Raw genomic sequence first — 570,202 nt, 5'->3', positions numbered from 1 at the left:
TGCCGGTCTCCTCCCTTCCCTGCCTGATTTTCTACATACAGGGACTGAGCGCTCTTGCACTCTATGGAAAGCATCCTTGAATACTTTCCAGGTCTATTCTGCTTCCTTGTCTCAGAGGACCTCATCCCAGGGGATCCTACTGAGTAATTCCTTGAAGAGCTGGAAGTCTGATTTCCTGAAATTTAGGGTCCTGACTACACGCCTCACCTGTCCAATATCCCTCTGGACTTTGAACTCCACCAGTGCATGATCACTGCAGTCCAGGCTGCCTCTGATCCTAATATCACCAATGAGTTCACTTGTATTGGTGACCATCGGGTCCAGTATTGCACTTCCTCGGGTTGGGGTCTGTATCAGCTGGACTAAGAAATTGTCTTCACTGCACTCCAGGAGTCTCCTGGATTGCCTACAGCTACGGTGCTACTTTTTCAGCATATGTCGGGGTGGTTGAATTCCCCAAGTAGGATGAAAGCTTGCGATCATGAAGCATCCTGCAGCTGGAGGAAGAAGACTTTATTGGTCGGTTCCCCTTCATCTGGTGGTCTGTAGTATACAGCAACCACAAGGTTGTCATTGGTTCTTCTGTCCTTAATTTTAACCCACAAGCTCTCAACCTGTTTATGCCTATTCTTCAACAAAAGCTCTTCACAATCTATCCCCTTCCTGATATAGAGGGCAATGCCTCCACCCCTCCTTCCCAGTCTGACCCTTCTAAACAGCCTGTAGAAGTTGATAGCCACAAGCATCCCTGCTCAGGTCTGAGAAGACAAAAGGCTCCTGAAATCCTCTTGGAGACCAACAGGTCAATCACTTTTTCCTGCTTAAACTCCAAACAAACCCAAACATCATGCCCCTGTGGCTGAGGAGGATGCAATTCCAGCTCTCCTGCTGCACAACATGAAAAGAGTGGCAACTATTACGCAAACATCTTGGTTATTCACCACGTTACAGAAGACAACCCCTGTGAAAGCAATGGGATAAATCCAATGGATACAATAAAGAAAAGAGGTCTGGAACAAGGAAAGGAGACCACACTATGGCAGTCATTTAAAAGGCATTGCTTAGCCTGGGGGGTTGTGTGTTGTACTTGGAAGAAATTCAGAGGCGCCTAGCATGCAGAAACCAATACTAAACCAGAGAAACGGTAGCTCTAACAGTAAAACTCTTTAGATTCAGAGCAGTGGAGAAAGTGAATCCTCATCCACAAGAGCGTGGGAATAATAAAGTACCACAACAAATAAAGGCAAGCAGAAACATACCCTGCTAACACTGAAACGTATGGATTATCCTGAAATGCAGATAGTCAACTGCCTCATGCGTAAACTATTGCTAAGGCTTTTCACCTAAAGGACTGAAGATCACCCAAGCAAAATTTTTATTTTTCAGACCAAACAGAATATGCAGACTTGTAAAGAAGTTTCTCTCATGTCTCTTATCACATCCATACCTGGATTTCAATTGCTAAAATTGCCTTTTCCTGCTCCTGTAAGTATTTCAGCTTTAGTGTACAGATCAACACCAAAGCGCTTGCCCCACAAGATGCAGGAGAACTCTTACCAGATCAGCACCAGCCTGAAGCAACACATCTGCAACATCAGTGTGTCCATTTTCACAGGCATAGGTCAGAGCCGTGTCTCCTGTCGCTGTGGTGGCATGAACGTTGGCTCCTACAAACATAATAGTTCTGTGTTATTGGACATCTTGTTAAGTATGGCATCAGAGCAACACAAACATCAAGGAGCATGATCTGTGACAATACGTCCATCCTGCTGACCAGCAGCTCCCACAGCCCAAGAGCATTGCTCTGGGGTGGTGGCAGGAGGAATACTCTGAGGGCATCAGCCAAGGCTAGGAAGGCAGGACTGGCAACATCAGCACTTAAACCTATCTGTCTACTTGCTTATTCCTATGCTCCCTCAACAGCACTGAAGGTTTCAGTTGTTTCAATAAACAGAAGTGAAACTAGACAGTTGGCTGGGCCATCCCTTTGACAAGGAGCCGCATGCCAAGGAAAAGCTGACAAAAGGCACTGAAAAAGGATTAATACTTAAAAAGTCCATCCACTTCTACAAATTTTATTTCTTCCCTGCTCCTTAAAATAACTTGCTTTAAAACAGTTTTGTTGGGAGTGATGTGACCAGCTTCCTATGTGTCAGCTACATGGAAACTGTGCATGGCTCCTACTGCGCAATGCACCTTCCCTCAACCAAAACTGCCAGTGTTTAGTCAGTTTCTCATTGTCCCGCTCTGCTCCACACTGGGGCGGCCCCACCACAGTTATTGTGTGCAGTTTTGGGCGCCACAGTGTTAAAAGGATCTAAAGCTACTGGAGAGTGTCCAGAGGAGGACACAGAGTTGGTGGAGGGTTTAGAGTGGAAGCGTGTGAGGAGAGGCTGAAGTCGCTGGGTCTGTTCAGCCTGGAGGAGAAGAGACTGAGGGGAGACCTCATCACTTGTTACAGCTTCCTCATAAGGGGAGGAGGAGGAGAAGCTTAGCTCTCCTCACTGGTGACCAATGACAGGACCTGAGGAATGGCAGGAAGATGCCAGGGGAGGGTTTAGGTTGAACATTAGGAGAAGGTTCTTCCTCCAGAGGGTGGTGGGGCACTGGAACAGCTTCCCAGGGAAGCAGTCACAGCACCAAGCCTGATTACGTTCCAGAAGCCTTTGGCCAGCACTCTCAGACACATGGAGTGAATGTTGGGGTGTCCTGCGCAGGGACAGGAGTTGGACTCGATGATCCTTGTGGGTCCCTTCCAATTCAGGACATTTTACGATTCTGTGATTCATTTCAAGGAGCAGGATGTATTTACACTCCCTGATGCTAAACCACGGCTCCTCAATTCACATTCTACACTATCAGCAGCAAAGAGCTGGCGCTGGGTGTCCCACACTGGTGTCACCACACAGAGACACAGCTGTCCCTGTTCCTTGGTGCACAGGGAGCACTACTGTCTAGAATTACAAATCCAGACAATTTTATGCTTATTCTTAGTCAAGAGCATACAAATAAATCACCTCCTATAACAAGGAAGGTTTCTATAGCGCAGCTGCTTTTTGGTTATGTATTTAAGCAGTAACACTATACCTCAGTCCCTGCCAACCACAAGCAGACAGTGAGCGTGGAAGGGATGTTTCCTCTCAACTCCCACAAGATTTGATTTTTACAACTCTACCATGTAGCAGTAAAACTTGTTCAGCACAGGAATTCAGCACGTTCCAGAATCTGCCTTGCACACTCTTTCCCAGGACACAACTCCTAGGGTAGCAGTTACTCAGGGAGGCTGCCTGCAGGTCATCAGACTCAGTCAGAGCAGGAGCAGCACATAAAACCAAACATCATTTGTAGTAACATGCTGTCCTAAATGCAGTTACCTGGAAACAATGTTCGTAATGATGGCTGATATTTTTTAGATATGCAACAGAATCCATTGCTCCATGAGGTACTTTCCTCTGTTAATGGTATCACACAATATTAAGGTGTAATGTGCTTTTTCTCCTCATGTAAGGAATGCAGTTTCTTGTTACAACACTGCCACTACCAAGGCCTGGTATCTCCAAATTCATAAGAATATGGAGTATGTAATACTTGTGCACTTGATCATCCTCACTGCACACGTACCTGCTGCCAGCAAGTATTTCACTAACTCAAGATGACCCTCTTGAGCAGCTTCCATCAACGGTGTTGAGCAACCAAGCTCTATATCAGCTCCTGCCTTAATGAGGAAGTCAGCTACTTCAGAAAACCCTCCACAACATGCCAGGGTAAGAGCCGTTTCCTGTGTTTCTTCTGTCTGTGCGTTGATATTTGCCCCTGGGAAACAAAACAGCTGTTATTTAATGGACCAGACACGGGGTAGGAAGGTGAATGCTCACCACCTCTACAGGCACACTGTTTTAGCTTTGATCTGCAGTCACAACGATGAGTGGCAACAGCCATGTGGTACATCAGAGGAACTGGCACAGAATACCTAATGGCAAACAGCCAGCACCACTTTCCTCATAGCCAACATGCCAGTGACCTCACCTTGGGCCAGCAGCAAGGCCACCATCTCTTCATGGCCTTCCCGGGCAGCCTCCATCAGTGGAGTATAACCTTCATCGTTGACTTCCTCCAGGTTGGCTCCCCTTTCGATCAGGAGAGCTGCTAACTCCACGTGTCCACCGCAAGCAGCCAGCGTGAGCGGAGATTCAAAGGAGTCTGCTGGCATGTTTACTTGAGCACCACTGTCCAAGAGCAGGCGTGCCACTTCCACATGTCCATCCTACAGAACAACAAGGACACAAAGATCAGGAACAGCAGAAGTCATTTCATGCTGTAGGTGCAGCCACAATCATACCAAGTCTGAAAATGATCCTAAACAGACAGGGTCTGTTTACTGATGATGGTTCAATCCCTGTCATCATTATGGATTGAACGGACCTTTAAGTCTCTACCTCCATCCAACGTCGGTTTAAAGGCATGAAGAAATAAAGAAACTCCAACATGCATCTAGCTTTTACTTTCTTGGGGGAGCAGGGAAAGAGTTACGGGATAAGACTTTCTCAAACATCCAGCAAAATATCTGGGACATCAAAGCAAGAGAGAGCAAACAAGTAGTGACCAAACCCTACAAGAAGCATCATAAAAAGGACATTTTTCTGTATAGCTGATCCATGGCTTCTACAGACAAAGAAAAGCTCCACCTGGCCATTTCTAGATCCTGAAGAAGACACCTGCAGAGAAACGGAAGTGGGTTATAGTGAAGTAGGTAAGAGAAGGAGGGAAGGAGACTGAAAAGCGCTTTAGGGCAAAGCACTCTTTGCCACAGAGGCCAGAGATTGAGGACAGCCAGAGCAGTCTGTGTGAGCCCTTACAAATCAAAGCATGTAAACACAGCTGCAGCTTCTCCAGAAACCACTGCTGAGCTCCTCAGAGTGACCTGAAACAGACCAAGTACCAAAACTCCAAGTTTCACCTTAGGTGTGGTTTGCAGAGAGCCACAACACATCTGAGAGGGGAAAACCAAGCAATTTGAGCATTTTGAGAGAAGAAATACACACAAGACTTAAGAAACTGGGACTCAAATTTGTAGAATGATTTGGAAAAGAGATCTTGGAAAACTGAACCCAATGATCAAGTACCCCTAATGCAGGGGGAAGGTTCAGTCCATTCAGGGTGCTCAGTGAGGTACAGGTCTGAGGGCCTTACCAGAGGACATACTTGACCTGGCTTCACATACACAATTAACAGGATAACCCATACACACACTGCAACCACATCCCTCTGAAGTCCTTATCAGCACAAGGCTCTCACACAAGGAAGACTTTTCAAGGATACTACTACCATCTCACTATTAGAAGACTTCAATACAGCTCGAGATGTTAGAACCTGACCTTTGCCACTTGCACCATCATCTCACAACTGCACCAGAGGAACACTTGATCCACCAGCTCTTGGAAGACAGTAGGAACATTGCAGCCTCTCTTCTATGGATTATAAGTTACTAGGGGCAAATAAAATTTTCCTCTGTTCACTGTCCTTCCTGTGAAACCGAGGTCCACATTCTTACTTCAAAGGAGTTCCCAGTTTGAGAACAGAGAAAAGGTCACCTAAGGTCTGGACAGAAAAGGCTGTCAATCTGCTTTGACACAACAGCACATTCTTTATTAGATGAAGCACTTGGAAAGTGAAACTTTTCCTCAGTGGGTGCTTTGAAATTATGAGTTGCTTGAGAATTAAGAACTAATCTACTTTTGACCTACCACCTTATTTTCAAAAGAAAAACCTCACAGCACCATTTACAGAGACCTGGGAGAGAGTGTACTGCCCCTACATGCAAACACTTCCCGCAGCAGTAAGACGACAAGTGTAACACATTAGTCATCCAGCACAGGGCACTCCTGGAAGGCTCATCCCGTGACATCTGAGAGACCTTTTTTATAAAGACAAAGGTGGAAAGCTAATGCTTACGCTGCAAAAGAAACTGTGGCTTGGGCAAAATCTGCCACCTTACTGTGCTGCAGATTCGCTACCCCTGCGCGTCACACAGGGAGCATTTCACACACCACATTACACCTCCAAAAACTAGGATAATGTTCCCCTGTGACCAATTAGCTGAGAAGCTGCCCACTTGCAGTAGCTAAATTGAAGGCTTCCTTACGGTAAAAACTAGCACACATTCACTTGCGGACCCAAACCAGCCTGTTAGCAAAGGCTCACTTTACTTCATCATCTTTTTTACTCCTCTCTCACTGAAATGGGAGCTGTACAAATCAAGGCTACTCACCATGCAGGCCTCCATCAGCGCTGTGTGCATCTCATCGGTTTTATGCTCTTGATCAGCTCCAGCTTCCAGCAAAAACCGAACCATATCTAAATGGCCTTTACATGAAACAAACCAAAATAAACAAGTCTTTAATACTGTAAACTTCAATTAGTACAGACAAGACATTTGATGAAATCATTTAGATTTTCATAGCTATTACAAATTTTATGACTTATATTCGCAAACTTGCTCTTGTCAATGTAGTCTAAAAAATACCAGTGCAAACCAAGCAGCCAGGTTTGAGGCAGGTGTTCCCAAACAGTCTGCCCAGCATGGAGATGGATCTCTTCAATTCAAGTTTACACAACAGGAACCTTTCCTCATAAATACGGAATAAGTACAATCTCTTAACTGCCCAGTGACAGATCACTGAAGTGCGCCAAGGCAGCATACAAGTGGAGGAGATGATCTGTCAGAGACAGATCTGTGCGGATCTGAACTACACTTTTTAATGACAGCAGTCACAGCCATATGTCTGAGAAGTACGGCACACATATGTGATCGTATTTCACATGACACTATTTCTAAAAGCTTCTACTGATCTTTACCAATACTTGTTTTCAACTTCATTATGGCTTCTGGCATTTTAGAATGCACCCCTTACAAGCTGTGCACTTCATCTTTTCAGTGAGTACCCTCCTCCAGAACAAGACTGAGTTCTACACTGACTGACAGATTTAAACTGAAGGCCACTCAACCATCTGGCCAAAGATAACACAGGAAAACTCCAGTCAATGAAGATCTTGCATTACATCACTCTTAAGTTTTAGGTCACAAGAAACAAGAAGGCTTGTCTAACAAACACTGGAGTGCTACTACTGAAACATCTCCAAGTAGCTGCTGTGGGCTGCAGGAATCCATGACAAAGTCAGATGTGAATTCTCGGATGGGTTATGTGTGGTATGTATCCTCCAATTCCAACCACAGAGGTAAAACCTGGAGTTACTATGACAATAATCCACTTCCTAATCTTCTATTAGGAGAATAACAACTGTTGGAAACTTCATGGAGGTTTTTGGATGAAAACCTTGGAAGCATAGTGGGTCACAAGTGCACCAAGCTGCTGTACAGAGAAACTTGAAACAGCAAAAGAAATTACATCAACAATCCACAGAAGTTCAAGAGACATAATGATTCATAGGAATTCTCCAAAATTACTCTGAATGAAAAGCATCCAGCAATAATCCTCACATTCTCACACAACAGATATTCCTGGAACACCCATTCTAACATACGCTTTCCTAACAACTAACAGAGATTGTTTTCAGGACTCGCAGATTGCTGGTGAGGCGGATCTGAATGAAATAGAGAACGGGGCAGTGAGGGTCAAGGAGAGCTATGGTCAGGGCACAGGTCTGGATGCAGTCAGTCCCAAGTTTCATTTTCAATATGAATATGTGTCTGTCACATTAAGATAGCCTCAACACTGCCACTCCATGGATGAGCATTTCCTGCCATCGAGTGTCAAACCAAACCCCAGTACTCCACAACTCTTAACAAAACAGTCAGAGATGGCTGGCAGCTCTAGTGAGATGAATCCCAGCTTAAAGAGAACCACAAAGTCAGACAGAGACAATACCTTTATAGCACGCAAGTGTAAGGGCACTTTCTTTGAACTCGTTGGAGTGGGTGTTGATTCCCGCACCATATTCCAGCAATACTCTTGCCACCTCGACGTGCCCTGCACTGGCTGCTTCCATCAAGGGGGTGTGCCCGTTCTCGTTGTGGTCTTCTATGTTAGCACCGGCTTTCAGTAGCACCTTCACTATGTCAACAAAGCCCCCAGCGCAGGCATAAGTGAGCGCTGTGTTCCCTGCAGAGAAGCAGTTTACATGAACACCTTTTCCACCATCCACCCCTCATATAAGAAAAGTAATGAGTTTTTACAGCTCTGAACAAACCTAAGCACATCCCAAGCAGCTGATCACCCCACAGCAATGTTACTGCAGCAAATAATTCCAGGCTGGGTATAAAATCTCAACACAATGAAAGTGAAAGAGTTTTAATACTGAGCCAATATTCCAAATCAGCATTTTTTTTCTTTGATCATCATGCTTCCTACTTCGGGAAGAGATCAAATCCTCACACCAAAGATCAAAGAGGAATTTTCATGCTTACTGTAGAGTTTGGGTGGGAGGAGTGTGGAGTGGTTTTGCCTAAGACTGTACCCTGTAGTCCCCCGAAAAACTTTTACCAGTTGGCTGGAAGTAAAGTCTTAATTTCAGACTCTGGTACTGGAAGTGACAGATGATCATATATGGCACTGCAGGTCGGTTTTTACAGTAAGTTCTGCTCGATATGGTTAAATATCAAGATAAAACCCACATTTTTTTCAAAACTTTTCAAAAATTTGAACAAAGTTTAAATTCTACATTAATATCAGCAGAATCTAGCTGCAGGTTTGCACCCTCCATGAAGTGAGTGAAGCTGTGCTCAAGCATCAGCAATAGATAACAAACAATGCCCAAAGAATTGAACTGAAACAACCGGTCTGGACCAGACATGTCCCACTGCCACATTACTTTTCTCATACAGGTAGAAAAAAATAAAACTCCATGTGTTTTTCTGGTCATCCAACACCAGAATGATTTGTACAGGACCAGTGCCTTCCATTACCATTTATATTAAAAACACTCTTCAATAACAGCCAGGTAAGACTCCAACAAATCCAGCAGGCATAGTTCCTGTCCCATTTTCTTGTGAATGGAACTATCAGGCAGAACCTGATAGTTCAAAACTGCTGCACATCTTATGTGTCAGCCCAATTAACTTCTCTTGCTGCTGCTCCCCAGTTACCTGTTGAAGACTGTGCATTAACATCGGCACAGTGAACGAGGAGAAGTTTAACAATATCCACATAGCCTCCACTGGCAGCTGCCATCAAGGGAGTTATGTCTCCTTTGTTCCCTCGGTCTTCAACGTTTGCATGCATTGCTAGCAGCACCTAAAGAAAAAAGTTCACTTTAATGAATAAATGGGCACACTAACGTGTTGCTCTCAGCTCCATGTGGCTTCTGAGACCAGTTCCCCACCAGCTGTGACATCCCCTTGCAGCAACACACCTCAACAGGGAACACACGGGCACACCCCAGGACTGATTCTCATTCCAACCTGCACTCTGCTCTGTTGCAGGAAACACTGCTCTGCTACTTTTACTGAAATCTGCCAAAATCAGTGTTCTGTAAGGACAGTGACATTTTCAATGCCAGTGAAAATCCCAAGGCAATACCCTAACCAGAATGACAGCAGAGGAACCATGAACTCACAGCAATGCCCACAGCAAACTCCAGGTAAAGCTGACAGGTGAACAGTTTTCTCCCTGTGCTCCTGCCTGGCACCAAAAATGAAGCTGGTCCCTTGGAGAACAATCACCTAAATATCTCTGGAGCAGCATAACTTCTGCCCTTCCGTACACAAGTATAAGAGCCAAAAATTACCAGTAATTAATACACCATTGGTACAGATGTGATTTAAAAAGGGACTGCAAAGCTAAGACATACATTTTTTTAGGTAATCACTTGCAGTGTTTGATTTTGCTGCTGGTTTAGCTCCTCTGACAATGTCTGCTTAGAAGAAAAGCTTGACTGCATCGAGAACAATGCCAGACAAGCAAGTACATCATAAAACACAAGACAAATTCCTCAGACAAGTCTCTTAAACCTGAAAGCACACATGACAGCATTTTCCATTAAAAAAAGATAAACGGTAAGTGGAAGCCTCCAATAAAATGTACTGACTGATACTCTTTAGATTATAAGAAATTATTACTGTCTGAACAGCTAAAATGTTAACCTATCAAAGGAGCTCATTAGACAATGTTTCACAATGGTTTAGTTGACATTATATTTGTTACTTACTTGTGCCAATTCATAATATCCTGCTGAACAGGCCAAGCAGAGGAGACTCTCCCCCTCTTCAGTGTGTTCATTTACACTTCTTCCTTCATCCAACAGCTTCCGGACAGCATTCACATCCCCATCTGAGCATGCCTCCGCCAAACTGCGACTGGAAAATCAGGTACCACAGAATAAGCTCAGAAAAGCTCTGCAATAGATGGGGAGCTTTCCTATGTGAGGAAGAAGTCTTTACTCAAAGACACTTGTCCTAAGCCTCACTAGAAAATACATCTGACATGTCTTCAGGTATATCTACACACACATTATTTCCATCAGTGAAATGGAGATGAAGGCTTTGCTGATGTCTGAATTCCCTCCTGTCCCACCCTCCAGGCAAAAGAAGGCAAAAACAAATCCCCAGTTCTTGGCACCCCAGAGCTCAAGGCTCTCTACTCACAGCTGTAACCAGCAGTATCCTCTGAAGCAGAGAGCAAAGCCACTGCCTCAGGGGCCGGGGTAGCACACTGACCCGAGCCCAAACACGGGCAGCCAAGCTGCAAGTCATTTCAAACCAGAGCACCCATCCTTTACATCTTCCGCACAAACAAAAGTCTACCAGAAAAGACAACTGTGGAAGCACTGGTGAACACCACATATCAGCAAATCCAGTAACACTCAATGCCAATGCAGTTAAGGCTTCCCAGCTGATGAGAATGGTTTATTTAGGAAATACGTGCAAGGACTGACAGTCCCTCGGCCACGAAGAACCACCCTACAGTGAACACATGGGGGCAGGGGGCAGAAGGAATCATAGAATCACCTGGCTGGAAGAGAACTTAGAGATCAAGTCCAACCATACCTGTCCACTACTAAACAATCCCTGAGCACCTCATCTACCCATCTGTTAAACACCTCCAGGGATGGGGACTCCACCACCTCCCTGCACAGCCTCTGCCAGTGCCCAAGAACCCTTTTGGTGAACAAATTTTTCCTAATGTTCAGTCTGAACCTGTTCTTGTGCAGCTTGAGGCCATTCTCTCTCATCTATCACCTGTCACTTCGGAGAAGAGACCAACACCCACCTCACCACAACTTCCTTTCTGGCAGTTGTAGGCAGCGATGAGGTCTCCCCTCGGCCTCCCTTTCTCCAGGCTAAACAACCCCAAGTCCCACAGACACCTCTCATAAGACTTGTTCTCTAGCCCTGTCCCCAGCTCCATTCCCCTTCTGCGGACATGCTCAATGCCTTTCTTGTATTGAGGGGCTCAAAACTGAATCCAGGAGTCAAGATGCAGCCTCATCTTTTAGAGGTGACATAAAAAGAAGAGCCTTTTGTTATCAGCAGTGATTATGTGATGTACTCTTATCACTATCATTATATATATGCATTATTTGCAAGATACAGAAGCTTGTTTCTTAAAACAAACCCCAGTGCACTCAGCACCAGTACCCCTGTACCTCAAATTTCTGCTTTTCTTCAGTGAACTTGTCTGTTACAGAAGAGATGCACTCAATGAAAAAAACCAACATTTGAACACAAAGTTCCATCCAGAAAGCATACAAATTTCAGGACAACCGTATCCTGGGCTGCATAAAAAAAATAGTGTGACCAGCAGGTCAAGGAAGGGGATTCTGCCCCTCTGTTCCACTCTCGTGAGATGCTCCCTGGAGTCCTGTGACCAGTTTTCAAATCTTCAACATAAGGATACGGAACTGTTGGAAAGGGTCCAGAGGAGGCCACAAAGATGTTGTGACACCTGGAGCCTCTCTACTATGAGGACAGACTGAGAGAGTTGAGGTTGCTCAGCCTGAACAAGAGAAGGCCTGGAGAGACCTTAACAAGGGCCTGGAGTGACAGGACAAGGGGGAAATGGCTTTAAATTAGAGAAGGGAAGATTTAGATAAGATGTTAGGAGAGGATGGGGAGGTCCTGGCCCAGGCTGCCCAGAGCAGTGGTGGCTGCCCCAGCCCTGGAGGTGTTCAAGGCCAGGTTGAATGGGACTTGGAGCAACCTAGTTCAATGGAAGGTGTCCCTGCCCATGGCAGGAGGGTGGAAGTGCTTTGAGATCCCTTCCAACCCCAAAAATACCATGATTCTATGAACGGTCACACTATGTTTAGTCCCTACTTGAACAGGAACTCACGTTCCATATACTCCAAAGCAAAATAAACTCTGCCTGTAGCTGCTGGCTTAAAGTTGAGATCTGACCTCAAGAGAACACCCAGGACCTGAGCACTTATATTTGCAGAGTAGTCACTAAGTGTTTTAAAGCAAGATAACTGATGCTTCGGTACCGTTTATTATTTGGCTACCTAGTTGAGGAGCCCCCTAGAGGGCTGCAGGCTGTGATCAGCCCTTCGAGGCAGGAAGGGACGCGAACAGGCAGTCACCCAACCCTGCCCACCCCACCCCACTCCTAAGTGAGCATTTACTGCTTGGGCTCCACGTTTGGCTGCGACTCAGGCACTTTTGTGTACACATAGGCCAGCCCTTTGACATGGGAGCCAACCAACATCATAACCTGTGAGACAAATCCTGGAACAGACCCATTGCTCTCAGATGACTTTAAGCCACCTCATATAACACAGAACTGCTGTGAAACCAAATACAATCTAGAAAAAAGCTATTAAACCAATATCCATAGGTGATTCTTGCTGAGCCAGGCACCTCAAGAGGCCTCCCAGTTTGCTCCCTGCCAGGTTCCCTTCCAGGTATTTCCAAGACATCTTGTAGAAGTGACCAGAACAACACTGAGATGCTCTTCCAACCCAAGTGCAGGATGCTATTGGCCTTTGCTTGAAGTGCATTGCTGACTCACATTCCTTTTCTCGTCCACCACAAAACTCGTGTCTTTGTCTCCAAAGCTGATTTCCAGCCATTCAGTCATAGAATGGCTTTGAGTGGAAAAAAGACATTTAAGATCATTGAAACTAAGCATAGATCCAGCCCTGCTAAGTCCACCACTAGACCACGGCCCCAAGTATGACATCTACTCATCTTTTAAACATCTCCAGGGCTGGTCACTCAACAACTTCCCTGGGCAGCCTCTGCCCGTACTTGATAACCCTTTCATTAAAGAAATTCCTCCTAACATCTACTCTAAATATCCCCTGGTGCATCTTTAGGCCATTTCTCCTTGACCTGTCACTGGCTACCAGGGAGAAAAGACTGACCCCAAACTCACTACAACCTCCTTTTAGGTACTTGTACATCTCCCCTCAGTCTTTTCTCCAGACTAAACAACCCCAGCTACCTCAGCCACTCTTCATAAGACTTGTTGTACAGATCATCCCCCAGCTTTGTTGCTCTTCTGTGGATGCACTCTAGCATCTTGATGTCCTTTTTGTAGTGATGGGCCCAAAACTGAACACAGGATTCGAGCCTCACCAGCACCAAGTACAGGGGAAGGATCACTCTAGTCCAGCCGGCCACACCATGGCTGATCCAAGCCAGGAAGCCATTGGCCTTCTTGGCCAACTGGGCCACTGCTGGCTCATGTTCAGCCAACTATCAATCAACACCCCCAGCTCCTTCTCCTCCAGGCAGCTGCAAGGTGTTATAGTGAAGGACCCAGCACTTGGCCTTGTTGAACCTCATGCAACTGGCCTTGGCCCATGGATCCAGCCTGCCCAGGTCCCTCTGTAGTCTACCCTTAGGCAAATCAATACTTCCTCCCAACTTAGTATCATCTGCAAACTCACTGCGGGTACACTCTATTCCCTTACCTGTGTCATTGATAAAGATATTGAACACAACTGGCCCCAGCACTGAGCCCTGGCGACACTGCCTGTGACCTGCCACCAGCTGGATTGAACTCTATTCCCCACAACTCTCTGGGCCCAGGTATCCAGCCAGTGTTTTACCCAGAGAAGCATAAGCCCACCCAAGCCTTGAGATGCCAGCTTCTCTAGAAGAATGCTGTCGGGGACAGTGTCAAAGGCCTTGCTGAAGTCTAGGTAAACAGCGTCCATAGCCTGTCCATCATCCACTAATTGAGTTACTTGGTCATAGAAGGAGATCAGGTTAGTCAAGCAGGACCTGCCCTTCCTGAACCCATGCTCACTAGGCCCGATTGCTTGGTTGTCCTGCATGTGCCACGTGATGGCACTCAAAGATGATCTGCTCTATAACATTCCCTTGCACAGAGGTCAGACTGACAGGTCTGTAGTTCCCTGGGTCCTCCCCTCCAACCCTTCTAACCCTTCTGTTTGCTAACCCTTCCCTGATTAGCCAGGACTGCTGATAAATGACAGAAAGTGGCTTGATGAGCACCTCCGCCAGCTCCCTCAGGACCCTTGGGTGGATCCCATCTGGCCCACAGACTTGTGTATATCCAGATTATGTAACAGGTCGCTAACCATCTCCTCGTGGATTACAGGAGCTCCACCGTACTTCCCATCCCCATCTTACCTTCTTAGAGGGCTAGGTACTCACAGTACCACCGGTTTTCTTACTAAAGACTGAGGCAAAGCAGGCACTGAGTACCTCAGCCTTTTCCTCATCCCTGGACACTCCTTCCCCTCACATCCAATAAAGGCTGGAGATTCTCCTTGGCCTCCTTTTATTGTCAATGTATTTATACAAACATTTTTATTGTCTTTAACAGCAGCAGCCAGATTAACTTCTGGCTGGGCTTTGGCCTTTCCAGCTTTTTCCCTGCACAGCCTCACAGCAACCTCGCAGTACTCCTGAGTCACCTGCCCCTTCTTCCAAAGACTATAAACTCTCCTCTTTCCCTGAGCTCCACTCAAAGCTCTCTCTTCAACCTGGCTGGTTGTCTTCCCCACCAGGTCTTTTTTCAGAACACTGGGATGCCCTGCTCTTGTGCCATTAAGATTTCCTTCTCGAAGAGCAACCAGCCTTCCTGGACTCCTTTGCTCTTCAGGACTGCCTCCAAAGTAAACAGGCCAAAGCCTCCCTGATGGCAGTTCTGCTGACCCCCTTCCTTACTTCTCCAACAACTGAGAACTCAACCATTTCAGTCCTCCACAACCATACAAATATTCCTCCTCGGGGGCAAGATTCCACATTTTTGTTTGCGGAATTTCCCGAGGTTCCCTGCTAGCCCGTTTCTCCTGCTTGCCAAGGTCCCTCTGAAGGGCAGCACAACCATCTGGTCCATCAACCATTTCTTTCCATTTGGTACCCCCTGCAAACCTGCTGAGGATGTGCTCTGTATCATCACATGGGTCACTGATGGGGACAGTAAACAATACCAGCCCCAAAACCATCCCCTGGAGTTCACCACCAGCAACGTGTCTTCACTTGGACTTGGTGCTGCTAACAGCAGAGCCTCGCAGTTCCAACACTTTCCAGTCCACCTCAACACCTGCCTACCTGGTCTGCACTTCCTCAGCTTGTCCCTCAAGGAGTTGTGGGATGCAGCGTGAGAAGACAAACAGCATCCACTGCTCTCCTCTCACCCACCAACAGAACCATTGTAGAATGCACTCCAGTCAGGACTGATCTCCTCTTTGGAAAATCATGCTGACTGCTTCCCATCACCATTCCGTACTTACTGTGTTAGGCAATGGCTTCCAGGAACATTTGCTCCATCACCTTTACAGGGACTGAGGCAAGACTGACCTGCCTGTAAGTCCCTTGCACCCTCTTCCTTGGCCTTCTTGAGGACAGAGGTGACATTTGCTTTCTTTCAGTCCTTAGGACGTCCTCATTCCTCATGACCTTTCAAATAAATTGGGACTGGCCTTGCAGTGGCACCAGCCAGGTCCTCCAGTACTCATGGGTGCATCTGATCAGGTCACACGAACTTGTCCACTGTACTATGTCCAATCTGTGGACAGATGCTCCCTGACCTGATGCCAACCAAGAGCAACCTCTCCAGACCTTCCTGCTCATCTCAAGTGCTTAGGATACCTGAAAGTCAAGACTGCCAAAGGCAAAGGCAGCAGTCACTCGCTCTCCATCTTCTGTGCTCCTGCCGTGTCCTGAGGCAGGCCAGCATCATCTCTCATCTCCTTTTGCAGCTGACACACTCACACCAGCACAGCTTCTTGCCAGATTCAACTCCAGGTCAGCTTTGGCTTTCCTAATCACACCCCTGCATGCTTGGACATTGTCTCAGTAATCCTCTTGGGCCCTCTGGCCTGCTTCCACCTCTCGCATGTGTCATTTCAATGTTCAAGCATGCTTCCCAGCGTATCTTCATGTCCCCATGCTTTAGGCACAAGTAAATTCTCTAGTTTCAGGTAGGAAATCATAGAATTATGGAATGGTTTGGGTCAGAAGGGACCTCAAAACCCATCCAGTTCCAACTCCCTGCCATGGGCCCGGACACCTCCTACTGGATCAGGTCACTCAAAGCCCCATCCAAACCAGCCTTGAACACCTGCCCTCCCCGATCCAGAGCCCCTCCCCAGCTTTCCTGGAGCCCCTTTCCATACTGGAAGCTGCTCTAAGGTCTCCCCAGAGCCTTCTCCAGGCTAGAAAATCCCAGCTCTCTCAGTCTTTCCTCATACGGGAGGTGCTCCAGCCCTCAGATCACACCCATGGCCTTCTCTGGACCCCCTCCAACATCTTCATATCCTTCCTGTGCTCAGGGCTCCAGAGCTGGATGTAGGACTCCAGGTAAAAGGAAACAATAGTTGTTCTGTATTGGTATTTACATTCTGAGCACTGACTCCAGACCACTGCCCTTACGGTAAGCACTTTGCTTTTCCAATCCCAAGTCTGCATTTCAGGACATCCATATGAAAGGATGACTCTTGATTTTTTTATCCCAGATTTGAAATTCAACAGCACATGTAACTCTGCCATCCCAACAGTTTAGGAACTATTTGCATCCCTTGTCAGGGTAGAAAATATTTCAGGACCCCTTCTCAAGATGCTTTGAAATTACCAACGTCAAAGAAAGCTTTTGACAATGTAGGATGCATCCTCAGTTCCACCACCATGGGAGGTAAATGTTGCCCTCATTAATCAGCAGTTACAGCAAGTTATCAGATAACACAGTGCCTTTTTTCCCCTAGGTTCCTGAGTAAGATCCCAGGGCAAACCACTGCCCGGTAAACATCAGTATTCTCCTCCAACTCCTAATACAACAAACTAGATTCGTTAGTTTCCAACAAAGGAAAGTGATCACTGCCAAGGCAGTGATTAGAGAACTAACATGGACTCTTCTAGAGCTAAGAGTTTATTGTGTTTCTGAAATCACCTGTCCAGTACGCAGAAAGAACAGCAGATTAGAAAGGAACATTGCCTTTTACTTCTCTATTACACTTCAAAGACAACAACCTGAGGGGACAGCAGTTACACCTTTAGGTGCTAGCTTCTGCTAGCAGCTGAGCAGAGACATTACTAAGTACTAACGATAAAATTAACTCTATTTGAAATGAAAAACACAACCTTACATCCTACAGCTGGGAAACTGGAGGTGCGGAGCAAACAATACATACTTGTCCACTTGTCCTGCATTGTGATTGTTCTCTGCTCTCATCCGCGTCAATGCAGCAGCAGCTTCATCCAGTGCGCAGCTGACCGAGGACGTCAGTCTCCGGAGAACCTCAGGATCTGCGAAGGCTTTACCATCGGCAGTGGACAATTTACCAATTCCTTCAGTGCACGTTCGTTCATCAGTCGGGTTAGTAGGAAAGTCACACAAAAGAAATGCAGAGACACTGGTTTAGAGTTCAGCCACATGCACTATTAGTTAAAAACCATTTGCAAACATGCCAGAAATCAGCTTATTCACAGTACCTGGTAACATCTGCACTGATGTTAAGACCTGAATATTCAATTAAATATAATATGGCAGGAAGAATACTATTTTTTAACTGCCAGCTTTGTTCCCTGTCCCAGATTCCCAACTCAGACCTCTGGAGAATAAAAATAAATATGACAATAAAGATCTTGGGGCAACAAGGCCAAGACCAGGACCCAAGCCCAAACCCAAGAGTATGGGAAGCAGGTATTATTCCACAGGCTTGGACCAATATCTCATGAATGTGAATCACTCCCCAGTTTAAAATGTAAAGTTATGACCCCTTTCCCACCCAACTCCACCCAGAACCAAGCAGATTCGCTCTAATGTATCTTTTATTTTTAAGAGTGTGAGAAAACGTTAAAAAGTTATTAAATTCCCAGTAATTTCATATTCTCAGCATCCCAGCTCCAGGCACAGACACTGTGAAACAAAGGATACTTTGTGAAATTTAACATCAGTGACCCCTCTCTGCTAACATCCCACAGCAGGAATGGTTCCTCAAGGAGCTTTTGGAACAGCTTCTCTTAAACCCACTTCCTCTGCTGTCAGGTCAAAGCTCAGGCTGGTGCACAGCAGTGCCGCAAGCAGGTATTTCCCCGCTCGCTCACACAGCTGACAGAACAGCACAGTGTGGCTGCACAGTTTGACCCTGTGTGGGTTTCACTCCACACATCCCAGCCTTGAGCACCCCTGATTTTACACACGCAAACCCCACTGCCCAGGCTCCTCGGCAGGGCAGGAAAGGCTTACACTGGCACAGACACACGTGCAAGGAGATGATGCTACAAAAAGCAAACAGTTCCCAGTTCCAGACCAGCTGCCTTCACCAGTGACAGATCCATAACTCTGCAATTCCTGAGCCATTAAACAGGGCACATCCAGTACAAGTCTGTGACAATGAGAGCAGGTTTCCCGTTTGGTGCGTGCACATCTCTGCAGGGCTGATTTACACCATGCCTCCCACGGCCCAGCACGGAATGAGTACAGGAGAAACAACGAAATCACACTTTGAACGTTACAGACAGTGTCTTCTGACTAGGTATCTATCTAACTTGAGAGTAATTGATTTGCTTCTAATTGATGTACAATCAACGGTGCCCAAATCTCTCCACCCTGAATGCACCCCAGCCAGCACGTGCTGCACGTGGTTCCAGTACCCCGTGTCGCTGCTGCAGTACTTGAAGGGTTGACTGACGGCATTCAAACCTAGTGCTGCTGGAAATGCTGATGAGTCCCGGTTCTGTCATTGAGGTGGACACCGTGATGGGGGGGAGGAGTTGACCTGGCCAACAAAACAAGCACAACCTATGAAGGTTGAGGCGAGCTGCATATGACACCTCATCAGACCTGAGCATGTTGCCTTCCTGCCTCCCCCATCCTTCCCCAGCATCACTTCTGTGTGGGCAAGAGGCTACGAAAAACGATTTATAACAACCTACCCACTCTGTGATAAAATGAGAGCTTGCAGCCAGGCCTGTCCACTCCAGTCCAGCTGTTTTTCAGACTCCAAAGTGCTGCAGAGCAATCAGAGCAGAGAAATGGCAGGCCAGGGACTCCTGAGTCCACATACCAGAAGGCCACATGCACCTTCTACCCCTAAACTGGTAACTAAACTGGTGAGGCCACAACCCTCCCAACCACTGCTGTTCAACACAGCGAGGCTGTAAATAAGCAGCCTCAAACACCTCAGTTCACACCTCACACATTCATGTGAACTGGATCTGTGGCTGGTTGAAATCATTCACGCTGGCTCTGCAGCAGGGCAGGTGGGCCAGCAGTGAGCAGACCCTGAGGGACTGTGCAATCAGTTTGGTACCAGCCATGCAGAGAGCGATGGCTGTTCCACAGATGCGTCTGCCCAGCCCAGAGCGACTGCAGATGTTCGCACCAGCTATGTCACACCGTGGGAAACAAAGTGGAAAATCACGCAAGGGAAATCCACAAGATTGACAAAAATGATCCCTGAGCAAAGGCTGGAAGGAGTAGATGGAACTTAGAAGGAGCAGCACAGCAGCAGTTCCTCCAGAAAGGATCTCACTAAGAAACTGGCAAACTCAGCAGCTCTGCTGCTGCAAAAGGAGCAGGGAACAAAGAGTCCTGTCAAAAAAACTACCCAAACCCAAATGTCCTAGCTGTCAAACTCCACTGAATATTCCAATCACTCCAGATCACAAAGGCAGCAGATCAGACAACGCATCCAGAACAAGCAGAACCCACACCTGACTCTTAGAATCGCAGAACTGCTGGTTTGGAAGAGACCTTTGAGATCATTGAGTCCAACCATGCCTGTCCACTACTAAACCATCATTGAGCACCTCATCTACTACCTCTCTTTTAAATCCCTCCAGGGATGGAGACTCCATCACCTCCCTGGGCAGACCCTGACACCGCCTGAAAACCCTTTCGGTGAAGAATTTTCCCTGATGCCTAACCTGAACCTGCCCTCGCAAAACTTGAAGCCATTTGCTCTCATCCTATCACTATTGTCCTCTTCTCTCTCTGTTACAGTTTGCCTGTGGAAGGCGTCATACACAGACTTCTGGAGGCAAGAGGAGTCCTCCCACAGATCCAAGGCCTTCATCCTGTAAGAAGGACAAACCAACTGCAGGCCCTGCAGAGCTCCTTCTCCAGCCATTTCCATGGGTGAGTGCTGGCAGTCTCCTGGAGGTCCTTGGCTCTTCCTCCCAGCTGGTAGGAGCATGCTGGTGGCTCACTACACTTTCCTGCTTTGTTCCAAAAAGGTGCCAGAACCTCACCAAGGACTTGCAGAGAGGAAGCTGAGGATTTCTTTTATTGACCTCACCAGGTGCCATCCCCAGTGTTCATTTCATGTCGTTTATATTGCACAGGACAAAACAGCCAAGGAGGCGTCAGAGCAGACAATGGTTAGGCTGGATGGAGTAAAATGCACACAGACAACAAGATCACCACTGCAGACAATCATCCAAGTTATGTCCCTTTAGCAGGTTCACAGAACCACCTTAAACTACTCGGTTTTCAATTTACGATGGCACTGTCAGAATCTTGGACAGCGAGAACCTGATCCACATGCAGGGGTTGGACAAAAACTCTTCTAATCTCCTCCCACCCAAGGCATCCAAAGGACTACTCTTCACATTTGCTGGAACCAACCCTTCCTGCACCCAAGGGTCACCATTTCTCAAACTATTATAGCACGTGACTGATCAACAATTTGACGCTGCCTGAATTGACACCCAGCGTTGAATGTTCCAGGCTTCCTGCAAGTCAAGGACATGTTTTCAGGTTCACAAGCCACCACCCTAGAGGAAGTGTAACACTATCTTTTCACGGTGATGAGAACATGACAGCCCCTGCAGACTGGTCTGTATTGAGAACCACATGGAGCTGGTGCTGTTCTCAATGCACAGTTGCAGTTTATGACCAAAATTAAAAGCATGTTCAAAAGCAAACCCAAAGGAAGTGCTTCTGTACAACATGAACTGTCACACAAAGGCCAAAAAAATGAGTTTAAAAATAGATTAGGTAGGCTTATAGAAGGCAAACATTTGCAGAAATACTAAGACCAGTGGCCCTGGCAGTTGCTGCATGAGGACATTCCTGAACTCCTGGAAGGACAGAGAGAGAGGAGAGACTCTCACTTGTGCTGTGGTCTCACTGCTTTCCTCTCAAGTGCCCACAGCCAGCACGCTACAGGACACAAGGAGCTGGATACAAGCCCAGTTTGCCTTTAGCTGAGCGCCTTCTGCTGAAGACATGTGCTACAGTGTTCACAAACCCTGGCAGAGACAGCCAGCAGCAGTATCCAACAACTGAAAACAGAGCTCTTAACCATCCCTGTGAACAGGCTGTGGCTGTTCCATCCCCGGAGGTGTTCCAGGTCAGGCAAGATGGGTCTTTGAGCAACCTGATCCAGTGGAAGATGTCCCTGCCCATGGCGGTCAGGGCGGAGGGTGGCGGGCTAGAAGATTTTTAAAGGCGGCTTCTAGTCCAAAAAACATTTTACAACTCTGTTGTCCCCCTGATTGGACATAGATGGCTTTGCTCCTCCCTATCCAACACATCAACACACAGACTGTAGACCTCTAAATGGGAGAGAAACATATGCCAAGAAAATAGTTCTGAGCTCCAGGATCTGCAAGAAGCCTAGTCCTTCTGTTGGGTTACAAACCACCAATACAAACACATTTGAGAAGGATTTTTCCACCTGTTTATCAAGTGAGCAACTCCATGATTTTGAAATGCCTCACACAGCTGGTGTGAAGGTATGCTCTGAACATCAAAGGCGATTGTTCCAAAGAGATCAATCTAAGCACAAGAGGTAATGTCCAGCAATCCTCACAAACCCTGCACATCCCATGGTGATGACGTTACTTCCCAGCCATATCCAGCACAAAGCAGGTTCTAACACATGCCTGAGGCCATTCACCTGTGAACATGTCCAGTTTATGAGCTCATGTTCATCACTGTAACTCAGCTGCAGCTCACATGGAATCACCTCCTGGTCCTAGAAGTTTAAGGGCATCCTCTGTTCCCCTAAAGTCTTAACATCACTTGTCCCCCACAGGCAGGTTTTGGACATCTTCAAAAGCCCTAAAGCAGAATAAATGAGATTCGTGGTTCAGGAATGCATCCTTTTTAACATTATGTCAAAAACCTGCTTTAATCAGCATGGTGTGCAAAGAACACCTCAAATGAGGTGAAGGGGAGACAGGGAGGGAAGGAGAGACAGGACTTTGTTTTAGCTTGTTTATTAGAATCCTTATTCAGAGGAATTGGGAAGTTCTAGACTGTGAAAAGCAATCATTGCATTTTGTGCCAATAAGCAGTAACTCCACCAGAACGTATTTATTCCAGCACAGGATAGAAGTGCTGCCACAAGATGAGAAGCCAACAAGCAGGTCAGAGCCTCCTCTGTCTTGTAAGGTCTGCATCAACCTAACTCAAATCTCCATACAGGTTTGCCTCCCCTAATAGCAGAGCAGAGTAATTCAGCTCAGGCATGGTGACAGTAGAACCTAAGGAAAGACTCCTACAGAAAGGAGATGTCTCAAGACTTTTTAATTTACTTGTTAGCACTTTGTTCCTGAGAATATTCAGGCACAGAGCAGCAACTGCAGAACATCATCCCCTGCTATTTTCTGTCAATGCTAGCAGTGGTGGAAGCCACCAGACATGCTATCAGTGCCTCCCAAACAGCAGCTGCTGATCTCAGCGATGGCCTCGCTGCCTGCTTTGGGTACATCAACAGAATGTGATTTCCTAATTCCCCATAGAACTATCAAAAAAGTGGGCACTTCACTGTTAAAATAACTTCCCAAACACCAGGTTTGTATGACACCATGTTCAGAGCCAGTAAAGCAAAACACAGTGCTACCAGCACAATCATCAAGACATACCAGTCCTCTGGCAACTCCAGACCAGCTCTAAGCCCCTCCCAGAGTTTTAATGTCCAAGCAACGTAATGTCTTACACTGTGGCGCCCAAAACTGCACGTAATACCTGAGGTGGGGCCGCCCCAGTGCAGAGCAGAGTGGGACAGTCCCCTCCTTCACCTGGCTGGTGATGCTGTGCTGGATGCACCTCAGCATGCAGTTGACATTAAAGCAGTGAAGTCTTAAACCGCTCTGTACTCAGCTAAGCAGGCCAGACTGAAATTTCCACAGGATTCTGGTGAGCCTTGGAAGGATTTCCACAACATTTTCAGACCATGATCACATTTAACACAGTGTCAAGGACCTTCAGGAGCTTGTGATCCCAAGGATGCACAAAGAAGAGTGGTATGGGATTCTGCAGAGATTCTACAGCTGGAGTAGCCAGATTTCAAAACTCCAACTCCAGCAGACCCTGACCTAGGACACCAGGCTGCCCTGCCACAGCTCACTGCTAGCACTGTGGGTCTGATAAGAAAACGCAGCCTGGAACAGCCAGCCTCACTCTGCCTTTCAAACACCCATGCTTTGACACCAACTGCACACCACACCAGTCCTGTCACACCTGCCCTGAATAAACACACTGGAAGAAAACACCTCTTTACCACACTTTTTTTTTACCTCTTCCTTGGCTTCACTCAGCAGAAAGAGGCACTTTGAATACAAACGCTCTTCTGAAGGTTTGGGATTCTCACTCCTAACACTGAAAACACCATCTACTTCTGCGTTGCAGCACACTTGCTTATCACCTTCCCTGATCATTGCCATCCCAGAACACTTCGATTCTGGCTTTGCACATCCTCAACAAGACACCGAAGCCACTTGGCAATGCCATTTCCATCACTACACAACAGCATACCATACAGTGCTGTGCCACTAGGCATAAGATTGCCCACCAGTGCTTAAACAAGCATGCAATTCCATAGAGAATCTGAATCTTTTTTAAAACCAACAAGTATTTTGAACAAGAAAACACAAAGAACTGGACTGGTTGGGTCCCCCTTCCCACTCCAGATTCTTCATAAGCCAGCCTTTCTGCACTGTATAGCACTCAAACTCAAAGATAGGAAAAATTAATCCCTGTTTAACAGAAAGGGGTGTTCCCAAAAGGTGGATGTGAACGTACATATCAAAGGAGACAGAATTAGTGACACATACTGGCCATGTTTTCAAAGGCCTGATCCGTCCTTGTTCAGACTAAACGAGCTCCCTAGCATATTCACAGCACTGAAAAAACCCAGATCTGAATACCTGCTCTCTCTGATTACTTCCACACATTGCCCACGTGCTCACACAGTACCTCAGTGACCCAGCACTGAACTTCTGGCTAAAACTCACAGCACTCTCAATCCCAGCAGAGTCAGATCATTACAACTGATAAGATGGCAAACATGCTGAGTTTATAGATTCATCTTTGTGCTTACAGTACATTTTTACTACAGAAAAATAAGATATTTGATAGCTTTGCCTTATGGATAGCTGTATCCTAACTGGAAAATGTTTCCTTTCCAACAAATCCAGCCCTCTGGAGGCTCTACAACACCACCTTCCAATGGTTAAAACCAGCGTCACTCAGTAAGTAATACATGCCGAAGACTGGTATCATTCTTTATTACCGTGCCATTAAACAATCCACTTCTCCAAAGGCAGTGCCACTCCCTGGGAAGTGGGGCTTGAGATCCCTGCCCACCCCCGCTTCAAAGGGCTCCAGACCAAGCCTGCTGTCCTGGCTGCCGCAGCCAGCCCGCAGCTTCAGAGCTCCCTCAGCAGGTGAATGACCGCCTTGTAAAACCAAACAGAAGGCCTGGGACAGCAAAGTGTCCCTCCTAGTTGTGTTCTGCTGTATTTTACCAGATTTCAACTGTATGACATCCTCAGACCAAAACAGTGATCTTGACGGTTCTCGTTGCCCCAAAGACTCTTCTCCTTCGCTGTTTCCTGATGGGTTTAGTGGGAAAGCTACTGCAGTGTGGATGTTCAGGGCACTACATAGCCCATGTAACATATCAAAACCAGAGCTTGTCTGCTGCCTCAATGTCTGTAAGATAAAATCCAATGAATAAATATTTGCACTTTGATCCCATACATGTTACATGTAGTGAATATTGGAAGCATCACATTTACAGACATACTTTGTCATCAGCAAAGGGCTTTTTCACTTGCCACCTCGCTGCAGAGCTGCTCCTAGGAGGGAGCTACCTCTGGGACTCTCTTCTGCTTTACAGAACTATCTACAATTGTGACAAAAGCAGTAACACAGTAAAAAAACATTGCCAGTTGTGTCGTCATCACTGTTTGAACAGTAATTGGATGGCTGAACTGCTTTAAACAGAGCAAACTAAAGCTTAGGGGAGATGAGAGACCTGTAGTTCAACATAAAGCCTGAAGAAAGTACAAAGAAACTCTTCAGATTTCCTGTAGCAGTGAAGCAAAATTTTAATAGCTATGAACAGAACTGGCATGACTGCTGAACTTGAACGGGTTGGGTTTGGGTTTTGTTTTTTTTTTCAGAGCAGCCATTCAGCCAGTGCAGCTGAGAAGCAATGAGACAGAGCAGGACGAGAAGAGAGGGCAGAAAGGAGCAGCTTCCTCAGCCCCAGGAATTTGTACTGGAATAAAGAAGTTCCATTTCTTCAAGAAACCTAGCTTTTTAAAAGGAAGTGTAGGGCACTAGAGCTGAAGCCAAATGAAATCTGTTCGATGTGTGGCGACAGGGATTCCTACAAAGTGGTTCCTTCAAGCTGTCTGTGCTTTGGCCTGCAGGAGATATCAAACGCAAAGGCAGACATTTGGATTTGGCCTTGGAGGAGGAGAAAACTGCTGCTTGCTTATTATGAGTTAAGACCAAAGGCAGAAGATGCAGCCAGTAAAAAAAAAAAACAACCCCACATCCCCAGGGCTTGCTCAGTACAAGCTGCGATAGGGAAGAGTCAGACAAAACAAGTGTTCACCAAGGAACGGCTCCGACCCTGGCACAGCAGCAACCCAGTAACAACTGCCGTCAGGCACAGGTCAAGCCAGGGACAATGCCTGAAGCACAGACTGCTGTTTTTCTAGATTCCTCTCAGCCTGTAAAGATCTAACATCCACTAGGCATCCATAATGGAAGAGTTAGAAACAAATCCTGCCTCCTACAGGCAAGTCACAGCACCTTGCCTGCCTTCGCTCAGCACATGAGCCAGCTCTGGCGCAGTGTGGTACTCCAGGACTGTCTTTTTACTCCACAAAACACAGCATCAGCTCCAGCGTGGAGCTTGTTCCAGGTCCGGGTTTTGTATTTGGCTGGATTTGAGTGTTTTAATTACAACAAAAGCACTTTTACCCATAGCAACCACAGCCTCCTTTCTAACCAGTTCTGACTGTAAGAGAAGGTACAGTCATGAATACGAGAGGAATATGCAAAACACATTGCTAACTAATAGAAATTCCAGAGGACAAGTCAAGATTTCATAATAAATAACTCTTTATAAGTGTAAGTTTATAAACATGTACATCGTTCCTGACAGGCATTTGCACTGGAGCCTCTCTAGGATCAAGCAGGAGGTTCTGTGCTAAAGGCAAACAGGAGCTTAGCACTGCGGTTTTGAGTTCTTATGAGTGACAAAGTCAGGGGATTTGGGAAGGTTCCCCCCTGCTTCATCCCTGAACACAGAAAAAAGGCAGTGATACACACAAACACAGAAAGATCTCCTACAGCAGCACGATCACAGCAAGTCACTTGGGTGCCTGCTGCCTTATCCATCACCAGCCTTCTCTTCCCACCCTCGTTGCCGCCACAAGTAACGATCTTGCCATGCTTTCTCAGGGCCACAGCACCAGAACGATCCTAGAACATTTATGCACTTAAAAAATAAACACTCTGCTGGTTGTACCATGCTTGCCAGTAACACTCTGAATAGGGAAAACTCCAGCCACAGGCCGGATGGTTTGCCTGGCTTTGTTCAGCTCTGAAAGGGAGCTGGGTGGAAAGGGCAGACTCAGTAGCGCTCCGAGGCCAGGCAGTACCTGCTCCCACCCTGCCCGGAGGAGCGGGAGGCACATACAGACCAGCCCACTCAGCTGGGGCAAAACAGCAGCACATGAAGGAGCTGAATCAACAGGCAAGAACTGCTGCCATATACCAAGCACCCCAGCAGGAATCAGAGCAGCCAAGCTCCAAACTCAGCGCTCTGGATACCACCTCTGACACTCCAGTATTCCCCAGAAGCATCCAGGCTACAGACTGAGACAAAAACCTCAGACTGGGACTGATTGCTCACACACAGCATTAGTGCCCCACAGTACCTCTGGGGAACTCATTTTATTGAGACTGAGATTGCAGTGCTCACAATATTTACCCATAGAGCTACACAGGCAGCAACTATGCAGATGATCCAGAAGGAAAAAACATGACCTCTGAAAGGAAAGCCTCAAAATAAACTCTTTACTTTGTGCCATCAAATAGGGAGAAAAGTACAGAGTTTCACAGAATCATAAAACAGTTTGGGTTGGAAGGGACCTTAAAGATCATCCAGTTCCAAGCACCCTGCGATAGGCAGGGATGCCTCCCACTGGATCAGGCTGCCCAAGGCCCAACCAACCTGGCCTTGAACACCTCCAGGGATGGGGCAGCCACAACTTCCCTGGACAACCTGTTCCAGTGCCTCATCATTCTCACAGTGAAGAAATTCTTCCTTATATCTAGTCTAAATTTGCCCCTCTCCAGTTTATAGCCATTTCCCCCAGTCCTATCACTACACACCTTCCCAGCTTTCTTGTAGGCCCTTCAGGTACTGGAAGGCTGCTATAAGGTCTCTTCAGAACCTTCTCTTCTCCAGGCTGAACAACCCCAACCCTCTCAGCCTGTCTTCATATGGGAGGTGCCCCTGCCCTCTGGGGACCCGTTCCAACAGCTCCATCTCCTTCTTATGTTGAAGATTCCAGAACTGGAAGTGAGATCTCACACGAGAGGAACAGAAGGACAGAGTCACCTCCCTTACCCTGCTGGACATGCCTTTTTTGATGCAGCCCAGGACACGGTTGGCATTCTGGGCTGCAAGCACACACTGCCAGCTCATGTCAAGATTCTCAATCAGCATCCCAAGTCCTTCTCTGCAGGACTGCTCTCAATCACATCATCCCCCAGTCTGTACTGAAACCGTGGATTGCCCGACCCACATGTAGGACCTTACACTTGGCCTCGTTGAACTTCGTGAGGTTCACACAGGCCCACTTCTCCACTCTGTCCAGGTCCCTGTCCTTCCAGTGTGGCAACTGCACCACTTAGCTTGGTGTCATCTGCAAATTTGCTGAGTTTATTTAATTATTTTACAGACATATACAAAGCAAACAGCAGGCAATGACAATGATTCCTTAATTCCTGGTTCTTTCTTTCACACCTTACCAGAGAAACAAACTAACATTACTTCATTAGAAGTCTGACACTTGCATGCGTTCCAGAATCTGAAAGACACACTTCAGAGGGCTACTGGAACATGGAAAGAAGGAGCAGGGAAATGGTACCATCCACCAAGGGAGGGAGCACAGAGAAACCCCACAGAGCCCTGAAGAACATCACTAGAAGAAAACCATTAATTCATGCTAAACAAGGGAGGTGATTCTCCACCCTACTCCACTCTCATGAGACCACACCTGGAGTCCTGTGACCAGTTCTGGAATCTCCAACATAAGGAGGATATGGAACACTTGGAACGGGTCCAGAGGAGGCCATGAAGACAATCCAGGTTCTGGAACACCTCTGAGTGACAGAGGACAGGCTGAGAGAGTTGGGGTTGTTCAGCCAGGAGAACAGAAGGCTCTGGGGAGACCTTAGAGCAGCTTCCAGTACTGAAAGGGGCTGCGGGAAAGCTGGGGAGGGGCTTTTTACAAGGGCACACAGTGACAGGTTGAGGGGAGAAATGTTTTAAATTGGAAGCGGAAAGATTTAGATTAGTTGTTAGAAAGGAATTCTTCTCAATGACAGTGGTGAGACATTGGCCCAGGTTGCCCAGAGCAGTGGTGGCTGCCCCATCCCTGGAGGGGTTCCAGGCCAGGCTGGGTGGGGCCTTGAGCAATCTGATCCAGTGGGAGGTGTCCCTGCCCATGGCAGGGGTGAGACTGGATGGGCTTTAAGGTCCTTTCCATTAAATGATTCTACGATTCTATGAAGGTGCACAAAATTCCTATTCTTGGCTTCTAACTATGCCAAATATTTCAAGTCTCATCTGCTTTAGGCTTCTGACCTCTGGAAATCAGTCACTATCCAAGCACTCACACCTACTGGGTGGCGGAAGGAGAAAAGAGTGGAATCACTTTCTACTCTTCCAGTAACCTAAGCCTCACAGTGGAAAGATATCCTATCCATACGGAGACTGCCACAGACCCGGGAAGAAGTCAAATACCGTCGGAATGCTGTTGACAGGCAAACATCCCACTTGAACTCTTTCTCCAAAGTTTTAACATTCTGTGGGAAACTGAGTCCAAAGCGGCTGCAGTCGCCTTCCTGGACCAGAAACCAGCCTTGGCTCAATACAGGACTTTGTGCCTATCTGGGGGGGAAAAAAGACTTGAAAATACTTCTAGATTTTCAAGCAAAGAATGAAGAGTAAACTTTGAGGGCCAGCAAAATCATCAACTTCACCCAGAAGCCCATAAGACTTTTAGCCCCCAGTTTACGTCAATTATGTATGCCAAGGCAAGCCAAAACACTCGGATATTTACAGAGGCCGACCAAGTGCACCATTTCTGTACAAAACAAATCCCCACCACACAGGTGCACAGTACAGGCAGGTGCATAAACTCACGTGTCAAACTGAACACTGGAGAATCTATTCATGAAGTCTTGTCTTGACCGAAGAGCACCCACAGCCTTTCTGGGCAGTGTAATTACATACACACTATGTAACAAAACATCCTGAAAGTAAGAGCTCTGGGGCTGCCATGGCAGATTCACAAGTACAAAACAACCAAACATCAGGATGCTACAGTCCCTAGAAAGAAGACATGGACTTGATTTTACCTTGACCAAACCTGAAGGAAGAACACACCCATCTGCATTAGAGCGAAGCACCCCTCAGCAAGCACAGCCTCAGGACTCGCACCACCACAGCTTTCTGTGCCCTGCCACCCCTCCCACAGCTCAGCAACAAGGGCAGAGCACCAAGATGTGCTCTCACCGAGGGTCTGGTCTCTGAAGGTCTGCTTCTTCAGATGGAAATTTTGTCCCTTGGACTTCACAGAATCCAATATAGGGCACCAGAGAGTGCAGGCTTTAATGAGTGTCTCTGGAGCACAACGCAGGGAGGAATTCAAACAAGCATTAATCCAACGCACGGCTTCTGGATGGAGCTGCTTCAAACAGCGAGTATGGAAAAGTCTGGCCAATGAAGATGTTACTTAAACAAGCTTCTCCCCTTACTTCTCTCCAGGCCTTTGCTCTTATCTCCATAAAGACCAAAATAAAGTTTTTCTACCTCTCATTCTGTCTCTGCAGCTTTGGAGGACAAGGCACCAGGTGTGCTCACTAGGAGAGAAACTAACAGCCACACTGCACATTTCCATTTCCTCTATCTGTTTCCCACATGCTCCCTTCCCTGCAGAGACTTCCAAAACACGCTGCTGGCTTGATTCTGGCACACATAGCACAGCCCGTGGGAAATCAGGCCAGGCTGGTTAGCACATTCTTGCTCACTGCAGCCTTCCTCTGTTACTCAAACACCATGGAATTCTTTGAAAAGCGAAGACAGAATTTTAGCCTTTATAATGGAAGCTCTGCTTCCAGTATAATTGTGTTCCACCTTGCAGTGTCCTTCCCACAGACCCTACATGCCTGAGCACACGGGTTGGCTGTGGACCCGACTCACCAGGCTGGCTGGCGCAGAGTGAAGCGAAGCAGCCACACTGGGCCATTTCCTTACAGAACATCAGACCCCCAAAATCGGATCCAGACCCAATCCTCTGCACACTCTGGGGCATCTGCTTAACACCCAGACTCTGTTCTGAACACTCCTGAACTCTGGGTTTTTCATCACGCACCAAGGGAACTACATGGCTGGCAAATGCAGAAAACAATTAAAAAATGCAAATTTAAACCCCAAATCTGTGTAACCGAGGTTTTTTAATAAAACTACAAATAAAGCCTTCTTGCAAGAGACACAGGCAAGAGACATGGGTTTGTCTAGCACTTCACTCCTCCCTCACTCTCCTGACGTGCTTAGGGAGCAGAGTCACATCTTGATGAACTTGAAAGTTGCCAGTGCAGTAACCGGAACAGCTCCGCTACTCTTACACGAGCACCGCAAAGAGAGCAGCACACCAACAGCTGCCTGTTTATAGAGAGAAAGCATGCACAGCAACGACACAGGGGATCATGGAAAAACTACTGTACTGCAGTGAGCTAAAATACATCTGCGGTGCGACGCTGGGGCAGCGGCACTATTCACCAGACATCAGCTCTCACAGCCTGTGTTCTAAGGCAGTGGTCTGTTTCTTTCTGTACCTGACCAATATTCCAGACCCACAGAGCTGGCGTATCTGCAACACGGCTATGCAGAAGCTTCATTTAGAATTACAGAATCGTTAAGGGTGGAAAAGCCCTCTTAAGCTCATCCAGCCCAACTGTCAGCCCAACCCCATCATGCCGACTCAACCACGGCCCAAAGCGTCACAACTGTCCCAAGTGACAGGACAAGAGGGAATGGCCTCAAGCTCTGCCAGGGGAGGGTCAGGCTCGACATAAGGAAAAAATTCCTCACTGAAAGGGTCATTAGACAATGGAACAGGTCTGTCCAGGGAGGTGGTTGACTCGCCTTCCCTGGAGGTGTTTACGGTGCGGGTGGATGAGGTACTGAGGGGCATGGTTTAGAGATTAGTGGGAATGGTTGGACTCGATGATCCGGTGGGTCTCTTCCAACCTGGTGATTCTATGATTCTGTGATTCTAACCTCATGCTTTTTGAATCCCTCCAGGGTTGGAGGCTCCACCACTGCCCTGGGCAGCCCCTGCCGAGGCTTCACCACTTTTTCCATAAAGAATATTTTCCTGATATCCAGTCTAAACACCCCTAACACAATTTGAGGCCATTTCCTCTTGTCCTATCACTTGTCACCTGGGAGAAGAGACCAGCACCCACATCACCATAACCTCCCTTCCAGGAGCTATAGAGAGTGATGAGGTCTCCTCCCAGCCTCCTCTTCTCCAGGCTAAACAGCCTCAGGGCCCTCAGCTGCTCCCAGAACCCCTGGGCTTCAGACCTTTCCCCCAGCCTGTTGCCTTAACACTCGTATGCCTGCAAAGCAGTGGCATCCCCACCAGCTCCAACCCAAGAGCCTTCCCACCTCCATTCCCCTTCTCCAGACGTGCTCCAGCTCCTCAATGTCTTTCTTGTACTGCGGGGCCACCTAAAATTGAACCCAGGATTCAGGGCGCAGCCTCATCAGCACCAAATACAGGGGCACGATCTGCCCCCTGCTCCTGCTGACCACACTATGGCTGATCCAAGCCAGGATGCTGTTGGCCTTCGTGGCCACCTGAGCACATTGCTGCAAATTTACCAGCTTGAGCACAAATCTCAAGACAATCCAAACACCAGATTGTATCCATGCGCTGCCCACAAACAGGAGCCTTGCTAGCTGTGCCACAGCAGGTCCAGGTACACACTGCAGCACCACTTAGCCACAGCTCTCAGCTGACCGCAGCACAGCGCAAAGCCCAGCATCAGTTCACCACACCACCCACTGGGAGCCCTTGCCTTCCACTGCTGACGCCCCACCAGGGTTATTGTCACTGGCATGGAGGGACAAAGCTTACCTGTGAAATACAGGGCGAACTCCATTTCAGTGCAGGCGTTGTGCAGGCCTGTCAATAGTGATCTGCTGCTTCCCTCCTGCCCAAACCCTCCCGCCTTCCCTCTTTGGCTGAGGCTGTCCAAGCACCACTACAGCAACAAGTCCTGAACACAATTCTGAATGGAAGAGAGTTTTTAGCTAGGACTGATTCCCCTACTGGAACAGGAGCACAAACAGGTTTTTAATCTAGAAGAATCCAAATTGCATGAAAAATAAAACAAGACAGGAGCAAAACAGAAAGGGGGAGTAGAGTCAACAACAAATACATCCAGGTCTTTGAAAAAATCAAGTTAAAAGAAGAATTGCCCAATTTGTGTGGTCACACCAAATGGTGTGACCATAAAGGTACAGAGATACAGATCCCAGATACACATCCAGCTATGCATCGATATGTAAATACACTGACAACTTCAGAGACTGAGGAGCACCCTGGCCAATTTTAACACTTCCCAAGTTAAAACCTGTAACTTTGTCTCATCTCCTCGCCCCTCTCCATCCCCGCTGACTTACAATCTCAGAATCGTCTTTGGCAAAGAATCCCAAAAGCCTTGTGTTCAGATCTGACGAGATCTTAGCAGTGCGATACCTAAATGCATCAGTTTAAGTGTTACGACAACAAAATTGTTCTTCACAGCAAAATCCAACTCAAAATGAGCCAAAACACATGAATCTGGAACATGTAGCACACTTTCAAAGTATGGAAGTTAATGGGACTAAAAGCAGGATTAAACTGGATTTTTTGTAACCTAAAAGCCTGCTGGATTAGAAAAAAAATATTTAAACCATGCAAACTCTCAGAGAAACAGAATATTAATAATTCAAGTCCATGCACAGAAATCAGGCCGTTGATCCAGCTCACTCAAAAGCACACCACACCTGGACGTTTCACATACCATATACGCCTTCCCACTCTGAATCTTTGGATGGTGAAGAAAGAAAACGAGCAAGTCACTGGTGTGCCAGGATCTCCAAAGGCAAATGTTTCCCAGTTACAGGACAGTGGGGATTTCAGCAGCAGAACAGTTTTGGTTGCTAAAGAAATACCTACACTAAAAGCCTATTCAAACTTGAACGAAAACTCTTTCATTTGATCTGTAGCCCGCGTCCACGTAGCACTCAGCATTTCAAAGCTGATTAAGTTAGGGAGAAGGGCTTTTCTAGTTTAAAATAAAAAAAAAATACATCAGTCAAAATATCTGGACTACGGCAAGACTTGTGCCATGCTGAGGGTGGCTGAACACACTCCCAGTGTGGCATTGCTACATATTTACAACAAGGTTCTGGTTTTGCTCCAAGATTCCACAATTCTCTCCCAGATTCGCCCCAATGGAGACCCCGTTTTTATTCAAGAACACCAACACAGACCTAGCAATGTACTTGTGGCGCTCCACAAGCAGCGAGGGACAGCCACTAAACTGACAAATGTGAACCTTCCATGTGCTGCAGCCCTGAGCCTCTGCAGTTTGAGGTGCAGCTAGGACAACCCTTCCAAGGTTTCCTTCCTAATGGAGTAGATGTTCACCTTCAGTCAAATCATAAGTGACTCCTCAGCCCAAAGAAAAGAAACACCAGGTCCACACACGAATCTTATTGACCATAAATAACATTATCACAGAACGTGTCCAGGCTGGGCTCTGACACTTTACAAGAAGTCTCTGCTGCAGGATGCAAGCACGCTGCACAGGTTTTGGGCGATCCTTTCAGGCCGCAGCAGAATACTCAGCAGCGCTGGCCCACAGCTCTGTCCTGTCACACTCCAGCCCTCCAACATCAGGGAAAACAAATATAATGTACTTTATTTTAATCAAAAAAGAAAACAAACCTTGCTGCTAGCGAGTAACAAATGGTTTGGTCACATTACAAACAAAGCACCAGGTCTGGTGGACAGTGTGGCAGTAACTATGGAGAGAGACACACGCACACTGGGAAGCATTCAACCTTACAACTGCTGAATCGCACTGTACCCTTTCAGTTTATCCTAAGCAGGCAGATTTTATCTGGGCCCATTCATATTTTGACCTGTGTTCAGTATTTCCACTAAGCAGGTGATTACTTCCACTCTGTGCCTCCCCCAGTTACAGAGCACACCACCCTTCCCCTCCCACACCTCACCCTGCCAGCTGCCCAAGAGCAGCACCAGCCCTGGGGCCCAGATCAGCTGCTGAAACTCACCCAGTGTCACCAGACACTTGTTAGCAACACATTTCTCCTTCACCATAACCCCACAAAGTTGCAAACACAGCAAATCACACACGAAGTCTCCCAGTCACCTGGAATCCTGCATTTCAACAGAAATGAAGGATGTACAGAACTCTGCTCCTTGTCTGAACATGAGGATGGACACCTCGCATCCGTTTCACTAGGGAAAACCTTGGCTGAACGCGGGACCTCTCCAAAACACCCTGGTTTCTCTCACAGAAGCAGGACTTGTGAAAAGCTCACTGGCAAGCACACTCCTCCCTAGATACTCCAGAAGAACATCGCGTGCTCCAGTGCTGGACAAAGTTTCCTTACCACTTTCTTCTGCCATCTCTCTTTGAAGCTTCACTCTCACAGTGCTTCACCAGAGTGAGAATGGACGAGCTCACAGGACTTGCTGGTAAGGACACAGGCAGCCAAGCTGTTTCTTCCGCTTACAAATCAGTTCAGTAATGATCTACCTCATCTCTCAGAAAACACAGCAAAAGCATGCTGAACCCCTACAAACAGGAGACTAATGGCAGGGATTGACAGAGTGACTTTTTCCAGCTTCCTGGGGAATTCTGCATTTTGGGTGCAGAACACACCAAATGGGCATCTGGGGTTCTTATCCGACCAGATGCTTCACTCTCTCTGAAAAACAACCTGTGCTCCAGAACAAGGACTGCACTATGTAAGCAGGTAATTTTCCCTTCCCAAGGCCTGTGAAAGGCGGGACCAGAAAGTGAAAAGGCCTTAACTTGTCAAACTTTCCTCAGCTCTCTGGAGGAGAGTTTGTCTTTTTAGGAACCTGTGTGGAGGAACCCACAGAGGAACCTGCCAAGAGCAAGAGCTACAAATGCTCTAAGCATTCATTCACAGCTACAGAGCACTTGGCCTCCAGCAGCCAACCATCACCCTTTGTAAGGGAATTCAACAGCCAGCCTTAGTGAAGGTCTGCAAAGAACCAAGATTCTCCAGAGCTGGAATATTATCTTAAGAAATAAGCAGCACCCTCATTAACAGCAGAGCTGCGTGTTTCTAGTGCTGAACATGAATGCAGTGCCAGGGTGCTAAGACTGTTTGACTGTCAGTCAAACAAACAACTGCAAACAGGATGGTTCTCTTTCAACAGGTCATTTTACCTATAAATTCCTTCTTTGCTACTAAGGGTAAAACTGAACAAAAGTATGCAAAAGACTGGGTTTCTCTAGGACAACTTCCCAAAGAACAGGATCCAATTGTTTTAGTTTATCTTCAATTTCAGAAGATGAAAACAACTCATATTTATGATCTTCATAGATCAGCGAAGCCTCTGAGCCTTCGCAATGCAAAACTAGCTTTTTTGTGAAATAATAAAATCACTGACAGTGGTTTAACAATAGTTGTTCATTAATAAAGTGTCTGCGCTTTGCCTGAACAGGTTACAAAAGGCAGTATGGTTGTTCAGCCTACAGCTCACCAGCAAGGCTTTCAGAGTGCCCTTCACTTCAGGAATTCAACCGCTGTTTGTGTGCACTCAGAACCATGGGATGGTTGGGGTTGGAAGGGACCTCAAAGCCCATCCAGTTCCACCCCCTGCCACAGGCAGAGACACCTCCCACTGGATCAGGGGCTCCAGGCCCCATCCAACCTGGCCTTGAACACCTCCAGGGATGGGGCAGCCACCACTGCTCCAGGCAAATTGGGTCAGGGCCTCTCCACCCTCACAGGAAAACATTTCTCCCTAAGATCTCATCTCAATCTCCCCTCTTTCAGCTGAAAACCGTTCCCCTTGTCCTATCCCCTATTCCTGCACTCCCTGATCAAGGGCCCTTCTCCAGCTTTCCTCCAGGCCCCAGGTCTACAGACACACACATAGCCTTGCTGCCATATAGAGGGCATCAAGGCACAAACCTTTTGCTACAAATTCTACTTCAGGTCATCACACTCATCATTCAAAACCACAAAATATTTTAAATCTGCTTGGAAACAATAAAAAAAATGAACTGTTAAAAAAATACCCAACAGACTTACAATGGGTATAGAAACATTTTTAAGAAGTTCAACTGACTTCTCGCCTCTAGGCTTGCAGATGCAGCCAAACCGGCTCTCAGACAAGGACAGCTACCTAAAACCAAAACAAAACTCTCCCAGATCTTACAGAGTGCAACGGCTGTAAAGCACTTCTGTGTTATTTGAAGAGCATCCTGTCTGGCTGCAGTTGCTAGAACTTACCTTCCAGAATTAATAAACAGTGTGTCCAGGTGAGACCTGAACATAAAAGGATTCATGAGAAATGAGCAGAACTAGTTCTGCAAGTCATCCTCATTAAGATCCTAATGATACAGCCATGCACCCTGAAGAAACCCTAAGGAATCCAAGGCACGAAGTACAAGACCAGTTTTCCTCTAGGTTCTAAGCTAGGGTCAAGCCTCTCGCAGGAGAGGATCGCCACAACAAAGGCCAGGCTACTCTGGAAACAACACCAGACAAGGCCGCAGCTGAACTACTTGTTCAAGCAATAATCCTGCCATCTACTATTGCAAATTCTTCTTAAGGCTGGGGACTGAAATGTGACGAAGTAACAGGAGAAATCAGCTGCTTTTGCCCAACTGCAAAACAATACAAAGTCTCAAGACCAGACCACTTTGTTTGTTGCTGTAACAGAAACCCAGAAGCTCCCTTATGGTTAGGAAGGGTATTTGCAGCCAAACTAGCCACAGAAATTCAGGGAAGACATTATAAGACCTCCCAGGAACATCAGCTTCTTTTACAATCACTTTCAAATTACGGCTTTTACTACTAAACCTCCAGATTCACAGCATCTCCTTCAGGTCAGCCTCATACATCGTCAGTATTCCAATTCACAGTGGGAAAGACAAGAACAGCTGAACTAGAAGGCTTTCTTCAGAGTTTTTCAGTCTTTTGATCTCACATATACATCAGGTAGCACTAATTTTGTCCAGTCGTTTTAGAGGGAAATGGAGCCCCCAAACAAAAGCACAATTTTTTTTTAATTTGCTCTTATTCCCAGTTTCCTCCTGCTTCTACCCATTTTCTACATCCCTACTCCAAGCACTCATGGAATCAAAGCATGGAAAACTCAGATTAAAAAAAAAAAAATCATCTCATCCTGGGGACAAGCAGCCAACTACTGCTCAGAAATCTAAAGACAGCATTCTCAGGCATTACAGGGAGAAAGGGTACCTCCTTGAGTTGATAAATACTGTGGGATCATTTTGAACGCTGCAGCCATGGATGCAAGCATATCCCTCAGGACTGGCTGCCCTCATAACATGAGCCGTCAGACATCTCCATGCACAATTTATAAAGTCAGCAACAGGTTTCAGGACACACCAGTCATCAGGTAGGTGAGAGAAACTGAAACTGATCTATTTTCAGAAGTGCTTCAAAAGAGATCAGATGACTGGAATTCCCTTAGTGTCCCAAGTACCCTAGAAATCATCTATCCTCCCTACAAAGCCAAGTTTGGTCCCTAAAAGTCAGAACAGGTAAGAACAATCTTAGGGACCACCTTTATCCACGCAGCTGCAGCTTCCTGCTGACAGAAGCTGTGCGCTGCAGTACAGTGGAGTTTTCTCCAAATTCAAAATGCAAAAAGCACTCTGGCTGAACCCTTTCCCCTCTGCTTCCTCAGAAGGAAGTTCTCCTTTCAGACCATACAGAGCTTCACATCCTGCCATAAATGCTATCTTAGCCAGCTCTTAATGGCATTCAAAGCTGAAGTCCAGTTTCAGTGCACTCCTATCAGTCTGAGTGTGCTCCTGTAGCCATCACACAGGACTTGTTTCAAAGCAGGTTTTCTTACATCTTTTTGCCTCTGGAATTTTGAAACTGATGATTAATTTTCAAATCCATTGCAAACACCAGAATCATAAACTTGAGGAAGACTTAAACAAGCTTTCCCTACAACAGTTTCACACACAGCGGCCCTCACTGCACCCTGCCTGGCACCAAACCAGGAACATTAAAAGTGGATTTTCCAACAGTCACAACTACAGAATGGAAAAGTATTTTTGTGAAAAGCAAAACAGAAAACCAAGTGTTTCACCTTTAAATTAATGAATACCGACCAAAGCAGCAGGGAAAAAGAAAAGCCATTTGAGAATGGATTCTCTCCATTCTCTCCCCTTCAATCTTCCCACTGGTAACACAGGGAGACTCACCTGGGCAAAGAAATACCACAGAATTCTAATTAACTTTTCTAACTTTGTATATACAGACAGAGCAGACCAAGAAACTCTCCACACTTGTAGGAACTATGAGCTTGTTTTCTGTGTTCTGCTCCCCATCAACATGGTGAACCTCCAGCCTTGCGTACATTTCACTAGAGTCAAAACTTAAAGGTTGCCAAATCTGTTTACAAGTTTGATTCAGAAAAAAACCTGTTCAAAGTACATACCTGCTGCCTCCAGTAAGGCTTCCAGTCTCGCCTGTGTTTCTGGATCCACAGTCCTCAAGTCCGCACCTTCTGCAGCACTCGATAAGAACAACTCCGATGTGGTTTTAAGTATTGGGTTATCAAGATCTTCTTGGTCCAGAATAAATGATTCAACCTGTTTGCCAATTTAAAGAAATACTTTTACTATTTTTGAATTTTTACACTAAATCTAAAATATTAGAACACCACACAAAATATTTCAACTACACTACCATATCTATGTTTTAATTGCACAGATTATAGGACACAACCATAAAAATCACCTGGTCAACTCACTAAAAAGGTAGTTGAAATCACAATAGAAAACACTCCTCATCCAAACCCGTTTATTGTTAAAATTACAATTCACAAAATCTTAAACTATTAGCGCGGCCAACTCGGAGTAAATACTGAGCAAATGCCATGCATAATGGACAGGTAACCACCAAAACCAGCTACCATAAGAGGCTGCAGCACCTCCATCACCAGCAGCCTGTCTGCCTTGTTAAAAAAGCTGTCAGCAGTGACTGGGCAGCCAAACCTGTCTGAGAGTCGGCGAGGGATGAACAGAGAAGCCGTTCAGTTCCATTTTAAAAGAAATTTCAACTAAGGTAGCACAAGGAATTTGTTTGTTCAGAGCAGAAACACCAGAGCAGCCAGCCATTCAACCCCAAACACCTGCTCCTGAGCTGGCTCTTAGCGCTACCCCAGCCATTACCGATACGCAGAACAGTTCAGCGAGTCGGTGTTCCAACTGGCAGCAACAATGTCATCCCACCAGCGGCCCACATCGACTCCAAACACAAGCTCAAGGAATTACTCAACACAGCACACCGTGGGTTTCTGACAGCATGCCAGAGCAAACAAGGAGAAGACCTGACTCACACTCTAATGAGATCAGAGCTGCCTTTCAGAATCTGTCCCAAGCTCAGGCAGAATTCCCTCTATTTTCAGTAATTATTATTTTAAGATAAACACACCAATTCATAATTAGACATTCTGTTCAATGCTAGCAGTGCCTTAAATACACCACAGAAACGAGCCACGCTCATTACATACATTTCTGCCCTTCCCACTCCATGCCCCACTTTCCTCTACCTTTCCCCACTTTCCCCTAACACTTCCCTGCCAGCACTTTCCTTCTCCTTCCAACAGCAAGTTGCCATCAGATTCAGTCCTACCACACAGCACCCCACAACACCAGAACAAAGAGAGCTTACACTAAAAAAAAAAAAAAAAAAAAAATATCAGGCCATCCACCAATTCACTAAGTGCCCCACTGTCAGAAAAATGTTAACAAGAGTTTGGGGAGCCATACAGAGTGCTGCTATGGGAGAGAACTGCTGGCCACTGCTCCCCCTTTTTGACACATAAATGTCCTGTAACGCTGCTCCTGGTGTCCGAGCCCATCGGCAGCTGCCCAGCATTAACACAGGAATACAGTGGGCATAAGGGAGGAAGAGCGGCTTTGAGGAACGCAGACCAGTACTTCCCATCTCAGAGGGATGGGACTGGTACAACACCTTGCATGCCAAGACGCTGAGATCAAAGCTAACGCAGCAGGGTAAGGGCTTAGGGCTTGAAGAAGCAAGATTTCAAGATTATTGCAGACAATGGTCCTAACATAAGAGAACTGTCACTGTGAGAGAGCTGAACATTAAACAAGCAGAAAATTAGCGACCTAAGCCAGTGACCTGTGTTTTTCCTACAAAGCAAGAAGAGCTACTTAACGTAGTATCCTTGCAGACCCCACCCTCCAGGCTACGTCCAGCCAGCCTGAGGACTCCCCACCGGCACAGGCTCTGCTGCAAAACTGCCTTGTGGGAAAGCTCACCCTTACCTCCAGGAGCACTTGAGGGCTTTCAGTCTCCTCCAGAGACTCCAGAAGGCCCTTTCCTCGCCAATATGCTAGAAATATTATTCCTATTGCAATTCCTGTCTGTCTGACCCACTGCCCTGCAGAAAACCCCACCTTGTGCACTAGTGGCTTCTCATCACACACAGCTGAGAACTACACACAAGAAATTACTACGTGCTAACAGCCTTTTTTCCTCTTTCAAGGACATCACTAAACCTAACAGCAGCCCTCCCTTCTGGACAGGCCTAAAGGGGTCAAAACACTTCTTGTGCTGAAGCAGCTGCATTCAGGAACAACAAATTCTGCCGAACCATCACAAGGGGCTTTGGGCAAGCAGTAACCTTCAGGCTCTAGAAATGCCTCACAATCCCTAGACAGAGGCCAGCATGCCAGTCCAGCACTAACCTCCCACAAGCTGTCCCACCACAAGATTTAAACCTTCATTTTTTGACGCTGCGGGCCATTCTCTCCCCAACTGAGCCTAAACTAGTGTTAACTCATCATTTGCCAATATTCTATCAACTTGCAAGGAACTTCTCTCCCTCCCCTACATAGGAGCACCCTGCTTACTGGATCCCCTCAAAAACTCTTTTTAACGGGAATTATGCCAACATTACTTCAAGTGCATCACAGCCACTGCTGACACTGTGGGTGCAAGCTGGGTAGCACTGGTGCATGCTGTTCTTTCCACCACTCTCCAACTCCTAACAGCTTTCGGCTCTTCTTCAAGTTTGCACCCATACTTCCAGAGATCTTATTTACAGTCTCACACAAAAATCTTCCTTCATAGTATTTTCATCTTGGTTTTATAGCACAGCAAGAAAAGGCAGCTGTTTCCATTATTCCCGCACACGCTGGGCATCCGTTTTTAGGTTTTGGTTTGATTTTTAGTAAGAGTGTAATAACAAACCCCAACACAAATATAAGTGGGGTGGGAAAACATAGCAATCAATATGGCAAACAGCAAAGCAGCTGTACCCCCAGCAGCCCCCCAAACCAGTTCCAATGAATTTTCAAGTCAGAACATCTCACAGATCTGTAAATCAAGGCAGTTCCTGACACATTAAGACAAGGCTAGAGAGGATGAAGGGTTGGAGCCCTTACCAACTAACAGAAGATTAAGAAATCACCTCACCAAGCAGGCTGCTCTGTGAGCAGAGACCTGTGAGGGGCACACGGTCATAATCATTTGTTAAAAAAAAAAAGAAAAAGAAAAATCCAACAACCTCTCAAACAAATGTTACTTTTCAAACAACAAATAAACTTAGTAGAAAACAAAACCAACAAACAAAAAACCTAAGCCAATTTCACATTAGCATTCCTGGAAGACCTAACGCACTGCTCATGTGGCAAAATTTAGGTGCTCTGCTCTCCCCGATCAGATCCGCAGCAGCAACAGAGTTACCCGTCACGCTGCTATTTTTGGTTTATTTTGTGAGCTGCCATGGACAGTTAATAAGCATCATACTTGGAAAGGCTCACTAGGAACACATGGGTTCAAGACATTATTCTAACTGCCAAAACAACGGCAGCCAGGTACGATGTCCAATCACAAACCAAAGAAGTCACAAGCTTTGTGGGCGCTGAACACCAGCGTACCTCATTGCATCTTCGTGTTTCACACTCGTCCACAGCACCGATGGACCCTTCCTGAAGCGCTGCCAAGGGCTGTGGCAGCCTTGCAGCTCCGCAGATCCAGTTACCCACCGGTTCCTCCCCGCACAGAAGCCACACTCACAGCTATGGAGACTCTGTGACATCAGCATTTATGTGTTGCGACCATGGCTCAGTTCACCTCAGGTCAGGAGGCTGTGAAGACACCTCAGCAGGCACCAACATCACACCTGGGACCAGCGATTCTTGAAGGATGGGCAGTGACATACAGGGTCAGAAACACCGTTCTGATATCAAGCCTAACCCAATCTTTCCCACGCTGCTCTACAGAAGAGCAAGTCCTTTGCCCAGAACAGCCCAGACCCACCCACAGCCAGCTTGTTCCTGACACAGACACAGCTCCCTGCTGCAGCTGTGCCTGCACCATTCCCTCCTCCTCCATGCATGGGCAACAGTAGACACAGCGCCTTCTACCTTCTCCTTCCATATGCACCAAACCAGTACTCCTGGAAGGACCACCTTTACGAAAACCATTGATTGGAAAGAGAAAACCACTATCAAGTCATTCCCTTAAAGCACCATTTTCCAGATCCAGCCTGAGCTAGGAATGACAATCCTCTCAGCTCTGTGTTTGTGGTATCTACAAGTAACATGGACCTGAGCCCCGGACTGGGGCTCCCAAACTCCCACTAATTATGCCAATAAATTTCTACCTGATTTCCTCTTCTGTGTCAGGCAACCATTCCCAATTACGAGAATGCTATTCCAACACATCCAGGTACATCAGTATATCCACAGAGGGACCCTGGCTTCCTTAAAGCTCATACAGGCCTGGAGATCAGGCAGATAGTTCATGCCAGTGAAGTTGAAATCTATATTGGAACTATTTTTATTCCATAATTAACAAGATGTGCAATGCCAAGTTAGGAACACACCAGGAAGATACTGTGGGTTTGTCTGACAGCTCACACTGTCTGTCCCTTGTTGCGCTGAGTGCCAACATTCAACTGCTACTTGGAACACTGCTCTAAAGGTTTTAGGGAGTGCTAACAGGACATCAGACACCGTAACATTGAATTACAACTGAAAATGAGTTTGCATTTCAAAGCTGACATCACTTAATTTTTTAAATTCCACATACACAGAACATCACCATCAATACTATTAAACATACCCATCCCAAGGGGCGAGTGAAGAGAAGGACTTTCTCACTGCCCTCGCTCTCTTTGGAGCTCCCCCAGACAAGCACACAGCTCTGCCCCTGCTGCAGATTCCTCATCCTAGCAAAAGGCCTGGCTTTCCTTCACCTTAAAACGTCCTTTTCAGCACTGCCACCCCACCCCAGCCATGCCCCTCAAACATTTCTGCACCTATTTAAGGGATCTTCCTGGCATCACTATTTCAGTTTCAAGAGATGGTAGAAAAGAAGAGGAAAAAGTCCCGAGAAATGTGGGTGTTTGCACCAAGCCTTCAGCAGGACCTCAGCACCCTGCCCTGCCTGGGCAGAGTCAAGTTTGAGAGAGAAAAGACACATTTGAGAAGTACTTCAGAGCCAGTACACGGCAACAACATATAAACCGTGCAAACAACAATTCAAACATAATTAATGTTGTGAGATCACTCTGTTAGGCTGGAATTGTAATTTCTGAAGACAGTTTCTTCAATAAATACAGAGTTTCAGCACAAGAAGCCAGAAGCCACGAAGATCTGTGAACTGCCAAGAGATCATCTTTCAGTGCCAGCCCTAGGAACCCAGGGATTACAAACTATCCAAAAACCCAGGGGAGTGTCAGGGTGCCTGGGGTCACCACCACCTCCCTGGAGAAACCATCGAGGACCCGCAGCATCGTTTCCAGTCACTGCTCATCCTGTGAAATGTCGGGCAGCTACTAGACACTTTCATGGGCTGATTTAATACATCACAAAGGGAGAAAACTCAGAGAGAGTGTGAGAGTGTGTGTGTATGTGTATGTGTGTGTGTAATTTGCTACCACTTCATTGAATTTCACAGGCTTACGAAGAGCTGGAACATCATTCTTCTGGGAAGAGAAAGCCATTAGTTCAGCTAAGCTCTCAGTGATGCTACAAACCCAACCACCCCTACGCATGAGGGGAGCTGTTGGTACCTGCACGCTGCCCTAGCTGAGCAGTCTGCAACTGCAGCTCTGTAGGCAATAGATTAGACTGAGAGGGTGGGGGAGAGGAGGAGCGCAAAGCTATTTGGCTCCAATTACAATAGGAAGTTGAGTAACTTGTGGCAGGATTATCTAAAGGACAGTCTTTCTTCCAACATACATTAAGCAATTATCATAGTGACACAAGCAGCTATAGGACCTTTCATTTCAAAGCCCAGGTTCAGAGCCCTGCTATAGATACAACGTAAACAGGGATGGACACAACTCTGCTTTGTCACAGGAGCCAAGGAAAGCACGCTCCCACCCACATCCTGGTCTAGGAGCCTGACATTTCCAAACAAAGCTGCACCGCGAGTTCTTCAGGTGTGTTCTGGTTTAAGCTGAAGAGGAATCAGTTTCTAACTTCAGCTCAGCCTCCTCTGAGTAACTTCACTTTCTGGCAGTTAACTGCGTGTTTTCAGACAGGGTTTCTCCCTAGCAGTGACGAGATGGGGCACTGGGATGCAGAAAGGCTACTGCTAACACTTATTCCTATGGAAACCAAGGCCATCCTCGAGCTGGTGGAGCCATAAGGGAAAGGGGAGGAAAAGGGTGGCACCTGCAGGGAGGGGCAAACAGGAAAGATGACCCCAAACTGACCAACAGAGGATTCCATCCCATGTACTCATCCTGGAGATAAAACTGACGGATCATGACGGTCAAGCCCTCTTCTTTGATGGCTGAGGTCTAGTGAGGACATCGTCTATCTTTTTGTCCCTGGTCCCAGATCCGTGCATTCCCAAATCCAGTTCCTGAGCCCAAATTCCTCCTGTGCAGAGACCAGCCCAGGACCTTCCCCTGCACCTGCTCTTCAGCATCAGTGGTGAAGGGAGGAGTTGCGTATATTTGTATACATTTTATTATTTCCTTATTATTATTACTGTTTCATTAAAGCTGGTTTAGTTTTGGTTTCCAACCCACAGGTGGTCTTCTCTCATTTCACTTTCTTCTTCCCCGGGGGAGGAAGGGAATTGGGACTACCCCAACCACTCTCATTCAGCAGCTAATTCAGGCCAGGCTGGGGCCAAACCATGGTGATGTGGCAGCACAGACTCCAGACAAGTCAGCACCACCATCGGCAGCCCAGGGCAGCGAGCGAGACAGGCAGCAGTGAGAGAACCAACACCTACACGGCAGCTCTGCTCAGGCTGCCCCCGCTTGAAGGATCCTGAGGTGGCCCCTGAAGTCAGCAGTCAATGCTCAGAATCTCTGAAACATGACAGGGCTGCTCTTCCACCCCAGAGCCCGTTGGTGCGGGTTTTCAATTCTTATGCACTAATACTAACGCATAAGCAAGCATTCATGAACGAGCATCTGCTGAAAGGCTCACATCGACGTAACCACTTACCTAACCTCTCTCTTAAGCAACCAGCCAACACAAGATATCCTTATGCCAACTGAAGTAGCTTTGAATGCTACAGATTGTACCTCATCACCCACCTCTGGACAGAGCAGCGTTAGTTATGATTATTCCACCAACAGAAAATCTCCAATTCATTTTCACTAGGACACTGTTCCACCACAAAAAGCACAAGACAGACCTGCGCCCTCGGTTAACCCTCAGAACACACCCATTGAATCCTCTCACTACCAGAGCCTGGCAACACTGAGAAGTTTCTGTAGAGAGGAAAAGAAAGCATCGCTCATTTCAGTCACTACTGAAAAAAAACCCTGTTAAAAAGCAGCCTATGGCCATCACACCATCAATGTCTGATAAACAAAAATAATTATGCCTAGGTTTTCCTGACATACAAGAGAATCCTTTCCAGCAAGGAACTGCCGTCTGCACAAGTGGAACTGGAGTGCGTTCCAAATTCACATGGAGCCCCATAAATCATATGCCTGTCCTCGACACGTGCAGTCTTCATGCTGAAGGAAACCACTGAATGCAGACTAGTGAGCCTTACTCAAATAACTTAGGCTAAGCACTCCTTCTTTTCACACAATCTCTCTCAGTCTGCTCTAAATTATGTTTTCAGTTCTCCACCTTCTACTCAAGCTTTCAGATTCCTTCCTGCTCCCTGCTTTTGCTACCAAACAGCCCCTCTTCCTTCCTAACCTCCAACTCAGGAACTGCAGGTGTAACTCAGTAGCCTGATTTATTAGAATATAAGCCAGGAGTGTTGCATCAATTAAGCCAGGGCTTTCAGAGTGGGATCCTTGCTCAAGTATTAAATCCCAGGAATTAAAAAAAAGTGAAGGAAACTTCAAACCAGAAGACAAAAAAATGCATTGGCTTGTCTATGTAAAAGTTCAAACCCATCTGAGATGACAAGTACTCTATGCTACCTTCTTGGCAATAACATTTTAAGCTCTCTGGTCAATCCAAAGAGACACAGTGCTCAAAAAACCAAACCAAAACAAAACCAAAATCATCTAATTGGATCCAATGGAGACAGCCCAGTCACATCATTCAATTATCTGCTCCCAGGACAACCTATGCCTTCATACAGAGAGGAGGCTCAACATTTAAACCAACCAACTAATTTTATGTCATCTGGAGGCTGAAAAATCATACCAGGGTCTTTCCTGAGACTGTCGTTCACTGTTTTGTCAAGGCCTGTATAAACAGGTTTGTGCAAACTTCTGCTACCGCAAAACCAGCAAAACCCATACTGGAAATCCTGATCTACCAGCTCATCATGTACAAGAACCTGTCCTAAAGAGTAATGGGTCAGAAAGCCCTGTCCAAAACACAATCCACAGAAAAATCCAGATGTGGCAGTTTAAAGGGCTTCAAAATGTGACCATTTCAGAAGAACAATGAAAAAATGTACATTTCTATCGGGTACTGTGTTTGCTCTAACTACTCCTAGATGCAACACCTCCACTCCACAGAACCAACCCCCACCCCCCACTACCTTGTCCTCCTGTGGATGAACACACACTTCCAACAGGGGATGCTCAGAAGCCACCACCATCGAGAAATAATGAAGTAGAACATTCAGCCTTGAACGACTTTTTTCCCCTCAGTCTGAAACATCACTGACTTACTGCCTACCTGCCACATGACTCATTAGCTTTATACACGATTTTGGAAAGGGAAGAGTTCAACAGGGTTAGAGATTTTCCTAGAAGAAAATCTTAGTTAATTAGTCATTTCTATGTTACATTGAAGGCAAATGAGAATAACTGATGGACCCAGCTGAAACTCAGAACCTGTGAAACGTCAAAACACTCAGAAAGGTGCTTTTCAGTTGGTTCACTGTCCATCAGCCAGGAAAACATCCAGGTCTTCACTCAACATATGGTGAATTTTTTTTTCCAGCAGTATGGGTATACAGTGAGGTAACTTTCAAATGCTCCCTTGGTCAGAAGAGCCAGCCCCACACATTCCTCCTCACTCACCACCAGCACACTGACCAACACAACACAGCCACAAGTAGTCCCTCACAGCCCAGGATGCCTCTCCTTCAGATTCTGGGATGCTTTAGAACAACTGAAGATGAAAACAAGCTTGGAAAAAAATCTGCATGACTCTCTCTTAAAAGCAAGAGGCAAAAATGAGTAAGTGGTCTCATCTCATGAGAGACAATTAAGAAGTAACAGGACCCAGCACACGCCCAATTTTTACCTGTGTTTCAAGGTAAGAAGCATTTGCTGTCCACACTAGAACAGAAGATGCACAGCGCTGCAAACACTGAGAAAGCGTTCTAGTATTTTACAAAACTTTCAAATCATCAATAAGACCTAAGAAAATATTCTTAAGTACTTAGATGCAAGAGTAAAAGGAAGACGTTGTGATGTGATAGGATGCATTCCCATGAATGCTTGTTCAGCATTCCTCAAAAAAATATGCAAAATGAACACACCGTGCCTTCACAACGAACAGGGAGAGCAAGTTGTCAGGGAAAAAAAAAAAAACAAACACATAGAAACTATCCATTAGTGAGCTACACCAAAAGGTTGGAGTTCAGACAGGCACATCATCCTAACTAAATGAACCATTAAACCTGGACATGAATTCCTCTGTACCCACTTTTTCCTCATATTCAGGGGCAGCAGGGTTTCATAACGCAGGCTGCAGTAACAAGGCTCCTACAAAAGCCAGTACTGATACCATTTCAAAGCCAAGCTGCTCTTCACTTTACCAGAGAAGACCAAGGTCACATGAGGTTTTGGTGAGAAAGTTTTTATTGAAGACTGGCCCCGAGGCCAGGCACTTCTCAAAAACCTCCTAAATCTACAAAAGTACTTCAAAAAATCACCGACTTCTGTGGTGCTGCTCACAGTATCCCATTCTTCACAGACATTCCCATCAGTGAGACCAGTCTGATGGGAAGACTTCAGATGGTGTCTGGGCTGTATAGGGGCTACTATGGGGAAAGAAAGTATCCAGAGCAGGAACATGAAAACCTGACCCAGGAGGCCTCAGAGCTCAAAGCTCAAGTTAAACAGACCTCTGCAAACAGTCCTCAACCAAGACACAGAACTAGCTGTTCTTGCTTCATTAAGTTTTAAGCGGGAAGCAAATCTAAGAAAGGTTCATTTTTCCATTTAAGTCAGACTTGACTCAGTTTTAAAACTGGGAGTCGCTTTTACACCCCAACAACAGCTTAATACTTCTACACTATCTTCACAGGGGTTACAAGAACTCAGAATGACTCACTACACAGCCTCCTCACCTGCAGGGTCCAACCCCTGTTCTGAACTCCTCCAACAAGGCTGCCGATTCAGGAGTGTTGCTGCTCCCCCATTTTAAAGGCCAAGCCACACGTGTGCAGCGAAAGGAGTGCCTTTACTCTTTACACTTTGAGCTCCAAGAAAGGACAATGCTGCAGCAGCGTCATGGAGCTGTCCTCACTGCTGGATGTCAGGCTCCCCAAAGACCAGGAAAGGAGAGAGGACACAGCATCCCAATGCCAAGCCAACAACAGCTGGGCAGCCCCAGCTCAAACCCAAACACAAGACCTCCCAGTTCACCAGCTGTAGTCCTGCCTTGCATGAATGCTCAAAGGAACTCTTCCCCGCTCCAGACTGTAACTGCTCTACTGGCGAAACCTATGTGCAAATTTGTAACCCAAGTATAGCTGTTCTGCTAAATTGGGTGAATCCCTTCCCACCAAGGGGTTGCACTGTGTATTTATATAATTACACAGTAGTATTTCACATCTTTACTCTTTACACCTATCATTAGAAAACAGTTGCTGACATCTATTTTAGGTCATGGACTCAACTGGGTCAAGTTGCACTGAAGGGAGTTCTGCAAGGAATTTTAGCCATCAGTTCATTTCCAAGCGTTCCTGAACAGTAAGCACTAAGGGTAACCAGACAGATAGCTCCCACAGGCCAGGCTTTCAAAGTTACTGAGATACTTGCCAGGATTTTCCCAAGGACTGGACGCCAAATCAGGCTGCACAGGAATGAACACCCTACACAACAGCTCTCTGCATCCTTAAGCATCATCTCCACGCTTTTGGAAACCTGACCCCGTTATCCTTCAAAGTTTTCTAATCAGTGAATAATTCCTGGAAAAAATTTCCTCTTTTGTTCCACCCCTCACTCCCCCAGCTCTGAAAGAGCCGATTACAAGGAAAACAGCAACTGCTGAACTGAAACTTGAAAAGTTTCTTTTCAGAGAAAAGGCTTTTCTGTCTAACATTATCTACCTGAATTTGCATCAACTTTTTAAATTTCTATTCCTTACAGTCGAAAAAAAAAAATGCTGCTATTTACATTCTTTCAAAGATTAATACAGGAACCTAAAATGTATAAGCACTAAATCAACCTCAGGGGTCAGATAGGTCATGTATTCCATTTCAGAAGCAGTGCCATGTTAGGAAGGTTCACCGACACAGCAGCAACTTCAACAGACTACAATGCCAGTTTAAACCAAACTACCCAAGTACTTACTCTGAATTCAAAGCCCAGTTAAATATTTGGGGAGCAGGGCAAATAATGCCTCAGACAAGATCTCCAGGCCCTGATCTGGAGCGCATGCCATGCAACTATTAATTCTCCTCATTGCAGGAGGTAGGTTATGGCTGAGTTTTAATTATACTTTATGTAAATATCCCTAGAGGCTTATGCAATAGGTACAGGCTTAAGTAAGGCGAGCTGGTGGAGGCAGGCAGGCTGTGCCGGAGAGGGACGCAAGAGCCGAGTCAGCTCCACAGCCAAGGGGCAGGTGAGCTCCACTCACCACTGAGGGCCTCCAGACCCCAGGATTACAGAAGGGACTTGAACATCTACATGCTCACCGCCAAAAGCCTCTTACCGAGCTGAGCTTCAGGATCCTCAGGTACTTTTGTCAGCACAGATGGCTTCTCCTGCTTGATTTACAACTAACCAGCACACCACACAATTCTGCAGGCACCAACACAGCCAGATTTATCACTTGCCTCAACACTCTACTGCTACAGCCCCGTTTTCCACCACAATGACTGTTAGGAACCTGCGTGCTCCATGGACAGAACCCTCAACCACCAAGGCCTCTATGGCCCTCACACACACACCATTAATCACTGCCCTGCCACCAAGACTGCACCTTGACCTACGATATTCACAAGGAGTGGTACAATATACTGAAAATGACACCAGAACCTCACTCTACACCAGTTGCAGGCTGTGTCCAAACCCTGATCAGTCTTAGAAGGCAACCAAGCAATTCCCTACACTGAGTTCAAAGCCACCTCAGACTGCAGCCAACGGCCAAAGTGTCTCTGGACACCCCAGAGAATCATGGCTTCCCTCCCGTTTCACACAGAGATCCCACAAAGGCTCCTGGTCTCGTCCTCCCATGCCCAAAGGCATGCTTCGGCTTGCAGTTGTTTCTATTTGCATGGGATAATTTTAACTGGTAATTCTAGAAAATATTCTATACAGATGCATTTAAATTTCCCCTTGCAGCCCTGACACAGCTCATTCATACGGGATCCACTCCAGCCCCTGGTTTCCCAGCCAGCAGCTGGTGACTCCATAAGCAGGCACTGAGCTAAGAAACCAGAAAGCTTGGACTTTCCCCCCAAGTTCTGCAAGGCAGGATGAATGCAACACACACTCTTCACTGTCTTCCCTTGTCAAACAGGGCCAGCGCTACCACTGTGAAGCACCTGAAGATCCGATGCAAGAAATGCACTATATTTTAAAATAAGTTAAGCTAAAATATATTGCTCTTTTTTATTCTCTAGATAATACCTCATGACGCTCCTCATCTTGCGCTTCACTGATGATATTCTTTTCTATCAAATTTGTCTTTTTGACCAATCCAATTATTTTAGCATATTAAACTCAGACTAATACAATGATACAAAAACTAAATGCTGCTGCAGACACACATCAGAGCCTACAGAATATCGTACCATTATTTTTATAACTTCAAAATCAGGGGAAAAAACCCAAGTGTATAGACCAAGGCAGCATGGAAAACACTTTATTTGTTTTAATTCTCCCTCCTAGCTCCTACCAACCCCACTCGCTACAATAGCTGAAAGGCTTACACCCAGATCAGTGACTCATGGCGCAAGACCACAGCCCAGTCAGTCACTGGGGTTTAAAGCAGTGCTGTTCAAGAACTGCTGATGTCCAGCCCAGGAATTTACTTGCCATTGCTTTGTTCAAAAACAGAAAAACACCTAACTGACACCAGGTGCTTTTGTAGTTCTCACACAGGCAGAAGGAAAAAAAAGAATGAAAAGAAGAAACACTCTCAGTCCGCCCCATCCCCTGTGACCTCACCAGGCAGCACCAAAGGGAGGCACATCCTTCCCACCCATCTTCTTCCCTCAGTTACTCTCCACAACCAAAAACACCAGAGAAAAGAAGTCCCCAGGCAATTTCAGCTCCAAAATTAGCCCAAGTCCTCCATGCCTGTTCTGGAAATCTCCAAGTATTTTAATTCCAATTTTGTTTTTTATTATGTATTTTAAATAAGAAAGCTTTCCCTGGGTTTTTCAAATTCTACTCTAACAGATGTTTGGGAATCTTTATTTTTTTGACCTCAACGCTTATCTCCCAGAAACACTATTTATAACAGGCTCTCTTTCTTAATACTTGCTCTTAGTCAAAACATCAACAGAGCGCTTAGTAAACACCTTCTCCATCTTCACATCCTTTAAGCACCGGGGCCGGTTCGAAAGGGATCAGCTCTCACAGCAGAACTTGGCTCCCCTTGTGGAGAGCCACACGCGCTCCCACACAGCCCATTTCCCATAAGTTTCCAGGTTCTCTAACTATTGCTTTGTGTCTTCTAAGATTAGAACCTGACAGAAAAGACATTCTAGAGAGTGGAAACTCCCAAGTTACTTCTGTCCTTTTCTGCCCACAGCTGGCCTTCCAGCTCCCTGAGGCAGGAACGTACTAGAACACATAAACCCTTACCATCGGACATTTAGGATACCAATCGCGCCAAGAATATTGTCCCACAAGCACCCATCTGCCTGCTCAGTAGATTTTTTTGTGCAGTTAATCCTACTGTTAACACAGTTTTTAACTTGAGCTAGGTGGTCACGAGCAAAGTGCAAGCGTGGATGTGCATCAGTTTAATCACTTCTTTTATTCATTTCAGACCTCCTAGTTCAGATTTTGGGAGGGCTGGACAGAAGGATCACCAAGAGAAGGCTAAAAATAGAGACAGGGAAGGATGAATGCAGACTCCTCTCCTTCCATTTCTTCAGGAGAAATGTGGACGCACGCTAAAGTACCCACCCTGACCCCAAAGAAAGAACGGTGTGTATTGCTTTGGCCACCATCCTCATCCTCCTGCAGAAGCACGCAGGAGTACAAAGAATAGGAACCACAAGAAGCTGGTGAGTGCCAGCCACGTTCTCCTGCCTTCCACTAGGACAACTATGGCGGCTGGGATCGCACGTCTTCTTTCTCAAGGAGCCACCTAAGGAAATCAGATTCACCCTTTGGTGCAAGATGAGCGGGCAGAAGTGACAGGTAACAGCCTTCATTTGTCTTCTCTCCCTGAGATACCTAAAGCAGCATTAGATACAAGTTTACCGGCCCAACGATGCTCCGCTGGAGCCGGGATAAAGCTCCAACCTCTCTCCACACCCTCCCTTAAAACTCCCCGTCGGTTTGGCCGACCGAAGGCGGCACCTCCGCTGCCCGCTTCCATTTCGGTGGGTAAGGAACATTCCTGCCGCCTCAGGAGCGTGTACGCGTCCATCGAGAGCTCGGCCGCGGCCGGGAGCCCCGGGCCTCCCCGGCGAGCGCAGGGCGCTCGGGGCCCGAGGCTCCACTTTGTTCTCGGCGGGGCGGAGGATCTCGCCTCCCGCTCCGAGCGCGGCTGGGCCGGGGGCAGCAGCGCGGGGCCGCCGTCCCCGCCCCCCGCGACCGATCGGGCCCGGGGGTGCGGGGCGAGCCCGGGGGGGGGCGGGGCGGCGGGCGGGCAGGCCTAGGGTTGGGGGCGGGGGGCCCGCGGGGAGCGGGGCCCGGGGCAGGGGGGGGGGGCGGCGGCGGGGCTCGGGCGGGCGGGCCCGGGGGCACAGCCGAGGCGCGGCGGGGCCAGGGCCGCGCGGGGCCCGGCGGGGGGAAAAGGCCAGGCCCGGGGCGCTCACCTCGGACACCTCGTCCTCGTCGCTGCCGGAGCCGCCCCCGCCGCGCAGCACGGCGGCCGCCAGCTTGAAGTCGAGGCCGGGCTCGGGGCCCGCGCCGGGGCCGCCCGCGCCGCCGGGCCCGGCCTCCCCGAAGAGGCGCACGGCGCGCAGGCCCAGCGCGGGGGGCCCGGCCGGGGCGGGCGGCTCGGCGGACGGCGGCGCGCGCGGGGCCACCGAGTCGATCTCCTCGTCGCCGGCTGGGGGGGAAGCGGGGGCGGCGGCGGCGGCGCCGTCCGTGAGCATCGCGCGAGTGCGGGGCGGTCGCGTCCCTCGCGGCGCCGCGGCAGCGCCACCAACTTCGCGCACCCCACCCGGCGCGGCCCCGCCCCGCGCCCGCCGCGCATTGGCCGCGCCCGCCCCGCGGCGCCCCGCGATTGGCCGGCGCCGCCGCCGCTCCGCGCCGCGTCACGCGCTCCCAGCGCCCCGCGCGCGCGCGCCGCACGCCGAGGCGGTTGGAGCCCCGCGGCCGCGCCCCGCCGCCCCGCGCCCGCCGCCCCGCGCCCATTGGCCGCGCGCCGCGTCAGTCCCGCGCCGCGCCGGGGCCGCGCGCGCCCATCGGCCGAGCCGCCCGCCCGTCACGGCTCGTCACGGCCCCGCCCGGCCGCCGCGCGCGCCCATTGGCTCCGGCCCCGCCCCGCGCCGCCCCTCTCCTTCGGGCCCCCGCTGAAGGTCTTCGCCGGCGCCGGGGAGCGTCACGCGCCCGCCCGCCTCGAGCCGCGATTGGCGCCGGGCGCCGCCCGTCAGGGCGAAGGGCCCCGGCCCCGCCCCCCCCGCAGCGCGCGCGGCCGTTGGCCGAACGAGGCCTCGCTCCCGGCGCTCCCTACCCCCCCCCCCCGCCCCCGGCGGCGGCGGGTCGGCCACGTGGCCGCTGTCAGCGGGGAGGGAGGGAGGGAAGCGGGGGGCAAAGGGCGAGGGGAGCGGAGGGGGGGTGAAGGGGAGGCGAGGAGACAGGGTCGGGGACGAGGGAGGAGAGGAGAGCGGGAGCTGAGGCGAAGGGCGCGGGTGGAAGAGGGGAACAAGGCGAGAGGGGGAGCATGGGGTGAGGGTAAAGAGGGGCAACAGGAGAGAGGGGGGAGGGGCTTGCGGAGGGGGGAGCGGGAGCCAGGGTGAGGGGCGTGAGGGCGAGGGGAGCCAGGGTGATGCCTCGGCCGAGCTGTGGCCTGGCCGGCAGGAAAGGCCTGACGGGGCGAGGGTGGGAACGAGCCTGTGGGCGCCAGAGAACCAGGCTGACTGGGGCCTGGAGCAGCCGTGTCGCCGTAGGGTGTCCTTGCCCGTGTTGTGGCTCCCCAGCCCATGCTGGGGTCCAGGGGTGCCCTCGGCCTGGCTGTGATCCTAACTGACAGCGATGCTGATCTCTGGTCCCGGGCGGTGCATCAGCTTGGACTGGAGGGAGAAGGAAGCGGGGGTGACACTGGCAGCACTCCCAGGTGTTGCTTCTGCAGCCCCACAAGCGGATGGCTCTGAAGGAGTGTGGCACCCAGGACATCGCCTACCTCCTCGCCGTTGCTCTCTTCCTCCTCCCGCCGCCTGGGCTGTTGTCCCTCTGCCTCTGCTGCTGTCTCGGGCAGGAGGCTGTCCAGCCAGCTCAGGTCGTGCAGGGAGAAAATGTGCTCCAGCCCCTTCCGGATCCCCACCAGAGCCAGCAGCTGGTGCCACGGCAATGCGGGGTTCGGTACGGCAAGGTGCTTGGGGCTGGAGACCAGGCGCCAGGCACCCACTCTATCCCCACAGTAAACATCAAGGAGGTAACACATCACACCTCCCTGGACTAAGTCCCAGGAGATGATTCTTAAAATCATAGAATCATGGAATTGTTAAGGGTGGAAAAGCCCTCTAAGCTCATATAGTCCAACTGTCAGCCCAATACGATTATGCCCACTAAACCCTGTACACCCCGGTACCAAAGCCACACAGTTTATGAACCTCTCCAGGGATGGGGACTCCACCACTGCCCTTGGCAGCCTCTGCTAGGGCTTAACCCCTCTTTTGGTAAAGAAATTTTTGGTAAAGGTGTCCAATCTGAACCTCACTAGGTGCAGCTTGAGGCCGTTTCCTCTCATCCTATTGCTTGTCACTTGGGAGAAGAGACCAGCACCCACATCACCACAACCCCCTTTCAGGAGCTGCAGAGAGCAATGAGGTTTCCCTTCAGCTTCCACTTTCCCAGGCTAAACAGCCCCAGGGCCCTCAGCTGCTCCCAGAACCCCTGGGCTCCAGACCCTCTCCCAGCCTCATTGCCTTAATACTTGCACACCCGCAGAGAAGAGGCATCCCTGCCAGCTCCAACCCAAGGGGTGAAGGCTGGTGGCAAAGCCACATTGTGGCCCTGCAGGGATACCCCCAGCCCTCGGGGGGCTCAGCACATGGCATGCATTCCCACCCAGGACAGCACCCCTGTCCCTTGCCCAAGGTGAATGCAGGGGCTCCAGTGATGCTCAGGGCATATGTGGGCAGCACCTAAAGCATTGCCACAATTAAAAGGGAAGTCATACCATCACTGGGAACATAATAGCAGCTGCGGTGGACTTGATGACCCAGAGCAGGACCAGGCACAGCAGCTGGATGATGGTGAAGAGGTTCACCCGGCGCAGGGGCACGTGGCGGAGGTAGGGGAGGTCTGGCTGGTGCTTGGCTGGCATCAGAAGCAGCCGCACACGGTCTGTGAGCTGGAGCAAGAGGGCAGTAGTGGGGGTCACACAACTCCATCTTTCAGGCAGCTCTTACCCACCTGCCTTTGCTAGCACAGGACTCCGTTCTCCCTGGGCAGAGGGAGGGAGAGAGGGAGCTTGTCATCCCAAGCAGGATGACAGGTAATTGAATGGAAAATGTACCATGTAGAGGGAAAAAGGGGGCATGTATTTCTGAGGGGAGACTTTTTTTCTCCTCCATGGTTTTCTCAGGATAGGATCAGAAGGGGCACATCAATGGCAATGCCAGGACTAAAGGACCAGCAGGTTCCAGCTCTGCCTGCAGCTCCCAGGTGGGGACAGCCCTGCCACTGAGAACAAGGCAGGGTTACCCGCTGGTTCCACCACTTCTCCCAAACCACCTGATCCATCAGTGCAGAAGCCACTTGCGCTCATCAGCATCCCAGACATCTTTTCCCTCTCCTCTGTCTAGGAAGGTGTCCCTTCTTTTCCTGGGCCTGGCAAGGGACTGAACCATGCCAGGTGGCACATCCTGCAGAGCTTAAATCTAGGCTCTGCTGTGCAGTGAGAAGTGGTATCCAGCAAACCCCCACACCCCAAACAGCCCCCTCTAGCACCCCTGGAGCAGCCCCCACTCACCTGGATGCTATTCAGCGCTGCCACCCCCATGTGCAGAAAGACCCCGTACAACACCGGCATCGGGATGTGCTAGAAAAGAGTGGGATTAGGGATCAGCAAGGGGGGCTGCGCTCACTGAGCATGCTCTTCTGCACAAAAGCCTGTACACAGGGACACAGTATTTGCTCCCTTCTTTTCCAACAGCCCAGTTTAGTTTTGTGGCTTTTCACTTATCTTAAGGATTGAAGGCTTGAAAGCCTGGGCATGCTCCCAGCTACACTGCTCGAGTGGGGACGTCACAGTCTTCAGAGAAGAGGGGAAACACATCGAGTTCCTTGAGCTGCTTTCCAGAGCATGGTGGAAGCAATCCAGGCAGGAGATAGAAAATGCAACACCAAGCTACTTGCAGATATGGCTTAAGGGTCAGGACCTCTAAGTGCCAGGTGGTCCTGTCACCTTGGCACACCACTTTCCTTTTTACCTCCTTTGCAACTATAAACTGGCTTCTGCACTCTGTGTTGCTCAGTGTGGTTTGATTTTCTCCCAAGCCAGCAGGCAAGGAGGGAGACAGTAGTCACCTGCTGTTCCCCATGGATTCCACCAGGGCCACAGGCAGGGGCTGCCCAGGGCTGGGTCTGCTTCCCCGGCATTGCACGAGGGCCACATGAGAGGAAGCACTGATCTAGATACCCAAGGTGGGAGGTACTTGCCAGTCCTCGGGCTGTTGCAAGTATGGCAGGGGGGATGACGAGGAGAGATGAGTCCTTGTAGGAAGGACCAAGCCAGTCTCATCCTGGGGCTGGGGAAGCAAGAAGAGCTGCCCCAGGAGAGGCTCCCAAAGCCTATGGACACCCCTCACTGCCCTGTATCTTGCCACCTGCCACAAAGAGAGAGGGAGGACCAGTCTCCAGTTTCTCCACCACAGAATCGCAGAAGGGTTTGGGTGGGAAGGGACCCACACAGACCATCCAGTCCTACCCCCTGCCATGGGCAGGGACACCTCCCACTGGATTGGGTTACTCGACTTCTGGGCCAGCCTGGTCTTGAACATCTGCAGGGATGGGACAGCTATGACTTCCCTGGAGCCAGGGCCTCCCCACCCTCACAGCAAAACATTTCTCCCTTGTGTCCAATCTAACCCTGCCCTTGTTCAGTTTAAAACCATCACCCCTTGTCCCATCATGACAGACCCTGGGGAAAAGTCTCTCTTTCTTATCAGCCTCCTTGAGGTACTGAAGGGCCTCAGTGAGGCCTCCCCAGAGCCTCCTCTCCTCCCGGCTGAAGTGCCCCGATGCACGCAGCCTGTCCCAGCCCTCACACCGTTTCTGTGGCCACCTCTGCCCCCGCTCTCACAGGTCCCTGTCTGCCCTGGGCTGGGGACCCCAGAGCTGGACGCAGCCCCGGGGGTCTCAGCGGAGCAGAGCATCTCTTCCCCTGAGCCGCTGGCCATGCCGGGGGATGCAGCCCAGGATGCAATTGGCTTTCTTGGCTGGGAGTGCACCATGCCGGCTTGTGTCCCATCTGTCACCCACCAGTGTCCCCAGTCCTCTGCAGGGTGGCTCCCTACCCACCTGAGCCCAGGCTGTGTTGGGACTGGCATTGGCCCCCACCTTCCACTTGGACCTTGTATATGGCCTTTTTGAACCTCATAAGGTCCACATGGGTCCGTGTACTCCAAGGTCTGTCTGGAGGGCACCTGTCCCTTGTGCATGTCAACCGCACCACTCAGCTTAGCGTGATCTGCAAACATCCTGAGGGTGCGCTCAATCCCAATACGTCATTGATGGAGACATTAAATAATATTGATCCCAGTAGGGATCCTTGAGTTACACCACTCATTACTGGCTTCCACTTGGATCCTGAGTTGCTGACTGTATCTCTGGATGAGACCATCCAGCCCATTCCTGGTGCAGCTAACACTTCAGACATAAATCCCATATCTTTCCAATTTGGGGTAAGAATGTTGTGGGAGATCATATCAAAGGCTTCGCATGGCAGTTCTCAGAGGCAAAGGAACCTCCTACCTGCCCCTGCATAATCCAGATGGGATGGCTCTGCCTGATGTGGCAGCAGTGGCATGTGAGAGCCAACACCAGGCAGGCTCAGACCCTGTGCGGCAGCATGGAGAGCAGTGGTGGGGTGGGTTTCGGGACAGCACGGGACTCTGATGCCCACAGCTGTCATGGGGCAGCTGAGCACTGCTGTGCCAGCCCTCCTGCAGCCAGACCCTTTGCCCAGCCTCTTCCCACACTGTGCCCAGCCCCTTCCAGCCACGCTTCCCATGATGTGTCAATGAGCTGAGGGATGGCAGGGCTAGGACCCCCCTGCATTGCAGGATACAACCATCCAGCCACCTTGGACAAGAGGCCAAGCCCAGCAGCCAGGCTTCCTACCTTGAGAACGGGTGCCATGAAGACAGAGACCCCAGTGAGGATGAAGACAGCCAGCCCAGTCAGCCTCTGCTCCCTGTGGGTGCAGCGCAGGTGTCACCACTGCCCAGGGTGCCTTGGGAGCCCCCAGACACTCCTGTCTTCCCAGCCCCCAGTCTCCGCTCTTTTCAGCTTCACTGGCCTTGGGGACAAGTGGCATCCCCAGGGAGACATAAGCAGCCCCAAACCCAGCTCTACTGGCCAGCACGGGCACGTCCCTGTCCTCTGGCTCCACAGCCATGGGTGGGAGGGATCCCTGGAGTGGGACTCAGGCATCCCCCAGCGTGGGGCTTGGACTCCTTGTGTACCTGATGCCCAGGAACTGAGGGTGCTCGCCAGGGGATGAGATTGCGCTCTCTTTCCTCAGGCTCTCCATGTGCCCCAGGGAGATGACAGTGGCTGAGACATACCACGGGAGGCCAGTGACAGAGGTAAAAACCATCAGGAGGGAGATGCAGAGGAAATCCAGGTGAAAGCCTGCTCCTTTCTGCAATGGGAGATGCAACGAGGCTGGAGATGAGCCACCTCCCCAGCAGCATCAGAGAGGAGACAGTGGGGTCTGTCCACCTTGCTGGATGGTTTGGAGTCCCATTCTCCCCTGGCTGCCCATGGGGTTCGGCCGGGACCTGGGTCTTACCCGCTGGCTGGATCCTGCCTGTCTCCTGTCCCCCACTCACCTGCAGCTTGTATTCCCTGCGGTTAAGGATGACAGCTGTGATCTGCTGGTCCATGAAAATGAGGACAGTGACGAGGATGGCGGGCACCACAGATATCATGCAGACCCACCAAGGGTTGGCTCCAAAGGGAAAGATGATCCAGCCCCGTGCTGGGTTTGTGGGCTGCAGAGAGCAAAAGGGTCATGGCAGCCAGCACCCACCTGTGGGTCTGCAGCACAGCCGGGTGATGGAACCAGTCCCAAGGACCCAGGCTGGAGCCCTGTGGGCAGCCCAGAATGCTCCATGTGGGGAGAGGAAGAGCGTGCGTTCTCATCCGGGGGATGCTGCTGGGCAGCATGACCCACCATCCCCGCAGAAGGACACCCCAGTTGCTCCTGGGCACTGCAAGCCAGGAGTGAGGCACGTGCCTCCAGAAGCGGGTGGAAGAGGAGGCAGAGTGTGTTGATGATGGGAAGCCCAAGGAGGTGGCGGGGAGCACGGGCTTGCTCTGAGGTGCTGCCAGCCTTGCTCCACACCCAGGGCGAGGAGACCAAGCCCAGACTTGAGCCTATGGCTCTTGCTCCAGTGTGAGTTGTAGTGTGACGCAGTTAATCCAGGACCAAGCCAGGTTATTTACAGAGCATGAGATCGGCTGCGGTTCAACCCTCTCTTGTTTGCCGGGGCACAGCCCCCATCCCTGAAAGGCTGGGGTAGAGGTAAAGGTGGAGGAAAAGGGACCTCCTTCGTGGTGGGAAGGACAGTGGCAGCATGGCAGGATGGCCACTGTCGGGGGCACAGACCCACCCCGTGGCAGCATGTCCACCCCTCCAGCACCTTCAGCTCACTGGGGACAAGGAGCTTGGGGGTCTCCAGGCCCAGGGCGGCATCAACGGCGCAGGAGGCGAGGATGGCCAGGATGATGGCGAAGTCGCTCACCAGCTTCCGCACCTGCAGATGGAGAGGGCTTGGCGTGGGCTGGTGGGGCAGGGCACTGCCCCAGGAGCAGCCCCAGGCTGCAGCCCCCAGAGCCGTCCCCACGCTTCTGGGATGGGTGGCCGTGCTGCCTGGAGGGCCGGAGAAGGCTCACCCCTGTAGGGAAGTAGCGGCTACTCCTGAAGCGCTTGAGCGTCGTGCAGGAGAGGAAGGTGCCCCCAAAGAGCAGGAAGGACATGAGGGTGACATCTGGCACATACTGGCAGCTGGTCCCCAGGAGGTGCCCACCTTGGCCCAGGCACTGGGTCTTGCTCAGCCTGGCCGGGACAGTGGGAGGCTGCGGGACAGGGCAGGTGGCGAGGAGGGGGTCACACACAAACCCTCAGACCTAGTCCCAGCTCAGCCATCTGGGAGCAGGGGCTGTACCTGCCAGGGGGTCAGGGGCGAGGGGAGCCACGTGGTGTTCCCTGTGGAGCTGTGACCTGCAAGGGGATGGGGGGGTCAGGGTGCCAGCATGGTGGGGACACTCTGCTGCCACCAGGGAGGTTCCATGGACCCTCTCTAAGGGCTCAGGGTGCTGGATGGGCCCCATGGGACCCCTGAGGCCCTGGGAGCACCAAGTGGGAACACCCCTATGAAGGGCTTGGCTGAAGTACCAGCCACTCAGAGGCACCACCCAGACCCAGGCTGTGCCCGACACTGATGCTTTTGGTACACGGTGTGAGTCCCGATCACAGGATAAGAGTGGACTCTTCTTCAGGCCCATGGAAACTCTCTCTGATTTACAGAACAGGCCATAAAGAGCAGTGCAAACCCACCCAGGTGCCCACCACCAGCCCCGGCATCTCCCATCCTGGTGCTGCGGGAGCCAGACCAAGGCTCTCCTTGCCCCTGGAGCTGCCCCCACCCAGTGCTCAGCGGTACTGGGAGGCAGAGGCAGATGGACAGGCAACACTGAAGGGAGCTGAGGAAGGTGCCAGTGTAGCTGGAGAGGCAAAGATGGGATGGAGCAGCCACCTTCTCCTCTTCCAGTGCCTTCCCCCACGTAGCCCCCTGCTCCCCACCGGCCCTGCAGCTGCTTGGGCTCACCAGGGCCAGACAGGTTGCAGACACAGCTGTAGGAGGTGATGTTGTCCAGCCGGTACTGCCAGTTGATGGGGAAGGTGTCCACCAGGCTCATCATCTTCTTCAGGGAGTCATAGATGAATATCAAGCTGATGAGAGCGCAGAAGCCTTCCTCGGTGAAGCGGGTGAAGTACTGCACCAGGTGGCTGGCCTCGGTGGCCACCAACACCACCCCAAAAAAGGCCACCCAGAGCCCTATCCAGAGGCGAAACTCCAGGTAGTCCAGGTTGTAGTCCCTGGTGGGAAGGGTGACCCAAAGCCTCAACAATGACACTTGCTTGGCATGGTGGTGGCCCAGGCCTCAGCCAGGGGACAATGGCCCAAGGAACCGTCCTTGGCAAGGCGCTTACTGGCTGAAGGAGAAGAGGAGGCGCTCGAAGACCAGCATGGGGCCAGTGCTGCTCAGGATGGTCAGAGGCTGGCCAGAAAACAGGCAGAAGATGGAGCCAGCAAAGGCTGTGCCCAGGAAGCTCTCCAGCACACCCTGAAATGCAGGGGAGGAGTGCAAGGCACCGGGCATGAGTTGGGAATGGGGGTCCCAGAGCTCTCCCCCACAGCGGCATGGCTGCAGGGAGCTCCCACGCCTCCCCACGCTGCAGGGCCAGCATCAGTACTCAGGACCACAGAGGCCAGGGAAGGACGTAAGATTCAGGCGATGCTGAGGATGCCTTGGGAGCACCACTGGCTCACTGAGCACTGGTGGGAGGTGGGCGCTCAGGAGACCCGGGGGCTGGGCTGAGCCGGGCTGGAGCAGGCCACCCCATGGCACCAACCTGCATGTTAGCTGTGGCATCCCCCAGCATGCCGCCGAAGGTGATGGCATTAGTGACTGTCGCCAAGTAGATGTAGAGCACTGCTGAGAGACACTGGGGGTGCAGGGCGTCAGAGAAGTCACTGCTGTACCACCGTGCCTTCCTTCGGATGTCTCGGAGCAGCCCCCCAAAAAGCCTGAGCAGCGGAGGGAGATCTCAGAGCTGCCCCCACAGCTGGCCAGCACCTCCTGGGAGAGCTGCAAGACAGGAGACAATCCCTTCCCAGGAGGACCAGCCCAGAGCTGTTTGGACGTGGTGGCTCCATGTGCTGTGAAGCACATGCCGAATTCAGCATCCTGCTGTGCTTCCCACCACCTTCATCCTCCCAGGCACCCACCTGCCCGTCCTCTCCAGCTCCTCCCTGGAGCACGGGTGCCCCAGGCCAGGTCTATCCTCAGCTGCCACCATGTCCCCGTTGCCATGGGACTGCTGATCCGGCAGGTGGACAATGGTCCTGTGACAAACCAGAGCCTGAGACTACAGCCTTCAGATTGGAGCCCCCAGAACCCAGCTGCATCCAGGGAATGCTATGAGGACACAAGGAGGATGGAGATGGGACAGGGCCGCAAGCAGGGCTGAGAGGACCTTATGTGTCCCATGCTAATGAGGAGGAAGAGAAAGATCAGAAGGAGGAAAGATCAGAGGGGGTGTTGGAGTAAGCGATACTCAAAAAATCCCTTCCAACCCAACTATGTTCTCCTCCAGCAAGCCCTGGAGCCAGGCCTAGCAGGATTGGGTTTGGTGAAGGAGCTGGGTAGAGCTGGAGGTGACCTGCTTGGAGGATTTTTCACATCTGAGTGCTGAAACCTGGCAGCTCCTGCCTGAAGGGCCCACGGGGCACTTTTACCATCTCCTGCCAAGAGGAACAGCAGGACTCTCAGAAGCAGGGACCAGAGCTGGGGCCATTGGCTGGAGTTGCAGAAGGGCTTGGCTGGGAGGACCTCAATGGCAAAGACTGGCTTCTGGGTGGCTTCATCCCCATGGAGATGGAGATTTCAATGCCACGGGCAGAGGCTTCCACCTGGGATCTTGCAGAGGGGCTGGTTGGGGCTGCGAGTGTCCTCCTCCCAGCTTACCTCCGAAATGGCAGACAGCTTGGTGGAGGAATGCGGGCATTGGGGTCCCATTTCCCAGGAGGAAGCACAGTCAGCTCATCCAGGAACGCTTCCATCCCTGCAATGAGGTCCTCTTGGTGCTCAGCCTGCCGGGCAACCCTCTGAAAGAGCTGTGAGTGGATGCCATGGTTTAGACACCAGGTCCCTGCATTCAGCCTCTTGGATCCTTCCTCTCAGGCTGCAGCCATCACCAAGAAAGGCACTGACCACTTCAGTGCACCAGGTGTACCTACATCCCACAGACCCACCCCAAACCTTTGTTTTCTTGTCTTGGAGAAGGGAGGCCACCGCTCACCCCATCCTCTGCCTCCCCTGTTGCATCCTGCAGAGGAGAGGAGCCCCAGTGTCCTCAGGTCTCATCCCAGGCCCACCCCACCCACGACCTGCACCAGGCTCACCTCATCCGCCAGCAGGGTGGCCATGGCCCTGCCAACCTCCTGGTAGGCTTTTGCTTTGGCTCGGGGACCCAGCAGAATGAAGAGGAACCTATGGGTGAGAGAGCACGTGTCCTGAGCAGACCTCTCCTGGCTGGGGGTTGTTTCTCCTGGGGAGATGGTGGTGCTGTGGGGATACTGAGAGTGGTGGCTGGGCAGGCTTGAGGGGCTGCTGCCGCCCAGAGGGGTGGCCACCCCCAGCAGAGGAGCAGAAGACAAGGCGTGTGTCTGCTGCCCACTGCATGGAAACCCCATGGGCTGAGACCCCAGGATACTAGGACTCTGGGGGAATCAGAGTCTGCAGAAACCCAGGTGGGGTGTGGAGGGGACAGGTCTGGGGGCAGAGGAGGAGACACCCTCGCTGGGGGTGTCTGGGGCCACGCTTACGGGAATGTTGCTTCCAGGCAGGATGCGGGAGTGTTAGCATCAGGAAGGAGAGCCGGCCAGCTGTGTGGGCAGCAGGCTTGATAGGACTACGGGGACACAGGAGGGAAAGAGGACCCTGAGTGTTTGAAGAAACAGAGCTAAAATCCCACATCTCAGAGCGGACGGCAAAATAATAACTTCTCCAGAGAGACAGCCCCTCCACACCCTTAACCAAGCCCTCCACTCCTTTCCAAACTGGAAAAAGCAGTCACAGTGCTGGTACCCTGAGGCTGCAGAGCAGTCCCGGCGATCGTACCCCGAGCAAAGCTCCCGGGAGAGGGCAGGGACACTCCTCCGGCGGCGGGAGCGGGGCTGGGGGTGTCCGGGCTGAGCCCCCCGGGCGGCGCCGAGGGACCCGCAGGGGACGGCGCCGCCTCCGCTGCTTCCAGCCCGGCGACTTCTCAAGGTGATGGGGAAACTAAGGCCCTAGAGGCGGAGCTGGGTGGGAGACAGCCCCGAGACGGCGGCCGCGCTCCGTGGGCCGGCGGAGGAGATGCACCGCGGGCAAAGGGACGGGTGGGGACAAGCTCTCCTTCCCATCTTGTTTGGGGGAGGGAAATTCAGCTCAGAGGGTTGTTGTGAGCCCCCAGAGGCCTCGGGGGCTCCCCTGCGCCCTGCCTCTCTCCCGCGGATGGATGTTTTGCTCCACCCAGCTCCCGGAGGAAGGTGCTCTGGACAGAGCGGCCGGGAGGTGGCAATGTCCCCCCGGAGCCCCGGCAGCCTCCTCCGCGCTCCCCGAGGGAGTCCCCGAGACCGCTCCCCCTCCGGAGGATGCGCTCCTCAACCGAGGAGAAACCCCTCCTGCCCTGCCCGCTTCCCCCCGCGCCGCCCCACCGCCCAGGAGACCCTCGCAGGCAGCAGGACCAGGGGCTCCTGCAAACCCATGTCCCTTCTCAGCCTCGCCCGGAGCAAGTGCAGAGCATCCAGACCCTCCCGAGGAGGACAGCAAACACAGAACCCGGGTGGGGATAACCCAGGGGATGCCCTCCCTGGGCTGCCAAACAAATGCTCGACTCTTAGCCCATCCCAGGATGTTCCTAAGGAGCTGGAAAAAGCAGGAGTGAAAGCAGTGAGCCAGGGTTCTGAGACTGCACATAGCACTGGGTGCCATACCCTTGGCTTTCACTAAGCAAAGCCTCGTCCTGTGTGGAGGGGAGCGGGGAGACAGGGATGAAGGTGCTGCAGGGCCGTTGGCTGCGTTCTGGTTTACCTGCTGGGGAGAGCAACTTCGGCCAGAGAGCCAAGGGTCACCCCTTGCCTGAGGCGGATGAAGGTGGTGAAGGGCTTCTCCAGGAATTCAACTTCACCGACAGCAATGTGGGCTGCTTCGGCCCCCAGTGGGATCTTCTTCTTGAATCGGTTTCTTAGCTGAAAGGAAAGGAGTGCAGCAGATGGGCCCTTGGGATGCAGCAGCTGCTTTCAGCCCAACTCTGTCCTACCTTACCTGCTCCTTGTGAGGTGTTTCAGAGAGCTGGGCTCCAGGTTCAGACCAACATTTGGCCCTTCCTGCAAAGAAAGGGGGCAAGGAGCAAATTACATGTGCAAACAAATGGCCAGCCTGGGTATTGCCCCAGGCTGGTGGCAGTGGAGACACGCCTGGTGGGACAGCTGTGCGGCCACCCATGGCTGGGTGCTGAGCCCACCTCGGCAGGGAGACAGGCTGAGCTGAGCGAGGAGCTGCATTGGGGATTTGGTGAGTTGGTGCCATGGCTGTCGGAGCAGAAGGGCTGCCAGGTGCTCCCTCAGCTCAGCCTGCAGCTCTGCTTCCTCGGGCTGCCTGGAAAACACTTTGTCTGCAACAGAGATGGGGACAGTCCTGAGTCCTCCTGCTTCCCTGCCTGGTGTGGAGTGACAACCAGCCACCCCAGGCACCTGGCTGTCACACATCAGCGCTGTTATATAGGGACCTCCTTGTAGCTTGAACCCTCTCTGGTGACCAGCCAGTCCCAGGAGGTAACATTTTCATTCCCCACATACCAATAATTTCCTTGAAACTGGAGGCATCTAGATCCAGGAGTATTGTTCCGTTCTGCAGGTGAGTCCTCAGCTGGAAGATGCTGTGCAGGGTTAGAGCTGGGACATGGGGTGCACTCCAGCGCTCTCCGCCATCCTCCACCTTCTCCTCAAACTTTATCCACCTGCCCAGGGGATGAAGGCATTGAGTGCACCCTTAGCAAGTTTGCGGATGACACTAAGCTGGGTGGAAGTGTCGATCTGCTGGGGGGTCGGGAGGTTCCAAAGGGATCTGAACAGGCTGGACCGCTGGGCTGAGACCAATGGGATGAGGATTAACAAGACCAAATGCCGGGTCCTGCACTTGGGGCACAACAACCCTGAGCAGCTCCAGACTAGGAGAAGTCTGGCTGGAAACTGCCTGGAGGAGAGGGACCTGGGGGTGTTGGTTGACAGCGACTGAACAGGAGCCAGCAGTGGCCCAGGTGGCCAAGAAGGCCAATGGCATCTTGGCTTGGATCAGAAACGGTGTGACCAGCAGGTCCAGGGAGGTTCTTCTCCCTCTGGACTCGGCACTGGTGAGACCGCTCCTCGAATCCTGTGTTCAGTTCTGGGCCCCTCACCACAAGAAGGATGTTGAGGCTCTGGAGCGAGTCCAGAGAAGAGCCATGAAGCTGGTGAAGGGGCTGGAGAACAGGCCTTATGAGGAGCGGCTGAGAGAGCTGGGGGTGTTTAGCCTGGAGAAGAGGAGGCTGAGGGGAGACCTCATTGCTCTCTACAACTATCTGAGGGGAGGTTGTAGAGAGGAGGGAGCTGGGCTCTTCTCCCAAGTGACAGGACAGGACAAGAGGGAATGGCCTCAAGCTCCGCCAGGGGAGGTTTAGGCTGGACATTAGGAAAAAATTCTTCACAGAAAGGGTCATTGGGCACTGGCCGAGGCTGCCCAGGGAGGTGGTTGAGTCACCTTCCCTGGAGGTGTTTAAGGCATGGGTGGACGGGGTGCTGAGGGGCATGGTTTAGTGTTTGATAGGAATGGTTGGACTCGATGATCTGGTGGGTCTCTTCCAACCTGGTTATTCTATGATTCTATGATTCTATACGCAGGCTCAGCAGCAGGGTAGTCCCATGCCATGTGCCAGGCATCAGGAGCTGGAGCTTGGGTCCACCTCTCAGTTTGGCACAGGGCTGGCACAAGCAAGGAGGGGTTTAGGGGGCTCAGAGGCCGCAGCAGTGGGCTTGCAGAGCAGGGGCAGACGAGCAGCTTCAGCTGTCACTTCCCCATTCCTGCTGACCTAAATCTCATGCCAATCTCCTGATCAAGGAGTTTGCTCCAGTTATGGGATCACAGAAGGGTTTGGGTGGGAAGGGACTTGCACAGACCATCCAGTCCTACCCCCTGCTGTTGGCAGGGACACCTCCCACTGGATCAGGGTGTTCAAAGCCCCATCCAACCTGGCAGGGATGGGACAGCCTCCAGAGACGGAGCAGCCACCGCTGCTTTGGGGAACTTGGGCCAGGGCCTCCCCACCCTCAGAACAACACATTTCTCGCTAAGATCTAAACACCCCTCTTTCAGCTGAAAACCATTCCCCCTTGTCCTCTCCCTGCCCTCCCTGATCAAGAGCCCCTCCCCAGCTTTCCTGGAGCCCCTTTCAGTATGGGGAGGGTGTTCTAAGGCCTCCCCAGAGCCTCCTCTCCTCCCGGCTGAAGCACCCCAATGCACGCAGCCTGTCCCAGCCCTCACACCGTTTCTGTGGCCACCTCTGCCCCCGCTCTCACAGGTCCCTGTCTGCCCTGGGCTGGGGACCCCAGAGCTGGACGCAGCCCCGGGGGTCTCAGCAGAGCAGAGGAGCACCCCTTCCCCTGAGCCGCTGGCCACGCTGCCAGGGATGCAGCCCAGGATGCAATTGGCTTTCTTGGCTGGGAGTGCACCATGCCGGCTCGTGTTCCATCTGTCACCCACCGGTGTCCCCAGTCCTCTGCAGGGTGGCTCCCTACCCACCTGAGCCCAGGCTGTGCTGGGACTGGGAGTTGCGTTGCCGTTAGCAGCACTTGCTGGAATCAAACAGAAACGTCTTGAGCTGTTTGCCACACTCAAGTTGTGCCAAATATTTTAACGCCTGCCGTAGACAGAGCTTCCCTTTGTCCCCAAGGGTGGGCGTGCTGCACGGGGAAAGCGTGCCTAGTGCACCAGGCTCTTTGCCGATGTGAGCCGTGGTGGAGCAGAGGGACTGGGTGCTGGGGAGAACCGTCACAGACACAGCCCGGTGGCTTTCTACCCCCAGCAGTCCCTCCAGCCCCTGGGGCAGACCCACCACTACCCCTGGCCCCCTGTTCCTGTGCTTCTGACAAGCTCTGAAGGGAAAGTTTGAGGCCTGGGGACATTCCAGTCGTTCTCCTGGCCTACCCCAGAATCCAGCTGGCCCTGGCTCCTCTGTGTTGGGCCCTGACCCACTCTGCTGGTTGCCTCCTGAGACACACCAGGTGGCTGGGTCCACAGAGCACCAAAGAACCATTCCAGCATTGAAGCAACCACTGGAGCCCCAAGAGAGGCAGCAAAGACAGGAGCAGAAGCAGGGATGCTGTGCCCATGCAGGGTCACTGCCTATGCACTTCTTGACACCCTGCCCTCTCCCACGATACAAGCCACCCTAAGCCAGGCAGGAGCAGTGCCAGGGGCAGAGGCAAAGGGCAGCAAGCAGCCCTGCCTGGGGGATGAGGAATCACTAGCCTTGGGAGATGCTGTGGGCTCCATCAGAGTTGGGCTTTTGAAGGCTGGGCTTCCCAAAGCGTTGCAGGTGTGCCTACCTCGCCGTCTCTCTCCACTCCAGCCCTGCCGGTGTGCTGAGCAGCTGGTTGAGCTGGATGAAAAGCAGCGGGCAGGTTGCGTCCCCCAACACCTCCTGCTGCAGGGCAGCACCAGCTTGCTCAACCATGCTGGAGGGGAAGATGCTGCAGCCAAAAGCCTGGTAGGGAGCTTCGGTGTTGGTCCCCTCTGGTCTGGGCTGTGTGCAGGCGTCTGCTGTCCAAAGAACTGTGCCAGCTGCCCCAGGCACGTGGGCTTGCATGGACACCAGCACTGGCAGCCACAGCCGTGTCCTCCCCTCCAAAACTGCCGGCACTGACAGGATCCCCCTCATCCCATACTTTATAAAAGCTGTGAACCAGTTTAAACTGGCCATAAACCAGTACACAGGTGCCAAGCCCAAAACAATGATCTCAAAGCACTGGGGCCAGCTCCAGGGGTCCCAGCACAGCTGGCTCCTGCCCCTGCCCCACCTGCCTGGGCCAGAGAGCAGGGGAATCCCCTGCCTCCTTCTAGTGACCCACACGGACAAAGCTGCACCAGTGCTCTCAAGCGAGCAGCATGTCGTCATCCCCAGGTCCTCCCGCATCCCCCAAGGCTCTTGTGAAGGGGCAACAAGGCCACCCCCAGTGCGCTGGTGGCAGCACCTGCACCAGGGTGCCTGTGCCCCCTTCAGGAGGGGGTGGCATGGCCCCACGGTGGCTCTTCCTGAGAAATAGGATGTGAGGACGTGTGCTGGGAACAGATGTGTCACTGCGGAGGAAATCCAGAGTGGGGCAAGAGGGGCTGCCGGTGGCACGGCTCATGGCAAGGGCCAGGAGTACATTAAGGCTTCAGCTGTGGCAGCGTGCGGAGGGCGTCCGAGCAGAGGTTGCAGTGTGTGTGTGGAGGAAGGATGCGGGCAGAGCCGCAGTGCAGCCACAGCGCCTTGCTGGGCACAGGGAGATGGCACAACTAGCTCGGTGCTGAGCAGCAGCTGGGCTCTCTCTGCCTGCGGCATGCCTGCTGCCACCATCACCGGGCTCAGCTCCCTTGGCTCAGGGCAAACAAACAGCCCAGTTGTGTGCAGTGCAAACAGGGCGGCAGGGAACACAAACACCGCACCGGTACAGGCGGGTTGTGCTGGAACCCACTGGCCTCAGGCGGGATTTGTGCCAGGAGCAGCCGGGCACAGGGCCAGGCACCACCACAGCCAAAGGCACATTTTGGTGGGCTCCCACCAGTCCCTGGGGCACTGGTCCTTGCCTGGCACTGGAAGGACCAGGAGCTGAGGGGTTGCTGGTGCCGGATCCTGCCCCAGATGCAGCAGGGGGCACCCTCCCCATCAGCCCTGCTAGCCCAAAATACAACCACAGCTCCCCTGTCGGGGGCGTCACACAGTGTGTGTGGGGGAATCAGGTCTCACAGCATGAGGGTGTTCTCAGGGTCTGGGTGCTCTCACGGTGTAATGGAGGTTGATGAGGCATAATGGGAGTCCCTGGCACAGTGGTCATGAGGTGGGGGGCTCACTTGTCTGGGGGGGATTGTATGGCACGGCAAAGGGTTGAAAGGTGTGGTGGGGGTCATGCAGTGGCAGGTCACACTCTGGGGTCCCATGTGGCTATCCATCCCCTGGCTGGGCTATGCCTGCCCTCCCCCAACATCGGGGCTGCCACAGGGCCCCCCAGCCTGGCCCCCCTCACCTGGGGACTTGGGGTTCGCCTTGGTAGCTGCCCTGTGCCCCTTCCCTGCCCCGCACCCCATCCTGCTGTCCCCAAAATGCTGTTACAGTGCTCCCCAGAGCCACTGTCCCTAGGGACTGGCGCTGCCCATGGGGCCAGATCCTGACACCCGCCGCTCCCTTGGCCTTTGCCCCCCAGCCCCACTCCCTGTGCCCGGCTGGCTGTTTGCTCTGCAATACCCGTGTGTGCCCAAGGCGGGTGCCATGGTCTGGTTGCCTGCATACGCCTGGCCTCGAGGACACGATTGGGACCTAGAAAGGGGAAAAATCCCATCCCCACACGGGAACCCCTCAGGGATGCGCCCCCTTGGCCAGGCCACCTCTGACCTTCTTGCTTTGCTGCCAAAGGCTTTTGGCTGCCGGTGGCCAGAGGAGGCGGAAGGAAAAACATCCAGCAAACAATTGCAAAAGTCAAGTCTGAGCAAGAAAGAGGGCGTGAGCAGGGAGGTTGCCAAATCCGGTGGTATTCCTTGGAGACGCTGACAACAAAGGCAGGAATATTTAATCATGCCTTGCTAGACCCAAACTGGCAGCGGGACTGGGGGCTCAGGAGCTCGAGGGGCTGTGGCTGAGCTGAATGTGAGGTGGGACAAAGCTCTGTGCTTGCCCAGTGCTGGTGCCAGCAGCATTTTCTGGGCTGAAGATGAGGCCAAACACAAGAAGCGGTGACCAGCACAGTGAAGGGGACAGGGGAGTGCTGGCAGTCCTCAAAACCACTGGCACAGGCTGGGGTGGAGGAATCATAGAATCATAGAATCACCAGGTTGGAAGAGACCCACCGGATCATCGAGTCCAACCATTCCTATCAAACACTAAACCATGTCCCTCAGCACCTCGTCCACCCATGCCTTAAACACCTCCAGGGAAGGTGACTCAACCCCCTCCCTGGGCAGCCTCGGCCAGTGCCCAATGACCCTTTCTGTGAAGAATTTTTTCCTAATGTCCAGCCTAAACCTCCCCTGGCGGAGCTTGAGGCCATTCCCTCTTGTCCTGTCCCCTGTCACTTGGGAGAAGAGCCCAGCTCCCTCCTCTCCTTTCAGGTAGTTATAGAGAGCAATGAGGTCTCCCCTCAGCCTCCTCTTCTCCAGGCTAAACACCCCCAGCTCTCTCAGCCGCTCCTCATAAGGCCTGTTCTCCAGCCCCCTCACCAGCTTCGTTGCTCTTCTCTGGACTCGCTCCAGAGCCTCAACATCCTTCTTGTGGTGAGGGGCCCACAACTGAACACAGGATTCGAGGAGCGGTCTCACCAGTGCCGAGTCCAGAGGGAGAAGAACCTCCCTGGACCTGCTGGTCACACCGTGTCTGATCCAAGCCAAGATGCCATTGGCCTTCTTGGCCACCTGGGCCACTGCTGGCTCCTGTTCAGTCGCTGTCAACCAACACCCCCAGGTCCCTCTCCTCCAGGCAGCTTTCCAGCCAGACTTCTCCTAGTCTGGAGCTGCTCAGGGTTGTTGTGCCCCAAGTGCAGGACCCGGCATTTGGCCTTGTTAATCCTCATCCCATTGGTCTCAGCCCAGCGGTCCAGCCTGTTCAGATCCCTTTGGAGCCTCCCGACCCTCCATCAGATCGACACTTCCACCCAGCTTAGTGTCATCCACAAACTTGCTAAGGGTGCGCTCGATGCCTTCATCCAGGTCATTGATAAAGACATTGAACAGGGCTGGACGCAGCACTGAGCCCTGGGGACACCACTTGGAACTGGCCTCCAGCTGGATTTCACACCATTTACCACCAGATGAAGAGATGGGGATTGCAGGGAGAAGCCGTGACTGAGCTGTTCGGCCTCTATCAGGGCACGAAGGTGGCCCGGTAGCCACAAAGGCTCTGCCGCCGCCTCGGGACGCCAGCGCCGTCCTTGTCCCGCACAGCACAGAGCGGGGAGTCTGTCGCCTGCTGGGGTGCCACCTCACTGCCAGGGCCGGCAGGAAGGGTCAGCTCCGAACACGGAGCTCCTGCCTCTCGTGGGGCGCACCCGCTCCTCTCGAAGCCTCCCAGGCCACCTTCGGTGGGACCCCCGGCTGGTGGGGCCCCCGCCTTCCGCCCCCGCCCCACAAGCTCCCAGGCCGCTTTCCTCAGGCCGCCCGCCCGCTCCCCCCGCAGCCGCCAGGCGGCCGCTGCCCGCTCCGGGGCGGCCCGGCCCGGGCCCCGCTGACTCGCCCGGTCACCCCCCCCGCCCAGGGCGGCCCCGGGACTCCCCGCCCCCCGCGGGGAAGCCCTTCCCGGGGGCGGGCCGGCCCCTCCCCTCCCGCCTTGTCCCGGCGCGGGGGCCGCCCCGGCGCAGAGCGGCCGCGGGCCATGGACGGGCGGGCCGTGCTGCTGCACGCGCTGCTGGCGGCCGGTACGGGCGGGGCCGGGGCAGCGCCAATCCAGCCCCGGGCGGGAGGGCTCCCGGGGCGGCTGCGGGGCAGAGGGGGTCGCCCGGCGCCATCCAGCGCGGTCCCGGTGCCGGGCGGCGCGGTGCCGAGCGCGGGCAGAGGGAGCCCTGGGTCGCGGTCCCGCGGGGAGAGTCCCGGGAGCGGGCGCTGCAGCCCCGGTGCCGGGGAGAGGCGGTCCCGGTCCCGAGCGGGGCCATCCCGGTGCCCGGAGCCCCCGTCCGGGCGGGCAGGGTGTCCCGGTCGCGGTGCGGGGTGCGGGGGTGTCCCGGGGCCGGGGTCCCGGCTGGGCGGGCGGCGGTGCGGGCCCCGCGCTCACCGTGCCCGCTCCCGGCAGCGCTGGCGGCGGCGGCGGGGCCCGAGCTGCACAACGAGGTCCTGCACGAAACGGGGGGGCGCCCGGGCACGGCCCCGCTGCCCCGCGGCCCCGACAAGGACGGCGGAGCGGCCTCGGGGGACGAGCTCGGCGAGCTGCCCAGAGGTAACGGCGCTGGGGGGCGCGGGGGCACCGGGGGGCGGCGAGCGGCTCCTCCCGGGGCTCGGGGAGGGGGAACAGGGGCTGGGAGGGTGACCCGTACCTGAGCCTCGCACGTGTGGCGTCCTGGGCTCGGGAACCTGACACCAGGAGGAACGCGCTCTCCCTTTTCTCCGTGGTTGGGTTTTTTTATTATTATTTGCTTTCTGACTGTGGCAAAATAAACCCGCAAAACCGGGCTGCCCCCCGCGCATCCAAGGGGATGCGGCCCCTGGGAAGCGCCTCGGACGAGGAGGGCGACGCTCCTCTGCGCGTCCCCCCAGGAGACTGTCCTGGACAAGCGGCCGGGCGGGCGAAGGCTGCCCCTCCCCTGGGGGACAAGCGGAGAGGACGGGGGATATCGGGTTACTGAGGCTGCAGCCTCTCCGAGCACTTTCTCAATGCCTTGAGCTGAGCTACGGTCAGAAAAATCTGCCTTTTGCTTTGAGAGCCCCTTCCTCTGTGCCGCAGCCCCAGGGAAAGTGGCAGCATCCCTTTACCCACCTGGGCTGGGCCGGTTCTTCCTCCCAGCAAGATCTTCCTCGTGTTCTCTGGCCACCCTAAGGGGCAGAGCCCTGGGGAGGAGGGGTGGTGGCAGTGGAGGTGGTTGGGGGGGGTCAGCAGCGCTTTGGCCCCGCTGGCTGTGGCTGGCAGATAACCCACAGGGGAGGGACAGGCTCTGCTGCCAGCCTGCAACAGGGACCTGAGCCTCATCCCCCTCCGGGGGTTTCTCCAACCCACAGAGTTTCCTGGAGTATCAGTTTTCTCCAGGCGTAGCGTGAAGGGTGTTGAAATAGCAAAATAACTTTGCTAGGTGTGCAACTGGTGTGCCACAGCGCGGGAGGCACTTGCTGGGGCGGAGGGGATGGCTTGGTTACGTCAGGAAGCAGTGGAGAAGAGATTAGGCAGGTTACGGCTCGCCAGGTTAGACTGAGCTGTGCAGGGCTCAGTTCCCATTTCCCTGGACTCACTGGAGTTACTCCCATGGTTCTGGAGGAGCTGAAAAATCCATCCTGGAGCAGTGGACGCTTTCAAGCACCTCAGTACCATGTGAGATCAAGCTGGGAGCTGATATTTTGGGGCATCTGCACGTCTTGAGACTATTCCAGTAACATTCCTGGTTTTGATCTGTGTCCAGGCAAGGAGCTCAGTGCTCTGGCTCCCACCAAGCCAGCTGGCCTTGCACCAAAAAGCACTGGTCTCTGCACCGCAATTAACACATACCTTTGTAATTGATGGAAATGCCACCTTTGCCATCTCTTTGGCTCTGTAAAACCAGACTTTAAGCCAGGCTTGCTCTCTTAATCGTGTGCCGGGTGTGCAAGTCATCCTTGTACCCACAGGAAGGAAAGTCCATCATCTGAGCCATGAATAGAGTCTTACAAAAGACCACGCTCAGCAGGGAAATAAAAGGCAGATAAAGGGGCAATTTGCAATTTTCTGTGTTCAGTGGAAATTGGCATAAATAATGGCAACATTTGAGATGCATAAAGCTCTGTGTGTGCCCCTTCCCCACCCCCGATTCCTTTCTTTCCTTGAGAATTGTTCTTATGAATTGGAAAGGCCATGATATTTGTGAGAAGCTGAAAAGAAAATGGCAAAAGCCCTCTGTGCTCAGGGCAGATGAAGCTGCAAGTGCCAGGGTCAAGCTGGCTGCAGCAGCTGGGCTCTGCCTACTCCTTGCTGACACGCGGAGGAGATGTGACTGCTGTTCTCTCCTTCTCAAATTGTCTTCCAGTTGCTTTCCTGTCAAAGCCTCAAAGCCTGGTTACTCCCAAGAAAAAAGGGAATGGGAATAAAAGAAGAAAAGGCAAGGGGCTGGGGAAGAAGAGAGACCCGTGCCTGCGGAAATACAAGGATTTCTGTATTCACGGCGAATGCAAATACATCCGAGAGCTAGGAGCTCCGTCCTGCATGTGAGTTGCTTGTGTGTGCTGTGCCGATGGAGCCTTAGTCACAGTTCCTTCAATTCTCCGGGCTGGGCAGAGGAAGAGCAGAGGAGATATTTTTAGTGCTTGTTCTCCATTCGTGGCTCTGACTTGGCCTCTTCCTTGGGCTCCTGGAGCAGTGTCCATCAGTGCAGGGGGCTTTGTCTGAGCTGCTGCAGAGGCCTGTCGTGGTGGGGTTCAGAGCAGGGGCTGCGGGCTCACAGCCCAAGTCTGCGAGACCCCATCCTGATGGTGCAAACCTGTGTCCCCTCACTGCTGCCAGCCTGGGCTGAGACCATTGAGCTCCAGCAGCTGTTGGGATGTGCTGGTGCAGGCAGGAGGACATCTCTGCTGCGGCAGCAGCAAGGCACCTGTGGGGACAGCTGGCCAAAGCCATGCCCAGCCTGTCCCTTGGCCCTGATGGAGGGGGCTGTGTACCCCCCATCTCCCGCTCCCTGGGATGCAGGTAGAAAGCAAGGACTCAATGGGGCAAGAGGAGGAGAAAGTGTTTGCCTGCTGCCTAGGCACCTGGACCCAGCGCTTCTACCATGGGAAGTGCCCAGTGGTGCACATTTGATCCCTGCTGACGTGGGCAGGGACTGAACTGGCAGATATATTAAGAGGCTTTGTTCTTTGCTATCTATCCTCTGAGCCACCCAGCCCTGCGCCCAGAGCCTGGGGAAGATAATAGCTCCCTGGCTTATGGTGCCCACAAGATCTCGTGCCCTGCAATCCGCAGGGATCAGGCTCCACATGGCTCCTTGAACAGCTTAGTTTTTCCCTGCCTGGAAACTGTCGTGAAGTTGGTCCCTTGCACAGGGGGCTCAGGACTGCCAGCAAGAGGAGATCTTTGCTGGTGACCCAGTGTGATGTGGGGTACTGCAGCCTCTGCCTGGGACTGGGACAGCCAAGTGTCCCCTGCTCAGCCTCCAACTCTTCCCAGAACCCTGGGGCTGGGGAGAACCTGGGACATGGGCAAGCAGGAGAGGTCCGGGTACTCTCAGTCCTGTGGCCCATCCCTGGGTTACGTCTGCCCAGAGCCATCCTGACTTAGGATGAGGGGAATGGTTTTCAGCACAAAGAAGGGAGACTGAGATGAGATCTTAGCAAGAAGTGTTTTGCTGTGAGGGTGGGTAGGACTTGGCCCAGGTTGTCCAGAGCAGTGGTGGCTGCCCCATCCCTGGAGGGGTTCAAGGCCAGGTTGGATGGGGCTTGGAGCAACCTGATTCAGTGGGAGGTGTCCCTGCCCATGGCAGGGGGTTGGAACTAGATGGGCTTTGAGGTCCCTTCCAATGCAAACCATTCCATGAGTCTATGACTTTTAGGAACAGAGGCCAACTGCCACAGTTCCCCTCAATAATGAGGCCTCATGTTGGCTGGTGTTACTTGGTTGTGGCTGCTCTTGGTGGCTGGCTGAATTGTCGCTTCCTTGAGCTGGTCCCCAGGATGCAGGGTGGGGTGAAGTTGCTGCCAGGGCCTCCCCACTGTCACAGCAAAACATTTCTCCCTTAGATCTCATCTCAATCTCCCCTCTTTCAGCTGAAAATCATTCCTCCTCATCCTATCCCTGCAATCCCTGAGCAAGAGCCCCTCTGAAGCTTCCCTGAAGGCAGATATATCTATCTATATCTGGTCACATCAGTGTGCTTTGACTCATGGGGAGGGCTGGCACCCTTACAGCTCAGCCTGGGAGCGTTATTTCTGTTACATGAGTAACCTCCTGAGTTTGCAGGAAGGTGGCACCTCTCTGGCTGGTGGGGTGTGCAGGGATATCCAGCTTTGAGGGAAGTGCTGAGCTTTGGTCCAGCTGCCTCTGCTCCTTTGTATAGGGGTTCCCACATACAGGGGTGATCTGGGCAGCCTGGCTCTGCCCAGGGATGAGTGGGGAGAGCACAGACCCCGGTGCCTTCTTCTGAGGGGAGCTCAACCTTTATAGGAGTCTTCACTTGGTCCTTGGGCACAAGAAACTCAGTGTATCAGTACCAGGGAGGTGATGGTGACACCAGACCTCCCTGCTCAGGGGAAGGGGGACCAAGGGGACTAGGCAGGTTGGTCAGCTAAGGCTGAGCAAAGAGTTAGCTCCTTTCTGTGGGGATGTGAGGGACCGAATGAACTCTGTGCTTGATCACCATGAACCTAATGACCCAGTGACCTCTGCAGCTGGTCACCATGGACCCAATGACCTTCTGTGCTTGGTCACCACCCGTCTTTAAGACTTTTCTTCTTGCCCAGATGCCAGCCAGGATATCATGGAGAGAGATGCCACGGCCTCTCGCTGCCAGTAGAGCACCCCCCCAGCACATACGACCACACCACAGCACTGGCTGTTGTTGCTGTCGTCCTGTCCTCCCTGTGTCTTGTCATCATTGCAGCTCTGCTGATGCTCAGGTGAGTGGGATGGTGCTGAGCGGTCAGATCTGCATCCCTGGGAAGACCTCATGCAGGGAAGGGTGGCAGGACTTCTCTGTGCTCTGAGCATCTCCATTTGGCCTTGCAGGTGTCACAAGAGGGGTGTCTACGATGTAGAAAACGAAGAGAAAATCAAGCTGGGCATCACCGTGAATCACTGAGGATGCTGGGTGCTGGCAAGGTGGGCCCCTGGCTGGGCACGAGGCTGGTGGTCATCTGGGGGCTGTGCCTGTTTGCCTGGCCAGGATCACTACCTTGATGCTGTGCCAGAGCCAGACAGGAGCTGAAGGCAGTTTTAGCCTGGAGAAACAACTCACTGGATTTGGCCTGAGAGCCTGGGCTACCCCTCCAGCCCTCTTATGTCCCCTTCCTGCTCGAGTCCCTGTCCCGACACCCCCAGCCACCACCACCTCCTCCTTTCTAGTCTCTGCTTCACCCTGTTGTTGCACACTTTGGGAATGCTTGGCAGCGGGAAGCTGCTGCGGGTGGTTTTTTTTTTCCCACTGTCGCTGCTCCTTTGCTGACCCTCTGAGTCACTTCCCCTCTGTAGATATTGCCTCTATTTATACATCTGTATAAAACCCCCTTCCTTTTCACTCCAGGTCTGCTTATTACTTGGACTAGCATAAAGCCTTGCAGGCGGGCATGGAGCATCTCGCTGCCAACCCCAGGCGATGGGGTGCTGGCTGGGCTCTGCCCCAGGGCCATGGCTGGGTGCTGGAAACCTCCTGTGCTTCCTCCGCTCTGGTCCAAACCCTGGCGTTAGATGTGCTTTTCTTTTTTTAAAAGAACCTTTGTCCTATGCAAGGATTAAGCAATGCCCTCATCTGTAATGTTGGTAATGGTGTCTAGAGTGGGATTTTTAGCTGTTGATAGGAGTTGGATTTTGGGGAAGAGGATTCAGCACGAGGTTGTCGTCCCTGTCCCCTCTGCCCTGGGAATTATTGGAGTGGATGTGTCCAGCAGGGCAAGTACTGTGGACCCTGGAGGAGCAGCATGGTGGACATGGAGTGAGATGCTTTGTCACCGCTCCCCCTTCATCCTGGTTCCCATTCTTCTGGGTTCAGTCCCGCAAGGCAGCAAGCGGCTGCTGCTCGTGGGCTTTGGTGGCTGGGCTGTCCTGCCAGGCTGCGCAGGGTGGGTGCTGTGGCCACACTGTGCATGACAGGTAGAGTGGCCCAGGGCTGTGTTACAAGCTCTCCTGTGCTGTCTCGCAGGCGTCAGCACAAATGCACTTCTACCTCTTGGAAGAGGCGAGAGCCGTGGAGCCAGCACCGTCCCTGGAAGGCTGCACAGTGGCGACAACTCACTGGAGCAGCAAGACAACACCCACCCCGGGGTGGCTGGGCAGCAGTGTTACTGCAAGGAGCTTCGTGGCCATCTCTGGGACGGAGCGGGCTCGGGAGAGGCACTCGCCAGCCGAGCAGATGCGCGGGGACAAAAGGGCTTTCCAGCTGCTCTCTGCCCACTGCGGCGCATCCCAAGGAACAAACTGTGAAAGGCGAGGAGACCGGGCTTGGGGCTTTCTGAGGCACAGGAGGGGTGGGAGGGTAATGGCTATTTAACAAGATATTTTTCATTTTAAATTATATATTTATTTTAGATAAACTGTACATAGTATTTATATTTATTGTAGGTCTGGCCCTGCATCCTTCACATAGATCAAGATGACAGGGTCAGACCTCTCTTATTTTTTAAGTGCAATGTAATATTCTAATAAATAACACTTTGTTACAAACACTTGGGTTGTTAATTTATTGATGAAAGTGGAAAAGAGTCAGAGCCCTGAAGACTGCACATAGCAACGTGCCCTTGGTGGGGTATTGCAGACAGAGGCAGAGATCCCAAGTATGCAGCAGGGGTTACTTCAGCCATCCTTGGGGTGCCACAGAGCCAAGGTGCAAGAGGCTGGAGGAGCAGCTCACCACATTTGGCCTGAGAGCCTGGGCTGCCCTGGGGGGCTCCAGCCCTCTTTCCTCCACATCCTGCTCAAGCCCCTACCCTAAAACCTCTGGCCACCATCACCTCCTCCTTTCTAGTCACTGCTTTGCCCTGTCTGTGTTTCCTTGGAGGTTTGCGTGGCTGCCAGCTGATGCCCTGGGAAGGATGTGATGTTTGGGTGCCCGCTCATCAGACAAAGCTGCCTCTAGTATAAGTGAAGCCACTATCAACCCAAGCGGGACTGATTCCTTTTTTCAAGCCAGCATTTGGCTGAAGAAATCAAGAGGCACTTCCCTTACAGCTCCTGGGGCTGGGGTCACTCTGGCAAGAATCATTTCAGACAAAGGTTCAGGATGGATTCTGGACTTTGAGGCAAAAATAACGCCACCTTTTCTCTTCCCTGGTTTTCCGCAGAGGAACCAGTGATCAGGGTGAGATGCTGGCTCTAGCAGAAAGCCTGGAAGCAGGAGAAAGGGCTTCTTCCCCCCCTGCAGAAACTCTGCTCCCACCATTCCCTTCAGCAGGCGTCAAACTCCAGGGTCTGAAGGGGAGTGCTGAGCTACTGCTTTTGCCACTTCTCCTACAGTGGGTGCTAAAGCCAGGCAGCGAGTGGTCTACAGAGCTTTTTTGTCGAATTTAGTAAAAATTTAGCTCTGGCGAAGTATGAAACAAGCTTTATACTCACTGGGAGAGGGGTTGCTTAGGAAGGGAGTTCATAGGTTCATATGTCTTGTGCAGCTGGTAAGTTTTGCAGTAGCCAAGGCTAGGGCATGGGGAGGGGGAATGTAGCAATGCTTTGGTGTTCCAGTGCTTCCCAAAGGGCTAAAATACCCAGCTATGGCAGAGGAGGTGACAGCAGTCACCCCTGCTCTGTTGTCACCTGGAGAGCAAAAGCCCCAGCAACTGCAGTGGCTCGAGTCCAAGAGCCAGGTAAACATATTAATGGCCCTGCTTTGTGCAAACCTGAACCTTAAGGCTGTGTGAGTGCCAGTTTATTTGGAGATTCCAACTTTGGCCTTTTTTGATGCCTACTCAGGAGATAATCCCTTCAGCTGCTCTGCAGGAGGCCCTTCTACTCCGGCTTGCCTGGCTGTGCCCCTGCCTTGCTGTGCTGCTGCTGCTCCCTGTCCTGGAGGTGCTCACTGCTCCAGCCCTGCCGCCTTTCTGCCTGGCATGGTGAGCAGATCCACATGCCTGGGGCTCCCCAGCACCATGGCAAGCACTGGGAATAGCTCCACTGGAAGGATCTCCTGCAGGCAGTGGAATTTGTGTCTGGAGCCCAGCTGCCCCGTGCCCTGCAAGGATGTGTTCTGGTCCACTTTGCTCCTCTGCAGGTCAGCAGTGCTGGCTGGGCTGCCCACAGGCGGTAATTAAACAAGCCAAGACATGGGAAACACATTTTGCACATGTAGGGAGTGAGAAGCTGGCTGGATTTGTGGGCTGGCAACCTCCGCCCACTGGGCTGGGAAAAGCTGAGAGTCCTACACAGGCTCTGTTCCTGGCTGTGGCAGGGCTGAAGCTCTGGGGAAGCCCCCCAGTCCAGCTGTGCTTGTGGCCACCAACCAGGAGGTGCCCCAGAGCTCTGCCTTGCCCAGGATGCCTACGCAGTGTGGGGCAGGCTGGGCTGTTCCCCTAAGTAAGCCTGCAGGAAATGGGCACCAGGGGAGCAGTCTGCACACCCTGCTGTCCCCACCGACAGGAGTGGGTGGCTGTGGCAGGGGGCCAAGCTGAGCACTGGTGGGGTCCTGGTGAAGGCAGGCAGCGGCCTCCAGCAGCCCCAGGAGCTTGGCCTTACACCCGCTGCGGGCACAGGTCCTGGAGCACAAACATATCCCCAACTGCAGCATTTTCTGACTGCTATGGTGTAAAGCCTACTCACTGCCTCTGACATTGACTCCATACCGTGACCTCTGGCATCTCCCTTCAGATCCCTTTGACGCCTGTGCCTCGCTGGTCTGCAGGTGACAAAACGTGTGCCCCCCAGTGCCCAACCATTATCTCCCACTGTGTTCCTCAGTGCCCAAACACAACCCAGGACCCAGTCTGGGCTCGCTCAGTCCTGCTGTAGGACACCTGGAGGAAAGCCCTGCAACACCTTCTCTGTTTCTTCTCTGGAGTGAGGGTCAAAGCTATGGAGGCCTCCAAAATCCCAGATGTGGATTTAATAATTATACTACTACTAATAATAATTAAAAGCAATATATTGCATCAATCAATTTAATAACCAGTTGTCCCCTGCCCGCCCCAGCACTTTGCCAGCTGGGGCTCAGTGTGGCAGGGGTTGGGTGGGGAGGGCAGCAGTGCGCTGGAGCAGGACAAGGAAGCCAAAGAGACACATCCAGAGCAGTGGAACCACCCCTGCTGCCTCCCCTAGGGAGTGGGTGGCAGCCGCCCCACACAGTTCATTCAGCTGATTTTTTCCCCTTTCTGAGGTTGTTGGCTTTGCCTAACTCCTCATCCAGCTACCAAGAACCAAGCCTGGGACAGGCTCTGCCCCAGCGAGGCCTCTCCATGGGTTTGTTGCTGCTGCAGGTGTGACAGACATCTGGGCAGGTGTCTGCGGAGCTGGAGCACAGTGCGAGGCCTCACACAGCCCTGACAGGCTGGGGGACTGTGCCTGGCTCCGGCGCTGCCCTCGGTGAGCAGCGGGCAACAACACTGCGAGGCTCTGAAGGTCTGATCAGAGAATCATGGAATGGTTTGGGTTGGAGGGCACCGCAAAGCCCATCCAGTCCCACCTCCCACTGGATCAGGGGCTCCAAACCCCATCCAACCTGGCCCTGAACACCTCCAGGGATGGGGCAGCCTGGGCTAGGGCCTCCCCACCCTCACAGGAAAACATTTTTTGCAAAGGCATCATCTCAAACTCGACTCCTGCAGCTGAAAACCGTTCCCCTGCCCTATCCCTGCCCTCCCTGACCCAGAGTCCCTCCGCAGCTTTGCTGGAGCCCCTTTCAGCACTGGAAGCTGCTCTAAGGTCTCCCCGGACCCCTCTCTTCTCCAGGGTGAGCAGCCCCAGCTCGCCTCGCTGCTCCAGGCGCGGCCGCCCGAGGGGGTCCCCGCTCCCGGCCCCGCCCCGCCCCCGGCCCCGCCCCTCACGGGGAGCCCCGCCCCGCCCCTCCGGTGCCGCCCCGCGCACGCGCTGTTTGGAGCCAACATGGCGGCGCCCGTGGACCTGGAGCTGAAGAAGGTACCGGGCCCGCCGACTTGCCCTCCCCTGTCCTCTCCTCCCACCTTCCCCCTTCCCCTGTCCTCCCCTCCCCCCTCCCCCTTCTCGCATCCCCCTTCTCACTCGCATCTCCCCTCTCCCCCTCTCCTCTCTCCTCTCCCTTCCCCCTTCTTCCCTCTTCTTCCCTTCCCTCTGCTTCCTCAGCCCATCCCCATCTCCCCCCCGCCTCCCACTCTCCCCCCTTTTCCCCTCCCCTTTCCTCTCCCTCTCGTCCCCCTCCTCCCCCTCTTCTCTCCCCTCTCCTCCCCCTTCCCTCTCCTCTCCTTCTTCCTCTCCTCCTTCTCTCTTCCCCCTCCCCCTGTCCTCCCCCTTCCCCTCATGCTCCTCTCCTTCCCTTCTCCCCCTCCCTTCCCCTCCCTCCCCTTCTCCCTCAATCCCCTCTCCCCCTTTTCCTCCCTCCCTCTTCTCCCTCCTTTCCCCTTCTCCCTCCTTTCCCCTTCTCCCTCCTTTCCCCTTCTCCCTCCTTTCCCCTTCTCCCTCCTTTCCCCTTCTCCCTCCTTTCCCCTTCTCCCTCCTTTCCCCTTCTCCCTCCTCCCCCTCTCCCCCCTCTTCCCCTCTCCTTCCGCTCTCCCTCCCTCCCCCATCTTCCTCCTTCCCCTCTCCCCCCTTTTCCTCCCCCCCTCTTCTCCCTCCTCTCCCCCTCTTCTCCCTCCTCTCCCCCTCTTCTCCCTCCTCTCCTCCTCTCCCCCTCTTCTCCCTCCTCTCCCCCTCTTCTCCCTCCTCTCCCCCTCTTCTCCCTCCTCTCCCCCTCTTCTCCCTCCTCTCCCCCTCTTCTCCCTCCTCTCCCCCTCTTCTCCCTCCTCTCCCCCTCTTCTCCCTCCTCTCCCCCTCTTCTCCCTCCTCTCCCCCTCTTCTCCCTCCTCTCCCCCTCTTCTCCCTCCTCTCCCCCTCTTCTCCCTCCTCTCCCCCTCTTCTCCCTCCTCTCCCCCTCTTCTCCCTCCTCTCCCCCTTCTCCCTCGCCTCTCCCCCTCCCCCTTTTTCCCTCTCCTTCTCCCCTCTGCCCACACTGGCCCCTGTGCCCTGTCCGCTCCCCTGCTGCCCCCTGCAGCCATGCAGGGTGAGGCTTTGAGGTGGTCGTCGCTGTTCCCGCAGGCGTTCTCTGAGCTGCAGGCCAAGGCGATGGACACGCAGCAGAAGGTGAAGCTGGCCGACCTCCAGATCGAGCAGCTCAGCAAGAGCAAGAAGCATGCGCACCTCACCGACACCGAGGTGATGATGCTGGTGGACGAGACCCGCCTGTACGAGGGCGTGGGGCGGATGTGAGTAACAGGCACTGGGTACTGGGTAGCAGGCCCTGCATGTTGAGAGCCCGGCCCCTCGGCCCTCACGGTGACCCATGTTGCCGCTGCCCTGGGCAGAAAGCTGTGCCCATTAGAAAGAACATGTCTGTGTGTTCTCAAGCACATTCACGGGGCTTGTTCTCCTCGCTTCCTTTCCTTTGTCATTCCAGCAGCCTGCCCGGGCGTGCAGGTGGACTCCCTGGGTCTGACTCCTGGGGTCGGCTCCTGCGACCTGACAAAGCACTGCTGTGAAGATTATAGGCTCTGTGGTTTCGCTTGCTGGCTCTGCTCCTGGCATGATGGCACCTCTGGGAGTCTGTGATCTGGGCTGGCAGAGTAGCGTTGTAGTGGCAAAACCAGCAGCTGTGAGCATGCAGTCACGAATCTCTCCAGCTTCAACCATTTCCAGTGCAGTTTCCCTCAGACTCCTTGAAGAACCCATGTGCACAACTTACGTCCTCAGGGCTTTGTTTGCACAAATATTCTACGGAAATACACTATGTGGTTTTGTGCCAGGGAATAGATCTAACGCGTGTTGCCTAGATCTTCTAAACCCTTGAAAGTCAGCATAAAGCTCATATGGGCAGTGCTAGAATCCTCATAAAGATGTGCTGCTGTGTGCTGGGAGACTGTCACAAGCAACACCTGAAACCAGAAGGAAGCGTGTGTTGTTTAACTGCTGTATGCACTACTGTTCAACTTCAGCAGCCTCTGACAGAAGGACAGACACAATGGTTTCAAACCTGAAACACATGCTCCCTTGGTATCACACCAGCTTTCTGCATGGCTGCTCTGAGAGCAGTGATGTTTCTCTTCCTTGGGGGCTGGGTAACAGGGACGACTCTGCACGGCTCGGGATGTGGTTTTGTGAAACACTGGACCTGCTCTGACTGCTGCCAGAAAGTGTGATTGTATCGGCCTCTTCCCTAACCTGCATTTATCCCACCTTCTTACCCAGACTTGTGAGCTGAGCCTGCGTGAACCTCATGAAGTTCCACAAGGCCAAGTGCAAGGTCCTGTGTCGGGGCAATCCCAAGCACAAATCCAGCTTGGGTGGGGAATGCACTGGGAGCAGCACTGAAGGACTTGGGGTGCTGGGGGATGGGAAACCCAATGTTAAAGAGAAATGTGCACTTGCAGCTCAGAAAGCCAATGGTGTCCTGGCTGCATCCAAAGCAGTGGGACCAGCAGGGAGAGGAAGGGGATTCTGCCCCTCTGCTCTGCTGTGGTGAGACCCACCTGCAGCCCTGCATCCAGTTGTGGAGTCCTCAGCACAGGAAGGACATGGAGCTGTTGGAGCCGGTCCAGAGGAGGCTAGGGAGATGATCTGAGGTCTGGAGCACCTCCCATACAAGGCCAGGCTGAGAGAGTTGGAGTTGTCCAGCCTCGAGAAGAGAAGGCTGTGGGGAGTCCTTAGGGCAGTTTTCAGTACTGAAAGGGGCTCCAGGAAAGCTGGGGAGGGGCTCTGGATCAGGGAGTGTAGGGACAGGATGAGGGGAACAGTTTTCAGCTGAAAGAGGGGAGATTGAGATGAGCTCTTATGCTGTGAGGGTGGGGAGGACCTGGCCGAGGTTGCCCAGAGCAGTGGTGGCTGCCCCATCCCTGGAGGCGTTGAAGGCCAGGTTGGATGGGGCTTGGAGCCATCTGATCCAGTGGGAGGTGTCCGTGACCATAGCAGGGGGTTGGTTCTGGATAAGCTTTGAGGTCCCTTATAACCCAAACCAGTCTGTTATTCTTCTTGTCAAAGTGGATGATCAGAGGGGCAAGCTGTGAGCCAGGCCACACGACACGTGCTCTGACCCGTTAGATCTCCAGGGCGACTTGTAGGGAGGCGTCAGGGCTGGGAAGCCAGGAATGGCTGTAGTTTGCCCTTTGCTGGGAGTTTTCCAACGCACCCAGGCTAGTGGAGGTGTTCAGCATGACAGTGTCCCCGTGGCTCCTGGTAAATGAGCTTTTCGACATGGGTGAATTAAATGCTGGCTTTCTGTGGGGTGCTGGTGACTCGTACCTTAAAAGGAGACAGATTTTGTTCCCTTGCAAGAGGCGACTGATTTGCCTTTGGCAGGCTGTAGGCATAGCAAACACTTGTGTTTGGGGTAGTCATGGGTAAACTCATAAGGGTTGTTCTGTTTGGTTTTGTCGTGGAGCAGACAGGCGAAGAGTCAGACATAATTCTGGAGTGAGCAGTTTTTTAAAAGCCTGTTTAAGATTCAGAGGGACAGAATACTTCTCCCAGCTGGAGAATTCCCTCAAGATTCCTTACAGATTTGAGAGTACTGGTCTTTATCGTAAAGCAGTCCTGCTTGTGAATCACATGGGGAGAGCAGATGGCATTTCAACACTGGCTGAAATGCATTGTCCTGCTTTCTGCTTCTGCCTCTCCCTTAGGTGTCACAGAGACCTTTCTGGTGTCCTAAGCCATTGATGCTTTTTCCTTGTGCAGATGAGCGACAGCCCTGTGGGAAGCCACCTATTCCTTGCCTGGGTTTCCCAGGCAGGGTGGCTTCTGCATGGCAGGTAGCTGGGGCTCCTCAGGGATGGCTGAGATACCATTGGAACAATATTTGCATTATGATGGTATTTAAAAGCTGAACTCTTCATGACCTTTGTTGTACCTATCACTATGCAAATATAGATTAAGAGAGTGCTCTTCATCTGAATGCTACTCATTCATTCTTTTGTTTTCAGTTTTATCCCTCCTACCCTACCTGTACAGGGCTTCTGTGCAGCTTTTTCTGCGGCTGGAGGCTGTCCTGCTGATGGGCAGCAATGCTCTGGATGATCCGTCACTCCCTAGTGTGGAGAACAAGCACCACAGACATGAAGCTCTTCCTGCAACCCACTCCAGCCTAGGAAAGAATTGGGCTTTTAGCAGAGCAAGCTAGATGATCTTTAAGGTCCCTTCCAACCCAAGCTATTCTATGATTTAAAATCCAAGGACAGTCTGGTATTTTGTGTTCCACTAGAAACCAAAGGAGGTTGTCATGATTGTTCTGCTGGACATATAAACCATGTTCTGTGGAGATGTGAGTTTTTGTATTTGTTGACTGTACTGACTTGCACAGCTGTGGGAATTCAGCCGCCAACAGGATATTTATGATGTCTTGGTGTCTTTTGCATAGTCTAATGTGCAACTGTCAGAGCTCTGGTGGTCTTTGGTTATCCAGAAAGGGTGGAGGGCTGCATCAGCATTAGCTCTGATTGTCCATGCTCTTCTGACCACTTGCTGGAGTAGCTGAATTTGTTTTGTGCTTCTGTTCCTGTACTAAACTTTTCTTTTTTTTCCTGTTTTTCTTCTTTAACTCATTTAAGCTCCTCCTTAGAAGGTGGCTTGTGATAGAGTTTCTCTGCTTTTAATCCTTCTTTGGTGGTTTGGGGTGCGTGCAGGGCCAAGGAGGAGACACTCTGGGTCTTCCTGGAATTTGGAGACTTGAGGAAATGTGGTGACGTGCTGCAGCTTGGGAGGAAGTCTGCCTACTTGGTACTTGCGTCCGCACTAGCCGGAAGGCAGTTGTGCGGTTTTTCTTCTCTGAACCCCTATCTCAAAACACCTTCCTTTCTGTAAAGCTCTATGTCAAAGTCCATTTGTTGTTCTTTAGCTTGGTCTCTTGTTTATATAAATATCGCAGTGTATAGAGCCTCACTTGCCTCTACATGTGAGGCTCATTTTACTTTCACTATAGCTATTTTTGGTTCGACATGAGAAATGTCAGTGCCACATAGTAGGAGATGATGAATCGCCACGTACTGTACATATCCGTGAGGCTGGGACAGCATCCGAGCCCTGGTGTCTTGCCAAAGACATTTCAATTCTGTTACTTCATACTCTTCTGAGAGGCCTGTTACGTAGCCTGAGACAGCTACTGCTCTGCTGGGCTTCAGCTTAACCTATTTGTGATCTGATATCATCAGATTGCTTTGAGAACTATGCTGAAAGTTTAAGCTTTGGAATTCTGTCTGAATATTCCCTTTGCATTCTTTGGGCCCATAACCTGGATAAAGTCTTAATTTACAGCACAAAACTGCCCAGCTCTCATGCTGGGCACAGTGCGGACAGCACTGCAGGTCTGCATGCCGTGCCGAAAGAGTCAATTTGGGATTGATGTTGCCTTATCATCAGCTTTTATTTCTACAACAAATGGGGGAACATCTAGAAAAATAAAATATACTGCAACTTTATGTTTTGTGCTAGGATACTGTATCGTTACAGCTGTCCCTACAAAATGACTTTGTGCGAGCATGGTATTTCCTGGGAACAGCTGCAATAATGTGATTTTGGCTTTTTCTTTTAACAGTGGTTCAAATTTTTGGTGGCTGAACTGTACACAAGTGAAAACTGAGAGAGGATTAAATGTTCTTGATCGCTTCTGGGATCTAAATGCATTCATGCTTTTACTGGGATTCTTGGATTTGTTTAAAAATGAGATGTCACAAATCCTGGTGAGCTCTTTCCTGAGCCCCTGTGGACAGCAATCCCCATTGCACATTGTTCTGTGCCGCTGCAGTCGCTGCATTTTCCATTGTTGTGTATACAGGACTGGGGTTCGATTCTGCCAGCGCAGATCACTGCAGGACGTGGTTGCCGTGCTATGTCAAAAACTCATCAAGAACTGAAGGACACACAAGGCTTAGTCCTTATGGCTCAGTTTCTAACTATAGACTGGGCTGCGAAACCCGAGCGGCTTCTCTCAAGGCTTTGTGTGGGATTGGGTGCTGCAGCCCCGCTGAGGGGCTGGCAGGTGCTGCAACGTGCCCCAGAGTATGTGCAGCACATTAAGTGGGACAGGGGTGCTGGGAGATGGTGTGTGAGAAATCATGGAATGGTTTGAGTCAGAAGGGACCTCAAAACCCATCTATTCCATCCCCTTGCTGTGGGCAGGGACACACCTCCCATTGGACCAGAGGCTCCAAGCCCCATCCAACCTAGTCTTGAACACCTCCAGGTACCGGCAGCTGCCACTGCTCTGGGCAACCTGGGCCACGGCCTCCCCACCCTCACAGTAAAACGTTTCTCTCTAGGATCCCAATCTCCCTTCTTTGTGCTGAAAACCATTCCCCTTGTTCTATTCCTGCACTTTCTAATCAAGAGCCCCTCCCCAGCTTTCCTTTAGCCCCTGTCAGTACTGGAAGCTGCTCTAAAGTCTCCCCGGATCCTTCTCTTCTCCATGCTGGTCAGCCCCAACTCTCAGCCTGTCCTTGGATGGGAGGAATCACAGGCCATAGGCATGGCACCTGTGTGGAAGCAGTGAGATTTTCCATCTCCCTGTTGGTGTTTAACGATTTTCTCAATTTTGAGCTGCTGGCTTTTGCTGCAGCCTGAACAATGTTCTTCTGAGTGCTTTACGTGAGGGGGGCTATTAAAGTCTGCTTGATCTTTGTAGAGAGCTGTCACAGGGAGCAAAAACCAAAAATGGCTGCAGGCAGGGGCAGGACGGTAGTTGTCTGTACAGGTGGCTGTGACTTGAGCAGCGCAGCATGGGCAGCAGCTGGTTGTCATCCTCTTCCTGACCGTGACAGAGTGTGAGAGGAGCACAGAAGGTCAGGGGGCTGCGTGGTTAACTGCTGACAGCAGTGGGATCCTGGGAGTCTAGGCTTGAGATTCTGTTCCCGATTCAGGGAACTTGTTCTCTTGGGCACAGACTCCTCTTCCAACTTGCCCTTCCCCCCACCCTTAGTTCTTCATCCTATTCCTGTTGCCCTGGCCTGCTTCTTGGTAATCTCCTGGATATCTTGCTCCAGTTATAGCTCTCCTGCCCTGCTGCTCTATATAATTTCTCCATGCAATACTGAAACTTCAGAGATGAAAAGATCCCCATGGCTTGCACACAAGACGTGTGCCTGCCCAGCTCTAGGAAACAAGGTGTGTTTCTTTGAAAAACCCGCCTGTAGACAGAACTGGTGCAGAGCAGATGCTTCTGGTGAGTCAGTGTCAAATGTATAAGCAGCAGAACAAAGGGTCTTCCGATAAAAATAATAGCTAGTTTTGAAAAAAATATGTATCTTTTACTTAGTCCTGGTTGAAATAGCCCTGCTGGTTATAGTCCCCCACCTACTCCATGCGCATTGTGATAGGAGATCAGCCTACAGCTTTTACTCAATGCTGGAGGCATTTAACTCTTCAGGAATGTTATTCTTTTGGGATTAGGAATATGCCATTCAAACAAATCTGTTCCATTTGTATGTCCTTTATCCCTAACCTTTCCCGTGCATGTTATCAGGAGGGAGCTACCTGAGTAAAAGTAAAGGAGATGAAATCTAAGCTGAGCAGACAAGGGCCAGAACACAGACAAGCAACTCGTGCAGACAGTTTGATCAGCTGTAGTTCAGAGGTGATGTGCTGTCGCGCCAATGCCCAACCCTTCAGGAAGTCTTGTGCTTGCAGGGCAGTGTCTGGAGATCAGGCTGTTGTAGGGAGCAGGGGCCTGCAAAAGGCACCTTCATTTTGTCCCTGCCTCCCGAAAGACAACATCTGGGGTCTCTTGCAAATGCAACCTATCTGTTGCTTCAGAGGAACAGGGTTCTCTTTGGATACACACCAGACAAGGATTAAATGTCCTGGGGAACTTGAACTGCTTGTGTTTTTGTGGATTATTGTGCCCAATTACTTTGCAAAAAAAAAATTACAGAACACACTGACTTATTTTTTAAATTTTCCAGGCACTTAAAATGGCCCTCTAATACTCTGAGGCAACAAAGAATTTCCATTTGTTTTAATATTTAGTGGATTTATAGAATAACAGAATTACAGAATGGTTTGGGCTGGAAGGGACCTTAAAGCCCATTCAGTTCCACCCCCTGCCATGGGCAGAGACACCTCCCACTGGATCAGATGGCTCCAAGCCCCATCCAACCTGGCCTTGAACCCCTCCAGAAATGGGGCAGCAACCACTGCTCTGGGCAACCTGAGTCAGGGCCTTCGCACTAACATTTCTCCTTAAAATCTTATCTCAATTTCCCCTCTTTGTGCTGAAAACCATTCTCCCTCATCCTGTCCCTGCACTCCCTGATCAAGAGCCCCTCCCCAGCTTTCCTGGAGCCCCTTTCGGTATTGGAAGCTGCTCTAAGGTCTCCCTGCAGCCTTCTCCAGGTTGGCCAACCCCAACTCTTTCAGCCTGTCCTTGTACGGAAGGTGCTCCAGCTCTCGGATCATCTCCATGGCCTCCTCTGGACTGGCTCCAACAGCTTCATGTCCTTCCTGTGCTGAGGACTCCAGAACTGAAAGAAGTACTGTATTTAAAGTACTGGTTTTGAGTCTTTTCCCTCATTTCCGAAAAGAAATGTTGGACTTGAGGGTCAGAGTCCATGGGGAATCACTTGAATGGAAGAGCCCTTTGTTCAGAGTGTAGGGCTGGGTCTCTGGTTCAGCACGGGCACTTGTGTTTGGCTATCCTGTGGCAGAGGAAAACGGCAAAATCACTGGACCGGAGAATTACTGGGCAGTCCCTGTCCTATGTGTCCTGTGCTTGGGAATGCCCTTCCCAGTGTGGTGCTGAGGGGCAGCTCGACCGCGGGATGGGGTGTGAGCAGGCACAGCGCCCAGGGTCTGTCACTGCCAGGGAGATGCCCAGAGTTGGTCTCTGCCTGATATGTGTACAAGGACCAGCACAAAAACAAGAGGCTGTGCCTGTAGCACTTTTTATTTAATAAATTAAGAAAATCGGCTGTGCTTACCTTCACAGCAGCTCATGAGCTGACATGCAGCTGCGTGCAATGCACGATACGATCCCCCAGGTCAATTCTGAAGGGCTGGGGGGCGTCTCCATTGGTTTCATTTTCACATCTCCTGACGACAACAAAGGAGTTCTTTTGCACACTGACTGGATCTCTGGGATCTCCTCACCATCAGCCTCAGTCAATAACTGAAAACTTTCTGCTGCAGATTTCTGCAGTTTCACAGGAAGCTGCAGTTGTACTTGCTGTTGACTCTTGCACAGCAATGTTTTCTGACTGAAGGAAGAAAATGTCTCTATTCAAACACGTGTGCACTCGCTTCACTGAGTGAAGCGATTGAGTCGAGCTTTGACTCACTGTGATGTCTTAGAAAGTGGTCTTGAACATCTCTATGTCTCTTCACTCCTGCTCTTGATTCCCAAGCTGTAGGGTCAGTCTTAGTCCTTTTGTGTTGGACCTTCTATGCCAACAGGATAGATAAATTTTATGTGGAACAGCCTTAATATGAATGAGAAATCCAGGTCTGTGCGTCCTCTGACTGAACCACCTATTCAAAGCCTGGAAGATGGTGGATTCAATTCACAACCTCTACGTTTAGCTAGGGAGGTGCTTTTTACAAAAGCATGTAGTGTTAGGATGAGGGGCAATGGCTATAAACTAGAGAGGAGCAGATTTAGACTTGACATAAGGAGGAACTTCTTCATGATGAGAGTGGTGAGGCACTGGCCCAGGTTGCCCAGGGAAACTGTGGATGCTCCATCCCTGGAGGTGTTCAAGGCCAGATTGGATGGGGCCTTGGGCAGCCTGATCTAGTGGGACATGTCCCTGCCCATGACAGCAGGGTTGGAACTGGATGGGCTTTAAGGTCCCTTGCAACCCAAACTATTCTATGATTTAAAACAGTGCAGTAAAATTTGAGGACCCCAGTCCAGTTGGATGCAGTCACCGTTTTACACAAGTTCAATACAGAGACATGAGAACATTCCCATGCTGGACTCAGGAATGCAGCTGCTGTCTTCAGTTTTTAATTTTTTTTTCTCCAAAACTATTTGCTGAACTGACAGAACGGTTCAGCCAGTATAAAAAAACCATAAAGATAAATCAGGCTTTCTGAGAAGAAACAATTTTCCAAAGCATCATCCAGCCTTTTTGATCCACAAATGCTGATCCTAACAAGTTTGTTCTTTCTGCTTAGGAAACAATAGTGGGATTGTTTTAGTGCTAGCTAATTTAACCCCAGTAGCCAGAAATATCTCTGTATTGGTGTTATGCCTGAATTCTTTTGACTTTGTTATCTTCCCACACACTTCGGTGATGTTTGCTTTGTTGTAGCAGGATTGGGATGTGCGGAAGCTAAGGCTGACATATAAACCCTGGCTGTCAGTGGGGTCTCCCTCCTCGCACATTTCCCGGGTTTCTTCCTGAGCAAGGCACAAAGGGGGTTTTTTTTTGTTTGTTTTTCCTTTCATCTCTGGATGGCTTTGCTTTCAGGGCCACGTTGTATGGGGCTTGGAGCCCCCTGATCCAATGGGAGGTGTCCCTGCCCATGGCAGGGAGTTGGAACTGGATTGCTTTATGGTCCCTTCCAACCCAAACCATTCTGTGAGTCTATGAACATTGCATTAAAACAGATATTCTATTAGGCTTGGTTAACCAGGGTGTTCCTGCCAGATGCTGTTCATATATTGTTGTGGGTTTTTTGGGGGGGCTTGGGATTTTGGTTTGATTTTTTTTTTTCTTAGGAATTTTTTATGAATTCTAAATACAGGAGATTTTAGAGATGGATCTTGACTTCCCATTACTGGAAAAATTGTTTCTGTTTTCTGCTGCTCCCAAGTAGCCCAGTGTAGCCTGGATATTGGGAAATCTTGGAGTGTGCCTGCTCCCAGAGTGCTGCATTCACCAGGGTTTCCATAGCTGAAACAAGCAGCTTTGAACTAAAAAATTGCATTAAGGCTAAATTAGACAATAAAACCAGTAAACCAGGGATAAAGGAAAAACTATTCATGGAGATTTCGCCTCCATGAGCTGCAGCCGTGTTTGTGCTGGTTCCTCACACTGTGCAGCTCAAATGTCCATCCCTGTAGGGCAGGGAGGAGATGTTTGCTTTCTGTCAATTTTTTTTTTCATAAATTCCATTTATGTCAACTGAGCCTTCAAAAAGAGTCAATGATGTTCTATAAAAGCAGAGTTATTTCCTTATTTTGGCTTGTACTCTGTTTAACACACATTTAGGGGTATATTCCTACTTTCTTTTTTTAAAGCACCAAGCACCGACAATGGTATAAATCTACCCTCTTGTTAAGTGTCTGGCAATGCAGAAACTGTTGCTTGCAAGCAATGTTGCTATCTTGGCATGAGGTAATGTAATATGCCGTAACTATTGAGAGACAAAAAAAAAAAAAATCAATGTAAACACGGGCCAAAGTGCCACACAAAGCCCGTGGCCCCTCGGCAGGGCAGGGTGGATGGGCTGGGATAGTCCCGGCAAGGTCTGAGGAGGCAAACAGTAGGGCACTTTTTTTCCTCTTCCTTTAGCTCCTTACAGTAAATAGGTTTATGTCTTACAAACGTTCGTCTGAGTAAAAGTTGCCCTTGTTGTGGCCTACGTAAGATTCCCTTTGGATAGCTTCCAGCACCGCTAATCCTGGTCTCTGGGCATGCTGCTGTGCTGCCAGGTTCTGCTGCTCATCAGCAATGCTGCCAGCTTGCTTCGACCCACGTCTCTGACCAAGACAGCTCCTCGTGCATCTCCACCTCCTGGAGCACAGTAGTGAAACGACACGTGAACTGCTGCTACTCTAATGTGTTCATATATAACCCTCCCAATATAACCTGCAGGTTTTATTTTGCTTTAAGGTATGTGCTGCTTTGGCAGGGAGAAACGGGAATCGTTAGGCTTAGCTATATTGAGAGGGACCCGATGAGACAACTGACCATTAAAATAAAAGCACACTTAGGAAAATCTTCAACTTGTGTTCCAGCTCCATGTGTTTCTGAGCAAGCTCTGGTTAGGGTGTGTGAGCTGTTGAATGGGAAAGTCAAAATCAGACTGAAAAATGGGAAACCCTTTGACATGAAGGGTGGCAGCGCAGTCATACAGATCGTCCCCCTGGACTCAGCACTGGTGAGGCTGCACCTCAACTCCTGCGTTCAATTTTGGGTCCCTCAGTGCAGGAAAGACATTGAGGGGCTGGGGCACATCTGGAGAAGGGGAACGGAGGTGGGAATGGTCTGGAGCTCAGGGGTTCTGATAGCAGCTGAGGGACCTGGGGCTGTTTAGCCTGGAAAAGAGGAGGCCGAGGGAAGACCTCATCGCTCTCTGCAGCTCCTGGTGCTGGTATCTTCTCCCAAGGAACAAGTGATGGGATGAGAGGAAACGGCCTCAAGTTGTGCCAGGGGAGGTTTAGATTGGATAGTAGGAATAATTTCTTTATTGACAAGAGTGGTGAAGCCCTGTCAGAGGCTGCCCAGGGCAGTGGCGGAGTCCTCATCCCTGGAGGGGTTCAAAAGACATGTGGCTGTGGCACTCCAGGACATGGTTTAGTCGGCACAGTAGGGTTGGGCTGATGGCTGGACTGGATGAACCTGGAGATCTTTTCCAACCTTAATGATTCTGTGATGCTTTGAAGATCCATGCAAGAACCTGTGCAGGAAACCAGGGGAGCTGAGCTTTCCCCTGCCCCACACTGGTACACACCCCCCTTCACTGGCAAGAACGCTCCGGTGCTGTTCGGGCAGAACGATGATGAATGACAGATTGGAAAAGCCCACTCAGGCTGGCTCCCAGCTCACACCAAGGGTTACAGTTACTTCAGCTTTACTGTTCCCATTGCTTTTGGGAAAGCTTCAGATACTGATTAGAAAACTACAGAATCACTAGGTTGGAAAAGACCTCCAGAATCGAGTCCAGGCATTCCTATCAACCACTAAACCATGACCCTGAGCACCTCATCCACCCTTAAACTAAAACATTGTACAGCACTGTATCATCATTGTAACACGTTTATTGTGTTCCTAAAAGAAAGTGAATGCTGAGCACACATGCACAGGCAACTACATGGAATATTCTGCTCCTTGAAACCAAATGTTTTCATCAGCCTGCTGCATGGAAAAGTTGGGCTAAGGCTAAGCCCAGTCATGCCCTTATCTATTTAAAGACGCTTTTTAATTCTGAACTTGCACTGCTGTTCAAGCTTTGAGCATACTCAGTAGGGGATTACTGCATTTTAAGTCCTGTTCAAAGCCAATGGAAGAGAGGCTTCCGAGGAGCTGATCCCAAGCAATCTAGCTTGATTGAACAGGAGCCAGCTGGGTACAACTGCAAGCAGTCCTCTTCCACTCTCCTAGGGTCTGCTTAAGCTTCTGGCAACGATCCCCGATGCAGTTTGGAGCAGACACTGCTGATACCCCAGCAAACTCTAGTTTTATTCACCCAAGGGGAATTACCCTGTCCAGGAAGCAATAGTGAAAGGAAAAAAGAAGAATGACATAGAATCACGGATTGATTTGGGTTGGAGAGGACCTCAAAGCCCATCCAGTTGTAACCCCTCTGCCATGGGCAGGGACACCTCCCACTAGATCAGGGGGTCAAAGCCCCATCCAGCCTGGCCTCCAGGGATGGGGCAGCCACCACTGCTTTGGGCAGACTGGGCCAAGTCCTCCCCACCCTCACAGCAAAACATTTCTCCCTAAGATCTCATCTCAATCTCCTCTCTTTCAGCTCAAAACCCCTTCATCCTGTCACAGAATCATAGAATCAGAGACCCACCGGATCATCGAGTCCAACCATTCCCACCAATCTCTAAACCATGCCCCTCAGCACCTCATCCACCTGCACCTTAAACACCTCCAGGGAAGGCGAGTCAACCACTTCCCTGGGCAGACCCTTCCATTGCCTAATGACCCTTTCAGTGAAGAATTTTTTTCCTTATGTTGAGCCTGAACCTCCCCTGGCAGAGCTTGAGGCCATTCCCTCTTGTCCTGTCCCCTGTCACTTGGGAGAAGAGGCCAGCTCCCTCCTCTCCACAACCTCCTTTCAGGTAGTTGTAGAGAACAATAAGGTCTCCCCTCAGCCTCCTCTTCTCCAGGCTAAACAACCCCAGCTCTCTCAGTTGCTCCTTGTAAGACTTGTTCTCCAGCCCCTTCACCAGCTTTGTTGCTGCACTCTCTGATGAAGAGCCCCTCCTCAGCTTTCCTAGAGCCCCTTTGAGTACTGGAAGCTGCTCTAAGATCTCCTTGCTGCCTTCCCTTCTCCAGGCTGAACAAGCCCCGTTTCTACTAGCCACACCATGACTTATCCAAGTCAGGTGCTGCTGGTCTTCTTGGCTCCCTGGGCCACTGCTGGCTCATGTTCAGTTGCTGTTGACCAGCTGCCCCAGGTCCTTTTCCTCTGGGCAGATTTCCAGCCACTCTTCCCCAAGCCTGGAGCACTGCATGGGGTTGTTGTGACCCTTGTCCTTGTTGAACCTCATCCTGTTGGCCTTGCCTATGGAGCCAGCCTTCATGGCCCCAGGTGGGAAGAGCTGCTTTTCAGATGGGCAGGAGGCAGCCCTGTGGCCTCTGCTGTGTGACTTCTTCCCTCCTGGGTTTAATACCGTAATACAAGTAGCTTCTGGCAGCAGCAAGCCATCTGGGAGAAATGCTGGAGCCATTGTCTGAACCAGAATGGGAAGAGGAGAGCATGCCCATGTCTGGGACAGAGGCCTGCCACCAAAAGCCTCAGACGTAAAGGTTGACGTTGGCTGCAGTTGCAAGTAATTGAAAATAGGGGTTTTTAATGGAAAACCTTAACTGCAAGCATTACTGGTACTCCACCTTCAATAACTCTAATGACTTGTATGACTTGTATGCCCTAATGAAGATTGGCGTGTGCTGAACAAACATCTCCATAACCTCATTCATTAAGAGACAAATCTTTCAGTATCTAATATTACATCTGAAAGTCAAGTAAACAGACATTTTGGTGCAAACAGGCTGAGTTATGGAATTACTGACACTGCACATCACTTTGTGGGTGTGTGCGTGTGACACGCGGGAGCAGATGGATGATGGAGCTGACAGCATTGCTGACAGCCTGGCTCGAGCCTGGAGCCTGTTTTTGAGCAGGGTGTAAAGAGTACTGCCTGAACTCTGAACCATATGCAGGAATTTAGAGGATCCCATCAGATGGAAACTAGCAATGAGCCTCAGAGAGAGTATAGAAACCAACATTCCTGCCTTAGGGAAACAAAAGATCCCGATGTGGAGCTGGCAGAGGGGGGGAAATAGAAACCGGTGGGAATATTTAGAGTGAGGTTTCTCTTTCAGTTCCCTTGTGCTGTACTTTTGTTCCTTGGATTGTGCTGGAGAAGCAGCCATCACTGGGAGACTGCAGCGGTGAGGTGCACTTCGCTTTGTCACGGAGCTGCTCATGTTGGCAGCCCGGGTCTGGCTGAGCATCACAGTCCTTGGGCACCTCACTTCTCTGCAGCTTGCCTGTCTAGTGTTCTTTGGTTTGGTTTGAGATTTTACTTTTTATCTGTAGACACTGGGAAAATTGCTCAAAATCTGGAGTAGGGCAAATCCTACTCAGTTTTCACTAGCCATTCTTTTTGGAGTGAGTGGGCAGCTGTGAGGTGGTGAACTTGTCAATTCCAACCCAGGTATTTCTGGTGTTACTTAACAACAGAGAAAAAGTTTCTGTGGAAGAGGTGATTGTTGCTGAGCTGTGGAGTTGCCACTGTAGCACTGAACGTTCTTCTGAGCCATCATTTCATGTCTGACAGTGTAGGTGTCGTTTGACAGAATTGTTGGAGTGTTCTGTGACACCACACATAGAGAAGGCGGGCAGAGGGCACTCACTTGCCTGGAAGAGGACTTGCTTTGTTGCTTGTCTGCTGGTTTGTCAATACTGAAAAGCCATCCCAGTTCAGTGTACCATCTCTAGGAGACTCCTGTGCTGGATGCAGCCAGAGTGGGCTGGGAAGGAGCTCTTTGGCCCTCATCTGTGCCCAGGAGCTGGTGCTGGCTATGTCATCTGCCAGGCTTGGTGTTGTGGAGCAGAAAATAGCTCCTGGCTCTGTGATGTGGCAACTCCAAGTTTAGAGTGAGATGAGATCTTAGGAAGAAACATTTTGCTGTGAGGTTGGGGAGGCCCTGGCCGAGGTTGCCCAGATTAGTGGTGGCTGCCCCATCCCTGGAGGTGTTGAAGGCCAGGTTGGATGGGGCTTGGAGCCCCTGATCCAGTGGGAGGTGCCCCTGCCATGGCAGGGGTTGGAAGGGACTTCCAAACCATTCCCTAGCCAGGTCTCAGTTGGTGGCAGTAAATGAAGTTCATGTGTTTGAAAAGCTTGTTGACAGACTCACTCACAGGAGAGCTGCATCCTCAGACCCTCCCGTTGTTCTTTCTTGAGCTTAATAATCCATAAATAAACTGACCATGTGTTTCTGTAGCTGGGCAGCAGAATCACACTGCCCAGTTTCTCCAGCTTCGTGAGAAAAAGTATCATCAGGTTGTGTTTTACTCAGGGTAACTGGAAGAATGAAATCCAGATTAACTTTAAACTCCACCTTATTACAGGTGCCCTGCAACGCCTCTTACCCAATGCACAGAACAAGCTTCTGCTTTTTCCAGATGCTGCCATAAACCACATTATTTTCTTAGGTAAAAACTTTGGTCGTACCCCAAGCTAGAAGGTAAAACACTGATGATTTTTTTTGAGTCGTCCTTATGTTGGAAAGTGAAGCCGCAGGTGTAAATAGTTAACTGTGGATGTGGATTTATAGCTTCAGCTTTCAGAAAACCTTGCCTCTGAGAGCAGACACGGACGGCAGCACCCGTGTGCTTCTGGCTGAGGGTTTGCTGGGTTTGTGTCAGGGAATTGACATGGGTGGCATGGAGCCGGTGATGGTGAAGTCCACCTGAAGGATGCTGCCAGCCAAGTCAGGGACAGTTGATCCAGTTCCGAGCCAGCGTAGGAATGGCCACAGGTTCCAGCCCACAGTTTTATGGCAAATAAAATTGGGGTGGTTGTATTTGTGCCCAGCTGCCTGCATGAGTCTCGTCAGTGCTAACTCAGTCCATCCAATCTTAATTTGCTGTTGCATGTCTGCCAGAGCATTGCAGGAGGGCAGGAGGGAGGATATTTTCCCCGATGACTGCTGTTGACATTTGCAGAATAGCAGTGAAGTCAGCTGCCTGTTTGTTCAAACGTAGTGGTGCTCAGCCATCTGGGATTGGCTGGAGCCCAGCAGGGATCTTCCCAGCTTCAGCTTGGGGAAAATGGATCGAGCTATGTGTTTAACTTCATTTTTTAGACCTAGGGTGTCTGTGAAACCAAAATGATCGATCTTGCTACACAGTCTGGGGAAGCAAATGAACCATAGAGTCATGGAATGGTTTGGGTCAGGAGAGACCTCAAAGCCCATCCAGTTCCACCTCCCACTAGATCAGGTCACTCAAAGCCCCATCCAACCTGGCCTTGAACCCCTCCAGGGATGAGGCAGCCACCCCTGCTCTGGGCAACCTCGGCCAGGGCCTCCCCACCCTCACAACAAAACATTTATCTGTAAGATCTCATCTCAGTTTCTCCTCTTTCAGCTGAAAACCGTTCCCCTCATCCTGTCCCTGCATTCCCTGATCAAGAGCCCCTCCCCAGCTATTCTGGAGCCCCTCTCAGTACTGGAAGCTGGTGTAAGGTCTCTCTGGATCCTTCTCTTCTCTAGGCTGAACAATCCCAATTCTAGCCCCACAAAAGCAGGAATTAATTAAGGAAATGTTCTTGTACACACGCAGGCTCTGGGAAGCTGTGACGTGTGAAAGGACTGATGACTTTGTTTACTAAGGGTATCCTGCAGCTTTGATTTTTCACTGATGGCAGCTACTGCCAAAATAAGGCAGAATTTTAGTTTTCACCCAGGGAGTGTGAAGGCCAGTGTTCGTTTCTGCTGGTGTTGTAGGCTTCAGATAAGAGCGCCAGGATGACAGGGTTGGTGGTGGACCTGAAAGGTAGCTCCTCTCGGGCTGGATCCAGGCTTTGCATCTAATAGCAAATGTCAGCAACTTCTCTTTCATGGAATGGTGCTCATGGATTTGATTTGCATAACCCTCAGCAAAACCCACAGTTTATTTCAGCTGGCTGTTGTGTGATCTGAAAACATTACCCTGGTATGAAAGTGGGTGGTGGAGGCACCTGATGGAAAGGGATTGAGAGGACAGGGAGTGCAAGTGAGCTGGGCTGTAAGGAACAGGAACAGATACAGCACAAAGATCACACCAGGAATAAAAGCCTGAGCTGAGACTGGGAAGAAACGAGGAAGGTTTGAGAAAATTGCAATGTAAAAGGTATAGTGGAAATTACTGTCAAAAAGAGGAGGTGAAGCAGAACGAGGGAGAGGAACTGGAGAAGGAGGAGGAGGCAATTGCTAAGTGCATTAATATCAGTGCCAGGAGAGTTCTAATTGGAGAGCTGTTGGAGTGAACTGTGGTTCTGCTCCTATGCGTTTCAGGAATGCATGTGGCAGGTAGTTTTCCTTTTGGCAGTTGTGTTGCTGATGCCAAGTGCATTGGGCTTCAAGCCAAGTGGCAGATCCGCATTTGTATTTACCAGGCCCTGAGCAAACATGTTAATAATGTCATTTGTCACGGGAGACGGCACTGCGAGCTGACTTCAGATTTTTCTGTAGCAGATGGAGAATGCGCTCCGATTCTGCCCTGTCTAAAGTTAAACTGAGAGTTTAACTGTTCGAGCATGAGCTCCTGTCACCTGGCAGGAGGACATTGACCCTAGTTGGTGCTGGAGGGAGACCTTGACCTCATTGGTATGACCCGTGCAGGCTCCTTCTAAATCCCCTAGGGGACTTTCTAAGTAGGGAAGGGGCAAATCTGTAGCTTGAACATTCTTTATGTCTGGAAGGATGAAAAACAAGCATGGAGGGTTCTTAAAATTCATTTGAACTTAGTTGTCCTTTACCTCTTTGTGGGATGCCAGTGCCACGTGCTGGAGAGCTGCTTTGGATACTGGTGCTCCTTCAGAGGCTCTTCTGAGCCAGTCCAGCAGCTTTTTGCATGCTGGTGAGCGGGATTGTTTTAACTGAGATGTTATGGATGCATCTTTCAGATCCCTTTGGCAATTAGAAAAACATAACAAGTGCAAACCAGTGGCTGCAATATCAGTTGAAGTGGCCACTTCCCACCCACTGAAAAACCTGCTGAATGTAGAAAGCTTGGGAATTGAGAGGACAGTGAGGGTGTGTGCTAAAGCCAAGCCCTGAGCAGTGGAAGCTGCGAAAACTCAACTAAGGCAGGTGGACCATGGCTCTGGGTCACCAAATCTCAGAAGGGTTTGGGTTGGAAGGGACCTGCACAGACCATCCAGTTCCAACCCCCTGCCGTGGGCAAGGACACCACCCACTGGATCAGTTTTCTCAAAGCCTCATTCAACCTGGCTTTCAACACCTCCAGGGAGGGGGCAGCCACCACTTCTCTGGGCGACTTGGGCAAGGGCCTCCCCACCCTCACAGCAGAACATTTCTCCCTGTGTCCATCCTAACCCTGCCCTTGGTCAGTTTAAAACCATTGCCCCTTGTCCCATCATGACAGGCCCTGGAGAAAAGTCTCTCTCCATCTTTCTTATCGGCCCCCTTAAAGTACTGAAGGGCCTCAGTGAGGTATCCCCAGAGCCTCTTCTCCAGGCTGAAGCACCCCGACTCACTCAGCCTCTATCAGTAGCAAAGCTTTGTTTTATTGTACGTTTGTTTAGCTTGTGAGTCCTAAACCAGTAATGAATGGCTTTTACCCATTGAAAGAGGCTTCCTTGACTGTATGTCCTCAGCTGATTTAGATCCCTTTGAAGGGGGTGGGATGACAGACTTCCCTTGCTAGCCCTGTGCAAGAACTGCTTTTAAATCATTCAAGGATGCTGAATGATAGAGGGGGATCTCTGTGCATCCATTTTTTAACTCCCAGATTGTGGGTAAGATCAGTGAGCAAGACCTTGAGGCTAGCCTGGTGGTTTGTGTGAGCTGTCACAGTGGTTCCTTCTGCCTGGGTCCAGAATGTGTGGGCTGAGGATGAATACTTTGCAGAGGTCACTGCAGTTTAACTCAATGTGCAACAGATGTTGAAAACACCCAACAGCTTCTATCTATTCCTTTTCACTTGCAGGTTTATTCTTCAATCTAAAGGAGTGATTCACAACCAGCTCTTGGAAAAACAGAGAATAGCTGAAGAGAAAATCAAGGAATTAGAGGTAAGTTTTTGGCAGGTATTGATGCTGAAAGCAGAACATTGAAGGTCAGGAAGATGCTGTTTGCTGTATCCCTTGTTTTTAGCTGGTACTTCGTATTCTGAAGGATTGCAACAAGGAGAAATGAAGCACCTGTTACAAGTAACCTACAAGTAATTGATTTCTTTGCTAGATCTACATCCCCAGTAGGGCCTGATGTTCCATGTCCTGGTATGAAAACTGGAGAAGGATTCAAATGAGATTAGGGAGTAAGGTTTAAAACTTGCCAGTGGATTTGTGCATGGTTATTTGCAGCAGGTAGGTGATATGGAGCTTTGCCAATGCTGTGCATATTAAAATCCTACACTGGATTGGGATGATTGTACAAATTCATGGAAGAGAAATCCGTTGAGAATTACCAAATATGTAGAAAAGACATCCTGCTCAGGAAGTCCCTGAACTAAAAATGTCTGGAGGGTGGGAAAGTATGAGGAGGAAGTGTGGTCTATGCCTGCCCTGTCTTCATACTCTGCCCTAGGCATCTACTTGTGGCTGCTGTTGAAGACCAGATCTAGGGGAGACGGGACTTTATTTTGATTATGTGGCCAGAGCAGTTCTGTATTTTTATGTTTATCTGGTGGGAGTGTTCAAGGCAGAGAAGAATATCTAGGAACTACTACAGAGCAGTGTCTGCACAAGTGCCAGTGTTCGAACAAGTTCACTAGTGAATCTTGACTATCTTCTGGTGGCTGCATGTATAGCTGACACTTCTCCAGAGATGTTTACGATGTACTTTTCCAAGGCTGTTAGTGTATTTTTGTCCTGTATGCCCCTAAAACACCATTAACACAAAACCCTCTTCCTTGTGTTTTGGGGAATGACAGAAAAAACAAAGGCTGAGTTTCGTCAAGCTGCTTTTCTCATCTGTCAGTGTTTCAGAGAAAGTGAGCATGGAGACCAGCTAAGCAGGGATGAGCGGGAGCAGGAAGTTGTTGCTCAAACCTACTGAAACCTGTACAGTTCTGTCTCCATCATCTCCTGCTTACATTGAAGCAGAAGTAGAGTTTCTATTTTTTTTAAATTCTTTCTTAAAACTCAGCTTGGCTGGGGAACTGTAGAATCATAGAATAGAATCATGGAATGGCTTGAGTTGGAAGGCACCTCAAGGCCCATCCAGTTCCAGCCCCCTGCCATGGGCAGGGACACCTCCCACTGGGTCAGGTCACTCAAAACCCCATCCAACCTAGCCTTGAACACCTCCAGGGATGGGGCACATGAAGATAATTCTGTGGCTGGGGTTGAAGAACTTCATAGCAGCTCATGTGGATTTGGAAGTGATTGGACTGTGGTTGCCAGCTTCTGTTTACAAATGGCCCATTGGTGCCTTCCAACCAGGTCCATCGAGCTGTGGTCAGCTTTGTGGTCACTGAACCCTTCAGCTGCGCATCTCTGCTTCTTCTTGTTCCTGGTGGGCAATGATATTACCTCCCAAACATTCTAATTGCTGAGTTCAGCAGAACAGATGGAATTCCCCCCAAATCATGACTGTTGCCATTTGTACTCAGAGCTTCAGAGCTGGCTGCTTTGCAGATGTGTTTGTCAGCTTTGTAGCTCCCTATTGCTTGAGTCTCTGGCTGCTGACTTGAAGTTCTCGGCAACAGTGTCTCAGAATGTGATGGGAGTGGGAGGGTGGTTGCCACACGGGCAACCCTGATGAGTACACCTCAGATTTCCAAAGCTTTCAATGCTGTGTTTTAATGAACATTCAAGTCCCTCTTTTAACTCTTCTGCATCCAGCTGGCTGACAGTTTTGTGAAAAGGATTTTCCTTAGGCCTGGGAATCCCCATGGAAGAGGACAAGCCTTAGACTGGAAACAGAGATTTCAGGGGAAATACCTGATCCCAAGTCAGAAAGCATTATTACAGGAGCAGGGGATTTTTCTGTCCTGAAAACAAGCTGTGACAGAAGCAGGAAGGAATGTGAAACTTTGTGACCTTGTGCTTCCATTGCACCATTGTCAAATAAATATTAAACCAAGATATATTAGAACTTCTCTCCATCCGTTACTAACAGTGGAAGCTTAGTTTATATTTTACATTAACTACCTTGTTACTTCCTCACATTTCTGACTTTGGATAGGTGAATCCCACACACAGGCTGAGCGGGGAATGGATTGGGAGCAGCCCTGAGGAGAAGGACTTGGGGTGCTGCGGGATGAGAACCTCAACGTGAGCCAGAAATTTGTACTTGTAGACTGGAAAGACAACTATGTCCTGGGCTGCATCCAATGCAGTGGGGAAGGGGATTCTGCCCCTCTGCTCCTCTCTGATGAGAGCCAACCTGCAGTCCTGTGTCCAGTTGTGGAGTCCTCAGCACAGGAAGGACATGGAGCTGTTGGTGCGAGTCCAGAGGAGGCTGTGGAGATGACTCGAGCACTGGAGCACCTCTGCTATGAGGAGAGGCTGATAGAGTTGGGGTTGTTCAGCCTGGATAAGTGAAGGCTCTGAGGAGACCTTAGGGTAGCTTCCAGTACTGAAAGGGACTCCAGGAAAGCTGGGGAGGGGCTCTTGATCAAGGAGTGCAGGGACAGGATGAGGGGGAATGGTTTTCAGCTGCAAGAGTGGAGATTGAGATGAGATCTTAGGGAGAAATGTTTTCCTGTGAGGGTGGGGAGGCCCTGGCCCAGGTTTCCCAGAGCAGTGGTGGCTGCCCCATCCCTGGAGGTGTTCAAGGCCAGGTTGGATGGAGCTTTGAGCCCCCTGATCCAGTGGGAGGTGTCCCTGCCCATGGCAGGGGGCTGGAACTGGATGGGCTTTAAGGTCCCTTCCAACCTAAACCATTCTATGATTCCATGATTGTATGGCTGTTACTCCTGTCCCCTCCCTCTGCTGTCCTGGGTTCCTCTCCTGTTGAACTGGTGCATTGCCTTTTTCAAGGCAGCATCACAGAATCAATGCGATACGGCTAGTTTGGTCCTTTCTCTTGCTTGTTGCATGGGAAAGCAGCAAGGAGAACCACACTTATCTTTGTAAAATAAGACTTGGCTGGAATATGTCTTGGGTGTAGTTGGTGAGAGGAGCTGTGTTCTGAACATACCCAGGGGCTTTGGATTTGGATGAGGGGGCAAACGCATCTGCTGCCGGGTACCCTGCAGGAAAAGCAAGTGGCTTCACCCTCGCATCAGTGCCATTCTATGAATGTGAATGTATACACATACATATGTAGCATTCTTAATTCACAGCTTGTGGGTAAACCTTTGGGATTCCAACAGACTGAGCAAACACGTGTGCCTGCTCAGTGTGCCAGTGAGGCTCACTGAAACCAGCCTGAATTGTGGCAAGGGGACAGTGCAGCTCACTCGCACAATGCAGGGGAGGAGTCCTGCTTCACAGCAGCAGCTGGATTTTTCCAGCCCTGATACTATCAAATTCTTGTTGTATTTCACAGTATGAGGGGTATGTGTTGGACCTATTTTGAAAGCATTCTAAAGGGATGAGCACAGACTCTTTTTAGCTCAGCACTGTTTGTGCAGTAAGGAGAAAAACCAAGTAATGTTTTTCTTCCCTTGTTTTTAAGGAAACATGATATGTGTGGGGTGGAACAACGCTTTGTTTCAGGAAATGTTATCCATTTCCATTGTAGGGCTGGATGGATTCTGTTTTTAAATGTGGCATTTTAAGAAAGACAAACTCTGATGTTGTAAAGACACGGAAAATTGATTCTTCACCAGGGGTGGAGAAAGCGATTATCACTGTGTGTTTTCTTTGATTATATCTGATAGTCCCTTCTGGCATGCTATATTCAGCATGTTTTGTTGTCAGGCGTTGTCGGACTAAATGGCTAAAAATAACAAACAAGGAGGAGGCTCTGCTGGGCAGCTCTGGCTACTCTGTGCCACTGGATTTAGCTCCTTCATGGAGAGGGGGCAAAAGCAACCTGCAGCCTTCTGGTTGAGCTGAATTTCGATTTTAAACTCTGACTACAACATTATTGTGTGCTGGTTTCAAAGGCAGTTCTTTCACACATGTATGGGAGACCGAGAGTTCATGGCCATGGAGATACAGAGTTCGTTGTTTTCTTCAGCTGAGAATGTACAGCTGGGAAAGCTGTACTCAAGTGCTTCATTTCTTATTTCTAAATGCCATCTCCCAATTGCCCCGTCCCACACAGAAAACGTCTTTGCTCTTGTTCATGGTAGAGAAATGAGTGCACTGCTCTCCAGCTTGGCTGTGCTCCCTGTTTAAAGGATTAGGTGGTGTTGCAAGGCTTCTTCACAGAACAGTTAAAAGGCACTTGGATTATGGTGACCCAATGTCAGAGGTAATGTCAGACTTTCCTGGTGCTGCCTGGACGCATTCTTGCTCCTGCTGCAGCTTCCAGTGCTCACATCTCCTGTCTGGAGTAGCTTCAGCCTGGCTCTGCTGCAGCCCTGAGGCATAGTGGTGGTGCCCCCTTCTCTGAGTCTTGAGTCTTGGGTGGTTGACACAGCAGTGGTTTTGTACCCTGTGGGAAAAAAGATTTCAGCAAGCGAGGTGTGGCTGGGAAGAAGTGCTGGAGCCTGGGAGTTTGTGTTCTCCAGGTGGGAATGGCTGTGATGGACCTGCTCACCATGGCTGCGTGACTCTGGCACACTCCTGCAGCAGCTCCTGGGCGTCTGGAGCCATTGGCATGGATGCCAGTTCCAAGGGTGGCTTTAATGATGTGAAAACAAAGCTCTTGGGGTTTGTGGTGCTCTTTACAGACCATCAGGAGGCATCAATTGTTAGGCTGTTCCCAAGTTAGACTGTTTCTTCCTGAGCTTTACAGTGGAGAAGCTCTCATCCCATGGTTGGCTCGAGATAGGCCAGTGCCCAGGAATGCACGGTGGGCTTTTTAAGTAAACAGAGGGAAATAGGGAATGCTCCTGTTTGCTTTGGAGCAGAGAAGCCTCAAGAAGAGCCCTCTGTGCCTTAGCCTGGAGCAGGTTTTACTGTGGATGAGCGTGCTGTTCTCTCTTATTCCACTGCTGGCATACGTGCACGTACTGAGGATGGGGATTTAAACGTGTGTGGTCACAGGGGCTGCCCCTCATTTCTAAGCGTGTGCACAGTCAGGGTCAGATGCTGGCAGGATTCCAGCCTGGTGGCTTTGTGGCCAACTCTGCTCTCAGGAAGGCTGGATGCCTCTGTCGCTGCTGTTCCTGCAAACCAGGGGCTGGGCTGCAGTCAGGGTTTGCAAATATCATAGAATCGTAGAATCACCAGGTTGGAAAAGACCCACTGGATCATTGAGTCCAACCATTCCTATCAATCACTAAACCATGCCCCTCAGCACCTCATCCACCCGTCCCTTAAACACCTCCAGGGAAGGTGACTCAACTTGTACAGAGCTTGTCTGCAGGTTTGGGGCATTGCTAAGGGGTGGATTGATTTTTGTTTTCTTAATTTTCTTGGCCTGGAAGGTGGTGTGTTGTGGGGGTGGTTTAGTTGGGTTTCTTTGCAACTTGTTCTCCTTTTCATCCCACAACTTTACAGTATCTGGTATTTAGGATATCTGAGTGGTGCTGTCTCCTCCTCTTGCCCCTGAATCACACGTTTGGCGTTTTAGTAACTCTCACAAGTCAGGAGTCCAGATGTTCTCTGTGCTGAAGAGAAAGACAATAAATCAAAGAACCATAGAATCATGGAATGGTTTGGGTTGGAAGCGAGCTCCATGCCCATCCAGTTCCAAACCCCCTGCCATGGGTGGGAACACTGGATCAGGATATTCCAAGCCCCATCCAACCTGGCCTTGAACACCTCCAGGTATGGGGCAGCCACCACTTCTCTGGGCAACTTGGGCCAGGGCCTCCCCACCCTTACAGTAAAATATTTCTCTCTGATATATCAGTCTCCCCTCTTTCCATTGAAATACATTCTCCCTCAAAGAATCATAGAATCATGGAATAGTTTGGGTTGGAAGATCATCTAGTCTCAACTCCCCTGCCATGGGCAGGAAAACATCCCAGTAGATCAGGCTGCCCAAGGCCCCATCCAACCCGGCCTTGAACACCTGCAGGGATGGGATATCCACAGCTTCCCTGGGCAACCTGTGCCAGTGCCTCACTACTCTCCTAGTGAAGTAATTCCTCCTTATGTCTAGTCTAAATCTGCCCCTTTCCAGTTTATACCCATTGCCTCTACTCCTATCACTACAAGCCTTTGTAAACAGTCCCTCCCCAGCTTTCTTGTAGCCCATTCAGGTATTGGAAGGTTGCTATAAGGTTTCCTTAGAGCCTTCACTTCTCCAAGCAGAACAATCTCTGTCCTCATATGGGAGGTGCTCCAGCCCTCGGGTCATCTCCACAGCCTCCTCTGGACTCACTCCAGCAGCTCCATGTCTTTCCTGTGCCGAGGACTCAACAACTGGATGCAGGGCTGCAGGTGGGGTCTCATCAGAGTGGAGCAGAGGGGCAGAATCTGATTCCTCCTCTCCCTGCTGGTCCCATTGCTTTGGATGCAGCCCAGGACACCATTGGCTTTCTGAGCTACAAGTACAAATTTCTGGCTCACATTGAGGTTCTCATCCCGCAGCACCCCAAGTCCTTCACCCCAGGGCTGCTCCCAATCCATTCTCTGCCCAGCCTGGATCTGTGCTTGGGATTGCCCTGACTCAGGACCTTGCCGTAGGCCTTGTTGAACTCGATGAGGTTCGCACAGTTCCCCCTCTCCAGCCTGTCCATGTCCCTCTGGATCCATCCCTTCCCTCCAGCATGTCAACCACACCACAAAGCTTGGTGTCACCAGCAAATTTGCTGAAGGTGCTCTTAATCCCACTGTCCATGTCTGCAAGAAAAATGTTGAACAACACCAGTCCCAATACCAACCCTTGAGGAGCATCACTCATCACTGGTATTTAGTTGGATATTGAGCCATTGACCACAGCTCTTTGAGTGCAACTATCCGGCCAATGTCTTATCCACCAAGTGGTCCATCCATCAAATCTGTCTCCAGTTTAGAGACAAGAATGTCATGCTGGACAGTGTAGAATGCTTTGCGGAAGTCCAAATGGTTCCAGAGGGCCACTGCATCCTAGCAGTGATCTCCCTGTGCTTGCCGTGGAGGAGGCTGGATGTCCAGTGTGGGGAGAGGTGGAGTGTGGAAGTGAGCTTAACATGTAGGATTAACATTTGGGCTTGCATGGAGGAGAAAGGTGTGGGAGCTCCACAGACTGTGGTGGTTGGTGTGGGAGTGAACTGTGGAGCCTCTTGCATGGCCATGGGTGTCCAAGGCAGACGCAGGTGTCTGGGCAGGTCCCTCTGAGAACACACATTTGGACTTGGTGACATTCCTGGAAAATGTGTTTCATCGTGACTCTGTGGGCTTCCATCACCCAGGCCTGAGCCTGTGCCTTCACTGAGGGCTTATTCCTGATGTTCAGGCTGCAAAGCCGGCAGCTCTGCCTGCTTTTTGAGGCTGTGGGTGGTCCAGCTGCCTGGCTAAGGTTGCTGCCAGCTGGGGAGCATCCGCACACCCTCACGTCAGGGAGTGGAGCACAGCCTGCACTGGCAGAGCTGTGGCGCTGCGCTGCCCTCCATGGAGGTGCTTGTTTGGAAGAAGGGAGTAGCCAAAGCTTTTGCTCTCCCCATAGGTCTGGCTCTTACTGGGATGAGAATCTGCATTCTCATTCCTCATTTTTGAAATTAAAAATACTCTGTGCAATGAGAATAACAGGCTTTAAAATAATAAAATGGTGAGAAGATTGTCAGGGTGAAATCATCCTTTGCAGAGAAGCTCTCTGACACTGGGCTGGGTCCTTATGAGTGTCAGGTGAGTACTGGAGGGACTGAGGCAGAGCTAACACTGCTCTAATCCTTTCTGTCCCTTAAACCAGCTCTGCAGATGGGAACATGAAGAACCAGCCTTCATCCTCGCTTTCTTGGCTGTGATGAATCACTGACTTATTTCTCTGATAAAAGCCTTGCAGTCTGTCTTATTGTCACTTGTCACAGTAGAAGGGCTGTGTTCCTACAGCCTCACTTAATGCATATTTTATGCTGTTTCTCTTTTTCCCAAATTGCATTGCCTCTCATCCCAGATAAACGGAAGCTGATTGTGTGCAGCAAGCACCTTGCAGTGTTCGAAGGGAAGAAATGCTCCTCATTCATCTCAAGCCAGGAGGTGTATTTTTTTTAAATACTGGTTCTAGTCCTATGGCAGATAAAGATCAATTAAGAATATGTTCATGCTTTGAGAATTGCGCAAGCACTTTGTCCTGTGTGAAACAGTGCAAAAGTCACTGGTTGCAAAACACGGCATAGTAATCTTAGCTGCACAGAAAGGAGGAATCATCACACTGAGCGGGGATTCCCAGCTCTCTGAAAGAGTGTCCCACTGGTTTCGACCTGGGAAGGCGTATGAACCCTTCAGCATCTCATGGCGTTGTTGTGCAGTGGCTGTGGGTGATGCTGATGATGGGGTGATGCACACCCCAGTACGGGGGTGTGTGTGCAAGGCTGGCTCTCTCCTTTGGAGCAATCATTCACCACCACAAGTTGTCTAGCTCCCAGATTTTTGCCAGCATCTGCTTAATTAGTAATTCTTTGTTAGTCTTCCCTGCCCTGCAGACTGCCAAGTAAGCACACAAACTAGCTGGGAGGGCAAAGGCTTCGTGGAGGGAGAACTGGAATTTGATGACTTTCACTGTTCCTGCCTTTATTTTTAGGTGGATAGATCATAAAAGCAGGAGAATCATTAACATGGGTGTTGATTGCTTGCTTTTAACCCCTTTAGAAGCTAATTATAGAGATGCTTTCAAATTAATTGTACCCCAGAACTCATTTTAGGGGTTTTTTTTTTTTCTGGGAGGGGGGTTGTGCTACTCTGATTCAAAAAATCTGATGGGAAAAACTTTTGAAGCAAACTTTGCCAGTGTGCTTGTGTTCCTTTGTGATTCAAGGGAAAGTGAGATACATTATACATTAATAAAAAAACACTTTTGCTGTGTCTGAATGGTTTTGTCTATCCAGGATCCTACGCTTAGTCATCTGGCTTAGAAAAGGTTGCTTGTTTCCCTTGATTAGCATTAAACTGCTTTTATGATTACGCTGAAATAATTTTAACACAAAGTTGGGAGATAAGTCTGGCTTTGTCATTTTATACCAGGGTCTGATTCATTGTCAAAGCTCTCCTTTGTGCTGATGGCTGCAGAAGTATCCAAAGCAATGCGCCGAGCTGGACGTAGAGCCCTCTCAGAATTCCTCCTCGCATGAGTAATCGTTAGTCACAACCCCAGCGCCTCTGTCCTGGCCTGAGTCACCAGCCCCTGCCGTCGCTCCTTGCTGGCCTTTGTGCTGAGCAGCTCTGAGGAGGGGGGATGTCTGTGCCCGAGAAAGCTGTGTCCTGCCCCCATCTCCTTCATCTTGCCTGGGGAGAACAGGAAACGATTATTTGGAAAGCGTGTTCCTGCTTGTAGGAGACCTGACCCAGCCCTGAGTCAGCTTCATAAAGCCACACCTTGCTCACCAGGTATGCAGGGTGCCCGTCACAGCTTCCTGGCCGCCCCACCGCTCCGCTTCTTGCCCTGACAGCGTGTTGCTAGTGGGGACGTGGCTGCTTCCTGCCTGTGAGGCAGCTGAGATCCAGGGGGGCTGAATTAGGAGGGTGCCAGTTAGGTGGGACATTCCGTCACCTTTTTGTTGCTGATTTGTTGAGTCTTTGGAATTTGTGGAAGTCATTTTTCTTTTAAAACGGCATTGTTTGGCTGGACCCGACGGAGAGGAATGGTGTGGTGTGATTTTGCTGGAGTCCTAGTGCTTGGGGGTCTTCCCATGAGCCATAAGGGCTCTGTGGGGCCATAGGAACTGAAGGCCGAATTGGGGAACTTCCCGTGTGTTGCAAGAGGCAGTTTGGTAAGGGAAACTTCTGCCAGAGCAAAGAGTGGGGGTTTTCAGAACCTGGGTGAGTTTCTTCTCAAGAAGTTCTCTCTGTTTGACCTGCTCAGCTGCCATTACTCTGGTGAGGGTGTGGTGTCTGACCTGAAGTGATGTGCCCCTGAAACTACTCTAACTGGGGAGTTTTGCCAAGGAGGGGTGTCCCAAAAGGAATCCTCTGGGTCACAGAATCATGGAATGACTTGGGTTGTAAGGGACCCACGAGGATTTCTGCTGCCATCTACTGAAAGGTTCTCGGCCAGCTGCTCTTTGTAGTGGTTAACACCGGGCTCTGGCGGTGCAGAAGTTCCCTGGAATACTTCATCACCCCCCAGTCACAGAGAGCTGCTGTCTCCACCCGGGAATGCTGTCCTGCAGTGGTCCTGGGTGGGGTGCTTCCCATCGGGCTGTGCTGCAGGCAGGCTTTCCTGCCTGGTACCCAGCTCCTACTTCTCTTGAAGGTGGCCTTGCTTGGTACCAAGCACGGAAAACAGCAGCTGCTTTCTCAAATTAGCTTTTCCAGTGTGTGGTCCTTAGGCTTTCAAGGCACAATGATAAGGATGGGGGATGCCCTGCTGCTTGGCTGTAGGTAGGATGAATCCACAGTCAAGGTGGATTTGCACCAGCAGTTCTTTAGGCAGGTGCTTCTAAAGACCCTGCTGAGTTGGCAAGTGCAGTTGTATGCTTGATGTCTTCTCTTTTTCACTCTAATCCAGATGGTTTTGAAGTGAGTGAGGGTCCCTGCTACCTTCTGGAAAGAATGGCTAGGGGAAAACTCAGGGATCTGAGTCATCACTTCTCTTAAGTAAATGGCATCATCATGTTTCTGTCAGCAGCTGTCATCAGCCAGCTGGGCTCTCTTCCTACTGCAGCATTCTCACTCTTGAGGAAACTCTGGGCAACTTCCTGACAGCAATAACTCTGCTTGGAAAGCCTTCAAGTGTCTCTAAATATTTGGTGGTTGCTGTAGCGTGGTAATTCCCGTGTGTGTGTGTGCCACAGTGCTACAGTGGGTGAGAACTGGCTCTGGGTGGGCCCACTAGGGCGTAGGGCTGCCGGCAGAGCCGCCCCACCCCGCTGCCTTGCCACCGGTTCAGTTTCTCCAAAGCAGAAGCAGCCGGACGCTGGTCAGCTGGTCCACCTCCTTCCCATTCATGGTTCCAGATGAAATCCAGAGCACACATCCTAGGCGCAGCAACTTCCATGATCTCAGGCTGGCCAGAATGTTTGCGGTGTGGGTGATGACAGCTCAGTGTGCTGTTCCCCAGCAAGGGTGGTTTGGGCAATTCCAGCCATCCTGACAGAAGCCATCCTCAAGAACGAGGGCCGCTCACACTGCTGCACTGCCTGGCCGCTAGCATGCGGGCAGCACAGCTTGGCTTTCCTTGCAGGGAAGATACTTCCCCAGACAAGCGTATGCTCCATGCTCTATCTCAGAATCTGCTGATCCAAAAGACTGTACACACAGGCCCCTCGAGGAATGCAAAAAATGGCCTGGGTTAACTTTGGGAGATACAGAAACTCTTGGCTAGCAGGTTTCCTGGGACAGTGTCACAAGATGAGCTGTGTCAGGGCTCCTGTTTGAGGCACCACATCATGCCTGGAGACTCTGCAGCATTCCTTAACAAAGCCTTCGAAGCACTAGAGTGGGATGCCAGCATCTCTCAGCGGGCAGCTGAGTGTGCTGTGAGCTGTGGGGAGGGAGGTGTTCTCTAGAAAGGGACCTGCCAGCTCCTCTCACCCTCACAAGTTGAGTGTAAGACAAGTTTATAGAAAAACAGGTGGGTTTTTTTTTTAAAAAAAGGCTGAAATGAGAAGGCATGTTCTAATAGGAGATCCTTAAATTCCCATGGCAACATTTTTGCTTGGATTTAAGTGAATATGTGTTTGCAGGTCAGGGACTGAAGTTCTTTTTCTCTTGCTGAGGTGAAGAGGGAGAAGTGGAATTTGAAGAGAGAGTAAAAGGAGGAGATGCTGAATGAGAAAACAATGCTTGAAACAGGAATTACACCTGTGCATGAGGTGTAGCACAGTGTGAATAACCTGTGGCTGCTGTGAGCTGATTCCCTGTGGAGAGCAGAAGCGCTGTTTTGGCTGCTGGCTTTGGGTGTGCACGCTGTGAAACACCATGCTGAGCTCCAGACAAGGCTCCTCAGGCTCACGGGCCCCTTCTGAAGGCAGAGGTGTCTGAATCACAGCGCTGGGGAAGCACATTGCTTTGATCATTGAAAGCGTGTCCGAGAGGAGCTGATTAATAGCTTTTTCTTGCTGTGCAATCTGTGGATGCTGGCTTTTTAATCTGCAAGGAATGTAAGGTCTGGGTGCGTCATTGAGCTGCTCCGGTGAAGCACTGGCCTTGCGAGCAGTGTGATGCAATGGGAGTGGAGGCGGGAGGCTTGGGCTTCAGTCAGGAGGTGACTTCCTGCCATGTCAAAAGGCCGTGGGCCTCCCCTGTTAACCACAACTCCTTTTCTTTGTCAGGGTGTGAACTGTCAATGTATTTGCATTAAATCCAGTATTTCCACAGCTGCTGCCAAAAGCAAATAGCGTGAAGCTGGTCAGGGAGCAAGTGTTGCCGGTGACAGGGACCGCAGTGCCGGTGAGAGCTGTGATACAGGATCATGGCAGGGGTGCGTATTTATGGCATCGCCTTTGCTGTAACCAACAGTGCCAGGGCACAGGCTCACTGCCCTGGAGGGCATCAGTAAAGAGCGTGCACAGTGAAGGATGGCTTGTGGGTGCTGCTGGCCATAGCCGCCAGTCAAGCTGGTGCTTCCAAGAGCTTGTGCTCCATCCGGAGGCGATGCGGAGAGGCAGCTGGGGCTGTTGGCTGCACAGCCACCCTTCCTCCTGGGAAGACTTCCCGGGAGATCAGTGTGCGTTGCCTGTCAGGTGCGGCTGCACACATGCGTTAGGAAGGCTTGGAAGAGGGAAGGCTCTGAAGAATTGGGAGGGGAGAGTAAGGGCCAGGCTTGGTTGAAGGAAAGCCTCGGAGTCCAGTTTCGGACCCCCCAGTGGCTGCTGGGAGGGGTACCAGGCGGGGGCAGCTCTGCTGCTGTTCTCGTCCTCCAGCATGGATCCGCATGGGCCATGACAGCCACGAGTGCTCCTGCCTTGCACCAGGCCACACGGGTGCTCAGGGCCCCTTGACCTCGAGGAAGTGGGGCCAAAACAGCTTCTTAACTGAAGGCATTGGAAATCCCATTGCGTTTGGTGAGCAGAGCCATTGTTTGCAGCCTCCGTCTCAGTGCCAGGCAGCCATTCGCATTGCAAGCTTCTCCAGAAAGCAGATTTAGGTGAGAACACTTCCTTTTGGGCCAGTTTTCAAACAGATCATCAGTCCTGCGGTTTGTCTTGCTCCCAATTGCTGCAGCTCTTCCTGGCTAGGGAAGTGGCTGTTGCTGGCAGCAGGATTAGCTTAAAGGAATTAACGAAACTACAGCCTGGGAGGCATTGACTGTATTGGGGTTTTGGGGGCATCTTCTTCAGTTTTGCACCCTGTCAGCTTTTCTGCACATGGCCCAGACCTCACTGACCTGTCATAGAACCATAGAATAATGGAATGGTTTGGGTTGGAAGGAACCCTAAAGCCATCCAGTTCCACCCCCTGCCATGGGCAGGGACACCTCCCACGGATCAGGTCACTCAAAGCCCCATCCAACCTGGCCTTGAACACCTCCAGGGATGGGGCAGGCACCACTTCTCTGGGAAACCTGGGCCAGGGCCTCCCCATCCTCACAGGAAAACATTTCTCCCTAAGATCTCATCTCAATCTCCCCTCTCTCAGCTGAAAACTGTTTCCCTCATCCTCTACCTGCACTTCCTGATCAAGAGCTCCTCCCCAGCTTTCCTGGAGTCCCTTTCAGTACTGGAAACTGCTCTAAAATCTCCCAGCAACCTTCACTTATCCAGGCTGAACAACCCCAACTCTATCAGCCTCTCCTCATAGCAGAGGTGCTCCAGCACTCAGGTCATCTCCACAGCCTCCTCTGGACTCACTCCAACAGCTCCATGTCCTTCCTGTGCTGAGGGCTCCAGAACTGAATGCAGTAGCCATGTGCTGGTCTCATGCCTCAGTGCAGGTGACACCCCCTTTCCAGTGTGGGGACAGAACTGGACAAGAGGGGATTGAGGGGTCTCACTGCCAGGAAGTGGTTGGCTAAGAACCGATGAGTGCCTGTGGTGGAAACAAACAGGGGAGCAGGAGCTTGTCCTGTGCTGGAGCAGGGAAGTGGCTTGGTTTTAGAGTGTGTGAAGTGCGCAGCCCACCTGGAAATGTGTAGCTATAAATCCTGCTGCCTTCCTGCATGCATTCAGCCACCATCAAGGTGCCTCCAGCTCCCCTTCCTCGCTTCTGCGGCAGAGACGCTGCTCACAAACTGCCAGGAACTGCAGTCTCAGGTAATTCCTCCTCGCTACTGTGCCTGGGTCATGGGAACAACACGGTGTTTCTGAACCCGCTAAAGCCTGTGGGACTCACTGCCCCAGCCCCACCAGCATTTGGATACTGCAGTTTCAATAACGTTCAAGTAATGTGTTTTGCAGGGTGGTAAATAAATCTTTAACAAGTCGATGTGGCAATTGCAAACCAGGAGGAGGAACTGTCCCCTCGTGCAGCAGGAGCCATCGGCTGACAGAGCAGCCTTTTCCTGCTCTGCTGTCCGTGTTTCCTTCCTCGCTGCCTGGCCACATGCGTCTGTTGGGGTCACACCAGTTCTGTGTGGCGCTGCCTGGCCCCGCTGCAGAGCCTGGCCTGTGGGTTTGTGCTTTTCTGGGAGCAGAAGTGGCATGTGTCACCTTCACCCTCTCGCCTTCCCAAAGCACGGCTCCTTTCTCAGTCAGGAGCGGGGGCTGTGGGGAGCAGCTGGTGTGGGGAGTGGGTTTGGGCTCAGAATCTGCAGCTCATGGGTTTTGCTGCCTGTGAAGTCAGTGGCTTTGCCATGCAAAAGCCGGTGTTGTGCCATGTGGGCTTAAGGGCACCCTCAGCAAGTTTGCTAGTGACACCAAGCTGTGTGGTGTGGTTGACATGCTGGAGGGAAGGGATGGATCCAGAGGGACATGGACAGGCTGGAGAGGGGGAACTGTGCGAACCTCATCAAGTTCAACAAGGCCTACGGCAAGGTCCTGAGTCAGGGCAATCCCAAGCACAGATCCAGGCTGGGCAGAGAATGGATTGGGAGCAGCCCTGGGGTGAAGGACTTGGGGTGCTGCGGGATGAGAACCTCAATGTGAGCCAGAAATTTGTACTTGTAGCTCAGAAAGGCAATGGTGTCCTGGGCTGCATCCAAAGCAGTGGGACCAGCAGGGAGAGGAGGAATCAGATTCTGCCCCTCTGCTCCACTCTGATGAGACCCCACCTGCAGCCCTGCATCCAGTTGTGGAGTCCTCAGCACAGGAAGGACATGGAGCTGTTGGTGCGAGTCCAGAGGAGGCTGTGGAGATGACTCGAGCACTGGAGCACCTCTGCTATGAGGAGAGGCTGATAGAGTTGGGGTTGTTCAGCCTGGATAAGTGAAGGCTCTGAGGAGACCTTAGGGTAGCTTCCAGTACTGAAAGGGACTCCAGGAAAGCTGGGGAGGGGCTCTTGATCAAGGAGTGCAGGGATAGGATGAGGGGGAATGGTTTTCAGCTGCAAGAGTGGAGATTGAGATGAGATCTTAGGGAGAAATGTTTTCCTGTGAGAGTGGGGAGGCACTGGCCCAGGTTGCCCAGAGCAGTGGTGGCTGCTCCATCCCTGGAGGTGTTCAAGGCCAGGTTGGATGGAGCTTTGAGCCCCCTGATCCAGTGGGAGGTGTCCCTGCCCATGGCAGAGGTTGGAACTGGATGGGCTTTGAGGTCCCTTTCAGTGCAATCTATTCCGTGATTCTGTGACTAACTCCTGATGGGCTCCTGGCTGGCAGCACTGGAGTTACTGGTATAGACATAATGTCACAGCAGCAGCCTCTGATTTCACAGGGGACCAAACCCTGCAGCCCAGTTCTGGCACTGCACTGGAAATTTGCTGTAGTTGCACTCACCTTGGCACAGGAGGCAGAGAATGAACATTTGGAGCAGTGAATGCACCTTTGCAGGAAAAGACATAGAGCAAATGGAGTGCTGAGATAAAACCTTACAGACATGGGCTGGCCAGTATGTGGCTTTGGAGGATGTGGGTTTACCTGGGGCTGCAAGTCAACACTGAGTGCCAAGGAAAGCTGTGCAGGTACAGGGAAGCTCGGAGGTGGGGTTTGGGAGCCCGCAGGAGTGTTTCTCCTGCCAGGAGCAGATTCCATCAGCCTGGCAGAGCCAGCCAGACCAGAACAGCCTCCAGAGTGGCTTTGACCGCCGAGCTGCACCGTCAGACCGGGCTCTCTGTAGGCAGCGCGTCAGCTGCATTGCTCATAGTGTGGCTCCCTGGGAAGGCGCTCCAGGAGAGACAGTGTTTCCTGTCTAGACCCCAGTAATCACGGTGAGGAGGGGTTTGTATTCAAGCTCCTGCTCTCTCCTCTGTGATTACCAAAGCAGAAACTGGGCTGCAGCTTCTTGGGAAGGTGCTCCTTGCTTCTGCCACGCATCTTGGAAAAAGTGGTGACTGACTGCTTGTTGCTCCCCTTTGATCAGAGCTGTTGGTCGGAGTGGGAGCCTGCTGCCGTGCTGGTTCTGGCACTGCTGGCCTGTGGGAGGGCTCAGGAAGTGGCAGCCCCCCAGCTGTGGGTGCAGGGTTTCACCTGACACCCAAGGGATGCTCCATGAGCCCAGGGATGCTTCTCCCTGCAACCTGCTTTTGGCAGAAAGGAGTGAAAGCGTCAGGACCAGCCCAGATCCTCTTCTCCCAGAAACTAATGACTGAGAAGAGGGAAATGCAAATGCCCTGAATCCTCACCTATCTGGGACCTCAGGTGATGCTGCAGTGAAGGAAAGGCATTAACCCACGTTCCTTTGCCATGAGCTGTGCAGCTCCAGCTCCCTGTTCCCACAACGGGGGCAGAGCTGGCACTGCACAGGAGTGGGCAACGCGGTTCCGCCTGGGCCATGACAGCCACCAGTCAGGCCATGTTGGTGCTCAGGGTCCCTAGACTCTGAGGAACCAAAACAGCTCCCTGATGGGATGTTGGAAATCCCACCATGTTGGAAGAATGGAGCTGCTGATCGCAGCCTACGCTCTGGCTGCATGTGGAAGCTGCCCTGCCCGGCTGCCCGGCTCTCCTGCCTCGCTGCTCTCCAGAAAGGTCTCCTGCTGCCTCCTGGGCACGAGGGCTGGGGAGTAGACAGGCAGCCAGAGCCCTTTCATAACTCATTTGATTGTGTCAAAGAAAATGTTTTAGCGACAAATGCACAAAGAGAAACCAGGTCTGCTGCTGCTCCCTTCTGCAGCCAGCAGAGCTCTGTGGAGCTTGGAGCCCAACAGGCTTTCCAGGCTCTGTCTCCCCTCACAGCTTTCAGATTCCGTTCCTTGGTGTAAAATACCTCTCCATCTGGGCAGGCAGCACGGGAGCGGCGTGGCGGTGGTACAGGAACCTGTGCTTTGCCTCCACTGCTTGCCATGTCCTGGAAAGCAGCTCTTGGAAGCGAGAGGGATCCCATGCACCCCGGGGACTGCGGGAATAGGATGAGGAGCTCTTTGCCGTACCTGCAGCCCTGGCTGTTCCTAGTAACTTTGACTGTTCAAATAAAAGCCCTTCATTGTTTGGGAATGGGGCGGGAAGAGATGTCCTCATGGTGTGGACATTTCAGCTGAGTGTATTGAAGTGTCACGGCAGGTCTGTGAAGGAGCAGGGGCAGCAATGGCAGCAGCACAGTCCCACTGCTCATGGATTGTCCTTCAGGATAGTGGGTCCCAGCTCCCTGGGCACTCGCAGGAGCTGGGACAGCATCAGCTCTGCAGTTCTGTCGGCAGCCGGCAGCAGCCGCATCCTTCAGCTCACACGCAACCCCCAGGCCTGTGCCTCGCAGCTGGAGGGTGGGCGCCTGCACCGGCTGGGATGCAGCCTGCACCCTCGCATGCTGCTGTGCTCTGGGAAGCGCCCCGGAGCCACACAGTTTCCTTTGTCTTCCTCCCCTGCTGGGGACACCGCTGGCCCCCTTTCACTGGCCTGGGCTTTGGAGGGTGGTCCTACCATGCAGGGCTCCTCTGCCTGGGGCTGGTGAGGGATGAGCGGAGCCTGGGTGGGATGCTCTAGGTTGGAGGTTTAACAATAATCCTGCCAATGCTTTTTGGTACTGAGCTCCATGGAGCTGCTGGCCCATGGGAAGGTGCTTGGCGTGTGGCCATGCCCACCGCAAGATCCAAGAGTGTCACACTGCAGCGGTGCCCACAGCCTTTTTGAGAGGAGCCTTGTGAGGACAACCAGCCCATGCCAGAGCAGGTCCGGCCCCATGGCTGGCTCTCCCACCGCCCTGAGAGCGGGAGGGTCTGTACCGAAACACCCTCAGAGCGGTGCCCTCCCTGCTGCTGGCAGAGCGGGGCTGGGGCCAGCAGCGAGAGCAGCCTGCGCTCCCGCAGCAACGCCTTCCACCCGCTTGGCCTCCACTGGGGACTGTTGTGTCTGTTGTTCAGGAACCCAGAGAAAATAGTGCAAAGAGCTAAGCACCATTTTTTCCAGTCACCTAGGAGCACCCAGACGAGCAGGAAAAAACGCTGCATACTGAATTCCTGTCTTGGGATGCACAGTTTGGGGCTGCCTCCCTGCCAAGATGAGCCTAATTAAAGATGATTAAGGAAACACATGGATTCGGTGATGATGCCAGGGAATTTCTGATAGAATGGAGAGTCTGGGTTTAGAAAACCACCCCAGCTGGGAAAAAGCCCTTTTCACCCCAGTGCTAAAGGATTTTTGCCGTTGTCCCCATAAGGAGGCCTTGGCACAATGATTCCCTTCTAGGCTCCAAGCATTACAGGATCTGATTCCTTGTCCTTCCTTGCTGCAGTTACAGTATCCCGGTTTTGCAGCTCTGCTGTTGCAACAGCCCTGGCAACTCCAAGGAGAAGGGAACAAAATCCAGTCTGTCTGAGCGTTGTTCAGGCTGACTATTAACGGTGCCGGATGCCTCTGGACATGCCCCACCCCTGCCCTCCGGTCAGGAGAGCTGCAGGGCCGTGCGTGCCCCAGGCGGGCAGTGTGTGGCCCCAGTGCCTCGGCGTGCGCTGCCAGTGCCCGGCCAGGCTCTAAATTTCCTCTGGGTTTTCTGTCTTGCAGCAGAAGAAGTCGTACCTGGAGCGGAGCATGAAGGAGGCAGAAGACAACATCCGGGAGATGCTGATGGCTCGAAGGGCACAGTAGCCGTGCGGTTTCCCGCTCCGGGTGGGTTTGGGCAGTCCAATAAAACGCTGCTGAGAAGCCTGAGCTACTTTTCTCCTGCCCTCAGCTGCAGCATTGCGCAGCAGGGACGTGATGGGAGGCAGTGGGGAAGGGGATTTGGGAGTTGGGGTGAGGGTCTACAATCCTGCTTTGCTTTCAAGCAGACATAGCCCTTGCACTTCGGAAAGATGCCGATGGGTTCTCATTTACTCTTTTCTGGCGGTGCCAGGTCCTGGTTCCCTCCTGGACTGAAGAGCCCCAGCACGCAGCCAGTTCGTGGAGGGCCAGTGCCACCCAGTGCTTCATGCTCACAGTGCACCAGCCCGGCCTCCACGGCTCCTGCCTCTGGAGCTGTCAGGGACATCTCTCCCTCCAGCAGCTCCCTGTGGTCCTGGAGCTGGGCAGGAGCAGGCAGGCCCCACTGCCAGCGCCCACTGTTCCACTCCAGGTTGGCAACTTACCAGCCGTCACGGCTTCAACTGCACTGGCTGCCGTCCCTGCCCCACGGACAAATGTCCTGCGAGCTGATCCCCAGGTGCTCTCACATCCTGCATGTGTAAGTGCACGCTCAGCAGGGAGCCCTCACCCAGGACAGGGTTTGAGAGGGGTTTGATGGGACTGGATGGACTGTGCTGTTCCAGCGCTGGACAAGGACTGACTCGCTGGACATTTATTCCAAATCAGTCGGCCCCAAATGTCACTGCTTTTCCACAGTTGTTCCTCCCTAAATCACCTCTGTCTTAGGCTCCTCTGCCAAACACCCCCTAGCAAGCCCTGTGCAGGTCCAAACAGCTTTTCCCTGCATCCCACAACGTGTCCCAGCTCCAGGCATCAACTCTCAACCTCTGCAAGGTGATCTGGAGCACTGCTGGGGGCACTGAAGCTCTGTGGGGAAAGCCTGGGAAAGGCTGGAGAAGTGGTGGTGCCTCGTTGTGTCCATGGGCTGGGTCCCGTGCTGTGGTGCCCGCGTGCTCCTCCAGGGCTCGGGGTGCTGGCGGACCCCGTGCTCGGGCTGGGATGGCCTGGCAGGGCATCACTCGGACTTCCTTCCTGCTGGGTCTCCTGCAGTGAGGAGCCTTGTCCCAGTGCCAAACACGAGGCACTTCACGTGCTGATGCCTGGCAGCTCCCAGCCAGCGCGCGGGGGTGGGTGACCTGGGGCAGTGTCTGCCCCCTTGGTGCTGGGGCAGCGGGCAGGGACGTCCCCGCACCGCCCTGGGCTGAGCCTCAGCCCGTCCTGCTGGTGCTCGCTCCTGCTCGGCAAGGCCGTTCCAGGGAGCAGCACGGGGCAATGCTGGGATGAGAGGCGGGGGAATGGGGCGAGGGGGCAGCCATGGGCACGGCGCAGGGCAGCCGAACGCTCCGCTTTCATTCCTTGGCCAAGGTGGGCTGAGCCGGGACCGCTCTGCTGAGCCCCTGGCTGCTGTCCTGCCCGGGAGGCACAGCGGGGCAGGACTTGCTGCTGCAGAGGGGTACAAGCTCCGTGGAGGATCTCCAGTGTGTGTCAGCCCACCAGGACCAGCTTTGCTCCCGGGGGGGCGGGCAGCTGGCTGGGAGCCTTCCCCGCCCTGCAGAGGGATGCTGACGGCGTGCGGGGATGGCTGCAGCTGGGAACCCTTGGCATTTAATCCATGACCTCGTTTCTTCTTGCTCATTAATTTACCCCCCTCCAGCCCGTGCTCTGCAGCAGGAGATGGTGATCACTGCTCAGCACCCTGGAGCAGGATCAGTCCCCCCATCACTGCTGGCGCACACACAGCAGCTTCGTGCCCCAGCTCTGGATGTGCCGGAGAGGCCTCGGTCCCAGACAGGGACCTGTATGTCCAGCTCTGAGTACGCAGTGGATGGAAACCCAGCGGAGCTGTCCTGTGTGTGACAGGGGCTGGTGGTGTCCGGCACAGGTGCTGCCCTCCTGATGCGTGCTCACAGCACCCGTTTGCTGCAGCAAATCCTGCCGGCGCCGGGGAGGGCAGAGCCAGGCATCCTGGGCCCAGGCGAGGCACAGATCCTGCCAGCACGGCTGCGTGCGGCCACGTCCTCCATGGCTGCTGCAGGCAGCGCATGCGGGAGGCCGATGACAGGCAGTGCTGGTCGCAGCGCACCCTCTACGGGACAGATTTATTGAAACAGCTGGGATCTAGTGAAGAAAATCAACTGTTGGCTTTAATTATTGCATATGTCTCCATGTCTGGGACTAGGAAAATCTCAACTGATAAACAGACATTTCATCAGAACACCTTGGGCTGAAATGCGCCCTGAGTACGTTCGTCAAAGTTACAACAAAAGTCTTAGAAACGTTAAAAAGGGATTTTTTTTTTCCTTTACTACAATAAAGGAGCGCCCCCCACCCCGCGAGGCACTCGGACTGACAGACGGAACCCTTGGCTGTGCAAAGCAGAGCGGTGATTGCAGTAACGGAAGCGGTGGGGCAGGGGTGGGAGCCGCAGTGGGGCACGAGCGGGGCGCTCAGGTCAGCATGTCCCAGAGGCAGCAGCAGCACAGCGCCGTCCAGCACGCCGTCAGGCACGCGCTCTCGCCTGTGTCATCCCTGCGACGCTCCTCCACGACGTACACTGCGGGGACAGCACAGATCAGTCAGAGCTGCCCTGCAGCACCCGCAGCGCCCGGCACAACCCGCGCAGCCACCGGGACCCCGCTCACCGCAGGGATGAGGCCACAGCCGTGAGGGCCACCGCGTTGCCACCACGGCACCGCGTGGGGACCCGCTGCCCCCTCCCACCATGGCTCCCACCATGGCCTCAGGTGGGAAGGGTCCCTGTGGGCAGTTCCTCTTTCTGCAGCCAGACCCAGGCTGCTGGGACTGTGCACCAATTTCAACAAAGCTGCCAGGCTCAGCCTCCTGTAGCATCGCATACAGTTACTGTGCGAAACAGGCTCAGCCTGGCAGGCATCTGCTCTGAGGGAGCCTCCCCGTGCCTTCCAGCAGCCCCGTGGCGAGAGGTCCCTGGAACAGAGCGCCCGTGCCTGCCCTGGCCCTGCCCGAGGCAGGACGCACCCAGGCAGTGGTGCTGGCAGGGCCTCTGCGCTCCTGTGGCCCCTGGAGTGCTGGGGGATCCTGTGCGAGGCAGGACAGATGTGGCTAACAACCGAACTCCCACCCAGCCACTCTCTCACCGCCCGTCCTCAGCAGGGAAGGTGAGAAAAGGGTTGTGTAAGGACAGGGAGGTTCATCACCTATTGCCATCATGGGCAAAACGCCCTCAGCTTGGAGAAAAGTAATTTATCACTGATTAGATGAGATTCGAGTAGTGAGGAACAAATGCTAAAACACCCCCTTCCCTTTCCCGCACACAGCCATTCCTCTGCCACTCCTGCTGGAGCCGTGTCCATGCCTGCTGGCAGGGAGGTGACGCCTGCGGGCCGGGGCTGTTCCCCTGCAGCCCCAGCAGAGCCCATGCCCGCCCTGAAGTCATCCACGTTCCGGGTACACCGATTGTCAGAGGGATTGTTCGGTGATGCAGAAGGTAGTTCCAGGCTCTGGGCAAAGGGAATCAAGATCAGCAGCCAGTTGTCTTGGAGAACAAGTGGGCTGATTCCTTGCTGTTGGGTCACTTCCATGTGCAGTTTTAGCACAGGGAAGATGACAAGAACCTGCTGCCAGCAGGAGGCTGGACAGGCACCCAGGGCAGTTCCAGGAAATCCCAGTTTCACGGCTACAGATGCGTTTGCAGTTCACCAGCCCGTCTGTTCAGAGCAGCACTGCTGGCTGTTCTCTGCCCCTGCTCCAGCCCTGTCACGCACTGAACTGCCTCCCGAGGAAGTCAGGGAGGGACCCGTCGTTTCAGCTCTGTGCCCGTCTTGTGTGCCAGGGCACTTCCAGCTCTGCCTGCTCAGCACCCAAGGTGCGACCAGCTCTTGCCAGGCGAGGCAGCGCAGCCCCCAGCCCCCTGCCCTGCCAAGCGGTGCATGCCCGGATCCCACCCCAGAGGCTCAGGGCAGCGCTTTGTGAACAGGAACCAGATAAGTTCTGCCACTGGAGAGCTGCCCAGGGGCTCCCAGCAGGCTGTTGGGATTTGCTGCACAGTGCCGGCTGCCGAAAGCACAGGAGGGAGCTGCAGGCTGTGACGAAGCTCTCCTAGCAGCATCTCCTGTCTGACGCCGGTGTGCTGCTGGCTCTTCCTGGCAGTCCCTGAAGCCTGTTTGGGACAGACAAGCACTTCACCTTTGCTTCCTCCTCACTGACAATCCCACCCAGAGCCACAGGAGCAAGAAGCCAGGCCTTTGCCCTTCCTGCCTTAAAACTCTGTGGGATCTGTTTGCTGTGGTCTGCATGGGAAGCATGCCCTCCTACGGGAGCCTGACCCAAGAGGCAGCCAGTGCTGTAAGCGGAGCAGCTGAATGTGTGGTGTTGGCAGGTGGAGATGGTTGCTGTCATCAGCTAGGTCCTTCCACAAGCTTGTGTTGTGCTCGGAAAAAATATTACCCCCTTCACTGCTTTCAGTCTCTCAGGAGTGACGGGTACAGGACAATGTGCTCTGGCTGACATGGCATCAAAATCCTGCTACCACCGTGGTGGGGCAGCGGGAGGAACGGCCCAGGAGCCCCCCAGTACCTGCCCTCAGAGACAGCCCATTCCTCAGTCCCCACAGACTCCCTGGTGCACATGGGAACAACACCAGAAGGCACCTGCGCAGGCAGAGGGCGGCTGCAGAGGAGCTGCACGGTGCTGGCAAAGCCCCGCTCTCCCTCCCTCCCCGCAGGGCTCCGCAGCCGCCTGCCAGCATTCAGTCACAGCCTGTCGTGCCTTTGCTCCCGGAACGCCTGGGTGGAAGTCTTCCCTCCAGACAGTTCCAGAAGGAGGTGGCAGCACGTGGCAGTGTTGTGATGGGCTGCGCTGGAGCTGGAGAGGTGCCGTGGTGCTCTCTGCCTGCAGCAGCCCCTGAAGAGTCAAAGCAGGCACCTCCAGGATGGAGCAGATCGGGACCTGCTGGAAACCTGGCTCTGGAGCAGAGGCAGGGCCCTGTGGGCTCTGGGCAGCAGTGGGGGAAGCCACACAACCTCCTCCCCCGGGGCCAGCAGCCCGGCTGTGCCAGCAAAGAGCACAAAACATGGTCAATGACTGGGGAGCCCAGCACCCATGCCTCCTCCTGCCCCTGGGATCCAGAGAGCCTGTCTGATCCCTTTGAAAGGAGGGACCGCAGACCCATCCCATGCAGACGGGATCTGTCCCAGCACAGACAGGACTTTGGTCAGGCCCTTCCCTCCTACTTACACTCAGAACCACACATGGAAGACTCGCAGAGGCTTCAAGTTCAGAATCATGAAGCCCTGTAAACTCCCTGTCACAGCCCATTGCCTGGTGAGGTGTCCCGTACCCCACCAGGCAGCACGAGCGGTCACTGAGCGGCTGGGCCAGGGTGTGTGGATCCAGCTGTCACCACCTGCCCCGCAGCGGGGAGAGAGGACCTGGGCTCAGCTGTCAGGGGAGAAGCTGGCTTAGCAGAGCTGCTCAAACAGCTTTGCTTCCCTTCCCTGCCCTGTCCAGAGCAGCCAGACAAACTGACATTTGATCGTTCCTTCGCTCTCCTGCCGGAGCGGTGTTGTCCTCTGCAGGGAGCAGGCCAGCCCTGCTGTCTGGCCTCACAAACTGGGCTGAGGGGACACAAGCCCTGGTGCCACGCGACGCCTTTGTGCAACTCATCATATGAATGTGCTGCTCAGGGAGGAAAGTAGCAGGCAGAGCTGCAAAGAACAAGTTCAGCCTGCAAGGACTGAAGGAGGCACTGGTGTGTTTCAGGCTGGGAAAAACCTTCCAGCTTTTTTTTTCCCTGCTGGATCTGGGAGCTCTGAGCAAGCAGCAAACTCTTTGGTGCCTTTGTGTCCCCTGAGAAGGTCCTGCTAGAACGAGCAAAGTCAGAACACGTTCCAAATGTTCCAGGAACATGTTCCTGTGTAAGACTACAGCATGGAGGCAGAGATGGAAAAGAGCTCCTCACCAGAATGGGGCACTGGCCATGCTCTCCTGCCTGCATCCAGCTGGGAGGGGATGCTCGCTGGCTCCTTCCATCCCTTGGAGCGAACAATGAAGGGTTCTGTTCCCATGGCTGCTCAGGAAAGTTCTGAGCCAGGTGCCCTGGAACCCTGAGGTAGCTCTGGTTTCCAACCAGCTGTCAGGTGCCGTTCAAGCTGTCCTCTGGAGCCACTGAGAAGGGTTCCTGCTGCCAGAGCACTGCCATACCCCAACCTGACGGCCCAGCACCCCAAGACATCCAGAGCTGCTCAGCAGAAGGGGGCTGGGAGGATGTTCAGGTAAGCACCAGTTCCTGGTGGTTTGGGGGCTGCAGGGTGTCTCTGACCTCTGGAGAACACCAGCAAGGACACAAACCACAGAACTGGCTTCAGAGCAAAGTCTTGGCAACTTCAGACTGAGTGAAACCTGGGGACCCGACACCCCTCCCTGCCACAGAAGAAGCTCGCCCGCAGGTAACACTCCCAAACCTTGTGGCGGGGGTGAGGTTCCACTGCCTGGCATCCCCTCGGCTCCCTTGCTGGAGAAGCTGAGACTGAGTGGGCTCTCTGGCTGGCAGCACTGGCCTGAGGATGGGGAGCCTGGAGCGCTGAGGTACCTGCATTTGGCATAGTTGGCAGCTCCAGCCAGTTGCTCTGGCTGCGCCATGGCTATGTGCATCGCGGACCGGAGGACAGAGCCGTGTGTCAGACACCCCAGTCAGCCCATCTTCACCCTGGCTGAAGGCAGGCGTGTCTGCAGCCAAGGCACCATCCAGGGAAGAGGTTCCACCCCACCTGCCTTTCCCTGTTGGAGCAACGTGGCTTTCTGGTAGCCAAGTTACCAAAGGGTAACACTTGAGCGTGCAGAGGACTCAAGCTGTCAAGCGGTGCACCAACATGGACGAGTCCTCCGTGGGAGCACACAGACCAGTAAAGGAGGTTGCTGGTTTGTCAGCAACTTCCAATGGCATCAGTGAAATCGAGTGCAACCGTGTACTCTGCTGGAGGATGGATCTATGGAACCTTCCCCACCCCAGAGCAGACCTGAGATGGATGCTGCCCTGTGCAGTTCACAGCAATCTGTACACAGCTACAGGCACAGCAGAGGAGTCTCCCTGAAGTATTTATGATTAATTGGTAAGAAGTTTTAAACTCCAGACAAGTGCCGAGGCCATAGTGACACAGCATGTTCAACACGTGTATGAAGCAGTGTTACCAAACACTTGCTTCAATATTAAACAAAGTGGCTTTTCTGAACCTGGGTCTGTGCAGTGGGAGGCTGGTGTTTTCCCGGCCTGGCTGCTCAGCTGACACGCATGGGATGCTGCCTCTCCACACAAGTGGGTCACAGTGGCGCGGGCACCGCTCCGCCCCCGCAGCCGGCACCTTCGGCTGCCTGTGTGGCACTGCTGGCAGCTTCTCCTGGGCAGGGCTGCACCCAGCTGGCGGATACACAGGGTTGTCGCTGCCCACCAACAATCCAGGGCAGGACTGGGACAGGAGAGGGGACAGCGAGGGATAGCAGCCACGTAAGGACCTTCTCAGAACTCACTGTGGGGTGGGGGTGCACCTTTCTGCTAGGAACAGTGAAAAAGCACTGGAAAGAGACCACCTCCTTCCACCCTCTTCTGCTAAAAGCTGGAAGTCATTTCAAACAGCAGCATGCTGTGGCACCTGTCTCCAGAACCCTCTGAGAACAAGCTGTGATCTCTTTACCAAACCCATCCAGCTGCCACGTTCAAGCAAAGCCCCAAAGATGACTATTTGGAATGCACGTTTGAGAAGCCACTGCCTTCCACTACGGAGCTCCTCTCCCAAAGGAAGGAAGAGTCTCTGCCACCATCAGCTCCTGGGACCACCTGCCAACCACTGCTGCAGCTGGAGGGGAAATCCAGTCACTGGTGAAGTCTTCGGACTTGGAGAGCATCTGGGCAATAGTCTAAATAAAACCCACCACCTTGCCCTTACAGTTTGAGTTTAATGATCACTTCCTTGCAGCTTCTTCAGTGCTTCAGAAGCTGTAGCTCTGTCGCTGTCACCAGACAGACTGCTGGACAAACTTTAAACACGGCTGTACAGCATTGATGCTGAGAAGCTTTTCTTGTCAGCCAGTTGGGCGTGGGGCTTTCACAGGGGAAGGCAAGAGCAGTGAGGGTGGAGGCTGGTCAGCTCTTCACATAAAGGGGCCAAAGTGCACACGTGAAAAACACGGTTCAAAAGAGGGTGAGACAACCTGCTCCAAGCCCAACCTCTCCTTGGACACACCCTATACCGGTCCTGTGAGGCTGGAAACTGCAACTGAACATCAGCTCCAAAGCACTGACACACACACACAGCAACAGAGGCGCCCAAGGAAATCAAGAGTGCATGGTAGCACCTTTATTCACTCTCCCAGCCTAGTATTGGCGCTGCTTTAAATGCACAGCGTATTGTGGACAGCACAGTAAAAGACTGCACAACAGAACCTGAAGCACCTTACTCAAACCTCATGCAATCACTTGTTAGGAATCCTTGCACAACACATCAATGATGCAGCCACCCAGCGCCTTCCCAGCTCACTGCAAGCAGCAGTTTTCCATTAACAGAGATCAGGTTTGCTACTGGAATAGCTCTGCCAACAAAACCCCGATCCAACTCATGTCTGTTAAGGGAACTGCTGGCTTTGTGTGCTCCTTGTCAGTAGCCTGAGTGCCTCCAAGCTAAAGCTGTGGGGTTCCTGGGGACTGCCTTAGCCGCTTTGTGCCTCCCTCGCCCAAGGTCGGGCACTCCAAAGATCCCTACAGCACGCCAGGACCTTGCCACTCTGAGCAGAAGCCCACTAGCGCTTTGGGACTGGTGGTGTGATAGAGAAGAGAAACAAGGGTGGTATCCCGCAGAGGCATTAGACAGCATTCAGGTTTAGGCTTAAGTTTTGATGTTTTCATTGTTTTTAATAAACCAGGATGGGAAAGGGTGTAAGCTGAGCAGACCCTCCCATCTTCTAATCAGCAATTTAGAGCACAGACCCCAGTGACTCATTCTAACTCGGAAAACAGCAGCACTCCCTGTAACCACACAGTACCAGCACGGGCCAGTGCAAACAACTCCTACTCTGGTTAGAGAACAAACACTACAATACCATTTTATTTCATGTACAGTCTACTTTATCTTAAGCATACACATTTTGTTTCTTCTCATACCTAATTGATATGTTAATCATTAGCTCCAGGAGGGAAAGGCATGAGCAGTACTTTTCACCTGGTTTGGTAGAAACTAAACCTGTGACCTCAGACTGCAGTGCTCCTTATCGCAGTGCTTTACCGGGTCTCCAAGGAGTGTGGCACAAAGACTCCGGCTTTGATGACAGAACTGGCCCATCCTGGCCCAGGCTCAGACATCCCTGTCAAGGTACTGATTTACTGGTGTGGGGTACTCCTTCCTCTGCCTGTGGAGAGAGGGCTGGGACCACGGGAAAAGCAGTAAGTCTTCAGGTTTACTTCCCCAGCTCCAGCCCTGTGCTCACACAGACCAAGCACACAGGTCTGCGCACAGACAAGCCCCTTACAGAGCTTCTATAATCAGGCGAGGCCTGAAGCTACAGGATGCAGCAACAAGCAGCTCACCACCTCCTGCAGCCTAGAAGCTCTTCCCATGGTATCAGGTTATCATGGTTCACTAGTTCTGCCCACAGCAGAAGTACTAATTCATACCACAACCTTCCTGTGTGGGAGGAAGCACACAGAAGGGACCAACCAGACTTTCCGCACACGTGAATAAAATATTTATTATCACAAGCCACTTCTGCATGAAGAGCTTTGTTTTCTCTTGTCCAGCCAGCAAGCAGGCAGTCTGGCTTAAAACTGAATGGCACTGGTTTATAGATAATTTCTGGCAGGGTTAAGTGCTGCCTGCAGCAGATTGCTAAGTGAGGTCAGTGTGTGCACCTTGTTCTACCATCGAAACCTTCCCCCAGAGTCCTTTGGAAGTCTTTCTGTTCAGTCTAAAGGGCAGAGAAGGGAAAGTCAGCACAAGGGACGCATAGGCGGCAGTGCCCTGCAATCAAGCATCACTGAGCCCCTCGGCAGGTGCACACTGCAGGGCTCCAAGCCCAGCAACACCCAGCCCTTACCAGCCATGAGTCTGGGAGTAAATCCCGTGCAGAAAGCAAGTAGGGGAGAAGAGACTGTGTGACTGGGGCACGGGGACCCCAGACTTCAACTAAAGCTTTTGTGTGAGCTGCCAACAAGGCTCCTCTCCATTCCAGCCTCCTCCTCTGCCCACAAAGCCTGCAGGGCAGAGCCTGGGCACAGATGAGCTCTAATTCCCTTGGCAAGAAAAGCATTTAATTATTCTGTCTGCCCTCGGGAGATGTTTCCTCATGCTGAACAGCTCGTCATGTCACACTCCCCAGCTCCCCAATTCCTTCTGCTGACACCACATTCAAATTTCAGGAAATACCTTTGCACGCTTCTGAAACAGATACTGGTCAGAGCCAGATGGAAATATCACAACGTACTTCCAAACAAAAATGTTCCCAGGCTGCAAAATGCTCAAAGCAAGTTTCACAATCCCCACCGTCAAACACAAACTGCTGCTGGAGCCACCTGAGCAAAAAACAGGCACTGGAGAAGCAAACTGCCAGGAAGTCTGGGTGGTTCCACCTGCGAATCAACCCTGCCACCAGGCTGCTACTGCTCACCCAGCCCCGATTTCAGCCGGTGCTCCGGCAGTGGCTGATCCAGAACTCCCCACGCTTCTATCGGACCTGCCCCTCCTCTGTGGTTGTGAGACTACAGCCAGCAGGTCAGGAAAATTCCTGCCTTTCAGTTCCTGTGAGTTTTAGCAGCCCTTATGATCACCCTAGAGAGCTGTTTCAGCTTTCAGGGAGCTGAACAGGCAACACATTTCAGGGAAATGACCATCCATGCCTGCCAAGTGAGCACTTTCCAGAGCCAATGCTGGCTGCGTTTCACACAAGGGCGAAGTTGTTCCTCACTCACTGCTTGTGCTGTGAGCATGGGATATGCCCAATCACAAAGCACACAGATTCCCAGCCCTGAGCTCAGCTGCAAAGAAAATAGGTGAGCACACAGGGATGGGAGTCAAAGATCTTTGAGATGAAGGCAGTGATACCCATAGAATCATTGAATGGTTTGGGTTAGAAAGGACCTTCAAGCCCACACAGTTTCACCCCCCTACCATGACAGGGGCACCTCTCACTGGATCAGGCTGCTCAAGGCCCCATCCAACCTGGCTGTGAACACCTCCAAGGACAGCCACCACTCTTCTCTGGGCAATCTGGGCCCATGTGTCACCACTCTCATCGTGCATAATTTCTTCCTTAAGTCTAATTTTAAATCTTCCCCTCTCCTTCATAGCCATTCCCCCTCATCCTACCGCTACATGCCCTTGTAAAAAGTCCCTCCCCAGCTTTCTTGTAGCCCCTTTGAGGTACTGGAGGCTGCCCTCAAGTCTCCCCAGAGACTTCTCTTCTCTAGGCTGAACAATCCCAACTCTCTCAGCCTGTCTCCTTTGCATTTACACAGCATGGATGTGCCCAAGAAGGATTCAACATCTCTAAAAAGCGGGGCTATGCAAACTTCTTATAGAGAAAAACATACCTGATGCAGCCAGTGCTCAAGTCTCTACACAACATCAGCCAGCTCTCCATAGCACTGCAGAGCCCAGCACACAGGTTAGGAAGTGTACAGGAGATGTGTCTCACATAAAACCAGCTTCCCCTGAGCTCAAAAGCCCAGAAAGTCAGGGGTTCAGATCCTTCAGTTTTCCTCTAGACTTTATAGATGCAGAGATCTCACAGAATTACAGAATGTGGGAACTCTAACATTTTTTATAATCAGTCAAATCTTAATTTACTGTTAGAGCATTTTCCACCAACTCAATTGCAGGGCTGAGAACAGCATGTTCCTTAGCATTTTCGTTAAAAATTGGCATGAGTCCTAGGTTCAAACAGGACCTGGCTCAGGACTGACACAGCACTAACTTGGTCTGACAAGGGCCAGCGAGAGTGTTCTGGGTGACAGAGAGGAGGGAGAAAGGACTGTTTAGAAGCAAAGGGAACACTGGAAAATGAGGAGGCACTCGGGGCATCAAGGCTCTCCTTAGGCATTCCTCCCAGTGCCCCAGTACCACCTCCCATGCAGTGTCTGCAGAGCTGGAAAAAGGCTTCACACAATCTGCTTCTCATGCAGGCTGGGTGCCTGGCTGATAAGCCCCATCCAGAACAGCAACCTCATTGATTCCGGCCACTACAGAGCCAGCCTTTGCCTCCTTTAGCCAATGTGTCTGAAGCATGTCTTCAAACGCAGGACCTGAATCTGGAAATCCTTTCCTTTGCACCAGGCTTTTCTCAGATCATCCCCTCCTTGGGGTGAGAAGCAACAAGGGAGGGGAGAAGTCAGACGCTACCCCTGGCCAGACAGGCCCCCCCCTGCCCCCCTCCCCCACTTGTGCAGCCAGGGACATAGGGAGGGATGCAGCAGTCCTGGGGTTCAGCGCACACAGTACACACTGTGGCATGAGAAGCAGGTAATAGGACAACAGCCAAGTGATATTTATTTTGGCAGGACACCAGCTGTCTAGAGTTGCAGGTCCTGAAGGTACAGTAATGGTTACACTAAATTCTCTGTCAGACTACGTGAAAAGCTAACCTGCAGGAATTGCTGCGTGCTGCCCTCCAAATAAGCTGCTGCTGGGGAAGGCTCAGCTTGCCACAGATTCAGAAGCAAGGGCATAATCACTGCAAGGCATCGAAGCACCTTACCAGAGTGATTTGGACCCATCCTTTCCACATGGAGATCTGTGGAAATCCACTGCTCTAGCAGTAGGCAGTGCCCGTATCTGGGTGACCTCTTTATTCCTGCAGCTGGCCAAACATTATGAGGCAGGCAGCATCACTGTGACTGTTACTCTTATCGCAGTTGGCTTTGCTACAAGTAATCAACTCCAGAAATGAGATTTCCACCCTGTGCACACAATAGGTCAGAGGCAACGCTGAGCTCTGTCCGCCTTTGCTGGGAGGCAGGCTACGGCCAGAGCCTGGCTCCCCTTGGCACAGCTCGGAACAGCCTCAGCCATCATGCTGCTGGGTATCAAGAGGGAGGGAAGGAGAAATCAGGCTGGGCAATCCCTAATATCAGTTGGTGCTTTCAAAATTAGTATGTCACTTCAGACTTTGGCTCCTTGCACTTCTCTTTAAAGCACGTCATTATCGACAGTGTTACATTTCACCTCTGATTTTCACAGACAAGAAATGCCTGCTGACCAGACAATGCTGTTTCTTTATGCCAGTCAGTATCACATTATCCTATAACAAACATACTGGAAAGGAAATGAGGTTCTATCTGGAATGAGGTATTTTCTTCCTCCTATGCATGCACATCCTTCAACAGCAGCCTCTGCAACACAGCTTGGTGATTCACCGGCTCTTCTGCACTGGTGGTGACAAAACAAGCGCTCAGGTTAATCTGTTTCTCTGTTACATCTCAGAGGAAGCTTTTTCCTTAATATAGAGCACAAACCATGTGACATTCTTCTTCAAGGGCCAACTGGACAGGCTATGTCCATTGCTACTCCAGGCAGGCTACAAATTGTTAGATAAAAAACCACTGTCACCCCATTAACTCCTACTTTACCATCAGACTGAGAGCTCAACAGTAATTATTGCCATCTGGGCAATCCACTCAAGATCAAAATATAAGGCGTAATTATTTCCACACATTATCACACTGGTTTCAATCCACAACATCAGAGCCTACTTTGCAGTTTGCCTACATAGTAAATTAACTTAAAGCATAAAATTTAAAGTACAGCAAATCCCTTGACTTTCCAAGTAGACACAGGATTGTTCAGAAATACTGATGCATTGCTTGGACTAGCTTAATTCCTTAGAATAAGCAAAGTCATCTCCTCTGAAAGGAAAGCATCCACACGGTAGCTCTTCCCAGATATCTGCTCAGAAACACCACAACAACTGATGAGCCACAGTAACTCTCACCAGACCAGCCACGCAGGCTGCAAGGACCTGATTGAGTTTAGATGTCAACTGCTTCATCTCAAAGGCTCAGCTATACAACAGATACACAGCATTAGTAGAACAGCTTTTTTAAAACAGAGCTTTTTTCAAGACATCCGTTCTAGATTAGACCCTCCCGGAGGAGACCATTGAACAAAGCCTCATTGAAAGCTCTTTTAGAAGACTTCTCTGAAAGCATCCCAGGACAAGGATCAGGTTCCAGTTCTATAGAGTGGCCAAAAAGGAGCAAGGGGCGGGAGGGAAATGGTGTTTAGCAAAGAAGAATCAAGAAAAACAAAAAGCTCTTGCAGACAAACACAAAATTAGAGACCTGACTTAATCTCACACACATTCATCAACGTTCGTGCAAAATGCATCCACTTCAGCAAAAGCAATACAAACTGGAGGCTCCCCAGGTGGGTTCCTACAGCATACGTGGCTGCAGAAGGCAGCTCAAGGACAGGACTTGCCACCAGATCTCTGGTTTGTGGGTTGGGGTTCTGCTTCTGCAGAACTGCAGCTGTGTTAGCATAAGTTTAACACCAAAACCCCACATCCTTCAGCATAAGCTTGGGCTCTGAGTGACAGACACACTCCAACATTGAGCTGCTTGCCCTCTCCCATTTCCCAGCCTGCTCCTCTGTGCCAGTCCACAGGTTTGCAAGCAGAGCAGAGACCTGATCGGAACAGAGGATGCCTAGTGCTATCAGTTCTCTGAAGCAGTCCGATATGAGATTCTTTGTCTCCAAGGCAGAAGACCTGGCAGAAAGCCAAACTGTCCAAAGCAGCAGACCCACTTCACCTTCAGCTTTTGCTAGCACATCCCTTTTCCTGACTGCAGCAGCAAAGGACACTTGCACCGACCAAAGGTGGTCTGCATGGGGGACTAGGAATTTACAACCCCTCCCGCTCCCCCCCAGTAGCAAGAAATGCCTGTTAGCCACCCCAAAACTACATGCATTTCCCAGGGAAAATCCTGCTTACACTCAAGTCAATGTGGTGGTAGTGGTGGGAAGCATCACTGTGCTGCTGTGTCCTCCTCAGAGGTAGACCCTTGAGATTTTCACTCTTTTACAGAGGAAGCTGAACTTACGACTTGAGCTCATTCAGGTCCTTTTTCTCTCACACCAAATGGTCACTCCTCCTACCTGGGTCCTCTGGCCAGGCCCCCATCACAATATTTCTGGCATCTTACATCAGCTCTAAATGCAGGGATGCTTTAATCCACCATTTTAGCCAAGACTACGGGGGGTGTGTGTGTGAAGGTTCTTGAAAACATCCTCTCCACAGTTTGGCCTGTCTGCCCACCTATGTCAAGTCTCCTTTTGGATTCACTGCAGGGAAAGACTCTTGCTGGGAACTTCTTAAGTTCTAGCTTCCCATAAAATGAGGGCTTTGGAGAGACCCTTGTACAGCCCACTGATGTGTTCAAGTAACCTGAAGTGATAGCAAGGCACAGCCCACAGTTGTCTCCAAATGCAGCAAACAAGGCCAGAGCCCAGTCCTAAGCAAGCCGCTCACCTGCATTGTCCCAGGTCACAGCAACAACAATGTCTGCAGAACGACCTCAACGGGCATGGCCCATACACCTTTGTGTAGTGGCAATGGCCTCAGAGAAATAGTCCAAGTCCCACCAATGTTCCAAGGGATGTCAGCTTTGACACCCGCTCTGCCATCCAGCCTTTTCAGCGGCACCACCTGAAGGGCCAAGGCAGAGCTATACAGCACTGGCTTAGGCTTTGATTTGAGGTGCAGGTTGGCCTCACTCCTTTCCAGCCCAGTCTGTCATCAGGCACACCAACCCTGCACCTCCTCTCCTTCCCGAGCAGCTCCCACCTGAAGCGCAGTGCCTGGGCAGCACCTCTGCAGAATCACTGCCTGCACTCCCTCAGACAGAGCCACCACTTCGGTAGCTCTGGCCACATCCTCCGCCACCCTTCTGTGGTGCAAACACATTTCTCTGACTTTTCAGCTAAGCCTGACAGTTCTCACCAAGGTAACAGGCCCTTGGTGTTCATAGAGGCCACTGCACACACCTATTCCTAAGAAAATAAGGCCATTCCAGAGCTGGTGCAAAGGTGTGGCCTCTGCAGGGAGGGGATAGGTGACCCAGTCCAGCTAACAAAGTATTCCATGCCATACACATCATGCTCAGGACAAAAGCTTAGGGATCCTGAGTGTCAGACCCTCCTCTTTGATAGCTGACATTCAGGGATGACATCACCTGTCTGTCTGTCCCTGAGCCCGTCCACATGATCCTGAGTCCAGGTCCTGAACTCACCTCCTGCCTGCTGCTGAGTCCAGTCTAGTACCTTCCCTGTGCCCGCCCTGAAGTTTCAGCAGTGACATTACCAAGAAGTTTGAACTGGTTTTGTACACTTGTTTATATTTTATCATTTTCTTATTAATATTATTATCATCCCTGCGTTGTTATTGTTGCATCAAAGCTGTTTCAGTCTTAGTTTCCAACCCAGCTAGACTCTATCTCTTTCATTGCCCTTTTCCCTTTCCTGGGGGGTGATCTGGACTAAAAGCTGCCTGGTTTCTGCCACTGACCTGGCCAGGACGGACGAACTGGGACAGACCCCAGGGCAGCCAGGACAGCTCAACAGCTCTGGGCTGTTTGTGACATTCACTGCAACAGAGAAAGAGGTGGAGATGGTCTCTGGCTTCCCAGCCTGGATTAGTGCCTGCACCATTCAACAAGCCTGACAGGAGGCTCTGGAGTTGGTGTGACAGCATGAATCGCCACGCTGATGGCGACAGGGTGAGTACACCCCCATGAAAGATGAGCAGAGGCCAAAGCCTGTGAAACATTGATGAGTAAACTTGGTCTCTAGGCAAGTGTCCTTACCAGCAAGTTACCGAAAATCCCAAGACAAATCCTCCTCTTTCCAATGGGAACCAGAACTTTTTGAGATTGGAAGATCTGGAGATCATCTGAAGCCGGCAGCAGGCTTGCTTCATTTACAGGAGGCTGCCCCAGACTACTGTCCGGCCAGGTTTTGCGTATCTCCACAGACAGGAGACTCCACAGCCCACAGAGGGCAACCTGTGCCAGTGTCTTGTGTTCCAAAGGAACCTCCTGTGTTTCACTTTGTGCCCATTGCCTCTGGTCTTGTCACTGGACCCTATCAATAAGAGTCCAGCTCCCTGTTCTTCATTCCCTCCCATCAGGTATTTATACCCATGAATAAGATCCCCTTGAGCCTTTTCCATGCTGAGCAGTCCCACTGCTTTCAGCTTCTCGTATAGGTATACTCTGGTCTCTGATCAACTTCTTGTCCCTCCTTGGACAGTCTAAGCCTGCACTGAGTCCTGTGAGTGCCATGGTAAACCAGCATGCCACACTGCAGGGACACAGCACACAGGTGGGCTAGCACACTGCCAAAAGAACTTACCCCATCCTCCTTCCCTTCCCAGAGACCTGTTGTTCCACATTATAATAATGCTTCAGAAAAAACCCAAAAGCCCAGCAATGATTCCACTGGCACTATTAGATCGCATGGACAGATATTGATGGGCCCAAGAAAAGGGGTGCATATTAATTTGATAGGAACTGTACATTTGAATACTACAAGCTTTGAATACAACTGTGCAGCCTCCAGTTGAAACTTACCAACCAAAAGACAGGCAGAATGAGAGTTGTGGCAAATCTAAAGCCAGTAAAAAGCAGGTATAACAGCCTCAACCTACAGATTCCCTTGAGGGATCTGCATTGAGGATGTTCAACAGTACCTTCAGACTGCCAGAACACTGTTAGAGACATTAGCAAAACAAAGCAGGAAAACGCTGGGCCTCCTCCTCCCCCAGCCCCATCAGGGCCAGACGCCCATAACCTGAGGTCCACATGTATCCAGGCATCTGCAAGCCAGAAAGGGTCACAACTACGCGGCGCCACAGCTGCCAGGCATACCTGTGTTTTTAGGCCCGTCTGCGTACACTGGTCCGGGCGGTGGAGGTGCATTTTGCCATCCGTACTGGGGATAACCTTGGTAACCTGGCTGGCCGGGCTGGTAGGGCCCTGCCGGCCCGGGCGGGTAGCCAGGGTACGGCCCAGGCGGGGCGCCCGGCTGCTGGGCATACGGGGGGTACGGGGCAGTCGGGCCCGGGCCGGGGTAAGGCGGAGGATTGTCGTAGTTCATGTGGGATGCAGAATCTGTCCTGCAAAAGAAGAAAACAAAGAGAAGAGCTGGTTGTTCACCCATGACAACAGAATTCCTGCTTCAGATTGCTCTCCAGTGACAAACAGACGCCAAAATATCTGCCCAAGCAGAGACTTTATCTGTAACCCTATCCCACAGGTAGAGACTGAGTTGAAGCAATTTCTTTTAGACTAGACATAAGGAGGAATGTCTTCACGATGAGGGTGGTGAGGCCCTGGTTGCCCAGGGAAGCTGTGACTGCCCCATCCCTGGAGGTGTTCAAGGCCAGCTTGGATGGGGCCTTGGGCAGCCTGATCTAGCAGGAGGTGTCCCTGCCCATGGCACAGGGGTTGGAATTAGATGATTTTTAAGGTCCTTTCCAATTCAAACCATTCTATGATTCTTTTAATTGACATGAGTTTAGCTCAGCTGCATAGTGACTTCTCCTTTCCAGTCATGCACTATTCACCCCAAGACATTAGACTGTCTTGCAACTGCAACGAAAAATCCTCTGCTTCCACTCACGATTAAATTACTTGTAAGAGAGATTTATAAGTGATTACTTCATGTTTCTGTCAATACTAAAAAGAAAAACATGTAGAAATGCAGTCTGTCCAGGATATGCTTGATAGCCTTAACGGAAGAAAAAGTAAACACAAATGTCCATTATGCTTCTGCTAATTGTTACAAGCAGCCAGACCAGTGCTCTGGAGCAAGACATGATAGGAATCATTGCCTGATGACACCGTAACCCAGTGCATCATCTATTCTTACTGTAATATGCAACTCAATCATTAAGCAACCACAAGCAATTAGGACCCTGGGCTCAGTTTCATTCAAAACACAATACTGAAGACTCCTCAGAGAGTTGACATGCATAAAACCTAATGTATGGTCCAGGGAGGTTCTTCTCCCTCTGTACTCAGCACTGGTGAGACCGCTCCTTGAATCCTGTGTTCAGTTCTGGGCCCCTCACCACAAGAAGGATGTTGAGGCTCTGGAGCAAGTCCAGAGGAGAGCAACAAAGCTGGTGAAGGGGCTGGAGAACAGGCCTGATGAGGAACGGCTGAGGGAGCTGGGGGTGTTTAGCCTGGAGAAGAGGAGGCTGAGGGGTGAACTCATTGCTCTCTACAACTGCCTGAAAGGAGGTTGTGGAGAGGAGGGTGCTGGCCTCTTCTCCCAAGTGATGGGGGACAGGACAAGGGGGAATGGCCTCAAGCTCCGCCAGGGGAGATTTAGGCTGGACATTAGGAAAAAATTCTTCACAGAAAGGGTCATTGGGCACTGGAACAGGCTGCCCAGGGAGGGGGTTGTGTCACCTTCCCTGGAGGTGTTTAAGGGATGGGTAGACAAGGCGCCGAGGGACATGGTTTAGTGTTTGATAGGAATGGTTGGACTCGATGATCCGGTGGGTCTCTTCCAACCTGGTTATTCTATGATTCTATGTATTACTCAGGGTATAGCCACTGAAAGACAAGACTGTCACAATAATACAGCTTTAATTGACCTTCAAGAAGCATGACTAAGCAAGGCATTTCTTGTGTTCGGTTCCTGCAGTTTCTGCTTGTTTGAGAAACAGAAGTGTCCTTAATCCCACACATTCAGGAACCATCCTGCCGAAAGCAGCTGCCTTCTGCTATTTCCTTTTCCCATGACAGGTTACAGAAGTGTCACTATTTCCCCTTTGCGCACATCTCCTCCCACATGCCTCAGGCTTCAGGGAGAGATACCTCTGAGGCTCGCTGCTGCAGGCGTGGAGCAGGAGGGGCTGACAAGCAGGATCCTCTCTGGATAGTGCTGGAAAGGGCAAGCAGCAGGGCCAGACTGACCTGGATGCTCAGTACTGTGCATCCACTCCTAGGGATGTGCAGATTTTTAGTCTAGAAGAGACCACGAACGCATCCAGCTCTGACATAGTGCATAATAAAGAATTTCACCTTTGTAACTCTAGAGTGAGCGCAGAACAGTCACTGCCGGGAGAAGCTGGAGGAGGCAGGGCTCTGGGCTATGTTTAGCTGCTGCAGTCCCTGGCAGCACTGAAGTGAGCTCTATTTGTTTATGGCTCGCTATTTCATCACCTCAGAGAGCACCAACTGTCCCTCTCGGAGGAAGGATCCCTAGGCTCTCTGCTTATTAAGTTATATCTTACTTGTGCCCAAACCAGTGCAATGCTCGCTGTTCTACAGGCACCATGGGGCTCTCCCACACACGCAGCCTCATCCCGCTCTTGCAGTAATGACCAGCCTGATCACATGCGATGCCCAGGAGGGCATTGCTGACTTGCAGCGACTCCAGAGGCACACTCCAAGGCAACAGTGCTGACAACATCGAGAAGCGCTTCCGTCCCACGAGGCTGCATTCCCCCTAGCCCTTGCCAGCAGTTGTCATTCACCTGAATTCTTTCTAATATCCCTCTTGTTAACTGATAAGGTAAAATGATATTACTTAATGTATTTGACAAGAGTTTTAACTGCTTAGCCAATGCCAGGGATTAGAGAAATTTTACTTATCTTTTTTCCCACTGCCAGTCCAGCCAGATCACTTCACTGCTCATCTTAAAATGGACAAGCACAACATACAGTAAACTTGAGGCTCCTTAACCACCGTACTTCACTGCAGCATCTCTATCAAGTCTGCAGCAAGGAGTTTATCCTTCAGAGAGCCAGTGAAAGGCAGGCAGCAAGTCCTACAACTCGCTCAGATGAAACAAACTTGAGAATTAGGACATAACAGATCACTAAATTTCATCTAACCCAGAAAGTCATCCTAAAATAGCAGACAAAAGCAAGTTCCCAGGGAAGAACAAGGCCAGAGTGAACACATGTGTATACCTACATGTGATTGCACATGGAAGAGTAACCCCTGTGACCTCCCCCCTAAGTTTGCTCAGCCTCCCTGAGCTGGTGTACAGCTACCATGCCCACTCCCAGTGCGAAGGAATTCAAAGCACCCCACTGGGGTGATTGCAGGAGGCAGAGATCACCAGTCACCCTGCTGACTTTTGGGATTCCCCAAATCAAGGAGGAGGCATACTGGAGTCCCCTATTCCAGGCCAAAGATCCCTAGCTTACTGTTCACTTCTGGGGAGGAGGTGGCCCCTCCACCCACCTCCCCTTCCCTGAGCCCCTCAAGGTCTGCTCTAGGCCGTACATTGGCATCCTAGAGACAGAGGGATGTGTGGGTATATACACACAGCATTCAAAGGCAGCAAACCACAGATCATGTGTTCTGTTCATAAACCTTTTTCTCAAGAACCCCCAGGGCTCAGCTGGCTTTGGTGATCACTGCCAAGCTCCAAAGTCACATTCATTGCTTGGACTTTCCAAAGCCCTCCTCCCTTAGAGGATGATCAGTTCACCCCATCCTTTCCAGTCAAGTTCAGTGAGCCCCAATCCTCCCTTCTGCCCCTTCATCATTTCATTTATCTACATTCAATATTGTTGCCATTTTAGTGCTGCAGCAAGGCTTAAAATATGTTGCAATTCCTCAGCTGGCTCTGAACTCCAATTCAGGCAGTGGATAACCTAAACTCAGTCACCGCATTGCTCCTTTGCCACAGGGACTCGCGCTGGGCCTCTGGGTGCTGCCCTCTAACAGCAAGGCCGGCCACTCACTCCCTTCCCTGTTCCCCGTGGCACCCAAGCAGGGAGCTTGCCCTCTATGCCATGGCTGCCTGGTTTCCATACAAGCAGCTGGCATGGGACCACACCAAAAGTCCTTCAGAGAGCTGGTACAGCTGCTAGTGGAACCACACAGGTTGAAAAGCAACTCAACAGATAGGCTTGAGATGACCGTCAGTGGTCTAGGGCTGTACCTAGTAAAGCTATGATACCATCCAAAGAGTGTCGCAAGACAAGAGCCTGGCTAAAAACAACAGTGAAGAAAACTGCACAGCAGCAGCTCTGCAGAAAAGCCCAAGAACCCAAATACAGGGCGTTAAAAATCCAAGTCTCTGGCTTGAGCAAACAGGGAAATAGTAGCATAGGGAATAAGAAGGATATATCAGTGTTCTTTGTTTAACAACTCTGTGTTAGCCGTGTCAAAACTCAGTTTTCAAAGAGGAGGCAGGTTTGGAGTGGAGGCAGTAACCCAGCTGCTGCCTGTTAATGTGGCAGAGGGACTGAGGAGAACTCTGGAGGGAGTTTACTGAAAGCCATACAGAAGTGTGGGCAGAGACCGCAGAAGAACAACAGCACAGTGGGAAAGGTGAAGAAGGAGACTGAGAAGGGCATATTGCACAAGGGCAAAAGTTAATTTTCCCCTCAACTTTGAGGGTAAAGTAACACAACTGAGATGAGGCAAGACGTAAGTCACCATCCAGCAAGAACACTTCCAGCAGCAACTGTCTGGGAGCTTTATCAGTGAAAAACAAGAAAAGTGAGCTCCTGAAAATTCTCTCAAGGCATTGGCAAACCCAGGAGGTTGCTGTGGAAGCCAGGTCCTCCAGAGATCCTCAATACTCCTACTGCCCACTCCCTCCCAGCTCCGCCTCAGCAGTGACGGTCAGCCTTCTCGCAACGGACTTCGTCCCCGATTCCATTTTGGGGAATGATTTTTCCTTTTCCTCCACTTCCACTATCAGTTACTGCCACATATACACCCCTTCCTAATTGCTCGTTTTGAACTCTGTGACAGTATTTAGGTTGTCCTCATTCTTAAGAGCCCACAGGTGATTTTACACGCTCACCATCCCTGTTTACTCACATGGGTAGGTGTTTGCAAGGCAGGGCCTTGAATCATTAAGCAGATGCTTTTCAGACATACTTGAGCTCCTAGTGAAACGTAATATCCACCTTTGCTGTGGGTTCTCACCCCAACCACGAATTCCACAGGAGCTGCAATCCAGACCAGCTCCTAGGAGCTGGCATCAGGGCTCATGCCTGTGGGTTTCCCAATGAGCACCTTTGGCAGACAGAGCCTGAAAGAAGGAAGCCGACACATCGGTAAAGCCCTTTGTTTCCCACAGCACTGCAGGAGGGCCAGCAGGAAGAGCCAGTACAGCACTGCACAGTCCCACCTAATGTGAAACCTTCTTTAGCACGAAACCCAATAAATAAAGAGATTTCATTGACATCACTAAGCACTTTCCCTATCTGTGGCTGGTTAACAACAAAGAAATGACGAGGGTATCTACACAGAATCACAAAATGTATTTCTTCTCCCTCCTCCGTCAGTTTTTTTGCTAAGAGTTATGGTCATCAATATGCATTAGGTTTCCTTAAAACATCTTCAAACTCCTTTGTCTCATGCTGCTGAGAAAACATTGTTTCCTCCAGCTTAGCAGAAGGGTTTATTTTCAAACAAGTTACCTACCACTCCCCAAAAGGCTGTGCTGTCTCCCATAAGGTCTGGGGAAAACCCACTGAAGCAGGTGCAGGCACCCAGAGTATCATGTATAGAATACATAGGGCACTGCACATGCGAGACAAATCCATACATAAGGGCCACCCCCCTGTGTGAGGATGTAAGGCTCTCTCCATCTGAACTCTGCCTTTGACTAAGGCTTAGCAAAACATGCCAGTAGAGGACTATGGTGTTTTGTATACACAGTGTTTATGTTCCTTGTTAACCAATCCATTTTGGCAATCAGTGCACCTTAGAGACACACATTTCACCATCGAGGTTTGAAAATACCTACTTCTTTCTGATGGCTCTAAACATCCTGCCTCATACGGGTCAGCAGCTCAGAGCAGCTGTTACAGAACTATTCCATCTCTGCTCTCATTCTTCTCTTCCAGCACACTCACAAATTCGTTATCTTTTTGTTCTCCAGGCATCTCTCCCAAGCTAAGGAATCTCTGCTTTTCCAAAGCCTGTCCTATTCTTTGGTCATCTTTGCTACTCACTGATATGCCTTCAGTATTCCGTTTGTCAGAGAGTAAACAAGCAGGCTGTGAAAAGCTCTGCTGCCTTCGGTCCCTTTCCTAGCCCACTCCCAGGACCGCCCTTGCCACACGCCAAGCAACACCGAGCTCAAGCGGTGCTATACTCATTGTAACTGCCAGATCCTCCCAAGTGGGAATAGCTCATGCAGAGCACGCGTACAGCTAAGGCTGTCGTCCTGCTGACACACACTGCTCACCACAATACCATCGCGCGGTCTCTGCCACTGCTTCACTGGCCAGGCGTCAGACTCTTCCTCAGAGGTCTCTGAAAACAGCCCGAGTTCCAACCTGGAGAAATCTCGCCATACAAAAGCTGCCTCCTATTTAGCCCTTTTTACATCTCAGTGCATGGTGGATTATGAATCAGGTGAGATGAACATTTCTCCCATCTGTGCTTAAGAGCCACTGAAAAGGATTTCACCCCCCTAAACTAGGAAAAAAGAAACCAGGAACCTCATTTTGTTATCTGACCACCATCTCGCTTCACAAGAGCAGCGCTGCAGCATAGCACAAGGGCCTGAACAGCTACGACTTCTGGTCAGAAGATAACGTGATGCCGGAAAATAATCAAGAATGAAGAGAACAAGGGAAGGAGTGATGGAAGGAAAACTCTTCTGTTAGCACAAGGGGTTCTCAAACAAAGAGCCTTCACATCCTGTTCCCTCCTCCAAAAGGCCACTCACAAGGCTGGCGCTGCCAAGCATCTCTTCTGAGGTCAGCATAACTCTGGCCTTCAGAGTGACTGCAGACCAGTATGAGTCTGCTTCTACCTGTTGGCACTGACAACACCTTGTTCCCTCAAGAAAATGAAGAACAGTGTGCACAGAAGAACCATCTGCATCTTTACACAGTAGGTGCTGACCACTGCTAATCCACCTGCAAAGAAGTCCCAGTCCCTGCATACAGCAGCCCGCAAGCCAGATCCTGCAAACGCAACCTCCTGTGCAAATGAACTGGTTAAATAAGGAGTTGTATAATGTTGGGGAAGTGATACAATGTGTGGAATATTTCAAAGTGGAATATTTCGATTTAAGCTGAAGTACAGTTAAGTTTTGTCTAAGCAGTTACGGTTTCTGGAAGTTAGGCAGAACGTCCTTCTTATAGCAAGTTTTCTTTATGACGGTGTTTTCTAGACGTTGTTTGTTCCTTGAAAATGATAATGTATTGTGTGAGGAACAATCTGTGCTAAACAAATGTCTCTTCTTCTGTAACCACCTCAGTTTGGAATCCTAACTAATCTGGAAGGCAAGGTCAAGCAGAGAGCTGGAGCCAGCTTCAAATTACCAAGAGTTTTAACTGTTGCAGAGTTTCATAACATTAAAATTAGTCCTTGGAAAGTAATAGAATATGCATAAGATTTCTGGGAAAACTTATACATATGCATGTAAGTGGGAAATATATTCTGTAACAGATTTTTTCTCATTGCACGTGACTGATGGAGATCATTCCTGCTTATTGCCCAGGCCTGATAAAGGCTGCTTGCTTTCTAAAACTCCAAAACAAGTCTTAGAGAGTTTTATTTGCCGACATTTTTGGTATCAGAAGCTGACAATCTAACCTGGATACTGAAACAGGGTTAAACATCTTCTGATACGCAGGGAATAGCGAAAGAAACAGCTCTCTGAAAACAAAGGGAGTTTAGCAAGTTAAAAAAAAAAAACAAACAACAAAACAGATCAGCAGTCTGAAACATCTAGACAAGCTAACTCTGCCCCCCCAAAAAACCAGTTAGAAGATTTTGGTAATATAATGGCAAGCTGCTGTTTGGTTTTAGGACAGGAGACAAGCAGCGCCCCTCATTTGCGGCTCTAGTCGGGAGGAATCGTGTTTTAGGCATGTCAGGTATTGATTCCGCTGGCCTTTGCACAGATGAACATGGAGGGCACAGGGAGCAGCACAGATGCTGAGAAGGGCAACTGGGGTACCCTGACGTAACCCACCCCTTCCACTGCCTGCAGAGTGCTAGGAAGTAATTTTCCAATACAGAGCTCTAATGGAAAGTACATTTAACATCAACAATCCAGCTTCTGGCAACCAGCCTAGAATTTAAATTACATGAACAGTATCCAAATGAAAAAAGCACAAGTGGGTTTTAAATGGCACTGGTTCTGTGTTTCCCTCTTACCAGATTCTCTGCAAGCTCCATTTAGTGATTGAATGAAAGGTACATTAAGGATAAATTGTAAGAGATTCCATTCTTGCTCAGTTTGCTTCTAGGAGGAGCCTCCTCCCAGGTTTTCCCATCCACCTTCTCTGATGGGAGCTGCTCAGAACAGTTTGATTTCCCAAAATGCAGCTCTAGGCAGAAGTGAAAAGCCCAGCTCTGTGCTATCAAAAGAAAAGTTAGCAAATGCTTTGTTCAGACCCTTTTCCTTAAGAAGTCTCTGGGGCTATAGGATACTCCACATCCTTAGGAGGAGGTGCATTTCCTCATCTCAATTTGAGTGGCTTTCCGGCATTCCCTGCACAGAAACTCTCAGCTGCTGTTCAGAGTGGCTGAAGCACCAGATCAGGCAGCTCTGTAGAGTGAACAGCAGTGCTCTGGATGAACGTTCCAAGTTCCTAAGCCAGGTATTCCCTCTTCCCAGGGCCCACCGAGTCCTCAGGAGGCCTGAGCTCTGTGCAAGTGGAGAGCATGCCTCATGTGCAAGGCTGACGCGTGTGTCCCTACAAACTGTCCCATCTCTCCAGTCCCATCGTCTGTCCTGCCTTGTTAGCAAAACCACCAGATATGCACATTTCCAGGTGATTTTAGTTTCAAAACAGAGTTTTGATCAGCTCTAAAAGGTCTGTAGTGATGTTGACAGTATTCGCATCGGACGCAGTTGCAGTCACAGGATCTGCCCTTGCTCCTGTCTCCAGAGGACTCTCAATATTATGTAGCCTCAAACCCATGTGGGTTTGAATGCCAGGATTTTCCTTCTGCAAACAAGGTTCAATGCCTTGTCAATTGTTACTAACGTACAAAACCACCTTAGAAATACTACTGACAATTTACTGCCTAATTTTCCTGCTTGCAACACGCTGTCTACTGCCCACCTACCTGTCCTGCATGGCAAAGAAAGGTAGGAAGCTGAAATAGCTGCCTGTGCAGCTGCAATCCAACCAAAGAGTTAGTGAAAAAAAAAAAAAAATCAAACTCAGTGCTCCGCTGCTGTTATTGCCTGAATTGCACCCTCATGGTGAAACAATTCTAAAGTTCTCAGGCATTTGATGAAAGGGTTTAAGAACACCCGAGACTAACAATTACAATGCTGGGAAGCACCACTGCACAGCCCCTCCAGTGTCACAGCCCAGGCACTGCTTGTTGACGCACCAGCCGAGACTCCCGCGGCAAAACACAAGGAACAGCAAAGTCCTGTATGCAGAAATCACTGCAATCTGGGCACTAACACCCTGGCTTCAGGTTCCAGATGCTTTTGTGTGCACTGCCCTTGTCCAAGTCTTTGTATAATGAGCTACATCAGATAAATGCAGAAATGCATAAATAGACCTTGTTCTCAAAGGGATGTATTAAGACAACTGTTAAAGTGTAACAAATACCAAACCCAAAATTCGATGAAAACATCTGATTGTCAGGTTAAACAAGACCCTACCATTAACAGCTAATGAAAGTAGCTTTGTTGGTCCAACTGAGAAGAGAATGTGAAACAAACAGTATGACTGGCAAGAAAATCAATAAGCAGAGTTAATACATCCATATGTGATACTCAGATGGTGTTCTGGCATATCCCAGCCATGAACCAGCAGTGGTCTTATAACTACTGCCCCAGCTCTGACACAGTGGCAGGTTTAGTGGAAGATCCGCACAGTGATTTTCTACCATCTTAAGCAGGAACCACCCTGAAAGGCAGCACGTAGCTTCTAGCACACAGTGAAGTCAGCGTGTGCAGACTCAAAGGAATTTTCACGACAGGCTGGAAAATGGAATGAGACAGAGATATTTTTTTTTTCCCCTCACATTTTCTCACCTTTTCTGCTTTTCCACATCCTACAGCAGATCGAACTCTATGGTTTACTCTGCCCTTAGAGCATAGACAAGAATTTTGTAATGGCTGCTTGTCACAGGACACAAGCAAGGAACTCTGACGCCATCAGGAAAAGCCTTTCCCTTACTTTGCCAGAGACGGAACTAAGCTGAAGAGAAGTCATTACAGCGCAGGGCACTGCCCTCAACAGATTGTAATGCTAGTGTGGAAATACATCCTTCTGATATGCAAGTGAAAGAAACAGCAGCTCTTCCTTTGCAGTAGTGCTGACTGGCTTAAGAAACACAACTAAGCCATCTTTTCCATCATGTGTGCTCCCGAAGCCCCTGCAGCCTGCAGGCTGTGGCAAGCGCCGCAGCACAGCTCCCTTCCCAAGAAAACAGAGTGGTGGCAGCAGTAGGACTGTGCATACACACTTCCAGATATGAGTCCCGTCTGGGAAACGCTCCCTATGATACGACTGTGGAGCAGCACAGGCGCGAGGCCAGGCACTACATCCCAAAGTCTGGAGAAGGCAATCTCTCCAATCCCAGGGTGAGCAGCCTCGGAGGCTCCCAGGCTGCCTTGAGGGAAGCCAAGCTGCAGCCGGCAGGATGCCAGACCTAGCACTACTGACCTTCTGCTTGAATGACTCAGGCTTCTTGCAATTTTCCCCTATTCCCAAAAATGACAGAGTGCTATTTTCTACTCATTGAGCCACACAGCTTCAATTCAGGAACAGGAAGTTGGTAAAGGCAGAATACACAACCAGGAGAGCAGAAAACATCACCATGGAAGGAAGGCACACAAATGCAGCTCATTCAAGTCTGCAGCTTCCGCTAGGAGTTTTCAGACACCCCTGCTAAGCCTATCGTCCCGCCACAGGGAAACCACTAGCAGGTAACAGGGGATGTGCAGACCTGTTTGTTGAAAACTCAGTTACACAAGCTTGCCCTGTCCTCCCAGGAAAAACTAAGTAACGTATGAATCTGATCACGCACAGAACTACCCCTGAAAACTGGCAGCTCCTCTGTTTATGATAAACACAGCTCTCTAGGTAATTCTCTGTCATTCCAGTGCAATGCCACAAGCAGAAATGTCTCTGCCTACACTCAGAGAACACCTCTAGGGTTTTGAGCAGCAACCAACTGCCAATTTTAGATGTAATATGGACCTGGTGCAAAAACACGGGAGCCCTCTCGTTGAACTGACACCAGGATAACACCTCAGAGGGCCTGCTCAGCCACAGCAGAGCCCCCCACCCATGTCAGAGCCACTCATTTACAGGACATCCTCTATTCTTTAGCCTCTGTAGGTTATCAGTGAGGGCTCTCACACTGTTAGGGGAACAACAAATCAGTATTTTAACAAAGATGGCCTTTATGGCACATGAATAGGAGGCAAAGAGTAACATACTTAGTCCTGCAGAAGCTTCAGTACTTGGTAAAAACACTTTTCTGTGCATGGAAGCAGTTAATGCTAATTCCTGACCCCAACTGAAATACCATCACTAAAATCTACCGGGTTTTCTCCCTCCTCCTTAATCTATCTGATACGGTAATACTGCTCTTACCACCAAGAGTTTCTAGGAAGAGTCAAGTCTTTTTACTAAAGCAAACAATTATGTTGAAAGAAAAAATGCCATTTTCTGGCACAACGGCACTTCCCGTACGCCGTGTCTCATTCCCACACGCCGTGTCTCATTCCCACACGCCGTGTCTCATTCCCACACGCCGTGTCTCATTCCCACACGCCGTGTCTCATTCCCGTATCGACCGCAGCACAAAGGAGGCGGCAGCTGCTCAGCACAGTCGTTTGGGCTGAACACACTTTATACCCCACCAAGACTTACCCTACGCTGACAACCGGGTTGTTCTCACAAGTCTTGCAGCAAAGGCATCGGAAGCAAAAAACACTTTTTGTTTTTTTCTGCCCCTTTCAGATAGGGGGTGAAGAGGGGTCTGGGGTGACCGGGACAGATGTCGGTCCCCCCGCCAGAAGCGGCCGCCAGACCCGTGTGAGAGGAAGCGGAGCGAGTTCTCCGCTTCCCTCATTCTCCTATTTCACCACGACATTTAATTATCCAAATGGGGTCTCTGACAGCTACAGGAACAGGAAATATAAATCCAGGACAACCCTAACGGGTTTCAAACCGCGACGCAGCGCGGCTGTTCTACTCGGAGCGCGCCGGCCACCCTCCGGCTCTACCCGCAGCACCGAACGAGCCCGCCTGCCCCTTCTCCCCCCGCGCCGCACAGACACCCGCAGCCGCCCAGCGAGCCTCCGCGACGCCCCGGCCCCGCTGCCCCCCGCCGCCCCCCGCTCCGTGCCCCGCGCCCCCCGCTCCCCCCGCCGCCCCCGGTACCGGCGCCGCCGCCCGTCCCGCACCTGCTGCGCTCGCGGCGGGCGGTGACGTCACAGCGCGCGGGCGGAGCCGCCGCGCCTCGCGGGGCGCAGGGGACGCCGGGGGCGGGGCCAGAGGGGGCGGGGCCAGAGGGGGTTGCGCGTAACTCTGGCCGCGGGGTGAGGCGGCGGCCGCGGGGCGCGGAGCGGGGCGGAGCGGCGAGAGAAGGGAGAGCCCGGGCAGGGACAGGGAGCCCCGGGGCCCGGGCGCCTGCACGCCCTTGATGTCTCCGGTCCCGGTTCATAGACTCAGAGAATCAAAGAATAACCAGGTTGGAAAAGACCCACCGGATCATCGAGTCCAACCGTTCCCATCAGTCACTAACCCATGTCCCTCAGCGCCTCATCCACCCGTCCCTTAAACCCCTCCAGGGAAGGGGACTCAACCACGTCCCTGGGCAGCCTCTGCCAGTGCCCAATGACCCTTTCTGTGAAAAACTTTTCCTCATGTTCAGTCTGAACCTCCCCTGTTGGAGCTTGAGGCCATTCCCTCTCGTCCTGTCCCCCGTCACTTGGGAGAAGAGCCCAGCTCCCTCCTCTCCACAACCTCCTTTCAGGTAGTTGTAGAGAGCAATGAGGTCTCCCCTCAGCCTCCTCCAGGCTAAACACCCCCAGCTCTCTCAGCCGTTCCTCATAAGGCCTGTTCTCCAGCCCCCTCACCAGCTTCGTTGCTCTTCTCTGGACTCTCTCCAGAGCCTCAACATCCTTCTTATGGTGAAGGGCCCAGAACTGAACACAGGATTCGAGGAGCGGTCTCACCAGTGCCGAGTCCAGAGGGAGAAGAACCTCCCTGGACCTGCTGGCCACGCCGTGTCTGATCCAAGCCAAGATGCCATTGGCCTTCTTGGCCACCTGGGCACACAGGTTGCACCCTCTGTAGGGCACTGGGGCCAAACGAGACGCGCGTGACTGTGGCTGGGGGCCTCCACGGTCCCTCGGTGCCTTGTGCTGAGAGCGGGAGCTGTGTATAGAGGAAGGTCGCAGCACAGAACCTGGGAAAGCAATTACTCAGGTTTGCCCAGGTGAAACGGGTCAGGGACACGGGTCAAAGTACATAAATACCACTCCTGCCTTCAGCACGTAGCGGTGACGCACCATGGGACCAGTGGTGAGGGGCCATTGCCACCCACGGCGATGGCTGTGTGGCAGGACTGGGGCTGCGCTGGCCGCTGCGGACAAGGGACGATGGGGGCCGTGAGGAGCATGATCCCCCTCCTGCGCTGCCGTGCATTTGAAATCAGATTCCTTTCCCTCTTCCTCAGTTAGCAGATCTAATCAGGTCAGTGTAATACCCGGTCCTTAATGAGGCTCAGCCAGAAAGTAATTATTTAAATTACTTGTATGGCGTGCTGTGTTCTTGGGCAAGAGAAAAACAAGATGCACAGCTACTGCTGCTCTGTAAGAAGAACCCAGCACCCTATGTGCATCCTAAAGGAAACATTCTGGCTGTCGGGAGGTGTGCAAGATGTCAGGCAGTGGCCAGCTGTTCCAGCAGAGGCAAATCCTGGACGCACTGAGTCAATCCACCAATCCACCAGCCTCCAGCCCCATCTGCCCCAGTCCCACTGCCCACTGTCCTTTGGTCTGATCAGCCAAGGCTTCACAGCAGGCATTATTCTGCAAAGGAGGATAAATCCTTCTGGATCATTTTGTGCCACCCTAGTGAGCCCAAGTGACTCATGCAAAGGGTGTGAGGAACAGGAGAGCTGGAGGGGCTGAAGGGAAGGCACCGCGTGTGTGGGTGCAGGGAGGGGCTGGGGCTGCAGCCCGGTTCCCTGGCGTGCAGCTTGCTTTGGACTATGACAGGGTTTACATGTGCATTTGTGAATGATACTGCCTCCCCAGGTACCTCTGCAGACACAATAGACGCTTTTCCGCTGGTTAACGTTAAACTTGTCTCACTCAGTCCTTTACTTCAGGGCCAGTGGGCACATATCATTGTCTTCTTAAACATCAACTGTGAAAGCAGCTTGAAAATCATTGCTTGGCTTCATTGAAATCTTAAAATGATGCTTGGCACTTATACTTCTTCATTACCCACTTTGTACATCTTTCGAATATTAATGCAGTCCAGGCTTTATTGCTCTCATTACCCCTCCAACAAAAAAATATATAGCAACTTCCAGGGGCAAATATCTTTACCCTGGAAATGAGGTTGAGATGCAACAACCACCATACAACAAATTGGGCTCTAGCTCCTACAGAGAGAAGCTAGCTGTCCCGGGAGGAGAAGAGGCAAGTTTCCTGCTTAGCAAAGCCACGTGTTGGGCACATTCGCCCAGTGCTCTGTTAGGGCGCATCAGTCCCCAGAAGTCAGCTGAGAGGCAGTGAGAGCGTCCTGGGGGTGTTACATGCGTAGAACTCTCACAGAGGCTTTGCAAGTGCGATGTGGTCAGCCCTGAATGGCAGCTAGGAGCAGAGAACTCCTGAGATGCGCTGATGTGAAGGTTTGAAAACGTCCAAGCTGCTGCCAGACTGACTGGCTTTTGCACCTATGAGAACGGTCTCCTTTGCACTTTTCTTTTACCAGTGATTTTCTCCCCTGCTGTCCCTAGTCTGACCTACCGTTATTGCAGATGTGGGGAGGGAGATGTGAATCCTGTTTACTGGGAAACCTATGCTGCCTGGAAACTGGTTTAGCAACATTTATCTCCCCTAGCTCTCCCTTGTCCTGGCAAACAGTGGTTCTGTAAGCACAGCTTTTGTTTTTGGTGTTTACTTTTGATTGCCTGAAAGACACAAACTAGAGGGAAGGAGTTGACCTTGTGGGGACCTACGCAGCACACTAAACTGCAGGAAGAAGTCAGCTGTGAGAAGGGGAAGAGCTGGGTGCAAGACCATTGCCCAGTGGACTTGCTGTGGTTGCTTGCCCCCATTCTTGCTGCCTTTTGCACCTCCTTCCACACAGTCATTTGGTTAAATCTATTGCAAAATCCTTGTGAAACTCCCCACCGTCTTGCAAGGGAGTTATGTGAAACGGCACGTTGTAGGCAGGGCAGGACAATTTTGCTGGCTATCAGTTTCGGCAGAGGTGTCTGCAGGGCAGAAGGGATCAGGGAGATGACATCCTCGTTCTTTTCTCTGTGACAGTGACCCCTGAAAAGATCCCCGTCTATCCCACACTTCCACCAGCCAGCCTGTTCCTTCCTACCACATGCCAGCACCTCTGCACAAGAACACCCTTCAGGAAATTGTGGGCAGATCCAGGATTAATATAACACCTGAAAATGCTGAAATGCTGCCTAGGATAAAGGCAGAGGGGAGACTGAGATGAGATCTTAGGAAGAAATGTTTTGCTGTCAGGGTGGGGAGGCCCTGGCCCAGGCTGCCCAGAGCAGGGGTGGCTGCCCCATCCCTGGAGGGGTTCAAGGTCGGGTTGGCTGGGGCTTGGAGCCCCTGATCCAGTGGGAGGTGTCCCTGCCTGTGGTAGAGGGTGGGCTTTAAGGTGCCTTCCAACCCAAATCATTCCATGGTTCTATGATTCTTTGCTAGTTGTGTCCTGACATGGAGTCCAAGGTGGTGCTGGTAACTGGAGTGGAAAGAGCATATGGGAAAGGAGTCCTCAGGAGGGATGGCACGGGGTTGATATGGAATGGGTTTTCAGGTCCTTTCCAACCCAACTCATTCCATGATTCTATGATTCTATGATCTGTACTCTGTGTGCTGGAATCCCACAACCTGCCTGGGATGAAGGCTTTTCCTACCCATCACCTGCATTATCAGGAACTTTCTCTGACTTGCTTGATAAAAATTAGCTGTTGAAAAGCTCGGGTCCATACTTTCATTCAGGGCCAAGAGAGGTCGTTTAATTGCTGCAGTTCAGCAGATGAGATCAGTGGAGGCTTGGCAGAGCAGATGGGGGCTGCAGAAATCTTGCCTTTCTTTTGGCCACAGGGCCCTGTGTGGTTTTCTTCCAGGAGCCACGAGCAATGCCAGAGGATGCTGCTGGCTGCATAGGACAGCAGGGACATGTGGAGAGCAGCAGCACTGCAAGCCTGGAACGCAAAGGAGTGGAGGCGACATCGGAACAGTCTGAAAGTAGCCTTGGTAGTGCCAGAGCAGTGCCCAGGCAGTCACCTAGGGGAATTCACCCATGGACGCGGGGTCTGCAGACCTGTCATGCTTGGAGTACCTGATGCCCATGGTGTTGCTGCTCTACAGGACAAACGGGCTGCTGGGAGGGAATTGTCCCTGAGAGGTGCTTTTTAAGAGGGACCTGACAGATGGGAGAACCTGTTCTTGCTGTAGTCCAGGCTCTCGTGGCAGGGCCATATAGACTTAGGAGGATCAGGGGTTTCATTTCCCATCAGGATCCTGTTTCATCATTCTGATGCTGGCCCTGCACAGTGTAAGCCTGATGTTTAGAGGACATTAGGGCAGACCAATACTGCTTTCACTATAATCAGCATCAGCTTAGCTGAACTGGTGCAAAAGAGCTTCAAAGCAGACATAAAGCAGTCTCAGAGCAACTCCAGCTGGGTCTGGACCCTGGGGCAGACCTTATTGCCTCCTTGCACTGTAGGAAAGAGGAGTGGGGGCTGGCCATTACCCATTCCCCACTTCAAAGAGACCAGGAGCCTGGCAACATGTGGGGTCACCTGGATATGGCAATGCTGCCACTGCAAAGAGTGTGTTTCAGGTTGGCGTTCGGCCGTGTGGGTGTGATGTGCCGAGGCCAGTCAAGTCTGGGGAGAAGAGGGAGTACAAGATGAGACTGAACACAGGAGGCTTCAGCACAGGTTTTACCACAGTCCTGCATGATGGCTGAAAAGGGGGAAGAGATAAGATTTCACACAAGGAATTATATCTTGATGGCTGCAGGTTTGTGCTGTTGGTGGGCAGCCCTCCTTCAGGGTAGATCAGCTGCAGGTACCCTGTGGTGTCCAGCTTGGCTACTGCGAGGCAGACAGAATAGCATTACAGAGAGGGCAATAATATTGGTGCTCTCGTAACAGTGCCTTGCACTTCCTACAAAGCCTTTTGTTGTAGGCATGGACAATGGGATTAAGGGCATCCTCAGCAAGTTTTCCAAGGATACCAAGCTGTGTAGTGTGGTTGACACACTGGAGGGAAGGGATGGGTCCAGAGGAAACTGGACAGGCTGGAGAGGTGAACTTCATGGAGTTCCATCAGGCCAAGTGCAAGATCCTGACGCTGGGCTGGGGCAATGCCAAGCACAAACTGAGGCTGGGCAGAAAATAGATTGAGAGCAACCCCAGGGAGAAGGACTTGGGGTGCTGGGGGATGAGAAGCTCAACACGAGCTGGCAACGTACACTTGCCCAGAAAGTTCACTGTTTCTCTGTTAGCAGGTGGAGTGATCATGTTATTTGGCTCTGGTCCTGGAAGAAGTGGCATGACCAGTACCAGGAGAACAGACATCCTCTGTCCCAGAGCTCATGCATGAGTTGCTTCAAGCCCGGCAACTGGTGTTGGAAGCTCCTGAAGTGCCACTAACCAAGGGGTTTTGACTCAAGCAATACCAAACTTCACAGGAGGCTGATACGATCTCCATATAGACCTTCTGTCAGCACTGCTGCACAGCCAGTGCTAACCCACAGGACCTGCTGAAATCAGACCCTTGCAGCACTGTCCTCTGACAAGGCCCTTCCCTTGCCCTTGTAAATTGTGTTTGCATGCTATTCATATCCCATGGGACAGCTTATAGGCATCACTCTCTATTATTAAAGGGCTATGCCAACCCCTTTTCAGCCAACTCCCCTATTGCTGGGGATTGACCTTACCTCCAGATGCCTCTGCAGCAGTTTAGCAGCTTAAGCGCACAGGGAAAGCCCCTGTCTGTCTTTGGGGGTGTTCTGGTTTGTTTCCCACATTGGCTTTCCACATGCCAGCAGTGGGTCAGAGGATGCCTGAACAAACTCGGCATACATAAGTCCATAGATCCTGATGGGAGCATCATGAGTGATGAGAGAGCTGGCAGATGTCATTGCAGGGCTACTGCCAATAATCTTTAATCCGTTGTGGGAGAAGTAACCAAAGCCTGCAGGAAAGCAATTGTCACTCCTGACATTAAGAAGGAGGATTCAGGGAACTACACATGTGTCAGCCTTGCCTTCCTTCCTTGGAATGGGAGCAGATAATCCTGGAAACCATTTCCAGGCACATGAAGAACAAGAGAATCATCAATGTGACTTCAGTCCAGTACCACTGGAGTACTGCGTCCAGTGCTAGGCTTCCCACTACAAGAGAGACATGGACATATTGGAGAGCGTCCAGTGAAGAGCCACAAAGATGGTGAAGGGATGCAGCGTTTCTCATGAGGAAAGACTGGGACTGTTTAGCCTGGAGAAGGGAAGGCTCAGAGGCATCTTATCAGTGTATGCAAACACCTGAAAGCAGGGTGCAAAGAGAACAGAGCCAGGCTCTTCTCAGTGATGCCCAGGGACAGGACCAGAGGTGATGAGCACTAACTGAAACCGGGAAGATCCACCTGAACACCAGGAAACACTGTTTCGCTGCGAGGGTGACCAAGCACTGGCACAGGTCACCCAGGGAGTTTGCGGAGTCACCATCCTTGGTGGTATTCAAAAGCCGCCTGGACGTGGACCTAGGCAACTGGCTCTGGGTGGCCCTGATAAGCGGAGGTGTTGGATCAGATGACCTCTAGAGGTCCCCCAGCCTCAACCAGTTTGTAGTTGTGTGATTCCATGACTTGGCACAGAAATGTCCTGGTGAGCTTTGGGGCGGGTAGGATGAAGCAGTCTGGGGGAGCAGGCACTGCTGGCTGTCCATCCAGGGGTGGTGGTCACACAACCTGTGCTGACTGCACTGGAGGTGGGACAGGTGCAGAGCTGCTCACTGTGCTGGTTTTGATGCTTAGCCGGGACATCCATGTGTGTTTCTTATGCTGGACTGTGAGCACGTCACCACATGAGTACCAAGGGGTGTGGTGTGACCTTTCTTCATTGTCTGGCTGGTGAACCTGGACAGTGAACTCCTAGGCTGAGCTCAGCCACAGAAGAACAAGTTGAGTGCGTGACAGTTTGCGGGCTAAGCTGATTTATTGTACAGGCCAGGAGAAATGATAAGTACTTCAACATCTGCTTTAGTCTATATTTAAACAGATACGCGGCTACTTTGAATTTTCAAAACTGCTGTGTGTGTGCTGAGCTGCTCTTGTGAGACACAGTGTGTTTGTTGAGCTGGCTGAAATACAAATGACAGAGGTCAGGTTTGGCATCTTTATTTCACAGTGTTGGGGCTGGTATTTAACACACAGACACGCACACACCCTCAGGTCATGTGAGCATCCCATCTGAGTGCCTGGAACAGTGTACACAGAAATGAAGCATAGTCAGCCTTCCCCTAAGTCACAAAGTTTTCAGCTAGACAAGTCCTCTCTGTGGAATGAAAGCTCTCGGCAAAGCAGGGTTTTGACCAGACATGAAGTCACTCCTTGGCTGTTAAACCAACACAGAGCAACCAATGGTAATGCCCAACCTGTAGGTGACAGCTCTGCACCTTCCTGAGCAGTAGTTCTGGTGGCTTCTGCCACGGCGGGGTGGGGCTGAACCAGGGGTGGGGAGACCTCGTTCCCACTGGGACTATGTGAGAGAGGGGGCATGGCACAGGGGCTTGGACCAGGCAGTGCAAACACGTGAGTTCAGCATTTGGACCGTGAAGTTTAAATGTGAAGGTGTAGGGTCTGGACCACACAGCTGAAATGTGACGGTGCAGTGTTTGGACCACGCAGTGTAAACACGTGGGTGTAGCCCGTGTGGTATGATGAATGCAGAGGCTGGAGAGTGGCTTCACGGTGGCTGCTGCTCCCTATGCCCCTCTGCCCCAGAGCTGGAGGGAGCCCCTGGGATGCTGCCTCGTGTTGATGTGCCTCTGATGTCTGCCTGGGGCCTGCGGGATCCCGGACTGGGGGGGATATTTTCTCTTAGACTCACTTTTACCTTGCAGTTCCCCATTTCTGCCCCTCTGGAGCCGGGAGAGCTGGGCAGCACAGCACTGTGGTTAAAAGAACCACATTCCATGTTTAAGTAAATGGCCCCGCTGCATTTTGACCCCTCTGGGGGCACAGCACATACTCTCTGTTAAATCCCCATAGCAGTTGAAGCTGGTGCACAGGCATCACTAACACTTTTTTCTTAAGAAAAATTAATAGCTCTGTAAGATATTTCATAGAAATTAAATAGTTGCAAAAAGAATTTTGGGAAAAGCAGAGTTATAAAACCTGGTTTCCTGTGGTGTCTCTGAGGGCTTGTACTGTGGTTGAGCTTTCATTGCTGTTTGTCCACACTGAGGAGTAATTTTAGATCTTGTTCTCCTGCCCGGCCACCACTTTTCATGCAATGCAGGGGAACTTGATTACCCTGATACCTCACACATCTTACTTTTTAATAAAATTGGCAGAAACACAATACTAGCAGGGAAGGGAAGGGACTACGAGATACCCGTTCTGAGCATCCTCAGCCAAGGCAGCTCTCTGCTGCTGGACGGCGCCAGGGAGGATGAGCTAACACGTGGGCAGCAAACTAGGCCAAGTGCTCAGCTCCTGGGGCTGTCCTGCCCGCAGCGGGAAGGAAATCAGGGACACGCTGCTGATTGTGCTGCAGAATCCGGCACTGAGGTGGGATGTGAAGCCCCCCATGAGCGCATGGCGGGCAGCAGAGCAGGAACCGTCCTGGTACTGGAGCACAGTTATCCCAGCAAAGATCCCAGGGGATGCTGAGCAGCCAGGAGAGGGGGAAATCCCAGCAATGACATAAAGAATTACCACCAGAGGGCACTTAAATATTTCTCTTGCTGAACAAATGGTGTTTCCTAGCAAGAGGCCAGCCCCGGATTGCCTGACAATGCACATCCAAGCCTGAGTCATTGCTGGCATGGAGAGCAAAGGAAAGCACTCAAAAGGCATTTGAGAAATCATGGATGAATAGGACTTTACTAGCAAGCTGCAGAGGACCGAACTTCTCTTCCAGGATTTTTCAAGAAGTCTGCCAGCGGGTCTCTACCCTGCCTGGTCTGGTGAGGTGAACAGTGTGTCATTAGGCTGAAATCACTGTGGTACCCGCAGGGCTGGGCACAGAGGAAAGAAGAGATTTTACACCTCCATCCAGCTTGCTGTAAGTACGTCCTGCCTGCTGTTTGCCATGAGTGCTGAAGAGACAAGTGTCACAGCCCTGGCAGGGGTGCAGGCTCAGCACTCGCCGTGATGCTTACCTGGGTGCATCTGTGCCCTGCATTTTATTCCAGAGCTGGGCAGGGATTGAAATATTATCTGTCTTCTAGGAGAAATTGCTTGGAGCAGGTAAGGAAGAAATTGGATAAGATTTCAGACCCAGTTCTGAGACCTCCTCAGTACCCACGAGGATCTGGGTGCCAAATAAAGTCTGCAGACGTGAGAACAGATATGTGCTGCGGATGGAGAATCATATTGCAAGGATGAAAGAGAAAAAATTCCATCCTCATGTTGGGAGCAAGCCAGAGCACCCTGTTCATCACCCACATTTATCTCAGGGAGGCACTGTGATGATTTGGCCAGGGTCACACTGCAGCTGCAGGTCTTGGTGCCATGCAGAGCAGGTCTCTGAGCGCAAAGAGCTTCATGGAGACCTTGGGGCCAAAGCAGCAAAAGTGGGAGGTGCTATGTGTGTGTGATAGAAAACTGAAGGGAGTGTGATCTCTAGAGAGACAAAGATGACTGCAGATGACAGAAAGCAAATGCTGCATTGGAAATGCTATTATTTGACTCCTTCAAACATCTGGAGAAACTGGGAGAAGAGGAGCCCCAGGGCCTTGGAGGAAGCACCCATGTACACTGAGCATCTCACCTGGATGGGACCAGGTTGCTGGGAGGACAGGAGCAAAGCTTGCTTTGGGATGTGGCATCTTACCCAATGATTTTGGGCACTAGAACAGGCTGCCTTCCCTGGAGTCACCTTCCCTGGAGGTGTTTAAAAGACGGATGGATGAGGTGCTGAGGGGCATGGTTTAGTGATTGATAGGAATGGTTGGACTCGATGTTCCAGTGGGTCTTTTCCAACCTAGTGATTCTGTGATTCTCCTGCCTGTGAAGCAGCCAGACACCCAGGGAGGATTGGCAGCCCATCCTAGGCTTTGCAGCAGGATTTCTCAAGATGAACCCTTCTAGCTATGGGAATTGATTCCAAGGAGCGCCATCTGTACTACCACACGAAGGCACTTCTGCCTGGATGGGATATTGGAAGAGTGGGTGATGGTGTGGGGAGGCCGTGCGGGGTTTGCCCACCACCATGTGCCAAACAAATACCCTCCCACTCCAGCTCAAGCTGTTGGTTTTGCTGGGACTAGGTTCCTTCATGCTCTTAGGTTTGGCTGATTACTTGCAATTAGCACTAATTACTGTCTCTTTTGACAGTGCCTTGTCTCTGCTTCCCTGTGCCTTGTCCTTGACACATGATGCTGGGTGCTCATACACCTCCTCATGCTGTGTCCCCATGTGCCTCCACCAGTTTTGGCAGCAAAGCTGGAGGGTTATTTTGGGGCTGCGACCTGTTGTCCTGGAGGGCCTGCCTCCAGGCTGGGAGGGCTGCTGCTTCTCAGCTTTCCTGGAGGTGCCTTGATTTCTTTTGCTCTGTAAAGCCATGGGTGCTGGGCGATCTGTCCCACTGCCTGGGTAGTCTTGGCTTTTCCCCAGGACTGGGGGACTGAGAGCAGTGTTAGAGGGTCTCTTCAGCTGCTGCTGGCAGGATGGGATCATGAGGAGCACGGCTGAGCACAAGATCCTTTCCCAGCCCCTCTGGAGCCATCCTAAGCCCTGAGGTTGCAGTGACAAAGGAAGGCTGGTGGGAGTCAAGGGCTAGCACGGCTGGCCTCTGCTCCTGTCTCCACGGGAAAGCCTGGTGTAGGCCCTCAGGAAGGTAAATCTTGCTGGGAATTGGTGCCAGACTGGTCTCAGCAGAGGGGGTCATGTTTACTGAATCAATCCTACCCTCTGGAAGAGAGCAAGCTGGGGTGGCAGGGAGAGGGACAGGATCATCTTAGGAGAGACTCCCTCCTTCCCTGTGAGCAAGACCAGGAGAAACAGAGAGGAAACCCCAACAAGGAAGGATGTGAAACACCAACATGCAAATAATACATGAGGCTGGACACAAAAACACCGAGACTAACCCTACAGCTTGGGAACTGGGGGTGGGAGGGGAGAGACATAGAGATGAGTATAGAACATGCTCTGAGCTGTCAGAGTGAGACACAGCTCCACTCGACTGCTTCACTCAGTGCCAGGGGAAACGTGTTCAAATAGAGATGCTTTCCTACTGTTGGTCAGAAAATGTTGTTGTGCAAGGGTGAACAGTGAGTTCACATCAAGATGCTGTGCCAGCCTGCAGTGCTCTGTCTATGAAGAAGTTTTTAGCCTTTAACTACCTCTTCCCAGAGACCCAGCCAGTGTGCAAAGAATCCCTTTGTTGTCGTAGGAGATGTGAAAGCAAAACCAGTGGAGACCCTCCCCAGCCCTTCAGAACTGACCTGGGGGATTGCTCTGAACACTGGCTGCATCGCATGTGGCTGCATGTCAGCTCAGGAGCTTCTGTGACAGTGAGCACAGCCAATTTTCTTAATTTGTTAAATAAAAAGGGTTACAGGCATAGCCTCGTGTTTTTGTGCTGGATCATGTATATTTGAGCATTGGGTCTGTGGAGTGTTTTTGGAAAAGGGGAATACAAGAAACCCTCAAATGATGCCCCAGGTGACTTAAGCAACTCAACAGGGAAAGCTTACACCTCTCCTCACAGCCACTCATCCCTCTTATCTTCACGTGATCTCTTCACAGCCCACCCCAGCTCTGGCTATCTGCCATTTGGATGGTGCTGGAGCAGAGGAGGACAGAACACGTCGATCCAGCCCTGCTGGGAGATTGTATTGTCAGCAGGCATTTACCTTCAAAAGGGAAGATAGTGCCTCTTGTGCCATGGGAAGCCATCACTGTGAGCAGACCTGCACACCAACATGCTGACGTTGTGCACAAACTTGGTGGAGCTGTGAGTGTGGCTGTGGTGTCACGCGTTGGAGGGGCCCACCACATCAGTGGTTAAACCACTACAGAGCCTCAGCTCCGGAGTCCTCTAGTGCAGCTCCTGGGGAACCAGCCTTTAGAGATGCTGCAATTGGAGAAAAAGATTGAAAAGGCTGAAAAAAAAGAAAAGGATTAAAGAAAAGATTAAATGAGACTGGACACAAGGACCTCAGGTGAGCCAAATCCAGCTGCTTCAGGTCAGGAGGGTGGATGGGAGTGAAGGCAAGGGCAGGGAAGCCTGCAGGTTAGCAGGGCTTGAAGAGCAGCACACATCGAGCCTCATCTCTTTCCCAGCTCTGACGTTTCCAAGCACCTAAGATCCAGGTTGTCTCCATTTCCTCTTACCTCCCAGCCCAGGGTGAGCACCTTGCAGGGCTCCTTTCTTTACCCCTCCAAATTCACCTTGGACACCGAGTGGCTGAGGTCAGAAATGCGGGGTTTGTACATGGCTTGCTCCTATTAAAGCAAATGGAAAAAACAGCTTTGTACCTCGCTTCAAAGCAATTTTAGCTGAATGTTTCTGTGTGGACATTAGGAGTAAATCCCCACGTTGTTCTGAGCAGGAATCAGCTTTCCCAGAGCGGAAAGAGCAGCATTTTGTAGCCAAGCGTCTTGGTTAGATGCTGAGATATGGTAGGAAGGCTGGGAAAATGCTCCCCCTCCAGTCTTGGACCAGGCACAGCCAGTAGATCTTGTAGGCCATGGCAAAGGAAAGGTGCTGAGCAAAGTGTTGGTGAAATCCAGGTGAGTGGAGGTGGCAGGGCAGCACGTCCCATGGCAGAGCACCGGGGGACACTGGTGGGTGCCCCCTCCGGAGCACCCCAAATGCAGGCTGCGGAGAGAGGGGCGGCTGCATGCCTGCATTTCTCTGCTGTAAGTAATTACCAGTAACATTCTACTGGAGATCAAAGCCCACATGCTGGACACACACAGGAAGCAAGGAGTTATTCCCCTCCAAATAGCAGTGTCATTTAAAACAATTGTAGCTAACTCTGCTTTGCCTAAATGAGCAGGTCTTTCAGAGCTCACAGATGTGAATGATCCAAGAGGTCTCTGCAGTTCCACTGCTCAACAGATGGTTTACATCTTTCTGAATCACTGATTCCCATTTCGTGTCAAAGATGTGTCTGGGCAGAATTACCTCAGTGTGCACAATTAGAAGGAAAAAAGCCAAAAAGCCAGTTCTGCTCTGATGAACAAGGGACCCCAACCTGGCTCTGCACCACAGAGGGGTCCAGCAGGAACGTGGCTGGCACTGCATGGCCTTCCTCAGCCAACTCTTCCTCAGGCCCCGGTGCATCCACCTTCACCCAGTAATGGCGTAGGGCAGGTCCAGAGGAGGTCATGGAGATGATCCCAGGGCTGGAGCACCCCGGTACGAGGACAGACTGGGAGAGCTGAGGTTGTTCAACCTGGAGAAGAGAAGACTGCAGGGAGACTTTAGAGCAGCTTCCAGTACTGAAAGGGGCACCAGGGAAGCTGGGGAGAGTCTCTTGATCAGGAGGGCAGGGGTAAGATGAGGAGGAACAGTTTTCAGCTGAAAGAGGAGATACTGAGATGAGCTCTTACGAAGAAATGTTTTGCTGTGAGGGTGGGGAGGCCCTGACCCACTTTGCCTAGAGCAGTGGTGGCTGCCCCATCCCTGGAGGTGTTCAAGGCCAGGCTGGATGGGGCTTGGAGCCCCTGATCCAGTGGGAGGTGTCCCTGCCCATGGCAGGGGGGTGGAACTGGATGGGCTTTGATTTCCCTTCCAACTCAAACCATTCCATGATTCTATGATTTTATGATTCTACAACTGTATGATTCATTCAGGTCTAGTGATCCTGACTCCACAGGCAGTATCTGCCCATCCCCAAGCTCTTGGGCTACATATTTTCCGATGGCCTGCAAGGGAGAGCTTGACTCAGAAGTGAGCACATAGTGTCAGGCCATTCAATCTGCTCACAGTGAGCTGTGGTATAGACTAAAATGTGTTGATTGATGCAGGTTTGTTCATTCAACAAATGACCTGAGTTGCACATGTTCCTGGCAGGACTGGGCTGCTGCCAAACTCATGCTTACTGGTGAACTGGGGTGCCGGCCAAGGACACCTAGGCCATCACACCAGGGAGTCCACATGATGCCCCACTGGGCAGATTTGTGAAGAGGCAAAAAGAACTAGAAATTTATCATTCATCTGGCTTCCTGACCCATCCCTGGAAGACTGAGTTCTCTCTTTCAGTGGGGGCTGGGCAACTGGGAGACACAAAGGACCCCAGTTCTCCAGTCGGAGGTGCATTTTCCCCACCCCAGAGAGGCTTGGTTGGCTCTCCTGGGAGAGCCCATGGCCCATAAAGCTCAGAGCTGTTGATTATTTAAGCCATACACCTGGCATCCCACTACCCATCACAGGCAAAATTATGTGAGAAGATCATGTTGCCTGTAGGGAATGGGTCTGTGTGAAGAACAGCGAGCTCAGGAGACCCTGCCCAGCATGCTCCCAGTTCAATGGCACTGGGAGCTGAGCAGTCTTGAGAGTGGGCCAGGAGATGAAGCTGAGAATGTCTCTTTCCTGCCTGTTCCTTTTGGCCAAGAGCCGTGGCCAAGAGAGGTGCAAGGTTTGTGCCAACAAGGTTTGATGGTCTTAAGACTGACAAATGTCTTGGGCTGGGCACTGGTAGTTGCAAGATGTTCTCACATCGCAGAGAAGCAGAGGCTTGCTGGGAAATCGCCGTGCTGCAGGCTGAAAGTGAATGGAGGGGAGTCCAGCGCAGGAAAGGGATGGATTAGATGCATAGAATTGCTTGGTTGGAAGCCAAATTGAACCTGTCCCCTACTAAACCACATCTCTAAGCACTTCTCCTACCCATCTGTTAAACGCTTCCAGGGATGGGGACTCCACCACCACCCTGGGCAGCCTCTGCCAGTGCCCAAGAAGTGAAGAAATTTTTCCTGATGTCCACTCTGAACCTGCCCTGGTGCAGCTTGAGGCCATGCCCTCTCATTCTGTCCCCTATCACTTGGGAGAAGAGACCAGTACCTAGCTCTCCACAACCTCCTTTCACGCAGTTGTAGACAGTGATGAGGTCTCCCCTCCTCCTCCTCTTCTCTAGACTAAACAATCACAGGTCTGTCAGCCGCTCCTCGTAAGACTTGTTCCCCAGCCCCTTCCCCAGCTCCATTCCCTTCTCTGGACACGCTCCAGGACCTCAATGTCTTTCTTGTACTGAGAGGGCCCCGAAGTGAAGCCAGGAGTTGAGGCGTGACCTCACCAGTTCTGAGTTCAGGGACACAATCCCTTCCCTCCTCCTGCTGGCCATGCTGTTTCTGATACAAGCCAAGATGCCATTGGCCTTCTTGGGGTAGTTAGTGCCTTGGGGCATCGGGAGGGCTGGGAGGAGGAGTGGGGCCACAGGATGCCATAGCTGGGCACAAGGATTCCCTGTGCCCTGGCTGCTCTCTGTGATGCACTCATCCTGCACACAATGTGACTTTCAGTGTGCTTAGACTGTGTATCTGCAGCTCCTCTGGGTGGCACTTCCACCAAAGGTCTCGCCTGCAGGGTTTTCAGTACCCGAGGGAGCTGTGATGGGAAGAGCCCTGCACTGGAGCGTACCTGGGTGCTGAGCTGCTGTTGCTCGGTTAGGGATGCACCTGGATGTTGCATCTGGCACCGCGCAGCCCCAGGCTGAGCCACTCCTGCCAGGCACCACCATGGCTCAGCCCAAACACAGGATTTCCCAGGAGCACAGGGGCTCATCTGCCCCAGCACCCCTGCTTCACCCCCCATTACACTCAAACCCTTCTCGTGGCTGCTGGTCAAACCAACACATTGATCAGAAAGTCTTTGGGGACATCAGTCTCTGCTTCGAGCCACAGCAAACTCTTACAGGATGGGGAGACACCACCAACCAAAAGGAAAGTTGTTGCTATTGCTGCTAAAGTTGTTTTTTGTCAAGGATCTTCTCTCTGAATGGTGTTACCTTGGGGCAGGCTTACTGACTGGCACAGTGAGGGGTAGCATGAGCATCTCTGGCTGGTGGAGATAAATCTGGTCTCCTTGACTCAGAAAAGATTCACAGATCCTCTAACACCAGGGGCTGCTTGCTCCAGGTGTAAAGCAACTCCTCCCGTGCTTACGTGGAGGCCAGCAACGGTTTCAGATGTCCAGCTGCTCTTGTTGCCATCAGGAGGCCATCCTGCCCCGCCACAGAAAATGTTGCAAGGTGCTTTTCCGTGGCCATTCCTGGAAGAGATGTGTGAGGCAGGTTCATTTCCATGACAAAGTTGATCAGACTCGACTAGAAACAATTTACAGGATGGGAACTGCAGTGAAAGCTACAGCCAGAGGTACTGTTCATCTCACCGGGCAGGGGAGGGAGACAGCACCTCAGGGGCTCTCCTGCTTTCACTTTCAGTACAGTTCAGTTCTTCTAGTCAATCATCAAACCATTTGCTCCTGCCTCTGGGCAGTCCAGTTGTGATGGGTACAGGCTAGCTCCTGGAGATACTTCTGGGAAGAAGAGCAAAGGGAGGTGCATGGAAATGAAGCATCTGCTGTCTAGGCTAAGCTGGGCTTTGCCTTTCAAAACCAGCGTCTTCTTCTTTCGCTCTGTGTTTAATGCCCTCTCGGGGCACCCGTGTTGGGGGTCATAAAATCATGGAATCATCATAGAATCATGGATGATTTGGACAGGACCTTAAAGCCCATCCAGTTCCACCCCCTGCCACGGGCAGGGACACCTCCCACTGGATCAGGGGCTCCAAGCCCCATCCAGCCTGGCCTGGAACACCTCCAGGGATGGGGCAGCCACCACTGCTCTGGGCAACCTGGGCTGGGGCCTCCCCACCCTCACAGCAAAACATTTCTCCCTAAGATCTCATCTCAGTCTCCCCTCTTTCAGTTCAAAATCATTCCCCCTCATCCTGTCCCTTCACTCCCTGATCCAGAGCCCCTCCTCAGCTTTCCTGGAGCCCCTGTCAGTGCTAGACACTGCTCTGAGGTCTCCCTGGATCCTTCTTTTCTCCAGGCTGAACAACCCCAACTCTCTCAGGCTGTCCTCATACAGGAGGTGCTCCAGCGCTCAGATCATTATCATGGTCTCCTCTGGACTCGCTCCAACAGTTCCATGTCTTCCTGTGCTGAGGACTCCAGAACGGGACGCGGGGCTCCAAGTGAGGTCTCACGAGAGTGGAGCAGAGGGGCAGAATCCCCTCCCTCACCTGGCTTGTCCCCCTGCTCTGGATCAGCCCAGGACACGGATGGCTTTCTGAGCTGTGAGTGCAGACAGCTCTAGATCAAGATTTTCTGTCCATTCATTGGGAGTGAGAGCTCAGTCTAAGTGCTAGCAGGCTTTTGCTGCACTGCAACACGAAGGCAGCTTCCCACAGCAGCTCCTGCCTGACAGCTGCCCAGGAGCAGGCAGCTGCCTCCAAACACCCTGGTCAAACTCCAGAGCTGCTGGAGTTAGTGCACTGTCTGGTCCAGGTGGTGCACAGCAAGGGCTCTACTTTCCTCTTTGCTCAACAGCAGCAACCACCATTCACTTTTGCCACGGCTTTTGATTCACAGGGCAACTTAAACTCTGGGTGAGTTCTCAGCTAATGCAAAGCAAGAGCCAAGTGTTTCCCCTCCTGTCTGTAGGCAGCTTCAAGAACTGATTGGGTTGGTTTCCCATTTGAACAATGATTTGTTGTTATCAGAAAGCTGCCTCTCCCTTTTAAGCTCCTTTCTTTCTCCACTTCAACCATGTCCATATTGTAGATTTGGATAAACAATTCTAGGGTGAAATAATTCACATCATGTCTTTACAGTTACCATGCTTTGCTGGCTTGAATGGGAAGCTGTTTGGAGATGGATCAAGCTCATGTCTATGCCTCCTCATTGCACTTATGTCTGTCTCCAAATTAAGAGCAGTCTCTTCTCCAAACACCTACATGGCAGTACTGAGGTGCTATCCGCTGGCTTCCTGGTCATCTTTCTATGTGAGCAGTGGTGATGGTGGCAGCAAAAGTACCTGCTCAGTTTTCCTGTGTCAGAAAATGTCACCCTGCGGCACTTCTTTTGTCTTAGAATAACAATTTCCAGAAGAAACAGCAGGTTATCTGTGATGCTAAATGTGCCAGCATGCAAAGAATTGCTTTGGTGGGAAGTCATCACATGAGGCAAAGCCGGTTCAAGATGCTCTGTATCTGAGTTACTGGAGCATCACCCCATCAGCCACAAACCAATGTGAGCAGTTCATAAAAACACAAGCTTGTGATTATTGTTTTTGTCCAATGTTTCAGACTGGTTTTTGTTTTAAGCATTACAATGAGAAAAGGAGCCACCAGAAGCTGTGGTGGAGCTGTGGGCAAGTTCCCAGGTTGGCTTGGGACATCCACCTTGTTCTTGCCCATCACTCGAATTAAAGCAGTGTTACAGCTGTGAGGATGAGCAGTGGGGTGAATAATTTCCTGAGCTCTGTTTGTAATTCCTCATGCCAAAAGCAGAGTGGAGGTGTGTGGGAAATAAAGATAGTGAGGAAAGATCTTCCAAACTAAGGGCTTTGTGTGGTTCAGCAAGGTGCAGAGTGTCCATCTCCAACTTCTTTTGACACACCCACCACTGGCAAGGGCTGCTGGGGATCAGCCTGCATGAACATCTGTCCCAAATCAGTTCCCTGATGTTACTCAGATAAATGCAGCTGTTTTATCAGTGTGCGTGATTACCTCCAAACCAGAACGCAAATTACTAGGAATATGCTGGACACAGCCACATGCCAGCAATCCTAGGGAAAAAAGCTGTGTATAAATACATGATTGAGGAGAAAGAACAGAGAGTAGATTTATTTTTTGGGCTTGTTCAGCCTGGAGAAGAGAAGGCTGCAGGGAGACCTTAAAGCACCTTCCAGTACTGAAAGGGGCTCCAGGAAAGCTGGGGAGGGGCTCTTGAGATAGGTTGATAGGAGGGGCAGAGATAGGTTGGGGGGAATGGTTTTGAGCTGCAAGAGGGGAGATGATTGAGACGAGATCTTAGGCAGAAATGTTTTGCTGTGAGAGTGGTGGCTGCCCCATCCCTGGAGGGGCTCAAGGCCAGGTTGGATGGGGCTTGGAGCCCCTGATGCAGTGGGAGGTGTCCCTGCCCGTGGCAGGGGTGGGACTGGATGGGCTTTGAGGTCCCTTCCAACCCAAACCAGTCCATGATTCTGTGGTTTCCAATGGGAGCAGTGCAGTGCGCGGTGCGGGGTGACCAGTGAGCAGCTGTTGGGGGAAAAAGCTGGGCGAGAGCCACGACTGCAGGGCAGGGGATGGGAAGGTGGTTGAGTCCCCTTCCCTGGAGGGGTTTAAGGCACAGGTGAACGAGGTGCTGAGGGGCATGGTTTAGTGTTTGATAGGAATGGTTGGACTCGATGATCCGGTGGGTCTCTTCCAACCTGGTTATTCTATGATTCTGTGATTCTTTCCAGAGCACAGGGGTGAGGAGGCAGGCCGGCCGGGGGGGCAGCCGGGGCCGCCAGCCGCACACACTCGGCGGTGGGAATCCTGCCCGGGAAACAAAGCGGGAAATCCATTAAAAAAAGAAAAAAATCTCAAATAGTACATAATGTAAGCATTGGATGGGTTTTCTAATCAGGGTCTGGCACTGAGAGCGTTAAATTAAACAGGTGACTTAGCACAAGAACGCCTGGGAAAGGAGGAGCGCGGGGGCAGACGGCATCACGTTTAGTTTCATTTCGCAGCCCGTCCTCGGCCCCGCCGTGCCGGGAGGGGGACGCGCTGCGGCCGGGAGCGGCACCTGCACCGCCGCGGCCTTTCCCGCCCGGCTCCCCGCAGGCCGCGAGCCCCGGGCAGGGCCCCCCGCGCCGGGCCCGTCGCTGCTGCTCGCGGGTGTCGCAGCCGCTCAAGTTCACCGTCAGTCGTGACGAAATACTCACTTGGGGACCTGTGTCCAGTTCTGGAATCTCCAGCATAAGAAGGGGATGTAACTGTTGGATCGGGTCCAGAGGAGGCCACGAAGCTGCTGTGAGGGCTGAAGCCTCTGCCGTGAGGGCAGGCTGAGGGAGCTGCGGCTGTTCAGCCTGGAGAAGGCTCTGAGCAGACCTTAGAGCAGCTTCCAGTGCCGAAAGGGGCTCCAGGAAAGCTGGGGAGAGGCTTCTTAGAAGGGCATGGAGCGAGAGGATGAGGAGGAATCCTTTCTATTGGAGGGGGGAAGATTTAGTCTAAAACATTAAGAAGAAATTCTTCACAATGAGAGTGCAGAGGCCCTGGCCCAGGTTGCCCAGAGCAGGGGTGGCTGCCCCATCCCTGGAGGGGTTCAAGGCCAGGTTGGATGGGGCTTGGAGAAGCCAGGGATCCAGTGGGAGGTGACCTGGACCATGGCAGGGGGCTTAGAATTAGATGATCTTTAAGGTCCCTTCCAACCCAAACCATACTGTGATTCTATGATGATCCAAAGCATTTGTCTGCCTCAGCTTCTTGTGGCTGCTCGCAGCCCCGAGGGCCAGGAGCAGGGCGATGGGGTGTGGAGCGTGGAGGTTCCCTGCAGCCTTGGAGCAGCGGAAAGCAGGACTGAGCCATGCTGGAACTGTTTAACAACTTGTTACCTTGAAGGATCATGTTTTACTTCTATCCCAATGCTTTCTGCTAAAAAAAATATAAGTGATATCTATATGTGCAGCAGGGCTCAGAGCAGTGCCGACTGCAGCCACACAGCGCTGTTTGCCGCGGGGCCTTTGGTTCTGAGCATCCTGCTCTGGCCCAGCAGTGTCCTTGGTTGTTTGGGATCGGAGGGGCCAGCTCGGGATGTGGAAGGGGCTGGAAATCCTTAGCTAGTGCTCCTGTCAGAGCTCTCAGAGAGAGGAATGCTTTGGGTCTTCCTCAGGCCCTAATGTAAAACACAAGGACGCACGGACAAACTTGCTTTGGGGGATTTTAAAGAACAGCACAGACTGAAAAAGCAGCTGCCAAAATTAATTTTCAGCATTAAAAATCAGCACTGCTGAGAGCCATCTTAGATCAAATAATTTATTTAGTAATTCCATGTAAACACTTCAGATTTACTAGCAAATACAATGCTTGCTGTTCTTTTAAATAGATCATTCAAAAATAAGAATCTATTATTAATGGCAGGTTGATTTCTACTGTACAATAAGGAATTCGTTTTCTAATGGATTGAACATCTCAATTTTTCTTTCTCTGCGTTTGCTTTACACAAAGCCCAAGGGACACGTGTTTTGAACCACTCCCTGATGATGCCACTGCGGACCGGGGGGTTTGGGGCAGGGATGCAGGCAAATCCTCCTGTCCTGGCATTGGCATGAGCTGAGGGGAGAGTGGGATAGCAGAACTTGCATGAACGCTGTTCACCAACACATGCCTATTCAGTCAGAAAACAGAAAGTGAACGGAGGAGAACTTCTCTTTGGGATGTATGAAAGCAACAAACTCCATTGTTGGCATTTACTTAGCGACACAGCAGCACACGTACATGTATCCACAGTCTCGGAAGAGCATCCTATGAGCTGGAGAAAGCAGTGGTTCTGAGGCTTGGTACACCAGTGCGCTAAAACCAAAAGAATGATACCTTCTTACATAGTCAAAGAAAAATAAATATCTTTATTTTCTGCCTACTTTATTTCAGTTTTCAAATAAATTTTAAATAAATCTGTACAAAGTATACTGTTACAGTATATATTATAAGTGAACTGAAATGCCTAAGGGTAACAACACTACAATAAAGCAGTACAGATTGGCACATCTCTAATAAAGATTAACTTTTACACTCCAAAAATACCAACTCCCATTTTTGGTATTTTTATGCAAGTACATTACAGACCAATTTGCCCCTGCCTTAAAATCACTGCTAAAGTTTTTTCAGAGAATGTGAACATCTTTATGCTGTTCAAGGGACACCATCAGGCTAAAAGAGAGAGAGAGAGATGGAAAAAAAAAAAAAACCAAACCCAAAAGCTTAGGTAAAAAATTGGTAACTTTTAGACTTTTACCCATCTCCCTGTGCCCCAGCCGCAGCCGGCACCAGGACTGGCAGGACATCTTGCCTCTCCCTGTGCCCGCAGAGCCTCCGTGGTCCCTGGCACCACTCCTTGCAGCGGCCGGACTCCCACTCTGTGCCCGGCTCGGGGCTCCAGGATGCAAACTGCTGCCAAAATGCTTCCAGCCAAAAACCCAAACCAACCAGAGAAGGCATTTTTCCCCTTGCAATTCAAAAGGAATTCACATGCACTGGGGGCAGTTTTGGTTTGTTTTTTTTTCCCCCCAAAACCCAAGAATCTACAATGGATCTGAGAGTGTCCCTTTGCTCAAAATAAAGACTTCTGCACCCAATAAATCAGAGAACTGAAGAAAACTTGCGCACAGGGGGACAGAGCCAGGTACATTCCAAGATTCAAGTTTTCCAGTCCCACTGCAGTTGTTCAGATTTGTGAGCTCTTGAAACCTCCTGATAGTTGGTTAAATAATTCCAAACTGGGAATTGGGGAATAAATATTACAGATTAAGAGCGAGAGTCTTCTCTCTTCTTAATCTTTCCAGTGATCTATTACATCAGTGTTTACAAGCTGAAAGTTAATCTTACATTAGAATGTAATGCAATATTTGCTGCAACATAAACCTATTAAAAAATCAGCTACCATAGATTAAACTCTGTTAAATATTTCTAAGTTAATAAAATATTGACAGTATTATAAAATTACAGTATTTACAATAAGAAAAACGCTAGGCTAATATATACCTTTTACAGATCTCTTCTCCAATTTGGGATTGCAACAGAATTATGAATATATGAACAATTTGTTAGAAAGTTGCATTGCAATTCTCATTTTTCCATTTGAGCTAGAGAGGGTGATCTACCACTGCCTTGGAAAGAGAAAGAAGTGACTTCTGGCGGTGGGGTGCAGTGTCTGAGAACAAATGGGTGACAGGCGTCCTCCGCAAGGCGTCTGCAGACAGTGTAGGACCAGCCTCGTTTGCTCAGATTAAAGCTGTGTTACAGAACCACCCAGGCTGCAAAAGGGGAGGAAAGGCAGCGTTCAGCTCAAGGTGCACAGCTGGACAGGCTCCCCTCCTTCGGGACTCCAGCTAAGGCTGCTGGAGCTTCCATCGGCACTCAAACCCCTCAGCTTTTGGGTTTTGAGGAGGAAACAGCCGTGGGTGCTCCCTAGAGGGACATAGTTCAGCTGCAGCTATGCCAAAAACACCCTCACAAACCACCTATGATAAACCAGATGAGTCATTCGGGATACTCGGCTTTTTGGGAGGCTACCTTTTTCTAGGGGTCGGGGCTGGGTTGAGTTTATTTGCATTTTGTTTGCTTTGGAGAAAAGAATTTGGCTGGGACCATGCAGTCAATTTATTTTCTGTTCCTCACAGGTTTGGGTTGCAAACAGTATTGAAAAAAAAAAAAAGGAGGCTTCAACACTCCCAAGGGGAATTGTTTTGGTGTAAACCAAAACTCTGGTTTATAAACTGATAACATTGACCTTCAGCAGCTCCTGGCATTATGAAGCACCGTCTGCTTTTGGGTCCCAGTCACCCAGTGATGTCCTTTGAAGGATCTCCCAGACTTGGAGGCAGTGTTTACACTGAGTTTAGGAAGGGCAATGTTCGATTCTCTCCCTCCTCCCCACGTCCCTCTCCCTTTCTAGTGGTAAATTAGAAAAAACTAAGGGAATAAAAATGATTTTCCAATTCCTTCCCGCCCTCCCCTCCCCTAGTCCTGCTCACTGTAAGAAATGGCATTTATTAATGTATATTTTTGGGTAAATTATCTTCGCAGCCCCAAGCATCAAGCATGAAGATGTTGCTGAGAGACCTACCGCAGGCTTTGGAAAGGGGAAGCAATTTATGCGTTTGAGGGGTTCCTACCAGTTCCCATAGCAGGCAGATGGGAACGCCTCTGTCCTTAAAAGCAGGCTTTAAAATGGTCAAATGGTCAAAGAATAATTTGCAAACTTGGGTCTCTGTTACCAATAGAAGGCTCTAGGTCCTGTGGCTCCAGTTCCCAGAGACACAGAGCAGGAAAAGTAGAATGAAAACTGGGCACCTTTCAATTGCCTGCCAGGTTTACTGGGGGAGCGGAGAATGAGAGAGACAAAATGACAACTGACCTTAGGAACAAAGGTATGTTTAGGGCTTCTGGTTTCAGGAATAAACCGATATTTACTGGTAAACGTCTGCCAAAAAACAAAAACAGAAACACAGGATTACTGGTAAATATTGGTTTATATGGAGAAGCTATAAAAAAAAAGAGAAATCATCGTGTTCCTGATCTCCGCGTGCTCCTGGACAGGAGCTGAGAGCTTCCATGGGGCATCCCTACACTCAGTGGCATCGCTGGCACCCGAACACCTCAAACCAGAAGCCTTGTGTTGAGAGGAAAGTCATGGTTCTTCCCTTTACTCCCCTTAAGCTATGTGTTTCTTTGTGGATTTCCACCCCCCTCCTCCGCAAGGCTAGTCCTACAGGGGTTGGGATTAGGGGATGGAAAGTCTTCTTCAGAAATCTCTTGGAAATGAATTTATACGTAATATGGTATCTCATCTCCAAGGCTGCTGGTGCCTGAGCCTCCTCCACTCCCTCAGATACCATATAATATACAAGGCTGAGCGTATATTTTAAATAAAGCATTTTCTTGTCAGTGGCATAAACCCATTCATTTTATTTACATGCTTATTTATTTCCAAAAATAGAGTTGGTCCACATTGGACAAGAGAAACCAAGAAGCCATACAGTAGAAGGGTTAAAAGTCCAACATTTAACCAAAGTACAATGAAATTCCAGAAGTCTGTGGCTGACTTGAACCACAGGAACATACACATGAGCCACACAGACATTTGTACATAGAGCATTATATTACCAATAATATTTGCAAACATGAGGTCAAGATGGCTAAAAACCCAGCAGAACCGCACCAGGGGCCATGGCTGAACTGCAGCAGGAGGCGAATGGCCATCACTACCACGGGGAAACCGACTTGCCAGGGATTTTGCTTCACTTTTTGTTTTTACTTTAACTGAGGAAGTCCTAATTTCCTTGTCCTGGGGATCAGAATTGAGTGAAAGCCAACCACATGCAGCTCCCTACACACACGCCGTGTGCTGGGGCGAGGTGCCAGCAGCATCACCTGCAGGGGTGCTGGGGGGCTGGTACCCACAAGGATGCAAGGGGTGCGAAACACCACGGATGCCAAGGGGCACCCCTGGGGCTGAGCTCCACTCCCAGGACAAAAGGCCTAAAACCCCTTGGGGCTGATGCTCGAGCAGGGCCAATCTGCGGGGCAGGACTCCCACCCCTCTGCCCAGGCAAACTGACCCTGTCTGCTGCTTCCTGGACTGAAAGATCACCTGGAAAAGAAAAAAAATCCGTATTTATACCCTTGTGGGGTGTCTGCAAAGGGTCCAAGTGAGTTCTGTCTCAAAAATAAGGATTCCCCTCCCTTGCTGTGGGCAACTTTTGGTATTGGTAATTGCAGTCCCATCTACCTTTTCTGAAAGACCACAGCTAATCCAGCCTGAACAGACCTGTGGTATCAGAGGGCATCACACCAGAACAATGATGAAAGTGATTTTACTCAAACAATTTAACTTTTTTTACATTGGAAAAAAAAAAAGCTCGGAGGCCCAATTGACAAGAAAAGGCAAAAAAATGGGAAAGCTGTATTCTGTGTGAGTTCTGGCGTGGTTTGCCAAGGTATTGCCATGGATCCCACTGTGACCACACCTCAGCGTCTCCAAAGGATGGAAGAGTGGAATTAAATCTGTATGTTCTGCTGCCAAGAATCCCAGCAGTAAAAGGGGGCAGAGAGCTGCAGCACTGCTGGTACTTCTACAAGCAGCCCCTCTGCATGGCAGAACCGCAGTAAAAGGGTATAAATTAATTTTCCTTTTTCAAGTCACCTTTGACACTCACAATATTAAGCTTGGTCCAACATGAATTCTAGAGTAGAACTAATTTACAGAATGCTAACAACAATTATCTGCACCGAACAGGGTTTAAAGGCAAGTGTACTCAGTACAGTTAGGAAAAATACTATTACCAAGAGCCAGACCTCTGACAGAGGTTAAATCAGAAGAAGCCATACAGTGCCCTGTGTGAACGGACAGCCTGTAGCACAAGTCGCTATTATCATCTGAACCTGTCACAGACAACTTTATCTTCTGATTTGTCTTCCAGAACATTTCTAATCTCAGCTGTGAATACATTTTTCAGAAGAACTGAGCCTGATCCGATGCTGTTGGGTATGGACGATGCTCCCCAGTGAAACTCAGACCCCAAACTCCTCAAGAGAGAGCACAAGAGATTTTTTTCTTATGCCAAATCACCATCATGCAAGCATACCATGATGTGTTTATAGTAAGTCAGCTGGTACGATTTAACTAGAAGTGAGGAATTGAATGAAATCAGTATTTCTAGGGGCAAGGGACACAAAGGCTGTGCCGGTGCCAGCCCCCAGAGTACAGCACAGGGATATGGGGGGTCCCATGAACTGTGTTGCTGAGCTTATGCACAGCAGCCTCCCAGCACCTGAACCTGTAACGTGCAGTTTTTTTTCTTTGGCCGCCTCTACACCTTCACTTTTTTACTTTTGCTGCACAGCATCAGACGCTCTTCTTCCTAAATGAGCAAACTCCTTAAAGCCCAGCAATACTGGACCATTAAGGATTTTTCCCCCTGCGCACTGCCCGCCATTCCCCTGGGCTGGCCCTGCCATGGCATGTGCACACCACCAGGCCTTATCATGCTCTTCTGAACCTTCCAGTCCTGGTCAGGCTGAAGTCACCTCTCTAGTATAAACCAACCACTCTGCTCTTTCAACCGCCAATCCTTACATTTCAAAGCTGACTCTAACCAAAAGCCTCAAGGCGCCTGCAGTCAACCTGCTACTACAGCAACATCTGATGCATAATCAAAGCAACTACTCTATGGAACTGTGACCTACTGAAGAGAGGGAAGGTGGGAGAAACAAGGGTACTTGCCATGACTTCTAGACTTTTAAGAAGCCTAACAGTAAGCTAGGGCAGCGAAGGGTCACTCCAGCTCACAGTAGTGAGCAGTGTGTCCTCCTAGGTCCCTTGGGAAGACAGGTAGCACAGGTCTGCATGTGCTCATGTGCACAGGGGCAACTCTCTGTCACGAACAGAGCTAGACGAGACCTGGGAAATGTTTTCCAGACCTCTGTCCCTCCCCCTTCCCTTTTGGCCCATTGTCAAAACCAAAACCCTTTAGTTTTTTTGTCATAAAACCAAAAGAGAGCCGGACATACATTACACAGCATTAGTTGGCGAGGCATGCACTGGGACCTAGCAGACCTGCAACTGTCAGTTCAGACTCAGTGTGGGAGTCTGAACTGGGGGTGTCACATCATATGATGAATATAGATGCCATGCTACCCAGCATTCTGTGCTTTGGTCAACCAGACTTTGCAGCCTGTCCATAGAACTGCTTCCCAGAAAAGTTCAATGAAACTCAACCCTTCTCCACCTGGCAACTTTTGGCTTTAAAGAATTGCTGTTTTCCAGAGGAGACTCGTTTGCTCAAAGGCTGAACATCTACTCATGGTGGAAGCCTTTGATCACTATCTCCAACTAGACTTTTGCTGCCCAAGTGATTAACAGCAGCTGTAACCAAAGGACTCCATCACATTTATCTTCTCATTACAAATATATTTTTTCAATATGTTCTTGGGAGGACTTGATAAAAACCTTTTAAAACATCCAAACAGGGATCAGGTGATTCTCCACCTTCTGCTGTTTGTCAACATGTCAAAAGATTTGGGTAGATTACCCAGAAAACAAGCCTGATCATAGAACCACAGAATGGTTTGGGTTGGAAGGGATCTTCACAGACCACCTTGTCTAGCTCCCTCCCTTTCTGTGCAGAAAGTTTGTTGCTTTTAACCTATCATGTACTGAAGAACTACAGGACTTCAGCTTCTCCTTCTCAAACCAGAGTTAAGGGTTGCTGATCTGCAATTCCCAGTGCCTTGTTTAATACTTTAATTAAACAAATAAGAACCCAACATTAGGACATGATGAGGTCATGGAGAATACTCAGATATTCTTTAACAGCCCTGGTTTTGCTACTAACTTTAGCATTTCAGTCTCAAGCTCTTTTATAACACCTAGGTACACCTGTTGCTCTTCTGTTTGAATTTACTGCTTTGCTCCAGCATCTCTGCGTCAAACATTGGGATTTCAGAGGGAGGTAAGTTTCTTTACCATGTGAAATGACTAGGTGATGGACAGGTAGGCTCTCAAACATGCCCTGTCCTCCAGAATGACGCGGAGAAGTCACTTCAGTAGTATGAAGTAGTGCAGAAAATTAACTGTACCTTCAGTCCTGCACGCCCAGGTTTCCCCCAGCCTCCTCTCTGATATATTTAACACAGTGTTTGCTCCCCAAGGCCCCCAGCTCTTCAAAGCCCCTCCTAAGCAGCTTAATTCCCAGATCACAGGGGACCTGCCACACAGCATGGCTCTTTCAGTCTACTTTGCAAGAGCTGGACTTCTGTCCTTTGATGGAGTCTTGTTTGACTCCAGAAGTCCTTTCTTTTATAACTCCTTTGTAACTGATCTGCACTCCAGCTCTGAAGCTCCTTCATGATAGAGCTCTGCCTAATTTGGACATCTATTACCCTTCCAGGTATCTATGGGGCTGCCTTGACAAGTCCAATGACTTTATTTGTCTGATCTTCTCCCCTGCTATATTTTATAATGCAAGACTCACTTGTAGTCCAGCACCTTCCACCCCTGAGGATGCTGAACCTGTAACTGTACCGTGGTCACTGCTATTTAACGACTCAATGGTAATTATATCTTGAACCAGTTCTTTGGTTTTCATCCTAAATGAAGGCTAACTCTACACCAGGCTGCTACATGAAATAATCCTTTAAGAAAACAAAGATGTTTGTTCACCAAAATGTGAGCCAGCTCCTTCCCAAACAATCTAGCCAGGTAGCATGGACACAACTAAATTTACTTTTCCTTACAGGTTTATGAAGATGTATGAGCCTGGTTTTCTTCCACCAAGAAATCCATAACCACCTTCTTGTCTGGAATAGAATATTTTGTAATACTTCCATGTCATTAAAATACAAGATTTATACCCAACATAAACTTGTCTATGTGGCCATAAATATTCCAATTTCCTCTCAGATTTTATGGAAACTTTTTGAGATTTGGTGTTCTGCCACATCTTTACGCCCTAACATGCCTCTTCGATATAGCTTGATGGCAGGTAATGCAGTACCTTACCCATTTCCTCCACCCCAACCAGGTTTCAATCAGACCAGCTACGCTGAGGTCTTTTTACACCACCAAGCAGTCTACAACAGTCATTTTTGTTCCATGTTTCCACACTGGTATACAGACACTTCTCTTCTTTGAACCACATGCCTGTTTCTGATCCCAACCTGCAGCCCAGCAGCCAGTTGCCCCTCCCATGTACACAACTCCATGCTGAAAAGTCACCCTTTGCCCTTCCAGAGAAATGGGAACACATTTTTGTTCTTAATAGAACAAGCATCTTAAGAGAACCACAGAATCATGGAATCATTGAGGTTGGAAAAGACCTCTAAGCTCATCCAGTCCAGCTGTCAGCTCAACCCCACTGTGCTGACTAAACCATGTCCTGAAGTGCCACCTCCACACGCTTTTTGAACACCTCCAGGGATGGAGACTCCACCACTGCCCTGGGCAGCCTCTGCCAGGGCTTCACCACTCTTCCCATGAAGAAATTGTTCCCAATACCCAATCTAAACCTCCCGTGGTGCAACTTGAGGCCATTACCTCTCCTTCCATCACTTGAGAGAAGAGACCAGCACCCACCTCATCACAATCTTTCTGGGAACCACGGAGAGCAATGATGTTTCCTCCCTCAGCCTCCTCCAGGCTAAACAGCCCCAGGTCCCTCAGCTGCTCCCAGAACCCCTGGGCTCCAGACCATTCCTCAGCTCTGTTCTCCTTCTCTAGACATGCTCCTGCCCCTCAAAGTCTTTCGTGTACTGAGGGGCCCAAAACTGAACCCAGGAGTCGAGGTACGGCCCTGACAGCCTCAGCATTCCACCCATACAGTGTTCAGTCTGTCCTCCCAAAACCCTGTCCGCTGTCTTCTTCCCAGGCACCCAAACCTAGCTTTCCAAGTATCTCAGCTTCAAGGACAACAGCCCCAGGCTTGCCACAAGCACTCCGGGATCTTTCAGGATCTACTTGTCCACTTAACAGGCAACTCATCAGATAGATCTCCTAATCATCAGGAGTGCAGCCTTTACTTCCCATGACCAAATTCTCTGCCAGTCCCTCAGAGCTGCTTCCCCAGCTTCTGGAGGCATCTCCCAGCCACCGAATGACTCCTCAACCAATGCCTTCATATTAAATTGTAAATTGCCCCTTGCATGCTGTCCAGTTGCAAGTCAAGTTTCCACAAGAGAAGGCAAGGCAGTCAGCGCTGAGGTGAGCATGACCAACTGCAGATGATTTAGTGCCATCTCTACTCCACCAGCTCAGCAACTTTGGCCTCAAGACACCTTCTGGAGCTTGAAGTGCCTCCACTTGTCGCATCATATCATATTTTATCAGAAGAAAAACACTCGCAGAAAGTGTCCCCTCCACGCTTGTGTGTACAGTTCCCCATGCAATCAAACCAATGTAATTTGATTCCCACAATTAAGCAAGGATTTCTACTTTATGACCATATAAAGTCCATCTTTCAAGTGAAAACAGACTAAGTGTTAACAGATTCTTTTTTTAATTACTTTAATCCCGCAATCAGGACATTGAACAAGATAGGTTACACTTGGCTTTACAGAAGCCCACAAGGACTCGTTTACCGGGATTTTTATTGGCAGTTGCAGCTCAGAAGCCAGCTTTTTTCGTTGTAAAGACTGAACAAACTTCTGAACGCAGCACTGTTGAAAGGCCTATCCACAAACCAAACTGTCTGCATGCATGACGGCAGAGCTGACAATTATCTCAACTTGCAGTGCTTAGCTCAGAACTAGTAATACTGCAATATAATTCAAAGCTTTGAGCCCTGACTTTGCTCAGAGATCTGCGTGCTCACCATTCAGCAGCCCCTGGCAGCAGGGATCTGACTGACATTCATTATTTAAGTAAAATAGGTTTTTTTTTTTTTCCTTTATAGAATCATGGAATAATTTGAGTCGGAAGGGACCTCAAAGCCCATCCAGTTCCACCCCCCTGCCACGGCCAGGGACACCTCCCACTGGATCAGGGGCTCCAAGCCCCATCCAGCCTGGCCTTGAACCCCTCCAGGGATGGGGCAGCCACCCCTGCTCTGGGCAACCTGGGCCAGGGCCTCCCCCCCTCACAGCAAAACATTTCTCCCTAAGATCTCATCTCAATTTCCCCTCTTTCAGTTGAAAACTGTTCCCCCTTGTCCTATCCCTGCCCTCCCTGATCAAGAACATCCCCCCAGCTTTCCTGGAGTACCTTTCAGCACTGGAAGCTGCACTAAGTTCTCCTCAGAGCCTTCTCTTCTCCAGGCTAAACAACCCCCATCTGTAACTCTGTGCGTGATGAAGCACTGGCCTCTTTTCCTCATCTCTGGTGCTGCTCACACAACATCCCTCTTCAGTCCCTGATCAGCCAATGCTACGTTGCCAGGCCTCCTCAGCATCACTTGAGTGGGAGGTTTAAATCCCAAATTTCAGAAAATCCTTTATCCTTGTTTCCTAGGCCCAGCATCTCTTGAAGTACTGACACACCAGCAAGCCTTCACAGTGTGCTATAAGTGAGAAAATTGGACCTGCTTCTGCAGGACTGACATGGAAAAGAAAAGCTGGCCCTTGAAAACCCAGCGCCCACCTCTTGACTACCAGGTGAGTCCTGAGGGGCCGGGACCAGCTGAGGCCGAGGTGCTGATGCACACTACCAAGGAGCTCCTGGTTTGAGCTCCTCTGCTGCTTCAAAATGGCCAAGCAAAAGGCAAGCCCTGGAAAAGCAAGTTCCAAACCTCAGGTGACTACAGCAGCTCACATCGCACTCACAAACTATAGTACCACCAGGACAGAGCACGCGGAAATAAACCATATTCCCCAGTGAGACACTACAGCCCAGCCTTGGGGAGAGAGACTTTTAAATCAATTAATCTAACCTTCAAACAGCAGCGCTGTGCAGAGATGTCCCGTCCAGGTCCTGCCCAAGGCACACAAATGCTGTCCTGCGCTCTGGCACGTGACAGTGCACCTTTCCACCCAGAGTCAGAAGGACAAAACCCGCCCCAGCCTCTGACCGGGCCAGGTGCCAGAGGGAGAGCACTGCAGATGTGATGAGCACCCAGTGATATGAGCACGTCGCACACCAAGACATTCACAAGCAACAGGAAAAAAATGCCACTTCTCATCTTCTGTGCCCTCAACCCCCAGTGATATAAATTACCCAGACGTATTATACAGACTTAACCTCCTCCAGCTTCATCTCAGCACCGGCTGCAGCAGCACAGCTGAAAACCCGCCAGCAGGGATCAGCCCTGCCGCAGGAGGAACCCCGCAGCTCATGTGTCCTTGCGTGCCCACCCCGATGCCTGCTGTGCCTGTGCCGGCCCACCTACAGCAACCGTGTCTTGCTTCAGCAGGGTGAGGAGATGTCTCCAAGAGCCCAGGATCGGCTCCCAGACATTCCCACAACCATGACAGTGCCGCCTCACAGTCAAAACCACTGGTGTGTGTCAATGCGAGGCGATCTCTTGCACCAAGATGGTCACCCATGGGAACTGCTGCATGGTCCCTGCAGTACAAAATCCACATCCATTGGAGTCAACATGGTCATGGGAGTTCAGATGCCGTTTGCGGCATTACAAGCAGCAATCCACAGAAATCACCACGCTGACCAGGATGACATTTCAATGTGTGGAGGGTTTTCGCTGAAAAGCTGTCTAAAAGTCTCCAAGGCACACACTTTGGCTTCCTGGCAGCATGCAGTGGGTTGGGTCTTGGAACAGTCGCCTCCCTCCAAGGTCTCACTAGCCAAAGGGGGCACATCCTTCCGTGCAGCTTAAGTAACTCCCCAACTCTCACCTCTCCAGTCTGTGACAGAAAGAATGAAGATTTTCTTCACTCCCTGCATATTTCAAGACAGTGTTTCCAGACAAAAACCCTTCTGCGCCCCAGTCGGGAATGCTCGGTACCAACTCCCACTGCCACTGTTGCAGCCAGTTCTCTTTGCGCTTCAGTCTCATATGTGGCTTGAGCCTAAGAAAAAGCCAAGGTGTGTATATTTGCAAAGCCAAGACCAGGATGGACAGTGAACCAACTGATGACCAGCAAAGTCAAGGAATCATCTGAGTGAAGAGCGAGTTACCTGCTGGGGAGACCCAGAAGATGCTGATCAAAGCACACACTCTCCCACCGAATGGCTCACCCAGAAAGGAGCAGAAGGACGTCACGTCAGGAACCTAAGTCTCAGCACAACGAGGTGCAATACCAGGCAGCTATCTCCACGAGTGGGCTCCTGTTTTATCTAGGGCTACATCTACACAAGCGATTAACACAGCCAGGGCCAAGTCTGACAGCAGGAGTCACCATGCAGGTGACACATTATCCATGTTCCAGGGATTTTACTCTCCCACGAGCTGTAGCTCTGTCTGACAGACCTACTGCCTACTGCTCGGTAGAGCTTAGCCTTTGGCTTAGTTAAACCCAAACCAGATCAGGTCATGTTCCAGGATAAAACCAAGGTACATTACACAGGGACAGCAGAGCGCTTCGCTGCAGGAGCGCAGACCCAACCTGAGCTGCAAAGCTACTGCAGACACCTCTGTGGCCCTGGGGATGTGCAGCCTGGGGTCCTGGGCACCCCAACAAGACAATACCCACACACGGATAAAAACCACAGGGCTCCATCTTGGCTGGATATGGTGCCTTCCAGAGCAAAGGACCAGATCCCCTCTCCAGGTGAAGGAGCACCAGCTGTATCAATCCGCAGGGGGACGGTGAAGCATTGTTAGGGATATCCAGCTATTCGCTCTGCCTGGTTTTAATCAGTCAACATTCAAAAGATAGATAGTGGGGCCAGAGGTCTTCTATCTTTTCTTGATCTCCAGCTGATATTTTTCCATAAAAACATGCCTCGTTCCTTGCTGTATGAATCCAAATCTCCCTCTTTCGTGGTATTTTCCCTCAAACAGGCTACCCAACTGTTTACAGCTTTGATAGAGGCAGGGTGACATGCTCCAACTCTCTCAAAACCCAAAACTGCTCATCTAGCTTCATCCGTGTACAGACATGGAGTTGCAGGGAAGGAGGCAGCAGAACTACCCCAGCTAAGTAACTCGGACCCCTAGCCCTGCCACCCTGTGCTCCCCTGGGATCAGCGGTCCGACACCCCTCAGCTGCCTGTGGCAGAGAGACCAGAACTGCACTCACGTGGCCTTTAGGTGCTTCTCCACAAGCAGCACCACCTCCCTTCACCCCTCACACTGACTCAGATCTGAAGCACTCGGATAACATCCAAGGCGCAGCTCGGCCACCTCCGCCAGCCCGACCTACCTGCCTTGCTCTAGAAGCTTCTTCCCACCCTCTGGACAGACACCACCTCTTCTGCTGGGACTGATAGGAGCTTCTCCCCGGGACAAATTCTTTTTACCTTGATTTGTACCTGATGCCAGCTCAGAAGTGCCATCCGAAGTCCCCACAGGACATCCAAAAGTAAATCTGCTCATCCTTCCCTTTCAATGTACTTTCCCAACAACAATTTGTATGACCTCCAAATTGCAATAAAATACAGAATCCTACCATAGAATCACAGAATGGTTTGGGTTGGAAGGGACCTCAAAGTCCATCCAGTTCCAACCTCTGCCTGCAGGGACACCTCCCACTGGATTAGGGGGCTCAAAGCCCCATCCAACCTGGCCTTGGACACCTTAAACCAGGGATGGGGCAGCCACCCCTGCTCTGGGCAACCTGGGCCAGGGCCTCACCACTTTCACAGCAAAATATCTCTTCCTAAAAGATCTCATCTCAATCTCCTCTCTTTCAGCTCAAAACCATTTCCCTTTCATCCTATCCCTGCAGTCCCCGATCTAAGCCCCTCCCCAGCTTTCCTGGAGGCCCTTCCAGTCCTGCTCTAAGGTCTCCCCACAGCCTTCTCTTCTCCAGGCTGAACAACCCCAACTCTCTCATGCTGTGCTCGTATGGGAGGTGCACCAGCCCTTGGATCATCTTTGTGGTCTCTTCTGGAATTGCAGTAGCTCCGTGAACCCCTACAAATGGTTGATGGGGCGTTCGCTTCTCTCTGCTACCTAAGGCTGCTCTGATCTGCACTGACCACAAGCAACGCATGGCTCATTAAAGCCCCACAGCCCACTTTTACTCTCAACAAGTGGGAGACATTGTGGACCCCTCCACAGGCTGACTTTCCCTTTCAGGAACTGAACTGCTTTGAAAAGAGAAAAGAAGTGAAAAAAGAAGGATTGGCAGGCTAAGACAAACTCCCAAGGTGGCCTCAGGACCATCCAGCAGGAGCAGTACAGGAACAGGGAGACTCTGCTCGGAGCAGAGCAGGCAGCCCAAGTCTGGCAGAGTTGCTGCAGGGGCGTCCTTCCTGCACTGCCGGCTCATCGCCCCCAGTCAGCTCAACATGAAACATTCCAATCCCTCCACCTATCTCTGCTCTGCTCCTTAACGAAGAAAGCCAAGAAGAGTAAAACTTTTAAGGAGAGGTGTGCACGTGCAAAAATTACAAAGCTCGGCATGAGAACTTAAAACTATGCCTGTCTTCTCTTCTAAACAGTCTGAACACCAACAGCGACAGCGACCCTTCAACTACACAAGCCGAGCTAACCAGGAGCAGGCAGCCAGCACAGCAAGGAAATGAGAGTTCGAGTAAGCCTGACATAAAGCAAAGCTGAAAGTTAAAAAGTAAGAAAGAAAAAAAGGAGAAAGAAAAAAAAAATGTGCAGATGAGTATTTTAAATTTGCAATTAAAAATAAAAAATTCTCAATGGTGTTGTTTTAACCCAGAAACTCCCCAATGCTCCAGGCAGAGCTCTATCTCTCAAACAGCGACCCAAGCTGGGAAGAAGCAGCAGGTTTCTGAATGCGTTGGGGAAGAATTTGCTTTTGCTTCTTTCCAAGTGACCAGAGACTAGTGTTCTCCCAGGTGGACTGGCAAACCCCAGGAAAATGATGGGTTTGGGTTATATTTGGTTATACTTTGAATTTTCGTCTTTCACGTGAGCCCCCCAAAATGTAAACCTGTTTTGGCATTCTTGTACATTAATGTCAGGCTTCTCCACGCATGGCTCCCACATCTTCTGCCCCGGCCAAGTCAATTGGATTTGGTACATGCCCTGGGACGGGAAACAGGAGGGCTGGACTTAGAGCAAACCAAAAATCATGTTGTCAGTGCTCTGCAAGGCATTGGATCCAAACTCGGTGGATCTGCTGAAGTCTTCGACCCAAAACACGTGGGAATTTTACTTAAAAAAAACCCCCAAATCATAGAAGTTTAACCCACAGAGCTCAGAAAAAAGAGGGGAGTGGCAGATCCTTGAGGAGGGGAGACAAAGTGTGTGGGTGCAAAAAACTTATATGTGCTGTAGTTCATCGCCTCAGAAGAAATCAGAGTTTGGCTTTGTTTGATGTTGTTTTGCTGAAGTGCCAGGGAAACAGCACTTCCCAAAGGGCGGCTTTGGAGTTTATGGGCACCAAAGTGGAAGCACAGAGTGAAGACATACCAAAACCATCAGGTTTTCACAAACCCTCCTTGAAAAAGCAAACGTGTGTTCAGTAACGATGCACATCTACCAAATCTCCACTGACCACAGGCCACTTGCTCATGGGAAGGCGCAGCATCAATGCTGACATTTTCGCCTTCCCCTTCCCCCCGCCTTCCCAGTTTTTGTCCTTGGGAGACGTACAGCGCCACTGCGTTGGAACGTACAAGAAATGAAAACAGTGAGTACAACTGAGAGAGATCCATTCACTTTTTATTACAAAGGTACTTGATCACTTGGCTTCAAAAAAGTTTAAATCAACCCCTGGTTTCTGTACGCCAGTACAAAGTAAAAGCTATTTTACAAATTAAATACCTAAAAATTTGACAAAAATATTAAAGTTTGATGGAAAAAACAGTTACAAAAATCTTCAATTCCCCCCTTCCCCTTTAAGAAGGTAAGAGAGAACACCCCCTCCCAACCCCACAGTCCTGTTACACAACATTAATAGTCATTTGTTTAGATAGGTAGGTTCGTTATATCTTGCTGTTAGCACACTCGTCACTAATAGCTTCATCTGCATATACTCCAGTTAGTGCACGAACGCCTCAGATCGAATTGAACCAACTAGCTTTAACTGATCCCTAGTTTACATTTCAGAGCTTGCATAGTTCAAAGGGACAAAGGTTATCCTACAGCTAATCATAAAAAAAGGTGGTTACAGTGCTATTTTTAAAGGCAACAAAGTAATTGCTCCCCCCCAAAAAAAAGTGAAGTGATGGTGGGCTGGGAGCGGGGGTTAACCCTCGAGTTGCTCTCCGCCACGCTAGCCAGAAACGGTCCTTGCAGACCTCGCCGAGGGACAGTCGGGACCCTCCCGGCCAGCGCGGCATGCAGCGCGTGGCAACCCCTGTGAGGGAGATGCCACAAAGTGACACTGCCAAGTAGTCTTTTTCTTTAAATTGCATTTTTGCCAAGAGTTCTCCAGAGGCTCAGCACCCCGACCACGTCCTGCCAGCCCCCCGCGCGCTGCCTCTCCTCGCAGCATCGCCACGGGACGGCGGAGCAGGCAGGGACTGACAGCCGCTCGCTCCACTCCTTTTTGCTTTGACTTCTTAAGAGACAGAGCAATTTTACTTTCTTATTTTTTTTAACAAAAAAAAATAACAATAAGGACTCAGAATCCGTCTCTCTGTTAGCACAAACCCACTTGTGGGGTGGTTGAATTGCAACGGTAAATTACTTGACAGCGTCCCTTTAACTTAAACATAAAATAATGTCAGTATTGCAATGAATTTCAAGTTTTCTTGCACGTAGTCATCATAAAGTAGTTTTTATCATGCTCTTGGACCTATTCTACAAGACATTTAAAAGCATATAATCAAGGAAAATATAAGGCATACTTCTCAGGAATCGGATATCTTGGCACATTTGAGCATACTGTCTTTTTTTAAAGCAACACATATGGTCAAATATACCTTTCCTTCTAACACTGAACAGGGCTTTCTCTACATTGTTTAAATACTGAGATAGCAGAGCCTTGGTAAAGTACCGAGCACCTCTGGGAAAGAACAATAATTATAATACCTAGCAGAACAGTAACTCAAAACAAAAACAAACCCAGAAGCGCAATCCCACGAACCTTTACAGTCATTTTAGTCTGTCACTGTCACCATTCGTAGTCCCAGAACACGCTCAACGGGCATTAAGAGGAGCAACCAAAATCACAGAACCCAACATGAAGCGGCAGCAGAAACTCAACCAAGACCAAAGCTGACCATGAGCTCCCATGCCTGCCCGTGGGCTGTTCTCAGCTGGAGCCTCTCGGATCAGCTGGATCCCAGGCAGGATGCAGGTGGCGCGGGCGATGGGAGCACTGGAGCAGCCCGCCTGGCCAGTGACGCTTTGCCATGGTGCTCCACCACGCTCCCATCGCTCCCGCCGCTCCCTGCTGGGAACACCACGCCTCGGCACGGGACCACCAGTGCTGGACCGCGGCCATCGGCAGCACGACAACTTTTGGGAGGGCAGCAAACAGCAGGACCGAGACAATCACTCAAGCAGCAAAGTCCAAAGCCAGGAACTGCCTCGCTACGCCTAGCAGCACGGGGACGCCGTCCCGCACGCAGTCACAGCCAGAGCACGAGAACCAATGGATCTGCCCATCTGGAGCCCCCGGCTCCAAAGCAAGGTATCAGACAAATGTTGACATGCAATTGAGAACAGTTTCAAACGTCACATTATGCACTCCGACAGCTTATTTTACTACTGGGAAAGAGGAAAGTGCACATTAATAAAGCAATGTTAAACATTTCCAGTGATTGTTTAAAAGAAACAGAAACCTCGCTGCTGGCATTGCGGACAGAACCGCTGTGAACAGACAGCAACCTTCTCCAAAGGGCAACACCGCACGGTACAGCAGGAACAGCTCGGCCTGACACTCGTACAGTACATCCCAAAACAAAAACAAGGGAATTAGAACTTTAAATGGAAATAAAACGACAGCAGGAAAGAAAAATCCTTTACACCAAGGTGTTTTTTTTTCCCTGCCTCCCTTCTGGAAGTCCCACCTCGGCCGTCAGGGCAGCTCCTGCTCGTACAGGTGGTGTTGGGCTGCCCATTGGCCAGCTCTGCCCGGAGCACTACGGAAAAGGATCGCAGCCCAAACTTCCAAGTGGAACAAGACCCTAGTTGCTCTGAAATGCCGTCTACAGAATTCTGGCCAAGAAAAGAACAGAAAAGAAAGAAAGAAAGAATGAAAGAAAGAAAGAAAAAAAAAAAGTTTTGTTTTCACTGTTTAAGGCATCTTTTTTTTTTATACCATTTTCTCTTCACTCACGAGGATGATAGTCATGCAGCAGTTTAATGATAAAAATATATTAATATTTTACTATACAGCAGCAAGAAGTTAGTCAATTAAAAGCACACTGACTCGTTTTAAAAGGAGAAAACCAAAACCAACAGAAACAACCTGTGAAAGTCTATTATTATCATCACCATTACAGACAATGTCAATTTGGAGAACACACCTGGACAGCTTTAGTGTTGCGACAGATCTGCCGGTCCCTGCCCTCGCCTCTGACCCGAGGAGGCCAGGGCGGGACGGCACGGCCAGGTCTGTAGCCGGTAATAGCTAGCACCACAGCTACATGGCAATCCCTTACGGGCACGCCGGCTTGGCTCCACTCTAAACCACTCCGAACCCCATGGCTCAGTAGGATAACTCCGCAATAGCGTCGCACTGATTGCTAACCGGCGAGACCACCGCACGGGCTCCAGGCTCCCTGCTTTGGGAGCTGGCGCCCGTGCCGGTGGCACACGGACAGATGCTGCCCACGCCACGGCCGGGTGGCTGGGATCACTGCACGTCAGGGTAAGAACTTTCAGTACACAGAATAAAAAAAATATATTATGAACAATACAAGTACATCTCATATACACAGTAATGACAATACGGCTACACAGCTGTAAACCAAACAGGTGCAGAAAAAAATATTATGGGAGGAAATTATTTACTTTTCTTTTTTTCTCTCTCTCTCTTTTGTTTTTTTTTTCTTTTTCTTTTTCCTTTTCCTCTTTTTTTTTTAAAACTATTCGAATAGCTTTGGTTCCAACGTAAAAATCACAAGTTAGCAAATTTCATTTAAATGCCTTTTTTAATAATTTTTCTTCATGTTCACAGAAGTTTCACTGACCATTTTTATATGTTTAAGGTCCAGATGCAATGCATATTGTATAAAAGAGAGCACTTATTGTTTACCTTGCATGAATTAAACCTACGTACCTTGTAACTCTACAAACTTCTGCATAACATTTAGACAAAGCTCAGACACACAGCATGCCTAGCCCTCATATATATATACACATCTCTAATCACAGGTATATAGGGTGTCAAATATACTATAGCGACCTCCAGGTAAGGTTCGAAATTTGGTAACAAAATGAGAAGAAAAAACTAAAAATATTATTTTACGTGTTCTAAAATATCTCTTTTTTTTTTTGTGCTAAAGTCAAATGTTAGCTCAACATGAAAAGGACTTTTTTATATAATTCAGCAATATTATAATCTTGACCATTTTTGCAAACACTTTTAATAATAATAGCTTAAACGTGTACAAAAGTTCTCGGTTAATTAGGGAAATAGACACTCAGTTCTTTATCTCTTTAATCAAGTAGGAAACAGTTCGGATAGGGTTATTACTCTGGGTGTGTGTGTTTGTTTAGCAGCTGCTTACTGTTTGATAGGTGGGAGTGAGGAACATCCAGCGGTGGGCGCGGCGGCGGCGGGGGCTCCGGTGGGTCCCGGCCCGGGGGCGCCGCCCCGGTTTGGGGGGGGGGGGGCGCCGCCGCGGTTCGCCCCGTCCCGGGGCGGGGGTCGCGCTGGGTGGGTGGGGGGGGGGCGGAGGGGGAGGGGGGGGGCGGCCCCGCCCCGCGCCGCCCGCCGCTCTCCCGCCGGCGGCGGGGCCAGTCCGGCGGCGGGCGGTCAGTCCTCCTCGGGCTCCTCGGGCTGCAGCAGCGCCCCGGGCGCGCCGGCGGCGGCGGGGTCGGGCTCGGCGGGCGGCTCGGGCCCCGCGGCGGGGGCGGCGGCGGCGGCGGCGCGCTTGTCCCGCTGCTTCTCCTGGATCTTCTTCATCTCGTCCGAGTACTTGCAGAAGGTGTGGCCGAACTTGGCCCACACCTTGTAGGGGACGGTGATGGAGTTGCGGTAGGTGGGCTTCACCTCGCTCACCCGCATGAAGACGCCGTACTTGTTGGAGCCCACGTCGAAGAAGAAGCGCTTGTTGTCCACAGTCAAGGAGGTGCCCTCGGGCAGCTCGGCCGGCTCCTCCTCCACGCCGTAGTCGTCGATGAGCTTGGCCAGCGCGTCGCGGAACTCGATGAGCCCCTGCGCGGGCAGCGCGATGGTCTGGCCCTGCGTGGCGCCCAGCCCGGGGCCGCGGTTCACGGTCTGGCGGACGCGCAGGAAGCGCCCGCGCTGGTTCTCCTTCAGATCCATGTAGTACTTGCGGTTCTCCCGCACCAGGAACTCGCTCTTGAGCGCCCGCCGCGGCTCGTCGGCCGCCTGCGCCAGCTCGGGGGGCTGGCTGGGCCCCAGCTGCGCGTAGTGCTCGATGAAGTCGCCCAGGTAGTCGCGGAACTCGACGGCCACCGACATGGAGAGCGTCAGGCGGCTCTTGTTGCCGCCCGCGCCCACCTCGGCGATCTTGAGGAAGCGGCCCTTGGCGTTCTGCTTCACGTCCAGGTAGAAGCGCTTGTTCTGGATGTCCACCCGCTTGGAGGCCAGCTCCTGCGTCTCGTGCTGCAGCCCGCCGCCCGGGCCGCCGCCGCCGCCGCCGCCTCCGCCCGCGCCCGGCCCCCCGGCGCCCGCCGCGCCCCCGCCGCCGCCCTGCTCGCTGCCGCTGTCTCTGTCCGCCATGATGCCGCCGCCCGCCGCTCGCCCGCCGCCGCTCGCCCGGCGCCCCCCCGGCCGCCGCGCGCGCCGCCGCCGCCTTCCTCCTCCTCCTCCGCCGCCGCCTCCGCCTCCTCCTCCGCCGCCGCCGCCGCCGCCTCGGCCGCCCCCCCGGCCGCCGCCGCCGCCGCCGCTCCGCCCGCCGCCGCCGCTGCCGCACCAGCCCCCGCGGCCACCAGCCGGCCGCTCTCGCGAGATCTGCGGGAGCGAGGAGCGCCCGCGCGACGGCGGCAGAGAGCGGCCCCGCCGAGCCGGGCAGCAGCGCCGCGCAGCCGGGCGGCCGCGCCGCGCACCGACGCACGCGCGCACGGGAGCGGCCCCCGCGCCCCGCCGGCCCCGCCCCGCGCCGCCCCGCCCCCCGCCGGCCCCGCCCCGCGCCCCGCCGGCCCCCGGCCCCGCGCGGCGGCGGCGCAAGGCGGGCCCCTCCCCCGGCAACCCCCTCCCCCGGCCACCCCCCCCCCCCCTCGGCGCGGCGGCAGCGCAGAGACAGCCCCCCCCCCGCACCCACAGCCCCCCCGGCGCCCCGCCGGCCCCCCGGCCCCCGCGCGGCGGAGCGGGAACGGGGATCCCCCTGCTGCCCACCGAGCGCCCCGCCGCTGGGCGCCTCTGCGCTTCGCCTTGAAACGCGGCTTTCCCGTGGGTTTTCCGTTGCCCCTCATCTTGTTACCAAATCCTGAATCCCAAGCCAACATCGCAAGGATGGCGCTTTCCCCAGCGTGCAGGCCGGGGAGTGAGCTGGCAGGCTGGCCTGAGCTAAAAGTCCCTTCCCCGGCGGCTCCTCTGCCGGACAGCGAGCGCTGCCTCGTGTCGGGGGCATCAACGCTGCCTCAAGCGTCCCCCAAAACCCACATTGCTCTCTACAACTACCTGAGGGGAGGTTGTGGAGAGGAGGGAGCTGGGCTCTTCTCCCAGGTGACAGGGGACAGGACGAGAGGGAATGGCCTCAAGCTCTGCCAGGGGAGGCTCAGGCTGGACATCAGGAAAAAAATTTCATGGAAAAGGGTTATTGGGCACTGGAACAGGCTGCCCAGGCGGAGGGTTGAGTCACCTTCCCTGGAGGGGTTTAAAAAACAGGTGGATGAGGTGCTGAGAGGCATGGTTTAGTGACTGATAGGAATGGTTGGACTCGATGATCCAGTGGGTCTTTTCCAACCCATTGATTCTGTGATCCTGTGTGGGGCTGTGAGGCAGGATTTGCCGTGGCCTGCTGGATGTGGTCTGTACCAGAGAACGGGCCGTTCATCAAGGAGAAAGAGTAAATTGCCAAGACATCTGCCTGTCGTAGGTCTTAGAATCAAAGAATCGTTAAAAGTTGGAAAAGCCCTCTAAGCTCATCCAGTCCTACCACCAGCCCAGCCCCACTGTGCCCACTAAACCGTGTCACCAAGTGCCACAGCCACATGGTTTGAAGCCCTCAGGGATGGAGACTCCAACACTGCCCTGGGCAGCCTCTGCCAGGGCTTCCCCACTCTGTCAGTAAAGAAAAATCTAAAAAAAATTACTGAATCTAAACAAATTATTAAAATCTAATCTAAGCCTTCCTTGGTACAGCTTGAGGCCATTTCCTCTCATCTTATCACTTGTCACTTGGGAGAAGAGACCAGCACCCACCTCACCACAACCGCCTTTCCGTTAATTGTAGAGACGGATAAGGCCTCCCCTCAATCTTCTCTTCTCCAGACTAAGGAATCCAAATTTCCTCAGCTGCCCCTCATATGTTCTTCAGACTCCGGATGTTGCGTCATGGCAGCAACCCAACTCTACCCAATCGTTATGATAAAACCCTTGTTATTAATGACTCCATGGGTAATATTGAAGAAAAAAATAGAGAGGAAAATTGTTTCCTTTTAATTCAGGAGTGACGTTTAGGAGCTATGGCGAGGTGCAGCTCGCAGGCTGGCCACAGCTGGATGTCAGCTTGCGGAAATGCCGTAAGTGCCAGGGATGCTGTGTGGATGCTCCGTTTGATTTTTGCCCCTCCTGGATGTGAGATCTCTCCCAGTGTGTCCTTGGCCTGGGAACTGTGCGGGCAGGCCAGCAGTGCCACGCGACGCCCCCAGGGCAGGGCTCTGGTGGTCTCTCTATCGATTTGCTCTTATGATCCTGAAGGCAAATGACATGAAACGCCTTTAACTGAGGCCTACAGCTGAGGCCTGCTGCCGACGCCTCTAGCTAGCGCCAGCGCGTGTCTTTATGGAGACCGAATCACTGCTTTATTCCTGCACAAGAGGTGGAACATCTGTAACCGCTGAGGAAACATGTTTGGTGAAAGCCCAGCACTCAGCAAGCCCGTGGCTGCTGCGCCTCTGGCTGTGACGGAGTGGGAACTGCTGTCGGTGATGATCTTGATCGAGTGCAGCCAGCAGCAGAAGTTGGTTTTCGTCCCCGGCAGAGGCCAGCGTTATTGCTTTTGGAGTGGGTGCACTCCAGGTGGCTACCGGTGATACTGGGAACAGGCTTACCAGTGTTTTTCCTTTGGTTTGGGTGGTGTTGGTGACCCTGCTTGCCCAGCATCATTCTTTGTTGCTACCTGATACTCTGGCTTTGAGTCTGATTTTGGCTTGGATACAGGCATTTGTTTATTTAAGTAAACAGAATCAAGACAAAAATGCTTTTTTCTTTCCCAACAAGTAATCCTTTTTTCCATGGGAGCCGGCCATGCCTGTGCCACAGGTCCCATGGCTAGAACAAGATAACATGGCCAAGACAAGCGTGGGACAGCTGCTTGAGTGAGGCAAGGGGCAAAACAGGACAGACAAAAGCAAAGGATAAGTGCAGGAGCCAAGGGCATCTCTTCATACCTTATCCAGGTACTGACGGCGGAAGACTGGAGAGAGATATTTCTGGGAACTTCTGGGTCACGCTTGCTGTTGTATTTGTAGCAATACCTCGCTTGTGGTTATCGGGCTTTATGCTGGTGTCTGTGGATTCTGCTGAAACCTGTCCCAGACCTCTTTGCTCTGAAAGTCAGAAACCTTCTCATCCCCAGCCTGAAGAAACTGATGGGTTCTTTACAGCTCCACAACTATTGACTTTGAGCTTCCACAAGGTTTTCTCACATTTTTCACCTTACCATGTGTCTCTTGGTAGCAATTATATCCCCTGTAACCCCTGCTCTTGTAGTCTAAATAAGCCAACTTTGGATAGTCTCCTCTCCTAAGATAAATCCTGCTTTCTTTGACTGTTGTAGTTGTCCTCTGCTGCACCAGTTTCAGTTCCTCTCAAAGATGGGGGAGAAGGTTTTTAGAGTCATGGCTGGGATTTCAGGCTTAACATCAATGGGTCTTCTGTTTCAAAATCCAATTCAGAGGGCTTTTAAGAACATATCTGATCATTACAGTGAGAATCACAAAGATTGGAGCCCAAGCCTGTTATTTAGCTATGAAACAACTCTTCTGATTCCCAGAACTCGTACAAACATTTATAATCACGTAGGGAATCGAAGAGCCATTCAAGCAACAGATAAGATTAGTAACAAAAGCGACTGGGATGCAATTGTTATTGTGGAGTCAAAGAAAAGGCTGTCACTCACGGGGGATGTTGCCAGGAAAGATGCACTCGAGTCGCCGAGCCATTCTTCTCCCATCCGCTGTCTGAATTCCCTTGCAGTCTTCCTGGATCTGCTGAGGCTTAGCTGCTGTTGGACACGGCTTTTTGTCAGATTATGCCTTGGTCCAGTCCTCCTTCAGCACTTCCACAGTGGAAAAGGGAACACATTCTGGTTCGGAGTAATTCCTGAGCCGTGATGGGACTTGGGGTGATAAAGCAACCAAAGCAAAGCTGCCATTACCGTCTCTTGGAGCTGGAGCAATTAGGAAGGAACTACAGCCATGTGGGGATGTCTGAAGTTGTGCAGAGGCTTAGACCAGCCCCCGGACTGGAATGTGTGACAGGACGGTGAAAGCTTCCTTTGCTTTCCCTCTGGGTCCTCTTAGGAGTGTGCCTTTGGAGATGGAAGTTCAGCATGGCTTCTGCGCTGGCTGTGAGGTGTTGGTTGCCCTGTGAACAAGCCCCATCGTGTGCAGTGAACAAGAAATTAGCGCACCACATATGTAAGTCATTTATGAAGATGGGAACGATGAACTGTGCACACAATAGAGTCGCTATTAGATCTGTCAATCCTAATTAAAAAAATAGTTCTCAATGAAAATTATTTATAAAAAGAAATCACAGTGACCCTACATCAAATTATTTGTGAATGGTTTTTAGTCTCCCAGATCAGCTAAAACTCCTGTGTTAGTCACTGGACGTCATCCAAACTACATGCTGAATGAGTAACAGCTGCCAAGTCTCATTTTTTTTTCACCCTCGCCTGGTTTGGCACAGGACAGTTAAAGTCATGTTTCTAAATATCTTTTAGAATATCAAGCAACTGTAAAATAACAATGGAAAATCTTGGCCACGATTAACTACAGCCCTCCAGTTGCAACCGCTTCCTTCCAACAATATCCCTCTGGTTGCTTTGCTGATCAGTGCTGGGTGAGCGCCGGGGCAGGGTTCTCTGGGGGAACTGGAGGGTCACAGCCTGAGGAGTCCCCCTACCAGGGCACCGGCTTCCAGGCACTCAGGAGTGGGACACAGCGGGGTCCAGGCTGTCCCTGGGTGCAGGGTTGGTGTCTTCCTGACGACCCGCATCCACACTGACATCCTGATGTCCACCGTGTTCCTTGTCCACTTGGTGAGCTGTGAAGAGGTCTCTTTTGCTTGCTCTTAAACAAAAAAAAGGGGATGAGGAAAGGGAGTTGGTGATTGCACAATGGCAGGATGAGTTGTTGCTTCTTGTGTCTGCAAAGATAAAGTGCTGATTCTTTTAAGCACCATGTGAAGTCCCGTCCAAGAGAATTAAGTTTAGGATTGTTTTCATGATGTCTTGTTCCAATTATGCAGTGAGCTTTATCTGCTCCTTTGACCATCCTGCAAGTCCTCCTGCTCCCCTTTTCTCAGCAAGCTGGCTCCCCCCTTGTCAATTCTTTTTCTTTCTGACCACAGAGGGCTCTGTGATGTCATTACCTGCAGAGAGGGAGTGTCTTTGCCAGATCTTGGTTCCTAATGAAGTTAGAGGGAAGCATGATTCTCCAACTCCCCGCATAGTCCAGTAAGTGCTGTCTGTTGTTCTGTTGAAAACTGGCAACAAATGGCCACCAGATTCTAATCTTGCTGGGTTTTGGTGATTATGATTTATAAAACCAAGGTTCTCTGCTCAGTGCCCCCTAAGGAGGAGTAGGGGCTAGAGCCCAGCAGCATGTATGGTAGCTAGCAAAGATTGTGCAGCCTACCCTGGTCTGACACCAGCAGACCTACCCCCAGCTGGAGTGGGGCTCCATTTGCCGTGCCTGCCTCCAGTAGCCTGCCTCGCAGTGTCCAGGTGACTTGTTTGCCTCTAGCCAAAGTGGTGTGATCCCTGGGTGGACCTCCTGCTTTCCTTCCCTCTTCACATCTTGCAACACTGGAAGCACCCAGGAGGACAGGCACAGCTGGCTGTGGTGGGACAGTTTGCTATGGCTCCTGGTGTGTTAGTTGGCTCATCGTTTTATTAAAATCATGGAATCATAGAATCATGGAGGTTGGAAAAGACCTCTAAGCTCATCCAGTCCAGCTGTCAGCCCAACCCCACCGTGCTGAGTAAACCAGGTCCAAAAATGCCACATCTACTCATTTTTTGAACACCTCCAGGGATAAAGACTCCACCACTGCCCTGGGCAGCCTCTGCCAGTGCTTCACCATTCCTGTTTTTTTTTATTGTATGATTCCTGTTCTCCTACTGCGTTGCTGGTGTCTCCAGAGCTGCAGCTGACTGCCTGGGTGGTCCTGGGGTGCTGTTCCTACAGCCATGACTCCAGGTCCCAGACTTATACAGCCTTGCAACACGCCAAATGATAGCCTCTCTGTTCTTGCTCTTCTTTCTGGGATTACAGACGTGCTGGCGTTTGAGGGCTATGAATCCATCCCCTCAATGCACAACTTTGGGAAGTGTGATGTAGAAAGCACTGGCAGGCATCACCTGCAGCACTTCTGGGTTTCCCAGGCCTACCAGATAGAGATGCACCTTGCTCCTGTGCCAGAATACCTGATCTATCCTGCCATTCATTTCCAGTCTCCCAAAGCCTCTGGATAACATGGAGTGAGGTCACTAATGTGTTCAAGAGCTGTCCCACCACCGCAGGTTCCCACAGAAGAAGCGGGTTGGAGAAAGCAGCGCTTTCCATGCCCAGTGGAGACAGGTCTTTGCTCTAGAGACTTCTAGATGTGAATGTGCCTTGTTCCAGACAAACATGCATGCCTCCTCCAGGCTGGCAGAGATTTCTGGCCATTTGTAACATTGAGGCCCTCCTCGATGCAGCTTCTTGCAGGCTGGTGATTCTTTAAACCCCCTTTCCTTCAAAAGCATTTGAGGATGTTGGCAATTCCCAAATCATGGACTAGATCTTTTACAGTCTTTTGAAAAGTCCTTGATGTGTTCATAGAATCACGGAATCATGGGTACAAATAACCTTCTGTACTGCTCAGACAGCCTGCTGAGAACTATGCAAATCCATCATTGCACCCATCGTTTCTCATCACTTTAATCTCTGGGTGGTGCCTCACTCATCCAACTGAAAGCTACTTATTGTTTGGGGTTTCTTTCCTACTGTTCTTCTGTCTGCAGTGTTGTCTCTGTGAGAGTGTAGGGCGTTAAATTGTCACGTGTGTGGAGGAAGTTGCCTGTAGGCAGTGCGTGTCACCAGGTCCTTGCCCTGCTACTGGCCCAGGGCAGCTCAGGATGCCAAGGTGACATGCTTTATTTTGTGAAAATGGCTTGCAGCTGACCTTATCTTTCAGTCTCCTGCCTGTGTAAGTGGCATTTGTTAGGTCACTTCCCTGTGAGACCTCTCCCTGGCTGGCCATGGTCTGGTGCTGGTAAAGTCATAGCTTCAGGGGTTTTATTGCTGAGCCTGTTGGATGCTTTGAGACAACTAATGCTGGAGGACTGATGGAGCTCTGCCACAGCTCCAGGGTAGAGCTGCCATGATTCATTGTGGCCAGAATGGTGTGAGACAGGCACCCTTGAACCCCATGGCTTACTGCAGCCAAGCTGCTGGGGGACTACCTCATCGACCGGGAATGTCGAAATCGAGTCAGATTTGTCCCATTCGCTCTCCAAACACTCTAATGAACACTCCAGGCACTACCACTGCAGTGAGTTTGTGGTTTCCTTGCTAGCACTTCCCAGGTCTGACCACCTTGTCCTGAGCAGTGGGATGTTTCCAGTTCAGTAGTCAGTTTTTCTTGTGAAGCTGGGGATCTCCTATTGCCTGCTGAGAAAGTGCCTCTCCCAGCTCCTAGTCAGCATGGTTCCAATGTGATGCTGCACTTGGGCTGATAGAGAAGTGGTGTTGAGAGCCCTTTGGTGTCCAAAGCTGAGGCAGAGCTGACTCCCCGCTTCCCTCCCTCCTTACTTTTCAAAGGCGTGCTTGTAAACACAGTGAGTGTAGAAGAAAACTGTCAATGAAGACCATTATCTGGGGCCACAGTGTTGGTGGTATTGTCCAGATCATAGAATCATGAAATCACTAAGCCAAGTAAACAAAACTCCATGAAGGGTGGGGAGTCAGTACTGTGCCACACTGGCAGCAGCCCCCCCCACCCCCACCCCGAGAGTGGAGGGCTTGCCGTGTCTGCTCAGAGTGGGAACAGGCAGGTTAGCATCCTATCTCAAGATCCAGGCATTTGCTGCCGTGTCAATACATCCCAACAATCCAATCCACATGTTTTATGCTAAACAATGATTTCATCCTCTCCATGAGGGATTAACTTCTAGTCTCACTTAGCTGAGCCGTGGTATCTGGCTGAACGCATGCACTGTGGGGTTATGCTGATGCTTCCTTGAGGTTCTTTGTGAGGGCAGGGGGATCTTTAAGTCCTCATGGTGCGTCATCTTTTGTTTCGCACAGTGTCCCACACTACATCCATAAACCTATGACATCTCCTCCAAAGTAATGGGGAACTCATCCCTTTATGTTCTCTGGCACAAAGAATTGGGCTTCCAGCTCAGTATCATAACAGATCCCAGCTGAACACACCACAAAATCTCCAGGCTCATCTGATGCTTCAGGTGCTTCCTGGTGCTGCTTTGGGAGGAACTTCTGAAGCTCACCAAAGAGCTTCTGGTGTGGGGAAAGGGAAAGGTTCCCATTCTGAGACCTGAGTTTGACACCACAGGGTGTATTCTGAAAGGCAGGCAAACCCCAGTGGATATCCCAAAGCCACTAGCTACTCCAGAAAGGAAAAGATGTATTAAAAATCAGAATTTTAAAAGGAAAAAGAAAGCCTTTGGGGCTGATGTCCTGTCTCACAGCATCTTTGGCATGGCCTTTGCAGGGAGTCTTGTGGTGCTGTGGACCCCGGTGCTCCTGTGCAGTCATGAAGCATCACTCCCTGTCACTTGTTCCTTGGGAGAAGAGCCCAACACCCGCCACACCACAACCACTCTCAGTCTCCTCCTCTTCTCCAGGCTGAACTCCAGAAGCTCAGGACCTCCCTTTCGAGTCCTGGGACATGTATGTGTGTGAGTGAATGCAGCCCTGCAGACACAGAGCTGGTATGCAAAGTGGTGATTAAAAAAGATTCTACATAAAACCAGGAATAAAGTAATAACTACCTGGAGCAGAGGCACTGAAGCTGTGCACACATCATTAATTTAAACACTTCCAACTCCCCTCCCACCCAACTGCAAATTAAGCAGGAAAAAGTCATGCCCTGGAAGCTCTTGTTGAAGCCTAGCCAGAGGTGAGCAGGGAGGACCCTAAAGCTTGTCTGAAACACCTCTTGCAATGCAAGGGGCTTTAGGAGGTGGCTATAAAAGCCTGTTCTGTTTACAGTGCCCTTGGCCCCTCCTTGGCTTGTAGGTGGCCCAGCTGCAGCACTGCTGCTGTGGCTCTTGTCCAAGCTCATTTTCACATGCTTCATCTTCAGCTTCTTGCAGGGCTGTGCTGGTGCTGAGGCTGAGCAGGGAATTGGCCTCGAAACAGGCCCGTGCTCTCTGGGGATAGTGGGGGCTGCCCTGCTGATGCAGAAGGAGGGAATTGCCCTCTTCAAATCTTCTTCTGAAGGTTAGCCACTGCTTTTCCGGCACCATAACTGCAAGGGAGATGACTGTCTTGTGTCTTGACCTGGAAGGATATGAGTTAGGATCACAGAACCATAGAATCACAGATGTTTGTGGTTGGAAGGGACCTTCATAGGTCATCAAATCCACCCCTGTCCATCCCCACCTCCGATATAGGTAGGGACATCTTTAATTTGATCAGGTTTCTCAGACTCCCACCCAACCTGACCGTGAATATTTCCAGGGATGGGGCCTCCACTGCCTTCCTGGGCAGCCTGGGCCAGTGCCTCACCACTGTTATACCCCGTCTAAATCTCCCCTCCCTTAATCACAGCAGGCCCTGCTAAAAAGTCTGTCCCAAGCTTTCCTGGAGCCCCTTTCAGTACTGGAAGCTGCTCTAAGGTCTCCCTGGAGCCTTCGCTTCTCCAGACCAAACAATCCTGATTCTCTCAGCCTGGCCTCATACAGGAGGTTCTCTAGCCCATGGATCAACTCTGTGGCCTCCTCTGGACTCACTCCAACAGTTCCATGTCCTTCCTGTGCTGAGGACTCCAGAACTGGACACAGGGCTGCAGGTGGGGTCTCACCAGAGTGGAGCAGAGGGGCAGGATCCCCTCCCTCACTCTGCTGGTCCCACTGCTTTGGGGGCAGCCCAGGACATGGTTGGTTTCTGGGCTGCAAGTGCACATTGACTCATGTCCAGCTTTTCATTCATCAGTACCCCGAGTCCTTCTTTCAGGGCTGTTTTCAATCACATCATCCCTCAGCCTGTATCAAATCCCAGGATATAGTTATGAGTTTTCTCTGCCATTGCAAGCCCAGGGTATGCCAGAAAAGACCATTCCCAGGTGAGATTGTGTGTTTGGGTGGAGATGGCCAGGATGAGCTGGCCGCCCCTGAAAGACTGGTGCTGCCCCTGCCTCTCGTGTCCTTTCCTCTTCCCCTCTGCAGGGGTTCCACAGACCTTCATGGAGGGAGGATCAAGAACAGATGAGGACTAGCAGGAACCTTCTACCTTCCTCAGGGCCCACCCCAGAGGTGCTTGGCCAGACAGTGTGGCAATTGAGGCATGGGGAGAGGGGAGCTGTGGAGCTGGGTGGCAGCTCTGGGTGGTGAAGGTCAGACACAGGGGACTGCTGGGAGACTTTGGACAAATGCAGTGCCAGGAACCCAGGCTCAGAGTGCAGCCGAGAAGCTCAGCGATGGTGCTGGCAGGAGGGAGCTCTGTCTCCCTTGACCTAGGGTGCAGGGTCTCCTCCTGTCTCCCAGGCTCATCATCCCGAAACATCAGGTGGAGTTACCACCTCCCTCATTTCCCTGGTGCTACTTTTCCAGAGAGAAGCACCTGCTTTCTGTCTACTCAGATGGCTCCAGTCTGGGGTGTGCATCAGGCTCTGAGCCCTAACAGTGAATTGCCCCCTTGCGCATGCCTGGGCTGATGTTTCTCTCCCTGCTTGCTTTGCCAGAGGCTTCCTCGGGTGGTGTTTGCCCATGCACAGTGCCCTGCGCCCAGGCTGTGACGTGGAGCTGAGGGAAGCCCAGAGGTGCCAGAGGTGCCTGGCCTGGGGCATTGCAGGGGGGAGCACAGAGCAATGCCATGCTGGTGCCATGGGCTGCTAGCTCCTTCTTAGTTGTGACAGTAGAGGAGAAAGAGAGAACTCACTGGGCAAGAACTGAAGCAGTTGTGTGTCTCTTGGCATCCCTCAACCTCAGTGCCGAATAGTTTCTGTGTTGCTGGCATGAAGATGCCTTACGAGAAGACTTGCACAGCTCCTGGAGCTAGGTCTGAGTTTTCACCCTAGCCCTGTGTCTTGCTCTTTCTGAGATGGGTGACAAGTCTCATGAGCTCAAACTTTCTCCAGAGGGCTGGACCCTCAAGTTGACATGGACCAGATTCAAGCAGGGCACCTGCTGCTCCACCTGATGCTGGTGGAGCTCATGCTGATGCTGTTTGGAGGTCATAAGGAGAGGAATTTCATTGGATTCCCTGAGACACAAACACTTGGTTGACTGTAAACAAACACATTTACACAGATGTCCCTCTGCCTGGCAGGCAGCTTGGAGAAAGTGGGAGCTTTGGTCCAGAAAAATTTATAGCTTCTAAGTTCTAAACAACTCATCTTGCAATCATCTACATAAGAACAACGAAGGCATCAACAACAGCTCTCAGCTGTTCACAGCAACTGGCCATGGTGGCAAAGAAAGCCGTTTTGGAGGATATGAAGAGATGATCCCTAAATATGATTTGATGGAGCGAGGAAGTGCAGGATGAGAGTCTGAAGCCATCCTTCAAGCACAGCAACACTGGCCTGTTTCCTGGTCCTTCCGTGGCCCTGCCAGCTGGCCTGCCCCACACCTGGGAGGAGGCATGCACTGGACCTCAGCCCTGTCTGTGCCAAGGCAGTAAAGCTGCTCTTCTGCTCTTTGTCAGGCAGAAGCCACAGCTGTCCTTCAAGGAGCAGGAAGACCTGAAGAGTACATTGACTGTGCTGATAGATGGAGGTACGGGCCAGCGTTCAGCTCTGCAGTCCTCCTGCAGGACATGAGAAGGGGACACCACTGATGGGAGGTAGATGCAACGCCACCTTTTAAAGCTCCTTCAGCTTCTGGACCTAGGGAATGAGAAGAGCCAACTTGGCTTCTCACTTGAAGCTTCACCAAGAAGAAAAGGGACTGTGGCAAGGGGGTTTTCCAAGGGCAGCAGAGTTGCTTGTCATTCACACGTTGATGGGCTTGATATGTACCAGCCCTAAGGAGATGAAGAGGCCCAGCTCGTTGCAGAAGTCCCGTGCATCTGACATAGGTGCTGTGACAAAGAAGAGGGACACACGGGATGAAGTCCTCCATCCCTCATCTGCAAGTGACTTCCCATAGGAAACACTAAGAAATGTTTTGTTGGAATGGGGAAATGATAGTCACTTCACTTTTTTAAAGCACTTCCTTTTATTTCTGAAGTATTTAACAATAACCTTCATTTCTTTCAGAGCTGCTTTTGGGATGTTGTCTGGAGCATCATTGTGGATCAAGGAGCAGCTGGGATTGCTTCCCGTCTTGCTGAGACCTGGCTGGGCTTTGAAAACCTGGAGTGCCTGCTCTCTGTGGTGTGGCTAGAAATGAACAGCTCAAGGATCTTGTCCTATAACTCGCCTTAGTGTTTTGGGGATTTTGCGGAAGGAGCATTTAATTTCAATCTTCTCTGGCCATGGGCCAGACCCTTACCATGAATTCAAGATCTTTTGGCTTTTCCCTGCAAGATGCCACAGGTAAAGCCCTGTAAAGGTACCAGGCCTTTTGATTCTCTGGTTTCTCACAGTGCAAAAGAGTTTGCAGGGGCCACTGGCATGTGTCAGCGGTGAAATTGCTTCACTTTTATGAGGTGATTCCTTGTTTGTCTTGGAGGGACTCAGACAGGAGAGGGTGGTGTTTGCTGGGCTGACTCGGTGTAAGAGAAAGGGACACTTTTGTTCCCCAGTCCTGGTGGGGTGACAGCCACTGTCTTTCCTGGCAGCTCCCCCTGCACCTCAACTGTGTTTGGATCAGACAGGAGCTCCAAAGGTATCTGCAGGTTCTATGCTTTTAGATTGGTGAGTCCCATCTGGGGCTGTGCAGGCCCTGCAGTGGTTGGGACAAGGAGAATAGTTGACTGAATCAGGCCAGCAGGAGGAGAAAACCACAGCAAATCCATGGCTTCCACAAATCCTGTGGGTGGGGAGAGCAGGAATCACCTGGAGCCACGGAGAAATGCATCCAGCACAGCAAAACACCCCTGCAGAAGTAGAAGTATAGAAGCGAAGGCTCTGGGGAAAACTTAGAGCACCTTCCAGTACTGAAAGGGCCTCCAGGAAAGCTGGGGAGGGGCCCTTGATCAGAGGGTGCAGGAACAGGACAAAGGGGAATGGTTTTCAACTGAAAGAGGGGAGATTGAGATGAGATCTTAGGGAGAAATGTGTTGCTGTGAGGGTGGGGAGGCCCTGGCCCAGGTTGCCCACAGAAGCAGTGGCTGCCCCATCCCTGGAGGTGTTCAAAGCCAGGTTGGATGGGGCTTGGAGCCACCTGATCCAGTGGGAGGTGTTCCTGCCCATGGCAGTGTGGTTGAACCTGGATGGGCTTTAAAGGTCCCTTCCAACCCTCAACCATTTGATGACGCTTATTCTCCCTGCCCAGAGATGATGAGGGTGGTTTCAACCACTCACAGCATGTCTAGATCGAGGGGCTGGTTTGTTTCTATGGATTACAATTGAGGATATTTTGCTACTGGAATATTTTGTGAACCAGCCCTGTTATGATTGAGATAGAGTGCAGCAAACATGAATATCCTCTCAGTAATGATATTCAATTAATTGTTTTACGCTTGCTGTGCAAATACCATGTGCTGCAGGTGGGAAGATGCAGTGCTCTGATCCTGCGAGGTTTGGGTGGAGCAGCTAAGAGCCTGTGGTGTGCGGAGCACCTGTTTTGTGTTCGAGAGGTAAAAGGCTTGCAAGCCAGGAGCACTTGCAAACCAGCTTTGTCTGGGAGCTGTGGGATAGTCTGCAGCCAGCACAGCACCACAGCCCTTGTTCTGCTGAAACCAGTGCTGGGGGCTGGAAAGGGAAGGGGATCCGGCACATTTGAGGGAGATGCTGTTCTGCAAGGTGAGGTGGGAGAAAGGGTTGTTTCTGCATCTCACTAAGAGTGGCCCAACAACATACAGCTTAATAAAATATCTGCTTTAAGAAGTTAGAATAAAAAGAAGGGTATAGAATAGTTTGAAGGACCAAAGAGGAGAAATGCTTTCCAGGGATGAGATGTGTGCAGCACCATGGGAAAATCCATCCTGAGTCCACCCGATGCTGCATGAATGCAGGGTGCCCCACATCTGAAAGGGTGTAAGATTTACTCACTCCTGATGTTTCTTTTTTAATTCTGCCTTATTAAAACAACTATTTTATTAAGCCATTTGCTGTTGGACCTTTCTCACTGAGACCAGAGAGAGCCCACCTCAGCCCACCTTCCCCAGCCTAGACGCACCTCGGGAAGAAGCAGAGAGCATTCCTGAGGAAGGGGCTGTTCAAGGGGCTTGCAAAGGACCACTCTCCCCAGACCGGGCCAGGGCTCCTGCGGGCTCTGGCTCCTGTTAGCTCTCTGACCTTCCCCAGCCTGGAGAGGTGGGAGGCATTTGCAGGGGCCCTGCTCTGGAAGGGCTCTGGGAGCCTCAGGTCCTCACTGCTTCCCTGAATGGTGAAGCCATGAATCCTGCAGGGGGAACAGACAGGGTTTAACTGCTGCTGGGTGTCATGTCACAGGTAGTCAGCATTTTCCTCCCCCATTAAGTGTGGAGACATAGCCGCGCTAGGCTGGTTTGATCCCAGAGGAACAGGGTCCCAGAAGGGGTAGCGGGATGGGAGCCCTGGGATGCTCCTGGCCATTGCCTGCTCGCATGGAGACTGTTGGAGGAGCGCTGCCCACATGCTGTGCTCTCTTCTAGGGAGATGCCACCTCCTGGGGAACATAAATCATCTAGATGGTGATCTACGCATCCCAAACCACACTATCAGGCCATTGCCCCTGATGACATGCCCCACCAAGGAACGTTTGGCTCTGTTGCCCTTGTGCCTGCCCTCTGGGTACATTTTGCCCACCATTAATTCAGCCTTCAGCCTCCTCTTGGCTGAACTAAACGAGACCATCTCCCTTCCGCCCGATCTTAGTCCTTGTGTCCCCGACCCAAATAGCGTGTATGTGTGATTCCTTATCCCCACCGTTCCACGAGAGGACAGAGCAGACAGTAAAAGTACCCCTGGGCCTGGAAAGTGGCGGTGATGTCTGCGCCCGCCGCTCCTGGGGTGAGCAGAGTCTCCCACTGAAGCCTCTATCCTGGAAGAGCTGGCCTGGCAACCTTCCCACACGATGAATTTTGGATGAGGAAATACAAATTGTTGTGCCTGGCTTCGCAGGGTTAATCTCAGTGCAGATGCTTGTGGTGCTGCCGCCTGCATCCTCAGCACCAGCCAGGACATGCAGGCAAAGGGCTGAGGAGGGAGCTACAGACCAGGAAAGACACGTGGCCATCACCCCTCGGAGACACCAGGGAAAGTCGTGAAGTGCCTGTGCAGGGAGGATCCAGCTCGTGCCAAGGAGAAGATGCAGCAGGTGAGCTGCTTGCCCTGTTTGTAACCTCCCAGTGCTGCTGAACAGCCTTTGCAGGGAGGAGAGGGAGTTGAAAGTGAAGATGAAAATTGAAGCTTGAGATTCAGGTGCTTGGAAGAGCTTAGGAGCCCCATTCAACCCATCGCTCCCTAGGGAAGCTGGAGCTCATGTCACAGAATCACTAGGTTGGAAAAGACCCACTGGCTCATCGAGTCCAACCGTTCCTATCAATTACTGAACCATGCCCCTCAGCACCTCATCCACCCGTCTTTTAAACACCTCCCTCCTGGATCCTCCGTTTTGCTCTCAGGCTCAGCACAGAGTGAGACTTCCACACTCCACCTTGGAGCAAAAATAATTTGCACTAACTCTTTGAGAAAAGGAAACGTAAGGACATGATTAAACTTCAGTGTACAGAATCACAATGTGACATGAAGCAAGGAGTGAAAGAGGGAGGAGAAGGAAAACCAGCTTGGTCTTTATTTTTCAATTTTCATCCTTTTAAGTGGTAAAGGAGTGCCGAGTGAGGACAGTGGCAGTGATGTAGTGTGCCTCTGTGGGTAGGATCCAGCCTCCCTACCTGGGCATCACAGCAGGCAGTTTGCATTCAGGACCTCATTCCTAAAAGCCTGATGCCTTGGCTTGGATCCTCCCAGGTGGCTGCAGCCTGGTCCCCAGCAGGGGTGGGATGAGAGGCCAGAGGTGAGTGCTGAAACCTGTCCTGCAGGGAGGAGGTGTGGCTGGGGAGCTGACAGAGGAGCCGGCCAACAATTCATAGTGCAGGGAGAGTCCAAGGAGCTGTCTGTGCCAAGGGATGTGGGATCACCTGGATTCATTCAAGGGCACGAGTAAAAACACCAGGATGATGCTTAGTGAAAAAGCAGACTAAAAGAGAGTAAAGCAAAGGCAACAGACAACCTGGATTTGGCATTTGCCTCCCTGGGTGTGGTGTTTTGGGAGTGTAGGATCTGCCGGGAAAGTGCATGCTGATGGGGAGCCACAAGGGGGACATCCAGGCCCCATCTCCAGGTTTTCCTGCCCCTTACACGCAGCAGCCTGTGCACAGCCATCCCTCTCTGGACCCCAGCACACCTTGCAAAGGGGCAAGGTGAGGGATGAGGCTCCAGCACCCCTTTGGTCCTCCTGGCTTCCTGCCAAAACTGCTAATTAAAGGCCAGTTTCATCAAGTGATCTTTCTGACGCAAAAACTTTTCCATAAGGAACTGGTCTCAAATCCACCAATTCATTTCACATTTATTTTGAATCTAAGCTTCGTATTCTGTAATTTCCTTGAGGGCTTGATTATCTCCTCTATCAAAGCCCTGTTGTTCTGGTTTGTGAGACCTATATTTAATGTTGCTGTCAGGTCTCCGCACCTTTCAGTACAGGGCTTTGATGCTGCTACCTCAGCTCCTGGGCTTTCCTGTTTATTTGAATCCATTAAACAAGTCACCACTTCTGTAGTATCAAGGGTGTTCTCCAGTCCAGGGGTGCCTGCAAGCATTAATTTGCTGCTGCAGAAATGGTCTCAGAAGTTGTGCAGAAAAGGTCTCTCGTCTAAATGGTGGCAGACAATATTTAAACAGCCAAACAATCGTCATCCATCTCTGTTATTGTGGTGGCACCTCAAGTCCTCCTTCTCTGTGTTCTTTACCCAGGTAATAAGCTATGCAGCCACTCAGAGTACTTTTACATCAAAATACATGAAACAGGAAAAAATGGGAAGGGGAAACATTTTTCTGAGTCTGCAGAGGCCTCAGCCCTCAGTCAAGCAGCCCAGCTCCCTGCAGTGACATGTATATTTTGCAGTGCAAAAAGCTGTTGTTTTCATTGGAATGCTTTCATCAGCTTTTCCCTGGATGCACGTACACCCCCAGGTTCAAACTTACTGCTATCGCTTCATGGACATCAGCTTCATTCATTGCACTGTTCAGGCAGCACCCCAATTTCTGCAATGCGCTGCCGAGACAAAGTTCTAGGATGTTCTGAAGTGAGGAGGAACGGTGCTGAATATGGACATGTGAAGCCTCTCTGCTACCTGGATTAGCTTCCACCCTGAATTCAAAGTCTCCCTTGTCATGGAATCATAGAATCACAGAATGGTTAAGGGTTGGAAGGGACCTTCAAGTCCACCCAGTTCCAACCCCTGCCTGCAGAGGACTGCAGGGACACCTCCCACTGGATCAGGGGCTCCAAGCCCCATCCAACCTGGCCTTGAACCCCTCCAGGGATGGGGTAGCCACGACTGCTCTGGGCAACCTGGGCCAGGGCCTCCCCACCCTCACAGGAAAACATTTCTCCCTAAGATCTCATCTCAGTCTCCCTTCTTTCAGCTCAAAACCATTCCCTTTCATCCTGTCCCTGCACTCCCTAATCAAGAGCCCCTCTCCAGCTTTCCTGGAGGTCCTTTCAGCACTGGAAGCTGCTCTAAGGTCTCCCTGGTTCCTTCTCTTCTCCAGGGTGAACAACTCCAATGAGCAAGGCAACACTTCTAGTCCCCCAGAAGAGTAGTGTTGGCCACGCACTGCGATCTGTCACCAGAAAGAGGACATGTGGCCACAAAATGGCACCAGCAGGGGTGGGACGGTGCCTTTTGTGGCACCTGTCACCAGGCAGAGCTCTTTCTGCCAGGAATTCCCTTGGCAGAGGGAAAGAGAGACCCGAGCAGTGCTTTGTTTAGCAGGCATCCCTGGGAAACTTAGGGGGCAAAATTAAAGCTGACTGAAAAAAAACAGCCCCTGGGGCAGTCGTCTCAATGATAAAAGCCCCTGATGGTGCTGCTGAGTTTTTGGGGTCTGCCAGGCAGGGTGGAATCTGGGCTGAGCTCAAACGCACCATCTTCCCTTTCAAAGTTGCCAATATGATGAGTTTTGCAGCATGGAGGGATAAGCTCTGGAGAAATTAAAGCAGCCAGGGGATGAAACAGTTGTTTTCTGAAATAATGGGTCTTCATGAGGGGTCCTGTCTTGTGCCTGAATGCAGAATGAACTGAATTTTCTGGTTGACAAAAGGAAAATATGGGAGATGAAGAAATAAAATCCCAGAAGGGGAGGAGGGTGGGGAGGCCTTGGCCCAGGTTGCCCAGAGCGGTTGCATTGAGGTAGTTTGATGCAGAACAGTTTGGCTACTGGGTGATCACAAATACAAAGCCTCTTTAGTAAAAGGTGCAGTGGATTTTGCAGAAGAGAGAAGAAGCTGGGAAATAATTGAATTTGCCACAGTTTTGACCATTCTTGAACATCGTGAAATTTTTAAAATATATGTCAGCCTTGAGATGAAGCAGGGATGATGTGAGCTACCATCCACGGTGCCAAGGCTGGAGAAAACTCTGTAACAGAATGATTCACAGGAGAGGTCCCAAAGTTGCGATAGGCGGTGATGCAAACAGTGAAATGTCTCTACCCTGAGGAACAGACACGGGAGCTACAGAAAATGCATCTAGAACTAAAGGGTGAGGTTTAAAAAGTACTATTTGTCAAACTGGCTTTGGAGCCCAAAGGTTTTAGTCCATCTCCTTGTGCAGATGAAACCAGTGCAAGTCCCTGACCTACAACAAGGCACAACCCTTTAGCCCCAGCACACTTGATCTTCTGAGCTCTTTCTAGAAAGCTTTGAAAAGAGCATTGTGGCCAGGAGGCTGCGTGGTGATGTGTGCCACAGCCCCGATGCAAAGAAAGATGCTGCTCAGATCACTACCTAAGCCACCAGGCAATGTAAAGCCTGGAGGGAGACGTTAGAAAAGGATGCAAACCAGTGTCACCAGTCTGTGGCCATGCTAGCAGTAAACCCATCTGTAAACCCAACTGTGCATTTGCCTCTCAGTAAACCCACACCACCTCCTGCCTGGCTTTGCTGCCCTCAGCATCCTCGTCATCTTCCTAGGGAAATGCCCTCCAGCTCTGGGGGACAAATTAGGACCTTGTCCCTCCAGCTGTCCCTTTGGTACCTGCCATGAGCTCAAGCGTGATTTGCAGGTGAGGAACAGCCAGCTGACATCAGCACATTGAAGAGGTCCTTTGGCCCCTTGCTAGTTTTTACCCAAACAAAGAGAACTTCTCTTAGAGCTCACAAACCCCTCTGTGGAGCCAGGATGCTGGGAGCAGGGCAAGGGAAGGGATCCCTCCCTTCTATGTGGCATCTGGAAATCTCAGCTGGAGGTTGAGACTGGGACTTTCCAGCACTAGAAAAATATTGAGGGCAGTGCTGGTCAGAGGCAGGAGATCAGGAGGTATGAGAAAAGTCTCAACGAGCTGGCTCAGTTCAGCCTGGAGAAGAGGAGATCTCAGTGCTGTCAGCAGCCACCTGGGAAAGGGAGCAGAGCCTCCCAGATGGAAGGGGGATGAGAAGCAACAGGCACAGTCTGGAATGCAGGGAATTTCCATTAGTGATAAGGAAAAGCTTTTTTTTTCACCATGAAGGTGGTCAAAACTGGAGCAGGTTCACCAAGGAGGTTCAAGCCTGAGCGAGGCGTGACCCAGAGTGAGCTATCCCTGTGGTGAGGTGGAGCTTGAACCAGAGACCTCCTGAGGTCCCTGCAAACCTCAGCTGTTTTGTTATTCTATGAAGGAGAGCCAAGCATCCTTGACTCCAAAATGCCCAAGACAGAGAAAACTTCCCTTTTCAAACTTGGCCCGGAGGCCTCACAGGTATCTTGTGCTGGACTTCTCCCAGCAGCTGAACCACTGTCATCCCACTAGGAGTTCCAACCAGTAAACAGGGAAAGACAAGGATTAGCAACTCAAATGCCCAGGCACTAAACCATCTTTTCCGATGAGGGGCAGGGTAGAGCGGGAATGCTCCAGATCACATTATGCTATCAGATATCCCCTTACCTTTCAGGCAGAACCTGTGTTGCTGTCTAAGCAAAATGTTACAAAGAAGGGAGTTTCCACAGAGATTTGGGTCAAAAGCAGAGAGAAGTCAGGTTGTTTCCCCGCTCCTCCAAGCAGCTTCCTTAATCCAAAGCATTGTCCTTCCCTCTGCCATGGGAAACAGTTCTGGTCCCTTCTGCCTCTGCCTTCAGAAACACCAGAGAACAGAAAGCCACAGAGAACGTCTATTAGCAAGAGAAAACACAGGAGAGAAATGCTCCCCTAACTATGCTGCTGGTAACACCCCATGCAATTGCAACGGTCCTGCAATGGCAGAGCTGTGCAGAGAGCTGTTAGCATCCCTGGAGAGGGAAAAGCAGCTATCCTGGCTGGCAGGTCCATAGCTGCAGAGCTGTGTCTCTGCTGGGGCGGTGCCAGGAGTGGCACTCGCCAGCTTTTTTTGCCCCAGGCAGCAGAGCCAGGGCAACACGAGGAGCAGTGCCTGCGCCTTGGGCACAGCAGCTCTGCTCCTTGCCCGGTTTTCCTGATGATTCGTATTAAATGGAGAGCAAACCTCAAGCCTGCGCTCTGTGCTTCTCTGCTCAAAACCCCCTGACTCTTGTTATGTTTTGGGGTGTGCCGAGGGATTCCCTTGGAGCCGCAAAGCCTCGGGGGCTGGCACCGGGGCTGTTCATCCCTGCATCGTGGTGCATCCCAACCCATCACCTGGGGACAAGCCTTCCTGCCTTTCAGGCGGGTCCCATACAGGACCCTCTCCCTCCCCAGCTCATCGCAAGAGCATCCTTCCTGGCTCCGCAAGAGCATCCTTCCTGGCTCCGCAAGAGCATCCTTCCTGGCTCCGCAAGAGCATCCTTCCTGGCTCCGCGGCGCTGCGTGGCGTGGCGCGCCGCTCCCGCGTCGCGCCACGCCACGCAGCGCCGCTCCGCCCCGCCGCATCCCAAGCCCGCATCCCAGCCCCGCATCCCGGCCCCGCCGCAGGGCCGGCGGGGAAGGAGCTGGGGAAAGCCGGCGGCATGAAGCGCGACCCGGCTCCCGGCTTCTCCGTGCTGCTCTTCGGCGTCTCCCTCGCTTGCTACTCGCCCAGCCTCAAGTCGGTGCAGGACCAGGCGTACACGGCGGCCGTGGTCCTGGAGGGCAAGGTGCAGTCCGTGGGCCCCCCCGGCGGCGGCAACGACAGCCGCGGGGCCGGGGGGGGGGTCCTGGTCAAGGTGCTGGACCTGTGGCCGCTCAACAGCGGCGGGCTGCAGCGGGAGCAGCTCATCAGCGTGGGCTCCAAGGCGCCCTGCTTTAAAGTCAAGCGCAACCACCGCTACATCTTCTTCCTGGAGCCCACCGAGGAGCCGCTCGTCTTCCGCACCGCCTTCGCCCCGCTCGACACCAGCGGCAAGAACCTCAAGCGGGACGTGGCGAGGATCCTCTGCGCCGACTGCGGTACGGGCCGCGCCGCGGAGGCGGGGGGCGGCGGCGGGGGCGATGCTGGGGACCGGGGAGATGCTGGAGGGGCGGGGGGCGATGCTGGAGCGGCGGGGGGTGATGCTGGAGCGGCGGTGGGTGATGTTGGAGTGGCGAGGGGTGATGTTGGAGTGGCGGGGGGTGATGCTGGGGACCGGGGGTGATGCTGGGGACCGGGGGTGATGCTGGAGCGGCGGGGGGTGATGCTGGGGACTGGGGGTGATGCTGGAGCGGCGGTGGGTGATGCTGGAGCGGCGGTGGGTGATGTTGGAGTGGCGAGGGGTGATGTTGGAGTGGCGGGGGGTGATGCTGGGGACCGGGGGTGATGCTGGGGACTGGGGGTGATGCTGGAGCGGCAGTGGGTGATGTTGGAGGGGTGGTGAGTGATGCTGGAGGGGTCGTGGGCGATGCTGGAGCGACGGGAGCGATGTTGGAGAGGCGGTGAGTGATGCCGGAGAGGCAAGGAGCGATGCTGGAGCGTCGGGAGGCGATGTTGGAGAGGCGGTGGGTGATGCTGGAGCGGCGGGGGGCGATGTTGAGGTGCGGGGGGCGATGTTTGGTGGGTGGCGGGCTATGCTGGAGGGGCAGGAGGCGATGCTGGAGCGGCCGGGGCAGCCAGGGCTGGGGTGCCCGGGCACGGCGTCTCCCCTCCCGCGGAGCGTGGGCTCGGGCGCTCCCCGCCGCTCTCCCCGGGGCGGCCACACGCCGGTACCGGCTCGGTCGGGTTTGCCGGTGCGGAGGGAGGCTCCTTCCCGGGGCTGCGGGGCCTGGGCAGCTCCCGGCTCTCCAGGTATGCTGTAAGTGCCGTGAAGTTTTGCCTCCTCCAGCACAGGGGCCTGGCGATGTGGAGTTGGTTTTCCTTTTGTCTGCTGGGCGCAGTGAGGTGGCACCCGCGCCGCCCGCCGTGTGTGCGGAGCCACCTTGGTGGATGCGGTTATGAAATGACTTCAGCGAGGAAGCGCCCGCTGGAGCGTTGCTGCTTTTCTGCTCGGGTTTTCCACGCCGTCCTCCAGCAGGGCGAATGCCTGCGGTGGGCTGGGCGCTGGGGACCGGGCGAGGACAATGACTGCATTTTCCAAGGGTTAAGATCTGAGCTGACAAAAATGCAAGGCCGGCTCTTCGTCCAGCTCGAGTGCTCGGATACTGTGTCACAGAACCTGGAGAAGGCCGGGGTTATCCCGGAGAGCTCCGAGCCCTCAGAAACGGATTTGAATCGCTCACGTTTGGTGGGTTGTAAGGATATACAGGGCATATCTCCCGGGAATCCAGGCTCCCCACGCAATGACAGCGTGCCGTACTGCCTCATCAGGTTAATTGGCCTTTTGCCTCATTAAAGGCTAGGTGCCTCATCAGTTATGCTTGGCTCTGTAATGAACATACGTGTGTTTTGTTGTTGTTACTGGTGTGTTATTAACTCAGTGTTTCTGGGGCAAATACTTGGCCGTTTGGGACTGCTGAGCCCAGATTTTGAAAGCCAGACCTGTCTCTTTTTCGCTATCCAAAAGATAATTTTAGAAGATCATGTTTCCTGGGAGAAAGGTGGCGAATTGCCCATCGTAGTATGTTGTTGAGGAAAATGGGCTAGAACTGCATGTGAAAAAAACTAGTTTGGGAGACACAAATTTCATGGCATGTGGGCCATCGCTGATGTAGAGGATTGAATGAAACAGCTGTTGCAGAGTTAAAAGAAAAGTAACTAAGGGAATTTCTTGGGTCTCACTGGGTGAAGGCATAGCAAAAGGTGTGTGGCTTTTGGTTTCTTTTAAAGCAAGAAGGTTTCCAAACTTGCGCATCTCTGAGCAGCAGGGTATGGCTTAAAGAGGAATGGAAGCCGCTCCGTGGCTTCCTGGATTATGCCCAAAGTGTTAATGTGTAGACTGATGTAACAACAAGTTATGGGATGTCATTCTGCCCATGACACCTTCTTGGAGCTGATGCTTTTGTTTCTGTATTTTTGATGGTCTGCAAAGGCTTCCTGGCTGAGGGGCTCTGTAGGTTGTCGGGAGCATTGTCTCAGCAGGGCTCTACAGCAGATTGAGAAAGGAAAATAAAAGCTGGTGGCTTGGAGCAGTCATAACCATGGTTTGGGTCTGTGATAGAGATTAAATGGGAGCCTTGGCCTGCTGAGCTCGTGGTTCCCAAAGCACTTCGTACTCTCTTTGGCTGGGAAGTTGCTTCTGAAGGTGACATTCTAGGAACTCAGATTCATAGCACCTGAGTTGCTGGAAAGGTGTGTGGGCTGGGGAACCAGGCCCTGGGCTGCCTCCTTGCACCTTGGTTTCTGCCGGGAGGGGAGATCAGGAAGGGTACGGGGCTGTTTCCCATTCCTGCTGCAGATGGGGCTGTGGACAACTCCAGAGCTGGCAGGGGTTGAAGTGTCCTGGCACAATGTGTGGTCTGAGGGACAGCGGGGCTGCAACCTTGCTACAGAGCTGGGGGGAGAGATGCTGGGGCTGCTTTGGAGTGGGTGGAGTGGGACCTTGTGGCTTTGGCCACTCCAGGACCCCTACTCCCAAAGGCGCAGGCCTCACAGGACCATCCTGCTCACTGCTCTGGCTCCATGCCTGGGTCTGTTTTCTAGTGATTCGTCCCCTTCTCACAGCCTAAGATGCTGTGTCCTCTGCTCTCGCTGCTTGCTGAGGGCCAGGATGCATTGCATGTTTAGGCCTGCGGTCGGAGCATCTGTGTCTTTCACCAAGGAACAGTCTCCCTCAGAAGAGATAAAGTGGGTGGTGAGGCTTTGCAGGGGACCCAGACCCTTGCTGCGCAGAGCCGGGGGTCTGGAGCAGGAGTGAGAGGTAGCACTGGGTGTGGGAGGCAGAACAGGAAAACCAGGCTGTGCAGCTGGCGCTGGTGCCAGGTCTTGCCTGGACTGCTTCGTGTCTGCTCCCCTGCCGTGCGGAGGTGCAGGAGGGGATTCTCGCTTTGGGCATCCCACTGCTGGGCAGGCTCTGGAGACTGGAATTTCCCTGCCTGCAGCCCCCCGAGGTTTGCAGCCTCTGCGTCTCTGCCCAGCCTTGGGAACAGCCGGTCCCTGGGCCCAGCGTCCTGTGGGTCTCACCACCCACTTGCCCATCTTAAAACCAATTCTGCACTGGCAGTGTTATTGTTTTTTGTTCTCATAGTGTTATATAATGATTCCTGTTATTGCTTCTCCTCCTGTCTCATCTCTTTACATCTTTTAGCTCCTTAATTTTGGATGGTCTCTTGTCTGCTCTGTGCCTACATGCACAGAGGAACAGGGGCAAGATGCCCTGTGAGGAACAGGGGCAAGATGCGGTGCTTGCTCTCCCTAGCAGGGTGGCTTTGTGGTGTGGTTTCCCTGCTGGGACCACTCCTGATTTGGGTCCAGGAAGGGGGTTGTGGTCCTGACCCTTCTGGTCTTTAAGGGTCACTTGTGGCATCATCTCCTACGTGAGCTCATGCTCCCTGTGTGGAAGATATACTTGCAGATATTTTGTAAGTAGGAGGGGCTCTGGCTGCTGGGGATTTAACCTGTCTGAACTCTGGTTTCTGAAACAAATATCTTCCTGCCTCCACATGCAGGAGGTTGCAAAGTCACTTTAATTAGAGCTTGCCCATGTCTTGGAGCACCTCACCAAAAACACTGCAGAGTTTCAGGACGGAGTCTGCAGGTCGCCCGTAGGATTAGCTGGCTTAGTCTGAGCGAGTAATCTGGTGGTGGCAGATCCCTGGGAGGATTTGCAGGCAGAGGACCTGTTGTTGTAGCAGGTTCTTCTGTTGAGATGACGTCTTTATTTTTCCAGTTGGAAGATGCCTTGGTCTCGGTGGGAATCAGGAACATGCTGTGGCATTGGACTCAGTGGCTGCACGGTGCTGTGAGCTGTTTCTCTGTTGGTGCTGGGAGCTAGGCTGCTTACAGCTGGCCTGTGAGGAGAGGAGGGAGGCCTGATTTTGAAGTGCCCGCGGGAAAATACAGCCCTCTGGATTACAGTGTAGGTGTTGCTGCCTGAAATAGCACTGGCAACTTTGAACCAGCAGCTCATACAAAAATAACCCTCTGCTATCCTGCAAATCATCAGGCTTGCTCCGAGCCAGGCAGGTGTCAGGGAAGGGCACGGGTGGGCTCCAGCCACTGATGCTGGTGCTCTCCCTATATCCCAGGGCAGCTGTGGAGCAGAGAGCAGTAAATCTGGATTTTCTCACACGCCACCCTGCTAATTAGAGCTGTCTGAAACTATTTCTCACCACCTTCAGAAAATCACACTTCCTTGGGTTTGCAGAAGAGTGAAAACTTGCTTCCTTCTTGCCTTGAGTTTCTGCAGATGGGGAATGGACACTTTGCTGCAGAAAGCTTTTACCCCTTGCAAGGGCGGCACACTGCTGGGTGCTCCCTGCTCCTGGTTGGCTGGCACACAGGATTTGGCCCGGGAATGGACCCGGAGTAGCTGGGTCCCTGTGGGCGGTTCAGCTCCTCATCTCCCAGACAAGCCAGCTGTGACGGGGAACTGGCAACTGAGACTTCGCTCAGCTGGTGCTGCAGGTCTCAGTGACTTAATTCTACCTGAAAGAACAGAGGTTGTCCCTCACAGGCATGTAGAGCAAAGCCTGGCTGATTTCTCAGTCCCCCTTTCAGAAACGTTTGACTAAATAAAGCATCTCCCCAAAGATCTCTGTGAGCAGCAGGAGACTAAAAAGGCTCCTGTGTGATCCCAGCAGTGCTGGTTTCAATATCCAGGGCCTCTCCGTGACATCCCCTGGACACCAGCTGCTGCTCCGTGGCTGTCTTTGTGCTCTGCTACCCACTAACCCTTAGATACGGGCCCTGAAGCATAACGCCCTTTCTAAATCACAGGCAACACCTCGACTTGGGGTTGGATCTGGATCAGAAACTGATGCATGCTTGGGAGCACAAAAGCAATGAACTCCATCATCAGGCAAACAGGGAGCCATGTTCTGCCGCAGCTGAGCTCCCTGCTTGATTTGGGCTGCATAAGGCAAAATACACCATGTCACCAGTGCCTTGAGCCTGAAAGCATTTGACACCGCCCAAAATCTACTGCAGAGTCCCCAGGTTTTGGTACTGTCCTGTCGGGGTGAAGCTGCCTCTTGGAGGAGGATCAGATGGGGTTGCCGATTCCCATGAGCAGCGTGACACGGCTCCTGCGAGGAGCTGCTGCCTTGTTATGTTTAGGGCATTGAATACTGGTGCTGGAGCTCACGCTGTCTCCACTTCCCCTCCCGAGTCACTGTGTGACACTGCTGGCTGCAGAGGAGAGCCGTGCTGCCCTGGAACAGCGCACAGGCTTTCCCCAGCGAGCTGTGCCAGCCTTTGGCAGGCAAGGGTGCGGGTGCAGTGAGGAGGGCAGAGGTGGGTGGTGTGCTTGGCCAGGAGGAGCTATAGGAGATTGATCCGTGGTGGGCAGCAGGTTTGCAAGACTGCGAGCCTGTGAGCAACTCTGGTCATCTGAGAAATTCTCGCTGCAGAGGAGCCTGCCTGATAAAGTGCTGGGAAGTGATAAAGTGCCTCCACTGAGCTGGGAGGTGCTAGGGCTGGCTGGCAGCTTCTGTCAGTCCTCCCGTGCCCGTATGGTGCTGGGTGTGACAGTGTGGTTGGTGCTGGTCACGCCGGTGGGGAACTGGGCCGAGTGTAGCAAAGATGTCAGTAAATCCTGGCTCTCTCTCTGCTCTCCCTGCTGAGCAGTGGAGGCTGCCAGGATGTGAGCATGCACCCTCCCAAACTGCTGGACCACTCTTTCATCTCCAAATGGTGCCATTAAAGGAGAAAGCTCTGCCCTGCTCCCTGGGGAGGTGTTCTCTGCGCTGTGCGGTGCTCTGTCCGGTGCAGATGGTGGAGGACGCCTGTCCTCGGCAGGAGCTCAGGCAGACGTGTGTGGCAAGGGGAGGCTCCGAAGGAAGCTCATCTCCCTGGCAACTTTGGCAGCCAGGCATCTGCTCGCCTACTGAATTGGGTGTGCAGCATTCAAACCCCTGCAGGGTGCCAGCACCTCTCACCACTTGCCTTCTGAGGGCTGGGGGGGGGATGTGGAACGGGCTGCCAACGGCCAGAAATTTTGGGGACAGAAAATTGAGTCTGCAAGGATTAGCCTAAAGATCAAAAGGAAGATGAATCACTGTCCTGCTCTTTCTCTGCTGGATGACTGTGCTTCCAGAGGCTGGCTGCTGCAGCGAGGTGTTGGTGCTGTGTGCTGCAAAGCTTGGCCGGGAGGGTCAGAGAAAACTGCCCTTGTTTAATCCCCATGGTCCAGCTCCATCCTGGGTAAGTGGGTGACCAGCCTGGAGGAGGAAAACATGCGGTTCCCCAGTATGTGGTGTCCTAAAAGGGAGAAAATGATTTGTAGCTTGAATGAAAATAATGTGTTTAAGTCCAGGCAGGGTAGCCTGGGATGTGGTCAGGTAGGGGACGATCATCTCTGTGCCCAGAGGATTTGGGGAGAAGTGAAGAACAGTCACAGCAGAGAGCACTGAAGCTGTTCAGAGGAGTGGGAGAGTTTGTATTAGGGAAGCAAAAGTAAACGAGAAAATAAGAGATTCGTTGAGTGTGAGGGGGCAGGAGATGCTGCCTTGGAGAGCCAGGGCACTGGTGTTCAGCTGAGTGGGGCTTTCCTGTCCCCGTGTGTTAGGATCAGACAGCTCTTGCTGAGTTTGTCACCATGTCTTTGCATTGTTAGCTCCTGTGTCAGGGAATCCTCCCTGGTTTTCTTGTCTTTCCTATCTCGGGGACTTACCCCAAGCAATTGCTCCCTTAAAGTGTCTCTGCAGTCCAAACCATGCCCAAAGGGTGACCTAGAAGTGCTCCCCAAGAGCACAAGAGCACAATCAAGGGTTGGGACTAGGCTGGGCCTCATAGTGGTGGCACGGACTGCGCATGGCTCCAGCTTGAGTGGCAACTTGAGAATGGAGCTGAGTGGGCTGGTGGGAAGTAAATTGTGTGTGGAAAAAAGACCAGAGGGTGGCAAAAGTCCTAAGAAGGCCATGGGAGCTGCACACCAGAGGTACCTTCTCCTCTGCAAGGAGTTACCCTCTCGGCTGGAGGTGGGTGAGAGCTATCGCAGGGTGTTTTGATGGTAGGTTGGGCAGACACTCATCAGGAATGACCCTGTTATGGGTGACCTCCTTGCAGGCAGGTAAGATAGCCTGCTCAGAGGATCTGAGCCCAGGGACTGGACAGGTGCTCAGGCTCATTCCTGCTCTGCTGTCTGGTGGTGTAGGGACAAGGTTCTTCTGCTCACAGCATCTCTTCCTGGCCACAGCAGTCCTTTAAAGTCTCTTGGCTGGGGTTGGTGGTCTCAGTGATTCTCACTGGTCCTCCCACCTGCCCCGTGGCAGCACAAGGACAGTGCAATCTGTTTCTGTATTCCTGTCCTGTATTCCTTATTGTTTGCTGGCCCATGGAGGGCAGCTGAGTTTATCCTTGCAGACTGGAGTTTGCATTCTGGTTTTACCTGAATACCTCATATTTGGTGGCCTCCTGGAGGAGAGCTGGCTGCTGTCATCTCTGGGCACAGCATCTCTTTGGGATGCGACATGCCTGCGCTATGAGTGGGGATGTGTCTCGCTCTTGATAGTGTGCCCTGCTGACCCCCACTCTCACCTTGTCCTGCTTTGAGGGGACCATCCCTTGTCCTCTTCATGAAGGTGAGGACTCCAGAAAAGCCCTCCTGCTGGGTTCAAGTGCTGGAAATGAGCCTGTGGGGTCTGTGGGTGGGACACAACATCCCAGGGCTGATGGAGGGCAGATCTTGGACATGACGGTTTTCTAGGGCAGGTCTAGATGGGCAGTACTGTATCTGACAGCTTGTGGAAGTGCTGAGGAGGATGGGAAAGCTTTGCAGTGCCTGTGGAAGGACATACTGTACTACTTAGTGGGAGAGCTAGTCAAGTCCTGCCAATTTGGGGTTGGAAGGCAGGTATTTGCGTTCATTATAATAACTGCTCATCCAGTTTTCGTAGTGGCTCAGTAATGTTGAAGTGCTGTTCAGGATCTTCTTGGTGGTCTTGGGTCAGATGGATGGCTTGGCAGGAGGGTAGGGAGTGGAATGAGCTCTGCAGACTGGGCTCTCTCAAAGCTGGCAGTGATGCACCAGCCCTGGCTGCTGCACTCGCAGAGCCTGTCTCCACTGGACCCTGGCTCCCTGCTGCTGCAGTGCCCACTGCGGCTCTTTGAGGTGGGCTGCACTTGGGTCATGCCAAGGTGAGCTTAGGATGGAGCACGCCTCTAGTGTCGGCCTATACCAATGTCATGTAGCCTTTCCAAGTGTGCAGGAGTGTGTGGAGTGGGACAACTCTCATTAGCCCTGGATCACGCTCATTAGCCCTAGGTGTATGACCAGGGAGTGTGAGTGGGCTGTTAGGATGCCTTGCTTGGGGGCTGGATCTTCCCCATTTGTCCGTGGGACAGTAGCAACAGCAATGATGGGAACTGGCCTTTGTCTGGACACTGCTCTAGGTGTTGCCTCCTTCTCTCCTCCTTCCTCCCATCTTCCTTGGCTGCCCTTCTGCATGGCTTGGTGTGCAGGACAGGAGGAGCGGGGACTCCGGTGGCTGACTCTCCCCTGGGCTGCTTTCAGCCTTCAGCCAGACTGGCAGTTGCTGCTGGGAGTCCAGCTGAGGTCATCAGCCTCCCTAGGACAATCTCCTGCCATCGTCTCAGCCCTGTATCCTTGCTGGGAGAAGGAGCTGTCTTCCCATTCTTGCTGCCAGGTTGTCTCTTGAGCTCCAAGGGGAGCTGCCTGGTGAAGCTGGCATGACCTGGGGAACATCAGGGCTTCTCCTGGGGCCCTGGGACACACATTGGCTGCCCAGGCAGCTGCACAGTCACGTCTTGTGCAGTGGAGATTCATGTTCTGGGGAGACCTGGCATAATGGGGTGCTACCTGCTGGCTTTGAGGAAACCTGAAGACCCTTTCTTACCATGCTGAAAAGCCTGAGTCCCATGGACACGTCCCCAAATCTGCAAAGCTGAGGCAGCAAGAAGGAGCTGGAGGAGTTTCCCTGCCAGGTCCTTCCTGCAGCTCCTGACTTGGCTCAGCACACTCCATGGACATGGCAGGAGGAGACTGTGCCCGGTCCAGCATTTGCACACTCAGCCCTGCTCTTTGGGCAGGGCTGCTGGGCCCCAGGCAGATGGGGCAGACATCAAATGTGTGTCCCACCACCCCCAACACCAACCTAATCTTGAACACTCCCCAAAAGATTCCTTGAGGTCAGGAAATGGGGACGCAGATGGGCTGGAGTTCTGCGGTACAGAAGGATTGCTCTTCTCTGGTGCACTTTCCTCATAGGCTGGTGATTCAGGCTGGTCTTTCTGGCATGGGGGACAAAAAAAGGCTGGGTCTGCAGGATGGTTGTTGTGTTTTCTGGAATGGTTAAGCATGACAGCAACTGCAGGCCATGGCAAAAGCTGTCGGAGCCCCAGACCTGACCATGCCCTAGAGCCCAAAGGGGATCACAGGCAAGGAGGGGAAAATCTGGGGAGAGGCTCAAGGAGCGCAGGAATAGGACAAGGGGGAATGGTTTTGAGCTGAAAGAGGGAAGATTGAGATGAGATTTTAGGAAGAAATGTTTTGGTGTGAGGGTGGGTGGCCCAGGTTGCCCAGAGCAGTGGTGGCTGCCCCATCCCTGGAGGTGTTCAAGGCCAGGCTGGATGGGGCTTGGAGAAACTGGATCCAGTGGAAGGTGTCCCTGCCCATGGCAGGGGCTGGAACTGGATGGGCTTTGAGGCCCCTTCCAACCCAAACCATTCCATGATTCCATGAGACTATGGTTGGGGTGCAGCTACTGATTCTGCATTTCTCCAATACCTCACCGGCAGAAGGGATGGGTTGTGGCGAGGAGAGGCACTGTATGGGGCTGATGCATGATTTTAGCCCCAGGAGGGGTGTTCTTTGCAGGAAGGCAGTGATATGTTTCTGCATTTATAGAACAGTGATTCCTCCATGAGGCCTGATCTCCATTACTTGGACCGTGCTCCAGAGAAGGAGCTTTGTGGAATATTTGGCCCATTTCCAGCATACAGACACACTGCGTGGGGGTACAGCACAGAATTCCAGCTCCTATTGCATGGATTCATCTCAGCCCCTGGGTACACGCAGTACAGAGAGGTAGGTTTGTGTGGCTTCACGGTCTGGAAGGAACCGATGCAGGCAAGGGGGCCATGCTTGGAGATTTGGTTCAGTTCCCATCTGTGCCGCTGATCATAGGAAAGCTGCTTAGCATCCCCACATTGTGATTCCCTGCTTGGCAAGCAGGAAGGATGTTGCTTTGCACGATCTGCTAGGGAACAGGCAAAACCTAGTAGTGTGCTGGGTTCTTGTCAGTGTATCAGTGCTGGGAATCGGCAGAAGTGGTGATGAAACCCTGTCCTCCCTCTAGCACCTTTCCCCAATAGACGTCCCAGCCGTCCATCCCCCTGGGTGCAGGGCTGTCTCTGCTGCCCACTGGTCCTCCCCGGAGGTGGTAGACCCAGCTAAAAGGGAGGCAGATGCATGCAATGCACCTAGGTGCACCTAGGAGGGTCTGAGTGGATGTTTGAGGGTGGAGAAGCCCTGGCTGTTCCTGTAATGGCTCTGCAAGGGACCTGCCTGCTACCAGTCAGCAGCATGTTGGCTTTCCTTGGCTGGAGAGTTCTAGCTCCAAACTAGTTTCTAGCTCTAGTTTGCCAGGCAAGCTCAACTCGCAGCAAAGGTGTTAGATCCACAAAGACATGCACTTGCGGTCCCCCAGCCTGCCTCTGATCTGCAGCGGCATGCTCCGTCTGCGTGGCGGAGCTGTGACGTGTGAAGAGACAATTTCTGTCAGTCCATTGCACGGTGACATGCTGGCTGCTGGCAGCCAGGCTGTTTTTCTGATGCTCAAAACTAGCCGGGAGTGCTGGCGGTGAGCATGGATCCCCGAGGGCACTGAATGCTGCATGATGGTGTGGAGAGAGGATTTCCCAAGCTGCTAGAGGGCTGAGCAGCTTTGCGGTGATTGCTGGGATGGCAGATCGCTTGGGTGAAGCAGGCAGAGAGGCTGCTTTGCTGATGCTTGCAAACTTCTGCAGATCTGTAGCTGCTGCATGGAGCTGAGAGACTGAGGTTGTGTTTTGTGGCTTGAAATGACCCCAAGGGTTACCTTCAATGCTCATTCCCCAGCCCTCTGGGATGCTAGGTGTCAGTAAATGTTACTAGGAGGTGATCCAAACCCAGACAGGCAGAGGTCTGTGTGCATGTTTACTTCTACAGACTCTTCCTGGGGAGAGGAAAGACAACTGTGCTCTCTGCCTGTGCTGAGGCAGCTAATCTGGGAGCCCTCCTGCCTCAGGTTGCAGACGGTTTCAGGCCTCTCCTTCCTTCCCAAGCACTGCGGGCTGAATTGCCTTCTGCTCCGTTTCATCAGAGCAAAAGCATGGAGCCCAGAGCTGACACACCAGGGTAGTAGAGGTGCAAGGAAGCGGAGGAAATCCTGCCCACAGTGTTGATACACCTGTAGGAAAACCAGCTGAGTTTGCCAAGAAAGCGTATGCTGTCACCATAAGCAGGCTGGTATCCGCGAATAAAATTATGGCCATTGCAGAAAGAAGTCTCCAGATGATTCTTTGAGCAAGGAGAAAAAAGACCTTTGCATGGTGAACTTCGAAACTGGCTGGTGAGACCAGCAAAACTTATATTTAGATGTTAAAGCATGCAGGAGAGGAGTTGGTAACTCCCAAATCTTAAATACATGAGGTGGGTTCTGGCTTCGGAAGGGCAGATAGGCATACTGGAACTGCAATTCCAGCAGCCGTTGTTCTCCTGGCACAGCTGATGCCAAGGCAGCCCTGGGGTGGCTGCGGGACTGCAGCGGCTGGTGCTGGTGTGAGGAGTTGGCCGGCTGCATGGGCTGAGAGCACGCTGGTGCCGAGCTTTAGGCAGCCTTTGGCAGCAGGAGCTCCCAGGGCTGTAAGTGGCTCCTCAGTCATGGTGCCAGTCAGCTCCACAGCTAGAGAGGTCGGTCTTGTTCTGTACTTTGCTCAATGTGCAGGCAGATGTGTGGCTGTGCATGCTCTGGTGTAGGTCAGGCTCTGAGAGAGGTCACTTAGTGCTGGTCCTGCAGGGCTTCTGTCTGAGATGAGGGATGCTGAGGCTTTGTGGATAGAGCTCATCTCCATCTGGGATGTTTCCTTGTGCTGCACAAGATTTATTGAAAGCATCATGTGAACCTGCTGGGAAGAGATGCTTCACAGAGTCTCCTTTCCCGTCATCTCTTTCATAATCTAGTGCCCTTTCTTATCGCTCTGCCTTTGGGGAATTCCACCCCACCCTTTCGTTTGTCTAATGGTCAGACTGTGTCCCAGAGCCAGGAGAGCAGCACCAGCCCTTTCCTCCTCTGGACAGGCAATGAAACCCTCCTGGACTCATGGGATACCAGGTTAACTTAGGTTGAAGCACAGCCCAGACAAGCTCTGCCCGGCTCTGATCCTGGCCCGAAGAGGCTGCAGAGTCCAAGTTGTCCCATATGAGTATTTATGAAGTGGGCTGGTCCAAGGACCTTTCCAGAGCTCCCAGCAGCGTAGTTAAGGCTGGCAGCAGAGCTCTCTTTCTCATTTGGGTGTTAAGAGCAGGGTGAGTGATGCCCCATCGGGCAGCAGCTCCTGCCAGCTCTGCTGCCTGCTGAGATACCTTGTGCCACGGCACAAGATCCCACACCCTGCACACTGACAGCCAGGCTTGAGGAGTGGAGGGTTGTCCTGATGCCGGGCAGTGCTTGTGTTGGAAGACTGTGCGCCAGGTTGCTTCAAAACTCGGGTCAGCAACCTGCCAGGCAAATGATGCTCCCAGGAGTGTTATTAGATCAACAGGAAGGGGTGAGTGTGGAGCTAGTGGAAAACTTGTCCATATCCCTGCCCAACAGTGGGGCTTGGAGATCTTTGCTCAATCAAACACACAGCTTCCAGCAAGTGAGGCTAATAACAAGATCTCATGTGGAGCAGTTTCACGCTGGGCTAACCTCATCTTTTTTTTTTGGGGGGGGGGGGAGTGGGAATAAGGGGGAGGGTAGGGCATACATGATGATAATCTCCTGGCTGCAGGGAAACCTCCCTCCTTGGAATCTTACTTTGATGGTCAGTGTTCTTCAAAATAAAGTTGGGGTTTTCTCCTCTGTGTAATGGATGACATAGGAAAAACCCTTCTGCAAGGAAATAAATCCTGCCTGTCACAGTGGCTTTCACTTGGCAGTGATGAATTTCCTTCCATGCTGCTGTTGTCTTTCTCTGTTCCCCTTTCTCCTCTCCTCCTCCCACATGCTCTCTTCTCTATTGTACATCCTCAGCTTTCAGAGCGATAATTGCAGTTCAGCTAAGAAAACGCTAACTTGTTTTTAACGATAGCTTTGGTTCCTTTTCCTGCAGTGTTTTCCATGGCTGCACCCTGTTTGACCTTTTGTCAATGTTGTTTCATTGACCTTTTTTTCCAATTTAGACCTACTGTTGGAGGTGATGTCCTGGAAATTCAGTGTTTGGATGAGAAGTGGGAATATGAATTTTTCAGGTGCCATTAAATATGCAGGACATGCAGGCTGGACCTGCCTGCTGGGGAAGACTTTCAGCATCCCTTATAGGTCTCCCATTTGTGTGGGTTTGCTGGTGAGACAGAGGCATTTTGGTAGGAAGTTGGGTGATTTTTGAGGTGAAAGGTCAGAACAGTCTGAGCCTGCCTAGAGGGAAACCATCGAGTCCAGCCTAATTACCTTCTATGATGCAATGACTGGCCTGGTAGACGAGGGGTGAGCAGTGGACATTGTCTACTCAAGTCTTCAGGAAGGCCTTTGGGGCTGTCTCCCACCAGTTATTCATAGACAAGCTGGGGATGTGTGGGCTGGATGAGCAGACAGTGTGATGGATTGAAAACTGGCAGAATGGCCAAGTCCAAAGGATGGAGATCAGCAGAACAAAGTTTGGCTGGAGGGCAGTAACTAGTAGTATGCCCTGGGGTCTCTACTGAGTCCAGCCCTGTCTAACGTCTTCATTCATGAGCTGGATGCTGGGGCAGAGTGCACTCTCAACCAGTTTGCAGCTGACACCAAGCTGGCAGGAGTGGCTGATATGCCAGAGGGTTGTGCTGCCATCCAAAAGGATCTTGTCAGTCTGGAGAAATGGTCTGACAGGAAACTCACAAAGTTCAACAAGGAGAAGTGCAAAGTCCTGCGCTTGGGGACAAACAAACCCAGGCACTGGTATTTGCTGGGGAGCCACCCAGCTGGAAAGCAGCTCGGCAGAAAAGGCCCCTGGGGTCCTAATGGAAACCAAGTTGACTATGAGCCAGCAGTGTGCCCTTGAGGCAGAGGGGGCCAATGGTATCCAAGCCTGCATTAGAAAAAAGTGCTGGCAACAGCTTGAAGGAGGTGATCCTTCCTCTCTGCTCAGCACTGGTAAGACCACTTTTGGAGTGCTGTGTCCAGAGCTGAGCTCCCCAGCATGAGAGAGACTTGGAAACATTGGAGAGAACCCAGTGACGAGCCACAAAGACAGTGAAGGGAGTGGAGTGTCTCTCATGAGGAAAGGCTGGGACTGTTCAGCCTGGAGAAGGGAAGACTCAGAGGGACCTTATCAATACATGCAGACATCTGAAAGGAGGGTGCAAAGAGAACAGAGCCAGGCTTTTCTCTGCAGTTCCCAGTGACAGGACCAGAGGCCGCAGGCAGGAGCTGAAACATGGGGGGGTCCATCTGAACACCAGGAAACACTGTTTTACCATGAGGGTGACCAAGCACTGGCACAGGTTGCCCCAGGAGTTTGTGGTGTTGCCATTCTTGGTGGTATTCAAAAGTCCATGGGTCTGGGCACCTGGCTCTGGGTGGCCCTGCTTGAGCAGAGGGGTTGGACCAGATACCTCCAGAGGTCCCCCAGCCCCTCTGTGATTGTTTGTGGAAGGCCCAGGAGGGCTTGCCCATGTGGTTCTCATTTGCCTGTAACTGCAGGCCTATAGGCAGCTTGATGGATATGTGGCTCCTTTGGTTTGTCCAGGGGTGTTGGGTTCTGAGTTAGTGTCCGTGTAACAGGGTACCCTGGACCCTTGGCCAGGGAGGCAGCTGGGATCTGCTCTCCAGCTGGGTGTCTCCCACCTCCCTCCTGGTGTATTCAGTGGATGCTTCCCCATAAAGGAGGAGCAATGGAGTCAGGCAGCCTTGTATCTGTCTGCAGAGTGTGGATTTGGAGCTGGCCCTGTGCAGCGACTGTGCTCCTCTAGCCTCGGATGCTGCCTCTATGTTCCCCATCCCTTCAGAGATGTTCAGCTTCATGGGACAGAGGCATGTCCACAGCTGACAAAATGATGCACAGGGACATGGGCATAGGCTCTTGTGCAGCCATGCCATTGACTCCTTGGGGCTTTCGGCACCCAGGCTGCTCTGAATCAGGTGCAGAATATGCTCACAGCTTGCTTTCCCTTCTCCTCCTCCCTGTAGGTCTCATCCAGTGCCCTGAAAATTCCTGCATGTCCTTGCCCAAAGGCTCCATGCATACCCTTGAAGACCATTCTCCTGCTGTGCTGGATGCCCTCCCAGGGGAGCCTCAGCTCGCCCCTGTCCTGGGAGGGCTGAGGGCCAACTCCCTGGGCTGTGTCTGGAATTGGAAAGCATCCATCCCAGGGAGCCACTGCTGTGCCCCAGACCCCATCCATCCTGTCCAGCCCCTCTTGCATGTGACCTGGCTGGTCTTGACTTGCTTCTTGGAGCTTCTCTTTGTAGCCCACCCTGGACACTCCTAGGGTGAGCTATGCTTTTGTTTTAAGTTTAGCAGGGCTAGAGGTTGGGAACCACCACAGGCACCGTACCTGGGGGGGCTGGGGCTGCAGCAGCAGTGGGCTGAGCTCTCCTGGGCAAAGCAGGAGCTGGGATAGCATGAGGAGAAGCTCTGGGCTGTCTTTGCCAGACTGGGTTGTATCTCACAAACTCTTTGCAAAGCGAGGCCCAGCACTGGGCTTGTTTTTTGCAGAACTGCCTGGTCCCTGCTTCTCAGATGCCTTTGTCTGCTCTCCCTGTTCTGCTTTCCCGTGCAGATCAGTGCTGCAGAAATGACAGGACCTTGGTAGAGCAGAATGGCTAACAGGAAGGCTGCCAGGTGGAGTTCTTGCCTTTCTGCCTTGCAGCTTTGGGAGCAAGCACCCTACCTGCAGTGAGACTGTGAGCGCAGTGATGCTTGTGCCCACGCACGATGTCCTGGGGCAAGCAGAGGGGTGGAGTCCAGCAGCCTGCCTGGGGCTTTTGGTCCTGCCGATGGCCTAAAGCTGCTGTTCAGACCTCTGCAAGCAGCTGCTGGACCACAAAAGTTTGTACAGACAAGCTGTGACTGCCCCAGCCCTGCTGACTGCTGCTGTGAGCCTGTGTTCCCAGATGCTTCTATGGCCAGGCCATGGGATGTCTGTACGCTGTCCCATGCTGCATCGTGGCCAAAGCAGCCCCTTTCCAGGCAGGTGTATTGTGTGGGCTGCAGGGAGATACCAGACCCTCAAATCCACACTCAGCAGCTGAGTCTGGCTTGGCAAAGGGTGTGAGGTGTCTGGTTTGGAGGGGAGGAGGAAAGGGAGCAGGGGAAGGATAGAGCCCATCCAAGCAGATGGCTATGGTTGCCTGCATTTGCCACTGACCCCTCTGTGCCTTGGCTTGTGCAGTGCGGGCTGTCGGCGGCAGCAGCGCTGGGGCTGCTGCTGTGGCTTCGTATCCCTTGCAGTGGAGATTGGTCAGAGTCCTTGGAGAAGCTGTCAGACTCGCAGCAGTGTCACTCACCTGCTTTGTGGGGGGGGGCAGAGCTGGGGGGAGTGTACTCAAGGGAAAAAACACCCTGGAGACAACCTGGGAAACAGAGGAGCCACCATCAGTGAAAGCTGTACAATGTTGGATGTCTTTTTTCTCCCTCAAGCAGCAGAGGGAAGGACAACCATATCCTGGACTGCATAAAAAAAACCTGGCCAGCAGGTTTAGACTCAATGTAAGGAAGAATTTCTTCGCCATACGAGTGGTGAGGCACTGGCCCAGGTTGCCCAGGGAAGCTGTGGCTGCCCCATCCCTGACGGTGTTCAAAGCCAGGTTGGATGGGGGTTTGGGCAGCCTGATCTAATGGGATGTTCCAGCCCATGACAGGGGTGTTGGAACTAGATGATCTTTAAGGTCCCTTCCAACCCAAACTATTCTATGATTCTGTGATTCTGTGAAGTGGAGGACCCTTGATGTTGAGATGCTGCACTGAGACACTCAGCAGCATGTGTGCCCTTGTATCAGGAGCTGTGTGCTGCATGCACGGGTGTTTATGCAGGGAAATGAGGCAGCTCTGCCACTGCTGCTCCTAAACCATTTCTAGTTCCACCTGGCTGCTTATGCAGTCGGCAGAGAGGAGGGAACCATGCCTTCTGCCTGTGAATGCAGGGATATTTCCCTCCCCTCCTGCTGCAATCAGATGCTTGCAGAGCAGGTCTTGCGGCAAGCCAAGCATCACTTGCACTCCATCAGACATGGGTGTCTATAAAAAGCCTCTCTGGGGTTGCGATTGGGTGGGTTGGCTGTGCCACGTGGTCTCTCGTAAGGCCTGTGTTGCTGAGCAAGTGGCATTCCACTTATTTTTGGCACTAATAGTCTTTAGTTAATACATAAATTCAGCTTAAATTCTGGATGGAAAATAAATCCCAAGCGGAGGCTCTGCTAATAAGATGACAGACGCTTCAGGGAGCCTGGGACGCCTGTCAGCGGAGCGGTCTTGGCTGCTAAGATCTGAAAGCAGCAGCATCCACAGGCACAAGGTCCTTAAAAGTTACCATGAGTTGTCCAGCTAAGTTACAGATGATTTAGACAGGTGGATGAGGTGAGCTCTGACTTAAACTGCTGGAGCCGAACTCATTACAGCGAATGCCCTGGTGAGATCCCCAGTCCCATGCTGGCTGGAGAAAAGGAGTTGAAGCATCATTTCAGGTCTGACTGCTGCAAAACACCCTCCTCTGAGAGACTGCCAAAAGACAAGGCTGGTCCAGGATCCTTGTTCTGCCTCTTTCATGCTGACCCACTGCCAGTCACCCCAGGATGCTTCCCACATCCTGGTTCATCCCAGGGAACCTTCACTCCAGATCTGGGTGGTGGTGCTGAGGGTGGCATCTGAGGGGCTATGTCCTTTCAGCAGTGTATGTGCTTGTGAGAGCCTGGCTGGGGAAATCCAGTTGTAGTGGCCAAGACATGGAGAGTGTGAGACCTCGGAGCTCTGAGCTTAGGCGTTGCTCCGTGGGTTGGTGCTGTCACCTTGAAGAGGGTCTGGCTGGGAGAACAGATCCCAGCAGCCTGTCAGAGGGTTTTGTGGTAGTGCGTTCCCCATTGTTGTGCCGTGGGGCTCTGTGAGTACAGCAGGATGGAAGGTCCTCAAGCTTGAATTCACCATGCTTACTATGGCTTTGAGGATCAAGGCTGGAGTAGATTAATTTTTATGCCCCAGCAGGCAGATTACTCAGCAGCAGCACCATTACCTGGTGGCTTCATTGCATTGATGCTTTGCAGTAATGCCCACCACACGTACACAGGGGTCTGCTGATGGCTCTGGCTCTAGAGCCCAGCAGTGGGACAAACCCCAGTGTATGTCCTTCACATGAATATGCTGGTGCTGTTTTGTGCCTGTATGTCTGACAGACCAAGAGGGATGTACTCAGTCCTGGGTCCAACTGCTTTCTGAGCTACTCCCTACTTGTATGTAGCTGCTGTGAGAAGAAATCCAAAATATAGAATTACAGAAGGGTTTGGGTTGGAAGGGACTTCAATGTCTTTATCAATGCCCTGGATGAAGGCATTGAGTGCACCCTTAGCAAGTTTGCGGACGACACTAAGCTGGGTGGAAGTGTCGATCTGCTGGAGGGTCGGGAGGCTCTGCAAAGGGATCTGAACAGGCTGGACCGCTGGGCTGAGACCAATGGGATGAGGATTAACAAGGCCAAATGCCGGGTCCTGCACTTCGGGCACAACAACCCTGTGCAGTGCTACAGACTAGGAGAAGTCTGTCTAGAAAGCTGCCTGGAGGAGAAGGACCTGGGGGTGTTGGTTGACAGCGACTGAACATGAGCCAGCAGGGGCCCAGGTGGCCAAGAAGGCCAATGGCATCTTGGCTTGGATCAGAAACGGCGTGGCCAGCAGGTCCAGGGAGGTTCTTCTCCCTCTGGACTTGGCACTGGTGAGACCGCTCCTCGAATCCTGTGTTCAGTTCTGGGCCCCTCACCACAAGAAGGATGTTGAGGCTCTGGAGCAAGTCCAGAGAAGGGCCACGAAGCTGGTGAAGGGGCTGGAGAACAGGCCTTAGGAGGAACGGCTGAGAGAGCTGGGGTTGTTTAGCCTGGAGAAGAGGAGGCTGAGGGGAGACCTCATTGCTCTCTACAACTACCTGAAAGGAGGTTGTAGAGAGGAGGGTGCTGGCCTCTTCTCTCAAGTGACGGGGGACAGGACAAGAGGGAATGGCCTCAAGCTCCGCCAGGGGAGGTTTAGGCTGGACATTAGGAAAAAATTCTTCACAGAAAGGGTCATTGGGCACTGGCAGAGGCTGCCCAGGGAGGTGGTTGAGTCACCTTCCCTGGAGGTGTTTAAGGCATGGGTGGACGAGGCGCTGAGGGGCATGATTTAGTGTTTGATAGGAATGGTTGGACTCGATGATCCGGTGGGTCTCTTCCAACCTGGTTATTCTGTGATTCTATGATTCAAAGCCCACCCTGTTCCAACCTTCTGCCATGGGCCAGGACATCTCCCACTGGATCCGATTGCTCAAAGCCTCATTTAACCTGTCCTTGAACACCTCCAGGAATGGAGCAGCCACCACTTCTCTGGGCAACCTGGGCCAGTGCCTCCCCACTGATATGTTGGATGCTTTTTGAGAAATGCCCAGGACTTGTGAAGAAGCAGCTTCCTAGGGACATTTCCAGGGGTGCTGGCTATGAAAGCCACCAGTAGTCTGCCAGCATGTCCCACTCCTGGCCTGCCCCTTCCCTGAGAGCTGGGGGTGCAGGGTGAAAAGGGAAGGTGTCCTGGTGACTGGGCTGCAAACCCCGTGGTTAAGGCATGGCTCAGGCACTGTTTGTCACCTCCTGACAGGGTCCTCATTGGCTTTTCATGATCAGCTCTGGAAGGAATTGCAAATGGATTGGAGGTTAACTGGGGTTTAGAAGAATGCCAGTTCATCCCTGTCTCTTCTGCTGGCCTGCCTCACCTTGTTCACAAGGTCAGACCCTGCACGCTCAATATATTAACCCCTTGTGAGGCAGCAGGCAGAATTTTGAAGTCAAATAGGCCTCAAATCGATCTCTCTGGGCAGGTTCAGGTTTCCTCAGCTGCAGTCAGGACTGATGTTGCAGCACTGGCCTCCTGAGGAGGGGAGTCTAAGGGTGTTTCTTCACCCAGGTTCTTTGCTGTGGATTTCCACCAGACCCTGGATGTTTCCTCTGCAATTTCCATCTGAAACACTGGCAGGGAAAGGCCCAGTTGTGTTGGTTTTGTTGGCAAGGGCTTGCAGTTGCATTGTTTTTCCATATTCTTGGTCCAGGGCAGGGGAAGGCTCGTTCTGGAGCCTGTTGGGGCTGGATTTGCTGCAGTAAGGAAAGCCTTGGATAATGTTACCAGTGGGTATCCCTGGTTCAGTGTGAGGTGGTAAAGTCCCAGCTACAGCCTGTGGGCAAGATGGAACAAGCCTGAGGCTTTGTGGGAAAGGTGTAGGTGGATGCAGCTCCTCTCTGATCCCCTGTATCTGTGTTCTCACCTGGGACCTGCCTTCGGGATGCATCACACTGCAGTGGAGGCTGCAATGTAAGATGACGTAGAGGTGGCCCTGGGGTGCTCATCTCGGAGCAGTGGCCTTGGGGAAGTATGTGTGTGTCTGTCCATGTGTTTTTGTGACAGAGGCTTCCTTTAGAGACAGAAATGCTGGAGGCTGGGGAGGGGGGGAAAGAAATCTCAGCATCTTCCTACCCAGTAGCCAGCAAATAATCTCTTGGGATTGGTCGTTGCTAAGCACAGGGCTGGCCAATGACTAAAGAGTGGTCCAGGCATGGGCTGGGACATCCTGACTGGGAATTGCAGTCGGGTTTGTGCCTGTGTTGGAAGTGCACACACCATAGCAAGGGAGAGCAACACACAGGAATGAGCATTTTGTGCACGGTGGTGAATTCCAGCTGCCTGAGACAGAGCTGTTGTAGATCTGGCTCGGTGTGGCTGAGTGCTGTGTCCCTTAGCTTCTTGTTCCCCCAGCCACTCATTTCCCTGTGCCTTTGCACTTCAAATGCCTCTGTCCAATAGCCAAGTGTACCTTGAGTCCTTGTTTTGCATGCTGCCTGGGCTCGCCAGGGAGGCTGTGTGTCCTCTCTACCTCTCTGTTCTGCACCGGGCAGGGGTAAGGTGAGAGCAAGTCAGTTCTCAACAGCGAAAGCCTGACAATAGCTGTTTCACTGAAACAACAGTTTTAATAAGACAGAATAAGGGGTATATATAGTGAGTAACTAATGCCCTTGCAGATGCTGGGCATCTGTATTTGTGCAGCAGACCCTGTTGCTCCTACGATGCAGAGCAGATCTCATCCATGTAGAGAAGCTCTCCCTTTTGGTCATTCAAACCATTCTGTAACTTTCTTACAAGAAAACAACTCTATTCCTAAAGGATATCCAAATGAGAGCTCCTTACTCCACTGTCAGACAAAGGCAAGGCCACACAGGTGGTATAATTGCTGACACCGAGTGGGAGCTGCCCACGGGTTCCTCTGTTACCAGGACTTGGCTGAGCCTGTCCTGCAGCCACGGGATTTGTTTGCAGCCCAGCCCAGTGTGAAGACCGGCTGGACACCCAGCACAGCACAGACATGGGTGTCCTCAGGCTATAGATGCACCTCTGACTCCATGATGCACAGTGCTCCTGTGGCCAGGATCAAGACACTCCTGCTGCTGAGGCACTCCTAAAATGTGGGAGGGAGTGATTTGGAGATGGATGAGGGGTTTGGGGTTTACTGTGTGAGGAAATGGTTGCTTCTGAATGGTTGTAGCATAGGGAGTTGGAGCCATCTCTCATTGCCTTTCATACAAACAATATCAGGTGTCCTGGGTGGAACAGACTCTCCTGCTGCATACTCCTTTCCCCCAGTGGAAGGGATGAGCCCCCGGATCTGTAAGCAAATATGGCATTGCAGGCTGGATCCAGTGTGTGAAAGTCCCAAGCTGTTGGGTTGCTTTCAGCATCCTGGGTGAGATATGGTGAGGGAGTGGGAGCCGGGGGTGCTGGTGTGCGGGCCTTTGAGATGTCAAGAGAAGTAATTTTGGCTCCTAAAGCAGGGAAGCATGTTGGCTGGGGTGGGGTGGGAGACAGGCGAGGGGATGGGAAAAGAGCTGATACAGCTGGCAAAGAGCAGAGGAAGCTGATGCCATGGAAGCCTCTGTGGTGACCCCATTCCCAGCCTGTGATGGGTTCGAATTAACCATGAAATCAGGACAGGACACAAGGATGCTGGGAGAGGCCAGTCCACAGGCAGAGCCAGTCCTGTTCTACCTTCACTCTGCCTGCTGTTCCTGCTCCACAGGGCTGTGCTAATCCCCACTGGGCAAAGCAGGAAGGGAGCTGTGCTTTGATGGAGACAAGGAACAGTTTAGAAGGAATTAGAAAAGATTTGTGATGGTGGAGGAACTCACAGTAAGCATGGCCCAGGCTGGGGGCACCCGGCTGTACAAAGGGGCTCACCACCCAGCAGGAATCCGAGGAGCTGCTGCAATGGCGATGGGGCTGCTTACAGGGTTTCTCTTAAAGCTCCAGTTCCCAGTGTTGAGGGACTGCACACAAATTTTGTAGAGGTTTTATGGTGACAGAAAAAAGCCTGAGCATATGAATGACAAAGCTCTTCCCACCTGGAGATGAGTGAAAACATCCCAGCATTTATTTAGTATCTTTTCTGTGTGCTTTAAATCCTCGGTTCTTCTACTATTTTGGGTTAGCAAGAAGGAAAACCTCCCGAAATTCCCTGTTTGCTGGTCTCACCTACGATTTCTCCCAGTTCAAGCTTGCTTCCAGTTTTTAGACCATGCTATGATTGCTTTGGGTACCAGCAACAACTGTTGCAACCACAGCTCAGAGTCTGTTGTTCCAAGACTTCGTTGTGCAGCATCATCTCTCCTGGCTGGCTCCTCAGTGCTTGCTGAGTGTTGTGAGGCAGCACACAAGATGAACAGGCTGCAATCCACCATGCTAGGAACTTCTATGGTCTCACAGACATTATCTGTTCCTCTTGACTTGCCTGGACAGGAGGCCAAGGCTGATGGAGAGAGATGGTGCTGATCCTGACTGCTCTGCTTGCTAATGGTTATGGCAAACATCCTGCTGGCCTGGGCAGGTCCTTGACTCTCATCACCAGCTGGAGCTCTGCACCAGCAGCTGGGGGGAGTTGTTTGAGCCGTTTTGCTTCATTGCTCCGAGGATGCCGGGACACAGCAGTGTCTGGCAAAATACAGGCAGGCTTCTCCAAGGAAGCCAAGGACCTGGTGGGTGAGTGGGAGGCTGACGGCTTCTCCAGCCACCCTCAGCCTGCTGGGAAGAGACTGCGTTCACCTGTCAGGGTAGTGAACTCGCAGCCTGTCAGCAAGAGGTTTCTGAGCTCCGTGCTATCGGGTAGGACTCGGCCACTCAGAAATCACAGGGCTTGTTGATCTTGACAGGCAAGGATTTGGGATGCACCCAGACTGCAGCAGGGGGTCGGCACCCTAGTTCTTCACCGGAGAGCCATGTCAGTGGCCTTGTCAGATGCTGTGGCCTTGTTCCACCAAGTAAGGATTTTTGGCTGCAATTTGCATTCAGATATCCATGGAAGGGCCATCTCCTGTGAGCTGGGGTTTGCCTGCTGTTGGAGGGAAGGGTGAGGGATGGACTGACCTGTATTTTATTAAATCTACTTAATTTTTTAATGTTTCATTTGCTAGAGATGAAACAAAGTGAGACAGGAATTGGGCTGCTCAGGTAGGCACACTTGTTTCTCTTGCATGCTGGAGCACATATGCTTCCTAGTACTGTGGGGTGGTGGGGAAAACTTGACTCTCCTCTCCTTCTGGGTGGTGGACATCTCTTGCTATGACTCATGCAAAATCCCTCACCTGCATTGCTCTGAGATTGTTCTCTGGCATAGATAGCAACGTGCAGTCTGTGGCCGTGCTATTGAACACAGCCACTGAAAAAGGGTTACCTATCGAGAAGGGTTCTTAGTCATGTCAGCTCTTGAACTGTGACGAGGAGTTGTTTTGTTCCATATGAAACAGTATCAAGAAGCCTGCAATGGCACAAGAGTGCAGATGCTCACATTATCCTAGTGCAGTTTAATATACTGGTATCGCTACATCTTAGTGTCTAGTTTTCAAGGCATCACAGCTAAAAGCAGCAGCAAGACTGCCGTGGTGCTCAGTGAAGTAAATACTGAGTCTTTGAACTTGGTTGAACATTTCCTTAGTGGCCACTTTCTGCTGTCCTGTGGTGCTTGTAGCCCAGTAGAACCTCCAGATCCCAAAGCTATTCTTTTGGGGAGGCATGGGCAGCCTACAGGGCAACAGCTGTCTCAGAAGAAACATTTATCAAACTGTGCCCTGCTAATCCTGTCAGAGGAGATGATGACACCAAGCTGAGTAGTGTAGTTACCACATTGGAGGGACAGGATGTCATCCAGAGGGACCTGGACGGGCTGGAGAAGTGGCCTTGTGAGAACCTCATGAGGTCCTACAAGGTCCTACACCTGAGTTGGGGCAATCCCCGATTTCAGTACACGATGGGGGATGACATGATTGAGAGCTGCCCTGCAGAGAAGGACTTGGGGTGCTGGTCAATGAGAAGCTTGACATGAGCCACCAACGTGCGCCCGCAGCCCAGAAGGCCAACCGCATCCTGGGCTGCATCAAAGGCAGCGTGGCCAGCAGGTTGAGGGAGGGGATTCTGTCCCTCTGTTCCTCTCTTGTGAGACCTCACCTGGAGTATTGTGTCCAGTTCTGGAATCCTCAATGGGCTTGTTCAGCCTGGAGAAGAGAAGGCTCCGAGGAGACCTTATAGTGACCTTCCAGTACCTGAAAGGAGCCTACAGGAAAGCTGGAGACGGACTGTTCGTAAAGGCTTGTGGTGACAGGATGAGGGGGAACGGGTATAAACTGGAGAGGGTGCAGATTTAGACTAGACACTAGGAAGAATTTCTTCACCATGAGAGTGGTGAGACACTGGAACAGGTTGCCAAGGGAAGTTGTGGCTGCCCCACCCCTGGAGGTGTTCAAGGCCAGGTTGGATGGGGCCTTGGGCAGCCTGACCTAGTGAGATGTCCCTGCCCATGGAAGAGGGGTTGGGACTAGATGATCTTTAAGGTCCCTTCCAACCCTAACTCTTCCACGATTCTATGATTCTGCTGGGAATGAGCAACAGCCTCTCCCAGCCCTCTTCTGGGCCTCCTGAGAGAGGTGTTGGAAGGCTGTGGAAATCTCAGACTAGGTCTGCTCTCTGCCTTTCATGGCACAGAGCTGCAGGAGGTAAGGGAGCTGTGGCCGGTCAAGGTGCATGGAAGGGTTTTCATGAAATGGCTTCTCCATGGTGAGGGCCTTCTGAGTCTTTCTGTTCCAGATAGTCTGGAGGAGGGAGACATCCCCTGGGAGGGACCAAGCTCTGCCAATGGGCTCTGCAGAATAGTAGAATGTTTTGGATTGGAAGGGACCTTAAAGATCATCCAGTAACGAGCTTCCTGCCATGTGCAGAAGAAGGAGTGGTTGGCTGTGGCCAAGTCAGGACAGGGGCCTAAAACCAACTTTGGTGGTGCTACAACCTGCCCTTAGCCAGGAGCTGACTCTCCATTGTGTTCAACACACTCCTTGGAGCTCACAGCTGGAACATGCTGTCCTAGAAAACTGTGCATGTCAGTCCCAGAGTCTCCAAGGCCCTTGCTCCCGTGTAGTGATATCCAGTTGCGGGAAAGTGGGACAGGAGTGACATGGTGACAGCTCTGATGTGGTGCCAGCTTGGCTGGGGAGGAAATGATGAGGTCTGCCAGCTCCCATGCAGTTGCTGGGCGAAGTCTGCTGTGGCTTTTCTCTGTGGGCTTGGAAAAATGTGGAGGGGAAGCCAAGGCAGGGAGGATGAAGGCTGGTTTTTCAAGCTGGGCCAAATGGCTTTTTTTCTTCTATGCCTAAATTTTTTTCCGATTGTAATTAGATACAGATTAAGTGATTAGTGTCACCTGTGTCTTAATTAAGGTTAATAGTCAGCACCTGTTACTAATGATGAGCCATGATGGTCTCCTGAAATGATCCATATCAGCTTGTTCTTGCCACAGCATTGTGGCTGTAATACAACTACCGCTTCATGTTGAAGAGGTTCTCAGATCAAAATCATAGCTGGAAACAATAACGTGTTCCTTTGCAATTGTTTCTAACAGCATAGCTGATGAAGTGAACCTTTAGAAATTAAGTGCACTTGTCCTTATTTTTAGTTCAACCCATGGTAGTCCCTTGTCTCCCCAGTTTGAAGGGGATGAGAGAAGCCATCAGTTTTGCTGCTGCCCCACTAGGTTCCTCCCAGTTCCTGTCTCCTGTGCAGCCGGCTCTCCCTCTTGGAGCTGTCTCGCTCCTGTAGAGCCTGGCTGGGCATGTCAGTGCAGAACCTCCTGAGGCCCCACTTGCATCTGGAAAACTGATCAGGGGTGCAAGAGCAGCCTGGGAACAAGTCTGGGACCTCCTACATGTCCTGTTCTTATTCTGCAAGCTGAAAGAACAAGGATACATTTCAGTTGTGGTAAAGATGGACATCCTTTGATAAAGGGTTGTTTTGAGCCTTACAAGTGCAATTTGGGTGATGTGTTCGTGCATAACATTGTTCATTCCATCACTTGTAGCCCAACTCTACTTTGGCAGAGCTGACACCAAGAGGCCAATTTTTTTTTTTGTTTGTTTGTCACAGGAACTGTCTGGACACACAGCTCTCTGCTTTGTGGTTGTTTCTGTGCAGACCCCATAAAGATATATATGTATCTCAGTAATCATAAGGAATGCTTTCAGGTAAAGCTGATGACCTTTTCAGTTCTAAAACTACATTTACTGCCCCTTAGCCATAGCAGTAGTGCTTGTGCAGAGACATTTGTACAACCTGAGAGTTTGGTCTGTTAAATCAGGGGAGGCTTTGGGCATGGAATAATGACAAGTTCTGATCTGAGCAAAGCATTTCCCAGACACATGCTGAGCTTTGTGTCAGAGACTGGAAGCATCTCAGGGTGTGGGGTGGTTATGGTAGCAATGAAGCTGTTGCCTGGGACACCCAGTCTCCTCCACTAGATGGAAGAGGATTTGAAGATACATGTGTCTGAGGTTCTTGCATACCTCATTTCTGCATCTCAGCAGCAGCTTAACACCCAAGGTGAAATAAGACTGCTGAACTCCCACTAGGTCCATGTGAGAGGACCCACTGAGAGCTCCAGCACCCTGGCAGGAGAGTAAATCCTGGGCCCTAGGAGACTTGCACGCTTGGGAGGCACAATCCCTCACTAGTGCCTCTTGTAGGGCAACTGCTGGGTCTTTTGCAGAGCTGCTGAAGGAGTGGGATCAAAAGGTCTCAGCTGTCTGGAACTGTTTGGCCTGACCCTAGTGCCCTGTTTCAGACCTGTCCTGGGGAATGGGCTTGATCTTCATTTCCCCTCCCTGCTGGCAGTCCATCTCAGCCAGAGCTCCCCTGCTCTGGCTGCTCAGCACAGCCAGATATTGCCTGGATGCAGCAGCCTTCCCTGCCCTTTGCCTGCCTGGAGTTGCCAGACACCGAACAGATGGTTTCATCCATGCCCAGACGAGGCTCTGTCTACGGGGCTGACATGGGAGACAGAAGAGATGCATGAACAACCACACATTCCCTCCGTCATTGTCTGCTTTCCCATTGCTGTGCTGTGGCCAGTGAAGACTTCTGAGGAGTAAAGACAGGCATTAGCTTGTGGGATGGATGAACACGTGGAGCCCCTTGGCTCAGTTCAGGTCCGTGAGGCCAAGTGCCAGCAGAGGAAGAAGAGGACTCAGGTACTATGTCTAACAGGGACTCTTTTTGCAGGGGTTGCCGGTTGCACACTGACCGTGGTGTTCGCCAGCTCCCGAGGGAGGAAGTAATCTGTGTCATCTCACAGCGGGCTTCCTTAAATCTCGGCCTGATTAAGCGATGGCAATATGGGCTGCCTGATATGAAAGAGCCTTCCCTGAAAAGGGACGATTGTTAGTGCAGAAATAGCCTGTTAAATTGTTTGCATCACCCTGCAGTAAGAGGCAGGGAGCACACAAAACCACGGGATTCTGACTCCAATTTATTAGAAATCTGGAGATGAACACTGCCCACCAGCTCCAGGTCTTGGGTGCAGACTGAGTCTGTTGGCCATGCTGGGGAAAGCAGCACTTGAACGCTCTGGATTTTCTTTTTTCTTTCAGCCTCAAGATGTGTGAGGGGTTTGGGGAATATCAGCTCAACATCTGACCTCTCATCTGTCCTTGAAAAAGCAGTATTTGTGCACTCTGTGGTGAGACCTGGGCTAAAATACCCGTGGAGTGCATGGAGAGGTGCTGGAGCTTGTGAGGTGGCATTACTATAGAAAGAGGAAGTGGTGTGGTCCTTGGAACAGTCTCTCCTGGAGTTATGTGCTAGAATTTAGGCCCCTTTGCAAACGCGGCCAGTGGTTTTCCATGAGCACGTTTGCTGAGAGCTCTATCAGAGCAGGTCTGGAAAGCGAGGGTAATGCCCTGACATCTGATGAAAAATTACTGGCTGTAGTTACATCAGAGTTGTTTATTCATTGCATAGAGATAAAAGCTTTTTTTGATAGAGTGCAGTCATCTTAGCTTGTGGCTGTTGTTTTTCTTAGTTTCTTGTGTATTTTAGGAATCTAATTAATTATAGGGAGTGACACTAGAAAAAATAAAGTTCAAGCTGAGCTTTGGTTTTCATCATATTTCTTTGCCTTCATACCCAGAAAGCAGTGAGCCTACTGTGGCAGCAGGTCCTCAGTACTCAACAGGCAAGAGTAGAATCCAGGGGGAACTATTCAGGTTGGATGGGGTTTTGAACATCCTGATCCAGTGGGAGGTGTCCCTACCCTTGGCACGGGAGTGGAACTGAATGGGCTTAGAGGTCCCTTCCAACCCAACCCGTTCCATGGTTCTAGATGATTCTAAAATACTCTCATCTACAAGTTTTCTTAGGTAGTGTGTTTGGGCAGACTTTGTTGCTTCTCTGATTTGGGGAGCAGAGAGGTATTGAGGTCATGTAAAGGCCAGAATTTATCCTTTTTGGCCCGGTTGTCACTATGTAGAAGACATTTCATTTTCATTTCATAAATGAAAGAGTTATCTGCTGGGATCCCCTGAAGATGTGACAAGTTTGCAGCATGTTGGTTTGGGGGACATCTGCCTCAGGTTTTGCTGCTCTGCTGCGCATCTGGAGGTGGTCTACCCTTCTTCTGCAGGTTCCCAGTACAGTGGAAAAGGTGGGACAGACTGACACACTGCTCTTTTCAGCATGCTGGTTAGAAGTAACATTAAACTTGGAGATATTTATATGCAACTTCTCTTTGAAAATATTTCAAGGAGGCCTTGCCATTCTTTAGAGATAAGATACACAGGGATTGCTCACTCCTTTTTCAAAGGCAGGAGTCAGAATGTGTTGTAAACTTGTGAGTACTGTGAGACCTGGAGTATTGTGTCCAGTTCTGTAATCCTGAACATGAGAAGGATATGGAACTGCTGGAATGGCAGAGGAGGCCATGAAGATGATCCGAGAGCTGGAGCATCTCTGCTGTGAGGACAGGCTAAGAGAGTTGGGTTTGTTCAGCCTGGAGAAGAGACAGCTCCATGAAGGCTTTATAATGGCCTTCCAGTACCTGAAGGGGGCTACAAGAAAGCCAGGGAGGAATTTTTTACAAGGACATGGAGTGATAGGATGAGGAGGAATGGCTTTAGATTGGAGAGGGGAAGACATAGACTAGACATTAGGAAGAAATTCTTCATGATGAGGGTGGTGAAACACTGGCCAAGGTTGCCCAGGGAGGTTGTGGCTGCTCCCCACCTTGAAGTGTTCAAGGCCAGGTTGGATGGGGCCAGTGGGAGGTGTCCGGGCCAATGGCAGGGAGGTTGGAACTGGTTGAGTTTTGAGGTCCTTTCCAGCCCAAACCATTTAATGATTCTACACTTCTATGAAAAATGTCAGTTTAAGCCTTCCTGCCTGTCCGTCCCAGCTATTCCTTCCTGATGAGCATTGCCCTGGGTGTCTTGGGAAAGTATATATGAGGAGACTTCAGCTTCCATGGAATGGTTTAGCTTGAGACCTAGAAGTTATTCTGATGTAGGGACTGGGATCTAGAGCCACTGTTTGGCAGAAAGGAAGCTCCTCCTCTTGAGTCATATTGGGGTTACCTGTTGCATTCCCCAGGGCCCTTAAAGCCTCTCTAGAACCAGATGGCAGATGTTAATACCTTCCTTGGGATTTAGATGATGACATGTCATGCTGAGGGACTCATTCCTATGTAGATGCCACCTGTCACATTCAGACAAAGTGGGGCCAGCCCACAGAGTTTTGTGCTGAGGGAAGCAGGGCTTGCCAGAACACGACTGGCACTGAAGGGCAGCTGGTCTACCTGGCCTGCAGGTAGTGTAAAGCCACTCTGGCCTCACCTTGTGTTTCACATCCTCCTCTCTGCCTGTGGGTTTCACCCAGCAGGCAGTTTAAACAGCCTCACAGCCATTTGCTCACTGCCCTGTAGTGGAGTGGGGGAGAGAATTGGAAAAAAAGGTAAAACTCATGGATTGAGATAAAGGCAGTTTAGTAGGAGAGAAAAGGAGGAAAATGATCATAATGAAAGAACATAAAAACCAAATGATGGACAGCACAATGTTTTCACCGATGCCCAGCTAATTCATGAGCTGCACATCCCCTAGCCAACTCCTTCCTGTTTCTATACTGAGCATGATGTCAATGGTATGGAATAACCCTTTGGCCAGCTCAGGTCAACTGTCCTGGCTGTGCCCCTTCTCAGCTTCTTGCTGGCAGTGTGCGAGAAGCTGCAAAGTCCTTGTCTAGTGTAAGCAGTACTTGGCAACAACTAAAACATCTGTGTGTTATCAACGTTTTTCTCATAGTAAATCCAAACCAGAGCACTATGCCAGCTACTAGGAAGAAAATTCCCTCTATTCCAGCCAAAAGCAGGACACTGCCTTGGGCACAGGCTGTGCACCAGTAGGGCTTGATTGCTATGAACATTTGGGCTGTTCAGAATCTGATGGGTCTGACTATCCCTGGGCCCTTGTAGGATCTGATAATCCCACCCCAAACCACACCTTTCTCCAGACTTCTCCCCTCCCTTGGTAACAGTGTTGGCCCTGCAGTGTTCATGCCTCTCCTGGTCTCCTCCATCCTTTCCCACAACCCCATTCCCACCTGCATTGAGCCCAGCTGCCCTGGCTGCCTGCCCAAATCTCTCTGCAGCTCATCACCACCAGCATAACCTGACAGACTGGCAAACTTTGCCAAATGAAAATGTCTTCTACCGCATTTTTCAGTTTTGCCACCAAAGTTTAACAGTGCCAGGAGCCTGAAGCTGCTTCTGCTGCCTTATGTGTTCTCAGTGACCTGGAGAGGACCCAGCCATGTCTTTCCTTACCGGTTCCCAAGGTATTCTTTGTCTCATGTAAGTGCTCTTAAAGTAATTATCTGATCCTGGGCACCTGGAGAAGTTCAGCTTTGAGACTGGCATTTGCCCTCATCTCTTTCCTTTCTTTCAGACAGTGCTGCTCTGAAAGGAGAGGGCGGCTCTTAGAGGACACTAGTCATAAGGAAGCCTGCTGGACCACCACAGATTGTTAAACTACCATGATCCCAGATTTTTAAAACAGGCAGTATGCTGGCATCTGGGATGTGTGAGAGCAGAGGAGGTGAGTTCACAGGAAGAGGACAGCCTTCAGTTTATGTGTGTGTGGACCAGTGGTGTTTCATTGGGCTCTTGAAGGGGCGGTCTGAGGGAACAGGGGCTTGGGAGCGTGTGACCCCACAGGGATGTGATTCGTCTTTCTGGACATACCTGAGCTGCTCATCTGGTGTCTTGGCTTTGTACTAGGTTCATGTTTGGAGAGATGTGCCCAGCCCGCTAGCTTGCTGAGGGCCTGAATTGCACCAATAGCCTTGTTAATGGCAGGACTTTTTGGTAGCTCCTTCCCTACTGTTGCCTTGAACATCTCTTCCAAATGTATTTCCCCTCTCCCCATTTCTAGACTTGTTTCAGCTATTACTGCAGACCTGCTTGGGAACCAGCCTAGCTGAGATCATCACTATGATGGGCCTGATTTTGTAGCCTTGGTCTCAGGGTGTATCATGAGGATAACAGAACATCTTGCAGCTGATTTAAATTTTGCAGGGATTTGAGTTCCCTGGAAGACCTCACTGGAGAGACGCTCAGCTTAATCATGATTAAGGCCAACAAAAATCTGGTAGCTGATCCTCTGAGCAAAGAGGGGCTGTGTTTGATAAGTAGGTGAACCTGGGGCATCTACTGGGAAATGCATCTACTTGGAGCATTGCTCGTTCTGTTTTCCCTGTCTGGGCTGTTCTACACTGGGCAGACCTGCTGGGTGACACACCAGTATTTCTGAGGGTGCCTTTATCTGGAGAAGGCTCCATCTCTTCCACAAGGTGTCATGGTTTTCTCTTTAATATCCTAGGAATTGTTTTCAGGCTGAGGACATGTGAGGAAGGAAGAGACTGAGGCTGCAGATGAAATGGAAGAAAAAGCCAAGTGATTAAACAGCTGTAGATGAGTGGAGATGCAGCTTAAGAGATTGACAGTCACCTGCTGGGTGGAGAGATGGAAGGGAAAATTGTGTTTGTGTGGACCAGGGTAGCAAATCCACTCCCCCAGCCCTCCCAGCCATGATGAATTGCATTTGTTACTTGGTTTTAGCCTTTCTATATGTAAACATTCACACAGGTCTCTACTGCACTTTTGTGGCCCCATCTGCTGTTTCCATCTCCCAGAACTTCAGGTCTGTTTTGAGGGGAGAATGCCTATAAAATAAAAGTTGTGCAGCCACACAAGCTGTTTGCTGTGGCAGAGTTTTCTTTTGTTGATGTGTCTGCAGTGTCTTCTTGTGCTGCATGGCTATGTGTGTCAGAGAAAATGCAGACAGATGGAGGCTAAATCGCAGGGAGCTGTGCGGATAAAAGAGTGCATGGAGCATCGGTGTGTGCTTTATGAGAGGTGTGTGTCTTTTTGGAGGGCTTTCTTGAACCATCTGCTTATGAGAATGGCTCTAATGCTGTCTAGATGCTGCAGCTCCTGTGCAGAAGGTGCTGATCTCTGGCCAGGTCTCTCTGTGCTGATCCTGTGCATGTTGGAAACCCAATGACCGAGCAGAACTGTGCTTGATGTGATAACAAAACTGCACCTGGAGTCAATTCCTCTGTCCCTTGCGCGGCAACGCTTTATTCAGTCTCCAAGGTGCAGGATGCACAAGTGTGGGAGGAGAGGTGGCAGAACACCCTGCAGGGCGGGGTGGGGCTGGGGTGGCTGCGGGAGGCAGGTCTGGCAGGGTGGTGGGAGAGGTGGCCTGGCTGGGGAAGGTCTGCACCTCGCTCCTGGGGATGGGCGCCCCCTGAGCCTTTCCTGTCCCCCACTAGGTGGCACTGGGAGCCCTGCTATCGTGTCCCTGTCCCCCAGGCACGCTGCCTGGGCTGCCGGTACCCAGGGAGCAAGGGCAGAGAGGAGCTGTGCGTTGCACACCAGCCTTGCGCCGTTGAGAGCTGGTGTGTCCTTTGGGAGCTGGTGTCTCACACAGTGCTTGTCGTCCTAGGAACTAGTGCCGTACACAGGGCATGCTGAGAGCTTGCGCCTCAGACACTGACCCACCTGCGCTAGGAGTCACTGCATTGCGTTTCCTAGTTCAGGAAAGACAAGGAATACGGGAAAGAGTCCAACAAGAGGCCATGAAGATGCTGAGGGGACTGGAGGATCTCTCTTATGAGGAGAGGCTGAGTGAGCTCAGTCTGTTTAGCCTGAAGAGAAGAATGAGAGGGGACCTCATCAATGTTTGTAAATATCTAAGGGGCAAGTGTTGAGAGGATGGGGCCAGACTCTTCTCAACAGTGCCCAGTGACAGGACAAGGGACAACGGATACAAACTGGAACATAGGAAGTTCCACCTGAACACGAGGAGAAACTTCTTTCCTGTGGGGGTTGCAGAGCACAGAAACAGGCTGCTCAGGGAGGTGTGGAGTCTCCTTGTCTGGAGATATTCAAACGCCGCTTGGACATGTTCCTGTGCAACCCTGCTTTAGCAGGTGGATTCAACAAGGTAACCCTGCTTTAGCAGGTGGATTCAACAAGATGAGCTGCAAAGTTTCCTTCCAACCCTGACCATTCTGTGATTCTGTGTTGTGCCTCACTTGGTACACCGTGAGAGTCCTGATGGGAGTCAATGCATCTTATTGGGAGCTGGTGCATGGTGTGTGCTGCACTGGGAGTCACTGCACTGCACATTTCCTGCTGGGAGTTAGCGCATCACAAGTGTCCTGCTGGGAGTTGGTGTCTTACTGGAAGGCCTTGCCCTGCTGGGAGCTGGTGCGTTGTGAGTGTCCTGATGGGAGTGTGTGCAGCGTGTGTGCCCTGTTGTGAGCCCGTGTGTCACACATTGGCTCTGTCTTGCTGGGTTTCAGTGTGTTTTGCATGTGTTCTGCTGGTAGCTGGTACCTTGCATGCTGGCTCTGCACTTCTACGAGTTATTATTGCCTGTGTCCTGCTGAGAGCTGGTGTGTCAGGTGTGTCCCACTGAGAGACTTGGCACTGCACCTATCCTGCTGGGATTCAGTCAGTCCTTTGTGTCCTACTGGGAGCTGATGCTTTCTCAGACCCACTGGGACCCAGTTCATCAGATGTGTCCTGCTGGGACATGCATCATCCCATGCATCTGCTGGCTGTTAGGGCATCAGCCAGGAGGTGGTGTGTCAAACCTTAGCCCTGGCTGGCTGGGAGTCATATGTCCCATGTGTCCTGCTGGGAGCTAACGGGTCCCACATGTGCCAGCGTGTGTGCGTTACCCTCCAGTGCTGCCCTGCTAAGAGCCAGTGCAGGGTATGTTGACTGCTCCTGCTGAGAGGGCAGTGAGTCTCACGTGTCCTGCTTGGAGCTGGTGCATCACGGCTGTGCCAGGACTCTTGTTTTTTGCTCTCCTGCTCTGCCTCACTCAGGATCAGTGTGTCCCATGCTGACCCTGTCACTACAGCAGCCAGCACATTGCACACAGTGTCCCCTCCTCTCTGCACCAGTCTGTTGCACAGCAGCCCATTCCCCTGGTTTGGTCTCCTCTTGTCCAGCAGATGTGATCTCCTGACAAGGGTCGAGGACATCTGACCACAGCTTGCTCTACTGAAGCCTTTCTGTCTGCAGTGGGCACAGGGATGCCGTGACACTGTGATTATTTTGATTAATGTATTTCAACTGTCTACAGTGCTGAGAATGAAATGGTGTTAAATAAACACACCCAGCATCCCCACCATCCTCTGCCACTCTTCCCAGGAGCAGCAGCAGGTGACAGATGCCTCCCTGTGCCTTCCTCGGTGCATTGTTGCTGTCTCTCTCCTACCCGTGTGCTCTGTCCTCTAGGACCTGCCCTGATAGCCCTGCTGTCCCAGCACTGCCTGCCGCATCCTGTGGTGGCTGGAGCTTTTGGGGATCCCTCTTCACCTCCACTGCTGGGCCCAGCGCTTTGCCCTGTGGGTGAGGATATGGCTGTGGACAGCACAGCTGGGCTGCAAGCTGCTGGACTTTGCCTTGTCCTTCAGTGACACAGGGGTCCCAGCTGTGCAGTGTGCATGGACAGCCTCGGTGGAACAGACCCTCCCCACTCAGGGTCGCTCACAGCGCTTAGTGGGGTTTTGTGGTAGCTGGTACCTGCCCACGGGCGTGCTGTTCAAACACAGGAAAGGCAGATGTCCTGACCTCCTGCAGCATCTCATGCCCCATGCCCTTTCCTTATGTCCCATGCCCTTCCCTTATGTCCCATGCCCTTCTCTCAGGCTCCATGCAATTCCTTCATGCCCTGTGCCCTTCCCTTGAGCCCCACAGCTTCCCTCAGGGCTGCAGGACCTTCCCACTGATTCCCCCTCTCCTTGCTATGTCCCCCCCAGGGAGCCTCCACGCCCCCATGCCTGCTCACTCCTCACCTCTAGATCTTCCCTTTTCTCTCTGTCGTGTCCAGGTCTCTGCTGCCCTTGGTGCATTTCTGATCGTCCTGCCTGTCCCACAGTGCCCTGGCTGGCAGCTGTTTTTCTGGAGGCTGTGGGAATAGGGCAGCCGTCCTATGGGTAGCATTGCACAGAGATGTGCCTGGGGGAAGGACGATGCCACTGGGGCTGAAGGAGAGTTCAGTCAGTCTGTGGTTCTGTAATTCTTTGGTATAAGGCAGATAAACTGATCTGAAGCAGCCAGCAATGCTGAGTTTATGTGTACTGGCAGCAGCTGCGTCCCTTGCATGCATCCCTCATTCCCTCTCACCCTGAGCAGCTGTGGTGAGGGTGAGACACAGGCTCAAGCCCCATTTTTATAGCTCTCCCACTTCAGTGCAGCTCTCTCAGGCTCCCTCTAAAGTAAGGAAGAGGCATCAGTGCTTTGAGGCCCGTGCCTGGACTTTGTTGAACCGGTGGGTAAAAAAAAAAAATCTCATTTTTTATTGTGCTGTTGCTTGTCATTGGACTGCAGTTGGGTGTGCTGTGTGGTGGGGCTAAGGGGACACAGGGGACACTGGTTCCTCCCAGGGACCCTGGCTGATAAAGTCCAAGCATGTATTTTTGCTGTATGGGTATGCGCAGGTCCAAGGGCACCGTCCTTGAGCTTGGAGTCATCCAGGGTTAAACCCTTGCTCGTGGCTGACTGTGGGCTAGGGAATGCCAACACCCTGCCTGCCTGCGTCTCACCTCACCAGCAAGTCGCTGTGTGACTGTCATCCCAGTGCCTGCATCTTCCCTTCCGTCAGCTGCCACTGGGCTCTGGTATGAGCCAGAATGAAGGGCAAGTATGTTACTGTTTCCCGTGCACAGGAAAGTCAGTTGCATGTTTTGGGTCGGTGTTTGCAGGGACATGACCTAGAGCTGGAAAGGGGCTGGCAAGATGTGCAGGCAGCTGGGTACGTGTGTACCGCTTGCTGCAGCAGGAGCTGCCAGGCTTTGCTTCTCTACCTGTGTCTGAGTTCCTGGGCCAGGGGAGTTTGGTACCTGCCCAAGTTGCAGCGGATGAAACAAGTAAAGCAGGAAACTGGGTTTTGTGGTTTCACCCCAAGAGGCTGCTCACCACCACCGAAGTGGGATGGGAGAGATATGGGAAAAGAGCAGTAACTAATGGGTTGAAATAAAGACAGTGAAAGAGGTAAAGCAAAAGCTGCACATGCAAGCAAAGCAAAATAAGGAATTTGTTCCCTCATTCCCATCAACAGGCAGGTGTTTAGGCATTGCCAGGAAGGCAGGGCTCCATCACACATAATTGTAACTTGGGAAACCAACTACCAAAACTACAATTGTCACCTCTTCCTTCTTCCCCTGGTATTTTTATTGCTGAGCATGACATGGAATATCCCTTTGGTCATCTGGGGTCAGCTGTCCTGGCTGTGTCCTCTCTCAGTTTCTTGTGGACTCTCTGCTTGCTGCAGAGGCAGTGGAGGAGCAGGAAAAGTCGTGACTTTGTGTAAGCACTACTCAGCCCTAACTAAAACATCTCTGGGTTATCAACCCTGTTTTCAGCACAAATCGAAAAAACAGCATCATACAAGCTACTATGAAGAAAATTAACTCTACCCCAGCCAAACTCAGTACACTGGGGTATTTCAAGAGATAAATGACCTGCCTCCCTCTACACGCCCCCTACCTCCTCCCCCCTCCCACCCTCAGCTTCCTCCCCTTCCCCTTCAGCTACCTGTGTTTCTTCTTGTTTGGAAACAAATATGAGGGACTTGGGCAGAGCTGTTATGTGCCTGCATCAGGATGTGCGCAAGGGAGGTGGTCACGGTCCCTCTGTGTACATGCTAATTCTGTTCAGCTGGAGCCCTAGGTCTTCATCAGTGCTACTTGATGGCCTGGAATTACTAGAAAGGCAATGGTTATGTTAACTTCAATCCCCTTTCATTTGTTTTCTTTGCTGAGTGTAGTTTGTTTTTATACAGGAAGCTGCAATATCCATTTTTGTTTCTAGCTTACAGTAACTAGACCTGGGTTTAACAAACTCCTGTCCCTGGAATGAATGCAAGAGCTAGAGTACTGGTTTGAGCTATGGTTGTTCGCTGTTGCATAGCTGTTTTTAATTCTTGAACTTGCTTTTATTTGATCAATGAGTGCCAAATGCAGACTGCACACGTGATGACCCTTCTCAGGTGACTGCGGATGCCCACTGCCTTTACCTTGAGGTCACTCAGCTCAGACTGGGTTTTAACCGAGGGCGGGTAAAGCTCTGCAGATCCTGTTAGCAGCCTCTTGAACTTGAGGAGACTTGTGCCTGCAGAGCAGCAGCCTCAGGGAGAGCAACTAAGGTAGGTTCAGATATACCAAAGACACGAGAGAAAGGCTGTACATGCCAGAGAGTGAATCCTGTGTAAAAATGTTGCCTCTTGTGCCTCAAACCAACTATTGTCGTAGTACTGCAAGTCCGAGCCAGGCAGTTTAAATGTTCTCAAGTTGTCACTAGAGGGAGCAGCATGGGATTTTTCCTTAATGTTGAAAATGTGACATGATGCAGAGCCCCAGCTGGTGGAGAGCTTTGGCAGGAGGGATTTAGGAGAGGTGCTGCTGTCTCTTTGGCTTCATCAACACACGTTTCTCTTGCTGTAAGAAACAGTCAGTGAGGTCTGGACGGAGAGGGAGGAGCTAAGCACCTTAAAAGGTCAGTTTGCTAAGCAGGAATCATTTTCTAGACTCTTCTTTCAGTTCTTGGAAGTGTAAAGTTTTGAAGCCAGCCAGGGCTCTTCCTAGTCCCTAGCACTATCTGCTCTGTGGGTGAGATGGCTGGGAAGAGTTGTGGTTGTCCAGTGTGGAGAAGAGAAGGCTTCAGGGTGACCTTAGAGCATCCTCCCAGTACTGGAAGGGGCTCCAGGAAAGCTGAGGAGGGGCTCTTAATCAGGGAATGCAGGGACAGGACAAGGGGGAATGGTTTTCAGCTGAAAGAGGGGAGGCATAGATGAGATCTTAGGAAGAAATGTTTTCCTGTGAGGATGGGAAAGCCCCAGCCCAGGTTGCTCAGAGAAATGTTGGCTGTCCCATCCCTGGAGGGGTTCAAGGCCGGGTTGGATGGGGCTTGGAGCAACCTGATCCAGTGGGAGGTGTCCCTGCCCGTGGCAGGGGTGGGACTGGATGAGTTTTGAGGTCCCTTCCAACCCAAATCATTCTATGATTCTGCGATATGACAGGGAGAGATGTTGAACATAGTTGGCTTTGCTGTGTTGCTCTGTCTCTAAGGGGCCTGATTCGACATGTGCGGCTGCTGGAGATCTCCTTCAAGAGCTCTCTGTTACCCAGATTCTGGTACCATTACTGTTTGCATTGCAGTACGGAGCAGTGCTAAGTTGCATCTCTGTGCTGTGCTGCAGTGGACACATTCAGAGGTGCCCTTCCAGGCCTAGAGTCTAAATACATGATGAAAGGCAAGGGGATAGGGACAATGCAAGGAAACAAAGAGATCATAATGGTATCCTGCCTTGCCTTGAATTGGATAATTCCCTTAAGACTAGTTGGTGGGCAGTGGATTGCTCAGTGAGAGGAAAGGGGACTGGAGTCAGTCCTGTGAACTTCGTTCCCTCATTTGTAAAATGAAGTTATGAACATCTGGTTCACACATGGAGCGTGACACTTGGCTCGCCGAGGCATATAAATGTTTTCAGATCCTTGAATGGCTGTTGCTGAAATGTGAAGGATCATCATTAATGAAGTCTGCAATAACACTGAGGGAGTATTTGTGTTTGCTGCAATTTGTAACTATGTTCTAACACGTGTTAACGAATGCTATTGTGGGTTACAATGCGACCAAGGAACACTTGAGGATAAACATGACGGAGTGGTTGTTCCTGGTTTATGCTACCATTTATCACTGCAGGTGTTGAAACATATCATGTTGTGCAGCAAGGCTTTAAATGAATGAATAGGGTAAGAGGGGAGACTCAGCTACTGCTACTTCCTTGGTGGTTTTTCCATCTGCTCCATTTACACAGCAAACACAGGGAAATGTCACATTTTGCTGATATAAGAAGATCTGTTGTGATGGGGAGTGGAATATCCATAGGACATCAGAAAAACTGGCTGATGGTCTGGAGGTTGGTTTTAGACTATGTAGCTTGGAGTAACAAAGGTATTCCCAATCAAGAAACCCAGGTGAGGACCTGAAGATGAAGCAAATCACAGAATCACAGAATCACAGAATAACCAGGTTGGAAGAGACCCACCGGATCATCGAGTCCAACCGTTCCCATCAAACACTAAACCATATCCCTCAGCACCTCATCCACCCGTGCCTTAAACACCTCCAGGGAAGGTGACTCAACCACCTCCCTGGGCAGCCTTGGCCAGTGCCCAATGACCCTTTCTGTAAAGAATTTTTTCCTAACGTCTAGCCTAAACCTCCCCTGACGGAGCTTGAGGCCATTCCCTCTTGTCCTGTCCCCTGTCACTTGGGAGAAGAGGCCAGCACCCTCCTCTCTACAACGTCCTTTCAGGGAGTTGTAGAGAGCAATGAGGTCTCCCCTCAGCCTCCTCTTCTCCAGGCTAAACAACCCCAGCTCTCTCAGCCGCTCCTCATAAGGCCTGTTCTCCAGCCCTTTCACCAGCTTTGTTGCTCTTCTCTGGACTCTCTCCAGAGCCTCAACATCCTTCTTGTGGTGAGGGGCCCAGAACTGAGCACAGGATTCGAGGAGCGGTCTCACCAGTGCCGAGTCCAGAGGGAGGATAACCTCCCTGGACCTGCTGGTCACACCGTTTCTGATCCAAGCCAAGATGCCATTGGCCTTCTTGGCCACCTGGGCCACTGCTGGCTCATGTTCAGTCGCTGTCAACCAACACCCCCAGGTCCCTCTCCTCCAGGCAGCTTTCTAGACAGACTTCTCCTAGTCTGTAGCACTGCACAGGGTTGTTGTGCCCCAAGTGCAGGACCTGGCATTTGGCCTTGTTAAACCTCATCCCATTGGTCTCAGCCCAGCGGTCCAGCCTGTTCAGATCCCTTTGCAGAGCCTCCCGACCCTCCAGCAGATCGACACTTCCACCCAGCTTAGTGTCGTCCGCAAACTTGCTCAGGGTGCACTCGATGCCTTCATCCAGATCATTAATGAAGACATTGAACAGGGCTGGACCCAGCACTGAGCCCTGGGGAACCCCACTTGTCACTGCCCTCCAGCTGGATTTCACACCATTTCCCACCACTCTCTGGGCCCTCCAGCCAACCAGTTTTCTACCCAGGAGAGTGTGCGCCTGTCCAGGCCAGAGGTGACAGTTTCCGAAGCAGAATGCTGTGAGAAACTGTGTCAAAGGCTTTACTGAAGTCCGGGAAGATCCATCCACAGCCTTTCCCTCATCCAGCAGCCGAGTCACTTTGTCATAGAAGGCGATCAGGTTAGTCTGGCAAGACCTGCCTTTTGTGAACCCGTGTTGACTGGGCCTGATCACCCGGTTCTCTTGCATGTGCTTCATGATAGCACTCAAGATCACCTGCTCCATGACTTTCCCTGGCACTGAGGTCAGACTGACAGGCCTGTAGTTTCCTGGGTCCTCCCTGCGGCCCTTTTTGTAGATGGGTCCATACATAAATGTCCATGCATAAGCCAAAGCTGAAGGGATAGAACTGAGATTAATCAAGCAAAGGCCTGCATGGACAAGCAAGGAGCTCATAACTGAACTCGGACACACAAAGGAAGCACACAAGAAGCAAAAGCAGGAACGGGTGACCTAGGAGGAGTATAGAGTTGCTGTCTGATCTTGCAGGGATAGGGTGACCCAGAGCTGATTCTGTTTAGGAGAGAGAAGGCTGCCAAGAAAGGATTCTGTAAGCATGTAAACAGCAAAAGGAAGACTAGGCAAAACATGGACCTGCTGCTGGAAGGTGACGGGGACCTGGTAACCAAAGGCTTGGAAAAGGCTGAGGTATTCAGTGCTGCCTTTGCTTTAGTCTTTACCAGTAAAACCAGCCTTCAGCAATCCCAAACCCCTGAAATACAGGGAAATATCTGGAGCAAGGAAGACTTACCCTCAGGTTAGGGAACACTTAAGTAAACTGGACCCATGAATGATTTAGAGATTGGAACAGCTCTCAAATAAGGCAAGACTGAGAAGCTGGGACTGCTCAGCCTAGAGAAGGCTCAGGGGGACCGTATCCATGTGTATAAATGCCTGATGGGAGGGAACAAAGAAGAGGGAGCTGGACTTTTCTCAGTAGGGTCCAGGGACAGGATCAGGAGCAATGGGCACACAGGAGGTGCTGTCTGAACAAAGCCACGTTTTTACTATAAGATTGATCAAACACTGGCACAGGTTGCCCAGAGTGGTTGTGGAGTCTCTCTCTGTGGAGATACTAAAACACCATGGGACTCGCACCGCCTCCCCACCATGCATGGGCTCTGTGCAGACTGTGACTCACAGTACCTTCTAGATCCTTCTCTGCCCCTTCTCTCCCTGTGGGGCTGACTGCTGTGCTGAGGGCTGATGCGATCTAATCACACTGATTCTGTTGTTTCTTATTTCTTTTCTGACTGCATCTCCCAAGTTCTTGAGATCGGTTTGCATCCAAAGCCTGTCCTGTGATAAACTGGCAGCCTCTTCTGTGCTGGCATCATCTGTATGATGAATAAACCTGCTTTCTTTTCTGTTAACTGGCTGTAAGTAAGAAGGCTAATTAGGTTTGACCCAAACCCTCACACAATGCATCTTCCATCAGACAGTGATCCATTTATGACTCCTCTTTGAATACGTTTTTTAACATGTTCTCCCATCATATTGACATTTGAAGCTCCCTTAACTGGTTTAGGAGACTCTTGGCAAACAAATATCAAAAGTCTTGCCAGTATCAAGAAGTGTTAACTGTTATTTTTCCTCATCTGCAAACTTCTTTTGCTTGGCAGTTCAGGGAAGCTGGATTAGTCTTAAAGAGGTTATGTTAGTTCCTGCATCCTTCCTTCCTTCCTCTAGTGTTTTAATGGAAACGAAGTTACCGGGTCTGTAGTGGCCCAGATTTTAATTTCTTCCATTTTGTAAAGCACCACTTCCTTTGCCTTCTCTGCAGACTTCTAAGGCTACTTGGTTGTCTCTGGAGCCCAAAACACAGAAACCTGCATCAGCGCAGGTTTTTTAAAATAAGGCTTATCAGGCACATCTCATTGGAAACCCTTCACATAGAAAAATACTCCTTACTCTGCTTTTGCCTTGTCTGAGGGTTAAATCCTGTGCTTTTGTAGCTGATGATAGCCGTGCTGCATCAGCTGCTGCTTTTTGCTCATAGTAGTCTTTGTGACCTTCAACACTTATCCAAGACAGTGGATATCTTTCCAGTTCGGAGCAGTTGACATGGCACCTCCCTCTCACAACTGATGGGCTTAGAGCAGTTTCTCACCCTCACTGTTCCTCCAAAGCTAAGTGTCTTGGCTTTTCAGCTTTGTCCTTTTGTGCTTGTGAGATTGCATTTAACTCTTGCCTGTTGTAATCTAACCTGGTGTCAATTCCTCCTTCTGAACTTCACAAGGATCTCATGATTCAGCCTTATTGATCCCTTCCTTTTCTTCCTGCCTTTTCCCTGGCAGCGAGAGAGCTTGTTCAACACCCACTTCTTGAACTAACTGGCAGATCTGTAACTGCTATTTGTTTCTATAGTTCAGCCTCCCAAGATATTTGTAGCAAAGCTCAGAGCCTACAGTGGTTTCCCTTTCTGAAATCAGCATTTCAGCTTCCCTTGTGCCCCTCTGAAGGTTTCCCAGCTCTTTTGGGTTAGTAGCCCTCACCTGTGTTGTTTTTCCGTGCTTATATTCTCCCCAGTCCTTCACACTGAGTCACTCCTGAGAGCTAACCTGCACTGTTCCAGTCTCTGAAAATTGTCCTCGTTATGTTAATTTGCCTTTTTGTCCCCAAAGCTGCCTCTCTGCACTGCTGGGACATTCTTCGGTTTGTGTTTTCCTAAGTTTTCCCTGAAGCCAGTGCTTGTGTCCTTGAAACACACAGTGTTCCTTCCAGAACAGGCTGATACTTTTCTGGGTTCAGACTGAGTTCTTCCAGACAATCTGTGGCACCTAGTAAATCATAATTCTGGTCATTTATAAAGCCTTCCTGTTTATTTTAAGCTAGCATCTCCAGGGCGTTTGGCAAACTGATTCAAGGTTCCTTCTGCTCCTCCTATGGCAACTGTGACTCTTCCAGGATACTGTTGTCTGAACCTGTTGTGCTTCTGCTAGAGCCACCCCTGCAAACTTCCCAGGCTGATTTTTAGAAAGAAGGCTCTTCAGCTCTTATTTTGTCCCTTATTATCACTTGAATGTGGGATGCATGGACATTTTCTCCTCACTGTTTTAGCCTGTGGTACGTAGAGGGTAGCTGTATAGTTGATACACATCACAGAGCAAAGATGACCTTGCAGGTGTTTGATGTTGTAATGTTGCCAGATCTTCCAGAAACAAACTGTCGTTCATCCACTGTGTTGACCAGATTACCTGCAAGGTATTTGGACTATTTGTATGCATCTTCTTTTTGTGCAAGAGGATCTTGACATCCTGATTGTGGGAATGAAGGCTTCTCAAAGTCCCTCTGCCCAAGCTGGGTGATTGTCATACACTTGACATGGAGATACCTAAATGATGTAGCGCAAGTAACTATTCCTGTTACCTGTCATGGGAGGGCTGTGGTGAAATTTTTAACCAGGAAATCCTTCTAAAGCACACTAGAAACTTTATTTTAAAATTTATTTCATTTTTATTATTTATATTGATGTTCTTGTTTTTCATTCAATGTAATGGATATCAGACTGGAATGAGATGGTGCTGCAGCTCTGTGTGATTAGCAAAGACACTAGCTACTCTGCTGGCGTTAGTGGATCATAAAAGCTCCTTTATTGTATGTGGAATGAGTAGAGATAATCTTCTACTGAAGATTAAGCTCAAGGAGGGGAGGTTTAGGCTGTATAGAAGGAAGACATTTTTTACAATGAGGTTGGTGAGTCACTGGCCCAGGTTGCCCAGGGAGGCAGTGGAGGCCCCATCCCTGGAGATATTCAAGGCCAGGTTGGATGGGGCTTTGAGCTACCTGATCTGGTTAAAGATATCTCTGCTCCTGCAGGGGGGTTGGAGTTGGATGACCTGTAATGGTCCCTTCCAACCCAAAGCATTCTGTGATTCTAGGATTCTATGCTTAAGGGCTGGACAAAACCCTCCTCTTTTTCTTGTCTGCATCATTTTCTTTGAAAATCTGCTGGTGCTCTGCTGGGCTGGGCCAGGAAACACTGTGAGAGGTTATATAGGCCAGTATCCTAAATGCAATGATGACTATAGGGCACCCAGTAATTTGCATCTTGGATACAGTATTGATTCAAAATGAAACAGTGGCGGGGGCCCTTGTGCTACCAGGATGCTACTATGTGCATTTCTCATTTTGGAAGTTCAGTCTTCATTACTATAGCAAAGAACAGACAGGAGCAGGAGCCGTCTGTCCCAAGGATGTACCTTGCTTTTGTCAGAGGACTTTTCTTCCCTTGAAGTTGGATCAGACTTTGAGCAACCTGATCCATGAGGGGTGTGGGGGTGGGGAGTATGGAACTGGATGATCTTTAAGGTCCCTTCCAACCCAAACTATTCTATGTTTCTGTGAGATTCTTCAACAGATCTTGCCTGCTTGCTGTGTGTTTCCTCTTATTTCATGATCACTGAAGAGCATTCTCCTTTCTAGTATGCCAGGTTATAAATTCTGCCCATTTTACTCTCTGTGATGACTCAGTCCAATAAATTTTTCTCTTATTCCATTAGAGCATTTCCCCCATTGCCTTTTTCCTTGATTACAAGCTTCTGAACTCTTCTTGTAGTTTTGTGGTCCTTCACTTGTTTCATCTCTGTGTGGCATCCTCTTGTCTGTGAAGGTGTGCTCCTCTAGCTCCACAGACTATGGAGTGGTGAATCTGACTTTTATCTCACTCCAGCATAAAAAGCGTTTCTGCCATTTGAAAATTTGCTCTTCCTCTAAGGGATCCAGTTACTTTCAGCACTGCTTTGGCTGCACACAGTCACTGACTTCCTCCGTATGAGATCATTTAGTGATGACAATGAATGTGTAAAACAAGGCTGGTATTTTAGTGCTAGTGTAAGCAATGAACATTTGTTTAGCTCATAAGGCTGTCAGATAGGATGTGTAAAGTGTTGTTCTTCCATAGAAGGCTACAGAAATAAGTGCCCAGGGCCAAACAGAAGAATGTGGGTATAAAGAAGGCTGATTCTGATGAAAAGAAACCACTGGCCTGTCACATGCAGGCTGGGATAGCAACAGAACAGGAACTTTTAACAGGCTGCCCAGGGAGGTGGTTGAGTCACCTTCCCTGGAGGTGTTTAAGGCACGGGTGGATGAGGCGCTGAGGGGCATGGTTTAGTGTTTGATAAGAATGGTTGGACTCAATGATCTGGTGGGTCTTTTCCGACCTGGTGATTCTATGATTCTATGACTTCCCAGGGTCCCACAGCTCTCCTTGCTACGCATTTCAGGGCAGATGCTCTGTGCAGTGCATCTTGAGATTGAGGGGTTAATATGATAATGAGAGCTATCCTAAAGTGGTATGCATGATAATACAATTAAGTCTTCTTCTGACATATATAAAATAGACCTGAGATCAGGGCACCTTCCCTTCAGTCAGACATAGCGATTGCTGGTACTAGTCACAGGTTATAAACTAATTTTGGCAGTTGGCCATAAAACTGCTCCTTTCAGTGAGACACAGAGGCGTCTGGTGTCAGCCTGACACAAACCATTTAACCAGGGAAAGGCTTCTGTCGTGGTGGGATAGCAGAAGGGCCAATGCTGTTAGTGAAGGCAGAAGAAGAGAGAGAGAAGGGCTCATAACCCTGCACTAATAAATATTAAATGCCTGTTATCAGGCCTGCCGTTTGCTTTGCAGCTTCAGCTTTTTAGCCAGCTTTGGTAGTTATCCACTGAAGGCAACAGGTTTATCAGCAAGTTCAAGCATGTTTGGATTGCAAGGTCTCCCCTGGTGTCTGGCACATGAAATTATCCTAATCTGCCTTTAATATCCCACTTTGTACTTTGGGTGCCATGACATACAGTCTCAGCCCTGCACCTCTGGTTTGGGTTACTTGCTGCTCACAAAAGGCTTTAATCCCCTCTCCCTTAATGTAAACACTGCAACTTCACTTATTCCCCCACATCCATGCAGAAGTCTGGCAGAATGCCAGAGCCTGTGGGCTCACATGGGAGCAGAGGCTGTGGTGGCTTTCCTGGGAAGAAGGACAGGCTGGCCTTACATGCAGTCATGAAGTTACAAAGTGAGCGTGGTGGTTGTATGTCACTGTGCTGCCCAGTCTCCTCTTCAGCACTGGTGGAAGAACCACCAGGAGCTTTGTCCTTTCAGCCTAAATGCTCCATGTGCCTTCAGTGGCTCTTTCCCCAGGAGGTGGAGGAGCCTGGGGATGGGTCACCAGGGAGGTGGAGGATCTCTGTCATTGGAGATTCCTGGGTAATGGGTGCAGGAGGGGCAACAAACCCACTGTAATAGCAAGGAATCTGAGATTAAATGAGCAGTTACTGTAACAACCTTCTCTCCAATGGACTCTCTTGGTTCCTGAATCACCGTGCGTTTGTTGATAATGATAGCAGTTTTGCCAGGATAGAAAATGGAGGATCAACCTCCTGCTGATCTCTTGGCTTTCAGAAGATGAGTGTGTGCTTTGCTCAGATAGTTCATCGAACTGTTTGCTCCCAGGGAGCTCAGTTTCACTTCTCATATCCATGATTAAGAGCAGAGTGGTAATTGCTGTTGGCCCATCTCATGTCAGCTTTGAAAAAGGAAACCATGGGAAAAAATATCATATTTTTTTGGTAAGATTTGGTTGTATTTCCTGGCTCACTGGCACACAAAGCCAAAACAAACCAGTCGGGAAAGAGGAGATGTGTCTTATTGAAAAAACAAACCAAATCCCAGCACCTCACCAAAGCTAACAGGGTGCTAATGAAGCTGCCTGTCTGGACTCGATTGTGCTTGTCTCTAGTAGAGCACCTGGAAAGTAGCTTCATTATTTAACCTTCCCTCTGTCAGGGAAGCAGGTATCCTTGTTTGTCTCCATCTCAGGTGCTAAGCTCTAAGAATACTTGGGAGAGGTGTCCCCTTGCAGCTGAAGCAATAGTGGTCATTTCCATCTCAGCCCACAGGTGCCATCCTTGACTTGTTGAGGAGATTCAGTGGCTCCTAGGATGCTTCACCAGGAGAAAATGCTTCCAGATAGGGTCTGTAGCTCACTGGGAAAAGAGTGAGCCAGTACAGAAATGATGCTGTGCTCTGCTAGAGGAGTTCAGTTTGAATAATTACAGCAGGTCATTAGAGAACGATAAGAGTGGAAAGTACAGATTAAGCCACTGCTATTTCTACTGTGTATACCTTATGCAAGGAAGGGATCTAACAGTGTTATAGGGACGTGAGTAGAAAAGTCATTTCAGACTGGCTGTGGGCAGCAGAAAATTGGAGAGACCTGCTCAGGGATCCAGACTGAGCCCACCACAGGGCTGTTTTTTTAGCTGGTGAGGTGAGTAGGGACTTTCTTTTCTTCCAAGACTGACAAACTTCACCATTGCTGTTTATTTTGGGAGGCAAACTTGAGTTGTGTGAAGCATTCCAAATATGGTTCCTTGGTTGCTTGACTAGACATCCACTCCCAGCGTGGCAGGTCAGTGTGAGGCGCCTACAAGCTGGCTGTCACTGTGCTCTGGGTATTTGGTTTAGTTCCCTCCTGTGATCTTCTCCACCACAACGTGTTCTGGGATTTTCACTGTCTGTGTGATGATGGGAGGAGCTTTGGGTCCTGTGACTGTGAGGAAGAACCTCAACTGTGTGTAATAAAGAAGGATATAGTTCTCTTGAACAGAAAATGGCAGGACCTATATACATGTACACTGGTTTGAGGGACACAGTATTGGTGCCCAGGTAGAAAGCTTACATATGTTGGCTGCTGCCTGTGCTTCAACCCTAGCAGCTCAACTTTACACAAGAAGTGCACTTGTCATGGTCCTTAGTCCCTGTTTCTAGGCCTGTCTTTTGTTTCTGTCTTCTCCTTGTGTCCCGGGTACAGCAAGTTGGAGAAAAACACATATGTTTGCCTGGTCTGCGCTCTCCAGGAGAGGTCAGATTCCCGACTGCGATGTTGACATGCCCGGTGAGCATCTTCTTGTAATGTCTGTTTAGCCTTGTTTGCCATCTAGGATTTTCTGAGCTCGTGGTGGCATCTCCCAGGGCCAGTGCTGACAGACCATAGTGTTCCAATGACCACTTCTCATCAGACTTTTTGGGCAATTTACAGGAGACCTGTGCAGACCATGAGTCTCAGTGCATTGACAGAGATGTAGATGGAAAGAAAACCATATGCATGTTCTGTTGAGCTGGGAGATGTCTCAGGGGGTAGGTCTGTTGTTTCAGGTGGTGCTGCTCAGTGAGATGCGTCTGCTTGTCAGGTAGCAAACGAGCACACAGTTTGCAAGAGGACAGTGGTAAGCAAAACTACAGGATGGGTCCCTTCAGGCCAGCCGAAAGGACACAGTTGGTTCCAGAAGCTCCAAGGCATTACACTAAGGTGAATCTGCACCCTTGAGAGCTGAATAAATGATTTGCACACTATCTGAGTTTAGGAGACTTTTGCTAGGACCAAAAGAAGGTGTTGCTTCCTACATAAACCTCGGTCAGTCTCATATTCCGAGATAAAGAGTGGGTCAGCTGTGAAGGGGGAACATCTGTTGATTTGGAGTCCAGTACAGCAGGATAAGCTGAGGCTCAGTTGGCCAGGAAGAAGAAGCAGAGGGAAAACCAGCAATGGCTTTCTAGCCCAATTCCATGGCAGTGAGTGTGGGACAGGAGAAAGGACACAGTCTCACACACTCCTCGGGTTTTTACCTACTGAGTTTTTTACCTACTTTCAATTGACCTATGAGCACAAAAATGATATCATGGTAAAGGAATTGCTAAGCCAGAACTGCCGCCTCATGTGAAGTTATTTAAGCATATCTCATGATATATTTTTATGCGTTGGTAATTATCATCCATACCCAGATTACTTTACTTATGCTTTCCTCTTGTGTTGTTACTTGTTCATGCAGGAGTGTTTTCCCTGGAGGGTGTCATCAAATACATTATAAAAGTAGAAGACACTGATGTGTGTCATGTATAACCTTTTGCATTTTTGCATAGCTGGCTTGTATGCAATGAGTGTAAAATACTTGAGTATCAAACGTTTCCTAGCAGAAATGATCCTGTGGATTTGAGCAGGCTTGGAGCACCACTGTCCCAGGTAGATATGTCGCCAGGGGAGTGCACACCTGCACTGCAGGCAGGGCTGAGTGAGCAAAGCAAGGAGGCAACCATGGGAATGTTGTAGTTTTCAGAAGATTGTAAGGAAAGCACTGAACTAAATTCTGCTGCAGCATGGGTTGGACAGGTCCTAACATATAGGTCAGGAGACAGTAAAAAGTTGCTTTCTAGCCTGCTTTCTCAGGAGTGCTGCTGATGTCTTTCTGCTTTCTTGGAATTTTTAGGTCAAAACAGCCCCCTTCTGCACAAACCTGGCTGTCTAGCAAATGCAGACAGGTGCCTGTCTCTGTAAAGTGTGCCCGAGCAAGGTAGAAAATGAAGGCATCAGAAGAGGTACTCCTGTTGAGCTTAGAATCAGAAAGAGGGAGAAGACAGCACAAGGGAGGAACATCTGTGCTTTGAGGACTGCAGGTATTCCTAGGTCCTTTAAGATGCAGGAGGTACTCCTCCCTGTCCTGCAGGCCCCATGAGTGCTCTTTGGAAAGGGCATGGTTTGTGAAGAGATGCCGTAATTCTGTAGGTTTCTACTCTATCAGGATGCAAATCTGGCCACCAGCTAACCCAGACAGTAAGGGTAGTGGAGCTTGTGTGAACTCTGCAGAGACCAGACAGACATTGGGTCAGTACCGAGGCAGCTGTGAGCTGCCCCGAAGAGTGGTGGAGTGGACTGGCTCATTTTGTTGCAGTTCTGGGCTGATGGGTTTGCACTTACCATGCTGATATCTCTGTTTTCCCAGCTGTGAGCCCAGTCTAGCATCAAAATGGTATTTTCTCTTCTGTGCCCCACCATCTCTCTCCCTCGAGCGTGCAAGTCCATCTCATTGGTCTGGGTACATCTTCCAGCTGGCTGCACAGGATTGCAATGGTTACACCAGCAGCTAAGACACTGAAAAATTACTTTGTAGGGCTGGGCACCGGTTCCTCCTTCTGGAACTCTATTGACTTTGTTGTGTTGCATAGGTTGTGGGTGTGAGAAGAAAGTTGTCTAGAAATTTTTCCTAGAAGAATCTCTCAATGAGCGTTGGGGGCAGTGGGTTCAGGCTAGCCTCAGGAAGGTCTGATTTGTGACAAGCACTGCAATTGGCATTCAGGAAGGTTTTCCCCATTAAGTAGAGAGGTATTTAGTTCTTTATGGGACAGCATTGTTATAGTTAGCAGCTACAGCAGCTTTCATATGTCTGCTCCTACTTCTTCCTCTCCAGCACACTCCTGTGCTATCTCTCTTCATCTTCCTCCATCTGCTCTTCACTGCCACTAGCTTGTTCTTCTCTCTCTAACGTACCCTTTTCTCTAGCAGTAGGGAGCTGCTTTTTGGAGAAAAATCATGACCCACAAGGCCTGTGGGCATTCCTGCAGAGACATTGCGTCCTTTGGAGCTTTGTGGAGGCATAATTTCTTTCTCCTCTGGAACATCCTGGTGGCATCCTCCAGGCAGCCACACTTACTCCAGTGAGCAGTAGGATTAGAGGCTCCCTGGGCACACGAGAGCCTTTGGGCCTGGCTCTCTGCCTCTGCAGCTGCTCACATTGCAGACCTTTCCAACTGCCACAATCTCTACATTTCTGCCCATCTCCTTCAAGGGAGTTGAAAATAGGCGCAAGAGTCACAAGCTTCTGGGAGGAGAAATACAGATTCGTGCACAGATCAGGCAGTTTAATTAGACTTGTTTCTTAGGTAAAAAGGCTGAAAGCTTTTTCCTGGTTCCTATAAATGTAAACTTCTTCCTTAGCTGAATGCAAGTCCAACCACCAAAGCTGTTGTTCACCAAGGTCAAGCAGCTCTGCCAGAGTGGGATAGGCTTGAACAGAACTAAAGGAAGGGATGGAAAGGGACTTGAAAAGACCTAGAAAAATGTCCTGGTAAAGACACTGGTCAACTATTGGTCTGCATGGTCCGGTAGTGGCAACTTTGGTACTGCAGGAAGATCTTCACGGATCCTGGCCCACAGGGGATTGCTCATGTTGGTCTTGTTTCCAGCTGACAGAATATGCAGTGTCCAAGACCGGACATCTAGATTAACCAAATCTTTACTTTGGGGGCTCCTTGCTTCACACCCAAATATCTGTGGCAACAAGCCTGAGCAGGGGTTTCAGTTCCTGGCCAATCCCCTTCGATGACATGCTTTGGGTAGTGTCTGGCCTCAGGAAATTTTGGCGCATCCTTGCTAACCCGTCAGTTACTAGCATCACATCACCCTTTGCTTTCCTGCTGCAGGGATCTGCTTAGAGCCACATGGGCTAATCTGAGTCATGTTTGCCACTGCTCCAGGCACTGTCATCGGCTCTAATACAAAACAGCTTTCCCTGCCAATGGAGGAGAACTCCTTTTCTGGCTCTGGATCACTAGGGATGGCCTCAATATCCTTGTTAAAGATGCCCTGCAAGTAGCAGAGCATGATACTCCCATGGTCATCTGGGAGAGGCAGGTCGCCGCTTCCATGACACCAACCTGGCACTGGTTTTGGCTGTTGGATTCCCTAGCAGTGATGGAACAGTGCGTGCTCTGGCCTGTGCCCTGCCAGCAACTTGCTGAGAAGACAAGATGGGGTGGGGATCATGGGGAATCTACTGGGGTCCCACAGAGAATGTGCCGCAAATGTTAACTGCAGCTCTGCTGAGCCGGGTGCACAAAATCTGTGTTTGTCAGTGTTTGCTGGGACCAGGCTGTCCCTGCTGTGAGAAGCCTGGCCTGGGAGGAGTTTGGAGGTGTCTTGTGATCCGCAAAGGCCAGGTGGTCCTGCTGCAGGCTGGAGGAAGGCAGTCAGGACACATGTATGCATGTATGTGTGTGTAGTAAAGTTTGACCCTTCATTTCCCTTGGGATTCCTCTGGCAAAACAAGACGTTTTGTCCTGTGGGTTCTGCAGATGAGGGATCATGTCCATAAGCTCCTTCTGCAGTAGTGAATACCATGGTTTGGGTGCAGGGTGATGGATGAATTTGGGGTCAGGAACCTGGGGATGAAAGTGGAAGGAGGTGTGTTATCTCCAAAGAAAACTCACAGCAGACCCTACTGGTTTCATACAACACAACCTTTGCCTCCAGACCCACTAGTGAACACTAGTGAACACTGTGCCATTGTATGATCTGGAAATACTCCTCTGATTTTTTTTTTTCTTAGTCCCCTTAGGATGTTAATTAACATAATAATGAGCTTTTGCAAACTCCCAGAGATGGGAGAAATATGTTCACTGCTGCCTCTCCTGTATCAGCTTCCTGCTAACAAAGGGTAACTTATCCGCATTGGGAGATCTTGTCTGTAGAGGAGGCACAGATAATAGAAAACACTATTCCTTGGCTACATTAGAAGGTAAAAAATGGCAGGAAGGCTTTGGCCCAGGTTGCTGACTGCCTCCCAAAAGGTGAGCCTGTGTACCCCTACTGTCCATGTGGGAGCACTGAAGTGGTCCTAGCTCAGGTGGACTAATGATGCTCCAGCTCACCTGCCAAGTTCATTCCCTACCTCACCGCACACGGGCTATGCGGAGAACATGTGGAAGATGTGGATGGTTCTCGCTACTGACTGGTGGAACTGCTTGTTGGAGACCGCTGTAGGTGACCTCCGGGGCTCCTTAGGAGAGAAAGGCATGAGTGGGACAAGACAGGGGAGATGCCAGAAAAGATTCTGAAGTAAATTGGCCTGCAGGGAAGAAGAAGACCTGAACTGGAAGCTGGGAAATCTCATGCTGTGTAGAAAGTGATGTGGCGGCACTTTTCTCTGATTCCTGGACAGTAAGTGGAATGAACTGAAGGGGGCAAGCTTAGAGCTTGGCTTCACAGTAAGAAGTGAAAGCCAAGTCCAAGGTGAAGAAGGGAGCCTTCTAGGAGGAGTGGAGGAAACTTGCCATGGTGAGTTGTGCTATGGAAGAGAGCTAAGGTTTTGAAGAGATCTTGAACTCATTTCCTATTTGATAATATCAGATTTTCTACCTTTTTTTCCAAATTTGAATTTTAATTTGTCCATATTGAAGTATCCAGGCCTTGGATAACCTCTTTCTTTAGTTGTGACGAGCATCAATGCCTGCACTGCTTTCATCAGACCTTCCTTTTGTACCACTGTCTGGAAACCTCACTTCTCAAATCTTTGCTTGGAGATTCCCAATAAAGTTTAGAACATCTTCCTGCTCTGTTCCTAGTAACCTGAAATCTGACATGGACACTGCATGGAAGACCTATTCATACCTGGAGAATGCTAATGACTCTGATAGAAGATTGAGTTAGATTCTGCTGCCAGGCCTAATAATTTCAGTGGCAGTCATTCACAGAGATTTCCCAATCATAGAATCATGGAATGGTTTGTGTTAGAAGGGGCTTTAAGGCCCTTCCAGTTCTAATACCCTGCCACCTTCCACTGGATCCAGTTGCTCCAAGCCCCATCCAACCTGGCCTTGAACACCTCCAAGGATGGGGCAGCCATCGCTTCTCTGGGCAACCTGGACCAGAGCCTCCCCGCCCACACAGTGAAGAATTTCTTCCTAAGTTCTCATCTAAATATCCCCTCTTTCAGCTGAAAACCATTCCCTGTTATCCTCTTTTACAGAGGGATCTGTTTTGCTGCATTAGCTGCATGTTTTCCCTTCCTGGGCTGTAGAGGTCCTGGCACTGCCACCCCAATGACACGCAGCTCAGTTGTGCTGAGGTGCCTTGCTCCATTACAGAAAGTGGCTGAAGCACTCTAAGAAATCTAACTGTGTAGCCACCGTTCTTCCCAGACAGGATCCACAGATTGAGGTTCTGGGACATGAACAGAAATGCTGAGGACAGACTTTTGAGCCTGCATCATAGGATGCTGGTGTACCAGTGAGAGCTGAGCTCTGATGCAGAGCTGACTTAGTGTGTGTCTAGGGCATCCCATGAACCTTAATGTTGCAGTGCCACAAGGAGTAAGGGGTTAATCCTTGACACCGTTTTGTCACTATGGCTGTTGTCTCAAAGGAAAAGATTTTGCTGGTACCATCTGCCTCCCATTAGCACTGACAAGGCTTTTCAGGGTACCTGTGAAAGTCTCTAACTCTTTAGGAATTCCTTTTGTTCATGATCCTCTTACAAAAGATCCCATTAAAAGAAAAAGGAAAACCACACAAACATGTAGTTGTAACAAAAGGATAGGTCTAAGCTAAAGGGTGTGTTCTCCTCTTGATACAGCAGAATTTTGTGCCATTCACCTCTAAAAGTCTAGGACCAGATTCCCAGACCTCTGCAAGTTTGTCTGAGTGGATAAGTAAAGCCACTCATCCTCTGCACACAAATACATTGATCTAAAGTGAGCAAGAAGCTGTATTTTTATTGGATGATTGGGAAAATCAAGTCCTATGGGCAAGGAAATGATCTTGTTTCTGCAGCCTCTATGCAGGTAACCAGGATAGAAATAGTGGGACAAAATCCAGTGAGAACCTGGCAAAGAGAGGTCTCAGCTTACGAATGACCCGTACATCATGGTGCTAAGAATAAATGATTATGACTAACGTCTGTGCACACCTGGATCATGTTCAGCTACGTACTTTGAGAGCAGTAAATATATCTTGGCAACTTGCTTTATTTAGCTGCGGCATGCAAACACGAGGTTGCTCCTGCCTTTCAGTCCTCATGTGTCAGTGTGACTTTGAAGTGACAGATTTCCCCAAGATATGAAAACATCAGCATGCCCTGAGCCACAGCCCACAGCTTAGATGAAGGTAGAGGTGGTGATTTTCCCCTGCATGTATTTATCTGACTGCTGAGAAGCATTTTTCACTCTGTTCAACACCTGCTTTTGAAACAGAGGATGATGCTTTGGGAAATCCCTGCACTGACAGATCTCTCCTATGCAGGTAACAGTCTCTGTTCCTTTGTTTTTAAAGCCTTCTGTGTCTTCCAGTGTCTCCCAAAGGTGCTGCTTGCAGTTATAAGCCATGTGCGTTGCTCTTACAAGGTCATAAAGTCTGTGATTGAGGGTCCTGACAAATGTAGACAATCAGATTTTTAGCCTCTCTGCTCTGGCTGGAGGGGAGAAGGAGCTAGATCTCACCCCAGGTTTAGTCTCCGGGTGGCTTCACTCCCCGGGACAGGGGCTGTAGTTCACCCAGCAGCAGCGACTCCGCTTGTTTTGCTAAGGTGGAGTCTATGGGAGTAACAAGGCGCACGTGCTCTGCTGCCTTAGCAAGGCAGGCTGATTGGGACATGCGTTCTAGGCGCAAGCTCCTGCTTGCTTCATGACACGGGAATGTTTCTCTGTGTGCAAATGGCCCTTCTATGATTTCCCAGCCCTCCCCTGCTGCCTGTCACGATGGATGCCAGCTCCTCCCGCCTGCATTGCTCCAAGGAGCCCACTGGAGGAGGCAGCCTGGGTATCTTGGCACCAAGGCAGCAGGGTTAGCAGCTGCCTTGCCAAGTGCTTTGCTTTTGTCTCCACATCTCTGGGAGGTAGTGTGATTTGTGCTCTCGGTCACTGACAGGTCTCAGTTGACAGCTCCCTCCTTCTTTTGTAAAACTTCCTTGCCGAGCAGCTAGTTGAGACATGACAAAGTTTTGAAAGAGAGAATTTTGTTTCCCATACGGCTTCATGAGAAAGGTCACTGTTCCACCCCCAGCACTGCGCTGGATAAACTGAACACACGCAGCTGCGCTTGCTGCACGGGGCGAGACAGCCTGATGTGAGTCCGGATGCCCATGGTAGGGAACGGATCAGGCTGGTACTAGGGGGCTGGGGAGAGCAACCCAGGGTTGGTGCTGCTGCTTTATGGAGTGGGCACTTGCATAGCAGCTCTGGGCAGGTCTGCAGCAGCACATCAGCTCTGTTTGGCATTGTGGACCTCTGGAAACAGTCTAGGCTGCACACTACGGGGCACTAAACCCCTGTGGTGCCCTGACTGTGTGTAGTGAAGACTTCACCTGTGTAATACCTGAGGATAAGCAAACAAAGAGCCATGAAACTTCTCTAGCCTGATTGATTTGGCATCAGCATCACCCCTTGATTTCCATAAAATATACCCGCTTATAAATGGTTGTAATGAAAGAGGATAAATGGGTTCTGATGGTGTTTTGCCCCTGTACCTGGCTTATTTTCTGATTCTTTCCTGGAGCAGATGTCTATCAGTGTAAATCAAAAAGTGTGTTCATCTTACCCTGGCAGATGATCCCGTTTGTGGGGCTACTTGTAGGTCAGCTGGCACTGCTCTGCCTCACTGTGACTCACAGTAAGCGGATCCTTGCCTTGTGCAGAGCTGAACTGGCTCCCAGCGATCGATTTGACATCAATAGTCATTACTCAGGATGACTCAGTCTGGCATGGAGTGTGTGACGGCTGCAGCACTGGGTTCCGCAGCCGGCTGGGAGGATTCCCATTCGCTAGCAGAAGTGGTTCCAGCAGCACGTACGCGTGGCATCTCCCTGGATGCAACAAGGGCAGCCATCCAAGGCAGCAGAGAGGCTTTGCATGAAGGTGCTCTCTGCCCAGGAGGCCATTGCTACAGAGACCTCAGGGTTATGGAAGTGAAGTTTGACAACCTTGGGCCTGGGAAAGACCTTTTTCCTTTGCTACCCTGCTTGGGGGAGGAGGGGATTTTTGTTTCAAGCTGCTACCTCCATTGCAAACCTCCAACGGCTGCACTGCTCCACTCTGGTTTTGGACTCATGCGTGCTGCTTTTTCTGGTGGTGGCACCAAGAATAACCACATTAACTCCAAAATAACTTCAATGTGCCTCCCTGCCAAGTGGGGTTCCCCAGGGCTCAGTGCTGGGTCCAGCCCTGTTCAATGTCTTCATCAATGACCTGGATGAAGGCATCGAATGCACCCTTAGCAAGTTTGCGGATGACACTAAGCTGGGTGGAAGTGTCGATGTGCTGGAGGGTCGGGAGGCTCTGCAAAGGGATCTGAACAGGCTGGACCGCTGGGCAGAGTCCAATGGCATGAGGTTTAACAAGGCCAAATGCCGGGTCCTGCACTTGGGGCACAACAACCCTATGCTGTGCTACAGACTGGGAGAAGTCTGTCTAGAAAGCTGCCTGGAGGAGAGGGACCTGGGGGTGTTGGTTGACAGCCGACTGAATATGAGCCAGCAGTGTGCCCAGGTGGCCAAGAAGGCCAATGGCATCTTGGCTTGTATCAGAAACGGCGTGACCAGCAGGTCCAGGGAGGTTATCCTCCCTCTGTACTCGGCACTGGTGAGACCGCTCCTCGAATACTGTGTTCAGTTCTGGGCCCCTCACCACAAGAAGGATGTTGAGGCTCTGGAGAGAGTACAGAGAAGAGCAACAAAGCTGGTGAAAGGGCTGGAGAACAGGCCTTATGAGGAGCGGCTGAGAGAGCTGGGGTTGTTTAGCCTGGAGAAGAGGAGGCTGAGGGGTGACCTCATTGCTCTCTACAACTACCTGAAAGGACGTTGTAGAGAGGAGGGTGCTGGCCTCTTCTCCCAAGTGACAGGGGACAGGACAAGAGGGAATGGCCTCAAGCTCCGACAGGGGAGGTTTAGGCTAGACGTTAGGAAAAAATTCTTTACAGAAAGGGTCATTGGGCACTGGAACAGGCTGCCCAGGGAGGTGGTTGAGTCACCTTCCCTGGAGGTGTTTAAGGCACGGGTGGACGAGGTGCTGAGGGATATGGTTTAGTGTTTGGTAGGAACGGTTGGACTCGGTGATCCGGTGGGTCTCTTCCAACCTGGTTATTCTGTGATTCTGTGATTCTGTGATACATCCTCTAATACTTTGCAACAAGCCTGTGGTCTCTGTGATGTTGTGATTTGGGGCTTGTGGTGCTTTTGTGTTCATTGTACTCCGAAGCATTTAGATTCCGTTTGGCTGGAACATGGGGCATAACACCACAGTCTCTGCTCACGAATTTCATTAAACCAGTGACTCTCGGATGCCTGTCTGCTCACACCACTGCTGACTTTGTCTTGATTCCAGTTGCTTAGCTGCCTTAAAAGGCAGCAGAAAATTCTCCGTGCTTTCCCAATGGCACATTTTCCAGGTAAGATGTGCCCAGAGGGCTCTTAACTTTCTGTGAATGAAAGTGAAGACACATGCTCCTATAGGAAGTATATGTTCTCTGGGAAGTCCCACTGATTCAAGGGACACTGATCTGAGAGCCAGGCACTGGTATGTGCGCATGTATCTGCCTTTTGCCTTGTTCACTCTGTTGTTGAGGAGCATCAAGGCTGTGACATTTTGAGCATCGGTCACGTTGCAGAGCTGGGTACTTGGGTGCTGTGATCAGAACTCTGTTTGTCCTGTGTGCTTCGGTGATCCATAGTCATTTGAACGGAGCTATGTCTTGGTGGCTGATCCCAACCCAGATTACACAAGGTAATCCTGGGGCTCTTTTGTGAGTGTGCAGGAATAGGATAAGGGAGAACAGTTTTCAACTGAAACAGGGAAGATTGAGATGAGGTCGTAGGGAGAAATGTTTTGCCATGACAATGGGGAGGCCCTTGCCCAGGCTGCCCAGTGAATGGTGGCTGCCCCATCCCTGGAGGTGTTCAAGGTGGTGTTCAAGGAGGTGTTCATTCTGTGCTATGATTCTCTGAAGGTGATTTCTGCATGTTGGCATATGCAGAAGCTCAGCTTCCCTTCAAGGGAAATTCTTGTAAGGAGAGGAGGGAGGTGAATTATGAACAAAATATAGCTTGACCCCTTTAGCAAGACTGGAGCTAAGAGGTCATGGTGCTTAGAGCTTTAATGACTGCAAAGGGGATGTGTGTGAATAAGAGTACTCTGCCAGGATGTCAGGATTAGAAATGATTTTTATGCAAAGGAGAAGATGAGTCAGATATATTTGAATGATCAGTTAAAAATTGTTTTTTCTTCCTTATGGAATACTGGTATTAAACTGTAGCAGGACTTCAATGCTGTCATCAATTTGTGAGCTGTACAAGCATGCAACCCATACTACATTTTTGTTCTTCTTATTTGAAAAGCCTCGCCAAGTAGATGTTATTAGGACCCATGTGTTGTTAAGGCTTCAATGCAGGTCTGAGACTGACATTGGCTTCCTCCAGGAAGAAAAGGCTTTGTTAAGACTTCAGAGCCAGAGTGGCGCAACTGTTGTGTCTCTAGGTTGGAGTAGCAGAGATGTTCCTGTGCAGAGAAGCTGCTGAGCTGTTCAGCAAGCTCTACTGGATGCTCTGCACTTGTGAAGCTGTTCCCATGGTTGTTAGGCCTGGAAAAATGAGATTAAACCCTGGGTATCTGACTCTACGTGTCCCCCTTTCTCACTGAAAATAGTCTCTGTTGAGTAAAACTCTGGAAGAGATGTCTGCTTTTGGTGGGGTGTCTGCTTCCCTTGACTTGACTCAACCTGACTTGACTTGATTTGACTTGACGTCCCTTGACTTGTCTTTACTCTCCTTGATTTGGCTTGACTTCTGTTGACTTGACTTAGAAGAGAGATCTCATTGTTTACCAGGCTGCACCAGGGGTACCATCTAAGCTCTGCAGCGCAGGGTTGTGCTCCGGGAGATGAAGGGGTGATACCCACTGGAAGGAAGTGGGGCTTGGCCCTGTGAGCTGTGTGCCCCTGTCAAACATGGCAAATGGGCACACATGCCCACACAAACCCAGGTGTGGAGACAAAAGCCCATCAGGCGCTGCCAGCCAGGCAGAAGCAGGATGGGAGGTGGCTGGGCAGAGCTGTGGGTATTGTCACTCAGGTGTAATGTTACAGGAATTGTGTGGGCATCTTCAGCTCCCACTGGGCATGTTTCAGCAGATGTAAAGTTCAACCAAAGACAAATGAAATTCCACAAGGGCATATAAATTGCAGCACGATCCTCATAAAATGAGCTCAGCAGCATTCAGCAGCAATACCCCTGAACCCCGCTGCTGCATGGCTCGTTATGTTAAGGTTTTGTATTGGGAACCTTGTGGAAGACTTATTTTTGCAGGAGTCAGTTATCGTGAATGTGCCATGTATGCTCTATTGCACCTCATGCTTAGGGCTTGGAAAGCCTGTATGTTATTAACATAATCCGTAACTTATCATTTGTTTGGAAAGGAAAACTGTATATGGATCAAGGGGTGAATGCAGTGATCCTGATAGGGAGCCACCGTGCGTGGAAAACTCAGTGATCCACATCAGAGTGACCCTGAGGACACCCAGGTCCATGCTGTGCTGGGTGTCCAGCCGGTCTTCACACTGGGCTGGGCTGCAAACAAATCCCGTGGCTGCAGGACAGGCTCAGCCAAGTCCTGGTAACAGAGGAACCCATGGGCAGTTCCCACTTGATGCTGGCGATTCCCACCTGCATGGCCTTGCCTTTCTCCGACAGTGCAGTAAGGAGCTCTTGTGTGAACATCCTTTCCTTTTGACAGCACATACACTGAATAGAGTTGTTTTCTTGTAAGGAAATATTAGTTCAAATGACCAATCAGAGGTTCTCGCCATGGACAGGATCTGTGCAGCATTGTAGTAAAACTCATCTGGGGTTTGTCAGATGCTGCTCAAACTCAGGGCTCCCAGCATCCTAAGGGATGTAAGGTTTGCTTGCTATCAATATTTCTCTTTAATTCTATCTTATTAAAGCAGATGTTTAATTACAGGCTATGCTGTTGGGCTTTTCTTACTGAGATCAACAAAGAGCCCTGCACCAGCTCTCCCTCTTGCACCTCAGGTGGTGCCAAACAGGTTTTATAAAAACCCAAGCAAGAGCACTATCTGTTTGCTCAGAGAGCAATTTGCTGGTGAGCCTGCTGGGTTAGCAGACACTGAGAGGTTGGGGTGGCTCAGCTCTGCCTCTGGAAAGTGTGTGTTGGGAGTCCTGGCTTTTTGGAGGGTTCAGCCACCCAAATAGTGGAAAGGGAAACTAGGTGAGTTTGGGTGAATCTGGGCCTGGCATTGTCCTTTGCACAGGGTGAAGGTCACCTAGCTGGAGGAGACATCAAGGAGTCTCTTAGGACCAATTCAGCATCCCAAGCCTAAGCTCAAAGCAGTTCCCAAATGAGGAGAGGACAGCCACCTTGCAGCCCCCTGAAGAATGGAGAAGGGATACTCTCCTGCTTGTCTGCTAAACTGACTGGGAGCTTCAAAACCTGATGAGTGGGTAGATGGGACCTTTCCTAGCTCTAGGAAGTTCTCATTTGAACAAGGAAGCACCTCCATTTCATTGGATGAAGGATGATGGCCGCAGGGTCTGTTCACAGTTGCACCTCCTGTATCTCTGTGAGCCACCCAGCCTGGCCACCCTCCTGCCTGTACAAATCACTTGGGCCCCTTGCCATGGTATGAAGCAGCTCTACTGCCACGTGCGCAGAAAGGCTGCGCCCAGGGTTAGGCTGAGCTTTTACCATCAATCATTTGCCCTGCATGAGCTGCAGAGAGCTGGGGTGAGGATTTTGGGAGAGATCTGATCTCCAAACTGTCTTGCTCTGTGCCACTTACAAATTCCACTCTGTGAGTCTGGGGAAATGAGGCCACAGATGACACAGGTTTATAGAAGCAGTTTATAGGAACCCCCCAAACATATGTGACAGCAGGACCTCCAACTCATTATGTGAACAACAGTGCTTCAAATAGGCACCCCAATCTTTTTCAGACTCTAGAGGAATCAGCCTGCAGGATGACTGGAGGCAGCATTGCCTACTCAGCCTCATGCTTAAGTTGAGGGACCATGAACTTCTCTATCTGGTCATGCTACAACTGCCTAGATAGTGTGCTTTTGACACTGTAAATCTGGGGCTGAAAGCTTTCTGGGGCTGCCAGTGTGATCATCCAGTGCTGCTGTTGCCAGTTATTACAAGGGTGGGACTGACCGGCTGCTTTCTGAGTGGCTGTCCTGTTCGTTAGCTGTTCCATCTCTGTGGTGGCTGGACTTCTTTGTGTTTGTAGGCTGCCTTACAGGCTGTGGGGCAGGATCTGGTGCTGACACTTCAAGTCAAGCTTGATTGGATTTACAAAATGTTCCAGATTGACTCTGTAGCTGATGGGACTGCAAATGAATTTTGCGTTCCTCATGTGCTAAATGTAGTCTTTCTCAGACACACTTTATAGCTCCTCCTTTGACTGCTCTTGAATTTTTCACCACTCAGTGCACGTGTGCTTTGACTGTGAGATGCGGATGCTTGAGTCCAACCAGGTCTATGAAGTATTTGCATTGTAAGGCCAGAAGATCTCGTGGTACTAAAGCATTCACATCCCACACTAAAATATCATTTATGACCTGGGTCTAGACATACCTTGCTTCCATTCCTCCCCGCCAAAGTACAGGCTGAGTTTGCCTGCCTTGTCTGTCTGTGCTGTCAGCACATTGGATCCACACAGCCTCACCTGATATCAGAGCTCCTTTGGAGCTGTTAGGTGTTCCAATGCTAAACCAATATCTTGATAGCATTGCAGCTCTTTCCAGAAATTATTCCTTTGTGTCCAAGCTCTTCCCAGCAGGTGCATCTCCAGTGCAAGGGATCAACTGACTTAAAATCTTTTTCTTAAGTACAGGTTTCTGAGTCATCACAGAATCAATGAATGGTTTGGGTTGGATGGGACCTAAAAACCCATCCAATTCTAACCACCTGCCATGGGCAGGGACACCTCCCACTGGATCAGGTTCCTCAAAGACCCATCTGACCTCGCTTTGAAGACCTCCAGGGATGGGGCAGCCACCAGTTCTCTTGGCAACCTGGGCCAGGGCCTCCTGACCCTCACAGCAAATAACTTCTTCCTAAGATCTCATCTCAATCTCTCTTCTTCCAGCTGAAAACTGTTCTCCCTTACTGTATCCCTGCTCTCCCTGATCAAGAGCCCCTCCCTAGCTTCCCTGGAGCCCCTTTCAGCACTGGAAGCTGCTCTAAGGTCTCTCCACAGCCTTCTCCACGCTGAACAACCCCAACTCTCTCAGCCTGTCCTCATACGGGAGGTGCTTCAGTCCTCAGATCACCTCCATGGCCTCCTCTGGACTCACTCCAACAGCTCCATGTCCTTCCTGTGCTGAGGACTCCACAACTGGACGCAGGACTCCAGGTGGGATCTCACAGCGTGGAACAGAGGGGCAGAATCCCCTCCCTCACCCTGCTGGTCCCACTGCTTTGGATGCAGCCCAGGACACAGTTGGTTTCTGGGCTGCGAGCATACGTTGCTGGATCACTTTATGCTTCTCATCCCCCAGTAACCCAAGTCCTTCTCTTCAGGGCTACTCCCAATCCATTCTCCATCCAGCCTGCGTTTGTTCTTGTAATGAAGTGTACTGAAGGAATGTAATCTTGTGATGTAGTGAAGTGGACATGCAGGAAAGGAAACTTTTCCATGCGAGGGTTAGGCACATATGCAGCTCTGGGATCTAAGAAGGTGCTTAACAGCTATGTGAACAGTAAGCAAAAAAGTGTGGTTTTGACTGTCTTACTGTCAGTGGATGCAGCCCTCAAAATCTGACCCCACATGGCAATATTTCAACTTGCACTGATTGCTGTTACTGCTTTTTGTCAGAGAAATGTCATAGAAAATATGGCATCAGACTTCTTTCTGTAATTCCTTCATAGTTTCCTCTCCATAATGCTATTGTCTTTTCCAGAATATATTGTTAAAATCATCCCTGACAGTTAGGTTACTCATTGCCATAAAAGAGGAGTTGATGAGAGGAAGCTTTGCAATGCCTCGTTGCATCTGAAATTCATTAGAAAGTCTCATCTTTTTTGGATAACAATATCACCTTGGTAGCAAGGTGCTTCAGAAGAGACAAATTCCTTAAGGATTATGAGGCACAATAGGGTCCTTGAGTTGTATTGCTTCCAAACCCTGCAAGACAAGGGCAGGGCCTTAGAGAGCTGGGCAAGTTCCCAGTGCCAGTTGAAAATCACCCATCCAAACATTCCTTCTGCCCTTTGTCTGCGAGTGCTGAGTGCTCCAGGGGCTCTGCAGCCCTTGGCTTCATGCAGAGTGGTAAGCGGGTGATACAAAGGCTCTCCCTTTTTAGTAAAGATTGACTTCATGTATATTTAAGTTTTTTGTGTGTTTCCCACCCCTTTAACCAAGTAACTTCATGCTCAGAGAGCAAGTGCAGAAGTGCATAATGCCTAGGAAGATGCTTTGTGCATAACCTCTAGGGAGATGCTTTGACAAAGCCCTTTCTTTTGGGTTGGTCCGCACCAGGGAACCATTAGATGTGCTCTTTATTGGTCTTTATTTCATAACCTTCCCTGGGATGACTGGGTTTTTGGTCTTGTTCTTTTTTTGCATCTTGCAGCTGGTGTTGCAGCAAAGAATTGTGGTGTGACTTCCAAGTAGCACTTTTTCTCATGGTTTTTCCGTGCTCCTGGGGTTGATGACTTTGTGGAATGATGGATCTTAAATCCTTATCCCCAGTGAAACTCAGCAATTCCCAAAGTACTGGCTGAAAGGTGAAGCCAAGTCGCATGAACTTTCGTGGCAGAAACATAGGTAGGGCTTTTTCTTAACCTTGGCCAGAGCTGATCTTTGGCTTTGTAGGCTTGAAGCAGGAACTCAGCTTTCCAAAAGTGGTTGTAAAGTACTAGATGAACCCCACTGGGGTTTGCCTTGTACTAGCCTTCCTGCTTCTTCCTGGGGATTAATGGAGATGATTCAATACCGCTGTCAATAATGGTTCCAGCAGGACAATCTGGCTTAGCACCATCTGTGAAGAGACAAAGATGTAAGATTCTGTATGCTTTTGCTAAAAGATAAATAAATCAGCCTCTTAAACCCAGCATATGCTCTTGCTGCTCTTCAGTTTGTAATGCTCTGTGCTTCTTTCTGTCCTCTGCTCACTGTCACCAGGAGCCTAACTCTGCCTTTCAGTCAGGAAAACCGTCTCGTTCTCCTCCTAGGTGACTAAAACCAGAATATTTTTTGTCAATATTTTAAAATACTTAGCTACATAGATTGAAGTGGCCTGGCTGAAAAGGCTGAAGATTCCAATTACAGCTCCTGTGGTTTGACTCCTCTGAAAACCTGTGTTGATAGATGTTATAGTGAAAGTGGCTTTGGGTGCTTGGTCTGATGGAGACCAGAACCCAATATGCTTGAATGCTGCAAAGTTGTTTGAGAAGATCTGGCAGAACTGGGAGGTGAAAGCAGGCACTGCGGCTCTCCCTCTCTCTCTGCAATACCTGCTGTGTGTTACTGCAAGGGGGAAAGGAGGGAATGTTTACTTATGTTTACATCTGCAGAACCCGTGCAATTTTACGTAAGAATACAATAAATATTGTTTGTTTGAACAACACAGGATGTCTGTTATTCTGGGAATTGGACAGGAGGGAGTGAAAAGTGCTGTGGTCAGTTGAAGTGGCTGGAGCTGTCTCTGGTCCATTTGTCATTGGACTGAATAACCCTGGCCATGTTGTGGGATTGTTTGTTTACCTGAGCGAGTTCCTGTAATTTGATGGTGCTCTATGATAGGGGCAGATCTGTAGGTCTTCATCCTATCAGATGCTCACCTTCGTGCTGGACTGCTCATCTCAGCCATGTCTCAGCCCCTGCCCAGATAAGAACCTTGAGAAACAGCTGATAGAGAAATCGTTCGAGGCGTGTTTGTCTCACACTTTGTGTGAGATTTCTATTTAAGGGGTAATTTCCAATACATTTTCCCTATAAAAGCAGATGAGGGAGATATTAAATGGCAATAACCAAATCCTTCCCCATAAAGAAAAGCAAAAACAAAAGCCAAATTGACTCAGAGAAAGTATGAAATAACTGGACTGTGCAAGAGTCAAGTGACAATGAGCAATTATAACCAAACTGCTGTGTACATCATTTTCTCTCAACTAGATTGTCTGTCTGGGACTCTGGATCCGCACAGTTCATTGAGAACTGATTCAGATTTGTTTGCATTATTCATTTTGCAGAAGTTTCTAAGGTATTATCCTATAACAAAGGAATTGAAAAATGATGAGTGATTTTTGAGTTGTCTTTCCCCAGCTTCAAGAGAAATCCGATTTCTGTAAGTTGATGGGGCTCGAGTAGATTTCCTTCCAAAGCAGAGTGGTAGGATGGTGCATCTCTTTGGAAACCCCATCTCTAACATGTAATGTAGCCAGGGATGACGTGTGGACAAACACCTCCGCTTATCTTCATGCAACTGGCAGAAGTGCTTGAGATGATGATCCTTCACCCATCTGGTACATGATCTCTGCCAATGAATCATCTGCAGCTGAGCTCAGCCCATGGGAAGAACAGCTGCTTAGCACAGGGTTGAAGGACCTGTGCTGGCAAGGACAGAGGAGATGGTGCCTTCTTATACTCAATGCAGTGGTGTTCTGCAAAGTCAGAGGCAGGGGTGGAGTGTAGGGAGAGAGGCAGAGAAGCACGTTGCTTCAGTTTTGTTCTCACTGCAGGGGAGGGAAACTAGCAGTGCTTCAACAGGCAATTGCATCTGTCCTTCTTGGAACCACCTGGAGAGCCCACCGGTGTTGGGAGGCCAGAGACAAGTTGTTTACATAGATCTGTTGAGGTCCTGTTGTGTGGGTAGCTCTGAGGAGCAATGAGACAGTATTTGGTGGTCAGCACTGGTGTTTAGTCTCTGTGGTTTCTCCTTTGCTTGATGGCAGTTCAGTACCCCCATGGGGTGGATGTGACAGCTGTGGGCAAGAGAATAATTTCACGCTGCTAGAAGTCTTTAAGCAGCCCCAAATAGTTCCCAAGCCCAAAATTCTCTCCTTGCTCTTCTTACTGCAGCACCATGGAAATGATAGCTATTTTCAGGCTTACAGAGCTGAAACCAGTGCCCGGGGCTGCAAGCTGTGCATCCTGCCCTCCCAAGGCAGTGGTGTCAAGAGCTCTTTCCCTGTCACAGAGAAGGGCCAGCTGCATCCCTGGAGGAGTGAAGCAAGGATTAGGACTACATCAGCAGAGAGACCAGATCAGAAGGAGGAACGTTTATTGGCAGCCAAAAAAGACATGCGGGCCTGGACTTTCAAGGCAGGCATGACTGTATTGGGAATTCTGGTAGATGTAAGACCAAAAGACTTATAAACCTCAGAGATTAGAGACATTGCAGAGATGCCAACAAAAATCCAGGTCTTGTCTTGGTGTAAACTTTAGTGCATGCTGTGGACTAGGGAGTAAAGTCAATTTAGAGAGAGTGGGAGAGCGGGATGGAGAGGAGCCTACTTGTCTCAGGAAAGACAGTTTTTATGAAGACATCAGCTTCTTACTTAATTGCTCTCCCACATGATTAAGGCCTGGGTGTCCTGCAGAGCTTGGTGCAGCAGCAGGGTGGGAGGGTGCTGGCCAGGAAGGCGCTTGGGCAGAGGAAATGCCCATTTTGCCTTAGGGACAGGGCTGTTTACAAGCTGTCGGTGTTGGTGGATTGTTTCTTTAGGTCATGTTGTGCCAAGTATTGTTTAGTTTAATAGCCCTGTTAATAGGATTATATTTGCCTGGCCTATTACGTGAAGGAAAATGATTCCTTCTTTGAAAGGAAAAGACACTTCAGTAGCGATGTTGCAAGACACACATCTGTCGTCAAATGCTGCTACTAAGCTTAGATGTCTCTGGGACAATGCCAAGGTTTCTTCTCATGCTTTACCACTTGGACCAGGGAGGAACACACACGCACACACAGCTGTGCCTGGCCACCCTGTCCATAGCTGTGCATGCAGAACTGGTGCCAGGAGTGTTGAGGACCTGTGCTCTCTGTGGAGATGTCCTCGAGCAGGGGATATCAGAGTGGCGCATTGAGGCTCCAGGCAGCAGGTACCGTAGCTGGGGTCTGTCCCACTGATTGCCCGGGTGAAGCTGAGCCATGACATACTGGTGAGCTTTGTGGGTCATGGTCTCTGTTAGAGCTCCTCCAGGGCATGAATTTACTAGTCCTTCTGGGAAGGTCCAAGGAGCGCAGCTGGGATGTTGGTGTAATGCACAACTCTCTAGCTTGAAGGCTACCAGTCTTGTGCTCTTCCCCCGTCGCTGCCAAGAACATCTCTGTTCCTTTAAACACTTGGCTCCATGTTTCTTCTGCTTTACTCCTGCTACCACCCAAGCAGGGTCAGGCAGCTGCCGGCTAGTGTGAACTGTGACAACTTGACATATGGGGTAGAAAATGTTGTTAGCAGAACAAGAGCCTGAGAGAAGTAGTTTTCAGTTGTGGGTCTCTAAAAAGTTTTTCCCAGGAGGACTGTAGACTCCTGAGCAGTTTAGCGGCTCAGCCATGAAGTCTGGCTTTCTGGGCTATCCACAGTTGTCTGGGCTATAACAGTTCAGAAATCAAATATGAATAATTCCCCAACAAGCAGCTAGAGAATGATGCATCCTGGGATGCAGTCATTGATTTATGCCTAACCTTTGGAGCTAGGGCATGTGTGGAAGTCATTACTAGGACTTCAGCAGAAGCCATTGAGAAACGTGACTTCTCAACATGAGGTTGGCCTGTTGCTGTCTCTGTGGAGGCAGCTGAGAAAGACAGGTAGGAAGTATTTAAGGTAACTATATAAATAAAGTAATCCCACTGTATGTTGCACTACCCAGCCTTGTTGTATAGAAAGGGACTCACATGCAGCACAGTAAGGCAAGTGGCTGGTGTTTCTAGGTGGTTTGAGAGTCTGTCAGCTTAGGGCATGCAAAAAAAAGAACAAAAGAAGATATCCATGCTCTTTTTTTTTTTTTTTTTTTTTTTAATAAAGGAAAACCTTCTGGGAGCTGGAGAAGGGCAACAGGCAGAGGTGCTTTTAAACTCAAGCCTGTTCATCCTTCACAGTTACCCTGAACAGTCTCAGATGGGGTTGTCACTGGGGTGAGTGTTCACACAGCAATGGTGGAAGACCAAGTGCTTGGCTGTGGGCACCCAGAACTGGCTTCCACTGGGCGTAGTCAGAAATACCTGTGCCACGCATAAGTCCTCCATCTAGGCTAACACATTCTCATCTCTTCCCCACTGTCTTCCACCCAACACCTGAGTTTTCCCCAGCCCAGAAGTCCATGCTACTCCTTCTGTCACTGCTCTGCTTGAGCCAGTGAACATGAGTGCTAGGTGCCTGGTATTCCTCATGCCTGCCAAGGACTGCTCCCAGCCCTTTGCCTGCTGAACTTTGTGTGGGAGAAGGTCATGTTTGTGATTTTTCTCCCTGTATCACCTTGGCTCCCTGCACTGCAAACTGTGCTGGTGTGATAGAGGTGTGGGCAAGCATTGCCTGCAAAATGTCATGAGTGGTGAACCCTGCCTCTAACCCTAATTCTGTCACAGAGAACATGATTAGACATTTCATTTTGCCACATCATCTAAGAAGGTCGTGTCCTAGACCCTTCCTACAGACGAGAGGCAAGTATGTCCAGAGGATGACATGGATTTAAAGTGGGTTGACTTGCCCTTTGGAGTGGCTGATGTGGACTTGCACCACCTTGGCCAACAGGGATGATGCTGAGCTCATGTGACATGAGGACACTCATCATCCTTTGACTTCCCTGCTGGTTTTCAGCTGCCAGGCTCTGTGGCAAAGACAGTTATGATTCAAGGTGTAGAAGTGACAGTGCAGAGCACTCCTACACAAGACCTCCTGTGAGAACAATTCACAACTGGAAAGCACAAGTCCTGGATGCAGCAGACTTTATGACGGGGATCTGAGGTCTGGGCTCAATGGCCCATGCACCCTGTTTTAGGAGTAGCAGAGACAGATACTGGGACAGAGACTGTAACAGCCAAGAAGGGCTGGTGATGTCTTGGGGACCAGGGCTGGTGGGAGATGGGTTGCTTGTCAGACAGTTCTGAATGTGGGAATGCTGGGGGAAAATGCCAAAGGGCTGAGGACACAGAGGCTGCTCCGTCTGGCTCCATTGCTCTGCCCTGATGCATGCAACTGAAAAAGCCAAGAGGGGCAGAGGCTGCTCTGAGCTGTGTCCCATCACCCCGTGCCTCTGAACTGGGGGATTCTTGCTCATGATTTGGGACACTGATGGAACACACGGGGCTCTGCTTTTTTCTGTGTGATGTCTCAGAGCAGGATGGGCCCTTTGGCTATTTATGGATATTGCTAGCTTAGTCATGTGCACTGAATTTGCCTTCAAAATTACCAGCTTACCTTTGCGGAACCCAAAGGACAGGACTGAGTGGAGAGGTCACTCTGAGTTTTATGCCTTAGCTGAGAAGAGAAGCAGAACATCTTGGCTGTGCTCTAAACAGAGGCAGATGGGACAAGCATTTCCATTGCTTATGGATTGAATTATTCAGAGTCGAATGATTGCCAGAGGAGGTCATTATGGCACAGAAGGCAGAAAACCCACTTCATTATGTTAGACCAAAGAATTGCAGACAGAGTCCTAAAGCAAAGACTCTGATTGAGAATGGTGGCAAAGGAAAGAATTTTCTCCTCACAAGTAGGTGAAATGGATGGGATCAAAACCTATTACTTTGCCAGAAGTTCTGCCAGGTCCACTTGTGTGCTTTATAGCGGAAGGTACTAATTTCTGTACATGCTTATCTGATTTAACAGAAGTCTCAGAGACAAAGAACAGACTCTTTCATCAGGACAGGGGAACACGGAACACCATAGAAAGGGATGCACCATAGAAAAGTGCACACACTGCCCTGTAACCTTCTTTAAATTGCAAAGATCCTCACTAGTCCTCGTGCAGTACTTTTCACTGCTTGAACACTTGAACCTTACCTCTGGTGCATCATAGACTTCCAGTTGAGACCCCGGCTCTCTCCCTAGGGTTCCCTCCTGCTTGCTTCATTTTGGCTGTGCTCAAGGAGGGATGTGGCAAAGGGTCTCCATCATGAAACTTCTCTTGGGGCTCAATGATGCCAATGGAGATCTGGCAGACATGATTTTCTGCAGTATAATCAAAGGCTTAGTCTAAGGCAGCTTGACGGCAAAGGCTGAACAAGGTTGGCCAGATTCTTGGATGCCTCCTCCAGTTTCTTGAACACTGCATTTGCCAGAGTTGTAGGTCATCATTAGTGGGGCCGTGCTCTGTGGTTAGGGAGCTGCTGGGACTTGTGACCTTGCTCTGCCTAGCACATGGGCATCCTGAGCAGGAGCGATGCCAAAGTGCTACCTTACATAATACAAGTTTATAGAGAAATAAACGATAGCTGCAGGGGGAGTCAGTGCAAGTCTCCTGTTTGGAGCACAAAAGCAGACCTAATTTGTGTACTTGGGTTTGTGGTTTGCCCTGAGCTCTCTCTTCCCTGATGCCCTCACCTGCACTAGGCAAATAAAAGCCTACAGGGTCATGTGCGTGATTGTGACAACTGCATCCTTGATTGCCGTGTGGCCGTAGTGCAGATCCTAACACATGACCTACGTCAGTGCCTGACATTTCTTCCTGTAAACTCTTCAGCAGATGTTTATACATGTATTTGTAATCTTTAGCTGTTAAGATCAGCTAAGCAGCATTTTACAAACAGGAAGACATATCTAGTTCTTCAGTGAATTTATTTGCAGTATATCATTCACTCAGGAGTATCTGTGAATGGTCTCCTCGCCTGAGGCACGGCCGCCTTCAGACTAGTTCTAAGAAGGTCATCCTGTTAATTTACACGGCATTCCAGTAAAAAAAAACAACCTCTTTTCTTGCTGTGGTTTGCTATGAGAAGGATTTTTTCTCAGCTTTAATATCTGTGGGGGGTAGTTACAAAAGCAGTTTGTCTGTCATTAAAGTAAGATGGAGGAGCTGTGTCTGACTGAGCAGCATGTTCATTCTCCTCCATTAACTCTCTGCTGAGATCTACAACTGAGCTGAACGAATGGTGTCAGATTGGGTTGTTTCTCCTCTTCTTCTTTTGAGAAGTCTTATCAACTCTTGCCTTATGATGGGGAGGCCAGAACAGCAAAAGGAGGCTTTATGCAATGTCTAGACTTAATGAAAACAGAAAGCACCAATCTCATGGGAGAACCCTTTCAGAAATAGCTAGGGGAGTAACAGTTAGAATTAAATTTTATAGGGACATTTAAATTCTCCCATGGAATACTACACCAGAGATAACCCTGTGTGAGGCTTAGCAACACACTTGGTATATTATCATGATCAACAGTTTTAACAGTTCTTTTCTTATTGTGCTGTGGCTGTGGCACAAGTCAAATAAGCCAAAAGCTGTACTGGAAATTCAGAATGGAAATTAGCCCTGACATGTTTCCTCTGGATATCACTGATAGCCAGACTGCCCAGGGCATCCAGCTCTGCAACAAACTCCAATTAATTCTTGTAGGAAGGCCTCTTAGGTGTCTCCTAAGAGTTTCTTCAGGTTCTTACTGATAAGGGCAGATGATCAGCTTGGGACTGTTGCCCTTTACATGTAAGCAAGATTTTGTCTCTGTTTTCTGGGCGTCACATGGCTTATGGATATGGCTTGCCAAGGAACTGTGGTGGGACCTCAAGTGCCTACACATAACCTGGGCATTGCTGAGACAACTTCTGCACTGAGAGTCCTTCTGGAAGACAAGGTGCACAGTGTGGATGTGCTTCTGACAGGTTGTTGGCCCTACCTCGCCCAGCTCTCCCAGAAGGGTGCATCAGTTCCTAATGGCTTGGATGAGTCAGTCACATGGCATGTTCTGTGCCTTCAGCCTTGGTGCATGCTCAGGACATACTCTTCTCCCAAGAAACAAGCCTCAGGTTGCACCAGGGGAAATTTAGATTAGATATTAGGGAACATTTCTTTACTGAAAGAGTGATGAAGCCCTGGTGGAGGCTGCTGAGGGCAGTGGTGGAGTACCCATCTCTGGATGGGTTAAAACAATTGTAACAATGGCACGTGGGGACACGATTTAGTCCGCATGGTGGGGTTGGGCTGACGGTTGAACTGGATGAGCTTAAGAGGTGTCTTCTAACCTTAATGGTTCCATGATTCTATGACATGGGAGTCACAGGACCAAGCTGTCTGCTTGGAGCTGGGAAGGAAAATGTGGGTGAGAAGCACCAGCAAGTTGAAGAGAAACTGAGAATCTGATGCCAGGAAAGAGCAGAGCGGATAGTGAGGGGCAGGGATAGAACAGGAAGCTGAACAAATGGACCAAAACTAAGGACCAACCCAACAATCTATTGCCAGCCAGCCTAAGAATCCCCTTGCCCACCCTAAATGCTTGCTCAAGTCCTAGTTGACTCTGAGGGTTTGACTCTCTCTACAGTGAGAGCAAGCTAGGTCCTTCTGGCAACATTCCCTAATGGGAAGGTACTTCTGTTGGTACCTGCGCAGAGGGATGCCAAGGGTGCTGTGTTAGTGCAGTGTCCCACTGTCTTTCTTCACTCCTGGGCCTTTGGTGATCTTACATGATTCACTTAAGGTTTTGTTTTAGGGGTATGCTTGCACACAATATCTCTACTTGACAGAACTCTTTATAGCTCTCATGCAGAAACCAGCTGTTGGGGTTGGGTTTCCCAATCCTGCCTTAGTGATACCGACACAAGGTAAGGATCTTACTTTTTAAGAAGTCATCTGGTTGCTGCCCTTGTGTCTCTCTGATTCCTCTTGTCTGCAGGGAGGGAAATTGCCTGGAATACTACTTCTTGGGGCTTGAAGGTCTCCTGACATGTTAAGTCTTGGTCAATAGACCAACCTTTATGGCCTGGCTTCCTCCAGCCCCATTGCTGACTTACAGCAGGGTGGCCTGGCCTCCCTCAGCCACCCCCCACCTCCAGCACAGCCCTGGAGGAGCCACAGTACCAGGGAACTCAGTGCTTGGCCCTGAGCCTCTTCAGCCTGTCTCCAATGCTCTGTCCCCAAAAACGCAGTGGCTCCCATCTGGTCCTTGCCCTTGCTGAGCCACCCTGAAGCATGTCAGGGTCTCCAGGTGGGCTTCTGTCCATCAGCCTTCCTCTAGCTCAGAAGGTGTAGGTGTGGGAGGTCTGGTGCTGCCCTTGTCCAGGCATCAGGCAGATGAAAGCAGAGGATGATGGTTGCATCCTGACATGTGTAGGATCCTTCTCTCTGGAAGGTTGGATGCTGTCAGCTCAGACCTAGCCAGGCAGGCAGTGTGGGACAGCACACCTCCCATCGCTCCACACGTTGAGGTCCTGCGCAGCCTCATCAGTCTGGCAGATGAACAAGTTGCACAGGAGAGAGCAAAGAGCAAAGGCACCTTTGCTAAACTGAGACAGCAGGAGAGTCTGAGCCAGCCTGGAGCCAGCGCTAGATCTGCCCCTGACCAGAAAGGAGGGAGCAGCTGAGAAAATGAATACGATGTTTGCAAGGACTTCAGGAATTGTTCCCTTGTTAATAGAACTGCAATTTGTGGAAACATGATAGAGGGTGAAGGTCTGCAAATACTTAGAGGAATAATGAGCATTGTAAGCAACAAACACCACAGGGGAGTGTGAGAAATAGATTGTACCAGACAGGCCATTTCTGCATAATTACACAATTAGTGGACTGAGGAAGACAGCGGATAACCCTTCGCAGTGTGCTGTGGCGCGGTGTAGACCTTGCTGGAGACTGGAACGCCAGTCAGCTGGAATAGCTTGCAATGTGTGGAGAGGATTGATGGAGGGAGGAGCAGCCACGCTGAGCACTCGTCTGGCAAGGGCAACAGGGGAGATGCTGCCCAGGAGAATCATCCCTCCCCTCGCTTTGCAACGGGCTGGCGGTAACAAGGGGGACTGGTGTGGAAAACCCTCATGCTGGGTTCTTGAAAGGCGTAATGCAAATGAGCCCAGAGAGCAGAAAACAGAAGGCGTGAAAGGGAACAGAAAAGGGGAGTCTTGGTTATAATCTGTGAGAAGCGCAGCACCTTTGGGCAAGAGCAGTTCTAGGCGGGGTTATGTAATGAGAAGGAGCTGTTTGGAAAGCTGTAATTCTGAGAGCACCCTGGCTGCATAACCAGATACCATGTTTGACAGCAGGCTGCAAAATGAAGCAGTGCTGAGCTCTCTGCTCCCAGGCACCAGGGGAGAGGCAGCAGTAGGGGGTACCTCCTTGGGTCAGCCATGGCCTCAGCTGGGCATTAGTGAATAAGGCAGAGGTGAGCTGGCAGTGACCCAAAAAGAAGATGTGCTGGTTGGTGATGCCTTCCTTCGGCTTGGAGAAGCCTAATAATCTGTGGAGCATCTGTGAGAAGAGAGGGAGTGAATTGAAGTCCGGAGACAGGTCCGCTTGTGCTTTGTGCCTTCTCACCGGCACGAGAGGCAGCCTGTTGGAGAAGACAAAAATAATAACATGGGTTTGCTGCTGCTTCTTCCCTGCTGTGCAGTCACAAGCCATTCCCTCAGGCTCTTCTGCCTCTGGATTAGAAAAGTTATGCAAAGAAAATGCTGTCTGCATAGCCCTGATCGTACAGCCTGGAGCAAGGCAGAAATTAGCTCCTCCCATCCCTGTGGGACAGAGGGCTGCCCAAAATCCATCCAGGCTGATTTTACCTGGTCGAGTACCTGCTGCTGTCAAGTCAGGCCTATTCATGCTGAGTTATTTCTGGGAATCACCAGGGATCTCCCTCTCTGCCTTCTTCCCCACACATCCTGGAGGATCCCCTCTACAGCTTGTGCTGAGCATCTTCTCTCTATCAGGGCGAGTTATGTAACTGTTCTCACAGATGCCTGGGCTCCCCCTCACTTTTCTCCCATGGGAAGAGACAACAGCAGATGCTTCCACTGCCCATCTCTCTCCCTAGAGGAGGAGGAGCAGAGCTGACAGCTGTGACCCAGCTCTGTTGCTGTCCCCCAGCCACACGAAGCACGTAATGGTACAGATGGCCATGGTGACAGGGACAGTACACCCTGGTCAGGGGGGACACGTTCCCTAGCATAACACGGACATGGGCAGGTAAGGTGAACATCAGTATCCTCCCTGAATGGGCTCTTTGATGCTCTCCTGCACTGGACCTGTGTAGGCAGTATTAGTTTTCCTCATAGCAGCTCATATGGTGCTGCGGTTTAGACTTTTGACCAAGACAATACTGATAACACACTGATGTTCTAACATTTGCTAAACAGTCTTTGCACAGCATCAAAGCCACCTCTGTTTCTCACTTTGCCTCTCCAGTGAATAGACTGGTGTGCAGAAGGTTGTGAGGGCCCACAGCTGGGCAGATGGCCCCAACAAAGAGATATTCCGTACCATATAACGTCATGCTTAGGGCTGCTTGGGAGGTGGTCTGCCCACTGGAGTGGTCAAAGCACCCACCTTTGCATCAGGTTTTTGTTTTCCTTAGAATCATAGAATCATAGAATCATAGAATAACCAGGTTGGAAGAGACCCACCGCATCATTGAGTACAACCGTTCCTATCAAACACTAATCCATGCCCCTTAGCACCTCGTCCACGCGTGCCTTAAACACCTCCAGGGAAGGTGACTCAACCCCCTCCCTGGGCAGCCTCGGCCAGTGCCCAATGACCCTTTCTGTGAAGAATTTTTTCCTAATGTCCAGCCTAAATCTCTCCTGGCGGAGCTTGAGGCCATTCCCTCTCGTCCTGTCCCCTGTCACTTGGGAGAAGAGGCCAGCTCCCTCCTCTCTACAACCTCCTCTCAGGTAGTTGTAGAGAGCAATGAGGTCTGTTCTGTTTTTATTTATCCTTCACTTGTAAAACAATAATTACTTTTTTATTTTTCTCTTGACCACTAAGTTTTCTTGCTTTTATTCTTCCTTTCCTGTTCCTCCATGCCACTGAGGAGGGAGGGAGCGAGCTGTGTAGGGCTTAGCTGCCCACTGGGGTTAACCCATGGCATCTCCTCCTTGAAATCGGAAGCAGCAGATTCAATTACCCTGTTGCATCAGGCACATTTAACCAGGCAGATAAAGCACGGAACAGCACCTGCCCTGTGTAATGAATTTGTCCATCTGATCACACTCTCCACCCAGAGCATTGAAATCAGTGGTGCTGATTTTTGATTTTGTTTTTTTTTTTTTTTTCTTGGTCTTTCATGATTCCAGAAGAATTTTCTGGGGAAGAACCCTTTCATCTAGGTAGAGATGTAATCTCTAATCATTTTTTTTAACAGTTCCATAAAGTGGAGCTCAGATGTTTCAGTCAATGTCCTTACAGAGCCTTTCCAAGTGGTGAGATCTAGTGGATATGTCACTCTTAAGAATCTTGCATCTGACTCTCTGGTGCACACATAGAACCAGAGGTAAGCTGGACCCTTGGGGAGAAGGATCCTCTTGCTCCGTGGAGCCTTGACATCTGAGATGTCCCACATGAAGTCTCTTGCCCAAGACCAGGTCTTCAGAAACTACAAGAGCAGCTTCTGATTATTCTTGCTCCAGGTGGTCTCAGCCTCTCCTGCCCGATCTTTCTTCTGTTCAAGTTCTCTTTTGAATGGAGGAACTGATACATCAAATATGCCTTTCCTGTGCTTGGCCATGTGACCATGACTTTGGATGCATTTTATCTTTGCGGAGTATCTCCTAGACCTTCTAGGCTGTAGATCTGAGGAAATATTGGATATATGATGCCAATGACACCAAGAGGTATGTTTGGTTGCCCAGAGAGGTGGTGGCTGCCCCATCCCTGGAGGTGTTCAGGGCCAGGTTGGATGGGGCTTCGAGCAGTGTGATCAAGTGGGAGGTGTCCCTGCCCATGGCAGGGGAGTTGGAACTGGTTGGGCTTTAAGGTCCCTTCCAACCCAAACCATTTTGCAATACTATATATGCGTGTTGCGACATGGAGAGGTGATGATGGATCAGGAGACGCACATGCTAGGGTGACAGCACATAAGCAGTACCTCCCATAGACTTCTCTAGGTTGGCTTGGCACGCTGCTTAGCAGAGGATAACTCTTGGATCCATTCAGATAAGCAACTGAGGTGTTAAAAGTGCCTCTCATTGCAGGGTCTACACAGGCTCTGCCTCTGCTACCACTCCTCCAGCACAGGACTGACCCTGCAAGCAGTTGAGCGGGGAGAGTCTTCATGCTATCACTTAAATATAAACACTCCTAAAAGCAACTTTCTGATTTCTTTGTAGGAGGCTATAACCTGCTGGGGCCTCCAGCACTTCAGCAGAGATGCATCTAAAGAAAAAGAGAGCACAAGAATTCATGGAATTTTCTCCAAATCTTCCTGGCCTTTTCTGGCTGGGCATACTGGAAGGGCTGAGGACTGAGGCTGCATGGAAGATGCCATGTGCTTTGGTTTCATCTGAGAAGTGCTGTTGATTGCAGGGGCAGGAGAAGGAAATGGAACTAAAGAGGAAGTTTTGTAGGAAATGGCAGTTCAGGTGAAGTATCCAGTATTTCATATGCATTGAGGGGCTGGAGCGGCTGGCTCACCAAGGAACTGGCTTCTGCTTTTAACATGTCAGGGCTGGCTCGTGGGCATGGGCATGATGACTGGAGCTGTCCCAGATCAGTTTGTGTATTTGGGCTGATTGAATGTGGGCCATGAATTTGGGCAGGGTTGTTCTGACTAGCCTTGGAGCTTGAATTTGTGGGAAGGAAAGGAGAATTCTGTGCTTGAAAGCCCATCATTTAAGCCCATCAGCTAAGGCCTGGTCACATAAAAGTCCTTGGTGCAAGGTCAAAGCCTGTGTCCAGGCTCAGCGCTGTCTGTCGCGGCTGCGTTGGGCCAGGAGCACCCACGGTCCTGAAGAGTGTCCACACAGTAAAGCAGAGAAACTGAGCTGCCTGCTGCTTTGTGAGGGCACCCAGACATCAAAGGGCACCTTACATGGACACTCCAGAGCATCCACCTTTGCCAGCAGTAGAGCCCTGCCTAGCCCTGCTTTGGACCATAGAGAACAGTTGCAAACAAGGGTTGTTTTTTATCTAAACTGATGATGAACCATAGAATCATGGAATGGTTTAGGCTGGAAGGGACCTCAAAGCTTATCCAGTTCCACCCTCTGCCACGGGCAGGGACACCTCCCATGGGATCAGGTTGCTCAAAGCCCCATCCAACCTGGCCTTGAACCCCTCCAGGGATGGGGCAGCCACCACTGCTCTGGGCAACATGGGCCAGGGCCTCCCCACCCTCACAGGAAAACATTTCTCCCTAAGATCTCACCCCAATCTTCCCTCTTTCAGCTGAAAACTGTCCCCCCTTTTCCTATCCCTGCACTTCCTGATCAAGAGCCTCTCCCCAGCTTTCCTGGAGCCACTTTCAGTACTGGAAGCTACTCTAAGGTCTCTCCACAGCCTTCTCTTCTCCAGGCTGAGCAACCCCAACTGTCTCAGCCTGTCCTTGAATGAGAGGTGCTCCAGCCCTCAGATCATCTTCATGATGATCATCTTTGTGATGATTGTGTTGACTCTGCTCTCATCAGTGTCCAACAGATGGGGTTGCTGAATGTGTCAAGAGTGAGGAGAGGCCATCTCCAGGAGGTGAATCATTGCTGGCTTCCCTGTCTTCCTGCCTGCTTTCAGAAATAAATTCAGTCGGGTTTCAATAACAGTTGATAACATACACTCATTCCTGTGAGCAAGAATGTATCTGGTTATAGGACAGAACTGCTACGTAATAAATCATTTCAAGATGAAGATTTCATTCCTTAAGGATGAAAAGGCAAAGAAGACACAATGGGAACCATCCCACTCAGGCTGGTTGATCTCTATCAATCATCCAGAAGACCTGTCCTGTTTTGGAGCTGCATTTAAACATGCAGTGGGGGTAAGATTGGGCTTGGATGCATGCAGATGTGAAACATGAGCGTGGCAAAACACCAGTTGTGCAGCAGAGAGACATCAGGTGGTGGTCAGATGGAACTTATCTGAGCACTTACTGGACAAATAAATTGCCATACTTGATGCAGGGTTTTTCTTTTTTTCCTGCTTGGCAACAAAGATGTGGCAACACGAGGTGCAAAAAGGAGAACGGTATTTTCAGTTTAAAAATAACTTTCCTGCCTTGTTGGTTCTAGCAGACAAACTTATAGCACAGCTTTTCTTGAGCTGATAATCCTGCAAGCGCCAACATCTTTTCTTCTGGCACAAGATGCTTGTTGTGAGGAGATAACTCCCGGGATCTGTTTTTCATCCTTGTCCTGGAGTTGCTGTTGGAACAGCAGTGACAGGAAGGCTGTGCTGCTTTTGAATAGTTTTCTTCAGAGAAACTGCTGGTAGGATTCTGTGTACCTCTAGCTCAAGATGGGTCAGGAGCCTGAGCTTTGCAGCTTTCACCATGCTGTAGTCTTTCTATCAAGCCTGCAGCATTTTGTAGGAACAAGGTCATGGAGAAATGGTGTTCAGCGGATCACCTTGATAAGCCAAAGGGATGCTGACAGGTACAGTCCTACTGTGTCTTATTTTATTCTACTTCTCTAGAAGTAATGTTTAAGTATTTCTGGCTACCACCAATTTTGGGTCAGGTCCACTGTTAACCAGGAGCTGACAGTTCTAGGATGGACAGTGTAATGAGACCCAGAGGTTCCCCAGATGTTCATGGTTACCTCCTGGTGAGCCAGTGAGAGCAGAGTTAAGTCAATACTGAGAGCTTCTGAAGATGCCACGATTTCAAATGGGTCATCGTGCTTCCAAGATTGCTACCATAAATATCGCCTCAGAGTCTGTGGAGTGTGCGTGCCTGCCTTTGCTTTGGGAATGTGGAGACTGGAGGAGCTGCGGTGGGCTTGCCATCTGCGTTTCCGTGAATACCAAGTAGCACTGATGGGTCAATGCTGTTTTTTTCAGTCTTCACCAGGCCGGGGGGGTGTTGTATTAATTTTTTTCCAGATGCAGACCTTGCTGTCGCAAGCTATGCTGTTTCCCCCTGGAGAGCTCACTGCTTGTTGTGCATGGGAGTGGTGCCTTATATCCTCCCAGCAGAGAAGCCAGAATGCAAGGCAGCAGTGTGACTGTTCGCTGCGGACTCCGTTCTCTGCCGAGCCTATCTGGGATTATTTTTTTGTTTGAAGAAGTTATTTCACAGCCGCTGACTGCAATGGATACGGTGTGTGGGAAGAGGTAGGGAGGTTCTCTTTCACCTGCTCTCAGTTTTGACCTGGTGGGGATTATTAAAGATCTCAACTTGGTAGGTTGGCACATAGGCAATTTCTTATTGCAAGGATGCTCTGGCTGGTAAATTCACCCTGCAGCGTGCTGGTGTGTTGTAAAGTCAATGTGCTGGGTTTCATGCAAGAATTGCCTGTGCTTAAGGTATCACTCATTACTTGCCTCCTGTTTGTTATGCTTAAAGATGTACAGGAATTGTTAAGACTACAAAAACAAAGGTTGAGAGTGTTTGAGGTTATAATTCCCCATGCAACTGTTTCAAGGCATGAGCATTAAATGCTAGTTTAGACTGAAGTATTAAGTGGCTTGTGAGAGCACAGCCATTAACATACACGTTGACCACCAACTGAGGCACCTGGGACACCAATCTGGAACACCCTTCTAGTTGGGAGGTTTCATTATGCAGCCACATGACAACTGAAGTTGCTTGCTGGATTTGGTTCCTGTGTTTGCGTGGCAGGATTGCTTGGGAGAGAGCGTATTCCATATGCCTGTGATGCTAAAGCTCAATCTAGAGGGGTGGATCCCTGCCCGGGACAGGGGCCAGCCAATTGTATAAGATAACAAGATGTACAAGATGTACACCTGCCAAGGAAGAAAATAATCTGAATATAATACTCCTTGTCTGACACAGGTGAGACTGTGATTGCTGCCAAGGTACAAGAATACTCATATTGGGTGTTGTGGGTGCTATTTCTTCCCATCCCGTGTCCTAGGCTGTTTAAGACAGTGGAGCCAAGCTAGGCATGACCACTTTTGCTTCTTAGATTTTGTGATTTTCATTTTCAAATGCTGAAGCCGAGCTGTGTGTTGTCATGCACAGCTTCATCCTTCAAATACTGTTCAGCAGGAGGGAATCTTTGATTATTCATTAATTTGAAAAAGGAAGGGAAAAAGATAGAGCATTATTTTAGCTGCCCTTGTTAACTTCAACAAACCTCCACTAACACAAGCACTTTGGAAAGAGGATCCCATGAAAACACATACTTTGTGTCTTTAACAGGAATGAAGGACTGATTTGCTGGAGTGGAGGTAGAGCTATAGTTTATTTTCAGAAATGACAGTGGGGATTGTGAAAGTGCAGCCTTCATGTGAAAGAAGCCATGCAAGAAGATATTTCTACATGAAAATAAAATTGCAGAAAAAAAGAAAGGAGGGTGGGAAATGTGGATTTTATGGGACCCACCCATTCAGGAGACACGTGCTGGCAACGGAGCTGTCACTGGCAGCAACACATCAAGTCTCTCCAAATGCTGTAGCTCTAAGCTCTGACACTGAAGCAAGGGAACTCTGTTAGGGCCGCATTATGTCTAGTGAGTTTGGGATTATTGATTCTGATGCCTGAATGAATGACTGATGGTTGACATGGGGGCAGTGCCCACGATGGGTTTCCATTCACATGGGCTATCAGATGGGAGCCCTCATCATAAATACATATATATGATGGTCTCGAGGATTGAAAGGAAATGGTTTCCCAAGGTTGAGGAAAACTGAGGGGAGTTGCTGGGGTGTAAAAAGATTCACAGGAATATGTGAGCGAGAACCAGGAGCTCTTTGAGTAGAGACCAAGAAAGTCAAGATTTCAGAATCAAGAAAAAGGATAAGGTTTAGCTAACAGCCATCCTAGCTTGGCAGCAATGAAAGCAATAACTAGAAGCAATAATAAACTTAACAAATTTTGAAAAATAGGTAGCAATCCATGTGCACCTGGAGTTATGGTGTGAACACAACCACCTGAAGACTACTAAACTGCCCACCTGAAGACTACTAAAGGACAATTGCCCACTGAGTACCACTACAGAATTAAGGGACTCTAGAAACATATCAGCAGAGAGGAACTGGGTCATAAGCCAGTGAAATAACCATATGGAAATCATCATTCATAATGACTGAGAAAACACAGGTCATAACCACTGTTATCCTGCATTTGGAAAAGGGACGGTATGATGGGTCCTCCTGTCTTGTGACCAAGAAAGAATGGAGAATGTTAAAGCAACGTATATTTGGCTCAAACTCCAAACCAGCAGACTTGGTAGATTTTATCTAATAGTTCAAAGCAAGTTTGCTGAAGTGCTCTCCAGCATTTACCTTTCAGCTTGTTGTAAGGCTCTATGCAAGGGATTCAGTGTGGGGATGCCCTCTGCTCAAACTGGAAAACATATGGTGTATCTTCTCTAACGCAGTTCACACACAAGCAAAGAAGTAAGTGACTAGCCTGTACCAAAAGGTCATTGCTGGGAGGCAGTGATTGCTCCATGAAGGGTTTCTAGTGTAGTCACCAGCACCCTGGAGGTGAACATGCTCGTAAAATGAGCAAGGTGACACAGAGGCTGATGGGATTTCAAGCCTAAGTGGGAAGAAAGAAGCTGGTGAGGGTAATCTGAGTAGCTTGGCACTCTGTCTCTTGTAAAACAAAATGAAACTTCACCACAGAGAGTGGTGCTGTGAAGGAGCAAGACATTCCTCCTGGTTAGAGAGCAGAGGACTGTCTGGCAGAGCAGGGACTTGGTAGGAGCTGCAGCAGAAACCCAACGGAACAGTTTTTCCTTGTGAAGGCTGGTTCCCGAATGTGACTTTTGAGGGTTAAAGTAGCTGGGAAGGAATGGCAGTAGGGATTTTGCCTCTGTACACAAGAGACAATGGAATAGTGCCTGTTTTTTGTGTTCTTAGCTTAAGTAGGATATTGCAAAATAGGATAGCCACAGATACGATCCCCGAGCTGGAGAAAATGCTGTACAACAAGCAGTGGAAAAAAGCTTGATCTGTTCAGCTTATCAAACAGAAGATTGAGGGATAACTTGATTACAGTGTGTAAGCACTTCCATGGGAGAAAACACCAGTTGCTGAAGGGCTTTTTAATCTAGAGGAGAAAACAAGAGCAAGAAACAATGGCTGGACAGTGAAGCCAGCTATTCCACTTGAGAGCAGGCAGACATTGTTAACAATGAGGATGATTAACCAGTGGGAGAAGGTCCCAAGGGGCTAATATCTTGTTCATTTCTTGCTGTCCATACACCGAGCAGGATTGCTTCTCTGAAGGATATACTTTACTCACAGCTGTGGAATTGGATTTGATTCATGGATAACTGGATTGAATGTGCTACCCAGTCCCTTACAGCTTATGGCCCCTTTGGGCCTTTGGAGCCCTTAGCTGCAGCTGGGAGTGATTTGGCAGCACTGTGGGCTTCCCAGCTGAGGATCCTAATGGACTTTTGAGGCGATGTCAGCATGGCTTGCCCTACAGAAGGGGTTCGGCTGAGTCAATCATCACATGTTGGACCTGTGGCAAAGCTCCCCCCTAAGATAAGACATGGCCCTATGCAACCACCTGGAGCTCCCAGAGATCAAGGACTGCTCTGAGAAGCACAGGTAAGGGCTTTGCAGCTATTCCTAGCTTTTGGAAAGGCCTGGGGAAGCAGAGAGCTGGGTGCAAGGGCAGGTGAAGTCACTGATTTATGTTAGGGTCAACAGTAAAAGGAGAAAGGCCAACTTGAACCTCAATCAAGGTTGAAGCAGAACCAGAATGGGTTGCAAGCCTCTATACTTCTCTTTAGACTCCGCTGTCTCTTGCGTATCACTGAGGTCTGAACCCCAGCCATCCCCCAAAACGCTTATTTCAGTGGCGTCCCAGGAGCAGTTCAGAACTTATTTGCAGCCAGAGGCAGATTAGCAAGCACAAAAGCCCCTCTAGATTTCATGTGTCCAAGACATTCTCAGGAGAGCTACTCCCGTCCTGTAGCACTGCGCCCCTTGTCCTCCCACTGTCACCCAGTGCATCTTTTCAGACAACTGGGAGCAGTGAGCAAACGGTTAAAGTTTTGCTTCTCCACCCAGTGGTGGGTGTTGTCTGTGTCAGAAACAATATAAGAACAGTCGGAAGTTGCAGCTGGCAAGTAACATTAGGAGTAGCAGTTGTGGGGCATATAGGTCTGGTGTGGACTGTCTTTTTCTGAGACTGTAAGCACTTGTGCAGAATGTCCGAGACCAAGAAAAAAGGGAAAGGAAAGAGCAAAAAGAACAAAGAAGGGAAAAAAGGGGAAAGAGAACCTGACCCAGGAAAAGGTACTTCCCATTTTTAACAAATTTTACTTAAAGGAAGAAGAGAGAAGCTAGAAAGCTATCAGGAAAGTATTTGTGTGTTGCATGAGGGTGCAAATGCTAGGGAGCGTTTACCAGGCAAGTGTGCAAATCTCTGCATCTCATTCATATTTTATGCTGTTCTTGATCTTCTCTCTCTCTCTCTCTTTTTAATATCCAAAGCCCCAAGAATTCAGGGCAATGTACTATTATTCTTTGAGTAACCAGCAGCACTCTGTGTCTGTCAAGGTGATGTGGTAATTGAGGGGGGTTGTGCCGATTCTCTGGTGTGGGGTTCTGGTCCGCTGTGTTTTGCTGTTTGGTTGATTGTTTTCTTGCTCCTTCCCGAGTTAAATATCAAAAGCCACTATTTGAGAGGATTGCAGGGATTGTTCCTTGGGACAGACCAACTCTTGTAGACCAGGCTTAAGTTGTGGCTTTACTTTTTGAGTTATGATTAAAGTCATGGGGGCTGTAAAGCTTCACGCTCTGCTGATATGCTTATTAGCAAAACTGGGCTATTCCTTAGAGGAGATCTGGCTGTTCCTTGCTGAATGAACAAGGCAATACTTAAGATGTGTCCAGGATAAAATGTTTAGATTGCCTTTAAATGGGGAGTATGAGCCAGGGCAAGGCAAGAGCTATCCTGGAGAGATACAGAGGCTTTGGTGGTAATGCAGCACAGTGGTATTTCTTTCTCTGCCATGGTATCAGGGAGGGATTATCCCTAGCTCTTTTTTATCTGTGGTTTATCTGGCAATGTATTTGGATTGAGCAGCAACTCTGTCAGACTTTGTTTTTTATCAGTGTTAAGAGAAGGTACAAGCTGGACTGGGTCCTGGAGGAATCAGTCAGGCAGTTCAGCTCTTTGCTTGCCTGGATGCAGTTCTGCTCTTGGTCCTGCTACCATGATGCTAGTGAGTGCTCTTCACCTGCACTGATTTGGTTTGGCTTTGCAACAGCATCCCTGCTGGCAGGGTTTTCCCCTGCCCTTATTCATTCCTTTACTGGTCTGCTTACCACCCTGCTGTGGCCAGGGTATGGGCTTCTCCACTGCCTCTGCCTCAGAGCTGCTGGGGTGGCAACCTGACCTCCTGCATGGTCTCCTGCTTATAACATCAGAACATCTCTGTTGCTGTGGGATCTGGGAAGACTTTTGGGATCACTTCAGGACATGCATCTTGAAACCACCAAGGAGAGGCAGCAGCTGCTTGAAGATGATGGTATCTGTTCAGGGGAGCGTGCAGGTGTGGGGGCTGTAGCAGAGCTTTGGCAGGATGACCCTGCCTCCCAAGTGCACGGACAGGACAGGGCAGTGCCTGCATCATGGGCATCTTCTCTACTGGAAGCAGGATGGAGAGGTTGGTGGGACTCAGAAACACTGATCTGGGCAGTCTGGGGCTGCTGAGCCACCTGCCTTGAGTCCTATGGGCCATGGCAAGGCCATGGGGGACTGCGTGCGGAGAAAAGGACTGGTTGAGAGCCGAGGGCTCAGACCACTGTCTGCTTTCTAGAACCACATTAAAGCCCTGCAGTAGCTCCCTGCTCTAGAGGGAGCACATAAACACTCTTTACCTGTTGTTACTTGTGCTGACAACCTAATCCTTTGCTAAGATGCACTATGGGGGTGTTTTATCACATATAAAGCACAATTGGATGCTTTGGCCAGAGTGCAAGCCCCCTTTCTCTCTACTAGTGGATCCAGAGCAGAATTGGGGATGCTTTATTTGATCTTGTTTGTACCCAAACCAAAGAAAATAAAGGTTCTGTGTTTGGCTTGCACATCAAGATTGCAGTCATAGAACCACGGAATGGTTTGGATTGGAAGGGACCTTAAAGCTTATCCAGTTCCAACCACTTGCCACAGGCAGGAACACCTCCCACTGGATAATATTGCTTAAAGCTCCATCCAACCCGGTCTTGAACTTTCATTGCCTTCATTACTAACTAGTTGCTTTGGTCCAGATGACTCCTTTGCCTGGTATCACTGCAGAGGCTGCCCATTGTTTGCTCTGTGGGTCCATCAGAGGAAGACACTTGGTTGTCTGGAGTGTCTCTGAACCGCAAATCCCACCTGTTTGGCATTGGTGGAACCTGTGAACACCTTTTTCCATCATGGGTCACCTTTGCCATGCAGTCTCAGGGGCACCGGAGCAATGCTTCCCCAAAAGTACTCTTGGAAGACAAGAGTTCCTCCCTTGGTCGCTTCTGAGCCCAGCCCTTGGTACGTAGACCTTGTTCCGTGCATGTGAACGTCCTGTGGATTCTAGATTGTGGCTGGACCCCAGGCTGCCTCTCCAGCATGCTCAGGCTGAGGCAAAAATCAGGTGACTGGCAGTGCACTGCCAAAGCAATTTGTGTTTTCTGTTTTTCCCCAGATTGTAGTATTTCCATGCAGATGGAAATACTCTGAAACCAGGATGCACAAGAAGAACCTACTAAAATCTTAAATAGACTCTCTGAAGATCCAGATGGGGTTTGTTTCGCTGCCAGTGCAGAGCAGACTCAGGGGATTAAAACAGAGTTGAAAGCCTAACTTCTTTATATAGCATCCCTGACTGGTCTTTGGCTGTTGAGTGCCAAACTTTGGTACCTATGGCACTCTGGAAGTCTTGATGACCCTTGTGCTCATAGATGCCTCTGTGGGAAATTGCCCCTAGATATCCCTTTATGATGGGCTCTGCAGAGAGCCCTGGGACAGCTCTGGCACAAGGAATGGCTCCCTTGACTTCCAGAGGTGACCTCCCCAGCCCTGCCAGCTGGTCTAAGGGAATGGTCCCATGGGACCATTGTTCACTGTTCACTGCTAATGAATCAGAGCAGCAAAATAACCTCTTAGAGGGAGAGACACCTGAAACAGTAGTTTCAGGAAAGAACGTCAATGTGCTAAATCTGTCTCAACTACAGATCTAGACAGTGGAACAGCCTGAGAAGGCCTCCAGAGGGAGATGGTGTCCATCTATGAAGAAGCACCATCAGGATCCCTCTTTTAGACATTTGTAACATGCATTGTAAGATTGTTCCACCCAACATACATGGAAGGCACACCCTGTAGGGACTATGTGAGCTGCAGAATATAGCAATTGACCAGCCAATAAATATGTGATGCTCCCACAATGCTGACAAAGTTCATGTCTCTAAGAAAACTTTCTCACTGAATGAGAAGATGGTACTTCGATTGGACTCTTGGATGGCTTGGGGCAGTCAAGGCTTGACAGTGAAGCAGGGCTGTGGGTGGAAAAGAAGCTGCTCTCTTGCACTCCAAAAGGTTTGGAGTAGACTCTGGAGAAGTAGGACAAATGGACAGATGCCAGTGCAAAAGTTCAGAAGAAGGACAAGGTGAGCAAGCACCAAGGCTGTGGCAGTGGATTAGGAGGCAAGTGTGCTGACCTCGCAGGGAGACAGGCAGGAGGAAAGCAAAAGGGCTGGAGGAAGTCATGATAATGCAGTAGGTGAGGAACAAAGTGGAAAGTGAATGGGTGTGAGACTGGAAACTGTCTGTGTTTCACCTGTACTTCTGTGAGATCACCTGGGGAGAAAAGACCAGAGAAATGTAAAGCATTTGGTTGGTTAAATTCCCAAGCAATTCACAGAATCACAGAATCACAGAATAACCAGGTTGGAAGAGACCCACCGGATCACCGAGTCCAACCGTTCCTACCAAACACAGGGAATTCCAGGCATTCTCTCTTATTTTTACTTGGTGATGAGGACAACATTGTGTGTGCTGAAGGTTTTTGTTGTTCATCAGTGCTAGTAAGGTTGGAAACATAGGAATCGTGCCTTTCTCTTGAATTGCCCATGGTAAATGCTAATGCTACTTGAAGAGTAGGAGGCAAACCTCTGCAGAGTGTATCAATTCATCAGGAACCACCCCGACCTCAGTTCCCAGATGAATCAGGATTTGGTAGAAAGGCTGTGTATCAGAGTATTGTGATTGAAACCTCAGGAGCTGTACGGAGGAAGGTCCCCCTGGGTGTGGGTTCGTAGCAGAAGCAGAGGTAGGTTAGCCAGATCTACCAGTCTGGGGTTTTTCAGGGTGCTACCTTGTTAACATGGTGAGGGATGTGCAAGTCCCTTGCAGATGCTGGGTACGGACTTGTGGTGGAATCTCATGTTATCATCAGAGATATTCAACAACAGTGCAACCTGAACAGCTTCTTCACTGCTGGCTGATGTACCTGTGTGTGACCTCTGTCCGCACTGCAAGGTGCAGATGCTATTGTTTTGTTCTTAGTCTTCTGTTTGAAGGAAAGACTCCAGTTCTAAGGAGCTCATAGAAACCTGAGCCCAAAGGTTTGTTTACAAGGAGGATAACCCACAGTGGATATCCTACAGTAGCAGTTTTGTTTTCTATAAACACTTAGACGCACAGGGTACCAGATGTCAGCTGTGCTCCAGGATCTGTCTGCATGCGTGTTTTCACTAGAGCATTTCCACTGGCTAAACAAATGGAATGCTGTTGCCTTTGCCATGTGGCTGAGGGCACGCATGTGGCCAGTTACCACGGATCAGTGAACGTGCGGTAACTTGCTCAGCTTTGGTGACGGAGAGGGGCTGACTCACAAGCTCCAGTGATTCACACTGGGGTAAAGGAAGAGTTTCTATGTCCTGGCTGCTTTCTGGTCTTTTCCCAGGGTCTCACGAGTTCTGCAGAAGAAGGAATTGATAAATGAGCCTGCGTGTCTGTTCTTCCAATGCCTGTGGCTCGTAGTCTCAGGTGTTAATGCAGGCAGAAGGATTATGAGAAAGAGACCCGTCAGGGTTGAGGAATAACACGTGTCTCCATTCAGGCAGACTAGGAACTCCTGACAGTGGGGCAGGATGGAGCAGAACAGTACATTAAGTATGTAATTTCAGTATGGGTCCAAAAGTTGGAGAGTCAGAGCCTTAGACATACCATTTTCAATCCCTTTTTGGAGGTGGCTGTAAGTAACCTGGGAAAGGCAGTCTCTAGTCAGAGGAGTAACATCTGGAGAGGGGCTGGCAGCAGCCTGGCTGCTGCCTGTGGAGGTCATGCCCTTGGCTCCTTCTCCTGCGGCTGTAGTGTGATGGGCTCCAGCTGCAGAGCTGTGGTGCCATGAAGAGCATGGCTCTGTCGTTCTTCGTCCTGCATCTGCACTGCCCTGGGTGCTACCCTGCTCTCCAGTCTTGGCTCAGCACTGAGCTCTAATGGGACTGCAGCAGTGCTTGAGCCCAAAACCCACTGGAGAAGATGGGATGAGACTAGGGCAGGGTCAGTGTGTGGACCTACATCCCACTCCTGCTTCTGCATAACTTCAGAGGCAGTGAAAGGAGGGGAAACAAGCCTCCTATTCCTCTAACCCTTCCTTGTTTTCCCTTGGACTCCAACGAACACTTTCAGATGGATAAAGGGAGTTCAGCAGGGAGGGTCGTAGGACACTGCCTCTTTCTGTGCCTGGGAGCTTTGTTATCATGGGGTGAAGCTCTTGCAGTAAGTAATGAGTGGGGCTGTGGGTCACACATTGCTGTTGCTTGGATGTGCTTGTTTTCTTCTGGGAGCAGAGCTCTGTAAAAACCAAGGCATCTTTTGAAGAGAACTTGAAGAATCTAAGTTCAAGAGCATCTGAGCTTGCAGCTCACAACTAGGATCATAAATCCGGGCCATTTCCTTTGGCTAAAAAGTCACAGGACTGTGAAGTTCCAGCAAAGGCTGGCAACCCCTCCGTGCTGGAGACTGCACTCAGAGCAGAGGTGGTCAGTAAGTGAGACATCCTGGAACTTTCCTTTGGGAAAGCTGCAGCTTGTGTCGCTGAGGATAACGCTGGAGGGGAGTGGGAAGCTGTGTAGGAGCTACCCACCACTCCTGGTTCCCGCAGAAGTTTGCTGGGTGCTGTGTCAGGCTACTTGCCCTGGTTTCTGCCAGTGTGTGCAGCCGGTCACCCTCCACTGCTCTGCCATCACCCAGGCTGGAGCTCTGCCACGAGTTACCCGGTGCACGGACCTGTCTGGGGCAGGATAACACAACTCGTGTGGTGGGGAAGTGTGTCTCTGCCCAAGAGGGAAGCTCTTGCTGGACCTGCAAGGGCCTGGTTAGAGCAAAACTGCAGGTTCCCTCAATGTCCTGTAAGCGCCTGGAGCAAAGCAAGACCCGCATGGCCCCCTGACCAGGACACAACTCCGGATCCTGTGTCCTGGGCAGAAAGCTGTGATTGGGAGTGACGTGACCTGGCAAACTCTTCCCCTCTGACAAGGATAGTGCTGCTGTGTTTTTTAAATGTTCCAAATTGTAACAACAAATACAAATAATAATGGTAAAACCTAAACATTTTTAGGTAATTAGTAATTGTGATAATTAGGCTTGGCAGACTTGGAGTGGTTTGGGTTGGAAGGAACCTCAAAGCCCATCCAGTTCCAACCCCCTGCCAAGGGCAGAGACACCTCCCACTGCATCAGGGGCTCCAAGCCCCATCCAACCTGGCCTTGAACCCCTCCAGGGATGGGGCAGCCACCACTGCTCTGGGCAACCTGGGCCAGGGCCTCCCCGCTCACAGCAAGACATTTCTTCCTAAGATCTCATCTCAATCTCCCCTTTTTCAGCTTCAACCTGTCCCCCCTTTTCCTGTCCCTGCACTCCCTGATCAAGAGCCCCTCCCCAGCTTTTCTTGAGCCCCTTTCAGTACTGGAAGCTGCTCGAAGGTCTCCCCGCAGCCCTCTCTTCTCCAGCCTGAACAACCCCAACTCTCTCAGCCTGTCCTCGTATGGGAGGTGCTCCAGCCTTTGGATTGTCTCTGTGGCACTTAAAAAGAATTTTAGCTCAGGCATGTCTGTAAGGTTGGAGCTCCTCCCAATGAGTGAGATCTTCTTTTTGAAGAAGGGTGAAAGCCATACAAAGCTGTCTCCACACAGTAGTGGTGATCTTCATGCTTCTGAAGAGTCCAGTGGTCCTGGAGCTCTTCCACAGCCTGTCTCATCCCTACTTTCCCCTTAATTTTTTTGATAACACCTGGAAGTCAGAGCCCATTTTTTTCTTGCTGAATTTTCATGGCTGTGGAGGGAACTGTGTTTGTTCTCTGAGTCTGAGGCTCGGTGGCTGGCAGCTCAGAAAGACACCTACAAGTGTGTGAGAGGGACAGAAAGTGTTTTTTAGTGAAGCAGTGAAATTTTAATTTACCTTAAAACTACACTTGAGTCTGGTACCTTACTGTTTCGTATAAAAAACGCCCCAAAAATTTGAAGCAGATTCCCTGTATCACTGCCTGATGTTTGAAAGCACTGCGGAAAGCCTCTTTTTGGTGTCAGAATTTGCACATTTGCTTAATTTGAGGGTAAAATCAGGTCATAATCCATCAGCCATGTTCTCAGCAGATGCTTCTCTGACTGGTCTCTTCTGGCTTTGTTGGGGGGTGTGTGATAGGTACCAGCTGAGAACCCAACCCTCTGGCTTTTAGCAGCTTTTTTATTTGATGGCTGAGACTTTATTCCAACTGCAAAACAGGCTTTTATGCATGTGTACATATGTTTGTGCTCACATGAATTTTTTTATTCCACTTTGAAGTCCATGGTGCTTTGCAGGAGCCCCCTGGTTCCCAATGCTCTACAACACTCTGGCAAAGCCTGTTCTGCTCCTTGTATTCCTCTTGTCAAACCACTGACAAAACTCCCATGCTCAGCAGCTGTGTCACCTGTTCAAGGCTGTTTACCACCTCTCGGCTTGACCTGCGTGTTCCCAGAGATAAGCCTTCTTGCTCTGGGAGCAAACTGGTGTTACTCTAGGAGTGGTGCATGCGCAGGTGTGGGTTTGTGGAGTCTGCTCAGAGAACCTGGTGTTGGCCAGGTTATTGCAAGCGCTCACATTGGTGCTATGAGAAGTCAGATTGACAACTGAGCTCAGGTCCCAGCAGGGAATCTGCTATCGATGGTATTGGGAGAAAACTGGATGGGTATTGCATGGGTGTTCAAATCCCTGTCCCGTGTCCATTTCCAAGCTTTGGCAGCTGGGGCAGGGCTGGTGGAGAGGAATGCTGAATTTGGGCTAGATAGAGGGAGAGAATATCTCAGCTGCTTCTGCAGTGGTTCTGCACGGGAAGGTAACCAGATTCAGCCATGCCCATGTTAACTTGCTGCTCTCTGCAGGAGAGAAGCCTCAGCTGCACTACAGAGCCAAAACCAATCACCTGTCTGGCTTCCATTGCTGGGTTTGCATACAAGGGGAATACTTGAGGGAAGAGATGCTCCAGTGGCTGCTGCTGCTGGCATGTTGCTCCCGTTTGGGTAGGTAACTGCCAATGCAAGGCCCGGCTTTCTCACCCTGTGGGTTTGCAGAGCCCAGCTGTACTGCTGCTCTTCCTGTTCCATGATGCAAACACTGATGGACACAGCAGCTTGTGCAGCAGCATCAATCCCTTCTACATGACACAATGTCCCAGTGCCAGGCTGTGTGACTTCTGGCAGGAGCAGAGCAATTTGCAGATCTTGCGCTAGCCGTCTTGGTTGCCTGAAATTGACTGAGGTGTCAGTGATTCAGATCCAGAAAGCCTTGCTCCTGGGTCCTGGATCCGTAGGTTGAGGCGTTGGAGCCGGGCAGGCTGTTTGAAAGGCCAGGAGCCTGGCTGGTTGCTGCTACCCAAGAAGCAGGCTGTTTCTATTCCAGAGATCGTGCATGTTTCATCTGCTCATTCAGGCTTTTGCCTGAAGGGCAAGGACAAGGAATGTGATGAACTTCTCTTTGGCATGGAAGTGTATTTTGCTTCGCATTTGTCAATAAATGAGATTAGGTTTCTGCATTTGTGCTGAGAGTCTGCGTGAGAGGCATGATTCATGAATGCTAAAATAAACTCTCTGGCTAGCCGTTGGGTAACAAACACAGTGAAAACTTGCATCGCAGAAGAGGTCCTAACATTGCAGAGATGCCTATTTTATGATCAAGAAAAAGAGATTCAGCCCAGTTATCTTGGATCTTACATGGAATCATGACTCAGTACCAAAAAGCAGTGTGTGCATGTAATAAACTCCATGCAGTTTTCTGCATGAAAGAACATTTCCCACTCAGTCCTGGGTTACCTCTTGCAGGACTCCCAGGTATGAATAGGCTTTATCAAGCCACTGAACCTTTGCCCCTAAAAAGGCCATCTTGGGAAGGTTGGAAGCAGCACGAATTACATATTTCTGAATGCCATTCCCAGTGCCCACTCTGCTGAGCCCTGGGCATCTCCTTCCTGTCCAGCAGGACTGGTGAGATCATTGAGGAGTAAGGAAACGTTTCTGTAATCTGAAGTGGACACGTTAAGATCAAGGGAGAGCCTTGGCAGACTCCTGGGTATCTTGGTTTGGGGGAGACTCCCTGAAGAAATGCCAGTGGGCATATTTCAGGAGGGACATTTTGGAAAATAATGCTGGTCATTGGGGAAGAAATGGTAAAAATCTGTAGGAATGGTTGCAGATGGTGGTTAAATGAATGCTTTAATTTCCTGCAGGAGGTGAAGAATGGTGCCCATCCCATGCTGCGGTGGTGGCATGTAGGTGCCCCTGCTGTGCTCCATCATCTCCTTCCTTAATGACAAGGCTGAGAATCTGACTCAGCTTTCCTCGTTCACAGTTGTGCGCTTCCAGGCATGAGAATGAAGAGATTTGTTGATAACCAAAGAAGAGCTGTCGAGTGAGAAAGGTTGCCATGGGCAAACAGCCCTTGCCCAGCCAGCATGGTGCTTGCACTGCAGTCAGGGAAGAACTGCTGCATGAAGCAGTCCTGAGAAACTCCTCTGTCACTTGCTTGGACACCAGTGTTGATAAAGTGGCAGTAAAGGCACGTGACGGTTTTGGGCTGTGTAGCCCTCGCACCTAGCCCTTATGTACTGGTTACAGTGCATGCTTATGCCTCATCAGTGCTCTTCTGTCTGAGGCTCATGGATGCTGATATGTCCTGCTGGTAATGGTGCTGCAGACCCTTCCCAGGGCAAGTGACCTTGGCTTCCACAGGTCTCTCAAGCTTTCTTTTTTTCTCAATACTCCTTCTAGCTCTTCTACTGGCAGACTTCCAGGGGTAAGCCCGCCCTCCTGAATCTGCAGACAAGGAGCTGCAATGCTGCTGTCATTGCTTAGGACTTTCCTAAGCTGCATTTCAGGGGATTACTCCTTGCTGTGGTCGAGCTTATCCACCCTACCAATTGCTGATGGGTGGGAGAGCAAGCAGGGGTGACAAATGTTTTACAATGGAAATAGGGAGATAACAGCATTAGAACCCAACTCTGTCCACATAGCATGTGTTTGGTTGTTTGAATTATTAGTGCTTCTGGAGAGGTTTCCTTGTCTATCCTATATTTAGAAAGTGTGGGCAGGCCATGCAATTTTAAAAACAAGCCTCATGTTAGCAGGGCGGTTGCTCATTTCGTGTGTTGTAACATTTTGTGTTGGTAATGTTTTGAGTCAGTCTTTGAAAGAGATGGCGTGAGTCACAGTTCTAGATTTTGTATGGGGTGAAGTAGGTTTCTTGTTCATTTTGGGGACCTAGAAAGGAAGAAAGAAGCACTAATGATCTGAAGCCCTGCCAACGGTCTTGGTATTATTGCCAGCACTGTGGTAATCTGGCACTTCCCGTAAAGCCCCAGGTGTTGATTTTCTGGAAATCTCCAATTTCTATATTCTTTATCATTGCAGGTCAAAGCCAGGCAGGGTGTTCTTTCTGGGACCTAAACATTCACTATATCACAGACAATAATAAGTCTCAAATGCATCTCTAGATGAATAATTCGTTAAATTTAATCCAGTATCACCATTTTTGAGAAAGAGACCGAATTCACAATTGCCAAGGCAGCTGAGCTGTGTGTGGCATCTGTCTGTTCTCTCTTCCTTTCTTTTTCTCTTCATGGTCTTTTTTGCCGGTCAGAAGAGACATCGAGTATCTCTGGTACATATTTACTGTCTTCTCATGCTAATGGAGAGCAACACATTTCTGAGCCTGCCCCATCCTTTCTGCCACATGCAGGCTTAGCAGCCACCTCACTGTAAGACTTGGGGCTCTGGCCTGGAAACGTCTTGGGTGCTTCCCCCAGCAGGGGCATTTTTCTGCATTGAAGCCTCAGGGCTTGTCTGCACGAGGAGGGTCTTGCAAAACACGCTTGGCCTAGGGTGTGAATTTAAAGGGAAAGAACTGTTCTGCACCAGGTTCGTAGAATCATAGGATCACCAGGTTGGAAAAGACCTCTTGGATCATCGAGTCCAACAAGGTTACTGCCTTAAAACCTCTTATTCTGCAGAAAGAGGACTGGTGTTTTTACTGTGCTGATGGCTGGACTTTGTTGAACAACTGCGCTTGATCTGAGCAGCCAGAGGCTCACGCTTCAGCTCTCTTCTGCGCTGGCCTTGGTTTCTCAATGCTCTCTCCAGTTAGTGCTGGGGGTGGCAGGCAGGAGGCTGCTGTGCTCAGGCTCCCTACAAACCCAGAAAAGGGGTTTTATTCACTTCAGGGTTTCTTGGTAACCTCTGGAGAAGCCACCCTGAACAGAGAGTCTATGCAGAGTTGACAGTCCCCCTTCCCCAGCATTGGGCTTGGATTACCTGCTCGAGTCCAAACCTGTCAGAGCCATCTGGGAATCAACTTGATGAATTACCCTGAGTCAGCAGTCTTTCCGTGCTGTGCTTGCAGTCCAAGTGGGCTGACTGAGTTGCTGGGCAGCATGCTGCTGGAGTTGCATGTAGGTATGGTATTTTGCTTTGTAGACCACAAAAAAGGGCCTCACCTCATCCTAGCTGTCATCTGTGGCCCTCACATGCCAAAGAATGAGGGTTCCTGATGCCTTCTCCTAAATCCACCCCTCTAGCACTGTCTTACCCCCTTCAGACCAGACCTGAGATGCTGAGGAAATCATAGAATGGTTTTGGTTGGAAGGGACCTCAAAGCCCATCCAGTTCCAAGGCCCTGCCATGGTCAGGGACACCTCCCACTGGATCAGGTTGCTCCAAGCCCCATCCAACCTGGTCTTCAACACCTCCAGGGATGGGGCATCTATGAGGAGCTGACTGTTGGTCTATCAGTGGGCTGTGCCTGTTGAACTGGGGTTCAAGGTGTGATGATGGTCCCCTGCCTGGGTCCTGGTGGAGGATGGAAGGTCCCGTGCCCTGGTCACTCTGGTGCAAGGCTGCCTTTCATTGCATGTGAAGCATTACGGTGGCTCCTGTAAGAATGGCATGTGAGTAGGGAAGGATCTTTGCATTTGGGAGTGGGGAAAGGGACCTTGGACAGGATTGAAACCGGAGGTCTGACAGGAGAAGGGACACAGTGACAGTACAGAATGTCACATAAATGAAGCACTCTTTCTCTATGTATCTGCTGAGGCCAACTGCTCTTGCCCAGTTGTCACCCAGTGCACCAGTATCCCCTGGAAGCTGTTGTCACTGTAGTCATTGAGGGCAAGAGCGCAGCAGGGCTGGCAGAAAGGGAGAGAGGTTTATATGACGCATAGGCGTACTGTCAGCTGGATTAACTAGGGTAAAAATATACTTGGGGGTTAGAAGCCTGTGGGATCAGAGTAGAAAAACAGCTCTGTCCTTGAGAGAATGCAGAAGACTTCCTTACTGGGAAGTTATTCAAAAGGAGTAAGCGATACTTGCTGCCATGAAGTGGAGGTCCCTGCCTAGCAAGGAGCATGGCCGAACACAGTGGTCTCTTCTGGCTGCTTTCTGTGCCTGTCATGAGTCCCCACACGTCACCGAAGCCTTCCCCTGTTCTTCACTGCTGGAGTTGCCCTTCTAACAGAGCTGGCTGCTTGAGGACTCATCAGGGCTGAAATGATTTATCCCTCAGCCATTTAGAGCAAATGAACCTTTGGAAGTGTTTCAAAAGCCATCTTCTCTTGACCTAAGTTCAGCTCAATATTTTAGCAGCATCAGCTTTACATAACAAGTTAGAGGAATTCTGGGACAGTAAGGTTTATATTGCTAAAGAGCCCTTGCTGACCAGCATCTCCCTCTCAAAGCCACCTGGTTATTCAGGGGATCACTGAGGGAGCCCGGAATTACAAGCCAACTGCCCCAGAAAAATGGGATGGCTTGCTTGTTTGCTCCGGGGATCTGATAAAAGCTGGAAATATCTGTATGAAAGCAGGCAATGGTTTGCTAATGCTTAGACTGCAGAGAAGTCTCTTGATAGAACCCTAGCACCTCAAATTAATTCCAGTTGGTAGGGACAGGAGAGCATCACATGGGCTGAAAACTGGGTGGGGAGGATCATGAACAATGGATTAGGGTAAACAGCAGTGTGTCAAACTGTCAGGGGAGTGAAGGAGAGCAATGTTGGGAGCTAATGTCTTGTGAATTGCTGCCCTTCTTGGTGAGCCCTTCTTGTAGTTAACCTCTGTGGCATTTCCTTGGGGCTCTTACAGCAGTTAAAGGAGGGGTCTGTGAATGGGCTTGGTGAGTTGGATTTGTTCATCTTCAGTAACCTGGGAAGGGTTTTCAGAATATCCTTCAGATGGCAGGGCTAATGTGTGATCCTGTCAGAGGTGTCCGGTTAGCTTTTGTTCGTGTTCACAGAGACACTCCCTGTTAATTAGCTGATATTTTGACCAGACATTTATTTACCACCAAATTACAAAGGGAGGGGTGCAAGATGAAAAATGGGATGAAAAACATAATAGGGTAGGGTGTGCTGGGTTGGGATGTTCAGTCTTCATAGAACCATGGACTGCTTTGGGTTGGAAGGGGACCTTTACAGGTCATCCAGCTCCAACCCTCGCTGCAGGAGCAGGGACATCTTTAACCAGATCAGGTTGCTCAGAGCCCCATCCGTCCCGGCCTTGAATTTTTCCAGGGATAGGGCCTCCACTGCCTTTCTGGGCAACCTGGGCCAGTGTTTCGTCACCTTCATTGTAAAAATGTCTTCCTTATATCCAGTCTGAATCTGCCCTTTTTCAGTTTAAAACCATTCCTCCTTGTCCTGTCACAACAGACCTGGCTAAAAAGCCCCTCCCCAGCTTTTCTGGAGCCCCTTTCAGTACTGGAAGCTGCTCTAAGGTCTCTCTGCAGCCTTCTCTTCTCCAGGCTGAACCACCCGAACTGTCTCAGGTTGTTTGCATAGGAGAGGTGCTCCAGCCCTTGGGTCATCCTTTTGGTTATTTCATGATGCCCTGACTTTGGGTGAGATCCAGGTAACCACTGTCATGGGTCCTTGCTCAGAACCGCTATTGTAAAAGCAGATCTGGGATGGATCAGTCTTCTGTATGTGAACGGGAGTCCTGTAACTACACAGAGCAGCATGTAGGTGAGCAGAAAAGCTTCCCGCTCCTGGTGTTTCAGGTTTGACCATGGCGTAGAGGAACTGGGGCAGACGGGGCATGAGAGTGAAGAGCAGGCACCTTTCATGGAGATCGAGTATAAGGGGAAGCTCAGATTCTACGTCCTGCAGCCAGGGTGAGAGTGTGACCAGAAAACAACACAGACTGAAAGCACCACTGACGTATTTCTGAGCTGTGCGTGGTAGTGGAGCTTCTGGTGCACCACCCTGAACTGGCAGAAAACGAGGAAAGCAGCACCACCAATATTCTAGTGCCTTTCTGAGAGGATGGTTTAGGTCCTCTTGATTTTGAGAAGACAAAGCTTCCTGAAGCTCCTCAGTGAGATGTGGGAGGTAGTCAGCATCTCCAGAAATGAAGGGAAGATGAGGTGGGGCTTAGGGTTGATGGCCAAGGTTTTCAAGATCATTGGTTTCACAAAGGAAAGAAAAGAAACATGCATCTCACCGCCAAGGTGAATTGAGACAGGAAGGACAAAGATGAATGAATTTGGTTATTTGTGCTTGGTGGCAGCTGGCATGGGCAAGGAGAACAAAACAGAAAGAAGGGTCAGCATAAAGGACTGGAAGGCAAAAGGTGAGGCAGGCTACATCTTTGGGAGTAGGTAGAAGATTTCTTTTGCACCTGGGGACCAAAAAAGCAGCTGATAATGTGGCTGGGTTCCCTGTCACCTGCTAACAATTGTGTCCTTGTACCGACAGCCTTTCTCACAGGGGTCCTGGACCTTTTCCCAGAGCGGATCTAGAGTTGCGTGTTGGAGAGATTGTGTGGTTGGGATAAGGTACATCCTTGAAGTCAGCCAGGCCCCGGGGTGCTCTGTGGGATGCAGTATAGGTGTGTAGTACTAGGCTGTTTGTGTGTCTGGGTCCTGGTGGGCTGGATTGGCTGTTGCAAGGCTTATCCCACCTCAGGGCAGGGATGTGGTCTGCTCAACTTGTGAAGCATTCTTCCAAGCTTATTCTTGTAATCCTGTGATTTTTTTTTTGTCCCTCTGAACCCTATTTTTAGGACTTTGCAGGCCTTTCCAGGGCAGCTCCTTAGCACTACTGCACGTTTTATGCGTTTATCAGAAAGTTACACACACAGAGTATTTAGACTAAGTGCTTCCTGATGGGGAACATTTCTGTAGCGGTGATCCCACTCTTTCCATCAGTTTTTTCATACTTTGTCTCAGACCCCTTTTTGGGGTTTCTAGGTGGTTGCATTCCTCTGCATGGAGCTGTTAAAGCTTAGCTTGGGGAGATGTGTAGAGGAGGAGCAGACAGAGTGCAGAAGTGAAAGAGCATCTCTGGAGGAATCTTGGAGTGTCTGAGTAGAGAGTCTTCTTATTTCTTGTCTAGCTCAACTGCTTCCTTGCCTTTCCCTGTCAGTCTTGTTTGGTGCTGAGAACCATCCATGCTTACAACACAAGATGAATCCCATATTGTGCCCTGTCTTTTCTCAGGTCTTCCTTGGATTCCAAGCTTCTTCCGCATGTTGTCACTGCTGCTTAAAATTGGCATTTGTGGTGGCATCCAGAGGTCCTGGCTGCAGTATTGTTCCCCCTGCTATTCACAGCACAGAGTCATCACAAGAGACAGTCCCTGCCCCAAATGTATTTGTAAGTGGGATCTTTGAGAGAGGAAACGGCAGCACAGAAAAGGGATGTGAATGGTCCCACTTTACGCAACATTTCTGGGATAAAACCCAGCACTATTAATAGCTTTTTGCTCAACAGCCATCTCTTGTTCAGAACTCTGGGTTTCACCTTAAGTGGTGTGTTGTGCAGGATCTGTTGGCCACTTTGCAATCTGCAGGTCCAACAAACCTCTTTCCAGTCTGAACTCAGAATGGTCTTTCTGCTTGGTCTTTTCTTCGTCCCCATTTTGCTGCTGCAGCATTGGTTTGAAGCTGAAAGATGGAGGACTGAGATGAGGTCTTAGGAAGAAATATTTTGCTGAGAGGGTGGGGAGGCCCTGGCCCAGGTTGCCCAGAGCAGTGGTGGCTGCCCCATCCCTGGAGGTGTTCAAGGCCAGATTGGATGGGGCTTGGAGCCCCTGATCCAGTGGGAGGTGTCCCTGCCTATGGCAGGGGGTTGGAAGTAGATGGGCTTTGAGGTCCCTTCTGACCCAAACCATTCTGTGATTCTATCATCAATGGGCTTTGGGTTTGGTTGCTTGCGCTCTACAATATCTCCTGGAAAATGACTCATGTCACACCTTCCCTTGCTGCTCTTCCCTAAGTCCTTCAGTGGAGTAGCTGCCAGTCATCAAGGCTTTGCTCACACCAAAACTCCAATTCACTTTAACTTCCCTCTCTCTTGCCTGGGAATATTCTATAAAGTGAACTTTCTGCTGGTGATGTTTGTGGAAGCAGAAACTGTTGATTACATTTTAACGAAGAGTTACAGGAAGCAAATTTTAAAATCATGGCTGTATGTTTGTGATAATCAGAGCTCTGTCACTGCTGTCAGGGACTAGAATTGATGGAGGCCACAGCAGCTCTTTATTCAACCAAAATGAGCCAGAGTTGCTTGATATTCTTTTTTTTTTGAAACACAAGCCACAAATGGCTCATGAACAATTTACAAGCCAAAAATTAGCCAGCATGGCTTTCCAGAGAATAGTTCTGAAGAATATTGCAATAAGCAAGATTCAAATATAAAACAAGGGAAAATAAGGATAAAAAAATTAATCAGGAAGAGCTGACATCCTTGAGACTCCTGGCAGCTGTAAATCAGCCGGGATGGGGGACATTTCAGTGTGAGCCACCCATTGCTGTGCTCCAGTGGGGGTCCGGAGCTACTCAGAACAATGCTGGGAAGCCGCACTCTGGACAAGGCAGGAGACACGCTGTGTTAGTGTCTCCACTGGGCAGTGCCCAGAGTCCCAAACGGAATTTACAGCTTGCTGCTTCCCTGCAGCCCATGGAGGAGGGTAGCCCCTTCTCGGTGGGGCTCAGGCACTCCCTCAGCTTGGGCAACGAGCGGGTGCTGCCAGCACGGAGCGCAGCTGGCCCCTCTCTGCGGATCGTGTTCTCTTGTGCAAAGGGTCTTGCTGGGTTCACCAGAGAGGTCAATGCGTGAGAAGAGAGCAGAGCTCAGCCTGATGCAGGGACCCAGGACTCTGGGAGAATGAGTGTAGGGTGGTAATTCCATCCTTACTCGGAGGTGTTCAGGCATGGATGTGTCTGGCTACCCTGGAAAAGCTGTCTCAGGGATGATCTTTATTTTCTTTCCTTTTCCTGTATCTGGATGAAAACCAGACCTGCGGTCGCTGTCTGAGGTTCTTTTGGTACCAGGGCTTTAAAGTATTTCTTGAACTAACAGAAAAACTTGTAATCTTTCTAATATAACGTTACAGAGAACAAACAAGGCTTTAATGCAAGCCCCAGGGTGTCTTGTGGGGAGATCCCGATAAAAACACGGCTTTCTGTTTTGGAAATACCCTCTGGTGGATTTGTCAGAACCCTACCAGAGACAATGGTGAACTTTCAAAGTAAGCAGAGACATGGAAAAAAAAATGTAATTAAGTCTACAAGTGGTTGGCTTTTGTCACGGAATGCTAGGGAATATGATTTTATAGGTTAGAAGTTAAAAATTCCCTGCCTCACTGTTGGCGACTGCTGATTGGTGTAGTGTGTCCAGACATTGAAGTGCTTTGTTCTTTGAATGCCTGCTTTGTGCAGTTTTTCCACCTGATCCTGTAGGAAACACCAGCACATCCTCTGGCCCAGGACTTCCCAGCAGGTCGAAATATCCAAAACCTTTTGCAAGCTGGGCTGCTGCATCTGCCCTTCCCTTGACCTCTGCCTGACCTGAATTAACACCTCCATCTCTGATCCCAAGTCTTGCTGTTTTTTTCCCTGCTTGCTGGTATTAAGCATGTTGAAAAGGGTTTATTAAAACTGCCTCACACCTGTAAGTCAACCTGATCTGCTTAAAGATCTGCTGCTGGGGGGTTGGACCAGGTGATCTATAAAGGTCCCAAAGCATTCTGTGCTGGGGCAGGGAAGGAGGCAGACTTTTGCACTGGGATTTTGCTGCTGTGGGCTGTGTTTGAGCAGTCTCAGCTGGGCTTAAGCAGTTTGAACAGTGAGTGCTGTGGATGGTACTATGTTTTGTATGGTCTTCCTGCCCCCAGATCTCACGTCTCAGTAATTTAACACCTCTGGGATCCTCATTCTATTTAAATACATACTGAGGGACATCCAGAAGTGTTGTGCTGAGAGTATATCTCTCATCCTTCACTTTTACATGTAACTTTGATGGGCATGAGACAAGACTGGGCAGAGAGAGGAAGTTACAACTGGGGAACCTTGTGATTTGCACACAGACTCAGTCACGTTTATCACTTTGTAGTGGATGATATGTCTACAAGACTTGGTGTCTGATGTCTGAGGGTGGTTCTGTACCCATGGCCTTGCGGCAGCTCTTGTTTTAGCAAGTTTATGTGCCATGCTCCCAACAGTCCAGGACAATGTTTCTTCTGTCCCATCTCTGTTAAAATAATTGCAACGCCCCTTTAGTGGAGCTTTTCTCACTCCATATTTGAAATAAATACTCCTGTGGCTGCTAGACATGTAAAACAACAAATAGGGTTGGTTTTTTTCACCTGTGAGGTTGGAGAGATGCTGGACCAGTCATGGTCAAAGTCATGTCTGTCCCATCCCTGGAGATGTTCAGGGCAAGGTGGGATGGTGTTTTGAGCCCCACCTGATCCAATGGGAGTTGTCTCTCTCCATGGCAGGGGGTGGAATGGATGGGCTTTAAGGACCCTTCCAGCCCAAACCATTCCATGATTCTGTGATTTTCATCCTTTCTAGAACTGCTGCTATTTCATTAATGGCTGTTTTACTTCAGCAAACCTTTCGTTGTAACCTAAACATGGTCCTGAGCTTTGCTATGACCCAAGGGGTATGCTTTAATGTGCAGATTTCATAATAAACATTTAATGGAACAATTTATTTTTTTTTTTCTAACTGAAAGTGTTTTGTTTCCTGGGGTGAGGTTTACACTTTCCTTTGGTGACTGAAGAACAATGGATGCCACCCAGGTCTTTACCAAGGTGCAAGAGCACTTTGTGCCTTAGTGTGCAGTGGCTGAAACAAAGAATTAATGTATCTTGAGATTTTGGATGCTCTAGATAATTTGTTGGCTAGGTCTTAACTGGCAGTCCACAGAGTATGGGTGGGCCACTTTTCTGGCTGATTGTGAAGATAGAGATAGAACTATATTTTATGAATTGCTGTTTCCAAGGTCATCTGGAAATTGAGCAGTTTGTAAAATATATCTTTGTTCAAGATATATTTGATTATATAAAATATGACCCCAGAATCAATTTGGTACGAGCAAGATGTTGCCTTTAGGGTTGAAAACACATTGTTAGAGGCATGAAGAGCAGAAATTGTCGCTGCTGTCTTTGTGTGGCTATTGTTTTTGGTTTTAATAGGAACAGAATGAATGACATTTTTCCACCAGACCACTTATGTTCAACTATACCTCCAGGACAACTTCCTGGCCAAAAATATTCAAAACAAACAAACACAATAGCAATTCTACTCCAATTACATTGTTTGCAAACCCACTAGTGTTCATAGAGTACTAGGTTTGGCAAATTCAAGCACTTCAGCCCTGTATTTTAATATTGGATATTTGCATGTGAATTGCATGTAGCTGCTGTGCTATTCAGGTAGGCATTGGAGCAGCTGTGTGTGTGGGCACTGCCAGCATTTCTGCCCAATCTGTGACAAAAGTGTCCTCTAACTGAACAATTTGGGTGGAAAAGCACGGGTGTTGGGAAGACAGCCTTGCCCAGTGGCCAGATGCTCACTGATTTCAATGGAGCTGAGATTTCAGCCTAGGGCTCTGGACCAAATCATGCACCAATTTCCAAACTTTCACTTGAAAGAAGAATAACGGAATATTAAGTGTGGGAGAGAGAAAGACAGAGGAGGAGGAATTTATCAGTTTTTGTGGAGCCGCTTTTTGTAAGAGGCAAGTGAAGTTGCTGTCTTTGTGACACATTTTCCCGTAGTTTGGGCTGTCATAGGGATCCTATAGAGCAAACGTGGACTGGCGTTGTAGTCCTTTCTCTGTCCTGGGACAGAGGGTTACAGAAGCCTAGTTAAGGGAAAAGGAGTTGTATGGTAGGGATGCTATGAGACATGGCATAGGTAAGGAGAAATAATGCCATCATTCTGGCTCCAGGAAGGTTTCCAAGCTTCACTCTGACCCCAGGTCTGCTGAACTCAGTCTCTTCAGCATCTTCACACTTCCAGTCATCTGTGTCCTCTCCACATCATTGTCTGCGAGTCAGCTGGGTGGTTGTCCTCAGCAGGCCTCTAGGAATGGTTCCTGCGCTGTCATACCAAGTGTCTCCAACTGTCAAAGTGGGACTCTTCCCAGGAACGTAAAATATGCCTCTGCCTCCTGCTGTTGTACCTCTGCAGGAAGGACGCAGCAGCATTGTGCATGCTAGGCACAGAACACCTCTTTTTTAATAACACTTTGCATTATTAACACTTGCCGAAGCCTATGACTTTGCAGTTACTGCACAGGTAGACCCATGGACAGTGGAGGTCAGGTGTAAACACCCAGTGTGAGCCGCATCATCTGGTGCTGCCTCCACAGTGGAGTCCCTGCCATCATAGATCTAGTAAAAGAAATCTGGCTATGTGCTAATTAAAAGGCTTAATAGTGGCTATGGTAGAGTGATGCCCCTTGGAAATTTCAGTTTGACCTTGTGGTTTACCTGCCATGTAGGCTTGCCCAGAATGCAGATGTCAGAGTGAGCTGCTGCAGTGTGCAAAGACAGTCATGTTAACAGCTGTGAGAATGTCTGATCATCGTTTCTCGTATAAACTGGAAATCTACATTGCCTGAAGTATTAAGTGTGTTACAGGTACTCTGTCGTATTTTATATTTGTAGAATCAGAGCATCATGAAATGGTTTGGGCTGGAAGGGGCCTCAAAGCCTGCCCAGATCCAACCCCCTGGTATGGGCAGGGACACCTCCCACTGCATCAGGTTGCTCCAAGCCCCATCCAACCTGGCCTTGGACACCTCCAGGGATGGGGCAGCCACCACTGCTCTGGGCAACCTGAGCCAGGGCCTCCCCACCCTCACAGGATATATTGGAGCCTTTAGTTATGCGCTGGTGGGTTGTAGTTTCCCACTGGTGGGTTGTAGTTTCCCACTGGTGGGTTGTAGTTTCCCACTGGTGGGTTGCAGCAGGGGCTCGTGTCGGGCAATATGTCAGTTTGATATCGAGGTTCTCTCCTGCAGGCTCTGAACAGTCTGTGGTTGTGGAGATCACGAGGGTCCATTGAATTAAAGCCATATCTTTCTCTTACTCCCATGTTTCAGATACAATTTTACTTAAATACAGCCGTTACCTTTGGTGGCATTGGATGGTCACAGACTCAGAGGAGTTCTTGTGAGCCGAAGAGCCAGGTTCTGCAGATGCCACAGCCTGCATGGGTTCACGGCAGTGGCTGCATTTTCACGCTCTCTATGAAGACCCAGAAAAGAGACGAGCAAACACCTAGAACGTGTTCAGTGCTAAGCAAGGCTTTTTTTCAAGTGGACCCCAAGCTTCCATTCCTCCTGGCTGGAGGGAGCTTTCTTTATTTGACATGTTGGCATTTGCAGGCAGTATCAGAGCAGTCAAAGAGTCAAGGTGGACAGGATCTGCTGCTGAGATTAGGTTTTGTCTCCTTGTCAAATAAAGGCCAAAGCAACCACAGGCCAAAGGAGAACCGCCTCTGATAAACACAGTAGAGGCAGCAGACATATACACTGAGGCTACATGAGCCAAGAAAGAAGATATATTAGCCCAGTGCAAAGCATGCTGACCCACCAAAGACCCACGTAGTCTTCAGGCCTGCGTGACCTGTACCAGGGATGTGTCCTCACCTTGTAGGAGATGTGATAGAAATGGGAAAATTTATGTTTGGGAAGGAGTCATCATCTTTGCAAAAGTTTATGTTTGAATTTGGAGCAAGTGGAGGCTGCAAAACATAACCCATGGAAAGATGAATTCTAGGATGTTGTGTCTGGGAGAACATTGAAACTCTCACATCTGAGGTGCCCTAGGTCAAAGCGAAGGTTTGTGCTCCTTTGGGTGAGCCTGAACAGCAGTGGTGGGGTCTCTCCAGAAGGATCTTAATGGTGGGTTTCATGACTCCGTATCTTGTACTTCAGTGGCAAGGAGCCTGGCAGCCTTAAGGAGTGTGCCTGCAGCATCCTTTGGGTGGCCACATTCCCTGGTTGAGATCTGTGAGCACAGACTCTTGGAAACACTAGTGGACCTGCAGCTTCTCCACCCCAGTGCAGCAGCCCTGGCACCTGTGTGGAAGGGCTGTCCTGGGGCCAATGGATTGAGCAGTCTGAGAAACATGGCCCATTTCCAAGAGATCACCTGGGCAGCTTCCCTGCCCTTCTGGCAGAGGAGGGCTGTCCTGACCTGAGGATGACAGTCAGGCAGGGGGACTGTGCTGAAAGCCATTGCTCTGATGTAGGCATGTCAAGGCATCACCTGTGAGATTGTAGGTCCTAACTCTCCTCACATCTCCCAATTCACATGAGGCAGCACTTTTCAGCCTCCCTTTTCTATGTCCATGGGAATTCAAGCTAAGTTGCCTACTTCCTCAGTGGCTCAGAGAGACACAGAAGGATCCTGTCCTCCTGGTTCTTCCGATTCACCTACCTAAACATTTTGTCGCCCTTCCCATGTGCCAGGAAGTGTGGGAAAGCCTCCAGTGGTTGGCACTGCATCCTCTAGAGGAGACCAGGAAGATGAGGCATCTATTCACAGCATCTGCTGCCCAGAGATCCCAAATGTGTCTGCTGTGGAGGATCTCCTGTAGTGAGCAAGATGCAGCTCTTGAGGCAGTGATTTTATGAGTGTTGCTGGCTGTTAGAGTTCACCAAGCACCTTTCCTGGGATGATTGACTTCTGCTTTATGCTGCTGAGGAGTTGTTTATGTATGATACTTTGTGGGTGGGATGTGGTTTCATTGCTGTTCCATTGTTGGACTCTGTTTGGGCACTCTGCCCATTTATGATTAATGATGTTTTGAGTTGAGGCTCTAAGGTGCTTTCTAGCATACTCTAGGTTCCGGGAGCAAAAGAGGTGTTGTTATCATCAAAGTACTTCAATATAATAGCCAGTGTAATCAGAAATTAATTAATTAAAGCAGCGTGTACATATAAGTCCTTTTATGGTTCAAGCAACTCATAGTGTAATTTAGAGCTCCAGTTTTTAAGCTTTTGTAACCCTCTCCTCTCCTCTCCGTGAGAAGGTGGTAAGTTAGCAGCAGACAGCAGGAGTGCTATCAGAGGGCAAACCTTTCCTGCTAAGATATGGCTCTTGAAACAGGTTAGGGAATCATGTACATTTGTTGATCCCAGCCCTGCCTCCATCTAAGGTTAATTTTTATGGCCTACACAGTCAGCATTATGTGGGGATCTAATAGTTGCTTTGGTTTCATCTGACTTTGGAGTGAGAAAAAACCTGTAGAAAATCTATATTTATTGTTGGTCTTAGCTCTACTAGGATTGAACATTCCTCTCTGCAGCACCCCAGCACCCCATACCCTTGATGTGGTTGCCTGGAATACAGCTGCCTCTTCTGCTAACACCTTAGGCTTTTTGAGGCTGATAGGTCTTCACCCCTATGGAGAGGAAACTCAGATTCAGAAAGGAGTTGACAAGATTGCAAGCTGACCAGAGATATGGGTCCTGAATGATGGCCTGAAGCTACTTGTAGGCTCAGCCTGACAAGCACAGCCAAAACTTGACATGAGCCAGCGATGCACTCTCACAGCCCAGAAGGCCAACTGTATCCTGGACTGCATCAAAAGAATCATGCCAGCAGGTTGAAGGAGGGGATTCTGCCCCTCTACTCTGCTCTTGTGAGACCCTTTCTGGAGTCCTGTGTCCAGTTCTGGAGCCCCCAACATAAGGAGGACATAGAACTGTTGGAACGGGTCCATAAGACGCCACAGAGATGATCAGTGGGCTGGAGCACTTGTGCTATGAGGACAGGCTGAGAGAGTTGGGATTGTTCAGCCTGGAGAAGAGGAGGCTTCAGAGAGACCTTAGAGTGGCCATCCAGTACCTGAAGGGGCTACAGGAAAGCTGGGGAGGAGCTTTTTACAAGGGCATGGAATGACAGGATGAGGGGGAATGGCTTTAAACTGGAGAAGGGAAGACTTAGACTAGAGATTAGGAAGAAATTCTTCACTTTGAGGATGGGGAGGCTCTGGCCCAGGTTGCCCAGGGAAGTTGTGCATGCCCCATCCCTGGAGGTGTTCAAAGCGAGGTCAGATGGGTCTTTGAGCAACCTGATCCAGTAGGAGGTGTCCCTGCCCATTGCAGACGGTTGGAGCTGTGTGATCTTTAAGGTCCCTTCCAACCCAAACCATTCTATGATTCAGTCAAAACCCTCCTCCCAGTTTTTTGTGAACCCAGCAGCAGCGGTGTCTGAGCAATGCGAGGAGATCATGAGCTTGCAGAGCAAAGCCCTGAGATCCAGATAATGAGGATCTAAAGTGACAGCTTCAGCTCAGCCTACACTAGGCGGATGGAGCTGTTTGGGTAGCCTGGTTTTGACTAAAGCTGTCCTGGCCACATCTAAGCAGCACTAACCTGTGCAGAGAAGGCTGGGAAGCTTGGAGCTGGTGGAAATGTGAGGAAATTGGGCCTGGACCCTGCCAGGTGTACCTCTGTTTTGCAAGGGTACAGTGTGGTCTTGGTATCTCCGAAGTGAGCGACTTGGTTTTCCCAACATGTTTGAAAAGTTTCAAACAGGGAGGAGATCAAAGTGACCCCAAATATTCAGAGCACTAAAGAAAGGAGGCACTTTTAAAATCCTCGTGTCACTTTGAACCAAGCTCATGACTTTCTGGGCTGCAACTCTGTGATTTGGACAGGGTGGAGGTAGGAAATGGGTAGATATTAAAGCTGAAAACAAACCAAAGTGTAAAACCCTGTCTTTGACACACTCCAGCGTTAGCACTCTGTGTGCCTCTTTGGTCTCCTGAGCTACTTTAGTTTACTGCTGGTGGAGGTTGAAAGGTGATTCATTCATAGTTTACAAGTACCTAAAAAGGGAAGAGGTTTCTGGTTGCTAGATGGGATTCAAATTTACCAGAGGAAGGCAGAGAGATCTGTTGGCTGGAAGCCAAAGATAGAGAAATTCAGGCTAGGAATAAAGTGTAGTTTAAACAATGTGAATAAAAACAATGGAAGGTCTTTGGCTGGCATGAAGCAGCCTTAGCAGCAGCTAATGACTCTGAATGAGGATTGCTGTGTTTTTCTGAAAGATGCAGGAATTATCAAGAGAGACTTTCCAGCCGAGAACAGCCCTTCCAGGAGGCCAAGGCTGGCCTTCCCGCTTGACTAGAGCAGCCTGTGCCTGGCTCTGGATGCTGTGTCCCCAGCTCTGGGATCTGCCTTCTCTTCCCGTGCTGCTGTCCAAGCACAAGCCGCACTTGCAGTGTAGCACGGGTGGGCTGGGTGTCGGGCAGCATAGCTCTGTGTCTTTGTGCACAGCTCTTCTCTCAGGAACAGACAAAACGTTTCTGCATTGGATTCCCCTTTCACTGGCCTGGCAGATTCAACAGGGAATTACAGTGCATGAATCATAAAATCATGGAATGGTTTGGATTGGAAAGGACATTAAACCCCATCCAGTCCCACCCCTGCCATGAGCAGGGACACCTCCCACTGCATCAGGGGCTTCAAAGCCCCATCCCACCTGGCCTTGAACACCTCCAGGGATGGGGCAGACACCACTGCTCTGTCTGGCCTGGTCTTTGGCCTCCCCACCCTCACAGCAAAACATTTCTCCCTAAGATCTCATCTCAATCTTCCCTTTTTCAGCTGAAAGCTGTTCCCCCTAGTCCTATCCCTGCACTCCCTGATCAAGAGCCCCTCGCCAGCTTTCCTGGAGTCCTTTTCAGTAGTGGAAGTTGCTCTGAGATCTCCTCAGAACCTTCTCTTCTCCAGACTGAAAAACCCCAACTCTTTCAGCCTGTCCTTGGATGAGAGGTGCTCCAGCCCTCAGATCATCTCCGTGGCCTTGTGTGGACTCACTCCAACAGCTCCATGTCCTTCCTGTGCTGAGGCCTCCAGAGCTGGACACAGGGCTGCAGGTGGGGTCTCACCAGAATGGAGCAGAGGGACAGAAACCTCTCCCTTGTCCTGCTGGTCCCACTGCTTTGGATGCAGCCCAGGATATGATTGACTTTCTGGGCTGCAAGCATCCATTGCTGGCTCATTTTGAGCTTCTCATCCCCCAGCACCCAAGCTTGTGAGCTGAATGCACACTCCCTTTCCCTCCTGCAGTAAGACTGCTGAAGACATTCAATCTTGTCAGGAAATAAGTTCTCCTCCCTTTTTTTCTGTGCAGGACACTCTGCTGGAGGGGTGTGATGCAGACAGAGCCCCTGCCCTGTGTGACTGTCGGCTCATTCTCTGACATGCTTGCTATATATCTATTTGGACCTTCCTATTTAGGATTGTTGTGTAATTTATCACTGATGGCCAAGAGCACAAGGTGCAAGAGGTGCATGGGTTTGCGTGAGATGTGATTCATATTAAGGAGGAACTGAGGAACAGAGATCTTGGAATGATTCTTTCTTGTTCTTTACCCTCTCCTTCAACAACCTCCAGACTTCTGGGCTTTGAAATGCTCCTGCCAGCGCTTCCTGGGGAGAGGGGCATGATTGACATATCTTTCTCCCAGGCCCTGCTGCCCACTTCATAATTCTGCAGACAGCAAGACTGGACATAATATGAAGCAGATGCACCAATGCCAAGGTCAGGACCTTCCCAGTATTTAAGGTGCATGTATGCTGTTGGCATGGGCAGGGTGACCTCAATGTATGATAGGAACCAACCGGCACACACATTCAGACAGAATAAATATTTGACAGTCTATTTCTCTATTCCCCCCAAATGACCCCTATAAAAGCAAGGTCCTGTTTACCTTCCTGGCACTCTGTGCAGTGTTCTGAGAAGAGCCAAGCTCTCTTCTCCATTCATTGCCTTCCTGCTGTCCTGGGTGACCCAGTTCCAGGCAAGGATCGGGGATATTGGCTTCACAAACCCCAGGATGCCTTGGATTTTGACAGAACTCTCTCTGTGCCAAAACATAGTGACTTGGGAAGCAGTGCAAGACACGAGTCTGCAGCCTGAAGCAGTTGCCTGCAGCTTTCCAAGCAGAGTTTGGTGCTGCCCCTGCCTCATGAGCACATGTGCAGTCCCCCCTTCCCTTCCTCCCTTCAGGATGGGAGGAACCTCAAACCCCATCCAGTTCCAACACCTTGCCATGGGCAGGGACACCTCCCACTGGATCAGGTTGCTAAAAACGCCATCCAACCTGGCCCTGAACACCTCCAGGGACTGGGCAGCCACAACTGCTATGGGCGAGGGTTTCTAGGGAGCCTGCAGCAGGCTTGGGTGTGCAGAAATAACAGTCAAGAAGAACCTTCGGTGGGGGTTATTGCTTTTCCCTTGATGTATGAAATATGCTTCCTTTGCACTCCTGGATCTTCAGCTGGCTTCTGTGCCTTGGCACCAGTGTAGTTAGTGGAAGGTCTGGGACCAGCCCTGCTGCCTTACCCACCTGTGCACTGCCAGGCACCACTCCTGTCATGGTCACAGATGTCTCTGGGTTTGCCTTTCAGGCACTGTGAGCTTTGCCCAGCCAGCTGGTGTTTCCCTGAACTGTTGTATTTCTGACCGTTTTTGTATCTTTTTGATTAAGGACAGTGTAGCTTCTGATGCCCTTGCATATAAAACAAAGGAATAGGAGAGTCCTAAGAGCTTCCCACCATGGGAGCCTATGCCTGATGATTGCTGTGCTTTTTGTTTTCTATAAGATCTCTTTTAGTGGAAACAGTTTTTAAATAAAACCAATCTGCAATAACTTAGCTTGGCATGAAGAATGAGAAGAGACATACAAAGGTCTACGAAATAGTGATTCCTCTAACAAAACTCATCCAGTTCCTTTGATTGCTTTTCCATATCACACGATCAGAATGCAGTAGGTAATTAAAAGAATTATTAGACAGAGGAAATACTTTATCTGTAACACATCTTGGACAAGTGGAAACCGTTGTTACCAATATTCTTAAGACAAAGGCAGCAGCATGTTTTCTTTTTTTTAAGGTAAATGCTGAGAATGAAAAAGGAATCTGGAAGAGTGCGGAGCTGTCAGTTGAAAGAAAAATAGCAAGCCTGCTAATCCTTTCTTGTCAGGTGTAATGTAAAGCCTGGCAGAGATTGATAAGAAGCGTATCTCTGTCTCTGCCTGATGTTCCAGGTGCACGGAAAATCACCTCTAAAACAGCCAGGAATGCTCCCATGCGGAGCCAGGCTTCAGACTGGGAATGCTCTGGCCAGCCTGACATTGCAGGTCCTGAAGCCATTTCAAATAGCTTTATTCTTTCACTTTTCTAACTACAGCCTGAGGAATGTCTGTCCCTCCCCTTCTCATGGTTTATACTTGCAGGTTTCATTGCAGCCCCTCACAGTGCCTGTTGCTCTGCTGCTGAAGCTGTCGTGCCGAATGACTGTTCTAGCAGCGGGCATGGAGTATCCGTGGCACACTCTGCCGGGGAAGGGGGACTGCTCCTTGTGACCTGCCTCTGCGCCTTCTGTAGTGAAATGCCCTGCTGATGCTGGGTAGGGCTGTGGGATCAGCAGCACAGCTGTTAGCAGTGGTAGAGGTCAGGGAGGTGTTGGTCCAGAGCAGCAGCAGCAATGGCAGGCTGCAGGGAAAACTAGTCTCTAAAGAGCTTGAGCTCCTGCATCACTGGCTCTGGCCTGGTTGGAGAGCCCGGAGATCAGAGAAACGCTGTGCTAGCAGGAGACACACAGGTCCTGCTTGCATGAGTACAGGTAGCTACGGCCACATGGAGTAGAGCTCCCTCTGTTTCCCTACGTTGGATGTTGCTGACTTCATGCTCCTTTCCTGCCTCTGTGCTGGGAAAACCTGAGGAGCCAATGCCCCAGGGACAGCAAGTGCTGTTACCAGGGGAGGGAGCTTGGCAGGCTCATGTCACTGGTTCTCGCTTGCTCAAGAGGCAGGTTTAACATTGTCTGATTTCTCCTTTTTTTTTTGTAGCTGTCCCTCCCAAACTGAAGAAACTGAAAAGCCCAAACGTTCATGTGGGTGAAAAGATTTCCCTGAAATGCGAAGCAACTGCTGGCAACCCTCAGCCCTCCTACAAGTGGTTTAAAGATGGCAAAGAGCTGAAGAAGAGTAAAGACATCCGGATCAAGTATGGGAATGGGAAGTAAGTATGCTATGGGGCTGCTCTGCCTTGCTTGCTAACACTGAGTGTCTAGGTCCAGGGGACTGTCTGGCTAGAAGTGGTGCTGTGCTCTCCAAGACCCTGCTAAGCCATACTGAGATGTTTCCTTGGAGTCACAGGACCACACACAACCCACTTACCATGCTGGGGAAAGTAAGGGAGATTTCCAGTTTCCTCCAGGGTAGCAGAGAGAGAGGAGTGAAGTGAGCTAGGTTTGATAGATGCTAGGTTTGTAGGCAGGGCTCCCCTTGGGTGACTGTGCCATTGGATGCCTGAGATGGGAGTCCAGGATCTGCAGAGAGTACTTGTTCCCTGCCAGCTGTAGACTGGCTGTAGGCAGCTCCAGTCATCTGAGGTGGATTCTGGTTTGTGATTAGGGGTTGGAGTGCAGAAGCCACCCAAACTCAGCATTGACCCCAATAGCCACCAGCCAGCCTGCATAAACCTGGGAGGGATCGCTCTCTTCTCTCCTGAATTAGGGTGGACTGCAAAGCATCTAAGGCAGCTGCAAAGATGCAAGAGTACATCATGATCCTGTAAGGTTAGGGTCCATAGTCGCCTACTGAGGTGTTGTCTCACACAAGACCTTGTGTTGCTGCACCCAGGGCAGGCTCTGTCGTGGCTCCCCCAAACTCCCCATGCAGCAAAGCTCTTGGGTAGCTGCTCTCAGTCAGCATCATCCTTGGACCACCTCATTCAGGCAGTGCAAAACCACCCAGAAAAACAGGGCCCAGTGACTGAGCTAAGGGGCTCTCACTGGAAATTTATTTACAGAGGTCCATGTTGATATTTTTCAAGGCTCAATATTTATGTATGTTGTATCTTAAAGTTATTCCATAAATGTGACTATGCTTACACTCGTATATCTTGACCCATCCAGCAACACAGTCAGCTTGGAACTGCCTGACCCCTTGGAAAACATGAAACTAATTCTTTGATGACGTGTTATGTCTGAGTTAGCTCACTATAGTCTTGATAGAGTATTATTTTTTTAAATTAGAAGCCACTAAGAAATCATTTGGTAAAGTCAGTCGATGCTAGGATGGGTTATTGTTAATTGCCCTAATTGAATTTCAGTCCTGTTGGTTTGGATTGCAAAGTCACACCCAAAATGGTTGGCATCCTTCATAAGAACTGTGGGGTTCGTGGCTGTTTGGGATGAGGCAGGGAGGTGATCAGGGGAAGGCTTGGGCTGGAAACACCCATGGATCCAGGATAACTGGCTCATATCTATTGGATGTGGACTGCTCAGGGAGGGCTGCCTGGGCTTACAGGGCAGAACTGTGCCTGCCTCCTTGCTCTGTTGCCCTTAGTGTTTCTGTGGCCTGTGTCAGCCTCCTGGCCTCAGTTGTTTATGATGGAACTGGAGCTGGGATGCCCTGGAGGAAGGTCTGCACCACCAACTGCAGCTAAGCGTGGGGAGCCAGCCAGTCCACCCCATGCAGACACTGCACCCTGCGGGCAGGCAGCTTGCGGGACCCTGAGCTCACTGGCGCTGGGATCTTGCAGGGACACTGGGGAGCTGTTTCCCTCAGAGCTAGACAGCAATCAACCCCAGACCAAACACCCAGCACAACTCACTGGGGAGACATCCTGGTGATGGCAAGAGGCGCCTCTTGCAGCATTTCCCTGCTGGACTCCCAGAGATCATAGTCCTTCCCTGCCTCCTGGCACCCTGTGTCCAGCATGAAGCTGTGATGGGATGGCATCCCACCCACAGTGGTGCAGTGAGGGCACGCACTCCCTGGGTCAGGGCTGTAAACATATGGAAGAAGGTCGATCCTCTTTCCTCAGGACACTGCTGTCAAGTCCTAATTTTGCACATACCAGTTTCCATGGCAGTGTGTTGGCTCACAGCCTGCCAGTGACAGCCCAAAGACATGTGCGTGCTAGAAACACTTCCTGCTGGCAAAATAAGCCCAAGGATAAACATTTTGTAGAAAGCTGAGCACCTGCCTCCTTCGGTGTCTGAGGTTCCCTCAGCAGCGAAGGAGTGAGCCTAAAGCATACCCTGCTGATCTGCTCCTGTAGTGGCTTCCCATCCCTGGTTCTGCTCCCTGCTGCCATTAAAACATGCCATTGAGTGGCGAGGTTGTCTGGTTGGAGCTGGGGCCTGTCTGCAGAGACTACACTGAAGCAGCTGTGCTGGGATGGCTCTGACAAGATAACCCCTTATAAACTATTTGCCCCTTGTTGACCAGTCAGTAGTGCAGGAACGCTGTCCAAGCAGGTCTAGATGGGTTGGTGCACACCCGATCTGTCATCCTCAGCTTTCTGACTCTGCTTTTCACTGGCTTCACTAGGTTTCAGTGTTTGGAAACCCCTCGAGGGCAGAGTGCTCACTGGCATTGGACCTGCCTTGGCTTTATGGGATAAACATAAAAAATTGCTCTGTGCATAGAATGATAGAATCATGGAATGGTTTGGGCTGGAAGGGACCTTAATGCCCATTTAGTTCAAACTCCCTGCCATGGGTAGGGACACCTCGAACTGGGTCATGAGACTCAAAGCCCCATCCAATCTGGCCTTAAACACCTCCAGGGATGGGGCAGCCACCACTGCTCTCGGCAACCTGGGCCAGGGCCTCCCCACCCTCACAGCAAAACATTTCTCCCTAAGGTCTCATCTCAATCTCCCCTCTTTCAGCTGAAAACCATTCCCCCTCATCTTATGCCTGCATTGCCTGATCAATAGCCCCACCCCAGCTTTCCTGGAGCCCCTTTCAGTACTGGAAGCGGCTCTAAGGTCGCCCCAGAGCTTTCTTTTCTCCAGCCTGGATAAGCCAACTCTCTCAGCCTGTCCTCATATGGGAGGTGCTTCAGCCCCTCGGATCTTCTCCGTGGCCTCCTCTGGACCTGCTCGAACAAATCCGTGTCCTTCCTGTGCTGAGGACTCCAGAACTGGATGGAGGGCTCCAGGTGGAGTTTCCCCAGAGCAGAGCAAAGCAGAGCAGAGCAGAGCAGAGCAGAGGGGCAGAATCCCCTCCCTTGCCCTGCTGGTGCCATTGCTTTGGATGCCACCGAGGCTAATGATTGAGGGAATCCTCATAACTTTGTGCATCTCCTTTATGTAGCTAGTGGGACTGAGTTTAGTAGGAGGTCCCAAAACTGGACATGGGATATGGGTTTACATCATTACTTCCAGTGTATTAGGAAGCGACTCCAGGGAAGGATAAGCATCCTATCCTCAACTGTAAAGCTCAGAAAGGAAGTCATATGATGATTAATTGAAGAATAATAGGGTTTACACAACTGGCTCCACTTGGAGGTAGCACTGATCTCTAGACAATCCTCTGCTCTTCCTTTCAGTTCAGAGTAGAGTGCGGTTTCCAGAGGGCTAGAAATTGAGCACTAGGAAGGGACTCTTATAGAGAAAGTACACAAAGCAAAAAGCTTCACAGACCATGCGGCTCCTGGCCAAGGGCACAGGGTCATTTCTTTAAAAGTTTGATGCAAACCCCCAATAGACTTGTCTGCTGGAGCCAGACTAGTGAACCCTGCCAGGATGTGGAAAGGTTGTCCATAGCGTTTCCCTTTGCTCTGTGGGTCATCTCTTCGTCAGCCTCTTGGTCTACAACCATGTAGTCCTTAGACAACACACAGAGGATTGAGATGGGAGACAAGAGGAACACAGTTTCCTGTCTATGACTAGTAATTCCTCAACCACTCTCCACCTGGCTTTCCTCCCTCTCTGTTCAAAGCCTTGAGAACTCTGGTTAGAAAGTATGACTGAAGCCCTTTTTTCATGATCAATGTTTTATCTGACCCCCCTGCCCTTCCTAGAGCTGGAGAACTCTAGGAAGGAAAAAAGGGAAGTGTTTGTTGGAAGAAGGAGAGAAGCAGTTAACTGTGTGTCAGCTCTTCAGTTTTTCCATCAATCATCTTCCCTCTTGCTTTTTGAACTTATCGGCAAAACTTTTGGGGCTGTCGGGCAAAAGAGATTTTCCAATGGGTATTTGCTGGAGGGAGGAGAACAATTCTGATTCCTCCTTTCTGAACTGCATGTTCCATCTGTAATTAGCAACAGGCTGGGGCAAGTCTGGCTTGTGCAAAGAGGAAACTTCTCTTTAAGGTGGAAGAAGTTGTTGGCTGCAATTTTATCTCCAGCTCAATTGAAATAAAACACAGTTGGTACGGAGCCTAGAGAAATTACCCAGAAAGAATTGCATGCAGTGGTGGAGCTCCAGCATAGTGAGTGGCTGTCCCTCTGAGTGCCAGAGCAAGACCCTTTGCTGCTGAGTGCATCTGAGATCTGGTTGAGGCCACTGGTTTCTGAGAAGTTCAGGTTGAATTTTGACCGTCTGACTTTCTTGGCAAGTGGTCAAATGCCAATTGTGGAGAAAGCCAAGGGAGTTTGTTTGCAGAGGTGTGGAGAACCTACCCCACTTCAGGCTGTGTGCAGGGCTCAACCTTGAGACATGGAGATCTTCAGCTGGAGTCAGAGCAGGCCCAGGAGCCTGGTAGTCTCCTAGCTGTGGCTGTCCTTACAGCTTTCTCTCTTTGTGTGCTCTTTTACCACGGGAGATTTCTGGGGTAATGAATTAGGCCTATCGTTAGATTGGAGAGGGTTGGCAGTTCAGTTTGGGACAGGCTGACCAGATGACATCCCTTGGGAGTAGTGTCCTACTTTCAGTATCACTAGGAATCCCTATTGTTAGCCTGTAAGTGGAGCCAAGGGATACCCTCCTCTCCTGTTTGTGTACAGTGGGCCCTCAGGCGATGCTAGTTGGGGCAGATTCATTGCTGGGGTCTTCCTTGCAGAGCTCCCTGCTGTAGATTGTTCCCCACCCACAATGAATGGGGCTGTGGTCTTCCCTGTACAGCTCAGTGCTCTGGAATGAAGGCAAAAAAAATCATAATGCCAAAGCAGCAGGGGAAAGAGAGTGCCAATAAAGATAAATGATTTCCTAATTAAGCCTGGAGACAAGGAGGGGCAAAGAGAACTGTTGAAGCCTTGTGGGAGCCAGAGTGAACCCAAGCAGGCTATACCACCACTCTGGCAGGGGTCTTCAGGCTGACATTTTTAAACAAAGGAAAAAGCTCATTTGACAATGGATCTTGCAAGAGCAATTCCAGATGCCTTGAAGCTAAGACTCTTCTCAAGCACCGGTGTTGTTATAATCACCAGGGGAGCTTCTGCCTTGCTAACTCTCACGATGTCATTATAAGTCTCTGATATCTGGGATTTGATTTTAGCTGCTGAAGGCACTTTATTGGAGGGGGGTGTGAAGGAGAGCATCTCCTTTGTTTGTCTGTTTGTTGTTTTAAAGGAGATGATGGACATCATCTTGGCCAATGCACCTGGGACTGAACCAGGGAATTTGAGAACTGAAAGGAGAAGCAGTTGGGTCTTGAGCTAGAACAATCCACAAGCTTTGCAAGTTGGGGGTCCTAAGGAATGGGCATTTAATCAAACTTGACTGAGCTATAGCAGCTAACAAGTTATGGCCAGATGCTGGGCTGCTTCAGCTGGCAGTGTGTTCAACCTTAGAGGTGAAAGGAGCTTTGTGTGCCTGAAATTTTGTGTATTTTTTCCAGTGATGTTGGCTGCTTAAATAAAAAAAAGAAAATCTCTCCCTACAGACCTTAGCCCACTGCAGTTGCAAAATGTCACCGATTAGGTTGAAGCACTCATTGAGACATGAGCTGAAATCCCATTCATGCAGCTGGAGTGAAAATGCTTTGCCTTGGGAGAGGAGAGCTGAGGCTGCAGGCTGAGACTGAGAGCTGTTCACCTGGGACAGCACCGTATACACCTGCAGGCATGAACTTGCCAGGTCCCTGTACTTCCTAGGCACTGATGAGGACCCGTAATGCACACGAGTTGCAGAAAAATAACTTAGGAAGAACAGACTTCTATGCATCCCAAAGGCTCCAGACTCAGAAAGGAGCCCCAAAACTGAGTGAATCTCTTGCACTGTCCCGTACATTACCATGGTTATATGTTCACAGAGGTTTTGGAGGAGTAGTTCTCTGTCTGAAGGTGCCATCCCTTTCCCATGACCTCTGTTCCCACAAATACTTTTTCCTGATCTGAGTATTTACAGCCTGACTGTGCTCATCTCCATTGCAGCTCTGCACAAGGCTCCCCTCCTGACAGCAGTAGCTTTTATTATGGCACCTTCCTCGCTTCCTCCCCTGATTGTTTAAAGCTCATTTTTTTTTTTGCTCTAAGGGCTTTCTCAGGCCTTTTTCTTCCACTTCTGGCAATCCCTGAATCTTTAGTTCTGTCCAGTATATCGGCCTCCATCTAATGTGTGACATGCTTCTAGCCTAGGATCTCTGTGCCTCCTCCTCAGCAGCACTGACTCTCTATTCCCTCCCTGTTACAGAATAAGCTTGTGGTTGGGTTGCTGGGATGGTGAGACCTCTGCACACTGTCGTGGCTATGCACCTACCAAGAGTCTCACCCCTTTGTTGAGGTCATGCACTCTTTGGGACGGGTCCTACCTTTGGTGCTGGGAGGCCCGTCGCTTTTTGGAGGCTGATAGTGTTCTCCTGTGACATGTGATAAGCAGGGAAGGAGCCTGCTCTTTGCTGGCCTCACTATACTGCTCAGAGGCTACGTTTTCTCTAAGAGAATCAAATCTCAGCTTTGGGGTTGGAGGAAACATCGAAGGGGTGGATCAATTGCCTTCAATTCCAGGACAGGTAATGCAAGGGGCCCTGCACTGATATTGACTTTGTGCACCAGCCTTAACCTGAACCCCAGCTTTTACGTATGCATTGATTTCACACACTGGCAGCTGCCAGACTTGCCTGGCACAAAGAGCAGCAGCATGAAGGGGTTTGCCTCTCAAGAGAGAGGCCACAGGGACTGGTGTGTGGTTGCATTACACCACCTCTGCTGCTCTACACCTCTTCCCGTTGCGGGAACATCCGTGGCTGCTCATCAGTGTTGAATTTGAGGATGGACTTGCACAAGTGACCCTGCTCTTTGGAGTGTGCCTATTGATCTTTTCTGCTTTTGTTGACACTGTGTGACCCAGAAGGGAGTCTGTCTCTCATTTGGATACCAGTGGCTGTGTCAGCTCTGCAGAGTGAGAACCGGTTGAGTCTTCATTTTACAACCAGCCTGTCCCAAGCCTGGGCACAGAGAGACAACAGCACTACTGAGCAGAGAAGGGGCAAATCTGCTTTTCAGGTTAGAACAGCACTCTACTGTCGGGGCACATGGGTAGGAGAGACCAGGCAGAGGGGCTCAAGGGATGGTTGGTTCTGTCCTGGGCATCTGCAAAGACATTAGCTGTCTCCCACATCTGCTGCTCCTGCAGTCCCAGCAGGTCAAACATTGACTGGGGTGGATGATGATGTGAGATGAGGAGGAAGGAGGACTTCAGGGATGATAGCTGAGCTGAAAAGTCCAAACCCTCCTGTCCTTACCTGTCTTGTTTGATTGCTTTGCTTGAGGGCATTTTTTTTCTCCCTTTCCCATTTGCCGTTTCTGTAGATAATCTAACCAGCACAAGACTACTTGTTTGTCTGAAGTGCTGCAAGGCACAGCTGGCTTGCCCAGCTCTGTTGTGCTGCTCTGTAACTCAAGGGCAGGGAAGAGGCTGGGGTGGTTTCCATCTGGCAGTACAGGGGAGAGGATGTTCCTAGCTGCCACCTCTGCGTGGCCGGACAGAGGTGCCTTGCCATGGCTATCCCCACTCTGCTTTGCATTGCAGTGAGCTCTTCTGCCTGGTTTTATGCCACTCTGTGGAAGATGAATGTTTTTCCCTGAGGCCAGGGTGCCAAGAGCCCCTACTCCAGTGGGGCTGCCTGATGCCTGGTGGTTTCTGGCCAGTGCTTCTTGACTGCAAGCTGAAGAATTGGATATTCTGAATCTTCTTGCCAATCATTAACCTGCTCTCTCAGGGCAAATGCAGCACCATGCAGCGTGCCAGGACAGCACATGGGCACCAATTAAATCTTTGGCAGGAATGTAAGCAGTACACATTACAGTAAGTGCTGGCCTTTCTGCTCTCTGCAATGCTGGTTTGTTTCCTGCCACCAGCTCTGTGCAAACAGAGAGGGATAGAGTTAATAGGTAACCTCAGCAGTGTATTCGGTGTGTCCTTTGCAAGGGTCATGTTTGGGAATTTCCTTTTCCTATGATCTCAGATGTGTTTACGATGTGCAGTGTTCTTCATTGACAATTTAGGGGCCACATATGGTGCAGTCTTCAATTTCTCTTCATCAGCTAATTCCTTGACTTCTGTATTACTTATGCTTTAGCTAACCTATTTTTAGAAGCCTAATAAAACACTACAACAGTAGTAATCCTAGAGCTATTTTTGTCCTGAATGATGCAGAAGTGACTGAACTCAAACGGAGAATGCTGAATCCTTGGTGAAGTATAGGTGTCCCAGGGGCAGCTGCTCTCCTGCTCACACACTGAGCTTTGCAAGGAGGTGACCTGGGAAGATGGTCCCATTTCCACTTGGCTGTAGGGAAGACAAGAAAGATGATTCAAGCTTGACCGAAATGCTGATGGGAACATGACTCCTGTCGTGAGAAGTTCCTCCTTGGCTGCAATGAAGTGCCTGTTTCTTTTCCTCTGACTGAAGGCCTCAGGGCCCAGGCTCACATTTCGATGCCTAACTCTGACATGTCTAAATCACAGCAGATGAGGCCACCCTTCCAAGCCAGAACTTGCCAGCATCTTTGTGTAGGTCCCAGCTAAGGGCTCATCTCCCCATTTCCTATTGTAGTCTGGAGATTGACACCACAGAGGGTGATGTACTCATCGCTCCAAAATGCCCTCTGGGATACTCTTTTCTTTTGGCCAGAAAGGTATTCTCAGGGATCTTGTTCTGGCCAGGCTGAAGGTCCCCTTGTGAATCCTGTCCCCCAGAGCTTGCAGCCAACATATTCCCCATGGCTTATTCCTCCACTGGCACCACAGGAGATAATTAGTACGTGGCTAAGTCATATGTGCTGAGGGTCAGGAAAGACAATGAGGCAGATTTTCCCCTGGAGTAAAGAAATGTCAACAGAGTTGCACTGCATGAAATTATGGGCTCTGTCGATGACCCTGGCCCTTTCACTAAACAAACAGCCCGGGGCAGTGCCTTCCTTCAGAAGAATGGCATCATCTGGCAGCCAGGCACCCTTGTGGATGCACACAGTAGGGCTTTCCCAGGGGCTGATGTCCCCAGAAGAGCAGCAGGGGACCTGATACAAAACTCCTGTTCACAACAGGATTCCTCATACGTTGCTACTTGTATTTGTGTACAAACAAGCCTCAGCCCTCCAGGGAGCCAAGGCACCTGCCCTTGGGGGCAGCAGGAGGGAGAACTGAAACTTGAAAAAACTGATTTTCTAGGCAGTTTTGAGATATTTCTATATCACTGGAAGACAGTAAAATAGAACAGAGATGGACTGGTCATCTTTGTGTGTGCTGCACACAGATCAAGTAAGGTCTTTGTCTCTTTTCCATCCTTCAGTTCAGTTCTAGTGCATGGGCATTACTTGTGAATTAAAAGGCTCATGACTAATGCTGTGAAGCAAGGTATCTCTCTGGCTGTTTCAGTGCTTTCTGGAACAGGGAAATTCTCTTTACTGTGGCTATACTCCACATTAAAACTGATCCTCATCTGTACTCTTCATTCCCCTCCCCGAGCCCGTTATACAGCACAGCATGGAGACCAAAAGTCACTGCACCTTTGGGCTGGGGTATGGAAAGCCAGAAAAAGCTCTTGATTTTTCAAGGGGATCTTACAATCCAGGAGAATTTCAACAAACTGTGGTGGAAAATGACAATTAGCTCATTTGACAGTACACCAATCTTGCGCATTAAAACAAGATAATCCTCTATGGCTTCACCTTGATACTGATATGCTATAAATAGCAGCACTGCTTTTCAGTCTGCTCATGTCCGTCTCCAGTTCCAGGTGAAAGACCAAATGTGTCTCATCCTGTTCTTGGAGATGAATCTGTCAGGATGCACTCTTTCATTAACCCTTTGTGTCACTAATAGCTTACTAATATGTATCTTTGGGACTTAAAAACCTTTATCTATAAAGGATCACATACGCAGGTGATATTCTAATGCTGTAGTGGATTTTTCCAGTTATGACACACCATGAAACGTGCTGTGCATGTAAGATTGCAGTGCAGCCAATTATCATTAGAATATCTGTCCTCCGGCAGCTGAAGGCAGTATGTTCGTTAATGCTTTCGGCTTGGCTCTGGCAGATAGCCTCAGCCTCAGCATGCTGGCGTGCGAGGGTGGTGTTTTCTACAAGACTTTGAGTTAAAGCCTCGCTTTTCCAAGCTGCTTTCAACACATGCTGCCTTCCCTTTTGCTCTGCAGCCATAGCCACAACCGTGTCATAGGGCTGGTTTATAAATCAAGTGGTGTATTCTGTCAATGAGAGTTGAGGCAGCTGAGGGAAAGCAATGGCTGGGCTGGCTGGCAACAGTCTTGTTAGAGTTGAACATAGCACCAAGAACCCACGTCACCCCTTTGCCAAGTGTTGCCTCTGTGGAGAGAGTGAGGAATATGGCCCCAGACTGGGCACTACCACCGGATGGAGCTGACCTCCTTCATCAGGTGCCTGCTGTACCTCCCCAGCCAGATGCAGAACTCAACTGCCACTAGGGGCCCTTAAATGCTTTGCCTAAGGCATCACCACAGCAATGACCACGATGCCCAGGACTGTCACAGGTTGCTAAGAGGCTTGAGGAAATTCAGAGCACTATACAGCTCTGGGAAGTAAGGCAGTTTTGCGCCACTCTGAATCAGCCTGCTTGTTTACACAAACATTTTGGAGCATGTTGGCCCATATAACTGGCCACTGAATTAGGGGAGACCTAGGATTAAAGGAATTCAAGAAATCCTTGCATACTGTCAACGTTCATTTAGAAATTGCTCCACATGGTGTGTAAACTCATCCAGTTCAACACTTGACTGCATCCTGTAAAACTAGGCAGTGCCTGTATCCTGGGAGCTGTACCAAGCTGTTTCCAAGTGCTTTTAATTTACTAATATAACTAGTGAGATGTTCATGCTGTGTCCTTGCGCTGTGGCTCCCAGGAAAACAGCATGTCAGGGTGTTAAAACGATGCCAGTGTGCTTCTGTGAAGGACTTCCTATGGATGACGATTCACTCAGCCCAAAGAAATGTCCTTCTCAGATGACACATGTAACACGGAAAATATGCCCAAAGCTAATGATTATTTTGTACATTAAAGGGATTTTATGTGCCTTCAGCAACACAGGCCACTGGGGCCTCTTTCTAAAGCTGGCAGTGTTTTCAAGTGTCTAAATAAAGCAACTGTATGACAAAGACCTGAGGTAAAAGCTTGATGTAGGAGGCAGAGAGATGTTCTCATAAGAAGAGTACGCAGGATGTTTTTTGATGAGATGGCTAAAATGGATGAAAATGTAGTAAAACAATGTACCTGATGTCCAAATCCCACTGTGCTCTAATGAGTGATAGTCAGTGGGTGTTGAAGGCCTCTATAGATCTTGGTTAAACTGGGCAACAAATGGTTTAGCTTCTTAGTCAGAGAGACATCCCAGCAAACAAGACATCAGTCATAGGCAATGGGGACAGCAATGCTCATCTTCCCCATCCTGCCGCGGAGGTCTACTGCAGGGCTACTCCCTCTCCCATGGAGCATGCAGCACAGGTTGGTAGGTGACATGGGCAAACACCAGCACTTCTGCTCTTCCTAGGCTGTGTGATGATTGGGGCAGTTCAGCCCCGCATGCTGGTGCTACATTGGAGTGTGTGTATTTGGGGGAGACAAAGTCCTTGCCCTATTTTTTTTTTGCCTGGATAAAGCTACAAGCCAGCTGTCTAGGTCAAACCACAGGGTTTTGATTTGCAGACTGGCAAGGGGTGAACCCTCCCTGACCTTGTGGGTGTTTGTGTTTGAGTATGTGGCTCTGCTGAACACAGCCAGAGAAGCACCAGGCTACTCCTTGCTGAGGAAGGTGCAGAACATGCAGCTCATGTCTTTGAAGGACATGGAGCTGTTGGAGCGAGTCCAAGAGAAGGCCATGAAGATGATCCAATGGCTGAAGCACCTCCCAGACGAGGACAGGCTAAGAGAGATGGGGTTGTTCAGCCTGGAGAAGAGAAGGCTGTGGAGAGACCTTAGAGCAGCTTCCAGTACTGAAAGGGGCTCCAAGAAAGCTGGGGAGGGGCTCTTGATCAGGGAGTACAAAGACAAGATGAGGGGAACGGTTTTGAGCTGAAAAAGGGGAAAATGAGATGAGATCTTAGGGAGAAATGATTTTGAGGGCAGGGAGGCCCTGGCCCAAGTTGCCCAGAGCAGTGGTGGCTGCTCCATCCCTGGAGGTGTTCAAGGCCGGATGGGATGGGGCTTTGAGCACCCTGATCCAGTGGGAGGTGTCCCTGCGCATGATAGGGTGGGTTATATTTAAGATCCTTTCCAACTCAAACCATTTTATGATTCTATGATCTCCACATCTCCTGCTCACAAGCAGATCCCCCTGTCCATCAGTGAAATGGCTTTTCTCCAGTGCAGAATGTCTATGCACTGGGATATTTGGACTCTTTTTTTTCAACCCCTCGGAAGACTATGTGTGAATGAGAGAGGCATCAGAGCGAACCATGGCAACATGCTGAGTGCAATGGGTTCAGAGGGAGATGGTCATTTAGGAAATCATGGTGTTGTGATTCCTGGGAAGGGTCTTGTCCAAATCAATGCTTGAATCACCTGTTCAGTTGTGAAGCCAGGGAGCCCATCCTCTCAAGAAGGGGTGATGCGATGGCGAGTGTCCCAGGGCTGGGATGTTTATCAATTCAAGAGGATGGTTGGCATTTGAGTAAGAAATGTCTGCTGTACTTTTCAACAGAAAGATTTCCAGACTGCAGTTCAACAAGGTGAAGCTGGAAGATGCTGGAGAGTACAGCTGCGAAGCCGAGAACGTTTTAGGGAAAGACACCGCAAAAGGCAGCCTGAATGTGAAAAGTGGTAAGTGAAGAAGCCAGCAAATGTCTTGAGCTGTCTTCCATTCAAGCAGAAGACGGGAGGTTCTGCACATGATCTGTTTTGTATTTTGTTTCATGCTTTCAGGATAATGAGTAAAACAATCTGGGAGATAAGAAAAATACAGCTTAGCATAAATGTTTGTTATCTGTCACAGGCAATGGATTTAACATACATTTTAAATAAATGTATATTTTTAAGGGGTAAGGAAGAAAGGAAGCCATTGGGCTTGATGTTTTCTGGTTTTAAAGAATTTCTGAGAAGCAAAACTCACCAGAAGACAAATAATTAACCCATAGCTTTTTGATGAGTGAAGTTGCTTCTGGTTTTCATCCTAGAGTGTGTGCTCCATCTCTTAGAGCTCAGCGGATGGAGTCTGAGGTTAGGTGGTTTTATTATTATCTTGGTTGTAATAATTATATTGCTTAACACAATGGTTTGGATGCACCCTCCAGCTCAGAAAGTCCCTACAGTGGTTGCCAGAAGCTGGGAGTGTGCAACGAGGGGAGGGATGGCTCCGTGCAGGCTATTTTTCCCAAGTGCTTCCTTATGCCATTCTCTACTGGTTGTGGGAGCCTGGGCTCTGTGCTCTGCAGCCCCTTGGGGTCAACCAGCTTCTCTGATGTTGGGCTCTTATTAGGTACCTTTCTCCTGCTGCTTTCTGGCATTTTCTCTATTAAATTCTGCTTGAGCAGTGTTGGCAGTCCTGAATGTTTTATTCTGTGAAGCTGCAGTATGCCACAGCCTCCCCTCTCAGTTACTCTGCCTGTAACAACCCCATGCCTGCAAAGCCTGGAGGAAGGCCATCCGTGCCCAGACCTCTGTGTCTTTGTGAAATCATAGAATGGTTTGGGTTGGAAAGGACCTTAATACTCATCCAGTTCCAACCCCCTACCATGGGCAGGGACACTTCCCACTGGATCCAGTTGCTCCAAGCTCCATCCAACCTGACCTTGAACACCTCCAGGGATGGGGCAGCCACCACTGCTCTGGGCAACCTGGGCCAGGGCCTCCCCCACCCCAGCAAAACATTTCTCCCTAAGATCTCATCTCAATCTCCCCTCTTTCAGCTGAAAACTGCTCTCCCTGTCTTGTCCCTGCCCTCCCTAATCAAAAGCCTATCACCAGCTTTCCTGTAGCTTTTCCTTCATGTCTGTGCCGTCACCCCTCCTGCTCTGCTGTGTTTCTTCCAGATCCTGATAGGAAAGGTGGCCAGAGCAAGCTAATGGAGGCAGTGACACTCCTTTGTCTAACTTAGGTTCTGTCTGTCCCATCGCCATGTTAAATGGTCCTGTTTTGACTAGGAGCTGCATATGCAGCTCCCCTCCTGCATGGAACACATGCGAGCGGCATGTCCCTGCCATCAGAGACCTGGCTCTCTCCTCCACTCACTCTGCCCATTCACTAACAACTCCTTTCACAAGAGGAACAGTGTGATGGAACAGCGCCCACTGCAAGGTTCAGATCCTGTACGCTGCTTCTGGCACCAGGAAAAGGCGCATCAGGACTCTGCAACTTCAAACTGTGCCTGCTCTGCCTCGATTAATCCGTCTTCTAAGCTGCAGTGCAAATCTGCCCTTGGCTTCCCACTCTCAGCTGCAGGCAGACCTCACAGGGCACCCAGTGGGACAGCAGTTGAACGCTGGTTGTAGTCTCTTACGAAACAAGATGCTGGTGGTCACTGTAGGCTTTTGCTGCCCTGCTACCCGACTTTTCACACTTTTTTACTTCCCTCTGGAGCTGACAAGAGCTGAACAGCCTTCATCTTCAACTAGGCACTTGCTGTCCTTGAATTTTCCTCTTTCATTACTCCTGGGCCTTCTGGGGACCTTGACAGCTTTACTTCCTTCTGCAAGCTCCCCTCCTCTGTTTTATCTTACAGTACAAAACTCCTCAGAGCATCTGTTTGTCTCTGAATCCATGTGTGTGCCGTTTTCTGTCCCTGCCTGCATTCTTCTCCAGGCTCCTTAACACTGTTGTGGCTAAGTCTCGACACAGCACCCTGTGAAGTTCTAACAAGCTGTAGTGATCAATCAGAGCAGATACGTGAGCTGGCCTCCCCTTCCTTCCCTGTTTTGGAGCCTTCCTTGTTTTCCCAGAAGCTCCCTCCAGCTATTGTTGTTTCTGTATCTTCTTCTGCTTTATATTCTGCTTCTTTACTGCTGCCCTGTCCCTGGGAACCTGGTGCATCTGCCTGTCCTAGGCAAGCTATCTGGGACTGCTGCTTTGGGACTGTATGCTGACCTGACACTTAGTGGTGGTGTTAGAGGTCCTGTAATGTTACTGCAGTACAGGTGGGTGAATCCAAGGCTGGGATAGTCCTGAGCTAACACCACATCTTGTGACAGAGAAACATGAGGTCTGGTGACATGTTGGGATGGTCCTTTAGAGAGGTGGCTTTGCAAGAGGTGACCTGAGCTGTTGAGGCTTGAGATGAGCGTTGTGGAGGAGCAGGTTGCTCTCAGACCAACACCCCATTCACCTCCCGGGATATGGAAAATAGAGATGGAGGTTCCTGAGCCCCAGCTTGAGTCCTGAGTGGCAGAGATGGAGCTCACGCATGAGACCCTTGGGCCTATGGCTGTGAAGGGCTGAGATTCAGTCTTTGCTGGTTTAACTTTCCTAGCCTGACAAAGCAGCATTGCCATTGCAAAGTGCTCTCTGCTCTGTTCCCCTACCACTTGTCAATTTATACCAGTTCCAAAAGAGCACCTTTTCAGCTATGTGGATCTGTTGCAAATTGCTGTGAACACCACCCTGAAGAGAGATTTTCTTTAGACAGAGAGGGGCTGCAGTGCGGTGGCCCCTTGTCAGTTCAGAAATGCCCATCAGCCAAACCCAGCAGCTCATCTCTCCTCTGCAATTCTGGTATTCCTACAAGATGCCCAGCTCTGCAATGAATGCTTTTGCACTGAAAAGCTTTGGAAGGGTGTTGGTTTTTGAAGAAATGCTTCTGGCTTCAGCCAAAACATGTTGTGCTTTGTTGCTATTTTTGGATTTTTATTACTTTGAGGTAAATTAGATGCTTTCTTAGAAAAATGTCTGATTTCCGTGTTCTCAGTCTGACATTGGCATCACATAGGCATGACGGCATGGCTGATGTGTGACTGTTTTGGTTTTTATTTCCTCAGAGAACTCCTCCCTAACTATTCCCCCCTCCCCCCCATTGCTAAATGTGAAGGGAAAAATCAAACTTCTAGAAAAAATCCTTTTAACTTGTCACGGTGATCTCTCCCCTGTCCCTGACAGGGTGCTGCACACACAACGTACGCTCTTGGTCCTTTCTCCTTTGTACATCTTGAGGGTGGTGAAGGGCTTTGATTCAGAAGGCACTGTTGCTGCCAGTGGATTTGAGTAGAGCTGTTGACTGTGGATATTGGACTTTCCAAGTATCCTGGTTTATTAAGAGGAAATTGATATATGAGCTCAACTCCCGTGTTGCCTTGGGCCACGGCCTTCATCCCTTTCATGTTCCTCCATCTCTTGTACGAGCATTACTTTGTGCTGTGGAAGTGCACATACTTGTGGGATGGAGGCTCTTTAGATCATAGAATCATAGACCAATGGAATGGTTTAGGCTGGAAGGGATTTTAACGCCCATCCAGTTCCAACCCCCTTCCATAGGCAGGGACACCTCCCACTGGATCAGGGGGTCCAAGCCCCATCCAACCTGGCCTTGAACCCCTCCAGGGATTACACAGTCACCACTTCTCTGGGCAACTTGGGCCAATGCCTCACTGCTTAAACGCCACATTTTTCTCACTGCTGTGTTCTGTGATCCCATCTTTGCACTCTTGTTGCCGTCAGGCCTAAGAATCCCACACCCCCCAGTTTGGCTCATCACCTGCCTGGGCCATTTCTGCCCTTTTCTCATGACAGAGACCCCAGTGGCTTGAGGTTCTTCGAAGCAAGGGGATTGGCGTGCCCAGTGCCGTCCCTTGCAGGGGCACTCGGTTATCTGCCCCTGCTACCCAGTTACCCATCTGAGTGTATGCTAACCGGTACTAACACATTGGCAGCCACCCCAGCCTGTGCCACCCAGCAGCCCCTGCCCTTCTCCTCTTCCCTGCAGTAGCCAAGCCCACTCTTCTCTGCTCAAAATAGATATTTTGTTCACTACTTTCTTACCTTAATTTCCCCAGGAACAACGAAAGCACCACAAGTCTTACCAGCCTCAGAAACTAAAATAGTTGTTATGGAAGAAGAGTGTAAGTACCTCTCCCCCGCTCCTCCCCTGTAGCTTCTTTCCCCTTATATTTGTTTTGGCTTTATGAGACATTCTGCATAAATGCTTTATTGCCTCTTGGAATCTTCATTAATCATCGATTCTTTTTGATTTCTGCCAAAGTCACTGATCTTTCCCCAGATCTTTCAAAAATCATAATTTATATTGCTGGTGTCTGTCTTGGAGAGGGAGAGGTTGGTAACTATTGCAATGGTAAATTGAAGAACATACGACTTGTAATCAAAGCTGGATTTGAAGCATTTCCTGCTCTTTCCATACACAGGTTTATTTCTGCTTGTAAGATGTGCTTGTTATTGCTTTTGATTTAGTTTTTTGTTGTTGGCTTGTTTTGGGTTTTGTTTTTGTTTTTTGAGGACAGGTAAGAAGAAGAAACTATAGGAAATACAGGGGAAAAAAAAAAAGATGTGACTCTTCTAAGCCTAAGTCATAAGAAAATCGCAGGAAATATGTCTGCTGTCACATTTTTCCTTGAGTGTCCAGAAAGCGAGAATGGATTTCCTGAAATGTTTTATTTGGTTTAATTTTGTGGCCCTACATATGTGGTAATGAGTGGGCACACAAAACAAAAATAAAAGCATGTCTACAGGCGCTGATGTTAGAAGGCAGGTGCTGTTCTTTCAGCTATTTCAGATGGAGGGTGTGATCCCTGTGGCAGAATCTCTCCCCGCCAGGGGACACCGTGCCACCCAGCCCACATCAGCCCAATGAACAGCTCACCTGGACCTCAGCCAGCTGAGCAGGCACTGGAGAGCCAAGGACCAGGCGGCTGCTCCGAAATCTGTGCTCTATTTCCATTCCACCCCAGACAGTGCAGCTGGCTCTGCCGCTCTGTTGACAGATCCACTTTGCAGATTTTATGGGGAGGTTTCCTCCTTGGAAAGCCTGATCTTTTATCACTTCAAAGGAAACCAGAGTGCAACCCCAGCAGGGACTGGCCTGGTATCATTTAAAAGCTTTTCTGATTAGAAAACTGCACTTAAAATGCGCTCTTGCATTGTACTTCCCCCACCCTGGGAACATCCTGCTGAGATGCAGCAATCTGGGAACTGCAACGACCATACCATCCTTCCCTAGGATTGTTCCTGTGTGTTCACCAGCGTAATCCATATTTGCATCACTTTAGATATGTGCTGTTTTCACTAAAAGCCAAATTTCAACACTGGAAAGGAGACTGTCAAAATGACATGTGGCTTGCACAGAAGTTTCTTCTTCTACAAACCATCTTTTCTCTGTGGTAATATTGTCCTTGACTGACTGGGTTTTTTCTTAATGATGTGAAGAGGTGGTAGCATCTCGAGTTAAAGTTGTCATTGACTTTTTCCTTTACATTCCTTACTTATGATCTCTCTCAATTGCTATCTAAATAACACAGCCCTGCTGATTTTTATGGTTACTGGTGATCTATCGTAGAATCACACATGTGTGTGCATGGAGTGATGTGCATGGAATCTCTTCCCCAGCTGCTGTTCCCTTTGCCTACTGCTGCCTGGTTCCCTTTGACAGGGGCACTGTTTTATATGAGCCTCAAAGATCTCATGGCAGAATGGAGAAACCCGAGGATCTTATGATGTTTGTGGTGTAGTGACAAACCTGATCTAGTCAGGATCTGAGACCAAAGACAGCACACTTGGGAGATCTGGGATCTGATGGTGCAGCTTTTTGAAAGCTGTCTGGATTCAAATCTGCCATGTATTCTTGTTCAGCCCATGTGGATGCAACCCTATACTTGGGGTGAGTACTGGGACCTGCGAGACAGAGAGCGGGGGTTTCTGGTGCTCCACTACATGGTATGTACATGGCATGGGGCACCCCTCAGTTTCATTCAGTGATGTGGATGTGTTCAGGTGAGCTAGAGCCATTTAGCAGATGTAACAAGCTGAACCAGGGAGTATAATGAGTGCTAGCCTGGTCATATGAGTGTCCTGTCAATCTTACCAACAGCTTTCATCTGTATGGTCAAGCCAGACCCTGATGGCCAGATTCAGAAAGGAAATCTGGTGTCTGGGAAAATCTTTCGATGATGCTGTGTGTTTTGCTGTGGTACCACAGTCTTACATCTTCCTCTGAGTATATGCTTTTGTTTAAGCATTGTCAGACTAGAGCAGCCCTGGAGGTGCTTTCTTCAGAAAGCACTGGGACTTGAAAGAGATGACAACGCCTGCTACTTATATCAAGGAGTCTTCCTACTGAACTCAGCAAGCTTGAGATTGTTGCAGTAGCCTCATCCATAGTGAAGAAGTATTAAATAAGACGTGGTCTTCTGTTTGTCACAAGATGAGATTGTGAAGCTAGGGAGTCACAGCTCACAGGCAGGAACTTGCAGGGATGGGGTAACTTGATTATATGCTCTGATGCAGGGAAAAAGGTCCTTTATCCTCATTTCAACCTCCAGACTACTCAAAATGGCAGTGTGATCCTGTCACTGTGCAACTTGAAGTAGCTAAACAGAGTTTGGGAGTTTGTGGCTACAGATCTGCCTGGTCAGGAACGGAGTCAGTGGCAAAGTTTAGAAATGCTTTGATGGAGGCAGAAATGGAAGAAGGTTCAGAGCAATCTGTAGGGAATTCTGAGAGGGAAATTTTATGCAGGGCAAAGATAGTAAAACTTTTCATTTGTAAAATGTAAGATAATGTCTGAAATCTCTGAAAAGTTGAGGTAATCCCATTCTCCTGTTGAGTTCTTCTTCTCTTGTTCGATTCCTTGACTTCAACAAATGGGTGAAACTGTGAGGGTTAAAAGAGACCCGGCTGGGAGGAGGAAGCATGGGTTGGATACCGTCAGGATCTGAGAGGATCCACCAGTGAGGGGCAGATGGTGTAAACTAACACGTAGATCATTACAGCTGCTCAACCTCTCTCCTCCATCTGGGTCACTCTCCAGCTAACCTGGTTGAAGGACTTTGCTTGGCCAGTGTCTGTAAACTGGCAGCAATGGCTGGGCTGCCTGATGTCACTGCAGGTGCTTTGCATCAGTGAGGTTTGGCATCAGATGAGAAGATGAAAGAGGAAAAAAGAGCACAAGAGGCAGTGCTGAGTTGTGCTGGGAACATGAAGACGAGAGGGTAATGTCAGGTACCTGAATGAAAGCTGGGCTCTCTGGATTGATTTTGGGGCATTTAGTTCAGCTGCTGGGGATCACAAGCCGTCCTTGAAGTCCTTTTAGGGATTTTGACAGGCTGAGATAGTTGGAGTTGTTCAGCCTGTAGAAGAGAAGGCTGTGGGGAGACCTTAGAGCAGCTTCCAGTACTGAAAGGGACTGCTGGAAAGCTGGGGAGGGGCTCTGTTGAGGGAGTGCGGGGACAGGATGAAGAGGGAACAGTTTTCTGCTGAAAGAGGTGAGACTGAGATGAGATTTTTAGGAAGAAATATTTTCCTGTTACTGAGAGCAGTGGTGGCTGCCCCATCACTAGAGGTGTTCAAGGACAGGTTAGATGGAGCTTCGAGCAACCTGATGCAGTGGGAGGTGTCTCTGCCTGTGGCAGGGGGTTGGAACTGGATGGGCATTAAGGTCTCTTCCAACCAAAACCATTCCCTGAATCTATGATTCCTGGGGGAAGGCAGAGTGAAACAGCCCTTCTTTCTCCAATTAAGTCTTAACTTTCCTCACACCACTTGGGGCCCACGGATTTCACAGCTGTCATCTTAGTGATGTCATTGAACTGTCTGTAAACTCATTGGTTTCGACTCATTCAGGCTGTCTTCCCACTTAGTACCTTCCCCAATGCTTAGCATGACAGGGTGATGGGAATATATTCCTTACTTTCTCTCTCCCAGGTGAGATGTGCCTGGTTGGCTGCCATGAGTACAGTGGCTCAGTGATGTCTTTACTCTGACGTAGTTCATAAGTCACATCTGGACACATCTAGTTGAATTGAAGCTTCAGCATATACCACAGTAAGATGTGCCAGGTAATTAAGGTTCAGCGAATTCCCTCAAGCCTTGTCTCAAGTCCAGTCTGGCATGGCTGTTACTGGGTCACTGTGGCAGACCTGCCTGTTAATTGGCTGTTCAGTCTCTGGTCACTCCAGCCTGAAGGCACTATGCTGTCGTGGAACCAGCAACGCTACAAATGTGAGCATGGTGCTGCTGGTTTGGAGCTGAAGGTATCCAACCAGCCCAGAGCACGAGTAGAATGGACAGAAGTCAGTCAGCCACAGGCCATGCGGTCAGACCAGTTTTCAAGATTAGACTGAAAATAAGCCCTCACGTTCCCTTCCTCAGAGAATTTAAGCCCCACCACTGGAGGTGTGGTTGGTAATTGAGGGGAGCCTGCGTGCATGCAGGTATGGTACCTGGAGGTGTACGTGGTGGAGATCTTGCTGTCAGTCTGCAGGGAGAGCTATGTCGTGCCTGGCCGGTGTCAGGTCCCCGTTGCTGCTTATTTTGCACGCTGTGTATTTTTTAAGTAGCCATCGCATCTACTGTTGTAACTGTGAGGTAGAGACAGGCCAGGGAGACTCCAAAGGCAAAGCTGGGCAGTGTGGAGTGAAGCACAGGATGGAAGCTAATGTCCCTGGGAAGACCTGAAGCCATGAGTCCAGCATTCAGAGCAGGAGGCTGTGTGCCAGGAGCTCTGCTCTGTCTGACTCTGTCGTGTGATCCTGGCATGTGCTTTCACTTCTGGGCTTTGGCTGTCCTGCCCACAAACCATTCATGCTGGCACTGGCCCTGCAAAAGGCTCCTGAGATGGTGAACAAATCCCCTCATTCAAGTACCACGTTGCTGCTATTGATACCATTGGTGATGTGGGTATGGGAGAACAGAACACTGTAGTGCTAACATGTGCCTTTTGGGACCCTTGTAAGGAAAAACACAGGAAGGGATCCTTTATGATGCTGGAGAGAACAGCCTGCTGGAGCAACTGGAAGCTTTATAGTAACACAGGGCTTTGCCCCTGCAATAGGTACCTGTCTTGTGGAAACAGGCAGCCCCTGGGTGCTCAGAAACCTTTAAACTTGCTCCTCAGTGAAACATCTGAATGGTGCAAATGGGAGGTGTGGGTGTGCTACCTCTGTTGTTTTGATCAGCAATATCTGATGCTCTGAGATGAGTGTCACATTTGTTTTGGGATTAACTTCTGGTCTGCAGCTATTGAGCCTTGTGATCCCCATAGGAAGCAGGAATATAACTCCTGCAGGATCTATTTCAGTAAAATGTAGGGGTAAATATTGGGTCTTTTCCAAAGGGATAAACACACATGAGCAGAATTTTTATGAACTCCAGAGTCCCCAGCCCGTTGCCAGGTGAACCCCAGTCTGCACAGCCCCTTCTGATATTATGTACAGATTGCAGTAGGGAGCATCCAGCCTTCAGGTTTATTAGGAGGAGAGTGTTGTTCCAGACATACAGAAATGTGCTACTGAGGGAATGGTTAGGATCAACAGTCCCTCTGTGCATCAATCAGCGTAAATCATGATTTTAGTGTGGCTCACGCTGGGATTAAAGTGCTACAACGAAGGAATAGCTCGGGCAGACACCTTCTCATCCATGTTCTTCTGACAAGCAGTTGGATGAACTTGGTTGAGAGGAACCCCAGCAATTCTGTGTTTTATCAGTAAGTACACGAGGCATATACAGAGCAGGCAATTTGTATACACTCTCCAACCAGCTGAGTTCATCTGTCTAACTGAATGTCTAAATATTGAGAGTGTAAAGTGTCTGTACTCTATGAACCCACCAGTCAATGTTACTTATAAAAAAAAAAAAGCAGCAAAACTGTCGTTGTGTCCCTGTTCTACTTCTCAGTAGCTGTAGTTTGTGAAAAATTAACTAATTTATAGTCCAAGTTGCATTTATTAACTCTTTACAGGGGGAGTATTTCACCAGGTTCCCGAGAACCGCCTGGTGAGCTGCCCACAAAGGTTAAATGATGTGCACAGAGGAGTTGTGTAAGAACCCCAGTGCAATCATTAATGGCCTTCCTGCGTAGATGGACTATGTGAAGGAGAGTCCAGATGGCAATGTCAGTGCCCGTGGCTTTACTGTCTGTTGCCCTGACGTTGACATTAGCCCCAAGTAACCCAAGTGTGCGGTTGAAAATAGATGCTCTGAATGACTACAGTGCTCTGAATCTCTTATGTGCTTTGAGTTGTAGAATCTTTAAGGTTGTAAAAGACCTCTCAGATCACCCAGTCCAACACCACTGTGCCTACAAAACCATGTCCTGAAATGCCATATCTACAAGTGTTTTGAACCCCTCCAGGGATGGAGACTCCAACACTGTCCTGGGCAGCCTCTGCCAGGGTTCACCGTTCTTTCAATAAAGAAATTGTTCCTACTATCACAGAATCACAGAATCATGAAGTCCAAACAGCTATCCAATCTAAACCTCCCTTGGTGCAACTTGAGGCCTTTTCCTCTTATCCTATTGCTTGTTACTTGGGAGAAGAGACCAGCACCCACCTCACTCGATCCTCCTTTCCAGGAGCTGCAGAGAGTGATGAGGTCTCCTCTCAGCCTCATCTTTTTCAGGCTAAACAGCCCAGGTCCCTCAGCCACTTTTCATGAGGCTTGCTCTTCAGATGCTTGCAGCTTGTGCTGCACTGTCCTCACTAACTGGGGAAGCAACAATAAATCATGGCTTCAAATCATTTGCAATCACATCCATCAAAAGGCAGCCCTCTTTTCCTTATCCTTACCTTCTCATCCCCTCCGCTTTGTTCTTAGCACTGGGACTATGACTGGCAGACCAGCTGGAGATGTGGCTTGCTGATGGGCAGGGTGCGCCTTGCAGGAGTGTTGTGACCAGCTGGTGTGTTTGCAGGGACCCATGTCTCAGGGACACCACGCTTATTCCCTCTGCTTTAATGTCACCATTTATTTTCTGTAGCTTGCCCAAAGAACACTCATTAATTAATTGAAGTACTCAGGGAGGCAGTTGGTACATGACTGATCTTACTGCACAAACTCCCACTGCCTTCATGCAAGTTCCTTTCCTGCCACATTGCAGCTAGCACCCATACTTGCTCCCTTGCTTATTCAGATCTCCATCCATTGCAGTGATTTTAGGACTTTCCAAGTCATTTGGGATAGATGGAGTTGTGTTGGATGCTGATTGAAGGACTTATTCTACCACACCAGGGAGTAAAATCTGCCTGATACTACGTGGCAGTTAAGGTAAAATAGCTGTGGGAAGTCATTTCTGGATCACCAGGCACACCTGGGTGGTGTCTGGAGCGGAGGTGAATGAACATGCATAACTGCAAATAAACTGTGCATGAGGTTCACGTTACCAACACTGGTCATCAAACTGCAGATGACTCAGGACCAGGTAGAGATTTGTAATGGTATTTCCAGTGGCCCAGTCTGTTGGGGAGTACAGTTCAACATAAAGTAAATGAATAGAGTCAGTTGTGAATCTAGCAATTTTCCTGCTAGTGTGGTGGAAACACACCAAAATCCCCCTTAGCCCCGTGCTTCAAGGTGATTCTCTGTGATCTTCAGCCACATGGTGTTAGAGGGTAACACATTTTGGCCTAAACTCAATTAACATTTGCTAAGCGAGTCATTTTTCTTCCCTCTGTCTGAATTGGCTGGTCTCTTAATCATTGCTCCCGAACTAGTTGCTGCTGCTGCTGCTGCCCCCGTGAACATGAAGTCCGAGCTGCAGCACATCCCAGAGCAACGAGGCATCCTGTGAGGCTCCAGACCACATGTTACCATGCAGGAGTGAGATTTCAGGGTTATGATCAATAAAAGTCTGTATTCAGTACCTCAAAACTCAAAATGAATATTAGGAATTACTATGAGCGGAACAAAGAACAAACCAGGGTGACATAAATATCATGCGTGCAGGATGGCCTTGCCATTGGCAAAGGGAAAATGAGCACCATAGATGGCACAGGACTGCAGCCAAGAAGGGGCAGGTTTAAAATAATGAAATGGAGGTGTATCTGTGCACACTGTGTATGTAACCCTGGAGCTCTCGTCACAAATATTGTGGGTGCTACGGGACTTGATTTATTCAGGTAGCAACTAAACACAGTAGTGGAGGGGAAATCCATCAAAAACTATGAAATATAAAGACACTGCAGATGACTTGGGTTGTCTCTGAGTTGCTCATCCTAGATGATCAGAAGAAAATCATCATTGCATGCTTGTGCTGATCTTGTTTAAGTGTTGCCTGTTGGCCACTGTCAAAAGAGAAGACAGGGCTGTGGTTTGACCAGTGCTTCTCAGCTGATATTCCTGTAATGGCTTGTATCTCGTGACACTCTTCTCAACAGGGAAGTAGGCTGACTGCCTCTTGGGTACCCTTTGCTACATCTCTGCTTCTAACAAATGTACTATAGCAATATGACTCTGTGAGTTGTTTTTAAAACACTTAGAATCATAGAACAGTTTGGGTTGGAAGGGACCTTAAAGATCATCTAGTCCCAAGCCCTCTGCCATGGGCAGGGACATCTCACTAGGTCAGGTTACCCAAGGCCCCATCTAACCTAGCCTTGAACACCTCCAGGGATGGGGCAGCCACAACTTCCCTTGGCAACCTGTTCAGTGTCTCACCACTCTCGTGGTGAAGAAATTCCTCCTAATGTCTAGTCTAAATCTGCCCCCTCTCCAGTTTATACCTGTTCCCTCTTTTCCTATCACCACAAGTCTTTATGAATAGTCCTTCTCCAGCTTTCCTGTAGGCTCCTTTCAGGTACTGGAAGGTTGCTATAGTATTTCCTCAGAGCCTTCTCTTCTCCAGGCTGAACAAGCCCAGCTCTCTCAACCTGTCCTCATATGGAAGGTGCTCCAGCCCTCTGATCATACTTCTTAGCCTCCTCCGGACCCATTCCAACAGCTCCATCTCCTTCTTACTTTGAGAATTCCAGAACTGGATGCAGTACTCCACATGAGGTCTCACAGGAGAGGAACAAAAGGGCAGAATCACTTCCTTCGACCTGCTGGCCACGCTTCTTTTGATGCAGCCCAGAATGTGGTTGGCCTTCTGGGATGCAAGTGCACATTGCTGGCTCCTGTCGAGCTTCTCATCAACCAGCAACCCCAAGTCCTTCTCTGCAGGGCTGCTCTCAATCACATCATCCCCATTGTGTACTGAAAATGGGGATTGCCTCTGACCCAGGTACAGGACCTTGCACTTGGCCTTCTTGAACCTCATGAGGTTTGCACAGCTCCATTTCTCCAGCCTGTCCAGGTCCCTCTGGATTACATCCCATCCTTCTGGTGTTGCAACTGCACCACTCAGCTTGGTGTTGTCTGCAAACTTGCTGAGAGTGCATTCAATCTCGCTGTCAATATCATTGATGAAGATATTAAACAGAACTGGTCGCAGTATGGACCCCTGAGAGATACTGCTTGTCACGGATCTCCATCAGGACTTTGAGCCATTGGCCACTACTCTTTGAATACAACCATCCTTATACGACAATATGACCTGCTTACTGGATGAGGGAAAGGCTGTGGATGTATCTTCTTGGACTTCAGTAAAGCCTCTGACACAGTTTCTCACAGCATTCTGCTTAGGAAACTGTCATCTCTGGCCTGGACAGGCGCACACTCTCCTGGGTGGAAAACTGGTTGGATGGAGGGCCCAGAGAGTGGTGGGAAATGGATTTAACTCCAGCTGGAGAATTGGTCACAAGTGGTGTCCCCAGGGCTCAATGCTGGGTCCAGCCCTGTTCAGTGTCTTTATCAATGACCTGGATGAAGGCATCAAGCGCACCCTTAGCAAATTTGCGGATGACACTAAGCTGGGTGGAAGCGTGGATCTGCTGGAGGGTCGGGAGGCTCCAAAGGGATCTGAACAGGCTGGACCGCTGGGCTGAGACCAATGGGATGAGGTTTAACAAGGCCAAATGCCGAGTCCTGCACTTGAGGCACAACAAACCCTATGCAGCTCCAGACTAGGAGAAGTCTGTCTAGAAAGCTGCCTGGAGGAGAAGGACCTGGGGGTGTTGGTTGACAGCGACTGAACATGAGCCAACAGTGGCCCAGGTGGCCAAGAAGGCCAATGGCATCTTGGCTTGGATCAGACACGGCGTGACCAGCAGGTCCAGGGAGGTTCTTCTCCCTCTGGACTCGGCACTGGGGAGACCGCTCCTCGAATCCTGTGTTCAGTTCTGGGCCCCTCACCACAAGAAGGATGTTGAGGCTCTGGAGTGAGTCCAGAGAAGAGCGATGAAGCTGGTGAAGGGGCTGGAGAACAGGCCTTATGAGGAACGGCTGAGAGAGCTGGGGTTGTTTAGCCTGGAGAAGAGGAGGCTGAGGGGAGACCTCATTGCTCTCTACAACTACCTGAATGGAGGTTGTAGAGAGGGGGGAGCTGGCCCCTTCTCCCAAGTGACAGGGGACAGGACAAGAGGGAATGGCCTCAAGCTCTGCCAGGGGAGGTTCAGACTAGATATTGGAGAGAAAATTTTAGCAGAAAGGGTCATTGGGCACTGGCCGAGGCTGCCCAGGGAGGTGGTTGAGTCACCATCCCTGGAAGTGTTTAAAAGATGGGTAGATGAGGTGCTCAGGGACATGGTTTAGGGGCAGATAGGAATGGTTGGACTCAATGATACGTCTTTTTCCAGCCTGGTGATTTTATGATTCTGTGGTCCAATCAGTTTCTTACCCACTTACATAAGTCTAGATAGATCACATCCGTTGGTTTACCCATGCTCACTGCGGTGGTTACCCCATCATAGAAAGCCATTAAGTTGGTCATACAGGATTTGCCCTTGGTGCAGCCGTGCTGGCTGCCATGAATCGCCTCCCTGTCCTCCGTGTGCTTTAGCAAAGCTTCTAGGAGGATCTGTTCCATGATCTCCCCAGGCACAGAGGCAAGGCTGACAGGTCAGTAGTTCCCAGGGTCGTCTTTTCTGCCCTTTTTAAAAATGGGCACATTACCCTTCTTCCAGTCACCAGGGACTTCTCCTGATTTCCATGACTTTTCAAGTATATGGAGGGTGGCTTGGAAACCACATCGGCCAATTCCCTCCGGACTCTGGGATGCATCTCATCAGGTCCCATAGACTTATAAATGTTCAGGTTCCTCAGGGGGTCACGAACCTGATCCTCCTCTACTGTGGGAGGGGGTTTAATCCTCTGGTCACCGTCTTGCTGTCCATGACCCAGAAGGGGTGAATTGAGAGAAAAGGCATTGTACTTGCAGAAAACAGGATTTAGAAGATAACAACTTTAACAAGGTGCTTCTAGGATCAACTGTATATTTTTCTGACAGTCTCTCTTTCCAAGCCTGCACAACGTGCATGTTCCAAGCCTCATTTATGCCAGTCTTTTTTTATTTGTTTAAAAGGAACAAAATTGTTTAAACGGGATGAAAATTCCATGGAATCTCTAGCTGGTCAGCACTGTAATCCTCTCTAATATCCCAACATCACACACCACTGCGTCTTGCACTGGCCCAGGTTGCCCAGAGCAGTGGTGGCTGCCCCATCCCTGGAGGTGTTCAAGGACAGGTTGGATGTGGCTATGAACAACCAGATCTAGTGGGAGGTGTCCCTGCCCATGGCAGAGGGGGTGGAACCGGATGGGCTTTAAGATCCATTCCGACTCAAACCATTCCATGATTCTATGAAAACCTGCAAGCACTCTAAACTCTGAAGTACCACCCTGCAATGCACTTTCAGCAGCTCCCACACTGTAAGCTGGCCAGGAGGCACTTACGAACTGTTTGAAGGGCCACTGGCACTGCCACTGACTCTGCCTCCACAAGACAGGCCCAGCAAGCCCCAGGAGAATTGCAGGACAACCCATGGAGCTCCTGCTCATCTGGCAGCCTGCAAAGCCTGCAGCTTGCCATGCACATGCAGAGTGAAGCCCATGCAAAGCCAGACTCCAGCTGCATTTTGGGACACAACTGCTGCCACACTAGATTTTATTTTCATGCTCATTTTTAAAATGTCGTTTGGTGCGATGTCTTGGGTTAAGTGGCTGAATTGAGCAATAGGTAAAGGAGTGGCCTTGCAAAGAAAGCCCAGGTGCTGTCATATGCAGTTAGAGCTCTTCTGTCTTGAAACCTCAGATCTCCATGGGCCCTAGAAGAAATGCTACTATCTTGTAATGATATAAATTATACAGACTTGTTACAAAACCATTACAATGGCTTAGGCTTCTAGTTCTCATTAATCTTAACTGGAAGGGAGCACAGAATTTCCCCACAGAAGTCTCGGAGTTTTCGTATTTGAGGGGTTTTTTGCAAGGACTTCTTTGTTGGCTTGGTCAACTCATCATCTGGTTTAAAACCCAGTGTATGCTCTGATGTGTGTACCCTGCTGCACATTTGGCTCCCAGCTTGCCGGCATTAGGTGCCCTAGAGGGGAGCAGCTCTTTTCTGTCCCAGGGCCATGTGCGTTCTCAGTCTTTGCTGAGGTATTTGCCATATCTGGTTTGCAGAGCACTTTGGGGCAAGTTGCTGGATAGCTGTGAAAAAGACAACCCCAGAGGCAATGGTTATTCCAGGCAAAGCACAGACATAGTTCTGCTCAGTGCATAGCACTGGCTCCGCTAGGCAGTGGAAGGCATTGACTTCCCTATGGGAACAGAAGACAATGTGGTTGGCCAGTGCATTGGTGCAAACAAAATGAACAGTGAGCGTGGCTCTGCCTTGCTCTGTGTGCAGGTAACAGTGTGGGCTGCTGCTGTGCAAACTCTTCGTTTAGGGTGGCATGGGCCCCGCACAATTAGAGTGAGTCCTAGAAGCAAGGGAGCCAGAACTGCTCATCTGGCTGCTCGTGTGCCAAGCATCACTCAAATGTGAGAAGCTTAACAGGATGCTGGGAGCCCTCCAGTACGTGTGAGAGCCTAGCCATGCCTGGCAGGTGCTAGGCTGGAGCCAGAGGATGAAAACAGAGACCTTGGCTCTGGCAGTGGGGACTGCGGCTGGAGGTAGCAGGCCCTCATGGCAGCCTCTGAGCTTGCTGGGGAGGCAGGACGGGCACAGGGGCTGCCCAAGGTGTGGGGAGCAGCCCCACAGGGCAGGCTCTGGCAGACCTCACTGCTCCTCTTATGGGTCTGACTAGCTTCTGCCTGGGGCTCTGGCTCCAGCCTTCTTCCTTGACTCCTGTATCAATGACGTGCTCAGTCTTATGTGGCTGCTCTGAAGTCACTGACCTCTCCAGGAGTTTCATCCATGCTTTGGGAGACACAATGGAGTTAACTATTCTGTTGGAAAAAGTAGATGCTTTTGAGTGCCCAGCCCTTGTTTCTGACTGTGTGAAGATGAAGCTGCAGTCCCAAAAGCTGGTCTGCTTTTGTAGCCTGCATCAGTTGCTCTAACGAAAGGTTTTCCTGTCCTAGAAGCCTTTGTCTTGCCCATGGAGACTCTGCTTTGGGCTTTGTCTGAGTCAATGAGAGACAGGAACTGTGATAAAATTCTGCAGAGTGCCTTCAGTTTTGTTTGTACCTTACATGGCTGGAAAGCTTCTCTCCAGAAAGAAATTTGGATTTGGAAAAGCATCTGTATCCCCGGCAGCTTGAGTCATACTGGCTGCCTCTATCTGTCTTAGCACAGACCAAGGCTGATTGACTTCTGCTGAATTCCTGCTTGGTCTCTTGAGGCAGCACTGTTGGGGCATGACAGAGGGATTCTCAGAAACAGGGGAGGAGAGATGGAGCTCTTTTTGCTTGTGGAGATGGTGAGGGCACTTGCTTCTGGTTCTGAAAACTTATCTCCTCCCAGAGATTGTGGGAGCAATGAAATATTCATTCCACTCTCTCTGGATCTTGGTCTAATATCATGATGCTCATCAGGCCTGAGCAGTGCGTACTGTGACTCTGTGCCTCTGCAGCTCACGTTCTCCCTAACCTCCTGTCTGCCAGCTGGTGCAAAGTCACATCCATGTGTAAGGGGAGGGTCAGGAGAAAGGGGCACTTTTCCCTGCAGCTTGCCAAAAAGGTGATCTTGCCCTGACTTGCCAACTGCTTAGAGGGAGGCATGTCATCACTCTCTCCCTTGGCCACTTTTCCTGGGAAGGGAAAGGTCAAGTGACAGCCTCAGGACCTGGAGAGGTGAAGCTGAGCCTAAAGGTACAGGCTGAGGTTTGTAGCTCTGGGTTTTTTACTTTGGCAAATGGACTAGTTGAAAATAATCTAAGAAAACAGAATTGCCCCACAAAGGAAATAACAATACATCCTTTTTGTGTGTGTTTTACTATTTTCCCTGCAGTAACCACAACTCTCTCCTCCTGGTCTGGGCATGCAAGAAAATGCAACGAAACAGCCAAGTCCTATTGTGTCAATGGCGGGGTGTGCTACTACATCGAGGGGATTAACCAGCTGTCTTGCAAGTAAGTGAGTGTAGTTCTTCTGTCATTATGGGAATCCCTTGGCTGGAGGAGAGGAGACCTCTGTGCAGCTGTAGGAGGGGTAGCTCTGAGGTTCTCCTGACAGTTGCAGTTTGAGCTGTGCAGGTTCAGAAAGGGAGACTAGAGGGGTGGGGGGCAGGGATGAGAGGTTGTATTTTCTTTTTTGTGTGAGTGCCACTGTTCACCTTTCCTGACTCTCCCTCTAAGGATATGTTTGTCCTGGCTGTTTCCTTTCCCTTTCTTCCCTTTCTCCTCTGCAGCATCAGGGAAGGTCGGGTCCCTCTTGGTTCCCCTGAGCTAGGTCAAAGCTCTGCATCCCCCGTAGACACATCCTGGGTGTGGGGCTGGCTCTTCCCAGTGCGCAGCCACCTCCCTCCTTTGTGACCATAGCGGGTCCCTTGCTGAATCCTGGCCATTACCTCTCCTGTCTGCACCTCGTGGGCCCAGGGGTGGGTTTAGCTGTCCACCACTCTGTCCCACTTTGTGGCAGGCTGTGGGCTTTTTATTTCTTCCCTTCAAATATTAAAACCTGCACCCTCCTTCCCCTCCCAGGGAGACCTACTAAGTTATCCTTAAAATGAAATTTCTTGGAGAGGTTATAGTGGAGCTGCCTAGTCTGAGAGATGTGGAATGGGATGTGAGACGTTTTCACCTCTGTTTCAAACACATCACAGCTAACAAGCCCAAGAGCATCTCATGGGTTGCCCTCCATGCCTGATGGGGACTGTGAATGAGAAGTGCAGTCTGATTGCCAGTGCTGGAGGTGTCAGTGCCCAAAGCAGACCCGTACCTGCCCCTGGCTCCTGTGGGGTGAGCACAAGCTAGTACCCTGGGTTTGCATTCACTGATGCTGTCAGCTTCTGAGCTCACCTAGGGATCCAGGCATCACCGTGCCCAGCTTGCAGAGGCCCAGAGCTGACTGTTTTCTCTCTGTGTGGCCCAGAGACTTCTCCATGGAGATGCACAGCCAAAGGTACTTAGATCTGTGAATCTCAGCCTCATCTCACTGCCACTGTGTGATCCTCACTAGACACCTCGGGCCCTCAGGCTTTGAAGGACACATCTGAACAGAACCATCCCCTCTTCTGGAAGGACTATGAGCTGCAGTGTGCTTAGCACAACTCCTCCCTTCTCCCAGTAGTTCTTTGTTTTGGCAGGGAGCAGTGGGAGAGACCACGTGGAAATGCATTCTGCTGAGCTCCTGTGCTCTCGCTTTCCAATACAGGATCAACTGTGGTAGGAAGGACACAGGATGAATAGCATCTTCCAATTCTCCCAGGCTTGCCCCTTCAGACATGAAAAAAGCTGGGTAGGAGAGAATCCAGATGCTATATTCCTCCCAATTTTCTGTGTGTGTGGAGTAAGAATGGCCCTTGTATACCACAAACCTGTGCTTTAGGGTGGTTGTCTCTGCCACTGGCTTCTTGGTGGCACTGTAAGTTCATCCTACCAGTGTTCCCCTTAGGAGACATTGAGGAAGCCCCAGATAATCAATCAAAATCACAACCATGATGCTTATGTAGCCCCAGGAAGCCCCAGCAGTTCCAGTCTTTCCATGCTGTAAGGGCTCAACCCTTGGAGCCTGGAGGAATGTATAAATCAATCTACCTATCTCTAAGCAATGTGGTGATGCCAAAAGCAAGGCAAGGATATTTCTTTTTGGAAGAACTTGAATCCAGATCAAGACTTTACAAACTGGACAAGTTTCTAATTCCAGCAGTGGTTACCTGAAGCCCTGTCACACACAGCTATGATGGTAAGGCTTCATTTTTCCTAATGAAAGATGCACACGGTGGTTATCAAACATCTTCAGTAAACAGACTGTTTTAACCAAACTAATTCCAGCCTTGTGAAGGAACAGTCTACCTTCAAACCAGGCTGCCATGAAAGCTGATGAACAGAGGGGAAGCTCAGTGATGGATTCCATTAAGATTTTGTGTACCATACAAACCAGACCTAATTATTTCATATCATTTGGAAGCCTTAATTGCTTACTTGCAGATGGTAAAATGATTTCCTTTTCTGATGAGTCCCAAGGTACCAATTGCTAAAACCAGACGGGGAATTGAATGAGCGTGTATGGAAGGGCAGTAAAATGTTAGCCAAAAGGAGGTGCTTTGAAGGTCTGCACTATCACTGTTCATCTGCAAGAAAAGAAACAATTTGGTGTTAACAGGAACCCAGGGCATGCAAGTGCCTTCCATACATTACAGTAATTTCTGAGCTTACTGCTTGAGGATATGTCTGGGTGTTCATTCTCCTTGGGTGTTTTCATCCTTAAGTCAAAGGCTATAGATAAGAATTCCCAGCTTCTGAAGTACTGTAATCATAGAGTTTCTGGACTCTGGAAGTCCATAGTCAGTTCTTGCAGAAGCATTTTAACTAGACATACGAATATGGTATTTCCCATAAAATGGCTTTCCTGATACCATGGATGATTTTTGGGGAAGGCTGATAATGGATGAACAGACTTCACATTTGCCTGCCTGCACACTAGCAAAACGCTGACGTGTTTCATATCTTCCTCATTGCACCAAGACAGGAGATCTGCCGGCAGGGTTTGTGAAAGATCCAATGATACAGATTCATAGGAGAAACTAGAGGAGGCTTTGTCTTGCATTTCTGAGCTTGTTAACATGGGAGACAGCCCTGGTCCTCCAGCCAGGTCATCCCTCTGAGACACGAGCATGGAGCAGATCGTTAGGTCCTTCTGCACACAACCTCTTCGAATGCATTGGAGCTAGAGATCAAACAACAGCTGAGAGAGCAGCTTGAGCTAGGAGCACCACATGCGTCTGTGGACTGTTGCTATTTTGATTGGAGTCAGTAGGGTCTTGAAGGAGGGCCTTGTTTTAAAAACAATGTCCACCTGAAGAAGAGAATTATGGAATCATAGAAGCATAGAATAGTTTGGCTTGGAAAGGACCTTAAAGATCATCTAGTTCCAACCCTCCTGCCGTGGGCAGGGACACCTCCCACTTGATCAGGTTGCTCCAAGCCCCATCCAACCTGGTCTTGAACACCTCCAGGGATGGGGCAGCCACCACGCCACAGGGCAGCCTGTGCCAGGTACTCCCCACCCTCACAGGAAAACATTTAGTCCTGATACCTCCTCTCAGTCTTCCCTCTTTTAGCTGAAAACCATTCCCCTCATTCTGTCCCTGCAGTCCCTGATAAAGAGCCTCACCCTAGCTTTCCTGTAGCCCTCTTTAAGTACTGGAGGCTTTCTTCACTGAGTGCTAAGGAGATCCTTGCACCCCAACACCTGTGTGATGGTACCAGCCTTTCCAATACCAGCTATCAGAAAACAGAGTTTTAGAGTGTTCTTGTTCACCACCTGTGACCACCCTGTGATCAGCTTCCTGGAGTGGATTCATTGTTTACAGCTGACCACAAGCACAGGAGATCCTCCCTGGAGATTTTACCCTTGGGACTCTGGAGCAAAAGAGCAGCTGGATTCTCAAATTAATTCTTCTACTGAAGTGGCTCAAACTTGATTTAAGATATTGCCTAAATTGGCAGCTGGCCTTTTATTATGATTTTTTTAACAGGCTTCCCAGAAATGTGTTCCTTCTGCTCTTTCACATTCTAGGAGCAAACTGTTTACCTCTATACCCACCTCCTCTGCCTCTTTTCAATGTACTTCAGCTAGACCTTGGACAATGCATTTTCTTCACCAGAAAAGAGCCCAGAATGAACTTGGAGCTGTTCCAGAAATTGTCTTTTTTTATTATTATTATTATGTGTTCACATTATTTTGTGCATAATTTGAAGTAAATTCTACCCATGCTAGTGTCTAAAGAAAACTGAGTGTGATACAGCCTGTGCTGCAAACAAAGCACCTGGAATTTAGATGGGAGAAGTGTGATCTGCCTCAAATACTCCGCATGCTTTCAGCATAAACCTAGGAAACAAATAAGTCACTCACATGCAGAATTCAGTCAGCAGCCCTAAACTGAAAAGCCCCAGGTTCTTGACAGGAAGAGTTTGTTGACGCTTCTCCAGACCATTTTGCTCAAAGAGGCCTTATGAATTGGGCTAGTTTCTCACCGTAACTACAGGGAAGCAGTGAGTCTGAGTAGAGCAAATTTCAGTGCCAGCAGAAGAGAAGCCCACAGCAAGTCTCAAGACCTTGAGCTGGGCTGGGACACAGAAGAATGGTCACTAGTTGTTGTGTCCAGCTGAATGTAGCATTTGGGATGGCCTAGCAGCCTCTGATCTTGGGTCTGCCTTGGTCCTGGAGCATATTGGGTTCTTAGCACAATTTAGAGCAGTTTGAGGCTGCTCTGATCTTGATCACCAGGTGTCATGCCCCATGGGGTTGTGCTAGCATGTGTATCACAGCAGAAATACTCTTTCCCAGTTAGGTCTTGGCACACTTTGCCTACAGTTGGGGTCTTACCAGCCAAACAAAGAAACAAAGCCAAGTCTCATCACTGCACAGTCTTTCTCTGCTTGCTTAAAGGCACTTCATGACTTTTTTCTGTGAGTGATGTAACCAAAGTGGCTAGTACCCTGGGCCAGGATCTTCCTAAATTGTGTGGGACCAGAATACTTAAGGAGCTTTGTAGAGTAACACCCACCCATCATGTTGCAAGCATCAGGCTGAAGGATTTCCAGATGCTGACAGATAAACAGACTCTCAGGGTTTGGGCTGACAGCATTGCATTACGTGAGAGGATGAGATCAGAAGACTGGAGGACCTCAGACAAAAAGTGAAAGTCAGGGAGAGGATAAAAACCAAAACAAAGCAAAAGAGAAAAGATCAACTCTTTTTAAAACTAGTTGAGGTATGCAAATCACCAGTTTACAAAATTCTATGTTCATTTCCTAGAAGCCCATCTCCTTACTTCCTCCATGAATATTGTTTCCTGCAGATTTCCTCAGGAAAGGGGAAGGCTCCTTCTGAAGGGTTAGCTGCATTGCCTGCTCCTCTGGGCTTTTCCAGAGGACCACTCAGAGGGGTAAACATCAGGCTGACCTTGTATGGCCATGGTCCTCCTTTGTAGTACAGCTTGGTGAGCTCCCCCATGGAGTCAGAAGCTCCATATAGCTCTACTGGTTTGGTCAGCACAAGCTGCACCTTGCACAACCACGAGGACGTCACTGTCCCAGGGATATATGAGCAGTTCCGTGGGGAGGTGTTGCAACATCCTTGGAAATGAAGAGCCCACAGTTTTGAGCCAGGGGTGAAAATTCCCACATCCTGTTCTAAATCTCCCGAACCAGCCAGGACTCATCCACTGGTTTTTGCATTCTGTTTATCTTGAGCAAGGAGATCAGGTACCTTTGGTGTTCAAGTGGCATGTCTATGCATCCTGTTCAATGTGTCCCTTTTAATGCACAAAGAATTAAAGCAGACCCTTGGGAACCATTGGAATGTGAAAGCTGATCATGCAACAGCAAGGCTCATTGAAGACAACAGCACAGGTCCCACTGAGCTCCCACAGCTCTATTGGAGCTGTGCTGTTGTCTTCACTGAGCCAGAGGTCTTGGTTCCTGTGGTGTGAACTCTACAACAAACATGCCTTGATTAGCTGCTCTGGATATGGCCTCTGGATTTATTCTGTTTGCTTTATTTTCTTCCCATCAGTGGTTTTGTGGAGTCCTTCCTTTTGTGGTTCACCAGAGCCTGATCATCTGGGACTGGTCAGGGGACAATGACAGAACTGTCTTCTTTTGTAGCCCTTCACACAAATAGCATTTTTAGCTTGAACCATTTCTCCATTTGCTTATAGCAGTGCATTATGTCTTTCTGCTACAGCTTCTCCTCATCCTGTTATTTGGAAGCTGCTTGGTCACATTCCTCTGTAACACGGATTGCATTATGAGAGCTACAAAATCTGGCAATTTTAATTAAGATCTGGGGAAGCAAAGGAAATGTGCCAACCCTTGCAAGATTCAATCAACTGGGCAGCAAAAGTTTTGCTTCCAGCAGGAACATTATGATAATGATGTTAGTAATTATTACGAGCAAATAATAAATAACAATAATTATTGCTCTGCCCTGATTCAGGGCAAAAGGTCAAAATTTCTCAATTTTCATGAATAAGTGCTCTTCAGACAACATAGAAATGGGTCATTCAAACCATTTTCGTTTGTACTTTTTGAGATGCTTTATTTGGCTGATCATCTTACTGAATTTTTTTTACCATGTAAATATTTAACTGCAATTCATCCTGAACCCAAGAGCAAAACTTTGTGGATGTTTTTGAAATGGGCTAAGAGAAAGTCTCAAGAAATTGGTCAAAACTGAAGGAACTGGGCATTTTCCAGCAACAACAGAATGTGGACAGAAAAATCCCTGCCCAGTTTGATCAATGGCACTTGCAAGGAACACATCTTCAGATGTGGCAAGTGGAAAATTGTATATTAGTTTAAATTCTCATGCCCCTAGTTAGGCACAGGGGGATGGGGATCTCCACACAGGCTAGAGAAGGGACAAGATGCTGTCTGCAAAAGGTTGATGCAGCCTTGTACTTCCCCAAGTCTGTTCCTACAGACACAGCTCTGTCTCCTTCCCATGGCCTTTGAGGAGACACATGTTGGGCCTCTGTGCCACCTGTGAGTGGACCAGGAAGTCCAAAGATTGTAGAAATAGTCCACCATCTGTGTAGTCCCTGCAAGAGCTTTCAAAGGGAGGAGAGATAGCCAGCCAAAACCTCTTGACTAGGGTCAGATGTGCAAGAGGACGCATGCTATGACCAAAGGTCATCTCATGGTGCTTGAGCTTGGTGAGCCTTAATTCTCAGGTATGTCCTGCAGGCCATATGCTTGGCCTCTGAAGAAGAGCTACCGACATGCCCATACTACCGGCCGTACATTTGCATGCAGAAGGAGTACTTCCCATTGCTCTTCCTGTCCAGACTGGGAGACTAACGTGCCATGCACACTGGAAATTTCTTTCCTGGAAGTCACACTGGAGCCGTAGCAACAAATAACAAATCATCTTCACTGGCCTAGAAGTATGAGACAACTGAAAAAAAAACCAAGGAACTATGAGCACTGCATGTTTTCAAAGGTCTCCTGGTCACTGCTGCTGCCAGCAGCCTTGCTTCTGAGAAATCAGGACCCAGGGACAACAGAGTGGCACATGTGTCTTGACAGCTTGTGTACTAGCTTGGGAGATGACAGAAGGTGCTCATGTTCACAGGGGTTTCTTTCCTGTCACTTTTCCCAGTGCTGATTCACTGGTGACTAAAGAAGAAAGCCTGAGCTGTCCTAGACACAGTGAAGACAGTTATCTGATGCCTTCTGTCTAGAAAGCTCTTTTCCCCACCCACACTAGGCTGACTGCTGAGATCTGAAGATGGGCTATATGGTAGCTGTCATGGCTTCAAAGCGTCTTTGTCACTCTTATGCTTTATTTTTCACTTCTTGCCAATTTCTTTCTCTGGGTTTTTATTTCCTTGCACCAGTTTTCATGTGATTTTCAGTCTTCCATTGATGGGACGGAGCTTCAGTCACACTCAAGTTCCAACCTTGGCTGACCACATGAGGATGTGTGCCTGAGACAGTTCTAGATCTTTTCAGACAAAGTGCCCCTTTTTGAGGTGCGTAGGACATTTGCCTCATTCACTAGAACCCTTGAGATCCTTCAGTGTGCTTACAACATGCATAAAATCTCAGATCACAGACAGGCAGCACATTGCAAGCTGAACTGGATACCCTTGAAGATTCTGTGTCTAAGTTTGTGACTCTCTCAGTGGTGATGAATAAACTTCAAAAAGGATTGGGAAGACATCTTTTCTGGATGCTCTATTTAAACCCTAGTGCAATCTCTTAAAGGTCTCTCCAAAGTCGTGCTTTCCCAGGGCTATCCTTGCAAGCCTGCATCACCCAGTTGCTCAGGCTTGTGCTCTTTGGTTGCCAACGAGGCACCTTCTTCGCTCTGCTTCCCAGCACCAGCTTCCACTGCTTCATCACAGAGACCTTGTGTCTGGGCTTTCCACAGGAGCTGGCTGGGCTGATGACATTCCTGCTGTGTCTCCCTTTCCTGTGCTTTGGGATGGACATAAAAGAAAGAGAAAAGAGATTTACCTGACCAGATAGTCAGACTTTCAGTTTCAGAAGTGACTTGGATAGTGAGAAACTTCTGTGTATGACTAGAGAGTTCAGTGAAGCCTCACGCAAACTGTTAAGTTCTCCCTGAGCAGTTTAGGATGCAGAGATAGCCCAGCACGCTCCCCCATGGAGGTGTTAGCACAGGTCCCAAAAACCTGATGCTGCCCAGCACAGAAAACAGGTTTGCTCATGGACAGTGAGAGTGCACCAGCATTTTTTCTCTCAGTGCAGACCCAACAAAAGCAAAGGAAAACCCGACAAGGAATCAAGTGCCAAAGCCACATCAGTCAGGCAAGGCCTTCCAAAGCTTTCTTCTGTGAGAAGAACAGCAGGTGAGATGTCCTGGACATGGGCACCCTGTCTTGGAGAACTGGGAAGTGCATTCTTTAGGGGAAATATGGACAGATTTGGAGCTATGGAAGTGTTGAGGTGGAGATCAGCAGTAGGTGGGATGGAGAGATCATGCAGCCTTTAATTGGCTGTAGCTTCTTCTTGGATGATGCTGGATTCAAAGGTGTATCAGCAGGTCCTATGTAGGCGTCCAGCATTCAGACTCAGACTATCAGCAGGCTGTCCCACAGGAGGCTGGCCTCCTCTAGGAGCCTGTGGCAGCGCTGTATCTGTTTGTCAGCAAATGCCTCAGCCTTCCCCCTACAGATCTCCACCAGGGATTAGACATCAGTGCACTGGGGAATGGCACTAGCCATGCCCATTGCCACGGCTGGGAGATCTTTACACCTTGTCCTGCTTTGTGTCCAGCCACCTCCTCAAGTCCTTCCCCAGACCTCAGCTAAATCTCACCTCTCCCATTTGGAGAGGAGCCCTCCAGCTTGGAGAAGTCTATATCCTTGCAGCCTGACAGATGGGCAAATGTACCCTTGGTCTGTACAGCTGGTGGGGCTGCTAGAGCCCCTCACACTCCCTCACATGTCATGGTTCCCACCTTCTGGCCCAGATCCATGTCTGTCCATGGCGAGGGAGAACTATTAAAAATCAAGGTTTTCTAGTCTTAATGAATAGGGAAGAATTCTCTGATTTCTACCTCCTCTCCCTAAGGGAACTAAATAGTTGCTGAAAAAAACTTGTCTGTGTTCCCTTCAGCAAGTAGAGAGAAGCAGGAATTCACCTCTTTTCTTGACTTTTCTTTGTTGCCACTGGAGTTGAACATCTGTAATGTGCCATCTAAACATAAATCTGTCATTAACAACAAATGCTGCCATAGCTCTTGAGCAACAGCACAGATCTCATCTGCCAACAAGCTTTGGAACTATGAAGCTTTAGTCATCATAGAATTATAGAATGACCAGCATTGGAAGGGACCCACAAGGATCATCGAGTCCAGCTCCTGTCCCTGCACAGGACACCCCAACATTCACACCATGGGGCTGTGGGCGTTTGCCAGAGGCTTCTGGAATATTGTCAGGCTTGGCACCATGAGCGCATCCCTGGGGAGCTCCAGTACTCCACCATCCTCTGGTGAAAGAATCTTCTCCTAATGTCCAACCTAAACCCTCCCCTGGCATCTTCCTGCCATTCCCTCAGGTCCTGTCATTTGTCATCAGAGAGAAGAACTCAGCACCTGCTCCTCCTCCTCCCTTTGTGAGGAAGCTGTAACTGTGACAAGGTCTCCCTTCAGTCTCCTCTGGGCTGAACAGAGCAAGAGACTTCAGCCGCTCCTTGCGTGGCTTCTCCTCTAAACCCTTCATCAACTCTGTGCCCTTGTCTGGAAGCTCCCCGGTAGCTTTATATTGTTTTTGCATGGTGTCGCCCAGAATGGCACGAAGTGCTCAGGGTGGGGCTGCTCCCATGCAGAGCAGAGAGGGACAATCACCTCCCTCATATCAAACATCAAAGCTATCCCTTCCTCACCCTCTTTGCTGTGTCCGCAGACTGGAAGCAGGTGTTAGCGTGTCTTTGGAAGGCATGGAAGGGTCAGATCTGCACTGCCCACATGATGCTGGCAGTGAGTATGTGGGACCTGGACCTGGACCTGCCCCACTCCAGGCCACTACATGTGCAGTTTGGGACCAGTCGTCTGACACTGTGCCGAGGCTGCTTCGGCTGTTTGCTGTCCTTCACAGCGGACTGACAGGGAGCTAAGCCATCAGCCTCTGGTCCATGGCTTTTTGCTGAGGTGTTTTTTAGTCCTTCCCTTGCTGATCATCTGGGACCTGCCAAACACTGGCAGCTGAGAGCAAGGAAGGTCTGATGTGTATGAGGTGCAGAACCTGCAGCCCCACTTACCCTGGGAAGCTGGAAAACAGAAATTAAGATGTCAGCTAGAGTTATAAAACCTTCTGAAGCTTAGAGGAGGGAGGGCTCAGTTGACAAGGAGGGAGAGAGTTGTGGGACAGGCAGGTAAGAGTTGGGACTTGAAGAAAGCCAGGGATAACTTTGAGGAACTATCCAAGGAGGCCAGAAGAAAAGATACGAAGGGAGAGAGAAATGCCTGGGGGAGTAGCATTGATAACTCACAGCTGAGCTCCCATCACTTCCCAGGTTCACCTGCAGCTGCCTTGGGTCACAATGCAGAGTGTAAGTGCTGCTGCACCCGCGTGCGGTTCAGCAGCTCCCACTGCACCCCTGCCCACATCCCCGTGCTGGCTTGGCCTGGGAGGTGCTCCAAGGAGCTTACTCATGAGCCTGTGTACATGCCTGGTGGTCTTTGTCCCTAGGGCACCATCCTTGCCACTGCAGTATGATGCTAATATACAAATGATGCCCCGTGAGCTGGCGCATCCCAGCCCTTCATGTAATATTGATCGAGATATCCTGAGACAGCCTCAAAGTTGGGCAGCTTGTGAGGCCTGTTCAGTCCAGCTTTCTTCTCTGTCCCTTCCTCTCTGTTAACATAGAGACTCTGCTCATGCTTCCTTTCTAACCGCAACAGAAGCCTTTTCTGTGGAACATGCTAGGGGTAGTTCTGGGGGTAATAACAAGAAGGCGCTTGCCATACACAATGCTCACTGTTGCCTGAGCAGCTGCTTACCGCTCTGTGGTGCCTCTTGCCAGTCTTGTCTAGATAGCAGCTCCAAGGAGAGTCTCTGACAGTAGCATCCAGCATCTGGATCTTTCTGCCAGCTGGTGCTTCCAGCAGGTGAGAAGGAAGGAGGCAGGCAGAGGAGGAAAGGAGGGGTTTGGCTGGCTGCTTGGAGACCCAGGCCAAAAGTAGAGCTGGAATGCTGATGTTGCAATGTCTGGTTAAAGCAAAGCAGCGAGTAAATTTGCGCATAAAGCCTTTATTTTTTCCATTCATCACAATGCACTTTTTATTTTTTACCTTAGCCTCAAGAATGGTGCCAGACATGTTCTGTGATTTCTCCCCTTTTCCCCTCCAGATGTCCAAACGGATTCTTCGGACAGAGATGTTTGGAGAAACTGCCTTTGCGATTGTACATGCCAGATCCTAAGCAAAGTATGTTTGAAGACAAAAAAATGCACCACACTACTTAAAACCTCCTGGGCACAGAGTGGTCTAGTCAGGGCTGGCTCTGGTTCAGCTTGGGGCTAGGGCTTAGGGATGCAGGTAAGGGTGCAGGCTGAAAGCAGATGGATAGGAGTTGTGGAAGGGATCAAAAAGGGGCCTCAGTTCAGTCTATTTGGGTGTCATTTTGCTATCTTGTTTCTCTCTTTCTGGTTTTCTTTCTTCCGGTAGGTGTCCGATCGAATTCACAGGAGACCGGTGTCAGCATTTCGCAATGGTCAGCTTCTCCAGTATGTCTCTTTCTACTTCTCTTTCTCCCTGTTTATTGTGGCTCTGTGTTGTGTCCTAAAAGCAGGTTCTTCTGTTCTCCAAGATCCCTCTTCCTGTCTTGTGCGCTCCCAGCTCTGCTTGGCCGTAAGATGAGCTGTGATCGTGTCCAAGAGGAGATTGGGGCTCTTGTTATCTCCCCATTTGTTAGAATGGGTTCTGCTTTCATTTCTGATTGAACTTATTGTTGCTTGCTCTTTTCATGCAAACTACAAATAAGGCACAAGTTGACGTGGTGTGCTGTGTGAGAGCATTTGTGTGATGAGCTGTATCTGCCAGTGTTCCTGTCTCAGGATGGACTGTGTTGTGCAGTGCAAGAGATGTACATTTTCCCATGACTCTTGCAAGGCCAGGGTGAGTCTCTCTGTACCATCTGAGGAAATCACAGCCAGGTCTGTCATGAAATTTCCCCTGAGGTGAGCTTGTGGTTCTGTTTCCAGAAGCAAAACCAAGCATTCGTTGCTGTTTAGGTGAGACAGCTGGAGACTAACTTGGAGTCATATTCTGGAGCATGCCCAGGGGGCTGGGCAGGACACACATGCACACTTGGAGCCTCTGGTGTAAACGTGCATGCTGGTGGCTTCCATTGTCTCGGGACTTCTCACTCTTCACTGCCATGCAAGATATGGGCTAAGTCTGCTGACTGGACATTTCAAGCTGTACCTCTCCTGGACAGAGAAATTTTCCTCTCTCTGCTAGGGGTCAGACAGCCTTGCATATGGTGTTGGATCGAACTCTAGTGACCAATATTTAAACCTCATATCCAGTAGATGTAAATACCTTAGAGCCCTTGGATTTAGTGCTTCCCAGTTTCTAGTTCCCAGTTCTAGAGGCTTTAGGTCTCCAGAGATGACTTTCTTATAGACATCATTAGCTTGTTTTGTTCAAGGCAGCTAATGTTTCCACGTCCTTATTCAGACCGTATCCCAGCACTCATGGGATCCTGCCCTGGATAAGGACTGACCTGAAAGAAGATGCAGTTACAGAGCAGGTATTTGGTCATGGTGACCCACTGTGTGACCCCTCCTGCCTTCATGTTGGCCCTTTGGACACCATAAATGGCTTTACAAAGAGGCTTTTCAAAAAGAGCCAAAACAGAGGCTTTAATTAGTAGGAACCAGAGAAGAAACGCCTCTCCATGATGCCCCCTTGACTGCCAGTAGCCCCTCTCCCACTGCAGTCCTCATCCTGAACTGGCAGTAGCAGGAGACTCATTAGCACATGCTAATAGCTGGGAAAGGTTCCATCAGACTCCTTCTAGAATATACAGACAAGATGCAAATGGGCTTTGTGAGGCCCTTGGGACAGCTTGATGCTTTTACATTGCCGTTTGCTCCAAATTGGCTTCTAAAGTTGAAACCTCCATTGATTCATTCTTTCAGACTAAAACATCCAAATAAGCTCTTTTTGAAATGGGGAACCAAAATGTTCTGGCTTGGTCTTTAACCTGATGGGAAAGGGTTTCCTTTCTGCTTTGAAGCCATGGTGTGAAGGACCTGTGCTGCAGTGGGATGCTCGCTTGATGAAGCTGATTTGTAGCATGTTCCATGAGGTGGTGTCCAACAGGCTGCCCAGCTTGTGGTGGGAATGAGATTCTTTCACATTTTATTCATGTGTTAGAGGAACACCGCTAGCTTTAAAACCAACACATGTACATTGCCTGACCTCAATACTGCTTTAACCAGAGGAAAATAAAATAAAAACAGCTTAACAATGCAGCTTACCTGTCTGAACTTGGATAAAAATCATCTAAGAAGATGATTCATAGGTGTTTATAGCTGTTTTCACTTTCAGGTCATGGTTGGGTAATATACATAGCAGCAACACTGCAGAAAAGTATGCACTGAACTTGCCGTTCTGAATAGGAAAAGCCTTTCACTTGAGCCTGGATGGTGCAGATGCCTACTTTTCCTTTAATCGATAATTAGGGCACAGGAGAAGTTGTTGTTGCTCTATAATTCACTCAATGCTTCATGTCATATGGGTTCTGACAGGTCAAAAGCTGAAACAGATTAAATGAGGTTCAGGAATTTTCACTGGAAATAAAATAGCTCTGCTCTGATTCACGTTTTGAGAACATTGCCAGCACCTGACAGATACTTAAATAGTAAATAATGACACCTGCATGGGTCTTGGTTTTAATGCATTCAGGGTATTTTAGGTTTTCAGGTCTAGATTGGAGCCTCCTGATTCTTTCCCATGAATATTAAATATTACAATGGGATTTTTAGTAGCTCCTTTCCAGGGCTGAGCAAGAGGCTTTGCAGAGTGAACTGAATTTAAGATGCTGTTCTGAAAAGACAGAGCAGATACTTTGCTGAATTTGGGCCAGAGATGGAGATGGTGCAGCATCCCAGCATCATGCCAGTTGTTGTGTGTCTTCCTCCTGGGAAGCTTCCTGTCTCACCAGTTTAAAGCCTTTACTCAGCTTTTGCTCAAGTAAAACTCCCCATGTTCTCTGGGAGTTCACACTGCCTTTGTCTGGCAGTAGCTCTGGTGGTTTGTTTGCCTCTGACTGTCAGAAATACCTGCCAGACTGCTGCAATTATGAAGATGAAAATGGGATTATTTAGGCAGGTTTTCTCCTAGGTGATGTTCCTCTGTGTTGCTGTTACAAGCCGATGACCAAGTGCCTACTGCCCCCCATTCTGGGTACATGACCTCCTGCTGGAAATGAAGAGGAAATGCTAAAGATGAAGTTTTTTCTCTGCCCTGCTCACAATGTTGCTATTTTCTAACAGATTGGTACAGAGGAATTCACTAGGAATTGTATCATTGTGTGAGCTCGGAGTCTGTCCCAGCTCAGCCCTTGTTTGGATGAAAAGTGTTTGCTTTTAGTAGGAATTCACAGCAGCAGAATTCAAGCGAGTATCCCAGCAGTTGGTTCCTATCTGCTTACCAGGATTTTACATTTTGTTTTGCTTTCATTGTAACATCAGTGTAACAGAAACTGTGTTCAGATACTGGAGGAAAAAAAAGTGAAGCATGCTCAGACAGCTCCTTATCTGAAAAATGGATGCACAGTGCAAACAGATCCAGTGCTCTGGCCTGGCAGGGAACCACCCTGAACAAAGCAGGGGAACCTGGCTCTGTCAGCTCGCTAAGCCTGCCTTTACGCTAAGCCTACGTTAGTCTAAGCCACTCTGGTCTGTTTTCTAGCAAGCCCCAGACTGTTAGCCTGCATTTAACTTGCACAGCAGGGTCTGCGTGTGCATAGGCAGTTGGCTTGCAGACTGACTAACCTGCTAAGCAACATGGATGGGAGACTGATGCAGAGCAATTCCACATCCAGTAAATGCGGGCAGTCTTACAGGCAAGTGTAGGAACTATATCCTGTTTATAGGTCAGTTTTAGCTCTGTTCAACACCTGGCTTTCCCAGAGTCATCTAAATAGCAAACCTACTATAAGAAGGAAGGAAGGACAGATGTCAGAGCAAACAACTGCACATGCAGTGAGCCTGAAGTATTGAAAGGTACACATCATAGAACCATAGAACCAAAGAATGGTTTGGGTTGGAAGGCCCTCCAAAGTCCATCCAGTTCCATCCCCTGCCATGGGCAGGGACACCTCCCACTCGATCAGGTTACTAGAAGCCCCATCCAACCTGGCTTAGAACACCTCCAGGGATGGGGCAGCCACCACTTCCCTGGGCAACCTGGGCCAGGGCTTCCCCATCCTCACAGCAAAATTTTTCTTCTTTAAATCAGCCCTGGGAAGGGAAAGATATCCTCATGCTGACTTAAGCCTGGTTAGATCCGTTCAGTTGGTGTGAAGTTTCACCGGTCTCTGTTGGTCTGTGTGCACACCACTCCATCCGTGCGTAAGGAACTGGCTGATGGATCAAGGCAAGAGAGTCACATTGTTTAGGCTTTAACTAACCTGTAACAGCAAAGCTATACAATATAGCTGAGGGACAGTAAAACAACAGTTTTAGTATAGACTAAAGAAGAATTGATTACAGTGAACCGAAGGGTCAGTTACTGTCTGCAGTTACTGTATAAAACAGAAGGATGACAATACAGAGAATTGTTTCCATAGATGATGAGTCATCTAAAATGTTTTTCACATCAAGGTCTCCATATTTCTATGCCTCCATATGATTATAGTTGCAGCTATAATTAATAAATATACATATGATTGTAAAATCATATCGTCTGCTGGTTTGGGGAGTTAAATCTTGCAGTTGTGATGTAAGTCCAATGAAACTAGAGGGCTGGGAGATCCAGACTCCAAAACGTGGCCTAAAGCAAGAATCTAGTGGCCACTGGGAATGCAGTGTGCAGTCAAGGAGTAACCAGCTGTACTGGCAGTCTGAGTTCATATCATGATCTCATCTTCTGACTCCTGTTCTCTTCACCCCTCTCTTTACAGCAAAAGTGCAGCCAGATCCTCACTATTTTTTTTCAGTTGGCTTTTAGACATCTGTGCTAGGGGTTTGAGTCCAAATTCATACCCCAGGCTCCCTTCATAGTCACTGCAAAGGGCTCTGCATAATTTGGCTCATTGAACTCCAGTGCTGCCATCAAGATGAGATGTCTCATCCTCCAGAGGTGCTGAGGGAGATGAGGGTTGTAGGTTTAGCTGTCAGACACCTCTCCTGGAGCCCTGGTACAGGTACCTGCAGAGCCACAGAACACAGATGTCTCTGACTGTTGGTCCACATACTGGTGAGAACAGGAGTTTAGTTTAGAACAGTGTCCTGCACAGGACACCCTTACATTCACACTGTGTGGCTGAGGGTGTTGGGCAAAGGCTTCTGGAATATTGTCAGGCTTGGCACCATGACTGCTTGCTTGGGGAGCTGTTCCAGCACTCCACCACCCTCTGGGGAAAGAGCCTTTTCCTAATATTCAATCTAACCTTCCCTGGCATCATCCTCCTATCCACTCGGGTCCTACCAGTGTTCAAATCCATAGCATTAGTACTCAAGGACCATTTTGCCTTTGTAGTCAGATCTTCATCTAGCTTACACATGTGGGTGAAAAGTTAAAGAATATCACAAAAGGGTCAGGAAGACTTTTTGATATGAGAACTCCTAGCAGGTACTGGAGATGCCTCAGACTGACAGTTGTCTCCTAGGTACAGCTTCAGAGGCACAACTACATCCTGCAGCTCTTGCCAGAAGACAGAAGTATGCCCAAAATCAGCCTTCCTTTTAAGAAACTCTTTTTTTTAATTTTAAAACTGTGCCGGCACAGAATTTTGAAACTGCCTGTTCTAGATCAGATCAAGAGCTAGCTCTATCTTCACTCTTCCATAAGAAACTTTTCAGATGATTATAAAAGCCTCCTGGAAGTTTACTAATAAATGGCCAGATTTTGGGCTGGATAGTTGTAAAGGTTTTGTAAAACACGTTGGCAGCTGTTTCACACCTGATGTGGTTGAGATACTGGACTTTAAACACCATGAGCAGTAAGATTTATACCTCACCTAAGTCTGCACATTTGGATCTTTTTCACTTGCAGTTTATGGAATAGTTTAGAAATTTGGGATGAAGCTTTATGGTTGCCTCTGAAATTTCCTCCTAACTTTGCTGTTTACTCATCTCCCAAAATAATTCTCACTGATCTGGAGGACAAATGTCATACCATTCATCATCTTGTTTAGGGAAACATTTTCACTCTCTACTTTGTGACCCAGTTAAAGCTGAGGTCTGTAGCCTGCCTGTAAACATCCTAGAATAGAGCTGACATTCATATCATCTAATCTAGCATATTCTCCATTTTTACCCTGTATTTCATTCGTAGTTTCTTTGCAAATCTAAATTTAATTTGTAGTTGGACCCTTCCTACCAGTCTGCTTTGGAAGCACAGAGCAACATTTTCTGCTGTTCATGGGGAGAGCAGGCTTTCTCTTCAGCTTTTGACTCCCATGAGAGTCTGTTATTCAGACATCAAATCCCTTTTTCTAAGGGAAGGCCGTTACTTTTGTTGCATAGTGCTCAAAGTAGTCATGTGGAAACCCGTAAGAGAAGATCTTGAGCTGACAAATCAAGAGTCTTCCGGTTGCAGACTGCTTGCAATGGATGCTGTTATGGAAGCATATCCTGAGCTCCCAGCTTGATATGTGTCCCAGAGCTTCTGAACTGTACCCATCAAAAGTTTAGTGCGATGCTTGTAGCTCTGGATCGGTTTGCTGTGTGGCAGCACAGGAATTACAGATTTGCACAGGAATTACAGATTCCTTCCAACATCAGGCAATAAAAACAGGTATTTCTGAGATGAGACCCACTGTCTGTTCTTGAGCATCCACTGGCCTGCACTGGATGTGATCTGTCAAAGGATCACAATAGCATGATTCCTGCCTATTATCACACATTTCCTGTAGATTTGATGTCTGGATCTTACGATCAGTCATTCTTTCCAAGGAAGCTACTTTCATAGAGCCCTTCTAGCCAGAAAAGCATAAACTGTTTCATCTTGCAGTGTCTGTATCAGGCTCTCCAGGCTGGAAATGGAATTGCATGTTCCCACAGTGGCACACAAACTGGCTCCAATGCTGCCAACTAAACTGGTGTGGAAGAAGAGTTGTGTAGGTGTATCGGATGAGAGGCTTCTTGTTTTTCTGTGGAGCAGTCCCATTCGCTCTGAAGGCACCAGGCTGCAGCTGGAGCAGTGTTGGTTGTCACCTTGCCATGCAAAAGTGACTCTTCTGGCAGGTGGGGTTTTGACATTTGCTCCTCACACTGAGGTGACATCCCTGTGAGCAGATGGCTAAATGTACCACTTCAAGCTCTTCTGAGAAGGTCTATCTGAATGTTTGCTCTCTGTTCACTTCACGTACTCAGCAGTAGTTTCCTACCTCGATTGAGAAATGAAAATGACTAGTAGAATACTTCTTTTCTTTACCTACCATTCTGTTTCCCCTGTCACCCCTTACTTATCTGAACCTTAAAATAATATTTAGCAGCATTTTAAGTTCCACCAGCATTCTGCAGCTTCCTTGGAATGACACGATAACCACTGACCACTTAATGACAGAGTGATGACAACACTGTGAGTAATTACGGGACATTTGTGGTTTATCATAACAGTGTTACTCCTCTCCCTTGAACAGGTTATACTTTGGGATCTCCTAAAGTTAATTGCACACTAAGACACAGCAGCTTGGTTGTTGTTACTTTGATGCCTAGCAAATCTGTTTTATTGATACAGCACTGGACAAGCTGAATGGCTGTGCAGTTTATGGAAACTTTAAGAGACTTCCTGTACTTGGAGATCCCACATGTTAGAATCATGGAATGGTTTAGGTTGGAAGGGACCTTAAAGCCCATCCAGTTCCACTCTCTTGCCATGGAGGGGACAACTGCCACTGGATCTGGTTGCTCAAAGCCCCATCCAACCTGGCCTTGGACACCTCCGAGGATGGGGCAGCCACCACCTCCCTGGGCAACCTGGGCCAGGGCCTCCCCACCCTCACAGCAAAACATTTCTCCCTATGGTCTCATTTCAATATGCCCTCTTTCAGCTGAAAAATCTCCCACCTTATCCTATCCCTGCCATCCCTGATCAAGACCGCCTCCCCAGTTTTGCTGGAGTCCCTTTCAGCCCTGGAAGCTGCTTTAAGGTCTCTCCACAGCCTTCTCTTCTCCAGAATGAACAACCCAAACTCTTTCAGCCTGTCCTCGTATGGGAGATGCTCCAGCCCTCTGATCATCTCTGTGGCCTCCTCTGGACTCACTCCAACAGCTCCATGTCCTCCTTGTGCTGAGGACTCCAGAACTGGACGCAGGGCTCCAGGTGAGGTCTCACCAGAGTGGAGCAGAGGGGCAGAATCCTGTCCCTTGCCTCGCTGGTCCTATTGCTTTGGACATAGCCCAGGACATGGTTGGTTTCTGGGCTGCAAGCGCCTATTGCTGACTTACATTTAGCTTCTCATCCCCCATCACCCCATGTCCTTCTTCGTCAGGGCTGCTCCCAGTCTGTTCTCTGCCCAGCCTGAATTTGTGCTTGGGATTGCCCTGACCCAGGACCTTGCCCTTGTCCTTGTTGAACTCCATGAGGTTCTCACAGCCTCACCTCTCCAGCCTGTCCATGTCCCTCTGGATTCATTCCTTCCTTCCAGCGTGTCAACTGCACCACACAGCTTGGTGTCACTGGCAAACCTGCTGAGGGTTCCTTGATCCCACTCTCTATTGCCCAGCCCTTAACACACGCCCAGTCTCCTTTGTCCCCAGCATCACAGGACTGTCTTGCATTTCTCCCTGTACCCCTGTTGGAAACCTGGTCCAGATTGATGCATGTATTGCTTTTGTCAGTACAATTTATTATTGATGGTCTATCTTGTTGGTCCCCAGATGTTAATTCTCCCCTTTGTATTGTACCTTGGAGCTATGTGGCTCTGATAGACCCTGGGAGACCCACGCGTGTTTGGGGGGAATAATGCATGCGGTAACTCAACATCTTAATGAGCTTCTTTGGCAACCTGAAGTCCATGTTAGCACAGGCCCAGTTTACACAGCTGTTTGCTGATGCATTCATCCTTCTTAATCATCCTATAAATCTGAGTGCATCTTGTCTTGAGGTGTTACCCTTATAAGGATATTTTAGATTAAATGTTTTTGTCTGGTCATCATTTAAAATGGGCAAAACACATTACAGAGAAAAACAGTCACAAAGTCATTGTGGATCAAGCAAGTGTAGGACTTCATCTTCTCTCTTCTGATGAGGAAAAAATCCGCTATAAAATTCATGACACTCCACAGAATTGCTCCTCTGCTGGGATCGTAGCACCCAAATCCAACTGAATTTTTTCTTTCAGTCCATTTCAGTTGAACATCAACCTCTGGGGGACCAGAGTGCAAGGTCCATGCATCACTGGACTCTTCTGCAAACCCTGCTTTGAACAGCAGAGTGGTACCAGTCTGGATTATGGGATCCCACCTGAATCCCATGCAGTTGTGCTGCAACTGGGACCAAGAGTGTGAAAATGAAATCTTTTTTTCATCTGTTTCATGTTTGGGGTTTTTTTTTTCTCTTTTTTTCCCTTCCTCAACTTGCCCATGCTCACTGCCTTTCTCATTGTTTTTCTTGGAGCTGGGGTCATCTCTGTAGCCTTTAGATTGTAACACATTGTATAATATTGAATGCTCTTTTCTTTAGAGAATATATAAACCCTCAAAATCCCAGTCTGCTCTTGAGCTGTCTTCCCTTCGCTGTCCAGCACAGAGGGCAATACCTACCCAGGCTGGGAGTAACTCCTGAGCAGAGGAAGGGCAGTGGGGCTCCTGGCACAGAAGCAATGACTGTAGCTACAAGTGGCTGACACTTATCTCCTTGCTTTCAAAGGCCTTTTGTGCTGGGACAGCTTTTCCGTATATCATCGAGCAACTGATTTGTTATTATTATTAGTAGTAAAGAATCACAGAATCGTAGAGGTTGGAAAAGACCTCCAAGATCATCCAGTCCATAACCCATCCCCACAACCCCAACGTGTCCCCATGGGTCTTGAACCCTTCCAGGGATGACATTGCACCACTGCCCTAGGCACCCCGTTCCCATGCTTCACCACTCTTGCTAAAGAAATTTTTCCTAATATCCAATTTGAGGCCATTTCATCTTGCCCCATTACTTGAGAGAAGGCATCAGCACCCACCTCACTCCAGCCTCCTTTCACAGAGCTGTCGTGAGTGCGTAAGTCTGATCGACTATGTAACAGGAATGATAACAGGAGCAAAAAAATAATCTGATGGAAATTTCAGTAGCTCCACAGGACCGAATTAATTCCTTTGCTTTTTGAAAGAAATCAGCTTGTCAACTTTCCCTGCTGGAAATCTTAGGGCATGGCTTTGCATATTCCACTGAGTGCCTTAACAGTGGCATCAAAGCTGACAGCGAGGGGGAAAGGATCAGGAGATCAGAGTTTGAGAGAGCCTGAAACGATGGTAGAGAAGTGTTGTTGAGTAGCCATGGGCATCAAATGCTGGAGCAGGCTGGGGTAAAGCTTCCCCTCTCTACAAAGCTGCCAGTGGCATACGCAGGCACATACACTCCAGACACTGCACGGCTGCATGGTTTCTTTGCTCTCCCCAAAACCTGTAACTAAGATCCAATGAGCCAGCTGGCTGGATCTGCTCCACGGTATTGGAGAGCCAAAAGCAACTGCAATTCTGTTGTGAGTGGGACAGTGGGAAGGCTATGGTTCCTCAGGTCCTGACCACCACCTCTGTTTGCACAGGCATCTCTGAGTTTGCAGAACATGAACATTTTCTGCATTGCATCCATTTGTAGCTGCAGTTGTTGCAGCAAATCCTGGAACAGGGAGGGAATGTGGCACTGTGGGCAGTGGGCAGCTGTCAGATGGTCAATAGCGTTAGATATAGGGTTGAAATTTAATGTGTGTCTACACACATTTGTCATAGAGTCAAGTGAAACACCATGTGTCGTGGTAGCATGCCTAGGAAAAGATAAAGGCTGGGCATGATAGCCCAGAGGTTTAGGATGAAGGTGTTGGGTCCTGTTCTCTGCTGCCCACAACATTGTGTCTGTGTCACTGCAACGTGTACAAAATGACCACAAAATGCATGGTAGAGTTTGCCATTGCTACAGCCCCAATGCGAGCTGTGAAGCAGAGCGCAGCCAGTTTTTGTGTCCTTTAAATCATATAAAATTGAAAAAACCTAACCCCTACACAACTCTGCCCCCACCTCAAGCCCCATTGATTAGAAGAGAAGAACCTGCTTATGTGCATGTCCCATAACGTTCAGTGCTGATTTCCTCCCATCCAAATTTGTAACAGCATTGCAAGAGAAAGCCAATGTTTCAGCACAGCAGAAAGCAGTTCCTGTAGAAAATACAGCAAATCTATCTCCAGCTGCAAGTAATTGTGCATGTGGTGACTGGGAACGGCAGAGCTCCCTTTTGTGTACAGGGATGATTTTGGAGAACTTCACTGTTTATGTAAGAAAAACTGTCTTTAGGTGAGGTTGGTACCAGGAAAATCACTAAAATTCAGGATACCTGGCTTGGATAACAGTGTTACTGATTCATTGGGTAAACTCTACCTTGCTTAGCACTGTCTCTACAAGACAAGCCACAATCTGACGTGGTAACGAATCTGAATCTGAAAGCAGATGCTCCAATTTGTGCTTTTTTCCTGCATGCTTGATGTTGCTAAAACAACGCAGAAACTCAGCACCAGTAAGATTTGGAAGATCCCAGACTCGAGGGGAATTTTTGGTGCAATTTGCACTTGTAGATCTGCAAAGGATTCATTGCCTTGCCTGGATAACGGATCCCTTGCAGCATCTGGTTGGATGGGAGAACTGGACCGCCCCAAGCCGTGCTCGCACAGCTGGTGCGCTGTCCGGTGATGTACAGGTACCTCTGCCACAAGCTGCTGTGCATCCTGGAGCAGACTCGGAGCCGTGGGCAGCAGCACCGTGCTGGCAGCCCTCTGAGCCCCGTACGAGCTCTCGCACGTCCATCTGCCCAGTGCTCTTCTCTGGCGCCCAGGCAGAGAGGGACGTGCGAAACCCTGCAGGGCACGTTTTGCCTGTAGAAAGTGAATGAATGGGTTTGAGCAGTTCATGCAGTCGTTGTGTGTTTTGACCTGTCAGGAGTTGTTTCAGAACAAGTGTACCTTTTTTTTTTTTTTTTCCTGCCTTAACTGTGAATTCCATATCAGGTACTAACAAACATGGCTCATCTCAAAAGAATTCATAATTAACTAAAAGAATTCATAATTAACCTCCACTGGAATTTGTTTGGGTCTCTCTTTACATAAGATGTAAGCTCCGGTGGGAATTGGGAATGCTCTGAAGCAGACACTGTCTTCTGTGTAAGTGCTGCTGAGCTACAGAAAAGCTAACCTGCTGTAACTGCAGTGTATGTGTTTTTGCATATTAGAGATCGCTGACAGACCTGTTTTTCTTTTTCTCTTTCTCTTCCTTGTCTTCTTTCTGCATTGGCAGAGCATCTTGGATTTGAATTAAAGGGTATGGAACAACCATTCATTTATTAATCAGAAGCCATTAAGAGCTGCCCACATTATATTTATGGCTTTAATGGGATGATTAAAAAATCAGCTATTCTATTCTCTTCCCTGGCATCAAGACAGTTATTTGGATTAAAAACAAAACAAAAGAAAGAAAAACATCAAATCTAAATGTAAACCTACAAAAAAGCAGGTGTATTTTTAGCAGCACTTTTTTCTTTGTCTCAAGCAGCAGCTGGGTGTGTGTGGCGTGACTGGGCTGTTACAACTGCCATACGTCTCCTCATTCCACATGCTTCTGTGTATCGAACTGACAAGCTGCAGTTTATGTCCATCCAAAAGGCTGCCAGCAGGCACCACTTGGAAGCAGGCAGGTGCTCCAGGAAAAGGGAGCCAAGGTCAGGGCTTTTGCGGGAATTGCCATCCTAAACACACAAACCTTCACGGGACCCTATGAAGGGTCAGGATGGGCTTTGCCTTCCCTCCTCCCAAAGCTCAGTTGCTTTTTGCTGGTTTTGACCAGGAGGAAGTTGTTCTAGAGTTAGCCTAGAAAACAGTGAGCCCAGGGAAGTCAGCAGGGTCCCCTGGGAGCTGAGCATGAAGGTGGTGGGTTGAAGTTTGGAAAAACACTGCAGCAACCTAAATGATTTTAAAAATATCCCCCTTGGGCAATATCCTGCTCCTACCCAGCTGCTCAGAGTCACATTATTTTTCTGCCATTCTCCTCAGTCTGTTTTTAGAAACAGATCAAGAATCTCTTGAGTAAGGTCTTGGGAAATCAAATCCCTGAGTCCAGGTTTCCCTGGAGCACCCAGACCAGCTGCAGGGAGTGTTTGGTCAGATGGGAGCAGAGATTTATCTTTATCACTTAACTTAAAACCACTGACCTGGCAACGTCAGCCAGAGAAGATCTTCACAGGAAGATGTTTCAATTTACTTTACTAGAGGTATGGGGACAAGTCTTTCATTTTTGGATCCCTGAGCTGGAGGGACATGCACTGGCTGATGCTGGAGAAACTTGTCTCCTCTGGTTTTTGCGTGCCCAGTCCACTGGGATTGGTTGTAACCCCCAGCAGTTTTTCCCTGCTGCAGAAAACGTGCATTTTTGTGGTCAGATGTTGCAGAGAAAGTGGTGCTGCTAATACCAATACACTTAAATAAACTTTCAAATTGAGGATTTTTGACATCCCTTTTTTGTTGACCTTTTGTCCTTTTCCTCATCCATCTCAATGTCATCACAGAACCGCACACATCCCGTTCCCAGTCTCCAGTCGTCTCTTCTCTGTCATCCGTCTCTCACTCTCATGCGTTGCTGTGACACCAATGGCTGGACTGTGATTCTGTCGGCATTATGTGGCACCACATGGTTTGTTCATACTGTTTGCTGCTGTAGAGTGACGATGCTGCTGATGAAGACGTGGTGTTTGTAGAAGTATACAGACACAAATGGACAAGTCCCGCTGCAGGATCTTACCTTCTGAAATACAAAATTGTAGTGTGCATTATCCTATTTTCTATCTGTCACTGTAGAGTTGGTTTTGTGCAACACGAAGATACTGTGTTATCAAGCATCAGCTTTATTGAGATGTTAGGAGCCAAGTGAAATTACTGTCAGCCAGTCATTTAATGTTTAGTCTTGCAGCAGTGACACCAGCTTCGTCCTTCACTGCTTCATGCAACAGAGCTGTCAGCGCAAGGCAGAGAGACAAAATCTGCGTTTCTGATGAACTGAAACATTCCCCATACAGTACAGGTGGAGATTCACAACAGTCAGAAAGTTGGGGTCCCATCCTGATACCATCACCAGAGCAGAGGCTGGGATTGGTGCCTTGGGTGAAAAATTTTGTTATGTAGGTCATAGACATTAACAAAATAAAAGCCCTAGTTTTGATGGCTTTGCTTTCTCCCTCCTCCATGATTCACAGGGAATGATTTATGCTTGGGAAAACAGTTTTCATAGCAAAAACCATAGATGGTGAAGAATTCTTGAAAAAACTGGCTCGATGGATGGGTCCATGGTGAACATTGACCTGCCCAGCCTTTTTTTTTTTTGTTTTGTAAAAGTAGTTTTTGCTGGGTAGTAGCAAAATTCTCTGCTGGTGGCATCCACAACCAGGACATGATCCTAGCTGGTTTTCCTGGTTCAGATAAAATCTCTGAAGCTACCTGTCGGAAGGAAAGAGCTGTAGATCTGGGATCCAGGTCCTGAAGGTATGCAAGAGCAAGAAAATGTGTCTGCCATGGTTGCTGATGCCTGGAATAGGGCATTCGGGCAAGGGACACACATCGCTGAAGGATGTGTTTTACCCCAGGGCGAGTTCTTTGCCCATAACAGCTCCACCTGGTTTCTTGTAGTAAAACCCAAGGAATAGAAGGTCAATCAGCACCCGAACCTTGCTCTATGAGTAGGTCACAGGCTGTGCAGGCTCTGAGAAGGTGCAGCCAGCTGGTGAAGGTGCTACATCACAGTAACGTTCAGCCCTGTCATTCCTGGCCAATTCCACCACGGAGCTAGAGTATGGGGAGAGTCTCAGCTGCGCACCTCATGAGTGACTGGTGGGACGTCGTCTTCCTGGCAGCTCCACCAGCACTCTGACCACCTCATGAAGCCAAAGGCCAGTGCACAAACTAGTGGATGGAAGTGTATTTCTTTAAGCTGTACCTTGTCAGCACAGGCACGAAGCTGTCCCTGCTGGTTGTGTTTTGCATCTTCATGACAGGGCTGTCAATCTCAGCCCATGGTTTAGTAAATATTTCTTTGTTCTTATTTGGAGAGTTAGCAAGAGATAAACACTTTTTTTTAGCACTTATTTTTTCCTTCCAAAAATGCTTTTTCCTTCCTAAAATGACAGCTGAAATTGATCTAAATATTCCATTATCTGGAATGTTTCATTGCTTCCCCCATCCTTTTTTTTGCTAAAGTCTTATCCCAGGGGCCTCTGGGACCAGCCCAGTTTCTCTTCTAGTTTTGTATTTCATTGGTTGGTAGTACTGGGAATATCATATAGGCCATTCAAGTGTTTAGTGTGGCATGGTGATCCAGGCTAAGCCCAGCAACCATGGCAGGAGTTTTATTGCCTAATCTCTATTAAAAAAAAAAAAGAAAGATACCAATGAATATTAAAGGAGGCACAGACCCCGATGACTTTAACACATGGTATGTGGCCACATGGACGTGATTCATAGCTGCGAAACTAAAATGCTCCTGGTAGCTGTTCACTGCATCTTTCTGTCAGCCATCCAGCTGGAGAACTAAACTGCCTCTGCTGATCCCAGTGGGGACTGCTGGATGTCAGTGAGAGGAGCATCTGCTCTGGTGTAGCCACAGAGAAAGCGGAGTCCTTGGCACATGATTCCTGTCTAGGTGTAGTTCAGTCACACTGCAGGTGATGTCCCAGTATTTCCTTGGGGCTTTGATTAATTTGAATGAATTGTCACTTCCAGCATGGTCTATGTTTTGATGCCAGTGACTGACTTCTCTGGTTTGAAAGGTGGTCCATGACAAATGATGATATTTGGGAGAAACAGCAGCATGCTGCTTGAATTTAGTGTGTGCATCTGAGTTACCTGGTGCAATGGAATTAATCACTTCCTAGGGTTTCATTAAAAATCCATAACTGTAATTGGTTGCTGTATTTTAATTACTCCACTCCCTTTTGTTGTCTATCACTTTTCCATCCTCATTCTGCTTTTTGACTGTTTTAGGATGTCCCTTTCAGCACCTACATGCTTTGGGGTCTGTTGCTCGGTGGTTTCTAGCACTCTGCCGAGCTCCAGGGCATGCAGCCGCTGCAAGGCAAAGGCATTCTGAGTCCGTCAGAGCAGAGAGCCTGTGATGAGAGCATCACAGGGCTCGCATGTCCGTGGTGAGTGGGGAATGCCTGGGGACTTCCTTGGTAGGCTGCTAAGTTATCGAGAACTGGGGAGAAGAGAGTTGCAGGACTTTTTGGGCTTAGTCACTGGGCTATGCTGTGGGAAAAGAAAGTGAGAAGCATGTTTGAGTGCAGGAGGGGTGAGCTACTGAGTAAGAGAGGCTGAAGGTGTGGAGAGACAAAAGGAGTGAGGATCTCTTGAGGGGTGAGTAGGGTTGGGCCAGCTGGTGTGAGGCAGCTGGTGGGGCAGTGGTTAGAGATGGGCAGTGGATTGGTAGGAGGCCTGACTGAGCCCTGTTCTCTGTCTCACCCTCACGCAGTGCTGGTTCCTGTGCAGCCAGACACATCCCTGGTGATAGAGCCTGTTTGTAACTGCTTTCTTTCTCTCCATTTGCAGAAGCAGAAGAGCTCTACCAGAAGAGAGTTTTAACCATCACGGGAATCTGTGTTGCCTTGCTTGTGGTGGGCATCGTCTGTGTGGTAGCTTACTGTAAAACCAAGTGAGTATGAGTGGTTAATGGACAATACCTGGCCAGAGGTTGCTAAGTGGTAGTGTCCATGCTTTGTTTTCATGCCTTTCACCTGAATGCTGTGCTGTGGTATTCCCAGGAAGCTTTCATGGAGGAGGCCAGTGAAGCCATTTACCCGGCTGTGCCTGACCAGGTTTTCCTGGGACCATTTGCTTATTGCCTGGATCAGCATAGTTTTTCCCAGGCAGGTGATGCTGTGTGACTAGGAGAAACTGCCCTCCAAGACAGCAGCTCATCTCCTGCAGAAGCATTCTAGGCTGCTGTGCAGGGGCTGTGGGCTCAGCTATGTACCTCTCAGGGACTTTCAGAGGAATCTTGGGGGAACCAGAGGCTTGGGGACCTCTTTCATGGCCAGCCTTCCCTGCCTGGACAGCACCTTCTTCTCTGCTTAGCCTGCACTTCACTGGGACATAGGGGGTCTTGTGGAGTGGATGCCCTGCAAGGAGCACAGGTTGGGTTTGCCACTTTCTGCTTAATGCAGGACTGGTCAAGTGCATGGAACTGGTTCTCCTTTCCCTTCTACCCGCTTTTCTCCTCTTCTCCAAGCTCCGTGGTGCCCCAGGATCCATTGTATTGTGCTGGGCCTTGTCTTGCAAAAGGGGACCTTGGACCCAACTTCCCAAGTTGCGCATGATGAGAAATGTTCACTTCCTTCTGAAAAAGCAGCAGAAGGTTGTGAATGTTGGATGTTTTGTTTGTTCCTGTTTGTAGCTTTCCACAGACACCATCAAAACACCAAGTGTGTCCAGGACTTGCCTTCTCTATCATCTGCTTCCCCCAGGTGTCTCTGGAGGCAGAGCCCTGAGAGGGAAGTCTTCCTAACAGCATTTTTCCTTTCTTTTTTAAAGGAAACAAAGAAAACAAATGCATAATCATCTACGGCAGAACATGTGCCCTGCCCATCAGAACAGGAGCCTTGCGAATGGGCCAAGCCATCCGCGTTTGGATCCAGAGGAAATCCAAATGGCTGATGTAAGACCTTCTGTCTCCATCTCCCTGCATGGTCCTGAGTGCTTGTTTTCTGCCAGGGATTTGCCATGGATGTGTGTGTCTGTGTGCGTGAGAAGCAAAACACTGGCAGACTTGAACAAAAAGATGACATTCTGCATAGAAACATTCCATGAAGGGAAATGAGATTTTACTTTGAAGCACAGGATGAGGTGAGGGCACTCCAGACAGGCTTGTTTTAATATATCAAGCGTGATGCTGTTTTCTTCTAAGTGAGCTGTTCCCAGTGTTTCCTGTTTATTAAGCTATCCCATCCAGTCCCTCTTTGTGCAGGACAACTGCAATCAATGTGGCAGGGGCGGGAGCTGCTGCGGTGACCACGTCATGCTGAAATACATTGTGGTGATGTGGTCAGCACTGCATTAGCTCACCTGCCCATACCAAGAGTTGTGTCCAGAGTGAGGTGGGATGTTCTAGTGGGGTGCCAGTGTCATGCCAACAAGAACCATCTGAGCATTTGGGACTAGATCCAAAAGGGTGGCTCAGCCACTGTGGTGACTTCAGTCATATGAGATTCCCATCAAACTCCATGAACTCAAGAGAACCATCAAGGTGCTTATGTGTCCTGCTGGACCAAGGAGTTGAAAGGGATAAGAAGAATGGAGCGGGGAGACAGACCCCAACAAGACTGATGGAAATGAGTACAACGAACCAGTTATACGTTCAGCTGGGTCACTCTTCAGATGTTAAGCTTTAGCTAGATAGAATCCCAGCTGTGAAGAAAGAGGGAAAGGGAATTTCTAAGAATGATAGCTCTCTGCCCCCAAAGTACTGACACTGCGAGAGAGCTTGATGTCTCTGTGAAAAGCAGGGCTTCTTGCTAGATGAAGAAGTATCTGTCTATAAATATTAGATTACATCTGGTGTTTCTACAGGACATGTATGTCTAGCATATCTCACATGGTTATCTTTTTGCTGATACTCTGTCAGGTATACAACCTCCTGTGAGCAGAAATGTTTTTCTGCTCAGTAGCTACATGTGGTCCCAGTGTCCTCTGGGAAACCCCTTGGCTCTTGGTAGCCTTCTGCGGTTCCTGTGCCACAGCCCTTTTCCCATGTTCAAAGTACAGAGAAGAGCCTCCAGCCCCCCTGTCTCCTTCCATGGGGTGTGGAGCTGCTGGGTCACTCAGTCCTCATGTGATTTCACCAGAAATAATCCAGTGAGCTGCATTTGGCTGTGGCTGCGTTGTCAGGCTCCTGGCTGACCTGTGTGATTCTTCATATCTTACAGTATATTTCTAAGAATGTTTCTGCCACCGAGCATGTGATCCGAAGGGAAACAGAGACAACCTTTTCAGGAAGTCACTCCTGCTCCCCGTCCCATCACTGCTCCACAGCCACTCCTACGTCCAGCCAGAGGTGATGTATATCGCTTTCTCCTCAACTTTCTCCTGCTGTTTCCCTTAGGGTGCTATAAGATTCAAAGCCAGGAAAAGGTTTTCCTTTCCCTTCCCTTTGTGGTTTAATGTGATATTTGGCCCCACACTGATACACACAGGCCATGTCAACAGTACATATATTTGCTGACATGGCTGGGTTTGGGAAGGGTTGGAAAGGAAAAGAGGTTTGGAAAGGGGTGATCCTTGACCGTGGTGAAGTGAGAGCAGGATACTGAAGCACTGACATAGCTGGAAACTAGGAAGAAATTAAGTTGTGCCTTCAAGCTTTGCACAGACACAAATGGGAGGATGCATCTGGGAAAGGTTTTGCAAGTTGTGTTTGCAACCACAGTGGACACCTGTAATCTTTCATTAAGCACACACAGGTTATTCATTTCATGCTTGATATATTTAGAATGTATTTGCCTCATGGAAGGCAAAACACTTGAAATATCACTAAATGTTTTGGCCAGTTAGAATCACAGAGTCATTAAGGTTGGGAAAGACCTCTAACTGTCAGCCCAACCCCACTGTGCCTGCTAAACCATGTCCTGAATTGCCACAGCCACACTCTTTTTGAACCACTCCAGGGACAGAGACTCCACTACTGCCCTGGGCAGCCTTTGCCAGGGCTTCACCACTCTTTCCATAAAGAAATTTTTCCTAATATCCAATCTAAACCTCCCTGGTGCAACTTGAGTTTCTCAAAGTTAATATCTGACTTGAGAGTCACAGTTTTTCACCAGAGGAAAAAAAAAAAACACTCCTGTGCTTATCCCAGTCTGGAAAGTTCCTTTGGAATCTCAGCCTCTGGGGTGGTGGCACCTCTTTCACTCTAAAACTACTGCTGGCAGGAAAGTACTGAGAATTTTTGCTACACAGGGTGAAGCTTTTTTTTTTTTTCACATTTCAAAATAGCCACCAGAGGGAAGGGCAGCATTGTCTCAGAAGCTGAAGTTCTCACAGGTTTTGAGAACATTTAAGTTGCAGCTGGGGCTTTCCTGTTTTTATAATGTCCACAAAAGTCCTTCAAATGCTTTAGAGAAGGTCAAGTGCTGGTTTGAGTTTGGATGTTCAGGTTCTTCCTCATACACAGCTCTTATGCTTCTTCCAGTACTTGATGGTGTTTCCCTAGGCGAGCACTTTGAAAAGTGACCATGAGGTGCAGGGGAGCTGTATCTACAGCCTCTCAATGACATATAGGTCACAGTGGACTGACTTCATAGAGCAAAAGTTGTCCTGCTTATTTGCTTCATCTGCCCAATGTCTTTATAGAATCACAGAATCATAGAATAGTTTGGGTTGGAAGGGACCTTAAAGGTCATCCAATTCCAACCCCCTGCCATGGGCAGGGACATCCCACTGGATCAGGCTGCCCAAGGACCATCCAACCTGGCCTTGAACACCTCCAGGGATGGGGCAGCTACAGCTTCCCTGGGCAACCTGTTCCAGTGCCTCACTACTCTCATGGTGAAGAAATTCTTCCTTATGTCTAGTCTAAATCTGCCCCTCTCCAGTTTATACCCATTCCCCCTCGTCCTATTGCTACAAGCCTTTGTGAACAGTCCCTCCCCAGCTTTCCTGTAGGCCCCTTTCAGGTACTGGAAGGTTGCTATAAGATTTCCTTGGAGATCTTTGCCTCCATTAGTCCAGTAAGCAATGAATCCTCTCAGCTAAAGCTCAAAGAGGGCTCCTGGCAGGTTTCTGCAGGGTTCAGGCATTCATCAAGGATGAATATGGACTCTCAGTGTCAGAGCAGCTTCATAGATCCACAGAATTCTTTGGGTTGGAAGGAACCTTTACAGGTCATCCAACCCCCCAGAAGAAGCAGAGACATCTTTAACCAGACCAGATTACTCAGAGCCCCATCCAACCTAATCTTGAATGTTTCCAGGGATGAAACCTCCACTGCCTCCCTGGGCAACTTGCGCCAGTCCCTTCTCACCACCCCCTTATATCCAGTCTCAATCACCCCTCCGTTCATTTGAAACCATTCCCCCTTTTCCTGTCACAACAGGCCTTGCTAGATGCCTGTGCCAGCTTTCCTGTACATGCCCTTCAGACACTGAATTTAGGTTTTCAGGTGAATTCCTCCCCAGGCTCCTCCGGCTTAGATCTTCAACAAGTAGAGAGGGAACCACAAATGACTTGCTGGCCTGAAAATGACTGCTTTGTCCCAGGAAATCCTATCCCTGCTGAGCCAGGCACTGTGTTTCCCAGGTTTATTTAAATCCACATGCCTGGCTGGGTGTGTGCAAGTTGAGCCAGGTGCACAGAGGCTTCCGTACCTGCAAAGCTGCACCTTGCTGCCCTTCCAGTCTTACTTCAAAGTCCTAGGACTCCAGGGCCATCTCTGGGCAGCTCCTGAACACTCAAAGATGTGTCTGGAGGGCAACATTAGCACATGGCAGCTGTGAGAAGGCATCTACCTTGCATAGACTCTGGTCCTGGCTACCTGCCACCTCATCTTCGTGAGTCAAGTGCATCCAGCAGGTGTTTCTTGAGGTGATGCCAGAGGCAAACTACTGGCATAATCAGGCTCCATTTTACTCAATCAGCGCCTCTAATGAGGACACCGTTTGAAGTTATAAATGAGCATGAGGGTTGCAGCTGAGCATGTGCCTGGAGTCATCAATAATTTATAAGTTCTTGGGAAGTCTTGAAGAGGCCTCCTCTCTTCTGCAACCCCCCCACCCCCAAATCCTCTGCTGGCACAACTCCATCTGGTGCAGTTTGGGACTTCAGAAGAGGGGAGATTGACATGAGATCTTGGGGAGATATGTTTTTTCTGTGAGGGTAGAGAGGCCCTGGCCCAGGTTTCCCAGAGAAGTGGTGGCTGCCCCATCCTTGGAGGTGTTCAAGGCCAGTTTGGATGGAGCTTTGAGCAACCTGATCCAGTGGGAGGTGTGGAACTGGGTCCATGACAGGGTTTGGAACTGGATGGGCTTTGATGTCCCTTCCAACCCAAACCCTTCCATGATTCTATGAGCACATATTTCTGCTATGTGGAGGCATCAGCCTGGTGGCTGTGGCATGAGTGGGCCCCCAGTGTGCACACAGCCCCATGGGTCCCCACTGAGCCCTTGCACATCTTTGCATCCAGCAAAGTGCAAGTGGAGCTCTAGGTGCTGAGCAAGTTCTAGCTGACATATCAGAGTTTTTGTCTAGATCCTTGAACACATTCTGCTGCTAAAATATTTTATAAACAAGTGGAAATTGGACATCTTGATTCCCCTTTGGTATGGTTTTCTCTGTTGATCATGAAGTAAAGTTGAGTAATTTTATTCTGGTAACATTTCTTAAGGGGCTGTCACTTGTCAGTGTAGATGTCCCAGCTGAAGACCCTTTGTGGCCTTGGCAGGGCCAATGTGCTGCTTTACACCCAGAATGGTTTGCAAGCACAAAGTAGAATTGTCCTGGCCTCCCTCCAGAGGCTGTCCCATCCCATCCCATCCCATCCAGGGCTGTCAGGAGGTGGTGTGCTAAATACTCAGTATGCCTTTCCTTACCCTCTGATCTGAAAAAAGGCAAATCAAGGATAAGTTTGGGAAGTTGGGCATCCCTGTCCAGATGTATCATAGTGAGAGAGAGAAAGGGGATGCCAGTGCAGAGCAGAGTGTGAGCTGTACCTGCATGCAGCTTTTTGGAGAAGACCTTGTGGGGATTCCTTGCTCAATGTCCATGTACGGTTTGGTTCACAGACACGAAAGCCACACCTGGAGCTTAGAGCGGACAGAAAGCCTGACTTCAGATTCCCAGTCTGGGATAATGCTTTCCTCAGTGGGAACCAGTAAATGTAACAGCCCTGCATGCGTGGAAGCACGGGCTCGCCGCGGGGCTGCCTTCTGCATTGAGGACTCACGGAGGCCCATGACGCAGTATCGTGACTCGGTGGATTCTCTGCGGGACTCACCACACAGCGAGAGGTCAGACCCCACTGCTTGGTGCCTCCCAGGCAGAGCAGAAGTGAGCTGTGCCATCTGTGCTGGACACAAAAATGTTTGCTTCTGCCCATTCCTAGAGCAGCAGTTCTATAGTGGTGCTGGAGAAATGCCATCTCTGGTCCTACCAGAGGAAGCCACTGCCCCAGGAGGCTGCTTTTGCAGGGGCAGCAGTAAGCACTGCACCCTGCTCACCTGTCAGCGATGTAGGTTTAGAGCACAGGGGTGAGAGGAGTGCAAAAATACCTGGCTGGCATCAGCAACTGGTAAAGAAAAAATTGGCTAAGGTAGTGGATGGTGAGCATACCCTGGCCAGCTTAGTGGGGTGGCAGCTCAAGCAGGGTCTGGCCCTCCGGCATATGGGGAAAAGATGTGCATCCTTGGTGTAGTTGTGGCTGGCCTGGTGAACAGGGGGGCTGTATGTGATGGCTCTGTATGACCCAGCTCTCTGCAACACAGCTGCAGAGCCAACACCATCAGGCAGTGAGAAACAGCAACGGGCATCCTCTCCCCAGTCTGGTTCTTCATGGTACAGAAACACATTTCCAACCTTGCTCCATCCCTTAGTGGGTGGTTATGGGCAACCCTAGGCAGCCACTTCGGGACTTCTTCCTGGGGCAGAGGAGAAAGGCAGCATCTCCTGCTTTCTCCTTCCTGTCCCTCATCCATTCAGGCCAGCTGACGCTGCTCATACAGACGACTCATACTTCCCAGGACACAGGGTTAAAAAGGCACCAGATAAGCCAGGGAGCCTGGGCAGCCCAAAATGACTGGAGATACCAAGTGGTGCTGTCGACAGGAACTAAAACTGCTCTTTAGAAAGAGGTGATGCTGAAGGAAGGGCTATTTGGAGGGCAGCTAAACCAGCCCCGAGTTGCCCCACTGATGTTGTCACTAGGGGAGATGGAAGTGGGTGGCTGCCTTTCTGAGACACCAGATTTTTGCTAAGTCGGAGCGAGCAATGCCCGGGCTTTCCCTGTCTGAGACCAAAGCATGTTGAGGTCCTTCCTCAGAGACAAGTTTAGCAGCTCTGGAGGGAACAGAAAGCAGCTGATGGGCACAAGAGAGGCAGGGAAGTCTTGACTCAGCCTGCTGGGAGGTGCTGCAAGGTTTGCAGCAATGCAGGCTGGGAATTGCACAGAGTCCCTCAGGAAAGCCAGTCCTGGGATGCATAGTGCCCAAACGCACATTGAAGCTGGCGGCTCATGCTCCCTCAGCACACTGGTGGAAAGAGTTTCTGCCTGGTTCCCCAGGAGATGCCAAACTCCAGGACCAGCTGCACTGGAGGCTTCATGGGTCCCTGCACCTGGTACTGAGTGGGAGCAGCTGGAGAGTTTTGTATTTGTCGAGTGTCCAAACAGAGTGTTGCTTCTTCCAGGTACGTGTCAGCCCTAACCACACCAGCACGCCTGTCACCTGTCGACTTCCACTACTCGATGGCTGCACAGGTGCCCACTTTTGAGATCACGTCCCCCAACTCGGCGCACGCCGTCTCCCTGCCGCCGGCGGCCCCCATCAGCTTCCGTGTGGAGGAGCAGCAGCCCCTCCTGCGGCGCTACCAGCTCCCCTTCCAGGACTCGCAGCGGTACGACAGCTACTACCAAAGGAAGACCTACCTAAATGACAGCATGGGGAGCCTGCCCTCCAGCCCCTTCCGCATCACGGAGGATGACGAGTACGAGACGACGCAGGAGTACGTCACAGCGCTAGAGCAGCCAAAGAAAACAGCCAGCAGCAACAGGCGGTGGAAAAAATCCAAACTGAACGGGCACGTCCCCCACAGAGCCAGAGCTGTCCGGGACTCCTTCTCCTTCAGCAGCGCCTCTTACAGCGAGTCTGACGAGGAGCTGGTGGCCGAGAGCACCCCCTTCCTAAGCACTCAGAACAATGAGGCGGCGCACACAGAGTCGCCCGCGCTCCACCGGCCGGGCGAGAGCCGGACTCACTACTCGTGCAGCAGACACAGCGCTCACGGGGAGAGCGGGCGCAGCGGCCTCGCACACACGACGCCCAAAGTGGACCCGGATCCTCTCTAGGCACCTCCCCGGCTCATGCGCTTGCAGCCGTAACCCGCATGGAGGAGGTGGAAGAGGGAGACGAGACAAAACATAAAAGAAATATTTTTATTTTATATAAAAGAGGGAAAAAATATAACAAATAAAATGTTTTATTTTCATTTTAGCAAAGTTGTCTTATAATAGCTAACGGCAATGACTTTTTTATAGGGAATCTCTATTTATATGTAATGTCTTGATTTACAGCTTCCAAGAAAAAAAAGTAAAAAAAAAAAAAAAAGAAGAAGAGAAAACAAACAATAAATTTAAAAAAAAAAAGTGGGCCAATTTTTGACTACTTAAAAATAGAAAACAACTCTCGTGGTGCCTTTTGCTGTATGCTAGTGCTGGGATTCATGCCGAGGATTCTGTTTCAGTAGCATTTTTAAGATCATTGATTTTTGTTTGGAAGACAACCTGTCACAAGGGTGCTCTTCCCTTGGGAGAAAACAGCCTCGCCACTTTGTCCCGTTCCCGGCTCTTAATGATCTTATTCTTTAAGGTATCGTTTAAACACACATCAAGGACATGAGTGGGAGCATTTCCATTATCATGTCTAGTGGGGATCTGTCTTGCCCTGTAAAACACTTGTATTTTCGCTTAAATCAGGAGAAAAAGAAACCCAACATCACCGTACTGAAAGGCGGAAATAATGTTTCTTTTGCCACACAGGTAGGAAGATGAAAGGCAAGGGTGCAGCGGAGCAGCCCTTACGATCCAATGCTCAGTCTTTGGCTGTTGTGCCTGCGCGGCTGCACTTGGCTTGGCGCAGGTTTGCAGTCCAACGAGGCAGACGCCCGCATGGATGTGGCGAAGTAGCCTCCTGTTCCATGTGGCTGCATCCAGCTCCCTGTGCCAGCCCTGGCAGGCAGACGGCAGCGCATGGTGGCCGCGTGGGCGAGCTCCGCTCAGGCTGCATTGCCCTTCTGGTGCCGTGCTGGCCGCGGTGTCCCCTTGCCCAGCGCTGGCCGTGGGGCTGCGGTGTCCTGCGTGCCGTGCTCGGCTGCGGTTCAGGCGGTGCTGGGCGGGCGGCCCCGCGGTGCAGCACGGCCACGGCTCACCTGGGTGCCATGCCTGGCAGTTGCCAGCCGGGCTGCCTGGGCGGCTGGCAGGAACCCGAGCACTTCTGGCCCCTGCATTGGGAAGGGCCCTGTGCGGGGCAACCCGGCGAGCGGATTCTTCCGTACTGCCATGCCGTATATTGTAAAGACAGATGTTACCGTCATGTCTTGCCATGGACGATGGATGTCACGTTTCCAAACTCGGAGCAGCTCTGGCCATCGGCTCTGTGGCACAAGAGACAGTCACACGTGTGTGGGCAGCAGAGCATCCCCGTGGAAGTGCCCCTCTCTCCTCAGTTCTCTGCAGCAAAACCTGTTTACATTGTAGCCTGACTTTTTTCTTTTTATATTTTTACTTCTGCATGTCCTTTGCATTTCAGATACTGTAGATTGGATGCATGGTGAAGCTGTGACTGAGAAGATAATACAACAATTGACAGTGTATTTCATTTAACTTTTAGCAATAAAGTAACTAAACCCTCTATTCCTCACCCACGATGGGGCCAGATAGAAAACTCTGCTAATTTGTCATAAGATGATTGTCCAAGTTTGCTCTGGATTGTCTGAATGTCAGAACTCTTGACTGTTTAACACTTGAACATTTTTTATATTATAAATAAAATAAGAAATAACAAGCTGTGGGCTGCATTCATCTCAGGCAATTTGGGGGTAAGAGGGGACCTGGGACAGGTACCACACACAGACCAGTTAAGGATGGAAGAGACCTCTGGAGGTCATCTGGTGCAGTCCTCCTGCTCACCCAGAGCCAGTGGCCCAGGATTGTGACCAGCCAGGTTTTGAATATCTCCAGGGGTTATATTCAAATTGGGAAACCTGTGCCAGTGTTTTGTTACCCTTACAGCAAAAAAGCATCATCTTGTGTTCAGACTGAATTTCCTGTTTTTTAAATTGTCCTCACTGCCTCCAGCCCTGTCGCTGGACATTGCTGAGATGAGGCCGGTTCCCTTGTCTTTGTTCCCTCCAACCAGATATTTAAACACATGAATAAGGTCCACCTGAGCCTTCTCTTCTCCAGGCTGAACAGTCCCTAATGGCCATGAGGTCCATGTGTCCAAACAGCAATGTGCAAAGGCGGTCTCAGATATCTAGGGCTGGAGATGAAGGTGGTAGGATCAAGTCCTGATTTGGGTGACATTTGTCATCATGTCATGTCCCATGTGTGTGCAGCCCCAAGCATGGCTGGATGGAAGCTGCAATACTATGCAGCTCTCCACCCCCTGGTTTGCTCTTGGGTTAGGCTGCGGCTGCCCATTGTCTTTGGCCCCCCAACTTCCCTCCTCCAGCAGCTCATGGAGTGTGGTGAGGCGGACAGGAGTGGGCAGAGAGCATTCCACCCCCTGGGAGGCACAAGCGTAGCAAGTCACCCAGGGTGAGGATCACCGGGGAAAGCAGCCAAGTAAGTGAGAGAGATGGGGAAACCTTTGGGTTCCTAATAACTCTCTTCAACATCAGTGAGCTCTGTGCATGGAGAAGTCCACCTGGGACCGGCTCAGCAGCATCTACATGATAAGAAATTTGCAGCTCTTGGGTCTCCTGCTGCCACGCTGTGGGCCAGGAGGCAGAGCAATGGTATGGCTGAATCTCAGGGCGTGCTCAGTGCAGCTGACCCCCACCAGGCTTCACCGTCATGGTCTGCTCTCCAGGTCCCTTGGAGAGGAGCTGTGCGTTTGCCCAGCGCTGTCCTGCATAGGGGGATGCTTCCCTGCTCCACGCTTTGCAGGATCGGTGATGCTCTGCATCTGCTGAGGCGCCGCTGGCTCTGCACCATGGCAGACTCCTGACTGCTTGTGGTGATTTCTTGTTCTGTGCAACCCTTGGTTCCCATCCTCGTGTTCTATATTTGGAGGCAGTTGCACTACTGCCATTTTCTCTCCAATTGCTTCTGTACCTGTCTCCTTTTTTACCCTGTTGTTGTTGGGTTTTTTTAGAACCCTCCTTCCCAGTCATGTGTATTCTGAGGGTTTAGATGTAAATATTTTACAGCAATTTTCACTGGCGAGGGAGCCTCTGAAGCCTCCTGCCAGGGTTGTGCTGAATGTGCAATGCACATGCCACCCTTCCCAGAGGGGAGAGAATCTCTCCACTGACACAGATAGGGTGACGCAAGCAGGAGAGGAGCGTCACATCCTGGTTTTGGGATTGCAAAGCCTCGCCCCCCCCTAAAAAACGTCCCTCTAGAATGAATTTGGTGTGAGGTTGTGTCTAGGAGAAGGGACCTGGCAGGAAGGTCAGGCTGAACCAGCACCATCAGGAGAAGCTGTCTGAGACGCAGTGCAGTCACACTGCATGCTGGACGGCCTGGCACAGGCTGGGAACTGTGCCAGAAGGTGCATTTAGATACCTCCAGGAGTAGAAAAATATGTGGCTGCTTAATTCCTCTGAGATGCTGCTCTTCTCTCTTAGTCGTGGCTGAATGCTCCACCTCCAGGGAGGGAAGAGGGAGGAAGATAAGCATTCTCTTCCTGGTCACAAGCTGAAGTTGTGGATTGGTCAAAAAAGGCATTTGTGGGGCTTCTCATCACTCTCTCGTAGTTAAGATGTTCACCTCATCTACACACCCGTACGCATTTGCATCAATACTTGTGCATCAGGGCAAACTCTTGTTTTTCAGTAAGTGCAAGTTAAACTCTCTGTGCTCTCAGCTGTCTTGCCAAGGGCTGTTTAACACTGGCTGCTACCTCTTTCCACATCCACTGGGTGGTGACTCTCATGGTGGTGAGGCTCTTTGCTGGACCCCCAAGGAGACTTTGCAAGATCCTTCCTTTCTCTGTGCCTCAGTCCTGACGGAGGACAGCAGACTGATGCCTTTCAGCATGGGGGCCAGAGATGTTCTTTGTGGCTTCCTTGGACCCACAAGAGATGGCCCTGCCTGCTGGAGGGGATGGTCAGAAAGGACAGGTACAAGACATTACCTGGGAGTTTGGACAGCAAGAGCTGGGACTGGCCTTCCCCTGGGCTTCCACTGTGTGAGTTTGGGCACCAGATGCTTCATGCCAGTAGCAGCATCTTGGAGAACTTCAGTGCAAGAGTTGCCTGTACAGTACCTGAGAGAGGAAAGCACATGATGACTTGGAGAAACAGTCATGACACTTGATGTAGCCATGGACTCCTCTGAGAGCAGTTCTCAGAACGCCTCCAAACACCAGTGCATATGTTGACACCTTTCTCCTCCCATAGACCTCTAGACGGCACATGGAGAGATCAGAAATGCACCAGACGGAGGAAAGAGTTGCCTGAAAGTGGTCTCAAAGCAGCCCATCTGTCCATGAGTAAGCCATCCATCTAGAGCATAAGCAGGCCAGTGCTTTCCGCTCCTAGGAGGATGGGTGGGCTGGTACCCTGTTGTGGAAAGGCATGGCGATTTTCTGGCACTGTCTGTCCATAGGAACCTGCCTTTCCTGAGGCAGCAGCTGGTGGAGTTCCGGGTCAGCCTGGATATCTAGTGCTGTGGAATCTGGCATCAACCCAGTATGTGGTGAACTGTACTTCAGACCAATTCTCTTTACCAACAGATCCAGCTTTATTGTTACTCTTTTTTTTTTTACATGAGTCTTAGTGCATCATTTCAAATAAACTATCAAACTGTACAAAGAAACAGAGATAAAAGAAGAGGTGACAAAGTTGGGCAGAGGGTTTTAGTGTCATGAACCACCACAGGACACAGTAGTCCATGGGCTCTCAAACCTTGAAAGTCCAAATAAATCTTATTTTGTTCATTTTAAAAAAATGCTGCAACATAGAAACAACAAATGACTAATTAGCAGCTACAAGATCCTTCAAAACTGGAACTTGATTACTGTGAATGCACCTAGGGGAAAGAAAAGTAATCTGAGATAAAGAACTAAACCAACAAGTGAAATAAATAAATAAGGTGTGGGAGGACAGTTGTGGCGTTCAAATGCAGAGGAATCACTTCTAGCACAACAGCAAATCATTGGACCACAGACTGCAGAGAGGAACAGAAACACAGTTCCTTGCTTAAAAGAGTACAGCATGTGCATTGCGGAATGGAGGCAGTCCAACTCTGATGGGCAGGCGGAATCGCTCCTGCACACAAAGGTTTGGCTGGAACTGAAGCACCGCTCCAATTGTGCCTTGAACCCAAAGTGGTGGATGCCATGGATGCGAAATGTGCAGCCACTTGGCCAGTTTCTCTGAACACGCAGGAACATGAAAGTGATGTTTCACAGCAAAGCCAGATGGGGGCAAGGGGGGCCTGGAGTGGGAAGGAGGGTGGGGAAGGAACATAGGCTACTGCATTTTTTAAAACATCCTGGTGGGCTGGTCAGACCCTCCATGGTCCCCAGGCAGCTTGCCTTCACTTGCACATTGAGGTTAAAAACCCACGTTAAAGTTTCCTTATATATATATTTATTTATATATATTCATATATATATATAAAAAAAGGATAAGGTGACAGAGGGCACTTCAGGACTGTTCTGCCATGGGCAGGTGATGTTCCCACACGCTGTGCTGAAGATGCCGCTAGCTCGGTCAGTGACCAGCTCATGACAGCGTCCCATCGCAACGTGCTGAATGATGCTCCTCTTGTGGGAGGGACATGCTCCCTGATGCTCTGTGCCCTCCTCCGGGAGCGCTGGTGGTGCCAAAGACCGTCATCTCAGTTGAGTTTCCTGCACTGTTGGACATGAAGTGGTGGGGACTCCAGGGAGAGAAGAAGGAGGAGAGAGAGGGCTGGTGGAGAAAAGAGCAACCTTGCTCTTGAAGAACCAGCATATCCCTTTATTGTGCAGGCTGCAGTAGGAGGGAAAGAAAAGCCACTGGTGCTGCTGAGGATGAAGAAGAAATGCTGTGTCTATGATGCTGAAATGCCAGAGCATTTTCAGGGAGAGTCAACTAAAGCTTCTTTGATTTCTTTCACTAGAGCAGTCACTGTGTTGTACACGTCTACGGTCTTGTTCATGTCATTCCCTAGGTAAAATTGTGCTCATCAATCTAGTCCAGGAGCGCAAAGCATCATCGGTTCATCCCCGCTGTGCGCACGTTCCTCGTTAAGTGTTCTGCTCTAAAATGTCCTTTTCTGCCTTACAGCTGACAGACATATGCCCTTGGCTTAAGGAAGGGCTCGAATGTGTCTTCCGCAAAGCAATGTCGTCAGCTTCCACTTTGAAGAAACTGGTTTCGATTCTCTCCAGGTCATCTGTCCCAGCTTTTATTTTCATGCACAGCAGGTTGATGTATGTCTCATAGCGGCTCTTCTGCAGGGAAAGAGGGAACAGAGAGCCTAGGAACAGGGACAGGCCATGGCATGGATGGAAATCAGAGGCAAAGCCTTCTGCTACTGCAGGAGAACACGGTCTGTATCATTAGGATCCCATTAATCACACCCAACAAGTACTGTTTAACCACCGCACAACACCTGTCTATGCAAAGCCTGATCACCCCAAGGTTGAAAGGCTTGAGGGGAAAGGCGAGGGTTGTGCAAGACTCTCCAGTTGCTCTTACAGGTCTTGACTGCCACTCGAACTGTCTAAGGTGGATACTGGGGGCAAACCCAGGTGAACAGATCTGTTCTTTCCTGACTTAGGAGTTCCCTTCATCTGATTCAAATGCTTCTGCTTACTATTGTTTCCATTGAGTGATTCACTTGTTACTGCTAAACTGTGCCCTAAGGAGGTGCATCACCTTTCTGCCTGGCAGCTTTATTCCAAGGGGAGATGGAACATATTCGTATGGAGTTGTGTACTACCCCAGTCCTTTCCCGTAACATCTCAGAGGCAGCCCATACTCTCTTTTTATTGTCAGCAGAGAAACAAGCATTTCCAGAGCCCACCTCCTAAGTCAGATGAGATGAATTGTGCTCTGAAAGTGCCAGCTTCTCCCTGAAGACTGAGAAGGCAGTCTAGAGAAAACCCTCAGATGGAGACTTTTCTGCAGGCACCCAGAGAAAATGTTTGGTGAACAGGAGGCAGCAGCAAGCACTTACACGAAGGATTGGTACAAAGGGAAGGGAACCAACAGGCAGGGTTAAGTTGGGAGTTACACAAAAAGGTGGTGCAGCCCTGGTATGCAGGAGGTGGGACATTTCCATCCTTGTTGATTCCTGAGACTCAGCCACAAAATGACGGACTTGGCCAATACTGGGAGTAATCCACGCTCCTGCTGAAGGAGAACAAGAGGCCTCCAGTGGCCACTTCCCGTGGACATCTCTGTGGTAGGAATCACCTTCTGCTCAGCTCTCATTGGAATGAAACATCCAATTTCTTCCACAATTAAATGCTTGTCAGCCTTTATGGAGAGTTTAAGCTTAGCTACATGCATCCTCAAGAAGCCTGCAATCAGCTCTAATGCTGGTTCAGGCTTTATTTACAGAAATGGTTGCAGCAAAACAAGATTAATTCTCCCAGGGATCCCCTTAGCTTTCTATTAATGTTGCTGAAAAGGACTGATGCGTACCAAGAACAGAACCACTTTCTTACATGGGACTTGAGGAAATGTCAAGTTTCGGCACAGGAAAGGATGATTTTATTCTCTCATCAGTTTTCCCCTCCTCTGCTTGGAAAACACAGAGGGGAGGAAATGTCTGTTATTTCTTTTTTTAGCTTCAGTGCAAACCAATGAGGCTTGCTGCTGCCCCAAGACACCCATCCAGCTTTGAACCCTCGTCCTTCTCTCTCCTTTCTGGCTCTCCCAGGCTCACAGCATCCACTCCGGAGTTCTCAGTTCTCCTCAATCAGCCAAGGTGTCATTTATCACAGAAAAGATGAAAGTTCCTTTACCTCAAATATTAGGTAATGTTCTTTAAGTCTGTATTCCTCAGCCTCTTTTGACTTGAGGCTCTTCTCTACGGGATGTAATTTATGCTCTGCTAATTCGTCTGCAATCTGCTTCATTTTATTTTCATGAGATCTCAGCTGTTCCTCCTGCCGAGAGAAGCGTGTCAGGTAATAAAACAGAGGAGTGCAACACCCAAGTGCACCGCCTGCCTGTTGATGAGGGATCTGTTCCTGCAAGGACGGAAGCTCAGCTACTGTGCCAGAGTCAAAGATGTGTAGAGAATTGGCAAATACATCTGATAAGGAATAGCTGAAACACAGGTATTTGAATAAGATCAGAAGTACTGTATCACAACTGCCAAGAGCAGATTTCTCTGGCACCCAGGGTTCTTCAGCATCATAGAATCACAGAACAGTTTGGGTTGGAAAGGAACTCAAAGCCCATCCAGTCCCACCCTCTGCCATAGGCAGGGACACCTCCCACTGGATCAGGGGGCTCAAAGCCCCATCCAACCTGGCCTTGAACACCTCCAGGGATGGGGCAGCCACCACTGCTCTGGGCAACCTGGGCCAGGGCCTCCTCACTCTCAAAGCAAAACATTTCTCCCTTAGATCTCATCTCAATCTCCCCTCTTTCAGCTGAATGTCATTCCCCCTTGTCCTATCCCTGCACTCCCTGATCAAGAGCCCCTCCCCAGCTTTCCTGTAGGTAAAAATAATAAATATTAAATGCTCTGCATCCTTTAACAGCCAGGAAAAACCAGCAGTGGCCCAAGAGTTGCTCATCTTGCTCTTTTTTGAGATAAATTTGCCCCCCCCATCGGGGCTTTAAGAACAGCAACATGTGGCCACATATGGTTCAATAGATAGGAGCTATTTTCTCTTCCTTGTCATTTCAGACTGTCCTCCCATTTGCTGGAGGCCAGTGTGTCCATACTTTTTGGAGCTGCTAAGGCACATTAGACTTTCCCTGTAAAGTGCAAACAGAAGCTGCTCTTTGGATGGTGGCTGTCCATGGCTTTTGGTTAACTGAGCCTTAGGCAATCATGGTCCCACTGCTTCCAGAAAATCTTCCCCACTGAGTCGGACTCAGAAACCCCTTGTCTGTGGCTTTTTGGCTTGAAAAACAACAGGATGCCACCTCTGAGTGCCACGTCATAAAATAAACCCAGGCTGTTTGGCTCAATAGCATCGCTGTTTCAAATCCAGAACAGAAAAGTGCTGGGACGTGATGGGCAAGGAGCAATAAACAAGCCAGAACTAACTGCCATACAGGCAGGCGTGGGTGCATAGGGTTGTTTAGTAGTCATTGCAAAGGAAACATTGGCCTGAAGCTGGGATTTGCCATGGCCTGTCCAGGTTGCCCTCTCTGCTCCCCTGTTTCCTCCCTGTCAGTGTCTATCAGGCAGGAGCAGGGGGAGCTGCAGCTTGGCTCAGCCTCCTCCATCCTCCTCCTGAGCACCCCTCCATCGCTCTTTTCCTCATATGTTACCTGGCACAGCTTGGTCATGGATGAAGGCAGGAGTGGGCGGCAGAATTTCTTCATGGAGCAGATTGCGGCTGGGAAGGCTGGGGCAGAGAAAATGGCAGCGACAAGGTTGATTCGCAGGATCCAAGAGAGCATTTCTTCCTTACTTCTATCATGGAGGAGGGGAGAAGAAAGGTAGGTGTCTGTAAATATTCCTGACCCAGGTAATCCTAGCTCAGGACCTCCTTGGAGCCACTGGCTGTCAGGAAGGCCATCACAGGCTTTGCTTTGAAACCATTCCTGTGCCATTTCCTGCAGTGTGGAGACAACCACAGTGGGAGCGCTGGGACAGAATTTGATGGCACAGAGGTGTGTTTTGGGCTGGCTGGTTGGTTGGACTTTAGCAACGTCAGTTCTACATGGCCATCCCATAAAAGGCAGGTAGCACTGGAACATATATTTCAGACAGAAAAACACTTGGAACGCATTTTGAAACAGTCTGAATGCATCCATATATCTATGTCCTCCTTTCCAGCGGCTGCACCTATGCAATCCTGGAGACCTGGTCTTGCAATGCAAAATAAACCATTTTATGAATGCATTCTGCTCCACCAGCTTCCTCTCAGCACTTTGGCAGCCAAACCCTAGCTGGAGTCATAGAATCATGGAATGGTTGAGGTTGGAAGGGACCTCAAAGGCCATCCAGTTCCAACCCCTGCCGTGTGCAGGAACACAGCAAAACATTTCTCCCCAAGATCTCACCTTAATCTACCCTCTTTCAGCTCAAAACTATTCCCCCTTGTCCTATCCCTGCACTGCCTGATCAAGGGCCCCTCCTCAGCTTTCATGGAGCCTCTTTCAGTACTGGTCTAAGGTCTCCCTGCAGCCTTCTGTTCTCCAGGATGAAAAACTCCAACTCTCTCCAGCCCTTGGATCATCTCCATGTCCTCCTCTGGCCTCACTCCAACAGCTCCATGTCCTTCCTGTCCTGAGGACTCCAGAACTGGACATAGGGCTGCAGGTGGGTCTCACCAGAGTGGAGCACCTGGTCCGAATCTCCTCCCTGGTCCTGCTGGTCCCACTGCTTTGGATGCAGCCCAGGAGGCTGTTGGCCTTCTGGACTGCAAGCGCTCATTGCCAGCTCTTGTTGAGCTTCTCATCAGCCAGCACCCCAGTCTGTACGACTTTGCTCGAGGGAATGTGAGGACAGGCTGCAAAACAAAGGTAGGTGGTGGAGCACTGCAGTGCTAACGTGTGAATGAAAGGGAAAGGGAAGCCATTTCTTTTCTCAGCCCACCACCCCATCCTATCAGCCCACCCTTGGGACAGATGAGGAAGGATCTCCAGGACTGACAAACCAAGTAGGAACTGTGACCCCATGACCAAGTCCCTTGCACAGCCCTACAGCCCTCACCTTTCTCCCTCCAAGGTTGCCCCCTAAAGCCTGTGTTGGTCTAGGCAGGTCAGAGGGAGTCTGGCCTGGCTGGAGGTCAGGCTGCTGACCCCATCTCTGTGTGGAGAGCTGGTACTTACGGGGCCTGGAAGAGGAAGACTCTCCAGTCAGCTGTCTTCAGCTTGAGCACGTTGGACTTCTTGCTGTAGTCAGAGGCTTTTGTGGCTAAGGCGTGGTGCACACGGATGGCATTTTTCAGATCCACTTCAGAGAGGTCTTTGTCAGGTTTATATTCATCCTGTGAAGAGGAACGTTAATTGGATAATGACAACACTACCATTTGTGGGCTACTTTAATGAATCTGCCTTTCTCTGGGCTATAATCACAGAGTGCTGAGACCAGGATAAGCACAGCTTTGTGCGGTAAATGCTAGGAGCTGATAATGATAATAATTAACATCTGGCAACTCCTTCCATCATTAAGTTCACTGGGAAGATGTGAAGAAAGAGATGAAAGTTTCAAAGGTAATTATCAATAGTTCTCTCTACCTCGGCACACGCCTGAGGCTTGGCGGGGGGAAGGCACAAGCAGGGGCTGGGTTTCTGCCGAGCTTCACCCATAGTGCAGAGCTCAACCCACAAGGCAACTCCCAGTCACCAGCGAGTGCCTGCCCCGATGCTGCAGCTTTGTGTGGCAGAGGATCCGGGCTCAGGTTTTGCACCATCTCAGGCAGCCCTGGAACAGTAGCTTCTCTGCAGGCTCTGCACCTCCCTGCAGGTCAGGGGCTTGTGGGGCGGTTGCCAGACTGAGCATGGCCTACATAAACAAGGCTTGGTCTGTCTTTAGAACCCTTTGGCATGGTCTCTCAGGTAATTCATCATTTGCAAACTGCAGCAGCATTCCCTGTATTCCTGCTTTCCTTTCTCCAGTGAAGGTCCATTTCACACAAGTAGGGAATGGGGCGATAACTGCAGAAGTATAGATTTTATAAAGAGATAGAAAATACAAAATGTGGGGTTCTGAAGGGATGACCTGGGCACAGCACTCTTTCAGTCCAACCCATCCTATGCCTCACCTTTGCCTCCCAAGTGACTGCATTCCCAGCCACTTAAAGCAATACCCTCCCTCCGACTCTGTACCCTTGCCAGCTCAAAAGCTGTTCCATCCAGGAGATGAGGCAGAAGGATGGATGGATGGATGGATGGATGGATGGATGGATGGATGGATGGATGGATGGATGGATGGATGGATATAAGAAAACCTAGCCTTGGCTAAAAAAAAAACACTCCCCCCAACCATGACCATGCTAGAGGCTTTGTCAGGACAGAGTGTCCCTGCAAGGCCTTGCCTTGTCCTGCTGATTACAGGACTCACTTGCTCTTATGGTTTGCTTCCCTTAGTGGTCCTTGTCTGTCAGCACAGGGATGGCTTTCCCTGATGGTGGTGGTCTATGTGTTCCAGCCCCTCCTTAGCTTTCAAGCTAGAGCTTGATCTGTTCTGCAGATCTGACCTTTTACACCTGTGGCCTGGTGGTAGAGATACCACCCTTTAGGAAAAGCCACACTGCAGCTTCCTGCTTTATAACCCTGGTCAGTAAGCCTGTTCTCTGCTCAGAAAAGTCTCCCCTCCACTGCTCTGAAGAGTAGCAGGAACCAGATCTCCCCAGTCCATTGATATGGCTCACCTACAGCCCTGTTCCTAGTGGGAAATAAGCTTCTGAAGCTTTTCCTTCCTTCCTTTTCTGAAGCAATCACTCCATCCAGGAGAGCAGCCCCCTACTGTGCTCACCAATGTGTTTGAGCCTGGGATGCTTGGCCCTCGAAGAAATGTCGTGGGGCTCAGCCCACAAATGTTTGTCAGGGGCTCCTACCTCATGCAACCACCTTCTTAAGTATGAACCACCCAGAAAACTCCTGGCTTCCCAGCAGAAGGAGGTGTGGGTGCTGTGGGCACCCTGTGATCTGGGTGACATTCAAATGGGCTGTGCTGTGAGGCAGGAGAGGTGACTTTTCCTCAGTGAGGGTTTCTGTAGCCAGAGGAATTGACTGCTTCCATTTTAACAAAGAAAATTAAATTCTCTGCCTTATGAGGACCTAATATGTTACCCCCCTCAGAAAGAAATAGTTGCTTGAGGGAGACATCACTGCTCAAGCATCATATATTGCAGAGAGACTTCCAATTCTGGATGTTTTCCCAAGTCTGAAGCTCTTTTGATCTGAATAAATATGACTGTGATCACAGAATCATAGAATGCCTTGGGTTGGAAGAGATTTTTACAGGTCATCCAGTCCAACCCACCTGCAGGAGCAGGGACATCTTTAACTCGATCAGGTTGCTCAAAACCCCATCCGGACTGATGTTGAATATTTCCAGGGATGAGGCATCCATGACTTTTCTGGGCAACCTGGGCCAGTGCCTCCCCACCCTCACAGGAAATTATTTCTTCATTATATCCAGTTTAAATCTCCTCTCTCTTAGTTTAAAATCATCACTACTTGTCCTGTCACAATAGGCCTGTCTAAAAAAATCCCGCCCCGGCTTTCCTGGAGCCCCTTTGTGTACTGGAAGCTGCTCCAAGGTCTCCCTGGAGACTTCCCTCCTCCAGGCTGAACAAACCCAACTCTCTCAGCCTGTCCTCATACAAGAGTTGCTCCAGCCCTTGGATCGTCTTCATCGCATCTTCTGGACTCACTCCAACAGATCCTTCAACATGTCTGTGCTGTCCTTCAACATGGACTGTGATGTCCATGACCTCTTATTTCAAGATAAACTTTCTGAAAATGGGGTGCAAATAGCCAGGCTTAGTGGCATGTGACAAGGAGAAACCACCATAGCTGCAAACTGGTTTGACTGACGCAAATCTTCACCTCAAATGGTATCATCATGTATTGCCTCTACTGATCTCAGGCTCACAGGCATCCATGTAGGTGTAAGGAAAAGACAAATAGTTATATAGTTATAGAAAGATTTGGGTTGGACGGGACCTCAAAGCCCATCCAATTCCAGGACTCTGCCATCGGCAGGGACACTTTTCACTAGGTCAGGTTGATCAAAGCCCCATCCAACCTGGCCTTGAACACCTCCAGGGATGGGGCAGCCACAACTTCTATAGGCAGCCTGCGCCAGTGCCTTACCACTCTCACAGGAAAACCTTTCTTCCTAAGACCTCATCTCAATCTCCCCTCTTTCAGCTGAAAGCCATTCCCTCTTGTCCTGTCCCTGCACTCCCTGATCAAGAGCCCAGCTTTCCTGTAGGCCCTTTTTCTAACTCTGGGCTCAGTAAATCTAAATACAAATGAATCAGGCAGGGTTTCTTTACTTTCTGCCTCCCTGCTGGTGGAAACAGGCTGCGTTTACAGGAGTGCATGCTGCTAGAGGGTCATTTCTGTACAGGCTGACTCTGCCAGGAAGCTCATCTAAATGCCTCTCCTGCAGTAGTTGTGACATTACGCATGGCTGCTGATGCTGGAAGCCCTCTATGTGCTCTTAAACAGGCACCCTCTTCAAACAGCTCCAAGGTTAGATGCCACGTGCACGAGGATGGGGCCATCTCAGTGCCCAGAACTTACACCCCACCATAGGCTACACCATGGAGCCTTCCCTTGGAGAATAATTCAGGCGAAATTTTCTTCTTAGGAAGAAATGCTTTCCTGTGAGGGTGGGGAGGCCCTGGCCCATGTTTCCCAGAGCAGGGGTGGCTGCCCCATCCCTGGAGGGGTTCAAGGCCAGGTTGGATGGGGCTTGGAGCCCTTGATCCAGTGGGAGGTGTCCTTGCCCATGGCAGGGGGTGGAACTGGATGGGCTTTGAGATCCCTTCCAACCCAGAACATTCTATGATTCTATGATAAACCCATTGCCCTTCCACAAAGCCTGCCAGCTCAACTCTGAAACCTCCTGCAGCTTCTCTACATTTTGCCTCAATCCCTTTCTGAGCTTTGATCTAAGTTTAAGTGTGTGCTTAAACTGCTGCTGCGGAAGAGACATGTCCATAGACATAATAGTAATGTAGATGCTTTCAGTGTTGGGATTCTGGTTTAAACCTCAAAGAAACTAGGTTACATTAACACTTAAGCGTTACTGTACTTGGAAGAGCTTCAGGCAATTTTTTTCTCCACACTAGAGTACCACTGACCTTGCTCTCACCTTTCTCCTCATGTTATCCTGCCCTACATTTCCTGGAAAAGGGGTTAATTTAGTATCACAGGGCTGTTGAATTTTTCTTACGTGTCCTGCACTGCTTACACAGGTACTTGTCACACTGCTACACTTAGTACCTGGCCCTTGAGTGGTGACATGTTCGATTTCCCCTTGCTTCTCTAAGTGTAGGATGTTGGGGTCAGCAGTTTTCAGGGTCTGTTTTGGGAATATCTTCTGCAGGAACAGAGTTCAGGTGTGGATGCTTTGCTTCATGAACAGACTCCTGTTCATGTGCCTCTCCTGCCTGCACAAAGGCTCTGCAGAACCATGCATGTCCATCCCCTTGACTGAACTTTGTTTCTGCCATGGCAGTTCTCCGGGGTGTCTTCATTCACTTTTCTGGCCCCAAGTCTCCCCTACTGCCCTTTTCTGTGAGTGGATGGCAAGAGATCCACAACTGGTAAGAGCTCCCCAACTCACAGCTTGTTTTGTCAAGGAAAGGCATCAATGCACACTGGTGCTGCGTCCAGAGAAGAGGACATCAGGATCAGTACACTGGGCTTCTTACTCGCTCTGGGTGTTCTCCAAAGGCAGGCACTTGGCTGCCAGGGCACTGCTGGCTCATGTTCAACATACCGTCAACCAGAACTCCCATTTGGTTTTCCTCTTTTTCCTGTTCTTCAGCTCACATTCCCCAGCCTAAACAATCCATTTAATGAGGAAAACTCATTTCTGCCCAATTTTCAGTCTGATTGTGAAACTGGCACTCTCAGCATCACTGACACGGCAAGGGGGGCAGCGCTGGGAACTCCTTCATGGTTGGGGGCTGCAGGGGCAGACCCTGAGGGAAGACCTGCACCCTTTCCAGCTCTTCCATATGAAGGCACCTCCTGGTTTAGAGTTCTCCATCATTCCTCTCAACACCTCTCTATGTGTGGTGATTAAAGGTTATTATCTCCATTTCACAGAGGTGAAGTAAGTTGCCAAAGGCCATGGAGTGAGTCAGTGCCCAGCGTGGATTAGGGTGCAGGTGAGGTGCGCCCGGCTCCCAGTCCTGCATTTCTTCCTCAAGACTGTGCTGCACCCCTTTATGGTATCAAGCAGTTGCTTCAGCAGACTATGCTAGAACATGCTAATCCAGCAATTATCACTGGCGAGTCAATGACATGTGACATCTCTACATCAGCAAGCTTATGGCTCCTGCTTGAGTTGCTTCTAACAGACTTCCACTTCTAGACCCACCTACCCACTCTTCTGCCTGTGTTGCATCCACCTCTCTCTGTATCCGGCTGTTCCTCCTTTCTATACACCCATCTCCCTAGGCCCTCCTTCCTCCTCTCCTTCCCTTTCTCTCTCACTTTTATTTCTACCCAATTTGCTCCACAAAATTAAATTGAATAGAGTCACTTGTTAAACTTCTGGGGATTTCCTACTACAGTCTAGATCCTTGATCTGGTCTGAGCAAAAAGGTGTAGCAGGGCGAAGCTGTGCTCCATGGGACCCAGTGGGTCTGAAAGTAGGTACTTTCTCCTTTGTCTTCACATCAGAAATTCCTTTCCCAGAGATTTGTGTTCTACCTTATATTTCTCTGCAGACATCTCCTGCTGGGAGGCTGGCATGCAGTTTCCTTCCTGTATTGTGCACCCCTTTTGGTCTGCAAACCACCTCACAGGCAAGAAATTGCACGAAGAATTAACAGGGAAGGTGGATGTTGTGGTGCTGGGAATGTTTGGAAGTGGCAGGGCAAAGACTTTGTCTTTGTGGTCTCATCCCTCTGTCCTGCCTCTGCAAGCCTGATAGACACTGTCTACAGCTGAGCCCAGCCCAAGGAAATCTCTGAGGAGCACCATACACATCTGTTGGCAGCTTGTGACCGAGAAACCCCTTTTTGCCCAAATAATTTGCCTACATGTTCCTCAGGTTAGTTTGTTGGTGTTGTTCCAAATGCTTCTTCCTTTGGACACCCTTGGCAATTCCAGTCCCTCATGCTAATTACACATCAGTCATGGCTGTTATTTCTCAGACACCTTCATGACTCAGCCAGACCTTAGGTGTTTCACATCTCCAGTCCTTGTCTGTAAAGAAAATTTGCAGTCTCTTAACCATTGCTCCTAGAGGTCAGCTAGCTAAGAACAATGGTCTTCTAACAGACATGTGCCTCTTTCCATCATGGCCTCACTCTCTTTAACTTCTAAACACCTAGTACTAGCGTAATGAACTGTGTAATGCAACAGTTTGGATGGTTATTGCTGCTGGCCTTGTAGAGCAAAGAAGCCTAAACCCTCCCTGCCCCATCAACAGCAATGATGCTCAGTGTTGGCTTCTTAGCTCCTCCCAGTGCTGTCCAAGCAATCAAGCAAGTCTTCAGTAAACTGGATTTTGGTCCAGCATGGGAAGAAAAATCTGTCCCCAAAATGTAATTAATTCTAAATACACACTCCTTCAACAGACTCATCCTGACAGACACGTACTCAGAATCCTTGGTGAAAAAGCCATTTAGGTTGAACCGGTTCCTGTGATTTTCACAGAATCATAGAATGACTTGAGACTGAAGGGACCTCAAAGCCCATCCAGTTCCAGCCCCTGCCATGGGCAGGGACACTTCCCACTGGATCAGGGGCTCCAAGCCCCATCCAACCTGGCCTTGAACCCCTCCAGGGATGGGGCAGCCACCACTGCTCTGGGCAGCCTGGGCCAGGGCCTCCCCACCCTCACAGCAAAACATTTCTTCCTGATATCTCAATCTCCCCTCTTTCAGCTTAAATGTTGGTGGTAGCTCTGTGCAAGTTAAATTGTCATGCATCAGTCATGGCCAGCAGGAGGACCTCCCAGCCAGCCCACATGTGGATATTTGTAAAGATACAAGAGACTGAGATGTAAGGAGAGTGACACTGACTCGACAAACGCCACGCTCTGACGGCTGGAGAAGATCTGGGCTCTCCTGTGTGCTGCAGTTTCCCTCAGCTGCGGGGAGAGTGGCAAGGCTGTAATAATACCACTTGGCTAAGAGGAACCCATCCTGTAAATTACAGTCGGCTGCTGCCAGCTTTCTGTTGGCTTTGTGACATGTGCCATAAGATTGGCAAAACACGGGAATCATTGGGGTGTGCTACGAGCTCTGAGTCATAATTCCGTGCTGCCCTGAGGATCTTTCTGCCTTTCTTATATAATCTAAAGTTTGTTTACTGTCATTGCTTTGGAGATAATATTGCAATGCACAGGAACATCTGCCCACAGGGAGTGCTGTTCCAGCGAGGAGAGTTCAATGGGTTACTGCACAGCATGTGCCACCGAGGTAGTTCAGACCTAGTTCAGTGGGTTATGCTGCTGCATGATGAACAGACATTTGGCATCCCCAGCTGGCTCATACTGATATTCAAGTGAGCCCCTTTCCAGGCTCCTTGGATTTTCTCACATAAAAGAGTATCCATGGAATTCCTCTTAGCTTCCAAGTTTCTTGAAAGGCAGACAGCTGAATACTATAGCACACAGGGAAGCTCTTCCATGGTGACTTGGCCTCCCATGGGGATCTAGGATTTATACTTGCGTTGGCTAGCAGTGACGTGACTACAGAACTGGGGAGCTGGAGAAAATGCCACAGAACAGAGATGAAGAGAGGCAGAAAGTGTCACTTGGAAACTCATTGAAAGACCCAGGCTGGTGAGGTCCTGAAGGAGATGAAAAACTTCACACGCCGTCCATAGCAGACTGAGTGAAGCTGCTCATAACAGACCTATGCCAGCAAATAAAACAACAGACAGGATAAGACTGGTCTGATGTTTTGCCCCTTCAGCTTCCTACTGCATGTCTCACCAACAATGTATTGCACCCATTCCATATCATCTGTCCAACCACGCTCCTCAACAGCTCCTACTTGCTGCGATGCTCCTGCAGAAACCTTGCCTCATTCGTGTTCCTTCCTGCATGGCCCTGTTTTGAGGCCATGAATAATGCCCTGAGCACTGAAGATAAGGGCATTCTCCAGTTCTGTATACTGGTCTCCAGAAGAGCTCTGTAGATGTCCATGCATGCACTAGGGCCTCTGCTTGCACCTATGGGTTTCCTGCTTAGGACAGCAGGATTGCTTTGCAGACAGTATGGAACAGCAAAAAAGACAGCCACGGTTACCTTCTGTAAATAAAGGACGGTCCCTTTTAGCACGGCATAAAATTTCTTCCAACCTCTTCTTCCTCTGGGTGCTATAAAAGGAAGAACATTGAATTACACATCTGTTTCTGCCAGTGCTGCTTGACCTTCATGTTTCAGGCTAAACCAACCCTCCTCCTGACCCACCGCAGGCATGTGTTGATGCCCAGACCTCATGCGCCTCCAGGCTACCTCTTCTGAGTGGCTTGTTTGCAAGGAGACATGTTTGAGAGATACTGGCCAGGAGATGCAGCCTCTCAGCAGGAACACAAGCAGGTCAAACCAAGAGTATAGGGGTACCAGTGGACACGTGCAGCAAGTGTCTGCTTCTCCAAGCCCAGGTTCACATTCCTCAGACTAAATGCTTGCATAGCAGAGACATTCCCTGAGCAACTCTGCTTCAGATGAGTTAGGCAAACATACCCTGGATGAGGCAGCTTCTGTTCCACTGAGGAGGGAGAATTACCACCAGCTGTCTTGATGCTGGAAGCAAGGGAGGGCTTTGGTGGTAATCTCTACTCAAGGCTTTCAATCGGCTGCCATGACTGGGTCAATCATATCACTTAGCAAAAGGGGTTCTCCAAGGTTTCATTAATCAACATCATCTGCTTAACAATCCCTTTACGATTCCTGTAGTGCCATATGTTGACAGCAGAGCTATCAGGCATCCTGTTGCCCAGACAGCACGGCAGCTGATGGCACATGGCAGAATAATGACAGCTCTGAATACCAGACTGTCCTCAAGGTCAGGGTTAGGGTGGACAACTGCTGTGAGACCAGCCTCACTGCTTTGCTCAGAGTAGGATTCAAGGATAAGCTCATTAACAGGATGCAAGAGCAGGTCTATCTGTGTGGGACAGGCACTGTTATGTTCCTTGGTAGTGAGGAGGGAAGTCTGAGGCCTCCTGAAAACATTCATGTCTGCAAATGCCTCAAAACACCCTCCTTTCCCAGTGCCCTGGCATTCACAGGTCTGAGACCCTTTGTTGTGTCCCCTGGGATGCAGTGAGAAAGTGCCTGCAGTGGGAGAGCTAGGGACAAGGCTAGGGCAAGGGTCTGGTACTGCCTGGGACACATCTCCTCCTGTCCTGTTAACACATACTTCTCTTCCCATCCATGTCTGCATGCGTTTTGCGAGTGAGGACACCATGCTTGTAGGTGATTGCATTCAGCGCCTGGGGGATGTCCAGGAAGGGGTTGCTGCTGTCAACAATCCTCGTCACTTTCTTTGCGCTGGCTCCGAATTTGTCATCTACCAGCTCCGAGAGTGATTTCCTCAACTCGTCCTCATCACTTGGAAACAAAGGCAGAGAAGAGATTAAGTGGAGGGCAGGTGTGTTGGGTCACTGTGTGCCCTATCTCCTTTGAGTTTAAAGAGAGATTTATCACAAGGCTCATCAGAGAAAGAAAATGAAAGGAGACACAAGGACTGTAACAGAGTGTGCCAGTGGCGGTGACCTGGACATAGCTGGGAGGAGCATGGGTGGCAGGTAACTGTCCCAGTGGTCCCACTGTGAAGTTATTTGAGATAAGCAAGGGAATGGGTGCTTTTCTGAACACCAGGAAACTGCAGACACACCATGGCTGGGGATCATGAGCATTTCACAGGGAAGGCCTCCAATTCTGTGTCCTAAAATAAGACCTTAAGGAGGTCTTCTGCTGAAGACCAGGTTTCCCTGGGGTTTCTCATCCTCTGAGAGGCAGTGCCTTGGGCCTCCTTGATACTGAAGGAGCCTGAGGGATGTCCTCTGCACCTCTGAGGAATAGAAGTTCTGCAGACATTAGGGGGAAGGGCCACTTGATCAAATATCCACAAAACCTGGAATGGGTTATACATCAGCTCCCCTTTGTGTCCTTAGGGTGGGTGAGCAGAGAGCAAGAAATGCTGCTCATTTCCATAAAAAATGGCTTCTCCTCACAGATCTCCTGCTCCTGGACCCTGGACAGCAAGGACTTAGCAGCCTAGGGAAATGTCCATTGACTCCACCAAAGCCTTTCTCTTCCTGTTCGGAATAAAAGCTACTCTAGAGCTTAGAAACAAGAACCTACATGGGAACTGATATTTCCCCAATGTCCCTGGGACATTAGGAAGGGAGAGCAAACAGGGAATTTCTGCCTTATGTGATAGATGTCAACGTCTATGTGGTAGGAGTGTTTGAAGATTAGACTGGGACCAGCTGAGGAGTGCCACAGGGATGAATCCACTAGCTGTGGTGGGAGCAGTATGATACCATGCGCTTCCCCACCTTCCGCAAGTAGGTGGCCAAAGCATCAGGCACTTCCTGAAAGAGAAGGATGATTTCTCAGCCCTCAACACCCACAGGAGTCCCAGGGTTTATGAAGAGCCCGGACATCATGCCTAGCTGGGACTCAGTTCTCTGAGCTGCACCAGAGGGACCCCTCCAAGCTCCTGCTTCCTGCTGCGATGCTGCCCATGTACCTGCCCATCTGGATGGGCTTCGTGGCCAAGGGCATTTCACTCCCTGGGATGGGCAAGGACAGAAGGAGCAAGCAGGGAGAAGAGGGTCTTGCTTGCGCAAGATCATGACTCATTGCCATGTCATAAAGAAAACCAGGTAGCCGTCGTCAGGGAGCGTCTATCTCACAGCAAAGGAGCAACCTGCAGCCCAGCAGGACACCCTGCAGCAAGGCAGGACCAGGCCAGCATGGGCTGACTGCAGGGTGCAAGGATACCAGCGCGCAGGCTGGAGGGGTGCAGGAGGCAGCTGGACGCTGCAGCGGGACCGCGGGGGCTGCATCCCTCTGCGTGCCCAAGACAGGGAGCGTGTGCTGGCAGGTGTTGTGTAACCGCTGCCCGCAGCCAGTGATGCACTTCTGAACTCCGCTTACATAAACTGTCCCACTGGCATCTCCTGCGGGCTACGGAGCTCCCTCTGCCTTCCTCCCACACAGGTGCCACACAAAATCATTTTTAAAGTTAAATTGGTGCTACGTGACCCACTAAGAAACTGCTGTCTTTCCTGGGCTACTGGCTGGCTGTGTCCCTCTCAAAGGAGACAGTGACCCACATCAAGGACTGCTGCCATGGAGCCACAGGGGAGGGAGGATCAAACCATCTCCAGATACTTGCCCAGACAGGACAATATGAGAAGCACAGCAGGTGATGGAGCTCATCATGCCTGCTCAATGGCATGATTCTCTGGAGACAAGAGAGGTTGAAGGCGGAGAGGGAGAGGGAGAGGGAGAGGGAGAGGAGAGGAGAGGAGAGGAGAGGAGAGGAGAGGAGAGGAGAGGAGAGGAGAGGAGAGGAGAGGAGAGGAGAGGAGAGGAGAGGAGAGGAGAGGAGAGGAGAGGAGAGGAGAGGAGAGGAGAGGAGAGGAGAGGAGAGGAGAGGAGAGGAGAGGAGAGGAGAGGAGAGGAGAGGAGAGGAGAGGAGAGGAGAGGAGAGGAGAGGAGAGGAGAGGAGAGGAGAGGAGAGGAGAGGAGAGGAGAGGAGAGGAGAGGAGAGGAGAGGAGAGGAGAGGAGAGGAGAGGAGAGGAGAGGAGAGGAGTTTGTTGTAACAAACAACAACTGGAGGAGGAGATAGTGCATCTCTTTGAGTTTGTGGATGACAAAACCGAGAGGTCCAGGGCTGCTGCTCTGAGGGACGGGAGCCCCAGTGAGCGCAGCATCCCAGTGCTGCACTGCGCTGCAGAGGGCCCGCAGGAGGGTCAGCCGGGGCTGACTGGCTGGGGAGCAGCTCTGCAGAACAGGCCCTGGGGGTCCTGGTGAACAGCAGGATGAACAGGAGCCAGACACTCCGTCCTGGCAGAAACAGAGCCCAAAAGCATTCTGGGCTGTATAACAGCGGCACAGTGAGGAAGAGAAGAGAACTGATTCTCCTTCTCTACTCTGCACACATTACATCACATCTTGATACAGCAAATGGCAACCGGCATTGAGCCCCAGGACAGGAAAGGGCATGGACAGAGGAAAGAGCCCAGCAGAGGCCACCAACATGCCTGGGACTGGAGCACTTGCAATGGGAGAAGTGACTCAGGGAACTGTTCAACCTAGAGAAGAGGTGGTTTGGGGGGACCTCATGGCAGCCTTCGAATATCTGTGGCAGCCTTCGAATATCTGTAGGTTACTGGTGGGGAGGAAAGCCAACATCTTCACTATGGACAAGAGACAGAGGGCATAAGTCAAGACAACTGAATTTCAAACGGATAAGAAAACAATGTCACTCAGAATAATTAGGCCTTGGTCTGGAGGGGCTGTAGGTTCTCTATCCTTGGAGGTTTTCAAGATCAAACTGAACAAAGGCCGAGCATCCTAGTCTGAGTTCAGTGTTGACTGTATTTTGAGGAGGAAGCTGGACTGGAGATCTCGCAAAGTCACTTTCAGCTTGAGAAACTTGCTCCTACTATTTCCAGAGGAACTATGTGGAAGAGGTGGGAAGTCTCAGTGACCAAAACCACCCCAGATCATGAGCTCCTTGTGCAAAGACCTCTGAAGCACCTGGAGAGGGACTAGCATTTTATAGGTGTAATAGTAAACAAAGAGGGCATTCTCTTCCTGTAGAACATGCCTGTGGACCCTGCGTCCACTGACTGTCACCAACCTCCCCATCTGCATTTATGCATAAACCCGGATTGCCTACAGGAGAGACTTCAGTGCTTAAGGGCTTGGCAGGAAATGTTCTGGGAGCTTCTAGGGCTAAAAGCATGACTCAAGAACTCATCAGGTACTTTTGAAGACAAACTTTCTCTCAAATACTTAACATATACTTACATGGCCCATTCCAGCTTCTCATTCTTGATGGAGTTATATAGTGTCTGAAACAAGAACACAGTATTAGATGTGTCTCTAGTGGAAGACATGGCTAGGTTGTGTCCTCCACACCCTTCCTCTGTTCTAAGAGAGCTATGTTCCTTGCTGAGCTATCTGGCAGAAGTGTCACTGGTGAATGGGACAACTGTTGTCCTGCTAGACCCTTTTTGTCTATGTGCTGTGCGAGGCATTGGACTGGCCATGCCAGCAGCAGAGGGGGCTGGCAGCCAGCCTTGTCAGGAGCCTGCATATAATATTTTTGGCTAATTCTGAGTGCTGCGCCTGGCCCTGGGTAACTCCTCGCCTGCACAAAGAAGGTAGAATACTCCGGGGTGTGCCAAGATGCCTCCAGTGTCTCAGCTAGGGGAAAGGGACAGTGGAGGCTGAACGCTGCCCTGAGAAGCTGGTGAGGAATGAATGACCTTGAGGATTTGCTTTTCCAGTTCCTCCTGTGCAAAATTACAGTGGCTTCCCTGGGGCACTGGGAAAGAAGCAGGAATGGGCTAGGAAAGCAGAATGTGGAGGTGGCCCTGACTGTGCTGAAGGGTAGGGTAGGATGAGTTCTGGAGTGTTGTCTAAAGCTCGATGTTATACCCCTGGTCCTCCTTCCGCACAGCAAAATCCAGATTGCTGGACCTGCAATCTGGTGCTATTAAACCACATGGAAGGAGAAAATACTCACTTTGGGGTGTTTAACGAATCTTCCATGGTAAAGAACTACCTTTATTGGAGTACTACACCGGGTTACGTGGAAATGGGGCAGAAGAAACTATCAGTGCCAGATGGTCATATTTGAGGGGGCTACCTTTTTCTGCGCATTGTCTGGTGCATGACAGAGCTGCCGTGGAGGAGAGGGACCCCTGGTGTGCTCCAAGGGCAGATGTACCACAAATCTGGTTAAGACCCTAGAAGGGAACAGACCTCTGGTGGCTCACTGTGAGTTAGCAGGAGCTCACCATGTGCGTTACAATGCTTCTAATGAAACAACTGTGCACCAGAAAACGCTGATTCAAGGGCGCAGAGTGTCCCTAGCAGGACTAGGTGGCAGTACAGTCATAATGACAGGGTCCCACTGTCTATTTATATCATGTTACCTTCAGCAAGTCCTTTGCAAAGTCCTTCCCATCGTTCAGCCCATCCAGGTTTGCTATAAACTGTTGACACGACATCTTTTTGCCAATATTCTGCAAGGCAAAGAAGCAGCTCATTAAACTTCTGGAGAGGTTTGAATATAATCACACTGTAGTTTAAAGAACAATTTTATATGTAACAGCGAAGCCCAGGTTTGTGCCAAGAGCTCAAAGCCGGAAGCAGGACTTCTGCTCTGATTTTTGACTGTACTTTTTGGCTTATTTGCTCATGCCAGCAAATAAATGTTTCAAATATGCTCTTTTTTAATGGTGGAGGTCATAGAATCATAGAATCATGGGATGGTTTTGGTTGGGAGGGACCTCAAAGCCCATCCAGTTCCACTCCCTGCTATGGGCAAGGACACCTCCCACTAGATCAAGGGGCTCCAAGCCCCATCCAGCCTGGCCTGGAACACCTCCAGGGATGGGGCAGCCACCACTTTTCCGGGTAACCTGGGCCAGGGCCTCCCCACCCTCACAGCAAGGTATTTCTCCCTAAGATCTCATCTCAGTCTCCCCTCTTTCAGCTGAAAACAGTTCCCCTTGTCCCATCCCTGCACTCCCTGATCAAGAGCCCCTCCTCAGCTTTTCCAGACCCCCTTTCAGTACAGGAAGACTGCTCTAAATTATACCTGGAGCTATCTTCTCCAGGCTATACAACCCCCTGCTCTTGCTCCACATTTCCCATTTGATCTCATCTTTGGTGTCTAGGTTGGTTCTGGTATAGTGTCTATGCTTCAAAACTCAAGACAAGTGTTCAAATTGCGTTGAAATTGCAACACTTGAATGGATCTCCAAGCCTGGCTTGGGTGAAATTGTGTGAGGATGCAGTCTCAGCACACAAAGACAGCCAGCACTGGGCAGTGGCTTGTCCTTCACAGAAACTGTTATTTTTGGTTGTCATTACCAAGAGAGATGCTCCAGCTACTGGTACTGTGTGAACTTGAGTGGTGTGGTCTGTGAGGGAAGCACATGTACACTGGAAAAATCTCACAATCTGGAACATACCCATCACCAATGAATGCAAAGATTACTTCGTCATATGGCATCCCTACTAACAGCTGGTGGCATCTTTCTGCTTCACACCTCACTGTGGCCACGAGTCACTTCCTCAGCCTGCAAGGGTTGACCAGCTGGAGGCAGGCAGCACTTTTTTCAAGCCTCTGTCTGCAATTCTATGTCTCCAAAGAACTGGAGTAGAGGTGTGGAAGTATCTGAGTGAATTGTAGGGTTCACAAAAAGGAGTCTGATGCCACAAAGGAAAGATAGGCATCTCCAGTGCCCTGTCATACTACAGCCTTTACACCCTGGAGTCAAGTTTCGAAGGACAGACCCCCATGGTGGTATCACATGGAGTGGACGATGGAATTAGTGAGAGGAGAGCATGAGCTGCCACCAGTAATCCTAAGGATCCCAACAGCATCCTGACACCGGGTGGGCTTTGCATAAAGCTCTCAGCAGGGTGGCCATCCAGGAGAACCTGGGAAGATAGCCAAGAACAGTGGAGCCAGGACCATGCTTAGTGACTAAGTGAGGAGGAAGAAAAGCCCTCCCTGGGTCACTAGGAGGGGATGAAGCTGCAGCAGATTACATAGGAGGTGCCCTGCAGGGCAAGATGTGTCCTGTCTGCAAGAAAACAGCCTCTTGAAAGTCTGACACCACAAACCTCTGCCCACAAACCTGCACAGGAGATGACCTGAGGGCTTCTCCCCAAGTGAATGCATCAGGAAAGAGAGAAGAGTGAGGCCTTGGGGTGCACCTACAGTGGCCCACCCCACCCTTGCCATTTGTGTGAGGCACACTCTGGCTACACAGGGAGCCAGAACTGCCTTTGAGCAGCTCTGCCTAGTACTCTTTAATATGCCTCCTAACTTCCTTGAGAAAGCAGAGAAAAGAGGAATGAAGCACTGTTACAAATCTGCAGTGCCTGGGGACAAGGTGCAGCACAACGTGAGGCTCAGCCTTGTTTGCTTTCTCCCAGGGATGCCCGTAACTGGACCGATAGCTGGAGGCTCTGGGCAGCGGGTGCCCAGTGGGTGCTCCAGCTGCAGGAGGGCTCAGGGGATGCCTGCAGCCATGCTAGGAGCCTGCAGCCACACCATGTTTCTTCTGCAGAGGGAAGGGAGATCTGTGCATTTGCTGCCTGGTGAGTTACAGCAAGAAACACCAAAAGCCAGTAGATGGAGAAAGGAAGGAGGATGAGAGAGAGCATGTAGTAATGAACCTCCACAAGGGAGGGAGTTTGGAGATGAGGTAGTTGCATTAAGGAACCTTGAGGTAGACCTTCAGGTACCAAATTACTTTGCATAGAGATGACTGCTTCTACCCCTGCCTTGAGGCAGGAAACAGAGTGTGTAGCACAGATCTTTTTGCCTCCAGAGATCTGTCACAGCGATCCAGCAACAAAGGCAGAGGCCAGCACATCTTAGGAAGTGAGTGGATGCAGTGAGATAAAATGGCACAGGTGATCAGCCCTTTTGGGGTTTCTCATGTGTGTCATCCAGAATAAATATCAGTCCCAGGGGATGGCCTCTTATCCTGTGATCTCTTTCTCTTGCATAAGATCTCTGAGCTCAAAGTGAGACAGGAGGCACACTGTGGAAAAGCTAATTGCTGGGCAATTGAGAAGGATGAAAATAGACCCTGTCTCTGACAGACAGAAGAGGTGATGAGAAAGCTCCAGCAAGGATGCTAATACTGTGATCAGCCTGTCCGACAAGGTTGTTGAAGCACTGTGGAGTCAGGGTGCTGTTCAGGCTGGCTGGTGGTAGGTCTGAGCACCTGATGCTGGACTAACCAGATGCAATACAACCTCAGGTCAACAAGAGCTTAATCCTTCATCTTGCAGCCTTGAGAAATGGGCCGGAGGCAGCCACTTAAAACCAAATCCCTGCAGCTGCTTCCAAATCAATACCAGCTGAGAAGAAAAAACAAAAACTCACTCCAGGACATCAACTTTGCAGCTTCATTTGCTCAGCACTTGCGCAGAAACAGTTCTGTGATCACAAGTGCCTCATTATGAATGGCACTCTGACCAGGGACTGCCTGGGCTGTAACAAGGTATTTGGCAAGTGCGGGGAATCCCAAGAACAGCTCTGGAAAGGGCTGCTCTGAGGGTGCAGTCTGGCCAGGGTCTTGATGAGTCAGCAAGGTCACCACCTATGGACACAATCTCCAGGGGAATGTATCGCACACCTCAAAGCTCAGTGTTCAGATGTTCTACATCCCTTCACAAAGTGGGACCTCTGAGTAGGAAGAAGCATCTTCATTTCTGGCCAGCTGCACAGAGAGAGGCATTTTGCTTTTTTGTGTTGCATCAGTCACTTACCAGTGACAGAACAAGCCAGCAAGGCTGCTTCACAGCCACACGTAGCTACTATTCTTAATACGTCTCCCTGGCAGAACAGAACTTTGTCCCATCTTTCCTTGCTACAGGCCAAGCAGCAAAGCATGAGAAATCACTGTCAGACAAGTAGCTAGCACCAGAGTGTGCTTGGATGGAGGGCAAGTGAGTGAACAGTGGGTAAAACAGATGAGAATGGATGGATAGTTATATGGATGGGTAGAGACAGCCTGGGAATGGATGGATAGAGGTGTATGGGAATGGAGAGATGCAGGAACAAGGTGGTTAGAGTTGCATCTGAATAACTTAGGAAAGATGAGACTGATCTGGTGGCAGGTGGGCAGGGCTACAACACATTGTTTCAACCCATTGTAACTCCCCTGTTTAGAGTTGAAAACTTGTCTCTGGGCCTCAGTAATCAGCTGCTGAGCTGACTCACCCAGGATGGTCATGGACCATCTCCTAAAGCGTCCAGGATGGCTCTACCCATCTCCAGAAGACAGTAGCTTGGTATCCCTTTGCCAAGTCCTGGCATTACAGGGCTGGGCAGGTGAGTATGGAACTGGTGCTCAGTGGGAAAAGCAGCTGCCACATGAAAGCCCCAGGAGGAGAAGCAGGCTGATGGGGCCCAGATGGTGGGAAGGGTGGCTGCCTGGGGTGCTCTCCCCAAGCATTAGATCTGTGACATGTTAAACCAATTTAGCTACTGGGCTGGAGAACCCAGGCATCAAACATCTCAACTGCAATATAGTGAGTGAAGTCCATCTCCTGTGATCTCTCCAGCATGACCATCATCCCAAAGCAGGGCTTCCTTCTGCTCGGGCTCTCCTGGCCTCTCCCAAATACTCATGTTCAGGGAGGAAAAATCAAACAACTACATTTATGCTTCAGCATGAAGTGAGGGTCAGTGGTCTGCCTGGACCAAAGAATCTGGTAGTGGATGTGTTCTAGGCTGCAGAAACAAAATCATCCCTGCAGGAAACAATCCCACAGGCTTTGGGTACCAGTGACCCCTCAGCTACACAAAGGTGCTGTGGGCACCCTGCAGGGGACCTCCAGTGGCTGCTTGTATCCCAGAGCTCTGCAGCTCTCCAAGTGCTACTAACATGGCAGTGTTGCTACCATCAGACCATAATCTTGGCTTAAGAATATCACAGGTTTTGTAACATTAATAGCACCACACATGTGGACAGGAGCTGCCAAGGATCCCATTTCCAGGCTTTGTTCAGTGGCCATGAGAGCTACTGGCCTTTTTTTTTGAACAAACACTAAAGCTCACTACATTACAAGATGATTCCAGCAGCTGCACTTTGCTAAAGGACCAAAACACAGCTGTGAGTGCTGGGGATGTAGAGATGTGGATCTGTGCTATCCTACCATGGCCAGCAGCTCTGAACAAGGAGCGATACCATCGACTGTTTAAAATGAGACCCAAAGCTTTGTCTCCAAGGGACAGGGATGGAGCAGAGGGGTACTTACTGTGTCATATGATCTGGAGCTTGCACAGCACCAGCAGAGCACGGTGGAGTTAGCTGGCTTTTAAACACCAGAGCACTGCTGGCTTTCAAACACCAACCCCAGGTAAGTGTCTATCAGAATGGAGTAGCTTATTTTAAAGACAGTAAGTTTTCTGGACAGTTTGGAAACAGGGTCTGAGTGCATCTGTTGAATAAAATCAACAGCACAAAGGCAAAACTCCAGTGTTGCCAGGTGTAAATCTCAAGTTTTCAAGTCATCCTTGTTACTTTTAAGCATGGCCTCGGTCTATGTGGTGGTCGCTGCTGGGATGGTGACTTAGCCAATTACAGAGACCCTGCTGTACGGAGCTACTGCTTTATAGAGACACATTGACCTCCCTTTCCTAACCAAAGGAATTTCCTGCTCCATAGTGCTGCACAGCAGAACACTCACACACACACACACAACATTAAAAAAGGAAATGAAATCAAAAGTGATGGCAACTTCAACAACAAGGGATGAGAGCTCAAGTCACACAGTCCCAGGTACGCTGGGGTTTATGGAGGTTTTTGTGCACAAGGAGAGTTTCATGTGATACATATTGGCTGCTGATGGGTTGCTAGGTAGTGAAGGACACTGCACAACCACTTAGGGATTCAGACAAACAAACCCCCTTTTGTTTCTTTTAAACACAGAAAAAACAAGTCAAATGCCAGTGCTTTAGAGGAAAACACTTGAATGACTGCACTTACCACCTGGTAAAGGGTTAAAGAGCAGAAAGAGAGGGTCCAGGAGCAGAAGGAAGAAAAAAAAAGGAGGAGGAGAAGAAGAAATTAATGTTACACATGCGGAAAAAATAAAGAGAAGATTCTTTCAAAGAAAAGCTCAGGCAGTTCTATACCTGCTAAAGGAAAGCTGCTCTCCCTCTGCCTAGAAAGTATGAGATTATTTCTTCTTACCAGGCCTCTCAGCCAGCTTCACAGCAAAACACAGAATGGTGAGGGTTTGGAACTTTATGGGGTTTGGGCCTCTTCAGTAATTTCTGTCTTCCCAAAGACGTATTTTGGATTTTCTTAATTAAAAGAACTTGACAAAGTAAGTTTATTTTGGAGTGAAGTCACACAGTTTGACTTATGCCATGATGCTGCTCTTGCCACTGCAGGAAATGCTTCGATGAAACGATTTCCTTGGCTCCAGCCAGCTCAGCAGAAGGATGAATGCTGGGTGAGACCTTCCCAGACACCGGCCTCACCACAGTCCACCGTGTGCAAGGCACCTTGTCTACACATCGTACTGGCGCCCATCAGGTAGGAGTGGACCCAGTGGCCACCATAATGCTACGGCAGCTGTAGCCAGCTTGGTGCAGGCCACCAGGCACATCAGGAAAGCATGCTCTTCCCTGCACCAGTAATTCCCTTCTTTGACTGCTGTGTTCAAACCTTGCTGCTGTCCTGAAGGCAGCATCTGTGCTGCAATCACATTATGTCCTGAATGGGAAGGAACCCACAAGGATCATCAAGTCCAACTCCTGTCCCTTCACAGGACACCTTCAATATTCACACCGTGGTGCTGAGGGTGTTGGCCAAATGCTTTGGGAATATTATAAGGCTTGGGGCAGTGACTGCTTCTCTAGGGAGCTGTTCCAGTGCTCCACCACCATCTGGGGGAAGAACCACCTCCTAATGTCCAACCTAAACCCTCCCCTGGCACATCTTCCTGCCATTCCTTGGGTCCTGTCATTGGTCACCAGAGAGAAGAGCTCAGCTCCTGTTCCTCCTCCTCCCCTTGTGAGGAAGCTGTAACTTCCATGAGGTCTCCCCTCCGTCTCCTCTTCTCCAGGCTGACCAGAGCAAGAGACTTCAGCCACTCCTCTCATGGCTTCCCCTCTAAACCCTTCACCAACTGCATGCCCTCCTCTGGACACCTGTGGTGCCTGAAACTGCACCCAGTGTTCAAGGTGGGGCTGCATCTCTGTGGAGAAGAGCAGGACAACCCAGTTGGCAAGGGGAAGGTCTCCCAGCTGATCTGTCAGGATGGCACCAGCGAAGCTGGTGGTCTTTGCATCTTTGCCATCAAGGGCGACGAGCACTCATATAGTGTTCTCTTCCCCCCATACACAGGAAAAGGTGCCTTTCAAAGGTGACTGTAAATCAGTATGAAAAAGGTAAGGGCTGCGTTATGGCCCACTGTCCCCTTATTGATAGGCTGATGAAGAGCAAATCAAGGCAAGTCTTTGCAAATGCACAGGAGATTGTTACCACCTGGAGGCTGAAGAGCACTCTAATGGTACAGCTTAGAAACCATGAGATTGTGGGACAGCTAAAGGTGGTGTGGATTTCACACACAGGCTGCTGTAACAGGCCACCCTCCATGCCCTTTCTATCCTCACACAAGCCTTGAGGTATCTGTGGCTTCAAGTCTGAGCTCTCAGAGGGGCAATGAAAGAAGGTACATCACCAACCCAGGATCTGAGGGGCCCCTCTACTCCTGGAAACTGGGGATAGCCCCCAAGGCTGGCAGCCGTACTCTACACCTGCACCATAAGGCTGGAGAGCAGGTAGAAGATCTGGGTCAGCAGTGCCTATGTCTGTCCACGGCCCTGAGTGGGCACAAAGTCCATGCACGCTCCCAGATGTGTATGATCACAGTCATCTCCATGGGTACACAATGTCCTAGAGCTCTCCCTGTGCCCAGGCCCATCTCCCTGCTGCAATTATTTTTCTTCCTACATTGCTCTCCTCTCCACACAATGGAAAGATTCTGGCTGAACTCTTAAGAACAAATCCAACCTATGCAGCCTGAAAGAGCCTCTAAAAAGTGATAAGAGTTCTTCTTACAGCCTCTGCTGTTTTCCAACCACACTTCTGGCACTGAGCTCAGTTCCCCTGTCTGATAGGAAATGCTTCAGTGGTTTTCTGTTACATCTTGGGGAAGAAGATCGTCTGGGACTTACTTTGTGTTCTGAGGAGGAAAGTTTAAGTCTAGACCTGTATGAAGCCACTGACTTCCTTACAGCAGCTTCTGGGGTGAGGGGAGTCTCTGATGTCTGCACTACAAGAAAGAGCAACACAACAGGGCATAGTGGTGAAGACCTCTTGATGGGATCTCCTGGGACAGGGCTGATGCATACAACAGGTCCGGAGAAGGAAGCTGCATTGCTTGTGCCTGTATAAGTGATGCCAGCAGGAGATAGGCCTTTGGCTTGAGTGTGCAGCACCACTAAGACAACTGGGTCTGGACCTGGCACCCAAAATTCTTCCTGCAGCTCTTCAGAGTACTCTCTGCCAACCTATCTCAATTTTCCAGCAACACATCCTACAAATGGGAACAGACCTTTCTTTTGGGAAGGGAAAAAGCAAGGATGCAATTCCAGGTACTACTTACATGGCCATGAAGGTCTGTGTTTAGCAGCATCAGGGCGCAGGTTAGCGTATGGATCCCATCTGAAACACACAACAGTCAGGTGACTGTGGTTACTCCCCTTCCCACATGGTTTCTGTGTTTGCTGTCTTGGCAGCCCAACCGTTGCCAGCCCAAGGTGAGCTCCTATGTCTGGAAACCTTAAGGAATCCCTGCTTCTTTCAACTACATAAAATAGTTTAAAATATTCTCTTTTCTCTCAAACTCTACCTTTTCCTACGTGGTCACTAGTTAATTGGCTATAAAGTGGGTTTGTCATGGCTTTCTAAAGACCAGACTTTCCACTGGGTCTTCCTCCACATCCATTTTATGCCAATGCTGTTGCAGAATGGGGCAGAAGACCTGGCAAACAGAGCTAGTTTTATCCCAGGGGTTTGTCCTGAGGCCATTAGCCATTGCTCCCAGGCAGCCTGTACACTCTGGAATTGTTGAACAAATGTCATTACTACAAATCAGTGCAGCACTTTGGCTTTCTTATTTAATAGTTTTTCTTTTATCACCTTTCCATTTGAGACAGCACAGCACCCTCTTCTGCACCAGGCAACCTGGTGGCTTGCTGTTATTTCAAAACTCGTGTCCTGAAGGTGTTCAATGTCAAGAGATGAGACTCCATGCAGCACTTCTCGCTAATGAAATGCAGTCCGGCATATGAACTGGTCCTTGCAAGGACTTCACCAAAGGGCTTTAGAGAACACCAGGGAGGAGGCAGGGGCAGGATCACCACAGCTTTGGCCTTTGGCCCTGCTCTTGTGTGCTCACCCAGAAGGGCTGCTGCATGCACCAAGCCAGATTGGATGCGATGCTTCTGGCTTATTTCCCCCACGCGTGCTGCTCTGTGAATCGGTGCCCTAGCGTCAGCCTGCGACTAACCCCCGGGCCTGGCTTGAGCAGCCACAGAGCCAGCTGTGGTCCATCCACATCTCAGTCAGCTACTAAAGAAAGGCACCAATTATGTAGAACTGTGACAAGCCCCAAGCACCCCATGCTCAAGGCCCAGGCTCTAAAAGCTGCCAACTAAAGGCAATGAAACACTTGCAAGCCCTGGATGAAGGCAACAGAGCATATGAGCATCTCCCTTTCCTAGAAGAAACATGGTCCCTGAGGAAGGGAGGGTTTCTCATGAGAACATCACATATTTATAAGGGCTGACAGTACTGGGGACATGGTGTGATGGACATCCCCCTTCAAGAGAGAATAACTTCCAAAGAAAGATGCTTCCTTCACTTTCACAAGAAGTAGCTTTGGGCTTAGGAAAACGTGCCTCCCCAGTGTGCATTTTGGAGTCTTTGTGGGAGATTCTGGGCTGACATCTTCACCCGGCTTTACTGTATTACCTTGGTTAGGTAAATCATGTCTCGCATGGCCCCAAGGTGGAGCTGGTGTCCCAAAACCTGCTGTTCTCTAGCTGTTGCTTGGCTCGGTTGTATTCACTTTTTCACTCGGCTCACACGGTGTCGCACCACATCCATATAGTTCTTCAGGGTCTGGGCTTCATCAGTGCACAAATCACTAATGATGTGGTCCAAGACACCACTTTCTGGGAGAAGAACCAGCCACCCCACTCTGTGGTCAGCAAGTAAGAGCTTCTGCCCCCCTCATTTGCAGCATCTCATCATGCAGGCTGTAGTGACCTCTGGTGTTGCAAAAGCCATGCCTCCATCAGTGGAGGAGTTATTCAATCAGCATGTAGCAACACTCTTAGAAGGCTTCAAGACCTTCTCAGCCACCTCATCAACTCCAGATAAAAGTACTTGGATTCTATCCAATAGAACACAGCCAGAAGTGTTTCTTTGGAAATACACAGTGTTTCTTTAGTTAATACTCAGTGGCTCATATTGCACCTTGGTGGAATGTGCTTTGGAAGCTTGGAACTCTTCTGGACATGTGTGGCTCCAGCAGCAGCTTTGTAACCCACGTAGCAAAGTGTGTGTTTTGTTTGACCAGTGACTGCCCTCCAACCCCCCTCATGCTGAAGGGAGTGGGGTGGAGCCAAGAGGTCTGACCCCTGTGCTCCAACTCAGCATCTGCTCAAGTTGGTATGTGGGTGTGTGGGTGTTGGACACCTGAGGACTATAAGGGTGAAAGGGTCCATAACGGAGTGTCCATAAGGGGATGAGGGGGATGTATAGAGTTTGGGATCAGTTTCAGACAGAAATGTTTAAGAGAGGTCAGGACCTGGCTTTTGAGATATCTCAGCTGGGGAATCCTGCAGAATATTCAGCCCCCAGCTTAATGTCTACAGGTGGAGGACCCTTTCCAGGGAAGTTCTTCTTTGGATCAGTCGGGAAGAACACTGCATAGACACAGGGAAATGAAACCTAAACCTATACTTTATTGGAATACCACTGATAAGAGCAAAGACATTGTTCTCTTTTGGAAGCCTGCAAGATGGAGAGCTCTCAAGCACAACTGAAGTACTGCACACTGAAGAGGGTGGAGGAGGAATAACTGGCAGTGCTGTGATGCTGGCTGAGAGCAGGTCAGCAGCCTGATTTCCACCCATGGGGACATTGCTAGATGCCTGTTAGAGGGTCTGCAAAGGCATTCATGTAAATGCAAACATGGGCTTGCTCATGTCTGGATGTGTACCAGGAATGACCTTTCCCATTTAAAAATTTCAGAAAAATCTATATCTACCTAAAAAATATACTAGGGAGGAGCTGAAAAAAAGGAAACAAAATCTGTAGCTCCAGTGAGCCCAGCATTTTACCCAGCTCTGCTGGAACAAAACTCCTGTGTGAGGCAAGTCAATGGCATTCCTCAGTCTGCATGGAAATACAAGGTCTTGGGCTGAGCTAGCACCAGCCACTCATTTGCCTATTGCCAGCAGCCACTTTGCAAGCCACAACTGCAGTAGTCTGGAATCCCTGAGAACCACTCACCACCTCCCCTGGTGCTGGGCAAAGCATGGCCATCAATCCAGGCTACAGCCAAGGAGCTTATCTTCAGCACAAATCACATTTACTTGGGAGAAACATAGAATCACAGACCCACAGAATGCCAGGTTGGAAGAGATCGCACAGATCATCTGGTCCAACTTTTCAGAAAATGTATAGTTTAAATGAGAGGGCCCAGCACCCTGTCAAGCAGAGCCTTAACAGTGTCCAGTGTAGAGGAATCCACCACTTCCCTGGAGAGATCATTCCAATGTTTAACAGTTCTCATGGGGAAAAACTTTTTTCTGGAATCCAACGGGAATCTCCCCAGGAGCAGCTTATACCTTTACACCTTGCCTTTCCACGTGACTCCTCATAGAAAGGGAGTCTCCATCCTCTTGGTAGACATTCTTCATGTATTGGCACATAGTAATAAGATTTCCCCTAAGCCTTCTGTTCTCAAGGCTGAACAAACCCAGTTCTTTCAGACTTATTTTGTATGGAAGGTTTTCTAGACCTCTGATCACCTTAGCAGCCTTCTCTGGACCCTCTCTAGCCTGGCTGCATCTTTTTTGTATAGTGGGGACCAAGCCTGGATGCAGCACTCCAGGTGTGGACTGACAAGCCCACCCTTAGACCCTCAAATCCTGATCTGCCTCTCCTGGGATGGGTCTGTACAGCACCTGGTGTCCTGAGTCCGTCCCAGGGCAGAACCCCAGAAAAACAGGGAGAAGCTGCAGCCTTGCCTACCCAGTGGGTGCTGCTCAGCCCTGGCTGTGGATGGCTGGGTTTATGCTCTGTGACAGACAAGCACTGTGAGAGCCAGAAAACGCAGGTGGTACCTTCAGATGTGCTCTCTTCTGGGTTGCACTGGCAGTAGCGCCGGGAGAAATGAATCAACACCCGCTCCCGCTCCTGCGTCTCTCCCATCAGTGGGAATGCTTTCAAGAACGTCCTGCAAAGAGAAAGTGATACTTAAAGGTGTCATGGATCAGTCTGCAGCACCCATGCTAAGGAGGAAGGTGGGAAGGGGTTCCTCAGAGCAGGTAGGAAGGCCTCTGTCCTCCCCCCAGCCTGCGCACCCCGGGGCCCCTGCAGGTGTGATGTGAAGAGCTCTATGGAGCCAGCTCTGAGCTGTGGGGGCACATGCTGGCAGCTGAGATCTGACCCACCTTTGGCTTGATGGCACCAGCATGGGTTATCCATCCCAAGGGAAGAAGCTGCTCCCACTTGCTCTGATTGCGTACAGGGTAGGATTCCTGGGAAAGCTGCTCTCCACCATGGGGAAGCAGGCTTTGGGCCCTCCTGTTGAAGCCCACTTTTGGTGGCAGTACCTTGTGCCGAATGTGACACCAAAGCAAAGATTAAACAACAGCCTAGAGCTCCCCCCCACCATCCCTGCTTCTATTGCATGGACACTTTCCATGGCATCAGGAAGCCCGGAGGAGGAACCCACTGCTTTGCTCTACTCTGTACAGCCCAGGCCATACGCAGGAGTGTCAGCGACCAGCTCACCTGAGTGCTTTGTCAAGGGTCAGGCCAGTGAAGTCAAAGAAGCTGAGATACTCCTCTGCTACCAACTTGCTAAATTCGTTACTGTAATTAAAGAGGGAGTAGTCAGCCCTTTCATCAGGGAAGAAGACACTGTCTACAAGAGGAACAGCAGACTACTGCCTCCTGGCCAGCCCAAAATCACAGCGAGACACTGCAGATGGGATCCCAGACCCAGGGGACTTCCTCCCAGGTTGAAATGCTGCTGGAAAATCTCAGAGGTTCCTAACATGCCCACAGCCCAGCACTGTGGCTGCCAGCCCTGCATACCTGAGAAGGAGAGATGCCTGCCCCCAGAGCATCCCTCTGCTGTGCTGCTGGCCAGGCAGAGCCTCCTCCTAAACCAGACTCCTCCCAAACCAGCCAGGAGGAGGCCAGAAGGATGCCCTGTGCTTAGCAGGCACTGTCTGTCTTACCTAGTCCTTTCCCATTGCTGGATGTGTCCCCTCTTCCTACTACAACATTCCTGCTCTCTGCACTGGCTCTCATCCCATCCTCTCACCACATCACTGTGCTCACATGTCAGATCGATGCTTCTGGGAGCTTCTGGCCCTACTCATCCCTGAACGCTTCTCCAGAAACCCTTCCTGTGCCACATGTTTGAAGGATGCTTGAAGGCATGTTGCCTTTAAAGCCAGAATAGGTGCTGTTAAGTTCCTCTCTCTATACAACTCAGATAGCAGATGTGCAAGAACAATCAGTGGATGCTGGCAAGAAATGGGAGATGATCTCAATATGCTCAGCCTTTGCTGTACACGATTCCTTTTCCTTCTCCCCACAAAATGAAAAGCATGTTGCTAAGTGTGTGCATCCAGTTTCACTCCAGGACATGTTGCAGGCAGAACTCGTTACTCTTCCTACAGCATCATTCCATCTTCTGCTGTGGAATGGATGCTGTAAAGCCTCTGGTGTGAATGCTGCCCAGAAGCAGGACACAGCAGGATCAGGCAGAACAGCGTGACAGCTCCAAGGGAGTTTTGAGAGGCAGGACATAAGTAATGGTGCTGGAGTTCACACAGGAGACTGTATCAAGGCCATATGGAGCCACAAGGCCTCATGTTCACAAAAGAATCTTAACCTTTGGGATTGCTAGCTCTGGGAAATACCATGTCCTCATGGCCCCATGGCTCCCAGCTTAGTCTGTGTGGAGCAGGACCACAAGGACTGGCATGTAGATTCCTGCCAGCTTGGAGGGAGACTTCTCTACTTGTCCTGAAACTTCACAGCAAGGTGAGGTGAGATGCAGATGATCATGTGTTTGTGAAAGATGTCACCACATCTTCACCCCTGTGCCAAACAACCAGCAGAACCAAGGAAGTCCCAGGCACCCCCTGACATCCTCTTCACTCTAGGCCTGAAGGAGACCTCACATGTTGATTTTGCCAGTGCTAGGAACTTGCCAGTCCCCTTCCATAGGTCAGATCCTACCTCACAAGTGCAGTCCTAGTCTGCAAGAAGAAAAGGTGTGATTCCTTCTGTTTGGGCACGTATTGACCATGTCTTCTAGGAACCTGCTTGGGCAGTCTGGGCATACAGAAACAACTGCCATGTACTACAGTACAGCAGCAATCAGGAAGGGAGAACAGTGTCTGACTCCCCCCATTTAAACTCAAGCTGGGCTTGGAGGACCAGCCTTGCCCAAAGCTTGCTGAAGCTGGAAGATTTAGCATGTCCATAGCCCAGCACAGATCTTGGGTGGGCTGAATTGCTATTGAGATGTCTCCATAGTCTACAGTGAGAGCTACACCCCAATTTACATTCCTAACTAGATCTGGGTGAAGATAATCAGGTAGAATGAAGGTGGGTGGGAGATCCCCTTCACTGCCCTCTCCCTCCCCAGGGAAGCCTGGGAGCATAGTCAAGCCTTGCTGCCTGTGCTGCAGCTCGATTGGTCTTGCTGAAGGCCAGGAGACCAGAGGGGATTTGTGACCCCTAGGATAAGTGGTCTGTGCCAGCTGCAGTTATGCTCCCTAGGCTGGGTGCCCATCATGCCTTCCTGTGTGCCTCACCTGGATCCTGTCTGCTTGAAAAAGCTCCAAGCAGGGACTACCAGCTCTGCTGAGGGAACCAAATGTCACAGGACACCTGAAGGAAGCCCGGTCCCAGGAAGCAACAATCTCCATATCTAGCCAGGGTCTTAGTGACACTGATGGGACCTTTCCTCCAGCATGCCACAGGCAGAGCTCCAACACTGGTCAGGGAAAGATCATGGCCTACAATAAGGTGGGCTTAGGTGCTTGCTCTGGTTTCCTAACTCAAGAACTGGGGTCCTCTCTCTCTCAGTCCCAGGCCCTCCTATGGGAACGGGTGACACTTTCACCATGAAGCTCAGACACAACAGAGAAATCCCCACAGGAAAAGTGAGGTGTCACCCGTGGGGATGTGCCCAGCATACTCTGGCTGGTGGCCCTGTCACACAGCCAGCCTCTGCCAACCTCCTCTCAACTCACACCCTAGCTCGATGCCTCCTCCCTATGTTGGTTTGGGACAGTCCAGACACCAAGAGGGCTTACTGACCTGTCACCCCAGGGGTAACACAGGAGCTCTGGCCTTTTCTCCCTGTTTCATTCTTGTATGGCTGGATGTGGACAGACGTGTGGTGTTTTACAGCCTAAATCCCACTGTCCTACAGAGCTAAGCCTGCATTGTCCAGGATCCTTCTTGTGCCACAGTCACCTGGGTCAAAAAAAGATTGTCTGTAAGAGGTCTGGCTGAGTGAAAATTCACCTGATCACCAGGGCAGGAAAATATCCTGCATGCCCATGGGACTTACAGATCCCAAGTTCTTAGTACACTGCAATGATGAAACTGTGCTCTAGTGCCCACTCTGTTGCTGCCCATGTGGCACAAGAGCACAGAGCTCTCTTGGGAAAGCCTGCAAAGAAGTGCCTGGTGCTACTGTCTTCATGGTCTGATGGCTGAGACCATTCAACCTCCATCCATCATGAGATGCGTGACCATGGGTAGTGATGGAGCTGAGACAATGCCACCTACCCATCCAGGAACAATGATTTTCCATGGAGAGTTCTGTTGCTGAAACACGTGCTCCTCAGAAAGATGAAGGTAATGTCTGAATCTGGTGTTTATTTCACAACATTCTGACAGATGGAATGAAACTACCCGGAGATACCCAGCCTGCATCTCCCTGGTCAAGCCTTTTCTAATTGTTTGACAGTGAGGAGTGGGTTTGGGTTTGGTTTGTCCTTTGGGTTTTTTTGAGAAAATTGGCAATGCTCACAAAGGAAAAAGGGGGTTAAAGAAGACTAAAAAGCTCTGAAATTAGCTTTTTTAAAAAAAATTTATATTTTTTTTTGCAGAACTCTCCTAGCCAGCACCCCCGTCCTACATTGAGTTGTCCTGAAAGCATCACTCAAACTTACCCTGCTCCCACCACTGTAGGTTGGTCTTACATTGTCTCAAGTGAGCAAGACCAACTTGAAACAAACCTATCCTCAGCCTTCGTCCGCTCTTGCTCTGCAAATCCACCTGCTTGGTCCAAGAGACTGCAGCTCCATCCAGGTCTTGTGCTGTGAAATGACTCAGATGTCAAAAGCCCAGATGATCAAAACAGAAGTTTTCTATTGCAGGCTGTGTCAGTTCCCAAATACGGGCCTCCAAGCAGTCTCTGAGGTGTGAGGATTGCAGGTGTAAGTGTGGATTGCAGGAACCAGCACAGGGACACACTTAGATGCACCTCAGAGACCCAGTTCTTGGAACTTCTCCCCCCCACTGAGCTGACACAGCAAATGTGCAAGAAAGGAGAAGGATGTTAGACCTGAGGCAGCTCCTGCTACAGGAGGCACAGCCAAAGAGAAGAATAGGGATGCAGAAAGATGATACTAAGAGCATCTCTAGGAGACCATTTGTGGGGTCCTTCTGTCCCAGGACTAAACTGGGACTAACATGATCCTTGGTACTGAAAGCCTGGTATTTGCTGAGGGGCAGTTGTGTCCTGTTGATCCAGACAGGAGCAAGACATTTTAAGGACATAACCCCCCTTCCTCAGCAACACACTTTATATCTGATCCAGGAGAAGGAGGATGGCGGTTGCTGTTCTCACACCCACTGGCATCCTAAAATAATCTCTTACTGCTACACTAGTTACTGTTACTCTGTCTCTTAGAAATCTCTGTAACTTTCCCACTTTTGAACAAACTGTTTTGATTTCCCTTCTGCCTTACCCAGGCAAATCTACCAGCTGAGGTGCATTGACATCAGCCTGGCTCTCCAGCAAACCCTTTGTGCCATCTACACAGATGCTCAGTAAGGAGGCTCTGCAGCAAGGACAGTTTGGGGTGCAGACAGGAAAAACCTGGGGACTGTCAGGGAGCCCAATGCAGATCCAGGTATGGCGAATGCTTTAGCGGAGGTCTTGCTGGGCCCTTAGGAAATGCAGGAAGTTCTTGGTTCTGGCAGGCAGCATCTTGTGGCAGTTAATATCCATGCAACCAGCTTGTAGGATACAGATTGCAAGGGCATTGGACTCGGACCAGTTTCAACTGGAAGGGTCTCCAACAGCCTTGACTCCATCCATCAAGCCCTTGTAACAGCAGTCTTCTCCCTCCCTGCCTTTGCCCTGTCCCCCTAGCTCTACCAGCACTCCCCCAGACCACAGCCTCCTATCATGGCTGTGTTTCTGCTGGCCATGATCAACACTGACATCTCCGTCAACCCCTTGGCAAGGCTGGCTGCAAACCAAAATCCCACTTACTTTTTCCCGAGCTGGCGTGCCACATCGCAGCGCTTGAACCCTTCGAGATTGTAGAGGCGCTTGGCCAGTCTCTTAGCGGCCTCGCTATCTGCCCTGCAGCCATTCGCCAAGGTGTCCGTGCTGCCCTGGTCGAGCTGCTCCGTGCTGCCCATGTCAGAGTCGGAGTCTGACAGCCCATCTTTCAAGCTAGCGTCACTGCACAGAAAGAAGAAACAATTCAAGGCATAGTAATGGGACTTGACGAAGCCCACAGAAAATGCCACGTGCTGATTTCATCTTGTCGTAACCAAAAAATATGAAAAAACAACAACATCTTTGTGAACTGGATGCTGGATAAAGCACCTCTCATTGCAGATCAACTAGAATAGTATGATTTAATTTCAAATCTGGAGAAAAAAGATTGATGAGAAGGTGACCTCTTCCTGAGAAATAACAACATGTCTGTCCAAAGCAAGAGGTTCCAACACATCTTTAATGTTCCTCTCTCTCCTCTGGCAGGGAATGGGATACCAAGCTCTTTCAGAGCTGTGGACATTCAGGAAATCTTAGAGATAGATGCTATGCTTTTCAGTTCAGACCATTTGCCAAGAAAGAGCAACTGCACTTCTACAAACTGTGCCAAGGGGACCGGCACCAGACCTGTTCTTCTCCCAGACACCAGCTGGCATCATGTCCTGCTGTGCCTAAAGGCGATGCACTGAGCAGCCCCACTGGCACCATGCAGGTGGGGCTGTGAGCCTTTATTTTCTTGACCAAGACTAGTTATGGCATTATGGCACCTGCTCACACATGTTGGGGCAGTGTGACTCATTGAAGGCCTGATAGCTACCTGGCCATTTGCCCTTGAAGCAGCTCACCTGTGGCCTGGATGCTTATCAGCTGGCTTTCTCATACAAGGAAGTGCCCTGCAGATGAGCTGCTGCCTCTCAGGGATGATAGTTTGGGTCTGAGCTGGGCCATAGGGTGAAGTCTCTGCGGATCTCCTCCTTGCCTGCAGAAAAACCTTTGGGGAGGCCTCTACAGGGGCACCCGGTCCTAGGTGAAAACTTGAGGTTTCTCTGCACTTCAGAGCACAAGTAGGAGTGTGCCTGACTGCCTCTAGCCTGCAAGGGCTTTTGCAGACACCAGGCAGACGAGGCAGTGGCCTGCCCTGAAGACCCCTGGCTTTGCCTGCTAGAAGAACAGAAGGGACCTGTGAGCAGCCAGATGAATGGTTGTGCCCTCCAAAGCAACCACGAATACAAAGTGCGTTGGCTTTTCCTGGGCTCACAGGGCTCCTGCAGGACCCTGAAGTTTACCTGCAGGTTGGGGTCCTAGGCTGGAGAACATGGAGAGCTCTGACATAGACCCACTGGGGACTGGCTGGTTGAACGCTGTGGGAGCTTGCTCCCCAGCCGCAGTCCTAACCTACAGGTACGAAAGCTTTTCCTCTTGGTGTTTAGCCTCTCTACTATCACAGCACATGAGAGGAAGCACAAGGGGAAAAAGAGCAGCTTCACCCCTATTACATCCTTTAAGCCTTGCTCCTGGGCTGGGAACCCAAAAGACAAGGAGTTCTTTGCCAAAGGGATTCCCAGCCTGCCTTACCTGATGGAGTTAATGATCTTGGTGGCATCTTCCTCTGACCCTTCCAGGTGGAACCCATTAGGGATACTCTTCAAGGACAACCGGCTCAGCACATTCTCTGATCTGCTGCTAGTAATTGAGTGCCTGAGAGGGCTCCCAAAATCCCCCTCCGCTGGCTTTGCTGCTGCCTGCTCTTGCTTATCCGCAGCCATGTGGTGGAGGGCTTCTCTCTGCTGGCCCACCAGTTTCTGCTCCAAGAGCTCTGGGCTTTCCTTGGCCCTTTGCTGGATCAATGGGGTGAGTGGTGCCTCAAAGCTGACACAGCTGTCTGTCTCGTCTGTGAGAGAGAGGACATCCAAAGAGTCCAAGCTGCTGTAGTAGGTGCCCTTCATGAGGTCAGACTCCACGATCTTCTCAAAGGTCGAGCTGAACCCATCCCTGATGTCTTTGAATTGAAAATGTTCTTTGTCGTCCTCACTATAGCTCAGCTTGGCGTATCCAGAGGCAAACCTGGACAAAAAGAGGAGATATGGAAACTCCTGTCAGAGTAATGCTCTAAGCTGTTCTGCTCCAAGCTTGGAGATGAGAGAAGAGGTAGAAATGGATGCTGTGACTATAGGCCCTCGGAAACGTTCTGTGGTACAACCTGCATGGTTCCCAATTTTATTCCAAGCTTTTAGAGCTGAAAAAGGCAGAGTTTTATGATGAGCAATCCCAGGGGCCCAGCCAACCCTTAATTTGGCCATGCCCCAGTAAAAACCCAGACCTCTGGAGCCGTTCGCACCTGATGCCTGCTACTGGATCCTCTGCAGGTCAGCTCTCCCTTCAAGTGCTCCAATTACAGCTACTTCAAAAGCATGAAAATCCGTAAGATCGGGGCCATTTCATCTAAATTTGGATGTCGGCAGCAAATGTCCTTGATCTCTTTTATAGAGGAGAAAAAGCACAAGCTTTTAGGGAGCAATTCATGTCCTGTAAATGGAGCCTTTTCCCTTAAATGAGGCACACTGGAAGTGCAAGGCACCCTACAAAGAGGTTTCTCTCCACTGAGAGGGATGTGAAAGGCGATGGACGCAGACACTCGGGAAGGGGAGGCTCCATGCCACTTTACAGTTTGCCTGTGGGATTCAGGCATAGCATCATAGGCCTGACAGGAGGCTGTGACATGCAGGAACCTACAGGCCCAGCTTCCAGGTAAGCTTGGATGACTCCCAGCAGTCCCAACTCTGGTTTTGAATGCATGGCATTCATTTCAGTGTACACCCACAGTGGGAGAATTCCTACGAGTCAAATCCAGCAACAGCCACTGCAGCAGAAGCCCTGGAGAGCTGAGAGGGCTCAGTACCTCCTGGAATAAACCCGAATTTCTCAGGTGAAACCTGCCTCCCCAACTCCAGCAGACACTGCTCTCATTTGCTTCATCAGAACCAGGCATTTTGTGTTGTGATACAGGCGAAAGCTGCTTTTCCTTCGCCTGTGATGGGGTTAACTTTCTTCCTAGCAGCGCATCTGGTTTGGATTTGGAGCTACAACACTGTTGATAATGTACCACTTTTTTATCTGTTGCTGAATGTGCCTGCACAGCATCAAGGCTTTCTCTGGTTTTCAGTCCCCAGCAAGATGCTGGGGGAAGCAAGAGGCTGGGAGCAGGCACAGCTGGGACAGGGGACATGAATTCCCCAAAGGGATATTCCATACTACGTAACATCATTCTAAGGAAAAAAAAAAAAGGAGGGGTGGGGATGTGTTGGTCAAACTAGCCATTGCTCAGAGACTAGCTGGGCATCGATCTGCTGCTGGGGCATAGTAAGTGCTTTGGCATCACCTATTTTTTTATTTCTTCACTTCTTAAACTGCTTTTAATCTTGGCCCACAAGACTGCTTGCATTTGCTGTCCTGATTTCCTCCTCCATTGCACAAAGCATGGTGGTGAGTGAGTGGCTAAGTAGGTGCTTAGTTGCTGGTTGGAGCAAACGCACTGCACCTCCTCACTAGGGTTGACTCAGGTTGGAAACCCTATGTCGGCACCATGGCTGTGTCTCATGCCGCCGCTGATGACCAGGGCCTCACTTGACAGCAGAATATGTTTCTCTGAGATGAATTCTGGGGGTAGATTTTTCTGTGCCAGGTGATGGACCTCTGCATGGCCATACCCAGCTACTGTTAGCAGTCATAGAATCGTTGAGGTTGGAAATGATCTCTAAGCTCATACAGTCTGTCTACCCAACCCCACTGTGCCTGCTAAACCATGTCACCAAGTACCACATCCACATGCTCTTTTTGAAACCCTCCAGGGATGGGGACTCCATCACTGCCCTGGGCAGCCTCTGCCAGGGCTTCACCAATCTGTCATTTAAAGAATTTTTCTGAAAATCCTATCTAAACCTCCTCTGGTGCAACTTGAGGCCAATTCCTCTCATCCTATCACTTCTCACTTGGGATAAGAGACCAGTACCCACCTCACCACAACCTTCTTTCAGGAACTGATGTGGCCAGCAGGAGCAGGAAAGGGATTGTACCTCTGTGCTTGGAACTGGTGAGGCCACACCTCAAATCCTTGTTCCAGTTTTGAACTCCTCACTACAAGAAAGACAATGAGGGGCTGGAGAATGTTCAGAGAAGGGAATGGAGGTGGGGAAGAGACTGGAGTCCAGGGGTTCTCTGGAAGTGGCTGAGGGACCTGGGGCTGTTTAGAGGAGGCTGAGGGAAGACCTCATTGCTCTCTGCAGCTTCACCTTGGGGTGAGGTGGGTGCTGGTTTCTTCTCCCAAGGAACAAGGGATAGGATAAGAGGAATTTGCCTCAGGTTGCACCAGGGGAGGTTTAGATCAGATAATGGGAAAAATGTATTTACTGACAGAGTGGTGAAGCACTGGCAGAGGCTGCCTGGGGCAGTGGTCGAGTCAACACCCCTGTAGGTATTTGAAAGATGTGTAGATGTGGTGCTTAGGGACGTGGTTTAGGGGTGAACTTGGCACTCTTAGGTTAAGGGCTGGAGCTGATGATCTTAAAGGTCTTTCCTAATCCAAATTATTCTAAAGAATTTTACATGACATGCCTGAACAGTGATGCTCACATGGACCGACTATCCACCGATGCCTTCATCAGCATGGGCAGCAAGAACTCAGCATTTACCTGAGCGCTAATTCTAGGCAGTACAATGGGACCTGGTGTTTCTTCCCATAAAGAAGTCATCAACGTTACCAACTTTGTTTGCTATGGCCAGTGTTTAAAGACCCAAGCCTCCAGGACAGAATGTTCTCTGCCAGCAGAGACCTCCTCACCATAAGAATCCACACTGATCGAAGGCAGTCATGGTGTGAGGTAATGTAGTGGACAGCTAGAAGAAAACCAGTGCAAGGAGGGAGGACTGCAGTGACAGAGGTGCATGTAGCCCCGTTACGGCAGGGAGGCGTGGGCACTAGTCAGTTACCAGACTTCTTGTCCCACATCTCTGCAAGAAAATTGCATTTGGGGAAGGATTTGAACAAAGGCAGACTTTTCCTGCTTCTAACATGCCAGGGTGAGAGCCATTGAAGAAGAGAGGAAGAATCGGTGCCCTCAGGTTTCTTTTTGTTTAGTTCCAGGAGTCTGAGGAACCCTAGCAGGTCAGAGTTCCATGAAGTGTCTATGCCATGCTATCTTCCCTTCTTCATGATGCTGGATGCCAGGCCAGTGAGTTGGTGAGCTGCAGCAGGAACAGGGGACTCTGGTGCAGCCAGGAGCAGGACAGACCCACCTGATGGGCAGAGCAAGGAGGGAGATGACTGTGCATGGTTTATACTACATTCCTGAGACCTGACAGGCCCTGACAAACAAGTTTTTGCACCCTTTGAAAGTCCACTAATGTCTGAGCTGTCAGAGATGCTGTTTTCAAACACAGCGAGGCAACCACATGGGTAAAAGCTTACATGAATCTGCAGTCCTACATAATCCCTTGATTCCGAGAGCTCAGGTCTTAAGAAAACTCATCCAGTTCATCAGGGCCAGCCATGCAGCAAAGCAGACATGACCGACAATGAGGCAGACAGCAGCAGCTCCACAAACTATCTGCTGCAGCCTAAAGGCCCCCCATCTTCAGGAATGCTCGCTTCTCCAAACCTGTCCAGGGTGAACAGCAGTGCCTGGTGATAACTCCATGTACAGAAAAGATTCTCTTCTTTCACAAAGCAGGAGGAACTTTAAAAACTTCATCCTTTTGCGACAGGAAGGACTTTACAGTCTTAATTGTACCCAGCAGTGGGAATTATGGACCTGCCTTGGCAGCTTGTCCCTGTGCCAAATGTCTTGCAACAGCCCTCATCCACATCCCCTTGCCGATAGAAGGCCTTTCTCCACACTAATGAAAAGCCTTTCTGGTTTCCCTGGGTCCTCCAAGAGAGATGTCACACCACCCCTTGGCCTGCCTGGGTGTCTTTGTGCAGGAGCACCCCGGCAGCAGGGCATGCTCTGGCACATCCTCATGAGGTCTGGTGCACAGTGTGTGTTTCCAGGGCTGTTGTGCAGCTGTACCAGTTGGTGTTCTCCTGGCTGCTGCTAGGGATTGAGTCCATCAGGAGACATCAAGCCCTGTACTGCCTGGATATTACTTAGCAGGTCCCACGTTGCCATAATCCCAAGCCAGACACCTCCTGCTCTCTCACCACAGTGAACAGAGTCATTTCACATCACAGAGATTATATTTTCCAATCCCTTTATTTATTGCTTGAGCCCAAACTCACACAGAGGGCAACAAAGAGAGAAAGTTCATCAAAGGCTTTGTGGGACCAAATGCAGAGACCAGGGAGGAGCCATGGTCCTGGATGAGTCAGTGGATGCCAACAAGTCAGGCATATCATAGAATCACAGAATGGGTTGGGCTGGAAGAGACCTTGAAGCCCATGCAATTCCAACCCCTGCCATGGGCAGGGACACCTCCCACTGGATCAGGCTGCTCAAGGCCCATCCAACCTGGCCTTGAACACCTCCAGGGATGGGGCAGCCACCACTGCTCTGGGCAACCTGGGCCAGGGCCTCACTATCCTCACAGGAAAATATTTCTTCCAAAGTTCTCATCTCCATCTCCCCCCTTTCAGCTTAAAACCATTCCCCCTTATCTTGTCATGTCTTTCCTTGCGTAGTCCCAGAGAAGACAGATGACAAAGAGGCTTTCTTCAGCTTATACCAGCCCAGAAACACCATCTAGCACTGAATGCAAGGAAAGCCACGCTAGGGTGGGAGACAGTGAGAGACCTCACTCATGTGAATGAACCTGACACAGCCTCCCCACAGTGAAGTGTCGTGTACTTATTACCCAGCAGGGAAGGCAATTGCTTTACTTAAATAAGGAGCCATATATTTATATGCATTGTAATCACAAGGTTTTGTCAGTGCATTGAAGTAACACCGGATCTAATTGCCTGTGCTGCTTTCCCCAGTCAGCTCTGAAATGCTGTTTTATTGCTCACGGCAAGGCATGCAGAGCAATGCACTTGCTTATTATTGCAGCTGAACCGTGCTGGATTGTTATGCACCGAGTTGTTTATATTTCACTTCTCACTCGTTAATTAGTTTTAATAAAGTAGAACCTACTTTCCTGTGTTGGTGGAGTGGGGAGGGCTTTTGGAGCAGGACAGGGTGGAAATTGGGTCTTTCTGGCCCGCAGGGACAGCTTCCACTGGATCAGGTTGTTCAAAGCCTCATCCAACCTGGACCTGAAGATCTCCAGGCTTTATGTCCCCGTCCCTTGACCCCCCACCCCAACCCCTGTCCCTGTCCCTGGTCCCTTGCATCCCCTCCCCTGACCCTGGTTTCTGCAAAGCTTTTCTGAAACTTCCTTTGATGTAATTACATGCCACAGAAGGAAGAGTGTGGGACAAGGCAGCAGTTCCAAACCTGCAGGTATTAAGTGTGTCTACGAGCAAAAGATAGGGATTTCTTTTATTAACAAGTTGGACCTTTTCGCCTGATTTCATGGGACTGAAAGCAGAGAATTATCACTCACTAGTGAAGCTCAGCTCTGTGTTTGACTGCAGAGCTGCAAACTCCCTGAGATCAGCCAGTGCTGGGAACATGAAAGACCTCTCAGCAACAGCCATAATGAGGGCAAAATGGGGCTTTGAGAAACAATATAGAGACTGATAGAATCATTTGGTTAGAAAAGACCTTTGTGGTCAGCAAGTCCAACCATACCTGTCCAGTACTAAACCATACCTGAGCACCTTTTCTACCCATCTTTTAAATACCGCCAGGGATGGGGACTCTACCACCTTCCTGGGCAGCCTCTCCCAGTGCCCGAGAACCCTTTCAGTGAAGAAATGTTTCCTAATACCCAGTGGTACAACTTGAGGCCACTTCCTCTCCTCCTATCAATTGTTACTTGGGAGAAAAGGCCAACACCCACTTTGCTACAATCGCCTTTCAGGTCTCCCCTCAGCCTCCTTTTCTCTAGGCTAAACAACCCCAGTTCCCTCAATCACTCCTCATAAGACTTGTTATCCAGCCATTTGTCCATTGGCGTGGCAGAGGACACCACAGGATAAACTGGAACAAGGGGGTAAAAGGGATTTAATTGATGCAAAATGTAGCACAAGCACTAAAGCTTTGGCTTTATTTCCTGAACTTTTTTAACAACCATTTCCTGCACAGGCACACTGTAACCTACATTCAGTGGGGCAATCATGGTTTCTTTTTCCAGATCCAACATGGAGTTGATGAACTCTCACTTGGTCTGAGCAGCCTGGAGAAGAGGAGACTGAGGGGAGACCTCGTCACAGTTACAGCTCTCACAAAAGGGGAGGAGGAAAAGCGGATGCTGAGCTCTCCTCTCTGGTGACCAATGACAGGACCCGAGGGAATGGCAGGAAGATGCCAGGGGAGGGTTAAGTTGGACATTAGGAGAAGGTTCTTTCTCAGAGAGTGGTGGAGCACTGGAACAGCTCCACAGAGAAGCAGTCACAGCACCAAGCCTGACAATATTCCAGAAGTATTTGGACAACGCCCTCAGCCACACGGTGTGAATGTTGGGGGTGTCCTGTGCAGGTACAGGAGTTGGACTCAGTGATCCTTGTGGGTCCCTTCCAACTCAGGACATTCTAAGGTTCTATGATAACTTGAATGAATTTAATTCTCCATTGGTTCAGCAGGATTCAACTGCTTCTTGCTCGGTATTTTAAGATTCAGGACAAAATGCATTATACAAGCACAAACATGGGGATGATGACAAGTGATTTGTTCCCCAGGAATGAACAGTTGGCAGCTCATCAGTAAAATGTTAGGCCAAGGACAGAGAAACCCCAGGTTCTGCTATATCCATAATGGGTTGTAACAGAAACAGTGACATAACGAAGGGGAATAAAGAAAGATCCGGGGAAACTCAGAGATGATGCAGGATGACAGTGTCTTCCCGGTGCCCTGGTCCACCTGTCAGCTTTGTTATTCCTGACCCACATTGATCTGTGAGGGTCGGACAGTCAGCTATGGTCAGGAAAGACCAGCTCCATGCTGTGTTTGGCTCAGCCATGTGTTTCTGCCATTCAATCTAAAGATAGATGGTCAAAGCAGCTCAAACTCACTGAGCTAATCCAGTTCCTGGGCTGGGTTTCCCAGATTTCAGCTGCATCCCTGAATTTTTCAAGCTCTCCTTCTGCCTTTGAACATAGTGCTTGACTTGTCCTTTGCGCATTCAGCTTCCCAAGAGACTTATTTGCTGTCCAAGCAAATATGTTTAGAGGTAAGATCATGGGATGTGCATGCAGAGCCCAGTCAGGTTACATCATCTCCAAATCCTCTGCCTGCCACTTCTCCCAATTCATACATTAGTACCTTAAAATAACTGCACTCCCAGTGATCGTAGGAGTATTCACCGACCACCCTTGGCTCCTTCTTGAACTCACAGTCTCTGCCAGGGAGCCTCATACCAAGTAAATATGATCACTTGCAACCAAGAGAACTTGCAGACATCCAAGACCTGACTGCAGATTTTACAGGGACCTGTCTGGGCTCTCTGGACACCAGCAGTGTGCATTGGAAACTCTTCCTCTTCAAAACCTTCAGTTGTGCATGTTGACACAGTGCTGTTGCTTCTTGCTGGGGGCCTTGAGTCAAACAAACCACTAACTTTTCACTGGGGAGCCTGTTCTACATTAGAGATGTGATGGATTAGGGATGCCTGTCGTCAACCCACTCACTGCATGGCTTCCCAGCTCTGCTGACACTCCTGCCTGTGTTCCAAGCAAACGGCTCAGCCTGAAGCCTACACTAGACTAAAACTAGGAGGTGATCCACAGTTCCCTCTTAACCCTATCCCTTTCACATCTTCTCCTTGGCCATGCCCCTCTGTGACAACCCCTGCTGCTCTGTTCCAGACCCCTCCTGCTTGCAGCATCTCTCCCATGCTGGGGTTAGGTACATAGGCAGGGCCATAATAGTCACAGCTGCCATCAGCCCTGGGTGATCACAACACAGACTCCTTGATGATTTCTGGTGGCAAAGAGAAGCACCCATACTTCTCCCACAAGAATGGCAAGGGAAGGTCTAGACACTTGCAGAGGCATAAAATCACCTGTGGACACAGAAACCACGTGAGTGTCCCCCAGCCTGGGAAGTTCTCCTGTGAAGTCTGGCTGCCAGTACAGAGAACACAGAGATCACACATGTGCTGATTTGTCTCAGGCACTTGAGAACAGGGTGCCACTCCTATCTCTTGTCTGACACTGCTCTCCATGTGCCACCCAGACATTGGTCCTGTGCAGTGGGGAGCAAAGCCCTCTCTTAATAAAAGCACAGTCCTTTGGATACAAAGCTGTAACCTGCTAGCCCATGGACTGCCAGAGCAAGACATGACTTCCAGGGCATACCAGCCCCCAGGCAATCCCAGATCTCCCTCCTGCCCAGGCTGTCCTACTTGTCCTAATTCCTCTCAGGTAACTGCCCTGAGTGCTGCAGCCGAACCTCCAGCTTGCAGCGGGGCACCCCTGAAGTGAGCACTACCTGCACCCAGCACTCTAGAGATCCCTAAAGCTTCTCCTTCACGTTAGTGACGCTGTGGGCAGACACTGGCTCTAACCACAGCCTGTCTGCATTTGTAACAGGGAAAAGGAGTGTGAGAAACCCAAAGAGAAAGAGAGTGAAAAACCACAGTCGGCCATGAGAGCAGCTGCAGCTTTTTAAACTGATGAGTTACACACGGAGCGGAGTAACTTGAACCAAGGAAGCCTGGGAAACAACACACGTAAACCAGCACTGAGCCAACATTATGATGGCTTTCACACTCACCCAAGTTGCTCCTCCGCCTCGTCGGCACTTAGAGCTTCTGAGGAGCCCAGGACACTGTGCCACCTCTCCTTGCTGAGGACCTCGCGAGGTATCTCCTGAGTGGGGGAGCCCCTCTCCCCCGAATCCACGCTGCTTGGGCTGGGCACGCCGCCGTCCCACTGCTGCGGCAGCGTCTGCTCCTGTCCTGCCGCCAGCTCCGCGTCCACACCGTTCTCCAGCACCGGCCTGTCCTCGCAGCCGCCCTCCAGTCCCTGCTCACCCGACGTCTCGCCTGACTCAACCGACGCTTCCAGCTGTTCGTCCCCCTGGCCCTCACGCTCCCCCTCCTCTCCTCGGGAGGGCTGAGCATCGTCCCAGGGGCTGGCTCTCCCGCTGGCAGGCTCCGGAGCTTGGCTGAGCTGCTCGTCCCCATCGCTGCAGGCCAGTGTGGCCGGCTCTGAGCCCGAGGAATGCAGCGCGCTGTGATCTGCAGCAGACCATGGAAAGAGGCTGTTCTCGCTCATATTCTGCTTGTTGTCCCAGTGCGTACGGGCTCCCTCCCCGCACTCAGCTCAGGCTCGGTAGTACCTACGACAGAAGAGAATCCACGTCACGAGCACCCACAAGGGCTGTCAGAAAGGCACAGGCTGGTCAATAGCAGCTCAGAAGGGCAGCAGTTTGAAGTAGAACACAGGAAAATTCCCCCCACCCCGCTCAACCCCCCAGAATGCAAGGAAGGACCACACTGGGTTTTGCTGCTTTTGCAAAGACTGGTGCTCATTGCCCAGCAGAGTGAAATCCAGAGCGGAAAATGTGTCTTTGTCCTGAGCCATCAGGGCCCTGGGCACCCACCTTCTGTTGCTCCCATAACCCCCTGACAGACCCATCCTCAGGCACAGGGACCCACACCACGGGGTCAGCTGGTGCCCCGGCCGTGGCAGGCGGCGCTCAGGGCTGGGAGCAGGAACGTGGCACAGCTGCTTGTCCCACGCTAGCTACTGGGGTGCTATTCCCAAGTATTCCCTGCCCACCAGAAATAGAAGAAACAGGAGATAAGTGTGCTCTGGTTTTTTTTTTAACACTTCCGAGCAGCTGTGATGTGCCAACCGCAGGGATTATCCCTACTGACTTTGTACTTCTGCATAGCTTCTGGCCTGCCAGAGTAACCCTTCTCTTTCGTCAGCACACAAATACTGCTGAAGGGTGTCATGAGAGAGAAGACTGGCAAAAGTGTCCTTACTCGATATACCCTGTGATGCTCTCTCTGTAGGGCAAGGGAAGTGCACAGACAAGTGCACTTCCACAGACTGGGTGGAAGTGTTGATTTGGTCGAGGGCAGGTAGGCTCTGCAGAAGGATCTGGACAGGCTGGATCCATGGGCTGAGGTCAACTGTATGAGGTTCAACAAGGCCGAATGACAGGTCCTACATTTGGGTCACAACAACCCCGTGCAGCACATGAGACTTGGGGAAGAGTGGATGGAAAGCTGCCTGGTGGAAAAGGACTTGGGGGTGCTGGTCAACAGCAGCTGAACATGAGGCAGCAGTGGCCCAGGTGGCCAAGAAGGGCAATGGCATCCTGGGTTGGATCAGCCATGGGGTCGTCAGTGGGAGCAGGGAAGAGATCAGTCCCCTGGACTCAGTTCTGGTGAGGCTGCACTTCAAATCCTGGGTTCGGTTTTGGGCCCCTCACTACAAGAAAGACATTGAGGGGCTGGAGTGCATCTGGAGAAGTGAGCTGAGCTGGGGAGGGGTCTGGAGCCCAGGGGTTCTAGGAGCAGCTGAGGGACCTGGGGCAGTTCAGTCTGGAGAAGAGGAGGCTGAGGGGAAAGCTCATCCTTCTCTGCAGCTCCTGAAAGGAGATTGTGCTGAGGTGCGTGCTAGTCTCTTCTCCCAAGGAACAAGCGATAGGACATGAGGAAATGGCCTCAAGTTGAACCAGGGGAGGTTTAGATTGGATATTGGGAAAAATTTCTTTATGGAAAGAGTGATGAAGCCCTGGCAGAGGCTGCCCAGGGCAGTGGTGGAGTCCCCATCCCTGGAGGGATTAAAAAATCATATGACTGTGGCACTTCAGGAGATGGTTTAGCAGGCATGGTGGGCTGACAGCTGGACTGGAAGAGCTTACAACTCTTTTGCAGCCTTAATGATCCTGTCATTCCATGATCATATCCTCTTGTATTGCATCAAATGAGACAAGTAGCTTTTTGATCAAAAGGCCCCTTACTGGTTAGAAGCCAGTAGGGTGCCCAGATGGCAACAATGGGCTCTGGGTGCTCTGACTTGCTGAGCTGCAGCTCTCATTAGTAGTAAAATCATTGCTTGGCCGCTGCAGGACTCTATGAGTTCTGGGTAACAAGAGGTGCTGGGCTGCAGCTGCCTCTGTGCTTACAACCCCTCACCCTGAGGAGATGCCAGCAGCTTCTTCCTGCTGCTGATTCCTCCATGCTTGGGCGAGAAACAAAGGAGAGGCGGGATTCAAACGCAAACTGTCCTCTATGGCCTGGGTCCAGCAGATACATGTGGGTAAGGGCTGAGTTGCTGGCTGAGCAGGACATATCCCAAGGGCAACCCCAGTCCCAGACTGATTTTGCTCCCGTCCCACAAGCCCAGGCAAGGCTGAGCTCATGATCTGGCGTGTCCTGCTCCTCACAGCGGGAACTCCCTCACATAGTAGGGAGTTTAGAGCTCTTTATGGGATGGGTTGGGAGAGAAATGCTCCTCAAGGGTTGTACATGGAGCAGGTCCCTCCTTGAGGCAATGCTGGCAGTTTTACCTTTTCTCCATGTGCATCTGTGTGCATCTCCCGCTGTCACAGGGTACTCCTCATCCCTGCACCTATTGTACTGGGCACAGCCTGGTGCTTCCGGTCCCTGCACAATCCCAGCCTGGATGAGAGAACAAGGGATGAGAGAAAGTGAGACCAAGGCCAGAGAGGAGCACCCCACTGATCTTGTGCCAGTCTGCCACTGCTCCATATAAGGCTGCTTCTCAGACCCATCCCATGGCGCATTCTTTGCAGAGCACTGCAGGGGTGACGCCGCATCTTGACTCCTGGGTTCAGGATTAGGTCCTTCACTACAAGAAGGACATTGAGGTCCTGGAGCATGTCCAGAGAAGAATGATGAAGCCGGTGAAGGGACTGAAGAACAAGTCTTAGAAGGAGTGGCTGAGGGGCATGGGGTTGTTCCCCAGGGCTCAGTGTTGGGTCCAGCCCTATTCAATCTCTTCATCAATGACCTGGATGAGGAGATCGAATGCACCCTAAGTAAGTTTGCAGATGACACTAAGCTGGGTGGAAGTGTGGATCTGCCAGAGGGTAGGGAGGCTTCAAAGGGATCTGAACAGGCTGGACCGCTGGGCAGAGTCCAATGGCATGAGGTTTAACAAGGACAAATGCCGGGTCCTGCACTTGGGGCACAACAACCCTGTGCAGTGCTACAGGTTAGGGTAAGAGTGGCTAGAAAGCTGCCTGGAGAAGGACCTGGGGGTGTTGGTTGACAGCCAACTGAATATGAGCCAGCAGTGTGCCCAGGTGGCCAAGAAGGCCAATGGCATCTTGGCTTGGATCAGAAATGGCGTGACCAGCAGGTCCAGGGAGGTTCTTCTGCCCCTGGACTCAGCACTGGCGAGATTGCACCTGGAATCCTGTGTTCAGTTCTGGGCCCCTCACCACAAGAAGGATGTTGAGGCTCTGGAGTGAGTCCAGAGAAGAGCAACAAAGCTGGTGAAGGGGCTGGAGAACAAGTCTTATGAGGAGTGGCTGCAGGAACTGGGGTTGTTTAGCCTGGAGAAGAGGAGGCTGAGGGGGACCTTATTGTTCTCTACAACTACCTGAAAGGAGGTTGTGGAGAGGAGGGTGATGGCCTCTTCTCCCAAGTGACAGGGGACAGGACGAGAGGGAATGGCCTCAAGCTCTGCCAGGGGAGGTTCAGGCTGGACATCAGAAAAAAATTTTTACTGTAAGGGTCACTGGGCACTGGAAAAGGCTGCTCAGGGAAGTGGTAGATTCACCATCCCTGGAGGTATTTAAAAGATGGGTGGGTGAGGTGCTCAGGCGCATGGTTTTGTGGCTGATAGGAATGGTTGGACTTGATGATCCTGGAGATCTTTTCCAAACTAGTGATTCTATGATTCCATGAAATGTGTCCTCATCCCCTAGTAATTAAAGCAGAGCAAAGGAACTACGTGGTTACAGGTTTCAGAAGAAACTTGATGATAAGCCCCTTGAATGTCCAATTCCACCCACTAGATCCTTAGAGAGAGACACCTGTGTTACAGAGGGACTCCCTCCTGAATGTCCTCCCCAGGCCCACCAACAAACCAAGAGCCAGGATAGGGGTCTTTGAGTAAATTGTAAGCAAATCTGAACTATTAGAATCATTGATACCATGACCTAGCAGTGCAGGCTGGCAGGAATGGTTATGTCTCTCTGTGAGGTGACCACAGGCTGGAGGAGCATGTCTGGTCACCACAGACATGTCTTCTCCAGAGTATATGGAGATAGTCAGACAGGGCCTGTGTGCTGTTGGAGGTCTACCTCAGGATGGATGGATCAGGCCCTAGATGGGCCACCTGCTTTCCAATGTCTGGAAAGAGCCCATGTTGGAACTTGGCAGCAGATATCTGTCTAAAGTCTCTGTGGAAATATCTGCTTACATACCATTTTGTGTTTGCCCTCGTGGGTCTTCAGCCTCTCCCTTAGCCAGTGTGCCTCTCCCTGACAAGACAAAGGACAGGCTAGGCTTGCTGGGACACCAGCAACTGTTCTGCAGCCCAGCATCCCAGTCACAGGGTTGAGTCCTCCAAAGGGAAGTCAAAACAAATCCCTGGGACATTCCTCAGGTTCACACATATAGGCCAAGTCTCCTCTTGCTTCATTTTTTGCCATCCCAAATTAAAAGGAAAGACCTGCAAGTCTCTGTCCCACCAAATCCAGAGCAGGAAACCAGTCCCAGGCATGTAGTTTGGGCTGAATTTTTACTTTCCTATAGTGAAGTCATAATACAGATACACAGCACACAGACAACGCTCAAATCATTGGAGGAACCTTTCCAAACTTTCCGACCTTTTCCTTAACACAAGATGAATAATGTGGCTTTTCCAAGTCCAATTTTGTTAAAACCAGCCAAACAGTTTGGGCTGCAATTCCCCCACCTCTTTGCTGTCCATCCAGACACTCCGGTAGGAACCAGACACCACCCGAGTTAAATTCCAGCCCAATAGCTAAAGCTTGGCACAGCTATATTGCAACTAGAAAACAGGAAATTGAGTGTGGTTAGGAGACTGTCCTGAGTAAGAGAGGTTGGCAGACCTCAGTAAGTGCGATGTCCCATCCAGCTTTCCCAGCTCTAAACAACCTCTGTTAATAATATCTAAAAAAAAATTAACATTTCTGTCATTACATTGAAACTACTGCATTACATCTGCTCTGTTTTACCCTCTGTGAAGTCTCATTTATGGCCTGGAAGAAGGGACATAGAAGTCTGAGGAGTCAATAGTTAAAGCCATAGGCATGCTCTTCCTTGGCCTGGGTTCCTGCTGGAGAAGCAGCATGGGGGAGGGTCTCGGAGGATGCACACACAGACATTCCTGAGCCAGGAAGACTTTCAGCTCCCAGCTTGTGCTGGTCTGAGTAGAGCCAGGGAGAGAAATCAAGGCCTCTCACAGTCTTCTGACCCTTCTGAGATGCGTGTATTTCCTATTGATCCATACTCCATTGCACATGCATGGATGAAGGCTGTCATGTGGACCTGAAGTCTGCAGGCAAGCTGAGTGTATATCAACCCATGACAAATTACCCAGCAATTCCCTGCCTACTTGATTTATTCTTGTGATGACAGTCACTTGAAGCACACCCAGGCTATGGTTGGCTGAGGCTTTCCAGAAGCTTCAGAGAAACTGTGAGGTTGGGTTATAATGCACCGTGGCTCCATTTCCATGTTGATACCTAATAGTGAAGTCATGAACTAACTCCTGCTCCACTAAACCATGCAGCCTGGCCAGTGTGCCCCGCATGAGCTGCAGAAGGTCCCTCCCACCCTACAACCCCATGAAAGAGCCCGATGTGATAGGTCTCATCTATGAACTGCTGCCTTCCCCAGCTGTGTGGGGTAGGTACAAGGGCAAAGGGAGGAGACACAACACAACCAAAGAGCAGCTGGTTGCAACTGTCCACATGTGCTTCCAGCAAAGAGCTGGAAGTTTATCTGTGCTAGACAGAGTCCAAAGGTGGTCTCTTAATGTGTTTCTATTAACTCTGAGCAAACAATAAAGTACAGCTTAGCCTCTGACCCAAAGCAAGCACAACTTCAGCCAGGGAGAGGACACACTGCAGCAGTGGGGAAAAGATCGGGGATGGGGGCAGGTATTTGGATGTTCCACTCTGGGGCTCCTTTCCATTATCCCAAAGCAGTACAGCCTGGCAGACAGGAGGCCAAGTTGGATCTCAGGCTGATATTCCTTATGTCCTTGCTTCTTTCTTTTTGCTTCTGCTTTCCAAAGTGCTGTCTGGCACAGGTAAGGGCTGGAAGGTGATACATAGGTCCCACCAGTGTATTATTATGCGACGTTAAGTCCTGCCTTTCCTGCAAGCTCAGACATCCTCTCAAGCGACTGCTGCTTCCCTAGGTCCTGTGGATAGGGTGGCCATACCCTGCGTGTCCACTGCCTCTTAGCTTCCAGCAAGAGTAATGTGGATTAGCATGCAAAAAAAGAGGCTGGCAAGAAAAGGGAATGACCTGGCATATCTTCAAGTCAGGACTGTTCACACTGATGGCCCCCATGGTCCTGCTGAGTTGTAAACAGTTGTTAAGCTGCAGTTCTATGACTTGGATTGGACCAGCTCTCTAAGGCCCACATAAACAGGAGAACATAGATTCATGCTGGAAAGAGTCTGTTGCTGCTGTAGGAGAGGCTAGGGGAAGCCAAGGCATCCGTGATCCAGTGCTAACCATAGCCTTTCCATCTCCTCCCCACTGTTGGGGTTGGTGTTTCCACTGCAAGGTGGAAGAGAGACAGAAGAGACAGAGGATCCTTGTGCCCTTGTGCTCCTCTGACGCTGCCCTTGCTTGCAGGCCAGGTCCAAGCAAGCCAACTGCTTGCTTTATTTATCAGGATCCCTGCAACACCAGCCCACTATGTGTCCAGTGCCATGGGACAGAAATGCAGAACAGCGACCGGCTCCCTGTTCCAGCCCCACTCTGCCCCTGGGGTCCTGCACAGAGCCTGGGGCACGAGGAGATGGGGCAGGGCTGGCTGGAGGGAGAGGAGAGCAGAAATTCCCCATCACTTTATTTGGGATGATGGCTGGATTGGCACTGGGGCCAGCGAAGCTGGGCTGGCACCCGCTGCAGGAAAGCACCAGTCCCGAAGAGCCCGGACAGAGATGCAGCAAAGTTTGCCCTGATTGTTTGAGGGGTTGGAAACCACACAGCGGCTCTTTCAGGGACTGGCTCTGGAAGTCTCCCAGCTTTTGTTGAAGCTGAATGGCTGGTGGGAAATGATTTATTTTTAATTTTCTTCCTTGTGTTAGGAACTGGAAATGCTCCCACTTCAGTTTTGTAACTGTTTGGCTGCTGAGACACAGGAAGGCTTGGAGAAGAATCCTGCTGCTTAGTGGAGCATGAGCTTTTCCTCTCGCTCACCCTGAGCTGGGCTCCTTTGTGCTGCAGCCTTTGTTTGCCTTGCAGCTTGACATCCCATTCCCTCAGGCTTGGTGGAGATGGAGCAGCAGCTCCTTCACGAGCTCTGTCCTCACCCTGTCACTGAAAGGATGTCCAGGGGGTAAGCAGGAGGCACAGGTACAACATGGAGGAGAAAGACACGTTCTGATGTGGCTCCCATGGTGCTGGGTGTGAAGGAGAGAGTGAGCACATCCTGCGATCATCTGATAGCCTCAGAGCCAAGATCAGAAAGCAGGAGGGCATGAAGGCATGTCAGAAAGGGGAAGGAGAGGAAAAGCAGCCTGCTCTGCTATGGGATATACTGGGGTGCAGACCTCAGGGGAAGGATGTCTCTGGGACCTTGTTTGGAAGATGCAGGGCAGAGCAGAACTGATCCTTCTGGGTCATTCAGCAAAACTGTAGAAGGTGGCCTCACCCAGAGCATCACCATGGACCTAAGGCAATGGCAGTGCCAAGAAGGGCTGTTGTTGCCCTTGCCCAGGTCTTGGCCCTGACAGGGACTAGACAGTTCTTGTGAGTGCTCAAAGCAGGTCTGGGGCACAGCAGCAGCTTGGTCCATATTTTCTTCTGGTGCACCGAGGTGAAGGCTGTTATAGAATCATAGAATAACCAGGTTGGAAGAGACCCACCAGATCATCGAGTCCAACCGTTCTTATCAAACACTAAACCATATCCTCCAGCAACTCACCCACCCGTGCCTTAAACACCTCCAGGGAAGGTGACTCAACCACGTCCCTGGGCAGCCTGTTCCAGGGCCCAATGACCCTTTCTGTAAAGAATTTTTTCCTAATGTCCAGCCTAAACCTCCCCTGGCGGAGCTTGAGGCCATTCCCTCTTGTCCTGTCCCCTGTCACTTGGGAGAAGAGGCCAGCACCCTCCTCTCTACAACCTCCTTTCAGGTAGTTGGAGAGAGCAATGAGGTCACCCCTCAGCCTCCTCTTCTCCAGGCTAAACACCCCCAGCTCTCTCAGCCGCTCCTCATAAGGCCTGTTCTCCAGCCCCTTCACCAGCTTTGTTGCTCTTCTCTGGACTCGCTCCAGAGCCTCAACATCCTTCTTGTGGTGAGGGGCCCAGAACTGAACACAGGATTCGAGGAGCGGTCTCACCAGTGCCGAGTCCAGAGGGAGAAGAACCTCCCTGGACCTGCTGGTCACGCCGTGTCTGATCCAAGCCAAGATGCCATTGGCCTTCTTGGCCACCTGGGCCCCTGCTGGCTCCTGTTCAGTCGCTGTCAACCAACACCCCCAGGTCCCTCTCCTCCAGGCAGCTTTCTAGACAGACTTCTCCTAGTCTGTAGCACTGCACAGGGTTGCATATGAAGGGAAAGATGGGAGGTGTCTGTGCTGCCACTCAAGTGCCACCAGCCACTTGGCCTCATGAACACACACTGACACCTTGAGGCACATGTAGTTTTATGATCAGCTTCAGTTTGTGTATTTCTTTCTTGTGCTCAGAGGTCTAACACCAGGGATTGTGTCCAGATGTGGTCTCACAAGCCCTTTACAGAGGGGAAGACTATCCTGCCCTAAGCTGCTGGCTGCGCCCTTGTACCACAGCCCTGTAAGCGCTTCACCTTCGTTGCATACCACTGCATGGGGAATTTCAGCAAAGCAGCTACAACAGAAGCAAATCTTCAGGTCATACCAATGCCTGGGGTTACTCCAGACCAGGGTAAGTTCTGCTTTATGGTGCTGCAGGCAGAGGCTTCTTCAGCCTGAGAAAAACCCACAAGATGGGATTCACTCAGTGCAATGTGAATATCGCATAGATACATCCCGCTAGGAGCATCTCAGCATCTCCATCCTCTGAGCTACCCCTAGTGCCACTCACAGAAAATTAGGTCAGAAACCCTGAATCCTGCTCCTTCTAAGTGATTTCCATCCTTGGGGCAGGAGGCACCACCTTCACACCTCATTCACTGACAATCACTAAATGCAGGATCCATTTCCAGGCCCTTGCAGATTTCTCAAGTCACTGATTTCTGAAAGACACCATCCTCTTTTTGCGAGACCAAAAAGCAATTCTAGACAGCAGCGTTCATGGAGGGGAGAGTTGATTTCAGCAGGTTTGAGAGAGACACCACAGTCAGATGTTTCCTGCTTGGCCCTTTTCCTTGACGCAAACCGTGCCATGCAGACACGCAGACACCACTGACACACACAGCTACAGCTGGGCCTCGTCCCCATCTGCCTCACAGCCCAGTCTGCTATGACTGCTTTTCTTAGAGAGGGAAACACTAATGAGCTGAATATGTTTTTTCTGGGCATCTGGCTTGCGTTTTATAAAAGCTTAAAAGTTCCCTCGGTCAGTCTTGTTGGAGAGAGCCCTTGACTTCCTTGGGTTAAAATGCCTATGGTAACATCCACTGTTGTGATAAACCACATGCTCTGCGTTCCCATCCCCTTTGAGCAGGAACAAAACACACCACACGGCTATTTGATCTCCCCACTGTTGATCCCATCCATACTGGGGCTGGTTAACAGGAACAGATACGCTTTCATGACCCAGCTCACGGATGAATTTACCAAATGCAGGTGCAACACATTACCCTGGTGGAGGGGGTGTGCTTGGGGACAACGGGGTTTTGTTGAGAAGGCAAACTCGTAGGGAGATGGAGAGATCATAGCCATGGCTTTTCCTTTTGAAGTATGCCTCCTCCCTCTTATGACTCTGCTTTGACCTCTGCCCTTTCAACACGGCTGAAAATAAAAACCTTTTGCCATTCTCATTGTGAAAATCCTCATTCATTTCTCCCATGGGCTGCAGGCTTGCTTTTATAGGATTTTGATGACCTCAATCATATAATCTCACAGCCTCTCCTCTCCAAGATTGCATTCTTAGCCTGCTCTTGTAAGACAGCTTCTCCAGACCCTTGAGCATTTTGAGTACCTTTCTCTGGATGTTCTCCAACTCTATTACTTCCATTACTCTATTACAGTCTGGAGATGGGGGAAGCAGCAGTGTATAGTGGACTCAGGATGTGGGCACATCGAAGATTTATACAGCAACAAGCTGATGCCCTCTGTTCTGCACATGAGGCCCTCCCTGATGACACCGAGCTCACCTGCAACATCTCTGCTGAAGACTGGGGTGTCATGGCAGGGCTGGATTGAGGTCTCAGCCAGACAATGATTGAGGGACGCTCTGTTCTTCCCTTACTGTTCCTCTGAATATGCTACCTTTAACACTACTCTACAAATCCCTTTCCTTGTGCTCCCAGCACTGGCTGGATGCACCAGAAGAATTCCTGCAGCATTTAGCGGAAGTCGTCTATGACTACATTACCAATCCAGTATAACAACTAAGAGGTGATGCATGCAACTGCTTGTAGCCCCCACAGTGTTCTGCTTCAGGTATCCCACCGCATGGGTCGATGGAGATGACCTTCTGTCTGAGGATTCAGATCTCCACATCTGCCTGGAGTGGTCTAAGACAGATTCTGGCAGTTTAGGTCACAGTCTTCGCCTGTGACTTGAGAAACCCATCCCACCCTTCAGTTCCCCGCTGTGCAACAGCCTTTCTGAGCTGAGGCAAATCATTCAAATTTGTAGTTCACTTGCTTCTGGAAACCTGGCAGATGAACACTGCTCTGTGCCCAGGGAGGGCTGGAAGGAGTGAGAGATGCACTCCAGATAAGGAGGGACTGGACACCCACTGTGGGGACTAAGACAACTTTTCATGGCCAACACTCCATGGGACGCCTCTACATGGCCGATTCTTTCTGGGGACAAATCTACATGCTGGCAGGGGCTGCTGGTTCCCCTCGTTCCTGGTTGCCAAGGGATGAGGAGGATGCTGGGGTGGTCAGATGCCATGCCTGTAAATCCCTCAATTTAAAAAACACACTCCTAAAAACCCAAGAACCCTTCCGCCCTGCCCACCCACCCCCCCCCACCCCCACCCCCTGTTTGGCACTTTCTGCATGGAGGGTTGGCCACGTAGCCATAACTGGTGGAGAATTGTCCCATGGAGAGTTGCACACTGTAGAGTTGCCACAGAGAGTTGCCTCTTTTTCCCCACCATAGGGGTCAGGTCTGCACACTCTCCACTCCTACCCATAAGATGAGGGAATGGCCTCAAGCTGCACCAGGGAAGGTTCAGATTGGATCTTTGGAAAAACTTTACCGAAAGGGTTATCAAGCACTGGCAGAGGCTGCCCAGGGAGGTGGTTGAGTATTCATCCCTGGAGGACTTTAAAAGACAGGCAGATGAAGTGCACAGGGATACGATTTAGTAGTGGACAGGTACAGTTGGATCTGATGATCACAAAGGTCTTTTCCAACCTAGGGATTCTATGATTCTATGATTCATATTCCCAGGCCTTGCTGTCTGGGAGGGACTTAGGGTAGACAAGAGCCAGTGCGGTGCTGTGGGAGCCCCCGCCCAGGCTTCAGGGAGCCACCTGTGAGAGTCAACAGGACCAGCCTGCCCAAGCCAGAGCCAGGGTGGCAGCTCTCCTGTCTGGGTGTTGCTGCATGCCAACACTCACCTGGGCATAAAGAAAATGTGCCCCAAGAAGTCTATATGAGCAGTCAGTGGTGCTGGTGTTAAGTTTTATAGAGCCCCTGAGGCGCTCACGGTCAGTGCTTATGGGCAATATACAATCCCAGTGGCTTCCATCCAGCACTGACAGTTTAAACTGCTGGGTCTGTATCCCACACATGGAGAAAAGAGGCCATGGGTAAAACATATCCTACAGACCACAATAAACCAGGTACATGCTAAAAATTAGCCTTTGGGTAATCAGCAATCACTGTGCATGGAACATAGTTTTTCATGAGGTCAGATCCTACAGGTCCTTCTTTTGATCATTTATTAGAGTCCCCAGAGCAATCAGCACACAGTCAGACCCAAATGACTCCTGCAAAACTTCATCTTGAGGAAACAATGGCAGATTTTTGCTTACAGAAAACGATAAAGCTGACTCTTAAAATCTTTAACAGCCTTCCTGTTTGCACTTTTCTGCAGTTATGCAAAGTGGGGGCAATAAACCAATATATTTAGTATTTTCCCTGTATTCCTTTCCTAGGACTGACAACTTGGCCATGCAGCACTGTGTGCACTGATCCTTCCTCCAGCTCTGTGCACACATCATGCAAATGTGACCAGTCTTTCACAGGGGAAACAGTCCCAGTCTCAGGCTTATGGAGGTGAGAGCTTAGATTGCCCAGTCACTTGATGATGTTGGGAAGCTGGTAGATGCTCCTTTTAAGCTTTCACCAAAAGCACATAGGGATGCTGAGCTTATGTGCTTCACAGGAGAAACGTGAGCTTGAAAGAGAAGGGCTGGGAGACTGATGAACATGGACCTCAACACCCCTCTATTCTAGACAGCCTGTTGGGTCTGTAATCTTCCTGAAATAGGCTCCTTTAAAACCCCATCCAGAACTTCCAGGTTTTCCTATGGAAGGGCAAAGGTCCTATCCGCAATAAGGCAGACAGTGGGGTCTGTCTGGCACTTAGATCCCTGCTCCTGCAGGACCGATTCTTATCCCTTTGGAGAACTTGAAGAGCTCCCACTGCAACTCCCAAGAATTCTCCAATGGCTCATAGGGAAGCAGGAGCTTTCTGAGAAGGAAGGCAAATTTTTACTTCACCTTGGGAGAAGGAGGAGAAGGGCAATTCCCACAGGACTGTCCTTCCTGCCTCCCCAAGATGATGCTCCCCACTGAGTGCATCTGGCCAAGGTGGTTTTTTTTGGCTGCAGGATCCCCAGACCATGAGCCTGCAGCAGCAGATGTAAAGCTTGCACCTGTAAAGGCAGGTCACAGAGACACAAAAAGACTCCCACGTGTGCAAGGATCCCTGGTGTGTGAGCAAAGGCAGGGAAAATGGGGCAGAGGCTTTCTGTGCCCCAGCATCCCATCATCAGAGAGCTCCCAGAGGTCAGAGGAGAGCTTTGAGAGCAGGGTGCCTACCTGGGCAGCAGGTGGATCCCAGCACCTCAAACTCTATGCTAATGCAGAACAAACAGCTCATGATCAGTCCATGTTGTTAAAGACAAGAGATTTTCAAGGGATACTTCCATACAAACCTCATCTCTCTTTGGCTGTGAACAGCAGGGTTTCCTAGCTCAGCTCAGAGCTGGCTCCATCCTCACCTCTGCCCGTTTGCTGTGGTGCTCACTTTCTCTGGAAGGGGGCTTTTTAGTTCAGGTGGCTGTAGACGGCCCTTCTGTCTGGGTTGTCTGTCTGTTGTATTATTAAAACAGGTTGGTTGTGGGGCCTTTCAGTTCCGTGCTGCATTGTAACTGAATTCATTAAAACCCAGCTTTCCCCACAGCCAGAGTTACCTTCTATAGAAGTCCACAAGCAGTGTAAGTGCTTCTCTTAACTTATAAATGCAAACAACCTTCTTCCCCCCCATCTTTTTCTTCCATTTGCTTTGATCCACCCTCCTCACATTCTTTCAGTATTTAAAATAACAAAACAAGGCTGGCAGCTGACTCAGACCCCAGGAAAGGAAATTCCTGCCATGCTGTCTGCACTAAACCTATACAACACCTTGCTGCAAGACCTTAGCAAGATTTCAGAATCTGCTTCCCACTAGCAGAGGCATCCAGCATGATGGAGACCAGCAGTGCTGAATGAACTGCAGTTTTGAGACACACACACACACACACACGTGCACGCACACACACCCCATCAATAAAACTCTTTCTTGGGGATGCAGGAGAAACCCTTTCCTGACAGAGAACTAGGAACACACTAGGTCTTTACCAAGAGGCACTGTCCACACAAGTTGGTAGACAAGCCATTTGAAGACAAATGGACTCCGGCCCAAGGGACATGGAGACCAGCAGCACCAGGAGTCCAGATGCACAGAAACGTGCAGAAGTGGCTGGGTGCTGGAGCTGGGCTCCTTGGGAGCTCAGTGTGATCCAGAGAGCACTGCAGGGAACCAGGTCTTCCTGAGCATCTCCCAAAGCTCTTGGGAAAGCTGGAAGAGAACAATTAGAATTTTGAGGGTGCTAACATCAGAGACAGATGTTTCAAACTCAGTTGCTGGTGGCCAAAGATGACATGCAGCACTCTGCAACACCAGATGACTCCTCACTTGTGGGTGAGAGCATGAAATCTCCCTTTTCTTCACAAAGCGCTCACCTGCTGAAGGCAAGGTCTATATTCATGCAGGCAGACTGGCAAGTCCTGCATTTGTAGGGAACCACAAAGAACAGCCTGATGGCATTATTGTAAGTGGGATAGACACCGTGGAAACAGGAGGACCAGGGAGAGAAGGGAGAGAACCCTGCTTTGAGGAAGAGAACAAAAAGCATTCAATGATTTGGGTTGGAAGGAACCTTAAAGCCCATCCAGTCCCAAACCCCTGCCATGGGCAGGGACACCTCCCACTGGATCAGATCACTCAAAGCCCCATGCAGCCTGGCCTTGAGCACTTCCAGGGATGGGGCAGCCACCGCTTCTCTGGGCAACCTGGACCAGGGCCTCCCCACCCTCACAGCAAAACATTTACTCCTAAGATCTCATGTCAATCTCCCCTCTTTCAGCTGAAAACTTTTCTCCCTCATCCTTTTCCTGCACTCCCAGCAGCGCTGAGTTGCTTGAAGCTGAGTTGCTTTGAAAAATGAGCATGTTTTCCAGAAAATCCTACAGCAAACGTGATGTAGCCATTTTGCAGCTCCTCTGCAGAGCCTTGGTCTGCCTCTAATGGATTTGCTGGATAACCACGCCAATAGGAGTGTCATTTCCTGATGAAGGACTGTAGCTCTAACAGGCGTGCTCTGACACTAATGTAAAGGTGCTTTACAGAGACAGGGCCATTTCTTGTCCCTCAGGGAATTATAAGAGGAAAAAGCACCATTACACTGATGTTATTGCCTCAGGACAGTGCACTGTTTTATGTATACCTACTCTTAAAATCATAGAATCATTAAGGTTGGAAAAGTCCTCTAAGCTCATCTAGTCCAACCATCAGCCCACCACCACCGTGCCCGCTAAACCATGTCCTGCAGTGAATCCCCTCTTGGATCCAGAGGCTCTCCTTATCTTCCAACATGCAAGACACCCTGTGCTAGACCTTGCAACAAGGCTCCAGGACAGTTGCTACACCAGGGCATTTTGTCTCTTAGCAGGGCTTTTTTAAAAGGACAGAGTTCTCTGGGCTTTTCTCCTGCTCCTTAGACATGATTACACCGGGGCTTCAGGCAACGAGTTCAGGGACTGATGAATTACATCCTGGACCGAGTCACCATTGGTGCACAGAGAGGTCAGAGGAGCCTGCCAGGAATAAGTGTGTTGTAAAGATGAAATAACGGTTCAGGAGGTGAATGCCACGCAGCCAGGTTCATCCGATGGCCCAACAACACCGCAGCACGAGCGGAGCACCAGCCAGCCTTGCCTTGTGACGACTGTGCAAGCTGCATGTTGTATGTCTGAGACCGGGGATCTCTGATTGTGACAGCGTGCACACTTAAAGGGACAGTGCCACCAAGATGCACTCCTTAGAGCTTGCTGTTATCTGGAGAGCAGTGGATTCCCTGCCACTCTGCTTACTTAAAGCAATCCAGGTCACTAAAACACAGGTTTCTGCTCCAGTAACATTCCTACATCGATGAGGAGCTGCTAGAATTTCGTGTCCACTTTCCTCCTCTCTTGGTTTGACAGCAGCAATAGTAACAAATCTGAATTTTAGGTGTTGCTGTCTTGCTGTGATTTTGCTGGAATGTCACACAGCCAAGTCTCCTGTGCTTCACCAGGGGTTGGTACTCTGCTCCTGGTCCAACACTTCCACCAGGCAAAGCAGAGTTGCCTCCTTGTGACGTTACCACAGTTCTCACATGGGGTGCATGTGGAATCCAAGCCTCCTGAAGCCACATTGGAACCCTGAACTCTCCCTCATCCTGCACACAAAAATGAAAAGTCTGCAAAAGAAACCTGGAGAATACCAGGGAGTGGCAAAAGGAGGCGGCTCCAAAGGTCTGGGATAAAAATGTCTTTCTCTTTTAAGAAACTCTTAGGATCTGGAGGTGAAGAACAATGCCCATCCCGGTGTCCCATGCCTCACACTGTGATGTGCTGTGCCAGAGGCAGGTCCTAGCAATACATGCGGCAAATACCCTTGCAGAGCGCTCGGTTGCCGTGCATGTCATGGACACTGGAAAGACCTGGAGGAGCAGGCACCACCCGAGACAGAAGTGATACAAGATGGGTTCCATGGCCACAGGGGAGCATGGATGCTGCTCATGGGGCTGGCAGCTGCCTTTGAGGAGCAAACAGCCAACATCAAGCACCACCCAATGGAGGGGGGAAGGAGGGGTGCAAATGAGGAGATCATGCTTTATTATGAAGTACATTCATAAATAGTTCATAAAGGGTTGATAAATTATTAGCAGAGGCTTTCGGTGCTTCTGAGCACTTCAGAAACACTGCCTATAACATGGGATGAGCTATGTATTAAAACCTCTCATTAACTGCCTTAATCCTTTCAAAATAACTTTCAATTAGATGGAGTCTAAAACCCAGGGCTGAACTGACGTGCAGGTCGGTTTTCCTGTTTTGAAAGCCAGATGTGAGCTCTCCTGTCCTCCACTGCTGGGTTCGAGGCATCCCAGGTGAGAACAGCTGAGTGCCCCAGCTCTCGCAGTTTCCTCAGCTCGGGGGCACAGGGAGGCTGATGAGCCTGTGGGTTTAATGAGGAGACAGCAGGGGCAGCAGGTTTGGAAGAGAGGAGGATTCATTTCTCAGATGGGAAAGAGCAGTGGCAGGTCAGAAGGATGTGGGGGGCTGCAGAAAGACTCTCGCAATAGCAGTGGCTCTTCTGCAGGTGACAGTGGGACTGAGGGCACCCTCAGTGAGTTTGCCAATGACATCAGGCCGTGCGGTGTAGGCAACACACTGGAGGGAAAGGATGGATCCAGAGGGACCTGGACTGTCTGGAGAGGTGGGACTATGAAAACCTTACGATTTTCAACAAGGCCCAGGGCAAGCTCCTGCACCTGGGTCAGGGCAATCCCAAGCACAAATACAGACTGGGCAGAGAATGGATTGGGAGCAGCCCTGTGGAGAAGAACTTGGGGTGCTGGGGGAATCATAGAATGGTTTGGGTTGGAAGGGACCTTATAGATCATCCAGTTCCAACCTCCCTGCCATGGGCAGGGACACCTCCCACTGGATCACGCTGCCCAAGGCCCATCCAACCTGGCCTTGAACACCTCCAGGGATGGGGCAGCTACAACTTCTCTGGGCAACCTGGGCCAGGGCCTCCCCACTCTCATAGTGAAGAAATTCTTCCTTATGTCTAGTCTAAATCTGCCCCTCTTTAGTTTATACCCATTGCTCCCAGTCCTATCACTCCCCAGCTTTCTTGTAGCCCCTTCAGGTACTGTAAGGTCACCGTAAGATCTCCTCAGAGACTTCTCTTCTCCAGCCTGAACAACCCCAACTCTCTCAGCTTGTCCTTGTATAGGAGGTTCTCCAGCCATCTGGTCATGCCTGTAGCCCTCCTCTGGACCTATTCCAATGGTTCCATATCCTTTTCTTATGCTGAGGATTCCAGAACTGCACACAATACTCCAGATGAGGTCTCACAAGAGAGGAATAGCGGGACAGAATCCCCTCCCTCAACTTGCTGGCCACGCTTCTTTTGATGCAGGCCAGGATACAGTTGGCCTTCTGGGCTGTAAGCGCACATTGCCAGCCCATGTTGAGCTTTTCATCAACCAGCACCCCTAAATCCTTCTCTGCAGAGCTGCTCTCAATCACATCATCCCTCATCCTGTACTGAAATTGGGAATTGCCCTGATTCAGGTGTAGGACCTTTCACTTGGCCTTGTTGAACCTCATGAGGTTCGAACAGTCCCACTTCTCCAGCCTGTCCAAGTCCCTCTGGATTACAACCCATCCTTCCTGTCTCAAGCTGGCAGCATGCGCTTGCAGCCCAGAAACCAACCGTGTCCTGGGCTGCATCCAAAGCAGTGGGACCAGCAGGGAGATGGAGGGGATTCTGCCCCTCTGCTCCACATTCATGAGACCTCAGTCACAAATTTCTTCCTAAGATCTCATCTATATCTCCTCTCTTTCAGCTTAAGGACACCATCAGGCCACAACAAGGCCATGGACCTACAATTCCAGCAGCCCCCAAGAAGGAGCCATCCTCCGCTGCTGCAACAAATCAATTCTCTCTACTTCTGAGAAGAAAACCAACCTATGATTATGTGCTGCCTCAGTTTCCCTCCCTGTGCAATGGAGAAATCTGCCTCCTGGGACTGGGGAGGAAAGAGAGCTGCAATGGTGAGAGATACCGAGCCCTGGATAACAGCCTTGAGAGGACAAAGGATGCCCTTTACTCACCAGGCAGGAGAGAGCTCCCAGCTGCTGGCAGCCAGCTCCAGCCTGGGCAGCACAGGGCTCTAGTTGGTGTGGCTTGAGCAGCTGCCCTCACTTGGGGTTACTAACTTATGATAAAGCCCTAAATACTCATTAAAGCAGCTCTTGGCAGAAACCCCATCCTCAATTACAAAAATAATTTCATTTTTTTTATGAGTCTGAAGCCTTTGGGGCCTCATAATCTAATTATAATAAATAAGCTTTCTCACTTTCTGCTCCCCCAGCTTCCATCCTACCAGCAAAGGCAAATATGTAGCTTTAATTTAGCATGATCTCCATGCCTCGTGTATCCCCTTCTGGCCAGAACCCACCTCTGCTTCCCCCATGCCCGTGTCCTGCTTGGGCAGGCTGTGTCCATAGCCCGGTTGCTTTTGTTCCTAGAAATCACCCAAAATTCTGGGGTTCCATCCAATTCCAGTCTGGGCACCTAGTGCCCTTTGAGGAATAACCATGAAGCGGCTGGCAGGAGCAGAGCCGCACCTCAAGCAGGCTCTGTGTTAGAAGCAGTGCCTCATGCCATAATGTGAGTGCAGACCTCATCCGAGTCTAAAAGATTCATCCACCAGGAATTGTGGTGGGGAGCAACCCAGCTTCAAGACATCCAACAGGGAGAAGGTGCCATTCTCTCCTGTATCACTGTGTGTCCAACACCAGGACAACATCAAGTGGCCATGCACAGAGAGGACAGAGACCTCTGCAAGTATGACTAGGGCTTGCTGTGGGGGACGCTACAGTCAGCAGGTCATCGAAACATGGAATCATTAAGGTTGCAAAAGACCTTCAAGCTCATCCAGTCCAGCTGTCAACCCAGCCCCACCATGCCTTCTAAACCATCTCCTGAAGTGCCATGGCCACACACTTTTTGAATGCTTCCAGGGACAGAGACTCCACCACTGCCCTGGGCAGCCTCTGACAGGGCTTCAGCACTCTTTCCATAAAGAAATTGTTCCCAATATCCAATCTAAACCTCCTCTGACTCAAGTTGTGGCCAATTCCTCTCAACCCAACACTTGATACTTGAGGGAGGAGACCAGCACGCACATCACCACAACATCCTTTCAGGAGCTGCAGAGAGTGATGACATCTCCCCTCAGACTCCTCTTCTCCAGACTGAACAGCCCCAGGTCTCTCAGCTGCTCCCAGAACCCCTGGGCTCCAGAGCTTTCCCCAGCTCCATTCTGTTCTCTGCACATGCTCCAGCCCCTCAACGTCTTTCTTGTAGTGAGGGGCCCAAAACTGAACACAGGATTTGAGGTACAGCCTCATCATGGCTGAGTCCAGGGGAACAATCCCTTCCCTGCTTCTTCTGGCCACGCCATGGCTGATCCAAGCTAGGATGCTGTTGGCCTTCTTGGCCACCTGGGCCACTGCTGGCTCATGTTCAGCTGCTGTTGACCAACACCCCGAGGTCCTTCTCTGCAAGGTAGCTTTCCAGCCGCTCTTTCCCAAGGCTGGAGCGCTGCATGGGGTTGTTGTTAAGTGTAGGATGTGGCACTTGGCCTTGTTGAACCCATCCTGTTGTACTTGGTCCAGCCAGTCAGCCTGTCCAGACTCCTCTGCAGAGCCACCCTGCCCTTCATCATACCAACACTCCTGCCCAGCTTGGTGTTGCCTACAAATGCACTGAGGGAGCACTCAATCCCCTTGTCGAGATCATGGGTAAAGATATTACATGAGACAAGCTCTTGCTTGTACAGAGCAGCATGTGGCTGTTTCTCCAAACTGGCTCCAGACCATCTACGTCCATCTCAGGTGCTAGAGGGAGGTGGGAAGTTGCTGTGGGGAGCTCCCTCTCCACCTAGGAACATAGAGTCACAGAATTGTTTGGTTGGAAAAGACCTTTGAGATCATTGAGTCCAACCATACCTGTCTCCTACTAAACCAGATCCCTGAGCACCTTGTCTGCCCATCTTTTAAACGCCTCAGACTCTTTCCCAGAATCATGTGAAATTTTTTGGAAAAATTGTTCACTGGCCGAAAATTACAATTATAGGTCAGCTAAATCCTACCTAGATTTGTGACGCACTTGTGCAGAAACCACTGAAGAGCTGGATTAAAAAAAAAATCCCCTGAGTGTTAAAAAAAATGCTGCAAGAATTGAGCTTTCTGCTCTGACTCTGGTCTGCATAAGCAAACACAGAAACCAAAAATTGAAACCAAAAATTGAGACCCTTCTGTTTTCTTTAGTGTGAGAGGATTTCCCTACGATCTTAGGAATTTTGGAAAGGTTTAAAAGGGAAAATAAAAAGATTTGGGTCAAGTTTTCATGTCAAGAAAATAACAGAGGGACTGCATTCACACAGGGGAGGAGAAAACAGAGGTGACTGAGCTCACATCGTTTTCTCTGGGCTTCACAGTGCAGTTGGTGAAGTGTGAGCATATCAGTCACCAGGGATGAGGCAAGTTTTCCTGCTCAATGCCAAACTGGAAAGCCCAGAGGTACCTGCTCCAACCCCTCAAAAAGGAGGAGCACTGCAATTTGCTCTCCTAATGCAGACCTGTAGGTTTTGTCTTTTGAGGAGAGGGGTTCAACCCTTGATCACAGAGCCACAAGGAGATGAGGAGCTCAGCCACATCACCTGGAAGGGAGATACAGTTTGGGAAGTAGCTGCACAAGCCACAATATCCAGCTGTGAGCCCCTCAGTCCAGAAAACACTTCATCCATGTGATCACAGAGTCAACCTGTCCCCACTCACAGCACACTTAAAGCACCAGGGGAGACCAGAGGTCTCCACAATGCTGAGGTGGCTCAGCTGGAGAGCAGGAGATACAAAACCAGTGGTCTAAAGCTTTGCCACAGCAGCAGCTTTGGGAGATGATCCTAGGAACCAAACCATGTCCTATGCTGCAGAGGAAGTCAGAAGATGCTGGGATGAACCCCATGCCCATCCTGCTTGAAAGGAAACATTGCCCCTTCCCTGAGCCCTGATGAGGTGTCTCAAGGCAGCCGGCAATGACAGGGCAACCTGCCATTATCTCTTTTGGGAGCTATTCTTGGAATGCCTCGGAGAAGAAAATTACCTAGGAGGAGATGAAGTAAGGCCTTCCTGAGCAGGTGGTACCACAAAGGTGACACACTGATCAGCTTGCACGGGACCCCTCTGAGTGGTGCTGGGAGGCTGCCTTCAGGCGTAGTCTCCGTTTCCAGATCCCAGTGCAAACAAGGCTCCTGCTCAGGGCATGGGGATCAGCTGTTCCTTCAAACAACCCCACAACAGGTAGCCTGAGCCACCAGCCTGTCCTGCTTCCACCAGAGCCACCAGCCATGCCCTCCAAGAGTGGCTCCCACACCAAAGAGTTGAAACAGCATCAGGGAAGAATGTGGGGTGATAAGGAGGAAGAGGAAGGAGTGGAGGACATGAAAGAAGTGGCGTTGAAGATACAGGTGACAACCTGTGCCTCCAGTGCTAGGCTGAAGCCCAGAGCTCAGAAAAATATTGAGAGAAGAAGAGCTTGGGCTCAGATGCACCATCTCAGCTCAGGCTGCCTGCAGCTCCTTAGGTTATATTGCCCTGCCTGGTGCATGTGAGGGAGCACTGGGGCTGGTCCAGTGGCAGAAGCAGGGTTTGCTCTGAAGAAGGAATCACCAGCTTCCCTACCTGGGACTTGAGCAGAACCAGGCACTGCCCGGGGTCAGGAAAGCCGGATTATGGACTGCAGAGAAGGACCCCCCTGAGCATCTCAGCCATTCTTCTCCTGGAGCCCCTGTAGGAAGGCAAAGGGACAGCAGTGAGGAGGAAGGTGAGGGGGTTACTGTCCATGTTGGACAAATGCCTCTCCACCAGTGAAACCAGCCTGTCAGCCACCTCCCCAGTGTCACAGTGGAAATGAGGGAAGGAGCCAGAACTGACCCCATCCTTCTCACCAATGATTCCTGCAGCATAACCACTACAGAGAAGCATCATGAGTCTCATGTGCAGAAGGTACCACTCCTTTGGACCTACCTGACCATCGAGAGCGTGGATGCATTGAGCCCCACATGGACCCTGTCACAGAATATCCTTGAGAAAGGTATTTCCCTGCTGAAAGGGTGAGGAAGATCTTATTCGCCCTCAGCAAAGCTGGCAAGGAGGTGTCTCCATGGCAGAGACTTTGTCAATTAGCACCACAACTAGCAACCTCAAGAGATACAGCAGCAGATCATCCACTCCTATGACTGTGTGGAAGCAGGCTTTTCCTGTAACTGCCACCAGCTCAGGGAGCATCCTTCTGGCAACACCATCAACCTGGGCAAGGCAGTAGGGCCGTGCTCTGGTGTGTGAGCTGAGCAGGTCTATCAACTTCCTTCTGGCAACAAGCACCAACTACAGCTTTGGAAAGAACTGCTGGCACTACCTGGGGCAACACTGCAGATGGAGAAGGTGCTCCAGGCTTCAAGGGAGACTTTTCACTTCAGTCCCTTTAATGTGGCAGCCTGACACACTCAGCACTGTGTGCCTTGTAGCAGGCATAGCACATACAAATCGTGGCATGGGCTGAAGCTTGTGGCAACAGTGGACGGAGGGATCTTCATCACTGGGGAAACCCACAGAGGAAGAGGAGAAAAAGATGTCGCATGATGGGATGGAGGGAAGAGAAGAGATATGGTTATAGGTTCAAGTTCAGGAGAGCAATAAAGTATATTACAGCATGGGATATGAGTTGTGAGCAGCATCAGCAAGAAGAGCGGAAAGCCAAGACACCTGTAAAGATTTCACACTCAGAGTTGGATGCAACCATGAAGAGAAATAACAGAGATATCTCCTCCCAAGAGCTAAGTATTCAGCTTTATGTGAAGAGTCACGTGATGGGTCACAGCCCCAAAGGGGGATTCATTTCAGTTACTCTGTAGCTCATAGAATCATAGAATCATGGAAAGGTTTGGGCTGGAAGGGACCTCAAAGTCCATCTGGTTCCAACCCTGTGCCATGGGCAGGGACACCTCCCACTGAATCATGTTGCTCAAAGCCCCATCCAACCTGGCCTTCAACATCTCCAGGAATGGGGCATCCACCACTCTCAGCTGAAAACCATTCCCCCTCATCCCATCCTTGCACTTCCTGAACAAGAGCCCCTCCCCAGCTTTCCTGGAGCCCCTTTCAGAACTGGAAGCTGCTCTAAGTCTCGCTCAAGCCTTCTTTTCTCCAAGCTGAGCAATCTCAACTCTGGGTTGTCATGTCCTCCAGCCTCCTCATATGGGAGGTGCTCCAGCCCAGGTCAGGTCAGAAAAGTATGTCCTCATCTTGGACACTACATAAGCTGCTGTATAACGGCTCAACTCCCTCTCACCTCCTACCATGTAGCTCTTACAAGTGATCTCAGCAAAGGGTACCCTTCCTCCATCCACTCTGGGTCCATGAACCAGTACTGCATTCCATCACCAACACCCTCCCACTGCACCTACAAACAGGATCACACCATCAGGATACTGAACAGGCCTGGTGATCAGAGAGAGGGGCTGCTGGCAGAGCTCCTGTGTCCTCTGCCCAGTGCTGCTGCCGTTACCTTGGCAAGGCCACTTGACCATGCCAAGCCTCAGTTTCCCTGGAGGATACACAGCCACGTCCTAGGGTGGACTGAAGAGTGATAACATGCTGAGACAGGAGGAAACTCAGTATTAAGTCAGAGCTACTTGGCTCCCAGCCTCATGGATCCAATGGGATTGCATGGGAAAACCACCCGCTTCAACTCCACTTATGCCTAACTTTTAGGGGGAAAGAAGAGACAAAATATGAACCATCCATTTTGTGAATCAGCCACTTCCCCTCCAGGCTCGACCACCCACTTTCAGACTTTATCCATTGTTTGCTTGGGCTTGCATAGGAAAAATCACGTTAAAGCAAATCCTGGCTGAATTGCATACTCTGGAGTGGCTGCAACAGAGAATTTAACAAGGACATGGGGATTTAACATATTTTTAATACAAAAATATTTAATGATAATATGCTACACTCCTGGCTAAAAACATCATCTACTGGCATGGGGTGAATTAAAGCCGTAATGCTAGCTACTATAATGCAGGCCTGGAACTCCATGCACATATCACCCTGATCCAACAGCTACAAAGCTCTGTTTATCCTAGTAATTAATTCTCTCTTATGTTTGGTGATACAATTAGAGAAACACTGCCATTCTGATGGGCTTGTTTCCACCAGTGCCTTTTACTCTCTTTATGCCTTCACAATTGGCTTGGTCTTCTAGAAAAGGGTGAAATTGCATTTCTGGAGACAATGCCACATGCATTCCCAAAGCATTTTATAGATGTAAAGTTGGGCTCCAAATTGCACGTTTATTGTGTGAGCACACAATGAGCTCAGATTAAATATTGACCAAAGCCAGCCTAACACCCAAAATAATGAAGATGGGCACAATAGTCTGATTTACTCCCAGCTGCTGGAGAAATACACATCTGTAACATAGAACATGCCCTTCCCACAGATACGCACTCCATACTCCTGCTAGCCTTAGGCAGGAAAATTTCATTCTCATACATTATGGATTTTCTTTCCCAACTGCCAACATATTCATGTTACCAGTTGCAAAGGCAAAAAAATATAATAACAAAAACCAAATGCCATTCCCCTGATAGAGCGATGAGCAGGTGACTGGCTTCTTGTATCCTCCAAGTTGAGGCAGGAAAATGGAAGATAAACATGGCTAAAATCAGCGAATCCTTTCCCTTTTGTCCCCCAAGGTGTGGAAGCCAGCAGGGAGGTGTGGGCATGGCAGCATCTTTTTTGAAAGTCCTCCCAGCCCTAAAACTCTGTCCTTCTCACACCACCCTCCTCCCCAGACTTGTACGAGAAATTCAGGGAGACACGGATGCTAATAGAACAATTACGATAATAACACAGTGCTGAGCTGGGGCAATGCATTCCCTCCCCAGCAGCTCGACCTCTAAATCCTCTTAGACCGTACTGCTTCATTCAAGATTAAAAGAAATTGTAACCTAGCAGAGACAAAAAGACACAGGAGGCAAGGCAGGCTCTCGCTCGGTGGTGAAGCCCCACTCCAGTCCAGATGCAGTCATATCACTTCAGCTTCTCTGTACCATCTCCATGACAACCATGACAATTTGGATGCAATAACCACTGCTGAATTGATCTTTAAATGTAGCTTTATTATAAAATATAATACTGAACGTGTCAGGCTCTGGATAAAGAAAAGTAGCCCTCTACCAAAGAGCACTGTGATTTAAGAGCCCCTCATTAATTTTCAGCTGCCAAACAGTCTGTCATATTTCAATAATTGTGTGGATGAGCAGATTTTAGCATCAGTAACAGCAAACACCATTTGTGTGTGTGTGTGTGTACAGCACACTGTGGTGTAACATCTCAAAGGAGACACCACACTGAGAGCTGGAAAATTGTGTCAATGTATATTCTGAGAATGGGCATCCTTCCACATGCACGCGCTTGCACACGCACCCTGCACACACACACCCGTGTCAGGGCGATTCAATCTCCAGCAGCTGAAGCACACAGCTGATGCATCAAATAACCCCCACAAGAATCAAATCCAGTATAACCAAGCAAAATAGGACAGGGAGTTGACGTACCACATAAAAGACAATGAGAGCAGGGGAGCTTGTGTTTGCACTTACCCGAGCAATGAGCCTTTTATTTTTTGGTCCCTTCACAAATGCAGCTCCCTTTTCTCTTCAACAATCCATGCAAAATGATCTGCAGTCCCACCGACGGAGGAGTGGCCCTGTCCCTCCCCCTCCACCAGCTTCCTAGACCTCCCTGTTATTGGCTTCCTTCTCCCTTCCCTCCTGCTCTCCCTCTCTCTTGCTGGCGATGGTTACACCTCCCAGCCTTCCCCGAAGGTGTCAAGAGACTGCTGGAGATCCAGCAGGCAGGGTGGGAGGGGATGGCGACAGGAGGAGGAGGCAGGGAGTGATGGTGAATGGACCCAGCGAAAGGATGGAAGAAAAGCCCTTGCTGGCAAAGGCCCTGGAGGAGTACACGGCAGGAGCAGACCTGGTGCTCGGCTGGGAGGCTCTGCTCACCACTTGGGCTCCACGGGAGCTGCCAACTATCTCCCCAGGGGTACTGGGACTTGTCCCCCAACATGCGCCCACAAAGTGCTGGGGGACAGGGCTGCTTCCTGCCAGCGAATCGGCCCCCTTCAAACTGGCTTGAAGTTTTGGGTTGAAATCCTGCCAAATACTCGCACTTTTCTTAACAACTGATGCACTTCCATGCGCAGTTGTTCCTTCAGAACTGACTGAAGGACTGAATGCAGTGCAAAACCCAGCACTGCAGCTTTCTAGGTGCATGTGGGTACTTCCACCTGCCACAGCCTTATCCCATCCTGTTGCATCCCATAACCTCCTGCTGCATTTCATCCCATGCCATGCCATGCCATGCCATGCCATGCCATCCCATCCCATCCCATCCCATCCCATCCCATCCCACCCAACAGCCAAAGAGCCCTGCTCACCCTCAGCAGCAGTGCTGCAATGTGCCTGCCTGATACATTTACTCCCAAGCCGTCCCCACCATGACGAGGTGGGTCACATGCCCACTCACTATCATTGGAAACTTCTTTGAAAGGCTGACACTTTTCCTTCCTGACAGCCCTTGTGTGGGAAAGAAGCAGTTTTGTTAACATGTTGACACAAACATCTGGCTCACCGAGGTGGCTGAAAACGCAGTCTGGGCTGGAGAGCCATGAAGACACACTTGTCCTGCTTTGGAGGCCCCCTGACTTTACTTGCAGACCCAGTCTGCAGGGAAAACACTGACTCTTGACCATTTGGTGGCTGCAATGTAACAGGGGTTTCCACGGGCATGAAGAGAAGGACTTGGAGTTCTGAGGGATGAGAAGCTCAACATGAGCCAGGAAAGTGCGCTCATAGCCCAGAAGCCAACCATGTCCTGGGCTGCATCCAAACCAGTGGCACCAGCAGGTCGGGTGCCCTCTGCTCCACTCTCGTAAGACCTCATCTAGAGCCTCAAGTCCATTTCTGGAGTCCTTAGCACAGGAAGGACGTGGAGCTTTGGAGTGAGTCCAGAGGAGGCCATGGAGATGATCTGAGGGATGGAGCACCTCCCATACAAGGACAGGCTGAGAGAGTTGGGCTTGTTCAGCCTGGAGAAGAGAAGGCTGCAGGGAGACCTTAAAGCAGCTTCCAGGGCTGAAAGGGGCTCCAGGAAAGCTGGGGAGGGGCTCTGGATCATGGAGTGCAGGGATAGGATGAGGGGGGATGATTTTCAGCTGGAAGAGGGGAGATTGAGATGAGATCTTAGGGAGAAAAGTTTTGCTGTGAGGGTGGAGAGGCCCTGGCCCAGGTTGCCCAGAGCAGGGGTGGCTGCCCCATCCCTGGAGGTGTTCGAGGCCAGGTTGGATGGGGCTTGGAGCCCCCTGATCCAGTGGGAAGTGTCCCTGCCCATGGCAGGGGGGTCTGAACTGGATGGGCTTAATGTCTCCTCCAGCCCAATCCATTCCATGATTCTATAATACAGGTGAGAGGTGGTGGGCATGTTTTGGTCCAAGTTGCCCAGCTGGAGCACAAACCTTGTGGTCCCTCAGACTGAGCCAGCTGGGGCAGTGCCCAGCCCTTGGGATCCTTTCACACAGCACACACCTTTGCACTGGGATTGTCCATGTTTTGGCACTCCATGAGACTCGGGATGCTCACCCACCTGCCCAACAGCTTTGCAGGGATGTGTGATGCCTGCCCGCCCTCAGCCCTGTGCCTCACAGTGCCCACAGCCCCACGTGCACACACCATCCTCCCTCTAACACCTCCCACACCTGCACGCAGACAGAGCAACCCTGGACTGGACCTCTTGGCCAGGAAGAAAGGGCTTGGTGTCTGTCCCAGTGGCTTGTTCCTACACAGCTGATGGCTTCCTAATTCCTTGGAGAAAACCTCTCCCTAGACCTCTGTGCCTGTTGGAAAGCTTCTTCCAGAGCGTGCACACTGCTGAATGAGTGCACAAATCCCTAGCACCCTGAATTACAAATATTATTACAATGCACAGCCATAGATTCGAGCACTGAAGCAGAGCCATTAGGTGAAATAATGTCCCGGAGCAGCTCAGCAGAACACAGCAGGATATTCTTCCAGAAGGGATACCCCACAGCACAGCACACAGGGTTGTTTGCCAGGGATAGTAGCGGTAATGAACCATGTAATGAGCCACCCTGCAGCTATACTCAGGAGTCATCCAACAAATGCAAGCACGAATGAAGGTTACTGTGCTGGGGAGACACAAGCGATGGATCCTGTGGCCATGGACAAGGGCAGCAGCTGAACAAATCCATATGTGGGACTAATAAACTCTCTCAGGTTTCCTTCCTCTGAGAGACACAATTGGCCCCGCGCCATCACAAAAGCCTATGCTGCTCCTCTCTCTGATCAATTCTAATGTATTTATAATCAACCAATCATCAGGTTAGGGTGCAAAAAAGATAAAATTAAAACAAACCCAAAACCCGATCACTATTCTGCAGCCCGTGGTACCGTGCAGGGCTGACGGCAAACACCAAAATCCAGTTGCTGCACAGCCACTCCTAGGAAGTGACATTTTGCAGCACGAGAAAATGAGGTTCTAGTTTCTAAGAATACATCCACTAGCGGGGCTCCAAATAACTGGGTTATCAATCATCCTGCTCCTGGGAATGTGCAGATCAACAGCTGGATTCAGGGAGAAACCTCCTCACATCCCCTGACCAGGGCAATGTGCTTGTCCGTATGATTTATGAGACACTCCTAGCAGTAACGGCGTACTAATATTTTTCCTGAATGGCCTGTAGAGCTGTGTTAGGTGCCTTGCGTGTGTCATAATATTTATTTGGAATTTAGAAAACTCCTAACTAGCAATTTTGGATGTGTTGATAACTGCCTGGGTGTGGACGTGAACATGCAGATGCCATTTGCCAGCTGTGATAGGAGTTCACTGTGGAAGTGGAAGCAACCTAAGGAGAAGCCACCTTCCTTCCACACTGACACCAAGGAAGCCACCCCACAAGCCCCGAACAAATGAAAGCACATGTCTGGGAGCCTTTGAGGCAGAAGGGAAAGGCAGGCACCAGGATTAAACACTACAGTCCACACGACAAGCACAAAAGTTAAACATCTACACTCTACGGACCATGGCAACACTCCAGCTAGGCTGATGGGAGAGACAGGTGTTTGGAAAAAGGTGGGAGCATGTGGTCCTGAGATTGCTCATTGTCATAGAATCATAGTGGTTTGGGCTGGAAGGGAACTTAAAACCCAGTTCCAAACCCCTGCCATGGGCAGAGACACCTCCCACTGGATGCACTTGCTCCAAGCCCCATCCAACCTGGCCTTGAACACCTCCAGGGATGGGGCAGCCACCACTGCTCTGGACAACCTGGACCAGGGCCTCCCCACCCTCTCAACAAAACATTTCCTCCTAACATCTCATCTTAATCTACCCTCTTCCAGCTGAAAACCATTCCCCCTTGTTCTGTCCCTGCCCTCCCTGATCAAGAGCCCCTCCCCAGCCTGCACCGGGAGAGACTCTCAGAGCACAGTGCTTTGCTGGATCAAGGTGGAAGCCTCAGAGACCAAACATGAGACCCACAGTGGGCTCTCCTCTGGTTGCATCGGCTCCTGTTCTACAACGGCTTGTTCCAGGGTGGCTCATACTTGATGGGGAGGTCACAGTGCTGCTGGGGACCATGGTGCCATGATGAGGCAGGAGATGGTGGGAGGGAAATGTTATGAAGGGGGAATTGCCAGGAGCCTCAGCTTTAACAGCCAGCTGAAAACTCTTTGGCTAGAGAGGTTTGGAAAGCCCAGATGTCCTCCAGTAAAGAAACTGCCACTTAAAGGACCTTAGGAAAAAGCACCTTACCCCCAGGAGAAAGGCTCCCAGCCTGAAGGTGATATTTCTTACGGCAGATATTGTCAGACCCAGAGACCATGGCACCCACTCCTGCTGGAGGCTGAGGAGGGGAATAATGTGTCCTTGGAGATAAGATGTGGCCAGAAAGTCCACACTCAGCATTTCTGCACAAAGCAGGCTGCTGTCTGAGATACATGACTACAGGGGACGACAGTCAAACACTGCACCACCCCAAGCACCTCACCCTGAGACAAGATGTCCAGTGTTTAATACCTCACAGAGCAATGACTCCACTCCCAGGACTTGCCTCTATGCAGTCTGTCTGGTGTCAACCTGCAACCATTGGCTCCCAAGGCCAAATGCCGGGTCCTGCACTTGGGGCACAACAACCCTGGGCAGCTCCAGACTAGGAGAAGTCTGTCTAGAAAGATGCCTGGAGGAGAGGGACCTGGGGGTGTTGGTTGACAGCGACTGAACATGAGCCAGCAGTGGCCCAGGTGGCCAAGAAGGCCAATGGCATCTTGGCTTGGATCAGAAACAGCGTGACCAGCAGGTCCAGGGAGGTTCTTCTCCCTCTGGACTCGGCACTGGTGAGACCGCTCCTCGAATCCTGTGTTCAGTTCTGGGCCCCTCACCACAAGAAGGATGTTGAGGCTCTGGAGTGAGTCCAGAGAAGGGCAATGAAGCTGATGAGGGGGCTGGAGAACAGGCCTTATGAGGAACGGCTGAGAGAGCTGGGGGTGTTTAGCCTGGAGAAGAGGAGGCTGAGGGGAGACCTTATTGCTCTCTACAACTACCTGAAAGGAGGTTTTAGAGAGGAGAGAGCTGGCCCCTTCTCCTAAGTGACAGAGGACAGGACAAGAGGACCTCAAGCTCCACCAGGGGAGATTTAGGCTGGACATTAGGAAAAAATTTTTCGCAGAAAGGGTCATTGGGCACTGGAACAGGCTGCCCAGGGAGGTGGTTGAGTCACCATCCCTGGAGGTATTTAAAAGATGGGTGGATGAGGTGCTGAAGGGCATGGTTTAGTGTTTGATAGGAATGGTTGGACTCAATGATCCCATGGGTCTTTTCCAACCCAGTGATTCTGTGATTCTTAGATAGCCAAGCCCAGCTATCCCTGTGCCCCTCATAACCTTCCCTGGACACACATTGAGAGAGAACTTGGTTTGTGTCTCCATAGGAGTCTGGGCGTCTACACCGTAGTTTGTTCTTCAAGTTCCTTGACAACTTCCTGACTGCTAGGTCAGGACTCAGGTGAGAGTACCAGCCAGGCCAGTGCCCAGCACAGCTGCCAGGATCACATACCCTCCGGAACTCCCAAGCTAACACTGCACAGCACAAATCTCCTGCACCAGGATTAGTCACCTCTCACACAAGCAGAAGAAATCTTGATGTGCTCTGAAGATTTTTGATCCCCTGCCCAATGTAGGCATTTGTGCCTGGGAAATCCCAGTCTGAAATATGGGAGACATCATTCCTGGCATTTCAGATGTTGGCAGAAGGTGAGATTGATGCTGCTGGATCATCACTCCATTTGCGCTGTGTCTTCCTGCACATTAACTTTCAGATGATTCACTGTCCTCCAAAACACCATCTTCACCATCTTCCCTCTGTTCATAGGGGTTCCTGGGTAAGAATTTTCATTATTCTTCCTAAAAGCCCATCACTGATATAATATCTGATCCTCAAGCAGACCCAACCATTCTCAGCATCTTACCTGTTCTAATCTCACTAACTGTTAGTGTGTGAAAATGTATCCTGAGCAAACTCTGAGGGGTCCAGCAGGGAGACTGCTGTTCTTCTGGCTACACAGGACTGCAGCATCTCTTCCATGTTTTATTATATTTCAGTGCAATGGGTCTTCCCTTCTCTGCATTCATCATCTCACCTGCACCTGGGTTGGGGCACTCCATAGCACAGATATGGAGAATGGATTCAGAGCAGCCCTGAAGAGGACCTGGGGTGCTGGGGGATGAGAAGCTCAACACGAGCCAGCAATGTGCATTCACAGCCCAGAAAGCCAACCGTGTCCTGGGCTGCATCCAAAGCAATGGGACTAGCAGGGAGGGAGGGGATTCTGCCCCTCTGTTCCACTCTGGTGAGATCCCACCTAGAGCCCTGCGTCCAGTTCTGGAGTCCTCAGCACAGGAAGGACCTGGAGCTGTTGGAGTGAGTCCAGAGGAGGCTATGAAGATGATCTGAGGGCTGGAGCACCTCCCGTACAAGGCCAGGCTGAGACAGTTGGGCTTGTTCAGCCTGGCAAATACAAGGCTCCAGGGAGACCTTAGAGCAGCTTCCAGTACTGAAAGGGGCTCTAGGAAAGCTGGGGAGGGGCTCTAGGTCAGGGAGTGCAGGGACAGGACAAGAAGGAAGAGTTTTCAGCTGAAAGAGGGGACATGGAGATGAGATCTTAGGGAGAAATGTTTTGCTGTGAGGGTGGGGAGGCCCTGGCCCAGGTTGCCCAGAGCAGTGGTGGCTGCCCCATCCCTGGAGGTGTCCAAGGCCAGGTTGGATGGGGCTTGGAGCCCCTGATCCAGTGGGAGGTGTCCCTGCCCGTGTCAGGGGGTGAAACTGAAAGGGCTTTGAGTTCCCTTCTGAGCCAAACCTTTCCATGATCCTATGATTCGGTCGAACGCTTTTTCTGCAGTCTAAGAGCAGGCTCTTTCACCACTTTCACCTAAATCCAACACACAGTATTTCTTTTCTTCCTGACAGATATGCATATAAACACCTATATATGCACATTCTATTATAGTTTTCATTGATTCCTCTTTCAAATTTGCTTTCCAGGTCTCTGCCTTACATAACAGTTAACTCATAGCTTTTGTTATTGAATCCCTTCTTTTTCTATTTATGTTTTTAATTACCATTGTTATTTCTGTTTTTCTCTTCCTTAACAATGATAGAGTCTTAGCTAAGAATATCTTTGATGACTGCAAAATTCTGTGCATGTTGTGGAGGAGACAACATCTATCAGAGTTTTCTTAAAGCCCCCTCATTTACAGCACACATTATTTTGTCTTAGTTTTTCCTCCAATAATTTCTTGCTTGTAATTGTTCTCAGCTTAGGAAAATTGACCACTTTAAAGTGCCTTGCATATGTTTTACCAATTTAGGATTACATTCTGCTCGTAACAAATGCAATTATGTTGTTTAAGCAACCATTAATTCTGAGTTCAGTAATCAATTCGCCTTTATCTGTTGGATTGAGGTCTGATACAGAATCACACAGAAATTCACTGCAATACTGTTGGTAAGAAGAAATATCATCCCTCATTTTTAGAAGCTCTGGGGATGTGTTATTGGCAGCAGCTCGAGTCCTTCAGCAGCTATCCCTGAGGCTGAAAAGCTGTTCTGTGAACATGGATTTCCTTTCACTTTGTTATGAAGCTGTTTAGGGAAGCTCTTTGTCCAGCTCCCAGTTCGATCTGGCAGTGCGCAGGGATACGTCAACTCGAACCTGAGTGGAAGAGCGGCCCTTGGCTGTATATTAGGACAAGCATGTGGACAGTGTCCCAGCCAAGGCTGATGAATCGGAGGCAAAAAGGCTACAGCTCTGTCAGCAAATCCTTGATCCAAGGGAAGGGAACTTCCAGAGGTGCTCCTGGCTCCACCACTGTTGTCTGGAATATCCCTACATGCTGCTTCACTTAGGTGGTGGCCCAGAAAAGCAAAGCTCTGCTGCATCTCCAGTGAGCCCTGAGCAGTGGCACCGTGCCAGCTCTCCAGGAGCTCCAGCATGGTCTCTACCAGCTGGATGGTGGATGTGTCAGGCAGAGCATGGCTTCCTCCATGTACCCAGCACTGCTTGGCTCTTGGGTTCCTACGAAGGTCTTCTCTCCAGCTCTCTATACTGCCAGCCCTGGGTGACTAGGATGTCCTCTCATTCAGGCCTGTGTCAGTATGAGTCAGTACCACCTAGGATGTCCTATTTGTTCTTGGAAATCATAATTTCTGATGTCCATTTATTGCCTAGGCATGTGGCATGGAGGTATGGGACAACTGCACAGTCTCCTTTCTACTTCTTTGCATTTCAAGTTCAGATGGTTATAAGAGTGATACCGATAACTTTGTTCATGTAGAGCTTACTGTTTGATGTGATGGCCAAACCTGACTCAGGTTCAGAGGAGTCACCTTCCTTCTTTAATCAAAAGCATTTTCCAGGTCCACTTCCGTTAGGGGTGCCTGTCGCCCCTATCACCCTGAATACTGAGGTTCTCTTCTGGGCATCCTCACAGTCTGCTGCTGCAGACTCTGCATCCCACCTCACCTTTGTCCCCCTGAGCAGGTAGATGTATTCCAGCTGGATCATCTGGACTCTCACAGCAGGACAAATTCTGAAGAGAGAGATAGAACCCTGGGAAACAGCCTTCCCTTCCCTTGCTGTGAGCTTCCCAGGACTCAGCTTTGACTGGTGGGCATCCATGGCCACAATACACGGAGGAGGCTGGGGAGCAGCACCCACAGAGAGGTGTAACTTATACTTCCTTGCATCATGTTGTATAGGGTCCTGGTACCTTTAGGGGGTTTTCTTTTGATGAACTGCAGTGATGCCACCTCAGCCAGCCTGGGCTTTGGGTCCACTTGGGACATCTGGGTTCACAGCCCTGAATGCAGCATGGTCATGGATATTGAAGAGGTTTTTTCTTAGAGCTTGTACTTGTTTTGGGCTTGGACATAGCGAGGAGTAATTTTGCTACCTGTGGGTAAGTTCTGGAGCATGGACATGAAGGGGCAAAGAACAGAGGAAGATGAATTTGCTCTCTGCAGCTCCTAGAAGGGTGGTTGTGGTGGACTGGGTGCTGGTCTGCTCTCCCAAAGTAACAAGGGATAGGACAAGAGGAAACAGCCTCAAGTTGCACCAGGGGAAGTTTAGATTGTATATTGGGGCAAAAAAATTCTTTACTGACAAAGTGCTGAAGCCCTGGGAGAGGCTGCCTGGGGCAGTGGTGGAGTCTCTGTCCCTGGAGGGGTTCAAAAAACGTGTAGACATGGGACATAGTTTGGTGGGCATGGCGGGGCTGGACTGACAGTTGGACTGGGTGAGCTTGAAGATCTCTTCCAGTTTTAATGATTCCATGATTCTATGATTTTATGAACCTCTGCAAGGAGGTTCCCTGCATCTTCTCTGCCCTGAATGCTCCTGGGTTGCTAGTATGCATTTGATAAGAGGGACTTTTTCAAACGCTGATGGGGAGGATGACACAGATGCCAATGAATTGGCTTATATTCACCCTTCTTGTAGCTGTAGCATTTAATCTTGCTGAAATAACCCCTAGAACTGGGCCAGGGAGCAGGGCACTGCATGGCTAAGGCCAGTACAGACAGCAAGCATCCCTGCAGCAGGTATCAAGGGAAGGGGCAAAGACTGAGTTAGTCAGTGGCTGGACTGAGAGACCAAACCAAAACCACATCTGATAAAGCAATGAGCTACAGTCCAGTGTTGCACCTCTTTTGAGCTGGAAGGTAGGGGAGGATAGTGATCTTCTGCAAGTGGGCAGATGAGGAGCAGTTAAACAATTTAGGGGAAAAAAATATTTCAATAAACTATCGGAACAAAGCCAATCACAACGTGGAACTACAATTGTAACCTTTATGACTTGATTTTTTTCCCTGTGTGAAACTCCCATGGGAAGCTGCGAACCAGATGAGCTGACAAAAATACATTTCATTTGCAAAGAAACATCCTTTAATTTTATTTTTTGCATTATTTTCACTTCCAGATATTTCATTTATATTCCAGCAGATCTGAATTTCTGTGAGGCATCAGGAAGGGGCAATTCATGATATGGGGACTGGGAAGGAAGCGGAGATAGGTCTGGAAAGCCTGTTACAGTCCCTCATGCATTAACACATCTGCTGTTGCCATCACTGCCGGCATCAGGGGCACAGCCACAATCAAGATTCCTTTCTCCGTCTTTCCAGTCATTTATAGATGATCTCACTGGGTCTCAACTTTTTCAAAATTCTCAACCCCGGGGCATGTTCCCATTAAACTGGCATCAGTGGGGCCACTCCAGACCATGGCTGGGGCGCAGAGGGTGGGAACTGTTTCTGATGGGAGAGTTGAGCATTCCCCAGCCACAGGTTGGTATGGGACTGGGACGCAGCTAAGTAGTTCCCCAGCATGCGCTACCTTTTAACTCATTTTCCATTTCCTAACCCACTGCTGACGTCTGTCTAAATACTCATTATCTCCACAGCCATGCTGAGTGTCAGCTTTTGCTGAGCGTCGTGCAGAAGATTTGGAGATTTTGAAAGGATGCTGAGCTTAAGAAACTGCCGCTCCAAGCGGCTCTGGGTGTTTGTCGCATTCTACCAGCTGTTGATTTCAACACACACACAAACACGCATCCTACACGTACACGCGCTCTCTTTCATGTCCGTTGCCTAAGTGCCTACTTGCCGTCAGATCTTCCAAGCCACAGCACATTTTTAATCAGTCAGATAATTCAATCACTCATCTCAGACCTGCTCAGTACAGCTGTCGTTTTCAAGCATCAAAGCTTCTCTGTGAAGAACCACACAGGCTGGAGGTTCATTCAGGCATTGGTGTCTGGGATGGGAGTGGAGGGGGTACAGAGGAAAAGAACGGGATGGATTAAATGAACTTATTATAAATACTTCTGAAGCTACCCGCCATCCACCCCCAGCAGAGAATAACGGCATGGCACAAGGGCGACTCGGGAATCCACAGGATTTGTGAGGTATTTGCAAATCTCACTCTTCAGTTGCAGAGCGGGGAGAAGCGGGGGTGTGTCAGATGAAGCTTCTGCCTGAGATGCTCAAAGCCACCGAATGGGATTTGGATGTCTGGTTCTCATTAAAATTAATGGAAATTGGGTGCCCAGACCTACAGGCAGCTTTCAAAAGCTTCATCTCAATTTATAATTAATGTTCCCAACAGAGCGACTAAATATTTATACAATAGGTCACATTATATGCAAAATGGAAGAGGTGCCTTTTGGTAGATCAGGGACCGAGAGAAGGAGAATCTGACGGGATGTCAGGTTCAATCCCCATTGTCCCTTGTTTAAACCTCTTCAACTTGCAAATCTCCAGCAGTTCCTACTAGCTGAGCAGCTGGGGTGGTAGGTCCAGCAACGACAATGTTCTCAGGGTCCAATACAGCAAATTAAACCAGCAGCTTTACAGCTTTCCTGGGTTGTCCTCCTCTCCCTCCCCACAGCACTGACTTCCTTCACCAACTCACTTCACCTCTGCAAATCTCATTTTCCAGTATGAAAAAATATACATTATCACTGATTTTACCCACTGTGGGAGGAGCGCAGTGGAACTTAATCCATGAACACTCCTCTGCTTTGGTCAAAGATGCTATAGATGGCAGACGTCAAGGAAAAGGCTGACACTAATCTGCCTCCAGGCATTAGCACAGCCCTGGCAGGATCTGTACCACTGCATTTGCTCCATAGCGATGGAACGATTCAGCGTAAAAAGCTGGTGGATTGAGCCTGGAGAGCATCTGGGGAGTCTATGATCTGGGGATGAAAGTTTGGCAATCCTCTGGGGGAAAGCCAAAGCAGCCAAGCCAGTCCTGGCTTGTCAGCCTCCTGGGGGAAACTCTCCTCAGCTGGTCCATGCCTTAAACCCTGCCCTGGCTGATCCACCGGGAGCAGCCACGGAACCTTGGGCCTTATCTATCAGGTAGCTGGGGCTCCCCACCTAGAAGAGCTCCTGAGCTTGGCTTAAGAGAGCCACTTGGGGTGGGATTAATGATCACAGTGCTTTGCTTTGCAACAGTAGAGATTCAACTCCTCCAACCTTTGAAAATTTGCCTTTTAATATTTTTCTTCCCTGCCTCATTCAAAGCCACTGGATGGAGAAGCTCTGCTGATGCAGGGATATGGAGACCCCTGCAGTCTCCTCCCATGCTTTGGCATCTCAAGGACTGTCAAGCCCACAGGGACATACTGAGCAGTACCTCAGAGTTCACCTGAGATTCCTCTGTAGGTCTCCAGCTTCTAGGATGCAAGTTGTAGCTCCAGCTTCACTGAAAAGACACAAAGCTCAGCCAAAATGCCCTCTGTTAGAAAAGCATGGTAAAATACCATCTGTTATAAAGGCAAGCATTTACAGCCCTAGCCTCCAGCTTCTAGTCAGCTTGATCTTCCTCTCTGCTATACTAGAAATCATCAGGAGCTAACGTTGCCTTTCCATGTGACCTTGGATGCATTATACAGATCTTCCTTTGGTTCTCCTGACCATCCCGACCATCTTTCACAGCACAACCTGGGCCATGGTTACTGTCAAGGCTGGTTTAGCATGGATAGATACATGAAACTAGCTGCATTCCCTCAACAGGCGAACCTTGCCATGAACTACAGCCACATTCCCATCAGGCAGTGCCGGGGGAAGGGAGGCGTCGTTCCTCTTGAACACTGTGGCCACTCCGCTTGGCACAGGACATTTGCTGTTCCATGGCTTTGTTCTTAATTAAAATTACTGGCTTTACAAGACAAAAATTCACATCCAAGGCTTAGAGCTGCTGTCCCCAGACAAGATGTCAGGAAAGCAGCAAGGACACATGAAGAATAAAACAGCTTCATTTTCCTTGTGAATACCTGTCTGCTTATTTTTTAATTAAACAACAGCTGGGTATAGAGTGCGAGGCAGCAGAAGGATCCCAAGACAGAGGAGATTAAGGTTTCTACGTAATGCAGGGATGTAAAACCCTTCCCATAACTGCCGGTGTGGCCGCCGATGCTGGCAGAACCCACTCCATCACTGTACAAGCTTCTGCAATGGACCTCCAAGATTTTGAGCATTTAATCCCAGAAGCAATTACATACTCCAAGTCTCACTCAGCTCTGCATATTGAAAACAAGATAGGGGACATGGGCAGGAATTTTAGGAGTAGGTTGGAGAAGCCTCCATTGGCAACAACCTGCGTAAGGGCTGGTCCCATCTTCAGATGCTAGTACAGACTAGTACAACTCCACCACACCTGCCAGGCCCACAGATCTATCACTTGTTGATACACACATTGGCAAAAGTCTGAATAGCTGTATTCTTTTATCACACAGACCCAGGGACAAGGTAAGCTTTCCCATCCAGACCTCCCTCAGGGCTTGTCTGTGGAGTGAGGGCTGTGAAACCTGGCAGAACATGACCTTGGGAGCATTCATGTCTTGGCCTTGCGGCCAAGAAGACAAAGCCTGCACCCCTCTGACATGTGTGGTTAGGAAGAAAAGGCTGAAAGCAAGGACTCACACAACTCAGCTCCACTGATGCTCCTTCTCAGCCCCTGAGCCACTGATTCAGCCGTCAGCCTAAGACACAGATGTGACCTCCCTTGTTGTGAACACAACTGTGCTTCCAGAGAGCTGCACAGGCTGCCGCACTGTCAAACTGCCCTAGATTGGAGAGAATGAGCTCCTTTTGGAAAGAAGGTAATTGCTGTCTTTTAAAACTAAATGGTTCAAGGAGAAAAATGCAGGCAAGGGAGTCCAATGCTCTGAGCATGGGGCAGGAACTGGGAGGTGTGCAAGGCACAGCTGCTTTGCTGGATGGTCAAAGTCCTGGATGAAAAACATGATTCAGGCTCCTACTGTGTCCCCAGCCCAGCCAAACTGGTGCTGCTGGAGAGAGCAGAGACCTCAGCGGGAGATGCAGGTGCCCCTCCTCGGGTGTACTGAGCTGCGAGGTCAGGCACCCGTAAAAGGCAGAGGAGAAAAGCTCCTGGTGCAACAAAGAGCCTCTTTCTCCTCTCATCTGTGCCCCTTCCAACTGTATTTTCAGGCTTTTGTATCCATAAAGAAGGTCCCCAGAGTACTGCAGGTCAGCCCATTAGGCCAGTGCCACGCCACAGGCTGGTCCAAGAGCCAGCGTTGTGAAGCCCCACAACACAGAGGAACAGTCCCCACCACGGGGACAACTCGCAAGGAAGCTTCTCTGGGGAAAATAGTTGCTGCTTCAGCAAACTGTCTCGCAGAGCAAAGCCCAACAAACTAGAACAGACAACAACAGAGTCATTAATAAGGCCAAGCCTGGCATCTTCCTGCCACCCCCACCACCGTGATCAGTGATTTCACCAAGCCAGCACAGAAGAAGCCTCTTCAGCAGAGTTTTGTCTTTCCTGCTTAAAATTCAATAGCTCCACTTTCCAAGTGGGCACGAAAGAAACAGTTTTTGTACGTTAGCTGCCTGCCCTCCCATCCCTCTTTGTATGGAGGAAGCTCTCTGGTTTGAACTTGGCAGGCGTGCTCCTGGCCTGCAGGGAAAGGACACCAAGAGGCTTGAAGGATGTGTCAGCTGCTTCCTTGCCTTGTTGGATGGGCCCTCGCCTTGGCAGGTGGGCTCTGGTTGAACATTCTTGGGCTAAAGGTCAGACAGAGGCATTCAATGCTCCAGCAACATAGGTCCCACCAAGGATGCCTGCAAACGGCTTCCAGCTTCGCTCAAAGAGGGCACCCTTGTTGACTCTCCCCATGATCCTTGGACTTGGGGGCAGAGTTGAGTCACCAGCAGGATCTGCAGCATGACCGGCCTTGTGCATCCACACAAAGGGAAATCCAGCATGTGCTGAGCAAAGCCATGGCTTGCCAGTAGGCAGCATCTCAAGGCTGACCCATAGAATCACTCAGTTGGAAAAGACCTTTGAGATCATCAAGGCCAACCATATCTTCCCACTACTAAATCACAAATGCCTATGCATTTCATCTATGCGTCTTTTAAACACTTCCAGGGATAGTGACTCCACTATCTCTCTGGGCAGTTGTTCCAGTGCTTGATAACGCTTTCAGAGAAGAAATTTTTCCTGATGTCCAATCTGAACCTCCCCTGGTGCAGCTTGAGGACGTTCCCTCCCATCCTATCACCCATCACTTGGGAGATGAGAACAACACCCACCTCCCTACAACCTCCTTTCAGGCAGTTGTAGAGGGTGATAAGGTCTCTCCTCAGCCTCCTTTTCTCCAGGCTAAACAGTCCCAGTTCCCTCAGCCACTCCTCATCCGACTTGTTCTCCAGCCCCTTCACCAGCTTTGTTGCTCTTCTCTGGACACACTCCAGGACCTCAATGTCTTTCTTGCAATAGGGGGCCCAAAACTGAACCCAGGATTCATCACCCATCATCAATGGGTGCAATGATGCAACCCATTTTGAGGGGATCCTGTGAGCTGGAAACCAGGATGGAAGCACTTACCTGGCCCATAATACAAGACCTGAATGCGTGTGTTTTACTAGCGTAAAACTTTACTTTAAACTGAAGTCTGGGTGTCCTGGGTGCATGCTGGGTGCATCTGAAAGATGTTTGATCTCAGATTATATGTCACAGTTAAGGTTACAAAGAACATGAGTGACACATTTTCTCTCACAGGGAGCTGAGGCTCCTCTATTGCACAATGAGCACCTAGAATGAGGGGGAGGATGCGATAAGTGCCCTGCAAAGCTTTTTTCACTTCAAAATAGTTTGGTGGTTGAGAATCCACAGCTGTAACTTAGCACACATGTCTGGAAAAGACAAAATCCTTAGGCTCTGCTTGTGTAACCCCACCTCATGCTTGTGAGTTTCCTCTTAGCTGCCAACCAGAAACAAAACTGTTGTGTTGTCCAAGCTGAAGAGACCCAACTTCTCTCTCAAAGACCCAGAGTCACTTCCTTGGGATGGCCACGACTACTGGTTTAACACATTACTGTCTGCCAGAGGCATGGCTAACTGCTTCCTCTGTGCTGGATCATTGTTGAACTGGGTAAAAAGCACAGAATCATAGAATCACAGAATCATCAAGGTTAGAAAAGACCTCTAAGCTCATCCAGTCCAGTTGTCAGCCCAACCCCATTGTACTGAGTAAACCATGTCCACAAGTGCCATGGATACACAGTTTTTGAACCCCTCCAGGGATGAGGACTCCACCACTGACCTGGGCAGCCTCTGCTAGGGCTTCACCACTATTTCAATACAGAAATTTTTCTTGCTATCCAATCTAAACCTCTCTTGGCACAACCTGAGGCCATTTCCTCATTCCATCACTTGTTCCTTGGGAGCAGAGCCCAGCACCCACCTCACCAAAACCTCCTTTCCAGGAGCTGCAGTGAATGATACGCTCTTTCCTCAGCCTCTTCTTCTCCAGTCTAAACAGCCCCAGGTCCCCCAGCTCCTCTCAGAACCCCTGAGCTCCAGATCCTTCTCCATCTTTGCTGCCCTCCTCCTGCAGGGGGACAATCCCTTCCCTGCTCCTGCTGACCACATCACAGCTGATCCAAACCAGGATGCCGTTGGTCTTCTTGGCCACCTGGGTCACTGCTGGCTCATGTTCAGCCACTGTCAACCAGCATCCCCAGGGCCTTTTCCGCCAGACAGCTTTACAGCTACTTTTCCCCAAGCCTGATGAGCGGCAAGAAGGGCTGGGTGCTGAAGTACGAGGGCTGGAGGAGAACATACCATTCACAGAGATAAGGTGTCATTCTGGAGGACGGCACCTGCAAGGGCAGCAAAGAACAGGCAGGGCGAAGGGGGCATTTGCTATCTCTGACTCCCTGAGGACTCTCCTGCTGGTACAGCTTCAAAAGGAAGAATGAAACATGGGAACAAGTGACTTGGTGTGTGCACAGACATTGCACTCAGAGAGGGACGTGCCTGCCTTGCACAGATATGAATGCTCTTCTGCTTTCAAACCCTTTACGACAGTCCTCCCCCTCCTCCTGATGGTCTGCAGCCCCCCTACTGCCATCCAGCTCTCCCACTGCGGTGATTCATCTTGTGAGCCTTATCTTAGCCACTTGTAATCTCAGTCCTTTGTCTCTCAGGACAGGGCTTAGAGAACTCTCCGAAGTTAACGAAGCAAGTCCATCCCCTCATTAACTCATGGGGCTTGTCTCCTTTGATTAGGTTATGCTGACTCTGCTCACACAGCACACTTGCTGCTCTGGATGCAGGGACACTGGGGCATTTCCAGCTGGGACACAGACAAAAGGAGGAGATAGCAGAGCCTTGGTTACCACCGGAGCAATTCAGGACAAATAATTAGAGGCTTTTATGGCTAATTGGATCTGTACTGTCAATCCAGGACAGGAGGTGCCTTAACCTACACTGCCTGCCTGAGATTGCTAAGCAGGCCAGAAATAAACTGCAGCACCGGTCCAAAGCTCATCAGCCCTCAGCTTCCACCCTGTGCGCTCCCTCCAAGCTCTGCTGTGCCAGAGCGCACCTGACTGCAAGGTCCAGCTCCCTCGCCTTTTTCCACACCTGCAGCCTTACCAGGGCACTTGGAGTCCAGCTCGGGTACCTCAGAGGGCTTTCAGGTGTGCAGACCTCCGTGTGTCATTGATAGCTGGAACAAGAAGCTACTGTTTTCAAAATCAAGTCAAAAGGTGAATGGCCTCGTGGGTAGGAAGAGTCAAGTGTTAGGAGGGGATGGCAAGACAAAGGCAAGGTATTTTCAGAGTTGGAAGCTGGTTCCGTGCAGTACCTAGGCTACAACCTGCCTTTTGTTTCTCAGTCGCAGGACAAGGCTTCATTCCTGTCCCCACCTCGCTCATAGCCCTAGAAGTCCTTCTTTCCTCCTCTGCTCAGATTCTGGGAGTGCTGGGGCTTGCAGACAAGACATGCAAACAAGAACTGCCTCCACACAACTGCCAGCCAGCGCAAGGACATCAGACCCTGAAAGCAAGCTGGAAGCCTGACCCTTCCCCCCAGGGACCTTCAGCATCTTATTATCTTTAAGGAGGCAAGCTCAAACCCCTGCCCCAGACCCCTGAGTCCCCACCCGTCTGGAGGGCTGACTGCTATGCAAGGTCCCAGGTGCTTCCCCCAGGAAACAGAGCAAAGGAAAATGGCTTGTATTGCTTGGGACCACGACCTGCAGATCTACCTCTGCCACAGGAAAGCCAGGCACAGGATGTGTAGAAAGGCAAAGTCAGAAGAAAGGACAGTGCAACACTCTGGGCCAGGCAAAAATAGATTAACCTACTTGAAAGTAGGACAACATCACTAAAGAACAGGACATCTGGTCACCACAGCCAGAGGAGGAAATACAAAGGAGGCAGATTGTCCATGCACATATCTAACCTGATGGAAGACAACTAAAGAGCAGACAGGTTCAGGCAAGCAGCTGGGATGAATGGTCCCCAATCAAAGCAGAACGGCTCTCCATAACTGCTGGACGTGCTGCTGGCAGTCTGTCTATCTGCCTGTCAGAAGCAGTACTCCGCCCCTAGGAGCTTATGGAATATGTGTGCCCAAAACTGCTCAGGGCAAGATCCCTTCTACAAACCCAGGGTTGTACAAGAAATGATCACAAAGAGAAATATGAAGCACAATTCCAAGCTCGGCAGAGAATGGATTTGGAGCAGGCCTGAGAAGGACGTGGGATGCTGAGGGATGAGGAGCTCAACATGAGCTGGCAACATGTGCTCACAGCCCAGAAAGCCAACCGTGTCCTGGGCTGCATCCTAAGCAGTGGGAGCAGCAGGGAGGGAGGGGATTCTGCCCCTCTGCTCCACTCTGGTGAGACCCCACCTGCAGCCCTGTGTCCAGTTGTGGAGTCCTCAGCATAGGAAGGACATGGAGCTGTTGGAGGGAGGCCAGAGGAGGCCACAGAGATGATCTCAGGGCTGGAGCACCTCCTGTATGAGGACAGGCTGGGAGAGTTGGGGTTGTTCAGCCTGGAGAAGAGAAGGCTGCAGGGAGACCTTGGAACAGCTTCCAGCACTGAAAGGGGCTCCAGGAAATCTGTGGACGTGCTCTGGATCATGGAGTGCAGGGATAAGATGAGAAGGAATGGTTTTCAGCTGGAAGAGGGGAGATTGGGATGAGATCTTAGACAGGAATGTTTTGCTGTGAGGGTGGCGAGGCCCTGGCCCAGGTTTCCCAGAGCAGTGGTGGCTGCCCCATCCCTGGAGGGGTTCAAGGCCAGGTTGGACGGGGCTTGGAGCAACCTGATCCAGTGGGAGGTGTCCCTGCCCATGGCAGAGAGTGGAACTGTATGGGCTTTAAGGTCCCTTCCAACTCAAACCATTCTATGATTCTGTGATTCCCAATGTGCCTGGCCACTGAAATGCCAGATCGAGTTTTATGTTTGCAAACTGCTTCAAGAGGCTCTGCTGCCAAGGCCATCCCCTAGGCTGTCTTGGAGCACACCTACCTCAGCTTGACTCCTTGCCCCTAGTGCCATTTCCCCAGCCAGGTTTCAGCCCACTAGCAGAGAGGCCGTGATAGAGAAGTGATTAACGATCATCATTGAGCTTGTATCAGCATCTTCAGAAGCTCCACAGCCCACCAGCAGGATGTGGCTAAGCCATGCACGATGGCTCTTTCAAAATGAAACATCAAAGTAAATGCTGCAGAGTGCAGGCTCATCAAAGGATCCTCACTGCTGTTTGCAGAGGAGTTAATGCCACGCGCTGACTGCCTGCTCCAGAGCCCAGTTTCCTTCCCAGCCTTGGCAGGACAGGCAGTTTTCTTGGCTAAAGACCCTGTGCTGGAACGGAAACCCAGAGCACCAGGTCTCCGGACAGCATTCAAAATCCTGTTCCCCATTGTTTCTGCTCTCAAAAGAGGCAGTAGGAAAGCATCCAGGTCCCAGGTCCATTTGCACAAAACTTTAAGCTCCTCCAGAGACAGGTTTCCCTACCGGGTGTAGTTGGTTTTCTTAAACTGTAAAAAATGGTGTGAGGCAGCCATGAGCTCAGGTGTGAACCCAGCAGCCTCTAAACTGGTGGGTGTTTCTGGTCTAACCCCACAACTGAGCCCACTCCAAGAAAAGACAGCAGGATCATTTTGCAAGTATTGCCACATCAGCTTCCTTTTAACCTCGAAATGATCAGTCACTCAGCTTATCCTGGAGGTGTTCAAGGCCAGGTTGGATGGGCTTTGAGCAACCTGATCCAGTGGAACTGGATGGGCTTTGAGGTCCCTTCCAACCCTGCCCATTCTATGATTCTATGATTCTATGTTGAATTCATCTGCTCAGCTGCTTGCTTGGGACTGAGGGAGTTTGCACACCAGGTGAGAACAAAGCCGAGAGGTGGAGAAGGTCTTCTCTAAGGCTCCTTGCTGGCACTTGTCTTCACGAGAGGCCAAGGCATTTGCTGCAGAAGGAGGGATTTATGGGTCAGGCAGGGCAGATTTAGGCAGCAATAAAGCAGGAAAGTGTCCTGCCTGGCCTGCGCTGGATGGGAAAAGCCCAGGGATGACAGGAAACAATGGGAAAGAGGAGACCACCATCTTCAGCCCAGGGCCACCAGAGCCCTATTTGCGGTGCCAGCAATAGTGATGGATGGTGCCTTTGACCTCAGACCAGTGAAGTTTGGTTTGCCAACAGCAGGCTGCAGGCTGCAGCTGGCTCCCAGCTGCAGAACCGCCTGTAGGTGAACAAGCCTGTCACGCACCAACTCCGCCAGCCCAGACAACCGTCTGAGAATCGCCACCTCCTTCACTCTTGCCTCAGAAACCATTCTCCCCTGCCACACTGATGCCAACATTTGCCAGCAAGACAGTACTCACTTCGGAATCAAGTTTTGTTTACTCCAGAGCGTCTTTCATCCTACACAAAGGCATCTCTAATTAACGAATCATCTCATATCCACAAGCAACAACTTAGTTCCGAAGAGTGACAGATATTTTCCATTATTTTAATTAAAAAATATATATTTCAGAAAAGGAATGTAGTTTATCAAATAATGTGGTACTTTGAACCTGCCACTCATCTCCCCCAGAGGTCATCAACAAAAGTGTTAAAGAAGTTGCATTCAACTCCGATCACCAAGCAAGGTCTGATTTCCACCTCCAAGCACCACCCATAGGGACTGATAGTGAACTTGAGCCTGAAGACTTCTAACAGTAAAAGACTGCTCCTCATAGAAGAGATTCCCATCCCACAGCCACAGCATCCCGTGCCCACAGCTTTGCCAAGAAGGTACTAGCTTTGCTTGCCAAGAAAGTGCCTTTTCTGTCTGTCAGACCACAGTGACCTGCAAGCCAGTTTTGATGGGATTGTCCAGGTCACACCTTCATTCTGCTTCCCAGCCTTCCATTGACACTGGGGAAGTGGAGCAAGCCCAGTGCCTCTTGCCCAGGTCCGAGCAAAGGAGCTCTGCTTAAAGCCAGGCAGGGATGCTGCTTCTCTGGCTCACTCTTAGACATCACTGGATGGTGGCTGAACGAATGTTTCTGCCACCCAGCTGAGCCTGCTCCGTTACACAGAGCTGGAGACTCACTGAACAGGGAAGCAGCTGGGCAGGAACCTGAGAGCGGAAAAATCCTTGCAGCAAACCCTCTGCAGGGCCTCAAATCCTCCAAAACCCATACACCAAGTCCTTCCCTGAACAGCCTGGGAAGTACTGCAGCCCTCTGAGATAGCAAAACACCACTTGAGCACAAGCTTAATCCCCCGGTACTCCTCCCCAGAGGCTCTTGGGGAAGGACAGATGCTGTCTAATTCAGAATCTCCTGCATGCGACGCCGCTTGTAACTGGATTGCGTTCCTGTGGTGGTTGCACCAGCTTGGGGCACTGCTCGGCTTGCAGAGCTGTGCATGCTGTTCATCATGCACCCTGCAGCTGACACAGGGGATGGCACAGCCCTGAGGCTCCCCATCCCTCGGGCAAGAGGGAAAACACAGCCCCAGGAGCTCCCCCATTCTGCCAGCACAGCAGACAACACGACCCCGGGAGCACCCCCATCCTGTCGGTGTGGGGGACAACACAGTCCAAGGAGCACCCATTCTTCCAGCACGGGGGACACCACAGCCCCAGAGACTCCCATTGCTCTGGTAGGGGGGACACCACAATCCCAGGGACACCTGTCCCTCCAACAACGCAGATAGCACAGCCCTGGGAGCATTCCCATCCCTTTGGTACAGGGGACACCACAGCCCCAGAGACACCCAACGTTCCTGCAGCAGGGATAACACAGTCCCGGAGACACGCATCAGTCTGGCACAGGGGGTACCACAGCCCCAGGGACACCCATTCCTCTTGCAGTGGGGATGACACAATCCTGGGAACACCTATCCCTCTGGTACTTGGGATGACACTGCCTGGGAGCACCCCCATTACTCCGACATGGGGGATACCACAGTCCCAGGGGTACCCAGCACACAGTCCAGGGAGCATGTATCCCTTTGGCACAGGGAACAGCACAGTCCCAGAGACACTCATCCATCCAGCAGCGAGGATAACACAGCCCAGGAAGTGATACCATAGTCCCTTCCCTCCGGCAGTGGGGTTAACATGATCCCAGACGCACCCATCAGTCCAGCACAGGCGACACCACAGTCCTGGGAGCACCCAGCCCCACTAACACCAGGGATAACTCAGTCCTGAGAGCAGTCCCATCACTCCAGCAACAGGGATACGATAGTCCCAGGGGCATCCAACCCTCCAGCATGGGGCACACCACAGTCCCAGGGACACCCAGCACTCCAGCACAGGGGATACCATAGTCCAAGGGACACCCATCCCTCCAGCATCAGGGACAACACAGTCTAGGAAGCACCCATTCCTTTGGCATAGGATAATACAGTCCCAGGGACACCCATCCCTCCGGCACAGGAGGGAAATCAGTCCCAGGAGCACCCATCACTCTGGCCTGGGAGACAAAACAATCCTAGAGGCACCCAGCCCTCCGGCAACAAGGATATCACAGTCCAGAAAGCCCTCCCATCCCTCCAGCAGGGGGGATACTACAGTCCCAGAGGCCCTCACCCCTTCGGCATGAGGGACACCACAGTCCCAGGGGCACCCATCCCTCTGGTACCGGGGATATCGTAGTCCCATGGACACTGATCCCTCAGTGAGGATAACTCAGTACCAGCAGCACCCATCCCTCTGGCATGGGGAAACAGTCCTGACAGCAGCCCCATAACTCCACCAACAGTGATACCATAGTCCCAGGGACACTCATCCCTCCCACATTGGGGATAACACAGTCCAAGGGGCACCCATCCTTCCAGCAGTGGGGATAACACAATCCCAGGGACACCCATTCCTCCGGCAATTGGGATAACACAATCCTAGGGCACCCGTTCTTCCAGCAGTGGGGATAACACAATCCCAGGGGCACCCATCTCTCTGGCAGTGGGGGTAGCAGAATCCTAGGGCACCCATCCCTCCGGCAGTTGGGATAACACAGTCCTAGGGCACACATCCTTCCAGCAGCAGGGATAACACAGTCCCAGGGACACCCATCCCTCTGGGAGTTGGGATAACACAATCCTAGGGCACCAATCCCTCAAGCAGCGGGGATAACACAATCCAAGGGACATCCATCCCTCCAGCACGAGGTACCACACGATCCTGGGAGCACCCATCCCTCTGCTACCCGGAATAACACACTCTCCAGCCCATCCCCATCCCTCCAGCAACAGGGAGACGAGTCCCAGGACCATCCCCATCCCTCCAGCGCGAGCTCTCCGTGCCCCCTCCTCCCCGGAGGTCGCGCATCCCCCTTCCCACCCCCGGAGATGCTCCCCTCGACCCCGGGCATCCCGCACTCACCCCTCCTCGCCCGCAGCCCCGCGTGGGAGCCCGTAAAGAACCGGCTCCGCGCACACCGGGGGCTCCCAACACCGGGCGCAACGCGGGCTTCGGACACCAGGGGGCGACAAAGGGCGCGGCCGCGCCCTTTGTCGCCCCCTGGTGTCCAAAGCCCGCGTTGCGCCCGGCTGGAATCTTAGAATCAGCCCCTTTGCTGTTTATCCTAGAAAAAATGATCCTGAGGAGAGACCCAGTTTACAACTGCCTGAAAGGAGGTTGTGGAGAGGAGGGTGCTGGCCTTTTCTCCCAAGTGACAGGGGACAGGACGAGAGGGAATGGCCTCAAGCTCTGCCAGGGGAGGTTCAGTCTGGACATTAGGAAAAGATTTTTCACAGAAAGGGTCATTGGGCACTGGCAGAGGCTGCCCAGGGAGGTGGTTGAGTCACCTTCCCTGGAGGGGTTTAAGGCACGGGTAGACAAGGTGCTGAGGGACATGGTTTAGTGTTTGATAGGAATGGTTGGACTTGATGATCCGGTGGGTCTCTTCCAACCTGGTGATTCTACGATTCTATGATTTGGTACTGGGCACATACGATTGGACTCAATGATCTCAAAGGTCTTTTCCAACCTAGGGATTCTGTTTCTATGGGCATCACAGGACCTGTGCCCTGGAGATGGGAGTAGGACTCCCAAAGGGACCTCTGCTTTAGCAAACATTTATTAGAATCATTGGAAAAGGCTTCTAAGCTCATCCAGTCCAACCCCACTGTGCCTGCTAAACAATCATAGAATCATAGAATAATCATAGAATAACCAGGTTGGAAGAGACCCACCGGATCATCGAGTCCAACCATTCCTATCAAACACTAAACCATGCCCCTTAGCACCTCATCCACCTGTGCCTTAAACACCTCCAGGGAAGGTGAAAATGTCCCAAAGTGCCACAGCCACACAGTTTTTGAATCCCTGCAGAGATGGAGACTCCACCACTGCCCTGGGCAGCCTCTGCCAGGGCTTCATTCCTCTGTCAGTAAAGAAACTTTTCCTAAAATACAGTCTAAGTTTCCCCCATGTGCAACTTGAGGCCATTTCCTCTCATCCCATCACTTTTTACTTGGGAGAAGAGACCAGCACCCACCTCACTACAACCTTCTTTAAGGTAGCTGTTGAGTGCAGTGAAGTTTCCCTTCAGCCTCCTCTTCTCCAGGCTAAACCACCTCAGTTACCTCAGCCATTCCTCATAAAACTTGTTCTGCAGACCCTTCACCAGACTCATTGCCCTCCTCCAAATGCGCCTACGGGTTTCTACCCTCCCACCCACACCGGCAGCACCAGGCCCACCCCACCTCTGGGTCCCATGCTAGGAATGTGCCCAGCAGGACTGCCCTCCAACCCAAAGTGCAGCCTGCCTGAACCTCTGCTCCTCCACCCATGGCTCTCCTGAGGCAGGGCTGGGCTGAGCACCTTCTCCACACCTTGGTGGTGGTGGAGGAGGAGCGGTGCAGAAGACTGGCAGGGCAGTCCTGGTGCTGGCATAGGCTCCTGAGAGCTCTGCAATCAGAAGTGGTACCAGACTTTGGTGCCCCACGTTGGTGCTCAACCTCCTGAGCCCTTTGTCCACTTCTCAAGGACAGAGGAGAGAGGAGATGATCGGGGAGGTGGGGGGAATGATGCAGCCCCCTCCTTTCCAGGCAGCAGCTGCCCTCTGCCCTGCGCACGCAGCCCCAATGGACCGATGGACCAGACGTGTGCTCAGCATTTACCTTCTGGGCTGGAGCGTTGCTAAGAGACGGGATCCCACGGGAGGCTGCGATGCCAGCGTTGAGCATGGAACATCGGCAGGAGGGGATGCAGATGCTGGGGAACCTCTGAATAAGGGGGAGATCACACAAAAGGCACCATGAGAGACAACCCCAGCCTCATGGGGAAACCTCTAAAGTAAGGAGAAACGGGTGAAGACCAAAAGGAAAGCTCAGCATCAGCAGGATATTTAATCTGGAAAGAAGTCTCTGAAGGGTTTTGGGGTCAGGGAGATCACATTGAAGTCAGACATTTCCATCAGCAGCCCATTCCCCCGCCTCATTCAGCTCGTCGGGGGTCAAGCACCTGGTGTGTGGAAGCCGGAGGGTGGAGGCTGAACAGGAGCCTGGCAGAGGGGACACTGAGGGCAGGATGAGTGGGCTAGGAGGTGGGCACTGAGGCAGCTGGGCTGCTGCTGGGGTCACTGCCTGGGGCATTCGCTCTGGACTGAGGAACAGTCACTTGGGTGATTTCATGTGGGCAAAGGATTCACGGGATTTCAGCAACCCAGTGCAAGGGATGGCGAGAAAGATCGTAGAATCATGGAATGGTTTGGGTTAGAAGGGACCTCAAAGCCCATACAGTTCCACACCTCCCACTGGATCAGGGGGCTCCAAGCCCCATCCAACCTGGCCTTGAACCCCTCCAGGGATGGGGCAGCCACCACTGCTCTGGGTAACCTGGGCCAGGGCCTCCCCACCCTCACAGCAAAACATTTCTGTCTAAGATCCCATCTCAATCTCCCCTCTTGCAGCTCAAAACCATTCACCCTTATCCTACCGCTGCCCTCCCTTATCAAGAGCCCCTCCTCAGCTTTCCTGGAGCCCCTTTCAGTACTGGAAGCTGCTCTAAGCTCTCCCCACAACCTTCTCTTCTCCAGGCTGAACAACCAAAACTCCCTCAGCCTGTCCTTGTGTAGGAGGTGTTCCAGCCCTTGAAACACCTCTGTGGTCTCCTGTGGACTCTCTCCAACAGATCCATGTCCATCCTGTGCTGAGAACTCCAGATGACCAGAGGTGATGCAGGACCCACCATCCAGACCTTTCTCCAGTGCAAGTTTTTGGACGACTGGATGGGGGCAATGGAGTATCCCTGTCCAACACAGGCTCTGACATTTCACAGGGTGAAGAGCTGCCCCTCATCACCACGATGGGCATTTTCCCACCTTTGTGCAAGTCCTTTTCATGGTTTTCATTGTGACTCACACAAGACAAACATTTTCTTTGCACTTAGGTGACCAACATTTCTAACAAGCGATTTAAGGTTTTTTACAAATCATATATTTGGAAGCTGGTATCACCAAGGAAGCCCTGGGAGAGAGCAGAAAGAACTGCAGAACGAGGTAGACGGACATCCCTACCCCACATCCTTTGACATCCATTGCTGCACTGAGCCCCCTGAGCAGTTGCAGGCACTGGGTTTAAAGTCCTGGGCTGTAGTAACAGAGCATATTGGAGGATGGCTGCTCCAAGCAGGCTGTTACTGGGTTCTCCCAGGCCTTTGCAGCCCCAACTGTGTGTCCTGACCCATCCTCGGTGGTGCTGCAGGCTGGGGAGTCAGTGGATGCCACCACCTGGCTTGGTTGCTAGCACTGAGCTGCTCATGTCGCTGCCTGATGCGGCATGGAGCAGGGCAGGATTGTAGTGGTGGGTGGTAGAGGGGCGCACAGCCCATCTGCCACCAAGCTGAGCTGATCCCAATGCTCTGCACGTCCTCTTCACAGGAGCCTGGTGAAAGGGACACTTCCCACCATCCTTACTACTCTCGCTCCAATGCAGGAACATGTTGGAAGATCCTCAAAGGAGAGAATCAAGCCACAGGAGTCCTCTAGTTTGTTGAACCTTGACCCCAGTTTTCATCAAATGATATAATCAGAGAATATCTTGAGTTGGAAGGGACCCATGAGGATCGTCGAGTCCCATTCCTGTCCCTGCACAGGACACCCCAACATTCACACCGTGTGGCTGAGGGCATTGTCCAAATGCTTCTGGAATATTGTCAGGCTTGGGGCAGTGACTGCTTCACTGGGAAGCTGTTCCAGTGCTCCTCCACCCACTGGGGGAAGAATCTTCTCCTAATGTCCAGCCTAACCCTCCCCTGGCATCTTCCTGCCATTCTCTCGTGTCCTGTCATTGGTCACCAGAGAGAAGAGCTCAGCGCCTTCTCCTCCTCCTCCCCTTGCAAGCTGTAACTGCGATGAGGTCTCCCCTCAGCCTCCTCCAGGCTGAACAGACCCAGTGACTTCAGCTGCTTCTCACACGGCTTCCCCTCTAAACACTTCACCAACTCTGTGCCCTCCTCTGGACACTTACAAGTAGCTTTAGATCCTTTTTGTACCATGGCACCCAGCACAGCAAGCAGCAATTTCGCTGTTTTGGATGTGGCCATTAGTAGCAGTTTAGAACTGTGGGCTCCTTTAATATCAGACAGCCAAGCATGGAATCCAGGACAATGAAAACGACATACTCTGCTTGTAGTTCCTCCCAGGTGGCAACTCCTTCCCCTTCTCATTGCCCTTCTCCCTCTGTGCCCCCTCCTACATGGACCATGGAGCCCCTCTCCCACATCCTATCGCCCTGGGAAGCATTCCTCACGGTGCAGGGCAGAGCTCCTGGTGTCACAGCAGTCCTTGTCTGCCCTAGTCAATCCTTTTGAACTGAGGCCCAGCCAGATTAACAATTAGGTTCAAAAGTTTCTTCCAGCTTGGGGGATCTTGAGAGTCAAAGGGCATCTGCTGGAAAAATGAAAGCTGCAGAATCAGCACAGGAGCAACATTTGTTTTCCCTAGTTTGATGGCTGTAAGCAGCAGCTCTCTAGCTAGTGTCTTCAGGAACCTTTTGCCACCTGGACTGTCTGGGAGCTGGCTATTATGGGCTGAAAACTCAGGTATTGGGAGCTGCCATTCCCAGGCCGTGAACACAGTTACCCTGGGGGCTGCGCAAGAGCCCAGCAGGTGCTCTTTGGAGGCCACTCTTCCCTTCCCAGCCCTGATGTAAATTCATGGCACAAGTATGGCAGGCTCCAGCCCAACCGTAAGGTGTACAGACCTGTTCCACCCACTGGGCACAACACTGGCCCCTGGCTCCTACCCCACGCTGCCCAGCACTGGGTCATATTCTTAGTGTCCCCTTCTTCACACCCCCACCCTCTCCTTTCTGGGGCTTGGGAGGCAGTCAGGGAGAGACAACAGCATCTGTCGGTGAGCAAGGAACAGCCCGGCTGGAAGGTGCTGAGCTCAGATAGCCCTGTGGCAGCACTGCCTGCTGCATTACCAGATAGGAGAGAAGTCTCCAGCACATCCCAGATGCTGATCATCTGGCTTTCTCTGGAGAAGTACCACTAAATTTGCCAAGCCTGAGGGACCAAAGAGGTCCCTGTCCTACCTGGCTAGGTGGGACGCTGCGTCCCCCAAAATCTGCTGCATGAGGAACATGCCCATTGTCCCCATCACCCCAGGCTCATTTTAAGAACCTGAGCATCCCAGTTCCACCCATTTGCAAAAGGATGCTTCAAATTTCCTGAGAAAGTGACTCCCCTCTTCCCAGAAACAGGCACTGAACTGCACTTTGAGGACTCTCAATTGCTGCCAGAGACAGCCCTGTTCTTGGGATTCCTCTCTCTCTGCCATGACTCGAAGTATATGGCAAGCAGGGCCATTTGCCAATGTTTGTGTCTCTACAAACAGTCTGTCAGCATTTTAGTGTATGGCTTCAGCTGGGATCAGCTATGCGTTCTCTCCCCATTAAATGGCAGAGCTGTGTGCAAACACCCTGGCATCAAACCATCTGGGGCACGCTTGGGGCCAACTGCTGAGCTCCCAGGAGCATGTGTCAGGCACCCTCTCGCACCGAGGCGAAGGATGGCGGCAGGACTGGTGCTCCCGTGCCACTGCCCGTACGGGCAGCTGACTCCAATCCTGCCACAGGGGTCTCCTCTGCAACCAGCCACCTCTCCCACTAAGACTCTCTACCTGGATCCCCTTTGCTCCACCTTGGCTCACAGAGGACCCAGCAACAGCAAGCTGCAGCAGACGGCTGAAAGAGAGGAGATTGAGATGAGATTTTAGGGAGAAAAGTTTTGCTTTGAGGGTGGGGAGGCCCTGGCCCAGGTTGCCCAGAGCAGTGGTGGCTGCCCCATCCCTGGAGGTGTTCAAGGCCAGGCTGGATGGGGCTTGGAGCAACTGGATCCAGTGAGAGATGTCCTTGCCCGTGGCAGGGGTTTGGAACTGGATGGGCTTTGAGGTGCCTTCCAACCCAAACCATCCCATGATTCTATGATTCTATGATTCTATTATTCTATGATTCTATGAAATACGTTCTGCTTGCTGATAAAACACAAGCCCCCACTCCCACTAACATGACAGAAACCTTTCACAGCCTTGGTTGATGGAGCTGTTGAGCATTCACCCCCTTGCCCAGCTCGCTGGGGAACTGTGGCCTGAGAGGCTGGGAACAGGGCAGACTTTCTCCTAAGGCTGCACCCTGAGGGGACACAGATTTGCTTACACAGGCACTGCTCCACTCAGTGACACCTCGGATATACAGGCTAAATTCCATCCAGGCTCAAAGTCTCTGGAAATGCTTTCTCGCCCAGAGTGTTGGGATTCAGGTGCCTTTAACTTCAGCCTGAACTCTGCTATGTCCTCCAACCTCAGCAGTTTGCAACAAGAGCAGAATCTGGAATTTTTTGCCCAGGGTCACATTCTGCCTCAGTGTAGCTGTTACAGGAGAAGAGTAAACTGGAAGAGTAGATGTGATGCATTTTACCTGCCATGGAGACACCAGCCTCCTGCAGCATCCAAGGGTCTTCTGCATTAACCCAGTGGAAATAAAGACAGCTCATCCATTTACACCAGAGCTGAATTTGCTCTAAGGTGTTAGCATATTGCCTTGCAATTCCTAGAGCACTGATTCCTAAACATTATCTGTGAAGACTTTAAATGGTCACCTCTAAGATTTCCACATCCCTGTTGGATACTGGGAAGTCAGCCCAAAGGCTCCCACAGACCCATCTCCTCTATACTGCAGCTGCAATAGCAAGATCCTTGTCCCTTGCAAAAAAATGAAGGTACCAGCTAAGGCCACTAGTGGAGCTGGTGGTTTATTTTACATGTCTGAGCTTCCTCTTCCTTAGAAAGGATGACCTGATTCACCATCAAGTGGAGCAATTTGAAGCTGCAAGGACAGGTGACACTCAAAATGTCCCTGGTGGTACTCAGTGAATGTCACCCTTTGTAAGGAAGACCCGAAAGCTTCTTCCTGCTGCAGCCTGGAGTTCAGGAAAGTCAGGGATCAGCCCCCAACACTGACTCCATGTCACAGAAAGCAGCACTGCTGGCAGACCAGCCGGGCTCACAGGTCCCACTGCATTTGGACAGAGAAGTCTTCCAAGATGTGGTCAGCAGGGTCTGGACAAGCGGCTGCCTTGACATAAAGATGGAGATGGAGCAAGTGACCTTCAGAGGTGCAGATGAATAGAAACTGATGGCCGCAGATTGCAGTGGGACATATCAATGGAGTCACAGAATGCTTTGGGTTGGAAGCCATTTTTAGAGGTTGTCCAGTTCCAACCTCCCTGCAGGAGCAGGGGCATCTTTAACCAGATCAGGTTGCTGAGAGCCCCATCCAAGCGGAGCTTGAGTATTTCCAGGGATGGGGCCTCCACTACCTTGTATCTCCATTGTGTTTTACACCATGGATTTGTAGGTAGTGCTGCTTTAAATCTGGCATGAACAAAACCAGGTCTGCGCTGGGTCTCAGTGGCTGGGTTGGGCTGCAGATGCTCTGATCATACAGGCACCACTAAAACCCAGGCACTTACCTCCTCTCTGGGCAGACCCAAGACTTGCAGCTGGTATTGTGAGGCACGGTCTCAGTCTAGAGGCAGGCTTAGGTTTCATTTTGGTGCTAGAATGGATAGAGGGAAGCCCTGAAGAGAAGGACTTCAGGGTTTGGGGGTATGAGAAGCTCAACATGAGCCAGCAATGGGTGCTCGCAGCCCAGAAACCAACAATGTCCTGGGCTGCATCATAAACAGTGGAACCAGCAGGGATGAAGGGGATTCTGACCCTCTGCTGTGCTCTGGCAAGACCCCACTGGGAGCCCTGCGTCCAGTTGTGGAATCCTCAGCACAGGAAGGACATGGAAGTGTTAGAGCGAGTCCAAAGGAGATAACAGAGGTCCAGAGGAGGCCACAGAGATGATCCCAGGGCTGGAGAACAGTTTTGAGCTTAAAGAGGGGAGATCGAGAGAGAAATGTTTTGCTGTGAGGGTGGGGAGGCCACCACAATGTGACCCATGAGTGTCTCCCCACCATGGCATCCCAGTGGGCTGCGACAGGGATGGAGCGTGCCTGGAGGCTATGTGCCCATTCCTCACCACAGCAGTTTGATCACAGCATTTCTCCAGAGGCAAATGAGCCAGGGCATTTCCTAACTCCTGCACAGGGAGGGAGGGGCAGGAGTAGCGGCTACAGGGGGAGAGGAACTGCATGAGGATAAATCAGTTTAGGATTAGAAGGTGGCACTGGCAACCTGCCATGTGACAGCCAGGCTCGTACAGCCAGAACCCCAGCTGTCAGCCTGGTGGCAGCAATTAAATGAGGTATCGATTGAGGAATTGTTGTCTGCAGGGTTTAGAGATAAGATCGATGTAGACCAAAAGGTTTAGGCTCCGTTTACTAATTAGTCAAGCACTCTTGGGAAGAGAAACCCTCGGAGACACGGAGAGCTGCGGACCGGCAGGACTGCCACTGTGCTGCGGTTACCCCCATCCTGGCATCCAGTCTGCATCGCTCCTGGCTCTGGTGCCAAAGGCTGGAGAGGCACCCGCATGCCCGTGCAAGGGATTTAAATCAGGAAGGAGTCATCGATGGCGAGGAGGTGGGGGCAGTGGTGTGGAGTGTTCTGCCTGTGCTGGGGCACTGAGCCACCACTTTTCTCCCGAGGCAGGGATGTGGGAAAGAGGGGCTGTGCATGTGTCTGTGCGTGGGGAGGAGGAAACCAGGAGGAGAGCTGCTCCCTTTGCATTGCAAATTGTTCGGGGGTGAATTGATCCATTTCTTAGGCTTTGGCATTTGTTACAGCCTGAACACGTTTCTCTTCCCCCCACTCCTTGTGCAGCAAGCCCGGAGACACAAAGGAGACGAATGTGGTGTAGACTTTTTGTGGCTTACGTGCTTATTCTGCCTACGCTCCATGGCGCTGTACTGGGGGGGGGAAGCAAGGTGATGGCTTTATGCCCTTTGCTTTGTTCCTTCACTTCCAGATGATGTCCAGGACACAGTCAAACGGGGACAAGTGGGCAACGGTTCTTGCCTGGATGCGGTTTGGGCTGCCTTTGAGACTATCTTCTTGCTTGCTGTTGGGGGCAGGGGGCAGTCTGTGGCTTCAAAACGAGCGGCTTTTAAACCAGCCAGGGAGCTGGGCTAGGTTCTGTCTCCCAGGGGACGTCTCGGTGTCAGCCCTGCATTGGAAAGAGGCGTCAACGTGGCTCCCGGTTCCCAGCGCAGCCAGAGAATTCCCTTTTTCATCTCAGCTTGCCAGGAAAATCCAAGCCCAGCAAACAGAGAGGGGTCAGGAGCTGTGGCACTGGGTCCTGTGACCCACAGCCAGCCTGGGAGCAGCGCTCCGCGGCCGCCACAGCCACGGGTCACGCGTCGCCTCAGACCCTCTTCCCTGCCACGTGATGGGCCATGCCAGCGCTGTCAGCCGCATGACTGAACATGAGCCCCAGGGGAAAACACCCTGCTCAGGTCAGTCCTCCCAGAGCCTCCCCAGACAGGCCAGAATGGAGCAGGGCCCAGACACCAACACCTCCAGAAGAGGGGCAGCATGTCCTGCTGGAAACCTTGTGTCCTTCGGCTGGTCCTGCTCTTCCTCCCCGCAGAGCCTGGCGACTGCAACCTGACCCAGCCTGCTATAAAACCCAGCAGGACAGGAGAAAGCAGCATCTAAGCAGGCTGGGAAAGCGAAGGCACCAGGAGACCGAATGTGCCTTCAGGGGTGGCGGGGATGAAAGGAAGGGGTGGAAGAGAAAACAGAGATCAAGGACACTGTGACGCCGTGTGACTGTTCCAGGGTGTCTCATGCTTTCGCAGCAGGGCTAGGCAGATTTATCGCTTTGTCTTGAGGGTCTGGAGCCAGCCTCCAGCCATTCCACATTTAGGAGGCAGTTTCCTTTGCCTTTGCTCTTGCTCCAGCTTTTAAAGCTGCATGCTCCGTGCTGGACCAGACCCACGTCTTTGTTCTCTGTGTACAGTATCAGTGACTGGGACAGACACATCTCTGCCAGAGCAGGACAGACTTGACCAGGGTGTAAGGGATCATTCTTTTCCTGCTGTTGTTGTACAGCTCCGTGCCACTGCAGTGTCCAGAAGCTGCGATTTAACAATCCTTCTCTATGGAAGACATGGACCAGGCAGCTGGCCCAGGGCTGACAGAGCCATAATTTTCTTCTCACGTGGATTTCGCCTTCCTTATTCTCCTTCAACAGTCGGTTGAACCTCCCTGCTCATGTCTGAGCTAAAATGGAACAGGAGACCCTTTAGTTACAGTGGGTTACAGAGCCAGCCAGCTTCCTCTAAACTCTCCACTCCAAAAGCCATTCCAGCACATGCCACCTGCTACACATGGCTGTGATGAACAAGCAATGCAGGGACAACACCCTGTCTGTGTCTACAGATCGTTGTGCCTCAGACAGCGTATCCAGGATCCTGGCTCAAGATGGGGCTCTGCATGTTGGGTAAGAGCACTGCTTCCTGCAAGTTTCTTGGAGAGGTTGCAAGAACCACCCAAGATGACCAACTTCAGTTCTTGGTTTCTTGTCTTCCAGCATCTGCCTTGCAAGGAGTGAGGCTATAGACGATGATGGCTACTCCAGTGCTGCTCTGACTCCATAAGCAGTTTTGGGTGACTCATAGCTATCTTCTAGGCTTACTGGCCATGATAAGGCACTTGAAGAGTTCCTCCCCACACACACTAAGGGAGATGAGATAAGGACAAACCTATCTGCAGAGAGATAGAAAAGGATGCAGAAATCAAAGTAGGTCTCCTAGAAAATGCAGTCGGTCTCAACCTGATCACCTTGACTGGTCTGTTGGGTCAGAGGTACCCAGATGGTGCCTGCTGTAGTGTGATGCTTCCCACTTGGCATCAGGCTGGCATCTGCTCTTACCAGGGCTGTGCTGTGGTGTGATGCCCAGCCAGGAAAGCCTGAGCCAGACAGACCTCAGGAGCCACAGCGGGGCAGATGTTTCCTGTTTGGCTACCGTGTAAGCCAGACCGTAAGTGTTTGCCTACACAAAGGAAGCCTTGACTCTTGCAAAGAGAGAAGCACAAGGTTGGGCCTGTGTTTTGGGGACAGTGTTACTCTGCCACCTTTCTCTCCTGGCAGCCAAGGAGGGATGAAGCTCAGGATGGATGCAGGGGGCTGCCAGGCTGCCAGGGAAGGTAGAGGCCATCCCTGCATCCACCAGTCACTATGATGAAGGGAGCACCAGGATTATTCCCATCTCTCCTCCGTTTTTCTTGTGGCATGAGGGCAGAGAGAACAAAGAACAGGAGTCGGGAAATCTGGTCACACCTTCCCACTGAGGTTGCTGTGAGGCAACGGGGAGCTGGCGGAGGGAAACACCAGGAGCAGGAACGGGAGCAGGACTGAACCGCAGCCCATGCCATGAGCACCATCAGAGGCACGGTGCTTTCCTAGATCTCTTGACATGCATAATGTTCATGTGGTCATTCCCCTTTAGCAGACACACATGTCTACAGATGGATACAACACCTCCAGCAGCATAGAAGAGATTTCTTGTCTGTGCTTATGCCACAGGAAACCTCCTTCTTTCAGGCTCAAGGAGGATGTCATGAATGTGAATGGATAGCTGAAAGCAGGCTGCAAAGAGAATGGAGACATGCTCTTCTCAGTGATTTCCAGAGACAAGACCAGAGGTGACAGGCACAAACTGAAACACAGGAGGGTCCCTCTGAATGCCAGAAAACACTGTTTCACTGTGATTGTGACCCAAGCACTGGCACAGATTGCCCAGGGAGGTTGTGGAATCACCATCCTTGGAGATATTCAAAAGCTACCTGGGCATGTACATGGGCAACTAGCTCTGGGTGGCCTTGCTTGAGCAGAGGGGTTGGACCAGATGACCTCCAGAGGTTCCCCCAGCCTCAACAAGTCTGTTATGCTGTGATCTTGCTGGAGGATGAATTTCTTGACCCTGGGTCTTCTTTCCAAATCAAAGTCATACCTTCTTCCAGCTGCCTCCTACTGACTTGCCCAGCTTGGTGGTTGTCAGAGATGCCAAACTGATCACCCTCCATTCCTGCCTGTGTGGGGCCAGGCAGACACAGTTCACTCTTGCAGGCAGGGTAAGCTGTTCGCCTGCTCAGCTGCAGCCCTGGGAAGGCAGCAGGATCCATGTGTGGGCCAGAGCCACCACGTGCAGGAAACTTCACTTACTCCTACCGTGCGAGGAGGGACACGCAGGCTGGGAGCTCCCACACAGGCCATGAGCTGGCCTCCATCCCTCCAGCACTGGTGTTGATGTGGGCTCGGCCAAGGACATATTAGAGACGGACTTTGCACAGCTGCCCCAGCGAGAACATCCCACGCTGGGCTGTTCCTGCCGTCCAGGTTTCCTCCCATACAGACTTTCCTTCCTCAGATCCAGGTCACTGCCTCTTGCCCTCCCATCGTCAGAGATGGTGAATAATTCACTCCCTTCATTTATGTCATTACTTTGAAGGTATTTATAGCGCGTGATCAGTGCCCCTAGAGAATTCCCTCTCCTGAACTCCATAAATTGCATTGTCTCAGTCTCTCCTCCCCACCCGCCTCTGCTCATCGCTGCATCGTGTTTGCTGACCTCTTGCATTCTGTCTGATTTCTTCCATCCTTAGACTCAAGAGGTAAATGCTCACTCTATTTCTCCCCAGGCCTCTCAGCTGGGGCCCCACATCTTTGTGGGAAACCTGATCCATGGGTACAGGGCCACAGCAGGCATTGTGAGAATGCAGGGTTGGCTCCGGGCTTGCTGGATATTAAATATGTTCTTGCTCACGGGCACATCCCACATGGAAGAGAGGCTCAGCCAGAACAGGAGGACACGTTCTCTGCAAAGCAAGGGCAGCTGCAGCAAGTGGTGAACTGATGATATGTATGCAAAGTCTGGATGGGTCGTTGCTAACTCCAGCTCTGCTTCTACAGGTTTTGGGGGCAGAAGAGACCAAAGCTGATTTATGGCTTAGCATGAGGATAGAGTTCTGCCAGCAGTCTCTGGTTTGGATCATGCTACTCTAGAGGGGAATGCACTTTATAGCTGCCTGGCCTTTCACTAGGAACCACCTGTCCCTCATGCCCACAGAAGAACCCTCAGAATCAAGATCAAGAGTAACACATGGTACCCCAAACTGTCAGGATCAGGTACTAGAGGTTTTCCAGAGGAACAACAGGAAGGACAAATTCAGGAAGGACATGGATCTGTGGGAGCAAGTTCAAAGGAGGACACAAAGATGATCCAAGGGCTGGAGCACCTCCTGTATGAGGACAACTGAAGCTGATGGTTTTAAGCTGAAGGGGGGGAGACTGAGGTGAGATCTTAGAAAGAAATGCTTTCCTGTGAGGGTGGTGAGGACCTGGCACAGGTTGCCCAGAGCAGTGGTAGCTGTCCCCTCCCTGGAGGGGTTCAAGGCCAGGTTGGACGGGGCTTTGAAGCCCTTGATGCAGTGGGAGGTGTCCCTGCCCATGGCAGGGGGTTGGAACTGGATGGATTTTGAGGTCCCTTCCAACCCAAGCCATTCCATGAGTCTATGAATCTATGAACACAGAGCTCTGAGCCATCCCTCCTGCCTCTGGAAACACCATGGCAGTGCAAAGACCTCGAACAAGGAGCCGATGTTCGGTGATGTCTCACTACCTTGGAGATGTGATATTCCCCTGGCCAATGCCTGGCAGTCCACAGGGCATCGTGTGATAAGGAACAGGAGACAAAGGTACCAGACACAGAGTAGCATCTTACTTGTTTTCCTCAGTGTTGCAATTAGTTCTCATCAGTCGGATTAACTTTTTCCGTATTCTTGGCGCTCATCACTACTGGCAGGGCATCCCATGGATTAGGCATTTGGGACACAGCCTGCTTCTCTGCAGCTCACTGGCAATGTGGTTACTTTCCGAGTTGCTCTGGGTCACTCTGTCCCTCCCATCTGAGGGAGGATCATGAGCTCAGCCACGTGGACTCTGTCAGGTCTGAACACCTGGTGGGGCAGGATCCTAAGCTGGCCTCAACTAGACTCCCAGTGGGGCAGCTCCTGGTCCCCACAGGGCCCCTGGGGCAGTTGTGGCATCTCAAGGGCTCTGCTACTCCCCGGGACCCTGAAACCAGAGAGGAGCTTTCTCACAGGGGTTTTGATGCAGCAGACAAAATGCAGATGAGGGGAAGATGGGGCTGGAGCAGGTCAGGGAGGTCACGTCTGCCCTGACCCACAGCGCTGGCTGAGCTCCAGCCTCTCTCTGCTCGGACAGGCTCCTTGCTTGCACCAGCTGGACATGCACCCCAGGGACATGCTCTCTTGGGGAAGGTGTGCATGGGTGATATTGGTCCAGCGCTGTCACGGTCCCTTCTCAGAGGTGGCCCCACCGGGTACTGTTCCACTGCAGGGAGTGGGCAGCATCCCCAACTCTTTGCAGCTCCCCCCAAGGCCCAGGGCCAGCCCTGCTCTGCGCAGCTTTGAAGGGACCAGGATCGGAGTGAGGCAGACTGTGCTGCTCTGTAGATGCAAAACTAGGCCAGCGTATGGTGCTGTAGGTCCATGGTAGAGCTTTCAAACAGTCCTACTGACCTGGGACTTGGGAATTAACAGAAGTCAGCCCAGCATCCCTGGGGAAGCTTGTGGGGGCTGTCTCTGATTTTGCTTGAGTCTGGGGAGTGCAGGTGTTTAAATTCTGAAAAATGCCCCCAGACACTACTAAGGCGATGAAATGTGGCCGGTGTGTTTCTGCGGTGACAGTGCTGTGCTCGGGACCCCATCCTGGCCACCAGCACAAGGCTCTGCATCCCTGGGGGGCTGGTGGTGAGGAGCTGGTGCACCCAAGCTGCAGGAGATGCTGTGGGCGCAGGCCAGTGGGAAAGAAGACAAGTGCAGTGAGAAATCTCACATCCCATGAAATGCTGTGCAGCATTTCCTGGCTGTTTCCAGTTTTAGAGGATTTGTTCCTAAAGAGAAAAAGGAGGAGTCTCATTTTCCCAGGGACAGCATGCACTGGATGCCTCATCCCACGAATTGACTGAAAAAGAGTTTTGCTGAGTAGTTTTCAGCCAGTCACACTCAGAGTGCTACTGTGCTCTTGCACACATGGAAACCCAGCTACCTGCCCCCACCTCAGCCATGGCAATGGGCACACTCTTACACCGCTGCCATTTCTACTCTAACCACACAGATGCAGTCTTTGACAAAAAGCCCAACTGATCCCCACCAACACCCCTCTGCTTTTACATGTGCCCAAAGACACAGAATCAGCATCGTGTCCTCTGGAACTTTGGAGAAACCTGTGTGCCTTGGGGACTGCGATGGCTCCAAAGTGGCTGAGCACAGGGACCAGCTGCTGGAGGTGATAAGGAGACCTGGCTCCACTCCCTGCAGCTTGATGGCCACCGTGAAAGAAGATGCTGAGAAGTGGAGCTCTTGCCCATGCTGTGTCCTCAGGCATCACGCTCACTCTGGCACCACTCGAGAGCTTCCCAGGGCAGGGGCTGCCGGTGCCTGCCAGAGCCACCCCTCGCATTGTCCTTGTGCTGGGTGAGGATGTCAGCCCAGGCAGGGATCCCACCGAGGCAAAGCATAGCACAGCACAAGGCCACCCAAACCAGCCCTCCCTCCCCTCCTTCCTCTCTCCCTCCCACGGTCTGCTGGTTTCCTAGCTCGCAGCCCTTCCTCCCAACATCCGAGGGGCACTGACGTGAGATTAACCACCTGCTCTCCACAGCCTTGCTGGTACTACAGCCCTCCAAGAAGAGGATGGGTATTGCATGAGGGTCAGCCTGTTCCAGTGGGCACAGCCACGGGCATTGGGGTGGCACTCTGGGCTGTGGGGACAGTGTCAGAGCCAGTCCACTCTCTCCTGTCCCATCTCCACCAACCCTCTCCTTGATGCTCTCATCACAGAACTAGTCTCTGGGCTCGGGACTGCTGTCCTCCCCATGGCTGGAAGCAGAGGTTCCTCTCCAGGAAAGGCTGCTCCCTGCACCCTGGGAGAGGAGGCAGATGAAGCCCTGGCAGCTTTGGCTCCATGGGGCGCACACACAGTGATTTAAGGCTGTGGCTGCAGCCTTCAGCGGTTCCCCATCAACAGCGTAAACGCTACGTTTAACGTCGCCCTTTGTGTTTCTCAGGCAGGAAGAGCTGTGTGTACAAATAATTAAAGGGAAGAATAGGAGTGATTAGGGCAGATGATTATTGTCAAATTATGATTTATCTCAGAGGGAGACTCGTACCCCCTCTCCCAAAGGGCTCAGCCTAGCACAGTGAATGGGCACTGGTTTTTTGATTAATAGATGCCTTTAGAAGGTCACCTACATCCATTGCAGATTAACTCAGTGGGAAAAGTTCTTTCAGTAATTCAAGCTGTTGTTCTCACAAGCTGTCAGCTCGCTGCGAATCGGGAAGGTCCATCCGTTACAGGGCTGCTGGGCTGGAGGGGATCTTTCTTTCCTCCGGACACATAGGCGTGATATATGATGCACAGAGACACGGATGACCGAGAAAACGAGCTGTGGAAAGAAAACAAAAACGGCAATAAAGGGAAGGGAGGAAGCTGAGTGGGCAGAGAGCTGGGCCAGGCAACATGGGCCCTGGGGCTGGAGGTGCAGAGCTCTGCTGGAGGCTGGTTCTGGAGCAGTGGTCCTAGAGCTGGGCTGCTCAGTGGGATGAACAAAGGGTTTAGATGCCCTCCTTTTGCAACCATCATGACTTCTTCTTGCTGTGGAGACAGTCCCTTACCTTGTGTTCGCTTCATCTATGCCTGTCTTTAGACGTGTCCATGGGGTGCTGGGCAGGCAGGCGCCAGTGTCCCACAGAATCTGAGCCTGTGCATTTCTGGCAAAGACCCCTCAACATCATGGTTTGACTCTTCCACACTGAAGACACCTCCTACTTCTGTGCTGAGGAAGAACAGCCACACCAGGATCTAACTGACACTCAGGCATCTTCTCAAGTAAGGTGGGAGCTGGTGGTGGCAAAATGAAAATGGGACCAGCAGGGCTGGGATGAGGAGAGGCTGGGACTTGCACCACTGCCGAGAGAACAGTACAACTGCAACGATCCACAGACTCGTGGGCAGCATCAGAAACGCTCATGTTGGTAGAGCTGCTCTTCATATTGACTTTCTGTAGATGCTCCATTATATTTCTTTTGAGCTCCATGACCCCTATTCTTAACACAGCCAACAGAATGGGACCCCTCTGCTTCTCTCTTCATGTGTCCACTCCTGCGTGGGAACATGCCAGTGAGCTCACCGAGGTGATGATGACTTTGTGCCTCAGGTTCTGAACATAGACCACGGCCTGATGTTTCTAATTGTGTTGGAAATGATGTGATGATGGGATAACTCCTGCAGCAGAGCTGGGTGTAGTGATTCCCGCTTTTAACCTGCATGCATTCAAGGCAAGAGGAGACACAGAAAAGACAAGCCATCCTGCATGTTAAGGTGTACGACAAAGACATGAAGAAGACTATTCCCTGATAAATAACCATTATGATTATATTTAGCTTTCTTCTCACAAATGAACAGTATTTCAGCTCAGTCATCAAAAATTCCCACTAACAAACACTTCTTTTGCATCTCTCTAGCCTTCATCATAAATCGATGTGCCAGGCATTAATAATAGTTTCAGCAGCAGATTGATTGACTAGAACATAACTTGGTTGTCTCTAAACACTAAGGGGTTCTCAACTGATTTATGACTTACTGAAGTCTGCACGTATTTGTACGTGAACCATATTCCTTGTTATATACGTACCCGTCCTTTACCCGAGCTTTCTCCAGCAGATCCATCATGGTGGTGTAAATGGCTACTGTAGATTTGGACATCTTGCTGCCAAATCTATAACAGAGGCTTCCCTGGCACAGTACAGAGTCAGCATGTTTTTAATAAAAGAGTTTTAAGGCCAGAAGAAACAGAGCATTTTGAGTGGCAGAGTCCAGTTGCCTCTTATCCACTGCACAATGTCCAGTGACCTGAAAAAGCCCAAGGTTTCCCTTTCATGAAAACCATCCGTTTGAGGCATCAAGAGGTTGATGCTTTGGCTGATATTAACGCAAGGCTTTGGATATCTGGGAGGCTTGAGGGTAAGTGTAAATCTAACTTTGATATATCTATAGTTTAGTTAGTTTGAGACTTGCTGGGAAGAGCTTAAGCCTGTGGGCAACAACTCTTGAAAGGGCTTCAAGCTGGAGAAGAAGCAGAACCATCACCTGGTGTGGTTTTCTAAAGCTGTCTGCGTCAGGATTTGAAGGAATGGCCACACAGTGCATCTTCTCTGCAACCAGAAGGGAACTCTGGAGCTGGTCCCTGTAACCATCATACTCTAAGCACAGGGCACCACAAAATGGGAGAGGAGAGGAGAAGCAGGACAGTGCCATACATAGCAAGAGCCAGTTTGCCCCATACAAGCAGACTCTCTGTGATCTCCATGGCAGCACCTGTCATCACAGGGCTTAAAAAAACTTATGGCATGGACAGAGATGGAGAGTTCTGCCTCCAGCACATCCTGCAATTGGATTTTGGCTTTGTATGGAAAGGGTGCTGGTGAGCTGACAAGTGGCAAGGCTTTAGACGGTGGCTGCCCAGAGAGCTGAGCACCAGCTGGAGGTGGCACTCTCTGACGTGGGCATCGCATGCTTAAGAGGCTGAGTCTCTACCAGCCGGAAGAAGTGGCAGCTGGAGGAAAGCTCAGATGGAGTATTTTATTTTTACCCCTTTAATATCTTTTTGTCCCTTGGTAGATGCCAAGGGGACCTGCTGGTGTGCTGCTGTGCCCAGCTCTAGTGGAGAAGCATCCACTGGTGTATGTACCATTATAATGATCACTGATGTGATTGACTGGCTGTCTAATGGGTTGTTACAGCAGTGCAGCGTCTGTTTTGCTCTACAGGTTAACTGTGAGGAGCTGGGGAGATGAAGCAACACTCCTCTAAATTGGGCTGTGCATTGGGAGCAGCAAGGAGCTCAAAAAAACACCCTGTCCATTGCAGAAATGTCTTTTATGGTCTTTCACAAGGGAGGCCACAAACAAACGGATGAGATGCCAGGAGTCAAAAGGGAGGTTTCAGGGGGAATTTTTTTCTTTTTTTCTTTCTTTAAACGGCCTGAAATGTTCAAAGCAGGTTTACTGCTCCTGAAGACCATGTAAGTGTGGATATACTAGCCTTTGCCTTGCTGTCCTTTGTGTTCCACAAGGAATTCAACCACCTGGGGCCTGTGCACCCCTGAATGGAGTTAGGGCCAGGAGCTCTCGTTTCTGCCAAGCAGAGCAGCTCTGTGGAAACCTCGTGCTGGTGCGCACCCCCCTGCAGATTTGCTCCAGCTCTTTGAAACCACAGGCAGTCCTCACCAGGTACATAACTCTGCTGCCTTAGGTAGTTGGTGTGAATCACTAGCACTTGCTGTCTGTTTTTAACATTCACACATGCCCTACACAAATTCATGGATGTCACTAACACAAGAGCTCCTGGACTGTGTATCTACACCCTTGACTATGAAACCATCTCTCCTGTTGACAGATGTATTGTCACATTGCCCCTGGCTCGTGGCATCACTTGCTGTGCTAACCCACAGTGTGACACCCCAACAAATGAAGCGGCAGGAGGACTCAGCAGTATGGACCTTTTCTTTCCTACCTAAGACTTCACAAGTCCTTCATACAGCAGAGCCAACTTGGAAGCCACAAGCTGATGTTTGAGACAGGGCTGTCCAGCTGTGGCTCCTGCCCCAGGTGACCAAAACCACAAACCATGGTGAGCAAGGGGTGGATGATTTTCCTCTCCCTTGATGCAAAGGGCTTGGATGCTGGAGGATCTTGCAGCAGGATCCCTGAATTCCCTTGGGTTGTATGCATCTGAGGGAAGCTCTCCTCAGAGGAAGGTGGGAGGGATGATGGAGGATCTTGCACTAAGCTCGCAAGCAGACTGCCTCAGGGTGGCTCCTGGAGGGACATGGAGGACCATGCAGCTCCTGCTGTCAATGCCATGTGTGGCAGGAGCACACTTGCTGTTTGTTCTGCGTTTCGAAACAGCAGGCTTTTGATTCCCTTGGTAGTGCTCATCTGCGCTTCTTTCTGGCCTCCTCCTTTCTCTGTGCCAACCACGTGCCCCCCAGCCCGTGGGCTCTGCTGTCATTGTTGGCTGCTGGTTCCACTGGCCTCAGCTTATTGCATCTGTTTTGATTTGCTGGGTCTTGCATTCAGCCATCCGTTCAGCTTTTATTGTACGTTTCTAAGCGTCAGCTCCGGGTGGTCATCGGCGGCTCCTTTCACTCAAGCCTGTGCACCAGCTGCATATTAATTGCTCTCCTTTCTCCTCTCGCTTGCTCCCTCCCCGTCTCGCTGCGTGACATTCATGGTTTGCAAACTTTGTGCGAACACATTGCGAACAAAGCCTGGCCCTGCTCTGGGTGAAGGTGTGAGGAGGGCTTGGCACACAACCTTTCGCAGAGAGACTGGGGAGCTGAGGATTACACTGGAGGCAAATCTGGCCTCTCTCCTGCAAATCTGCACTGGGAAAGCCTTTCTCCAATCCCTCTGTCTGTCTGCTGATCAGGGGTGGTTTACTCACCATTGCCTACTGGCTGATACTTTGTCCGGTCTAACTTCAGTGACCCAGTAACACGGTTCTGATTCTTTCTCTGGCAGATGATTGTCATGCCATGTCAATTCCTGCTTCTAAACATTCTCCTTGATCATAAGCCAGAGGTTCTTCAGCACCTCTCCTGTAAGGACAGGTTGAGAGAGTTGGAGTTGTCCCGCCTGGAGAAGAGAAGGCTCCAGGGAGACTTTACAGAATCTTCCAGTATTGAAAGGGGCTCCAGGAAAGCTGGGGAGAAGCTCTTGATCAGGGCGTGCAGGGATAGGATGAGGGGGAATGATTTTCAGATGAAAGAGGGGAGATTGAGATGAGATCTTAAGAAGAAATGTTTTGCTGTGAGGGTGGGGAGGCCCTGGCCCAGGTTGCCCAGAGCAGGGGTGGCTGCCCCATCCCTGGAGGGGTTCAAGGCCAGGCTGGATGGGGCTTGGAGCCCCTGATCCAGTGGGAGGTGTCCCTGCCCATGGCAGGGGATGGAACTGTATGGGCTTTAAGGTCCCTTCCAACCCAAACCATTCCATGAGTCTATGATTCATTCTGCCCAGTGCCCCTGTGGTGCTGCCTAGTGCCAAGCAGAATTTCCTTTCTTAATAAGAGCAGTTGTATTGAGGAGGGGGGAAAAAACTGTTCATGCTAACACGTGTGAACGGGCTCCTTTCACCTAGCCTTGAGCTGCTCCTCTGATTCCAACACTGGATACAGAGCTGTCTTGAATCATGAGCCTGCTCTGGCTCTGAAGTATTGTGTTGCTAATGACTGATGATAATGTCTCTGTCTGTAGGCTTCTAGCCTGGCCATCCATCTTTAAATTTCAAAATCTTTTCCTCCTCAGCCATTACCTCCACCCCTGTAATCATTCCTGTTGCTCTTCTTTGAATTCCACCTCATTTGTCCTTGTTTGAAGAGAGCACAATCAAACCAGCCTGTCTGGGAGCCAGGGTGGGGGCTGAGGGCTGAGAGAGGTCTACTGGCACTCCTTGGCCCTGAGCTGGCTCAAGGTCAGGAAGGCTCATGGACCTGGGTGGAGCTGGGCTGCTGTTCGACAGCCTGTCCAGCTTTGGTAGTTTCTGCTGACCTGGCAAGAAAGGGATTTCTCCAAAGTTTTATGAGAAGAGAGGCTGTAGGCTTCCTGCATTTAACCTGTAGGCATTCACCTTCCCCCAAAAGCGCTGTGTGGCTCGGTGTTTTACCAAGGTCTGTCTGCTCTCGGGAGCCCTTGGCAAAGGGCTACACCTGAGACTACAAAGGACTACACCTGAGAGCAGTGAAACGTAGCGGCACAGTCTGCAAGACTGAGACATGACATAAAACCTGCAGGAGAGTTATTCTCTTGGGAGGTCTCTAGTCCAGCCTTCTGCTTGGAACAGGACGCTGGTCAGTCAGAGCTGGCTTTGGCCAGGTCTCCAAAACCCCACATGTCTGAGAGCCGACCCAGGGCTGCACCACCCACCCAGGGAAGGAACTTTTCCAGCGCCTGATCTGAAAACTCAATTCATAGCTCTTGCCTCTTATTATGTCCTCCACCACTACTAGGACCTTGTGGGTGAATCAGATTGGCCTGCACTCTAGGAAAACAATTTCCTGTCCTAAGGTGAAATAAAACCAGACCAACTCCCAACGCCTAAAGAAATGCCTCCTCCCACCTGTACATAACCCGCCATCCTGTGTCTGAGCTGCCTGGGAGCCCAGCCCGAGCCACTGCCCGCCATTCCATCCAGGACTGCTCCAGAGCACGGCATTGCTCCTGTGGCAAGAAGTGGCCTGGCAGCTCTGCTAAGCCACAGATTTTCCTTTGCCTGGAGTAAGACTAGCACTTCTTTATCATGGCAGGAGAATCATGGTATCCAAATTAAGCACAAGCGGTAGTGTTTAAAGACTGAGCAATGAGCCTTGCTTGGCAGTGGGTGGGGTTTTGTCATGGGGATGAGGGAATTCCTCGTCTGTTCCTGGTGTCATTTGCAAGCAATTTCTGCTCTGTGTCCTCCCCTCTGTTCATCTGAAGGACGTGGGTGGGATGAGTAGAATCATAGAATCATAGAATAACCAGGTTGGAAGAGACCCACCGGATCATCGAGTCCAACCATTCCTATCAATCACTAAACCATGCCCCTTAGCACCTTGTCCACCTGTGCCTTAAACACCTCCAGGGAAGGTGACTCAACCACCTCCCTGGGCAGCCTCTGCCAGTGCCCAATGACCTTTTCTGTGAAAATTTTTTTCCTAATGTCCAGCCTAAATCTCCCCTGGCGGAGCTTGAGGCCATTCCCTCTTGTCCTGTCCCCTGTCACTTGGGAGAAGAGGCCAGCACCCTCCTCTCCACAACCTCCTTTCAGGTAGTTGTAGAGAGCAACGAGGTCTCATACAGTTAAAGCCGTCATTAGGTGAACTGATCAAAATATTGGATAGGAACTTATTTAAATTGAAAGACTAACACTTTCCAATAAAAATGTGGAAGTTGGCATGAATTTAATCTGACATTTGCCACTTTATGCAGAACAAGGAGCATTCATTCTTTTCAGAAACCATATTTAAACAGAACACTTTAGGTTGGTGACAAATTTTGAACAGTTTTGAAGAGGGTTTCCCTCAAAACAGAGGTGTTAGCAAAGGAAAAATGAGTCCTTTGTAAACTTTCTAAGGATCCTTTGCAAGTTTAGGGTTCTCATGGGCAGTCATGCAAACCGTTTTTCAACTCAGGGAAGCTGGTTTGAAGAAAGCACCAAACTTCTTGGGAGCATCACTGAGAGAGGCTCAGTTCAACCCAGCAGCTCAGGGTGGAGATGGTTTCATGCCTGCCAATAGATAAGAAAGCACATGCATTTCCTCGATCTCTCCAGAGAGAGTCCGAATAACAACTGCTAGCACATGGCTTCAATTATCCAGCACAAAGATGTTTCTTGCCAGCTCTTGCCATGGGCAAGGAGGCCCAGCGGGAGGGGGGATTTTGATGTGGGATGCTATAAGCAAATGGGACGTGTCTAGAGCCACTTCTTCTGTCTGTACATGCCTGCCCAGCCCAAGACTGTAATTTCCTCTCCTGCACCTCACTCTTCCTTCCTCTGACTTCTAAATGAAGTATTTCTTGAATGGTGTGGGGTGCTGCCATTTGCAGAACCTCTTGTCCTTGGTGCAGCAGCATCAAAATTCTTCCAGCTGCAGGTGATGTGGAGATCCTGCTTAGCAGCTGCCCTCAGTTTTGACGATTTCCTTTCAGATACAGGCATACTGGACAGGACTCAAAGGGCCCTGCCCTACTGTCAGGTCCTGCCAGCAAAATTCTGTGGGATCCTCTCTTGTTCAATATTTGAGCACATCTTATTTCTGCAGTCAGGGTGTGATTCTGTCTGAGGGTCTTGGGGCTGTTTAGCCTGGAGAAGAGGGGAGACCTCATTGCTCTCTGTAGATCTCGGAAAGGAGGTTGTGTTGAGGTGGATGCTGGTCTCTTCTCCCAAGTAACAAGTGATAGGATGAAAGAAAATGGCCTCAAGTTGTGCCAGGGGAGGTTTAGATTGGATGGTAGGGAAAATGTCTTTACTGACAGAGCGGTGAAGCCCTGGCAGAGGCTGTCCAGAGCAGTGATGGAGTCCCCATCCATAGAGGGGTTCAAAAAACACGTGACTGTGGCACTTCAGGACATGGTTTAGTTGGCACGATAGGGTTGAGCTGATGGTTGGACTGTATGAGCTTAGAGGTCTTTTCCAGCTTTAGTGTTTCTATGATTCTGTGATTCTATGAATCCTGACTGTCTTTCTGGTGAGATTGGTCAGTGCAGGGTTTTTTTTCTGATAGCTTCCTGAACCTGTACACTCCCTGACAGGAACATGTGCAAATTGATACTTTGCCGACATCTTCCTTTCCGTCACTCTATGGTACAATCCTGTGGAGGTGAAAAGCTTGTCAGTCAGTGACAATGACCACAAGTTGTGCTTGAGACACTCCAGATGGATAATGTCTTTTCCATTCTCCTCCTTGCCCAGGACAGGTTGCCAGAGAAGTGCTTTCAAGAAGTTAGAACAAACCACAGCTGACCTGGTGTAGCAGTGGTCATAGTGCAGCTCTGAGAAGATCGACCTTCAGAGGTCCCTTCCTATCAACATTTCTTTATGTCTGCAGTTGGTGTTGGTGGAGAAGCCATTGATTTTCTTTTTGTTCAGTAACAAAGCTTGGATGCATCCTTTTCCTTTATTGTCTCTTCGCCTTGGACCACTCTTGGATTTCAACTCTTGTAGAAACCTTATTTGTGCAAAATGCAAAGTGTCAAAATTCTATACACAAATCAGGGAGCAGTTAGTTTATGCTGACTGAGGCACGTCCTCGGTCAGCTTGAAAGTGTGTGAGAATCTGTCATCACTGGGCCCAAAAAAATGGATTGGTCTCTCACTTGAAGCAGGCAAGGGCATTGGAGCGTTTCTGGATGTTAAGGGTAAAAACCCTTCAAGAAGCTTTAAGATACTGGATTTACTCAACAGATACTCTTTGCCCCTGCCCTCTTGAACAAAGTACATCCCAACAGCCAGGTCAGGGACAGGCACAGCATGGGGCTGCTTGCGGGGGCAAAGGGGGCACTGTCAGTCCACTGCACCACAACACCATGAGTTACCCCAGCTAGGTTCTCACCTAAATCACAACCAGATGTCTCAGCTCCTTTTACATCCAAAGAAACAACCATTAGTGTTTTCTTCCACCTGCAACAAACTGGTCTCTCAGGTGCAAGGTCTCCCTTCCTTAGCAAGGTGATCAGATGAGTCCCTTATGTAGGCAAGAAACTTATAGGTTCTAAAGTCAGAGGAGTGATTGATGTTGTCAGGGCAGGAGACAAAGACTCTCCAGCAGCTGGGAAAGAGCAGCATGCAATCCTTCTTAGATTGTGATGTTGCCTGCTGGAAGATGAGTGGATTTGGATGAGCGTATGCTGCATGCCTACCCTGGAAACTCAGATTGTGTCTTATCAAAGGCCAGAGGCTACACACAGCTTTCCAAATTCACCTTCCACTCAACAGTCCCTTTGTGATGTCCTGTATCCTCTACTGACAGTTCAAGAATCATCCTCCTCCTTCTGACTTGTCTGCCTTCCTGGAGTCTTCTGCAGGAAGACACATCAGCACTGAGGTCCAGAATTCTGACGGGGATAGCAAGAAATGAGATAAAGCAGCAACTCTTTTATTTCTAGTATACAACCCCCTCGCCGATACGTAATGCATCGTGACTCTCTGTGCTTGGAGTTTTATCTGCTGAGATGCTAAAAAACATACTGTGAGATACTTGGAGTCCTGCATCCAGTTCTGGAGTCCTAAGCACAGGAAGGACATGGAGATGTTGGAGCAAGGCCAGAGGAGGCCACGGAGATTATCTGAACGATGGAGCACCTCCTGTATAAGGCCAGGCTGAGAGAGTTGGGGTTGTTCAGTGTGGAGAAGGCTCCGGAGAGACCTTAGAGCAGCTTCCAATACTGAAAGGGGCTCCAGGAAAGCTGAGGAGGGGCTCTTGATCAGGGATTGCAGGGATAGGACAAAGGGGAATGGTTCTCAACTGAAAGAGGGGAGATTGAGATGAGATCTTAGGGGTAAATGTTTTGCTGTGAGGGTGGGGAGGCCCTGGCCCAGGTTGCCCAGAGCAGGGGTGGCTGCCCCATCCCTGGAGGTGTTGAAGGCCAGGTTGGATGGGGCTTGGAGCCCTGATCCAGTGGGAGGTGTCTCTGCCTGTGGCAACGGTTGGAACTGGATGCGCTTTAAGGTCTCTTCCAGCCAAAACCCTTCTACAATTCTGTTATTCTATGAAAAGTCCAGCTCCTGTCTGGAAACAACTACATAAAAATGGCATGTTCTTACTCAGCCCACCAACTCCTTTGTGCATCAGCCTGAACTGATGCAGTAGTGACAATCTTGCTGTTTTCTGTGACTCACAATTCTACAGAACTGGGCTGGCTACAGGGAGTGAGCGAGGAGGATGCATTTTCTGGTGAACCATCAAAAAGGGAAACCAGCTCTTAACATACATGTAGAGCCTGCTAAAGACCATGGTGGAACCAAGTTCTTATAAGCACAGAAAAGTGACAGTCACTCCTTCTTTTACACCCATCCTTTGCCTCTTGCTTCCCTCATGACTATGGAGGAATGGTGGCTGGATTGGGAAGCAAAGCAGTGGGGACATGGATTGGGACAGCCTAAGAAGGACCAGTCCTGCCTGGGTAACTGATCCACATTGGCCATGAAGTCAAGGATTCCTCCACAGCAGATCCAACACTACTGTAGAGGATGAGATGGGTCTTTCTGCCCTGGAACCACACAAAGCCTGGTCCTTCCTTTGTAGAGCTGTGTAATTAGGAAAGACTCTGCTGTGCTTTAAATTTCTTATATGGCCACTAAGAGATAATCACCATGGACTGGCCCCAGCATAGAAGTCCCAACTCCCCTCCTGTGAGGGAAACAGTGTTTATCCCTGAGTATGACTGTTCTTTCCAGCCATCTAAGCTAAGGTATAAAGAGGAATGCTACCTCTTTACTAAACTGTGGCGGAGCATGGTCGGGTAGCATTCAATTTCATCTGGAAGAGTCTCCAAGAGATCTGGAGAAAGACTAGACAGTCCTATAATCAGACAAATATGTGATATCCAGGATTGCTGAAGCTACTTATCTTCAACTCTGCATCCTAAGACAGCATGTGCAGGAAAATGGCAGGACGAGACCTTTACAGAAGGGCTGCAGGGCAAAGGGCTGAGCAAGTGTTCAGTGAAGCCGGCTTTTATCTGAGAGAACCTTTAGGACTGGTGGTACAAACAATGGAAAAAAATCTGAATCTCAGTTTCCTACTGAGCTGATGGGCTGGAAAAACATCTGTTAGCTTTAGGCTGCAGGCATTTGATGTGGGATCCTTGCAAACAGAGAGTGGGAGGCACCTTGGGTGAGAGCAGCTGTGAGAGTTCACAGCTCTGAAGTGGCAGGAGAGTGGCAAGAGAAAGACAATGGGCTGGAAAGACATCTCCTACAGCCTTGGAGAGCCACTAGTTGAGCTCCCCAGGGGTTAAGGGGGACAGAGATGAGGGCTGCTGACAGTTCCTTACAGAAATGGTCTTAAAGATACGGTAGAAAGTAAGGTGAGGAAACACAGCAAACAAATAGCTGAATCCTGAACTCTTCACTGATCTGAAACTCAAACAGGAAAAAAAAAAAAGCTGAATAACTACAGTTGAGTAGTTAAAAGAAGCAGTAGATAAAAGAAGAGTACAATAGCATGGATCAGACTTAGAAAGACAGAGGCTCAAAAGGAGTTAGAGCTTACAACTAGCCAGAGAGCCCAGGACAGCACCATCCCTCATGCCTGCCTGAGCACATACACATTACCCACACAGAAAAGCCCTTACGGGTGAGTTCGTGAACCAAGCTGCATTCAAGGCTGCTGGTAGGACACAGGGAGAGGGCTTATCACCTGCCCCTGCCAACTCAAACTCAATAGTGGTGCCGGTTACTCAATCCAGAGCTCTCTCAGGATCCCAAAGCTGAAAAGGACTCTGCCTGTTGCAGATCTGCATGCCAGGAGCTGTGGCACAAGACAAGGTCTGCCCAGGCTGCCCAGTACACCACCTGGAAGTGCTTCAGTTAAAACCTGACTCAGTCCCCATCTGGAAGCTTGGAAATGAGCTTTGGTGGGTGAGACTGGCTGATTGCTGAACGCTTGTGTAGAGATGTCTGTTAGTCAATGACGACCCAGAAAACTGGCAGGAGAACAGCAGTGATGCTCCCTTCTGGCTTTGCTTGTATCTCTTTCTGTTTAGTTCAGGATTATAAAGATAAGTCCCATTTTATATGAAATAAGGAGATCTGAACCATATGTTGTGCAGGTTCACATCACATTTTGTGGCACAGATCTGCAAGGAAATTTCCGCAAGTCTTCAACCAAATCAGTTCATATCCAGGTGGAGGTTACATCTTATGGAAGAGGCAGCTCAAAGATAAACAAGAGCGGAGGAGGGATGACACAACATCTATGCAACAGAGCCAGCACCCGGTGATTTTACACAGCCTGTCTCCTTCCCCTGATGTACCTGCATCAACACCAACTCCTGCGACACAAGCTCTGCTTGCTTCTGTTTTGGTTACTGGGAATATGTGGCACAGGGAAGGTGACTCAACTGTTCTTCAGGACATCAAAGTGAAACAGGTCTCCTGGCTTTGTAAACTGAAGGGTAGCACACTACCTACTAGCTCTTCCCTCCAGCCTCAGGCTGTCTGTTCCTTTGGATCAAGAGAAGATTTGCAGGGGAGATGGTCTTGATGGACCTGTTTCTGGATGTGGCATCTTTAGGGCCCTGTGAGGCTTTTGTCCATGGTGGATAGAAAGTAATGCCCCAGACACAGTTCCACTTCATGAATTGAAGCTTTCAGGTGTACTGGATCTCACTAGGATGAAGTTAATTTTCCTCACAGCAGCCCGTGTGGTGCTGTGCTTTGGATTTGTGATTAAACCAGTGTTGATAACACGCTGGTGTTCTGGCTGTTTCTGAGCAGTGTTTGCATGGTGTTGAGGATTTTGCTGTTCCCTATTCTGCAACCAGGCATGGGATGGGAAAGAGGCTGGGAGGGGACAGAGCTGGGACAGCTGATCCCAGCTGCCCAACGGGGTATTCTGTACCATATGATGTGTGGCCCTGAACCAGCTTGCCCAGAGCAGTGGTGGCTGCCCCATCCCTGGAGGTGTTCAAGGCCAGGTTGGATGGGGCTTGGAGCTCCCTTATCCAGTGGAAGATGTCCCTGCCCAAGGCAGGAGTTGGAACTGGATGGGCTTTGAGGTCTCTTGTGACCCAAACCATTCCATGATTCTATGTCAGCCATAAAAGCTCAGGGGAAGGAGGATGAAGCAGAGATGTTTGTGAGTATGATGTTTGTCTCTCCAAGTGACTACCGCATGTTTGGAGTTCCTCTTCTGAAGTAAGCAGCTTGACATCTGCCTGCCGATGGGAGGGAGTGAATGAATTCCTTATTTCCCTTCCCTAGCACACAGCTTTGTTTCACTCTCAAACTACCTTTATGTCAACCCATGAGTTTCCTCACCTTTGCTCTTCCTGTTCTCTCCCCCAACCTGCTAAAGGGAGAGAGCAAATGAGCAGCCACCTAGTGCTTAACTGCTGGCCAAAGTCAACCCACCACAGTGGGGCTTTAGCCTGAAAAAGCATCCTAACATTCTGAAAGCACAGGAAATACTGTCATCCCTCTTTTAGGGACAGGAGGTATGGGGTGATGATCAAAGGCAAAGCAGACAAGATGAGCTCCTCAGGTCTCTGCTAGACTCTTGAACTCCCAGGTAAGTGTTCTGGCTGTCCAAATACATAAATGCCATGTGTATCATAGAAACATAGAATCATAAATTACTTTGTGTTGGAATGGATCTTAAAGATCATCTAGTTCCAAACCCCCTGCCATTGGCAGGGACATGCTCCACTAGATCAGGCTGCCCAAGGCCGATCCAACCTGGCCTTGAACACCTCCAGGGATGGGGCATCCACAACTTCCCAGGGCAACCTGTTCTGGTGCCTCAGCATGCTCACAGTGAAGAAATTCTTCCTTATATCTAGTCTAAATCTGCCCCTTTCCAGTTTATACCCATTGCCCCTAGTCCTATCTCTAAAGCTTTCTTGTAGATCCCCTTCAGGTACTGGAAGGTTAATATAAGATCTCCTTGGAGCCTTCACTTCTCCAGGCTGAACAAGCCCAACTCTCTCAGCCTGTCCTTGTATGGAAGGTGCTCCAGCCCTCTGATGGTACTTGTAGCCCTCCTCTGGACCCATTCCAACAGTTCCATCTCCTTCTTATGTTGTTGAGGATTCCAGAACTGGACACAATACTCCAGATGAAGTCTCATAAGAGAGGAATAGAGGGGCAGAATCCCCTCCCTCGGCCTGCTGGCCACATTCTTTTGATGTAGCTGAGAACACAGTTGGCCTTCTGGGCTGCCAGCGCACATCACCAGTTCACATCAAGCTTCTCATTAACCAGCACCCCAAGTCCTTCTCTGTGGGGCTGCTTTCAATCACATCATCCCCCATCCTGTATTGAAATTGGGGATTGCCCCAACCCAGGTGTAGGATCTTGCACTTGGCCTTGTTGTACCTCATGAGGTTCTCACAGCCCCACTTCTCCAGTCTGTCCAGGTCCCTCTGGATTACATCCTATCCTCCCGATGTGGCAACTGCACCACTCAGCTTGGTGTCATCTGCAAACTTGCTGAGGCTGCAATCGATCTCGATATCTATGTCATTGATGAAGGTGTTAAACAGCACTGGTCCCAGTATGGACCCTTGAGGGACACCACTTGTCACAGATCTCCATCTGGACATCAAGCCATTGACCACTAGTCTCTGAATGCAACCATCCAACCCTCCAACTTATCCATGGAACCATCCACGCATCAAAACCAGAAGGATGTTTTGGGGAACCGTGTCAAAGGCTTTACAGAAGTCCAGATAGATTGCATCTGTCAGTTTACCCATGCTCACTGCTGTGGTTACCCCATCATAGAAAGCCACTAAGTTGGTCATACAGGATTTGTCCCTGGTGCAGCCGTGCTGCCTGCCATGAATCACCTCCCTGTCCTCCGTGTGCTTTAGCAAAGCTTCTAGGAGGATCTGTTCCACAATCTTTCCAGGCACAGAGGTAAGGCTGAAAGGGCAGTAATTCCCAGGATTGTCTTTTCTAAACTTTTTAAAAATGGGGACAATGTTGCCCTTCTTACAGTCACCAGGGACTTCTCCTGACTGCCAGGACTTTTCAAATATCATGGAGAGTAGCCTGGCCAACACATCAGGCAATTCCTCAGGACTCTGGGCTGCATCTCATCAGGTCCCATAGGCTTATATATGTTCAGGTTTCCCAGGTGGTCACGAACCTGATCCTCCTCTACAGTGGGAGGGGGTTTACCCTGCTCATCACCATCTTGTTGTCCCATGACCCAGGAGGGGTGAGGAAAGTGGTTGTCTGTGAAGACTGAGGCAAAAATTTGTTAAGTACCTCAGCCTTCTCCTCGTCTGTTGATATGAGGTCACCATTTTCATCCATCAGTGGGGTGTGCTTTCTTTAACCTTCATCTTCTGACTGACAAACCTGTAGAAGCCCTTCTTGTTGCTCTTTACTTCCCTTGTGAAGTTCAGCTCCAGCTGCGCCTTGGCCTTCCTGACCCCATCCCTGCACAACCAGGCACTTTCCTGCCTGATTTTCTGCATCTAGGGACTGAGCGCTCTTGTGCCTCATGGAAAGCATCCTTAAATATTTGCCAGCTTTGTTCTGCTCCCTTGTCTCTGAGGACCAGGTCCCAGGGGATCCTACTGGCTAACTCCTTGAAGAGCTGGAAGTCTGCTTTCCTGAAATTTAGGGTCCTGACTATACTCCTCACCTGGCCCATATCCCTCAGGACCTTGAACTCCACCAGTGCATGATCACTGCAGCCCAGGCTACCCCCAGTCCTAATGTCACTGATGAGTTCACTTGTATTACTGACCATCAGGTCCAGTATTGCATCCCCTCGGGTGGGGGTCTGTATTAGCTGGACAAAGAAATTATGTTCAATGTACTCCAGGAGTCTCCTGGATTGCCTACAGCTGCCGTGCTACTCTTCCAGCATATGTCAAGGTGGTTGAAGTCCCCAAGTAGGATGAGAGCTTGTGAGCGTGAAGCCTCCTGTAGCTGGAGGAAGAAGGCTTCATCTGTTGGCTCTCCTTGATCAGGTGGCCTGTAGTATACACCAATCTAGTGTTTATCTAACTGCTCTCAGTTCCTAAGAGACTGAGAGCTATTGAGCTATTGCATTAGGGACGAACAACACAACCAGTGTGCGTTTCTCCGGGATGGGCCTGGGAGCTGCTTTGATCTGAGGTCACCGAGTGGCTCTGTTGTCCTCACCCTGGGCCTTCTTTATCCCCCTCCAATGAACAATGGTTAAAAAAAAGCCAAAAGCAAATGGTGTGTTACCTGAGAACACAACTTGCTTGAAGTCATCAATGCATGGACTTTTGGGTTATGGATTTTCACATGCACAGTCCCATTGATTTCCTATGGATCAATGGGAAGCAGCCAAGCAAAAAGGAAAAGCTCCAGAGAATGATTTATCAGCCTTTGACACTCAAACAATATCTCCCTATATGAACATCTTCTGTGCTTGTTCAGTTTTAATGCAGTAACAGCGCCTGCCTGCTTTTATGTGTGCCTGGGGAGTGCAGGTCCCTCACGCAGGGCAGGAATGTGAGGCTTCCAAGTACCTCACAAACTGCTCTGGGAATCAGAAAGGGTTTTGTTTTCCAGCTCTTGTGATGTGTTGCAGCTGCCCACTGACTTTTTTGTTTCCATCCTTGGCACACAGTGGAATTTCATCACCACACTCTTTATCATGGAAACATGTCATTCAATGGCGTTCGTACATACTGTTCATATCAAATCAGAAGGTTGGCTCAAAACCCCTGCAGAGATGGGACCTTTCCAACTGAACCTGCCTCCATAGGTTTGGTGTCGGGCTGAATGCAGAGCCAGAAGGAGATGGATTTTTTTCAGAGACGACAGAAGATGCATGGAAGTCTCCCAAGAACCGCCTACCCCATGAGATGTTCACCATTCAGGATGTTGGCAAACTTGTCAGATCAGAAGCTTTTGCAAGACGCCAGCTGCTCAGGGCCAGAAGTGTTCATGAAGTTCTGGGGGCTGTCAGATTCTTGCTGAAGAGCTACCTGAGGCAGCCGTATGGCCAAACACCAAGTGCTGAATTGAATCTAGGTCTTCCTCAGGATCTGACGCCCGCTGTTCTCTTTCCCTGCTTGGGATTTGGAGAGGCAGACCTGGAACAGGATGTGATTTGCTCATGTTGGTCTGCGTGATGCCAGCTGAGGCTACTGGCAAATTCTGCTCACTGAAAAATTCTCTCATCTACATGAGGGTCAGATGATTAACTTGGAAGAATCTTGCCACAGCTGAAATTACTGCCAGTGCTAGGTATGAGAAGGAAACATTGGCAGAGCTGTCTCCCTGCCATAGCAAGGTTCTCTTTCTCTCCTGGAAAGTGAAGCAGGGGTGCTGTAGCAGCTTTAGCTGGACTCCTTAACGACGATGAGAGCAGGGTTTAGTTTTAGTGTTGCTCGCCTCTCCTTCTGAAGCACTTACACATACAAAGTATTCTGCCTGGGGAGAAAGTCCTTGGGCAGCAGACTTTCATCAGGAATAAACAGGACAGTGGATGGCATTCCACAATGAATCCACCAGCTGCCATATGTGAGATGAGTGAGGCAGGGATCACTACATTTGGTCATGGCTGTTTTCCTCTGATCTCCCATCCAAAAAATGTGCCCTGGCACAAGAACTCACTCTGGGGCTACGGTCGACAGTGAGTAGTTGAGAAGGCTGGGAGATGGGCCTTGTCTGCCAGACCCCAAAACCCATGCCTCTCACCTGCCATCAGCTCCTTGGAAGCATGGAGGGGACCTTTGGGAGGCCAGAACAAATTTGGATGTGTAAGATTGGAGGTTTAGGTTGGACGTGAGGAGAAGATTCATCCCCTAGACGGTGGTGGAGCACTGGAACAGCTCCCCTGGGAAGCAGCCGTGGAGCCAAGCCTAACAATATTCCAGAAGCATTTGGCCAATGCCTACAGCCACATGGTGTGAATGCTGGGCAGGGGCAGGAGCTGGACTCAATGGTCCTTGTGGGTCCCTTCCAACTCAGGACATTCTATGACTTTATGACTGCTTGGTTAAAGTGCCAGCCCTAAGCAGTTGTCCAGGATGAGGTTTGAGGAGGGTAAAGGAGGCTCCCTGGCAGTTATGAAGTCATGTCTGGAAGGTGCGAACAGCAGAGGTGAAGAAAATGCTGTGCAAGCCAAGTGGTACAAGCCCCCGTAAGGTGCAATCGCTGCAGGCTTCCCACCAGCCTGCACAGACCTGTGGAAGCCCAGGCTGTTTTCAGGATACTTGAACTGCAGCCACACAACGGCTGCTGGTTGTCCTGCAGCAGCAAGTGTTGGCTCATTGTGGTTGTCAGGAGCGCTACCCTGAAGGGCTTCAGCTGACAAGAAGTTTCTGGAGGGCAGCAACCTGCATTGATACCAGCAGTAGGTGTTCACCTGGCCGTGTAGGAAGTCCTACTGCGTTGGATGCTTGGAGAAGATGCACAGATGGGCAGGCCTGCTTGTCGGACTCTGAAAACAGCAGTGCCACTGGTCTAGGGGAGCACAGAAAGGCAACGTGTCCTTGGTGCAGCCAAGCACAGCTGGGCTCTCACAGCTTTGTGTTAAACATCAACCACTCTTTGTGATGACACCAATCAAATTTCCAGCCAGTTGTCTCACTAGGGGGACCCGAAGCAGGAACAGAGACAGATGAATCAACTATAGATTTGCTTGCTGTAGCATGCCTGTTGCCAGTAGATTTCCAGGTTTCCAAGAGCAAGCTAAAAGCTCGGTTCATTTGCTGAATAGAGGGATGCTCTACCAGATTGTCAGTGGTTGGAAATAGACTCATCTAAAGCTTCCAGGCTGGGCCTCTTTCAAAAGACATGCTTCAGCTCAACTGCAAGTTTACTGAACATCACACAAGAAAGTTGGGCTGAGACTTTGTGTCTTGCTATGCACTAAGTCTGATAAGACAAGGACAACAGTCCTCCCAAGAATGTGCATTGCCTCTCTCACAGAAACTCTGGCTTTACAATTGCAGAACAAGGAGGGGTGGGCTGTCAAAATCAAATGTAAAGATAATCTACAAGTGTGATAATTTCTCATGGATCCATATTTTGTGAAAGCAGTATCCCCACTACAGCCTGTGTGGTTATAATCAAACTATTGAGATGAGGAGAGAAGGAACCATCCTCCACCATTCCCCAAGTTCAAGTGCCAGAACCTCAGTGATATTAAAAAGGATAGGGACACTGCTGGGCAAATATCCCTGCTAGTAACTGATCTGTCAGGGAACAAAGAGCACCTGTGGAAACCATGTCAGAGACAGGCAGAGACAAGGCACTGATGGTGTCACCAGCCGTGGTCAGAGACAGTCGTCCAGAAATAACAGCCCTGCTTAGCTTGGGAGATTGGCACACAAAGAGCTCAGAGGAATCTAAAGAGAAAAGGGTGACTAGTCCACAATTTGTAGTAATATAGAAGGGAAGAATGTATTAATGAAAGAACAGGGAAGCATAAATACTGTGAGGTTCTCAGTACTGCTCAGTCATTAGGATGACTGATGGGCATACGTTTACATCAACCATGGAGATGTGCCTGGATCCCGAATGAATAAGATCCCATCACTATAGTTCTTGCCTTCTTCTAGATTTCCTCCTGTTTCTGGTCTCCACTTATTACAGCATGACAACCGTAAGCAGTACTGTAGCACAAACTGGTTTTTTCTTTAGTTTAGGGAAGAATCTGCCCTTCTTAAGCATGCAGTAAGTAAACACTAATGCATTTGATTGTATGCTCTGTCCCAAGTCACTATCTGTGCTCCATCCACAGCAAAGAAGCACAGGATCTAAGGCAAAGCAGAAGAGGCAGGACTGTGGATGAGGGAGGGAAGGAAGAGACAAAGAAACACTGCAACCATTGCAGTAAGCTCTGGACTACTCTTTTTTTCTGGATGACAAGTGGAGTCGGTGTTGGTCCTCTCTGAACATACACGATTGATGACTAAGAAGTTTGATAGATAGGAGGTGTGAGGAGATGTTCCTGATGGTGGTTTGAGGAAGAACAAGACACCAAGCACCAGAGAGCTGTCACTTTCTCAACACCCCAACCTGCTGAGGGGATGCAATGACAGAAGCATTCAGGCAATATCTTTTTTGGTTAGGACACCCACTATAGAGACAACACGACTAATGACCAGGAACATTTTCTCGACTCAGCCATTCGCTGGAGTGGAACTGTGTGATCGTTCCCCTGCTAAGCATCCCCTCTCATCCTGCCTTTACTTCCTCCTCTCTTTACAGTGACCGTTCCCCAGAGTGCCTTCCCCATTCAGTCCACACCACCTCCTGTGCTGTTGCTGCCAGCACCGAAGTCCCCCTGGGGTTCCCTGTATCATATGTGCCTATTGCACTGGTGACAAGCCTGCTTGCTCGTTACCTACAGTCTGTGTGCAGCGAGATCTCAGGCAAGGCCTTTATGGGATACTAAAAATAATAATAGAACAAATCCTGGAACAGAAAATAATGCAGGACATGAGAAAATACTGTAGAAAGTGAGAGCTGGTGGGAACAATCCTGAAGGAGCCTTCTTGTAGAAGGATCAGTGAGCTGATGCTACTGAGGGGACAGCATCTCTCCTAAGCTTTCTGGGGCAGAGGATGCATCTGTCCCAGTCTGCTATTGGCTTTATGGAAATGCACAATCATTAATAACAACCGGTAATGAGGAATCTGGAGAGCCTCCTCCTGCACAGCTGCCTCTGCGGCACACACACGTCAGCAGTCGCCTGAGACAGGAGAGAAAGCGGCGTTTGACAGATCGGTGAGAGCAAGTCCGGACTGGAGTATCGGCAGCTCTTTAATCACTCAGGTGCTAAATGGGAAGTGGATGCTGTGGAGCGCACCACAAACAGACCATTCTCTCACCTCTGCCTGTACTGGAGAAAGAAGATAAGCCCCTGTCTAAGCAGCAGGTGAGTCCCCATGGAGTTGCAGCAAGCTGGGAGGGAATAGCCATGAGATGCCCATCATTCAGAGCAGCAAGGTCGAGAGAAAGAGGATGAGAAGGCTACAGCTGTGACCACACAAAGGCCTGGCACAAAGTCCCAGGGTCTGGGAGGAGAAATGCTGCTGGACCTTGTACCTGAGCTACCCCATGGCTCTTCCACTGAGGCAGCACCACAGTGAGCAAATACGGTGATGCTGAAGGATGGAGACATTCCGAGGAGAGAGATTGTGGCCTACAGGAAAGGCAAGCCAGTGCCTTTGGGATGAATTAATGCCTCTTCATTGCTTCGCCCAGTGAAAGGTGGTCCTGCTGCCATGGCAGGAAGAGAGCAGCAGCCAGGTATAAGTGCCACGCTCTCCTACAGGCCCTGTAGCAGCGCAGTGGCTCCTGGACTGCAGCGCTCCACACTCACCCCAAGAGGCTGTAACGCCCTGCAGCGTGGATAGGACCTTCAGACTAGTTGTGCTGGTGGGACTATGGCAAAACAAACTTTCTTGGCCAGGCTGGAGAGACGGCCAGAGCTCAGTGAGTCACCTGCCCTGGCTGGCCTCAACCGTGGCTTGGAGGTCGCCTGTTACAGACTGCAGCTTTGTCACTCTCCATTATTTAATTGATAATTTATCATGCTATTCCAGACAGAGAAGAGTTCCTCTTCACGCCACTGTTTGTTCCCTGTCACATAGTCAATTCCCCAATCCAATACTCCAGTTGTACTCTTATTTTATGAACCATACCTTAGGGCCTAATTAATGCAATTAATCAAACTTTTACTTAGGCAGGCATATCTTCATTTCTCCGCTGACTGTCTGCTTGGACAGCTGGGTGTGTTGTCTGCATAGTATTCATCATCGTAAGCCATTACAATGCTCTGGAGTGCACTGAGGAGTACGGGGAGGGGACTGTTGGTAACTGAGCACTTGTGATCAGGTTTCAAATACACACGCTAAGGGCAAATTCTGCTCTCTGTGAAACCAGTCACCAGCAGGACAAAAATCCAGCAACTCAGCACTTGGGAGCTGGGGTAATGAAGAAGTGAGTGGGCACAAAGCTCTCAAATCAGGTCCCTGTACCACTTGGAGCACACCTGCAGTTCCCACAGAACCTGCTCCCAGCACCTCGTCCATCAGCGCAGTCTCCAGCTGCCTGGGGGAGCAACCGACCAGTAGTGTGCCTGCAGCCAGATTGCATGCAGGGCACATCGCAGAACCAGAGATCCTGCTGGGACCACGCAAGCTGGTCTGGGAGAGAATGTTTTGATCACTTCTCCTGCTCATGACTTCTGCTTGGAGTGAGGACATGGTTTTAGGGGTACTGGAGTCTGTTGGAAGAAAAAACCCTGGAGTCTACCAGTCTGTAGGACACGCCTAACAGATATCTAAGGTGAGGAGAACATAAAAACTGATGAATAGCTAGGGATCCTAGCCTCCCTACTCCTCCACCTGCAGTGCTCCCTATAGGAGACTTCTACATCCAAAGTCTGTAGAGGAAGGAGAAGGTAATGAGCTTACAGCGGAGGCAGATATTCAGTCAGATGGGACCCCATAGGCTCTGTGTGCTGACTTCCTGGCATGTCTTTCTGGAGCATAGGATCTACTGTTGACCATAGCTCTAAAAATGGTGTTTCAAAGGCACTTTCGACACCTTACTCACAGAAAATCATCACTTTTCAAGAAAAACTCCTTGGAAATATTTTTTCATTAGTATTATCAAAGAACATAGAGATCAGTGGGCTTGCAGGTCACTCTCCACAACGGACGAAAATCTAATGATAACTGGAAGCGTTAGTCAGAAACATACCAGTGCTTTTGTGAATAAAAGACCCATGAAATGGAGTAAACTGCGAATTGAGACAATTTTGCAAGAAGCCATTTCACATCTGATCACTTGCGAAAAGACCCACATAACCTTTTCTATAAAATCAAACGGCTTTTTTCTCTTTAATTATCTGTCAGGAGTTACAAAGTTATTTATAAGGGGTCTTTTGCCACCAAATCCAGTGCTGCCCTCCACCCACTCCTAAAAATAATGAATAGACAAAGCCGAGAATATAAACTTCTGAAGTGTCTTGGTGAACACTTGGCTGAGTTGTGACTTATAGATATGGTGGACCTTAATGCAGTAATGGTTATCAATAAACTACATCCAGTCCTCAACCTGACTTTCAGACATGATCAGAGAAGGTTACTTCCCACATCTGTAAACACTTAAAATGTGTCAGGACTCACTATTGTGTTGAGTGTTTATCAATCAGATACTCTTGAAAGAACCACCAGAAAATATTACCACCAGGGACTGCAGAAAGAACTCAAGGATATTTATAGTGTTCCCCCAAAGTGCCATCCGTTCTGCTGTCAAAAAACAGAGTAAAAAGAGCTCAAGCTTTGAGCACCCTCATCCAGTGGGAGGTGTCCCTGCCCACAGCAAGGGGTTGGAACTGGATGAGCTTTAAGGTCCCTTCTGACCCAAATCATTCCATGATTCTATGATTCGATGAACTTCAAAGAGCCAAGCAAAACAGAGTTAGAGCTAAAACCCATCAAAATGTGTTGCATCACCACTTCACAACAGCTGAAGGATCATGCCCTATAATAGGGCAAGCCAGACAGCAGGAAGCCAGTACAGAAACAACAGCAACAGGCCCAGGATGTCTGCTGTCTGCTGTGTTAGGGTCTGGCCCCAGGCTAGCAGGGTATTACTTCTTCACACTTTAGCCTTTATAAACTAGAAAACTTAGACCCCTGTCACACTTGACATGGAAAAGGCCAAGCTGATGTTCGTTGGTCACGAAAAAGCTGCCAGACTGTGTGTTAATTGTTTGTGACATAGGTTTGCTCTTTACAAAGTAGGGTAGGCACGCAGGGTGTGTTTGACAGCACCACAGCTGCCTCAGTAAACCTAATGAGCCATTGAAAGAAACCCTTCAAAGACTAAAAATACACCTCCCATAACTGCACAATGACCACCATTAATGGATCAGCCCTCTTGCTCAAGGACAGGAACATCCACCTTGGTGTATCCTTACCAAGTGGCCCAACCTATTGCTGTTTGGTAGTGAATCTCTCCGAAATACAACCACTAGACAACCAGGAGTGTGAGGAAGAAATGTTTTCCTGTAAGGGTGGGGAGGCATTGGTACAGGTTGCCCAGAGAAGTCATGGTTGCCCCATCCCTGGAGGTGCTCAAGGCCAGGTTGGATGGGGCTCTAAGCAACCTAATCCAGGGGGCTTGGACTGCATCATCTTAAGGTCCCTTCCAACTCAAACCATTCTATCATTCTATGATTCTACAATAAGGAGAGATGGAAGAACTATGACAGATCATGGACAAAGAAGAGGAGATTCTTAAAACATCACTTGCCAGAGCTTTAAGAAGCTGTTCCAGTTTTCAAAGGTAGCTTTTCAGTCCATTGTGCCAAAATGTCGCTTAATGTGACTAGATTTTGAATCTCAGACTTCCAAAGCCATAGTATGTGTGACATCATGAATTTCTGGAATATATGGGAAATACACAGTTAACCCTGGTGGTGGCTGAAGGATCAGCTGCTGGGTAGCTGTGGGATACAGATTAAAAAGCAGCCTGAGCTGATAGGTGAAGCCACACATACACGACATTTTATTAAGTTCATAAGGAGTTGAATTATTGCTTGTATTCAGCCTTAACAAACTTACTGCGACAAGCATTTAGCTAAGCCCAGTTTTAAAAGATATTCTACTGTCTGAAAATTCAGTCCAAATTCAACTTATGTGGCAGCAGCGTGATATAATAATGATGTCATTTTAAAGGAGCATCATTTTAAAGGAGCAACTGTCATCATCAACTGCATCGTTTTAAAGGAGCAACCATCAGCATCTGGGCTTGGTCCATCCCTCGACCAGACTCCATGTTGTCAGCAAAGGGATCCCTGTAATGTGTTCGAACTCATGGACTGAAGCACCAGAATGGAGAGAGAGATTTGAGGGTGTTTCAGTACTCCTCACTACGGAGGAGAAAAGAAGCAGATCTCACCAGTAACATGGTAGCTGTTAAGACTGATTATGGACCAGGGAACTTTATCCACTTCTTTGAACACAGACATGGAGGAACAACCATTATCAACCATAACCACTGCCTCAGACTTCAGTGAACCCACTGCTTGGCATTCTAACAAAAACAGGAGCTGGGAGACAAACACTTGATGTGGCCCAAGTACAGCCCAACACAGATGTCTTATAGGAAGAAAGCAGAAGAATACGCTCCAAGCTGCTTTTTTGTTCTTGAGGCTACACTGTTTCTGCCTTCTTCCCTTCAACTCCAGCCTTCAGCTGGACCTGAAACCTGATAGAAACAAGGTGTTTTTCCCTAGAGATGATGATCATGAGAGTTTATGTCAAATTCCAATACTGGAGCACAGAGTAATCTTTTTTTTCCAGGGTTATAAAATTGATCACCTAAGGCAGAAGTAGAAACAGAAACAATGGGTGAGGAAGGTGAGAAGTTGACTACAATATTACCAGGGACATGGCCTAAAAGTCAATAGGAAAAGATGGTTTGGATCTGGGGGTATCTGTTAGCCCCTTTGGTGGAACCAGATCCATCTAGACAAATTTCATCTAAGCCTCACGTCTTCCATGGACTTTGAGCCTATCCTTCCATGGGAGGGCTAACGGGTCAGACTGACATTATGCTTTGGGAAAAGAAACCAGCTCTTCTTTAGATCCTGGTGCCATTAATACAGGATCTTTCAGAACACAGTCTTACCCCATAAACATCATGTCTTAAAGTAAATATGCGCCTCAGTATTTTATAGTCTTTGCAAGCAGCCAGTGCTGGGAGAAGGACCTGGAGTGTTAGTGGATGAGAAGTTCAACATGAGCCATTAGTGTGTGCTCACAGCCCAGAAAGCCAACCATGTCCTGGGCTGCATCCAAAGCAGTGGGACCAGCAGGGAGGGAGAGGATTCTGCCCCTCTCCTGTGCTCTGGTGAGACCCCACTGGGAGCCCTGCATCCAGTTCTGGAGTCCTCAGCACAGGAAGGACATGGAACTGTTGGAGTGAGGCCAGAGGAGGCCACAGAGATGATCCCAGGGCTGGAGCACCTCCCGTACAAGGACAGACTGAGAGGGTTGGTGTTGTTCAGCCTGAAGAAGAGAAGGGTCTGAGTAGACCTCACAGAAGCTTCCAGTCCTGAAAGAGGCTCCAGGAAAGCTGGGGAGGGGTCCTTGATCAGGGAGGGCAGGGACAGGCTGAGGGGAGACTTTATTGCTCCGTACAACTACTTGAAAGGAGGTTGTAGAGAGGAGGATGCTGGCCTCTTCTCCCAAGTGACAGGGCACAGGACAAGGAGAAATGGCCTCAAGCAGTGCCAGGGAAGGTTCATATTGGATATCAGAAAGAAATTTTTCATGGAAAGGGTCACCTGGCTGCCCAAGGAGGTAGTTAGTCACCTTCCCTGGAGGTGTTTTAAAGACAGGTAGACAAGGTGCTCAGGGACATGGTTTAGGGGAAGATAGGAATCTTTTGACTCGATGCCCCAAGAGGTCTTTTCCAACCTGGTGATTCTATGATTCTATGAGAGGACAAGGGGGAACAGTTTTGAGTTGAAAGAGGGGAAATGAAGATCTTACGGAGAAATGTTTTGCTGTGAGGGTGGGGAGGCCCTGGCCCAGGCTTCCCAGAGCAGTGGTGGCTGCCCCATCCCTGGAGGGGTTCAAGGCCAAGTTGGATGGGGCTTGGAGAAACCTGACCCAGTGGGAGGTGCCCCTGCCCATGGCAGGGGGTGGAACAGGATGGGCTTTAAGATTTCTTGCTACCCAAACCATTCTCCAATTCTATGATTCTATGGGTAGTTCCCAGTCTGGCAGACACCTCCTTGCAGGCAAACACCTACTGTGAGACAATCACCAGGGCTCTCGGGCAGCAGATGCTCCCTGCAGGGCTGGGGTGAGGATCTAACAACGTACGCAGGAGTCTCTAGAATAACCAGCACCACCTCACTCACAAGGTGGGGGGCAAATCTCCAGGAGTGGAGCTGTGCAGAAAGATAACTTTGTTTTTTCCTCACAACTGCCAGTAAATGAGCTGTCTTTTCAGCTGCTCATTACCAGGCATGTAGAAAACATCTGCATAGAGTGAATAATTACGTGATAGCAAAAGCCAAGCCCCACCTTGGGGAAGATTTGCCCTGGGTGCTGCTTACAAGGGGTGGGCAGAGATATTTCCAGCTCATGTCTTCAGATGCTCTGGAAGAAATGAGCTGCCCTTACTGGAAACCACCTTGTGGCAGCCTCATGGCTCCTCAGAGCCACACAGCTGCCCTGCTGCTCCTCTGCTTCCCCTCCCCAGGAGTGCATCAATCACCATTTGGCAAGAGAGGGGACACCAAGGATGGTGCATGCTGGGGTCTGGGCTGAATCTCCACCCTAGTGCTGCGGGAGCAGAGTTCCTCACCAGAGATGCAGCATAGTTACAGCTGGTGCAGGAGAGGCAGAAGCACTGTGGCAGCACTTCTGGAGCTTCCCACAGAGCTGACCCCCTCTACGCAGGATGCAGCCTTCTCCCTGCAGTGTGCAGACTGGTCCCAAAGGCCTTGGTGGTCCTTCCATCGGTTCAGTCAGCTCTGGCTCAGCCCCAGAGGGACCAGGTTGCCAATGGCTCACAGCACTGGCCAGGGTGAGATCATAGGAAAAGTGGCCAGCGGAGCCCTTTCCAAGAAAGAACTCACACAGGCAGGTGCCTGGCAGCACCTGGGTGCAGGCAAGGGCTGTGAAGACATCTTCAAGCTGGCCACCAGAAGCAAACCAGGTGCTGCTGCATCTTTTTGGCTGAGCTGCCTGCAGCTCTGCTGCAGCGTGGAAATGGTTCCCTCGCAGCATGTGCAGAAAGTTGCCCCAGCAGAGCTGCAGGCAGGGAATCAGGCACTGGAGGAAGGAGCCAGGGCAGCTGAGGGAGAGTGCTGGCAACATTGCCTCAGCTGAACCAGTAACTCATGGAGTGGCTGCCCCTGGGAAAGATGATGCATGGGATCCTGCATCCCTACTACAAACCTTTTATTTCCTATGGTCTCCTGGCCCTGACAGTCAGTCTCTTTTAGGGTGGAAGAGGGAGGCTCCTGTTGCTGCTTGCGTGGCCAGGCAGCCCTGGGTTGCACAGAACATCCCTACCACAGCATCCGAAGTGACAGCAGCATGTGCTGGAGGTGTCAGGACTAACCCTGGCTGTCCTCGTGCTCTCCAGGCACAGACAGCAGTGTCACAGAATCAGGCTTGGACAAAGGACCCCAGCAGGATGCAAGGCATGGGTTTAGCCCCTGTTTCCAAGCATCTGATGCCTGACCACCTCAGAGGGCTTTTTCCAGGCAGACTCTTGCTCCCTGAAGAGCAGAGCTGAGTGACCAAGTTGGTGACAGAGTGAGCAACCAAGTGGTCATGTGCAGGAGCACACATGATTTATGGACGAGCCTGACCAGGCTCCTCCTAGTAGGACACCTCTCAGGTACTGCTGATCTTTGAAAACCTTGTGGTTATTTTCTCTCTCTTCCATTCTCTTCCATTTTGCCCACTAATCTCCCAGACCAGAGGGGTGTTGGTATTCCCAAATGGCAAAAGATGCCTCCCACATACACAAGGCACAGGGCTCACAGGAGGGAGCTGAAGTAACCATGACCTCACATCTGCCTGGGGGCCAACATAGTGTAACTGAGAGCCCCAGCTCCACCAGTACAGCCTCCCCACGGGCACTGGTAGGGCTGCCATGCAGAAGCATCTGTGCTGCATGGCCACAGGCATGAGCAAGGACTCGGAGCTCCCAGGGCCCCTCTGGCTGGGTCGGAATCGCTGCCCTGTGGAGCTGGGTTGGGGTCAGGGCTGGAAGGGTGCTGGCAAGGGGTGCAGGATGGTGGTCACGCTCTCCCTGCAGAGCCAGCAAAAGCCAGCGGAGCAGGGGGTCTGGCCCTGAGGAAATTGCCTGCCAAGGACTGCGGAGGGCAGCCGCCACTCGCTCTCCATTAGCATTCAGCGACACTGCCACCGCACGAAGGAGAAAGCCACCCTCGTAAACAGAAGGAGAGGAGATAAAAGCACTTAGCGCAGGCTGGTGAGCGAGACAGAGGCACTTCGGCTCAGGTGGCTGGCTCCTCGTTGGGCTTTTGTAGTCTGGCTGCAGCCTTCCATGCGGCGCCACAGCAGGCTTGCGCCCCATCGCTTGGCTACGGCAGAGCCGCTGCTATGCCTGAATGGCACTGGCAGAAGTTCCCCAGAGGTTAATTGATGCTGCAGTGCTGCAGCCACCCTGTCGACAGCTGCCTGCCAGCAGCTTTGCCCTGTCAGCTCCTCTGCCAGAGCTTTTCCTCCCTCCGCAGCATCCTCACCCGAGGTGGGGTCCCTCCTGGGCAGCCACGATGCCTCCCACCCATGGAAGGCAGCCAACGCGAGCTGCATCCCTCCCTCCTGGGCACAGGGCTGAGAGATGGGGCTCCTTAGGCTCCAGCACTGGTATTTCTCTCAGGACCAAGAGCCCTGCCAGCAGCAGGAATCGTCCCCGCACCCCCTCCCACTCCTGTCCCCGCAGACAGTGGTCTGGCAGGCTCTGTGTTGGCAGGCTCGCACCCTGCAGGAGGAGGGACATGCAGCCCCAAAGCCTGCAGTAATGCTTGTGCTGTCCCCCACCACGCTGCAACGGTCTCCACGCCTCACAGCCTTCCAGCTCTTCATCCTCTGCCTCGTAAGAAGTGGCAGCCCCCCTCTAGGCATACCGCCTGCTGCTAAAACACACAGCACATCTCCTGGTACCTTCGGTGGCTGCGGAGCTTGTCAGCAAGAGGATTTAACCCAAGGGAAGACAAAGGATGAGATAAAGTGTGCACTCTGTGCCAGTTAGCACCTCTCAGTCTGGACCCTTTGTATCTCCTAGGTACCCAGTGACGAGCTGGGGCAAAGATCTTGGGCTGTGCATTGGAGCAGGCTCAGAAGAGAGGAATAGGCTGTGCATTCCTACTTGAGCATCTTGCTGTGGGGCACAGCCCAAGCCTCTGGCACAGAAGCCAGCAGTCCTGAGCAGACATGAGCCCACGCTTGATTTGCACTGGAGTCGCCATGCATGGGGCCTCTCCTCAGCTCTATTTCTAAAATCTCATGTGGTGTCAGCTTGTTTCCCTGTCTGCAGGCTTTAAAATAAAAAAGACCCATCTCTGAGGTGTCATCCATATTCAGCCAATATTTTAATTGTCCTGGGCCCTGCCCCCCTGTTTACTTCCTCAGAGCTGGAAAATAAATAGCCCTGGCCTTTCCCCCTCAAATCAGACACGTCTTCCTTTGTTCTTCCCGTAGGGACCAGCGCCTTGCCCGTCAGAAGCAGATCGTTGCGCTACAAAGTCCAGTAGGCCCCTCCCCGCAGCCAACAAGGTTAAAATTCAAAGCCCACGGGGGCTGCATGATGCTGATCATTTATATGAAGACGCTGCCCTGAACAAGGGCTGTGTGAAGGCGCTGCACCTCACTGGAAATGTCCCCAGGCTCTCAGCCTTGCCTGGAGACAAAGGCCAGACGGAGGATGAGCCACACTCGATGGAAGGCCAAACAAAGCAAAATATTGTTCAATAAAAGCACCCTGGAAATCTAGTGGGAAACCATCTTTTGCATCGCTGAAGCCAGTGACCAAAACTAGACCTGAGGAATAAAGACACTTGTGCATCTGCAGCCTCATGTGTGCGTGCTTGCTGCAGGCTTGTGCTGCACAGCGGCGACCGTCACTTCCCATCATCCAGCTGCATTTCTCCTCTGGAGAGCTGCGGGGCATGCTGCTGTGGGCAGTGGTTGCTGCAGCCATGCCAAAGGGTGCTCTGGGGTACAGGGGTGCAGTCTGTGGCCCCAGGCACAGGGACCAACTGCAAGACCTAAAGGGAAGGTTCCTTCAGCTTTTACATCCGTGATGGCTCCAGATGATGGCAAATTCCTGCCCCTGGGAGTACACAGAGCTTTGAGCATGGGCCAGCAAACCACATCCCTGGCTAGAGACTGAGCTTCCTGCACAGGAATTCCTTAGAATCATAAAACAGAAATATAGAACGGTTTGGGCTGGAAGGGACATTAAAACCCATCCAGTTCCAACTCCCTGCCATAGGCACGAACACCGCCCACTGCATCAGGTTGCTCCAAGTCCCATCCAACCTGGACTTGAACATCCCCAGGGATGGGGCAGCCACCACTTCTCAGGGCAACCTGGGCTGGGGCCTCCCTAAGATCTCATCTCACTCTCCCCTCTTTCAGCTGAAAACCTTTCCCCCTCATCCCATCCCTGCACTCCCTGATCAGGAGCCCCTCCCTAACTTTCCTGTGGAGCCCCTTTCAGTACTGGAAGCTGCTCTAAGGTCTCCCCACAGCCTTCTCTTCTTCAGGCTGAACAATCCCATCTCTGTCAGCCTGCCCTTGTACAGGGGGTGCTCCAGCCCTCTGATCATCTCCATGGCCTCCTCTGGACTCACTTCATCCACTCCATGTCCTTCCTGTGCTGAGGACTCCAGAACTGGATGCAGGGCTGTAGGGGAGATCTCATGGGAGCAAAGTAGAGGGGCAGAACCCTCACCATGGCCCTGTTAGTCACACTTCTCCTTGACATGGGTGCTGCAGTCTTGGGCTACCAGTGTCCCCATTCAGTGCCAGCTCAAACAGACACCCAGTCACCTTCCCTCTCACTCCATTCTCGCCTGGGCTCTCCGGAAGAGCAGCACTGGGACAGCCTGGCAACGCTGGGATAGGAAACTCTGCAAAAGAGTCATTGTAAACTGAAAAAAAGCCAGTCGAGGAGACAGTTTCTTCCTTCTCCTTTGTACTCTCAGTGCAATTTGGCAGGGACCGGTGCAGGCAAGGACTGAGGGCTGCAGCTGGCACTGGGAGGAACTTGGTCCCCTGCTGAACCGCCCTCAGTTCCAGGCCAGGATGCTGCAGCTTTCGAAAAGCGCACAAAAATGTTCGCAGCAAGCAGACCTGATCTATTTGCTAAGGGCAAACAGCAGTGAGCAACTTGAAAAATCAAAATCCACCTGTAGAACTGAGCTCACCACCCAGAGGTCATCAGATCACCTGAGGCACCAGGGCCCATTTCTAGGGGCCTGAATCTCTCACAGGGCTGGGAAAGGCTTGCATGGGCAAGATAGCTGATGATTAGGATGACCTCAGCTTTGGGAGCCCTGATTTTCCTTGAAAGGGTGTCCAGCCCCTGAAAGCAGATTATTCCCTGATACATGAGACCCCAGCAGACAGCTCACAGGTACTCCCAACCCTATGGTGGAATAAACATCCATGGAGCTGGAAGGCCACCTTTGGGGCTGGGAAAATCCCACCGCCTCCCTCCAACACTGCTCAGCCGAACATCATGGACTTCATGCTGGGGAATACTTGACCGTTACTAGCTGCCTTTGGCTCCACCAACTCCAAAGCCCTGCAATTTGGTCTCAAGAGATGTCCTGCCAGCTGGCCAGCACTGGGCACTGCTGCAGGTCTGGTTGGTTTCAGGGCTTTTCAATATTGTTGATTTATACAGCAGAGCAGAAAAGTCTGATCTGTTTTAGAGGTGGTGAGCAGAGACACACAGAGCTGTCTCTTGGTCATGACCAGAGGCAGTATCATTCACTGAAGAACTGGAGTAGCGCTAAATGCTCTTGAAAGATCCCATTCTTCATAAAGGCCACATTTGGTATAGACCCCAGATCTGCTGGTTTCCTATCTTACATTTCAGCTATGAACTCCTCCTCCTTTAGACAGTCAGGAATTGATGCTTACTCCTCACAATCCTTCAAAAGACATTCCTCCCACAATAGGGTCACAGAATTGATATTCCCTATTGCATGGGGTCTTCTGAAATGAGATTTTTCTATACTAGAAGATATTCTTAGAGTCATTGAATCTGGGAATGGTTTGGGTTGGAAGGGACCTTGAAGACCATTCAGTTCCACTCCCCTCCCACTGGATCTGGTTGCTCCAAGCCTTATCCAATCCGGCCTTCAACACCTCCAGGGATGGAGCAGCCACCACTGCTCTGGGCAACCTGGGCCAGATCCTCCCCACCCTCACAACAAAACATTTCTTCCTAAGATCTCATCTCAGTCTCCCCTCTCCCAGCTGAAAACCATTTCCCCTCATCCCACCCCTGAACTCCCTGATCAATAGCCCCACCCCAGATTTCCTGGAGCCCCTTTCAGTACTGGAAGCTGCTCTACGTTCTCCCTGCAGCCTTCTTTTCTCCAGGCTGAACAACCGCAACTCTCTCAGCCTGTCCTCATACGAGGGGTGCTTCTTCATGGTCTCCTCTGGCCTCACTCCAGCAGCTTCATGTCTCTCCTGTGCTGAGAACTCCAAAACTCAATGCAGAGCTCCAGCTGAGGCCTCACAGGAGCAGAGCAGAGGGGCAGAATCCCAGATGTAGGAAATCAGGCAGGGAAGGGATGAGACCAGCATGGCTGAGTCAAGACCTGTTGGTCAGACTGAAGAGCAAGAGGGAACTGTACAGGCAGTGCAAGCAGGGATGGGTAACCTGGGAAGAGTACAGGAATGCTGCCCGATTGTGTAGGGATTAGGTCAGGAAGGCCAAGGCACAGCTGGAGCTGAACTGGGCAAGGGAAGTAAAAAGCAACAAGAAGGGCTTCTACAGGTCTGTCAATCAGAAAAGGAAGGTTAAAGAAAGCACACCCCACTGATGGATCAAAACGGTGACCTTGTACCAACAGAGGCGAAGACTGAGGTACTCAACAAATTTTTGCCTCAGTCTCCTCTTTTCAGCCCTCCTGGGTCATTGGACAAAAAGAAGGGGACCAGGGGGTGTAAAGCCCTTTGCACTGTAGGGGAGGATAAGGTTTGTGACCACCCAAACATATATAAGTCTATGGGACCTGATGAGATGCATCACAGAGTCTTGAGTGATTTGGCTGATGTGGTGGCCAAGCCACTTTCCATGATATTTGAAAAGTCCTGGCAGTCAGGAGAAGTCCCTGGTGACTGTAAGAAGGGCAACATTGTCCCCATTTTTAAAAAGTTTAGAAAAGACAATCCTGGGAACTACCGACCTGTCAGCCTCACCTCTGTGCCTGGGAAGATCATGGAACAGATCCTCCTAGAAGCTTTGCTAAAGCACATGGAGGATGGGGAGGTGATTCATGGCAGCCAGCACGGCTGCACCAGGGACAAATCCTGTATGACCAACTTAGTGGCTTTCTATGATGAGGTAACCACAGCAGTGAGCATGGGTGAACTGACAGATGTGATCTATCTGGACTTCTGTAAAGCCCTTGACAGAGTTCCCCAAAACATCCTTCTCTAAACTGGAGAGATATGGATTTGATGGGTGGACTGATAAGAAACTGGTTGGACAGTCGCATTCAGAGACTAGTGGTCAAAAGCTTGGTGTCCAGATGGAGATCTGTGACAAGTGGTGTCCCTCAAGGGTCCATACTGGGACCAGTGCTGTTTAATATCTTCATCAATGACATAGATATTGAGATCGAGTGCAACCTCAGCAAGTTTGCAGATGACACCAAGTTGAGTGGTGCAGTTGCCATGGGATGTAATCCAGAGGGACCTGGACAGGCTGGAGAAGCGTGGCTGTGCAAATATCATGAGGTTCAACAAGGCCAAGTTCAAGATCCTACACCTGGGTTGGGGCAATCCCCAATTTCAATACAGGATGGGGGATAATGAGATTGAGAGCAGCCCTGCAGAGAGGGACTTGGGGGGTGATGATTGATGAGAAGCTCAGCATGAGCTGGCAATGTGCATTCACAGCCCAGAAGTCCAAAAGTGTCCTGGGTTGCATCAAAAGCAGTGGAACTAGCAGGGCAAGGGAGGGGATTCTGCCCCTCTCCTCTGCTCTTGTGAGATCACACCTCGAGTCCTGCATCCAGTTCTTGAATCCTCAACATAAGTAGGATACAGAACTGTTGGAATGGGTCCAGAAGAGGGTTACAAAGATGATCAGAGGGCTGGATCCTGTCCCATACGAGGGTAGGCTGAGAAAGTTAGAGACGTTCAGCTTGGAGAAGAGAAGGCTCCAGGCAGACCATATAGTGCCCTTCCAGTACCTTAAGGGGCCTACAGGAAAGGTGGGGAGGGGCTTTATACAAGGGCACAGAGTGACACGACTGGGGGGAATGGCATTAAATTGGAGAGGGGAAGATTTAGACTAGATGTTAGGAAGAAATTCTTCATGATGAGGTTGGGCAGGCACTGGAACAGGTTGCCCAGAGCAGTGGTGGCTGCCCCATCTCTGGAGGTGTTCAAGGTCAGGTTGGATGGGGCTTTGAGCAACCTGATCCAGTGGGATCAGCAACCTGATCCTGTCCTTGCCCATGGCAGGGGGTCGGAACTGGGTGGACTTTATGGTCTCTTCCAACCCAAACCTCTCTATGATTCTATGAATCCACTTCCTCGCTCTTTTGGTTCCACTGCTTTGGATGCAGCCCAGGACACCGTTGGCTTTCTGGGCTGTGAGAGCACACTGCCAACTCAAAATGAGCTTCTCATCCTCCAGCACCTCAAGTTCTTCTCTTCAGGGCTACACTATATGTATTACTTCCATCAAGTAGCTTTTGATTTATAGGTGCTTGCAGACCTAGCCCAGGGTAACAGAAGAAATGCCTTTGAGCACCAAAAGGAGAAGATATTGGAACCCACCATTCAGTACTGGCAGCACTGTGAAGAACCTATCCTGGTAGCTCAACACAAACACAAAGATTATTGTTTCATGTCAGGTGGAATTGGCAGCACAAATAATCAAGAAAAAGCCTGAAAACAAGGCAGTCTCTTATGGCCGTGGGAAGGAGCTCAAGGACAGAGTCTGGGAAAGAGAACTGAGTGCACTGGACAGGTTCTGGGAAGCAGTGAGCACCTAAACTGTATCCTGGTTTTTGAGTATAACTGTACTCAAGAAACAGGCTCTTGTATTTATCATAATAAAATGGATTGATCTGATAGTTCTTATTAATAATTTCCCTTCCCATGAAAAAAAAAGAAAGAATTCTTTAGGAACCTAAATATTATCTGATGTTTCGGGTCAAAAGAGTTCAGATGCTAATGAGAGATTGTGTTAGAGCTGCTCCTTAGCCTGTGTTAAGTAAAATAATTAGACTTGGTTATTTGCTGTGTGAACTCTTCTGTACATGCTCTTCGGATGTTCTGCAACTGCAGAAGAGCCCTTGTACCAGCGTGCACAGACAATATGAAAACATGTTTGAAGTGGAAGGGCATGTTGAAAGGACTGTGTCAAGGAACTTCACCAGCAGAGAAACCAAATGCAAAATGCTGCTGTGAGAGAGAGGGACAGGGATGCCTCCAGTGGAGCCCATCTGGCACATCCCAGGGGAAGGTGGAGGTGTCACACGGAGAAAGCACCAGGCAGGTAAGCTGGAGAGTCCTGTACCAGGGTACATTTTAGGTGCCTCTCAGTGAGCCGCTGCATGATACCTGGGCACAAACTGGAAAGCGAATAGCTCACAGTGCTTTGGTGAAGAAAAGGAATGCAGGAATTACTTGCCTTAGCACTGGGCAGAAACACACAGATGAGCAGTTACTACCTCAGCCAGCGTGCAGCGATCAGTATGTGTACCCACATCTTGTGAAAAACGTTCCTCCAGGGACGTGCGGGTTCCTGCAAGACAGGTGTATGAGACTGATTCTTTCTGGCTGCCTTAAATCACTTATTTTGGCTGCCTTAAATCATGGTTGAGACTGTAGCAGAGGCAGTGTCCTTCAACACCTTATCTCACTCTTGCAAGCAGCCCAGGTGCACTTGCTGCCCAAAGAGCCTTCTTGGAAGAAGCATTACCCCCCACCCCCAGCCAACTCAGTTTCAGAACTTTCCTAGAAGAAGTACTGTGCAGGCCCACCAAAAATTATAAATAATACTCTGGAAGAGGGGCCACTGGTGTGCCCACCATCCTGGAAGGATCCTTTCAGAGCTAGAGCTTTGAGGCAGTGAATCTTTCCAATTTCTCTTTTATTTCCTCTTTATTTCCCTACTTTCCTTTTTTTCTTTCCTCCTTATTGTTCCTACCAAGGCTTTGATAATCCAACACTTTTTCCTGTTCCCGAGATTTTTGCCTCTGAGAATAAATGTCTTTTAGATCAATCGTTGGTGCCATTTTTTTACCTTAATCAGCTGGTGGGAGTCCCTAGACTTACAGAGGGGACCCAGGAGCCAACCCTTGTATCCCAGATAAGACCACAACAAAAATTATCACATTACAATCTACTGTGCTAGGGTAAGGAGGGTGCTCTGGCACCCTGATTTCCGCTCCCAAACACATGGAAGCTGGAGGAGCAGTCTGTTAGCACTACAGGAAGGAATTAAGTCCTGCTTCGTACTGGGGTAATGTGAGAAACTCAGACCAGAATATGATGCTACAAATCATATGTGACTCAATTAGGGCAATGTGAGTAGCGCTCTCTTCACCGAGCAGAAATGGTCTGATGTGGCTCAAAGCCATCTTTCCACAGCAAAGGCAAGTTCACCTCCTCGAGTATCTGATTCCTCTTTGCTTCTTTTGCCTCAAAGGAAGCTTTTGGAAAGAAGAGTGTCAAAGGAGTAGGAGGAAGACCCTTCATATCAATTTTTTTGTTGTTGTTGTTTTTGTTGTTCTGCCTACACACACAAAGGAATGGGCTGCTGTGTGAGAAGGGGGAGGGAAAGGAAGAGTTGGAAGCTGCCTTTGATATTTTGGGGGGAAGAGTGGTGAAGGTGTTCCTGCAGATGCTGGGGTACAAGCTCAAACGTTGTTCAAACTTGTTATAAAGCTGTCAAGCTGGGAGGATGAGCTGGGGATGCTGGCTGCTAAGTGGGAAGCTGGCCTTTCCCAGAAGGAGGTGTCCTGCAGTGATGCATGTAACACAGCAGACCCAACAGCACATCTGCTCTGCTGTCCAGGTGTCCACAGTGAATTGCTGCAGGCCTGAAAAGGAGGAGAGCAGCGAAATATATCAGCAGATGGCATCATTTATGGAAGAGAAGAGGCAGCAGCCAGGTCCCTTCTTTGCCTTAACTTGGTACAAATTAACCAGACCAAACAGAGGGAACATTTCCACTTGCCTAATAAGAATGGTAATTTTGCTGCTATGAGGCAAATTCTCCAGCGAATCATACAGATGAGGAGGGTGTGAGCAGAGTCCCTTGGCCAGACAGGACGTCAACATCTTCATCACTGTGTTTGGTAGATTTCTCTGCTTCTTGAAACTGCTCTGCAGATGTGGGCAGTGAAGCTTGTGTTTGACCGGATAGTGTCCCAGCTTTGCCATGGACTCTCTAGAGTGAAAGGCTACAGCGACAATGAGAGATGGAAAGCACGTCTTGTGGCTACTGGCAGAAAGCTTACCCTTGCCTCCTACACACTCTCATCTCTCTGCCCCAACTGCTTCTTGTCTTATTCTTCACTTCCCACACTAAAGTCCTTGCAGTAGGGAATGAGCCCAGAACGCTTCAGATCAGTTCAGGAGCCTTGAGAGGCTGTAACTGAGGAAGAGCAGAAGAATCTGGGCAGCTAAGTTGGGGAAACACCAGAAGTGATCATTGCATTGCTGTGGGGCGGCAGAACACTCTAGGAAGTCCTGAGGAGATGAAATGGTCTTCTAATGGTGGCAAAGGGCCAGAGATGTGGACACACATTATTGTTACAAGGCTTACCATGCAGAGACCTCTGAGCACAAGGACTCAGAGACTGCAAGTCCCCTCTAAAGCAGAACAACAAGCTTACTGCCAGCTACTCAGCTCAAGCAACTTATCTTTGTGAACTCCTTTGCAGTGGTAGAATGAAGCCCAGAAAAGAGACCTCAGTGCTTTCAAGTGAGTGCTGAAATTATTGCCAAGGACTCATGGCAAAAGATCGTGGGAAAAGACTTTCTATTGATTCTTTCTTTAAACTAGTTACTTAAAGCTTCCTCTCCTTGGCCAAGGAAACGTAACCATTCACTATTGCCTGCTGTTCAGAATAGGTCCTGTATCCATTTATCATGTACCAGGAGACACAAGCTACTTGTCACAGGGTTGTAACTCCATTGGGAAAGTTTTCAGTGAAGGTGAAGGCAGCTCTTCAATTCTGGTTAGATTATAAATACTTTTTGGAAAAAAAAAATCCTCCAAAGCATGTACATTTTGGATCTCAATCCCTTATGAACAATCGGAGCACTGCAGTTGGCAGCCAGAGGCCAGCACCAGATGCTGAGAAGCAGAAGTAAGAACCCCTGTTGAAAGAGCTATGGGACTGTGTCCTCCAGCACTAGGTCCCATCCCAGTCTGCATTTGTTAGATTGCAAAGCAGAGGTTTACCCCTAGCCTGTTGTTGTTGTTTATGCTGGGAGACCCTAAATTAATGAAGCACATGAGTGCTCAGGATAGCCAGAAAAAAGCATCACCAGGAGGATTTGGGAGATCTGACAACATCTGGAGTGTTTGCAAGCACCCACCTCTACCTGCAAGATGCTATGGGTTGTTCTGGCTTCCTATGAATGATTTGAGCAGATCACCAATTCCTATACATGTGTGTCTCTGATTAAGTGGGTGCTCTAATTCACCTCCAAGCACTAGTGTGAGCTATTTCCCCAGTTATTGTGGATAGGCTTCCCTCAGAAAAGGCTTTGCAAGGATCTGCAGCCTAAGAGGGGACAGCAGGAATCAGTGATGGACACTGTTCATTGAGGACAGTGGAAAAATGGTGGGTTTCTGTACAGGGGGATATAAATGGAGCACATGGCTAGGGGCAAATCAGCCCAGGAAAGGAATGGCAACTTGTGCATCCTGGGCAAGAAAACCTGGATCTTGTGCCTGACTCAGCCAGTGACCTTGGGGAAGTGGCCTTGGCCTTATCTACACAGAGACAATCAGGTGAATGAATCTGAATTAACCTTTGCAAATTGGGTTAGCTAAACTCCATTAAACTGTCTGTGTGGGCATTCCTGTTCAGAATCCAAGTAGTCTCCACTCATCCTGGCGTACCTCATGTCCACAATAAATGAGAGGAAATCAAACTTAGCTCTTTTCCGTTATGAGCAAGACTGTCCACACGACTGTTTTAAGTGCAGTTTAACCAAACCACTGTAACATCCAACTTTCTGTTCCTTCAGACTGATGATCCCTGGTGGTCTCACTTTTCTTTGTCTTTCTGCCATGCTGTCTATTTGGACAAGGATATGTGGATTCTCTAGATGAAGGAACAGCAGTATGCACAGACCATGCCTGCTGCAAGATCAACATAACCTGTAGATGAGACTTTTCTGTAAGCAGTAGCACTGCAATGAAAAAGCTGTTGCTCTAGGAAGGACAATGTCCATCTGGGATGGACTGATTTGAACCTAGCTGAACACATCAGGGACTTCAACCACCCTGCCACTGGAACTGCAGTGGGGGTGGATGCAAGGAACTCAGGGGATTTTCCAGAGTGCCTTGAGGACAATTTCCTTGACGTAATCAATGAAGTAATATGGGGAAATGCTCTACTGGACCCATGACTCACAAATGAGGCAGAGCAGGCCTGGAGTGGGAAGGCTGAGGGCAGCTTTGCTTGTAACAACTATGAGATGGCAGAGTTTCAGCTACTGAAATAAGGGTGTGAGGCACATAGCAGAACCCCAGCATCAGACGCATAGCAGGTTTCAGTTTCCCTGGGGATCTGCTTAGCAAGATCCTGTGTGAGACTTCCCTGGGGGGAAAAGAGGCCAAGACAGCTGGTACGTCTTCATGGACCACCTTCTCCAAGCACACGAATTAGGCCATTGCTGTCCAGAGGAAGTCAAGCAAGTGGGGCAGAATCTAGTCAAGGAATGCCTCACTGAGCTCAGATGCAAGGAGGGAGTACACAGAAGGTGGAAGTGGGCACAGAGAAGCTGGGAATATTGGAGAGCCATTGTCCGAGTCATACAGGGAACACAGACATAGCTTAGCTGCAGTGGGAGCCTGCAGAAGGAAGGTTGAGGAAAAGGTTGCCCTGAGGCAGGACCTAATGACAACAGAGTAGCTGAAGTACTCAAAGACTTCTTTGACTTGATTGTTATTGTTGAGATTTGCCCTCAAGCCTCCCGAGTCCATGGTCACAGCAGCAGAGTCTGTAGCAGTGAATCATTATCTATGCTAGAGAAAGATTGACTTAGGACACACCTGAGCCATCTGCACATACACAGGCCTATCCCTCTGGTTGAGACACACTCAAAGGTGCCGAAGAAGAAAAACAATGTCATGGCGAGGCTCCTCTCTGATCTCTTTGGAAGGTCACATCAATCAAGCTGTTCCTGATAAATGGGAAAAGGCAAACATCACACACAGCTTCGAGCAGGGCAAGAAGGAGAGTTTGGTGAACTACAGCCTGCCACCTCACCTCTGTCCCTGAGAAGGTGATGGAGCAAATCCTCCCAGCAATCACTGCCAACTGCTTGAATGAGAAGAAAGGAGCAACCAGTAGGGATTTATAAGGGGCACATCGTGTCTGACCAACTTGCCTACTCTGAATGGCAAGAAAACTGGCTGTGTGGATAAGGTGTGGATAAAAGATCAGTGGAAGTGATTTCCCTTGCCTGAGATAAATCCTTCAATGCACACCCTCCTTATAGCCAGACCAGGGACCTGATAAATAGAAAAGAAGACAGCTGGAAAATAGGTTGGACTATTGCATTCATAGGGTGACAATCCACAGTACAAGAGACCTCATTGTGACCTTTCAGTACTTCAAGGCGGTTTATGAGAAAGGTGGGGACAGACTCTTTAGCATGGCCTGTTGCAATAGGACAAAGCGGAATGGTTTTAACCTGAAAGAGAGGAGATGTAGGCTGGATATAAGACAGAAAGTTTCTGTGCTGTAGGTGGTGAAACACTGGCCCAGGTTGCCCAGGGAGGTGGTAGATGTCCCATCCCTGGGAACATTCCAGGTGAGGCTGGACAGGGGTCTGGACAACATGATCGAGTTGAATATGGCCTTGGTCTTTGCAGGGTGTTGGACTGGATGACTTTTAAAGGTCTCTTCTAACCCAACACATTCTTGGATTCTATGAAAGACCACTGGGCAACTCATTACTGGTGAGATCCTAAGGGGACTGGTACTGAGGCCAGTACTGGTTTACAGCTTTCCTGGTGACTTGGATAATTGGGCAAAGTGCACTCAGGAAGTTTTCAGATTGCATCAAAGGAAGCAGTTGGGAGGGAAGCACTCAACACCCAAGAGGCTGCAGCTGCTGTTCAGAAGGGTTCAACAGGCTGGAGAAATGGGCAGACACCAACAGCAAGTGCTCAGTCCTAATGGCGTAACCTCAGAAGGGAACAGGACAGGCTAGGGGTCGGCTGGCTGGATAGCAGCTTGGTAGAAAGAAGCTCTGCAGAAAAGGAGGTGGGATTTCTGATAAATAAGAAGCTGAACAGTAGTCAGTATGGTGTTTACAGCAAAGGCTAACTACACCCTCAGCTGTGTTAGCAAGAGTGCAGCCAGCACATCAGGGGAAGAGATAACTTAAAATCATAGACTCATAGAATGTCCTGAGATGGAAGGAACCCACAAGGATCATCGAGTTCAACCGTCCCTGCACAGGGCACCCCAACATTCATACTGTGGGACTGAGGACACAGGCCATACGCTTCCGGAATACTGTCAGGCTTTGTGCTGTGACTGCTTCCCTGGGAGCTGTTCCAGTGCTCCACCAACCTCTGAGGGAAGAACCTTCTCCTAATGTCCAACCTAACCCTCCATGGGCATCTTCCTGCCATTCCTTGGGTCCTGTCATTGGTCACCAGAGAGAAGAGCTCAGCGCCTGCTCCTCCTCCTCCCCTTGAGAGGAAGCTGTAACCACCATGAGGTCTCCCCTCAGTCTCCTCTTCTCCAGGCTGAACAGACCCAGTGACTATATGCAGCTTCGCCTCTAAAACCTTCACAAACGCTGTGCCTTCCTCTGGACGCTCTTTAGCAGCTTTAAATCATTTTTATCCTGTGGTGCCCAAAACTGCACCCAATGCTCAAGGTGGGGCTGCACCAGTGCAGAGAAGAGCAGGACAATCCCCTCCCTTGACCAGCTACCAATGGAATGCTTGATGCACCTCAGGACACAGTTTTATTCGTCTCTTCCAAGACTGCGTCTGAAACGCTGGGTCCAGTTTGGGATTTCCTAGGACAAAACCAACATTGAGAGACTGGAGGAGGTCCAGCAGAGGCCACCAGTATGATTGAGAGGCTGGAATACAAACGGGAATAGGGGAGGCAAAGAGAGCTGGGCTTGTTCAGGATAGAGGAAAGCAAGCAGTGGACCCAACTGCTTTCAACAGCTACCTGAAGGAAGGGATAGAAAAGACAAAGTTACTCTTAAAGGTGCAAGGCAGAAGGATGAGAGGAACTTCATGAGGCTGAAGTGCAGGAAATTGCCAGTACAAACAAGGAAAAATGTTTTCCACTCTGCAAGAGCAGAGCTGTTTCGTGGGAGGGGATGAGCTAGGAGCAAAGGGTGACTGGAGCACAGACAGTGCTCTTGCTGACCACGGCACGGACATGCAGCACCTGACCAGAGTGAGCAGAGGGTCCATCAACAGTCCCAGCTAAGGACAGGCAATGACCAGGTCCAGAGTCCAGCCAGGGAGTCCAGCCACAAGCAGCAGGAGAGAGGGCCAGAGGCAGGACTGGAAACAAGGCTACAACATGATTCAAGTTCCGTGCACAAGACCATACTGGAAACAGATATATCTACAAAGTAGGTCAGGCAGGGGCTGAAAGCCTAGGGTGGGGTTTAAATTGAGCTCCCAAGGCCTAGCAGAGACTACGGGTTGAGGCCCCAAGTCGGGGCAATTAAGCTCAGTTACCGTTGTCAATATGTCAACACTGAGACAAGGCCAAGAAGGGCTGTGTAGTCTCCATCCATTGAGGTACTTAACCTTCTGCTGGGCCCGACCCCAAGCAACCTGATCTAGGTTGGTCCTGCCTCTGAGCAGGGCTTGAATTGGAGACCTCCTGAGGTCCCTGCTGACCTGAGTTGTTCTGTGACTTAAGTCTGGTGTTGGACATCCCAGTCACAGTTCCAGGCTCACCCACAAGTCCTCACAGGAAAGGGATGCTTGTATCACGATGGCAGTCTATTTCAGCATTTGAGGATGCTCTCCGTCATCATGTTTAGGCACTGCTGGTGGGGGATGAAGAAGTTCTTCTATATCCATAGAATCTGGATAAGTGGAATAACAAGTACATTTTAAATAAATAATAACAGTAGTTCTTCTATAGATTGATTAATCTAACTGATAATTGAGAAACCAGTCTGATCTCTATTCATATGTAAAGCTGTTTGCTAAACCTAATTCTTTGAGCTCGCCCGTACCTTTCCGTCAGTGGCTCCACATGTCTTCAAAGATCTGACAAAGCCTGTGAGATGTGTCATGGAATTCATCCTTGCTCACAAATGAGGAAAGTGATGTTCAGAGATGCCAAGTAATTTGTTGGGAGACACCATGTTAGGTACATTATCAAAGCCCCAAATGCACCTGCTTTGTGTTCCTGCCTCAAGTGTGTTTTAGCTGCCTTTTAAATCCAGACATAGTCCACTCTCACAGCTTAGCTGATGGGTTGGAACACTTTAGGCAGCAGAAATGCAAGTCAGTCTCTGAGCCCTGCAAACAAATCTCTAAGGACATACACCCTCCCCTCTGTTCATACAGAGAAATTACTTTTATTTTCCTGCTACTCCCGATTTGAAGTCCTTTCCTGGGGCACATTCAATAGGATGTCTGGAAAAATCAGGCACTTTTTTCCTACCTTTTTTTGCAATTTAAAGAGATGATAATTCTGGAGATCATTGTGTGGGGGCTCTACCAGACAATCAGAGGGGCTCTGCCACAAACTGCTGGCAGCAGGTGGACTGTGAGGCGTTATCTGCTCCAGTCGCCTGCCAGAAGTCCTCCACTCCTCCTCAAGCAGATCCATGGATGGGCTGTTGTGTATTTTTTGTTGTGGTTGTTGATTGCTGACATAAAAGAAGCTGAAGTGACACTGTTTTAAGCTGAATATCCAAGGCGACCTCATTAACATCGCTGCAGAGAAGCCTTTTAAAAAACATCAGTCACGTTCGGTAGCGCTAAGTGGAAGAGAAACAGTTCTGTGTTTTCTTGATCAACTGCTTAAAATTCAAGGTCGGGGTGCAGAGCAGGGAGGGCTCCCCGCCAGGCACTGCAGGCTGGGGCTGAGGGCTTTTTTGGAAAATAGTGATGCTGTCGTACTGGAGAAAATCCATGCGCTCCCTCAGAGGAGCACTATTGGGAATAAATGCTGGAAGCTGTTCCACTTGAGCAGATGGCTGAAAAACTTTGGCTGAGAAATAAATTGAGTATGACGGTCTGAGGGCCAATCACAGATGGATGAAATTCTAGTGATGTCCCAAATGTCCTGAACATAGAAGGTTCTCTTCTTTCCCCTTTTGTGCTAAAAAACATAGTAGGATTTTTAATACAGACTGAAAAAAAATGTTGATAGAGTGAGACACAGTGATAATGGTTTAATGTCTCCTGGATCAGCACTATGTTTAGAGGAGCCCTGAGATTCTGCTGCCTCCAGGTCAACAGAGCTGATTGTGCATGGACCATGACAGAGGGGCTGGGAAATGCCCCGGCTGCACAGCTGCAGTGGAGATCCTGCGCTCCTCCAGGCACAGCCCATTCTCCATGTGCAACACCAGGCATGATACTTCTGCTAAAGATGAGCTTTGCAGAACCCAAAAGCAAATTATACTTTCTTCAGGGCCGACTGGAAACTGTGCTCCCAACATGGAGTTAGATGGAGAATTCACCAGGCACTGCCTTTTTTTTTTTTTTCTTTTTTTTTTCATTTCAGGTCATCTCCATTGCCCAAAGTTACCCCCACCCTGGAGGTGTTCAAGGCCAGGCTGGATGGGGCTTGAAGCAACCGGATCCAGTGGGAGGTGTCCCTGCCCATAGAGGGGGGGGAGGAGGGGGTGTGTGGAACTGAATGGGTTTTGAGGTCCCTTCCAACCCAAACCATTCCATGATTCTATGATATCATTCCGTGATTCCATAGACCCAGGGCTGGCCATTGAGGCTCATAACCTTAACAACCATTGTCCCTCCAGTGCAGCACATAAAAAGGGCCATGAATACTGAGTTTCAAATCACGGGCTCTGGGATCCAACCCAGAGTGAGTCCTGCACTTCAATTTGTCTCTGCTCAGGCTCAGAAGTAAGATTAGGCACATTTCAAGTGGTACATGTCTTGCACATCCTGAAGACACCTTGAGAACAGATCCTTCTTTCCCAATTCTTCACCTAAGCTGCAAGAGGTCAGCTGTTTTGTTAGGTTAGCAGAGCCTGGCAATCATCAGTTCCCAAGCCCAACATGGTCCCCCAGTCCTCTCTACAGGGAGAACAAGAGGACAGAGAAATCCTGTATTGTCTCCAACGGACAGACGAGGCCACATACGCACTGTATTCGGATTTCTTTCTTTATACAGCCCTCACCTCATCCCCCTTTCCTACTTCTCATGCAAAATGCTCATGCACATGAAGACCATTATAACCCAGTTCCAAAGTGCAATCTCATAGGGCATCCTCAGCCACTTCCAACAGGAAGTATCTTCTCTGAAGTGACCAGCTGGACCACTTACACTGGATTTAATCATTACTTCAACAACACAGGACACCAAAAACCCACAGAGCTACAAGAAAGGTCTATGCTACCCATGAAGTCTTGGTACCAACTTGCGTTAGCATGGGCAGTTTACTCGGGTAGCAGCTGGTGGTGTATGGTCAGGTTAGTGATGGCTGTGGCACATAAATCCATGCTGTGAGGACTTGTCAGGACTCACTGAAAGCTGTATGAGAGGTAGATGGGGTTACAATAATTCCTGGCAGCACTGCCTGAGAATGTTGGACTTAAGGTTGAAAAGGCTGGACTTCATCTGCAGTGCCCAGCAACAGCTTTATCAAATGAGCTTATCAGTAATGCTGCTTATTCCTATCCGTGGCTGGCACACGCTCTGTTAACCACCTTCAGCCCTTTGTGTTATATGCCACTGGAAAAGCCACAGTTCAAAACCAGTCCTTGTGGCTCAGTGGTGTGTTTGTGGGTTTTTAACAAATATGTGTACACACTCAGGTCACCTTTGTGGGTTCTAATCCCAAGAACAGTGACAAGAAATACCTTACTAGGAACTGTCATTGTTGTTGAGAAAGTAAGCGATGAAATTCCCATGGGAAGAAGATATGAAACCTGCCCTGTCTGTGCAGGGACCTCCCATGCCCCTGTGACTGCTTTGGCAAACCTCACTTTGCTTTACTTTTCGGGCTGATTCTGGCACTGAGGGTGCCCTGCTTGGTCCCACACCGCTCTGGCACAGGACTTCCAAATACTGGAAAAGACTTTCAGTCCTGAGCTGGGCTCTGCTTTTGTACTACGGTCAAGAAGAAAGGGGCAGTCCTGGCTGGGAGATGGTTTTGCCATCTGCTCTAAGAACGCAGGTGTAGCTCCCACGGGACATGACTAGTGCAAGGAGAGAGGAGGGGTGGCATACACACCAAGGACAGTGCCTTCCAACTCAAACTATTCTATGATTCTGTGTGAGCTGGGCCCCTTGCTGTCTGCCTCCATCATTAAAGTCCTGCAGATCAGACCACAACTGTGGCACCAGGCAGCATGAATTCCACCTCGGCTCAGCAGCCTGTCTCCAGCACCGACCAATATGTAAGACAAGACACTCATGGACAAATGCTTCCCTAAGATATTCTTCCAGTCTGCAATAGTTTGTGAGTTAGAGACTTCCTGACCCAGAGCTAAATTTTTATACTCAGTCATCCTCAAGAGATTTCTTTCCTGTGACCTTGTTTGTGAGTTTGTACCCACCAGTAAAGTCAGAAATTCAGATGCTTCATTATAAGCATTTTCTTTACCATTTCCTGATTAATCATCCCCTCCACTACAGTCATTACAATGGTTCCTAGAGACCAAGCAATTGTAGGCCTCATTGGTTAGGCACCACGTAGCACACAGTTCTCACATCAGAGAGTTCTGATGGAGTAACTGAGCAGAACCAACAGTGGGATGAGAATAAACCCACATCCCCAGGAGGACATGGGAGGTGTCCAGAGGCAAGGCACACACTGAGCTGGAAGGCACACAAGGACATGGAGAAGAATGTCAGGGAAAAGTGAGGCAAGAGGAAGAGAGAGGTGAAGCTGGAAATGCAGAGGGATTAAATAATTGGCATTATAAACAATATAGCTGAGAGTTTGTCACTGAAACTTGCAATTCAGTTATTACCATGCAACATGGCCATTTCCTGCCATTCTAATGAACCACTCACCCTTTAATGATGGAATCACAGAATGCTTTGGGTTGAAAGGACCCTTAAAGCCCATACAGTTCCAACCCCTGCCACAGGCAAAGACTCCTCCCACTGGATCAGGGGCTCCAAGCCCCATCCAACCTGGCCTTGAACACCTCCAGGGATGGGGCAGCCACCACTGCTCTGGGCAACCT

At 50.2% G+C, this 570,202-nt stretch overlaps 8 protein-coding genes and 2 long non-coding RNA genes across 31 annotated transcripts in view; 3 read left to right on the top strand and 7 right to left on the bottom strand.

Moving 5' to 3' along the window:
• Positions 1–55,152, bottom strand: part of ANKHD1 (ankyrin repeat and KH domain containing 1) — a 119,365-nt gene extending 64,213 nt beyond the window's left edge. For 15 of the 16 annotated variants that reach the window (XM_069869590.1, XM_069869582.1, XM_069869583.1 and 12 more), the window contains exons 1-10: positions 54,856–55,152; positions 39,686–39,839; positions 17,560–17,716; positions 10,165–10,312; positions 9,104–9,251; positions 7,887–8,120; positions 6,269–6,363; positions 4,027–4,264; positions 3,622–3,813; positions 1,558–1,667 (exon numbers count right to left, since the gene is read on the bottom strand). In XM_069869590.1, the coding sequence (XP_069725691.1) occupies positions 1,558–1,667; positions 3,622–3,813; positions 4,027–4,264; positions 6,269–6,363; positions 7,887–8,120; positions 9,104–9,251; positions 10,165–10,312; positions 17,560–17,716; positions 39,686–39,839; positions 54,856–55,137 (1,758 nt within the window). In that variant the 5' untranslated portion in view covers positions 55,138–55,152. Of the gene's footprint in view, positions 1–1,557; positions 1,668–3,621; positions 3,814–4,026; positions 4,265–6,268; positions 6,364–7,886; positions 8,121–9,103; positions 9,252–10,164; positions 10,313–17,559; positions 17,717–33,995; positions 34,020–39,685; positions 39,840–54,855 lie in introns of all 16 variants that reach the window. The other variant, XM_069869584.1, reaches the window with a different exon arrangement.
• Positions 55,153–55,479: 327 nt separating this feature from the next.
• Positions 55,480–71,144, bottom strand: SLC4A9 (solute carrier family 4 member 9). The gene is made up of 22 exons (XM_069869124.1): positions 70,852–71,144; positions 68,068–68,228; positions 67,734–67,883; positions 67,535–67,596; positions 67,301–67,458; positions 65,629–65,716; positions 65,192–65,340; positions 64,453–64,569; positions 64,077–64,251; positions 63,654–63,787; positions 63,268–63,539; positions 62,605–62,660; positions 62,333–62,515; positions 62,080–62,193; positions 61,267–61,428; positions 60,898–61,076; positions 60,554–60,626; positions 58,182–58,250; positions 57,387–57,560; positions 56,343–56,540; positions 55,979–56,098; positions 55,480–55,878 (listed from the first exon to the last, which is right to left on the bottom strand). Exons 1-22 carry the CDS (start codon positions 71,109–71,111, stop codon positions 55,480–55,482), a joined length of 3,453 nt encoding a protein of 1,150 aa, XP_069725225.1. The 5' UTR covers positions 71,112–71,144.
• Positions 71,145–74,864: 3,720 nt separating this feature from the next.
• Positions 74,865–81,490, top strand: HBEGF (heparin binding EGF like growth factor). The gene is made up of 6 exons (XM_069869684.1): positions 74,865–74,907; positions 75,279–75,422; positions 77,194–77,371; positions 79,616–79,771; positions 79,881–79,973; positions 81,010–81,490. Exons 1-5 carry the CDS (start codon positions 74,865–74,867, stop codon positions 79,951–79,953), a joined length of 594 nt encoding a protein of 197 aa, XP_069725785.1. The 3' UTR covers positions 79,954–79,973; positions 81,010–81,490.
• A 3,357-nt stretch (positions 81,491–84,847) lies between these two features.
• Positions 84,848–124,327, top strand: PFDN1 (prefoldin subunit 1). Its single transcript, XM_069869691.1, has 4 exons — positions 84,848–84,923; positions 86,055–86,221; positions 105,060–105,144; positions 124,187–124,327. Exons 1-4 carry the CDS (start codon positions 84,891–84,893, stop codon positions 124,268–124,270), a joined length of 369 nt encoding a protein of 122 aa, XP_069725792.1. The 5' UTR covers positions 84,848–84,890; the 3' UTR covers positions 124,271–124,327.
• Positions 124,328–126,423: 2,096 nt separating this feature from the next.
• CYSTM1 (cysteine rich transmembrane module containing 1) lies at positions 126,424–154,747 on the bottom strand. Of its 3 annotated transcripts, none has more exons than XM_069869692.1 (3): positions 154,658–154,747; positions 142,188–142,435; positions 126,424–126,860 (listed from the first exon to the last, which is right to left on the bottom strand). In XM_069869692.1, the coding sequence occupies exons 2-3, from the start codon at positions 142,414–142,416 to the stop codon at positions 126,754–126,756; spliced, it is 336 nt and encodes a 111-aa protein (XP_069725793.1). In that variant the 5' UTR covers positions 142,417–142,435; positions 154,658–154,747; the 3' UTR covers positions 126,424–126,753. The 3 variants fall into 3 exon arrangements, with proteins under 3 accessions (XP_069725793.1, XP_069725794.1, XP_069725795.1); XM_069869693.1 differs by having other exon boundaries at positions 154,635–154,667; XM_069869694.1 differs by lacking the exon at positions 154,658–154,747 and adding an exon at positions 144,147–144,311.
• Positions 154,748–175,667: 20,920 nt separating this feature from the next.
• Positions 175,668–195,734, bottom strand: LOC138727328 (uncharacterized). Its single transcript, XR_011338536.1, has 2 exons — positions 195,582–195,734; positions 175,668–178,847 (listed from the first exon to the last, which is right to left on the bottom strand). It is a non-coding gene; the product is annotated as an uncharacterized lncRNA (long non-coding RNA).
• Positions 195,735–195,814: 80 nt separating this feature from the next.
• Positions 195,815–196,794, bottom strand: PURA (purine rich element binding protein A). The gene has a single exon (XM_069869675.1). The coding sequence runs from the start codon at positions 196,760–196,762 to the stop codon at positions 195,830–195,832; it is 933 nt and encodes a 310-aa protein (XP_069725776.1). The 5' UTR covers positions 196,763–196,794; the 3' UTR covers positions 195,815–195,829.
• Positions 196,795–217,795: 21,001 nt separating this feature from the next.
• Positions 217,796–402,269, top strand: NRG2 (neuregulin 2). Of its 5 annotated transcripts, XM_069869638.1 has the most exons (12): positions 217,796–218,272; positions 333,971–334,142; positions 346,977–347,095; positions 351,253–351,318; positions 365,475–365,595; positions 377,333–377,391; positions 389,341–389,364; positions 393,633–393,735; positions 394,614–394,737; positions 396,005–396,132; positions 399,854–400,078; positions 401,472–402,269. In XM_069869638.1, exons 1-12 carry the CDS (start codon positions 217,855–217,857, stop codon positions 402,127–402,129), a joined length of 2,217 nt encoding a protein of 738 aa, XP_069725739.1. In that variant the 5' UTR covers positions 217,796–217,854; the 3' UTR covers positions 402,130–402,269. The 5 variants fall into 5 exon arrangements, with proteins under 5 accessions (XP_069725739.1, XP_069725742.1, XP_069725741.1 ...); XM_069869641.1 differs by lacking the exon at positions 351,253–351,318; XM_069869640.1 differs by lacking the exon at positions 389,341–389,364.
• A 5,201-nt stretch (positions 402,270–407,470) lies between these two features.
• Positions 407,471–457,968, bottom strand: PSD2 (pleckstrin and Sec7 domain containing 2). The gene is made up of 15 exons (XM_069869634.1): positions 457,948–457,968; positions 455,194–455,760; positions 445,961–446,449; positions 444,374–444,568; positions 439,627–439,707; positions 438,954–439,066; positions 435,200–435,258; positions 426,979–427,068; positions 425,846–425,889; positions 422,213–422,403; positions 421,093–421,163; positions 412,968–413,125; positions 411,459–411,603; positions 409,970–410,113; positions 407,471–408,448 (listed from the first exon to the last, which is right to left on the bottom strand). Exons 2-15 carry the CDS (start codon positions 455,694–455,696, stop codon positions 408,242–408,244), a joined length of 2,490 nt encoding a protein of 829 aa, XP_069725735.1. The 5' UTR covers positions 455,697–455,760; positions 457,948–457,968; the 3' UTR covers positions 407,471–408,241.
• A 45-nt stretch (positions 457,969–458,013) lies between these two features.
• LOC138726964 (uncharacterized) lies at positions 458,014–481,991 on the bottom strand. Its single transcript, XR_011338506.1, has 3 exons — positions 481,785–481,991; positions 477,802–477,907; positions 458,014–458,059 (listed from the first exon to the last, which is right to left on the bottom strand). It is a non-coding gene; the product is annotated as an uncharacterized lncRNA (long non-coding RNA).
• Between the last annotated feature and the right edge of the window lie 88,211 nt (positions 481,992–570,202).

This window comes from Phaenicophaeus curvirostris, chromosome 15 (assembly GCF_032191515.1).
Source record: "Phaenicophaeus curvirostris isolate KB17595 chromosome 15, BPBGC_Pcur_1.0, whole genome shotgun sequence".
Classification (NCBI taxonomy): Eukaryota; Metazoa; Chordata; class Aves; order Cuculiformes; family Cuculidae; genus Phaenicophaeus; species Phaenicophaeus curvirostris.
Note: the sequence above shows the minus strand (reverse complement) of the source record. Positions and strands in the feature narration are given on the sequence as shown.

Excerpts from the sequence above, each read along its gene's own strand:
- SLC4A9 (XM_069869124.1), bottom strand. The coding sequence starts at position 71,111 with ATGCAAGCCCACGTGCCTGGGGCAGCTGGCACAGTTCTTTGGACAGCA. Across the intron at positions 67,884-68,067 it reads CAGTTTCAAGGAAATTATTG|ACAAAGTGTTTTCCAGGCAG; the intron begins GTATGTGGGGAA and ends TCTCTGTTGCAG. Across the intron at positions 67,459-67,534 it reads AAACACCTCACAAGGAGCAG|CTAAGAAACCGATTCAAGAA; the intron begins GTAAGGTAGGAC and ends CTTTCCTTTCAG.
- HBEGF (XM_069869684.1), top strand. The coding sequence starts at position 74,865 with ATGGACGGGCGGGCCGTGCTGCTGCACGCGCTGCTGGCGGCCG. Across the intron at positions 75,423-77,193 it reads GCTCGGCGAGCTGCCCAGAG|TTGCTTTCCTGTCAAAGCCT; the intron begins GTAACGGCGCTG and ends ATTGTCTTCCAG. Across the intron at positions 77,372-79,615 it reads CTAGGAGCTCCGTCCTGCAT|ATGCCAGCCAGGATATCATG; the intron begins GTGAGTTGCTTG and ends CTTCTTGCCCAG.
- PFDN1 (XM_069869691.1), top strand. The coding sequence starts at position 84,891 with ATGGCGGCGCCCGTGGACCTGGAGCTGAAGAAG. Across the intron at positions 86,222-105,059 it reads TACGAGGGCGTGGGGCGGAT|GTTTATTCTTCAATCTAAAG; the intron begins GTGAGTAACAGG and ends TTTCACTTGCAG. Across the intron at positions 105,145-124,186 it reads AGAAAATCAAGGAATTAGAG|CAGAAGAAGTCGTACCTGGA; the intron begins GTAAGTTTTTGG and ends TCTGTCTTGCAG.
- CYSTM1 (XM_069869692.1), bottom strand. The coding sequence starts at position 142,416 with ATGAACTACGACAATCCTCCGCCTTACCCCGGCCCGGGCCCGACTGCC. Across the intron at positions 126,861-142,187 it reads AGACGGGCCTAAAAACACAG|TGTACGTCGTGGAGGAGCGT; the intron begins GTATGCCTGGCA and ends CTGTCCCCGCAG.
- PURA (XM_069869675.1), bottom strand. The coding sequence starts at position 196,762 with ATGGCGGACAGAGACAGCGGCAGCGAGCAGGGCGGCGGCGGGGGCGCG.
- NRG2 (XM_069869638.1), top strand. The coding sequence starts at position 217,855 with ATGAAGCGCGACCCGGCTCCCGGCTTCTCCGTGCTGCTCTTCGGCGTC. Across the intron at positions 394,738-396,004 it reads AGGAAATCCAAATGGCTGAT|TATATTTCTAAGAATGTTTC; the intron begins GTAAGACCTTCT and ends CATATCTTACAG. Across the intron at positions 400,079-401,471 it reads GACTCACCACACAGCGAGAG|GTACGTGTCAGCCCTAACCA; the intron begins GTCAGACCCCAC and ends TGCTTCTTCCAG.
- PSD2 (XM_069869634.1), bottom strand. The coding sequence starts at position 455,696 with ATGAGCGAGAACAGCCTCTTTCCATGGTCTGCTGCAGATCACAGCGCG. Across the intron at positions 439,067-439,626 it reads ACCCTTGACAAAGCACTCAG|GACGTTCTTGAAAGCATTCC; the intron begins GTGAGCTGGTCG and ends TTCTCTTTGCAG. Across the intron at positions 435,259-438,953 it reads AGAAGAGAGCACATCTGAAG|ATGGGATCCATACGCTAACC; the intron begins GTACCACCTGCG and ends TGTGTGTTTCAG.